The sequence below is a fragment of the Cavia porcellus genome, unplaced genomic scaffold (assembly GCF_034190915.1).
Source record: "Cavia porcellus strain 051 isolate PalLab524CR breed Dunkin Hartley unplaced genomic scaffold, mCavPor4.1 scaffold_27, whole genome shotgun sequence".
Lineage (NCBI taxonomy): Eukaryota > Metazoa > Chordata > Mammalia > Rodentia > Caviidae > Cavia > Cavia porcellus.
In genome coordinates this window covers 14,304,019-14,880,734 of record NW_026947510.1, presented here as the reverse complement: position 1 = coordinate 14,880,734, position 576,716 = coordinate 14,304,019, and the positions used below count along the sequence as shown (strand labels likewise).

At 40.3% G+C, this 576,716-nt stretch overlaps 1 protein-coding gene and 2 long non-coding RNA genes across 15 annotated transcripts; all 3 read left to right on the top strand.

The window, feature by feature from the left end:
- Nucleotides 1-63,582: 63,582 nt before the first annotated feature.
- Nucleotides 63,583-80,493, top strand: LOC111755225 (uncharacterized). Its single transcript, XR_002789794.2, has 4 exons — nucleotides 63,583-63,721; nucleotides 65,408-65,544; nucleotides 66,239-66,317; nucleotides 78,426-80,493. It is a non-coding gene; the product is annotated as an uncharacterized LOC111755225 (long non-coding RNA).
- Nucleotides 80,494-92,836: 12,343 nt separating this feature from the next.
- Nucleotides 92,837-474,526, top strand: Nebl (nebulette). Of its 13 annotated transcripts, XM_063237898.1 has the most exons (29): nucleotides 306,281-306,417; nucleotides 321,868-321,999; nucleotides 353,705-353,813; nucleotides 355,828-355,917; nucleotides 356,005-356,076; nucleotides 363,806-363,910; nucleotides 366,333-366,443; nucleotides 372,127-372,237; nucleotides 381,453-381,554; nucleotides 382,501-382,602; nucleotides 390,999-391,112; nucleotides 392,947-393,051; nucleotides 398,765-398,869; nucleotides 400,566-400,673; nucleotides 406,614-406,724; nucleotides 410,015-410,125; nucleotides 417,190-417,300; nucleotides 417,445-417,555; nucleotides 419,452-419,556; nucleotides 421,313-421,405; nucleotides 427,412-427,504; nucleotides 430,258-430,350; nucleotides 431,542-431,634; nucleotides 439,271-439,375; nucleotides 440,318-440,489; nucleotides 443,890-443,982; nucleotides 445,102-445,251; nucleotides 468,065-468,171; nucleotides 469,408-474,526. In XM_063237898.1, the coding sequence occupies exons 4-29, from the start codon at nucleotides 355,837-355,839 to the stop codon at nucleotides 469,582-469,584; spliced, it is 2,841 nt and encodes a 946-aa protein (XP_063093968.1). In that variant the 5' UTR covers nucleotides 306,281-306,417; nucleotides 321,868-321,999; nucleotides 353,705-353,813; nucleotides 355,828-355,836; the 3' UTR covers nucleotides 469,585-474,526. The 13 variants fall into 13 exon arrangements, with proteins under 13 accessions (XP_063093979.1, XP_063093978.1, XP_063093968.1 ...); XM_063237899.1 differs by lacking the exon at nucleotides 321,868-321,999; XM_063237897.1 differs by lacking the exons at nucleotides 306,281-306,417; nucleotides 321,868-321,999 and adding an exon at nucleotides 330,695-330,812.
- Nucleotides 474,527-518,248: 43,722 nt separating this feature from the next.
- Nucleotides 518,249-539,832, top strand: LOC134473495 (uncharacterized). The gene is made up of 2 exons (XR_010043742.1): nucleotides 518,249-521,251; nucleotides 530,069-539,832. It is a non-coding gene; the product is annotated as an uncharacterized LOC134473495 (long non-coding RNA).
- Nucleotides 539,833-576,716: the final 36,884 nt, after the last annotated feature.

Below are 576,716 nucleotides of genomic sequence, written 5' to 3'. Positions count from 1 at the left end.
TCCCCATAATTCTTAATGGGTGCTGAGAGAGTGGAAGTCTCTGTGCTCTATAGTTTCTTACAGCTCAAAGGGCTATAGGCCCTGCCTACTGGGGGCTATGTGTGCCCCAACTTCCTTGGGGTGCTGTGGCTCGCTGACTGGGCTGAAGGAAGAAAAATCTGTCAGAAGACAGTGAGAAAAGTCTCAGGCTCCCAAATGCTGGGATTGTTTTCTTCTTAGAACAGCAAAATCCCAACCAGGAGGGCTCACCTTCGTGACATAATTACTTCCTGAACCCCATTTCAAAGCAAGCCACCAGAGGTTTGATTTCAACATATGAACTCTGGAAGAACATGTTCGATCCCTAACACGTATTATGAATACTATCTTGTTAATATGTATAGATCCATTACTACCAAAGTATTAATATGGAGTACAAGACTCCAATAAATTAAAAAATACAGAAATGGAAATGCAAGTTAACCTCATTAACCAGCACACACCAGGTACATAACTGAAATGCCACGCTGGACTCCATAGAAATGAGTTTGTAGCTCAGGGGTAGAGTGTGTGCCTTACATGTGTGAGGTCCTGGGTTCAATCCTCAGTATTTTGAGAAAAAAATACATAAATAATGTTCATTAAAGTAACAGTAATAGCTGGGCATGGTGGTGTATACCTATAATCTCAGCACTGTGGGGTACAGGCAAAGAAATTAGTAGCACAAGTTTTGTTCTCTTAATCATCTCTCTAGTTAATTCCAAATCCCACCGGGGCTGAACGTGTGTATCCACTGGAGAACAAGAACTGTCAGGAGGTGCTCACATGGCAGGCTTTGGGAAGAGGCAGCTCGCATTGTGCTGAAACTGTCCTGCACTCCCCCATTGTTGTGATAGCAGTGATTTCCTAACTGTGAAAGGCGGTCCAACTGTCCTGCATCTTGAGGTCCCAGACACTTGTTGCCAATCTGCTGTCTCTAGGGTACATATAACTGTGCATCCTTTGTTCAAGTTCTTGTTTGTTTCTGAGCCAAGACCTCATTATGTAGCCCAGGTTGGCTTTGAACTCACAGCGATTCTCCTGCTGCAGCCTCTTGAGTGCTGCACCTACAGGTGTGTGCCCCACGCCAGGATTTCACTGAATGGATTTTTTATGCTGAACTTTTGTTTTTAGATCTGAAGATCCTAACAGTCTTGTGCTTTTCCCAATAGATTTTTTTCTAGGAGAACCACCTTTTTTAATTTTAATTTTAATATATTAAAATTATTTGTGGTTTAATTCTGCAACTCTCCTATGAAAGACTCACAGTACACATTAGGTCAGCTAATGGCACTGCTGAGTGCAAATGGGAACCAGGTACATGGAACTGTGCCATCTGCTACGCGTGTTTCTTTCTCTTCAAGGTATGGCATGGTGGTCAAAAGCCTGGACTTCTCAGTCAGACCCTGGTTTGAAATTCCTGACATTTATTAGCCATGTGGATATAAGCTGACCTTTTTTTTTTTTTTTTGGTCTTTTTCCTTTTTATTGGTACCGGGGATCGAACGAACTCACAACTGCCTGTTTGTAAGGCAGGTTTTATGCCACTGAGCTAAATCCCCAGCCCCTATGAGCTGACTTTTAAGTCTTTCTGAACTTGAGTTCTTCATCTGTGAAATGGAATAGCAGTACTCTTATAGGGCTGCTGAAGATGAAATTACATATTTAGATGGATTCAGGTATACAGATGAATTATTATTATTATTGTTGAGACAGGGTCCCACTGTGTAGCTCAGGCTGGTCTTGAACTCACAGAGGTCCTCTTGCCTCAGCCTCCTGAGTGATAGGATTGCAGGTGTACACTGCCATGCTTGGCAACAGATGTGTTATAAATAAGCTGTGTGCTTCCCATATTCGTAGGTTGAAGCCCTGGCCCCACTCAGACAATGTGTGGCTAGTGGTGGAGATAGACTCTTGAGAGAGTAATTAAGTTAAAGTGATGTGAAGGTGGGTGCTAACCCAAACAGACAGGTGTCTTTATGGTGGGTTTGTTTTGTTTTGTTTGAGACAGAGCCTCACTATGTATTCCAGACTGGCTTTGAGCTCATTGTGTAGTTTAGGTTGGCCTCGAAATTGCAGTGATCCTCCTACCTCAGCCTCCCGAGTTCTGGGAATGCAGGTGTGTGACACCACACCTGGCTTTGGAATGTTTCCAGTATATCTCAGTTGAAGACACAGATATGAGACTGCAGGGGAGGGAGCATCTTTCCTGTCAAGCCTCAACCTTCTTCCCAGAGTGGCGCTGGGGCTCCAAGTCCTGCTGTGACCTTGGGACACTGTCAGTTGCTCAGTGGGCAAAATGTGGCCTGCTCAACCCGGACAGAGACCTGGTCAGCCGGGCACAGCCACTGCCAGCTCCATTGACCGGGAAATGCAAATGTCTTCTGCTACCTCGAGGGCTCTGCTACGTCCCTTGTTTCTGAAGCTTGAGCCATTGGCCAAGCAGGAGCTGGTGGCTGCTCCAGTCAATGGCCAGGGCTCCACTTGTCCTGCACCGGCACCATCGCAGGGTGACTCAGGTCACCTGGGCAGAAGAAGCCCACCTGGCATCAAAGATCTTATTTCCTCTTGGGCCACATGACAGACAGCAGGGTTGAACAGTCCTGGAAGGTCCCTGGAACCAGGTCTGGACCCCCACTTTCGGGACTCCCCCAAAACACTAAGATGATAGTGGCGTGCTTTCTCAGTTGCCTCCAAGCTGCTGTCCTGCAGTGGTGGCCCGGGAATGACCAGGCGGCTTCAGTTTCTTTGCAAACTTCCGTCACCGCCAGCTGGCTTCATTTAAGGAGAAAGAAGCGGAGGAAAAAAATGATAATGACTATCTCACACGAGATGTAGGGAGTTTTACAAAGCAATTTTCCACTTGAAAATGATTTTAGAATACATTAACAAAAGAAAAAATGGCAAAGGGAGGAGAATTATTGTAAGAAAATGTAAAATACCATAATTGCCTTAAGAGAAAAATCTACAGTATAATTCAAAGAGTTCAACATCAAGGTGTTTTTCTTAACTTAAAAAAAACTTACATTTACCACCATTGAAAATAGTTTGTGGGAATCTAATAAAGGAAATGTAAATCTTTCCTATATGTCTTTTGTCTGTTTTGAGATGGGGGTTTCCTTATGTACCCCAGGCTGATCTTGAAATCATGGTGATCCTCCCGTCTCAGCCTCCCGGGTTCCGGAATTACAGGCATGTGCCACCATACTTTGCTTCCTGCATTTCTCAATTTGGCTTCTAATGTTCACATCAAAGAATTAATTACTATCCTAAAGCAGAAAACAACCATAGCAAAACAACCAAAGGTACATCCAATATTCCCAGTGCCTATTAACGTATATTTCAATTTTAGCATGTTTCAATAAACAGACTATGCTAACAGGATGATGGTAATTTTCATTGTGTAAAGTAAATGCTTCTTTTTGCTCATGGTGATTAAACCCAGGGTATTTAACAATAGAGTATGTTAGTGGGCGGAGCCGGGGAGGACGGCTCACTCTTCAGGCCACGCCCCTAGGGCACCCCTCCCCTAGATCCTTCCACCTCCCCCCCAGCACGCTGAGCCAAGAAAGAGCTCCCTGCAGGAACGGCCCACTTGGAAGTCAGCGTCCAGAACCCTGTCACTCTTCAAAAGTGCCACCTCTGCGCTCTGGTGAGGGTCCCTCTCTACATAAACTGACAGGAACCGTAGCGTCATTTTTCAAAAAAGTAAAGCTGTACAATATCAGTGTCACACCTAACCAAATTATCGAATGCCTCGATATTTCCTACGTTAACTCCGTATTTGGATTTTCCTAGTCATTCCTAAAATGTATTTTTATGGTGGATTGTTTCAAATTAGTGTTTGAACAAGATCTCCAAGACTATGTTGCCTTTACTTTTTATATCTTAGATGTTTGTTTGTATGTATTTATTTTGATATCAGTGGTCATCCTTGTCTTAGTTGCTTTCTTGTGGCTGGCACACAATATCTGACCCCCACAGCTAAAGAGGAAAGGTTGATTTTAGCCCCCAGTTCGTCAAGGTCTCAGTACACAGCTGTGGGCTCCAAGGCAGTGGCAGGGCAGAGGGACCTGCAGCAGAGAGGGATCAAGGGAGGAGGAGGGCTCACCCCGCCAGGCCACGCCCCCAGCGCCCCCTCTCCCACCAGGCTGTGTCTCCCAGTCTCACAGGTAGCTCAAATGCACCGTGCAGGAACTCACTCTTGAGTATCCTGCTCTCGTGGTCCAGCCCTCTCCCCAGAGCCTCACCTTAGAGCACTGGTGGGGCATCTAGATAGAGACCCTAGCTCTTCTCATTCTTTCCTCTTGTGGGTTTGTGAGTAAAACCTATCTGTCTGTCCTATCAAGCAAACAAACCTGGGTTTCCTGATCTTGTATTGTCAATTTATGTTTCTGTGTCAGGTTTTTTTTTTTTTTTTTTCTTTTTCTTTTCTTCTTTGTACTGGGCTTTTCATTGAGTTCCTCCCCCAGCCCCTACTCTTTTTTATTGGTATCCACGATCAAACTCGTGACCTTGAACTTGCCAGGCAGGTTCTTATGCAGCTGGGCTAAATCCTTGGCCCCTCCAGCCCTTTTAAACTTTTAATTTTGAGATAGGTCTTGCTAAGTGGTTAAATTTCCAAGGCTGGGCTTGAGCTTGTGATCCTCCTGCCTCAGCCTCCCAGAGTGCTGTGATTACAGATGTGCATCCCCACATCCAGGTGGTAGTTTTCTTTCTTTCTTTCTTTCTTTCTTTCTTTCTTTCTTTTTTTTTTTTTTTTTTTTTTTTTGCAGTACCGGGGATTTAACTCATGACCTCACACTTGCCAGGCGGGGGCTTATGCCACTGAGCTAAATCCCCGGCCCAGTTTTATTTTTTTTCAATGCTGGGGCTTGAACCCGGGGCTTTAAACGGACTAGGCAAGTGTTCAACGGCTGAGCCACATCCCCAGCGTACGATCTGGCCTCTCAGCATGCATCTGAGCATAGAGAACAGGTCGGGAGCTTTGCTCCTGATCCCAACTGTGTTTCTCAGGCAGGTCGCTGATATGCTCCTCGAGTTCATCCCCTCTACTTACCTTGCATACTTCCATTCTTCTATCTGGAAAAATAGGCCTAAGAGTGGTTTGCTCTAGCTCAGATGTGTCATGTGGATGAACCAGGAACATTCAGAGAACCTCAGGCTGGTGGGATTTAGGGGACTTAGAAATACAGGTGCTTGAGTGGCAGTGGGAGAAGGCATAATCCTTTGGGTACAGAGATCCCATTCTGCATGTGGACCAAGGTGTCTGCTCTTAATCAGTAAAGAAAGGTGAAAAAACACACTCCACTCCCATTCGAAGTGCCACATCATACTTGGCTGATTCTGTTTGTCTCTTTCATCGCGACTTCCAATAAATGTGAAGATTGGTCAGGGTTCTAGCTATTTCTTTACCACTGATGATTGGTGACAGCAAAATAGTATGAAAAGAACATTTTGGTGCAGAAATGTGCTGCATAGGATGCCAGTAAGAGTCTCAACAGGTGACAGGAACCCTGGCAACCTTCCTGCCTCGGCCTTCTGCGTGCTAACATTACAATTGTGTATCACCATGTCTGGCAAAGCCCTTTTTATTTTTAAATTTTAAAACATAGTCTTCCTAAGTTACCCAAGGTGGGCTTGAACTTGCAACCTCCTGCCTCAGCCTCCTGGGTAGCTGGGATTACAGAAGTATGTCATTGCCCCCAGCAGAAAAGCACTGCTGACTGAAAGTATGCCCTGTGTCCTGGCAGGACTGGATGCCAACCTTTGATACCTCCCCTATGGTGGCAGTGACCTGCACAGTGCCATTGTTTAAAAACTTGAGCCACACAGCTGATGTTGCAGAGGGTCCTGTGGGGTAGAGCCTGGCCCTGGGCAGGGAGCTTCTCTCTTGGGCTACTGGGCTCTGTGGTGCCTCTGTCTCTCTTTCTCTAAAGATGCTCAACCTGGGACCTCAGGGCATGGCCTCACTGGAACAAAGACCTTTCTAGGGCATGGACGCCTGTCTGGTACAACTTTCAAGATACGAGCAGGCTGGATGGGTGGCTCTGAACCCAGTGGGGATCCCTCATTTGAGGAGTGTGCAGGGACACAGGCAAGGGGGCCATGGGACGGTGGGGGAGACTGAAGTGACACAGCCACCAGCTGAGGGACCTCAGACACCAAAGCTAGGAGGCAAGGAAGGCTCCTCTGCTGCAGGTTTTGGAGGAAGCATGGCCCTGCCAAGCCCTTGCTTTCAGAGTTCTACACTTAGGAACCATGGGAGGACACCACTGAGGGTGGGTGGAAACCACTGAGTAAAGTCACGGTAGCCACAGGAAATGCAGCGGCCACAGGACCTGTGTCTCCTTGGCCTCCATAAGACCCCAACCTTGCCAAGCCCTTGATCACTAACAGGTAGTTTGGGTGTGAAAAACTGTACCTAACCAGGTGTGGTAGTGCATGCCTGTCATCTCAGCACTTGAGAGGCTGAGGCAGGAGGATCTCTATGGGCTTAAGGTCAGGCTGGGCTATAGAGTAGAGACCCTGCCTCAAAAAGCAAAAATCTATTTTACTGCAGCATTTGCCGATGACACCATCCATAGTCTGAGGCACTGGCTATTGTGCCAGACGTGATGACGTCTCTGAGCTGACGGTGATGGTGCCCATGGGTTTCTACAAACTAGGGGAGGAGTGCTTTATACTGCTTGCCAAGATGCTGCTGTGATTTCAAGTGGCTATTGGTTGTGTTTTTATTTATTTGCTTATTTATTTATTTATTGAGACAAGGTCTGTCCATGTAGTCCAGGCTGGCCTTGAACTCATGGTAATCCTCTTGCCTCAGACTCCTGAGTGCTGGGATTACAGATGCACACCACCATGCCTGGCTTACTTTTATTTTTTATTTTTTTTATCAGTACTGGGGATCGAACTCACAACCACCTGCTTGCAAGGCAGGCACTTATGCCGCTGAGCTAAATCCCCAGCCCCTTACTTTTATTTTTTAAAGAGTACTGTTTCTCTGCGTTCCCCAGACTGGCCCCTGAGTTTTTGGTTTTTTTTGCTTTTGGTCTTTTTGAGACAGGATCTCACTATGTGGTTCAGGCCAGCTTTGGGCTCACTTTGTAGCCCAGGCTGATCTTGAACTTGCAACGATCCTCCTGCCTCAATCTCCCAAGTGCTGAGATTACAGGAGTGTGCCACCATGCCCCGCAGAATTCTTGGGTTAAATGGTCTGCCTTCCTTGGCCTCCTGAGTAGCTGGGACTCAGGTACATGCCACTGTGCCCAGCTCTGTGCTTTTAAGTAATAAATTCCTATGAGTTTGAATATTGTTTGGTGATGGTGATACCTTCAGGCTGACCTTTAACTTATTGTGTACCCTATGCTGGCTTCAAACTTGCATGGCTTCTCCTGCCTCAGCTTCCTGAGTACTGGGATTCCAGGTGTGCACCACCACACCACGCTTGGCCTCTGCTCTGTGAAGAATCCAGGTAGCCCCAGAGTCAACGGCCCAGGTGGTGGAGGTTCCTTTCTAGCTGAAGTCACCCACATGAGGACTGAGGCACATTTCCTGTCATGCTGTCTGGGCTGGAGATGGCCCTGCGTCTCCGGAGGTCATGGGAAGTGGCCACTGTGGCTCCTTCTCAGTGCAGGAGGTGGAGCTTCTTTCTCTGCCCCTGGAGGGCGCTGCCTGCCAGCCCCTCTGGCACGATGCCCTTTGAACACTCTCGGGTTGAGCGGCACCTGGCCCTGTTTTCTCAGATCTGTTTCTGTATCGGTCCACGTGTGCAGGTTGGAAGGATCCCATTCTGCGCGGGGAGCTGGGGTGTGTACACGGTGCCTCTCAGGCCTCTTTCTCCCCCATCCCCTTCCCTTTTGCAGATGATCTATTGCTTTACTTTCTATTTTCTTTTATTTTACTTTTATTTATACTGTAGGTTTCTCCATAGAGAAATCATGTGATAGTTAAGCTTTGTGTGACTGATGTTTTCCACTTAACATTATGGTCTCAAGTTGATCAATTTTCCTACCAATGACTCAAGCCTGTCCTTCTACATGACAGCATGGTGCTCCATTACATATACATTTGTATGATGCTTAAAGATTTCTGAACAGCTCTGTGTCCCAGTTTGTCTTGCTAGACTTATTTTGGGCTGAGTGAGCAAGCTAACTCTTGCTTGCTTATGTGACAAATTCCCTTTTCAGGAAGGAAAGAAGGCCAGGTGGGATGGAGCGCACCTCTGATCTCAGCACCCAGGAGGCGGAGGCAGGAGAATCACCATGAGTTCCAGGCCAGCCTGAGCTCCATAGTAACTTTAAAGGCCAGCATGAACTACACATAGACCCTGTCTCAAAAAAAACAAAACAAAACAAAACAAAACACAAATAGGGAAGCTCCAGGTTGTGGTGCTCTTGAATTTTAGGGAGGAGCCATTTGTGTGGCCAAAGTCAGGGTGACAGTGATCATGAGGATGGAGGCCGACAGAAGCTGTTCTGCCTCTTCCATCTCTACCCTGACGAAAGTGTGCTAGTGAAATAATTTCCTTTCTTCTGCTCATACTGGCTTTGCCCTTTCCCTGCGGGTCCCTGTACTGAAGTCCAGGTGCAGGTGTCCCCCTTGGTGCGGGACAGAGGACCTGGAACCATTTCCTCCCTGCCCAAGCAAGACCGGCGCTGAGATTTTCAGAGAAGTGGGGTGCAGCGGCAAGTGCGCACAGGCCAGCCGTGTGACCCTGCAGCGCCTGCCTGAGGGTCCCAGGTTCCTGAAAAGCTGTTCAAGCAAGGAGTTTGTGCCAAACCCCGAAGGTGTAAACACATTTGCACATCCTTGCGGCAATCATAAATATAATTCCACATCCCTCCTGTTGGCTTGGATGCAGAAAGCTTCCCTTCTTCCCACCTTCCTTTCTCTCTTCCTCTCTTCCTTTTCTTTCTTTATTGGAGACAGTCTCACTCTTTAGTTCTGTACTACTACTATATATCAAAAAGAAAATGAAGCCGGGTGATGGTGCATGCCTGTAATTGGAGTTTGAGACCAGCCTATGTTACAGAGTGAGCTCAAGACCATCCTGAATTGCAAAGCGAGACCCTGTCTCGAAACAAAAACAAAAACAAATAAAACCCAACACCAAAACCACCCCTCAAAAAACGCAAATGGGGAAGCTCCAGGCTAGGATGCTCTTGCATTTTAGGGACAAGCCACTTTTATGACTAAAAAAGGGGTGACAATGACAACCTTGAACTTATGATGTAGCCCAGGCTGGCCTCAAACTTGTGGCAATTCTCCTGCCTCAGCTGCTCAAGTGCTGAGATGACAGGCAGGCACCACTGCACCTGGCCACAGAAAGTATTTTAAAGGGACAGCAATGTCCTCCCAGAGCCTGCAGCTGTCCTCCTCCAGCCCCTCCGGATTTGCCAGTGAGTGAGAAAGGGCGGAGCACCAGCAGCCCCATGCTCTTAGGCTGTAAGCAGGCCGGGCTCCTCATACAGGTTTACATTGATGCTGGTGAGCTTTCACTAAATGCCCACACGGTTTTCCTTAGGATTCATTACAAAACATACAACATTGATTTCCTTTTCATGTAAATAAACAAGATAAAGGCTCTTTAAGAATTGGTTCAAGGAATGTGTTTCTTAAACATAAAGTTTTTGTTTGTTTTGTTTTTGGAGATAGGATCTCATTATGTAGCCCAAATTAGCCTCAAACTCATGGCAATTCTCCTGCCTCAGCCTCACAAATCTGGGATTATAGATCATGTCTGGCTATAAGTTGCAATATTTACTGTAAGATAAAACTGTAATCACAGTTGCTTAAAGAATGAACAGGTTAAAGAAATTCCCTCACTTTGCTTTCTCAGTAGATTCTCAAGGCCCTAATATTTATTCTAACCTCTGCTGTAAGCTTTGCCCTTGATGTAGTTTGTTGCATTCATGCTAGGTAGTATTAGAGGGAAATGAGGTCACCGTGCAGTTTCACTGACACACCAGTTTACAGTTCACTTTCATGGCCAACTAAATGGACTTTCAGGATTTTGTTAAATAAAGGTATATGTGCCAGATATGGTAGCACATGCCTGTGATCCCACCACTCAGGAGGGTAGGGCAGGAGGATCGCTACAAGTTGGAAGCCATGCTGAGTGACAGTGAGTTCAAGGTCAGCCTGAACTACAAAGTGAGGCCCTGTCTCAAAAACCAAACCAAACCAAATCAAAAACCAACTCCCCTCCGAAACTAACCGAACAAAAAACATACAACAATTTGTTAAATCAGACTTGATCTTGGAAAGCATGTAACTTTTATAAAAATAAACTTTTCTCCAACACAGCTGTAGTTCTCTTGATGAATGTCTCCGTAGCAATATACTGTTTGTAGGAAAAAATAAAACCATGTTCAGCTCCATAGAGCCAAACACCAATACTTTGAAAATACAGTGTTTTCCTCCTATTACGTCAGATTCCAGAGCATTACCTCGTCCTCGAGGGACCAAGCTGTCAGTTTTTGAGAGAAGAAAGGAGTCCAGGTGTCAGTGGTTGTTATCCCATGTGCAGCTGTGAGGAGCGCACAGGCTTTCCAGCACCTCCTCACCAGCACTGTCCGTGGGAGCCCGCTGTCCTGTGGAGCTGCTGCTGCGGCAGGTGACAAGTACCACCAGTGCTCTGGGCTTCGCCCTCCCTGGGGTCCTTCTTCTCTTTGCTCAGTATTTCTTCTTTTATCTTCTGGTGGGACCTGCTGGTAACACACTGTGTGGAGGACTTAGTAAGAAAAGGAAAACAGTTCTGCTTTAGTCTAGAAAACAGCAAACCCCGAACTAGTGCTGGGCATTGAGGCACACACCTGTAAGCCCAGCACTTGGGAGGCTGAGGCTGGAGGATTGTTGTGAGTTTGAGGCCAATCTTGGCACACAGTGAGTGCCCAGCCTGGACTACATAGCAAGATGCTATCTTAAAGAGAGAGAGAGAGAGAGAGAGTGAGAGAGAGAGAGAGATTGATTTTTGGCTTTGGAGCCATACAGTTTTGGTCACAATCTGCTGTTTTGTGAAATGCACTGGAGCATTTTTAATAGCCTCTGGCCAGAAGCGCTGAAGGGTGCTAGTTTTCTGACCTCGGGATTCGACTTGGAATATTAAGATTACACTCATAAATGTAGGCTTTCAGTGAGCTGTAGAACCAAAAGGGTTGTTACACTGCAAAAAACATCCACGGCCGGCTGTGAATTTCCTAGGGGTCAGAACAAGAGGGTCTGAGAACTATACTCCCGCTGAGAGTGACATACACTGGCTGCTCCAAGAGGTCCTGGCATCATGGCTCTGAGTCTCAGTCCCTTCTAGGCCCAGGAAAAAGGAACATTATGAGATCTTTTTAAAATCTTATTTTAGATATCAGGGATCAAACTCACAACCTTGCACTTGCCAGGCATGCGCTTATGCCATGAGCTAAATCTCCAGCCTAGTCTGTGGGTTTTTTGAGACAAGGTCTTGTTATGTACTCCAGGCTGGCCTTGAACTCTCTGCAATCTGCCTGCTTCAGCCTCCCAAGTACTGGGACAACAGCATGCCCCACCATACCTGGTGACTTCATGATAGTGTTGGGAGAATTTCCTTAAGCTGCCCATACCTACAAATGGAGAATATTAGTCATTGTCCAAGACCAGGTCAGGCCACAGTGTTACTAGTTAAACCATCAGGATTCCTGAAATGACAGTTTTTTTCTGTCCAAATGCCAAATGCTGTTCACATTGCAGATGTGTGTGACCTGCTGGATGGCTTCAGAGACACAATGGGGAAACTCAGTGAGCCAGAGAATGGAAATAAGGTCCATTCATTCGCCTGGTTCTGGACAGGTGTGGGAGAGCCAGGGTTCGAGCTGGGACACAGGACAATGTGTAAAAACCAGAAGGCACAAGGGCAACACCGAACATGGCCTGAGGGATGGGCTGGGGAGAAGTTCAAGACCGAGACCCTTAGAGCACAGGGACTGGTGTGGCTTGGTGACTCAGTGGCCCTGAATGGGACGATTCACAAGCCACAAACACAAGCCTTCTTGAGAATCATTGATGCCTTAGTTGGTTCTGACCAGATCCAAAGTCTCATCATAGATCCTTCTTAGACAGGGGATTGCTCATTTTGAATGAGTACACCCAAGCCTTGGAGGTTGTGCCAGTTACTTACTAACAACACAGTTCTGAGATAGTGACTTTATTCCTCATAAAGCAGAGATTTAAAATTAGGCCTTGCAAACTGAAACTTTAAATAACATTAATAGTGACCTTGTTAGGATGAGGATGGCACTGTTTTCCTTTTTTTTTGATACCTGGGATCGAACTCAAGAGTTTGTGCTCATCAGGCAAGCACTCAAGCCATTGAGCTAAATCCCTGGCCTGACACTTTTTTGTTTTTTTTATCGGTACTGCTTGCAAGGCAGGTTCTTATGCCGCTGAGCTAAATCCCCAGCCCCTCAACACTTTGTTTTTAATACTTTGGTTTTTTTGAGACAGATCTTACTTTGTAGCCCAGGGTGGTCTTGAAGTCACTGTGTAACCCTTAAACTCCCAGCTCTCCACCTGCCTCAGCTTCCCACATGCTGGGATTCCAGAGGTGCCTCATCTCAAGGATGGAGTTTCCTCATGAAAGATGTTTCTTCTGTTCACAAGACCAAGATTTTAAAGATGCTACAGTTTAGAGTTTGCTTTGTTAATTTTATGCAGAACACTAGAATTCTGAACCCAATGCTTTGGTAGACCCTTTGGCTGTGATGGGAATTCTCTGTCTTTGAAGGGACTGTGTTATGGAGAGCCAGGAAACCTGCAGAAGCCCCTCAGGAGAAACTTCCTGGCGCAGAACAAGTTTGGCAAGTCTCTAAGGTCTGGAGAGAAATACAATCAAATTTGCATTTATATAGCATTCATATGTTCTTGCTTTCTATGTGCTATCCATATTAAATAAAAACACAATTAAGAGTTAGTTCTAAAATACCAGGTCAAACATAGCAAACAAAATCAGGAATGGCAATTAGTGCTAGAAAACCAGAACAAACAGATGGCTATTGAGTTTAGGCTTAAGAAGAGAAATAGGATGTGCCCATCGCATATCAATGGGGAAGTAATTCTGGAGCCTGGGCCTCCGAGTTAGGAGGTGGGGCCTCAGGAGCCCAGGTGGGACCAGGCTCAGCCTGTGCAGAGCAATTATTAGAGAAAGTGAAAATTCGGTGCAGCTAAAATTACTGGATATGCACCATGTGTCATGCAGGGGGCTGCAGAGATAATTACAATTATATTCTGTCTTTAAACCATTTGTATTCAGTTTAAAGGAAAAAGCACATGGTAAATCACGTAGGGGACCCTCATTATTTGTGGCATTATCTCAGACTGTATTCCAGGCAGGAAAATAAGGCCGTGCTGTTCTAACCTAAAAATTAGAAAAAGCCAGGCGTGGTGATGCACACATGTAATCTCAGCCCTAGAAAGGCTGAAACAGGTGGATCTTTGGAAGTTCGAAGCCAGCCTTGGGTTAATGAGTTCAAGGTCAGCCTGAACTATATGGTGAGACTCTGTCAAACAGGATTTCTTGTCACTTGTCTTTTCAAAAAACCCACAGTGCTCCTTAAAAGTAGTCATGCTTATTTATGTTTGGGGGGGCAGGTGTCTTCCTACTTGTCCCCATGCAACCCCACCCCCGCAGTGTGTGTCTTCCCCGACTGAAAAGCCTGGAACATTCCTGCAATGCCCAGAATCTATCTCCCTCAAGCAGGTTAGAGCGTGACCAACCAGTTGAGCAAGTGGGCATGACCTGTCAATCATGGAGATCCAGGACACTTGCGCACAACTGTGTCCAAATCCGGCACCTGGGACCCACGAGAGAATATCTTCAATTCTTCCGGTATGAGAGCAAGCAAGGTTTTGATTGGATAGCCTAGCTCTGACGTCTGAATGGGGCATATAAAAGATGATGGCGCGGGGACACTATGCTCTCTTTTGGGGGCCTGGGTTGTAATGTGTGGGGCGCGGGTCTTTTCCTACCTTCATCAATGTAAAAACTTTCTATTCCACCACCTGCCTTACTCCTTGTCCAATTCTGTAGGAGGAGAACCTGTAAGGAATCTCTCAGTAACCAGAATCCCGGTAAAGACAACTTTAACTCTGTGATCTGGTCGCTTTGGGGTGTGTGTGCTTGTGTGCCTGATGATTTTATAGGAGAAAGGAGAATTGCACATAGGGAAGAGACAGTCATGTGACCCCTCTCCGTGTTCCAGGGCCCACACTGCTTTCTGTTTTCTGAAGGCATTACTCATACTATAACCAACCCTGTCACCCTACTCTGCACGATTGGGCAGGTTCTACTTTGAAAGTGTCTCTTTATAGGTTCCCTAGGGGGCTCTGTGGTTTTTCTAGAGAGGCAAAGGAGTTTTAGAGGTTGAGCAGTAAAATGAAATAAATCTCTGAGTTTCGGTTCACTTATGTTTGTAGTACATTTGATTCTTGCCCAGCCACGTTTTCATACTTTCTTATTCCTTTTTTTCCCTGAGGCAGGGTCTTGCTATGTAGCTCAGGCTGGTCTTGAACTCAACATGTAGCCCAGATGAACCTCCTGCCTCAACCTACAGAATGCTGGGATCTTAGGTGAGCTCCACCACACTAGACTAATTTCCGATGTGAACTTTAAGGCTCAGGACACACGTGAGCATTCTAGTCCTTGCACTGATCTTTTTGCATGGAACAGGCAAAAAGTGACCTAATTGTCAGGGCCTTGGAGGTAGCATCCTCTTAAAATGCAGTGGTCATAGCACCCCTGGAGGAGCCTGTATATGAAGCAGGCCAAGATGGAAAGGCTCCCAGGCAGACCCTGATGCCTGCCTATTCTTTTCTTTCGGTTTTTGAGATAAGGTCTTGCTATGCAGTTCAGGTTGGCCTTAAACTATAGGCAACCCTCCTGCCTCAGGCTGCCTAGTGCTGAGATGACAGGTATGCACCACTACACGCTGATACCTCATTTTGAAAAAGAGAAAGTCCTAGAGTTCTTAAAGAAGCAGCCTGCTGTGAGAGCTGTTGAGCTGGGGGAACCCAGGCAGTCTGATGTTAAAGACCATTTCTTTGAAGCATTGCTGATGCTTGATTCATCTCAGGCTGCTTTGGAATTGAGGAGTTGGACTCACGACTTGTCTGCTGAGTGTTTCTGGAAGAAATAAAACTTCTAAATTTCAGTTTCCTCCTTGGTCACATGAGGATAATGATGGGACTTATATTATTGTGCTGACCAGTGGAATAGAATATGTAGTTTGTTCCCAGTATGACTCAGTGCTGAACTACCTTCTGTTATTTTCACCAGCTGTCACATACTGCCTCTTTCTTTCCCTGTTAGGCATGTGCCACCACACCGGGCCTGAGATGAAACCTCTAAGAGGTGGGGCCTAGTGGAAAGGTACTGAGATGTTGGGGTCACACCCTCCCAGCACCTTCCTCTTCCTCTCTTTCAGCTTGGTCCATCCCAGGTTTCCCACTATGATGTACTCCCTTGCCATGGGCCCAAAGGCCATGGGGAACTGACCACAGATGAAAGCCATTAAGCAAACTTTTCCTCTTTTTTTTTTTGGTACTCGGGATTGAACTCAGAACCTCGTACTTGCCAGGTAGGCACTTAAACTAAATCCTTGGCTTACCTTTCCTCTTTTTGAGTCAGTTGTCTTGGGCAATTTGTTGTAGTAACAGGAAAATGATGAATATGAATGCCCTCATACTCTCCCCTTGTTCTCCATGTGGGTCTAACCTTTTCAAATGCACCCCCAGACCCTTGTGCTGGCACAGACAGGCTATACAGGCCTTCAAATTAAGTATGGTCTTTCTAATCTGAGATACTAAGGTTTAAATTCAGAATCTAAAGTGGGGCATGGTGGCCCATACCTATAATCCCAGCAATTTGGAAGGTTGAGATAGGGGGATCATCATGAGTTGGAGACCAGCATGGGCTAGATAGTGAGTTCAAGACCAGCCTGAACTACATAGCAAGATCTTGTCTCAAAAAACAAAACAAAACCTGGCATGGTGGTACACTCCTGTAATCCTAGCATTTGGGAGGCTGAGGCAGGAGGATTGCTGCAAATTTGAGACCAGCCTGGGCTACAAAGTGAGCCCAAGGCCAACCTGAAATGCATAGTGAGACCTTAAGGCAAAAACAAAACAAAATCAGAATCTAAACCAGGCATGGTAGCACACACCTGTAATCTCAGCACTGGGAAGGCTGAGGCAGGAGGATCACTGGGAGTTCGAGGCCAGCCTAGGTTATATAGTGAGTTCAAGATCAGCCTGAACTGCCTAGGAAGACTCTGTATCAAAACAAAACAAAACAAAACAAAACATTAATGGTGGGGCTGTACGCCGTGTAGTTTTTATTTAGCTGGTTCGGAGTGCAGCCTGAGTGATGAGCTCTTTATAGTTTCCCATCAGAACTTTCCGTGGTGCACGCTGTAACCACTTGTCCCAGGTGGCTGTTGGGTCTTCAGAATGTAGCAAGTTATGTGGAAGAACTGGATTTCAATTTTAATTCATTTCAAAAAAATTTTAATTCATTTCAATTTCAATTTTAATTCATTTAAATTTAGATGTAAAGGGCTGGGGATATAGCTCAGTGGCAGGAGTGTCTGCCTGGCACCTGCAAGGTCCTGAGTTTGATTCCTGGTACAAAAAAAAATCAGATGTAGAATAGTGACAGGAGGCTGATGGCATCTATACTTGATAGCACAGGCCTACAGTAATTAGTGAGAGATTTCTTTTGAGCCAGCTTACTGTTTGCCTGATTTACATTATTTCATTTAGCCCTCCAAGCCTGGGGATAGTTGTTTTCTGAGACTGGGTTTCACTATGCAGTTCAGGCTGGCCTTGAACTCACTAGGTAGTCCAGGTTGGTTTTGAACTCATGAGATGATCCTCCTGCTCAGCCTCCTCAGTGCTGGGATCACAGGGATGTTTTAGGCAGTTTTCTGTTGCTATAACAAAATACCTGTCCCAGATGGTGGCAGAACACACGGTGAATCAACACGTGAAGACACAAAGAGCTGAACTAGCAGCAAAACGAAGAAAAGGTGAGGCCTGTGATTCTTGGCGCAGTCAGAAGTGTTTTGAGGGGATTTGCAAGGCATCTCCTTGTGTAAAGGAGGGCAGGACATGTGGAGCCGCAAGTGCCAAGGGCTCTGCAGCCTGCTCATTTTCCGGGAGAGGAAGGGATGGAGATTTGCAGGCAGCACAGTGCGTTTTGCGGCCAGGACTTGCAAGTGACCTCTGGGGACCCCTGGGGACGATGGGGGCTGGTGGGGGAAGGTGCTTCTGCCGGTGGTGTGGATGCGACTCACAACAGCGCAGCTCCGACACGCAGGAAGAAGACCCCAGGATTGTCTGGCCCGGCGGGTGGAGAGGCGAGAGGAGCGGAGAGGAAGGGCCTCAGGAGTGCGCAGCGGCGAGGCGCGAGGGGCGGAGCTGGGGCGGGGGCCCGCCTTTCGCCTCGCAGCCGGGAGCTCGCGGGGCCGCGGCGGGGCTGCCTCGCCCCAGCCCCGGGCTGCGGCTGCCTCCCCGGCGCTCGCTGCCTCTCTCTGCGGCCTCCCGCGGGGGAGCCGGCGCACAGCGCGTCCCGGCTGAGGGCCCCTGGCGGTTTCCCGGGGCTGCGGCCGGAGCTCCGGCCTCCCCTCCGGCCTCTAGCGCTGGCGGCGTCCGCCCCGCAGCCCCGGGCGGGCGGCAGAGTGCGGGTGAGGAGGCCCCGGGACACCGTCCCTGCCGCGTGAGCGGGCGTCGCAGGGTGGCAGGCAGCGAGCTTATAGGTGGGCAGCCGGCACGGAAGAAGGGGCCAGAGCCCGCCGCCCCTCCCGCCCTCCCCCTCCCCTGCCCTCCCCCTCCCCCTCCCTTCCCCTCCTCCCCCCTCTTCCTCTCCTCCCTGTCACCCCCCCCCCACCCTTCCTGGAAGAAGCTCTGAAGCAGAGTTTGCCGAGTCAGTTGACAGCTCTTCCCTAACCTTTGGGTTGGAGTAGTTTCCTTTGGACCCGCTAAATAGCAAAATTTCTTTAGGTCCTAATCCCATAAAGCCACCTGTCTGACTCAGCTTCCTGCACTCTGCTTTCCGAGGTCCAAACAAAAGAGGTGCAGAGGCTCTTCCATGTGGAGGCAGCCGCCAGCTGCTGACAGGAACTATTTTTCGTATTTCCAATGAGTCTTTCCCCAACTTCTTCCTTTTTTGTCTACAATATAATCTTTGACGTTTTGAGATGATGAGCTCGGTTTGAAGAGTTAACTGTTTCGGGATGGTGAGAAGTTAAGGGGGAGGGTAGTGCAGAATCAGTGAATTCTGGGAGTGGGGGCCATGGGCGCCATCTTGGAGTTGCCCTCCATGGCCACCATGGGCAGAGGAAGGGTGAGGGATTGATGATGTCCACTGCTGGAGGAAGCAAATTCTGGCAAAGCGCAAAGTCATAAGTGTGCAAAGGAAGGGTGGGTACCCAGGGAGTCTGTAGAGGGGAAGTCATCTCTCAGCCCCTTTGCTTGACTTTGGAGGAGGCAGCCCTCCAACTGGGGGTAGGTCTCTAGTCTGCTACTTCTGGGACCATGAAGATGTTTTAATTTAAATTTTCTTAATTTTATTGCCGTATTGGGAATTGAACCAAGGACCTTTGCATGCTAGGCAAGAGCTCTATCACTGAGCTATAGTCTAGTCCTATTTATTTTTTGTGATGGGGCTAGCTAAATTATCCAGGCTGGCCTTGAGCCTGCAACTCTTCTGAGTCAGCCTCCCCAGTGCTGGGATTATAGGTGTGTACCCCTATACATGACTGGTATTTTGCTATTCATTTATTATTTTTAACACAAAAGCATTTATGTTCAATGTATACACACTTTATGAAGCAATTACATCAATTGACAATCTGTCACCTCTTATAGTTACTAATGTATGTATGGTAGGAACATCAACTCTCAACAGTTTCAAATATGTAAATATTATTATTATTACTGGTTCTTTTTGAGATAAGGTCTTGCTATGTAGTCCAAGATGACTTTGAACTCATAGTAGTCCTCCTGCCTCTGCCTCTAAAGTGCTGGGATTATAAATGTACACTGGCCACAAACATAATTATTCATTACAATTATCATGTTATGCATTTTGCAATATCTTCCCATTTTCCCTTAATTCCCAGTACCAGGAAACCACCTTTCTAGTCTCTGCTTCTATGAGTTCAGCTTTTTTTTTTTTTTTTTTTTGAGACAGGGTCTCATTATGCAGTTCAGGCTGGCTTTGAACTCATTTTGTAGCGCAGGCTGGTCTTGAACTCAAAGCAATCCTCTTGCGTCAGCCTCCCAAGTGCTGGGATTACAGGTGTGTGCCACTACACCCAGCCCAGTTTCTTTAGATTCCATGTATAAATGAGATCATGTAGAGTTCATCTTCCCATGTCTGCATTATTTCAATTAACATGATGTCTTTCAGGCTCATCCATGTTTTCTTTAAAAATTTTATTTTAGAGAGAATGAAACAAGCAAAATAAAACAGAATAAAGCCAGTCAAAACAAAAAGGTATAAGCAACACAGAATTTCAAAAACAAGATACTAGAAAATCAATGATGGTTACCATAGTGCCTCTTGTGGTCTTCAAAATAGCTGCCCATACCCTCAGACTTAGCAAAATCAAACAAAACTGAACAGACTAGAACTAACAAAAACAAAACAATGAATGTAGTACAGGGCTTCAAAGCAAGATAATAGTAAATCCAAAATGGCTACCATAGTATCCTGTTATCCTTGAAATAGCTATGCATCCTATCACATATAATAAAATCTAATAAGATAAACAAAATAAAACTCAACCAAACAAAACAATGATATAAGACCTTGAAACAAGACAATATGGAGTTAATAATGGCTACCACTTTCAGAAAGAGATTCCCCCATTACGTATTGTTATCCTCTTTTTTTCTGCGTTACATTGTGTATTGTTATCCTTTCTTTTTTTTAAATTTTTTTTTTTTTTCCTTTTTATCGGTACCGGGGATCGAACTCACGACTGCCTGCTTGCAAGGCAGGCACTTATGCCGCTGAGCTAAATCCCCAGCCCTCTCCCCCCTTTAAAAAAATTTTTTTTTTGTCTAAGGGTGGAGGTGGGGGGAACATTGACTCTTGTCTCTTTGCCTGTACACCAGAAGGAACTGGTATCTAGCTCTCTCCCAGTCAGCCCATGCATGGCACCAACTCACAAGAGGTCTTAGCTTCTTGTTGACTTTTTGTTCTCCCCTGCAGTCTGCGAATGGTGCCGACTCACAGGAGAGGGCTGACATTTGGCTCTCTCATAGCCTGTGCATGGTGCCAATCATCCATATTTTTGTAAATAGCAAGATCTTATTTTTTAAGGTTAAGAACTATTTCGTCATCTATCTCTATCACTTTTTTTTTTTTTTTTTGGAGACAGGGTCTGCTGTGAGTTCAGACTGGCCTTACACTCTCTATGTAGCCCAGGCTGACCTTAAACTTGCAGCAATCCTCCTGCATCAGCCTCCCTAGTACTGGGATACAGGTATAAAGTAGTTTACTCATTTGTTGTATACATGATTTGGTCCACAGCAAGTCCTGTTTAGAACCCATGAAGACAGCAGGAAGGGCAAAGTATAAGAAAGCATTGGAAGTCTTAACCTCAAGAAGTTTATGACCTTTTGAAGTTTGATAAGATCTGTACACACTAAATAATTAGAAAGTATGGAAACCCTCAGACTCAGCCGATAAGATTTTATAGCAGCCTATAAATGTTTTACTAATTTGGGGAATTGCAGCTTAATTGGAGATGCTGAACAGGGCTATTTTAGTAGTTTACAATAATCCCCAAGCAATTGAGCACCATTAAGAAATTAACAGTCCTCGCAGGAGGATGACAGGGACTTGGAGGGGAGCTGCAGTATCACGTATGTCCACCAGATGATGCCACCATTCAGTGGAATTCCAGAGTTGTGCTCTGGGGACGCAAGCAGGACTGTGGCCACGTTTGTGATAGTGGCTAGAAAGATACCTGAACCTGCTTCAGGCGTCCAGACTTTTCTTACAGTTTTACACAGAGCTCATGCATATTGGAACCCGAAAGTGGAGAACTGCTTCCATTTCTCTTAAGGAAAGTTTGTCTGTTGACTCTTTTTCCTAGCTGAGTCTCACTGCCTTTCACTACTGTTCCACGTACATCGGGTACCCTCCTGGAGTCCCGGCTGGAAGGACCACCTTGGAGGTAAACTCTTTACTTTATTAGGCATTTTGTCTCGCTAGGTATACAAATATCTTCCCTACATCAAATCTTGATAAACAACAGATTTCGCCCAGTGGAAAAGCCAGTACGGACAGCTTGATATAATTATATTCAGCATTAACGAGCTGTGCGTTCCAGCCTAATGTGTTGATATTTAGTAATCTTTGATAATGAAGGAGAAGCTAGCCTTTGAAGTCAAAATGTGCTGGTGTGGCTGGCTGTTTCCAACCACGAGCATTCATTATTTTGTTTGACAAATTGGCCTGCTTTGGAATACTAGACACCCTCTCTTCGCAGAGGAGGAAAGATGAAAGCAATGACACAGCGTTCCCTGAGAGCGATGCCCCAGCAGAGCTGCAGGCTCCTTAACAGGAGAGCTCATCTCTGGGGTCCCAGCCTCATTACCTGGAGGTGGCCAGGAAGACACAGTCACTGGCCTGTCACTAGGGGAGAAGGGCCGGGTGACTTCAGCCCAGCTTGCTCTCAGAGCCGGCGTGCCATGGGGGAGGGCCTTAGTGCAGAGCCAGATGGGAAGGAGAGGTGACAACATCTTGCATTTCTTTGCTGTCCCCATAGGAACTGGGGAATCCTTACAGTGTTTCTCTTGATTCTTGTGAGAGCCTCCGCTTTGGCCCTGGTCAAAGCCCAGTGTAGATGCTATGGTTATTTTATTATTTTGAGGTAGGGGTCTCACCAGGTCGCTCAGGCTGGCCTCGAACTCCTGGGCTGAAGTGATTCTCTAGGCCAATAGTGGCAAACCTGTGACATGCATGCCACAGCAGGCAGGCAGAGCTTTCTCAGTTGGCATGGGAACCAAGTAGCCTCAGCATTGCCCAGCAGCCCAGCATCCCATAACAGCACACAGAGGGGCAGTATCGGCACTTTGTGAAAAGTAAGTGGCTTCTGGGTTGCAGTTTAGGTGCTCGGTCTTTAAAAGGTTCGCCATCACTGCTCTAGACTAATAGCAAACATGGTAACTAAGGTCCACTGAGTAACTTTTAACATTGAAACTCCACACACACTGCTGTGGATGTATAAATTTAACTCTTAGCAGCACCTTATGGAGATATGACCTGCATCCAAATCCTGGCTATGCCCACCCCATCTATTTCCCCCGCCCGCCTCTAACCCTCCTCTGTTCTGGCCCCACTCGTTGGCTCCACCTGATCCTGTAGTTTTTCACACCTTCTGAGTGGCCACAGGTGTGGGAGGAGCACAGGTTCAACACCAGAGCTGAGTCATGATTGGCCTAAGGCTAAGTCAATTCTGGCACTCGCAGCCTCCTTGCTAGTAATTGGTTAGGAATGAACACATGATCAGGACCCTCGCAGGTGGGTGTTGATGTTGTGCTAGCACAGGGTTGCAGGTTTAATAGGCATTATTCAATTGTGGCCACGTATTAATTTAGGTGAGTGCTCAGGCTTGGGTGCTCAGCCTTTGGGCTGAGTATAGAGGAGCTCTGTCCCATAATCCCTCCATGATGATGAAAATATTCTTTCTGCTTCAGTAGCTGCATGTAGCGGTTGAGTAATTAAAATGTGGCTGGCACAATTGAGGAACTAAGCTTTATATTTCATTTAATTTAGAATTAAATTGCAGTAGTTACATGTGGCTAATGGTTGCCATATTGGCCATGCAGTTCTAGAGATAAATCTACAGTCCCACCCTCCATTGAGAATACATATGGAAAGGTCTCCCCAAGGTCAAGCAGGAGCTGGACTTGGAGGCTCAGGTCTGTAATCCTAGCACCAGGGAGGCTGAGACAGGTGGATCGCCACCAGTTTGAGGATGCATAGTGAGTTCAAAGCCAGTCTCAACTACATAGGGAGACCCTGTCTCAAAAAATAAAACAAAAACCAAGGTCAATCAGGGTAGGTATGTTGGGGGCCATGTTTGAGCAAGGAGGGCCCCCAGTGTGCACAAAGGTGAGATATTGCCAACAGCAGCCCTGATGTGCGCCATATCAGGACTGTGGCTGGGAGGAAAGGGCCTCTGGGGAAAGTTTTCTTCTATTGAATTCAGAGCCACCAGAAGGAGGTGTCCCTTTGTGTCCTTCTCTGTGGGATTTGCACTGTCTCCGAGGGCTGGGCAGGAAGAGGGAGACAGGTCAGAAGATTTTGTGGGAGCCCTGGCGGGTGGGGCTTGGAGACTTTGCGTCTTTGAGATTAAAACATCTGCCTACTCCTGAGACCTTGGAGTTGCCATTCTTATTTGTAGCTGAAGCAATCTAGAGGCTACAGGGAGCTATTGATCTCATCTCACAGATCAGATAACAGAAGCTCAGAGGGTTAACATGTTCCGATCATCAAGCTCTACACAAAAGAAGAGGCAGGGAGTCAAAGGGCTGGGGCAGTTCTGAAACCTGGAAACCAAGGAACCAACCAACTAGTCAGTCATCCACCCCACCCACCCACCCAAAAGTGGGTTTTCCTTTTGCAGTTTATGCAACACCCTTTGACCAGATACATCCTTGGGCATTGCTTCCCACACCCAGCTCAATCAGTTCTCCAGATCCTCCAGCGGACTCAGCTGGACATCATCAGACTCAGCTCTGACGCTGTCTACTTGGAAATGCAATCAGATCTCAGGTCTCAGGCTTGGTCCCATAAGACTATGCCTCCCTCAGGTGCCAACCTGTACTTCTGCCAGTGGGGTTCCCACAGTGTCCTTCCTGGATGTGGTTATTTTGCTAGAATGGCTCACAGAACTCAGAAACTTCTGCTCACCTGTTATTGTAAAAGATATCCCCAAGGCTACAGAGGTATTGGGGTAGGGGTTGTGTGTGTGGACAAGTAACACTCCAGGACTTACGTGTATTTTGCTGTCTGGAAACTCAGAACCAAGTTCTCTTGGGGCTTTATGGAGGCTTCAGCACATGTTGTGACTGGTTAGATCATTGGCCATTGGTGACTAGCTTAACCAGCATCTGTCTTTCCTCTCTAGGATGGGAGTGGAGAGGGGCCCAAAGTCTCAAGCTTCTACATGCTACACTGTGGCCTCTCTGGTTCACTGCCCCACCCAGAGGCAAGAGAGTGGTGTGAAAGAGACCCCTCACTCCAGTTATGCTAAGTAGCTTTGTGACGGGAAGTGGGGATGGAGACCTAACTCCTATGTCACAGCATTACAACCTGTGTGCCTTGAGCTGGAGGAACTGCTCACCTTGGGTTAGATGGTTACAATACAAATCTCATTGGGTCTAGAAAGGCCTGGATTTTTAGGAGATGAGAGGGAGTGATGAAGAGGAGTTGAGTATCAGGAAGGCATTTTAATCTGCATTGGTTGAAAACAGCCTGGGATTCTCTTCTTTGTAGAAGATGAGAGCTCTTAACCATTGAGCGTTCTCTGAAAATTCTGGGCTGTTGGAGAAATGATACAGGCATCCCCAAGGGCCATATGAAGGACAAAATTGTAGCCATAGCCAAAATCAGGCTTTAAGCATCCTGCCCAGCTCAGACCCTGCAGCTCCCCAAGGGCAGGGTCTCACATTCCCAGAGACATGGGGATCAGGGGCTGGAGCAGGAATCAGGCCAGGTTTCTGGAGCTGCTTGGACAAGGTCAACTTAGCCTGGACCCATGGGGGCAGAAGAGATACTGGGATCATGGGGCAGGGTGACCATTCAGGGACAGTCTGTGAGAATGGGGAAAACATGGACTCTCCAGCTTCTGGAACGTCAAGGAATGAAATTTTATTAATAAATCACCTAGTCAAAAGGATGTTATTGCAACTGGAATGGACTAAGACAGGCAGTAGTGATTTCCAAAGCAGTAGGGAGCATGATGCCTGGATCACTTTGCATTATCGGTCACTGCTTTTTCCTGACCTGTAAACGAATGCTGCCTGGCTTAACTTTCTTATTTATTACTATTACTTTGAGACACGAACTCTGGAACTACATTTGTGCATCTAGCAGACACCCAAAGTAGACAGCACACTCGAACCTCCTTGAAATCTACACTGAGGGGCTGTGGCCTCACTGGCAGAATGCCTGCCCTAGTTTTGGAGGAGGACCCTGTTGGCGGGGGATGTTAGCAGATCACTTCAGTCCCCTGCCTGGTAATTATCTACAACTGTGCCATTTAGAATGTCTACCCGGGGCATTTAAACAGTGCCTCGTAATCACTGGCCAGCCATTTACTGTAGAATCACAGGGCCAGAGGGGAAGGCAGTTTTCTGTCTCCATCCCTAGCCACTAAGCTGGTTCTGTTTCCATCCCTAGCTTTGGGCTAAGACCCCAGATTCTATATGGTGCTCATATCCACACCCAACCTCAACTAGAAAAGGAGGTTTTCTTTTTAAAACCCTGACCTTGAATCAGACTACTTACCAGGACAAAGCTCCAGTCCTGTGCTTGAATGCTCACAGCTGTGAAGTAACCAAAGCCCTCATTTCATTTCCTATCACTGCAGATGAATGTCGCCTCCTTGGGTTTCTCACAGGGTTTCCAGCCTGGCGCCGAGGGCCTTTGCAGGACTCGACGCTCTTCCGAAGCCCCATGGGCAACAGGCTGGGGGCCAATGGTGCCTGGGGCCAGCCAAGCTTCCAGCAGCCGGGGTCCCCAGGCTGTGGGGGCAGATAGCATTTTCCCCTCTAAGTCTCATGACTGAGGGGCAAACTTCTCGTGCGAACTCCAGGATGGAAAGCCATTTGCTAGTTCGCTTTAACTTCAGAGCGACATCTCCCTGGCAGGATCCTTCGTTCTTGGGGTTCATCTGAGCTGTTTCCATAGCAACAGCCACTTGTTGCATGTTAAGTCTCCCATTAAGGCCTTCGAAATTTGCCAGCTAAGCCAGTGATCTCCAGGCGTGTGTGCCAGGTTAATGAGACAAAGTCTGTTTTATTTCGACCGTCTCTTTTTTGGTCTGCCTGCAGTTGGGGGCTGCCTTACAAAAGAGAGGGCCTTTTGGTTTCAAAGCCCCGAGACCTTTGCTCATTACCCCATGAGACATTTTGAACAGGGCCAGGTTGCTCTGCATTGCTGCACTGGCCCCAAGAGGCTGCTTGCCCAATGGATTGAGCATAGCAACAGCTGGCAGTGTGTGTGGCTGAGTGGACCAGGTGGCTGCTCTGGATATTTGGGTATGGATTGGAGTCGATGCCCCTCTTTGTTTTATTTTATTTTTTTTTTGGAGACAGGGTCTTGCTGTGTATTCCATGTTGGTCTTAAACTCACTATGTAGCCTAGACTCATGGTGATTATCCTGCCTCAGCTTTGTGAGTGCTGGGATTACAGCCACAAACCATCAGACCTGGCTATTTATTTATCTGTTTATTTGTCTTTCTGAGACAGGGTTTCATTATGCAGTTCAGGCTGGCCTTGGGCCCACTTTGTAGCCCAAGTCGGTCTTAAATTTACAACGATCCTCCTGCCTTAGCCTCCCAAGTGCTGGGATTATAGGAGTGCTTCACCACACCTGGCTATAGGCCTAGCGATTTTAAAGGCAGGGTGATCAGGATGGTAAAAACAATCCCCTACAAGGCTCAGCATCCTTTTTGAAAGGTTAGAATCAAAACTTTTTTTAGAAGCTGTAGTGATTGATTGTTTAACTTGAGAAGTTTAGAAGCTTAACTGAGGAGGCTCACAATTCTACTCCCTAGGGTGTGGGGGACCTGGATGGTATAAAAGAGAAATGAAGGGGAGAGGCTTTAGCACAGTGGTACAAGTGCCTGCTGGCAAGCTCGAGGTTGTGAGTTTGATCCTTGGTACCCAAAAGAAATAAAAAACTAAATAAATATAATTTTACAAAAGGGAAATGAAGAAGGACAGACTGGCTTCCATTCTTTGGAGGAGCTCTAGGCTTGCTTTTAGTTTGGATGTCGTCTCCTGGCTTCTGGTGCTGACTAGAAGCGGCTTCCACCTTGGGCTCTTCAGCATCCTATGCAGACCATCGGCCTCCTGACACGGACTTGCACGGAACACTGCAGGGAGTTCCAACCTTGGACCGAGCCCTTCAGCCTCCCGTGTGCAGACACCCTCTGCACGCTTCCCTCATCTGACTCTGGCTGACCATTGTACGCCAACCTCATACTTTGTGATACATTTGTGTATCTTGTGTTATGTCTGTTTCTCTAGTAAAACCTGACTGATACAGGGTCTCTTCTGGAGACGAAATGCTGGTGACATTAATCAGAGAATCCTGGAGCACTGTCTCCTGCCGCAGTTTCCTGACTAGCCGGGGCTATCGATGTGCTCTGATGTTTCGTACGTGCACAGGCTGGAGTTTCTGTGGTGAGAAAGGGGTTAAAATGCTCAGCACCCAGCCCCCTTTAACATATGTACTCCCACACTGACTGGACAGTCATGGAGACTAAAATCAGCACAAGATAAGAGTACATGAAAAACCATCCTTTCCTCCCTGCGCGTATGGTCTATCTTTCCCCGAGATTAAAATAAGCAGATGTCCTTAGCTAAGCCCAAAGGGCCTTTTGTAGAGCCTGGATGAGACTTTACCAGTTTGCAACTTTTGTGTGCAATTTTATTTATTTATTTTTTGGTCTTTTTTTTTTTTTTTTTGGTATCAGGGATCGAACTCATGACCCCACACTTGCAAGGCAGGTGCTTATGCTGCTGAGCTAAATCCCCAGCCTCTGTGTGCAATTTTAAAATGGTACAGATATTTGAGGGATTGATAGAAACCAGGCGCCCCAGAAAAAGCATTCTGAGACCTTTGCCGTGCATTTCACCCCTGTGAAGACCCCGACCTCTCCTCCGAACTGCGGGTTCCTCTTGGAAACTGGCCTGTGTCCACCTGCTGTCTCAGTGCTGTCACCCTGTTCCCCCAGGGGCTTTGGGGTCACAGGTGTAAGCCCAGACATGCAGGGCGTATTAACAATCCTAGTGAATGATTTTCTCCACAGCAGAATTAAAGAAAAATCTGATAAAGGGATCGGCAAGCAGATCAAAGCACTCACCACCATCAACTGTTCCTTCTTACTGTCTTAAGTGGAAATGCTCCTTGTTGGCACCAGTACTTACTTATTTATTTAGAGATGGATGTACTATGAGGTTCAGGTTGGCCTTGAACTTGCTGGAATCTTCCTGCCTCAGCCTTCCGAATGTTGAGATTACAGGTGTGGGCCACCACACTTGGCTTTGTACAAGCCCTTCTGTACATATCCATGAGAATTTCATGTGTATGTGTGTGCCCGTAGATGAGAGAGAGTGAGATACTAGAGATTAAACCCAGAGCCCTGTACATGTGGGGCAAGCTCTCTATCACTGAGCTGCATCCCCAGCCCTTTTTATTTTGACAGTATTTTGCTAAGTTGCTCAGTCTGGCTTGAGTTTTCGAGTCTCCTGCCTCTGCCTCCTGAGTAGCTATGGAACCAAGTGTGTGCCACTGGGCCTGGCTTCCTTTAAGCATGGGGGAGCTTGGGTCTCCCTATGTTTTGCAAATTGGGGTGTCACATTTTGTGGTTTAGTGCTACTGAACTTTTGGGAGGCTTTCCAAGGCAAGGTGCCCTGGTCTGAGGGATTTGCTGCTGTGTGTGTATGTCGGGGTGGTCATAGGGCACCCTGCAGAGTGCATTTCTGGCTTTTAGGAGATGCCGGGGAGAAAGGGGTATGGAAGAGAAGGCCTGAGCTTCAGGAGAATGCCAGGAGGCCCTGCTGGTCTGGCTGCAGTGCAGTTTTTAACCGAGTCCTTGAAAGGGGAAAACAGAAGAACATAATGATCCAGAGCCTGAGGCTTGTTGGCTGCCAATATGCAAAATAATCCACCCAAGGAACACACAAAAATCAAGGGCAATTTGTCAAGCAGCATCACACACAGATCTATTGGCAGAGGGAAAAAAAAAAAGAGAAAAATTATCTAGATTCAAGGTAAATGCTGTAATTGCAAATGAGAAAATGAAACCCACAAGGCTGGGACAGAGGAGCCAGGGCCAGCGTCTGTGGGTGGTAGGCGGTGGGCAGGGCTGGGGCGCTGTGCTCTAAGGGCAGATGCTGTGGGTTCTTCCCTGGGTTCTGTGATGTGCTGTTTGGGTCTGGAGCTGCCTGTGGACCTTGGCAGCTTCAGATGCTTCTGTTCTCTAAGAACCCTACCCAACTAGCTTGAGCAAGATAGATGCCTGGGAAACCCAGGGGCAGGGCAGGCCGGGGCTGGCTGGGCCCAGGAGCTGTGGGACAGAAGCAAGGACTGTGTTTTTGCCCTCAGGGTGATTTTCTTCCTTGGCCAAGAACAGAGAGCAGAGTGAGACACAAAACCAGTCTTGCGCCTCTCTCTTCTCCATCCTACTCCTCAGATGCCCAGGCCAAGGACAGGCCAGGTACCAACTGGCTTATGCTGTGATGACTGCCCACCTCTGAGCCATCCCTTTGGTGAATGGCTGAATGCTGATGAGTGGTTTTGGCCAATTAGTGCCTCTTCTGGAGCCACAGTTAGGGTCAATCTTATTCCAGACCCAGAGCTTCCGCACCAGGGAGACCAGAGCTCTCCAGAGGAACATCAGGGTACACTCATGGGATGGGAGGTTGGAGTGGATGGTGGCTCAGCCACGGAGGCATCCTTCCCAGGTCCAGCTCCTTGGGGAGTGGGGAAGGGTGGCAGGAGGGATGGGGCAGCATCTTGAGCCCTAGAAAGTCAGGTTGGGAGTGAAGTAGGAGCCTTCTGGATCAGCTCCATACCTGAACCCTCTCTTCTGTTTGAGGAACCAGGGCAGCTTGGTGATTAAGACTATGTGTTCCAGGGCTAGGGATTTAGCTAGCAGCATAAGTGCCTGCCTTGCAAGCAGGCAGTTGTGAGTTCGATCCCTGGTACTGATAAAAAGGAAAAAGACAAAAAAAAAAAAAAAAAAAAAAAAGACTGTGTTCCACCACTGGCTTCACCACTCACCAGCTGTAAGACGTGGGTGAGTTACACAGTTGATGTGTACATGTTCTGGTGGTGCTGGGGATTGAACCCAGACCTTCACCTTGAGCTACATCCCCAACCCTTTTTAAAAAATTAATTAATTATTTAATTTCTACTGGGAACCGAACTCAGGACCTCATGCTTGCCAAGCAGGCTCTGGGCCACTGAGCTATATCCCTGGCCCCTTATATTTTATTTTGAGACAAAGTCTTGCTAAATTCTCCAACCAGGACTTGAATTTTTGATCTTCCTGCCTTAGCCTCCCAGAGTGCTAGGATTATAGGCAAGCACCTTTGCTCATGGCTGTATTGCTCGATTCCTTGGTCTTCAATTTCCTCTTCTGTAAATGAGTGGAATAATAGTACCCATTTCAGAAGTTTGTTGTGAGAATTGAATAGCTTAAAACATGTAGAAGACTTAAGATGGTGGCTGGCCTAATGAATATGAACCATTGTTATTCTGCTAAGTAACAACTCATTTCCTAGTCATCTCCAGCATCAGCCAGTGGTGGCTGTGGGACTGGGCTGTCTTTGGCTTCTGGGTCTGACACGGTGCCTGACATGGCATTTACGCGGTCAGTGGGCCAAGTGCACAAGAGCTGATGGCCGGATTCCCGGGGTTGGCCCTGCAGCAGCATAACGGGTGTGAGGCTGATACCTCAGTTTCTCTGGTCCTGGGGCCCATCATGGCAGTAAAATAGAAATCCTGATGTTAAAGCAGCCATTCTGTCCAGTATAGCTACAGCCATTTTGTTTTCTGCCACTGAACTGTGCTAAATCACAGGCTTCGTTATCAAACTGAAATTTCTATAAGTGTTCTAAAAACAACTTTGCTGCCTGCAGCTATGCAAGTTAGCCAATGTATCATGGGCTTCAGTTATGCTCATTTTAGCTTCTGTTACTTCCCTCTCCATGCTCTATAAGAGACAGACATTTGGTAATCAGAGCCCAGACTTCGGAAACTCCTCAGACCTGCAGGTGGTAAATAAAGTTTCCTCTTCTCTTGAGCTCCTGGCTGCTGGTGATTCAGTCTTCCCGTGACAGGGGCAGATTGGCACCTGGCCTCTCACCTTGCACTAGTCATTCCTGAGCCTCCCTCTGACCAGGCCCAGCCTGTTCCTCCCTGTCCTCTGCCACATCACGTCATGTCGCATGCAGCTTGGACCACTTTAACTCTTCGTCCAGCTTGTCTTCTAGCTTTCTCTTGTGGTCCAAATCCCACTGTCTTGCAAGATCCCAGTCAGACCCAGTGACCTTCATGAGCCTTCTTGGCCCAGTATGGCTCCGTCCCTTTCTGAATGTCTCTGGCATATCACCTCCTGCCTCCCTCCCGGGCTGTCTCTCGTTTCAGCCTCAGGGGCGTTCTGTCCAAGCTTCTGCTCAAGCCAGTCTTCTCCCTCATGACCATGTCTTCTGTTATTTCCTTTATTCCTGATAACACAGTCTGGAGGGTCAGAGGTAGAAACCAAGAAATCATAATTATACATATACAGTTGAAAAGTAATAATTGTCTTCCCACCAAATACTTCATAACTGGTCTCTTATATTAATTTCTTTAGGTTTTCCCAGTTATTATGGTTGATGCACTGTGCTAAATCGAGTTTAGAAGTTTAATTAAGAGGCCCAGCTAGGGAGTCAGGGTAGTTACTTTGTAAATAGGCGGGACCTGCGCAGGAGGAGGGCAGGAGATTTTGTGAGTGCTACACCTACTCTGGAGATGAGGTGGCCTGTGTACCATATAACAATATAAGGGAGGAAAAGAGGTTTGCTCTTCTGTCCTTTTTGCACTGGCTGCTTTTGCTGGCTGCTGCCTTGCAGTGTTGCCCTGGTGCCGTTCCACCCTGCCTTGGAGCCAGCCGATGGACTGAAACCTCCACAGTGAGCAATTTTGGGTGTTGGGTATTTTGTCTCAGCAACCAGAGAAAAGTAACTAAGATGCCAGTACACCAAGCCCCCGCCCCCCTATGGTTTGGAAAGGATTAGGCCTTAGGGTCCAGATCATCTTGCTAAGTCTTGTGCTAAATCTGCCTGTATTTGTGACTTCTGCTCCATCCTCTGGTCACCCCAGCAGTCTCTGGTTTCTGTTTTGATTTTATTAGTATTGTTTTGAGACAGAGTATTGTGTGTATTTCAGGCTACCTTGAACTCATTATGTAGCTGAGGCTGGCCTTGAGCGCCCATTGATCCTCCTGCCTCAGCCTCCTGAATGCTGGGGTTACAGACCACCATGCCCATTTGGGATCTATTTTTAAAAGGCACTGATCCCACTTATAAAGGCTTTACCCTCATGATGTAATTACCTTCCAAAGCCACACCTCCAACTTAATCACACTGATATCAGGGTTTAATTCTGAAAGCGTGTGTGTGTGTGTGTGTGTGTGTGTGTGTGTGTGTGTGCGCGCGCACACCAACATTCAGTCAGTAGCAGTCTCTTGGAGAAGATATATCTGCAAAAACCTTGTTTCCAAATAAGATCATGTTCACAGCAGCCCTCAGCGGGAAGGGACTGAGCTCAGTGAGCTGTGTCCTTGATGAGACGGGATACCATTTACTGGCAAAGCTGACATCAACTTCACTGACCTACTAGAGAGTTCCACATTAAGATTCTACCACACATTGGAAAGAATGGCTGTTATCAAGAAATCGAACAATAAAAAATGCTGGAGAGGCTGTGGGGAAAAAGGAACACTTCTCCACTGTTGAGAGTGTAGACTGGTGCAACCACTGTGGAAATCAGTATGGAGAGTCCTCAAAAAACTAGGACTAGAGGTCCCATTTAGCCCAGCTATTCCCCTTCTGGGTATCTTCCCAAAAGAATTAAAAACATCATACCACAGTGATATATTTATACCCATGTTTATAGCAGCAGAATTTGTAATAGCAAGATCTTGGAAACAACCTAAATACCCACTGACTGAGGAATGGATAAAAAAAGATGTGGTAATTTTATACAATAGAGTACTACTCAGCCATAAAGAAGGATAAACAGAGACTTTTCTAGGTAAATTAATGCAACTTGAGACCATACTCATTAGTGAAATGAGATGCACATGTGTAAAAACTGTGTTATTTCACTAGTGTGAGAAGCTAAAAAATCCCCATATGTATATGTATATAAAAATAGTTAAGAGAGTTATACTACAGATTTCTCTGAGTTCACTGAAGACAAAGATTGTACTGGTATTGTTCAGATGTCTGAACACAGATGTGTTGTGCTCTGGGTGAATGATTTGAGGATGACAATGTGCAGTGTATGTACCATTGTTGCCCCCTGATTGATGTGTTTAGAAACCTTGTAGTTTTTTTTTCCTTTTTGTATTTTCTTTTTATCCTTGAAATAAAATGGATTTGGAAAAAAACAAACCAAAACCTGCCGACCTGGCTGCAGCTGCTGGACCTAGAGGAGCATCCCATGAGGGATACAGAGCTGTTGCAGAGAGTGACATTGCCTGGTTTTATGATGGAGGGACAGTGGGATTCTTAGGCAGGCTGAGGTTAGAGACTGCGTCCTTTTGGAGGCCTCTGCATCTCAGCAAACACCAGATAGCAGAACTGACAGTCTGTAGTTCTAACACTCTTTCTGCAGCTGCACAGCTCTCCCAAGCCCCTCTTTACCTGTCTCACCCTCAGTGAAAGAAAGGAAGACATTTCCTTCCAAATTCCCGTCAGCCCACTTACTGGGACTCCAACTCTCCCAAGAACAGTCTCAGCTTCGAGCATCCTGGATCCTTCCCTGAAGTGGCTTTGTAGTGCTTCCTCTTCTTCTTCTTTGGTTTTGTTTTTTGTTTTGAGACAGGATCTCTGTGTAGTTCAAGCTGGCCTTGAACTCACTGTGGAGCGCAGGCAAGTCTTGAACTTAATGGAGATCCTCTTGCCTCAGCCTCCTGAGACTGTGTATGCCACCAGGCCCAGCTGTTCCACTTCTTGCAAAACTTGAAATAAAGTTTTTGCTTTGCATTGGTCTTCTCTGATTTCTCTTTTCTCTCTACATCAGAGGGTGTGATCTAGAAAAGTGTATTTTTGTCCCTGGCTCCTCCCTTCTCTTGCTGCTCCCTGGCTGCCCTGCATCATAGGCTGCTGTGTTAATCAGAGGATTCATCCTTTGATAATTTTAGTAGCTGACTGTACTGTTGAAAGTGACCATGTGTATAACGGATCATGAGAACTTGTTTATCCTGTGTGATTGGAACTTGTATCTTTGGATCACCGTCTCCCCAACCTTCCATCCAGTCCCTTGCTAAACACCGTTCTACTCTAAGCTTCTGTGAATATGACTTGTTCAGATTCCACATAAAAGTGAGACCATGCAGTATTCTTTGCCTGGGTCACTTCACTTAGTATAACATCCCCTGTCTTCACTCATGTTGCTGCAGGGCACAAGATTTCTTTACTGTTTAAATGGCTTTAAAATTCCCACATACACCTTGTCTTTGTCCATTTGTCTATTGATGGACATTTAATCAATTCCATATCCTGCCTATCACGAATAATCCTACACTGAATGTGGGAGAGTTTCTTTAGTATGTTGTTTCTGAGTTTCTTTAGTATGTTGATTCCATTTCCTGTGAGGCTGCTGGACCATGGAGTTCTATTTTGACTTTTGAGGAAGCTCTCCGATGTTTTTCCTAGCAGTGCACCCATTTACATTTCCACTAATAGCGCCTGGCCCTTCCTTTCTCTGCCCGCCCCACCCTGTACTTGCTGCGCTAACAGGTATGAGGTGGCTGCTCCTTGGGGCTCACACCTGCATCCCGCTGATGATAGTGACTTTGAGAATCTCTTCACACACCTGTTGCCTTTTGTGTAGCTCCATTTTTGAGAAATGTCTATTCAGATAAGCAGGAGAAATTCTGACACACGTTAGGACACAGATAGACCCTGAAGACATTCGGATGGAAATAAGCCAGATTCAGAAGGGCAGGAATTGTATGACTGCATTTGTAGAAGGCACATAGGACGCAGGACGCTCAAGTTCAGTACTTGTGGGAAGGGAAAAGACGAGGAGTTGTTATTAAGTGAGTACAGAGCTCTGGCATGGAATGATGCAGGCCAGCTCACTTTGCTGAGGACAATGAGGTGGAAAAGTAGATCCCTGAATCAATGTTAGGGCTATCCTGCTTCAAAGTTCCTATTGGCTGAGTTTTCTTACTCTTTTACAAAACAAAAGGGGTGTGGTGGTGCATACGTGTCATTCCAGCACAGAGGAGGCTGAGGCAGGATTGCTATGAATTTGAGGGCAGCTTGGGCTACATAGTGAGACTGTGTCTAAAACAAAAAAGTCACAAAACAATGAAAATAAATCACCTCTTACTCCTTGACAAATTTATTGCAAATATAAAACACCCTCTGTTGTTGAAATCTGAAATTTCTTGGGTGAAAATATAGGTCCTCAGGGCATAAGTGAGACCAGGTATTGCTTGTTCAGTATCTCAGACTCAGAAAGATGAGTGAATCCTTGAAGGAGATGGCACTGAACTTGCTTCAAATTCAGCAGCTGTGATTTGGCAAACCACAGCCATTAGGAGCAAGGATATCTGAAAAACTGGCTTCAAAGGATGAGCTCAGCCACTTGGTGAGTAAGAGTACTCACAGTTACAAAACGTGTCCAGCTGCAGAAACAAGACCCTGGTTTATAAAGCCCACTCGGAATATTTTAATGAGGAAACAAAGACCTCTGTTGAATGTGGCAGGGTGGGGTTGGGGGTGGCAATTGCATGTCTTGATGAGAACATTTTTTCTCTCAAGTGCTTCACTGCTGTGAGTTCGAGGCCAATCTGGGCTACACAGGGAATCGAAGGCCAGCCTCCACTGCATTGTGAGTTTTGTTTTGTTTGTTTTAAATTACGGTGCTGGTTGTTTTTGACTGAGGTTCCTATATTCTGTTTTGCTGGATAGTATCAGGTTCGAAAGTTTAGGCATCAGCTGAGAAGATAATGAGATTCATTATAACGCCCATTCTCGTTGACTTTTATCTACTTTTGAAGACCTACAATGTCTCCAATGTTTTGGTTTTGTCGGTTTTATTCTTTACGGTTTTGTTCAATTGTATTACAACTAATGATATAGGCAATTCTATTAGAAATAGCGGGAGGCATTAGGGTAACCATTGTTGATCACCTTGTATTATGTTTTTATATTATCTATTATGTCCACCCTTTTGACTTGACCGATTCTGTTCTGTTATGTCACATTTGGTTTTACTCTCTTCCAAAAAAGCAACAAGAACCGTGGGAGCAATGAAACCCAAAATGTGTAATAGTCACTGTACAAAAGAGAGGAAAAGAAAGTGCTCTAAACTATATAACTGCATGTATATTTAAAAGTATAAGATAGAAAATGATATCACAGAGTTTTATTGGATCATTGAACAGAACTGTTTGCAGTATCATTGGTGGAATGTCCACTCTACAAGCTTTAATTTTGTGACTTGAACAATTATTTCTAAGATGGCAATATGTAATCCATTAACTAGTGATTTCCTACTGCGCATTTTTTTATTCTGTAAATCTGTATAACTTGTACCCCTTCACTGTTTTTTTTCTTTCTTTTCTTTTCTCCTTAAATAAAAATTAAAAAAAAAAAAAAAAAAAAACAAAAAACAAAATTACGGTGCTGGGATTGAACCAGGACCTGCTGCATGCTAAGCACGCACCTCCCCCTGTGGTAGGCATCTTGTAGGGACAGCAACAGTGATTTTAATTTCACTTACCCCAAGTGTTGAGATCACCGGTGTGTATACTGGCCAAGGATAGCAACGTCTGGAATAACCTATCTGCTTTTTGTTCTGTATCTCCCGTTCCGTTCCATCCATGGAACCCTCTGCTCCACTCTTTGGCACATTCCTTCTGTCTTGTAGAATACAGCATCACCTGACTCTAGAAACAGAGAGAAAGCCAATTAAGCTGTTTAAGCCAAATTTGTTGTAATCTCTGCTTGAACAGCACTGAAACTATTTGCCCAGCGAGAAGGCAGGATGGCAGCCATGGTGCCAGTGCTGTGGTGATTGCGTTGCAAAACACCCCGGCCTGGCCAGCTTGGCCCCTGGCTCTGCCTGAGGTTTTGCTGACCTCGGTGGAATGGAGCTGTGCAGCTTCTGGGGTGAGGAGTTGGTTCTGCTGTGAACCCTCTTGCAACTAGGATGCGTGCAGAGGGAAGGGCCCGCCAGGCTGAGGAAATGGGGTTCACTCCGAGAGCCTGTTCTTCGAAGCCCATCAAAACAGTCAATAGAAGAAGCAGGAAACAGAGAGAAAACCCAGAAAACAGGCTCCCCAAGAAGTGCTCAGTGTGCCAAGCTTTGTCATGGTTTAATACTGTTCTGTTTTTCTTTCCTCTGTTTCTAGAAATGAACATCCCTCTTCCTCTTTTCCCAGGAACTAGAACTCCTCTCTGCGTTTTTCTAACTTCACAGTTCTGCTTACTTATCATAAGCCACCAAAAACTAAGTGACCATATATTGTTTTCAAGTTTGAGTCTGTTGATGCCATTTGCTATAAGTTTAAAGGCATTAAAAAACAAGCCCAGTTAAGAACTTGTAATGATAGTAAATGTTTTTTTGGTGTTTACATCATGTACAATGATTTTTTAAAATCAAAGCAAATGGTTTTCTTCAGCCTGTATTTATAAGCAATGAATATATATATATATATATATATATATATATGTATGTATTTTTTTTTTTTGAAACAGGGTCTCATTATGTAGTTCAGGCTGGCCTTGAACTCACTGTAAACATGTGGTGATCCTCCTGAGTGCTGGGATGACAGGGGTGTGCCACCATGCCCAGCAGGAATACAGATATTAACTGTCACTTGGAGTGGGTTTTTAATGAGAAAGTCTGTTCCAGGTTTGGATGAGGTTGGCTAAGGTCAGGTTTCTACCAGCAGCCCCAAGTGAGGTGGTGGAGGTCTCTAGTGCTGGCAGTTGGGGTGGTACAAGGAGGGATTAAAGAGGGGTCCCTGGGTATTTAGGGAAGCAGGACCCCAGAGATTCTGGAGTGACGGCCTCATGGACAAGTCCCTTCAGAGAGTCTCCCAAGACCTGGAAAAGACTCAGGCAGGACCTGGGGGTGTGGGGTGAGACAGGATTTCTGGGGTATCTGTTTCCTTGGTACGGTACCAGCAGCAAGCAACTAGATCCCACAGGAAACCATCCAATGTCTTCAAATTACTATTTCTTGACATTTTTATTGTACTGAATAGAAAGATATTCAGCATCTTCGCAGTAGGCCAAATGAATAGCACCATGCCTTTAAAAAAAAATGTAATGGGCATTATGTTCGCCATCTCTCAGGGGCAAATTGGAACAGAATTGGGGCTATTATTCAGGGACTTTTTAGGCAGTAGAGATAACCAAGCAGGTGATTCAAGATAGGAGACTTGGCTTGTCGGAATTATTAAAGCTGTGTAACATTATCCAGGAAACAAAAGATATATTTATCTGAAAACTGTTGCCAGGGTGGTTCACGTCTATCATGGAAATAAGAGTTTCTGGTGTGTTAGCTCTGACAAAGTGGTACTCAGTCTACTCAGGCTTGGGAAGGGCGTTTAGAGTCCGACATGCTGTAGCTGTTTCTTGTGTGGTCAAGGTAATGAGAGCCCACTTTTTCTCAGTAACTTGAACCTTCCCAACTCACATAGAGACACCTGTATCTCAGCAAGTCAACTACCTGCCACGGAGCTAGGCTTTTGAGGGGCTGAATATCCTAAAAGCCAAGTCCAGTTTTTCTACTTTCTCAGTCTCTTTATTTTATTTCTAATTTTTGCATGCTGCAGGCTTGCCTAGACCAGGCAAGCACTCTGTCACTGGGCTGCATCTCCAATCCAGCTTGCTATATTTATTTATTTAGCTTATTTTTGAGACAGGGTCTCACTTACGTAGTTTGGACTGGTCTGGAACTCACTGCAGGCCAGGCTGGCCTTGAACCTGCAGCAATCTTCCTGCCTCAGCTTCCTGAATGCTGGGATTACAGGTGTATGCCACCATGACCAGCTGGCATGTGTCATTTTAAAGGAAAAACTGTATTCTCTGGAAGTGACAAAGATTGGCTGTGTCTCTGAGCTTTTGGGAAAAAGTGCACCTATTTCAGACAGTGCCTAAACGTTACCACATAACAAGTAAAAGCAGGTACCGTCACCCTTTTCCCTGAAATGAATGACTGCAAAAACATGGGACAACTTCTGAGACTTTTTCCCACGTGGTGCTGAGCTTCCCACGATGCACACCCAGGCACACAATGCTGTGCCTGAAAGGTGCGACTCTATTTTGACTTCACACCTTGAGGAAATTGACCCCAACACAAGGAAGACAGAGTACAACAAGTGAACACATTCAATTGCCAGCTGTCGATGGTCCAGGGCTCCGAGAATGTGCCTGTCCTCAGGGCTCTAACTGAAAGTGCTCAAAAACCAATACAGCTGGAATATAATCAGGGAGGCAGGGTCTGAGCGAGGTGCTGTGCGATCATCAGGGGAGGGCAGATGTCAGGTAGCTCAAGAAAGAGACCGGGAAGATGTGGCATTGGTAGGGGTTTGAGCATGGGCTCCTTCAGAGGAAGACATCAGGATGCAGGCAGGGACAGGAGGCCAGAACAGGCGCCGGTGTGTGGCGTCTGGTGTGTGGGTTTAGGTGCTCCGGAGCTGGGGTTTAACCCCAGTCTGCTGCGTTCTACTCTGTGCCTCGGGAAAGGCACGCATTTACCTCTTGTTATCTGTATATAAAGGGGCAGGGGCCAAGGTGGTGCTGACCTTTTCTTTGAGTTTTATTTTTATTAATGTCTGCTTATGGTCCATGGGGATCAAATTCCTCGTGCGGAGTTGGTTTGTGGACAGGACACTGTCAGTTCTCTTTGCCACTCCCTCCCATCTCTTGGTCCCTGTCCCTTTTGCAAAAAAGATCTGTCTCCCTCTTCCTATCATCTATCTCCTCTTTTGCTCTTTATACTCCAGGTTTCCAAAGCTATGCGGTGTTTAAGCTTGTGTGTCTGATTTATTTCACTTGACATTATGGTCTCAAGATGCATCTTACTGGGTAATTATGAAGATTAAATTATTTAAAATGTATGAAACTCTTGGAACTGTTCCCTCTTCCAGCAAATGCTTTCAGAGTGTTAGCTATCATTACTGTCATTATTATCGTGACTGCTGTTGTTGAGAGTTTGGGAAAAGGCACAGTGCTTATGAGACCAGAGAGAGCTTAGGTTCATTGTATGACCTAAACTAGAGAATATTTCAGTTTATATTTAATTTGAAAGATAATGAGGAAGTCTTAATTTTTCTTTCTTTCTTTCTCTTTCCTTCTCTCTCTCTCTGACAAGTCTTATTATATAGCTCAGGCTTCCTGCCTCAACTCCCTGAGTGCTGCTATTACAGGCATGTACCACCCGTCTGGCTAAAAACTTTTTCAGAACTTGAGTAACAGTAATAGCAGGAAGGGACAATATTGTAAAATTCGGTTGTTAAGTCTTTATTTGGTCTGGTCTTTTTATTTGCTGTTGCTCTATTTCCAGGGACAGCCTAAAACTGCTAGCTTGCAGGTGATTGACACAGTGAGCTGTTGTGAGCTGATGGGATGGGAAACATCTGTGGGCGGCACTGTCGGATGATAAACTTGGACAGGTGAAGAGAAAATCACTGACGAAGAGCAGCTTCTTGTTTTTCATATAAATAAAAACCCTGGGCGCCTGGGCTGTCAGAACCCCTGGCTATGGACCTTTCTGTCATAGGTCTCTGAGACCTTTTTTGAAAAGCCATTTCTTTTCTGCCTTGTGCTCTGGGACTTTTGACTGTGACCTGTATTTCAGGGGGCTTGCATGAGCACGTCATCTCACAGGAACAAGATGGAGGAAGGAGACTTTTTCTGGCCTGACATGGCCTGACCCTTCATTAGAGGTGACAATAAGGCAGATGTTTTCTTTTAACCACTCTCCGTAAGGGTTTTACAGACCCGAGGTGTGTTTATTGGCCATCCTTAGTTCTGAGGGCCGTTTCGCCTGCTTTGAATTACTCAGGCAGCTGCGTTTTTACTTTGGGGAACCAGCTGCTGATTCCATAAAAACCCCCATTTCCAGTTCCTGTGACCTGGGTGGTGTGGTTGTGGTCATGTGCTGGGCCTGGCTCTTTGATCACCGCGGGTGCCTACTTTTTGTCTGCTCAAGAGGCCTCCAGGGCTGGCCATATCAAGCCCAGCCTTGCTCAGGAGGAAGCCATCCTTCCCTGTCACTTCCTCTACACAACCCATGCTCTCAGCGCTCTGAAATTTCAGGGTTGGGCATGGCTCAAGTACAGTGTACTGGGTGTGGCTCTGCGGGTCAGCCAGCTGCCCTGGACCCTCAAATGCTGACTCTTTAGAAAGCTGGATTTGAAATCCAAGCTGACTAAGGTCATCTGGGAGATGGATGACCTGGTGGACAGAAGAGAGAAGGTTGAGAGTGTGTCAGTGTCAGCCGGGTGTGGTGCTGCACACCTGTCACCCCGTTGTTTGGGGGGCTGAGGCCAGAGGACTGCTGTGAGTTCGAGGCCAGCCCGGGTTACAGATCGAGAGCCTGTCTCAAAAAAATTCAGAAAATTAAAAGCAGTGAAGGTGAGAAGAACAAACACACTTAACATGCTGAGAACTGTGTGAGGGTTGGGGGAAACTTCAGAATATGGCTGGTTATACCCAGGGCAGAAGGCATTTTGCCCATAGAGGGGAACGCAGTGGTCTGGAAGCTCAGAGGGACTCGTCCAGTTGCAGATGAATGTCTGCATGGGACAAATCTCCACCAACACCTAGAAGGCGCCTTAACATTTTTTTAGACCTAATTCTAGGCTGCCAGGTTGGGGTGCTGGCTTTTTGCTGTCATCTGTTGTTCCCTGTTAATAATGTCAAGATGACTAAGCTTGGAGTTCCGTGGTTGTCCTGTGAGAAGCAGGGCCGGCTTCTGGGGCTTTTTCTTTCCTTCCGTGGCTGCTATGTTTGTTACCTTTCTCCATCCGTGTCTTTGCTGGCCTGAGATCTGAAAGTGTTAGCCACTAATTTGAGCCATTATTACAACTCCAGACCCTCCAAGTGAGTAAATATTAAGGTCCTTGAATTATTGGGTTCCCTGGCTCCTAGCTGAAGAAAGACTTTTATAGATTCCATAATGGGCTTGATGACCGGGCCTGGTACCCTCTGGGATGAGTGAGTCCAGGGGAGCAGTTTACCCAGCTCAGTGACCACCCTGTGCCAACCTGCTGCGGTCTTCACTTCCCCAGTCTGACACAGCACTAGGAAGGATGGAGTGTCTGGCTCTTCTCATCCTGCTCTGCCATTGTTCCCGTGGCAGTGCGCCCCGGCCGCTGGGACAAACAGCTCCGTGTGTGGGCATTTGCCTCCCTGTCGGAGCCTTCTCAGGCCGAGAGCCACGTGCTCCTCCCGGCACAGCTAACACTAGCGCTGGCACCAGCTCCAGTGGGACTTCTGCATGGGAGTCTCCCAGGAGTGGTCCACGTCACAGGAGAATGGAACACAGGTTGAAGAGTGAGGAGTGGAGCGACAGGACCCTCCTCACCCTATCAAGCATGGAGCAGCAGCGCAGGACCATGTTGCTTGTTCTTGTCTTTCCTGTCCCCTACCCTACACCTTTCACGCAACCTGGGTGACCAACGAGCCCTACTCTTCTTCCCGAATTGTGTTATGGCTTGGGGACAACAATCCCCAAGGGTCACTTTGGGTGACTCCGAGAGGCATATGATTAGCCTTGTCACAGTACTCCCAAGGGTGCAAAGGTCGTGGCATGGTGGGGTGATGGCCAGCAGATCGCAGTGGTGGCAAATAGGACCGTTTTAGTGGGCAGTTTCAGAAGACTGTGCGCTGGTCTTTGGAGGCCTTGATGATGCCAACACATTCCCCTGTGTGGTCCAGGTCAGAGAGCACAGGCAGGCACAGGCATCAAGGGGGTCAGTTCATACCCTGAACGAGGGAATCGTGTGGAGCTGAGCCTTCTCCACAGCTGTTCAACCTCCTCTCAGCCCAGCCAGGCTCCTGCTGTAGTGGGTGGTCCACACAGAAGCCCAGGGCCTGCCAGGCTTGGATGGCCTCTGCAACGCTGTTAGTGGGAATAAGGGCTTCGTGTGCGATGCCCAGAGGAAGCATAGGCCATGTTTATTGGTGGCTCAGGATACATATGGTCAGCCTGGTGCAGTGATACACAGCTATAATCCCAGCATTTGGGAGGCTGAGGCAAGAAGATCACTGCAAGTTTGACTATGTTGGGCTGCCAAGTGAGTTCAAGGCCAGCCAAAAATGAATAGAGAAACCCTGTCTCAAAAAGACCAAAAAAAAAAAAAAAAAAAAGAGAGAAATACAAATTTATGATAAAGGAGCTGGATAACTGAGGCTTGTCAAGAATGTAAATGTCTCACCCAGCTCTGATAGGTTTCACACTAAGTGGGTCATATTAGGGTATTAAAGTTTTTTTTAAATATGCAGTTTAGAAGAACAGAGCCAGATGTGATTAGAATTTCCCTGGACAGTATGGGTTGGGCCAGATGGAATGACTTTTATAATCAAACCAGATTACCAAATGAGATGTCATGGCTTTACTTTGGTCAATTCAAGGGGAATGAAAAAAATAATTATAGAATCACAGGAAGTTTCAGACAGTAAAAGAGCTTTATTACTCTTCTTCCATTGATGGCATCTTATGTAACTGTAGCACAATATCAAAAACAGAAAACAGAAATGACGGATAGCTTTTTGCTCTGATTCTTTTTATTATAATAAAATGTACATAAAATTTACTATTTTTTTGAGACAGGGTAGGGTCTAACTGTATAGTCCAGTTGGCCTTGAACTCACTATGTAGCATAGGCTGGCCTTGAATTTGTGGGTATCCTCCTGCCTCAGCCTGTCAAGAACTGAGATTATAGCTACACACAAGCACGTCACCACTATGGGTAACAATTTTAAATGTACAGTTCAGTGATGTGATTATATGTGTGTTCTTTTTCTTTCTTTTTTTTTTGAGACAGGATCTTGCTATGAACTTCAGGTCAGCCTTGAATTCACTGTCTGTCCCAGACTAGTTCTTGGCCTGCCAGGAACTCACTCGATCTTCCTGCCTCATCCTCTCAAGTAATAGAAATGCAGGTGTGTGACACTACTTCTGGCTTGGATCTCAAATTTATCTCCACTCCTGGCCCTGGCCTTGAACCCCATGCTGGGAAGATCTCCTTGTCATCTCTCAGGTGTCAGATAAACCTCTCAATCTGTGTAGAACAGAATTCCTGACTTTCCACTTAAACTTGTTTGGTCCAGTGGCATCTCTTCCAGCAAATGGCACCCATATGGAAAAATTGCTCTGGCTGAAAACCTGGGCACTGCCCTCAGTTCCTGTTTTCCCTTCATCTTCTACTGGCATCTTCTTCTTCAGGGAGGTCTGTTGGCTCTGTTTTGTACCAGAGCCCAGGACTCCCTGTGATGCCCCACTGCAACCCAGCAGGAAGCCTTTGTCCAGCCCCGGGATCTCCTCTGCCCCTGTGTGCTCTTGGTTAGATGTCTCGACAATTGTTTCAAGCCCTGTCCTCTCTGCTCCAGCCCCCTAGAGTGCCGTAGCAGGCGCTGAGACTTGTTGTGCAGCTACCCCAGGCAGTGCTTAGCTGACCTCGCTACCCTGAATCAGGCAGATGCATCACACGCCCAGCCTCAGTCCTCCCTTAGGTCAGATGTGTGCTTGAAGCTGCATAGATGCAGCCCCTTTAGTCTCTCCTTCACCATGGCCTCCACCCAGAGACCTTGGCAGGAGCCTGAGGCTGAGCACATCAGCCACTGGCCTTCTGTGCAGAAGTATGCTGGACACCACGGTGCTCACCTATCACCCCAGTGCTCAGGAGGCTGAGGCAGGAGGATTGCAGTGAGTTTGAGACCAGCCTGGGCTTCGAAGTGAGTTCACGGCCAGCCTGAAGCACATAGAGAGACCCTGTCTCAAAACAAAATAACAAAACAGAACAAAACAAAACACAACACAACCCCATGTCGAACATTCACAAGCACAACACCGAAGGAAACTAACATTTTTCTTTCTCTTTGGGAGTACAGCTGCTGTCTTGTAGGCTGGGTGCTGTAGCCCCCTGCCAAGTTCATTTTGATGTTAGGATATCATCTTCTTTTTTCAGGAGCTCCGGAAGTTGAGAATCAGGGAATTTATGCCCTTGCTTCAGGCCGGAGGTAAAGGCAGTGCTGGCTTTTGACTCCTGGCTTGACGCATTCCTGCTCCTGTTCCGCTCCCCTCCCTGCCTCCGTGGAAGATGCCAGAGAACACATCTCAGAGCTGGGCTTGACTTATTTTATGAACTATCAAAATTCTCATTTAAAAATGAAATGGAGTAGCTGCATCTCAAAACACCACAGCAGGGTCTCCAGCCCGAGAGATGGAATTATCTGGTGAACCATGAACCAGGGGAACAAGAGTTGTTTGGAAAATATTGCCTGCAACCTGCATTATCTGTGCTGTGCTCGCAGGCTGGGTGCCAGGCGGTGTCACTGTGTTGGGAGCCGCAGCCCCGAGCCCGGTCGCCTCACTTGGCGGACGTGAGGCCTGTAGTAAAGAGTAAAGCCTGAGGTAGATTACCCCTCCCATCGAGCACGTTAGTTTCCTGCTTACCTCGTAAGCAACCCGCTCAACAATATAGTCTGCCTGGCAACTGATGATGTTAGCCAATCAGCTTGTCTTGCTCACTTTAACATGATTGGACACTGTATCCGTATATATACTGGTGCCACCCCTGGGGGGGAAGAAGAAGCCCGGAAGTAGAAGCCCAGAAGGAGCCGCGGGGAGCGGACCAAAGGAGGCTTCGGCTGGGAGCGATCCCAGGGCAGGCTGTACGGAGAAGAAAAATAAAAGAAAAGGTTGTCCACTGCCAGACTTTGTCGTGTGTCCTTCCTGCCGGCCGGGAGCGACATCGACATTTGGTGGCCCGTATGGGGACTGATCACCCCCGAGACGTGACAGCGGACAACGCTCCAGTACAGAGCTGCGAGACAGGTGAGTTGGGGATAAGCCTGGGCTCTGGGTGGCGCGCACCTACAGGGCTTTTAGACTCCCCTCAGGCTCACGCGTAAGTGGCGGATTCCTTGGGCCTCACGCGGTGAGTAACATATTAAAAAATGGGAAACATGCTAGGTAGTAACATTAAGAGCGAGGGTGGTTGTGGAGAAAGCTCTCAAGAGCTTACAAAAGTACGCAGGGTATTTGAGCAGGCCCAGTCAGGGAGCTCCCGAGAGGGGCCCGTCAAGGGAAACAAAGATGCTAAGGAGAAGGACGGGGCTCTAGCCTCGGAGTCGTCTGACTCCGAGGACGAGGGAAAGTTGAATGGCAAGGAGGCCAAAGAGACCAGCTGTCAGGAGCCTAAGTCGCTCGATAAGGAGTCGCAGGGTTCTTTCCCAGCGTTGCGCCGTAAATTGCGCTCCGCTCAACTTGGTCTGCGGAGGAGTAGGGAGCTCCTGAGCGCTCCCCGGCGCGAGAGGGAGGCGAAGCCTTCCGCCCCACCTTGGGGGCTGTTCCCAGAAGCGATCCCTCGCCACGAGGCGGCCGCCCGGGAGCTCCCTTCCCCTTCGCCAGAACAGGAAGTGATGCACGGGCCCCCATTTTCCGCCCAATCACGGCTGCCGTCTTATGCTCCGCCGCCGGCGGGTCGGTATTTTTACAGGCGGCTTTGGCAGGGGGGACGTTTGTCTCATGAGGTACATCCACCACCTGGGATAGATAGTGGCCCCTACAGAATATTTCCTGTACAAGTAGCTATGGGCCAGGGACGTAATGCATGGGAGCCTTTTGAGATAAAGCAGATTAGAGAACTTAAAAATGCAGTTACAACCTTTGGGCCGACTGCGCCTTACACCATTGCCATGCTGGAGAACCTGTCTTCTGGGCCCCTCACCCCCGCGGACTGGATTCAGCTGGCAAAGGCGTGTCTGCCCTCGGGTAGTTACCTGGATTGGCGAGCCTGGTACGCAGAGTTCTCTGCAGAGCAGGCTGAGAGAAACGCCAATCGGGGAAACCGGGGGTGGAACAAGAAAATGCTTATGGGAGAAGGTCGGCACGCTGATGATCAGACTCAGTTCCCCGGCGCTGTCTATGAACAAATTAATGCCATAGGGCTCTGCGCCTGGAAGCAGGTAAGTGGTGCCGGAACAGCCTCCTTGTGTCTTTCAAAAATAATTCAGGGTACCACAGAGCCATTTGTTGACTTTGTGGCCCGAATGCAAGATGCTGCCGATAAGATATTTTCTGATCCGGGAGTGGCTCGACCGCTGGTAAGACAGCTGATTTTCGAGCAATGTACAAAGGAGTGCAAGGCAGCGATAGCCCCTCATAAGAACAAGGACCTCAACACCTGGATTAGGATATGCAGAGAGATAGGGGGGCCGCTCTCCAACTCGGGAGTGGCTGCTCTCCTGGCCGCGGCTGTACAGCAGAGGGGACCTCGCGGGTTAGAAGGGGAATGTAAGGCTAAAGGGTGTTTTGCCTGCGGGGAGCCAGGACACATTAAACGTCATTGCCCAAACAATATAGATGCTAGGCCTCGCCCTAGGAATGAAAAACCATATGTTTGTGGGCGATGCAAGAGGGGATCACACAAAGCTGAGGAGTGTAGGTCGGTCTTTGATGCTCAGGGCAACCGTATTTGTGGACGAGATGTTAGAGGGCCAAAAAACGGCCAGAGGGGGCCCCCTTCACAGGCGGGCTCCCGCCCCAGAGACAGGACAGCTCAGGATGGCAGCCTTCAACAAGGGCCACCCCTGGGTCAGCAGGTGTGGACCTCAGTGTCGCCTCCAGACTTATATTAGTGCCTGATATGGGTGTTCAAGTGGTTGAAACCACCTTTAAGGGACTGTTACCCGAAAATTCCGTGGGTCTGGTGATCGGGAGATCCTCCACGGCCCTTCGGGGTCTCACAGTAGTCCCGGGGGTCATAGACTCAGACTACACAGGACATATTAAAATTATGGTTCAATCTCTTGTGGGTACTATGGTAATCAATAAAGGAGACAAGATAGCGCAGCTCTTGCTGCTCCCCAGTCTCCACAAGAGATTTCCCTCAAAGCAGAAAATTAGAGAAAGTCAAGGTTTCGGTTCCTCAGGGGAAGTCTTCGAGGGACTCCATATAATACTTGATAAAAGGCCCATGCTCTCACTTAAGGTCAACGGCAAGAGTATAACAGGGCTCCTAGACACAGGAGCTGACCGTTCCATTATCTCTAGAAAGGATTGGCCCTCCAACTGGCCCACCAACACTGCAGATAACACGCTGCAGGGCCTGGGGATGGTGTCAGCTCCTCAGGTTAGTGCTTCAACCCTGCTCTGGTGCGATGAGGAGGGTCATCAGGGCCATTTCCAACCATTTGTGTTGCAGTTGCCAGTGTCTCTATGGGGAAGGGACATCCTCACTCAGATGGATGTCACGCTTACGTCAAACTGCTCCCCCCAGGCTAAGGATATACTCAGGAACCAGGGATATACCCCCGGCAAAGGCTTGGGCAATGCCCTACAGGGTCGGACATCCCCAATACCAGTAGAGAACAAAAAAGGTAGGCAAGGGCTGGGTTTTTCTTAGGGGCCGCTGAAGAAGCTCTCCTACCCACTTCGATCAAAATCACCTGGAGGTCAAATGATCCGGTTTGGGTACCTCAGTGGCCCCTGCCTAAGGAGAAGCTATTAGCCTTGTCAGAAATAGTCAGTACACAACTTAGATTAGGACACATTAAGCCGTCAACCTCCCCATGGAACACCCCCATTTTTATAATTAAGAAAAAGTCTGGCAAGTGGAGGCTGCTCCATGATCTAAGGGCGGTCAACGCGCAGATGCAGTCCCTGGGGGCGGTCCAGAGGGGGCTGCCAGCTCTCTCAGCCATCCCTCAGTCCTGGCCAGTTTATGTTATAGATCTTAGAGACTGTTTCTTCTCAATCCCCCTGCATCCAGAGGACACTCATAGGTTCGCCTTTACTTTACCCACCATTAACCAAGAAAGCCCTGATCTCAGATACGAGTGGATAACGCTGCCCCAAGGTATGGCCAACAGTCCCACTATGTGTCAGATTTACCTTGATTCCCTACTGGCCCCCCTACGGAAATCCTTTCCCAAGATAAGATGTGTGCATTACATGGACGACCTTTTGCTCAGCGGCAGGGACCCAGACATGCTAAATAATATGCTCGGCCAGTTGGTCGAGGCCCTGAGACAAACTAATCTGCATGTTGCCCCCGACAAGATTCAGGGAGGAGAAATGGTGACCTACTTAGGCACAAAAATCTCCCCTATGCTAGTCTCTCCACAGAAGGTCACCATTAGGACGGATGGCGTTAGGACCCTAAATGACATGCAAAAACTATTGGGAGACATTAATTGGATTAGGCCATATTTACATATACCAAATTCAGATCTCAAACCCCTGTTCGACCTTCTGAAGGGAGACCCAGATATAGCCTCCCACAGGAGGCTCACTCCTGAGGCAAGAGCTGCCTTACAGAGAGTGGAAAAAGCCTTAGGTGGGGCTACCTTACACAGAATTGAACCAGGGCGACCCTTTGATGTCTGTTTGCTACAGACTAGTCTACAGCCCACAGCGGTGATTTGGCAGAAAGGACCATTACTGTGGATACACCCTAACGTCTCACCTGCAAAAGTCATAGAGCATTACCCGGAGGCAGTCGCTTCATTGGCCCTTGAAGCGCATGATAGAGCTGTCCAACATTTTGGCTCAGGACCACAAGCCATCCGAGTACCCTATACCGCCAGCCAGATCAAGACCCTGGCTGCCTGCATAGATACATGGGCCATTTTGAGATGTGTTTTCCATGGGGATATAAACAATCAATACCCTAAAGACCCTATCTTGTCATTTGTCACTCAGCACCCTATAATTTTTCCAAAGGTTACTGCCTCTGAGCCATTAGTCCCAGCAACTACAATATATACAGATGGCTCCAAGACGGGGATAGGCGCCTATGTGATCCTAGGCAAGCCCCCGGTTACCATACAATTTGAACCTGATCAGCCTCAGGTGGTGGAACTGCAGATCGTTAAAATGATTCTTGAACGGTTCTCAGAAGCCATTAATATTGTCTCCGATTCTAGGTATGTGGTCAATGCTATGCAAGTGCTTGAGACTGCCGGTTTAATTAGATCCACTTCCACAGTGGCTGGGCTGTTCCTGTCTATCCAGACATTGCTTCAGAACAGACACCATAAGGTCTTCACCACCCACATAAGAGCACATACATCCCTGCCAGGGCCTATGGCACAGGGGAATGCGGCTGCTGACACTGCCACTTGCCCGTTATGGATTTTTACCTTACTAACACCAATCGAGCGAGCCCGTGCCTTCCATGATAAGTTTCATGTCAATGCCAGGACACTAGCAAACCATTTCCATGTTTCCAGAGCAGATGCACGAGATATCGTGCGACTATGTGACTCCTGTGCCACATACAAACCTGCCATACCGATGGGAGTAAACCCTCGAGGTTTGATCCCTGGTGATGTTTGGCAGATGGACATCACACATATACAGGAGTTTGGGACTCTTAAATATGTTCATGTTTCCACAGACACCTGTTCTCACGTCATATTTGCAACAGCAGAAACAGGTGAAAAAGTGTCTAATGTGATCAATCATTGCCTGGCGGCTTGGGCCGCATGGGGCAAACCAAAAATATTAAAAACTGATAATGGACCAGCCTATATAGGCAAAGCCTTCAATGAGTTCTACAAAATGATGGAGGTTCAATTAAAACATGGTATCCCATACAATCCCCAAAGTCAAGAAATCATTGAGAGGGCTCATAGAAGCCTCAAAAAAATTTTACAAAAACAAAAAGGGGGAGTAGGCCAAGGCCTGGCCCCAAAGGCACGATTATCCATGGCACTATTCACACACAATTTTTTAAATTTAAATAATGATAATTGCTCCCCAGCCGTGGAGCACTGCAACCCTTCCCCCAACCATAAAGGGTGGGTGAAGTGGAAAGATGTCCTGACAGGACAATGGATGGGCCCGGATCCAGTGGTCAGCTGGAACCGAGGCGCGGTTTGTGTTTTCCCACAGGAATCGGGACGAGAACCACTGTGGGTACCGGAGAGACTGACACGGGCGACAAAGCCCTTGACTGAAGATCAGACCTGTCCTACCGGAGATCCATCACAGACCAACCAACAAGATGAATAGAAATAGCGGTAGCCCGAAATGGACAAGAAGATCCTCAGGCATATGCATGGCTCGCTCGCCTAGCCTACGACCGAGTCTAGGGGCGGTGAGCTTCCCACACTCCTCCTCTAAAAAATTATGACATAGCTGGGTAGGAGAGTCAATGACGGGTAAGAGCGTACTCCCCCGGTGCGACTCAACCTAAGCCAGGCCCTACCCCATCCTGCACGTAAGCCGCTGGACTGTTAGATGCTGCCCAGGTCTAAATTTCTCTCCGAGGGGATTTCTTTACGGAGAGGAAATGAGTGCAAGCTTGTGTGCATCCAGGTTCCGTCCAGTTTGTGCCTGGCCCTAGAAAAAGGACGAGGGCCTCAGGGCCTTGGCAGACCATGGGACGGCCGACCAGGGTCTAAGCCAAGGACCTACGGTGGGCCTACGCATAGGGCATAAGCCTCTGCACCCAGTCCAGAAAGGGCTACGATGCGCACATTCATAAAAAATAAAAAAGGGGGAGATGTTGGGAGCCGCAGCCCCGAGCCCGGTCGCCTCACTTGGCGGACGTGAGGCCTGTAGTAAAGAGTAAAGCCTGAGGTAGATTACCCCTCCCATCGAGCACGTTAGTTTCCTGCTTACCTCGTAAGCAACCCGCTCAACAATATAGTCTGCCTGGCAACTGATGATGTTAGCCAATCAGCTTGCCTTGCTCACTTTAACATGATTGGACACTGTATCCGTATATATACTGGTGCCACCCCTGGGGGGGAAGAAGAAGCCCGGAAGTAGAAGCCCAGAAGGAGCCGCGGGGAGCGGACCAAAGGAGGCTTCGGCTGGGAGCGATCCCAGGGCAGGCTGTACGGAGAAGAAAAATAAAAGAAAAGGTTGTCCACTGCCAGACTTTGTCGTGTGTCCTTCCTGCCGGCCGGGAGCGACATCGACATCACTGGGTTGGTGTCACCGGGAAGCTCCTGCTCCAAGTGGCTTCTGGCAACGATGGGCCACCGTGTGAGAATCCCTGGAGCCAATTAAGCTTCCTGCACACCAAGCACATGGTTCCCACGAAGCTCTGTGGGTGACAGGATGACCTGAGGTGTGTCAGAGCCCTGGGACAGAAAGCCACTCCTAGCCATTTGGGTCCCTTCCTACCCACTTGAAGGATCCAGATAGAAACATTGAAAATATTTACTCTCTTGTCAGAGGGGAGCCCAAGGGTGGGTTTCAATATACAGTGAAATCAGGTGGGTTTATATCATAGGGCACAGTTGTCACAAGTGATATGATTTTCTTAAAAGTTTTGATTGAACTGGATGTGGTGGTGCACGCCTGTAATCCCAGCACTCAGGTTGCCGAGGCAGGAAGATCACACTGAGTTCAAGGCTATCCTGCACTACATAGTGAGACCAAAATAAAAACTGAAACCAAAACCACAACCACAAAATTTCTAATTCTAGGAAGTCACTAATTCATTCTGTTTCTTTTACCATTATTCAACTAGGCGAAACATTTTAAATAATTTATTATTAAAAGTTTAAAAATCATTGTATGGAACTTGCAGCAGCTGGACAGATACATTATAAGGAGGCAAGAAGCAGTCCCAAGCCTTGGTGGCCTGAAGCTGGAGGGCTTTTTCTTCTCCACACCGTGTGTCCACAGCCCACGAGGGTCGTTGGGGTACTGTGTGGTGTCAGTCCGTCCTCACTCCAGGTCGCAGACTCTAACAGAAAGCAAGGAGGGCTCTAGAGGCTCCCTCATGTCACTGTCACCCCTAACTCATGGGCCACTGCTCTCCCCTGGCACTGCAGGGAGCTGCGGTATTCCATGACCAAAACGAACGTTTACAATAAGCCTGCAGTTAGGGTGAAGGTTCACTTTGTGAAATTACATCCCCTGAGTGTAACACCATCCACCCACCCTGGTGAGGAAAGGAAGCTACATGTGTGGAAAACAATCTAGGATATGATTCAGGTTAAATGTGGGACACCTGGACCTGGCATAGTAGCACACAGCTGTAATCCTAGCTACAGAAGGCTGAGGCAGTAGGATCACAAATTCTAGATCAGTCTAGGGCAGTCTAGCAAAACCCCATCTCAGATAGAAACAAGAAAGGCTGTGGATAGAGTTTAGTAGCATAGCATCCCTGAGTTCAACCCCCTTCTGCAATGTTTTTTATTTATTTATTTTTTTGAGGTAAAGTTTCACTGTGCAATTCAGGCTGATCGTGGACTCACTTTGTAGCCTAGACTGGCCTCAAACTTGCATCGATCCTACTGCCTCAGTCTCCTGAGTGCTGGGATTACAGGGGTATACTACCACACCTGGCTCATACAATATTTTTAGAAAAAGAATTCAACATTACTTATTTATAGACCTAACAGGAGATGTATATGCGCTATATTTAATGTTAAAACTCCTACAAGTTTGCTAGTTCTTGTAATAAACAAAAGCCTTATAAATATATAGAATTGTGGCAGGGAGGATGTCTTGCAAAGGACTCCTTTTCCTAGGTGAGGGAGGATACCATGAGATCAAGAAACTGTTCTACAGTGTAGGTTGGTGCATGTCTGTAATTCCAGAATTTGCGAGCCTGAGGCAAGAGGATCAATGCAAGTTTGGGGCCAGCTTGGGCCACATAATGAGTTCAAGGGCAGCCTGAACTACAAAGAGAAAGAACTACTTTAACTACAAAGTTAAAGAAAAAAAAAAAAAAAAAAAAGGCTGTCCTACAAGTGGGTTTTAAAGTTCACAGGCCATAAAATTTCCCATTTAATAAAACTAAAGTTGTCTATTAATAAATGCAAAAAGTTATCACTGATTTGAGATTTCAGTTATTTATTTTTGCTATATATATATTTTTAACATGGAAAACTACTAAAAATTAAACTGTAGAATCTTGCTTGTGAGATCTTCAGAAGAGGAATGTAATATTTTAGGAAATCACAGTGATTTGTCAGGGTTACAAATTTTAGGTTTAGTACTAAAATATTTGGTATTAGTAGTAAAAAAAAAATTTTTTTATCTCGATCCAAATAAATTACCCTGGAATTTGTAGTCATCTTTCTGCCTCAGCCTCCTAAGTGCTAGATTACAGGTGTGTAGTGTCACACCTGAATAAGTAAATATTTTAAAACCCATTTTACAGGTGAGCAAATAGCTTGCCAGCAGCTACATAGTACCTTATTTGGAGTCATACAGCCAGTGACTAGCAGAACCTGGGTTGAAATATAAAGTTCTGTGATTTCAAAACTTACATTTTTGTCCAGTAGCTGGAACTTTAAAGTTTTTAAATTATTGGAAGACGGAGTGTATTTACTCTCACTGGCTTTGCCGGCCATGCTTGGGAAAACTGTTCATCACCCTCAAATAAACAGTGCTGCATCTCATTCTGGGCAGAACCAACTGGAGTTACCTTGCAGGAAGCAGCTTCCACAGAAACCTGCCCCTGGGATTGGAGTGTGTGCTCACACTTGGTTTGTTTTCTCTACGCCTGACTGGCTGGGGCTGGCCTGTCACATCTCTCTCCAGGACCTCCTAGTAGATTTTGTCAGCTTCACTCAATTCCGTGACCAGCTCCTCACTCTGGAGCTTTTCCGGATGTGGGCTTCTCTGGGTCTGGTGCAGAGTCCTCCGAAGACTCAGTGAAGACTCAGGGTTTACCCTGGGCAGTGCCTGGGGTTCAGGCTCCGCATAGTTGACTGTGGGTGGCCATCCACGGCAGCAACAGGCTGTGGTCCTAGTATTGTGAAAGGGGACCAAGGAGCCAGGCAGATGGTGTCCTGACCTGTCCCAGCACGATGCGGTAAGGGGTGAGGCGGGGAGGACAGCTGCACATGAACCTTAGGAAGGCATCTTAGTGTGGGGCACTGACCCAGCACATCATGTCATTTTCCTGCTGTTTGTGGCTTTGATCAAATTTTTTCTCGACTGATCAAATTTTAAAGGTGTGTTATTTGTTGTGAATTCTTATTCTGAATATACTTCTGTACTACCTTTTGAATTTATGATTCTGTGGTTTTGTTTTGATGCAGGATCTCATTATGTAGCCCAGATCTGACCTTGAACTTGCACGGATTCTCCTGCCTCAGTTTCCCAAGAGCTGGGATTATGGACATGCACATCATACCTGGCTGGTGACTGGTGCATTTTAGTAGGTATTTCACGAAGCATTCTTTGAAGTTCCTAAGGTGGTATTAAGACTTTAGCAAGTGTTTATGCACTCATTCTGAGGAAAAAGAGAGAGGAAAGAGGAAGGAAAGAAAGAAGGAAGGCAGAAGGGAGAATGGTCTCCCCAATATAATAACTGTTCCCCTCATACACATGCACACAGGTGTGCACACATACACACATGCAGTTGTTGGGTGTAATGGGAGAAATATTGTTCAGGTGTTCCTTTATTTACTGCTAACGCATGCTCTTACAGGAAAGTCAGAAATTTATAATGGCAAAAGTGAACAAATGGGATTCACTTTTACTTGAAACTTCCAGGACTAATGATTGTTATTATTTTTTAGATAGTCTTTTAGCATTTGATTCTTTAAAGAGAACATCTGTGTTCTTTAAAGAAAAAAAGGGCCAAGAATACAGCTTGGTAGAACAAGTGTCTGTTTGGTAAGCACAAGGTGCTTAGTTAGAGTCTTGGTACCAATAAAATAAAACAAAACAAAATAAAATAAAATAAAATAAAGAAAAAAACCAAAGAAACAAAAAACAAGGCCAGGTGTGGTGGTGCACACCTGTAATCCCCCTGCTTGGGAGGCTGGAGGACTGTTGTGAGTTCCTGGCAGCCTAGACTCCATGGTGAGTTCAAGGCCAGCCTGAACTACACAGCAAGACCCTTTCTCAAAAAACCAAAACCAAAACAAAGCAAAAAAGTGTGGGAAATATAAAATTCTTAATTTCGAAATATAAAAAATGAAAAGGGGCTCTCTTTCTTGACGTGTGCTTTGTGTGTCTAAGAGATACATGCAGAGGGATAAATCACCAGTGTGTTGAGAGAGAGAGCTGCAGAATGCTAGGGCAAAAATCGAGATCTAATACGTTGCAGTCGTTGGAGGCAGGACCCTGCTGGTTTTATAGCCATGCCGTGGGGAATCTGTTTCGCAGGTGACGGTGTCAGCTTCCTGGCCAGGCCAGTGTTTTTCTATGAGTCTAGGAGAGGCGGTTTCTGGAGTTTGAGGAGGGCTTCCCACCTCTTTGTCTGTCTCCTAAATAGCCAGGGTGACTGGTTGGGACTTTCAGCCCAGGGTGAGACACAAGCAGGAAGAGACTGTGTTGCTGTTTCCTTGTTCATTTGGAGACAGACATGTTTGGAGTAAAAGCAGAATAATGCATTTAAACTATACGCCCTGTTTCTATCACGCTGATGACTGCAGTAGCTCTTTCTGATGGTGTCACTGTTTACTCTCTGTTCTGGCCGCCGCAGGCCTCCTTCTGCCTTGGTTTGGTGCCTGGGGACATTGTCATTGCTGAGTCCTAGAGCTGGAGCCAGCGCCTGGGCTAAATGCCTCATTAACACTCCTGGCTACTTGTTAGCAAAGCCAGCACCTGCTTCCAGTCCCCTTACATATTCCGTCTTGTGCTTCTCCCTCACTTTCTCCCTGCTCTCTGCACCCCCATAACTGGGGACTCTCCCTGGGCCTTTACAATGAGCTACTTCACCGGCCCTTTTCATCTTTCTAGGATCTCCCTGAGTTGCCCCGACTGGCCTCAAATTTGTGGTCCTCGTGCTTCAGTCTCTCGGTCACTGGGATTACAGGTGTGTGCCCCCACACCTGGCTTATCACCTGGTCAGCCTTGTAACTGTACACAGATATTCAGTGACGTGTTGAACGCGTATTTTTCTTTTTAGACAGGGTCTTGCTGTGTAGTTCAGGCTGGCCTCAAGCTTACTCTGTAGCCCAGGCTGGCCTCAAGCTCATGGTAGTATCCTGCCTCAGCCTTCCTAGTGCTGGAATTACAGCCACCATACCCAGGTTAAATGTGCACTCTAGAGACACTAGCTTTTAGGTAGCTTTCCCAGCCTCCCTGTCCCCCTCCTGCTGTCTTCCTCAATCAGTTCTCTCTCCCTCCACCCTCTGTTTTGGTGATTAATCCAGGGAGGACCCTTGGCTCTACCAACTGGTCTACACCCCAGCCCCTCCTTCACCTCTTTCTAACTGTCCCTGAAGCCCACTTCGAGACCCTGCATTCTAGCTGAAAGGAGCCCTCTCTGTTCATTTGCAGCAAGACCAAGTGTAGGTTCAAGGAATTAAATCATGAAGTGAAACTCGACTGTCAAGCTTATGTTTTTTTCTTTGCAGCTTTTGAGTATTAGTGTGTAAATGGGAGCTCCATAATAAACTACATTTTACATCCACTTCCCAGGGCCAGGCAGCCACAGCACTTGAGTTCGGATGAGACTTAACGGCTGAAGGGTGCAGGAATCCGAGTGTGACATGGGCCATGCCCAGCGCTCCGGCATTCATTCACTTCCTCCCTTTTGTCACAGTGGTCCGGTTACATCTGTAGCTGTTACCGTGTGCAGTTTTGCTCCGTAAAGAATCACTAAGAACTTAATGAGCTGTATTTCTCCCAATGCCACGGGCTGTGTCAACACAATGCCAAACATTGTGACAATTTTGGACTGAACTGATTTAACTGACTGAATGTTTTGAAGTATTGGCACAGCAGCTAAAGGAGTGAGAACTGCAGTCAAGCCAGCTCCTCGGTATGATGAGAAATGGCAAGTGTTTCCCACAGAGGACTCCAGGAGAGATGGGAGAAGCCCGCAGGGCTAGGAGTAGCCGGGGCGGGGGCACAGATGCAACCTGCCTCAGTGCTAGCTCGGGAGGGGCGTCGGTGTGGAAGCCGGAGGTGTCCTGTAGTAGCTCAGAAAGCGGAGCACAGCCAAGCTGCAAGACCATCCACTTTGTCCTCTTGGAGCAAAACTTCCACTGTTTCTACTGAGGAAACAGAGTACAAAGTGGGAAGCTTCTCTAGTTCTTACGACATGAAGGGTGGGGGTTTGTTCCTTCCAACCCTCAGCCGTCCTGTTCCTTAGTGTATCCTCGGATCCCTGAGGAGGGGGTGCTGTCAAGCACTTGGTGCCCCACACGTGCTATGTGTGGAAGACTTCATAAGGGACGTTGGGACAAGGGTTGCACTCACTGGGCCATATTTGTTCATCTATTCTTGAACACATTTTTAAAGGATTAAAGCATTTTATATTACATTACAGGCAAATTAAATCTATAAGTTGTTAGATATATGTGTGATATAGGACATATATAAATAACATTTTCATATTCTCTCTCTGATATGTATATGGTGCCTATAATATCATATATAGTATAGTGTTATCTCAGATGTATAACAACATATATGTATTACAAGTATATACTATATATGTACACATATAGTATATTAATTGTTTATGGATATATGGTATATGTATATCCTATCCATATATATGGTAAATATTCTACATACAGGCTATTATGGTTTGAGTCTGGATGTTCCCCCAAAGCCTCATGCAGTCAAGGATTTGGGCTTCCAGACTTTGTGAATGACTCATGATCAGTGCTGGGATTATGGGTGTGAGTGCTACACCCACATGGGTGTGGCCTACATACAATATAAGGGACAGAAAGAGTCTTCTTTCTATGCACCTCTCCTTTTGTTTTAGTTGCTGTGCTGTTTTCTATCACCATGAACTGTTGCCCTCTGCCATGTGTCACCCTGCCTTGGAGCCAGCTGATTATGGACGGAAACCTCCACAAACTATGAACTAAATAAATCTTTTCTTCCTTCATTTTGGGCATCAAATATTCTGTCTCAGCAATGAGAAAAAAGCAACCAAGACATAGGTTGATAAAAACACGGCACATGTTTAAATTAAAAAAAATTATCATAGTAAAAGGCATGTTGCTAATGGATAAATAACCCCCTCAAAATACTACCCTATATTTCTGACATCACTCTTGCTACTTTCGAAGCACTTCTGGAACTTGCCTTTAGAGATTTTATGAGAAATGACAAAAAAATATAATGACTGCTGAGTGCCATGCAACAGAAAAGCAGGTTGTGGTTTGTGTTCCTGTGGCCCTGCTCCAAGCCTCATGCAATCAAAGATGAGACCAAATCTAGCGTTTGTGATTGGTTTGTTGTTTAGCGCTCGGATTGGTGGTGTGAGTGTTTCACCCGCCCAGGGGTGGAGCCAGGATATGATGTAATGGCAGAAGAAGGTGTACCTCTCTTTCTTGCTGATTTCTGCCTTGCTTTTTGCAGGTGTCATGGGTGATGGGTGCCATGCCACCCTGCCCCTTGGAGCCAAATGAGTATGGGCTGAAACCTCCAAAAACTGTAAGAACCTTTCCTTCTCTTAACTTTGAGCATCAGGTATCTTGTCTCAGGGACCAATAAAAAGGAACTAGACAGCAGGTGGGTGAAAACATTACAATATGTGTTTATCTTATGTCCTGGATCTGTCATCATACAACTTCTGGTTCTTTCCCAAAGTCAAAATGACCATGAAAGACAAATATTTCAAACCAGTCGAGAACATCAAAACAATTATGGCAGTACAACTAGATCCTCGTGAAAGAGGACTTCCAGAACTGCTTCAGAAAGTGGCAAGAAGGATCAGTGTGTTTAGAGCAGGAGGCAGGATTGTGAGGGAGATTCATGGCAATGTGTCTTTATGTCTTTTAATATAATAGTTAAAAATTTTTAACACTGTAGATTTTGATAGAAAGGGAGAGAGAGAAAACAAACTTGTACTTATAGCATGGACCACTTCAGAGAAGAGCAAACACAAATGACAATAGCCTGGCAGGTCATTTCTGGAAGGTTTCTGCCCTGGGTTCCAGAGAGAAATCCTGCCTTTTCCCTGCCATGTGGTAATGAATGAAACTCTGGCTGCAGATCAGCTTCCATCAATGCAATGATAATTATTAGTTCCAGGATCCCTCTCTAAGAAAAGGCTGTCCTTCCACAGTGGCCGGCTTAGTTTACATAACAAAATTTTACCTCCACCAAAGGCCTGAGCAAGGTTTTGGAAGTCTGTTTCACTGGGCGTGGCATCTCTGCTCCAGAGGAGACCCAGCAGGGAAGTGACAGTTTGAAAGGGGCTGGGCCAGGGACTCCTGAAGAAGGAGGTTTATCTGCACATGAACCAATTTAGCCATTCATCTTGGGACTTCCCTTTCCTATGTGGGGCTGATTGGGATGATCAGATGGCTTTGTGCAGATATAGACTTGAGGCTTAATCTAAGTCATTTCTTCCCCTGAATCTGTGAAATACAGCTCATGCCAAAGAAACCTTAATTCAAGATGTGGATCATGTGTGTGTATACCACAATATTTTGCAGTGTTCCAAAGAGCTCAGAGGGCATATATGAAACAGTAAGTAGAACCCAGATAAAATTAACTTCTGCTGGCTAGGACAGCTGTAAATGTCAAGCTAAGGATTTTAAAGCCTTACAGTAGCTCATTCATAGCCTGTACATTTAGAAGCATTATTGAGTTTGAAGATAATGACAGTCACATGTTGAGAATAGAAGATGACATCTCAGTGTATGTTCTTCCTCTCTGTGAGTCTCAGGAGTCCAATTACTGAAACTTAAAAACGCAGTACTTTAGTGCATGACTACAGAACCAGTGGGAATAATTAATACCAAAAATTTTAATCTATTTACAGGCCTTCTCAAACTTCGAGGATAATGGGGTGGGGGCATGCCTGACAATGACATTTAATTGTGTGATTTCACTTTGAATTTTTCTTTTTAAAAAATACAAGCTTTCCTACTTAAAGATGTCTGCTGTGTTACATCAACTCATGTTAATTTTATTCCTGTGTCTTGGTCTAATGAGATAAATGCTGTCAAATCCATTAGTTGGGTATGTATTGGGCTGAAGAATCCAAGGATCTGGTTTTATTAGTTAGGATGTTTTTTTCTATGAGGAAGAGATTCTAGCTCAAATGATCTTAAGTGGCAATGACACTTGTTGGTTCATGTCACTAGAGGTATGGTGGGCTTTGTGGGCAGCTGACACTAGTGAATCTGGTATTGTTTAAGGAGCCCCATTAGCATCTTGCACCTGGAACACATGTATGTCATGCTTCAAGTACTACAGAGAAGGAAGGGAGAAGGTATTTTTTTTTCTTCCTAGCTCTGAATTGCCTACTCCCAGATTCCTTGTTGCATGAAAACAAACAAATGAATCCCTTTTTCATTAAGTCAGAACTTCAGCTTCAGCTTCTGCTACATGCTGCCAGGTGGGTTGTGGCAGATACAGAGTGAGTTAGAGACTGGCTGGTGGTTCATCCAACTGCTGCGTCTGCGTCCTGGCCATGCAGTGACTTTGCATTGCCCAGCCTCCTGGGGTCAGGTGTGGCCTCTGGCTGAGTTTTGGCCTGGGGAATGTGGGTTGAAGGCACATACCTGACTTCTGGGCCTGGTGCCTGCCTGTACCAGCTCCTCCCACTGCACTGAGGACACAGGTATGGTAGTGATTCTGGATGAAAGCAGCCAGGCCCTGATGGCTGTGGGGAGCCTCCTCTCAGCTCATGCTGACCCTCATTGTTCTGTGACTGAACAAGAGACAAACCTCCCTCATGTGGACAAGTGCCATGTGTTACCATGTGGGCGGGGCCAATAACCATTACAGAGCAACTACACCCATACTGGACCCTTAGTCAATGGCATGGAATTTGCTGATCACCTTAACAAGCCATGATGAGTTCCTGAAGCAGGTCCAGCTTTCCACAAGACTTATGGATCAATTGGGATCCCTTTGGGAAAAAGATGATATACTCAATTGAGTAACCTGAAGAGAGATGAATAAAGTGACTATTTACAAAGACAGGAGACTCACAAAGATTCCACACAGAATTGCAGTATCCTGATGCTAGGCTGAGGGTGGCTGGGTCCCAGAACCTAGATTGATGTACCTTTGTGGGTAAGATCTCTGTGGAGAGGCTGCTTCCTGTCCTACCCCTGTAGGTGAAAGATGCAGGCAGCCTGCAGGACAGAGCCAGGGAACAGCTATCCTGGTCTGTGTTCTTCTGTCTTTCTATGACAAGCCAGCTGGAGGTTTTTCCCAGCAGGCTTGAACCCAAGCCAGGACCTTGAACATTCTTGGGTGCTGATAAAGGTATCTAGATTGTTGCCAAAACACTCCCAGAAACTAGTCCTGCCCCTGAGCCAAATTTCTTAAATCCTCATTAGAAACTCCACACCTGGACACGTAGGTGGAACATCCTCCTCTTGCTGTCAATTGCGAGGACACTATGGCACTATGTAAGCTCCCTTGATAAATGCTATGGCCTGATCACCCCAGTATTTCTGGTTTCTTTCTTTGGAATCCCAGCTGGCCCCATCCAGGAAAGTTTGCCACCACTTTGGTGGATGCAGCCTTGGTCAAGCCTTTGGTTCAGCTGAAAGGAAGTACCTACGTTCTCCTGCAGGAGGTCCCCATTGACCAGGCCCTTCTGGAAGCTCAAGGTTACAGGAGTCCATGAAGGGCAGGCTGCCAGGGATGAGAAAAGTGGAGAAGGCAGGAGAGTGCAGGCTACATGTGCAGGGACTCCATACCCAATCCAAATCTGAGCTCATGAGAGTGGTGCAAGGGGGTAAAGGGTGGCGGGGAGCAGTCCAGTTTCTACCTCACTGGGCACTAAATGCATGACTTTTGGCCAAATGACAAGTAATGGAAAGAATCACTTTGGAATTATTAGTAATCCTTGGTAAATTCCAAGTTCTACAATGTGTCAAGTAACTTATTTCTCAATGCTTTAGAGTTGCCAGGGCAACAGAACATAATTTAGTAGTATTCAACTTACATGTTTGCTTTAATTTTTCTGGTACAGCTACTTTTTTATTTGTCTTCTTAGGATTTGAAAGTGTTCTTGTAACAGCAGTTATATCAGTAATATCCACTGCTTTTATTCATGTTTGTATATAATCCAATGACTATTTTTTTTGGCCAGAACTTTTTGATCTCATTTTATTCCAGAGCATCTTGATTCAACTGATGCTGAAGACAGTCTTAGGTTTGTAGTTTAGCACTGATAAATTCCCATATTGAGTCATACTCGATAGCTAATTGTTCCTGCATAATCTTTATATTATTTTTATATCTGCTGGTATTTTTTTCTGCTGATATTAACCATAGCAATTCTAGCATAAATTATATGTCAGTTGTCTTGAGGGTCTTGTGGTAGTTAAGCTTAACAGTGTCAATTTGATTAGCTTGGGGCTTCTGGGTCTGTCTGGATGGGTCGAAGAGATGTGACCTTGGGTGCTGGATCTGATCTCTCACCCCTTCCTCTCTGGTGCTGTTCTTCTGCTCTACTTTCAGACCACCATAAACTAAGCAACTTTGCTTGGCCAATAACCCCTTCCACCATGATGGTCTTACCTTTGGGCCAGCAGACAATGGACTGAGTCATCTGAAACCCCCGGCCAAACTAAACCTCTCCTGTAAGTTGTATCAAGTATCACATCTAGCAATGGGAAAGCTAGTAAATACAGTCTTCATATATCTTCTCCTATGGAAGATTTCCTTAATTAATTTGTAAAATTTTTAGTGGTAGTCACTTTCTTACACTGTAGAACATCTTTGCAAATGAAGAGGAGTAGGTAGTATTTTGATATAAAAACTTGGTAAGTAGTTAATGCTTCTGACTAAACCATTATATTTAAATATACATAAGATAAAAACAAAAATGATCTTTGTTTTTCTCCCCAGATGTAACTTCCATTAATATATTGGTATATATTCTGTCTGGATTTTGTCAAGATGTGTATATATTTTTTTCTTAGAAAAATGGGATCAAATTGAATATACTGCTCTGCAACTTACTTTTTTATTTACATCATGAACATTTTTTCATACTAAAAATGTACTTATATGCCATTTTTAATAATTGCAAAGTATCCTCGTATACATGTATTACAATTAATTTAAATATTCCTTTAGTTTTGGACCTTCGATTTGTTTCTAATTCTTTTTGCTATTATTTATAGTGCTCTGAAAAATGACTATGTATTCATCTTTTAGCTCTTATCCAATTTGTTTTTAAACAGACAGATTAACTAGCAACAGAAGTGCTGGGTTACATGATAAAATGTTAAGGCTTTTTGATACATATTTGAGGCAGATACTATAAACTCACTTTGCAAAGGGTATCCCTTCTGGGTCATCTGTGAATTTGCCTTGTTTCAGATAAAACAGGTATCTTTGCTGTTGCAGTTCTGGATGGTAAGATACAGATGAAACTGACAAAGATTTAACTTGGAGTGCACAGTGGCTATTTCTAGTTGCAAGCAATGGAAACAAAGAGAGATTAATGAGAAAGCAGCTTGCTGAATCCAGGAGAGCTGGCAACTGGCATGAGGCTGAGCATCCAGGAGGAGGAATCAGAATAATGCCTCAGAGCTGGTCTGATGAAAAACCCACTCTTGCTGCCCCAGAACTCTAAGAGCAGCAGTTTCATGATGGTCTTACCCATAGCCCTAGGGCACCCACAGCCTCTCCTCAGTTAGGGTTCCTGAAAGCTGCCATGATTCTTCACCCAATGGCTGCCTCTGATGGTGTGCCAACCACCCCAAGTGAGTGGCTGTGAGTGGCAGTGCTCCCAGGACTAAGAGGAGCAGAGGATGTATTAGTTCAGGTGGTAATAATAAAATACCACCCCCTGGGCAAGGGAACTTAATTTTTTCAGACTCCTGGAGGGTGGAAGTTCAAGGTCAAGGTTTTGGTGGATTTGCTTTCCAGGGAGGGACTCTTTCCTGGCTTTTAGATGGCTACTTTCTTCCTCAGATGACCTCTTTTTGTTTGTGGACACTGAATGGGTCAGGATCCACTTTTAATGACTTGATTTACCTGAATCACTTCTTTTCTCCACATACAGCCACATGGGAGCCAGGGCTTTGACTCAGGAATTGGGGAGGAACATGTGGATTTAGTCTATAATGTGGGCTAGAAGTCTAGATTTCTCAACTCCCACTGAGGGAACTCTGGGGCTTGTTCTAACCCATCTCCCAGGGACTCCAGTGGGAACAAAGCTCAGGTGCCCACAGGAGTGAACTTTTAGTTAGGATACACTAACTTCCCAACCAGTACTTCCTGAACATGTGTTCCAAATAAACGATGTGTCTTTAAAGCCTTAGCTCCCAGACTGCTTTTGGGCGAGTCTGACTTGGCAGAGAGTTTTGGGCCAGAAGACTTACTCCTGAAACAAGGTTGCTGCAGGTGTGAGAGAAGAAGCATGCTCACTGTTCTTCATGTGCTTGGGGTCAAGGTGAGTAGGAGTGTGTGACATTACCTACCTGTGTGCTGGCCACAAGGAAGCCTGGAAAATCAAGCATCTGGCACAGCCAGCCAGCTTCTTGGATCCATCTGGGGTATTTTAGGCAGCTTTCCTGTACTGTAACAAATCTGTGTGATCATCAACTAAAAAGGAGGAAAGGTTTATTCGGGTTCACATTTGAGGAGGTATAAGTGCATGATTGGTGGATTCCATTGCTTTTGGGCCTGTGGTGGAAAAACCATAGGCTCACAGTACAGGGTTGTGTATAAAAGACAGAGGACAAGGAAGGAGCTGAGCTTACCTGCCATGGGGGAGCGCCCAATGACCCAGCTGCCTCCTGCTAAGCCCTGCCTATTGTAGGGTCCACTTCCTCCCAACAGTGCCAGCGGCTGGTGACCAAACCTTTTAACACACCTGCCTTTGGGGGAGCTTATGCAAACCATAGCAGGTGAGAGCAGTGTTACATGTAAGAAATAGCTCCGATATTGGGCAGTGAGAAAGAATAATAAACACTCTTTTTAAAAGACCTCTGTGTATTTTAGCTGGTTTATTCTGTTTTCCTATAGGAGGACAGGTTGTATTCAGATGTGTTGCAAAAACCATCGTTAGCATGTACAATAACAATATTATTTGCTCCTTTCATTTGTCTTTATTATTCAGCCCCATTCTTCTGTTTTAATTACAGAGGGAATAATAAGGCATTGACACAAGTTCCACAACAGAAAATTATCCACTAGCCACTCGTAGGCTGCAAGAGAAATGAGGTGAGAGATTCTTCTGTCCAGATAAACGCCGGCGGGTTTTCTGTCCACAAGTTGGAGAATTTTTCTGTAAAAGCAATTTCTCAAATTAAAAAAAAAAACATAGTTTACACAGAGTTGTGGATCCTCTAGGGAGAGCTGTTTGCTGAGTTTCCCTAATGTTCTGATGTGGGTGTGTGTGGCCACCTGAGCCTAACGATGGTGCAGCAGACTCTTAGGGGAGGGAAGGAGAGCGGGAGAAGTGGGGAGAAATGGTTTCTGGCTATGAGGGGAAAGCACGTGGTGTACTTCTGTCTCAACCTGAGCTCTGCTCACAATAACGCAGGTAACCTATTGATCAATGTGAAATAATTGAAAAAATCAGTAATGAGTTGGTCATGAACCTCCGAATGCATAGAGACTTGGTTTCCAAGCACCTTCTTCCCAGTATTACAGCATTAGTTGTTTTTTAAAAAGTGAATATGCAAAATATGCTTCCAAAAATGCCTCACTTATAAATTTGAAACTATTTTTTTCTAGTCTTTATGGCATTTCTGTCATCTTAGCCAGCTTGATAAACCAGACTGGTATATATTTCCCAATGATATGACTGCTTATTAAAGTAATTACAGGATTATTACTAATAGCAATTAACTTTGTGAAGTTAAAAGCAATTTTTCTAAACTATCAATAATAAAAAAGATTGGATCAGCCTCGTAGGGTAAGGCTGAATTATCTTGGCATTCTCAGCAGCAAAATATTACAAATGGATATCATCAAAGAGCATATCACCAAAAGTTGTTGCCAAAAAGTGTTACAGGGTTGTGTTAGTATTAGACCCTTAGAAAAAAAACTTTTTGAAAAATTTTTTGTGATATTTGTGGTGTTTGTTACTTTTCAAAATTTGTAATATTTTTTATTAAATAGATAGGCACACACATAATTTTTATTATTTTGGGATACAGCCTCACTGTGCAGTCCAGGCCAGCCTTGAACTCATGATGTAGCCTGGCTCTGAACTTTGATTCTCCTACCTTAGCCTCTTGAGTCCTGGGATTACAGATGTGTGCCATCTTGCCTAGCTTATTTTTATAACTTTTGTGTCCCTCTTCTTAAAAAACTGCTTTAAAATTATATAAGCTTCAGGGCCCACACAACCTGATTTTCCCCTGGTTTTACCCATGAATGTAAATTTGCAATCATTCTTCACAATAAATTCTGTTTTACACTGACTTTTTCAGTTTGATTTTTGGAATGCAGCCCCTTAAGTGTAAAAATCACACCAGTCACTAGGTGAGAAACCATTGTTTAAAAACAATAGATTTAACAGAGACAGAGCCCAACACAATCAAGGAAGTCATGCCCATTTCCATGGAGAGGTAGACATTGATCGAGTACTTTACCGTGATCGGGCATACAACAGAGTGAACAGCATGTCTGTCTTAGCACTTCGACTTTATCCAACAAATGAAATTCTGTAGGACAGAATTGGCCAGCTGCTCAGAACCCCACTTCATATCGCCTTCATAGCTGCAACGTTGCTCGCTGACATCCAGAGTGACACTCAGCTGGCGACAGTCATCCAGGTGGACTGGCTGGTCATGGCTGGCCTCTGTTCTGATTCCCAGATTCCCACGCCCTACCAGGTATTCAATCCTTTGAATAACTGCCCTTTTGCCGATATTCCTGGAGTTGTGGGTGTCATAAAATCCGTCTGGGGTTTGGCACTTTTCAGGACCAGTTTTGACCTATCCAGCCCAGAAACAGCCAGTTGTCTAAGGCCAGGTTTTCCCAGAAACAGACTCTGGGACCAAGTCTTTGTTCTGATGGCCCTGCAGGGACAGCACTACAGAACAGCCAGTGAGGAAGGGTTGGGGTGAGGTGGGGAAGCAGCTAACACTTCGGCTGAGTCTACCAGGAGGTGAGAAGCAAGAGTGGCCCTGACCAGACAAAGGACAACTGTGGTCCCCTGCATTCCCCAGTGACTCAGGGGGCATTTTCCTAGCAGTGTGCGGAGTTGCTGGTCTTCATCTCTCCCCAGTTCTCCATTCGGCTGCTCTGTGTTGTAGCTTGGAATCTGCAATGGCAGGAGGCTTAGTACCTTGGCAAGCTACAAACCAGTCTGCTTCCTCCACCCTCTAGCCAGCTGTCAAAATTTCCTGGCATGTGACTGTGACAGCAGAGTTCAGAGGAGCAGCTATCTTTAAACTAATGATGACTTCTGGAGAGAGACTCAATGGGAAATCTTAGCAATGTCCCCCCAGGAGCAGGAGGGAAGCATGGCTCATTTGGAAGGATTATCCAGGTGGCCACAGAAGTGTCACTCACTGTGTTATTGTGGCTTGGGGCCTGCCCTTGTGCCCCACGTGACTATCTACTTTCTTTGCTTCAGTCGATGGGCTGGATTGTACATTTAAGCAGGCTTCATTGGCCTTAGCAAAATACAACACTGAGATTAAAGCAACACAGAGATTCTGTCTTATCCCAGAAAGAATAGTTATCACTAAGAAATCAAATAGCAAATGCTGGTGAAGCTAAAGGGAAAAAAGAATCCCACATGTTAGTGGACCTATAAACTGGTACGACCAGTATGGAAATCAGTATGGAGATTCCTCAGAAAACTAAAAGTAGAAATTCTGTTTGACCCAGCTATTTCCCTTCTGGGTATCTTCCAGACAGTTAAATATATCACAATGATAGTTGCATACCTGTGATTATAATAGCACAATTCATAATAAGTGAATCTTGGAAACAGCCTATATATTCATCACCAGATGAATGGACAAGAAAATGTGGTATTTGCATACAAAGGCGTGCTGCTGTATTCTAAAGATAAACTTAAGTCTTTTGTAGGAAAATGATTGAAGCTTGAGACCATAATCTTCAGTGAAATACATCAGACATACAAGCTTGAATATTATGTGATGAGGTATAGATAAAGAGCAGAATAAAAGAAGATAATAGGAAATAGGGAGCTAGATCTTTCTCAAATGGGAAGGGCTCAAAAGATAAAAGGAGTGGGCAGGGGAAGGAAAGGGGATGAAGAAAGAACTGAGATGTGTTATATACATGCACTCACTCCGTACAAGAATGTTAAAACATTATGTGCTACAGACATGTACTAATAAAAACAAAAACTGGGAAAAAAATAGAGTTCATATAATGTCACATTCAGTGATCTTAATATACAGTTGATAAGGCATGGGGATTTCCCCCAGTGGCTTGTGATAGGATTTCTTTGTTTTAATTTATTGTCCAAGAGCTCAAAGAAGCTTGCAGATTTCAAAGATAGCTATCTGTTCAGACCAATCTCTGTTGGGCGACTGGGGACCAAAACAGAAAATTAGTTTAGAAGCAGATAGTGAAGTTTCTTAGAGAGAAATGGTTACTTTCTGGATTATCTAATACTTTGATAGTGTTTGGGGGAATGATAGGGAAAGATTTGTAATGGAGCAAACTCTGGATAGAGTAAGAGCTAAATTACTGCTATTATTTGGTCTGGAGTGTTCCTTAATGATCCATGAGCTAAAGGCTTGCTTGGTAACTTGTGATTCCATGGGGAATTGGTGGAACCTTTAAAGGGTAGGGCTTGTGGGGAACACTGCCCACGGCTAGACTGCTTGTCTCTCTTACACACACACACACACACACACACACACACACACACACACACACACTATCCAGCTGCCAGCCCCAGTCACCAACATCTGCTGCTTTCTCAATGCAGAGTAAGTGTGGGAATTAGCTTTCCTTACAGTAACAAAATACCTGAGACATCCCACTTAAAAAAGGTGTCAGGTGGTGGTGCACATCTATCAATCCAGCTACTGGGAAGGCTGATGTAGGAGAATCACAAATTCAAGGCCAGCCTGGACAACTTAGTGAGATCCTGTCTCCAGAAGATGGTTTCTGTTGGCTCACAGTTTTGAAGGTCTCAGTCCATGGTTTATCAGCCCCATTTCTTTGGAGTCTGTGCTATACCCTGGCCAACAGTGAGAAAGGTGCTTACCTCATGGTAGCCAGAAAGCAAGGAAAGAGAGAAGGGGCTGGAGTTCTATTGCCTCCTTCAACAGTGTACCCCAAAGAACAAGATGACCAAGCAGCTGAAGGACTTGGTCCCATCTGGCAGCAGATAACTGAAATACGAGCAGAAGCGGCAGGTGAAGATGAGGACCACCGTGACATGTGCTGCACGACAGAACAGCTCATAACCCTTGTCCTCTGTGGTTACCCTAACCCCCTCTCTACTGTTGTGATGTAAAAATGTGACTCAATACTGGCTTGCTGCCTGCAAAACTTAAGAATAATCTTGCCTTTACAGTCCACTCCTACAGAAGACACGTGTGGACATATTGTGGAACAGCATGTCTCAACCCTGGCTGCCCATCAGCATTACTTGGGAAGCTTTTAAATATACAAATAGCAGTTACAGATTCAGAATTTCTGGCAGCAGGGCCTTGGGCATCTGTATGTGTAAGCAGCCTCACGGGGTTGCTGATATACAGCCAGGGATAGAGTGCCATGCTGTAGAAAATCATCTGATGAAATTCACCAGGAGAGAAATAACCATTTTTTCACAAGTTAAGAGCAAAATTAAATATGTCTTGAATTTTTTTAGATGAATCAGTGCCAATGTATCCCCATCACGCTTGTAGTTTATAAGTATGCGCTCCATCATGACTGCTAACTGGGAATGTGAGAAAATCGAACCACATCTAGAAAATTTCACCTCATGGGAAATGCTGCGGTGCATTTCCAAACTGCAAAGCCTCAGTATGTATTGGAGGAACGACAGGGTGATGATAAAGTCTTGAACAAGATCCCGAGCTATTTGAAGGAATGCTCAGTTATCCTGGCACAAATAAGGTCAAAGTGATACCGATGTGTGTGTATGTGTGTGTGTGTGTGTGAGACAGAGAGAGAGACAGAGAGAGAGAGAGAGAGAGAGCGTGAGAGAGAAAGAGAGAGAAAGACAGAGAGTATGTGTGTGTGTGCGCATGTGTGTTTCCTTTAAATAAGTTGTTCAGAGTTCTGGGGGCAGGGAGATGGCTCTGATGGATCATGTGTTTAACATGCCTGAGGCCTGGGTTGAATTCCGAGGGTATATACACTCACACATAGGCACACATGCATATGCACACACATACAGGCACTTGCACACACATGCACACATACATGTACACACACAGGGAGTCTTGGTACAACAGAGCTGAACAGTGTCTTTGAGGCCAAAAGAATAGAGAGATCAAAAATGCAGACTTGTACCCAGCCTCAACAGTGTCAAAATAAAGACAATGATGCAGACAAACCCCAGACTCTTGCAGAGATGTATGTAGGTATAACTTTAACTGATTATGTTTATTTTGGTCATATGTAAATAATAGATCTTATGAAATACTAAAGCATTATTTTTGCATATCTTACATTTGATATAAAATATCACTAAGATTTCTATTTGATTATAGTATATTTTGGTAGTTTGGCTTGTACTAAGAAATAATGGAATAATCCATATATATTTGAAACTAGACGGAAGTTCGATTTAAAAACACCGAAGATGAGTTTGTTTTTCAGCTCTCGAGTTACAGCTGTGCAATTAAGTGGTTGACATCCAGTGTTTAGCGAGTATTGAAAGCCCTATCTTGGTTTGAGCCTGCCTGGCAGGTTTAGGGATTGGGTAGATTCTGAGGGACTAAAAGTCCTTTCTGGTGACAGATAGTCAATTTAATTGCTGGAATATGTTGCACATCTGGATATGTTGTGACTTTTATGCTGACAACTTGGGGATTTATGTTTTTAGAAAACACCCTAAGCGGTGTTAATTTTATGGCTGTCACTCAAGTCAGACCAGGTGTAGCTCCTCATTCATCATCATCTGCTTCTCTTCCGCGTGGGTCAGCCGTGTTGAGTGATGTCTCTTCAAGAATGCACAGATCTTCCTTTCATAGGTATAACCACAGCCACCTGATATTTCTAGGGTGACTGTTCGATTTCATAATAATCTTGAGAAGGGAAAGGTGAGAGGGGCCAGACTAAAAAAATTTCTAATTTTATCAGTTAGCAATTTATAAAACTTCAACATGAACTTAGAAATGGGAGCTGGCTTAGGTATCCCTCCACCCCAGTCTCATGAGTCTGCAGGGCTCATCTATCCTGCCTTGTCTTGAGTCTGTCCACTGTGTGTCCTTTATATGGGCCACCCTTTCACTCTTTTTCTTTTTGGATGCTGTCACCACCTTCCTGCTTGATTTCCCTGAGACTTGTAATTTGATCATGGAGCTTTATATCAATCAGGCTTCTTTTGGTAGCTAGTGATTGAAGATTTGAACCAAAGTAGCCAAAGAAGAAGGAGAAGAGAAAGAATGAGGAGAAAGAAGAGAAGGAGAAGAGGAGGACAGAAAGGAAGGCAAGAAGGAAGGAGGGAAGGAAAGAAGGTAGAGTCCTGGCTCAGAGGACAGAACTGTGTGGAGCAGACCTCAGAAACTGCTTCACGTGGCCTCACAGAAGGGACACAGCACTGTCACCTCTCTCTATTCTTGGTTCTGCTTCCAGGACAGTTGTTGGTCCAGGCATGGCTGGCCCTTGACATCCCTGAAAGATGAGCTGCAGGACTCCCACAGGTACCCACATCTGCCAAAGCTAAAGTCACATATAATGGCCTAATATTTGCATGTAACTGGCACGCATGCTCTATATACTTTAATCTAGATGACATAGAACACCTAACATAATGGAAATGCTATGTAATGGGTTGGTATAATGTATTGCTTAGTGAATAAAGATGGGGAAAAGTCTGCACATATTCAGTACAGACCGAGAGTTTTGGGGACTATTTTGCTCTCTGGTCAGTAGAATCTGTGGAGACTGAGGGTCAGCTTCAAGGGCTTTGTGAGACTTAGAAAAGTGTCCTTTTCTTACGTCATCAGTGTTTAAATTACTACACTTTCTTAATAATGATGATTACAAAAGCATTCTGTGAAGTTATTCAGATCAGTTGTTGTACATGAAATCATAACAATTAGTAATTAGTTCCAAATTAGTAATTTGAAACATCAGGGTCTCTATGACTTAATAATTTATTATAAAATTTACATATCTTGTTTTCGGGACCAATGCTTATTTCAATATCTTCTGTTAGAAAAGGTATTTAGATTTGATGAAGAATTTCTTTGTAGAATTTAAATATTCTAAATATTGTTTAGTTTTGAGAAGTTACATTCTCCAGTGGGGAGAACTATGATAGTTTAAAGTGGCTAAGCCGGAGAAGAGCTGTTTAGTACCGCGTGATTGGAAAAAAAGCAACTCATTTAAAAAGTCTTTTTAGTTTTTAATATTTTTTTGTGGTACTAGAGAAGGAACCCCAGGGCCGCATGCATGCTAGACAAGCAATCTACCACCGACCTACATCCCTCATCTGAAAGCAGCTACATTTTAACCACAGTTAATTCTTGTACTAAAGAAATTTCTGCAACAACAAATAAACACTGCTAGAAGTTTGTCCATCGTGGGGTTTCTTACTGCACTGTATAAAACAACTTAAAGGCATGCTTCCAGGAGAATGTAGGCTTATGCTCGAGTAAGCCTCTGTTAACACTGACTTCCTTCTTATCGATGATTGCTCAGTTAGGTGAGCAGTTAGGTGAGTTTTTCTCCCCTTCGTCTTTCGGTGTTCTGTCATTGCTCTTGAATTTCTACAGGGAGGGCCTTTGTGGAGCTGAGGATCCAACCCGGGGCCTCGTGCATGGCTTACAAGCACCCACACTGAGTTACACCACCACCTAGAGCAAAGCAGGGCTTTGGCTCAGCAGTGCGGTTGGAAGCAGCTCTGTAGGCCTTGGCCTGAAACCCTGCTTGCACAACAAGCTCAACACTTATTAAAATGGCCTTATCCAAACTTGACTAGTCAGGGTGGGGGACTTGAGGTGTCCCCAAAATGCCTTGCCATGTGAATGTAAAGGAGAGAGGGGGACAAATGGATGGGTGCCGCAATCCCTTCACACCTCCCCAAACCTGAGTTACAACCTTCCACTTGGTGCCACTTAAAGTTTTCACAGCCTGCTAAGGGCCCTTTCCTGGAGACCAAGTTTCCAAAACATGGGTTTTTAGGGGACACATTTAAGATCCAAAGGACAGCACCCCTAACTCAGCACTCAGTGTACCTCTGCTGGTGGATAGCCCCGCTTTGGCATTGGCTTTGGAAGTTGTGACTTTACAATTTCTATTTTTGTCAGTGCGTGTTTGTAGTGCATAGTAACTTCACCCCTTGTGTGGAGCTGGCCCATGCATGTGAGGCATCTTAATTCCTTTTGCACCTTCTCCTCCTCCCTTGTCACCAGTCACAACTTCCTGTCCAGCTCCAGCTGCCAGCCATGCTTGTGGAGATCTCTGAGTTCCTCTGCAACGCTCAGACCCCGTTCTGGCTTGGCCCTGTCACCCAGGTCTCCCTCCCTGTCACCTCCGGACTTTTATCATCACTGTGACTGCCTGGCCTCCTCCTGGGTGTCCCTCTGTCCCCTTCGGATGGACCAGCAAACCTCTCATCCTTAAACACATTCCTCCAGTCAGTGGTGGAGATGTCTTCCCTCTGCAGGAGGAAGGTGTCTTTTGATGATGACCCCTTTAGGGGCCCCTTAGGCCACAGTTACGTGAACAGTTGTGCCTCGCTTTAGTCCTGATTTCATTTTCTAGAGTTTCAGGTACCTGTGTTTCTAAAAAAATACTAAATGGAAATGTTCATATTTTGAGAGACAAGGAGCAATTGTATTGCATAACTTTTTATCACAGTATACTATTATGTGTTCTACTCTAATATATTATTATTCTCTTACTATACCTAATTTATAAATTAAACTCCATACATGTACATATGGATAGGAAAAAACACAGCATTTGGATTATCAGTGGATGTGGGCTTCCATTGGCAGTTCTGGAATGGCTCCCTAAGGGCAATATATCTTATTTTCTGTGTCACTGATTTTAAACAGCAAGTGCCTTGAAGTCAGGCGCTTTGTTCTGTTACTTGGTATTCCTGGTGCTTATCATGATGATTGGCAATGAAAAAATATGTCTGTCACATTGGGAGAATGAATGAACGAACCCCCAGACCTCCACTGCCTGGAAGCGTCCACCTGTTCATATGTAGGTCTCTCTGAGAGCCAGGGACCGATGAGTGACTCATGAGACACTCTGTCCTGCACAAGTCATCAAAGAAACAAAGAGTGTGGGCCCCTCTGCGAAGCGCAATCAGTAATCCTTGTCTCTGTAATGCCCCCGCTAAGCCTGAAAGAGAGAAATTCTAAGGACTTGGCTTTGCAGATCTTTCCCTGTCACTCTGTTAAGCCTCCTGCAGCCCCAGATCCCCGCCACTTCCAGTTTTACAAGTTGGGGAGCCTTTCTGTCGTGAAGTGCTTTGTGAGAAAGCATGTCAGGCCCACAAAGGGAAGGGCTGGGAAAGTGATCTTCAAGTCAATGGGATTTGCCTCCCAATAAGAATGACTCACTGTACAGAATGCTGTCAGCCAAAAACAACAATATTCTTTAAATGTACCTATTGTCAAAGGCTCTGGGCGGATAGTCAATAATTACATAATGGAGTTACAGAAGCCCGCAGCTGATGTGGGCTTCTCACTTTTCTTGTTGAATAGGCCTCTCCTACAAAAGCCAAAATGCTAATGAAAGTTCTGGTCAGGGAGCTCAGGTGTGGTCCTGGCTCTGACAAAGATACGAGCTTCTGTTGATGGGACAAGTCCCGGTATCCTGGTACCAGCAGGAAGATTCAGCTCATTTCTTTATCGAGTAGGGGGAGACAATTCAAACTCCAAAGTCAGCTATGTTGGGCTAAAGTCCAGGTTCTTGCCTTATTAGTTGTGTGGACAGATTCCTTCTGTGTGCCTCATTTTCTTCATCTATAAAATGGGTTGAATCATGATGTGATTAGGGTTATTGTAAAGAATACATTAGTCCTCATCTCTGAAGTGCTTCGGTCAGTGTCTGGCACATAAAAAGCAACTGTCCCAGACTTAAGAAGGCTGGGAGTAGGGGTGGGGTGGGTTGTGCAATTGTGAAATCAAATGACAATACCTGCGGGTGCTATTGAACTGAATGCTAAAGATACTTAAACTCCCTTGATTCTAAGCAGTTTTTAGATTCCCTATCAATAGAAAATACTGATAGACATTACTGATTATAAAGGGTGAAAGTTTAATAAGGATAAAAGTTAACAGAAAGCACTGCCAAGTGCCTCTCTCTGGAAATGCACCTACTGTCAGGTATCAGGAAGAGGAAAAGGTTGAGTTCAGAGAAGGCAATCTGGGAGCATTCAGATATCACTTCTCTCAAACACTGAAATGTGTCTGGTTAGTAGGAAGGATACATCTATCACATAGCTTTATTTTCTTGTTAATTAGGTTAGCATTTTTTTTTATCCTATAGGCATTGTCATAGTGATTTTATATTTTATGAGCACATTTCCATGTTAACAACACTTTGGATTCTTAGATCTGTTGTTCTTTAGTGTTCCTTTAAATGTCTGGTCTAAGAAAGTTACGATATCCAAGTTGCATTAAAAGATTAAGTACACTGTATAACTCACTTCTAATAATTAACAGATGGCTCATCTACTTTAAATTGGCTTTGGATGATATTGCATTCCAAATTCTTATTAACTAATCAGAGAGGGTACCAGCTGTAGAATGTGGGTTACCTTTTCAGTTGATTAATCATCAGATATTAAGTGCCTACAGTGGGCCATGCTTTGTACTTGGCCAGCAAGAATAATTGTACGTGATATTCCAGCATTCAGAAAATTTGTAATTTATCAGGGGACATAGCTGCCTTTTTGCCTTGAGTCAAAAAGACTGTTAATTTAAAGCACTTCTATTCTGGACTGACATCTGGATTTCTGAGAAATGTCAGAAGAGTAACTTGATTTAAACTGCTTGTCATCAGCCAGAGATGAGATGGGGTGATGCAGCAAAGAAGTCTGTTTAGAAATGTTTTTAAATTATTGGATTAGTTTCCTGGGGTTACCTTTAAACAAATGACCCCAAACATGGTAGCTTTCAACAACAGTTTGGTCTTTCAAGGTTCTGGAGGGCAGAAGTCCAAAGTCATCCGGCCCCCTCTGGAGGCCCCAGGGAAAGACCATGTTTTGCTTTTCCAGCTCCTGGGCGCTGTCAGCAGTCCTTGGCTTGTGGCGTGGCCTCCTCTGCTGTGTCTACCTTTCCACATATCTCAGATCTCCCTCTGCCTGTCTTTGGTAAAGACACCTGTTATTTAATTCAGAACCCACCCAGGTAATTTGGGAGGATCTCTTAATCTCGGGATCTTTAATTTAATTACACCTTTAGAAGTCTCCCCTACCCAAATAAGGTGACATTTATAGGTGTTGGGGTATAAGTACCATTCAGTCCACTGATGTTCTTTTCTGTATGTTTTCAATGTTTTAATGAAAAATATCCTCAGAAAAGTCTTACATGCCCTATTTTAAAAAGGGGGAGCTGGGGTTGTAGCTCATTATAAGAGGGCTTGCCTAACACGCATGAGGTTTTGGGATCCTCAGTGCTGGGAAATATACAATATGTATATTTAGATATAACATTCACATACCCACACACCAAAGAATGTCTCTTAAAACAGTAAGAATCTTTCCTGTCTTATTTCTTCACTCCGTCTATATGAGTAGAGTGGTACATTGGTTCATGAACTTGATTCTTCTATGATTCTGGTCTCAAATCAAATTGAACAAGAACTGAATCAAATTCCATGGTTAGGTTCAATGTTGATCTTATAGGGAAATTGGATTTGGTTCTCATTCAATTTGATTTGTGACCAAAATCATGGAAAGAATCAAGTTCACGAACTGAAGCACCACTGTAATTGAGATTTTGTAGTGTATTTACCAATTTCATCCTTTAAATTCATTCTGCATTTGCCCATTTTGCATCTGTTACATTTATACATATTGCTATGGTAGCATATGTTAAACTTTGAGGAGAAATAGATGAGACTTCTAACTGGTATAAGAAATACAACTCTCCAAACTGTGACTAGCCTCAGCTAGAAATGGCAACTGTTTTTATATTACACTTGTGAAAATGATGCTGAGGCACTGAGATTTTCTTCGTGTTCCAGATCATACGTGTGCATCAGATCTCGGGGAGAGAGGAGAGAAGCCATCGAAAGTGTTACATGGCGACTTCTGGTGTCTGATTGAGTGTGTGAAGATCTTGGTTGAGTCGTCACTTCCTTCCACATAAGAAGAAAAATGTAGTTAAACTCAGTTCAAGGACTCTTAGTAGATCCACAGGAGAATGAAGGTCACCGGTGACTCACTGCCTCCAGAATTGGGGAGACAGTCTGGTGGATATGGATATTAAATACACATGTGGGAGCAGAAGCCCAGGAACAGAAAGCCCCAGGGGTACCCACACTGTGTTAAATGGAGGCTCAGTGTGTACAAGTCCCAGAGAGTCAAACTCCGGTGGACCAAGACTTATCAAGGCCCCACCCAGCTTTCACAATGGAGATCAGAGCCAAGTCCCCTCATCCTTCTGTAGCGGGAGGGGAAATGAGCCTTCATGAAGTAGCTGGAGCATTCTGTTCTTAGGAAGATCTTTTCTCAGGAGCAGCTCTTTTGCCAGAGTCTAACCGATGAACCTGTGCAGAGCCTGAATCTCCAATGCCACCCTCCTTGCTTTCCCCGGGGAAGATGGGGAGGAGACCTCAGGAGCGTACTGAACGGCACAGCTGAGGGACACAGGCTCAGTAACAGACTGAGAGCTTATCATCGGGCTGTAGGCTGTATCTCCTCCCTCTCTCCCCCTCGAACACATTGAAGGTTTCTGTATACTAACTCAGAAATATTACTGAAAGAAGCACACTGCTCAGACCGGATCATACTCAAACTTAAGAAAATCAAGGACAAAGGGAATTTTGAAAGAAACCAGGGAAAAAGAAACTTTTACTTAAGGGGAGCAAAGATAATGAAAATGGACTTCTCTTTAGAAATCATGAAAGCCAAAACAAATCTAGTAAAATATTTATACTTGTGAAAGGAAAAAAAATTCTCACTCTGTAAAATTCTGTACTGAGTGAAATCATCCTTCAAAAGTGAAGTACAAAAATAATGTCTTTTTATAGATGGAATTTGTTGCCTGTGGATATGCTGTGGAAGAAATGTTAAAAGAAATTATTCAGAAACAAGAAAAATAGCATGTGTCAGAAACCTGGAGCAACATAAATAAAGGGAGAGTGTTAGGGGATATGTGAGGGTAAAATAAAATATTTTTCTCATTCTAAACTGATGTATGACATGATTGTTTAAAGTAATAATGGCAATGTTGAAATTTGGTGACAAGTGACAGTGGTGTTAGGACAGATGGGCGGGGGGAATTAGGACTGTTCTGAATTCCCTGCACTGCTGTGAGGTGGTACAATGTCATCTGAAAGAAGACTGAGTCAGTTGTAGAGTGCAAACTCAAGGATGACCACTAAAACAGCTTATAAATGAAAATGAAAATGTAGGGGCTGAGGATTTAGCTCAGTGGCATAAGTGCCTGCCTGGCAAGCACTAGGTCATGAGTTGGATCTCTGGTACCAAAAGAAAAAAAATTAAAATACAAATGTAATTGAACTAACGAGAGAAATAAAAATCAGAATAATATCAAATGCTCAAAAGAAGACAAAAATAGTGGAAGATGAAAAGAAGCCAAGAACAAAAGCAGCAGATGGAAAACAGTTACAAAAACTGTAGATATTAGTATCATCATGGAAAAGTTTTACTTATCAAAACCGGTTTTTACTGTAGTAAACAAGGTTGCAGTTACGCTGACTACTGTGTGGATCTATTTTTATCACTTACTAATTCTGGACTTTTCCTAGGTTTCTTTCTCTCTGCCTTACTTTTTTCATCTTTTGAAAGGGATGAGCAGCCTGTTCAGTAGCAGCGTCTGGAATCCCAGCACTTGGGAGGTTGAGGAGGGAGAATTGCTATAAACTTATCCTGGGCACACAGTGAGTTCAAAGCCTGCCTGCGCTACCACACGGAGACCCTGTCTCAAAAAATCCACCCCTTGCAAAAAGAGAAAAACTCAAAGAGGGGAATAGGGAAGAATAATAACCAACCATAATACTGTAGATTTAAATGAGATAATACACAGTAAAATCTTCACTGCAGCACCTAGCACAGAATAAGCACTCAATAAGTCGGGGCTGGAGATTTAGCTCAGCGGCATAAGCACCTGCCTTGCAAGCAGGCGGTCGTGAGTTCGATCCCCGGTACCGATAAAAATAAAAAAGACAAAAAAAAAAAAAAAAAAAAAGACAAAAAAAAAAAAAGCACTCAATAAGTGCTAACCTACCCTACCACTATTTTCTGAGAGAGAAGAAAATTGTATATTAAATACTTATTCTCTAATAGGCACAGTGTTGATGTTGTGCTGATGCAGTTTGAAATGTGTTTAGCTTATTAAATAAAAATACCATACCATATATGCATAGAGTAAAATTAGAGAATACAACAAGTGTGTGTGTGTGTGTGTGTGTGTGTGTACAAGCATGAGAGTGAGATAAAGACAGACAGCGAGAGAGCGAGAGTGCACATTGCTGAGGTATGTGTGTGTCCCATGAGTGTGGAAATCCTGCTCTGCACGATGATGTACTGGGAGTTTGGTGACGAGGGACTTGGCTATGGGAGCAGGACTAGTGCCTTTTAAAGGGGGCTGCAGAGTGTGATCCTTCTCCAGGCAGGGAACCTGCCTTCCCGGTGCATCCCAGGCTTCAGAATGGTGAAAACCAAACCCCCTTGTTTATAAGCTGCTGGTTAGTAGCACTTTGTAATAGCAGCCTGAGAGGGTTAAGAAGACACCGTTCAGTAATAACCATTGGCAACATTCTGATAAACAACTTTTTCTGACTTCTGGACGTGTGTCCGCATGTGTGTGTAGGTAGTTAAAGATTTTACACGTGTAATATTTAAAATCTTTTAAGTGTGTACTTTGTTTTAAAATTGGAAAGAAATGCTTTGCATTGCTGTCCTATCGGATGAAGGGAATTCAGGGAGATATAAGGGAATTAAACACGATGGCAGTCCTCCCACCAGAAATTGAGGCCACTTCATGCATCTCTGACGCTGGCTGCTGGTATCTCTGGGAGCTCAGGCAGCAGAGGGAGCAACAGAACCCCCACTTTCAGCCCACACTGAAGAGTGGTGGGAGGGGAGGACAGAAAGGTCAGATCCAGGACTTTGGCAACGGCGAGACCTATTGCAAAAGCCGCTAGAATTCTGTGAAGGCCTTGTGTTTGTCACAGGCCCAGAGGAAAATGAAGCCGGAAGAGAAGCTGATGCTCTCTCTGCTGAGCTTGCTGTGTGCCTCCTCTCACACAGAGGTGGGCTGTGAGGAGGCACACCTTCTCCATTCCCCCACCACCGGGAGTCCCGGGAAGGGGTGCACCTGATTCTCTTTCCCATGAGCCTTTGCCCTTTCTGCTCCCCAATAGGGTGGTGGCAGGTAAAGCTCGGGTGTTCCCAGCCACATTCCTAACATGTGAAGAGGATGCATCAGAAGCTCACACCCTACAGTCAGGCCCAACTGTTCACTGCTTCTCCTTAGTTCCACTTTGATGGCTCCTGGAGTAAGACATGGACCATTCGAGTGGCAGGTGGAGCCGCTGTTTTAATGGCCACTCAGCACTTTCCAAAACAAAGCCCTCTTCACTTTACAGATGAGTGTACTTGTTAAAAGTGTTTATTGTAGAAAGTTTGGAAAACATCAACAGAGAAAAAAAACATACAAGTAGTGACCCTGCCTCCTATAAGGTTTGTGTTTACCAGGCCTGTGTTTCCTCTGCACATTTACTTATATAAAATTAACAAAACACGAGATCACAGCGAACAAATGTCTTTAGAACCCACCCTTTTCACCTACTAGAATAGCAGAAGCATCTTTTCATATTGTCAAATGCTACTTAACGTCACGTTTTCCCTTTCCACTGCATTTTTAAAGCAGTGCTCCCTACAGATGGTCTCTTCTTTGTTTGAGGCCCATTTTTATTGGCTGCAGGTGCAGTAGCAGCAGCTGCAACAGGAACTCAAGTTTCCCATTTTGCGTAATGGAGGCTCTTTTCTCCATCCATCTCCATGAAGCCAGCGAGTTTGTTTTGTGTAATTCCCATTACTTACACTGCAGAGCACTTACCCCGCAGATGCCTACCGTGAACTGGCGCCTTTTGTACGGTGCACGTCTGGAAATGCTGGCGAGGAGTGGGCTCCCATGTCCCCTGCGTGGCGGGTCATTGTCACTGAGGGGAATCTACTACTATGTAGGCATCTTCTACATCTGAGTGCAATCTCAGCCCCTTTACTGAGAGATAGGCCGGTGTTTTTAGTGAGGTTGCTTCTGGGGTAGCTTTGCCACAAGATGTTTTTTGCTGCATGATTCGAAGCAGAAGAACATCTTTTGACAGGTTTGAACCCAGAGTCCACTGAAGAATGAAAAGCATGACCAGAGAAATATGAGAAAAATGTTGATCATGTGATCTGGCTTTCATCTGGCTTGGATTTCTTGTTGTCACTCTTAGGAAAACTCACCCAGCAGTTAATTATTTCCTCCTTGCAGGAGGCTGTAAGTGGGCCTTACTTGCAGGAGCTCAAAACTGAGTTAGGGATGGCAGGGTGAGTACAGGCTTAGCGTCCTCAAGCAGCTGGGTTCAATCCTAGGCACCCTCTTACCCCCAAGAAGCAGAATCAGGTAACTGCAACAGACTAAGCAACTGAGTCAGTTTGTTAGTACAAAACAAAACCCTTAGCTGGTGTGGTGGCACATGCCTGTATTCCCAGCACTCAAGAGGCTGAAATAGGAGGAGTTCCATGAGTTGGAGGTCAGCCTGGACTACATGGTGAGCTCAAAGTCAGCCTGAGCTACACAGGGAGACCCTGTCTTATGCTACAACCACCAAAAAGGATAAAAAAAAAAAGTAACTTTTGTCACTAATCTAAATGACATATGTCCTTGCCATAGCTCTGTTAGTTTTTCAGGACACTTGCTTTTGGGGGCCTCGCTGACTGTGGCTATGTTGGGACTCAGTCCAGGTTGCAGGGGGCGGGGGTGTCTCTCCGAGTCTGCCCAGGCCCTTTGCCTTTTCCTCCTCAGCTGGACTGTTGTTTTCTGCTCTGTGTCCCTTAGACCCAATTCTGGGTGTATTTGAGTTTATAACTTTCATTTCCCTTTTTACTGTAGTTCTTCCTTCCTCATCTCTGGCCTCCTTTGACCTCTTTGGCCTTTCTCTCTGGGACTCAGCTGGTCACCTGGCCACTGCGATGGAGGCACCTCCTGGGCAGTCGATGTTGAAAGACTCTGCTGCCACCCGGCTCTGCAGCTCTGCGGTGCTGGGAGGCTGTGGGCTGCAGGGAGTGCACGTCCATCTCTTCAACCTGGACCTCCTGCGCCACATGTGCTGTCTGAGGCCCACTAAGCGTCAGCTGCCCAGAGGGCCCTGAGACTAGGACATACCTGCACGGGCAAGTCTCGATTGAGAGATGCTACAAGGGTAAAACAGACACTAGGCATGGAGTTCCTAGGAGGGCAAAAAATGTGAACTATCTCATTAATTTCAAAACCATCGATCACCTGCTAAAACAGTATTTTGATCAGTGGGCTTGAATCACATATACCCCTGAAATATCTTCACTTGTTCCTTATTTGTGCCAAGAAATATAAAATCATCCCTCGGCTTATACGCGTGGCCTGTGCTGTCTGTATGATATCAAGAGTGTGGGTCTTTGAACAGTCACTCAGCACAGGCAGTCTTCCAGCCACCAAGGGACCAGAAACTTCCTTTAGAGGCCGTTATGATTTCCTGTTCTTACTTATTTTTGCATCTTAGAAATGGGAATAGTATGACTTAGAAGTAAGGATATATACTTATATATTTTTCTATTCATTTACCCTAAAATTAAATTCTTTTTTTTGGTACTGGGCATTGAACTCACAACTTCATGTTTGCCAGGCAAGTGCTTATGCCACTGAGCTAAATCCTTGACCTAAATCTCCAGCTAAATCCCCAAAATTAATTTAAAAGAATAAGATGATCAGAAGCCACATCTTACCCATGATTAGATTTCAGTCTCTAATAAATTCAGATTTATTTATTTGGGTTTTTGAGGCAGGATTTCTCAATGTAGTTCAGGCTGGTCTTCAACTCACTTTGTAGACCAGGCTGGCCTTGTACTCAAGGAGGTTCTCCTGCTTCTGCATCCTGGTGCTGAAATTACAGACTTGTGCCACCACACTTGGCTGTGATACCTAGATTTTAAAAGTGAGCTTAGCCCTTCCTCTAATTTTGTTTTTTATTTTATTTTAAAGATAATAAAACCCAACAAAACAAAACAGAATAAAGCCAATCAAGACAAAGCAGGGAAATTGGACAGAACTTCAAAACTAGATACTGGGAAAACAACAATATCTACCACAGTATATCTTATCTTCTATAGCTGTCCATTCCATCAGGTATAGCAAAATCAAACCAAAACAAAACAGTATAAAACCAATTCAAACAGAACATTGAACAAGGCAAAGTAATTAATCAGAACAAAGCAAAACAGTGGAAACAATATTGGATTTCAAAGGCAAGATAGAAGGAAATGCCCCATATTTGCTATATTGCATACGGTCATCCTCCCAATAGATGGTCTGCAGCTGGCCCCAGGCCTGTAAAATCAACCAAACAACACAAGCATTTGTACCTTAGTTGCTATCAACTCAGCTGTCCTCCAAACCAGGCGGTTCCTTACTGGTATGTGTGTAGGTGGAGGGGGTAGGTTTGATTTTCAGCCTCACGGGAAGTGATACCTGACCTTTCTCTTTCTGGAACCCACATGACTTACGCAGCTTACCAGAAAGCCTGGCTGGTTGGCTTCTTGGTTGAGTCCTCCCAGTCTTAGCATGGCTGACTCTCAGGAGGTAGTGACTTTTTCTTTGATTTTGTTCTTGAGTATTCCTTAATATTCTGCATGGGGAAGACCATCAGATGCTTACTGTGACTGTGGACTGAGCTCTAGGGGTCCTGTGCTCAGAGTGGTCTGCTCCCTCCTCTCTCCCTTCTCCCTTCCACCAGAGTAGCTCAGATCACCTTCAGAGATGGATCCACAGCCCAGAGATCTGCAAAGAGGCGGGGCCCACCCTCAGTGGTTTTCTCTCCTCCTCTTCCCTTCCCTTCCCCTCTCCTGTCCTCTTTTCTCCTTTCCTCTCCTATCTTCCCCTTTCCTCTCCTTCTCTCCCTCCCTCTCTCTCTCTCTGCATCTGACCTGGAAACTGGGAAAGAGTAAGGTTAAAATGGTGGTGGAGCTGGGGATTTAGCTCAGCGGCATAAGCGCCTGCCCTTGCAAGCAGGCAGTCGTGAGTTCGATCCCCAGTACCGATAAAAAGGAAAAAAAAAAAAGGTTAAAATGGTGGACAGTGAAGACAAAAGCTGTGGGGAGAGAGGCAGTCAGAGCCGCGCACAGTTCCCATTACAGGGAGAACTAAGGGGCAGGGGTCCTGGGTGGGAGACAGATGACGGGTGAGCTTGGCCAGCAGGTGGTGGCGGAGAGAGGTGGTGACACCTCCTGCAAGTGTCAAGTTGCCGGAGTAAAGATATCTGAACTCCTTTTCAGATCCGATTTTCTTTTCCTTGGGGCCCAGCTTCACAAAGATTCTGGCTGGTTTGGGGTTTTTTTGAGACTGGGTTGTGCAGCTCTACTTGGGATCCTACATATGGGAACATAATCACGAGTCTCTTTTGCCAAGTTCTCCTGCAGTACTTACTTCTTTTTGCAGTAGTTCTCTTTCTGGTAACCAATTATCCTTTTGGACAACTGTGAGTGCTGGAGTTCTTCCCTCTTCCCTCTTGAGTTCCTGGCAGAGTCCAGCCCTTGTCTACTACTTCCTCCATTTCTGTTGACTTCATATAGAATCTTAATCAACCAATTGCAACCCAATTGTTTGAAACTACCTAAAAAAAGCACTTCCTTGACCATAGGTAAGTCACATAATTTCATATTACTCTTTACGGTGATTAAATTTTTATTTGCTGTTGTGTACACTAAGAGGAGGATGATCCTTTAATTTGTCACTGAACATAATTGCAATTCTTGCCAAGCAGGTTGGAAATCTCCTTCCCTTTGTAGTGTGAAACTGATGCTAATTAGTCAGTCAGAGCTTTGGTATAAAAAGTACCAGAACTTACTATGAGGAATTAAAAAACAACTTGTCTGTCACCATTTTTGTTTAAACATTTTCCTTGATCTAGTTCTTAGCTGGCTGTAAGCCCTGCTGAGGGAGGGTACTGGTCAGGGTGGCTGTCATGACAGTATACCCTCCAGAGGCGGTTTAAGCCACAGAGCTTTATCTTCTTGTGAGGGTGTCAGCGTGGTTCTGGTGAGGAAGTCTCTCTTTTTTTCTTTTCTTTCTTTTTTTTTTTTTTTTTGCCTTTTTGAGACAGGGTTTCTCTATGCAGTTCGGGCTGGCCTTGAGCTCACTTTGTAGCCGAGGCTGGTCTCCGACTTGCAATGATCCTGTGAGGAAGTCTCTTACTGGCTTGTAAAGAGCAAGCCTCTCCCTGTGTTGGGAAAAGAGGAGACAGCATGGGGGCAAGGCCAGCCCTTTATCAGTTGCTCATATGAACAGGCACAGATCCCACCCTGAGAGCTGTACCCTCGTGCCTCATCTAACCCTGACTTTCTCTCCAGGCCTCACCGCCAAGAATCAGCATGTTGACAATTTGGGCCCCAACCAGTAATTGTGTGCAGGGGACACAGGCTAGCTCGAAGCAGGCAGTCAGGGTGGGGTAAATTACAACTGCAATCACACACTTGTTTTCTCCTGTGAAGGTGCTAAGTATTTAATGCAAGGGTCATCTTGGGAGCTTGGTATTTATAAAACTGGCAGATGACTGAGAAAGCAATCTTGAAATATGTGAAAAGGACAGTCATAACTCTCACCAGATTTATCACCTTTGTCTAAAAACATATCAAGGAGTCCCATTTTATTTAATTTTTTTACTATGGTAATTCAGTGATTAAACAAATACTCAGTTTTTATTGGGGCATTAGGCACTGTGTTCAATGATTTACATGAATTAACTGTTATTAAAATATTTAGTGTGCAAGGTACCAGGGCTGGAAAGCTACCACAGTAAGGCAGAGACCTAGGGACAGATTAAAGAATTTGGGGTGGGAAACTGGTAGGATCTGATTACTGGACAGGGTAGGTTAAGGAGAAAGGGAAGAGTCTGGATGATTTTTTTTTTAGTATGAAAAGATGAAGATATTACTGAGTTCCTTTATAGTGGAGAACAGGAAAATTCAAGGAAATTTGGAGGAAAATATGCTGACTTTGTGAGTGACCTATGATGTTTGTGTCCTCCTATACAAAATTCAACAAAGAAGTGAGATAATTATCTGAAGACAGCAAGTGAAATGAATGTTCTTATTAGGAGGGCGAAAGATGGGTGTTAAACTTTCACTCACTTTGTTTTAGGGTCTCTTCTGGGGAGACAATGTAGTGAAGAATCACAGCCACTGAATTTCCAGCGGTTTCCTTCAGAACTCCTGAACTCTCTGTGGTCATAAAGAGAAAACAGAATTCACATAGAGAGGACCATTAGTTTCATGTTGCTGCTGTAACAACACAGACTTACTGTATAAAAACAGCCCAGACTTATCTTTCAGATGAAAAGACCAGAAGTCTAAGAAGAAGGATGTCAGCAGGAGTGCATTCCTTCAGAATTCTCTAGGAGAGATCTGCTTCCTTGCATTCCCAGCCTCCAGAGGCTGCCTACATTCCTTGTCTTTTGTCCCCTTCCCCTGTCTTGAAGGCCAGGAGTGCAACATCTTTGAATCTCTCTGTGATCTCTGCTTTTGTTGTCACAGCTCCTGCTCTGACTTGACTCTCTTGTCTTCCTTTTACGAGGCCTTTTGTGATGATACTGATCCTGCTTGAGTAAACTGGCTATTCTCTGCATCTCAGTATCCTTACCATACATCTGCAAACTCCTTTTGTGTTATTCAGTTTTCTGTTACTATAATAAAACATCTGAGCCACCAACTTAAAAGCAGGGAGAGTTTAGTTTGGTTTGTGGTTTTGGAGGCTTCAGTTCATGGTTGTTTGGCTTCACTGCTTTTGGGCCTGCAGTAAGGCAGCACGTCATGGTGGGCACGTATGATGGTGGAAGCCTATTTACCTGTGGTGAGGGATCCAAGGAGCAGCTGGGGTCTCAATATCTCTTTACAGGGCATAACCCAAATTACCCAACTCCCTCCAACTAGGCACCTCTTAATGGTGTCATAAGCTGAGGTCCAACACTCTTAGCATGCAGCTTTATGGGAATATCCCAGATCCAAACCTTAACGCCGACATATTAATAGATGATCATAAGGGAGATGTGTTTGGAGGGGCCATTACCTACTACAGAAGGTCAGTCTTGTCCTTTTTCCTGGGGAGCCCAGGGTCGACGTGGTGGATTTGGGTGGGTACTGGGGATCAAACGCACGACCTTGCACTTGCCAGGCTGGCACATGTGCTGCTAAGCTAAATCCTCAGCCTCTTTTCTTCCTTTCTTTTCTCTCTCTGCAAGTTCTTAAAGGTTTGGGTCAGATTTGCAGTTATGAGTTGACCATTTCATCTAGGTAGCTTTTCCCGGCTCTGCAACTTGAATGAGAGGTCCCTCATCTGTTCTTCCTGCTTTTTATAGCACAGCTTTATTTTACAGCATTGGTCACATTGTAGTACAATTCTTTACTTGCTTAAGTGTTGCACTGATTTTATTATAAGCGGAGATCACGTCTTATTCTTCAAAGCATCTTTTTTGGGCCTGACATCTTGCCCCTAATAGTGACACACTAAACGGATGCATGCCTCTGTAACAGCTTCTAAATCTTGACTGTTCTTTGCTGTTTTTGTTTTACATCTGTCATTGCCGTGTGCGGATATTACTGGTCAATACAGTAATTTCCCTAAAGTGCTGCAGGTGTTTGGAGAAATATTTCTCCAAGACTAAGCCTCACATGCAACTATCAAAAGAACATGTGCACTAAAGTGTACCCTTTCCTTTAGTTTACCTGCTGAAGTTGCCTGATGGTTAAACCTGCCTCCGTAGTAAATCTGAGGCCGCTGACACAACATGCACAACTTTATCTGATGCCTGGCAAATGGAAGTCACCCCATAAAGCCTTATAAAATGAGAATGAAACAATGAATTAATAATAAGGGCCCTATACTTTACTGGTTATTATACATCTAACAGCATGTCATTTAGTGAGATATATATAAATCTGCCTCTTATTGAAGTAGTAGAAAATATTTCAGTTTTCTTCTTTGGTATAATAGTCAACTTTTACTGCAATAACAACCCCCAAATCTCTCAGTGGTTTACAATAATTATTTTTTAAAATTTAAAAATTTTTTGTCTTTTGAGACTGGGTCTCAATATGCAATTCAGGTTGGCCTTGAACTCACTTGGTAGCCCAGGCTGGTCTTGAACTTGCAACGATCTTCCTACCTCAGCCTCTGGAGTGCTGGGATTACAGGTATGCTCCACCACTCCCATTTATAATAATTACTTATTACTTCCATGTGAGGGCTGTGGGTTTGGTCTGGCTCTCCTGGGCATGGCCGGCCTTACTGAACTTAGTTGGTCTAGTCTACTGTCTAGAAGGCCTTCTCATTCTTGGACAAAAGTGAAAGCAGCAGCCCGTACCTGAGAGATGCTTTACTCAAGGTCAAGGTGCAAGCTCCAAGGGACGGGAGGACAGGGTGAAGCAGGCAGGTGCACACAAAGCTTCTGCTCAGATAGGGCGTGGCTCACATCCTCTCATGTTCCATTGGCCCCAGGATGTCACGTGGCTGTCCTCAGCAGCATCTCAGAGCTGCTGAGGCAAAGAGAAAAACCAGAATGTATAGTGCAATCCACCAAAAACTCTGTCTGAAGTAATGCTTGTCAAAGTCACTGTTTGGCTTTTGGCAATATTAATTATTCTCTAAAACTTCAAATTCGGAGCTCAACTTAGTCTGAGTAAGAAAGACGATTATAAGGTCTTTCATAGGCTCTACATAAATAGGACACTGGGAGAAAAATAAACAATTAGGGAGTCTCAGTGAAAGAAAAGATCTAACTTTATAAATATATACACATTTTTATGAGGGTGACGATGTCAGCTTTTACAAAATATTCCTGTGGTCTAGACCAGCAGAAGGGGATCTAAATTAAAGCAGACATATTAGCGTACAGTTACCAGAAGGGACAATTTCTTGACCAGTCAAGTGAAAAAGACACAGAAGGGCAAAAGGTCTTTCCAGTGGAACAATTAAATCATTGATTTGCTTGAAGGGAGAAGTCTGGGCCGGATGACAGGTTTCTGCCAATGCTCTGTTTATAGAATTTTGAATTTGGAAATAAAAAAGTCCTGTTAAAGACAGATGGTGTTACAATTCTTCTCACATCAGTAAAATGGCATTAAGAAACCCATGGAGCTGGGTGGGTACAGAAAATAAAAAGTCTAAGAGAAATAAATATGAGAGGAAAATATACTTCTGAGCATTCATTGCTTACTCTTTGAGACCAGCACATCTCAGTGAATTTCATTTTTAATGTATTCACTTACTTAATTCAGACTTTCTTTCAACCAGTGTTTAATTAGTACCTACTATGTGTCACTCATTGTGATAGGCAGCTGGTCTGGTAAGAAATTATGCAATTTATAGTTAAAATATCCAACATTATCAGCTACAAATGTCAGCCATCACTAGCATTCTACTTCTGAATTTTACACTTGCCTTTTAGGAAAGAGAATAAAATACTTAAACTATATTTGATGATCTATAGCTATGAAAGTCCAACACTAAAAACATTACTGCCTTTCAGGAGACCATCTAAATACCTTTTCTGGAGGCATTTTTAATGAGCTCTGAGGTGGTTCTGAAAGACAAGTGATCCTCTCTTACTGCAAATTCTCTTATTTGCTTTTGAGGTGGATTTGTGAACAAGCAATGAGTGTCTGAGGGGCTATTGCAGTTGCTGTACAGTTTTAAAGAAGTTCTCGTCTGCAAAGTCTTAACAGCATATTATTAATGTGCTGATCGGCAGGGCCTGCCTAAAGAGGCTTACAAATCAATAGTTTTCTCAGGAAAAGAGGCATGGTTTTTTTTTTTTTTTTTTTTTTTTTTTTTTGGCAATGACAAATATTTGTTACAGTACTTGCTGTGTGGTATTACTGAGTCTTAATCCGTGTGCTAGCAATGGAATGTTTGTGCTTCTTTGTAAAAACCAATTTATGATAATCCTGGCCCACTCTTACTAGCGCTTACCAGGAGCCAAACACTTGGGAACTGCTGACTCACTTAATCCTGCCTGGCATGGGGAAGGCAGGAGCTGAATGTTTTTTGTCTTGAGAATTGAACTCAGAACCTCACACTTGCTGGCAGGCGCTGCACCACTGGACTCTATGCCCAGCTGTATTTTGTAATTCCAGCTTATCCCCATTCTGAAGATCAGAAAACTGAGCCGAGAGGCTAAAAGTTTGCACGTGGTTCACGAGACTGGTAAATGTCAGGGTTGAGTGTTGAATCTAGTTAGTATAGCTCCATTTTGCTAGCTTTCAAAAATCCAATACTAGGATTTTTATTTAAATTGGTTAATGTTTGGGACATAATATTTACATTCGCTCTGGAGAACTGGCACGTATATAATTTTGAGTATCTCCCATCCTCTCCTCCCCACCTCCTTCCACCAATCCCATTCCTCACCTCCAGAAAGTCTGCTTCGCTGTTTCCTGCCATCTCCCCTTTATTTGACTATATTTTGGACTTCTAATGTAAGAGAGCCATGCGATATTTAATTTTCTGTGGTCTCAAAATCCGTCCATTTTCCTGCAAGTGACATGTATTCATTCTGAGATTTCATCATCATCATCATCATCATCAGCCTGCTGTTTCCTTTAGTTTCATCCTACCTTTCAGCCTGATTTTCTAGTTCTTCTGGTTGGACCGAGTTTGTTATTGCTTGTCTCTACGCAGGTGAAGAACTTTTCGCAGATCCTTGTGGTGCTGAATTGCCGAACACTACAGCGCATACATGCTTAAAATAAAACAAACGAGGGCTGTTAGTAATCAAGAGAGGCCTGATTCGGGCCTGAAGGACCAGGTGTTCTTCAAAGACAAGTGGTATTCAAGCTGCAGGGGTTGGGGGCTGGCGATGGAGAGGACTCCAGGCAGACGGCCTGCTCTCCGGGGCGAGTCCAGGACCAGCGCGGAGCCACCCCACGCGCCGCAGGGCCTCGGGTCCCGGGCTCCCCGCGGGTCTCCGGGCGAGCTCGTGGCGGGTCAGCCTGCTCCTGGCGACCTCCAGGGATGTGTGTGCCGGGAGCCTGAGGAGGAGCGTGGGCGCACGCTGGCGCAGAGTTCCCGCGCCCTCCCGGTATACCAGGGAGTCAGATCGGTAGCTCGGGGAGGCAGGGCCGCGGGGCGCGGGGCCCTCCCCAGTTGCCGCACCCCACCTCGCCCCCGCCCCCGCCGCCCACCTGGCTGCGCCGCGCGCTCCATCCGGGCGGGCACGTAGTCGGACCCCGCGCCGCCCTCGCGGTCCCGCCCCGCCCCGCCCCGGCTCCTCCCCGGTGCCCGGCGTGCTCGTTCACCGCCACTCGGGTCGGCGCGCCGGTGGGTTTGGCCTGCGTGGCGGCGGCGGGGAGCGAGTGTCGTGAGTCACCGCTACCTGGAGCGCCGGCGACGCAGACCGAGTCAGCCGGCTGGACCCAGCCGAGTGCGGAGCGCCCCGCCAGCCAGGCCCGCGGCTCCCCGCGGCTCCCCGCGGCTCCCCTCGCCCGGCCCCGCTCCAGCAGCGCGCGGAGCCTCGCGCCGGACCCGGGCGGAGCGCGGGCCCCGGGGGATGTCACAGCGGCTCCTCGGAGCTCCCAGCCGCGTCGCCGCTGCAGCCACCGCCCGCGGGAGCTGCGACCATGAACCCCCAGTGCGCCCGCTGCGGGAAAGTCGTGTACCCCACGGAGAAAGTCAACTGCCTGGATAAGGTGAGCGGCGCGGGCTGCACCTGCTGCAGGAAGTTTGGGCACCGGAGACGCGAAGGGCAGAGCGGGTTAGTGTGATCGCGAGGTGTCTCCGCCCGGGGGCAGAGGTGTCGCGGACCTGGCGTGGCCACAGTGGCGTTGGAGCAGGGAAGGCTGCGGTCGGGGTGTCGCACCATCAGCACCTCTGCTTTTTTGGGGAGCGGTGACCCAGGGCACCGAGGGACCAGGCTGGGCACGCAGGCGTGCAGCTGGTGAAGCCGCGCCGCTCCCTCATCTGCGCTGTCCCTGACCTTACCCCGCCCCGGGTCCCCGCACTTCACCCCCTTCCCCCCTAGTGCCTCCTGGGACTGCAGCTCGGGAGAAATGCAAATAGTAATTAATATGTCATCAGAAGGCCGCTGCCGCATTGCTAAGAATAATCCCCACCCGAGAGACAGGCTCCACGCAGTGAGCCAGACCCACGGGTGTCTAATCCACCCGGGTGGGGAATTCCAGAGGAAGTGGATTTAGCTGGGGTGCCACCAGCTGTGACCTGTGCTCTTGCTGGGTGTGGATGGAATCGGACATCCCGCTAGAGAGACCTAGGCGTTCTGGGCCAGTGACTGGCAATTAGAACCACCAGAGGCGTCTCCAGGAAGTTGAGGCGACACCAGTGCCTCCCTCCAGCCAGACGTCCTCCCGTACAAAGACTGCGTTCCCACAGTTTAGTGGAAACCGGACAGGGGTGGCAGGCAAGGGGATTTACCTGGTCTATCTGCTGCCGCCGCTGGTTGCCTGACTTCCAGTGCACACACATTTCTGGAGCTCTGCCAAACTCTGCGTTTAAGCACTTTGAACTGGGATCCTTTTCCTTTTGAAGACCCTGTACGGCCCCGTTTCTCTATTAAACCACCTCAGAGTTCCTTCCTGACTGCTCGTGGAAGGGCAATATGGACTGAACCTTAGCAGTTCTTTCTTCCTGAGTCTGTAGTTGTAGTGGGACTAATTGAAATTAAACTCAAATTGAATGGCACCCCGCCTTATTTACTGCCCTGAAAGTGGATAAACATGCACCACAGCCCGAAATCATCTGCTTGTAATATTTTCAAATACTGGGCCTGTGTACACTGAAAAGTCATCTTTTTGTACTCCTCTTGTGCATAACTTGCATCATATTGGATGTTTCACTATTTTCTTTTTCAGTACTGGCATAAAGGATGTTTCCATTGTGAGGTTTGTAAGATGGCTCTCAACATGAACAACTACAAAGGCTATGAAAAGAAGCCCTATTGTAATGCGTAAGTATCACCAGCCTGGCTCACCAGCTGTGGCACAGCGTGGAGCATCCAGGGGTGGCTCTGCCTGTTCTGAAAGACTGACTCCCTGTGCCACCCGGGTGTGCTGGTGGCCAATTACCTGTTTATGCTGTGGACTCTGGGGCCGTGGACTTTGCTGAAGGTCACTGCACTAATGTCTGGCTAATGTGTAGAGTAATTTGCTCGCATCTTCCACCTCATTCATCTTTGAAGTTCACAGCCTGGCAGATTTAGGGACATTTATTAAGAGCTGCAGAACTAACCCACTGAGAATGTGTGGGCTCTGACATGCATGTCAGGTAGATTTCCATTTTCATCGTATGTCAATTTCCATTTTAATCATAGGATGTTACCAGCTTGCAGTGTTATATCTGAACCTAGTTGCTAGGGAAAAGAGTCTGGTGTGCTTGTCTCAGCTGAGACCACACTAGGCATTCTGGGGCTTAAACAAGGGACCAGAGAATTGAGACATCATGTTCCCAGCCTGTTAGTAGTAGGTCTGCTGTAGTAGACTGGGTATTTCCAGTGTCTGGTAGTAGATGGGGATTGAAGAAGTTAGGCTTTGTGGGATAGGCTGTTCTGTGGCATACTTTTAGCCTAAAACAGCAGTTAGCCAACATTTACATAGTGCTTGCTGTGGGTCAGAGCCTGTTCTGAGCACTTTATTCAGACTGACTCAAACAGGTCAAACCTTTACAAGAACCTGTGAATTAAGGGGCATCTCCATTTGACAGGTAAACTGAGGCATTGAGAAACTGCAGGCAGCAGGCTCAGACTACCTTGTCTGCCAGGGCTTCCACATGGCTACCTTGTAGCCTGAGGACTCGGTTTCCCTCCACATCTACGAGTACTCCTTGGCCGTGTACTGCTGTTAGCTGTGTACTCTGGGCCCTGATTCCCAAGCCTTCCTTTTCTTCCCAGTTCCCCTGTGGGGCTGGGTTGGCTGGTGACCCCCGCCTTTGGCTGGAATGTCGTCAGTGCTTTTGCCTAGAGTCTCTGAGGCAGCTTCATCCTGGTCTCCTGGAGATGGCAGGCCTAGATCTGTGCGTCATCGTAGACTGAAAAGTACTGGTAATCAAATGTAATGTGCTTCTACCTTTCTGGTGAAGAGCTTTTTAAAAGCTGCTTGATGAAGAGTTAAATTTTGTTTATTCTATTTGTATTTCCTTCAGGTTTGGCTGAGTGCTTATAGGTAAACTAGAAACTTTTGAAGAAATCAGAGAATGGGTATTTGGAAGACTTTAGGACTTGCTAGGATAAGTGAGGTCTAGAGCTATCACCCAAACTTCTTGTTTACAATCTAGACCATGCCTCTTCCTGGGAAGAGGTGGACCAAAGGTGAAGTTTCAGTGTTGTGGTCTCCTGCTTTGTGTAGGGAGGAGTCTAAGTGATTGGTTAAAGATCAAAGGCAGGCCGCAGTAAGTGAAGGGAAAGGGCCCAAAAAGCCTTAAACGGAATAATTGTTCTTTGGTTAAAGGAAAGCCAGCCAGCCACTCTTCCTGTGGTGGTTTCAGCCTGCAGCCCCCTTAGGTCAGGCCTTGGGAGCCACATCAGGATTTGTTACAGTTTCAACCAGAGATAACAGTGCCTGTGGGTGCTGTGGTAGGCCTGGACAGGCTGGGAGGGAAAGAGGACAGAGAATGCAGGGAATGACTGTTGCATCAAACATGGCTAGATGGCTAGAGAATGGGCCAGGAGAGGAAAAAAAAAAAGACAAAAAATGAAAAAGAGGCAGCAGAAACAGAGTCATGGCATTGGGCCGCTTAAAGCCAGCACTTGCTCATTAGTTTAAGTTCAGTTTGATTAATAAAAGAATCTCAGACTCTGCAGCAAATTGTGGGCAAGTCGAGAAAGGCCGATTTGCACTCTGACTTAGCCGTGAAGCGGTACCCAGAAGTAGAGAGACCTGGGTCCCCAAACCAAACCAGAACAACGACACAAAAGCCCTATTTATTAGTAGGAAATACCCTGCCTGCTGTATGGTTTCGTAGGGCTGAATTTATTGTTAATACTTCAGGTAACTCTCAGTCAAATGTGTACAGATTACCTCTTTCACACTTCTAATTTGATTCCAGCATTTTAAGGTCGTTTTAGATCTGATTTTTAAGGTAGTATGTCAGTTTTTAGCTTAAACATCCGATCGGAGAGTTACTTTATCGAATAGATAAAAAAGGAAAGCTGGGAATCCGTTTTTAGGGGTGGATGAGTAGAGCGAGCTGAGGCTTTTAGTTCGTTTAGTTTGGCTGTAAGTTCTTGCTGCACACTGATGTGCTGACTCCAGAGAGGAGGCGGGGGAGTTGCCAGTTCCGTGTGCTGTGAGGGCTCCCGGTTCAAAGGTGTCTGTTTTTCTCATTCCATAATGTTCTAAGAGCACATGTCGCCGTGTAAACTAGTGCGCATGGATTGCCCTCCGGGGACCCTGTGGCATCTGACCCCGTTCAGGTCCTGTGTGTCGTCAGTTCCCTGTGGTTGGCTGCAAGGGCCGCCATCGTTTCTGTGGGTCGGCAGTGGGAACACTGCTTCTCTAATGTGGACGGCTCCCAGAAAATGAACTGTTTGTGCTCTGCGTAAAGCAATATTTTATCTGTCCCTAGTCTGCTTCAACAGCCAGTGTACACAAAATGACTGTTCTTCACCACTCCTGTTACTTTTTATTGTGAAAATTTCTGTACATGCAGAATAAGTGAAGGAGTAACACATTCATCCCTCAGTATTTTAGGTAGGTTGTTGCCAGGAGCCCTCCCCATAGCAAAATCTTCAGATGCTCAAATTCTTTTTGTGTAGTATTTACACAGGACCTACATAATCCCTCTATAGACCATGGATTACTCATAGATGACTTGTTTTTATTTTGGTCTTTTTGGTTGATAGGCAATTCAGGCTGGCCTTGAGCTCACTTTGTAGCCCAGGCTTGTCTCAAACTCTATGAGCCTCCTGCCTCAACATCAACCTCTTGGGTGCTGGGATTTTTTTTTTTTTTTTTGTACAGGGGATTGAACTCACAACCTCATACTTGCCAGGCAGTTGCTTGTGCCACTGAGCTAAATCCTCAGTCCTCCAGATGATGTATAATAAAGCATACAGTGTAAATGCTATGTAGATAGTAGAGCTGTATGGCTTAGGGACAAATGGCAAAGAAAAAGTCTGTGTATGGTTAGTGCAGGTAGAATTTGTAAAAAACATTTGCGATCTATGATGAGTTGAATCTCGAATGTGGACTCCACAGATGAGAAGGACTGATGATAGGAACAGCTATATGCCCTGTACTGAAATTCATGTATTAACATTTTGTCATATGTGCTTCAGATTTTAATCTACTGGGAGTCTTATGTACAATTTTTTGAATTTTGTTATTTGTGCTAGTGTTGTGCTGTTTTCGGTTTCATAGATCATGACATTGCAACCCTACATTAGTCGTTACAAATAAGAACATTGTCTTGATGAGTCAGCCATTACTGTGCCTAAGAAAATTAGCAAAAACACTTTTCTTGTATGTTTCCTTGCTCACATTTCCATTGTCCTAAGAGTAACTTTTACAGCTGTGTTTTTAAAAACTGGAATCTAGTCAGGGTTCATACTTTATACTTTTTATGTGAAAATGATAACTTTTCATGGTTCTTAGATATGCAGTGTCACTCGTTGAGTTTCTATGGTTGTCGCTGTTGGTTCCTGAAAACTCTGAGAGGCTCTAGTTTTTCAGGAAGAAGGTTCAAGTAACATTTCTTGTGAAAATATATATAATTAAGGACCTTCAAAAGAAATATTAGGAATATGTTGAAAAATGTGAAATCTCATGCACAGACATTTAGAATTATTTAAAAAGAATGTAGAGGGTTTTTATTTTAATTGACAGTTGAGGGCATTTTTTAAAATAGAATAAAGCAGTGAACACTTTGGTTTCAATGTGTTGCTTGTTTATATTCTCCTGTGTTTAGAGGAAAAGCAAGTATTCTGTTTGATTTTCTGTGAAAGAGAACATGGATAAAGTATAATTTATAGGATAGCTAATTTTTGATCTTTTGATAGAATGATCAAAGTATAGTACATATTAGATGTAAGATTGGGCCTAATGCACATTTAGTTCCTCACACAGCAGAGCATACTATTAAAATATTTAAAAACAAACTGGTCGACTTGAGTACGTGCCCTGTTTGCATAAGCTTTATGTTTCATAAGCAGGCAGTGGTTCCTTGAGCACATTCTGCATTGCTTTCATCTCAGAACTTGCAAACCAAAGAGGGCTAAGCAATGTTCTTACTGCTAAGAGGTGCTGAGAAAATAACACTAGATGATTAGACAAAAAACAGAGCTTGTGTTTGTATGTGAATTTGCATGCCAAGTCAAACTGTAAAGCTTTTGCTATGTGATAGGCCAAAGAATATAAACCCCAAGCTATTTGTTAAATTGTTTAATTTATTATGTATAGAAGTCAAAATTTGTGTTTACTTTCTGTGTGTGAAAAAAATCAATTCTCAAAAATTTTCCAGGCAGTGACCATTTATAGCCATGCCAGTGGCTGGCTGGTTACAGGCTGTCACTGAACATCTGATTGTCTTGGATCAGAGTAGGAACTGGGTCATGACCTTGCCCATAATTTCCCCAAATCATCCCTTATGCAGAAATGTTTTGGGCTGAACATTTGTCTATACACATTTCATACCTCTTGACTGTCTGTCAAATGCATCTTTAATGATAGGCCTAAAAGAGCACAGACGTCTTAAGGATGTTTAGTTATCCTTCTGAATAAGATTCCCATCACCCAAGAGCCTCACTTCACATGATTTTGGAAGACTTCTGAAAAATGAAACAGCAGGCACTGCAAGTTGCTGTTACCTTCCCTCTGGCTGTGTTAGCACTTTCTCCTGAATATTCATGGCCCATCCACTGCCTGGAGGATGCTGGGCTTTGGTCATTAGGAGCCCCCAGCACGGTCAGTGCCCATGGTACACTTCAGCTGGCGATATGGAGGGTGATTATCTAGGCCACCGTTCTGCTGGCTCTCACTTACCATTTCTCTGCTGGTCACTGCTTGTTAGTCCTCTTACTGGGGTTATTGGAGGACAAGGAAGGAAACAGCAAAATGCAAACCTGTGAGTCTCTGCACCATCTAGCTCTCAGAGGTGTTTGGAACTCCCACATTTAATTCTGTAATACTCCCAGGACTCAAGTTATCTCCAGGAAACTTATGAAATTCCTCCTGTTTGGTTAGCTCTGGTTACCTAAGAACCCACTCTAGGTGCAGTGTGTTATCATCAGGGACTTAGCACTCATTGGAGCTGGACTGAATCCTGGCTTCATATTGTTTTACTGAGCAAGTCTCTGGATTGCTAAGCTTCAGTTTCTTCACCTGTAAAATGGGACTGTTAATGTTGGACCCAAACATCTGTGTGCACATTAATGAGGCTACAAAGGAAAGGGTCCAGCCCAGAGCCTGATGTATGGGAGACCTTTCTTTGGCAGTGGTGCTCTTCTTTCTGCAGTGGTACTATTTTTGAGAAGTGTATTGCTAAATTGCCTAGGCGTGGCTCAAATTTGCAATCCTCCCTCTTCAGCCTCCCAGAATATTAGAATTATAGGCATGCACCACCACAACTCGCTTAATACTGAAAGGTTTGTGCTGAGGTTTTTCACTGTATGAATTGTCATCCAGTAGAGGGTTGTGACCAGAATTTAAAGAAAGAAAAATAGCAAGAGGGGAGAAAATATCCAAGTGCATTTGAGTAGTCAAATGGCATTTTTTTGGAAGACATTTTTCCATCCAGTAATATGGGTAAATATGTGGCCTGGATCATAATACGACAATATTTTTTTCTGTTGAAAAGTTGAAGAAACACTAGTTTTTTTCTTTTCTTCTATTTTTTAAAGTAGTACTGGGGACTCCAACCAGTGCCATATGTATGCTAGACAACAGCTTTATCACTGTGTAGCTGGGATTATGGGTGTACACCTTGGTGTCTGGCTTGGTTCCTTAGTTGTAGTGACCTGCAGACCAGAAATCATTGAGAATCACCTAAAGCACAGAGCTGTGAGCTACATTGGTAGTCTCCAGAACCCTTGCTTTCCCGTGCTTCTGTCTAGACTGGCCCTTCTCCAGCTGGTGTCCTAGTGTGAGAGAGCCATTGTGCCTCCCTATCTGTGTTCCCATGGAGGGATGGGTTGCTCACCCACTTGTCCCCAGACCCTGGTGCTTAGGAAGTGCTCAATTAACATTAACTGCCTCAGTGATTTCGGCTATGCCAATGTCTCAGTGAGGTTTCTGTGCATAATCCCAGTTCAGGACGAGGCCAGGGAGTTTCTGACACTTACATGAGCTGGATGAGCTGCATGCGACTGGGCTTTGAGGAGCCTGCCTGGGAGTCTGGTAACCAGGTTTTACCATACATGAGACCCAAGAATAAAGTATACCTAGTGATGGGACAGAATCAAGGATTCTAACACAAAACAAACATGTCACAATTTACTGTCAGCACTTATAGGCTCCATTCCAAAATATAATGTCTTTCTGAAAGCATCCCTTGTTGATGTTGATTTTCTTCTGAGGTTCATTATATTTTATAAAATGAAAAAAATTTCATCCTAATAAATGGGGTAAATGTTTGTAAGTTTTAATATATCATATGATACCTAGTAGGTACCTGAGTGTCAGTCCAATCCCTTATTTATAATAATAAATTGAAAGCAGTCTTATATTTCTCCCTAAAGATAGGAGAAACTGTCAGCTTGTTAAAAGTGATAGTTTCTATGGGAGAATATTGTGGCATGTAGATTCTTGTTAGTATCCATTAGAAGCTGTTCTTTTTTTTTTTTTTTTTTTTTTTTTTTTGAGATAGTGTCCCGATATGTAATTCAGGTTGGTCTTGAACTCACGGTGATCCTCCTGCCTCAGCCTTCTGAGTGCTGGAATTACAGGCATGCACCAGCACATCCAGCTGGCCTGACTTTTAAATTGCATGTCTCACAGAAAAAAATGAGACCTTTGCTCCTTGATATAGCACTGTATAGGAAAGGATGACTTTTTCTGTCATGACTGGGTGACTGAGAAAGAGAGACTACACTTTGATCCAAATGAGAATGTTCTGGTATACATGCAAGTGCTCTGGTTCTCAGTTACCATGTCGTGTCATTGACAGCAGTATTTTAATATCTTGGAATCATGGTAGAGGGTCATATTTACAAGTCAGGCAATGAGCTCTGGCTCATTTGAACATGTTTCCAAAAAGGCGCCTGAGATGTGCAGTTTCTGCTTGTTTATGATGACGCCTTTATTGTGCTTTAACTGTTTTTTTTTTGGTACCAGGGATTGAACTCATGACCTTGTGCTTGGCAGGCGCTTGTGCTGCTGAGCTATATCCCCGGCCCATGATGCATTTATTGTGGAATGATGTCAGATTAGGAAAGATTTTGACGTGAACCCAAGCAGATATCCCTTGAATCATGGTGAAAGGCAAGGTTAACACAGGATATAGATGTGTGCGCTTAAAGGTGTATTGACTATGTGTCAGGGACCAGAGTAAGAGTACATTTTGGTAGCTCTTCTTTAAACATTTTCAGATGAGCGTATGAGCGAGCGGTTCTGGGAATGTCGGCAGCGGCAGAGATGCAGGCGCAGCCCACCTGACGCTCTGGGCTGTAGAGGCAGTAGGCGTTGAGTTTCTTTTCCCTTGCTTGCTGTTTCGGCTCCACAGTGTAGCACACATAGGTAGCCTGGGGCTTTTAACATTTGGAGAATCTTTATGAGTGGGGTAACTACCGCATTTCGGAGACAAACGAAAGGGGTTGCTATCTGTTCTGCTGTGCTCAGGGTTGCTGTTGGAAATCAGCAAAGTCCTGCTAATGAATCAGGTGGTTCTGCGGGCCTCTCTCAGGGTACCTAGATGGGATCCACACAGCCATGAAAGAAGCTATTTCTTAAAGGACCAGGTCTGAATGGGTGTCACTGACTATAGCACAGGAACCCAGCATTCATTTTATTTAGAGTGAGCTTTGCATTTTCCTAGTGGGGTCCAGGAGAGAGTGGCTTTGCATTTAGCTTCCATTTGCCCTGCTGCCCCCTCTGTTGATTCATCCCCACTGACTGCTGGGAGGAGCTAGCAGATAACGCTTTCCATGTGCATTCCTGACTCTCATCAATCAATAACCGTACTGGTGGTCTGCTCTACTTCTCCTTCAGCTCGGCGGTCTAAACAGCCATTTAGATAAAATCCTTGATTAGCTCCCCTGATGCTCATTACGGATTGAAGGCAAGTACAAAGCCAAGCTAGAGAGCTTGGAGGAGTAAGATGGCTGGGCACGGCCCAGGGCTGCAGATCTGGGATGGAGAGGGGGAGCTAATTGGTTGCCTGCCGGTATTGAATATGGCTTTAAATAGCATTTCATTATCTGTTAATGGATCAAGATCATGAATTCCATGAGTTAGCACAGAGTAGTGACGATTAGGTACACATGTCACCCTGTGGGCATGCCCCTGCACACACGTGCTGGTGTCCGTTCCATTGTGTGATCTGCATCCTTCTCCCTGGCCTCTCTTCCTGCATCCACCTGGCTCCTCTACCTGCTGCCTCTCTGCCACCTTCCTTACCTCCGCTGCATCATCTCTAGCCCTGTGTACCCATTCTGCTGCTCTTTCTCCAACCCCGCTGTCTTCGTGTGGCCAGGCACCTTACCATTGTTCTCTAGTCCTTTTCTTTGTTGCAGACTGCTAACATTGTCTTTCAGAACATGATTTGGTTGCTGTGTGGCACCTGCCCATTGCCTGCAGAAAAACAAAACAAGTTGGGTTTCTGAAAAACATACAGGACCTTCCACAGTCTTCTCTATCCGCTTCTGTGTACCCTCCTCCTGTGCTGCCACAGTGGGCCGCTAGCTCCGAAGCCTTCACCAAACTTGTTAAATAGCAGTGTCCTCACCTGTAGAGTGGGTATAAAAATAGACTTGACCTCATAGGATTAAGTGTTCATTGGAATAATTAAATAAGTTCAGGAGCGTTTTGTGCACAGAAGAACATTTAATAAAAGTTAGAAATGATTTTCATCATTTGTTAAATATAGTGATTTGACCATTTGCTGTCCGTTTAATACGCTTCCTGCCTAAGTGCTACTTTGAGCTGTAAGTCTGGCTACCTTTGTGAAAATGTTCTGAACCTCTGTCCACTGTTTGACTATTTGTGCATTCATCGTAGTTTTACCTCAAAAAAAAATTACATCCCTCATCAAAAAGCCATTTTGTACTATAGTTGTGTCTGCTCATCCACTCGGGGTGATTTTCTGCTTATTGGACCATGTTGGTTCTCAGCCTGGGGTTGGATGGGATAGAGGGGTATGTAGGTAAGTCAGCTTCAAGAGGTTTGCTCCCGAAAGAGACTGTTCCTGGCAGGCGTTTAAGGCGGCGAGCGTGGGGTGTTGCAGTGCTAATGTGTGATGGTGATATTAACCACCTGCGGTGAGCACTGCCTCCCAAGTTATGGACGCAGCCTGAAATAAAGCTGCGCTCACCTCAGATTGCCAGCCACAAGTCCGGAAATTCTCAGCTCACCCACACTTCTGACCAACTGGTTGCAAATTGACAGTTTCCCCAGGGCTCTCAGATATGAAGTTAGCGTGGATGAGTCACAGGACCCAGGAAACTGCTGTACTTAAGGTTATAATTTTGTCATAAATGATATAAATTGAGCAGCTGAATGAAGAGACACCCAGGGCAAAGTCTTGTAGATTCCTGGGTACCTGGCACATCGATGTATTCATCAAGCAGAAGTATCCGCCAAGCTTTGGTCCAGGGTGCTCATGGGGGATTCACTATTTGGGCATGACTGACCCTTTCATTGGCCAGTCTCTGCACCCCTTCCCTCCCTAGCAGGGTCGGTTAATATTGCCCCACTCCAACCTGATTACATGGTCAGTCTTTCAGAAGCAGCCAGTACCTACCTTTTTCATCTTTTCTTTTGTATTTGTTGGTACATGGTTGTAGCGTATGATGTTTACGTTTTTTGTGGGAAGTGGGTCTCAACCCTTGTTCCTTTTTTTCCTTCCCATCTCTTTCCATCTTTTGATCCCCTTTCTCTTTGAAAGCAGATACTCAGATGTGTCCAGGGGGCTTACGAATAACAGACAAACTCTAGCTACCTGGGAAAATCCAAGTATTTAAGAGTGCCCTTCCCAGGAACTACGGACCAAGGTCAATCAAGTGTTTTTTTAATACAGCAGTTGTGATCTGCCCTGTCTCAATTTCTTTGTTCATATCATGAATGTTCCTGTTTCATTCTGATAAGAATAGTGTGAAGTCCACCATCTTCACTTAATCAGTAGAAGTTGGATTGGATACATCCAACTGGATACACAGGAAGACCCTCAGAATAATTCTCTGTAGTTGGATTTTATAAATAAGACTTTCTTATAAGAAAATTCCATTCCTGAGGGAATAGCTGGTCCTAACTGTTATTGTGTGTCACCTGCTACATACAATGTTTAGAAAACACCCTTTGGTAGAGGGGACTCGTCCACTAGCTTGGTCTGGACACGGTGAGCCCTCTTGGCCACATGAGCAGCCAGCCTTATTCTTCCGTCCCGGCCAAGGCAGGTGAGTCAGAGAGAGGGACTAGACCCCCCTTTCCACAGGACCCATGTGACAATCCCAACTGGAGCTGGCCACGCTTGGACCACTTCTCAGTACCTCTTCTGCTTAGGGGAAGTATTGAAATTGATAGCTACCTGGACTGAGGAGGAGAATAATGCCCTTAATTATTAAATTGATAAAATCACTGTGTTGTAACTTTGCTTCTAGAGTCACTGGAGCAAATCCTGTGATTTTTGACAGAAGGCCATATATATGTTCACTTGTATATCCTATATATTGAGCTTCTGGCAATAGGTCTAATCACTTTCTTTCCTGAAATGTAATCAGGGGTTAGTGACTCAACCTGTGATGAATGAAAGTCTGTATTTCTTTTATGGAAGAATTTTATTTTCTCATTTTTTGTTTTTTGTAATTATATGCCTTTTCTCTCCCATTTCCAGAACTTGCTGAGCGACTCATGAAAACTTGTGCTCCCCCCACCTCTTCCCACTGCTTCTCTCTCTCTCTATGTAACTTCTTTTCTGTTGCCAGTGACGTAGTTCGGTGATTTTTCTTAATGTTACGTGGAATTCTATTTAAAACTTCCGAGATACTTCAGGCACATAATAATTAAGGGTTATTCCTGCTGGGAATAGAAACACCATATTAGCACAGCTCCTCCTCTCAGGCTGCTAAGGAAGGAAAATCCTGTGTAAAGGGTTTACTTCTGTAGTCTTTTTGCTTCAAGGCTGCGAGGGAGCTGAGCAGTGTCTTCAGACACAAACAGTCTGTTCCCAGGGGTGGCTGCCCAACCAAGCACCTGGTGTAAGGGCAGCTTGACAGAAGTTGAAAGAAAAGCATATTATGTTTTTGTTTTTTTTCCCTCCTCTATATGGTGAGTTTGTAGCAGACACTGAGAAAGCTTGGGTTGGTTGAATTTAAAAGTATCTTTACTCTGAGAGGGGTACAGCGGTCTTTTGTCCGATAGCTGGGCTTCTTTCTCTCATGTGTCCTGGTGGGTCAGGAGAAGGTTGCCTCCCAGGATTTAAAAATTAATTCTATAGCAGGAGAAAACAGGTGGTCACATAAAGAAGGCGCCTGAAGGGGAGGATCATGGGGGATAGGCAAGGGAGGACGGGCAGAAGGGGGACAGGCTGTGGGACAGGTGTGGGCTGGACTTAGATGGGGGCAGTGGGAAGGTTTGTGTTCCGAAAAGAAATGTGTCTAGTGAGGGAATCCATGTGTGGCAAGGGGAGACTTGAGGTAAAAGGTGACAGCGAACATTTGAATGAGGCGGAGACGAAGGAGACACAGGATTTGCTCCGCTGCATCGGTGACTGTGTGCTGCTTGTCTGGAAACTTTGCAGCCTGCTGGCACTTAGGCCTTGTTTGCCAAAAGTATGAGAGAAGAAAAGCATGTGATTCCTTGCTTTGCTTTTGTTCATAGTTACACTGTTTTTATGTTGCTTTGGACTGGATTTGGAAAAGAAGAATCAGGAGGTGAGGTAGTAGGAATTATGAGGATTTTGGAACAAGTGATCTCTGTTATTTGAAATCCCTGAGAGTCAAGGCAAGAATTTCAGGTCACACCACACCCAGGCTTTAGGAACATTTATCAGCAGTGTAGGAGAGGAGGGCAGGGCTGTATTTGTTCAAGAAGACCTAGGTTCTGAGAGCTCTCTGTGGACAGGAGCCACATAGCATTTCACTCCTCCCAGTACATTCCTTGGCTTGCAGCTGTCCTTTGATAAAATTGGTCTTTAATAAGTAAACAAAAGACAGTGTGTTAGCTTTCCACAACTGTAATGAAACGCCTGCAATAAATCAACTTTTGTAGAGAAAAGATTTATTTTGGCTCACAGTTTTGGAGGGATCAATCCATGCTTGGGTAGCTCCATTGCATTTGGGTCTATGGCAGGTCAGTGCATCACGGCAGGAGCCAAAGCCATTTCAGGGCCAGGATGAGAGTAAAAAGGAACAGCTTGTGGTCCCCCAGTACCCAGGGAGGGCACATCCTCAGTGGTCCGAGACCTGCGCTGACCTCTACCTGTTGTAGATTTTATTCTGTCCTAATTGTGCCGAGCTGGGCAACAAGCCAAGTTACAGCTAAAGGAATAGAATGAAAGGTGGTTAAAATGAGGAAACTTTGAAAAATAAAATTCTGGTGTAGAAGGTGGTAATTATTGCAGAGAAAGGCGAGGGAGACTGCTGCTTAAAGACAAAAGTTCTGAGCTCAGATGAGTCCAACATGCAATTTAAATGATGGATGGCTGAGAGTTCATGAAAGAGCACAAACAGAGATGGATCAGGGAAGCCAGCGGGCACAGAGGGCAATGGCTTGTGGAAAAGCTTGAAGACAGAGGAGTTTTCACAGCATTTATAGGCCGAGGGAGGAAGAAGAGAGCTAGACCATGGCTTGGGAGAGACACTGTGATAATGAACAATTAAATGATAGTGAAGAAAAAGAGTAGTTATTTGACTCCTACTTGGCTTTCATTCTTTTTTACTAAGGAGAATAGAGTTACAACTGGCAATGCTTTACCAGCATCATTAAGAACTTAAGAGTAGAAGTTAGGAGAACCAGTAGGAAGAACACATTAAGGTGTTCTTTACGGTCAAGAATTTTGACGCTCTGGATCCAGCGAAGTAACATTTTGGGGATCCAAGAGTGCCCTGCAGATGTGGGGAACCGCGGCCCCGGAGTCATGGCCCTTAGCAACAAGAGAGGACGTGGTGGGAAGATAAGAGGGATGGCCGCTGGGCCCAGCGAGCTTACTGGCCCTTGCTTGCCTCGGTTTCCCCCTTACAGTGACGATGCTGTGTTAGTTTTCTCATCCGCAGTGGATGCGGTTGTCAGCGGACAGTGATGGAGTATAACCTGCTCTTCTGGTGACCCTTTCAAATCTGTAGGATAATCTGTGCCAGCAGTGGACGTGGAGCGGACTCTGTGGAAGAATTAGGCATAATTGTTACTGCCTGCTCCTTTTGAGAAACTGTCTGCAAAACAGAGCTTCAAGGATGGGAAAATTTCCATTTCTCTTTTAGTGAGGGGAAAAGACAGATTGTAGAAATTACAGCCTAATAAATGTGACATTAATTCCTGGCAAAGTTCTCATCTGAGTGAGGGCAGAGATGGTTTGGGAAGACTTCAGACTAAAAAGACCTCCTGGGCTCTGTAATAGTTTGCTGGGCTTTTCAGTAGCAAAGGACCTAAAACTGAGTGGCTTAAATGATGGAAATTTAGTGTCTTACAATTTTGGAGGCCAGAAGTGTGAGTCAGTGTGTCTGAAGAGCTGGCTTCTTTCGGACCTGTGAGGCAGGCTGTCCTAGGCTGTAGGTGGCCGGCTTCCCTGTGTATTTATGTCCTCTTTCCTGTGTGTACATCTGGCTCCTAATGATCTTGGGTTTGAAGGGCACCAGTCCTACTGGGGTAGGGCCCACCTTATAACCTCAGTTTAATTCAGTTAACTCTGTGTTTTCCTATCAGATCACCTTCTGAGGTACTTGGGGTTAGAACTACAGTGTGTCTTTATCCAGCATGTCCTTACCCAGCAATTCAGCCTATCACAGATTCACTAAGAAAAAGTCAAGCAAAGCAAAATTAGCTAGATATTTGATGGTACTGAAAAAAGGAATATATACATCATGAATTTGGAATTTTGAAGTCTATTCAATGTTGTTATTTTAATTTTATTTCATTTTTAGCTTTTTGAGACAAAGTTTCACTACCTAGTTCAGGCTGGCCTTGAACTCTGTGTTGTCCAGCCTGGCCTTGAACTTCCTGCCTCAGCGTCCTATGTGCTGGGATTACAGGGATGCACCACTATTCCTGGCTAGTGCTGTTACTTTTTGTGAATCAACTGTACCTCAACAAACCTGGAGAATGAGATGTAAAGGTAGAGAAATAGAGACTTGGTCTGAATTGTAAATTGGCTGCGGTGTCTGTTCATCCGACATACAAATTCTTGAGACTATTTTCTAGGCATAGGAACCTCCCCTTCCATCAAAGACCTTTACTGTGTAACTCCCGTGCATGCTTGTGAAGCAATTAGGAAATCGTCCTCTGATAGATTGTTCCTGCTTAGACGAGAATGGTATTAAAATATTTATAGGGAAATGAATTTCAGTTTCAAGTAGAAATGGCAAGAAGAATACAGTTTAACATTTCATAGAAAATGACATGGTTCTTACCACTTTATTTTAAAAAGGGGGAGAAAAGAAATCTTTTGACAGAGGCCTTGGCTCTAGTTCAATGTAAATATTCTAGAGTGATGATTTTTAATCCTAATATCCCTATAATTTAGGTTTACAGTTTAATTTCAAAATTTAATTTGAAATTTTCTCAGCTAGCTTCATCTGTCTTGCTTTTTTTTGAGACAAGCTCTCACTATGTAGCCCAGGCTGGCCTCACACTCATGGTAATCCTCCTGCCTCAGCCTCCCAAGGGCAGAGATTACAGACATAAGCCACTTGCCTGTAAGCTCACATTCCCAGCAAGTTTTACTTTCTTAAAATTTACTAAGTAGTGAAGCCTTTTATCTGCGTTTCCAGGGTGCATTAGATAAGCTTACTTTTGCAGTGTTGGCATTTTCCGTAGATCTGTGTAAGTCGTGGGCTCCTGAAAGGACTGTGTACGTGAACAGGCATAGGTGCTTCCTGTGATAAGCGTGAGGCTGGGCCTGCTTTGTTTTCTGTTGACCTGGTCCCTAGCCAGCCTATTCTCCCAGGTGAACTTAGTGAGATAGAAATCTTAGCCAGCAGTGGAGTTCATGTGTGTTTTGAAAAACAGCGTTCCTCCTCCACGCTTACCCCTGCCCCAGACTTGGAAAACAAATCCCAAACACACTCCTCCCCTTTCCTTCCCAGAATCAGATCTTAGTGTTCAGTGCCTCCCCCAGTACTGCTAGCATTTCTATCTTGGATTACTTTTTTGGATAACTCTTTGTACGTTTGGACAAAAGTACACTTGTACTTTTCTGCACCATGCTTGCAAACCGCGTCGGCGTGGAGCCAGCTGGAAAGCTCTCCACATCTGTGAAGAAAGGGCAATGCTACTTTGCCCAAATTACATGAGTACAATACTCCTCTCCCTGAATAATTGAGAGCTCTTGATGCTTCCTGTCTTAAAGTTTCGGACTGGTCCTTTCTACTTTTACCATTCGAGTAGCCAGAAATTCAGTACTTGTGGATATTTTTAACTTTTCTAAAAACCTTTGTGCTAAACTTTGGAGTCTGAGCTCGCCTGCAACCTTAGGGTGACTTCCCATGTGGCAGCAGAGAGGTGGCAGAGGCGGCTGACTGGGGCCAGCTCCACCCGGGCCTCTGTCCTAACCACCGGGCAGGCTCAACTCTTGATTGTAAGGAAGAAAAGAGCAAACCAGTGTTTATGATGCACAGGCACAGCCCTCCTGATGTGCGAGGCTTGGTGAATGCTGGGCACTACTTTTCCGAGCAGACTCTTCGTGCAGGCAGTTTTGTTTCTGGAACCAGGGACTGCTTTCGCCGTGCCACTGCTCTGATCTTTTCAGGTGTCGCAGTTGGTGATGTCCTTTGAACTATAGCCGGCAGTGGTTACCTGAGATTACCTGTCATGTCTGAAGCTAGAGCGTGACATTCTTATAGGCACAGTCTTTCAAGGTTACGGGAGGACTTATATACATTTTCTGAACTGGAATACATTCTCAAATTATTTTAGATTTTTGTGTAAGATGTAGATTTTTGAATAAGAGTTTGAGAAGAAATTTTTTTTACTGTTTAAATTATAATTTTAAAAAAAGTGGTATCCTAGAGAACCCATTAAATAAACCCTTGGTATTAGGTTTATGTCAGGTTGTTGTCACTTGGGAAGAAGGCACATACTCTGGAGCATTTTGAATAGCATACAGAGTTATGCTGCTGTTTCTGAGAGTTCTACCTTTTTTCCTGGCCTGTTTTATATCACGAGTTCTTCAGTGTATAGGGCAGTGGAAGCCCAGGAGTGCAGAGACCAGGATTAGTGCTCCAGTGTCTAGGTGGTGGCTCACTGTCTTGAGGTTACTTTAGGCTTTGCTGTAAAGAGCGGCTATTCCCTAGCTGGCATTAACACTTTCAGTGACTCTCTATTGAATTAGAGAATTGTTTTCTTCATGATTAAGCTAGATTTTAGCAAAGAGAAATACGGAAGAAGGTGAAAGAGATTGTAGAGAAGCATCCGCATCTATGAATGTTTTGTATTTTGCCCATTCTGTGTTGTTTATGTGGCCTTAAATTTTGTACCATTTAACAAATACAGTGCAGTCATATATATACACAGACACAGACACACACACACACACACACACATACATATATATTTTTGAGACAGTTTTTACTGTATAGTTTAGGCTGGTGCTGAACTCACTTTGTAGCTGAGGCTGGCCTTGAACTTTCAATGATCCTCCTGCCTTAGCCTCCCAAGTGCTGGGATTACAGGTATGCACCACCATGCCTAGCTGCTCCTACATTTTTTAAGATTATATTTAATTTCTATATATACTTTCGTTTGACAAGGTCAGCTTTAAACTTTGTAACTTTGCTGTATGGTAGTTACTATGAGTTTGAGCTTTGAGGTGAGAATTTTTTATATGTAAGCACTGGGATAATATAATACTATAGTTTAGATCTTTTTTTTTGAGACAAGGTCCTGCTATGTAATCCAGGCTGGCCTTGAACACACGGCAGTCCTCCTGCATCAGCCTCCTGAGTGTTGGGATTACAGGTGTGCACCACCACATCCAGTTGCAATTTGGATCTTAAATGCCATCCCAGAGCCTATAGCAACTGCTGCCTACTGTTGCTAAGAGATGCGCATGAGGGATGCATTAAAAGTGCCCACCCATACACACCAGCCATTCCCATCATCTCGCCACATGTGGGCAAACCAGAAGGCCCATGGTCTGGGGTGCCCAGGTCAGGACAAGCAGTTAGGAGCCCAGAGGACATCCACAAAGGATGGAAGTGGTTCTTTGTATATGCAGCGATGTTATTGCTACACACAGGGACCTTGGGGTAGTTAGTTTTTCCAAGGTCACTTTTCAGTTTAGAAGAACAAATAGGAAAAGAGTTGTGGTTGCTGGATTTCTCTACCAGAACATGATATGTTGGGTTTTTGTCTCTTTCCAAATAGGAAGTTAAGTTCTGTGCTGTGGTTCTTGAGTTTAGAGTGGAATTTGTGTCTGGAACCAAACACAGTATGAAATTACCTGAGGTTGGATTGGGTGGGCTAGTTAAAAGCTGGGGTGAGATAACATCTCTTTTCTGTTTTTTCTTGGCTTCTCTTGCTCTGGATTTATGTTGGGTGTTGATTAATGGTAAGTATCTCTGACCTGTCAGCCTGTGATGTGAGGAATAGCCCAGGGACAGTGTGTGACAATGGGAAATGCAGTGTGTGGACACTTATTGGGTACAAATGGAATTCTTGGAATGAATGGATTGGAAACCTATTAGAATTCCTGTCGCTGAGGCCCAAACTGGGAAGTTACTTCTTGATTGTGGAGGATGGTAGAGGAATGGGTAGATCACTGAGCTGGAAACTCCCTGGGGATTGTCCTGTGTTGGAATCCCATATTTCTTGAACACTGGGGTGGAAATAAAATTCGACTTGACTCTGTCTCTTTGCACAGTGAGCCTAGTAAGACTCGCCTCCTCTGTCCCATTTCTTGATAATGGTGATTCAGTTACCCTTACATTTACTCAGTCAGTAGTAGAATCCATCCATTGACTGACTATTAATTGAGCATTTACTGTGAACCAGGCACTGCCATTCACACTGGGAAAACTGCTGTCCAGAAAGCAGCTAAAGATCCCTACCCTGTGGAACTTCTATGTTAGCGGGTGAAACAAAACAATATATAATATGTTAGAAAGTGATGAACTCAGGGGCCAGGGATATAGCTCAGTGGCACAAGAGTTTGCTTGACAAGTGCAGGGTCATAAGTTTGATCCCCGGTATAAAAAAAAAAAAGTGATGAAAGATGAGAATCAAGTGGAGAAGGGAAATAGCATCCGTGAGCGTGGCGTGGGTTTGGAAGGAGGCAGGCAGGAACCCGGCTGCTGTGGGAATACTGTACAAGCTGCCCCCCAAAGGGCTCTTAGTGTGTGGATAGTACAGGGAGCGTTGCACGTTGGTTGTAAAGGGGAATAGGTTTTGTCCAAAAGATGAATCCAGAGTCCCGATGAGGCTGGACTGTGGGGGGCTTTGTCTCCTGGGAGTTGCAGGACAAGAGTGTCTGAGGACAGGTTGCACCAGGTGGTTTCCATCACCACCTGAGATGGTCGCCACCCACACTGGTGTGTAGCTGCTTGTGCAGAAACCTTTCATTTCCCAAGTGCTGGCCTGGGCTGTTTGGAGGGAAATGTGGGGGAGCGGGCAGGCTGACTTAGTTACCCGCTTCTCGGCCGTGCCCTCCGCCCTCCCTCCCTGCCCTCCTGGGTGACAGGTGCCAGGATCTCCCACCATGCAGGGTATTTCTGAGCAGCGCCACTCATTTTCCTTGGCCTGGCCGAGAAGCTGTTGGTTCTCTCACTGCTTCTCAGTGCAGACCCCAGCTTGTTGGGCCTGGGTTGTGACTGTGGAATCTTGCTCTGCAGCCCTGGAGAAGAGGTCGGTTGTGGTCATACCTCCTGTGCATTTTCTCTCTGACCCAGGCACCTGGGAAAACATTCCAAGAAAGATTTTATTTTGGGAGCTGCTGATTACCACCATAAGCTAGTTTACCAGCCTGTTGGCTTTGCATGTGACTTTTGTTCAGAAGTCATACCAAGGATGTTTCTCACCAAGGTCAGCTAGGAGTAGGTATTGTCTATCTTTTAAACTTTTTTTTGTTTGTTTTGTTTGAGACAGGGCTTTGCTGTGTAGTTTATGTTGGTCTTGAACTCACTGTGTAGCCCAGGCTGGCCTTGAACTTGCGGCCATCCTCCTGCCTCAGCCTTCTGAGCGCTGGGATGACAGGCGTGCACCACCACACCCCGCTTCCGTCTTTTAAATTTTGGAAATGTGGAAATTGATTTGCGCAGTTGATCATCCTGAAGTTTTCACATCTCAGTTTTTTATTTGCCAACCATCCCCAACAGTTTCTTTCTTGGCAGTGCTCGTGTTTGGCGCTCCATGGTCTGTTCTTCAGCACTGGGACTCAGGGTTCTGCCCCCCACCCTGGGCTCGTGCAGGTCCCAGAAGCAGCCTTCAGCGTGGGGGTTCCCTGGTTTCAGTTTTAATTGGTTGTGAAATATGAGCAGGAAGGCAAACTTATTTTACATCCAACTGACTTTTTTGGGGGAGAAGTGGCGAATTAAATTTTATGGGAACAGCTGTTCCTTGCAGAATTTGTCGGAAAGTTGATAGAAGTGAAAACTTGCAATACTCACATCTACATTCTTAGTTTAAAAAAGAAGCGAGCTGCAAATAAACTAGGATATTGAAATACGGAAAAAAAATATTTTTGTAAATATATGTTTGAAAACCTAGGCTCTGTCATTTTATATTTCAGCCTGAGTTTTTCCAAAACAATCCTTGCTCTGATTTGGCAGGGGAAGGCTTTATTTAGTTAAGAAGTTGATACGGATTTGCTGAGAGAGAAACATAACAGAGAGAGACCCGCTGAGGGAGACGACTTGAAAAGGAGCCGGGACCTTTGCCCAAGTTCATCCTCTTCCTCAGACTCTGCCACAGAAGACTTCACCCACGCGGTGCCTGTCTCCCTTTGTCTCTCTGTTGTCTACAGGGGTGCCTTCCCCGACCTTCCTGTAGTTCTGTCTGTCTGCCCGTCTGTCTCTTTGTCTCTGCCTTGTGCATGCTAAGTGCTGTGCTCTAAACTATACTGCCAACCCTGTCTATTTTCAAAACTTTTACTGCGCATAGTGGCACATGCATGTAATCCCAGTACTTGGGGGGCTAAGACAGAGGACTGCTTTGAGTTCGAGGCCAGTTTGAAATATATAGTGAGAACCTGTCTCAAAAAAACAAACAAACAAATAGATAAACTTTTATAACCTTATATAGTTCTTAGCACTTATGCTTATTTGGGTAATCTTTTTTATTTTTTTCTGTTTTCTTTCTTTTTCTTTTGTGTTTTTGAGACAGGGTCTCACTGTGCAGTTCAGGCTGGCCTTGCACTCACTTTGTATCCCAGGCTGACCTCAAACTTGCAATAGTCCTCCTGCGTGCTGGCATTGTGGGCATGCACCATCACCCCCGACTTCTTTCTTTTTTGAGACAGGATCTCACTATGTAGTTCAAGCTAGCTTTAAAGTCATTATGTAGCCCAGATTGCCCTTGAACTCCTGACAGTCCTCCTGCCTCAGCTTCCCAAGTGCTGAGATTATGGCTGTGCGCCACCATTACTGAAACTGGGTAATTAGCTTATGAACTCAGTTATGTGAGAATGCTTCACTATTGTTTTCATTATTTTTGTATCATTGTTGCCTAAAAACCATACCTGACATGCCAATGTTTGGTAAATATTTGTTTCATGAAGAAATTCCTGCATGGGCTTATGTTGGTGGCCGTAGCAAGGCCCGCCTGGACACTGATGTATGAAGCTTCAAGTTCAAATGCACAAGGGGCCGGCCAGCTGCAGTAGATACACAGTCACCTATGCACAGCCCAAGCTCTGGGCCCCGGGGAGAGCATGTGGACAGGGATCTGTGGAGCAGATGATCTCTCACCTCCTGGGAGGCTGCTGGCTTGGGCTGGGGTAAACTTGAAGCCGGGGGGAACCACAGGGTCAAAGACCAGGGAGGGACCAGAGATGTCTTCTGAAGACAGTGGGGAGACGGCTGGATTTGAAAGTGTTCGGGAAGAAACTGTGAGCAGCTGTGGATGTCCCCAGACAGAAGCTAAGATGCCCGTGCATGTCAGAGAGAATCGGGAAGAGGCTGGAGGAGAAGCAGGGCTGGAGGAAGACCAGAAAGACTCGTGGGGAGGGCCTTGCTCTGCTGAGGGGGATCCGTTCTCTGAGACAGTAAGCGAAGGATCCCGAGCTGTGAGGTGGGAATGGAGAGCGTGGCCCAGTGACAAGACTGTGGGGTTGCGGTTTTGCTTAGGGAAGATGAGTGTAGTGTGTCATCCTAAAATGCATTTCCCTTGCCAATTTGATCACAGATCTTATTAACAGGTGCTGAAGAAATATTCTTGGAAAGATCGAGGCAAAGCTTTGCCTGCTTTTGCGTTCTGACTTGACAACTCACCAGAAGCCTCAGGCATTTCTGAAATCTTGAGTAGAAAGAAGAATTCAAAAATCCTGCCAGGAAGGATGCCAGCGAGCTGGGGAGGTCCAGGGGCCCCTGCTTTTATTCCGTGTAGCATCCTGTGTCAATGACAACTCTTAACATCTGTGTCACACAACTTTGATAGCTTACCGGTCAGTTACCTGTGCCTGAGATGGTCCTAGACCTAACAGATCAGTCATAAACTAGAAGACACCGTCAGACACAGTGGGGTCTGTGGGGTGTGTTAGCATCCATCCTATCTTTGTAAGTACTTTTGTAGCTAAAAAATGTCTTTACTTTATGAGGCTCATGTTATTTTTTTCCATCAGCGAATTTTACTCTCAGGTCTTTTCAGAGCATCTCGTAATAAGTCAACAAATCTATTTCAAATGCGTTTGTTACTAGGCAACAGTTACTAAGAGCTTCTGTAATTAAGATGAATGTTCCAAGGTAATCGTGTCCCAACACAGCACCGTTTCCCCCCTTGTCTGATAATATGGGAGCAGGATGGAGGAAGGGGAAGAGGGCTGCTCTGCCTGGGGTGTGACATCTGTCGTCTCCGCACACGTCGGCCGTCCTCCAGCTTAGTCCAGACAGCGTTTGTGTTTTCTGAATCAGCCCGTCCTTTTTCCTGGTGTGTTTGGAGTGCAGATTCCTGGCATGCACAGGTAGCACATGTGTCAGAGCCAGGTTGACTACACAGCTGTTTCACGCTAGGGCCACCAGGGGCCACCCGGAGGATGCCATGCAGGGAGTCGACTCCCTTCGCAGTTACATCTGACCCAGATTAAGCAGTGATGCAGGCCTGTTCTGGACTTTGCTTAACAATGCAGTTTCTTTTTCTTTTGGCGATTTGTAAAGGAAGACTTAGATGAATTTTTTCCTATTCATTGTGCCTGGCTCATAGCAGGCATTTAACAAACGCTCCTCTTACCCTGCCGGCTCCATTTTATTCTAGGAGGAAGGAGGGGGCTAGGGTTTCCATGGTGACCTGTTGTTGAATGACCTCCTTTCAGACCTGTTGTCAGATGCCCAGCAGGCCTGAGCCCCAGTCTTGAGGGCCAAGTGTCACCTAGTGGAGAGCTTGACTGGGGAAAGGTGATTCTGTCCAGGTCAGCCAGAAGCTGCTGACAGACCCTCCAGCTTCCTAAAAACCTGGGGTCCCCTTCATGGTTGTTGTAGTCAGGGGTTGTGAGGAGAACAATTAAAATCTGAACATGGAATTTATAATATTATTTTATGATGGTCATCCAGAGTTAACACAAGAAAATGGGGGAAATCTGTCCATAACACCAAAGACACAGAATATTCAACCAAGGGTCTGAATCCCACAGCAATGTCCTGCATGAGTCCGGATGAAGACCCAGAGCTCATGACAATGCCTCCCACGAGGGCAACTGGAGGTCTAGAGCCCCAAAGAAGGACTCACGCCAGTCTTTCTTACAGATCTGCGCTGGGAAGGCCCAAAGGTCAGCAGTGGAAGCTAGAAAGTCGTGCCAGCAGGGTGAAGGAGCTTTGCTGATAGGTTGAGGTTCTATGCTGGAGTTGAGAAGTCATGCTCAAAACAAAGATCAGGGCTGTCCGGATAAGTACCACAGGCATCCTCAGCGACACAGAGGTCTCAGGCTCCTCCAATGATAAGCATAGTCAAGTGTGTGCCAGAAAGCCAGCGTGAGGAGTTCATCCTAGAGATTAAGCGACACATGTCTTCCTCTCTGGAGCCAGGAAGCAATGCTCAATGTGAGCACCAGAGCTTCTCCAGGAGAACCAGCAGCTCAAACAGCAACTCGTAAGAGAGCCCACAATGCCTCAACACCTCAACACAACAACACAATAGTTTCTCCTTCTCCACGTCTCTATTTATGCTGGCAACTTTCCTGAGACAGAACATCTACGCTCAGCACCGTGCTGTAATCCAGCTGGCGGTAAGTTGACCACTGGTTTTTAATCTATAACAGTGGTCCACCTCACTGCAGGCAGCATGGGTATCAGCTCCATACTCTGGGTTTGTGATCTTGGCGGGGTCCCGGGCACTTTGAGCGTTAGTCCTCACCCTGTGAACAGTAATGCCAGTGTGGGTCACCTCAGGGTCCTCTTCAGAATCTGATGAGGTGGAAGAATGGGTGAGTTGCTTCAGAAGGTGGATTTATGTGTTTTCTTTTATTCAACACATATATGCGACTCAGAGGCTGCAGCGTGCCAGGCACTCCCCCAGTTTGGTAATAGTCCCTGGAAGCACACATCAGTGCGTCTGTTTAGTTCTTCAGAATGGTAGTTTCTGATTCTAGGGTGTAGGCATTGTGTAATTGATCCTGCTGCCCCCCAACTCATGGGCATTTAATTAAACAGAGCTGTGTTGAACATCTTTACATGCTTGGCTATTGGCTATGTAAGAGTGTTTCTCTAGGTCAAGAGATACTTATCTAATCTTTAATTTAATACTGATATTTGGTTTGAATACTACCAGCCCCTTCCCTAACAGATGAAAGTAGCCCACCTTCCCTAACAATGTTCTGAGAATATATTTCATTCCATACTTTTTCTGATCTTTCAGAGTTTATCAATGTCTCTGATAAATAGTATTGGTGATTGTATTTCTAATTCCTTGCCTTATTAGTGAGGGTCTTGTCATGGTTTGGGCCATTTGGACTTTGTCTCTGATTAGCCTTTTTCTCTACCCCCTTTTCCCTGGTCAGTAAGTCTTCTGTTAGTTCGAAGAGGCTTCTTATACACTGAAAACATGCTTAGATTCTTTTTCCTTGAGATGACACCCATTGACTGCCGCACTGCAGAGGAAATGAGAGACGCATGAGCGACACAGCTGCTTATGCACTGCTCGGCCGTTAACCAGCGGGCCTGGTGGAACCTGGCCTGGTTTGTTTGAGCAGAGGAGCAGCCGGGAGGCCCTCTCTGGAGGTCTGGTGGCAGCACCAGGCGGGACACTGGGTCATACTGGGGGAGTGGCCCTATCCCAGGCCCTCCCAGTGTCAGCGGCTGTCTGAGCCTGACTTGGAGGAGTTACCCTCGCCTGGGAAACTGAGGGCCGTAAGTGGGTCTTTGTTCTTTAGAGGGTGGAGAACGTGACAGTCCCTGCAGTGAGCCACCTTTCTTGCTGGCAAGGGTGCAAGGGATGTTCAGCGGCCTCTGCACTGCGGACTGGAGAACGTTCTGTCCCTGATGTCGTGGGGATCCTCTCCTTGGCCAAGCTTCCTGTCAGGCTTCTGTGGAGGAATCGAGATTGATTTCTGGTTGCATGATGACCGTTTGTATTTTCTGGGTAAATCAACAAGCTAGATGAAAACTTGTTTTTTTTTTCTTTTGGTCTTATTTTAAGTTTTTTGTCTTGTCCTGATCTGGCTTGTGATATATGTTCAGTGGAACCAAGTCTGAGCATAGAGATTCATTTATAAAACAATATGGGATCTAAGATCTGGGGAAGTGGGGGTGATGTGCTGAGGTTACCCAGGTTAAGGACTCGAATCTGGGGCTTCTAACCCCACTAGGACGTCTGGTTGTGCCATTTATTTATTTATTTAGTGAAAAAAAGGTAAGATAAAATTTCATAATAAAATAATAGGAGAATAATAGTAGTTAATACAGTGCATGTTGTTACCTTTAAGGTAGTTGCTCAAGGTATAATGATATGGGCATAAAAATTTCTTCAATCTGGCCTGGATAAGTAACTCAGCAGCACAGCACCTGTCTGGCAAATGTGAGGTCATGAGCTTAATTCCCAGTACAAAAAAAAGTTCTCCAATCGGCATTAACACCACCTTTCATTTTTAATGAGCTAAGAGACACTAATAGTATAACTGACTTGCATTTTTCCCCTTTTCCCTACTATCCTTTCCTCCTTCCCCCATTCTAGTTTCTCTTCCCTTTTGAGCAATTTCTTCCCATTTTGCAATATTTGTTGTACACTTTAGTTTTAGACCTTATTTATTCTTTCAGTTTCTCACCAAGGGAGACAATACGATGTTTACACTTGTGAGTCTGATTTATTTCACTTATGAGTATGGTCTCAAGTGGCATCCATTCTCCTGTAAAAGTCTCAAGTTTGTGCTTCTTTATGGCTGAGTAGTGCTCCATTATAAAAAATCACATATTTTTTATCCATTCCTCAACTGATGGACATTTGGGTTGTTTCTAAGATATAACTATTACAAATTGTACTGCTATAAACATGGGTGCACATATATCACTGTGGTATGATGTTTTTAATTTTTCTGGGAAAATACCCAGAAGGGGAATAGCTGGGTGGGGTGGAATCTCTAATCCTAGTGTTTTGAGGAATCCCCATGCTGATTTCCACAGTGGTTGCACCAGTCTGCATTCCCACCAACAGTGGAAAAAGGTTCTTTTTCCTCATAGTCCCTCTCACATTTGTTATTGGTTGATTTCTTCCTTTTTTCCCCAAATCCATTTTATTTCAAAGAGAAAAAAGAAAAAAGAAAAAGAAAACCATAAAGCAACATTTCAGAACACGTAAATCAGGGGACAACAATGGTACATACGCTGCACATTGCCATCCCCAAATAATACACCCGGAGCACAAGACATCTACATTCAGTTGTCTGAACAATACCAGCACAAATCTTTCTCTTCAGTGAACTCAGAAATCAGTAGTATAATTATCTTATACTATCTTTTTATATAAATATGTATACACATATACATGCGTTTCAGTTTCTGACACACTGATAAGGCAATATGATGTGTACACATGTGTGTCTTATTTATTTCAATAATGAGTGTGGTCTCAAGTTGCATCCATTTACCTTACAGTCTCCAATGAGTAGTATTCCATTCCACTGTATAAAAATATTGGTTGATTTCTTGATGGTAGCCATTCTTTCTGGAGTGAGATGGAATCTGTGCTGTTTTAATTTGAATTTCTTGAATGACCTGTGGTTTTGAACACTTTTTCGTATATTTATTTGCCATTAGTATGTCTTCATCTGAGAAATGTCTATTCATCTTAGATGCCCATTTTTGGATTGGATTTTTGGGTTGAATTTGGGGGGGTCTGATTTTTTTCAATTCTTTGTATGTTCTAGATAGAAGTTCTTTGTCTAAGGGCAATTGGCTAAAATTTTTTTCCCACTCTGTGGGTTTCCTTTTCACTTTGTTGATGATTTCCTTTGCTGTGCAAAAGTTTTTTTTTTTTTTAATAAGATGAGGTCCCATTTGTTGATTTCTTGAAGTATTTTCTATGCAGTCTGGGTTTTATTCCTCAGTTCTCTACGTACACCTATGTCTTCAAGGTTTCTACCTACTTTTTTTTCCGGTAGATTTAGTGTTTCTGTTTTAACATTTAGATTCTTGGTCTATTTTGACTTTAGTTTAGTGCATGGTAATAGACATGGGTCTAGTTTTAGTCTTTGGCTTGTAGAAAGCCAGTTTTTCCAGCACCATTTATTAAGGAAGTTATTTTACTTTCAGGGAACATGTTTGGCCCCTTTGTCAAAGCTAAGGTGACTGAGTATGTTTGTAGTTGTGTCTTCATGTTCTAATCTGTTCCACTGGTCCTTATGTCTGTGGGATTTTTTTTTTTTTGCCAGTACCATGCTGATTTTATCACAGTAACTTTGTAGTATAATTTCAAGTCAGTAATTGTGATGCCTCCTTTGCCTCTGTTGCCCAGGATTACCTTTGCTATTCTAGACCTCTTCTGTTTCCAAATAAATTTTAGGAATGTTTTCTCTAGTCTGGGAGGTATGCTAATGTATTTTCTGCATCAGTTGCCATGATCATGATAGGGATTGCATTAAATCTGTATAACAATTTTGGGAGTATGGCAATTTCTACTATGTTGGTTCTTCCTGTCTATGAGCAAGGGATGTCTTTCCATTTTCTAATATCATATTTGATCTCTTTTTTTTTTTTGGAGTACTGTAATTTTCTATATAGGTCCTTTACTTCCTTTGTTAGGTGAATTTCTAAGTGTTTCATTTCTTTGGATGCTATTGTGCAGGGTGTGATTTCCCTAATTTGTCTCTCCGTGAGTTTGTTGTTTGTGTACAGGAATGCTATTGATTTTTGAATGTTCACTTTGTATCCAGCTACACTCCCGAATTTGGTTATTAAATCTAGAAGTCTTTGGTAGAGTTTTTGGGGTCTTCTATGTAGAGTATCAAGTCATGTGTGAATAATGATGATTTGACTTCTTCCTTTCCTGTCCTTATTCCTTTTATTTCTCTCTTATCTAATTGCTCCAGCTAGTATTTCCAGAACTATATTGAATAAGAGCAGTGATAGTGCACATCCTTGTCTTTTTCCTGATTTTATAGTGAGAGCTTTTGGTTTTTGTCTATTAAGTTGTCTGTTGGTTCCTGTTATATGAAATATTGTTTTCCATCCTTTGACTTTCAGTCTGTGAATTTCTTTTTAAGTTAAATGTGTTTCTTGTATATAGCATATTATTGGATTTTGTTTCTTGATCTGTTCTGCCAATTGGTTTCTTTTAATTGGTGAGTTGAGGCCACTTACATTGATGGTTATGACTGTGATGTACTGGCTTGTCTTTGCATGTTATTTTCCTGCTGTTGGTCCCCTACTTTCCTCCACTGTTTAATTGCTTGCCCTACTTGGTAGGTTTTTCTTTTGTTGTTCTTGGAATTGTGGTCATTTTTATCTGTGTCTAGAATATCTTTCAGTACCCTTTGTAGTGTTGGTTTGGTGGTTATGAATTTCTTCAGTTTTTCTTTTTGATGTGAAAGTATTTTGTTTCTCCATTAATTTTGAAAGAGAGTTTTGCAGGTACATCAGTCTGAGTTGGAAGTTGTTTCTTTCAGGACTTTACTTCACTCCAAGATCTTCTTGAGAGTTTGTGTTGAGAAGTCTGCTGTGATTCTGATGGGCTTTCCTTTATAGATAATCTGGGTTTTTTTCTTGAACAGCTTTTAATATTCTCTTCTTGGTTGTGCCTTTTAGTGTTTTCCGATGTTTGTCTATTCCCACCTCCTCCATACTCCTTCCCCAAGATTTCGTATCATCCAGATGAGATTGGCTGTATTTATTTCATTGAACCATTGTGTCAAGTAGCTTTTTGGTTTTTGAGACAGCATCTCACTGTATAGTTCAGGCTAGCTTTGAACTTGCTGTGTGGCCCGGGATGACCTCAAATTTGTGACTGTCTTCTTGCCTTAGCCTACCAAGCGCTGGGATTACAGGTGTGCCACCACACCCAGCCTCTTGTTTCCCTTTTGTTGTTGTTGTTGCTGCTAGGTTCGAACTCATGACCTCTCACTTACCCGGCAGGTGCTGTGCTGCACAGATGACTGTGTATCGGGATCACCATGATCAGGGATGCTTGGTGACGATGGGTTGTATTACCAAGGAGTATGCTAAGGGAGTGACTCTGTCTACAAGTTTTCCCACTGAAAAGGTGTTATTTCCTGTTATGAAGAGTGATTCAGAGCCTCTTCATCCTGGCCTGGCTGGAGTTATGTGTGGGTAGCTGGGGTGTGGTCTGCCTCACACTTTGGAGCCCTTGGTATTGGGCCAAGAGAAGATTTTGTAGAAGAGGATTCTGTGGACGCTTTGGGACAGTGTGTGTGTGGGGAATAATCCTGGACGTGGTACCCTAGTGGACAAGCCTTCGGGTGGGAATGGGCTGTACACGGTCACATAGTCGTGTCAACGTCCTCATCTAAAAGGGAGTGATTGACTTGGGCTTGAGGTGGAGGAGAGCTTGACCCTCTCTAAATGGTGTTTTCTCTGATTTCCAGACATTTACGAAGAGGGTGAAGTTTTCCTTTTGTGTATTTTATTCAGAGTCTCTTGATTTTACACTCTCAGTACTTAATCATGTTTTTGGTAGTTTTCTGTCAGTGGGTGATTTTTGATGTCAAAGAATGACTTTTAAGGAAAAAATGCTACTTGAAGTATTAGTTCTTCCGTTCTTTAACTTTTATTTTGATACAGAACTAGACACTTAAAAAAGTTGAAGAAATGGGAATATACACTTCTCATCCAGTTTTTCTGAGTGATAGTTTGTCATTTTCTCTCTGTGCTCATTTTTCATACACTGTTGAAACAAGTGCATAAGATGTCTCTTTTGTCCTAAATAGTGTTCTGTGTATTTCCAAAACAAACAAACAAACAAACAAACAAACAAACAGGAATTCTTAAGTGAATACTGTACAACTTCAAAATTGGGAATTAACATTGATACAATAGTATTATCTAATTCCATTTAGATCTCATTCAGATTTCATGAAATGAAACTGTCATTTTTAGTGAAAAAAAATCCCAGATCAATAATTGTCATTTCCCTTGTTCATTTTTAATTGCAGGATATTCTTTCATTTCATTACAGTGACATTTTTGGAGTGCAGAAAGATATTTTTTATAGAATGACTTATTTTACTTTTATTTGATGTGTACTCCTGGCCAGGCTGAGGCTATATAGTTTTGGTAGAGCTAAAATCAGTATTAGTTTTAAATACAGTGGTACCTCAGTTCATGAACTTAATTTGGCAATTTGATTGTAACTAGAATTGTGGAACAAATTATGTGGCAAGAATTGTGGAAAGAATTCAGGTAATGAGCCGGAGATTTAGCTCAGCGGCAGAAGTGCCTGCTTGGCAAGTGCAAGGTTGTGAGTTCAATCCCCAGTACTAAAAAAAAAGAATTCAGGTAATGAGCTGGGGTACCACTGTAATGTTAATTTTTCATTAATAATGATATATGAAAGTTGGAAAGTAATCTTTATTTTATGTCTTTATTTTACCTTCAATATCTTGTTATTCTACATGTAAATCTACAAAGTAATATATCAAATGACAAGAGATTTGTTTTAATGGTCAATAAATTCCAATTGAGCAAACTAAATTCCCATTAATTAATTTGATTTGTAACCGAAGCACATTTACTGAAACATTTAAAGTCATATTTGTACATAGATTCAGTCTGCTTGTAACTCACTTCATATGCTTGATAAAGCAAACCTGAAGACCTTAGCAACTTCCCCAAAGACTGAGCAGTTCTAGTAAACTAAAACTAAAACTTATAAATACAGCAGATTCGTTATTCTCCTAGACATTCTAATATTGTTTGTAAAACTTGTATATTTTATCTTTTACACAGCCCTGGCAGGTTCTCACAGGGGTCAGATTCTCAAGCTTTCCCACACAGTGTAAAACCTGATTTACAAAGGTTATTCTGAACTTTACACAAAACTATTAATACTTTGGCTTTTATTTGCTTCAGCGTCTCTGTATTTAATTGCCTTTCCTTTCCAGGGTTGTTAACACATATGCTCCCGATGGAAAGCAAATCACAGGAGGAAGGTTGAGGTTATTATGCTAATTATTGAGGTAACCGGGCCAGTAATAGGCACCATGGTAGAGTTGTTTATCTAATAGAAATTTGGGGTGAAAGAGGCATATTTCTAGACTTTTTTCAAAATATAGAGAAACCCACTTTCTAATTACTATGACAACTTGAGACTAAGTGCTATGTAGTTGCCATGACAACAGCAGTCCACACCTTTCCGATGTGATGGATTTTCATCTGTGGTCTCCCGGGTGATATTCTCATGTCTTTCTTCCATCTGATTTGAGTAGACATCTCTCGCCATCCTCAGCCTGCTGGGGAGTTTCTCTGGCACTCCACTATATTCTGCATCTCCTTAGTACTTGGCAACATTATATATAAACATTGTATTCTGATTGGACTTGACATTTCTTCCAAAACCTTTGGCCACAACTCTAAAGCCACATGGCTGATCAAAATGTCTTTCTCTAATTTCTTCACCTTAGTTTGAATTACAGCCTTTAGGGCTTGACTTAGATTCACAGAAACAGTTCTACTCAAGCTGCGTAACTGAATTGTGAAAACTCCCAGGCCAGCCCCTGCTCTGATCACCCTGAGCTCTGTGTACAGCTCCTAACTGGAGACGACGGAGTGTCTGTGTTCTTTTTAGAACTGTGTTGTTTGGTTGCTCTCAAACAGATCTGAAGGCTAAATCATAACTCTACCGAGAGAGACGAGAGACTTATAGGCAGAATGAGTCATGTGTAAGCCCATCGTTAAGTCACATTGTGTCTACTATTTATCAGGGTGTGCTATTCATGTCTGGTGATTTAATTTCATTTTGCTTGCCTGGAGTGGTTCGGATAATTACAGCCATTGTTTCCTTGGTGGATATGCTGTCCTGCTAAACTGTCTTTTTTTAGCGCTCTCTCTGTAGTGTAGTTAGTTGAAAGGACATGTTTTGTGGTTGGTGGACTTAAGTTCGACTTACATTCTGTGGGTTACCAGCCATGTGATACCAGGCAGGTAACTGAGCTTCTCAGAGCCTCCTCGGGCTTGCACGTACCTCACAGAGCCCTCCTAAGGCCTGGATGAGATGCTGCTTGCTGGGCACGCAATGCAGCCCTGGGAACACACCGTGCTCACAGAATGGTGGGTATTTTCTTTTCACCAGCCACCCTGCTTGGGTTTCTGTTATCATCTGTCACCTCTGACATCTTGTTGAATCCCAATTCCCTTTCGTCTTTTCTGTAAGGGGAATATCACTTACGCTTACTGAGCATTTCTTCTGCTTTGTAATCACAGTGATGGTCCATTTATTTTAAAGACTTCTCTTTTTCTCTGGGAGAGCCCCTCAGTTTTACCTTCTGGGCCACACATGGTGAGCTTGGTAGAATCCTAGTCCATTACTTCTGTCCATTTCAGAGGGCCATTGCTTGTGTGTCCATTTTGCGTTGATCTTGGCGATCCCCAGCAGCAAATGCACACATTCTGCTGGTGTTTATTGCAAATTAGGACCAATCTGGCACCCAGTAATGCAAGACTGTCTCAAGTTTCAGCTTTCTGAAAAGTCAGTTTTATGCTTCTCCTTCCTTTGTCATGTGTGGTTATTGTCATCATATCCTTTAGGAGAGGGACTGGCAAGGAGGAGCTGACATTAAACAGTAAAAATGATTCTCAGCCAGCACAGTGGTGGATGCCTGTAATCCCTAGTGGCCCAGGGGCTGCGGCAGGAAGATCATAAGTTCAGGTGTAGCCTGGGCAACTTAGACTCTGTCTCAAAATAAAAAATAAAAAGGGATGGGAATGTAGCTCAGTGCAAAGACCCTGGACCCACTCTCCAGTGCCTCCACTAGTGAACCAAACAAACAAAAAACTCCAACTGTGAATCATAATTTCCAACATCCCTTGTAGTTAGGGTTTGCAAGGGAAACAATTTAATACAGGACACGTGATTTATAGGATTATTTTATAATGGTCACCTGAAGAGCCACATGCAAAATCAGTGTGGAAGATCTGTCCACACACTAGTAACTCAAAGAATCCAGCTGAGGGCCTGGATCTCACAATGTCATGCATGAGTCCAGCTGAAGACCTAGAACCATGGCAATGCCCTCCATGAATCCAGCTGGAGATCTAAAGCCCATGACAACGTCTCCTGCAAGTCTGTATCAAGGATCTGCATTGAGAAGGCCCAAAGGCCAGTGGCAGAAGCTAAAAAATTTATGCCAGTAGGATGAAAGATCTGTGGCAGCAAGCTGAGGGATCTGCACTGCAGCCAGGAAATGATGCTCAAGGTAAGGGCTGGAGCGCCCCCAAAGTGAACCACAGCCATCCTCAGTGACAGAGAGGTCCCGAGCTTCTCTTGTGAGAATAGCTGAGTTCATGTCAGGAAAGCCAGCATGACAGGTTCCTCCAGGAGAACCGACAACACCTGCTTCTTACTCTCCAGATCTCCTTTTGTTCTGTTGGCAGCTCTCCTCAGGTGAGCCTTCCGTACCTCTGATTTGGTTCAGCTGGGTGTTACAAGTTGCCCACCAGTTGTCAGTCCCCCACACCCACTGCTCACCTCCTTTCCACTTCTGTTTCCATGTTTGCTTAGGTGATGTTTACCTGTAGGAACTGGCCAAGAAGGTAGCAGCGTTAGTGACCATGATGTTGAGTGGCTTTCAAAGGCCGAAAATCCAAGGGGGAATATTAGTAACATTAGCCATGGGGTTCTTAGACACTGAGAAAGAGTGGACTGGATTCGCTCTACAAATGTCTACTTGTTCGGAGCAAAGCCCGGATGGCCAAGACCCCACTGTGCGAAATTGTAAACAAACACCAGGGCTATCTGAGTGATGAGGAACAGAGGGAAAGAACACACACAGATAATTTTTGTAATTGAAAACTGGAAAGTTGTTTGGATGAATAACTGTTACATACCTACTCTAATAATGCTAATAATACTTTTTTTTGCTTATGATTTATTTGATCTTTTACCTCATCAACTGCTACTTTTTCACATATCAAGTGGCTAATATGATAAATTATATTAATTTCTTTTAAAATAATGAATCAAGATTGCATTAGCAGAATAAGACCCATTAGATCATGATCCATCTTATACACTAATAGACTTCTTTCTAGCTATTGTATCCCTAAAGATTTTTCCACTGATGCACATGAATGATTTTAGTCTTAAAAATAACTACATATTAACTACGTATGAGATGTTGGATACTTTGAAAAAGTTTTCTGTGCATTCTAACAACTTGTTGAGAAAAATGACATACCTGCATTTTAACCATTATAATGACATCCATTTTTATAAGCAGGAGGTCAAATATATTCCCAGAGTCACATGGGCAGTAAGAATGGTCTAAGACTTAGACCAGTGATGGGGAACCTCTTAGAGCTTTCATTGATAACAAACAGCTGGTTGTGGCAGGCGTGCCATAGGTTTGCTACCACTGATCTTAGACCCTTATTCACCTAAGACCAAAAGCATGTGTACTCTCCTCCCTGCAGGTGTATACTATGAGGGATTGTGTACTGGCACCTTAGTGGGATTTTTTTTTCTTGCAAATTAAGAAAATTTTGAGCCAGTTGAGGAAGCTAGCAGAATGTACTGATTTAAGAACCTACAAACCCCAAGCCTGGAAAAATAGTTTTCCCTGGTTATCCCTTGAGTCCACCAATCGAGGACACACTGGAGAAATAACCCTTTCTTTCTTTCTTCTCCAGAAGCCTGTCCTAGGTCCCGTCAACCATTTGCCTTAGGTGCGAATGAATTTATCCAGATTGTTTTCCTAGCAGCTATGTGAGTGAGAGATTTGATGGTGATTTGGGACACTGAGACCCTTCAGAATGGACTGGGTCTTGGTGCATGTTGTCCAGCCACAGGGCAACAAATGGCAGTGGCTCTCGAGGCTGAGACGGGACAGGGGTAGGAAGGAGGAGGGGCCGCTGGGAAGACAAGCTCACCTCTCTTCTGCTCTGCTGGATCCGGGGATGGCTGATACCAGAGTCTTCCCCGAGCCCTGGCTTGTGCTGAGGGGAAAGACTGGAATAAGAAGTAGCCAAGACATCAGTCCTTGGGAATCACTATTCACCAGACACAATTTTTGCTTTGCTAGAAAAAAAAAAAATGAAGATTTTTTAAAGTCTACTAGCAGAGGCTGTGATGTAGCAGGTATGGGGGAGCCCCAGGAACTTGGATTCCCTCAGCCTTTCTAGGCAGTTCTAACCTAAGATGGCCTGAGTATCAAATTTAAAACCCTTTGGGTGGAACTCTACCTGTGGGCTCCATTAGGCAGGTCTCCCTCCCAACCTGGACTATATGACCCATGGCTTCTATGAGAGTTCTCCTGTCTTGGCCCAGTTTGGAAGATGCTGGAGTGGGCCAGCAGCAGAGAGCCAGTGGCTGAAGGTGCCCACCGAGGACGCGGAACTTTCAGAGCTGGAACTGCGACAGTGCTTATGGTGGAGGCTGCCCGCAACCCCTTAGCTGTGGAGGGGCTGCACCATGAGGTCCCGGGCCGCTTTGGCCCACGGGATGTCAGCTGTGGCTCTTAGGGTGGTTCCTTTTTTCTTCAGGGGAAACACTCTTTGAGGTTTGGCTTCTGTGGCTCGTTTCCTGAAGCTGCAGGAGGCTGAATGTAGGAGGTAGCCTCACCCAGCCCAAGAGGCACGTCTCCTGACCACATCATGGTGTAGCAAGACTCCTCTTCGGCATCTGAGGAGCACCAGGGAGAGGCTGCAGGAGGGTCCTCTCCGCACCTCATGGCTTTCCTGTGAGACCCTTGTCGTGGAGGAGGAGTGTTTTCTTAGGGGAAGCAGATCTTAGGGCAGAGCTCAGGCTGTTTTGCTCTCACCTTGGGCTCTAGGGTGAAATCTGGCCATTGCACACACAGCTCTGTTTGCACTGCAGTGACTCACACCAGAAGCAAATGAGTGAGCATCTGGACCTGAACACACGGTGGCCCTTAGTTGAGGGTAACCCAGGTGAATGACCTGGCAGAATCCTCCCATTTTTAGCATAAAACACTCAAGTGTGGGTGATATGTGTGTACACAGAAAACAAGTGGGCTCTGAAAAGATTTATTTATTTATTACTTATTTTTTTGAGCCAGCATGGAATGCAGGCCCTTGTACGTGCTAGGCAAGTGCTCTACACTAAGCTACACCCCAGCCCTGATTGGAGCTTTAAAGAGGATTTTGAAGATTGTTTTAAGCCGTAACAGCATTGCAGTATACGTGTGTTGTGCCAGATGAAAGAAGAACAACAAATCCCTGGCGTTTGTCAGAATTCAGTAGTCATCCTGTATTTGCTCCCATAAGGTTTCCCTATCTAATTATATTTGGAATATGCTAATATTAAAAGTAATTTGCAATTTCTAAACATGCGCTAATTGATGAGATGGTTGTGACGGGAGGAAGGAAAATGTTCCTGAAGCTGTCTAGCTGGTAGGAAATCAGTTTTGAGCATAAAATTGTTCCAATCTGTATCAGTATAAAGGACAGTTCCTGGAAGGAAGACTGGAAGTTGTAGATGACATGGGTTTTCTAAAACTTAGGAAATGTACAGGAAGTTGTAAGAAAAAATAAAAAACAAAAAACAAGACAGAATTAATCCTGCCCCTGATGCTAGCATTAAATGGTATTTCTAACATTGCTTTGCTAAAAGGGTGTTTCTAACATTGTTTGCTAAATGGCCTGGAAGCAAAAACACTATGCAGAGTCTAGAGAACAGAGCCTTACTTCAGTCTTTTTTTTTTTTTGTGGCATGGAAAATTTGGCTCTTGGAGTTGTCTAAGGAAATGTACAGAACTGTGGAAGACAAAACAGAAAGTGAGCCTCTATCTAGTCCCATGACACTCTGCCAACATGGTGAATGTCTCTGAAATCCACCAGTCTTCCTGCCAAAATCATGTGACATACAAGCAGGAAAGGATTCTCTGTGGGCCCAGGGAAAGTGGCATGGTGGCAGGAAGCAGAGTGCGTGTGGTGGGCGTCTAAGCCAATTTCCTGGAAAAAGGCTAACACTCCTGAAAAGAGTATGCTGCGCTGTGTTGAACCTAACGCAGATCTGCGGGATTGCTAGCTATCAAGACACTCAGCATTTTGAAATCAAAGAAGGCAAGCAGAGAAAGGACCATGTGATTCTGTACTGAGATTCATCTTGTTGTATTACAAAGACAATAACATTTTGAGATTGTATTAAAAAAAGAAGAAAGAAAAAACCCACCCCAGAATGTGACTTGCATACAGAACAGAGGTGACTGTGACCATCAAGCTCTGGAGTCCTAAGGCTCTGGATTCAAGAAAACTTGCTGGGGGGATCAGAGATGTTGTCCTAGTAACCATATCACCCATCCCGAGCTCCATACTGCTGTTATTTTGAGATGTAAGTTTCTTGGAAACTGTATCCTTAGGATTAATGTGATTCTACCTTTACTAATAATAATAGCAAACATGCACTGGGTGTTTACATTGTGGCCCGCACAGTTCAAAGTGCTGGAGTACCTCGCTTACATTAACTCACGGAAACCTTAGAGATCTGTGAAGATGGTCTAGTTTGTTTCTCATTTTAAGATGAGAATCCAATTTACAGAGAGAACAGTCTGATTCTAAGTCACATAGCTTGAAAATGGAGGAAATAATATGTAATATGTCCTAAGAATGATGCTGTTTACCACCACGTGTGTATTGCTCTCCATGGATTGGGGACCATAGCAAATTTGTAACAGTTACTTCTTATTGACCTGGCGCAGTGTCCACTGAGGCTCACCTCTTAGGACACAGTATTTTCTGCTTCCAGGATTTAACCAGTAATTTCATTTTGTCAAATACTTGCTTTTCTTATCAAGGGCTTTGACTGGGATAAATGTTTGGAGGGTTGCAGCTTTCCAAAAACACCAAAAGTGTCACTAACAGAAAGCTGGCTAACGAATGAAGTTAAAATCTTTCCTCACACCAAATAAAAATGAGCTCAAAACAGATAAGATATGTAAATGTAAGAGCTAAAATCATAGAACTCTTAGAAGCAGAGGCATAAGTTGTGGTTTGGCTTAGACAGTGGTTATGCACGACACAAAGGCACAAGAAAAACAAAACAAAAAAATGGAATTCATTCAAACTTAAAAGCACTCATCCTTCAAAGAATGTTCTCAAGAAAATGAAAATATTTCCTATGGAATGCAAAAACAATTCACAAATTGTATATTTGATGAAAGACTTGCTTCCCAAATAGATAAAGGACTGCTTAAGAATAAGAGAATACACAGTTGGTCACCAACACATGGAAAGAGCATCCTTATCCAGTGGAAATGCAAATTGAAACTCCCATCAGGTACAGCCTCACACTTAGGGTACAAGAGGAAGATGGATAATAACAAACCTTGGTGAGAATGTGGAGAAACCAGAACCCTTGAAAATTTCTGGGGGGAATTTAAAATATTGTAGCTGTTTTTCAAAGTGGTGTGGTAGTTCCTCAAAAATGAGTGCAGCATAGAATCATCATGGGATCCAGGAGTCCTGCTCTTTGGCATATACTAAGAAAACTGAAAACACATCTGTGCAAAAATGTGCGCAGGAGTGCTCACAGCAGCACTGCACGTGGGAGCGTCAGTAAAAGTGGAAACAACTCACTAAAGAGGCTCTTTCTGTGTGATGGAACATTATTTGTTCCTAAAAAGGCATGAAGTACTGATACGTGCTGTAGCATGATGAACCTTGAGAACATTAGGCTGAAGAAAAGAAACACATGTAGCACATGATTTCTTTGATATGCAGTGTCTAGCACAGAAAGATACATAAAGACTGACGGTGGATACTGGTTGCCAGGGGCCTTTGGAGAAAGGGGAGAAGTAAATGCCAGTAAATGAGCACTGGGTTTCCTTTTGGGTGGTGAAAATGTGCCTTCGATAGGGGTCATGGCTATGCAGCCTTTAAAATGAACTAAAGTTCACTGAACTATGTAATTTAAAATGTGAAGTGCATAGGGATTCTGTTTTTCAAAGAGAGCATACACACATGTATGTTCACATGTCAAATAATTGAAAAGGAAGGTTGCACCTTCCATTCTTGAAAAGGCAGGAAACAGCTGCGTTTGATCATTCCAAACATGGGACATCCAGAGGTCTCACCATCTTCATTTTGGAGACAGCTACCTTGCTCCTTGCCCACTGAGCACTCTTTTCTCAAACTTCCTGGCTGGAAGAAGTGATGAGCTTGGTGAGGACAAAGGTGGTGTTTCTGTTTGAATCTTTTTTTGTTTGGTTTTGTTTTTTGAGACAAGGTTTCACTCTGTAGTTCAAGTTGGTCTTGAATTTCCTGTGTGACAGCCGGGGCTGTCCCTGAACCTTTAGCAATTCTCCTGTTTCAGCCTCCGGAGTGCCAGGATTACAGGTGTACACCACCACACCTGGCTTCTGTTTAAGGTCAGAGTTCTGTGTCATCATGAGGCCCCACATGTATTGCAAAGTAGCACTGTGGGCTGTTGTCTCTCCACACTCTCTTTACTGGTCTTGTGTTGTCCTGTGCTCTTCTCTGGCTGTGTTATGTTTTGGTTTTATCTTGTCACTTCTATGTTTTTATTTTCACAGAGAAAATGCTCATAGTGAGGCAGAGTGCAAGGCCACCGAGACCCAGTGGTGGAGGATATATGCTGTCTGGTTTTGATATTAAGAGGATACTGGTCAGATAGTAAGAGGTGGGAAATATGCCTTGAGCTTTTATACTGTGAAAGAGATTATAGAAAATTGCCATCGTCTCCTTTATAAATGTCTGCTAGAATTTAGCAGTGAACACATTTAGCCTTGTGATTTCTGTTTGGAAGGGTTACTAATGATTGATTCACTTTCTTTAATAGATTCAGGCCTATTCAAATTGTGGAGGGCTGGAAAAACTATTTTTTTTTAGGTGTAGGCTGGATCTATGAATAAAGTGAACAGATTAACAGGAGGAAAGCACACATTTATTTAGAAGTTTTACATGTCACAGAAACCTTCCTAAGGAAACAAAGATCTGAAGAGTTAATTATTCTACCTTAAGTACTGGATTGAATGCGTAGTGGTGAAGATCAGCTAAAAGGTTTAAAAGACAAGGTGTATTTCAACAGTCTATGGAATCCTCTGAGCTGTGACTTCTTATCCTTGAAGAGAAAGATGTCACATCTTTCAAGTATGTATAAGGAGAGTCTTTTACATGGGAATTTTATTTCCTACTTTTAAGAAATAGTAAAAAGGTTGAAGTGATCTTTTTGTACTTGTTGTTTTCAAGTGCTTTTCACGTTGGTCTTTTTCAAGGAATTGGTCTGTTGGATCTGGAGTGTCAAATTAGTGGGCATGGGATTGTTTACAGCCGTCTCTTGTTAGCCTTTTAATGTCTGTTGCGTCTGTAGTGATGGCCCCTATTCACTTCTGATATTCGTAATTTGTATCTTTTTTGGCTTTTAGCCTATTTACTTATTTATAAATAGGCTTTATTTATTTATGTATTTATTTATTTTAGGCTTATTTATTGCATTGATCTTTTCAAAGAACTAGTTTTGGTTTCATTGGTTTCTTGTCTTCAATTTCACTTATTTTGTCTCTTAATTATTTCTTTTCTTCTTATCTGGGATTTACTTGGTCCTTCTTTACTACTTTTCTAAAGGAGAAAGTTAAGTGATTTTAGGTCTTTCTTGTTTTCTAATCTATGCATGCAGTACGGTAAATTCACCTTTAAACATTGCTTTTATTGTGTCCCACACTTTTAATAAATTGTGTTTTCTTTGGGTTCAAAATATAATTTCTCTTGAGATTTCCTCTTTGACCTTTGTGAATAAGTGTGTCATTTAATTGCTATTTTTGGACTTTCCACTTATGTTTGTGTTACTGATTTCTAATTTAAATCAATTGTAGTCTGAGAACAGACATTGTATGATTTCCATTCTTTTAAATTTGTTAAAGTGTGTTTAATATGGTCTGTCTTGGTAAATGAGAAGAGTGTATTCTATGCTTGAAGAAAGTAGTCTGTAGATGTCCTTGGTAGCCAGCTGACTGAGTGTATTGATTTTCTGCCTTTTGAGGGCCCATTTCAGACAAAGTGGTTCCAGGCATCCAGCTACAATAGTGGCTTCCTCTGTTGGCCTTGTGGTTCTGTCAGTTTTTGTTTAACGAACTTTGATTTGTATTATTAAATCATACACCTTCAGGACTGAAGGGGTTCTGGAAGGATTTGCCCCATGCTGACTTTCCTAGCCCTGACAGCTTTCTTTGCTTTTAAGTTTGCCCCGGTCTGAAGCTACTACAGCTATTCCTGCTTTCTTTGGTTAGGGTTAACATGTCATACTACTTTGAACTTGGATGTGTCTTTATATTTAAATGGATCCTTGTGGATAGTGCCTATAATTTTCTTTATTGTTGCTGTTTGTTTTTTTGCTTCAGTTTTTAGTAACTTTTTCTTTTCTTTTTTTTTGGGGTGTTATTGGGAATCGAACTCATGACTGCACACTTGCAAGGCAGGCACTTATGCTGCTGAGCTAAATTCCCAGCCTTTTGCTTCAGTTTTTGTCTTCCCCTATTCCCTACCTTTTGTGGTTATGGTTGGACTTTTTATGTTTTTACTTCCTGTGTTTTCTTAGTATATTGGTTATACTTTTTTCTAAAAAAATATTTTTTTAGTGTTTGCCCTCGAGTGTTCGACATTTTCAGCTAGTCCAAATCCAAATTTCAAAATGTATACACCTTTATGACTGGTGCGATTATGTTAAAATCACAAAAGAGTCCTAATTCCCTTTTCTTTCCATTGTACCAGGATTCCCATTCATTTATGTATTTGTAAGCCTAGATACACACACACACACACACACACACACACACACACACACACTCTTTTCCTTTCTTTCTTTTCTCCTTTCCCCCATCCCTGATGTTCTTTTCTTTTGAGTAGTTTCTTTCCCTTTCCCTTTCACAATAACTGTTGTACATTTTGGATCTTACTTCTTTTTCAGTGTTTTACAGTAGGGAGACAATACGATATTTACACACGTGAGTCTGATTTATTTCACCATTTGCATCCATTTACCTGTGAAAGCCCCATTTATTCTTCATAGCTGAGTAATACTCCATTGTGTAAAAGTACCACATCTTTTTTATCCATTGTGAGGTTGATGGGCATTTGGGTTGTTTCTAAAATTTCAGTATAACTTGTACTGCTATAAATCTCTATAAATGTCATCATCAACTTTTCACTTACAGTGTTTTTGCTACTACTGATGATCTTCCCCAGGAGTTGGAAAATGGAAACTTCCTAATTCCAGTGCTGTTTCCACATTTACTAGTTGGGATCTATTTATATAGATTTGATTATCTAGAAATACAGTTTGAAAAGGGAAGGCAGGTGTTTTAAAGATCAATTTTCAGAATAACTTGGGGCCCAGCAGCCTTCACTGGTGGTCAGTCTGTGAGCTCCTCTCTGTATTATTTCAAGAGGACGATTGAGGTGAACCTTTTGTCAACTCATTATAACCCATGGATTCTGTAGATTCAGTGTATTTGAATAATTTACAGCTACTCTTTTTGATATTCAGATTGCCTTATCTTTGCAGCAGAGAGTCCTTTAATTGACTTGTGTGTTTGGCACTGCTGTGTTAGTCTGAATCATTGACTCTGGGCAGAGTTTCTCCTCCTTTAAGTAACTGCATTATTTGGTCTTTAAGATTCCTTTTAGTTTTAGCTTCCCTTTGTAAGGAAAAAAATACCATGTTCTAATGTATTCTGCAATTAAATCTCTTATACTGAAAAGCTACTGTTTTGGTTTTTTCCTTTTTAAAATTCATGCAGTGGGTGAATTAATGTGTTTTAAAATAGAAAATATTTTTGTTCCTTTTCCTCTGATCTTTTAGCTCCTAGTTGCATCATCCTGACTCAGGATAGTTCCACACTCTAAGCTCAGCATCTAAGTGGAAAACAAAGCAAATGATACAAATATTGATGTACTTGAAGCTGTAATGAGGTTTACCAGGGAGTTCCCTGACAGCAAAGCTAGTTAGATTATTGTTTGTCCAAATGTGAGGTTTTTCCTCCTTTTGATGTGGGCAGCAGGTGTGGAGACTGTAAAGCTGTCTTTCGTCCTATAGGCTGAGGATGGTGACTTACAAAGGGCCTGAGGCCTCCCAGGGAGCTGAGTGGGATGACCAGAAGGCTGCAAAGCTGGCCAAGGCTGGCCAGGTGGCTACAAAGGCAGCCTCAGTCCCTGCAAGCCGGAAACTGGAGCCTGTCCCTCCTGGCAGCACCTGGGACAGGTCCAGGAGGCTGGGCCAAGTCTCCAAGGCTGTCCCTGGGACCAGAAGGTGTAACCAGAGGGAGACGCAGATTTCAGTTCCAGGGTATAAAGTTCAGCACATCGAAGAAGGAGCTGAAAATGACTTCTTGGAATGTTTGAAGGACACTGTCTCTTCCCAGTCATACGTGATAAACTTGCACAGGAGTCTGTTTCAGTCCGTGTCCTGTGGAGCATGTGCAGCTTCAAAGACAGCTCTGATGGGTTTGCTCGGGGAGAAGAGCGCACAATCTTATTTCTGGTTTTGGCACAATTCCACCGATCTCTTTTTTTTTTTTTTTTTTTTTTTTTTGTACCAGGGATCCAACTCATAGCCTTGTGCCTGCCAGGCAGGTGCCTACATCGCTGAGCTAAATCCCTACCTCCACCAGGAGCCCAAACCTTTCAGTTCCTCTCCGTTCATTTGCATTTTGCAGTTCCACCTTCATTGTGCTGCAGAGGCAATTTTTACCCTGAAGACGGTTTCCTCAACCTGTATGTGAAGCTTTATTTTATAGGAAAAAGGCAAAGGCAAGAGAGCTATTGATTTCAAGGGAAGCCTTGAGTAACCCAGTTGGGTAATTACTCCCTCCCAAACTTCCCCTCTCTTCCCACTATAATAAAGGTCTTTGGATTTTGAAACAGCTTCATTTGCTGAAGACAAGAAGTATTCTTTCAGTAGGAGGTCAAGTGGCACTCCTGGGTTCATGGCCAAGGGTCAGGGTCTCTTGGAGGTAAACGAGTAGGTATGGCTTTGTGTGGGTGTGCGTGTGCTCATTGGTGCACTTCTAGAGACCCTAAGATGCTGAGGTTGCTCTCCAGTTGTTCCTTATGCCTTGTGCTGTGTTGACTGTGCACTGCATATGTGTGACTGTGTTGTGGGAGTGATGCATGCGTGTGTCATATGTATGATGTATGTGTTGTTTCCTCTGTATGGGTTGTATTTTCTGAGTTGGGGTTCCTTTCTGGGTGTGTTTTTGCCCTGCTTTGCCCTGTTACCTCTCCATCTCCACACATCACAGGCCCTGTTAGTGGCATGTTTCATATTTTTGTTTTGAAATTGGGTCTTGCCAGTCTTGTCTTGAACTTTAGATCTTCCTATCTGAACATACTGGGTAACTGGATTGCAGGTTCATTTGTGCACCATCCCTGGCTCTGCACTGTGCTGTTTTCATTTTTAATATTTTTAATCTATTTATTTCTGATCACTGTTAATACTCTTTTTCTGAACTATTCCCTATGCCATTTGACACTCTGCCTCCTGGTGTGGTTGCTGGTTAGAGTGCAGTCCTAATGAGCCTGATATAACCTGTCTCACGGGTCCTTTGATTGCTTGGGAGAGACTGCAGCTGTGTGAACTCACCATCCCAAGGAGGGAAAGAATCTGGTTGTAGTTATACAAGCTGGTATTAGCCCTGATGGACAAGATATTACTGGCTTCACTGTCTTAGATACTGGGCTTCCTTTCATCCCAGCATTGTTAACTTATAACTCGTCACTTTTCCCTAATCTTTTGTTAATAATGTTTCTTTAAACTATAAAAGATAGTAATACAGTGTTAGTTGCAGTGACATCAAGTTGCTAAAAGATTTACCTCCCCCAGCTTCTTCGTTTATTGAAATAGGACCTTCCTTAAAGGACTTGGCAGGTGAATTTAATGCTAGTGTAATAAGTAATGTTATGACCTGAAGCATTTATCAAAAGCTAAATTATATTAGTTATTATATGAAATTTTATAAAAACCAAGAGGCATTTTGGTCATTTGCAAATACTGTCTAGCCTTTATGTGCACAAAATTGCATAGAATGGTGCTACTGAACACAGCATCTGCAGATGGGTGTTCCCTCAAATAGCTGGTATATTCTAATAGCCTTACATGATATATTCATAGAATAATGTAAGAAAACTTAAACCTAAATGTTAAATTGGTGGATATTTACATATAAATTGGTTGGACACACACACGCACACATACACGAGGCACAATGTATGTATGTGTGTTGGAGATTATACAATCAACAGAATTTGAAGGAGGCCAGAGGAGGAGGCCAAGGGATAGATAGATGAGTTGGAGAGGCCAGAGTAAAAGAGAAGAAGGAGCTGGATGATTTAGATGAGGAGAGGTAATGATGGGTAATGACACTGATACATTAAAAAAGATACTAAGGAGTGAAGATTTATGGGAAGGCTGGGGTGATTTGAGTTCTGCGTCTTGTGACACAGAAGATTTAATGAAGGTTTACTAATCACTTCAGTGTCTAAATAAAGTTGATGAGAAATTTTGAGAATATGAAGTTTTATCTATAGATGGGAAGTAAGTAAAAGTTATTTTCAAATCGTATTACTATGGGTTTGTTTTAAGTAATTGAGACTATTTGTCAGTGTCTTAGTTACTTTCCTTATGGCTGGGCCAAAATACCTGACATCCACAAATTAAAGTATTTAGCTTACAGTTTGTGGAGGTTTCAGTCCACAGTTGGCTGGCTCCAAGGCAGGGTGGTGTGGCAGAAGGACATAACAGAGGAGAAAAAAATCCACGGTAGAGCAGGCAGGAAGAAGCAAGCAGCAAGACTGCTTTCTTTTATATCCCTTTTATTATATTCTAGCTATAAGCCTATTGGTTGGTGTCACCTGCACCCAGAATGTGGCTTCCCATTATCCACTCCCAGAACTATATGAATCAATTAATAGACTAATCCAGTTACTACACATCCTAGATCCAGCCACCTCTGAAAAGCCCTACTTATGAGCACATGAGGCTTTCGGGGGACACCTAGATGCAAGCTGTAACAGTTAATATTGAAAGAAAATAATAAAGCTCCAAGCACTTGTATTTCCAAATACAACAGAGTATCATAAAATGAAACAAGGTACAACATTATCTCTGAGTTTGCGCAAGGAGATAGAAATACATTTAAGATTTAGAGAGTGGGGACTTTGGATGTCTCCCAGGAGGCACAGCCTATTATAGTCAATGCATTGCACATGGTGAATTTTTAATAGATTTCAGTGAACGAATGCATGAACTTAATATAAAGACATTCTTTAGTGTTGACCCCAAAAGATGCTATAAATGACACACAATAGTGGCCTTCATTTCCAGGGACTGTGTTAAGTATTGGTAAGCTTTTGCTGATAGAAGGTATTTCATAGATCTTTGTGGATGGTTATTAGAACCAGCCCAAGTGATTTCATTGAATAGCTTCCGTGACCTCAGTAACTTAGGAAAAGATATGTGAGACTTGACTCTTGATGCTACAGAATTTAATACAAATATGAGGATATTTACTGGGGAAAATTAAAAAATATATAAAAGGCAGAAATACTTCAGGGGAGTCTGAGTGGATGTCTTTGTTACTGTTTTTTCCTCTCATCTCTTTTTAATGTAAGAAATTGTTTCAACATGATTTCAACTGCTATCTCTACTGATGGTATCTGTTTGGAATTTTGTACTCCCAGATACTGAGGATTTTCCCATCATCTCCAAGTTCAGATCTCCAAACCCAAACTTTCTCTCAACCAAATCAATTGCTGTTCCATTTCAGTCTATGACCACAGCAGTGTTCTAACCTCCAGTGGTGCAGCCATTGCCCACTTCTGTGCATGCATGTTTCTTTATGTTTAACAGTTGCCATGGCTATTGTACTCTGGATTGGGAGTAGATCAAAGGTGTTGGAGACACTGTTAACTAACGGAAACCAAATGTGCAAAGCCAGCGTGGTACAGAGAAGGAAATGAAAGGATGTTCTTGAGACTTTTTATGGAAGATACAGATGCTTAATTTAATGTTACTGAGAGCCATCAGGGCATGACACAGTGGGTGAAATCCCCACATTCTTTGACCTAAAAATCTGTTTGTACATGTGTTATATGTTGAGTTGCTTAATATTGTTGTGTTACTAGGGACTGAGACCAGGGCTTTCACACTGAGCTATCTCTTTATCCTTTTTTTTTTTTTCTATCTAGACACAAACTCTTGCTAAATTGTGCAGGACTCAAACTCGTGATCCTCCTGCCTCAGCTTCACAGAGTGCTCAGATTAAAGTCATGTACTATTATGCCCAGATGGTATATTAACATTTGATAAATAAAATTTTGCTTTCAATAGTTTGGAAAAGCCTAGTATTTGAACTAGGCCTATGACATACAACATATATAAATTTATGTATGTATATGTACACTAGATAGATAACTACTACTAATCTCTCTTAGTTCATCAAAAAGAACAGTTTGTGCTGTCGTTGTTTACTTGATCACTTTTGCATCTAGATTTTGTAACCTGAACAACTAGTTCTGAAATAACAATGTACAATATATTAACTAGTGTAAATTCCCTACTTTTTTTCTTTTTCAAAATTCCATATCATTTCTAACCTTTTTTTCTGTTTTGCTTTTTTTTTTTTTGTCTTTTTCTTTTTCTTTATCGGTACCAGGGATCAAACTCACGACCACACACTTAAGGCAGGCGCTTATGCTGCTGAGCTAAATCCCCAGCCTCTGTTTTGCTTTAAAAAAAAAAAAAATCTTCCATAAGTGGAATTGAAACAGAGATGGCAGTACTATTTTGGATACCGAAGACATGAGCCAGGTATTGGCTATGGCATGAAAGTAGCTTCCTAATGGCATTAGCAGAATGTGCATGTGCTCTTCTGTTGACGTAAACTATAATATTCTTTTGATTTTGCACCAATGTTTGGTAGGATGGAGCTCAATGGAAGGGGCTGATCTCTGGAAGGGGAAGTTTGACATCAGGTGCTAAGGTGATGGATCCTGAATTAACTGAAGAATATAAAGGTATAACAGGCTCAGGGCATCTTTCTATGACAGAGGTAGAAAGAGATAAAAGAAGTATATTTACCTCCCCCCCATACTAGGGATTGAACCCAGGGCCTTTGCACTGAGGTGTAGTCCCAGTTCTATTCTCTTTTCTCCTCCCCTCCCCTTCCCTCCCCTCCCCTCCCTTCCCCTCCCTTCCCCTCCCTTCCCCTCCCTTCCCTTCCTTTCCCTTCCCTTCCCTTCCCTTCCCTTCCCTTCCCTTCCCTTCCCTTCCCTTCCCTTCCCTTCCCTTCCCTTCCCTTCCCTTCCCTTCCCCTTCCTTCCTTCCTTCCTTCCTTCCTTCCTTCCTTCCTTCCTTCCTTCCTTCCTTCCTTTTTTCCCTGCCTCCTCCTCCTCCTCTTCATCTTTTTACATTTTGAGAGTTTTGCTAAGTCCCTCAGTTACCAGTGTGGACTCAAATTTGTGATCTTTCTGCCTCAGCCTCGCATAGTGTTTTATGTCACTGCGCTCAGCTCTTTTTCCTTCTTTGAACTGAAACTGTGTGTGGATAAGAGATGAAAGGGTGTACTTTTAGGATGTTTCAGCTATACTGCTACAGTTTTAGAGTTGCACATATTTTGGAAATGACCTCTTGTCATTTCCAATCCAATATTTTAGGTCTGACATTGTCTGAGGTCTTCCTTCTACATCAGGGAGGAAGTTAGAGATTATTGCATGGAAAGGTAATTCCTTTAGATCCTCTGCCAATAGCCCATCGTCACCTTGACCCGGAGAACAGATTGACCTGGCAAACAGCTACAGCTTCCAAGGGAAGAATTCCTCCTAACCAGAGCAGCTGCGAAGAACCTGTCTCCGCGCACAGCGAAGGCAGAGCTTTATGTCTAGCACTGACCTCAGGCTTGGGCACACCTTCCTCTGGAGAGCTTCCCTCTCTCAGGGAGCCCAGGTACTTGTAGTTGGGGACTGGGGTGTATTTTGCTTTCACAAAATACTTTTGAAGACTGTCAACTAATTGATATAAGAGGACAGTTGACGAGACCATGAGTATTTTCCAGCAACTAGAGTAATTAATAAATGATCCAGGCAAGAAAGATGAGTGGTTGCTAAAATCAGTGCGTGAAAGGCTGTTGGGACAGGTGCTTTCAGAGCTTTAGCACTTGGACTGTTGAGTCACAAAGGGAAAAGAGACCTTGGAAAAATTATCAGATTTAAACAGCACCAGTACAGGAACAGAGTGATGCCTGTTTTACCCAGAGATTTATTCTCTGCTCATCTCTGAAGCTTCATTCCTTAACCTGAATTGAATCAGGAGGGAAAAAATCAGTCAAACAAACAAACAAAAAGAAAAGTGAAGTCTTGTAGAGTATTCTTAAGAAATGCCAATTATTATGAACCAAAAAGCCTGGGGAAGCTGTTTTTGTTTAAAGGAGGCTATTGAGATGTGATAATCTAACTAAAGTGTGTGATCCTAGATTGTAGCCCAGTTTGGGGAAGCACCTATCAAAGGCATGGATTAAGTCATTCAGGGAAGGTGTAAAATGGACTGTGCATTAGATAATTGCATTGTATCAATGCTAAGTTTTCTGAGAGTGATAATTATGCATATGTGAGAGAATGTCTTTGTTCAGAGGAAATTCATATTCAAGTGTTTGACTCAGTAGTCTTGATTTTTGCCACAAATGCATGATATGCATCTATATCATTTAGCAGTTATTTATAGTTATATAATATATATACAATATTTAAAATGCAATAGCATATTATATGACATTTATTTGCCTTCTACAGGCACACAAACATATGTACATGTATGTTTATGTTTAAAGCAAATACGGCAAAATATTGGCCACTGGTGAGTCCAGATACAGAGCATCTTTCTGCACTATTTTTGAGGAATTTCTGAAGGCTCGAACATTTTCAAACTTAAAAAGCAGGGAGAAACTTTAAAATTAAGGATGAGATGGTTACAGATTTGAGCTGTTAAACTGCAGTTTGTGAGAAAATAACATTGTATTACCATCTGCAAAAGCAAAATTAGATGATGCAGACTATTAACAATTAGTATTCACAGCCATGAACTATGAAATGAGTCCAGAAATCAGTGTTTTTAGAGAAGAGAAAAATTGTCAATGGGTATCTTAGTTTTTTACTTCTTTTGTATTTGGGTGAAATGGAGGGGGAGAAGTTGAGGGAGGGGACCACTGCATACATATGTAGTTTAGAAAAATAAAACTGTCTTCGTTTAAATGAGACAAATGAAGCTTTCCTGTAGCATGTCTAGATCAGTATCTCAATACATGGAACAAATATCAGCTTTTTCCACTAAAGAGACAAAACTTCACTGGCTTTTTATGCTCTCTTAACCAGTTGCACTTATGGAAAATCTTTCCCCAGAGGTTGGGAAAAGAGGAAACAAGTGCTTTAACATAAGTCAACAGAACATTAAGTAGGGGAAAGCTCAGGTTGCTTGCTGTGCTGTTATCTTGGAGGTTTTTAAGTGTGTGTGCTTTCAGAATTTTATTGTCCCACTAACTGTAAAGTGGAGGCAGTAGGTGTGCAGTACCTGGGACAAGAAGGATATGAGCGTTTGCACCTTTTTGAGGGAGGCTGGTGCTTTTATTTTGATGGGAAGAAAACCAGATAGAATTCGGGGCAGCAAGCAGGATCCATTGTGAAGAAGTGATATTCCTGCCAATTACTGTATTTAACATTTTTCAGCTGGGATGGGCAGTTCAAGTGTGTCTTGGGGTGGACACAAGTGTCCTTGGGCACAGCTGTGAGGTTGTCCCTTTAACCGGATGCCCTCGAGGTTCCTGTGCTTTGGCATACAAGGACATACACATGATGTGTATATTAACGTTCACCAGGTAATTACTCTGTACCAGGAGCAATGGTAGATCCTGTCTGTCCATTTTCTTAGGCAAACCTCACAACATCCCTGACGTACGTGTGTATTTTCTTAAATATTCTTCTTATTAAATATTCTTATCTTATAAATAAAGTGAATTTAAATATAAATGCCCATAAAAGTTTACATAGATGGGAGCCAAGTTGCTCCTTGAACCCAGATTGCCTGACTTCAGTACCCATTTTAATTCAGTTTTAAATTTATTTTTAACTTGTACATAAAACCATAAAAACTTCACATATATATATGGGGTTCCATGTGATAATCTGGTATATCTGAACATTATGCAATGTTTAAATCAGGGAAGACAGATCTGTGTCCTAAAATATTATTTTTTGTGGTAAAAGTACTCAATATTCTTTTAGCTTTCTGATATATAGTAATCATTCTATCGTACAGTAGATGCCAAAACTTCATTAAAAAATGTCTCTTAGCACACATGTGTAGTATGTATAATTACATTCATGGGGGGTTTGGTGCATGTGCATAGCACGTCTTAATTCCTTTCCTCTCTCCATTCCTTCATTTCTGGGTCCCCGTCTCACTTGCTATGGCTGGTGTCTAGATGGCCCCCCAAAGCCTCACATGCTCATAAGCAGGGGGTTTGAAGCTGGCTGGTTAGGGTTTGTGAGCGTGCGTCAAGGGTGGATAATGGAAGCCCGACTCGGCTGTGGGTGGTGCCAGTCCAGGTTCACAGCCTGGTGGGGGCACAAAGGCACAGCAGGCAGACGGGCTGCTGCTCCTGCTGCTCCTGCTGCTCGCTGCCTGCCGTTTGCTGTCTCCGGCCTGCCCTGCGCCGTTTCTCCACGGTGACGCTCTGCCATACCGCATGCTGTGGAGCTAGCAACCATGGCTGAGACCTCTACAGACTGTGAGCTGACATAAACCTTCCCTCTTCTAGCTTGGTGTGTTGGGTATTTTGTCTCAGAAAAACTGGGTTTTTCATGTCAAAGAAACCATGCAATATTTAAGCTTGTGTGTCTGATTTGGTTCACTTAATTTTGGCCCACATATACATCCATTTTTCTACAGATAACACAAGTTTACCCTTCTTTAGGAAGGCCAGAACTTCTCGCTTCTATCTAACTGTAATTTAGTACCCATTAGTCAATTCTTCTCTGTCTCTCCCTTTTCCTTACTATCTCAAGCCTCTGGTAATCATTTACTTGCAAGGTCTATGATATCAGCTGTTATATTCCAAATATGAGTAACAGTTGTCTTTTTGCACCTAATTTCACAGTGGCAGAATTCCGTCATTTTTCATACCTGAATAATATTTCATTGTTGTGTATAAACATTTTCTTTCTCCATTCATCTGATGGTTGATACTTGATTTGATTCCATATACTGGCTGTTGTAAATAGTGCTGCAGTACATATAGACATGCAGAAGTCTCTCTGACATACTGATTTAATTTCCTTTGGATATATACCCATAGTGGAATTGCTGGATCATATGATAATTTTATTTTATTTTTTTAGAGCAGAATATATTTATTGAGAGAAAGCAAGCTTCTGTCTGAGAGAAAGACAGAAGGGATCCCAAGTGGGTTGCACTTATTTTGGGTTTTGAGGAATCTCCACACTCCCACAGTGGCTGTATTAATTTATAGTCTCACTAGCACATACTCATCAGCACTCGTTATCTTTTGTCTTTTCTTTCTTTCTTTCTTTTTGGTACCAGGGCTCGAACTCACGACCTTGCACTTGCCAGGCAGATGCTTTTGCTGCGGAGCTAAATCCCTGCCTCTTTTGTCTTTTTGATAATAGCTATTTAATAAAAGATAAAAGATTTATATGATCTGAAAAGCAACCAGAGTATGATAGCCTTTTGAACTGGAATGGGGTGCTAGCTCATTGGAATTTTGATTTTGACTTCTTTGATTGCTAGAATTTTTTCAAGTACTTGTTGGTCATTGTTTATCTTCTTTTGAAAATTCCTGTTGAGGTATATTGCCCAGTTTTTAATTGGATGGTGATGATGAAGATGATTTTGTTGTTCTTGTTGCTGAGCTCTGGAGCTGTTTGATTCTCTTCCCAGACATGGTGTTTACAGGTACTTCTCCCATTCTGTTAGCTGTCTATCTGATGATTCATTTTTGCTGTACAGAAGTACCATGTACCTTGGTAAAAATCTTTGTAGTTTATTTTTGATTTTGTTTCCTGTGCTCTGAAAGACTTATCTAAAATTATCCCTTGCTTATTCCAATGTCCTTAAGCATTTCCCCCACATTTTCTTCTAGTAGTTTTATAGTCTCAATTCTTAAATATTTGAGTTGATTTTTGAATATGGAGAGAAACAGAAGTCTAGTTTCATTTTTATGCTTGCATATATCCAAGTTTTCCAGCCTATTTATTGAAGAGATTGTCTTTTTCTTAATTCATGTTCTTAGTACTCTTGTTGAACATCATTCTATCCCATTAGTCTGTGCATCTGTTTTTGTACCACTAATAGCTATATAGTATACTGTGAAACTCAAATAGTGTAATACCTCTTGCTTAGTTCTTTTTTTTTTTTTTTTTTTTTTGGTACTGGGGATCAAACTCAGGACCTTGTGCTTGCCAAATAGGCGCTTGACCTACTGAGCTAAACCTCCATCCCTGTTTAGTTCTTTTTGCTCCAAACTATTTTGGCTCTTTAGGTTTCTTTTTCCTTTCTTATAGTTCCGTATGAATCTTAGGACTATTTTTTGTAGCTTTGTGAAGAAAGTCATTAGTATTTTAATAGGAATTACATTAAATCTGTAGCTTGCTTTGCCTAGTTAATCTTTTTTTGCTTATTTATTTGTTTTTGAGGCAGGGTCCCACTATGTAGCTCAGGCTGGCCTTGAACTCACTTATGTAGCTCAAGTTGACCTCAGACTCATGATGATCCTCCTGCCTCAGCCTTCTGATTGTTGGGAATACAGGTGTACATCACCATGCCTGGCTGGTGGACATTTTTATAAAATCGATTCACTTAGCCTGTGAATACTGGTTGTCTTTCCATTTTTTGTGTGTATTATCTTTTATTTTGTTCATCAAAATTTTATATTTTGCATTATAAAGATTTTTGCCTTTTAATTAAATTTATTCCCAAATATTTTTTTTCTGGCTATTGTAAATGGAATTACTTTTTAAAATTTGCTTTTCATATAATTTGTGTAGAAATGCTACTGTTTTCTGTATAGTTATTTTGTATTCTGCAACTTTGGTGAACTCATTCATTAGTTCTAACAGTGTTTTGATGGAGTTCTTGGGACTTTCTATAGATAAGATCATGTTGTCTGCAGATGATGATAGTTTGACATCCTTTTTCCCCAGTTTTTGATGCCCTTTATTCCTCTCTCTTGTTGCTTTGACTAGAGTTTCCAGCAAGTTTTTTTTTTTTAACAAAATGGAAAAGTTTCTTTAAAAATATACTATAAGCCCTCTAGAATAAATAGGCAGATTGTGTATCCTACTTCTATTTAAAAAATTAAACATGTTAGCTGGCCACTATAATCCAAGTACTCTGGAAGGCTGAGGCAGGAAATCTAAGTGCATCTCGGGCACCTTAGTGACTTAGTAAGATCTTGTCTCAAAATAAGAAAGATTTAAAAAGGAGCTCAGTGTGAAGGTACTGAGTTTAGTCTCTAGCACTGAAAACTAAACAAAAAGTTAAATATATATTTTAAGCTATTCCCACGAAGAAAGCTCTTGGCCCAGCTGCCTTCACTGGTGAGTTCTCTCAAATACTGGAGGAAGAAATAACAATTCTCCGTAAACTCTTCCAGAAAATAGTAGGGGCCATGAGACCAGAGATGTCCTATTCAAAACCAGCTCGAAGACGTGATGGCCAATACAGTGCCCGTAGGCTATTTGGGGTGTAGGGGCCCAGCACAGCCTCTGGGGCTTCTGAGCAGCCCTAGTCACCACTAGATGGACTTGTAGTCTTGACTCATGTGGACAGTCTGTGTGGCAGCTGGGTGTCTTATGATCAGGTCCTCTTGGCTGGCTCAATGACCTTATTATTGAGAACTTTGCCAAAAGTCAGTTTTCTGAGTGCCCTGACCATGTCTGCATCAACACCCAGTTTGCCAAGTGTACCAACATGACAGAGATTGCTGTGTTCCTTGAATCCCCGGGTCTTCCCCACAGAAGAGTTGTAGTGTGACCCATCAGTGATAGCTCCTACTGGGCAGCTGGTATAATCCACTGTCTTTATCTCCAAGACAGAGCTAACTTTTAAAGTTATGATTCCCCTTGCAGATGCAGCTTTGTCCATGAAAAGTAGGTAGCAGAGAAAGGACAGACTTTCTTAGGCATAAAAGGAGCACACTGGTCTTTGTGGAAGAGAAAGCCCCTGATCAGCCCAACAGCCATGAAGGTGGGACTCAGGTATTGACCATGGGTCACATGTGATGACCAAGGGATGGATGTATGTGATGTGTGGCATGAGGGCCTGTGTCAGAGTTTCTCCAGTCAGTGGCCAGATGACTACTGGAGCTTCTCACCCCTACAGACATCACCAAGAATAGGGGAGAATGGCAGGATCCAATTGCCAAGTTGTTAACAGTTAGCTACTGAAGAATATTTGTGACTTTTGAAGTCTCTTCTTTCTGCCCTTCCCTATTTATTGGATGTCTTAGGAAAAATGCCTAGTAGAAGAAAACTTACCATTATTTAAAAGAAGAATGTCATCCTCTGAATTATTCTAATGGAAAGTTCCACGTTATCCCTAACTTGAGAGATATATGTTCTGTGAAAATGTCTAAGATAGAACCAAAATTTAGGCTATCTTAACATTTACTACATATGAGGTTCAAGTAAGACTCTTCTTGTTGATAGGAGATTAATTTCATTTTGGTCTCTCAGCGATACTTATTTCAAAGGAAAAGCACTGATCTGTAAAACGAATGAACACTATATCAAATCTAGAGGAATGTAAAAAAGAACACCACAGAAGAACCAAAAACTCATTGCACAGCCTGCCTAATTAAAGAGGTCAACTGACTGGAGCAGATCAAGATGTAACTTAATTAAGACTTAATCAGTATGAGAAGGAGTCATTCACTTCTGCAATGTTTCTTTCATTCACCATGCAAAGGGTTTCCGGGTTACTAGCATAGCTTTTGCAAATAATTGATAAAAGATAATGTTAATCCATTTCCTTCCATCTGATACCTATATACTTTAAGAAGGCCAAAGACTTGAGTTACTTCATTAAAATAAATGGCTGTCATGGAGCTCTTAAAAAAAAAAAAGAAGATAAAGAAATTACCAAAAAAGAGAGAAAATTACAGACTAATAGCTTTCAGGAAGACAAATGTAAACACTTTTTAAAAATTTTTAGTCAGTGAAATTCAACAATTATAAAAAGTATAATACATTGTGGCCAAGTGAGGTTTATCCCAGTAAAGCCGGTTAGGCATTAGAAGAAAGTCAACCAAGGTAATTCATTTCAGCAGACTATAAGAAAACCCAATCTTTATCGTTCTCTCTCTCTCTCTTTTTTTTGTTACTGGAGATTGAACTCATGACCTTGTGCCTTCCAGGTAGGCGCTTAAGCCACTGAGCTAAATCCCTGGCCCTCTTTATTTTAATTGGTGTAGAAAAGAACATTTTTCTGCTATATCCAATCTTAATCATTAAACATTCTCTAACAACTGGGCATATAAGCGAACATCTTTATTTTGAAAGAAGGCACCAATGAAAAATGTCTAATACAAGATTTTATTTAATTGTAGAACACAAGAATGTTTTTCTTAAGGCGAGGAACCGGATGAGAATGCTGGCTCTCGCTGTGTGTCTTCCACATGGTACTGGAGATTCTTGTCAGTGCAGTAGGGAACAAGAAAATAAAAAGCACATAGATTGGAAAAGAAAGATAAAAGGTCTTTATTAACAGACATGATTGTCTATGTACATAATCCAGGAACAAAAAAGAATTTAAAAGAAGCCACTGAACTCATCTGTGAACTTAGCAAGTCTGCAAGATATAAAGCTAGAATATTTGTATATGTCATCTAAAAGAGTTGTATCTAGAATATACAAAGAACTTCTCAACTGAACAGTAAAAAAGAAAAAGAAAACTTGATAAGTATTGGGTAGAAGAGCCGAAGAAGTATCCTTATTTTCAATATTATTAGTCACTAGGCTGATACAAAACAAAAGCATGATGAGCACCTACTGCTCTTCTTTTAGAATGGCCGACAGTAAGAAGATTTGACTGTACCTGAGTGGAGAGCGATGTGGGGGAACTGGAACTCTTTGCTGCTGGTGGGGTCTGTGATGGTTTTGATGGTTAAACTTCATTGTCAGTTTGATTGGCTTCAGAGCTGTGGAGCACACTTACACTGTGTCTGGCTGGGTCAGAGGATCCTGACTTGGAGTCCGTACCTAGGTCCTGGCCCTTCCTCTCTGCCTCTTTTGCTGCCTCTCTGCTTCCTGGTTGCCGTGAGGTGAGTGGCTTTCCTCTGCCAAAGCCTTCCACTATGATGTTTCTGCCCTGAAAGCAGCCAGCGTTGGTCTGAAACCTCTGCGACCATCAGGCAAGATAAACATTTTGTCCTTACATTGTGTGTGTTAGGTATTTCATCTCAGCAACAGACTGGTGGCAGATGCAATGGTACAAGCAGTATTTAGAACAATTTTTTAGTTTCTTTAAAGTTAGATACCGTAGCCCCTGTGATTCTACTCTAATTATTCAAGAGAAATATGTATACAAACATATGTGTGTAGACTTGTAGATGAATGCTTATACTTCTAATAACCCAAACTGAAAACAAGCTAAATGTCCATCAACAGGGGATTGGATAAATTTTGGGATGTCTGTGTAGTACAGTGCTACTCAGGAATGAAAAGGAGCTGAAGAACACACTTTAGAACATTCACAAATTTCAAAATAATACACTGAAAGGAATCACACAGTAATGTATACATACTCTGTGATTCAATTCCAAGAACATTCTAGAAAATTCATATTTATCTGTACCAGTAGTGTAGCATATTGGTGGTTTCTTGACTCTGAGTTGAGGGGAAAGAATGGTGATCGGATGACAAACATGTGTAAGAAGCTGTTGAAGGTGGAAATGTCCATTATTTTATTTGTTGTGAGCATATACAAAGCTAATTAAATTGTACACTTGAGGTATCTGCATTATATTATATGCCAGCTATACCTCATTGAAGCTGTAAAAATACAGGAAATTTCGACACTAGGGTTAGATGGTTTCTCGTTTATGATAATGGAGAGATGTTGAAGTAGCACATTAATAGTTGTGGTCAAGGTCTAGACATTCAGAAAAGATGAAACCTTAGAGATGACCTTCATCATCACAGAGAAGTGAAATGATTTATCCAAGACAGATGATTGTCATTGGACTGTAACAAATGGTATATCTCATAACACCCTCAAGAGAGTATTTCAGAAGACTGCCATGTCTTGTCCATCTGTGTGGTCTTCCCTCTGTCAGGCAAAGGGCTTTGTGCACAGGGGTGCTCAGTAAATAGATGCTGGCCAGTTGAAAGCATGATGTTTCCTAACCTGAATTATAGATGAGAGCTGCTTCTCTTTCTTGGTATAATGGAAAGAAGCACTCTGTAAATGGTATATCTTATTACGGTTTCCACTTATTGAATCTATTTGGAGTTTCCTTTGGGTGCAACGTTGCTGAGCATGCTGGACACTCTTTGGGTGCAGGAGGCCATCAGAGGTGGAACGTAAATTATTTTTTAGGGTTTGAGGTTGACTGTAAGTGGCAGATGCCAAACAACAGTGACTTAAACAGGGAGGCCAAATCTGGGCTGATGAAGGGGCTCTGCTCTGGAAGGGACCTCGGTTCTTTCTTCTCTTATTTTCCCATTTCTAAGGCTTACCTTTGCCCTGAGGTCTCAGTGGCTCCTCCTATGTCCAGTTTCTCTCCAACAAGGCTGACAAATGAAGTCTACCACCAGAGCTTCCCACATCACTTCTGCAGGGTTTTGGTCAGTGCTGTTACTTGGCCACATTAGCTTCCCATGAGTGGAAATTGAGGACTTTCTTGGAAGAATGGAGGATAGAGATTTGGGGTTGACCAGTAGGCTTAGCTGCAGGGAGGGATCTGGATATCCCTCCTCTTTCAGATGTGCATTTGACTAGGGTTGGTGGAAATTGGCGCTATTATAATGTTACCCATTTCTTACCTCAGGTAGTGACGCAGAGAGGAGAGCCTGAGTCCTGTGGCCAAAGAGTAGATCCTGTCTTTACTTCCCTGCTGGTGCCCCTACTTCTGTTTCTGGCCTCAAAATGAAGCAAATGACCCTGTCTTCTCTAAAGTTGTTACCTCCAGAAAGCTACGAAATGTTCATAGGGAAGTCAACATGGGAGAATGGAATCCCTGATTAAAAAATAAGATGTACCACAAGGGACATCTATGGAAGGTCACTGGAAACTTGTGAAGCAGCCGGTTAATTGAAGCAGCCCTGGTCCACCAATTTTTCCAGCAAGACCAATTGTGGAACCTAACTTAGGAGTTTGCTGTCTGTGTCTTTGCCCATTAGTTTGTATTTCTTTTTGAGGAAATCAGAGATGATCTATAGGAAAAGAAGAAACTGTAAGAACTTTCCTCCCCAAGCCCTGTGTTCATAGGATCTGTGTTGCTCTGGCTGCACAGAGGTTGGCTCCCCAGAGTTCACAGGAGCCAGCTGTCTGTTCCTCAGAGCCCTGTGACACACTCTTTATCTTTTACACGGGGTGCAAAAGGGTTGCTTAGCAACATTGATTCTTCCAGCTCTCAACCACTGCAGCAGCCGCTGAGCTGACAATAGAGGGGAGTTGAAGAGTGAGATCCTCATTTTTCAGCTTCTTCACTGTACTGAGGGGAAATAAAGAAAGAACAGGCAAGTTGGATGAAAGGAACGCACTCAGCAGCACAGAGCAGAAAAGCAATCGTGGATGGTGACGAGGGGCTGAGGACCATGCATCCCACGCATGATTAACAGAAGTTCCCTGGGAGAATTAAAAGACCGTAATCACAGCAGTGCAGGTTAATTAGGGAAAGTAAAGAGTCCATCAGATGATAGATGGCCACACAGTCTGGAAATTCAAGTTTTTACCAGCTGGGTGCCTAAGCACATTTCTCCTTTCTGTGTTTTGGGGCTTTTGTTGGTTTCTTTTTATTTTATTTTCCTAGTCAAGAATATTGGGCGTATTGTGAAGGGAAATAGAATCGAAGGGAGGTTTTTAATTTGTTTGCCAGTTCTCTGTCAAGTAACTAGAAATGGGTTAAAGAACTGGTGATTGAGTTGAGTTTTAAAATAGCCTTAGGAAACCCTGTTCCCCGAAGCAGTCAAGGTCTCATGTCCGGCTGGCCTGTCTGCTGGCCATCGTGGACTTGCAGCCAGGAGAACTTCAGGGTCAGCATTGCCTCGGTCCCTGTGTTCACCTTCTTCCCACCTCTTTCCCTCACCCCTGGGGAGAAGACAGAGGCGCACGTGTTGACCACTCCTGTGAGAGATTTCAAATGGAGGAGATTAGCATCTTTGCTAGCTGCTCTTTGTAGAGCAGTCTTCAGAAGTGAATCAGATGAGCTTTTCAGAGCAAAAGGAAGTCAGAGGATGAAATAAATAAAAGCAGAGAGGAAATTGAAAGGGGTGGGGGTGGGGGAGACATATGTTTTCAGATGATATTTTAAAATAGATGGAGAGTTGATGAGAGGGAGATACTGCACACCGACTCCAGATGGTAGGAATAGCAATGGCAGGCTGGTGTGAAGGGACAGAATGCAGGCTGGCACCAGACTGGGGACAGGCGATGGAGGAGGAGAAGAAAAAGGAGGGAGCATCCTGTAGGTGGTGTGGTGGGGAGCCAAGAGTGCTGGAGGTTGCACAGAAAGCAATAAGAATCACTGACTCCGTCCCTGCGCCTTTTAGCTTGATAATTTACTCAGTCGCCCTGCATCGTGTAATCGACCTTTTATATGACATGTTTACAAAGAGGCAGATTTGTTTCACTTTAACTTCTTTGCAAAGGCAGTGGCTGCAGGCAAAATGACGATTCAAGGCGTGAGTTGTGCAGAAGGCCAGGGAGGAAGCAGCCTGAGGGGAATCTATCAGATACTGTTTTTCCACATACATTCAAATTATGATGGTATGTGCATTCTGAAAACGTTTATGCTTTCGTAACTGTCTTGGAAGACTCTAAGTGACCTGAATTCATCTTCATGAATCGATTGGGAAAGGGGGAATTCCTAAGAGAGAGGGGAAATTGAGAAATGAGAAATTATTGTCATGTCCAGAAAGACTTCTCATTGCTGAGGAGGGCAGGAAAATTTACCCACAGTCCCTTTGTATGAAAAGGTGCAGCTTGATTTGCATAACGATTAGCCACCAGTGAGGTCCCTGACCCTGGATTTGGCACCATATTTTTCATTCAGAGAGCATTTATTGACCACCTGCTATGTGCTTGGAACAGTTGTAGGGCTACAAAGAGCAGAAAGTCATAATCCTACAGTCCAGTCTTTGTTGTCCATGTGAGTGAATGAAAATGGCCCCTTTTATATCTTCCCTCTATGTGTATGAGAGAGAGAGAGAGAGAGAGAGAGAGTGTGTGTGTGTGTGTGTGTATTTCTATTTTTGTTTTTTTTCTAGACAAGTTCTCACTATACAGTCCAGGCTGGCCTCCAACTTACTGTAGTCCTCCTGCCTCAGCCTCCTGAATGCCTGGATTACAAGTGTGTGCCACCATGCCTGGCTGTGTGTATACATGTGAGTCTGTGAGTGTGCATGCATGTGTGCGTTACTGTCTTATTACTGAGAGGGACTTGCAGCTTGTGCCTTGTGGCTATGGTCAATCCACATCTACACACTTTTTTACTGTTTTTTTTTTTTGCTTCCTTACAGATGACTGATCATCACTGATTTCTGTCTTTTGCAACAACTGTTTACATTTAGATCATTGTAGTTACCAGGGTAACAGAAAGCATTAAGACTCAAGAAAGAGTGATAGTAAATGTTCATTGTATGTGGATGATGATTAAAGAAGAGAATGTGTCTGTGGGAGGTGATCCCCTCTGTCCAGAGGAAAGTCTAGTGTCATCTTTCACTGGGCTGTGCCTGCCCACCCAGGGAAATGCCAAGAGCTCAGGTGTGGAGACTTAAGCACTTTAGCTGCTCTTGGGCAGCTTACCTTCTAATTTCATCAGATTGACCCAGCCTTATCTTTTCTGTTTATAGTTCTCTGACATTTTTTCATTTGTTCTTGTTGCTTGCCATGGAAACCTTTTGCTGGTAATGATGTAACCAGTGTAGCCCAGGCGGGGCCCAGAGCAATGGTACAAAGAATGAATCATTTAGCTATGTGGAAACTGAGGTCAGCTATTGCTGTAGTCAGTGAAAGGGATGTACCATATCATGATCCTGTTGTATCTGCTAAAATGCAACAAGTAATTATTACAAATTTTGTCTGGAAATAATAAAGAATCAGGAGTGAATGGGCAAAGATTTCCAAAGGAGTGGTCGCTGAGGAGTTCAAATCACACTGAGGATGTAAATAAAATGTGATCTGGTGTAAACTACTGCAACCACTATGGAAATCAGAATGGAAATTCCTCAGAAAACAAAAACAAGGAATTCCATTTGACTCAGCTATTCCTGTTCTTGGTGTCTTCCTGAAAGAGATGAAGACTTCAGATTATAGAGATACAAGCATAACTGTGTTTTATAGTGGCATGATTCATAGCAGCTAAATCTTGGAAGTGGCCTGTATGTCCACCAAGAGATGAATGGATAAAGATAATGTGATATTTACACACCATGGGTACTGTTCTTCCATAAAGAAAGATAAACTTGAGTCATTTTTAGGAAGATGGATGCACCTTGAGGCCATAATATTAACTGAAATAAACCAGACACACAAGTTTAATACCACATGGTTCTTCCTATATGAGAAATCAAAGATATAAATAAGAGGAAAAGGAAAGATAATAGGAAGTAAGGAGATCTTTTTCAAATGGGAAGAAGATCAAGAGATGGATGAAGTGGGGAGAGAGGGAAGGGCAAGGGGATAAGAAGAGAATTACAGTGTGTTAGGTACATGTGCCAACTCCACACAAGGAGTGTAAACGTGTGCTACAAATGTGTACTCGTGATTTAAAAATTAAAGGCTCATTTGCATATTTTTGATACTGAGTCTCATTAAGATTGAGAAGGGCAGAGGACTCTGTAGAGCTCATGTGGAATAGGCGGGGGAGAGCGGGAAGGTGAAGAGCTGATGGAGGGAAGGATGGACTCCTGTGATGGAAGCAGCTGAGCCTCTGTTCAAAAGTCTTTGCCTACACCAGTATCTTCAAGAGTCCTGCCTATTCTGTCTTCCAGCAGACGTAGTGTTTCTGTTTTAACGTTTAAATCTTTGGTCCATGTTGATCATTTTAGTTTAGTGCATGGTACAAGATATAGATCTAGTTTTACTCTTTGGCATATGGAAAGCCAGTTTCCTCAGAGGTTCTCTTTCTTCCAGTGGAGGTGTTTGACTTCTTTGTCAAAGATAAAGTAATTGAGTGTGTCTGGAGTTATTTGTGCATCTTCTAATCTGTTCCATTGATCCTCATGTCTGGTTTAATTTTTTTGCTAGTACCATACTGTTTTTATCACAGTAGTTTGGTAGTATAATTTCAAGTCAGGGACTATGATGCATCCTACCTTGCTTTGTTGCCCAGAATTTATTTTTTTATTCTAGTTTTTTGGTTTTAAATGAATTTTAGGGCTGTTTTCTCTAATTCTGTGAGATATGGTATTGGAATTTTGATTGGGGTTACAGTACATTTTGCATAACAATTTTAGAAGTATGGCCATTTTACTAGATTGATTCTTCCTACCCAAGAACAAGGGATACTTTTCCACTTTTTGATATTTTCCCTGGTCAGTCAGTGAAAACAAAGATTTAATTAAAAACCTATCAACAAAGAAAGGCCCAGCCTTTGACAGATTATCTGCTGATTTTACAAGAAACTTAGAGGATCCCTAATCCTGTTACTTCTCAAACTCTTTAATGAAGTTGAAAGGGAATAAATACTCACAAATTCATTCCTGGAAGCAAGCATTACCCTGATGTTAAAACCAAAGATTGAGATTTGAGCAAAGATGGTGGATAGATAACAGCAGGCTACAGAGGCTCCCTGAGATAGTCAACTTAGAATTCAACATAATACAGCATGAGGAATCCTGAACAGGGAGATGAATTCTCTCATCCCAAGAAGAAACTAAGGTGAGAAGAATCCATCAAACATACAGTCCCAGTGCTACTACTGGAACAGCTAAAGGTTCAGTGCTCCCGCTGCAGCATCCGAACTCTCACGGTGGCAACTTACTGAGCTGTTTGAAATCCCAGCACTTTGACTCACTGGAGACGCAATCACATTGATGTTGGGGTTGGTGAGCCGAACACAGAACTGAATTAGTGGGAACCTGCATCAGTCTGTAGTGAGTGATGGGAATAAAACCATTCCATAGAGGAAGTGGCTCCAACAGATAACATTCTGGGATTGGGCAGGACTGGGAAGAACAAGGGGCAGCAGTGACTTTAGTCAGTTATTCCCTTCCTGAACAGGATTGATGGAATGAGCTTGGTCTGGGTCACTCAACCTGGCTGAGACCCAGTAGGTTATCCGAAATCAGTTCCCGATAGCGGCAGCACACACTAATGCAATGAAGGCCTCAGCAGGTTGACTGACCCGGAGGGGAGGGGCCAGCATACGCTGCCCCTGTTTGCAACTCATTAGCACACTGCAGTGGGAAGGATCACCTAGCCAGCATACTTCAGAAGAATTGTAACCAACAAAGGAAGAAACTGGGGCCTCCTGGAAGAAACAAAAAAGATGGGAAGACGAAACAACAACAAAAAGTCCCCAGATCCCAACCCTGAGAACATTGACCCAGGACAGGTAAATACAAAGGATAATGAGAACAGCAAACATGCAATATCAGACACAGCACCAGTGGACATAAAGAGGTATCAAAAGGGAAATATCTAGCCAAGTAAAGCAAAGTATAAGATTAATAAAAGAGATGCTAAGCACCCCTCAAGAAGACACAGACAGAAGAATGGAGGAACTCAAAGGAGAGAACCATTTGATGAAGAATAAAAAGAAAATATAGGATACATGAAGCAGATTCAAAGAGATTACCAGGAAATTAAAAACTCTATGGAAAGATGGCATATCTGCTTGAAAGAAAATAAGGATAGATTATCCAAACTGGAGGACAGTTTTGCAATGTGGGGATTATGAAAGGAAAAATTTTTAAAAAATAACAAGGAAACAAGCAGTAACAATACAAAAGCTGGAAGACGACAAGAGGATCTATAACTTGAGAATAAAGAATGTGAACAAAGAAGCAGGGGCACAAACAAAGGAACTACAAAGGCTATTCACAGAAATAATTAAGGAAAACTTCCCAAACATAGGAGAAGGAAATGATATGCAGATGTATGAGGCATACAGAACTCCAGCCACCTACAACCAAAACAGAGCCACACCCAGGCATATAATAATCAAGATTCCAGAAATTCAATATAAGAACAGAATATTAAAAGTTGTTAGTGACAAGCAACAGATAACCTATAAAGGAAGGCCCATCAGAATAACAGCAGACTTCTCAACACAAACCATCAAGTCAAGAAGAGCCTAGAGCAAAATATTCCAAGCCCTGGAAGAAAATAACCTCCAGCTCAGATTGATATACCCTGCAAAACTGTCTCTAGAAATTAATGGAGAAACAAGATGCTTCAAGACAAAGAGGAACTTGGGAAATTCATAAGCACCAATCCAACTCTATAGAGTTGCCTCTGCAGGGCATTCTAGAGAGAGAGAAAAGTACTAGGATTCCAGGAACAGTGGCAGAGAGGCCTCAATGAATGGAGCAGAAAACAGAATGAAGAAGACAAGCAGACAACTGATGGCAAAAAAAGAGCATAACAGAAATGAGACAGAGAAGGTTGGCTATAATCTCTAATATAGATGGCCTTGGTACACTAAATTAAAAAAAACACACACACACACATAGAATAGATCAGGAGGCAGGGTCCACCGAGATGCTATTTATAGGAAATATAATTAACATGAAAAAGAGTACATGGACTGAAAATCAAATATGAAAAAACAATGCTGTATGTGACAGAGAACCAGAGAGTATTAGGGGCAACTAGACCAGTATTTGTGGATAGTTTGGAGAGACAGGCTTTAATAGGTAAAGGAATACAATTAGAGATCAAGTCCAGGTGAGAGAAAGTTTGGAAACACTTAGGTAAATAGCAGGTTTCCCCTCCCCAATTTAAAACCAAGGGTCTCGGTGAGACCCAAAAATGCACAGTGTACCCTGGGGAAGTGAAAGGGGAGGGAGAGTCTTAAAAAAGATGGCAGAAGATATTGTTAATAGTGTATCAGGATTTAAAACCCACATTACTCGCACCCCTCTGCTTAGATAGATTTTATTCTGTCCCAGTTTGTCTGCTTGCATTAGATTTGAGGGCACAGACAGCTATCCTCAAAACATCAGGATATAGCACAGTAATAATCTTTAACTTCCTACTAACTTAATCTGGAGCCCTGCATGACTTATATTGTTTTATCATGACTGATCTTAGTTAAATCTGTTTAGTTTGATTGCTGTTTGGTATCACCAGATTTTATTCAAAACTGATATGATGGATAGTATCAAGTCTGAGAGTATAGGCAACTACACTGAAGATGAGAATACGATACACATTCTGGTTTGATAACTGCTTGTCTTTGAAGTTTTATACTATATATAAAGTTGTGTTTTTATTAATACTGTTATGTACTGATATATTCAATTATACTGTGTCTGATGATAAAGCCAGTTCTATTGAAGATAACAAGAGACAACACAGGAACTATGGTAGAACTCCTTGTACAATGATCTTATAGGTCTTTTTCGTTTCATGTATTTATAGGAATATGTTTTGTTTTGTCTTGCTTTGTTTTGTTTCTCCCTCTAATATAGAAAGGCTAGAAATACATGTTAAAACTCATGCATGTGTAGAACCTATAAACAGTATATGAGAACTGATCTTATGACACATGATGAAATGAACAAATACTATGAAGAAAAAGAGACAGTACCCAGTGCTGATCTTGGAGTGTCATGATGTGACACCCAGCAATAGTATTATTTTTTTATTCAGAGTGATATTAGCTTGCTTGGGTTTTTTTGAATCTCAACATAGTTAAAGATATGGATAACTGCAAGTATGTTTAAGTGTATAGGATTGATAACCATATTTCTAAGTTTTTGCTGGATAGTTGAACAGAACTGCTCAACACAACTGCAATCTCACTGTTTGAATCCCCACTTTATATGCTCCACTTTAGTATCTTGAGTAACTGTTTATAAGAGAACAATCTCTAATCATCAACTAGTGATTTCTTACTGTTTATTTTTTTCTTTGAAAGTATGTATTATTTCTACCCATTTTCTGTTTTGTTTAGTTTTTCTTTAAATAAAATTTTTTTAAAAAGACACTACAGCACCCAGTGCTGATCCTGGAGTGTTATGATGTGAAATCCAGCAATACTGTTATTCTTTGTTCAGAATGATTTTAGCCTGCTTTAGTTTGTTTAATCTCAACATAAATGAAGATATGGATAACTGCATGTATGTTTTAAGTGTATAGGATTGACAACCATATTACTAAGTTTCTGTTGGATAGTTGAACAGAACTTTTACAGTCTTGCTGTTTGAATTCCCACTTTATATGTTTTACTTTTGTATCTTGAAACTATTTGTGAGAGGACAGTATGTAAACATGAACTAGTGATTTCTTACTGTTTATTTTTTCTTTGAACATATGTATTATTTCTACCCATCTTCTGTTTTGTTTAGTCTTTCTTTAAATAAAATTTTAAAAAAGTTAAAAAATATAAAACCAAAGATTGATCAAACCAGAAAAGAGAACTAGAAGTCACTCTTCCTAATGAACATAGATGTAAATTCCTCAGTAGATACTGGCAAACAGACTGCAGCAAATCATAAAAAAGATTATATACCATGACCAAGTGGGATTCATCCCAAGGATGCAAGAATGGTTCAACATACACAAATCAACAAATTTAATACATCATTTCAACAGAACTAATGACAAAAATCACATGATCCTCTCAATAGGTGTAGAAAAGGTATTTGACAAAGTCCAACAATGATTCATGACAGAATCCCTACAGCAAATTGGAATACTTGGTCTTTATTTCTATCTGACAAAAACCATCTATGAAAAACTAACAGCCAACATCATACTAAATGGAGAAAACCTGAAAACTTTCACTCTAAATTCAGAAATAAGACAAGGATGTTCACTGTCACTACTCTTATTCAGTATAATTATGGAAACATTAGCCATAGTAATGTTCCCATTGCTTGCAAAGAGAAAGAAATAAAAGGAATATTGATGGAAAAGAAGTTAAATTATCATCATTTGCAGATGATATGAGACTGTACATAGAAGAGTTCACTTCCATATAAAAACTCCACCAAAAGACTTTAGATTTATAATCAAATTCAGTAGTGTAGCTGTATACAAAATCAACACTCAGAAATCAAGTTTTCCTGTACACAAATAATAAACTCACTGAGACAATAACTAGGAAAATATTTTTTATAACACCTTTTCCAATAGCATCATAAAATACCTCTATTTTGAAAACTACAGTACTCTGAAAAAGGAGGCCAAAGATATATATTTTTTCCACCCTTTTTCTGATATGGATATTCATTGCTGTAAATTTCCATTATAGCACTGTTTTCTTCCCCATAAATTCTAATATGTTGTATTGGTATTATTAATCGTATAAACTGTTTGATTTTCTTCTTTAACTTCATCTGTGTCAAGAGGGCATTATTTTTTTTTTTAAGCCAGTCAAATTTAGCAGTGGGGAGGTGGTATACCAACTTTAGTGACACTAATGTTAATAAGTTCTGATAACCCACTGCCATCGGACCAGCCAAGAGGGCATTGTTTAATGTGTGTGTTTATGCTTTTTCTTTTTTGTACCGGGGATTGAACTCATGACCCTGTGCTTACTGGACGAGTGCTTGAGCTACTGAGCTAAATCCCCGGCCCTATCTGTGTGTGAAGTTCTTGTGGCTTTTTCTGAGTTTCTATTTCATTGCACTATAATCTGATAATGTGCATGAGATGATTCCTTTTGCTTTGCATTTACTTAAGCATGTTTTATGAGCTAATATGTAGTTTGTTTTTGAGACCATCTCATCTCATGCTGAGAATATGTATTCCTGTGTTGTTGGGTGGGATACTCTGTAGACATCTGTTAAATCCATTTGTTCAAAAGTTTGATTTAGTTCTGATATTTCATTATTTTTTGCCTAGCTGGATCTGTGTATTTGTCACAGTGGAATATTGGGGCACCTGTTACAAGTATATTAGTGCTTATATGATTTTTCATGTATGTTAATATTTGTTTTGTATGGCTGGGTGCACTGGTGTTTTTTGCATATATACTTACGATTGTCATTTTTTCCTCTTGGATTGTTACCTTTATGAGGATGTAGTAACCTTTTTTGTCTCTCCTATTCAGTGTTGGTGTGAAATTCACTTTACAAATAAAAGAGCTGCCTCTGCTTTTTTTTGGTTTCTTGCTGTATGGAGTATTGTTTTCTATCCTTTGACTTTCAGTCTGTGAATTTCTTTTTGAAGTAAAAATGTTTCTCGAATGCAGCATATTGTTGGATCTTGCTTCTTGATCTATTCTGCCAGTCTGTTTCTTTTGACTAGTGAATTGAGACCATTAACACTGATGACTGTATCTGAAATGTTCTGACTTATCCTTGTTATGTTTTCCTGTTGTTGGTTCTTCTTTTCCTTCTGTTTAATTGCTTGCCCTGCCAGTGGATTCATTCTGTTGGTGCTCATGAAGCTGCAGTCCTTGTTATCGCTTTCTAAAATGTCTTTCAGAACATTTTTGAGCGCTGGTTTGGTGGTCATGCATTTTCTCAGGTGTTGTTTGTCATGAAAGTATCTTACTTCTCCATCAATTTTGAAAGATTGTTTTGTGAAGTACATCAATCTGTTTTGGAAGTTTTTTCTTTTCGGGCTTGAAATATTCACTCCAAGCTGTCCTTGACTTGAGAATTTGTGCTGAGAAGTCAGCTGTGATTCTAATTGGCTTTCCTTTAAGTGTGATTTGTTTCTTTTCTCTAATAGCTTTTGATTTTTTTTTTTTTTTTTGATACTGGGAATTGAACTAAGGACCTTGCACTTGCCAGGCAGGCTCTAATAACTTTTAATATTCTGTTCTTGTGGTGAATTCCTGGAATATTAATTACTATATGCCTTGGTGTAAATTTTTTATCATGGCTAATTGGAGTTCTTTTATTATTTTTTTATTTTAAAGATAATAGAAACAAGCAAAATAAATCAGAATAAAGCCAACCATAACAAACCTGTGTAAGTGACACAGGACTTAAAAACAATATGAAATCAACAGTGGTTATAATACTTCTTGTTGTCTTCAAAGTAGTTGAAGATACTTTCAGACATAGTAGAAATCAAACAAAATACAACAGAGTAGAATGAATAAAAACAAAATAATGACTATAATAAAGGACTTCAAAACATGACAATAGTAAATCCAAAATGGCTACCATAATAGATCTTGCTATCTTTGAAATAGCTGCCGCATGCCATTGGATATAACAAAATCAAACAAAACAAAACAGAGTACAACCCAGCCCAACGAAACAATGAAAATGATACAGGACTTCAAAACAAGATGATAGGGAATTAACAATGGCCACCTTCAGAAGAAGATCTCCCCTAGATGCCACACTGCATACCATGATCCTCTAAACAGGTGATCAAACCACCAGCCCTAGACCTGCAAAGTCAGTGAAACACCAAACACCACAAGCATCAAATTACATTTCACCTCAATAGCTATTGTTGCAGCTTGTGTTTCTCTGGATCGGCAGGTTGCTTATGGGGAGGGAAGCAGTATTGGCTTCTCTTCTTTGCCAGCCCACACACTGGAAGGGCTGGGGCCTGGCTGTCCCTTGGTGGCAGCAGCCTGCACACGGTGCTGGTTCGCAGAGGGGGCTTGTTTCTTGTTGATTTCTTGTTCTCTTCCCCTGCAGTCTGTGAATGGCACTGATTCGTGGGAAAAGGAAGGGTCTGGCTTCCCCCAGGTGGCGGTGGCCTACATATGGCACTGGTTCACAGCGGGCGCTTGCTTCTTCTTGTTGTTTTTCTTTTCTTCCCCTGCAGTCTATGAATGACTTAATTGGAGTTCTATATGCTTCATTTATCTGTTTGTCAAATTGTTTTTCCCTGCTTGGAAATTAGTTTTCCACCATTTCTTCTGTAAGTAGTTTTTTAAAAATGTTGTTTGTGCTGTCTCCTACTTTGTAATTTATTCTGATCAATCTTATGTTATTATTCTTTGCATCATCTATCAGCTGTTAGATTGATTTTTCTTGGTCCCTTGCTATGTTTAAGAAATATTTATTTTCATGCTTGCTAGCCACAATCTTGTTTTCTATATCTGGTATTCTGTCGTCACATTGGCTTATTCTGCTGTGTATACCCTCAATGAAACTTTTAATCTCCTAGATATTTATTTATTTATTTTTGTATGAGGGATGCTTACCAGGCAGGTGCTCATGCTGATGAGCTATATTTCTGGCTATATTAATTGTGTGTGAGTGTGTGTGTGTGGGGGAATTGACCTAACAACCTTGTGCTTGTCAGGCAGGTAGTTATGCCACTGAGCTAAATCCCCAACCCCTACAGATATATTTGAATCTGTTTCATGGATTTGATTTTTTTCCTATGTTGGATGTTCATGGTTTCCATCATTTGCTAAGCTCCTTTATATATTTTTTAATCTTTATATGCTCTAGAGTCACTAAGCATCCCTTTCACTATGATAACCATCTCTGTAGCTATCTGAGAGATTATTTCTGATTTGATTTTTTCCTCTAGAGTCTCATTTATCTGCTTTGTTTTTTCTGCTGTTACTGATATAGGGGAATAAAAATCCTAACCTACTAGATATCACATGCAAGTTAATGTTCTCTAAAATTGAAGAATGAATTTTAGGAACAATGGAGGTTAAGAGCAGAATATATTTATTGAGAGAAAGAAAGTTTCTGTCTGAGAGAGAGACAGAAGGGGTCCTGAGTGGGTTGCCAGGGACTCTGTCTTTTCCAGGGATTTTTATAGAGTAAAATCATGGGGTGAGATGAGTTTAAGGTGGTGAAAACTGGGAACTCACAAGGCAGATGGGCATAAGGTGGGACAGAACTAAGGTTAACCAATAAGATTAATAGTTTAGGTAAAATTAATTAAATTGGGGACAAACAGGGAAGCAAATCACATAGCAAGCCTAGTAAGTGGCATGCTTAAAGGACAGTGACTCTTCCCTTAAGGGGTTGGAATGGTGACTCCTGACTTTGTCAGGGTGCTAAGGAATTCTTTAGAACATCAGTCCTTAGGATATGGATGCATTTGTTTGATCTTTTGTCTTGAGGCCTGGCCCATAGCAGTTGTCTGTCTCCCCTACAGATGCAAGGTATCTGATCTTCTGCACTGGCTCCTTTGAGGACCTAGCTCTGTCTGATTGCCTATAATGGTTCTATCTAACTCAGCTGCCTGTAACATTGCCACTTCAGAAAGTTCAGATGGGAGGCTTTCAAATCATTCCATCTCATTGCCAACTGGGTTTGTTTTTGGTCAGCTGGAAGTCTGGGGTTGCATCTTGTTTAAGTGTCTTCTCATTTTCTAGTATTTTTTTACAAGTTTAAATCCTGGATTGATGCTTGTAAACTGCTTCTAGTGAGTAGCTTTATTGGTAGTATTTAGAACTCTTAGGAAATGACTGTTTCTTAGAAATATCTTCCAGGTATTACTGGCTTTTGGGTTTGTTTCTGTTGCAAGATCTAGCCTTTTCAGTTTATTGGGGATGAGAAGTTGCTGCCTATTTGGCCCAGCCTCTGGTTTTTTGGCACTGGCCAATAGTGTTGTTTGTAAACCTTATGGAATCTCAGTCTTGGTATACTAGGAAGGACAACTGATTGCATCAGTTATGTCACCTTGGCTAAAATAGTGTAATCAGCAATAACAATAGCATCAAACACAGTCTAGAAAATGACAAACCATGGTACCTATTAATTTGCCACCTTAAACTGTATTAACTAGATTTGAGGTTATATAACAAAATCTAAAACAAATCAGAAATTTGTATACAGTAACTAAGCCGGCAATATGGTGATCTTACCCTCAAGTGAGAAAATTTAAAAGAGGTTGGGAGGAAAATAGAGAAATAGAAGACATTAGAAGCAAGGCTGGATGACAAAGGATGATTATACAAACTTTGGAGTCATTGGTAAAGAAGATAGGAAAGAAAGAGAGAAGGAAAAAAATAAAAACAACAGAACAAAAACAACAAAGGAAATGGAAACTATGTTCACACATAAAATCACCAACAAATCATCAGAAAAAGGCAAAACAAGAACATAAAAAGACAAAAGGAAACAAGGATAAAAATACTTATTTAAACGTGCATCCTGGCTGTCGCTGGTAGACAGTATGGGCAGACAGCATCCACATCTGAGTTGATTAATCCCAGCAAACCAGCCATAGCTTTATAGTGGGGTAGTGGATAAACCAGCAATTCTGCACCTTCAGTTCCTCTGAAGTTCATGGTTATTTCTGGCTGGGAGATTGGAAATGGATTTGCTCAGCTTGTGATACTCTGTGTCTCTCCCCAGCTGGAACTTGGCTCCCTGCCGATTTCAACCCTGCTCCTACTGACCTGACCCTGATGCTGGGAGCCAGTAGGTGGAGCTGGCCTCCAGCTGTTCTGAGTTCTGAGCTCAGTTGGCCCACTTCAAGATGGCTGTTGGCCAGTTGCCCCCTCCTGGGAGATGTTTGAGCCCAAATAATTTACCAGCTAATGCAGTCTGCTGCATGCATGGCTCTGTCCACTCGTGTTTCTCCAGGGAGGCCTCTAGGGTAGCCAGTAGTCAACGTGCATATGTCGGTTTGAGGCTGCTCCTCCCAATATGGAGTTTCGGCTCAGGGAGAAAACACTGCCTGCTATTTCCTTCTTCATTGCAGTCTCTTTCTTCACTTTCCTCATGGGCTTCTGTTCTCGCCTCAGGTCCTTCCAGTGTCCTAGGGACCACTTTCCTTCTTCTCTTCCTCATGTTGTTATATTCCATGGTCTGGAGACCATGTTTCAGAGATTTTTTTCTTTGCTGCTCACCACTCCACCATCTTTCTGGAAGTCTCTCCCATGTCTCTGTTAAAAATGCATTTTCAAACCCAAGTAGCTCTAAAACTTGGTGTGACTATGCTGTTATTTATGCACTCTTTAAAAAAAACAAGCTTCTAAACAACTTTTCTATGCTTAAGATATTGCCCTTAGGTAAATTTTTATTGAGGATTGACTGTTACATGCAAGTTATGTTATGACCAGCTCTGTAGAAAGGAGCTGGCTGATGGGGGGGGCGGTGAGGCAGGAGGGAGAGAGCTAAGGAGGTGAGGATGGAGGGAAGGAGAGAGCTGCACTGCTATTGAAGTCCAGCCCATTTCTTTTGTGGTTCATCTGCTCTGTCTTCCCAGTCACAATATGTTCTAGTTTGTATCTAGATGTTTCTCAAAACCTCATTTGCTCATAGGTGGGGCTTTTTGAAACTGGCTGGATCCAGGGTGTGATACTGAGATTAAGGATGTGTGGTACTAAATTAGCCCATTGATTGGAATTAGCATAGTTCTGATGTGGCCAAAGAATTTACTGGCGACAGATATCCCAGAGATACCCAAAAGGCTTGTAGCCTGGATGGGGTCAAAGGGAAAGGCAGGCTTGCTGTGCTGCCTTCTTCCTGCCACACCATGAGCTGTTTGTCCTCTGTGGTACCTCTCTGCCATGCCACCCTGCTTTGGAGCCAGCCAACTATGGACTGAAACCTCCACAAACTGTGAGCTAAAATAAACCTTTCCTCTAACTCGTGGGTGTTCAGTGCTGTGTCTCTGCATCAAGAAAAGTAACTAAAACAATGTTAACACATGATTGCTTTTTTCTTGAATTCTATATTTTTAATTACCTTAATTCCTGGATTTGTTTACTTATGGTTGATACATCATCATGCATACTGCTGTGGTACAATATGATGTTCCAGGACACATGCCCATTGTATAATGTCAGGATCATTTTATCTGCCACCTTAAACCTATATGCTTTTTTGGTACTGGCAGTGAAGTTTAGAGATAGAATCCTTGTCTGTCGTAAATAAGACTTTGGTTTTGACTCCCAACACCACAAAGCAACAACAATAACAATAAGAACAGTAAAAGATTATTTCTTTAAGATGATAAAGATCTTTCTTCTGGCTGTTCTATTTGTCAGGGGAACACTGGCAGTTAAACCTAAAGCCTTTGCCGCATCCCCAGTCTTTTATTATTATTATTATTATTATTATTATTATTATTAATTTTAAAGCAGGCTCACAGTCTCTGAGTTGCCAGTGCTGGGCTCAAGCTTTATGGGTGTACACCATAACAACTTGCTGTTGTTTTGAAATAATATATTATTGTTAACTCTGGTTGTGCTACTAGACCAAAGAACATTAGAACTTACTCATCCTGTGTTCTGACAATTATTGACCAATTTTCCTCTCTCCTCTTCACCCCTTAGTGTCTGGTAACCGTAATTTTGTTTTCTACATCTGTGAGAACAGTCTTTTTATATTCCCCATGTGAATGAGGTCGTGAGATTTATTTTTTTGTGCCTGGTTTATTTCACTTCACAAAATGTCTCCCAGGCTCATGCACATTGCTGAAAACAACAAGATTTTATTTTATGGCTGAATAGTATTCCACTGTTTGTAGATACCACATTTTCTTTATCTGTTCATTCGTCAGTGGGCATGTAGGTTGATCCACGATTCAGCTACATTTAAGAGATATTTTTCAAAAAAGATACGAATGCTCAATAGATATATTAAAAAATGATCAGTATTACTAATCAGCAAGCAACTGCAAATCAAAGCCACAGTGAGAGAGCACCTGACTCCAATTAGAATGACTGCTATCACAAATGAAAAGAAAATGGGTGTTGATGAGAATGTGGAGAAAAGAGACCCCTTACTCCACTGGTAGGAATGGAAAGTGGCACAGTCATGGAGAACAGTGTGGGCTTCCTCGAAAAACTGAGAACAGAACTACATACATTCCAGCAATTCTACTCTGGGTCGTTAAGGAAATGAAATGAATTCATTGAGTTAGAGAGGCCTCTGCACCCACATGTGTATGGTAGCACTACAAACAGGATTATTTTCAGTTGTACTTCTTTTTGGAAAAAATGCTGTGAGGTTATCCTGTTTAGAGCAAAAAGCACAGCTTTGACGTTATGAGTTATGATCCATTTGGGATGCTAGAGTCAGATAATCTGGTCTAACTTCTCCATTTTCCTGATGGGAAAGCTACAATCTACTGAAGTGAAATGACTTCTGCAGTCTGGCTGGTGCATTAGTGGTGTCCTTTCCTCTTGTATGTTATAGTGGGAAGCTCATAGAGCAGGAGGCATAAACGTGGTCTTCACGTAGTACTGTCAGAAATCTCGAGCTAATAGGCTGCTTCTGGTTGTGGCAGAACGAAGGTAATCAGGGACCAGGAGACAAACAGCACAAGGCTGTCCTTTGTCTTTGAGCTCAGAATTCTCCAAATTCAGCCCCAAGGTGAATTAATATGCAAAATATGTGAATTTTAAAAAAATTGCTCTTCTTATTTGGACCTCACTTACTTTAAAATCATGCTCTAAATCATCTGATTGGTTTCAAAACTCCTAAGCTTAACATTTTTTTTTTTTTTTTTTTTTTTTTTTTTTTTTTTTTTTGGCTTTTTCGTTTTTATCGGTACCAGGGATCGAACTCACGACTGCCTGCTTCCAAGGCAGGTGCTTATGCCGCTGAGCTAAACCTCCAGCCCCTTAAGCTTAACATTTTGAATGGCAGTTTAGTGATTTCATTTTAAAAGGTAGAATTACACTAATATGATAGTTTAGTATCCTCAACTCAGTGTTTTCCAAAACTTTATTATTTAGAGTTAAGAAACCTGTAAAAGAATTTGTGGTCAGTTTTGGGCATCTTTGCTCATCCATTCTCTGCGTGCCTACCTTGCTCTGTGCCTGCTGCTCTCAGGCAGGAAGTTCCCCAGCTCCATCGGTATGTGGCCTAGCTGTCTCTGCCTTGTCCCCCTCCAGGGACAGGATGCTGGCGAGGCCCATCTTTCAGGGCTGTTTGGGGTGTGAGTAGAGCTGTGGGTAGGCCCCACCTTGAGGTTCTGAGATGGCTCGGATGAGATGAGGCTCTGGGATGGTGTTTTATTTTACCTTTTAAATTAATTTTTATGAGCACATACTTGCGGTACATACTGTTTACAATCCTTGGAGTTGGTACATTTTCTTCATCCTCTTCCCATTTGAGAAGGATCTGTCCCCTTATTTCCTATTACCTATTTTTATGTTGCTCTTTATAATTTGGTTTTCTCATGATTGACAAGCCATGTGATATTGTAAGCCTGTGTGTATAATTTATTTCACTTAAAGTATGGTCTCAAGGTGCATACAATTTCCTATAAGCAACTCAAATTGATCCTCCTAAATGGCAGAGCAGTACTCCATTGTGTGTAAATAGCACATTCATTTTACCCATTCATCTGTTGGTGGACATACAGGATGTTTCTAAGGTTTAACTATTGTAAATTATGCTGCTGTAAACATGGGTGTGCCTGGATCATTGTCATATGATGTCTGCAACTATTTCCAGCAGACACCTAGGAAGGGAATAACTGGATTGAATGGAATTTCTAGTTTCAATTTTTTAAAAAAATTTATTTAAAGAAAGACTAAACAAAACAGAAAATAGGTAGAAATAATACATATGTTCAGAGAAAAAAAACAGTAAGAAATTACTAGCTGATGTTTACATATTGTCGTTTTACAAATAGTTGTTCAAGATACTAAAGTGGAGCATATAAAGTGGGGATTCAAACAGTGAGACTGCAACCAGCTCTGTTCAACTATCCAACAAAAACTTAGAAATATGGTTATCAAACCTATACACTTAAACATACATGCAGTTATCCATATCTTTAATTATGTTGAGATTGAACAAACCCAAGCAGGATAATATCACTCTGAACAAAGAATAATACTATTGCTGGGTTTCACATTATGACACTGGGATCAGCACTGGGTACTTTTGTGTCTCTTTTTCTACAAAGTATCTATTCATTTCACTATGTGTCATAAAATTGGTTCTCATAAACTGCTTATAGATTCTACACATGCATGAGTCTTAACATGTATTTCTATCCTTTCTGTATTAGAGGGAGAAACAAAACAAAGTAAGACAAAACAAAACATATTCCTATAAACACATGAAACAAAAAAAATATAAGACCATTGTACAAGGAGTTCTACCATAGTTCCTGTGTTATCTCTTGTTATCTCCAATAGAATTGGCTATACATCAGACACAGTATAATTGAATGTATCAGTACATAACAATATTACTAAAAACACAACTTTATATATAGTATAGAACTTCAAAAACTGGCAGTTATCAAACCAGAATGTGTATCATGGAGTCTTGTCCTCTACAGTGTAGTTGCCTATACGATCAGACTTGTTACTATCCATCATATCTGTTTTGAATAAAATCTTCTCTGCCTCATTTCTGTTATGCCCTTTTTTTGCCATCAGTTGTCTGCTTATCTTCTTCATTCGGTTTTCTGCTCATTCATTCAGGCCTCTCTGCCAATGTTCCTGTAATCCTAGTACTTTTCTCTCTCTCTAGAATGCCCTGCAGTATTCTCTGCAGTGTTGGATTCATGGTTGTGAATTTCCTAAGTTCCTCTTGTCTTGGAAGCATCTTCTTTCCCCATTAATTTCTAGAGATAGTTTAGCAGGGTATATCAATCTGGGATGGAGGTTATTTTCTTTCAGGACTTGAAATATTTCACTCCAGGCTCTTCTTGACTTGATGGTTTGTGTTGAGAAGTCTGCCATGATTCTGATGGGCCTTCCTTTGTAGGTGATCTGTTTCTTGTCACTAACAGCTTTTAATGTTCTGTTCTTATATTGAATTTCTGTGATCTTGATTATTATATGCCTGGGTGTAGCTCTGTTTTGGTTGTAGGTGGCTGGAGTTCTGTATACCTCATATATCAGAATATCATTTCCTTTTCCTGTGCTTGGGAAGTTTTCCTTAATTATTTCTGTGGATAAACTTTGTAGTTCCTTTGTTTTTACCCCTGCTTCTTTGTTCAAATTCTTTATTCTCAAGTTATAGATCCTCTTGTCGTCTTCCAGCTTTTGTATTGTTACTGCTTGTTTCCTTGTTATTTTTAAAAAAATTTTCCTTTCATAATCCCACATTGCAAAACTGTCCTCTAGTTTGGATAATCTATCCTTATTTTCTTTCAAGCAGATTTGCCATCTTTCCATAGTTTTTAATTTCCTGGTAATCTCTTTGAATCTGCTTCATGTATTCTATTTTTTTTTATATTCTTCATCAAATGGTTCTCTCCTTTGTTTGAGTTCCTCCCTTCTTCCGTCTGTGTCTTCTTGAGGGGTATTTAGTATCTCTTTTATTAATCTTCTTATATCTTGCTTTACTTGGCTAAATATTTCCCTTTTGAACTTGTCTGTTAGGTCCCAAAGATATCTCTTTATGTTCACTAGTGCCGTGTCTGATATTGCACATTTGCTGTTCTCATTCTGCTTTGTATTAACTGTCCTGGGTCAATGTTCTCAGGGTTGGGACCTGGGGACTTTTTGTTGTTGCTTCCTCTTCTCCTCTTTTTTGTTTCTTCCAGGAGGCCCCAGTTTTTTTTTTCTTTTTTGGTTATAATTCTTCTGAAGTGTGCTGGCTAGGTGACCCTTCCCACTGCAGTGTGCTAGTGAGTTGCAGACAGGGACAGTATATGCTGACTCCTCCCCTATAGATCAGTCAAACTGCTGTGGCCTTCACTGTATTACTGTGCACCGCCTCCCATCCAAGTCAGTCAAACTTCTGAGACTTCACTGTGTTAGTGTGTGCCGCCATCATAGGGACTTGATTTCGGATAACCTATTGGTCTCAGCCAGGTCATGTGACCCAGGCCTAGCTCACTAAACCAATCCTGTTTGGGAAGGGAACAACTGACTGACATCACTACTGCCCCTTGTACTTGCCAGTCCTACCTGGTCCCAGAATGTTGTCCCCTGGGGCCCCCCTTTCTCTGGAATGGCTCCACTCCCATTGCTCACCACAGGTCAATGCAGGCACCCCGCCAACTCAGTTCTCCATTTGGCTTGCCAACACCCGATCTCAGTGTGACTGCTCCTCCAGTGGGTCGAAGCGTCGGGAACTCAGATGGTCCGCAAGTCACCTGCTGTGTCAGGAGCACTGAACCTTTAGCTGTTCCAATAATAGCACTGGGACTGTATGTTTTGGTTGGTTCTTCTCACCTTAATTTCTTCTTGGGATGAGAAAATTTATCTCCCCCTGTTTGGGGCTCCCGACGCTGTATTATGTTGAATTCTAAGTTGACTATCTCAGGGAGCCTCTGTAGCCAGTTGTTATCTATCTGCTATCTTTGATCCACACCCCATTTCCCGTGTTTTGACAGATCTCCTTGCTGATTTCCACAGTGGCTGTACCAGTTTACATTCACAATCCCTCCCACTTAGGCGAGTCTTGAATGGGAGGCAGGTATCATACACCACAGTGCTTTGCAGTGTCTGATTTTGGGTGGATTAATATTCCTCATGGAACTTCTAGAGTTTGAATTAAATGAACCATAGGGAGCCTCATCTCCAGAAAAGTCCGCCATCTTCTAAAAGTGTCAAATTGAAGATCAAGCCTTTAATACCTGGGCCTCTACGGAAATATTTCAGATCTAAACTATAGCAGGTTTTGTCAGTCAGCCCTAGACTTTTCTCTGGTACTACTTGGGAACTGCTAATGGAGTTTCCTCCTGCAGGATTCCCATTCTTCTGGTTATCATTCCAGTTCAATGGAATTCACTCTCGATGTGAGGTGTAGAAGCCAGTTGGTGACCTTCTTTTGCCATTTGATGTCAGCATGGGTCTGTAGTCCACATATGATCAGCAGAGTGATACTGGTGAAGTAACAACAGCTGACTGCAGGTGTTTAAGTCTTTGACATGAAGTAATGATGTTTCATGTGTCGAACCACAGATAGATTTTTCTGTAGAAAACCTAGAATGGAAAACAGTCTTTCACAAAACTGATAGTCTTTCCTGCTTCCAAGAAAATACTTATCTGTGTATAAAAGGAGGTCAGGGGACTTTGGTGTGATTGACAGAGTATGAGTAATATAGGCAATGGTATTTTAAGAAACTGGTCCAGGACGCATGTGTAAACGATTTTCACAAGAACTATATGGATTTCTTTAGAAAGCAGTAAATTTTTCCGGAAAAAATATTTTTGTTTTCTTCCAGTGGGTGAACTTAGATATATTTGATCAAGATAGAGATTTGTCTATGCAGTAGTAAGGAGACCCTGCACATCCTTGTTTTTCTCCATTCTACCAAGTGCTTTAATGCCTTGAAGAAGGCTCTTTAGATACTTTGGCCTTGTCCAGTTTATATTCTTTCTCTAGTTTCAGCCTGTTGGCAAGAGTGATGATGATTTGGAAATGTTCTTTCGTTTGTCTTGGTTTAGCAGCTGGATAAATACTGGTGGATTTTTTCCAGGGCTTTTAGAGGGGATGATGAACTTGGCTTTCAGCCTCTGATTCTTCATATGCTTTGTAAAAGTAGGAGGATGCAAAACCAGCTGAGAGAGATCATGGGTCCCCTTATTTTGCCCATTGTTTTTGTTTCTAGCTCTAAAGGTCTGCTTGACTCATGGTCCTCTGGTTCAACTACTGCTGGGTCAGTAGACCCTGGCACCACCATCTGTGTCTTTATCATATAATTTCCTTTGGAACTACCAAATTAGACCCAGCCATGTGAAAAGAGACCCAGTCTTGAAGAATCTTCATTTGGCTGTATTAAAACAGGTTTAAAAAAATAAAAAAGGCTGGGAATTTAGCTCAGCGACACAAATGTCTGCTTGGTAAGTGCAAAGTCATGAGTTCAATCCCTAGTACCAAAAAAACCCCCAAATAAATTAAATTATTAAAAAATATGGCTTAATTCTGAATTAATAGAAATGCTCTTCACACATTCTTTTTGCAGTCTTCTTTCTTTATTTTTTTTTTATTGGTAATGGGGATTGAACTCATGACCGCACACTTGCAAGGCAGGCGCTTATGCTGCTGAGCCAAATCCCCAGCCCCCGGCATTCTTCTTTCTTTTAATAGGTTCCCAAGGAGCCAGCAGCCCAAATCAAAATGCAACATGTTGGAAAAAAAAAAACCATCTATATTTTTCTTATTTGTTTGTCATAAACTTTTCCCACATCAGAGAGACTATTCTGTGAGCCCTCTTTGGACCCTGTGCATATGGGCTAGTTATTGCAAGTTCAATAAGACTTTGTTGTAATATAATTTTATCAGTTGCTTGGCATGGGTCCCTGATGGACAGCCCAGGAAAACTGGTAACAGAAGCTGGCAAAAAGGCAGGGGCTTTTAATGTCTTATTCAATTCACTCTTCATAAGAGATATCAGGTGCGAAGGGCCTGGACCAGTTCCCAGTTTTGATGAGAGAAAATAGAGTCAAAATAGAGAAAGAGTTAAGAAGTGCTTTGAAGAACGGGGACCATTTGGACCGGGAAGGTGTGCGAGTGCAGAGGACCTGGCAGAGGACGCTGAAGCGGTGGACTGTTCTTAGCCTTCATTTTCAGCTGTGGAGATAAAGAGAAGTCGCTGAGAATCACAATTTAAGTATTATGGCTAGTTTCAGAAACACAGCTGAGAGAGACGACTGTGGAGACAAGGGACAAGTCAGACTAACCACAAATCCATGAAGCAAAGTCAGAACAAGTACAAAAATCCTTTTCTGTCATTTACAGAGGGACAAAGAACCAACTGGACTCCCTGTAAACTGAATCACAGGAGAGCCATTGAACTGCCTTCTGTATGTTCAAAGACCAGCAAATAACAGGACAGTAATAGTTGTGTTGATCTTAACTTTTATAAGTGGGTGCTTTCTCTTAACCTTCCTATTGGTACCTGAATGGGCAAATGAAGGTTACATCTATAGAACATTTGCCATGTTTCCCACAGTCAAAAGAAAAAAAGTCCATATGAATAGCAACAGCACATGGGGATCAGTTGTGTTTAACATATCTGTGGTACCCTGATTAAAAATTGAGAACATAACTCATCAAATTTTCAGATTTCATGGAGTTTCTGATACTGTAAAATATGAAAGAATTCAAATTGGCCTTAACAAATTAGAAAATGACTTGTATAGGATTAAATTAGTTATGGATGAAAATGTCATTAGCAAATACGAGATGAGGAAAACCTGCTTTTCTGCAGTCACAATTTAAGCATGTGATACATATCTCAGTTGGAGCAATAGAGACCAGTGACTGGATTTGGGAGAAACTTCAGAGAAAAAGATATCAGGTAGCTAATGTTATGAAGAAGTAAAGGGCTTTTGTATCAGGGCTGTATTTTGTAGGCCACCTCTTAGTCTCCTGTGTTATTTCAGTGTAATAGGGAACAAAACATCTAGCTGGGATTACTGAGATTTTACTCTTTATTTTTGCTTATTGAAATGTTTAAGCCATATTAAAAGCTCTTATGATTTTTGAAGAAAATAGGTGTCTAAGTTCAAAAGTTCTGACAGGAGAATATTCTAAGTGAGACATTACAAGGGGCCAGCCCCCAGCCCCCTGCTCAGGAACAGAACTGCACTGTAGATTAGCTAACTGTGAGGTGCAGGCCTGTTTCCCTGCTTCTAGTCAGGGCCATTTCCAGGAAGTCAATGAAGGAAAGATGGCAGCTGGAATCAGACTGTGTCGAAGGGTGGGAACTCCCTGGGAAAGTCCGGGAATGGTGTTGACTCTGGGAGGTAGAGGAGAGGAAAGGTTGGGGTTCCAGTTGGGGTGATTGGTGGTGGTGTGGACACTGATAAGGAATAGTAATTGTTTTTTCTTTGAGGGGAAGGAGTATGGAACTTGATTTTGATCATGCTGTGCCTGAGGTGTCTGGGGTGTCTGAGGAGCATCTGGGTGGGTGTGCTAGCTGGTTGGGTATGTACAGTTGTTCCCTTATCTTTGTTTTCACTTTTTTTTCCCTATCGGTACTGGGGATCGAACTCAACGAGCGCCTGCTTGCAAGGCAGGTGCTTATCCTGCTGAGCTGAATCCCCAGCCCCCTGTTTTCACATTCAGTGGTTTCAGTTTCTCATGATCAACTGAGATCCAAACATATTAAATGGAAAATTCCAGAAATTTAATAATCCGTGAGTTTTAAACTGTGGTCATTCTACATGGGTGACAAAATCTTGCATTATCCCTCTTTCCTGTGGGTTACAAATCATTCGTTTGTCTAATGTATCCATACTGTATATGCTGTGTAGCCATTAATCACCTAATAGCCAATCAGTGATCAAGGTGACTGTAGTGATATCACAGTGTTTACGTTTAAACAACATTTATTTTACTTAGTAATTGTTCTGAGACACAAGAGTGGTGCTGCTGGAATCTTTTTTACCAGTACATTGTAATTGTGATTGTTAGATATTGTTAATCTCTTAGACTGCCCAATGTGAGCTAAACTTTATCATAGATGTGTATATATAGGAAAATAATGTATATGTAGAATTTGTACTATCCAGTGTTTCAGGGACCCATTTGGTGTCCTGGAATGTGTCCCTCTCAGATAAGGCAGACTATGTCTAAAGTTTAGTAGGAATTTTTCTGTTTGTTTGTTGGTTTTAATTTTTTAAAATTTTATTTTAAAGAGAATAAAACCAAGGATAATAAAACAGAATGAAACCAATCAAAACACACCAGTGCAAGCTATATAGGACTTCAAAACATTATGAAATCAACAATAGTTACCATAATGCCTTTTGTTGTCTTCAAAATAGCTACAGGTACCTTTGGACATAGTGAAAATCAACAGAGCAGAACAGAATAGAAACAATAAAAAAAAAACCCACAATAAAAGCATTAAAAGACTTCAAAACAAGACAATAGTAAATCCAAAATTGCTACCATATTATATCTTGCTATCTTTGCAATAGCTGTTCATACCATCAGATTTAGCATAATTGAACAAAACAAAGCACAATAAAACCCAACCCAACAAAACAACGAAAATGATGTAGGACTTCAAAATAAGACCATAGGTGGCAAGTGTGAGGTCATGAGTTCAGTCCCCTGTACCAAAAAACAAAAACAAACAAAAAAACACAAGACCATAGGGAATCAACAATAGTCACAACCCTCAGAGGGCGATCCCCCCTAGATGCCACACTGTGTACTGCTATCCTCTGAGCCTATGATCAGACCACTGGCCCTAGACCTGCAATGTTAGTGAAACACCAAAGCACCACAGGCATCCAATTGCATTTCACCTCCATAGCTGTCATCACAGCCTGTGTTTCTATGGATCAGCTGGTTGCTTATGGGGTAGGGGTGGGGGTAGGGAGTTGGTACTTCTTGTTTGCCAGCCCACATGCTGGAAAGAGCTGAGGTCTGGCTGTCCCCAGACTGGTGGTGGCCCACACATGGTGCTGGTTCCCAGATGGGCTTGTTTCCTGGTGTGGCCTTGTTCTCTCTCCCTGCAGTCTGCAAATGACTGTTTGTTTGTTTTTTGAGACAGGGTCTCACTGTGTAGTTCAGGTGGCCTCCAACTTGCTATGGTCTTCCTGCCTCAGCCTCCTGAGTGCAGAGATTGCAGGTATGTGCCATCATGTCTGGTGGGAATGTTTTTTAGACTAAATAGCAAGTTAGGATTGAACAACCATAGTTGCAATCAATACACTGTAATAAAATTGCCAGTATCACTGTTTTTGTGCTTTGGGGTTATTACTAAATAATAGGCAAACTGTTAAACTTCTTAACAGCAGGCATTTGGCCCAGGGTGACTCCATCTAATGTAGGTTAGTGAGTTAGATAAATAGCAAAATAATAATGGGAAGGGTGGCAAATTCGTTTATCATAGAAATATATTCTTTTAATTTAGAGGGAAAAAATAGAAGGGACTGCTTTGTGATCAGGAAGATAGACCTGTATCTGTTTGGAGTGAGAATCTCTGTGACAGCGTGGAGATTCTTAGGGTGATAAATACTGTTTTATGCAGTTCACTGTGGGGCCCAGCCCTCTTGAGCAATTGAAGTACAGTTCTGTACTAGTCTGATGAGTAGGAGTTCCATTTTCCTGGGCTCACAGTGAATTTGTGGCATTACGTAGAAATCATCTCCAGCCCTGTTCAATTTGAACTGTGAGTGGGACATTTAAGACAAGACATCCAGAGCTTGGGGCAGAAATCAAGCTTAAACAAAGGTACGAGGCCACAGAAGGTTAATTTTATTATTAGGACCATAGTTAGAATTCACCTCTTCCCACCCTGCCTTATGTTGAATGGGACTCCCCCCCACTTCGCCCCCCCCCCTGCCCCCCAGGACAAGGTCTTGCTCTGAAGTTCGGCTGGTCTTGAACTTACTGTACATCCCAGCCTGGCCTTGGACTCACAGTGGTGCTCCTGCCTCAGCTCCCGAGTGCTGGGATGGTGTGTGCCACTATGCTCTGTGTCTAATGGAAACTTTTTTATCCTGAGAAACAAACACTTGGTGTGTGTTTGGCAAGGGGTGGAAAATGATGAAAGTGACAGGAGTAAAATGCTGCTGTTGGGAGGCAGCTGTCTCCAGCTCCCCATTTACCACTCTCTACTCCAGCCATGATGGCAGCTTCCAGAGCTGCCAGCCCCCACCCGCACCCCCAGCTCCTTTGCAGGTCCCCAGCACCCCTCCTGTTGAGCAGATCCACTGGCCCAGCGCACAGCTTCTCTCTTGCTGTGCTCACTGGTGTGATCCCGTCTCTGCTTACTTGAATCTCTAAGCCGGTTGTGCCTTATCTGTGCTGGCATTGGGCTTTCACCTGGAGCTCTGGGTCACTCCCAGCCCTCCCTGAAGTAGCCCTGCTGCGACTCACACGCTGGGTGTCTAGGACTGAGCTCGGGTTCTCACAGACCTGTGCCCACCCAGCTCTGCCACAGCAGAATGCCAAGTGGTATCCACGTTGCTCCTCTCTCATCGTCCAGGTGACCCCGCCTGATTGTCTTCACCTCCGTAGCACCTGTCATGTCTCCTCCCGCCATGCTCTTCTGTCCCCACACTGGTTCAGGCACCGTCTTCTCTGGGAGGAGAGTGCTCTATGACCTCTGTTTTGTGCCACTCCGGGTCATGTCTAGTGTTTCACACGTGTTGTTATTGCTGCCCGTCTCCCTTTGGCTCATTCCCATCCACCCATACCGCAGAGTAACTTTAAGAAGCCTTCCCTTAACCCTGAGGACTGGATTATTTGATTCCTTGCAGAAGGGCTGGCAACAATTTCTATCCCATTCACTGACCTGTGTCTTTTGGTAGTGACTGTCTGGAACACCTGGGTGGAAAACGTCTTTGGTACAGTCCATCCTTGATGGGAAGGTGTGCTGACATTGCTTTTTCAATGACTCTGGTCTGCATATGTTCTGATAGGAACTACAGTAGACTCTGTTCATCTACCAGATATTCCTGTGTCCTCCTCTGTGGAGGGTTGTACCTTCCTGCTTGGCTGCTCGCATTGTGGCCATGAGTCTGGCTTTGGTGAATGAAATGAGGCCCAAGCGACATGTGTCACCCTGGGCAGATGCATGAAGAGCCAGATGGGATGTTCTGTGCCCTTTCCAGAGCCTGGCAGTATTGAGATAGATAGTCAGGCGCCAGGGTGAGGGTGTGACCCCACAGGTGGTTCACGATGGGACCACCGGGAAGCAGCTCTGGCAGGATTTAAAATGACTCAGTTGGCTTTCTGTGTTTACTTATGAGTCTGTCCAGGCCTAGGTGACTTGCTCAGAGAGCAGCGGCTGCTATGCCGTAAGTGCAGCTCTCTGTGCCGGTGGCCGCAGTAGGGGCCTGTATTGGTCTGTAACACTGTGACACCTCAGAGGCAAGATAAAGCCACAGCTGAGGACTCCTGGGTCTCACCGCAGTTCCTGACTGCAGCTGCAGTTATTTGGCTCCTGCTGTAACTGTCAAAAGATGTGAGAGTTAGGACTGTTCTCTTAATTGGCAAAATTTACTGCTTGGAAAAGTCTTTGATCTAAACTTCCCAAAGCCCTTCCCAGTTTCCCACCTTCACTTTAGCTGTCCCTTTCTTTTGTCTGAAACTGAGTAAATACTGGATGTCCAGCGGAGTCTTTGCATCAGTTCCTAGAGAGAGAGTTTTGACCTTCCTGGAGTCCCCAAAACATGTTACTTGTCTCTTTTATTTGAGCCCTTGCTGTAACTCAGTTTCATAGTTTGAGGGCTAGTCCACGTCCCTGATAGTTCATAGTGGGCATGTAGCTAAGAGTGAAATAAAGCCTATTGGCAGGAGATATTTGGGCACATTTGTTCCACAGCATAATTGAGCCCAGCTGACCAATACATAACATGTACCTAAAGGAATTCAGCAGTGTTTTCTGCCTTCCAGATAGTTGAATTCAATAAAAAAACTCATTAACCTATTTTGGAATGCACAGCATTCCCTAATTCAGTTTAAACTTTTACTTTCTTTTCCTGATGCATTTCCATGTGGGTCTTTTTATTGTTAGGATAGATTGCAGTTAAATCATATCTAATATTTTTTTTAAACATGTCAGTAGTGTAAAGGTAAGGACTGCAAATTAGAGGATAGTGAACCAATGAAATGATTTCCCAGACTTCAGTCAATTGAATTACTTGTTATGCATTCCAAATACCAAAGAACTAAGCCATTTTGACTTTGGAGGCACCAATCCACAGATGATTTAGTTTTAGTTCTACAGGTTGAACATGATTACTTAACAAATTCTTTTCCCTTGAGCTAATTCAAAGCTGCCAATAAGGAGAGGGAAATTGTGTGTTCTCTCAGAGACAATTTTGCTAAGGACTGGGAAATGAAAAATCTGAAAAAAGAGGAGAGCTAGAGCTCAAGAAGTAGGCTCAGAAGTTCATGAGGCCTTGGCACAGGGAGACCTTTTGGGATCCCACCACACAGCAGGGATAGCAGTAAGACCAGAATCAATAGACCGGTTGGTCATGGAGTGAAACTTTCAAAACTGTAAGCTAAAATAAATGCTTTATCTTTTTTTTTTTTTTTTTGGTCTTTTTCCTTTTTATCGGTACCGAGGATCGAACTCACGACCGCCTGCTTCCAAAGCAGGCGCTTATGCCGCTGAGCTAAATCCCCAGCCCCCAAATGCTTTATCTTTAAAAGTTGCTTATTTCAAATATTTGTTACAGTGAAGAAAGCTAACATACATAGCCATTCATCAGTTTCATAAGTCAACATTTATTGTTGACTGCCATAGATGTTGCTAATTAGTGGGACCACACAGAGATACCAACTCTATCCTCCATGCATTCACAGGTAGAGAGGTAAGTGTGACCTACTGGCCTGTGTTTCATTGGAGGTAAATACATGGTGGGATGGGAGCTCAGAAGAGAGAGAAGCAGAGTCTTAGAGAGGTTGGCGGGGTCAGAGAAATTTCTTGGACTGGCAGTTTAGCAGGTAACCACAGTGGCTAGGATTGGCACTGGGGCCATGAAGATCTTCTAGGCAGAGAACAGATAAGGGCCAAGATATGAAAGCATGCGGCGTATTTGTGCTGAGAGAGGAGGTGAGGGTTCTGGAGGGCTGGTGAGGCTGGACTGGTGAGGCTGGACTGGCCACGTACCCCCAGGGGCAGACTAAGAGGTGTGATTCGTGTCTTTTACAAACTAGTATCTGTCCTTGCTTTTAGGTTTTGTCAGAACTCCAATTTGTTTTTCTTTTCTTTTTATTATTCTTGAGACAAGGTCTCACTATATAGTTCAGGCTGGCCTTGAATTCACTCCTGTTAAAGCTAGCCTTGAACTTAAGGTGATTCTCCAGCCTCAGCCTCCAGAGTGCTGGGATGACATGTGTGTGTCACCGTGCCCAGCTCAGAAGTCAATTTCTATTTCCACACCTTCAGAAGCAAAACTTTTTCATTCACTCCTTGACCTTAATGTCTTAAAGAAAATTTTTTTTGTCTTTGAGAGGAAAACTGGAAGGAGCATTTGTAACTACAGGAAATAACATTATTCTGTTTGAGTTACGTGATCTTAGTACCATTGAGAGAAAACTAGAAATCTGTCCTGTCATTGATTTTCCTTATACAGATTGTGCAGTTTTGCATAAGTGATACATACTGTGGAACATTTCTCAACATTAATAGAGAAGAGTTCTATATCATATTGGCCCTTGTGGTAAAGAACATTGAATTGAGCTCTTAAATTCCTGTGGAAATTGTGATGATACAAAATAAATAACCCAGCCCGTCTCTTTTGCTTATTTTTATACAATTCACCAGTGGAATACTAAATCCTACCAGTTGAAAATATACTTAAGGATTAAAAAAAAACATTACCAAAGAAATATGGTGAAGACAAGAGGAAAAACAGATATAGCCCATTTTGAGAAAATCCAAAATGAAAAATAAATGCAGATTTTTGTAAAAATAAAATCCCTTGCTAGATCTAATTATTTTTCTGTTCCTTTTTCATGATGTCTGAATGACTTGTCTATTCTGCAGAGCAAGATGCAAATGAAGAACAAATATTTTTGCCTCTTGTCATTCTGCTGCCTAGTTTCTGAGAGATTCCACATTCATGCATATTTTCACTGATGCACATTTGTATTAGAATAAAACTTGACTTTAGTCAATGTAAACTTCTTAACGTGCATGGAGACAACGGCTTCGTGTATTAAACGAACATTTGTATGTTTGTTGTTTTAAAATATATTAACTAAAAATACATTATTAGACAAGAGGAGCACCCATAAAACGATGGGAAGAAAGTGGATGTGACTTGATAAAAATCTCTGGAAGACATTCTGGAAAGAAAATCTTTTCTTACATGAAAGTCAAGCGATTTTAGAAGGCAATTCGTTCTCAGTCTTTGGCAGTTAGTTTTCCAAGAGCTGCTGGGTGGGGGCTAGGAAGGAGCTGTTTGGGCACAGCAAAGGTGACAAGTGCAGTGATGCTGCCATAGGACGGAGGGGATGAGATTGCCCTGGCTCGCTGGCCTTCCTTCTGCAGAGTGTTCATGTGCAGCAGGCCCGGTCATGCATGACATCCCCACCACGCTTCCTAATGAGCTGCCCGAGAACCATGACCAGACCAGGTGGCAGAGTCTTGTCCAGCCTTGGCAGCCAGCAGGCTGGCTCTGCCAGTGTGAGGGCCCCTGGGCTCTGGCATGCACAGTGCTGGGGATTTCTCAGGAGGGAGAGGTGAGTTTCTTTCATTCATTCTTTCTCAGTCATCTCTCCTGAATCCTGCATATTTCTAGTGGAACATTTCTGCTAGCTTCAATTTCATTTTTCAATCAGAGCCTTTGCTCACACATTCTCTTTTTACACTTACTACTGGATAACCGTTTACTCTTGTTTATTGAGTATGTATTCAGCTATTTGGGGCAAGAGAGCAACAAGAATCTGTTCTCTTGGTGTAACTTCTCACACATGAAGCTGTTACAGTGTAACTGAGAAAACAAGAGGTATGAAAGTAAAGTGATTTGTGAACAAGGCAACAATGTATGCAGTACATTCAGTGCCCAGCACCTTAAATCCAAGCACTGCACAGCAGTGATCATGCGTGATTCAAGTTAGGAAACAGAAAATTGAGAAAGTCTCTAGGTCACTGCCACCTCTCTGGATTTCAGGATTTGATCTCCAAGCTCCACCAGTCTGGAACCTTGGTTCTCTATTTTGTCCAGCAGGTGCTTGGGGCCTAGAAGACCAGCTGGTGGGCCCAAGCACATGGCAATGGGTGCCCATCTAGGTTATGAGTTCGCCTTTGAGGCTCTTCCCAAGTGGCAGCTATATTTCCTGACTTTGCAGGGCAACTGAGAACAATCCAGGCCCTAGGGGGTTTGGGAAGACAGGGCCCACGTGCTTACAAGGGTTCCAGAGTTTGATGAGTGGTAGGCAGGGCTGCGGAGAAGCAGCTTTGGTCTTCCTTGTTGTTTCTTTTTTCTTTCATGTGGGCTTTCTTCTCTGGGGACGTGGCTGCTGGTGGTTTCTGCCTATTGATCTTATTGCAAAGACAGGAAGACAGGGCTTCTTTCTTTTAGCATTGTGTGCGTGTTTCAGGAAAATCCCAGAACGGCTGTTTTGGTATTATGTATACCCAGTAACCAGGTCCCTGCTGGTAGGTGTGGGGGCAATATCTGTGTCCAGAGGCAGGGTCAGGCTGTGTCCCCAATAATTCCACTCACAGCCCACCCCAGTCCCTGTGGGCAGGCAGCGCATTTAGGAAACCAGTTTAAATTGACTGTTGCTTGCTTGTCCTGGGGTTATGCTCTGCTCTCATCAGCCTCCTAGCAGACTTGAGGTTTTATGCCCTAAAGAATGTCTACTGCTTTTCTTCCCAAAAGATGGTCTTGATAAATGTGAATGTTTCTCCCCTGCACTGCGCCCTTGCTCTGTGAAGCAGTCAAGAAAAGGGCACATTTCTTCTTGTGTCCCATCATTTTTTCTTTTTAAATAAATATATTTTCAGATCCTTTGTGGTAGGTATAGTGTTCCCTTCACCTCTTTGTAGTAATTTAAACTGGTCAGGGGAGTTGGGCAAGGAAGTAGCCCATTGCCAAACCAAACCTTTTATTTTATCCTTCCTATGTCATTTTTGATTTATTTTTTTTTTTTTACCAAAACAAAGCAAAAAGGTTTTGCCATGTGTTCCAATGATCTCCATTTTTAAAAGAATCCAGCCTGCATTCCATTTGTCATATTTCTTTAGCTTCTACTAGTAGAACAATTCCTTGGTAGTTTGGTTAACTTTCATGGCTCTATCGAAAGCCAGTTAATGTTCCTCAGTTTGGGTTCATGTGATGTTTCTTCATGATTATACTCAAGTTAGGTGTCACTGGGGTGAATTTCACAGAGGCGGACTGTGTTCCTTCCATTGTATCCCATTGGGTGATGCACACTTTGACTGGTGCCAAAATTAGTGACATTAGTTTCATTGTTTAATTCAAGTTATATCTGCCAGGTCTTCCCATGGTCAAATTCCTTTTTTTTTTTTTTTTTTTTCAAGTCAGTTCAAATTCTTTTAAACAAATTTTATTGGAAGTACTTTGCAGCTATGTATGTATCTCAGTCTTCGTTAGATTTTTAGTTTGTTTATTTTTTCGTATGGACTTAGGATTTTCTGTTCTATTCTTGCAGTTGTAGTCCATCACTGTGATTGTTTATTTTGATCCTTAAATTGTCTGGCCAGGAGGAGCCTTTATCAGCATGCTGCTGTGTCTTTTTGACACAATTGCTTTATTCTTTGGGCTGGTCCTGATGTTCTGGCATGATAAGACATCTAGGCTCATCTAGTGTTTTCTCTGCCCCAGCCCCGGAATCAGCCATGTCTCCCAAGTGTTGCCGGTTTGTTCGAGTGAGGAATGAATATTCATAATCTAAGCATTAGGGCATTAAGTATGCTTGTTGCTATTGGAGTATCCTTGTCCTCCAATCTCCTCAGTGGTCAGAGCTAGCAAATATATGTGTTTGTGTCAGGAATGAAATGTGAATATCGGTGTCTGTATATTAAAAACATGAGTTCACACCAGCACCTGCCGTCCTAGTTTTCTCCTTTTCCTGTGTTACTCCATTTTCTAATGGTGAGAACCTGGCTCCTGTTTTCTTCTACCTTACTTGACCCCACCCCATGTCCCTGGTGTCAGGAACTTCAGGCCCTTGCAGCTGCCAGCCTGCTCCTTCCCCTGGGAGGCTCTGCCATCTGTGCCAGCTGCTGCAGCCTCCCCACCTTGACTGCTGGACGTGTTGATTTGAGGCCAGCTTGGAAGAGAAAGTGGAAAGATTGCTTCTCCTTTGGTATGCACCCAGGACCAAGTTCTGCTGGGATTGGAATGTGACTAGGAAGTCATACTGAATCAAATCCGAGAACGAGCACAAATCATAATGGAACTATCAGGTGATCCAATGGTTAGAGTGAGCAGTGCCATTGGTGACTGCTGTTGCTCAGACAGGTTTGGCGTTGCTTGCTTTTGGAGATCCAAAAGCAATCCAGAAACTTGGGCTAGTTTCTTTCCAGTTGTGGTCTCCATTAAAAGCAACCAGAGCTGCTTAAGTTTTTCTGGGAGTTTTTTTTTGCAATTATTTTTGCATATGCTCACTTTGCCCTTTAGATTCTGGGACCCCCAAGGATAGAGGCTAAACTTCACATTATAGGACATTTAGTGCAACATTGGCTGAATAATTCAGTGAATGAATCTTTTCTTTGATTCAGTTTTCTTCAGCTTATATGGCAGATTTAGTCCCAAATTACTCAGCTGTTGCCAAAATGAAATCCACCCTCAAAACATGAATATTTACCATAATCGAGAAATACATGTCTCAGACACTGGATGCAGTATTAAGAGAGGATTTTCACAGTGTTTTTGGCAGTCTTAAGATCACAGAATATGTACATAGCATCCCAAAGTGTCTATTTAGAAGGTGAAGACATTCTTTAGGGAGGTGTGTGTGTGTGGTGGCGTTTTTATTAATTTATGGTAAGCCCATATTTTATATGCATCATAAACGAGGTGCTTATAATAAGATCCTAGCCACTAGAAATATCTCCCTGTGTTTTGTATTTCGCCAATGATGATTTATACTTAAAGTTAGCTAAGATGCCATAAGATTCTATTCTCACCATTAAAACTGACACTGCATATTGTTCAAAGGAAGAAAGTAGTAACTATCAGCATATGATATCCAGCTTCTGCTCCCCTTGGAAGAGTCTGTGTTGGTCGTTGCTTACAGCTCTGTCACATCCCCTATCGTAAGCAGAGAGCAGTTATAGCCCATGGATCCAGCCACGTGGAGGTACGTTGAATCAAGCAATGATCCTGTACTGCTGCTGTATGTTGTTTCCTCCAAATGTTTATGTAACAGAGCTCTTTTAAAAATTAATGATGTTGACTGCCTCAAAGACAGAAAAGCATTTTGAACAAATGAAGGAATATGCAGCCCAGTCTGTATGCTTGCATATATAAGTCAGCTGGGGAATGGGTTGATGAACACAAGAGCCACACACTTTACTTAGAAGTATGTTATGGGTGCAGGATATGGGGTCTCTGGGCGCACGCACCCCGTGCCTGGTTAAAGTGGAGACAGGGGAAAGAAACTCTCAACCTACTGGATGTTCAATATGAACAAACCAAACAAAATCAAAAGGTGAATTTTAGGAACCACGGAGGTTAAGAGCATAATGTATTTATTGAGAGGGTGAAAGCTTCTGTCTGAGAGACAGAAGGGGTCCCAAGTGGGTTGCCAAAGACCCTGTTTTTTCTAAGGACTTTTATAGAGCAAAAGCACAAAGTGAGGCGGGTCTAAGGTGGGAAAAACAAGGGAACTCGCAAGGTGGGACAGAACCATGGCCAGCCAGTAAGAGTAACTTCTCAGGTAAAACTGATTAAATCGGGGACAAATGGGGACGTGAGCCACATAGTAATGGATCATGCAAAAGAGCAGCGACTCTTCCTGTAGGGAGTTGGGTTAGTGACTCCTGGCTTCCTCAGGGTGATAGAGACCTGTTTAGAATATCAGTGCCTGATGCTGTTCCTTAGGAAGTATGTGGTGCATTTGCCTTATCTTTTGTCTTGAGGTCTGGCCCCAGGGGAGGTGTCTGTCTCTCCCACAGTTGCAAGTATCTGATCTTTTGCATTGGTCCCTTTGAGAGCCCACTTCTCTCTCACTGCCTATAATATTTCTATCTAACTCAGTTCCTGTAAGAGTGATATGGTGATGGCAATTTAAATTGAAATTCTGGATGCTGTTTTTGACCAGGCAGTTCCCTGAGTCTTAGTTTTCTTAGCTTTAAAAACAAATCCTCCCATAGATCTGTTAAGCACTTTAGATGAAAGCACTACCAAACAAATCACAGAAATGAAAGCCTACTAAAGCACTGTTTTGCCTGCAGTTTGTATTGTATTTTAAAACATCCTGAGATGGGGGTACTACTTTTTCATCTTATTTCCTTTCCCGCTGCCAAGGAGACAGCCAAGAAATCTCCCCATGTTCGTACACCTGATGGGGGACCTCAGGATAGCTATAGGGACAGTCTTACAGCAGCGAGCTTGAAGGCACCTTGAAAAAAAGGGTTGGGTATCTGGATTTGGAGACAAAACAAGAGAACTTCTAAGGGAGGGGTATTTACCATGTAATCTACCTTTTAGCCTAGAAGTGACAGGAATATAGATGTTCTGAAGTTTCTATAAAGGCTGTCAGGGTTTAATGAAGTTCCTCCTGGGACGAGAGCCCCCTGTGCTTATTAAACTGGGATCAATTGATAATACCCATGCCCTGCCTCGGGGAGGAAACCGGAATCAACAGTGCCACCAAGTGGCAGAAGGCTGTAAGACACTTGAAACACGAAGACTACAACTTCTTTCAGGGCTTTGTCTGGGGTCTCTCTCTCTTGTCTCTTTTTCTTCTAAAAAATAAGAGCAAGTATATTTTCCTTGAATGACAATAAAGAGAATGAACTGGAGCACAGGCCTCCTTCTGGCATGTTGTGGAGTTTAGATAAATGATTCTTCTTTTTTTTTTTTTTATTGAGCAATCAAAACCTTGGTAGTCTTTGCCAAATGAGCACGCCAGAAGAGAGACAGCTCTGCATATTGTTTCCAGGTTATGCATAAAAACTGAAGGGTAAGCGCTGTGGGGGTTGGCATATGAGACGTTTTTAGGGTGTACTAACTGGGGTGACGGTCCAGGATGATAAATACTATAGACTCCGGTAAGTAGTATGAATATGAAGGGGAGAAAGACATTCACATCATTACAATCTGTGATTTTTCTTCATTCTTTATTTGTACTATTTTTTCCGTATAAAATGTTCATTGTAGTAGTTTGATTTATTATTTTAAGAACAATAGTTTAGTTTCTATTAAAAACTTTGTAATTAATATAAAATATTAAAATGTTGGGGGTACACTAAAAATCTACTTCACCCTAGACCATTCTTCTGCCACTAAGAAAAGAGCAGACTTTTGTACTTTTTCTGCTGTTGATCTAATTTTGGATGAAAATGTGAGATTACTTACAGCTGGGATTATGGAATTGTTCTTTACTTTTTTATCTTATGGAATGCATTTTCGTCTTTCTATGTCCAGTGCCCTTTTTTCCATGAAACCCAGCAGTCAGGATAGGACTGATGTTGAAAACCTGCTGAGCTGCTGTCCCAGGGCCCTTGTGCCAGCCCTGACTTTGTGAGGGCCATTAGCCTGATGTCTTGGCAGTTGGTAGTAAGCTTTGCTAAAAATCAAGCCACTTGGGGCCAGGGATTTAGCTCAGTGGCTCAGGTGCTTGCCTGGTAAGCATGAGGTCATGAGTTCGATCCCTGGTACCAAAAAAATAAAATAGAAACCGAGCCACTTTCCTGGTCATCAGTGATGATGGGAAACCCATAGCTTGGATTGTCGAAAGGTCTATCTACACTTCTGTGCCTAACCACTTTCCGTGTTAACTCCAGAGGGAAAAGATTTCCTTCTACACATAGGTGTGTAGTGGGGGGCCAGGGGGAGGGGATTTCTAAATGAAATGGATGTGAGGACGGAGACCAAATGACAGTGTGCTGTGTGGAATAAGACAGCAATGATGGGACAAATGTGGTAGGATCCCGTGTATATGAAGTCTTATTTTTAATAACAATAATAATAATATATACAATAATAATAATAATAACCTTAAAGCTTACTACTGCATAGTAGCTCCAGAAATTGGTGAGCAAAAAAAGTCTGTATTCCTTTTTATTTTTAAAAGAAAGATGGGTTAAATGTGATTTTTTTTCCCCAGCATTGTTCAGGAGCAAGATAGATACTAACAACTTGTCTTAATTTTGAGTTTAGTATTATCATGTGAATCATTTTGGACTATGTATATATTTTTGTCTTGATAAAATGTAACTAATGTAAAAGTATCATTTTAAGTATTTTTAAATATTTGGCCTGTGGATATTAAATACACTCACATTGTTGTAAAATCTCTACCAATCCAACTTTAGAATAATTCATCTTTCCCAGTGGAAACTCATTAAACACCGAAACACTGGTTTCCCTAACCCTCAAATGTATCCAATAAAATGTATGGAAAACGAAACACCAGTTCACCACCATTCCCCATTCTGCAGCACCCACAGTGTCGTGTCACTCTCTGTCCTCTGAGTTTGACTGCTCTGGGAGCCCGAGATACACAGACTCACACAGCATTTGTCCTTCTGTGATGGCTTATTTTACTAGAAATGATATTTTCTCATGTTGTAGCGTGTGTCAGATTTCCCTCCTTCCGAAGGGTGATACTGAGGAGTCTACTGTGTTCTGTTTATCCGTCCTTCTGCCAGCGCTCACTGCTGCTCTGACGTTTTAGCTGTTGTGTGAAACGCTGTTACGCGTGTTCCTGCTTTCAGCATTTTGGGGGATTAACCCAGTGATGAGATTCTGGGTCACATGGTCATACACAAGAGTATCACTTTCCTCACATCTTTGCCAACACTTGATGTTGTTGTTGTTTTCAGTGTAACAGCCTTGAAGCCATAGCTTATGGTTTTGATTTTCACGTCCATGATGATTAGTGATGTCTAGTGACTTTCCATGTGTTTAGGGCTGTTTGAAGTTCTTCTTGGAGAAATGTCTATACAAGTCCTTTGCCCATTTTTGAAATGGTTTGTTATTTTGCTGTTGGATTGTAGGAGTTCTTTGCTTTCCACGTCTCAATCCCTCCTCAGAGGCATAACTTGAAAGAGGGGAGCTGAGTTTTCAGGGGACTGATGATTTTGGTGGGTGGTGCTGTAGGTTGACTCTTTGCAGTCTGAGTCTTCTGGTCAGAGCTGCGGCTGTGGCTGCTGACACAAGGGCTTGAGAAAATGAAGGTGCTCTCTGGACACCAGTCTGAGATGGAGACCGGGACGGAAGCCTGTACTCTGGGGCAGCTGCACGGTGTTTCTGGAAGGTCTGGGTCAGAAGGATGATGCAACTCTGGCACCTTTCCCTCCCCTGGCCATGTGGGCAGTGTCCTTAGCTGTAGCCTCACCCACCACCACATAGCCGCCTGAGATCTGAGTCCCCACGTGGTGACAGGCTCTTAGTTTCTGTTCAGTCAGGTATGGAAGAAGCAGATTCAGTGCTCCATTTGTAGCTCCCCCCACTACCAGTGATGTGTCCCAGTCAGTTTTAAAGAAATGAGATGAATGAGTGTCAAGGGACTTTTGCCCTAGTATGTGTGTGCACTTGGCCCTCCCTGGCTGTGGGTTCTGAGGATCCGTCTTCAACCAACCAGATATTCAGGAGGAAAAATAGCCTCTGTCCAGGCTTTTACAAATTGTTACCAGTCCCTAAACAACACAGTGTAGCAGTTATTTATGCGGCTTTTGTATTGTATTAGGAATTACACGTAATCCAGAGATGATTAAAGTATACAGGGGGATGTTCGTAGGTTATTAGCAAATGATAAACAATTTTATATAAGGCATTTGAGCATCTGAGGATTTTGGTACCCAGTTGGATCCTGGAAATTATCACTCAGGAGCTGAGGGATGACTGTATTTGGTGCTGTGTTTCCTTCATAGCTTTGTAGTAAAAAGTGTCATAGTATTTCAATAACTGGTTTGCCATTTTCATTTCAGAATAGAGAAATGTGTCTTCTGTTCTATTTTCTTCCTTGTTCTCATTATTATTTTTTAATGTCCTAAAAGAAGTTAAATGAATAACAGAGAAACAGATTACTGAAGACATAGCAGTCATCTCTTGGTTAATGAAATCCTCAAGGAGAAAGTCCATGGTAGCTCCTGGGAGTCCCATGGAAGCCAACAGGGTTTTCTAGAGTTAGGAATGCATGGGGTGAGCAAACCAAGAAGCACAAGCCGACCCGATTAAAATGATAAATATTTATGCTAATGGTTGTCAACTGTGCTGGCTCTCAGGTCTAGGATGAAGAGGAATCTTGAAAGCGTGAAGAATTTGAACAGAATTTAAAGAGGGAAGTAACATGGCTTGACGTGAGAACTTAATTAGAGCGGTAGTAGGTATTTTATAGCCTCAGTATCTCTTTCCCTTTGTGCTGTATACGTAAGGTGGATGCCGAGGAGTCCATGGGTATGAAGATTTTTCTTTGGAGTTGGGGAGGCAGTGGAGGAAAGAAGACAGAAGATTCCTAGATGCAGTCGAAGAAGGCTTTTTCCAGGACTGAGGAAGCATGGCAGGTCTCTGGAACGCTGCAGTGAGCAGGTGGAGTGGCCGCTTCTCTCTACTCAATGAGTCTCTGACTGGAGTAGCGAGGGCCCGTGGGGGGAGTTGTCCTGGAGCCGCCTTGGCAACCTGTCCTGCATCCCTGGTCCCCTGCACGGCAGGCAGCTGACATCTCTGTGGCCTTTTCTTGCCTCAGGGCAGCACGCCATTTTGCTGACCTAGCACCTGTTCCAAAGGATTTTGTCGGTGGCTTCCCTCTAGTGAAAACCTCTAATGTAGTGGGTTGTAGACCCCCCAAAGATACCTGTACCCAGAACCTCAGAATATGATCATGTTTGGAAAAAAGAAGAGTCTTTGCAGACTGAGGTAAAGAGCTAAGGGTGAATGCATGCTGGATCAGGCTGGGCCCTAACTCTAGTTTCAGTGCCCACAGAGACAGCAGGAAAAGACAGAGAGGCACAAAGGGGCAGGGCACACGGGACAGGGCAGAGGTCACGGTCAGGCATCACCAGTCAAGGAATGCCAGGATCACCAGTACCCACTGCACGCTGGGAGGGAAAGGCAGGGAGCTGAGTGTCTCTGGAGCTTCTTGGAAGCTCAGTCTCTTTGATGTCTTGATTTTGGACTTCTGAGTCCCGAAGGTGAGGGAATACTTACCTGTTGTCTTGGTACCTGAGTTTGTGGTGGTTTGTTAGGTGGTTTAGTAGGCCAGTCCTGGTAAGCCACTGTAGCCAGTGTGTAGGACGTGTTAGGTAAGCAGTTGTTCAATAAATAGATGGACACCAAGCCTTGGGACCAGATGACCCCTGAAGATCCCTAGCTGCTCAGTCAGTGGGGTAGTCAGATTCTTGGGTAGCTGAGGGAGGAATTCCTTTTTTAAGACTCTTAGGCATTTTAATATGCAGCCTGTGTTCAGGATCATAGATTCCATTCAGTGGCCCGACTTCACAGATAAAGAAGTCAGGATTCAGCAAAGTTGCTCTGGGGTTCATAGAAAACATTTTAAAATCTATTTTTTTTTTTTTTTTTTTTTTTTTTTTTTTAGAACTGGGAAGGAGAAGACCAAATTATTCAAGGAGACAGAAAGAATGTCTTTGTAAACTAAAACTTCAGGGGGAGAAGGAAAGGGGAAAGAATTTTGTTTTATTTTACTTTTGAATTTTATAGGTGATTTGAAATATTTCTAGTATTTTTCAATGACCTTTCCCTGACTCCATTTTTAAACAAATATTTCTTGAGAAATGTTTTCCTCCTTAGACACATATGTCAGATTGAAATTTTAATGATTTTTATGACCACCTAAATGGGGATTCTCAGTTTTCTTAACCTTAAGAAATTTGAATAAATGTACATTTCTCTATGGTAAAGGAGATGAATATTGCATTTGAAGTCTTGTTATGGGGAACTGTTTTAGTAAATTACATAGAAGACTTACTGTTCAAGGTACTTTTTTTTTTTTTTTTAAAGAGTGCTTGTTAGATCAGGACTTCGTTTTTAGAGACGTGGTATTAAATCTAATCACTCCACTTAGGTTATCCACCCTTTGGAGACTCATAAAGATAAGGGCAACAGGATAATTGGGATATTATGTACTCTTTAAAACAGCTTGATTTAGGCCAAGTAGGAATTGCTGGGGTTCTAAATTAATCCCCTGGGGAACAAATGAAAAAATATATATGTGATATATTATTGAGGTATATGTTTCGGTGCTTTGATATCTTGCAGAGACTTACATAATCTGTCATTAATGTTAACCAGGGCAACCCGACGGTGATTAAAGCCGATCTGGATAATCAGAAGCTAGCTGGAGGAGCCCACCGAGGGATGAACTTAAATGATCTAATCAGCTTTTCTTTTCACAGAAGACAGAAAACTGGGGTCCTGACGACTTGAGGGCATTCACAATCCCAGGACACTTTTCTTAAGAGTCTGGGTATTTAGCCCCCAGTGTCCTGGCCAAATTCCAGCTCCAGGAAGGGCGTTTTGCCTCTGGAAAAGTGCCCCTGCAGCTTCCAGTGGCTGTGGCATTATTCTCCCTTCCTGTCCCGAAGCGCGGGGCTTTGTGTGCGGGCTGCGCGTCGCGGATCAGCTGTTTATTTCTATTCTGAGTGTCCTGCAGTGTGGCTCTGCAGCGCTGTCCCCAAGCTGCCGTCAGCACGCATGGGACTATTTACATGGCTTGCACGACCGGGGGGCAAATTGCAGTATTATTCTTTTGGAATATGCAATTTGGAAAATGCAAATTATTCTTTTGGAAAAACGTGTTTTCATCTTTTGTGGAGGGCTATGTTTTGATTAATATAATTAGATAAAATTAGGTAACGATCGCTGTGAATATGTGATGTCCGTTTTTGCCTCCTCCTCTGCTCGCTTTATTTTGTTCTACACAAGATGAGGAACAATTATACCTTTGCTAATGAGATTCCTGTCTATATCACGAGCCATCCCAGTTGTATTAAATTTTTGGAGAATGAATCATTTAAAAAATTTTGCTAGGAACACCTAAATAAAGATTTGAGAAAATGCTGGAGGATGCAGATCATGGAACTGTGCCTTCTGAGGAGATTCAGCATCCCTGTTAGGGAGCCTCAGGCTCATTGATAAAACTGATGATTTCCTGGGCAAAGCAAGTGGTTCCTTTGGCCTGGGCAGTGGTTTTGTAACAGTTGGACAGCTTGACAGACTATTTCTGGGATCCTGGTCTTTGGAACAGCCTGTTCACTCAGAGAGGGGAAATTTCCAGTTGCTCAGCTGGCTGAGGTGTATGTGACGCGGGGCCTGAGGGTGCCACTCCGCCAGGGGAGAGTCTGCTTTTCCCACTGAGGCTGACCAGAACTGCTGGAAGTGTCCTGTTTCTTGTTTCCTTGGGGGGTAAGAGACGCACAGGGGAACTTTCTCAGGGGGAGCTTCTGGGGGGCTGGAGGTCACCTGAGCAGAAAAGAGCAAGGTGCCTCCAGTAGAAGCTAAAAAACAGGATGAAGAAAAGGAGAAAATCTAAAGGCCATTCCTAGGGGGATGCTCTGACTATTTCATGTTTTAAATACTGAAGCTTGTAATGACCTAGGTGGTCAGCCTACATGGGCAGTCAAGCCCCTTTCTTTCTTTTTCTTTTTTTGGTACCAAGGATCTAACTCACAGCTCACGCTTGCCTGGCGGGCGCCTACACTGAGCTACATCCCCAGCGTCAAGCTCCCTTCCTATTATTTTACTCCTTTGACATTAGTCCAGGGCTGTTTGCCTGCAAGCGCTGGAAACCCAGCACCGTGTAAAGCAGAAGGAGGGTGCACCGGCTGGTATAACCACAGCGAGGACACCAGGTGTCTGTGCAGGGCCTGGCAGCGGCATGCAGCCCCCATCTCCTCCCCAGCGCTTTCCTGAGTAGCCTCTTTCTTCCTAGTGGCAAGATGGGATTCAGCAGGTCCAGGCCTCCATTTGGGCCAACGCGGCAGACACAACTTTCCACACAATCTGAGCGAAGAGGGCTTGGGTCCTTCACCTTCTAGCCAGAGGGACTGGGGTGCATTTCAAGGGGAGGTCAGGTTGGTGTTACCAGGAGGAGGAGTGTGGATGCTGGCATACACTTTCTTCATGTCAGGAGTGTGTCTGGTGTGAGTCAAAGAGCTGTCTCCTAGTCTTCCTCCCACTTGGTAGGGAAATCCGGGTGCAGTGGTCTTGCAAGCAGTGGCAAGGCAGCTAATTGAGTTCCTCCTGGGATGCTGTGTCTGTTGTTTCTTGTCTTAGCACCCATCACTGTAATGGAAATTCAGGTCCCTGTGAAGTCCAGGGAGCGTTACGTGGGCTCACAGTTCTGGGGGTTCAGGCTCCTCAAGATTGGGCAGTGTTGAGAATTTGGGCCTTTGGTGGAGGAGGCTCATCATGGTGGGCCTACATCTCAATGGAGGGGAGAGAGAGAGAGAGAGAGAGAGAGAGAGAGAGAGAGAGAGAGAGAGAGAGAGAGAGAGACAGAGACAAGAGGAGAGGAGGGGAGTAAAGATGACTGAGACCCATAATCCCCCTTTGAAGGTACCCTCTCTCCGAAAGACACAAGGACCCCCACCACTGAGGTCCCCACACCTTCCAGTTCCATCACCCCGAGTACAGCCTTTACAGATGGCCCCTCTGCAGGATGCTCAGATTGCTCTCACCCCGTAGCACTTCCTAGGCGGCACGTGACATTTTAATAGGAAACTTTTTCTCATGTTGAGTCGAAGGATCCCACTCCTGTTTCCCTTGATTCTGTTCTGATGGCCCCCTTTTTGTCCTTTGTACTTACACAGAGTAAATTCATCTTTCTAAGTCAGAGCATCCCAGTGGTTTCCTGGCTGTGCACACCTGCTTCTCTAGGTTGTGTCCTTCTCATTTCTCGTCTCTCTCTGTCTCTGTCTCTGTCTCCAATATTAGGATGCTGGTTGGGCATACAATTTTTAAAATTTATGAATTTTTAGTGCTGGGATGGAACTCAAGGCTTTGCCTATGTGCAAATGCTTCACCCCTAACCCCTGTCATTACATTTTAAAAGTTTCTTGTTTCTTAGTGAATTATGATTTAGAGCTCAGTGTAAATAGTTTATCAGAAATTCTGTTTTGTTTTGTTTTTTTGTCTTTTTCGTTTTTATCGGTACCAGGGATCGAACTCACAACTGCGTGCTTACAAGGCAGGCGCTTATGCCGCTGAGCTAAATCCCCAGCCCCTTATCAGAAATTCTGAATGTTAAAAGTAGCACTCTCAGGGCTGGGGGTTTAGCTCAGTGGTGTAAGTGCCTGCCTAGTAAGAGCAAAGTCGTGAGTTCGATCCCAGTACCAAAAAAGAAAGAAAGAAAGAAAGAAAGAAATATCACTCTCAGAAATTTATGTATTCCAGTTTAAAAGTAAAGAAAAATTGTTTTAGGAAAGAAACATAGGGCTTTACACGTTTGTGTGTGTCTGTGTTCTAAATGTTCTGTAAGTTCTGAAGTATCCTTTATGAATAGCACATGAATCTAAATAGTCAGTTAAACAGAAAAATCTTAATAGAACAGAATCAGAGCAGTAGAACAATGATTGTGTAGATCAGAACTAAGATTTGAATACATACTTGACTTAGTACAGCAAAAGAACTCACGCAGGAATGGATCATTATTCTTTCTTGTGTTCCTGTGTTTTTAGCAACAGTGAGTCAAACAAGAAAGGTTATAGGTTTTTTTTTTTTTTAATGAAAATCAGAGGCCCACTCTAAAACTGCCTTATTAATGAGTCTGTGTTTGGTTTGAGTGCCTGCATTTCTAGATGAGATTTCTTTCCTTTAGATTCATATCGTAGGCAGGGTTGTCTTATTGAAGATCATTCCATTTTAAATCAAAACTCTTCTACTCTCTAAATTTTGTTGTACTTTTATTTTCATATCTAATCATTAGCACGAGTAAAATTTTATTGATAGTGAGTTGCTATCATCTCTATAAGAAAGAGAACGTACTCATTTGTGGGTGGTTAGTAGGGTATTTGTGAAAAATTCACTAGTGGCATTTTCAACAACTGAAACATTGGTGTCCTATATTTGTTCTGCAACCCTGTGGGGAAAAGGACATCTGGTATCTTTAAGGAGTATCTACCTCTGGGAGACGGGAAGGAGGAAGTGAGGGGACTGTCAATGAGTTCTGTAGCCTCTGACAAAGGACAGCAGTGACCTAGATTGCCAGAGCACTGTGTTCCCCTTCTCTGCCTTCCCCCTGCTTCCTGCTGACGTGGGGAGATTGATGGATGCTGAGTTGGCAGAACCTCCGTCCTGGAGCAGAGGGACGGGAAGGGGGTGTGGAAGGACTCGGAGTGAAAGCTAGCACGGTGCCAGGTAGAGGAGAGGTGTGTGTGGCTGCTGCCGGTTAGACCAGAAGGGCTGCCTGTCAGATGCGATTTCTGTCGAAACCCATCACCCTGCCCCTGTTAATGTTCTTAGCCAGAGCAATTGCTTTTCCACGGAAACGTGCCAGGTGGAGGGAGAGTGACAGGGTGGGGGGAGTCATAGTACTGCTGTCATCTGCCCACAGCCCCTGGGGCTTTTTGGCTGAAGGATTAAAGGTTAATCCAGGGTGACACAGAGAAGGGGCAGCTTCATACCTAGTAGGTGCTCAGCAAATGCCAGTGTTACTGTGTGGAGGCACTGGGGTGAGTGGGGAATTTGGGTGAAGAATTGTGAGTTAAGGGGCTCAGGGTGTAGTGCAACCCAGCATGTGCTTGGTGCACAAGACCCGGTAAAGAAAGCCAAGCCAACCTGAAGCAAAGCAAAGCAAACCAAATCGGCAAAGATACTAGCATTTTAGAACACTTTCTGCTTGCGTTTTAGAAGCCAGCAACTCCTCACCTTTCTTGCTTCTGAAACAAGTACTTCCTAAGTACTTGCTGAGTGTTTAATTTACTTTAGGCATTCCATGTGCCCTGTGTTTGTTTATGACGAGACTGAGGCTGTGGTCCTAAGTTTTTGCCCTTCTCGTGTGCTTGCTTGCTTTTTTCCTTTCATATCTTTCTCTTTTCCTTCCTGCATTCCTTTCCCTCCCTCTCCTCTTTCTTTCTTCCATTTGTTCTCTCATATGGGGAGTGATTCCCAAGGCTATTGCACTGAACTATACCCCCAGCCCTTTTTAAACATTATTTTTAATGATTAATATTTAATTGTTTAGATTATTTTAAATTTTGAAACAGCCTTTTAGAACACTTTCTTTTGTAAACTTTGACGATAACAAACTAGGACTTTTATTCATTTGTATGTTAAAAGGAAATTATGATCAAGTTCGTCACATAAATATCAACAAACCCTAAAGTTTTTTGTGTCTAAGGCCTATGTTGTGGGTCGAATTTTTCTCTTTATTTAAAGAGGTTCTTGTTCCAGATTTGTGAAGGATTCCCCTCTCACCCCCAGGGCTGCCAAGAAAGCCTTTTAGTCCGTAGAATGAGGATAGTACTTTATCAGGCAACTCAGATGTTTAGGAAAGAACACCTGTGCTAAACACCTATTCCAGCACAGGTGCCCAGCTACCGGGATTACCAAATCCTCCTCTCTCAGTTTTCTTGTCTCATTCTCATTCTGTTTTCCTGCTTGTGCAAACCACTTAATTTCCGCTCTCAGGTTACTTTTATTATGCATCTACCTTTATATTGCTATGGTACCCATCTCCATGGCACCCAGTTCAGTAGAATCTGTGTTAACAATCCTATTGTTCAAACGCAGTGGGCTGCTTTGTTAAAACACAATTGACGTTACATTTCCAATGATGACCACTTAACCTGGAATTGCTTCATTCTGATATGACAAAAACATGACTTGTAGTATTACTAAAAATAATAGAACTACGTCTCCAAAGATTATTAGTTGTAAAACCTCAGTAAGCAGAGTACATTAAATTAGGAAAACTTAAAAAGTTTCAGTCCCTTTTAAGTGGTTACTATAAGTAGATGTCTAAAGGGAATTGTATACACTGTTAATTTTTCCCCTAAGGTTGAGTTAGAGCCCTACCTACACAATGTGAAATAATGAATTTTCTTTTTTTGTACTTTTGTGTGTATTATGATCACAATTGTTTTGCTAAGAAAGAAACACTCTCACCAGATAAAAATCAGAGCTTATCTTGGCTTTACAGTAAAATCCGAAAATACTAGGAAAGTTTGCAAGGAGTGACCAAATCCGTGGAAATCAAAAAGGAAACATCTGTGTATTTTTAGAAAATTCACTTGAATGCAAATTGTTTTTTGACTGCTACTCTGTATTTGAATAGATGTTACTTTTCTATTTTAAGTCCCCCACCCTTGCTGTGGTTTTCAAATAACCCAGCAAAATAAAGAAGAAACCCCAAATGAAAACCAGTTCTAACTCCAGAGATATTTTTGAAAGCATTTCAGTTCTGCAGTGAGAAGAATCAAGAGGAACAGAACCCATATGGATATGAACCGAAAGTTTTGGAGACAGTTTTGTTCTGTTTCAGGGATTTCTTTAAAGGTAGATCTCAGTTCTAGGTTACTCATTCTTACTTATTAAATTTAGTTAAATGTTTTGTTGTGGGAAAATTCCTAAGCCACGCCAAGCCAACCCAAACCAAAAGGAAAACTTTGCACCCAGGAGATAAGAAGGCAGCATTTAATGTTTACACCAGCAAACTGTTGTATCTTCACACCAGGGGACTGTTGCAGGATAATTCCTTAAAGACAACAGTGCTGAAGAGATACGTTTACATTGAATTTAGAAGTGAGGAGTACACAAGCAAGTGACAAAACATTACATAATTGGTTACATACATTGGGTCATATGTTGGCAGGCAGGCCAGTCTTAAACAAAGGAGTTGTTCATCATAATATAGAAACACTCTGGGTTAACACGGGGAAGGGGCCTTACAGAGTGAGCATAGTGAAGGGCATTATCATAATACACTCACATTCTGGGCAGGGGCCCTTGAATTCACCCTGGTTATGCCTACCCTGTGCTCATCAGAGGTTCACAGCTAGGCTGTGGCTTTGAATTCAGCACAAACGGCAGAACAGAAACTTAGAGACTTTTAGTTAATCATGAAATATCTCTAAGTTTGCTATCTTATAAATGTGTTCCTACATTATAATTGTGCCCCAACAACATTATTCTAACACTGGATCTAAAATATTAGATCCCCAATGACGAGCGCTGATTTAGTATTCACTGAGAACTTAGTTCTTGTATCAGACAAAAGAGGCGGCTCCATGTTCTGGGCATGTGTGGCTGCGGAGCTATGACCCAGGTGTGACAGTATACACAGGACAGCCCAAGAGGGTAGGTAGGGGCCAGGGTGACACAGGAATGAGTCTCCATGACTGAGATGGAATTGTGGTGTGTGACGGAGAGTCCCACTCAAATGCCAGGGGTTTGCTGTGTGTTTCCCACTCGTAGGGCTGTGGAGATGCTCAGTAATATCGCAGGCAGCCCAGGCTGACGTCACCTGGGCCTCATCTACCTTTCCCCCTCTCTCCTTTACAACCTTTGTTTTATCTTTTATGTATTCAACTTCCACCCGCTCTTCTTCACAGCAAAGTTCTCTTCTAGATTCATCTTGTTGCCTATCACTCAGCCCCGTTTCCTTTCCTGTTCTCTAAATCCCAATACTTAGGCTTTTAAGAATCGATGTCACAGCAGCGATGCCTTGCAGAGACCCCACATCAAGCCCTAAGGCTGGTAGGTAGCAGTAACAGGGTTGTAGGGAACTCAAAGCACTGAGCCGACTGGAATCCTTCAACTAGGAAAGTCAACAGAACCCAGTTCTAACACGTTCCCAGGCAGGCCTGCAGAGCTTTGCTTTGAAATCTCATCTTTTCTGTGTCACTGCCTTCTTCCCAGCTTCTGCTGCTTTCTCCCCAGGAGTTCTGATGGGGAGTTTTTCGTAGCTCAGTAGCTGAGAATTTAGCTGTATTGTCTTGGCCCAGTGCACCTGCTGAAATCCCAAAGGGAAAAGCTTGGCACATAAAATAGTCTGTGTGATAAAATTAAACCCCGAGCACTCTGCAGCTGCTGTGTCTTCAGAGAACACCACTGGAATCTTCAGCACTGCCTGCTTGAATATTCTAGTTTACATCACTGTGCTTTTCATCGGACTTGCATTTTGCATACTGGGAAGGAGGAAATAAATTTCAGGATGCTGGTTTCACTCCGTAGAGGCAAACGCATGAATCATATGGCTGTGAGCTCACAGGTGCAGCTCACGTTAAGGTAAATGCAGTGGTGCTCCAGTTCCTGTCTCCAGACGACGCTGAGCTGTAAGTATGTGGTGAACCAAGTCCGACCACTGCAGGAGAAAAACTCATGCTAGAGGTCTCATGATTCAGGCGAAGGCTCAAGAGGCCTTAGCTGTCTCTGGGGGCAAGGCAACCTTGACAGGAGGAACTTTTTAGCATACTTTTTTCTTTTTTCTCTTTAATTCTTCCCAGGCGCTCTGAATTCTCTTGTTAGGCCATGACTGAGATGGAATTGTGCTTGCCTCAACTTTGGCGAAGTGTAAAGAGATGAACTTCAGACAGTGTTGTTTATACAAAGCAAATTCTACTCCGCTTTAGGAATTTGCAGGTGCTTTATTTATTCATTCAAAAAGGTATCAGATGACTTCAAAGCACAAGGCACAATGAAGATTATAATAGTAAGTGGAGCATGGGGGGGGCAGAGAAGGATTAAAGGTAGATCACCAGCCTGTCACATGGCGATGGATGTCTGCTCAGAAACAGTAAGGCGGAGTGGGAGAGCCTCAGGTCGAGCGTTGGCTCTGGTTCATTCAGCTCGGCTAGCTGCAATCCCTCTCATGAGGGGATATTTGAGCCGAGACCTGGTAGAAGTCAGGGATGAGTTGTGCAGCGTCGGAGGGAAGAGCAGGTATAGAAGCGGACTGTCAGCGCGTGGTGGTGTCTTCCAGAAAGTAAGGAGAACTATGAGTGGGCATCTGGGCCAAAGAGCAGGACCGTGGGAGGAAGAGCCAGAGCCAGAGGAGAGACCCTACAGGGCCTTTGTGGAGATTTAAAGAATTTTAGCTTTTCTTCTGAATGGGGAAATGAATAATGATATATGTGACTTACGTTGAAAATATTTCTGCCTGGTTGCCATGTTGGGCAGAGGATATTGGTGGTGAGGTGAAGCAGGGAGCCGTCAGCAGATGAGCTAATCCTGTGGAGAACAATCTAGGTAGGAGGATGGGTTTTCATCTGCTATGAGGAGGGAGAGAGATTGGAAGAGGTTTGGCCACCAGTACACTTCGGAGGTGGAGCTAGCAGGGCCTGTCCTTGGATGAATAAAATGCCACAAATACCACTCTGGTGTTTGTTTGTCTGAATGGTTTGTCAGGAAGTAGAGATTCTCTGAATCTCTACTAGAGACACCTCAAAGACGAGAGATGCACGGAGGTGCAGATGCAGGTCTGTGCTAGCAGCGTGAGCCTTAAGGTGGTGTTTTAAACAGTAGTTGAGATCAGTGAGGTGTGTGGTGTGTATAGAACGCTAGAGGGGTGCAGGGATGGAGCGCTAAGCCCTTCTGAAGTCAGGGAGATGAGAAGCTACCCAAGACGCTAAGGGCGATTAGCTGGTGTCTTAGAGTCCTGGGCTGCTGTAGTTAATGAAGAACCAAAAGTGAAACGCATTCTCACAGTCCTGGAGACGGATGTCTGAGGTCACAGCATCACAGGGCCACAGTGTCTCTTAGGCTCTAGGACAGAACCCACTCATATCTCTCTGGCTCCTGGTGTTCACTGGCAGTACGTGGTCTTCTGGGCTTGCAAGTGCTCCACTCTAATCATTCACTGTCTTTCTGTATTTATGTTGTCCTCCTAACTGCCTTAACTATCCTGTTTTGTAAGAACACTAGCCATATTAGGTCCAACCAGTGACCTCACCTAAACTTGGTCAAATCTGTAGAGTCTGTTGCCAAGAAAGGTTATGTCTTAGGCAGTGGGCATCAAGATTCCACATTTCCTGTCTCAGGACATGTATCAGCCCGTAAGAGCCAAGCAGGTGGACGGAAAACCAAGCAGCGTGTGCTACAGAAGACAGAGCAAGGCTGTACTTCAGGCAGAAAGCATGGGTAAACTGAGTCAGGTGACACAGTGAGTCAGATTGAGTCACACTGACAGAAAATAAAGAAGGGCCCTGGCGTGGGCCAGGAGGAGAACCGGCGGCTCCCGTGAGCCTGCCGGCATGGGCTGAGAACTAAACAGCCGCCTCCTGTGGCAACTGGGGACACAGTTCTGAGCAGCTCTTGGGAGGATGACCATATGTGATATAGCAAATGTGGGGGATTTCCTTCCGTCTTCTGTTTGAAGGCAAAGGTTGTTTTCACTGTTTTGTTCTGTTTGCTCTATTCAATACTCTCAAGTGATTTTATAATATTCTGTTTTTGGTTTGATTTCATTATACCTGATTGACTGGACAACTATTATGAAGATAACAAGATATACCATAGTACCCATTGCTACTGTCCCAGTATCCTACTGTGAAGTTCTGTGCCAATTTCACTAAATTGTCTTGACTGGCTTTGTTCCGTCTTGTTCTGTTGTACTTTTACTACTTTCAAAATAAAATTAAAGGGGCCTGGGGATTTAGCTCAGTGGCATAAGCGCCTGCCTTGCAAGCAGGCAGTCGTGAGTTTAATCCCCGGTACTGATAAAAAGGAAAAAGACAAAAAAAAAAAAATTTCAAAATTAAAAAAAAAAAAAAAAAAATATATATATATATATATATATATATATATATATATATATAAACAAAATAAGGACTAAGGGTTCATGATGGTTGGTTTGACCCATTGGAGATTGTTTTCACCTTTGCGATGGATGTCAGTTAAATGGTAAGGATGAGATTGGGTTGAACTTCAATGGAATGGCGGAGTTAGAGAAAGTAAATGTAGGCAGTTTTGGGAGGAGTTTTATAGGTAGGGTGAGGAAGACAGTTAGTGGAAGAAAAAAAAAGGAATAAAAAAACAGTAGCAGAAATAAAAGTATCTATTATATATGAACCCGTAGCAGACAAAAGGGGGCAGTTTATAGCATGATGTCAAAGAGGGGACACTTTCTAGAGTGACATTTTTGAACAGGGCGTGAGGTCTAATAGCCGAGCTGATGATGGCTGTGTCTCTAGGTGACTCTGGTGCATGTTCAGGTTTGACAACTGTTGTTCCAGACGATCACAGACTGCCTGAAAATCTTTGTCTTACAATATCTTCACTGTAACCACAATGGAAAATGAAATACCTCTTTTGTTTGGAGTTACCATCCTTGCCTAATGGGCATAGAGCATGAATGCTCACTGCACATTGCTGGAAGATGTGCTGTAGGGCATCTGAACTCTCTGTCTTTCATACTAGGAGGCCAACTCAGCTGGTCTGTTCCTTTAGACCAGTTTCTCCCATTTAGAAGTGCTCTTTACCGTGCCTGGGAGATCTGGCTGCCCTCCAGCTGCTATTTAAGTGATCCTGCATCAGACCTTAGCAGAGGGAGGTAGCATCACGAGGATTTGAAGTATTTGTATTTGGCAGTGATACAGGGGAACGAAACTCTTAACCAAATAACTAGATGCCAGATACGAGTTCATGTTCTCTAAATTTGAAGAATGAATTTTAGGACAACCAAGATTAAGAGCAGAACATTTTTATTAAGAGAAAGAAAGCTTCTGTTTGGGAGAGAGACGGGAGGGATCATTAGTGGGTTGCCAAAGGCTTTGTCTCTTCTAGGGACTTTTATAGAGCAAAACCACGAGGTAAGATGGGTCCAAGGTGGGAAAAATGGAAACTCACAAGGTGGGCATGAGGTGGGACAGAACTGTGGTCAACTAATAAGATTAATTGTTCAGGTAAAGTTGACCAAATTGGGGACAAATGGGAAATGGCATGCTTACAGAGCAGAGACTCTTTCTGTAAGGGGTTGGGATGGTGACTCCTGGCTTCCTCAAGGTGACTCATACCTTTTTTTTTTTTTGATACTGGGAATTGAACCCAGGACCTTGTACTTGCTAGGCAGGTGCTGTGCTACTGAGCTCTATCCCTAGCCCAATCCATATCTATTTAGAATATCGATCTCTGATGTTTATACTTAGGGTGTGGTTGCATTTGCTTTGCCTTGTGTCTTGCAATGTGGCCCACAGCAGGAGGTGTCTGTTTGTTCTAAGGTTACAAGGTATCATCCGCTCTTCTACAGTGGCTCCTTTGAGGGCCCAGCTCTGTCTGATTGTCTATAATATTTCTAACTCAGCTGCTTGTAACAGTGGGACACAAACATTGCATAGCAAGTGGATGTCTTAGTACCCAAATGTTGGTATATCAAATTTGTATATATCAGGTTCACTTCCAGTATGACCTAGTGAGCACTGAAATGGACCCCAGATGATTTGGTTCATTGTAAATTGTACTCCTGGGTTGGTAATCATCCCTTTTGTGTGATTATTCTTTTAATGTCCTTTTGTTTTAACCTGTGCATTTCACAATGAAATGACCATCCTTCCTCCAGTCAATGAAAGTGGTCTTTTATTTTCTTAAATTAGAGAATTAAAAACGATTAAGACAGTGGAAAGGGCTTTAATTAAAGCAGCAACTTGAATTTTAGTAAAATAACGGCGTGAACAAATGTTGGCTTTTGTTGTGAAGCTTTGTGCTGCTCATTTAAATCAGTTTGGAGATGCACATTGCCTGCTACTTGATAGAAAACATGAGATTAGTAAGGTGACCTACACACACTCTGAGAATTACATTATTAAGAGAACATCCTCCTCTCCCCTCCCACTGTGAAGCAACCTGGAAGGATTTGAGTTGCCTCCTGATAGGAGAGCACCATTTCCCTAGTTTCTCTAAGCATTCTTTAGGAGATTTGGAATGCGACCTGCCCTTTAACACTCCAGGATTTTGTTGATATTTTTCTGTTGGTTTGAAATGTTAGCATTTCTGTGTGATAGAGGAAGTGTCTATCTGTGCCCCGCACAGTGAGCTAGGGGTTAAGGACATGGACTGGCGGGAGGGATCTCTGGCACATGCCACTTGTGAGGCACACAGGATGATGAGAGAGAAGAGGGGACCTAACCTGGACTGTGGCTCTCCGGTGGCAGGCCTGGTAAATGGGACGTGAACACAGAGCTTTTCTGGTGCATGATCTTTTCAACAGCTTGTAATAACTCTGATCAGGACCTTTCAAAGTTTTGAACTTACTTGTAGAATGCTCTGTTTTTCCATCACACTCAGTAGCTAGCAGGTCAGGGAGAAAATCAGTGCTCAGACTTTGGCATTGCCAAAGCTGGGGTGAGAATTCTCAGCCACGGCGTCTGACTCCTGGTGGACTGTTTTGCATCCATAGCTGGGGAAACCTTTGGAAACAAACCCAATGATGCTTTAGGACAAACTAAATTGCATCAGTCCTTTAGATGATGTTTGAACTATCTTTATATTCTTTGAAATCTTAAACCATTAGATGCTACTCAGATAGTGTAATAGCTTTGGGAAATTTTAAGAAAGTTTAGCTTGCGGTTGATACAGAGACAGTTACGAGTTTCACACTGCATTTGATAAGCATGCTGTAAAATCGTGTTGGTTATTCTTGAAGTTGTTATTTTAAGTTCACTCTAAAACTTTACTAGCATTGTCTCTGAAGTAGAAGGGTTTGGATTGGAGTTTTTCAAATATGAAAAAAACCCTTTTCCTCATTTCTTTGTCGCGTACTAGAAAGCCTCCCTGATATCCATGATTGAAACTGTTTTGTGTGTTTGGATCTTTTTGTTTGTTTACTTTTGTTCTCAGTGAAACTTTGTCTAATAGAACAGTTGAATGCCACTGGTGAGCTCGCTTAGCTTTGAGCACCTCTCAGAAGAGCAAAAGAGCGACAGCGGGCCGGGGCAGGCATGGTGCTTGGGACAGAACTAAGGAGACGAGCTTGAGCTGGGGCACGTGGAGAGAACCAGCGGCTGTGTTACCGGGAGCCAGGGCTCTCCACCTCCAGAACGAATGCTATGCATTTTGATAGTAGCTGCTGTTAGCAGTGTTTCTGAGAAGGCACAAACTGCCTACAGTCGGGTGTAAATCTTTCTTGACATTTACCCTGTGTTCATGTAACTGATGTACTTTCCAGTAAAAATAGACGGAAGAGTTAGGACTTCCCCTTTCACTTGTGGAGTAAGCCAACGTTCAAGACTCACAATCTCCGAAGCAAATTTGGGGAAGCAAAAGCAGCCCAACTTTCAACATTCTTTCTAGGTCACGTTAAGCCACGAAAGCACAAGCGGGTCAGGCATTTTGGGCAGTCATCCGCGGGAACTCAGCTTGGGGATTTCAGAGGGGATTCACGGAGTGCCACCGGGAACCTCACACGTGGGAATGGGCTCCAGGGAACCTCTGTCTCTGGAGACACAGAGTTAAGACAAGAAGTCACGTTGTGCCGCTGATGTTTCTTCCCCACATCCAGCAGCCCTCTGCCGATTTCCTTTGGAGTCTTGCCTTTTATTCAAACGCATTGCCTGACCTTTCAGCAGGAGCCCAACACCAGCCCTTTCTAGGAAACTGTCCTGCCTGCCAGGTACCACCTGCTGCCTCCAACCGCCCAGCCTTCGCTGCCTCTTTTTATGAGATTGTGTCTGAGGTCTCCCCGGCAGGGCTCTCAGATCATCTCAGTTTCTCTGTCCTCTCGTTTTGCCTTATGTTGCTACTGTCTTATCAATGACTCCATGGCTTCAAGCAAGCAATAAAGTAACTGATTTTTTCTGTATACAGCAGTACCTCAGGTCACGAACTCAACTTGTTCCATGATTCTGGTCACACACCGAATTGGTCATGAACTGAATCAAATATTTCCATAAGGTTCAGTGTTGCCTGATGTGGAATCCATCAATGGAAGCAAAACTTTGTCAAATGCTTCTGTTTGCAAACTGAATTGTTTCTGAACAGAGGAGTTTGTGAACTGAATGAGATATTGCTGTATTAAAAAAATTATAAAATAGATCATATCAAATAACTGTAAATCCAATGCACAGTTTAAAGAATTGTAAAACTAACACATTTGCACTTGCTGAATTTAAGGAAGAGCTTGACGGTACTGTCTGGATTACTCTCTGACCTGATTTTTGTATTTACAATACCCTAACTCAGGCTGGGGCATTAGCTCAGTGGTGGAAATGCCTGCTTGTCAAATGTGAGGTCATGAGTTTGATGCCTGGTACCAAAAAACAAAACAAAAATTACAATATCCTAACCTTTTCATAGTTGGTCTGCATGTGGGTGATTTTGTGAGTTGCTTTCTCTGTGACTGTGCTCCTGACATTTGGTTGTGCTGATTAATATTACTGTGCTTCATGCTTTTCATTTTTCACTGTTGTATAGTATTCCTTCATAGAATATATCTGGTTTTTTGTTTTTGCATGACAATGTAGATGTAAATGTGCAAGCATGCTGAATCTAGATGATATATCTAGTAGTGTAATCCATGGGCCTCTGCATTTTCTTTTTTTTCTATACTTTTTTTTTTTTAACAGTATCAGGGTTTGAACTCATGACTGCACACTTGCAAGGCAGGTTGAGCTAAGTCCGCTGAACTAAATCCCCAGCCCCCAAGGGCCTCTGTATTTGCAACATTGTTAGGCATGCTGTCATTTTCTTTTACAAAGTGATTGTGCTTAGCTCCCACCAATAGCATATCCTTGTTCCTGTTGTCCCAAAACGTGTCTTGACTGCTTTTAAGGTGCCCAAAAGGCACCAAATTTGATCAACACTGGTGGTTCCATGCTTCCAATCGAACTGTGCTTCCCTGGTAGTGCAGGTGATTTTGAGCATGTTTGTGGGTCTTTAGTCAATAAAGTAAATTTAACAAATCACCCAGAGACAGCTAAGCCTCAGTGCAAACAAAGCATTTGTGTCTGTAGCCTGGAGGCCACAACCAGCCTTCATGGTCCGGGTGATACTGTGTGGTTGGCTGCAGTGCCTCTGCTTCACGTCATTTTGGGTGATGTCTTTCATCTGCCCTTGGGAGCCTCCTGACATTGCACGTGGCAGTTGTGGCTACTTCCAAATTTAGAAAAATTTTTTTTATTAGTCCTTGTTTACCATCCATCCTGTTTATACTCCCCGTGTGGAGTTGGGGGACGGACATAGCACATCTTGACTCCTGTTTTCATCCCTTTCCTCCGCTCCTTCCTTTGTTGCTCCTTTTCCCATTTGAGGAGATCTGTTTCCCTACTGTCTGTTACCTTTTTTTTTTTTATTTATTTATACTTTGGGTTTCCCACATAAGAGAAACCATGTGGTATTTCAGGTTGTGCGTCTGATTTATTTCACTTAACATTATGGTCTCAAGGTGCTTCCATTGTCCCACAGATGACTCAGGTGTATCTTTCTTGATGGCAGAGTAGTGCCCCGTTGTATATAAACACCACATTTTCTTTATGCATTCATCTGCTGATGGACCTGCAGGCTGCTTCCAAGATTTAGCTGTTGTGAGTTGTGTACTGTAAACACGAATGGGCTGTAAGATGACGTCTTTAACTCTTTGGGGAACATGCCTAGAAGGGGACTAGCTAGTCAGATGGAATCCCTGGTTTTACTTCCCAGGAGTCTCTGTACCGGCTTACGGCCTGATGCTGAGACGGTCGCTCATCTGTGCTGCCAGTGAGTCACGGAGCCGGGTGGCGTGAGGCCTTGTGTGCACTGCAGTTCATGTGACACAGGCTACTCCTACATGTGTGATCCAGCGCTGGGAGGTGCCGAGTCTTATTAATGCCTCTTAGAGATGAGGAACTCAGCCCAGGTACAGGTGGTAATGAACCTGTCCAGTGGCGGCACTAGCGAGTACAGCGCCAGGAAGCAGTCAGGTCTGAACAGCTACCTCGAGGTGGCCAACGAGCAGTAGGCAGATCTCCCTGGTGTCCGCCATGGTTTTGTGCCCTGTCTTTGGGTGTCAGTGCAGCACTGGAACCCAAAGTTTAAAGACCTGGAAACTTTCCTCCAGTCCTCCCAGCCCTGATTTCTTCTAGTGCACAAATTAAGAGATTTAGAAAAATTATTGCTACTCAACATTGGCCTCTATATGTCTCTTGAGGTCTCAGAGAATTCTTACTAGTCTGAGAATTGTCAGTATTTTTCCTGAAATTATGCATCTCAAAAGAGTTTTGTACTCTTACGTTGTGGTTATAACTCATTAAGATGTTTCTTATAAAAATCAAGAAAGCATAAGGTTGTAAAATAGCAGAAGCTTAAAAAGCACTTCTCAGTGGCACCAAATCCTGAGATACAATGACTTGTGTTGATTTTGAAATGAACTGGGCACATTTTGCTGCATCAAGATAGAAGTTCACCTTTGCAAAAGAAACAGAATTTCATTATTTGCCAAGATGTAAGATCTCTTTAAAAACAACTTTGTTTTATCAAGCAATGTGTGAAGACATCTAAATCTGCCTTTGTGTTTTTGTAGAACTTATACTGTGCCTGGGTAATTAACTCTCAAGTTTAATGATTGCAATATTTGGGCACGTTGGGAAACTGTACTCTAAGCCTTGGAGCAAAGGCCAAATTACGCATTGCTTTTCATCCCAAGTTTCAGTAACAGTGAAATTTATGCAGATGCCATTAATAGGAATGTCAGACAGAATCTGCATTTTCAGTTTTCAGAATTCTTAGAACACTTTGGAAAGGCACACAGTTGTGCTATCATTCATTTCTCCATCTGCATCCAAGAGAATTTAAAGGTAAGATGTGAATTGAAAAGGACTTTTAAAAAATACTTCTTTGAATCTCTCACATTTCAAAGGAAACAGAAAAAGCTTGTTTTTTCCAGAAAAAAATCCAATCATGAAAGGACAGAAAGCAATACTGTGACCACTGCCCACTATTACAGGGGCAGTTCACCTGTTTAAGGGCACCACAGAACAGAAGGGGTGACCCAGGTTTGGGACGAATGGAGGTGAGTTGGAGCAGGCAGGGCAAGGCCAGCTTGTCACCTGCACCCCACAAAACATCTGTGACTTGACTGTTTTAACTAGTGCGTTTTTCATATTAGTAGCAACAACAGTAAATACACTGAGACACACACACACACACACACACACACACACACACACACACACGCACCCGAAGAAGAACAAGTATCAGTGGATGTGTAACTCAGTGTGGAGCATTTGCCACAATCTTGGAGATAAATGTTTTATTTGCATACTTGCATAATAATTATAACCAGATTTACAAAGAAGCCAAGGACTGGTTGTGGTTATACACACCTGTCACTGAAGCACTTGGGAGGCAGAGGCAGGAGGATTGCTACGAATTTAAGGTCAGCGTGGGATACATAGAGGGACCTTGCTAAAAAAAAAAAGATAAGGGACTTTTTCTTTTTAATTTGAAAAATAAAAATAGCTTTATTGCCTTTTTCTCCAATTACTAGTGCTTTCTTCTTCTTTCTTTTCTTTTATTTTTTTGAGATGGTTTTGCTATGCAGTTCAGGCTGACCTCAAACTCAAAGCAATCCTACTGCCTCAGCCTCCTGAGTGTTGGGATGATAGGCATGTGTACCCTGCTACTAATGCTCTTCATAAAAATGCTTTAAATAACATATAAGAATAAAGAAAACATTTCAGGTAATCCCTGAAACTCCCATCACTCAGAAGGCCACTGGTAATCTTGTTGCTTATTTCCTTGAGACTTGTGAGAATAGAAAACACTTAGCAGACTGGCCACAGTTTTTTTTTTTTTTTTTAAAGTATAAAGTAAAGCACAAAAAAACCCCAAATTTAATTTAATATCCCGTGACAGTCCTCCGCTCTCAGAAATCTCCAGACTGCAAATGTATTGCCTGTGGCAGCGATGGTCTGGGAAGAATGTCTTTCGGGAATTCTCTGGTTGCCTGGTACCCTCAGGGGCCAGGAAAGGCAGGGTTAGCATTTCATGAGCCACCATGTTGGTACACGTCTGCTCCCACAGAGCTCTAGGAGAGGGTGGCCTTTGCCTGCTCTGTCCTGTCCCACTCAGAGGCCTGGAAGGAAACAGCTGTGTCTGAGAGTTGTGACTTCTCGGGTTGTCTGTGTGCTTTCCAGGCCATGCCATTTAATCTTGGTTCTAAAGTCTCTGTGGCTTTAGATAGACAAAGGGTTTCTATGTCCTGATGACCATCTGGTGACTGACTTCTCTATGTTTTTTTGGTTTGTATTAATGAGGACAATAAGCTATATCTATCTTTAAAATAGCACTTTTTAGAATTTTATTTTGAGACAGGGTCTTACTAATTTTCCTAGGCTGTCCTTGAACTTGCCACCCTCCTGCCTGAGATTCCTGAGTAGCTGGTGTTACACGTGGCTGGCTAATGCCTGGATTTTTATAGATTGAGAAGGGGCAAATCTTTTAGCTATTTACTTTGAACTACATAAGCTTTATTATTTATTTGTGGGTTTTTTTTTTTGAGACAGGGTCTCACTATGTAGTTCAAGCTGGCTTCACGTTTGCAGTAACTCTCCTGCCTCAGCGTCCTGAGTGCTGGATGACAAATGTGCACCTACCCTGCCTAGTTTTGAACTACATAAACTTTGGTGGCCCCTAAGAAAGGCTCAGTTGGCTTCTGGATGGCCTTTGGGAGCCAGGCTCGCTTGGGTTTTATTATTGGCTGCCATGATTCTTACTGCAGAAACACTGGAGCGTGGTTGGAGGATAGAAGCAGACAGCTTAGATTCTGTGGGATGCAGAACTGACCTGCTTCACCGCATGCTGTGAGCCTTTTCAGTTCTTTGCTGCCTCCTCAGGGTTGGCTCACGGAGCAGTGCACAGGGACACCCACCCTTGGCCACATACCTTCTGACTCAGTCCTTTTGGGGAATGATAGCACATTACAACTTGACACTTCCTTCTCCAGGAAAAAGAAAAACCAAAATTTACTTTTATGACAGCGTTACTGAGCCATTTGTGCCCTCACCCAATATGTGAAGTTGTAACTTGAATTAGACGCCTTATGATGAAAAAGAAAATGTAGTATTTGTACACAGTGGACCACTACTCCTCTATGAAGAAGGATAAATTTGAGTTGTGTTCCCATAGTGAGCTGCTCCTTGAAACTGCAGTGTTAAGTGACATAAATCAGACACATAAGCTTTAATATTACAGTGTTTCTCTTCTATGAGAAACCCAAAATATAAATAAAGAGCAAAATAAAAGATAGATCGGTATGGCTTATAACTAGATGTCACCCCAAAATCTCATATGCTCACAGGTGGGGCTTTTTGGAGGTGGCTGGATTTAGGGTGTGTGAATGTGGATTATGGGTGCCTGATAACTAAATTAGCCCACTGATTGGTTTAGCATATTTCTGGGCGTGGATAATGAGAAGGCCCACCCTACGTGTGGGTAAGGCCAACCAATAGGCTTGTAGTCCGAATGGACTAAAAGGAAAAGGGAGGCTCAGTGCCCTCTTTTCTGCTTCCTGCCTGCCTGCCACAGACTGTCTCTCCTCTGTGACGCCCTCCTGCCGTGTCACCTGCCGCAGAGTCAGCTGACTACGGACTGAAACCTCTACCAGCTATACACTAAAATAAACCTCTCCTCCTTTACCTTGTGGGTTTTGGGTATTTTGTTCCAGCAATGACAAAAGTAACCATGACAAAGATAACAGGAAATAGCAAGGTAGAGCTTTTTTAAAAGGAAAAGGAATCAAAAGATGGAGGGAGATGAGAGGGAGACAAGGGAAAGGAGATAAAAAAGGGAATGAAAATGTATTGTGTGTACCAACTCTCCATGAGGAATGTGCTTATCATGTATTGCAAACTTGTACTAATAAAAATTAAAACTGAAACATCAAGCATCCCAAATTCAAAGACCCTCTCCAAAAGTGGGCACATTTTGAAGATGACGCACAGTTCTCAGATGAAGATAAATACATGAAGAAATGGTCACCATCACTGGTCATTCGAGAAATACAGATTAAAACAGCATTAAGATTTCATGTCACTCAGGAAAGAATAGCTGCCATCAAGAAATCAACTGATAACAAATGTTGGCGAGGCTGCGGGGAAAAAGGAACACTGCTCCACTGTTGGTGGGAGTGTAGACTGGTACAACCACTATGGAAATCAGTATGGAGATTCCTCAAAACACTAGGATTGGAAGTTCCATTCAATCTAGCTATTCCCTTCCTGGGTATTTTCCCAGAAAAACTGAAAAGTTCACGTCACAGAGATATATGTGTACCCATGTTCATAACAGCACCATTTGTGATAGCTAAATCTTGGAAACAACCAAAATGCCCATCAACTGCAGAGTAGATGAAAAAATGTGGTATTTTTATATAATAGAATACTGCTCAGCTATAAAAAGGATGATCTTGAGGCCTTTATAGGTAAATGGAGGCAACTTGAGAATATCCTCATTAATGAAAGTAATATTAGTAAATATTAGTAATATTAGTAAATATCACATTGTCTCTCTAGTGTAAAAATAATAAAAACTGATGGAGTAATGGGATCCAAAAGGTATAATAGATATTGGAAAAGTGAAAGGGAAGGAAAGTGCTCTAAAGGATAAAATGGTATGTATAGTGTGTAGGATAGATGACCATATTATTAAAGTTTCTGTTGGATCATTGAACAGAAGGATTTGCACTATCAGTGTTTGAGTGTCTAGTCACTTTTTATGCTTTGATTTTGTAACTTTAACGACTATTTTAAAGAAGACAATATATAATATATCAAGTAGCCATTTTATGATGTTAATTTTTAAAATTCTGTATTATTCTACCTTTTTTCTCTTTTGTTTTTTCATTTTCTTTTCTTTCTTTAAATAAATAAATTTTTAAAAAATGGAGGAAAAAAGAACCAAATGTGACCTCTGACACATACCCCTGTGAAGCTCTGCAGAGCTTTTGCCTAAGTAGAAGGATGGGTCACAGAGGAGGGTGAGCTTCAGGGGCTGGTGGTTGATGCTTTCCTCTTGCGGAATCCTGGCTTGGTTTTGAGGATGTATAATTTCTTCTAAAAAAGCATACCCAGATGATCTATATTGACGAGTGTCGCTATAGCAGATGGAGGCCAAGTCAGGAGCAAAGTCAGAAGGACAAGTCCTCAGGAGGAACACAGACGAGGAAGGTGCCCCAAGGGGCAGGAAGTTACAGTCAGGTGATTGTGGGTGACGGCAGTCTGTCCACTTCAAAAAATTGGAGGGTTTAGAACGTATTTATCATAAAGAAATGGTAAATATTTGAGAAGATAGATATGTTCAGCTTGATTTAAATGATACACACTGTAGATGTGTTGAAACATCACAGGTATCCCATGAATGTATATGCTTTTCATATATATGTATACTTTTATATATATATGAAAGTATGTACATATATATGAAAAGTACATATATATGTTAAACATTTAAAAAGAATATAAAAAGCAAACAATACAATGAGTCATCCAGGTTAGGAAACTGAAATGCTGTGTGACCAGAGCTAACAGGAGCTGTGCAGTGGCTGGAATAAAGAGCTGAGGGACGGAAGGGGATCAACAGTCCCCGTTTTCCAGTTTCTGCGTGGGTTTGAGGTAAGGAAGTGGAGTGAGATTTAAGCTGCCTTCCTCATGTTATCAAGATGCAGTGACCTCAGATGAAGTCCTTGGAAGGCGCTGTGTGATTCCTTGAGAATTCTAAGGAATTCTGAAGCATTAGTCTTAACGTAGGAAGCAATGTTGTGTATTGGGAAGGACGCAGGTCCTACAGCCAGTGCCTTTATGTTTTTGGGCGATTGTGTGATGCCTGAGTTTGTTTCTTTTTCTTTTTCACCTGTAAAAGGGAGAGTACCAGAGACATCATACGAGTTGGTTGTGAGGATTGATGTTCGTGTCTCTAAAATGCAGGTGTGATGATGATGCAGTGAAAGGTGACTGAATTGAGAAAAAGGAAAAAAAAAGTAATTCCCAGGGGGAATCAGAAAAAAGCAAATTCAGAAAGTAAGCATTTATATCAGTATTTAGTGCTGTCCTGGGAAAGGAGAGACTCCATCTGGCAAGCTCAAATAGCAATCATAAAGCACAGTGTGTTCTGTTTGGAGATAGGCACAGTTTTATCAGGTTGAATTATCGAGAACTTAGAGCTGGAAGGACCCCAGATGTTAATTAGGCTCCGCCCGCTTCTCTGGATCTGTCAAGGTCACCAAATTCCTGTGTTTGTATTTGCAAGTCAGTGTCTTTTAATTGTTGCTTTACCTCCTTGGGGATGCTGGAGCTCTCACTCAGGGAGAAAGAGATGTTCTAGAGATAGGAGCTGCCTGGCCAGTTGGAGTTTTATAGCAGATAAAAAGTCATGCTTAAGATCAAAGGAAAAAAGTAATGGGAGTGTAGTATTTTTGTCAGGCACATTCTCTGCCTCTCTGTGGCCTCCCTACCCTCTTTCAAGTGAAGAGATACGGAAACCTAGCTTCACCTGCGAAGTAGCTTGATCTACATACTGCACTGAATGGGGCAGAGGACCTGCACGATGGGCAGTGGCTCACTTTGGGTGGTTGGGAGGACTTGAGCTGGCAGCTGCTGGTGTCTTGAAGGCTGAGCTGTGCAGATGGCCCAGGTGAGGTTCAGGGACAGGGCCTACACAGGGGATGTGGTCTCACTCTATGCCATGGATGCTAGTCCTCAGATAGCACCAATCCTGTGAGCTTGGTTGGGATAAACAAATGCACTAGATTCTTACCCCAGCACTCCATAAACTGGTAAAATCTCTTACTTGAAAAGGAAGTCCTCAGCTAGTTCCTTGGTGGGGTGTGAGGAGCTCCCCCATAGTGACACGCTGTGAAGGGCAGCTCCGTGTTGCATTTGGTTTGTCAGCCTGGCTAGACCATGGCGCCCTGTGTTTGCTCAAATACCAGTTCAGATGTTGCTGTGAAGACTCATTTTAAAAAGTCAAGATGAACATTTAAATCAGTAGACTCCAAGTACAGCGTGAAACCCTCTGCCGCATGAGTAGTCCCACCCTGCCTGCTTGGCCTCCTGAAGAAAAGGGAATTCTGTCTGGAGGCTGCAGCATCCCAGCTTGTGGGTCATCTGCCAGTCCTCAGTGTCACTTGAGCTAGTTTCTTAGAACGAATCACTGTCTCTCCCCATCCCTTTAGCTCTTTTTCTCTGTGACACCTGGATACAGCAACCATTTGCAATTTTGCCACTCTTATGTTTTAAAAACTCACTTATCATTTGTCTTCACTGTGGAAATGCATTGTGGGTAAGAGCAGGGCAGCCTCGAGGGAAGAAGTGCACCCTGGGAGACTCAAAGAGTGGCAGCTGTCAAGTGCCGTGGGGGTCATCTGGATTTACAGTTTCCCTGGGCTGGTGTGGGTCTGTGACTGTCCATGAGGAATTTGGTATTCAAAACTCAATAAACAAATTACTTACATCTGTAATGCAGGCTGTCACTGTGACTGACAGACCTGCCAAGCCCTTCAGAGTGGCAGGAGAAGAGGAAACTAGACTGAAATTGCCCAGGCGTGTGACCAGGGACTGGGGAAGCTGGGCTGGACGGTCCTCATGGTGAAACTGCCACCGTGCAGAAGTCTGGAAGTTGGGCTTGTCAGTAGTGTAATTATCCTGTGATGCTTTGTGCCCCACAAGAAGGAAACCTGCAGGGTCTACTGCAGGGATACTCTGGGATAAAAGTAGTCCACTTGGCAAGTGGCTGATACTTGAAATTTATGTATCTCATCATGATCTGTTTCAGTGAACACTTGACATTGTCACATGGTCTTGGGACTGGTCAAGGTCACAGAGCAGACCGAGGACAAGACTTCCATTTACACAATAGTTGTGTGGGTGATTTAGGGCCCTAGATTTTTATCTTCAGAACATTTTGTGGTCCCTGCTATGTATTTAGCTAGTAATTGTTTTTAAAAAACCTTTTTTTAAACTTTCATTTGCGAAGATACTAGATACAGTGTGGCCCATTGTTGAATGAGTTTAGGAGATCTATGAACTGTGTTATCTGTAGATACTTTCTTGAAAAGAATCTCACAGAACTCTACCAGTGTTAGTGTCTTCCGTCTCTGAATCAAGGGCCTGGGTCCTGTCTTTGGGCTCAGAGCCCCTCATGAGCGTGTGATGTGCTCCAGTGTGGACTGTTTGAGTCATCACCTGCTTGTGCATCATCCTTTTAGTTTTGGTCTTGAGTAAGTCAAAAAGGCTTTTGAAAATAAAGTGCTGAGCAAAAGTGACAAATCTACAACCCCCTCTCATAAGTTTAAAATTGTGGCTTTTTCATTGTCAGAATATCATTAGAGATCAACTGCCAATGTATCTGAAAAGCTTCTGTCATGTAACACTTTTATTCTGGAGATTAGCCTTCCTTGAAGATATGGTGCTCTCAGACACTATGGACTAAAACTGTATTTATACTTATTTTCTCCCTTTTTAATTTTTTTAAAAATTTTTGTGGCAAGGTCTTATGATGTAGTTTGGGCTGGCCTTGAGATTGTGGTGATCCTCCTATTAAGTACAGGCATAATAGGTGTGCATCACTGTGCCTGACTTTTTTCCCATCTTAAAATGGAATTTTCTAGCACTTGGGAGGCTGAGGCAGGAGGATCACTGCAAGTTTGAGGTTAGCCTGGGCTATAACGTGAGGTCAAGGCCAGCCTGAACTGCATAGTGAGACCTGTCTCAAAAACAAACGAACAAACAAATGGAACTTTCCTTTTTAGTTATTCAAAGAAAGCAACAAATGATGGAAATATTGAGATGAAGTTTATAACCTGGCACTGAAATGTCTAAAACTTTTAAAAACAGAAGCTAGTGAGAAGTTTTCTGCCTGCTTTTATTTCCTTTAAACATTGTTTTAGATTGAAAAGTTAATGGTTGTGCTGTATAAATGATGCTTTGATATATGTATACATTTATGGAAAGGCTAAATCAAGCTGTGTAATACACGCATTACCTCAGATATCATCTTTTTGTGATGAGAACAGTTAAAATCTATTTTCTTCACAATGTTCAAATATAAAATATATTGTTATTAATTGTAGCTATCATGATGTATGTCATGGTTTATGTCAGTGGCCCGCAAGCCTCATGAATTATGGACTCAACCAAATCTAGCATTTGTAATTGGTTCCTTATGTAGTGCTCAGATTGGTGGTATGACTGTTACACCTGCCTGGGGGTGGAACCAGCATACGATGTAATGTAATGGTGGGAAGAAGCTGTCCCTGTCTTGCCGGTTTATGCCTGGCTGTTTGCAGCGGCCATAAACGGCTGCCTCGCCGTGCTACGCTGCCCTGGAGCCTGCTGAATATGGAATGAAACCTTTAAGAATTGTAAGAAATAAACCTTTCCTTCCTTCATTTTGGGTTTTGGGTATTTTGTCCCAGCAATGAGAAAAAAATAACTAAGACAATGTATAATAGATCTGCAGAGCTTTCTAACCTTAACTGGAATTTTGGATTTTGTGACCAATCTTTCCCATCTCCTCCAATGCCCAGCACTCTGGTCATCATGTCACCTCCATTTCTTCTAGCTGGCCTTTCTCCGAGTCCACTCAGGGTACCATGTAGATTTGCTTTTCTGTGTCTGGCATATTTAACTTTACATAATGACCTCTAGGTTTACTCCTGTAGCAAATGGCAGGATTTTCCTTCTTTTTCAAGGCTGGGCCATATTCCATTTTGTGTACACATTGTATTTTCTTAATCTCTTCAAGCACTGATGTACACATAGCTTGATTCCGTGTCTTGGCTTTTGTAAACAGTTCTGCAGGGCACCCAGGAATACAGAGCTGTCTTCAGTATACTCATTTTGTTTCCTTTGCCTGTGTACTCGGTGGTGGATTTGCCATATCACATGCTAGTTCTGTTTTGAAATTTTTGAGATGGCTGTAAACTGTTTTCCCTGATGCCTGTACTAATTTGCATTCCCCTTGGAAACCCTTTTCTCCACACTTTTCCAGCACTGCTCCTTTGTCTTCTTGATAATAGCTGCTCCACTCGGTGGAGAGTGACACCTTACTGTGACTGTCACTTGCATTTACCTGATGGTGGGTGATGCTGAGCATTTTTTTAATATACCTGATGGCCATCGGAAAAGTGACTTCTGAGGAGTGGCTACTTGGGTTCTTTGCCCATTTTTATTTATTTATTTGTTTTTTATATGTTTGCATACATAATGTTTACATTCCTTGTGTGGCTTTGGTGTGTGTATAGAACACATGTCAGTTTCTTTTCTCATTCTCTTCCTGTCCCTTTTCTTCCTCTCCCTCCATCTTTTGATCCCCATCCCATTTGAGAAAGATCTGTCTCTCTATTCCTGTTAACTGGATTTTATTTTGCTCTTTGCCCATTTTTAAATCAGTCTTTTGTTTTTCCTTTTCTCCTTCTCCTCCTCCTCCTTCCTCTTCCAAATGCGACACGTCAGAACAGAGTCAGTCAAATCAAAAGGATGGACATAATAGATAGTGTAAAAACAAAATACAAGGTGATCAACAATGGTTACCATACTGCCTCTTGCTATTTTAAGAAGACTTGCAGTTATAATAAAATTGAACAAAACAGTAAAGAATAAAACCAAAGCATTGGAGACATTACAGGACTTTAAAAGAATATAATAGTCAACCAGAATGGGCGTCATAATGAATCCTGTCTTCACTGTTTTGCCTATAATTTCGAACTTGGTACTATCAAGCAAAGCAGAATAGGAGAAAATCAGTCAAAACAAGATGGTGAGGTACAGGATTTCAAATCAAGTTAATAGGAAATCAAACTAGGTTACTATAATGTATCCTGCTATTTTTTATTTTTCCCTTAATTAAAAAGATAAAAAGAAAAAAGTCAATAATTTAAAAAAAAGGGATTGAGATAAAAGAGGGCATAACAGAATAGCGCAGGTCAAAACATAACCATTTAAGAAAATAGTGATTCACCACAAGATATCCTGACATAAAAATAGTTTCCATAGTGCCTCTTTCCTTGAAATCTTTGAGTATAACTTCTTATACTATAGCACCAAACTTACCAAGACACTATAAAACCATTCAAGAGAATGACATTATTGCAGGGTATTTAGAACCAATTGACAGAAAATGAACAATGGTTTCTATATAAACTCCTTGTCTATAAAAGTTTTTCCTTATATTATCATATATAATAAAATCCAATAAGATACAACCTTTTAAGACCGATGGAGACAGAAGAATACATATTTGATAGGACGGCAAAACAAGGTGATACTAAATCAGCACTAGCTATTATGATGTCTTGTTTTCTCCAAAATAGCTGTTCCTACCATCCGATCTTCTCTGCCTCATTTCTGTTGAGCTCTTTTTCTGTTGTTGTCAGTTTGTCTTCTTCATTTCGCTTTCTGCTCCATTCATTGTGGCCTCTCTGCCACTACTTCTGGAATCTTGGTATTTTCGTTTTTTTTAATATCCTGCAGTATTCTCTGTAGAGTTGGATTGGTGGTTGCAAATTCCTGTAGTTCCTCTTTATCCTGGAAGCACCTTGTTTTTCCATCAATTTCTAGGGACAGTTGTGCAGGATATATCAATCTTGGTTGGAGGTTATTATCTTTCAAAGCTTGAATTATTTTCCCCCACACTCTTCGTGATTTGATGGTTTGTGCCGAGAAGTCCACTGTAATTCTGATGGGTGTTCCCTTGTAAATGATGTGTTTCTTGTTTGTGATGGCTTTTAATATTCTGGTCTTATGCTGGCTCTCTGGAATTTTGATTATTATATGCCTGGGTGTAGTTCTGTTTGGGTTGTAGGTTGCTGGGGTCCTATATGCCTCATACATCAGAGTATCTTTACCATTTGCTAAATTAGGGAAATTCTCTTGGATTATTTCTGTGAATAGCTTTTGTAGTCCATTTGTTTGTGTCCCTACTTCTTCTTTTATGTTCTTAATTCTTAAGTTATAGATCCTCTTATCATCTTCTAGCCTTTGTATTGTTGCTGTTTGTTTTTTTGTTATTTTTAAGAATTTTTTCATTTCATGCTCCCATATTACAAATCTGCCCTCCAGTTCAGATAATCCTTAGTTTCTTTCAAGCTGTTATGCCAGCTTTCGATAGAGTTTTTAGTTTCCTGGTAATCTCTTTGAACCTGCTTCACGTATTCTATGTTTTCTCTATTTTCTCTGTCAAAACAATTCTCCCTTTTTTTTCTGTTCTTCCATTCCACCATCTGTTTTTTCTTGGGTGGTGCTTAGCATTTCTCTAACTATTCTACTTATATCTTGCTTTATTTCATTAAATACTTCACTTTTCAACTCGTCTATGAGGCTCTGGAGATATCGCTTTATGTCCATTGGTGCCGTGTCTGATATTGCATGTTTCTCAGGATTGGGGGCCGAGGACCCTTTCTTGTTGCTCCCTCTTCCCATATTTTTTGTTCCTTCCATATAAGCATATATAGGAGGCCCAGTTTCTTTCTTTGTCGGTTACAGTTTGTTTGTATTGTGCTGGCTAGGTGTTTTTGCCCACTGCAATGTACTAGGGAGACACAGACCTGGGCAGCCTATGCTGGGCCCGCCCCTCCAGGTCGCCTACTGAAGGCTTCACTGCTAGGGTGCACCTCCAGGTGCTGGGACCTGGTTTGGGCTAGCTTACTGGGTCTTAGCCAGTGGCGTCATGCAGGCCAGGCACTCCCCACCAATCCCGCTTGAGAAGGGACTAAAGTCACTGAAGCATCCTGTCCCGGCCAGCCTTCCCGGTAGTATGTCCTTTGCTGAAGCCTCCTATGGAAGGGTCCCCGATCCGCTCACTCACCACAGGTCGATGCAGGGCTCCCGGCCAGTCCTGCTCTCAACTCCATTCATCACTTTCCACTCTCAGAGCTTTCGCGTCTCTCTCCTTGTCGCACTGATTGGGATATAGCAGTGGCTGCAGGAAATTCAAATCACAGCCTCCAGTGGCACGGGGTCCAGCTTCCACAATGAGACCTTATCTGTTTCTGTTATATCACCGGGATTGCGTTTCCAGTTGGTTTCTCTTAGTTTAGTTTCGTTCCTGGGTCAGCAAAGTATATCTCCCCTTGCTTAGGATTTCTTGCCTGGCACCATTCCTGGATTTTAAGTGCGATTTCTCAGAGAGCCTCCGAAGCTGCTATCTATCCGCCATGTTCTCCCGGAAGTTAGTCCCAACAGCTCAGTGACCCCTCTCCAGTGCCGCCATAAGCAGCATGGCCCAGTATGTAGGAATAAATCTCGCTTCTCTTGCGAGAGTTATAGACTCCGATTCCCTCTTCCTCTTCCTCCTCTCTTCTTCTTCTTTTTTTCTTTTTTTTTTTGAGACAGGGTCTTGTTGTATAGCCCAGGCTAGCCTAAAATTTATCATGTACCCCTGGCTGACCTTGAACTCATGGTGATTCGCCTGCCTTAGTTCTAGGATTGCAGGCCATCACACTTGGCTGTTTTCTTTCTTTTGGGTTGTTGGAGTTAGTTTTTGACTTTCTTTTTCCCTCCCTCCTCCATTCTTTTGTAATGCTGAGATTAAACCCAGGACTTTGTGCATGCTAGACAAGTACTCAACCCCTGAGCTGTATCTTCAGCCTGCCTTATACTTTGATCAAAGAGGACTTATTTAAGAATGTGGACGTGGGCAGTGTTTTTTGGTGTTCTGTGAGTTTGCAAGTGTTGAAGTCAATTGCATTGATGCTGCACTCTTAGTTTCCAGCAGAGGGTACTGTCAGACTCAGATCATGATACCCCAAAAAGGAACATGTCTTTAAGTGTGTAAATTGAGTTTTCCCATGAGTTATAATTTGTTCAGTACCTCAATGTCAGGCCTAATCTCCAAGTGTATATTTTTCAAAAAATTAAAAAAGTTTTTATTTTAAAGAGAATAAAACCCAGCAAAGTAAAATAAAGCCAATCATACAAACCAGTGCAAATGACACAGGACTTCAAAACAATAGGAAATCAACAGTGGTTACTGCAGTGCCTTCTGTTGTCTCTAGATGCCTTGAGACATAGTAAAAATCAAAACAACAGAATAAAACCAATAAAAACAAAACAGTTAATACAATAAAGAACTTCAAAACAGAAGAGTATTAAATCTGAATTGGCAACCATAGTATATCTTGTTATCTTTGAAATAGCTGCCCATGCCACTGGATATAACAAATCAAACAAATAAAACAGAATAAAATACAGCCCAACAAAACAATGAAAGTGATACAAGACTTCAAAATAAGATAATAGGGAATTATCAATGGCTACCACCTTCATAAGGAGATTCCCCATAGATGCTACACTGCATATTGTTATCCTCTCAGTAGATGACCAGACCACTGGCTTTAGACCTGCAAAGTCAGTGAAACACTAAATACTACATGCATTAAATTGTATTATACCTCAGTATCTATCATTGCATCCTGTGTTTCTCCAGGTCAGCCAGTTGCTTACGGGGATGATGGGTGGGCGGGTGGGAGTTGGCTCTTCCTGTTTCCCAGCCTGGATATCAGAAAGGGCGGGTCTGGCTGTCCCCCAGTGGCCTGTGCATGGTGCTGATTCTTAGGGAAGGTTTGCTTCTTGGTGACATCTTGTTCTGTTTCTTGTAATCTACAAACGGCACTGACTCACGGGAAAAGACTGGGGTCTGATTGTCCCTTGGCAGCCCATGCATGGTGCTGATTTCTCCAAGCGTACATTTTTGGATTCTATTGATTCACTGCAGTATCTCCTACAATTCAGAAGCCATAAAAAGGTTATGACTGATGTTAAACTGTGGCACTGAGTCAAAATAATAATGTTAAGGAACTTTAAAGATAGTTTTAATTTTAGCACTGTATGGAAGGCTATAACAATCCGGACATATTTGAAGAAAAAAGGTTAAATTTCCTTTCAACAAAATACTCCATAATTAGCATTCTTCTGGGAGTGCCTGTTTCTAACCAGTTCCATCTTTTTCTTCTTATCCAGTTCCAGCAGGCTGTTAGTTGCCTTTCAGTCCTCTGCTGATATATTTTTATGACTCCATGTTTGCAGCACATAATGGTTACATTTCTCCTGTGGAATTGGTCCATGGACATCACACATCTTAATTCTTTTTTTTTTAATCTCCTTTTCTTCCTCTCCTTCCATCTCTTGACTCCCTTCCATTTGAACAAAATCTATCTCCCTATTGCCTATTATCTATCTTTTATTTATATATTGAGTTCCTCAAGCAACTGAAAGTACATGATACTTAAACTTGTCTGACTTATTCACTTAACATTGTGGTCTCAAGGAGCTTCCATTTGCTTACCAGTAACTCAAGTGTACATTTGTGGCAGAGTAGAACTCCAATGTGTGTAAATACCACATTTTCTTATCCATTCATCTGTTGATGGACATACATTTTTAAAACGTTCCCTGCATCTCCCAGGTAAGCACATGTATAATGGTAATACAATGGGTTATTGTGTGTGTGTGTGTGTGTGTGTGGTTTTTTTTTTTTTTTTGGTGTTGGGAATCAAACTCAGGACCTTGTGCTTTCCAAGCAGCTGCTTATGCTGCTGAGCTATATCCCTGGCCCATTATAGTGGCTATTACAATTGGCAGAAGTGCTACTCTGAGACCAGCTGAAGAGTGAGGGACGGATTCTCAGACAGTGGTACTGAACAGAGTCATAAACCATGGATCATATTGACCTCTTAGCAGGCAAGACAAGCACATTCAAAAAGTAGCAAAACCAAATGCGTTGAGCTCAGGGATCCCACTACTGAGAAAGAACCCGAGACTAGCATGTGAATTTATTTTCTATCCTTTAGGCTATTTTTTCCCTATTTAAATACTTAGGTTAAAGTACAGCATGAGCCAGCATTTCTCAGGATATGATCTACAGAATGCCTTTTGTCTAACATGTTCCTGGAAAGGGGATCAAATCTGAGAAGCATGTAGGAAAAATCCTATGTAACTCCATTGATCTGTCACTGCCAAAATGTGTTTAATGATAGAGCACTTTTTAAAAAAAAATCTTGTATAATCTGTATTCCATGGACATTTGTCTGAAATCACTTTCTCCAGTGTCAGCTTTCTGTTTAAGAATTCTATCTTTTTTAAAGAGAAATCTGGGCAAGGACCTGTTAGTAGTGTTGAGCACATTATGAACTAAGAGTAGTTAATTAGAGCATGTATAATTCACTATGTAATTCTTTCTTCTCACTCCGAAGTTATTTTTTATGGATTGTTGATAATTGAAAACAAATACATACTCCTATATTTGATTAGTCTGTAGCGTCTGTAAGGAATAAATATGACCATTTTATCATTAGATACCTAATAATTATTTGTTGGAAGAGAGACCCCTGTGTTCATACCTGACAGACACTTAAATGATGACAGTTATCACTTTCTGGATGAGGTGATAAATTATGTCCATCTGCAGTTCCTTTTGGAATAAAAAGAAAACCTAGTTTATAAATAAAAAGATTATTTATGTATGTGTGTCTGTATGCACAAATCTGAGACCCATGCACACTGTTTTTAAAAGGGAAAATGAACTTTCGAGGAATGATATCTTAGAGTTGTATCTTTTAACTGGCAAGGTTAAATATTTAAGGAAAGAAACTAACCTTGTTCCTTGTGCATAGAAGGCACCTTTGAAGACAATGGGTGCTTGGAAGATTGCTGGCTTTCAAAATTCTGACAAGGCCGCTTCTGATCAGTCCATGGTGGGTGCTGTCTTTTTGTAGGATGGCAACTGCTTGGTGCCGCTCCATTTTAGTGAAAGAAGAAAAGTGTGGAAGATGGCCTGGCATCTGTTGGATGTGAAGGAGGGACAGTGCCCAGGGAGGGTGGGTTACCCTGTTCACAGGAACTGAAACAGCCGCCTGCCTCTCTCAGAGTTAAGTCTTTAAGAGAAGGTGTCCGTGTAGGTTAGAGGATGAAGCTTGTGGAAGCACTGAGTTTCACTTTGTTTACATTGCAGCCTCTGTGCATTGCCCTCCTTTCGCTATTTCTTAGAGGTGTTTTTGAAGCAGAAGACTTAATTAAATGGTTCCATGGTGTTAACTACTTTTACTTTTACATGGTTTAATTTTTGAAGTAAAAGCAGTGGCCCTTTGTGAAATCCCATTGTTCGTGTTAATGGAAAGGAATGTGCAGTTCTTATCAGGTGGAAGAGAGTTGCAGGCTTAGGAGCTGGGGTCCACGGGAAGCACTGTCGTGTGGGGTCAGTCATCTGGGGGAAGGAACAGAAAGCCTGCTGGGCAATGTTCCCCAACAATTTGGGTGGTGAAAATACTCCCACCTGCTCAACTGCAAGAGCACAGAATTTATAGTTCATGGGACATAGCAGTTTCTAGGTACAATCCATGTAAATATTCCCAAAAGCATACACAATAATCAGATAAATAAAATAATGATGAAGTTTGAGTGTTTACTAATGTGTCTTGTTTATTTAAGCAGAAGTTCCTATAATTTAATTGTGTGTAGGTAGTGACTTGTTACAAAGTCTCCCAAACTGGCTCTCCTGAGCTGAGTGAGCTCACCACTGGGCACATAGGTGGGCGGACTGTGTGAGATTTCTGGACCCCACTTTGATTTGGGGTGTACTTCTGACTTAAAGTAACAGAAAATTACTCCAGCTGTGATTTCAAACAGCAGTTATCAACAGGTCTTTTTTTTTTTTTTTTTTTTTTTTGTCTTCAGGATTCCTTTAAACTCAAAAATGATTGAAGACCTCAGAAATGTTTTGTTTACTTATGTGATATAAATTAATATTTTATCAACTAGAAGGTTTACAATACTGATTTTATATTTATGCATGATTTTAGTTAAATTTGCTTTGTGTATAGGTTGAGCCTATGAAACTAAATCCTATAACAGTCATGTTGGAAGTATAGATTATCCAGCCAACCCTGGCTGCAGAATAGTATTGTGGCTTGGGTTACTGAAAGGAAATGTCATGGTGGCAACCTCCCAGTCATACATCCGGGGGATCACAAATGTTATTTTCCTATGACAGCTTATCTTTCATTCAGTCCCTCACTGTGACTTACACACCTGGCATCAATTAGGATTGGGGCAGCACTTGTCTATATGGGCAAAGCCCTAAGTTGCATCCCCAGCACTGTTAGAAAACACAGCACATCTCTCTCTCTCACACACACACACAGACACACACACACATGCATACACCCTCATGTTAAATTTTCGTAACACCAGTTTTTAAATTGTAAGTCAGTGTGGTGTTCACCTCCCTAGGATGTGGCTAATTTATTGGGGGTGCATCCAGTGGGGTGCGCCATCTTCACTAGTCCCTGGTTCTCAGCTGTTGGCCCATCAGGCTCACTACTGAGCTGACCCTTGTTGCTGTGTCCCTGACCTTTGGGTTTTGGAGGTTCTGGCCCTGCCTGGGTGCCCACACTGGGGCCCCACAAGCCACCTGGGCTGTTGATGTTCTTTCTGCTCAGACTTGAGGACTCTGCCTTTTAGGGGTACATGCGCCCCTTTTTATTATCTTTATTATCTTTTATTTTCTTTGAGTTTCTTACCCCATGGTGCATTCCCCTCAAAGGACACCCAGCACCTTCTCCTCCATGGCTTAGGCCCTTGGGAAGGTGACAGAGACCAGCCAGGCCTCTGTTGTCCTGCTGTTGCCCCGCCTGGGAGTGGAATCTGAGTGTGAAGTTAGGGAGATGAAGACAAGGGGCAGGGGCAGTGAGGAAGAAGTCACTGGGTGTTTCTGGAACATTCTCTATGCCATTGTACCCTGTCCCTTGGGAGTGACCTGCACATTGAGATCCTTGCGTCCCTCATGAGAATTTTTTCTCCTTGCTTGCTTCTATTAGATCTTTGTTTTTCAAACTTCAGATTGGGCTAAGATATTGATTGAAAGGTCAAGATCAGTATTTTTAGAAAGCAATATTCTAGATCAAGAGAAAATGTCGTAGGGCATTACACAGAATAGGGTACTATTTTGAGGCTTTTATTTTATCTCCCTTCCTGTGCTGACCTGGGAGTTAAAGATGGGGTTCTGGCCGGGGACCATAATCACAGTTTTAATAACATCATTTTCCATCCTTTTCAGTTACCACTGAATTTGGACTGTTCTCTCTTGAGTTTTTGTGATGTGGAAGATAATCCTATACTAATTTTTTAGAATATGAGGTGCATGGGTTGTAATTTTGAGTCTCTGCTTGACTAAAAATCATGTTTTTGGAAAGTAGAAAACTATTTTCCCTCAATATTTCAAAGGAATATTTTGCTGATAAGATGATTGATGATATCATAACTTACAAGCAGACTTCTCTCTCTCTGGAAACTGCGATTTTCTCTATTTTTAGGTGCTGGACTCTTCTTAGGCTCTGCCTGATAAATTATTTCATTTCTTCTGTTCAGTTGTTTGTTCCTTTGGTGTAGTTGAAAGTGGACCTTTATTTACTCTTTTTTAAAAAAACAAATATCCTATTTAATTGGTTTGTCCACAGATTTCTGAACAGTTCTTGTATATTGTTTATATTACTGAAGCCATCTTCTTTCCAGTTCACCTTGAAGATCATTAATTTGATTGTTCCTGTCATTACTCTCTACACTGGTTATTTTATTTCAATAACCATATATTGAAAAATTCATTTAAGATTTTACAGAGTAAAATCCTCTCATTTTAGAATATGGTTCTAAGAGTATTGACAAGTTACTACCATGATCAAAAATAGAACATTTCGTCTCTCCAAGATAGTCTCTCCTCTGGCCTCTTTGTAATTGAGCCCTCTCTCCCTTTGGTCTCTGTCCTTTCTGCTACTGAATTTTCCGTTGTGATTGCACTTGTAGGGTGGGGAGGGGGAGTCTCTGCTGTCTGTTTTTAGGACAAGAGAGGAGGACTGAACAGGGTAGGTTGCAGGCATGTGTGTCCACCTCAGGTGGAAAGGTTATCACCTGAGAGGGAATCTCTAACCCTTGGGTTCTACACGTGACTGTTCTGGGGTGTTGACATGCCAGCTTCCTTATGGTGCATTTATGGGGGACCAATGTGGGTAGAGAATTCCTCAAGTTCTTGGGATACAGAACTGAAACAAAAATAAAAGATAGGCGGGCTGAGTTCTTTGGTTTGAGTGCTTTGGATTCTCCCACTCTTGAGTAGTGTTCCCTGCCTCTCATGGTTTATATCCACATGTCCCCCCGGAGCCTACGCAATCATAGGTGGGGTGTTTGGAATGTGGCTAGAGTTTGGTGGCCTTGTATAAGGAAGCAGGGTCTGGTTGGAAGACATGGGCCCCGGGGTCATGGCTGCTGTGTCCACTGTCAGGTTAATGTCTTCGGTGTTTCCTCTCTGTCCCTAGTGCTTTTGTTTTAAGCAGCAGTCGCTCTCCTTCTCTTTGCACGTGTGCATATATTGTACATAAACATGTATAAATGCATATATACTTTTAAAATATTTCACTTAGGCTCTGAATGGGCTGTGCTTGCTTTGAAAGTAATAGTGTGTTTCTTTTAAAATATGGTGCCTACTTCAGACCATCCACAAATCCCCCCCCCCCCCCGCTTTTTTCCTATGCCATTAACCTGTGCTGGAAGTGGGTTAAAGCTGAACATCTTTCTTGTGATCCAAGGCACCAAACACAGCAGAAGTATAATGATCCACTGAGCTTTGGTTTAATCATACAATCGATGACCAGGAAGAAGTGCATTCAAGGAAGAACTGATAGATTCTGTGACTATGGGATCTTCAGGGACCTAAGAAAGCACTGATTTGTTTAGTGAATTGGGAAGACAAGAATAGTCAGGGACCCAGTGGTTGGTAATGTTCAGTTAATTTTCTTGAACACTTGTGGGTATGAAAGATGCCCTCCGGGGTATAATGGTTTTTGTTTTCCCCTTAGTCTGCTTACCCTGAAAAATCATATGCAAATGCACTTAACGTGCACAGTTTCGACCTTGATAGATTGAAATGTATTGAACAGTTCTTTCCTATCTCCAAAGATAGTTCTCCTCCAGAGTAGAGTCAGTGATTAAATAGTTCTTAATTTGTTGAGATTGCTGTTCTAGTTGAAAAGCTAAGAAACAAGTTGTTTGTAAATTATTTGATGAACCGAGTCAGTGGATTAAAAGGCAGTTCAGTGTATACTGTGGTCATAAGTTTATGAGACTATACATTTTTTATGATAAATATATAGCTGGCCATAATATTACCTTTTTAACCTTATGTAGGTCTTCTCTTAAAATTAGAAGCATTCGATGCTTATTGTCCCTTTTTTAGATTTTAATTATTTTCATCGATATTGGATGTTTATTGTGGCACACTTACTATTACTCACAAAGGAATACATTATCTATGTGTCATGAGCTTTTTGTAATCTTCTGTTATCTCACAAGCTTTGTCCTAATATTTTTCAAACTGCCATGGTAGATCTTGGGTCCTGAAAATGTTTTTCTTGGCTGTAAGATGTGTCACACACTCGCTTACTTTGTGCCCCGTGATCAATAGCAGCAGCAGTGCAGTGAATTGAGTCTCCTTCCCCAGCTCCTGTTTCTCTCAAACAACATACAGTGGGGTGTGTGTGTGTGTGTGTGTGTGTGTGTGTGTGTATGCATGCGCACAGGCGCATGCCTGTGTGCAAGTATTAATTTCTCGCCTTGTACACCATCATTCAAAATCTAGGTGACATGTTCCAATAGCTGATAAGCATTTCATAGCGTGGCAGGTCAGGCAGGCTGTGTAATCCCTCTGATAATGCCCTCTTTTATAAATACACGAGAGGAGTTACAATGGAGTCCTGCTGAGGAAGTAAATCAATAGGTGGCAGGTTGTTTGACCCTTGGAGCCCGAAAGAGAACTTGTTAAATTGTTAGACAGGTTATTGACTGCCCTTTAGAGAGCCCAGGGTTTGGATCCTGTAACTCCTTTCAGCTGGGGCTTGTGTTTCATGTATGCGGCCTACATTATCATAATCCATTTTTCGCTTTTATGTTATCTATCTGCGGCTCTCGTAAGCCTCCTTTCTGAAGGGCATCCCCCACTTACTGGCTCTCATTCATCGTCTTTTTTTTTTTAATCATAAAATTGATGTTTGGCAACCAGCGGCATTCTCCGTGTGTTGTTTATGGAGGGGCTGCGGGGAAGAAGATTAGTGGGAGAATTAGGAACGCAGTGATGAGTGTGGAAGGCAATTCAGGGACAGGCATCGTGTCAGCCCTCCAGCGAGCCCCGCCGGAGCAGCGCGTTAAACCTGCAGGTCCCGGAAAGAGGTCATGATCAGAATTACAATGTCTCAGCCGATGCTGCGCTGGCTAATGTCTGCTCGGGGATTTGGATTTTAGCGCTTCTACTACATGCAACACGCTGTATTGACCCAACATGTAAAACTATCGTTTTAAAACACCTCTACCTGTTAAACGGTGATTCGCCTCTCAGTTCTCAAACTGGAACAGCTGTGACATGTGTGGAAATGCATAGTTGTTAACATATTCATCATATGAGCCTATACACATTTTTTATAGTTTTATTTATTTTTGTTAGTACCTGTTTGCAGCACATGATGTTCCCATCGCGTGTGTGGGACTGGTCCGTGTACATAGCCCATCTTCCCTTTTTCCATCCTCTTCTTTTCCCTCTCTCCCGTCTCCCTCCTTCCCTTGATCCCTTTCTCATTTGAGAAACATCTGTCTCTCTGCTTCCTATTTTTCCTGTCTTTTATTTTGCTCTTTATTTATAATTTGGGTTTCTCATATAAGAGAAATCAAGCTTAGAAATTTCCGTAAGCCTAGCTGTTCCCCTTCTAGGTATCTCCCTGGAGTTAAAGACATCATATTACAGTGGTCCATACGTTCCCATATGTTAGTCGGCACAGTTCATAATAGCTAAATCTTCAAAGCAGCCTATATGTTCGTGGTAGATGAATGAATAAGAAAACGTGATTATACACAATGGAATACTACTCTGCCATAAAAGGATAAATTTGAGCCATTTGTAGCAAAATGGGTGTAATTTGTTACAAAATAATGTTAAGTGAAATTAACCAGACACACAAGCTTAAAGCATTTAATGTAAGCATTTTTCCAGTTTCACACACCTGAAGAGATAACCCAAGTAGGATTGCTGTTCAAAGTTATTAATGACATTTCCCAGGAACTTTTTATGTAAGGGAAAAAACTTCCAGGTTTTCTCAGAGAATATGCCTTTTTTCCTTATGTTTCTTATACTAACAAAACCTTTCAGGTACAGAGAATGTGAGTAGCAAAACATCCTTTTAAGGAATGAAATACAAAGCAGATAGCAATACAAATGTGTACATGCTTTGCATGAAGCATGAATAAAAGAACAAATGAAGAAAGCTGGGCACTTGGTTTTTGGGGGTCAGGTCTTCTGCCAACTTTTGGTGCCAGGTGGAAAAGAAAGAAGAAGGTGGGGTGCTCAGAGGCAGTAAGGTCAAAATGGCTTTTCATTCCCACAGCAGGAGCTCAGTGCTGGCTCCTGTTAAGATTTCCTGGGCATTGGAGGCATCGCCCTTAAACAAATTTGTTAAGATTTGCATTTTTGGGGAGTGCACAGTGTTGCGTAGTTGCGAATTCACAGTTCATGTTTCCTTGGGAAGCTGCTCCGGGTCCCCTCCCTGGGCCTCCCTTCCTTCCCTTTGTGAGTGGCTGTGGACCCAGCCCAGCATCCAGGGCTCTGCGCAGCCCGCTCATCTGTGTGGAGAGGACTGTCCTGCTTTTCGCTTGTCCACATTCATCCCACGTAGGCACACTGGTGTCATGCTTTTTGCTCCTGGGGGAGCCTGCCAGGCAGGCCGACTGTCACCAGGGCCCGCCAGTGGGTCCCTCTGATGGCTGCTGGCCAGGTTGCTGTCATCAGTCAGATGCCTTTAGTGAGGGATGGAAGCCGTGACACTCTGGGTTACGTGGTTCGGAGACCGCTTCTGCATGGAGCCTGACTGCTGTCATTGTCACAGGTTCTGTGGTTCACACACTGGGTGTATTTACTCATTTTGTGTCTGCTTGATTTAGGTAGTAATGACGGGCACAGGTGTCAGAATCTCCTCCTGTTGGTGGATTCACCACTTTGCCTGCCGTCAATTTGGCTTCTGTCCTGCCATATATATACACAAATTCTTAAAAAAAATTGAGACCAATACTGTATTAGGTCTGTTTACAGTTAGAATAAATCTTTCATTGATGAATTGAACCTGTATCACTGTGTATCACCTTTATTCTTAATAATACCTGTAAGTATTTTATTGCAGGCACATGCCTGGAATCCCAGTTACTTGGGAGGCTGAGGCAGGGGCAGTCGGGACACATAGACAATCTGGACAACTTAGTGAGACCCTGTCTCAAAATAAGATAATAAAAAAGGGTAGGCATGTGGCTCAGCGCTCCTCTCAGCCCTCAGTACTTGAAAACCAGTATTTTGTCTCATATTAGTGCAGCTGTTTTATAGTAGAATTAAAAAACAAGATGAGTCTTTTATCTGCCGGGTACTTCCCATTTATGTATTGATGATTATTGACTTGTTTTCCCAAACTGCTCAATTTCTGTGGGTCCTAATTGTTCTATCCTGCATTTTCTTTCTCTTCTCTCATTTTTATTATTTTGAGTTACATTTTTCTTCTTTTATACAGTTTATTTTTTCCCTTTCATAAGATTGAATTTATGTAGGCTATTTTCCTTCTTTATGGTTATCCTTAAAATTTTATTACATGTACTTAAGTAAAACCTGAAATTTAATAATGTTCTAACCTTTCTGAAGGACCTTAGAATGATTTTCATACTGCTTCTTCATCTTGTTCAGTATTTTAGTTTTGTCTTTAAAAGAGAAAGATATTCTCGTAGTGTTATCCTGTGCATTGTGCACGCATGTGTATGTATATGTGCGCACACTCGTCCATATTCACACGTTATTTGCTTACTATTCCCTTTTGGCATTTTAGCTTGTCCTTCTGGAATTATTTTCTGTCTTCCTGAAATGCATCTTTTGTAAGTAGCTTTACAAGAGATCTGCTAATAGTGATCTTTCTCAGGCTCTGTTTATTTAAAAATGTTTTATCTTTTTAGCCAGGTATGGCAGCATATGCTTGACATTCCAGCTACTTGGGAAGCTGAGGCAGGGGGATTTCAAGTTCAAGACCAATTTGGGCAAAAAAATCAATTTCCTGTCTCAAATTTTAAAAAAGATGATATTGCCCAGGGATAGTTCCCAACTCAGTGCCACAAAAAATGTAAAAAGTTTTTATTCTTTAATTCTTAAAGATAATTTTGAATAAAACAATTATCAGTACTGTAAAATGGGCTTGTTCAGATTTGGGAAATGTATTGAAAGTTGCATTTAAGTCTTCTGTGATTACTTTACATTCAAGATAATTGTGATCCTGGCCCTTGGATAAAGTCATCTCTTAGCTAAACCAGAGTGTGAAAGATGGGCCCCAACAGTTGTTGGTCCTTCCTTGACTCAGACAGGCAGAGCTGTGAAGCCAGGGGCTAATGTGAGGTCAGAACTTTTGATTTTGCAATATTCTTAAAAATCATAAAAATGAATCTTTGTAGAAAGTAATATTCAGAAAAGGTTGAGACACTTTCTGTTTCAGGAGTAGATACGGGGTTAGGCACAGGGGCCTGGTTGGGGGCGGGGTGGCTGGAGTAACCCCAGCTTTGATGGTTCTTTGCATGGCCTTGCAAGCCTCAGCATGAACCAGGCCCATTCTCTGCTCTGGTTTATCATGTGGGAGGACACCAGACAGTCAGCAGAAGGAAAAGTACACAGGGCACGTTGGGGAGAAGGGCAGCCCAACCTTCCAGGACCCCACAAAGGGGAGGCATGTGCGTAGCTCCTCCAGGAATGAGTTGTGACAGCACACATCAGATATTGCCAGCTAGGGAAGCTGATTTGAGATTCAGTGGCCATATAAATTGCTTATGTGCAGTGAGCCACCCATTTGGGGTAATGGTGGTGCAAACTCCCTAAACCCAGCTTCTCAGATGCCAGCCAAAGACGAGCACTGCGAGCAGGCCTTCCCGACGATGGCAGTGTGCTAATGCTTTCCCGCACAATGCCCGTTGGGAGCTGCCAGTAGATTCTTTAGAAAGCCAAATTCTGCTCTCGGACGGTTGAGTTTGAATGTAGTTGTGACAGTGATCAGGTAAACAGGAAGCCAGAGAGCATAAGTGTTCGTGAGGCTGAGGGTGGAGACAGGAGGAGGAAGTGACCTGCAGGATGAACTGTTTGACTTTGCTGGGAGGTAAGAGGGAAAACAATTTAGAGATTTGTGAGAAAGTGATGGCCATCTTAAAATTAGTGGCCTCCTGAAATTCAAGAGTTATGTAAATGTTTTTTTAACATCAGCACAGTTGACATCTTGGACGGGATGAGTCTTTGTTGAAGTGGTGCTGTCCAGGATCCCATTTAAACCACAGGACTTGCAGGAGGTAGTTCTTCCTCAGATTTCTAAGTCTAAATGCATTACTCACATCTCACATTCTCAAGCTCTTTTCACGTGATTCTAGCAGCAACCTTCTGAGACCGCCAGGAATACTTTATGAAGTGATGAGATACAGAAGGTAGGCCACTTTGCAGTGGAACAAAGAACTAATAGCAGTTATAGCACTATTATTAATGGAAGACATTTGGTTAAGTGCTTGTTCTGAGACTGATACCATCTGATGTGATTTACATGTGTTAATTTTGCCACAAGCCTAAGTACTATCATTGTGTTTATTTTATAGCTGAGGAAATTGAGGTAGAGAGGTTAAGGAATTTATTCTTAGACACACAGCTGGTAGGTGGAAGAGGCTGGCTTCAACGAGGCAGCTTGGCTGCATGCTCTCTTAAGCCCTGAGCTCTAGATTAGAGGCGAGTGTTTCTGGATTCTCATTCTTCCCACCAGTTCTTTCTCATTATCATCTCCTTGGAGGCTGTTGTTCACTTTCCACATCCTGAGCAGCTCCGGTCTAGTGGTTTGCATATAACTTTTCCTCCACTTAATCTACAGGAGTTTGTGGCTAGCTTTTGGAGAATATTGAGACTCCATTTTGGAACAGAGACGGAGAGAGAGAAAAAGGGGGAGGAAGAGGGAGAGGGGGAGGAGGCAAAGAATATGCAAGTGAGAGGGTGAAAGAACAGAAAAGAAAATAATTAGGCCTAGTATAGTGATGCGTGCTTGTACTTCCAGCACTTAGGAGACTGAGGCAGGAGGGTCACCGCAAGTTCACGGCCATAGTGAGATCACATCTCAAAAAATGTTTCTGAAGGAATTTTTCTGGGTCCTAACTTTACTGTTTCAGATGTATCCTTCTGATGCCTTGATTCTTCTTTTTATTTTTAATGTGACATTTCATGGAAATCAGAATTTTCTGTAACTGTTGACCCAGTCTTGATAAATATACTCATTCAATTCCTGTGTGCTTCAACTACAAGACTTCTGTTGATGATCCTTCAACATTCATGAGAGGTGCAGCTCGGGGGTAGAACATTTACCTGGCGTGTGTGAGGCCCTGGGTTCGGTCTCAGCACTGCAAAAACAAACCATTTCTCACCATTCCCCAGGTCTCTCAATCAGTTCTACTGTATGTCAAAAATTGACAGTTAGGTTTTGTTTTCCATGAAATTTATGAATATGTAAATTCTCCCACTCCTTTTTTTTTATTTGTTTCTTGGTTCTTTTTGAAAATCTATGTCTCCTGCTTCCATAGCTTCTGTCCCATCTTCTGACTCCTAATGGGACAGAGGAAAATAGTGTCATTCTTTTGCTAAACTTGGTGAACAACTCTTATTTCTTTAAGATTTCTGTCCAGGCATCTATCTACCCATCTATCCACCCATCCACCCATCCACCCATCCATCCCTCTGTCTCGGCATTTAACCCAGGGCCTTCACCGTGAGCTCCACCTGCTTTTTTATTTTGAGACAGCATTTTACAGAGTCTCTTCAGTTATAGGCTGGCTCAAACTTGTCATTCTCCTGCCTCAGCCTCTCAGTCTCCTGGGAATTAAGGTGTGTACTATAAGCCTGGCTTCAAGGCATATGTTTGAGGGAGACCCTTCCTTACCATTTCAACATTGGGTATGGAAGGAACTAGAATTAGTCATATGGTCTCATCTATTAGTCTTTTTTTATTTAGAGAAAAAAAGCAAAACAGAAAAAAGAGTAGCAATAATATAGAATTTCAAAAAAAAAGATAGTAAGAAATGGCTAGTCAAAAAATAACAGTAAGAAATCACTAGTTGATATATTACATATTTTCTTAAAAGTAGTTGTTCAAGTTATAAAATCAAAGCATAAAAATGGACAATCGGTGACAGTACAAACTATTCTGTTTGATGAATTAACAAAAACTTAGTAGTATGACTATCTTGCACACTTAAACATACATACAGTTATATCCTTTTTGAAATACTTTGCCTCTCTATTCTTGGGGTCTCACAGGGGACCTCTTCTGTGTCTGATTTTTGTTTCTTCTTTTGCAGTAGGGGTGAGAAGGTAGGCGGGAGGGAATTGAGTTGCCGACTCCGAGGGGAATGTTGGATTAATTCAGATGGACCTTACTATTTGAATATGATGTTAAGAAATCCATTGTTTGACAAGATTTTCTATGTGTAGAGTTTGGCAGAATTAATTAGGTTTCTCCAAATATTGTAATAATTATTTTTTTAAATATGGTACATTCTGTGCTGCCATCTCTTACTTCTTCTGAGTTGTCTTTTTCCAATCATGAGGCTATTTCATGTTTTTGACAGTTAGGACATTTTTTAAAAATCTTATTCGCTTAAATTTTGCTAGCTCTGAATACAATTTGTATCTCTTAAGCCATAGGTTTTGATTTATTTTAGCACTTGTGATCCATATGAGTTTCTGAGATGAATTGCCTTTTTTCTCTCAGTATGTGTTATTTTAGTTATAATACTAAACTGAGTTTTCTCTCTCACATTAAAATTTTGGATAATTTTACCCAGCTATGTGGCTTTAGATAAAGTTATGTTACATATAAATCAATCCACTATTATAAAATGATTATTTTTTAGGATTGAAAAGGCTACTGAAAAAAGTGCAAGATATTGGCATCTTGTAGTAGTTGTAGACATAATCTTGTGACTGCACAGCCTGTGAGTAAGTTTGCTGCTTTGGTTATCAGGTGAACAAATCTCTTCGTAAAAACTGTAGAAGCTTCTCAATTTTTCTTTAAGTCTCTTTCCGAATAGGACTTGGTATGGGAGGCCAAGTTCAAGTCTGTGAAAGTGATATTTTATTAATATGTATGTATTTTATAAATTCAAATCCATATACTTTCTCCTCATAATGTGCAATGGTGAGCTAACTAGATTATTTTTCATGAATCTATTCTTTGTAAGTACAGGTGTAGATGGCAAGTTGAAGTTCCGTTAGTATCCAGGTAGAAGTCATTTTTTGCCCTATAGAAAAGAAATTCATGTAGAAAGCAATTGCAAGCTATACCCTCATCCTAACAGTTCACTTTTCAACCTCAGAATGCTCTTTAATTAAAATCCACTGATGAGGTTCAAGCCTTCATGATCCAATCACCTTTCCAAAGACCCACCTTAAAGATATGAGATGCTGAAGAAACATTTTCGATCTAAGCTGTATTAGTCTCTTAGGCTTTGGTTGATTGCTTTCCTCCTCCACTCTCTCTTACTCCATTTCTTTTGTCTGCAAATATTTATTCATTGTATTTCTTTTAATTGACACAGAATAATTACACATATTTATGGGACACAGCATGAATTTTCAATGCATGTACACAATATGAAATGATCAATTCAAGGCAATGACATATCCATAACCTGGGATATGTATCAGTTCTTTGTGTTGGAGGTATTTAAAATCCTATTAGTTGTCTTGAAATTTTTCAATTAATTGTTGTCATCTGTAGTTACCCTATTGTGCTATAGGACATTAGATGGTATTCTTTCTATAACTGCACCCTTGCAGCCTGTTGTCTGTTTTCTTTCTGTGTGCTGCTGTAAATATGTATTCAGGTCATACTACAAACTAGGCATTTGTAGAGGCTGGAGAAGTGGGCTAGAATGTGTCTCAGAAAGGAACAAGCTATCTTGGTTTTGCTGCCATAGAACTTTAATTGTACTGTGAAACAGGCATGTGCCAATCAGAAAAATACAAACGAGTATAATAAGCACAGGGCAAGAAAGGCCAGCCAGAAGTCATTCCTGATCCAAACTGTAGAGGCCAGGAAAACTTCCTGGAGAGGGTGACATCTGAGGCAAGACGTGAAAGGTAAACACAGTTGCTCAAGAGAGAGGATGGAAAGAGGGATGAGTGTTCCAGGCAAGGAGAACAACATTGCTGGGAGAGATGGTGAGGAGAGAGGTGTGAACTGCAGGGCTGAATTGGTCTCCTGGGGCCAGATATATTTGGCAGATATAGTTAATTGAATATGTGATACTTCAGGGTTATTCCCACGCAACTGACTTTGTCACCTGGGCACTAATAAATGCAAACGAATACAGGGGGAGGAATTTGTTTTAGGGCTGTTGTGATGAGCAGCTGAGTTTTACACTGAGTGAGTTTGTGATAGGTATGAGATATATGAGAAGAAATGCCACTGCATCTAAAACTCAGATTTGGAAGAAGTGAGCATCTAGAATCAAGTAGGGACTGTTTGGTGACATGGAAACTGAGGAGAAAGAAGACATTTCAGGATGGAGGATAAGTCAGGCAAGAGGAGGAATACAAGAAGTTTGTTTAGATATGTCCATGTGAAGTTGGTATGACCGGTGGGGGAGACTGCTGGACCAAGCTGGAAAACAGACCTGGGGAAAGTTGAAGAGGAGATTACCAAGGACCCTTAAAGGACAGCAGGGGGGTGCTGGGCTGAAATGGTGGGTGGGGCGTGGAGGAGTCGGTGTTGAAGTTGGGAGAGAGTGGGGGAAAACGGTGATAAAGGGTCATTGAATGGGATGGGATCTGGGATAATGGCAGACACGTGACCTTGGCCAAGGTGATTGGGCCCTCTTCCATTATGACAGAAGCAAAGGATAAAACCATGGGTGCTAAAGTGTTGTTTTATAGCACAATGTTTTAATTGCATTCTTTTAAACAATTTCTCCACAGACACTACCCAAAGCAGTCTTTCACCACGGTGGCGGATACACCGGAAAATCTTCGCTTGAAGCAGCAGAGTGAATTGCAGAGTCAGGTAATTTCGAGAAAGCCCATTTTGACACGTTGATGTTAATAAAACTTATTCACAAGGCGACTCTTTTGGGACCTTCGTTGTTGTATTATTCATGCCAGTCACCAGCCAGCATGGAGATTGACAGCAGGCCTGTTTGGGAATTCTGGGTGGTTGTATCGAACATCTGTATCGTTCCTGGTCTTGCATCCTCTCGATATTCTCAGTTCTCTTATTCACATGGGTCTAAGGCAAGTAAACGAGTTCTGGTCAGAGTCAATGTTTCCCAACAATATTGATTTATTTGGTCCTAAATATTTAAAAACATTTTATAAATAGCTTTTCCACACCACATATGTAGGGGAAACACAAGGTGTTAACTTGACCCAGTTGCACTGCATGTGGCGCTAACACCCTGTCTGTGGCTCTCACACCAGCTACTCGCTTTGTTTTCATCCTGTCACTTTATTCATATTTTTCTCATATGTCACGTTGACAGCATGAACAAAGATGAGAACACCACAGTTGGCGCCCAGTCAGCCGCTGTGGGTGCCAACTTGCTTTCAATATGGCGAAGCACATCGGCTATGACTAGGGTTTTGGATGGCAGGGTTTTCCACAGGGGCACCTAATCTCTTTCAGAAACACAGGGCACTGTCTTCCAAAGACGTTCCCTTGCCTGATGTGGTTTTGGAAGAGATGAACAACTACAGTGTGGTTCTTCAGCCAATGGTGTGGTAAAGCCACTGCAGGAAGGAGGGAAGGTTGGATTGTAGGCACCCTTGGGCTGTTCACTAGTTGTGGCTTTGGGCCAGCTGCCCTGGTTCTTTGTGCTTCTGTAAAGTGATATACTCTCTGCCTTGAATGGCTGCAAGTTATCAAATGAAGAAGTAGGGTATGAAAGCATTTCAAAAAGTTAAAAGATACATTCCATGACTGGGAAGGCTGCTCCTTCTGCTGCTTCTGGTTCCTAAGAATTCCCAGTATGAAAAAAGAAAAAGTAGAATTTGTGAAGGAAAGCAAAGTCTAAATTACAGTCTTCCAAGGTGTCAATGTGGAGTCCTTCTTCCTGAGAGCTGACTGTTCTCAGTCCCTCAGGTGGAAGTGATTCCTTCATAGTTTCATCACGGGGAGCATTGGGATTTCTTCCTTCCGTTGCCATGGGACTTCAGTCATTTCTCAGTCCACTTAATTTCAGGAAATAGAACTCAAGGTAGAATTTACTATTTATGAATACCACGAAGATCTGATTGCAAGCTAATGTTTGGTTTGTAAAAAATGCTAGTTTTTGTGTGCTAAGCCACTGGTTCCAAAAATTGGGTGCTGACAAAAGAGAGCTATCACTCTGTAGGGACACCAGAACTCAGCTGCTGTCTTTGCAGATCCAATATGCTTTTCTTCTTGTCAGGTTAGCTATAAGCAAATAATTCTGGAGAAATACTTCAAGCAGTCAAATGCTTTTCTCTATACTATTATGTGTATTGGTCCTATGTAAAAGATTTTGTAATTAGTGATCCTTCCATCACCCAGCTCACAGGCACATGAAGAAAAAGGACTAACACGCCCCTAGCATGACCATGTTTCACTGACAGGACTCCCAACAGGGAGGGATCTGTGTGGATTGGGCTGGATGGTGTTTCATGCTAGAAGTGGGATGGGAGCAGAGCCTTGAAAGTGGGGAAGGAATCTCATATCAACTCTGACTCCTTCCCTCTCTGTACTCTGGTCAGTTTGGGCTCAGTGACAGGTGTGAGGTATCATCTACCCAGCAAGCACAAGTAAGGATATATTGGTTTCCTGCTATATGCGTAGGTTTGAAAATTCAAAGAAGAAAGGAGGTCATGGGGCTGGGGATTTAGCTCAGCGGCATAAGTGCCTGCCTTGCAAGCAGGCAGTTGTGAGTTCGATCCCTGGTACCGATAAAAAGGAAAAAGACAAAAAAAAAAAAAAAAAAAAAAAGAAAGGAGGTCATTGCTTTATGAAGAGCTGATTTCATTCTCCCCCATGTAGTACACTTCAGAAAGGTTGCAAATCCAGATAGTTCTAGACAGGTGGGACAAGGTGTGTATAAACATAACAGATATAGGATCACCAAGCAGTGCTCAGGTCTAAGATTTTATCAGATGTGATTTGGTGTAGCAAGAAGACATAGGGAAATTTAGTTGAGCTTAAGAAACATGAATTGTTTACCAACCATTTACAAGGGGTTGTTCTGGCCATTGGAGGTATAAAGACATCATCATAAACAACCTTGCTGTATTCCAGGCATAATTTTATATGTATCATTTCATTAAATCTCAACCCTAAAAGTATTTATTATTATTTATATTTAGATGGAGCATTCAATTTTTAAATGATTTGAATAACTTGTAAGTTTAGCTGGTAAAGAGATGAATTGGGAATTGACCCTGAGTCATGAGCTCCAGTGTCTGAGTGAGTATTCTAGTTTTTTGTTGTTGTTGTTGTTCAGAAAAAGCTTAGAAAAGAAGATCTATAAGTACATTATAAGGAATGGCACAGTATATGTAAAGTTAACATTTGCATAAAGGGGGAGGAGGAAGAAGTCACTAGTGTTATTTTTTTTTTCTAGGTGAGAAGTTACATTTCTTTAAGAGTATTTCTATTTTTGCAAAGACATGGAAAGATATTCTTCCTAGTTGTAATTCTCCATAATGGCATTTGGTCTAATTTTAGCTCATTAAATGATTTGATTCTGCAAGGACCATTCTCTTAGAGTTTGATATCTGCAATTCTGAACAGTTCACCAGTTTTGGTGGAAAATTAACTATTAATATTTTATACATTTGTTTTGGTAATTTGTGATGGTACATGAATCAGATAGATTGATTGTGCTGAGTCTTCCAGTTCTGAAATCTTTTAGCATTGCTTGCTTAAGACTGAATTTTTTCTTTTAGTTCATTAGCTTACCAAATGAGCAAAAAGTGAAGGAAAATTTTCAGTTTAATCTAGAAAATTATTTATAGTTATGTATTATCTCTTTCTCTATTTTTCTCTATCCTTCCTTTCTGTGCAAGTTATAAATGCTGCCAGCGCTTTTGTTGTTGTTGTTTTTTTGTTTATGGGCCTTTTTAAAAAAGGACCTATATTAGGTGACAGATTGTTCTAATAAAGTGCTATCAACTACTGGAGAATAAATAAACACAGCAGAAGCCAACTTTTCAGAGCTGCTACGAAGCAATGGTTTGCAAGCAGTTATTCAGCTTGCAGTCAACTAGTGACCGTCCATTTGGGCAGTCACTGACCGTGGTGAATGTGAGGTGCCTGGAATTTGATCTTGAAGTGGGAAAGAGGGAGGGAAGATCCTTTTATCACCACCAGCTCCCTTTTTATCAGACATCACAGGGTGAACTGCTTCAAAGAAGTAACATCAGTGGTGCTTGTGAAGCTCAACTGGCTTGTGTAACCCATTCACCAAGGAGCAAAAGTGAAACTTAACTTCCAATGGAATTAATAACATTCTAGTTCACCTGTGAGGCATTAGACTTTTATTGTTTGCTTTGGAAACCAGCCTCTTATCATTTCTTTTGTGTAGGAAATTGAGCCCTGAATTCCAGGGTCCTGACTTTTAGAATCCAAACTCTTTATAGATTGGGGAATCCTTACCCTTTAAAAACTCAAGCCAGATGAAAAGCTCCTTAAGGAAGAGTCCCTTAGCTTATTATTGTAATACGTTGTTGTAGAAAACATTTCTTTTTCCAGATTGGCTCACTGTGTTTGGAAGAGAAAGGTCAGATGTTTTGACTACTTGGGTCATGAGTCTGCAGACTTCTTGAAGCTTTGGAAATGATTCTTTAAATATAATTTCAGCAGATTCCGCCCTTCTAGAATAAAGTGCAGCTGTATGACTGAGACGAGTAAGGGGCTAAGCCATGCCCTTTCCAGGTTTCCCCTTCTTCTCTTCGTCCTCCCACTCCCAGGGCCTCCAGAAAGTCCAGGCCTCTAGGCACAGTTTTACAAACTCCAACTCAGAAGGAAGATGGAATGTTAGCTTTTTACCCACTTAATTGTTTATATGATTGGCTTCTCTGTTTGCAATCATGCTGAAAATAACAGGGGTTGGGGGTTCACTCTCTTTAAATGGAGTGTGGGTAATTTATGAGTGCTGATAAGATGAAAGATTGAAGATGATTATGGGCAGGATACAAATCATCCCCGAATCTCGAGTCTTCAGTGTGCAGTCTGTGTTGATTCTTTTTTAATCTTCCAAGTTTCTTAAGAGGCATAAAGAACATGGTTCACATAGAATACGATAAATGATAGTAGGAAGACTAAGACAGTAACAATTTTTTTTTGTAGGGAACATAATAGTTAAATATCTTTGTAGGAAGAATAGAGATATATTTAATATAATCCTCTGGAAACACAAAACATGATGCTTGCCTTTTCTGTGCCTTGTCATTCTGTCTTGCGTGCAGTTTTTCTCTCAGATACCAGTCATCAGATTACCTAGTAAAAAGCTGAATACCTAAAACAAGACCCCTCTGGGGGGTCCATTTTATTTTAAAAAGCATCCACTAGGGTCTGGGGATGTAGCTCAGTGGTAGAAAACATGGCTTGCATGCCCAAGGTCTGCAAAAATATGACAAGACCTATACAATAGGCTGAGTGCATTTTGATTATGTTTTATTAAAGCAATTCTAGGGCCTGGGACCCCTGGCTCCTTTCTGGAGAAGGACTCCTTGTGGCCTATTAGGCTTCTCTGCTGCACCTGCCTAACTGTGCTCCCCACTGTGGCCTCCAACTCCTTGCTGTGACTAACTCTGTTCTTTGCTTTCCATTGGATCCTTTTATGGTCTCTTATCTTTGGACCACTTCAGACTTCTAAACAGGAAGACAGTCTCCAGATAGATTTTGTTGGTAGATCTTGTGTTACTTCTGCTGCTCTTAGACAAGAAGCCTTTCATACTTGCTTTTTAATTTTCTCTTTCCTTTGAACTTCATTTTGGCAGCTTTGCACGTTACATTTTTTCATTGTTCACCACTTGATCCTATGTTCCCATCCCGTGGGGACGCTTCCGGTTTCCCACCATGAGTGTGGGATTGTGTGTTTAGAAGTAAAAGTTCATAAGGAGAAGCTGCCGTGTGTTGCACATCAAGGTTTTGAGACAGCAAAAATGATGAGAAGTTGTGTTTCACATCAAGAAAAGGGCGACTGTGAATAAGAACTTCAAAGGGGAAATATTAATTCACTTGATGTGGCTCATTTATTTCAGGGAACAGAGTGTGCCGAGCAGATGTTAACTCTAACCTTGAGAGGTCTTTAAGCCCCCAATTTCCCATAAGTCAATCTTTCTATTTTACTTATGGATAAAATGACATAAGAGACACAAAAGTCAATAATGAGAGATAGCAAAATAACCAAGATGTTTTGACTTGGTGTCTCATGATGGTTTAGGCGCCTTTAATCATTGGTGTTGGTGTTCTACGCTTTACCCTCCTGAAATGATCTGTATCCTTTCCATTTGTTTCCTGAGTCCCGAAAAGTTGCTCCCTCAGTGTCCTCCCAGCCCACTCTACCTCCCTTTCCATTGTTCCTGCAGCCCAGGTGGAGGCTGGGGATGCCTTTACCTTATAGGAGCAGAGTGTGGTGGTATTTGATTCTATCAAGTGGGCCAGAATCAGATCATTGGCCCTTGGTTTAGGGAATTGAATATACACTTGGCCCTCCATACCTGTGGGCTCTGCACCTGCAAATCCAACCTACTGAGGATGGAAAATACTTGAGAAAAATCGCATCTGTACTCAACTTGCACTGGCTTTCTTCCCTTTGTCATTATTCCCTAACCAACAGCTATTCGTGAATTCCTGAATCTAAATTGAATTAGGTATTAGAAGTAACCTTGAGGCAATTTAAAGTATATGAGAGGAGATGCATAGTTTCTGTGCAAAAAACTATCTCAGTTTATATGTAGGACTTGTGGTGCATTTGCAGGCTTTGTTCTCTGTAGGAACAGGGGAGGTGGTTCTGGAACTTTGGGGGGCAGTTGTATAGCTTATCAATTCCATGAATCTGGGGTCATGGACCTAACATCCGCAAAGAGAAGAATGTTTTCAAAACATTAAGTCAGTGTATTGTTTGTCTTTGTCATCAGATGCCCACAGGGTGCCTAGTGACTGAGAGGACAAATGCCAAAGGAATTGGAAGAGGAAATGAGGGAATATGTGTACAAGTCCAACACTTCCTCTTCCCTCTCAAGTCCCTAGAGCCAGCCCTCCTCACACATATGTGGGCGCCATCTTGGAGAGGAGATAGGGAACAGGACAAATAATATAAATTATCAAATGGACTCACTATAACAGATGGAACTAAATTTAGCTCCTCCCACCTATTAGTGGGGACTTTTGTGGAAGAAAGGTAGAGTGAATGAAAGATAATCTGTATTTCCTTCTGTATCTGAAGAATCGTAAGTCTGTTGCTAACCTGTCATAGGCACTTGGACCTACGTGGTTCCATCAGTGGACCCAGCTTCTCTTTGTGCTCAGTCATGGAGGGTAACTTTGGGCTTTATTCTTCTTTTTCCAGGTAAAAAAGGATGGATTATACTAGATGACTGCTATAAATCCTTCCAGATTTAATGATCTCTTATTTCAGTGTAGAAAACATTCCGCATGGTGTCTCAAGTTAGCATTAAAAGAAATTGAAGAAAAGGGACCACTGTTCTTTTCTGCCAAAAGAGTAGTAGTCAGACCTACCACTGGGTCATTCCCCCAGCAGCTCACTCACGGGCTGGTCTCAGGTACTGCCTGAAATTCATGATTCAGAGATCATTTAGATCTCCGCTTCTCTCAGTTGTTGAATTCCATGACCCATGTTCAAGGCCACTGATGCATGGTCTATGACTTTTGTAAGGCTTCAGTAGATGTTTTTGAATTTTCTGTGTGATGGTAACCAGAATAACTGTACTTATTAATACATTTTTAGGAAATGTGTTATCTATTTTGTTTACCTTCTTTATGCTATTTAGACTTTTTCCTTAAATGATTTTGATTATGTGGTAGCTTCTGAACGTTAAAAGTTAGTCTCTACAGGCCTGAGTATGTATAAGTCAGTATTAGAGTGGTCCTGGCTCGGACCCCAGCAACATCAAAACAAGGTGATTTCTTCTCTTTTACACTACTACTCTTTATTCTTTAGCACCCACTTTTCCTTTCTAGAAGCAGTTTCTTTTGTTGAGTGGATTAATTGGACCCAAGTGGTTGTTCAGGAAAAAACCTGCGTAGCTCGGTCTAGCACCTCACACAGACAAGCCAATCAAGAGAAATTCCTTTCATTAAATTAGTAGTCATGAGAGGGGACCAGACATTTCTTAATACTCTTAACTAATTAAAAGATTAATTAACAAAGAGATCAGTTAATCAGAGGCTGAAGGATGACTCCTCTTTTCTCTGCTGGCTGAAGTTACAGAGACTGAAGATTGGAAGAATCATACTAGGAAGGTCGAGGAAAAAGCTCAAAGCAGAGATGTTGACACCTGATCTCTCCCACTTCTGCATGGTGGGCAGGTGAAACCTGGCTTCATCTGCCAGTAGCTTGGTCGCTCAGGGGATGGGGAGGAGTGTCTTATACTGGGAAGCCAGAAAATGCTTTCTGGGGGAGCTCCCAGGAAGAAGTCTTAATTTCCTACTAATATACTTTTGGAATAGAAAGTGCTGCTCCAAAATTGCTGCCTTGTGATAGCATCAGATGACAAAATCAGATTTTTAGGACAATACTGAATTCAGAAAGGCCTTGGGAGTAACTGTAAAGATAGGCAGCCACACACAGCAAGCCTAGCACATTGCATATTTCGACTCCCGTAGAGTATGTATGTGTGTGCAATTATGATTATTTTTTAAACCGAATTGTCTGGTTTAATTATTTCACTTTTTCTTAGAACTTTGTTTATAGCCTCCAGAAAGATGTTCCAACAACAACTTGATAGGGACCCCATAAAGCATGGAAACTGGCTCAGGAAATAATGTGGGGACAGACGAGCATGCTGGCTTCATTCTTTGAAACAGCCTCCACTTGGGAGAGTTGCTGTCTTGGATTTTGAAATAAGATCTCTGCTTGGGCTTTCCGAAGTATTGGCTGTACTTTGTCAAATGAGTTTTTCTTCAAAATGTTTGGAGAGAGCAGTTAAAGTTTCCCTCCCTCTCCCTTGTCCTGAAAGGTCAGGACAATGGCAAATCAAAAACGAAGATGACCCAGACTTGATCCTAACTAGCAGAGTGGTGCTGGCTGCTTTGAACTGGTGATGCTCTGAGTGTGCATGTACGTGGAGCTGTTTTTATTGAAAGGGAATTCGTGCTCTGTGACTGTCTTTTGAGGGAAATCTGAGAAGTCTTCTGGTAAAGTGAACTTCCTCGCACACCAAGGTGTCAAACGCCAAGTATCTAAATGTATTTTAGACACTACATAATGACTTGTATCAAATTCTAAGCTCAAAAAAGTGAATCAAAGGTGAACTTCTATTTTACTTTTGTTTAAATAAATAATCTTAGTAATGCAACATAGTTTTTAAAAGATATTTTTTCTTTTCTCTTTGTAATACTAGGATTGAGCCCAGGACCTTTGCACCGAGCTGCATACATCCACAGCCCATTTAATTAATTAATTAATTAATTAATTTTAACTTTGAGACAGGGTCTCAGTAACTTGCTAAATTGCCCAGGCTGGGCTTGAACTTGCAATCCTCTTGCCTCAGCCTGCCAGAGTGCTGGAATTACAGGCTTATTGCCACCATGCCTGGTTCTAATGCAGATTAAAAAATATTTATTTCTAGAATGGTTATAATGCTTATGTATATACTATGAAAATAAAAACAAATATAAACCTTAACCATGTTTCTGCTGTTAGGCAGAGAATGTATTTTTTACAGGATTTCTTTTGAATTGGCTAATTTGAGTCTCCAGCTATGTCATCCTGAATGTGCCCTTGTGCCATCTGATCTCACACGTTTGACAGAGGTCAGTTAGTATTGAATGGAAGAACTGGGTAATTTCCAAGGACCTGAAAGTTCACTGTAGAACATTTTATTCTCTATAGGAATTTTTCTTAAGGTCTTAAGTGTATGTGTATATGTGTGTTTATAAAATAAAATATACATCATATGTTATGTATCATGTATGTATGTATACAGTCATGTATATACCTGCTATCAGGAACATATACATTTACTCTATACACATGCATATAAATCTGATGTCTTGGATAGTTAGCTGTTCAGAATGCAGGTTCCTAAAAGACAGAGAAAACCTGGGCACCTTTTCTCTTTTGTTTTCCCTGGCTAAGTATTATTTAATTTACTGCTAGATTCTGCAAAGGTCACACCATTTCCGTGTAGGTTTCTGGTCAAGTGAATTCACTTTACATTTCTTGTACCTTTTTTTGTAAGAAATATGGATTGTGAAAAAGTATAACAGAAATAGGATTATTTCTGGAAGTGTGGCTATGAGATCTTTTTCAAAACATCACCTGTTCCAGAGGACAGATCACCAGTTGTATCACAGAACAGATAACAACATAATTATAATAGCTTTCCCAGTTTTAATGTATCTTACTTTGATAATTAATTTAATGTTTTTTAAAGGTCTGGTTTCATCTTTGCCTTTTGCTTTTGATTTTAAAGTAAAAGGCAGTGATGTAATTAATTTAACGGCTATTATTCAGTAACCATACCAAGCAGCATACAAGGTTACAGTATTCCATTGGGTGGTAAGGGTGATAATGGTGGTGAGGTATGAAATGAAGGAAGAATGGAAAGGAACTTCATAAAAGTCAGGCATCTTACCACAATAAAGCATCACGTACTTTCTAGAGAACTGGACAGATGCTTGTTTGATTCTTTCTTGGCGCTAATTACAAACAGAGAAAAATCATGACCCTCTGGATTTCAAACCATTATTAGCAAAGACATTGCACCAAGCACCCACCTGCATTTCCTGTAATTGATTTGGTGTAAAGCTGCTTCAAGTATTGATTGGCTTAATCTATGATACTGAATGCTTCCTTGCCAGGCACTCTGCTTCCAGCTGAGGGTGTGTGGAGAGAGGCCAGCCCCCAGACAGGGAGGGAGCGGGGCCTGAGGGTGAGCCTGAGCCCGACCCTTGCCCCTCAACTCAGATGTGTTTTTTGGGGCTCTTCAAGAGACAGCCTCCCAGACGCTGCGAATACTTCCTTTTCCTCTGAACTTCATCTGGCTTTCCCTGCTCATCCTCTTCTTTGAAAGGAAGCTGACAGCAACTCTCCTTCCCTTTACCTAGGAGGAATGCAAAGTTCTGAGACACTGTACACTGGAGAAGAAAGAATCCTGTACCTGATTTTGGAAAGAGCCCTCTCTTGTCTCTCCCAGTACCTGTACCTTTTCGTAATCTATTTTTAGAGCCTGCTCTTTCTTAAAATAATGTAGATTAAAAAATGATTTTGATGGCTTCATGGAAAAAGGAAGGCTACTCTAATAAAAGCCACTTTTTGGTTTTTGTTATCTTCAGCAGAATCAGATTATGTCATCAGCAATATCCTTCTCCTCTTTCATCTTTCAGGCTGTGGATGGATAGCTCCTCGCCCTTCTTGGGTCAGGGGCCCCTTTGGAAATTTGATGAAAGCCATAGAGTGTCTTGGAGAGGGATTCAAAGGCTAACTTAGAATATGTTATTCCAACTTTAAAAATATAACTTGCAGGATTTCAGGGGACGGGAAGAGAACACCAAGCTTGACAGGGAGTGGCCAAGCAGAGGAACTAGCTGAGTGCAGAGGTCTCATAGGGGCTGCAGGCATTGTGTGTTCCCTGCCTTCTAAGCATAATTTACTTTATCCCAGTTAATATATTAACTGGTTTAAAAATGTAAAATATACTGCCTTTTAAAGAAAAGCAGTCTAACAATACCTGTTAAAATTTTAACATACACATATATTCTTCAGTCTAGCACTTATAGCCCTGGGAATCTCTCCCAAGGAAACAAAATCATATAGAAGCCATTAACAATTTTTATTTTAAAGAGAATAAGACCAAGCAAAATAAAACAGAATAAAGCCAATCAAAATAAACCAGTATAAGTGACCCAAAACTTCAAAACAACAGGAAATCAACAGTGGTTACCATAATACTTCTTGTTGTCCTCAAAATAGCTGTGGATATCTTCAGACATAGTAAAAATCAAAACAGAACAGAATAGAACCAATAAAAACAAAACAGTGAATGCAATAAAGGACTTCAAAAGAAGACAATAGTAGATCTAAAATGGCTATCATAATATATCTTGTTATCTTTGAAATAGCTGCTCATGCCATTGGATATAACAAAATCAAATGAAACAAAACAAAGCAGAGTAAAACCCAACACAGCAAAACAGTGAAAATGACAGGACTTCAAAAGATGATAGGGAATTAACAATGGTTACCACCTTGGGAAGGAGATCTCCCTTAGATGCTATTGTTATCCCCTAAATGGATGATCAGACTACCTACCGGCTTTAGACCTGCAAAGCCAGTGAACAGTACCAGCATTAAATTGTATTTTTGCCTCAATACCCATCGTCGCAGCCTGTGTTTCTCCGGATCAGCCAGTCACTTATGGCAGTTGGAGAGGGGATTGGCTCTTCTTGTTTCCAGGCCCCTGCGCTGAAAGAAGCAAGTGTCTGGCTCCTCCCTCCCTGCCACAGTGGCCGGTGCCTGGTGCTGATTCGCAGGGAGAGCTTGCTTCTTGGTAACTTCTTGTTCTGTTCCCGCACAGTCCATGAATAGCTATAGCAGGCATTTTGTGCCTGCATCTCCATGACAGCTTATATATTTATGATCCCATTGTTTTACTTCTTCCAAGGTAACACTGGAGCTTTAGAGTTCAGGCTGGTGGGACTGACTTGGCCAATTTAGCCAGCCTGGGACCTCTCTATTGACTCCTGAGATGAGTTGCTTATGGTTTATCCCTCTGAAGTTCAGACTTTTAGCAAATCTTTATTGGCTATTTTGTATGTCACAAATGAGATTTTGTGCTGGGGAGTACTCACATGTGAAATGTGTGTGCCCATTTGTACGTACCAGGAATCACTTACATTTGAGCCATCTTTTAATGGCTGCATTTGAGCTTTCTCTCCTCAGTCTATTCTGTTTGCTGGGTTGTTTGGCTGTGAGTGGGTAAAACATGAGGTAGTGTGCTCATGTCAGGGAGAAAGAAGAATTCGTTTGAAGTGAGGTCTTGATTTTCCTCGTTTTGCCTCTGTTAAATGTGCTGTCCTTAATTCTCTAATTTTCTCACAAAGATACTCAAAGAATTTGAGGGAATAATACTAGCGGAATTTTAGAAGGAAAAGATGTATAAGATGTTTTCTGTAGATCAGTGTTTCTCAAATTTGTGGTTCCCTACGTGGCCCTATCACAATGGCCCAGTGAACATGGTGTTGAAAAAAATCCATTTGTGGGCCTGGCCTCAAGCATACTGAGCTTGTAGTACTGACATCTTTGTTGCTAGTGAATGCTCAGGTCATTCTTGTGCATGGCAATAGTTGAGAACTACGTCTGTAACATTTTATCCCACGGCATTATATCTCAGAATTTTGCTAAGGCTTTTTCTGAGTCTTTGAACTCTTTTTCCACATAGTTGTAGAAAGCTTAGCTATTTTGCCGTGTAGAAATTGGGCTACATCTCTCATACTGCTGGTGTGAAGAACTGAGCTAGCTCTGTGAGATGGAATTCTTGGAGGTACGTGCTACTGTGGGCAGGTTCTTCATATTTATACTTTATTCATGTTCCAAGCTAACTGACCAGAAATAAGACGATATACTTGAGCTGAATTTTAAGGTATTAGAATCAGGTGATGCTCTTTAACATTTTTTTCTAACACTGAAATGGCTTTGAATTTTCATTGTTTAATGTATTAATGATGCATGCATTTTAGAGGTGATTTTATGAAGAGACAATTTTTTCAGATAAAATTGTTGCCACCATTCTAAATGTACAGAAATCAACGTATTAACTCAAAAGACTCAAAAAGACTCAAAAGGTGTAAAAAGTAAAATAAAAAAATCTGTGGCTCAAATTCAAGTCTTTAGCATATAAATATTTATGCAGATACATGTAAGAGAAAATTTCAGGTTCATTGCATTTTGTTGTTTGTAACTAACAAGAGTAAAACAAGAATTTGTACCCATGATATGATTTCTTTTTTGAGAGTCTTGATTAGACTACTTCTGGTTTGTTTATGAATTTTTACAATAGAGATAGGAACTGGAAGTGTTTTAGATAGTTAGAGTTCCTTTCACATTTATTCTTCAAGAAATTTAGTTAATTTTTGAGATTTATCAAAAACTTCAAAGTAATTGAAGCCAGGTTAGTTGATATGGAAAGCAGAATTATGTGCTGGTTTTTCTACATTCTTTATGTAGTTGTACCTGTAGACAACAAACCTTCATCTTTTGCTGATCTGAAAGGTCCTGTCCAAGAACCTTTTATCTCCTCAGCAGGAGAGATATAACCTAAGCTGATGCAAGAAACCCCTGATGTCATCCTCCAATCAATAACCATTGATCGAGGCGAGCTGGTTACAGAGCTATGTATGTATTAGACACAAGAGGGATACAGAAGGAAAAGCCATGGTTTCTGTCTTTGATGAATAATCTGGCTCAGGCAGTAGTTCAGATGTGCATGTTATGACGTGGTTCCATAGCAAAAGGCCCTTTCAGCAAATACTAAGGGAACTGGCTTCCAGGGGGGTGATTAAAGGAGTGATTATGGGACTAGTAAGGTGTTGAAAGGTGCAGACAATTGTCCTATTCAGTTGTCAGTGGGCAACAAAATAGGAGCCAGCCCAGTGGGGAGATAAGAGCTGAAACCAGACAACTGTAGCTACACAAGGCCCTGGTGGAATGGTGTTGGGGAATCAGTCAGGAGAGTCTGTGCTTCTGAGGATGGGAAAAGCACGAGGTGCTGATGTGTCAGGCAGGTTTTCATAACTATAACAAAATACCCGAGATTCCTCTTATGAGAGAAAGGTTGTTTTGGCTCAGTGTTGGAGGTGGCAGCATGTCACAGTGGGAGTGTGTGGTGGAGCAAAGTCATTCCTCTCAGCACCAGGAAGCAAAAAAGAAGAGAGGCGGTCCCGTCCCACAGTCCCCTTGGAGGGCCCACCTGCAGTGACCTAGTATCATGTTCCTGGGCCAGCTCTTACAGGTCTCATTACCTCCTAAAAGTGCCACTGTGGGGACCAAGCCTTTAACTCATGGGCCTTCCGAGGACCAAATTACAGGAGGGAAACTGCCATGGCCGACTCTGTGTCTAAGGTTTTCAAGTAGATATCTAGCATGACAAAGTTAGGAGCTAGGTCAGGGTGGAGGCTATGAAAAGAGAAAGTCAAACTTAGAATCATTTCTGGAGAAAATTGGTTGTAAGGGGTAAGTTGGGGGAAAAACCCCATGTGATAAACACTTCTATGAAGCTGTTGAATTAATCACTGTGAATTTAATCTGAGGCATTTTCATTCAGAGGTGGCACCCTGAAGAGTGGTTGGAAAGACATCTGATTGATTTTTAAATCTTTAATTTTCTGTGGATTTCTGATTAAAAAAATCACGTCTGTAACAAAATACAGACAGCATCTGGGAGATCTGTGAAATGGGAAATAGCCTACAGTGTAGAATAACGTGGTACTGTTTCATACAGTAGGTAGTGAGTAAGTGCTAGGTGACTGAATTCCGCTGTTTATCTTACAAAAGTAATCTGCAGTTCTATCTTTTTTTTTCTGGCATGAAACACAGAGCCCTGCTGCATTTATTCATGAATAATTTTTTATGGCTCACATTACTAAGACTATTATAAATTAACATTTAAAAGAACAATGTTCCATCAATATGAAAAGAAAAAAACCCTCCCTCTTTCCCACACCAGGAATATTTTCCTGTTGTTTAAGAAGTTCCTACTCCTTTTTACAGGTTGATGTTAACATTGAGCTGGTACTTTTTATCTCTGGAAAAGAAAAACAGAAATATACTTAGAAAAGCTCAGCTAACCAAACAGATCAACTTGATTAGTACATAAAGAGACAAGGAGCTTATTTTGTATATATATATGTATATATATTTGTGCATGTCTTTAGAGCAATCCATAAATGAGAAATAAGTGATACTGGAAAAACAGCCTGTTTGGATTATGTTTGGTACGGTGGGTGTAGAGAATGGGTACATTAAATTAGTGCCTAACAGAGCTAAGAAATCAGTTCCTATTTTTCTGTTGGAAAACAAAATAGATGGCTATTAAAAAAAAGACTTGGTTTTGACTTGCCAGTGAACATTATGCTTCTGCAATCTGTTCACATATGGAGTGCTAAATTAGTCACCTCCTAATTACTGAAAATTGGGTTTTACCAATAATGCCATTATTTTCCTGGTTTTGATTTCCCTGCAGGATTTGTGCTAATGCCATATCTTGCCCTGCAGAACATTTATTTGGGTAGCCAGGAATTATTTCCACTGTAAGTCAGAAGCTTGTTTTACTGAGGTGGGTCTTCCGGCTGCGTGCCAGGTCGCGGGTCAGGAATTCCCAGCAGCGTGCTCTGTGGAATGTGTCTGCCACACGGATGCCTACTCTGCTTTCCCTTGTGTATCAGTCTTCCTCTGATACCCAGTCCCCATCCTCACGCTGGCGCTGATGAGCCATTGCCATCTCAGGTTGTCTGCTATGGGGAGTTAGTAGGCCTTGCCCTGGCTTCAGCCTGGCTTCTTTTGCGTAAACTCTATCTCTGCCTGCACCCTTTGCCTTCCTTAGGTTAGATTCCAGTGGGTCAGCTTTCTCCCGCGCCTTAGACTCCCCAACAGAAGAGCATCCAGGAATGTCACTTTCTTATTTTGGGGACCTTGTTTCTGTTTACAATAAGTGTCTGATCCTTGTGTCTCCAGTGTTTGAAGTTTTGATTCTTACAGACGTTCTGTTCTCTCCTTTACAGTACTGGTCTCCTGCTTACACTTACCTAAGAAGGGCTTCTCTTCCCATAGGGACCTCTGTTCCTTGTGGAAGGTCTGAGTTCGGCAGGCCTGTGCAAGCAAAAAAGTCCTGGGAAGATCAGTAAAACCAGAGTCCCCCCATGGTGCATATTGTGGCACTGAACACTTTTGAACCTTGCGTCAGGGAAACAAGTACTTTATAGTAAACATCTACATTGATTGAACTCATTTACCAGGCAGTCTTCATTGTATTCCTCAGTCTTTACAGGTTCAGCCATCAGCCCGCTGAATCCATATTGAAACTGCGTTGCTGTGAATTAAAGTGTAGGTGATTATGGGAGAGGAAAAACATTACAGGAGAAAGGTCATTGCTTATGCGTGAATTAAGCGCAGAACTTCTCAGCTTGTGAAGCAGTAAGCTTGTGAGCGTTTGTAAGGGAATGCAGAGCCATCCTGCTGCATTGCCTTCCAGGACGGATCTGGCTGACTACTTCACCTTTTTCATGCCTTGGTATGGAGACCCAGAACATCTAATAGGTCTGTGTGCATTTCCTGAAGCGCCTGAAGGGCATTTCCTGATCTAATCTTAAGGCTCTAGACTCCCCTGGGCAGTCAGTAAAAGATGTTGAGAGATAAACTGGAGTCTACATGAAGAGTTCCTCCTTACTACCTTTTTTTCTTGCCCAGCCCTCCTGAGAACTTCTCTATAGTTATGATAGGGTAAATGCTAGGCCTAGGATTGGAAAAAAAGTGACATTTCAGTTGGAAATAGTTAAAAACTAAGAGGTCTGGGCAAGAGAATGGTTACTGGCTTGGGTTGATTTAATTGACTCCTTCCTTCCCCAACCCTTGCCTGGCCTGCATTTCCATTACATCTTCTTTGGTTTCCGTGGCTGACCCTGCCTAGTATTTGCTTTCCAGGATCCATTGTGAGTGTGGCATGCTCCTGAGTTGTCCTAAAATTTCTGCTCTGCCACAGTCCTCCTGATTGTGTACTGGGGGGCAGGAGTCACTCAAAAGGGAGGAATTCAGAGACTGCATTGGGGCCAGTTGTGAATTCCTCTCACGATTTTTATGGGGTATCAGAGTTGACATACTGCTGAGTGTTGACAGCAAAGCCAGTGGGGTTTTTAATGTAATATGCAGATAGGATCCCATTGTTGCCATGTGTTTTCTTGTAATTCCTATTTTCTTCATAGCCATCTGCTAGGTTATGGCTTTTTATTATGATGTCAAGCATGAGTCATGGATATAGTATTTTTATTGTTCTACCATTTCTTCTGATTTCTTTATCTCCTTTCATCGGCAGTGCCTATGTCTCCTATTTGTGAGCGTTCCTGCAAGAAAGGAGACCTAGGCTTGGTGCTCCTTGTAGATTCTTGATGAATGCATGAGAGAGTGGATGGAAGACAGTATTAGGTGTTGTTTAGTGGAGCTTAAAGATGCGCTAGTCCTTTGCTAAGGGCTTTTTGTCTAGGAGCTCATTTAATCGTCACAGTTACTTGTTTCGTAAGCATGATTGTTCTCCATTTGTGCACTAGGGAGCTGTAGCTTAGACAGATTTATTTTCTTTTTTTATTTTATTTTTTTGTCTTTTTCCTTTTTATTGGTACTGGGGATCGATCTCACGACTGCCTGCTTGCAAGGCAGGCGCTTATGCTGCTGAGCTAAATCCCCAGCCCCCTCTTAGACAGATTTTTAAAAGTTATACTTTTCATTTATTTTTTGAGAAGAATGTATCTAGAGAAACCATTTCTTTTTATTTTTAGTACATGTTTGCAGCACATAATGACTACGTTCATCATAAGGAGCTGGGATATGTATATAACACATCTTCATTCTGTTCTCATCTGCTCCCCCCATGGTGCATATTGTGGTACTGAACACTTTTAACCTCCCTCCCTCCCCTCCTCCCTCCCTTCCTCCCTCTGTCCTTCCTTCCCTCCCTCAATCTCTTGGCTCCCTTCCCATTTGCAAAAGATCTATCTCTCTGTTTCCCGTTATTTTTTGTTTTGCACTATAATTTATCTATGTTTTAGCTTTCTCATATAAGAAATCATACAATATTTAAACTTATGTGTTTGATTTATTTCACTTGACATGGTCTCGGTGTATCCATTTTCCTACAGATAACTCAAGTTTGTCCTTCTTTCTAGCAGAGTAGTACTTCATTCTATAGAAACACCACATTTTCTTTATCCATTCATCTGTTGATGCACGTAGAGGCTGCTTCCAAGATTTGGTTGTGCATCTATAAACATGGCCATGCGTGTAATGTATGTGTGTATGTAACATGGGTATGTCTTTAACTTTTCAGGAAGATACCTAGGAGAGAAATAGTTGATGTGAATGGAATTTCTAGTTTTAGTTTTAGTTGAGGAGTCTTAATATTGATTTCCATAATGGTTATACTTGTTTACAGTCTCACTGACAGTGTGTAAGGACTCCTTTTTCTCATAGCCCTGGCAGGCTTTGTTGTAACTACTTGATATCTTGCAAGGACTGGGCCTTAGGTGTTTCTCAGCTCAAAGCCAGAGTTGTTCCTTACTAAGCCAAGTTCTGTCACAGTGTAGACATTATTGTGGAATTTCTTCAGTTCTATATCTTATCAGTGACATGACATTTTAAGTTTAAAATACCCAATTTCATTGAATAATTAAAAACATGATAATTCTCAGCAAATGTCCTATCATTTTAGTTTTTGAGTAATTTTGATTTTTACCATTCCTGAAGCTTTTTAATATTTTTAGTTATTTATGCGATAGCTTTCTGTTTGCATGTTAATGATTTTTGCCAGTTTAGTTATTGTAAACAGCTGTTATTTTCTTTGCTGTGTCCATCTTAATTTGTGTTGAATAAACATTCTCATGTTTCTCTAACTTTAAAATTGAATTCTGTATAGAGACTCATAAATCTTGAACGTAATTTCAAACTTTTTATTTTTGTACTTGCTACTATTGCTCAAAGTATTGCCACTAATGAAATAAATGAGACAAAGGTAGATTACTCACATTTCAAAAATACATTTACAAGTAAGCCTGATCATAGAAAGTACCTAGTTGTAGTAGAAATTTGATTTTCTGTGTAGCAATATTTTGTCTGGTGAAGAACTGGCGGAACACTGTGGTGGGGAGTTGGTGATTTATCCTGACTTCTTCGGTGTTAAGTTTTTATTGCCAAATGTATTTTCCGTCTCTTCATACCATCATCTTTCTCTTCTGACACGCCCCAGCACCTGGAGCACTTCTTTACTGCTGTTACAGTCCTGCTTCTGGCTGCTCCCGAGCTTCAAACAAGCATCCCTTGTCACTTATGACTTCACTCAGCTTCTTGATGGCAAGCAAAGTTACCTAGGAGAAAAGCAAGCCTATACTCACCTGATAGTACAGCAATGGGCGCACTAGAGGCGTTGGTTTGGGCTTGGTGTTTTCCTGGGTGTATATGTGTGTATGTGTGTGAGCTTTATTCTGCACTCTACTCAGACCAAAGGGTATTTAAGGTGCCTCTCATGGAAGACACTTAAAGAAGATTTGTGATCTTTATATAATCAGAAGAAAACCAAGGTCCTTTAGGGGAGAATGTGTCTTGGTAGAGAAACAGGACTTCAGCATGTGGCAAGAGAGAAGGATGCGCCCAGGATGTTTCAGATGAACTTGGGGATGGGGCGATGTGTTGGTTGAGTATTTATGGGCCAGTGGCCTTGCAGAAAATGTAGATGAGGTGTGGGAATACTGCTTGTAGAGAACAGGGGTGTGGGGAGTTGAACTTCAGCATCAGATGTGAGAGCCACGAGTTCTTGAGCAGTAATGATTTGCTGAAAATGTTATGGGAAGATGAATCTGACAATCAGAGATTTGAAGTGAGGAGCCAAGGTAGGAGGTTTCTGATACCTGACAGGTGATACATGATAATGAAAGGATGGAAAGGAAGCAGAGGGAACTCTGAAGGAGGCATGTTTTAAGAAGTCTTGGGTGTGAATGGGAAAGTTGACAGTGGCTCTGAAGTTTTGGTGGGGGATCTTATAGTTGGCAAACCAGTGGGGAGTGAATTGGGGCACCTGGGTACCCTGTCTGGATGCCATGTTCACGGTGGATGTACTATTTTTGTGCTGGAACAGTGGTAGGGAGTTGAATAATGGAGACTGTGGCTTCTTCTCTGTGAACTCAGTCCTTCCTTGGCAGGGCCACATGAGAGTCCAGTGTGACTGGTACTTTTGTGATTCTAGACCTGAGCAGCTGGGGACTGTTGTCAGGACTGAGGTCAGCAGGAGGGTGGGGCCTGCTGGGCCACTCTCTATAATCCCACATTTGTAAAGGTTTCAATGAGAAAAGGAGAGAACAGTGGGCAAGTTCAGGATCAGACACTGATTTGATGAGCTGGGGGATGATTTACAAAGGGATGATTTCCATACAGATGGAAAAACAGTGATAGAAAGGAGAAAGGCAGGACCTAGTTCATTAAAGCTTTCTAGAGTCATGTTCAATGTTAGTATAATAAATTGAATTTTGAAAAGAAAATTTGTATGATTTGTGGCTAAGTAATCCAAGTTTTATAGATTATACATAATGAGTTGTTATCCAGTTTGAACATTTATTTTTCAAAATGGCAAAGTCAATGACTGATTACACACATAGTTTAAAATTTTTTCTGAGATTTACAGAGAGAAAAAGAGCAGAAAAGCTCATAGCATAAAATCAGCAATTTTTACTTAGCCGTAACGTACTGGGGGCTAGGACTGTTCCTTAGTCTTGATATAGAGGGATATCAAAATACCACTGCAAAACTTTCTGAATGTTTTTAGGCAATCAACATGACACTTCTAAGAAAGTGACTTTTGCAGCTTAATACCTTGGCTGGTAAAGCTGGCCTTTATGCCGTCTGCCCCTGGGGAGCTGATGGAATGTGGAGAAAAGAGTGAGGATTTGGAGCCAGGTAAAATTGGGTTTCAGTTAGTCTTCCCCACTTAATACTCTGTGGCCTTGGACAAGTTACTTAAATCCTCATTTTAATTTTAAAATGCTTATTTTCTTTCTCTCTCTCAAAAGGTTATTGTGAGGTTAGTAGATAATATATTGAGCTTACAGGTCTTGGACAGGTCTTGACACTTAGCAGGAACCAGAAAATGCTAACTATAAGATGAATCTCAGGATACTAATGTATATTTCCACATGATCCTCTGAAGAGTGATCCTGAACCACGTTAAGAATGACAGCCATTACCTTATTTTGGGGGAATAGAAGGGAATCGTGAGCTAGGAAGCATTCTGAAAACAAATACTCAAGATACTTAGCTTGCCTTTCTTCCTAGCGAAAAACACTTTCTAAAAAACTAAGCATGGGAAGACTTCTCAGAGGGAGTAAAAAGAGGTTGAATCCAGATCTGGGTTAAAATATTGACTGTTTCTTTCCAGGTATGTGGTTTTGGGGAACATTTTTTTTGGATACTGGGGATTGAACTCATGATCTCACGCTTGCTTCACAGGCGCCTGTACCGCTGAGCTAAATTCCTGGCACATTTTCATTTTTGAATCTATACTTGCAAAATTGTGAAGCTTATATGAGATTGTGTGTGTTTGAGGACCTGATGTCCAAGGTAGCCAGGAATGGGCTCAAGAGGACAGTGGTTGAAAAGAAAGCTGGAGAAACAGCCAGGAGCCAGATAATGGGACATAATAGGGTGCATTTAAGTGTTTCCGATGGGATCATTTCCAAAGTTAAAACGTTTAAAGAGGGGGAAAAGTTATTTGTTGATATTTAAAGCTTGGTGAAATGTAATTCATTTAGATAGTAAAGTTATAAAGGAACTTACTCTGATTTGTTATGGGAAATATTTAAGCAATAATGACATTTTGAGAATGTAAAGAAGGACTCTGGAGCCGCAGGAGAGAGAGATCATCAGAGGTCAAGGTGAACCCATATGCTATTCCCAGCACCTCATTGTCCCTTTCAATCAGGGATTGTCTATCTCGGAACTTCAGAAAGTGGTTGTTAGTGGAATTTTAAAGAAGTAGTGAAAGAGATAAGTACAAGTAAAATTACTTTTTAAACCCAGAGACACCTTTGACAAATCACAAGGTATTTGTAGATGTGCTTAAGATACATTAGCTTCTCCTTGTATAGTCAGTACCTTCAACCTATAGCAAGATTTATTTTCATTTAAAAATTTTTATTTTTATTAGTACATGTTTGTAGTATGTAATGGTATTCATGGTGGGGAGTCACACACAATTTAAATGTGACTATTACACATTTTAATTCTTTTTACATCCTCTTCCTCCTCCTATTCTTGGTCTTCTTCCCTGTAGTGAAAGATCTTCCTATTTTCTATTTTTTATCTATTGTTTTACTCTTTATTTATATTTTATATTTTTCATATAAGACAGACTATGCAATATTTAAACTTGGATGACTGATTTATTTCACTTAATTACGGCTTCAAGGTGAATCTTTTTTCCTACAAATGAGTGAAGTTCATTCTTCTCTATGGCAGACTCCATTGTGTATAAATCCCAGATGTTCTTTGTCCATTCATGTATTAACTTATAGGCTGCTTCCAAGATTTAGCTGTTATGAATTGTGCTGCTATAAACATGGGTATACATGTATCAACGTTACAAGATGTTTTTAATTCTTTTGGGAAGATATCTAGCAGGGGAATAGGTGGATCAAATGGAGCCTCTAGTTTTAGTTTTTTGAGGACTCTTCATACTGATTTCCACAGTGGTTGTACTAATTTACATTCCTCCAATCATATAGAAGTGTTCCTTTTTCCTACATTTATTTCCTTTTTCCAACATTTGTTGTTATTTGACTTCTTGATGATAACCATTCTTTCTGGATCAAGAGCAAGATTTAAAATTCCAATATTGTGGTGAACAAACCAAGCAAAAATATAATGCTAAAAGATTGGCCAATGGCCAATCTCAGTTGGGTGAGTAGATGCAGACTTTTGGGCATGTTTCATGTGAAATAGACCAAATTGGGAAGGAAATAGTGTTAATTACCTGGTGTTGTGGCTCGTGTCTAGATGTCCCCTCAAAGCCTCATGTGGTCATAGGTGAGTTCTTTTCAGAGGTGGCTGGATCTAGCAGTGTGTGTGATGCTGGGATTAAGGGCATGTGATTACTAAATTAGTCCCCTTGATTTCTTTGGCATGATTCTGAATGTGAGCGCTACACACCCTAAGGGTAGAGAACAGATAGGTCTAGATAGAACACAAAAGGGACAGAAAGAAGCTGCTGGTTGCTTATTGTGTTTAGTCACAGCTGCTGGTCTTCTCCACTGTGACCCCCTCTGCCATGCTATGGTACCTTGGAGCCAGCCAGCTCTGGATTAAAACTTTACAAACTGTGAGCCAAATAAGCCTTTTTCTCCTTTAACTTTGGGTGTTGCATATTTTGTCTCAGTAATAAGAAAAGACAACTAAGACAACTAGGTGTTGCCTACTGGTCCTAACTGGACTGTGATGGCCCATCCCATAGCCATGGTGCAGCAGCTGATTTTGTAGCTTTCAGTGTAAGAAGAAACTAGAAGGTTCTAGCCTTCCTAGCTTCATGGTGAATTCGGGTGACCTGAGAACCCCCATTTACTATCCCCTGAGTTCTGAGCTAGAATAAGCTGTGCTTTGGACCTTGCTGGTAAAGATTAGTTGTATGAAAGAATCTGACCTTGGAGGAGGGGAGTGCTCCCTTTCTGTAATTAAAAATGGAAGTGAGGATTAAAAAAAAATACTCTAACAGAAAAAGCCTTGATACTACCAAGGATAAGCTGGTTGAGACAGCCGAGAGAATTGCGGCTCACAGCATCCAACTCCTTAGCTTGCTTTCTCCACTCGGAAATAATTATTTTCAGCTTGAGCAGTATTTATAGACGTAGCTCTGAAACAGCTGCATCAGCTTAGCATGTGTGAAAATCACTCAAGAATAAACCATGAAAGTAGGTTTTGGAAATGTAAAAAAATCCCAAACAGAAACAAATCTCCAGGGATGTTTTGATGTGTATGGGGTTATTAGCAATGGTTTACCAAAATACAGTGCAGGAAAGTTGGGACTTGGTTCGGTTTCTCCGCCTCTTCCTATTTGTCTTGTTGATGGATTGGTCTCCTTGGTTACCGTAGTGCTGCTCAGTGGTATTCCTCTGGGTGAGGCCTTACCTTGATTCTCCTCATAATTGCACTGAACTAAAGAATCTTTACTTTTAGGACTCATCCAGCTCAGTGACTTTTCTCCTTTTGTGTGGGAATTTAAATTTGTACCAAATGACAGTTATCATCCTGCACCTTTTGTTTGACTGGCAAAGTGACCCAGGGCTTCCTTCACCCCTGATGCAATTGCTCATCTGTTGCTTTCCTAGGAAGGCAGCACAGGCCTGCTGTCCCCTCTCTGGCAGCTGCAAAGATCATCTTTTTATGATGTCTGTCCTGGACGCAGGCTCTGTGAGCTGTCATCCCTGTTCTCAGCTGCCGTTCAATTTCTCCGGAGAGGAATAAGATTTCTTTCCAAGAGTAGTTTCCTTTTGCATTTTTGCTACCCTGGCTGATCTTTGCCTCAGAAGTGAGGGGTTCCTTACCCTCCACTGTGTCTCTAACTCAAGGTGGAAACCTGTGTCTGCTACCAGGAGATGAGTCTATAAATGCAGGGCCCTTGCTGATTTCTTTTCTCAAAAACTCTGGTATAACAGTGTGACCACTGGCTTCTTGGATTATGGCCAGTGAAACAAATGATCTCTTAGCCTGCATTTTGAAGGCAAAAGACATTAAATTAATTACATCATCATCATATCCATCAATTACTGCAGTGATTTTCAGTGCTCCGGTTAATGCGTGTTGTAGCTGCAGTTACTCTTCGTTGGATTTCCATGGATTAAATTCACGGAAAGAGATGCCTTAGCTGTACCTTGCCTTTAGCTTCTCTTCCATGGAGTCAATTTCAAGTTTAAATACATTTGGCTTGATAAATTGACTGCGTGTGAAGGGACTGAAGAGCACATTTAAGTATGACATTAAATAAATGACTCTGTGACAAGGTGTATTCCATTTAGGTCAGCATACTTCAAAATGTGAGAGAACCTGATTTAGCTGGCTGGGCTGAAAGACAGTTTTACATTACTGGGTAGGAGGAAATCACTTGGTGTTCTGAGGTTTGGTAATTGGAGATAGGTAACGTTTATTGTGTTTGCTGTGACATAATTCTATTGTGAGGCAGTTGCAGCTGTTTATGTGGCTGTTGTTTAATTTGACATTGTGGGGGTCTAGTCTTTATGTGTAATAAAGATTGCAGTGCCATTGGGTAAGATGAGGCTGAATGGGCCAAACGGGCTGAAGCCTGTTAGGCCATGATAAACCAAAGTGACTTTCCTTGAAGGGTTAATTAGTGTGGCAGTGCCCTCTGCTGGGGAATGGGCACCTCCTGTGATTGAAGTGCATTACCTCCATTCTTCACTTCCCCCTCTGCCATGTGGCTGTAGGATCTTCTGTTGGGGAGGTATGGTGCCTGGTGATACAGAGTGTGGTCATGTGACTCATGTATGACACATATGATGCCAACTGAGATCTTGGATGTTCCTCTATGCTTTGCCTAGGCCTCTGGTGCTGTGCCACCCAGTGTGATTTGCTCTAGGCCACCCCTGGCCTAGGAGGATACAGAATACACAGAGCGAAAATGACCTCGCCCTAAAATGGGAGCTAAGTAGACTGGGAGGGAGACTTGTAAATTCAGAGCAAGAAACATAAATGGGGATTGTTGTAAGCTACTGACTTGGGGAGTAGTTTGCTCTGCAGTGTAATGGAGCTAATAGCTAATACACGTACATACCAAACCAATTCCCTGTTTCTATTAGAATTTCATTTGGGTTAACAAATCCTTTAATATTCAGATACGTGTTTCCACCCTACGGAGAAATCAGTGCTATTTATAGTTTCATGGTATCCTTGCTACAGTGCAGCCATGTGCTTTGCTGGCAAGTATTTCCTGACCAGAGGTTGTCTAACTATCCTCTTCAGTATGAAGTGATCAGACACTTTTACTTAATCTTTTTTGACTTTGCATATTTATAAACTTTATACAGATTTTTTTGAGTTATTTTAAAAAGAAATTTTAAATGACTTTAAAAAATCCCCTAAGTTTGTAGTTGCAAACAATCAATTTTTTAAGTTAGCTTAGGGAGAAAGTGAATTTGGGGTTAGGGTTAGGGTTAGTGAGGAGTTCTGGGAAGTAGTGCAAAGTGGAGGCGGGCAGGTTGGGTCTGGATGCTAAGTAGTAGGGACAGAGTTCTCAAATTCACTGTGACTGCATCAGCAAAGACCCTGTGACATCTGCTGATAGAAGTTCACAGCTCCTGTTGAGTTCACAGACCTTGATCTGTCCTGTGCTTTGCCACTGGCAGCTCTGCACTCTGGAGTTTGGGAACCTTTGTAATAATCTTTATAAAAAATATTCTGCATGGTGGCTACTTCTTCACCATCTCTCCCGGGAGTCATGGATGCATCTGAGCGATGGTGCCTGGGTCACATGTGTATGTTCTAGCTGCAAGGGAGGCTGAGAAAGTGAGTCTATAATTTCTGCATTGGGGAAGCAGGACTTAAGTGGGAAAGTGAATGCAATTTAGGAAAGGTGTTCAAAAAATGGTACGTTGTCATAAGGCCTAAAAAGTCCATATAAATCTATAATAACTGTCTTAAAGCTAGTATTTCACTAATTTGAATTGGTGTAATATTTTTTAAACAGTAAAAATTAATAATTATCCAATTATTAAAAATTAGTATCAAGGGGCTTGGGGATAGAGCTCAGCAGCATAGCCCCTGCCTGGCAAGCACAAGGTGATGAGTTTGATTCCTAGTGCCAAAAAAAAAAAAAAAAGCATCAATATAAAGAATATTTTAAATCCAATACAACCTCTGGTTCTATAGACACATATTTGCCTATTTGGCTATATCCTCCAAAAGATGCCTAAAAAATACATATCAAGGAGGTCTTTTTTTTTTTACATCAAGATTTCATTGATTTAGATTCCATTTATTAAAAATTTATGGTAAGAAATTTAACTAGCTTGATTAATCAGTTTCATAATATAGCAATGTTTGTGACATTAAGTTGAAAAAATTTTTCAACTTTATAGCTATTGTTAGATCTCCCAACTATACAATATTTTCTTTTTCATCAAGCTAGAAGCCACTGTTTGATTGCCTTTAGAGCTTGACAGTCATATGTATACTTCTCAAAATCTCCTATATAGGTTCTTCATTAAGTCAGAGACTCAATTCCCCATTAAAGTAATAGAAATGAAGCTGAGAACATTTCATTTGCTGCAGACAAAACTGTTATGTGAATCAGTGTGGAGATATCCCCAGTGCTCTATGGGTTTTATATATCAAATTATAGCCCCAGTAGAGAAAAGCTGCCAAATGTGAGAGTTTGTGTGAAGGATACTAATTGGTTGTATGGTGCAAAGCTTGATTGATGGACAGCATGCTTGAGACATGGCAAGCAGAACACCCAGGTTTGTGGACAGGGTGGCAGTGGTGGGGAGAAAAGGAGAGGAAGGAAGATCATACTGGAAAGGATGGAACCATAGATTGGGAACAAAAGTGGAGGGGATGAATGATCCAACACCCAGGGATTACATACTTGTGTTGTAAAAAGTGGTGAATGGCCAGAAATTAGTGAGAAAGTCACTCTGAGAGCGAGACAAGAAAAACTGTCAATTTTTGTAGGCAGACTAGCCTGGATTTGGTGAATAACTTGCATAAATTATCTGTGGACATAGTGTTACTTGTGTTCTGAGATTCTTTGGCCTGATCAGTTCAGGCTGCTCTAACCACGATACTGGGTGGTTTCATCAGCAAACATTTATTCCACAGTAGTGTGCACACTGGGATGTACAATAGCCAGGTGCTGGTGGGTGTGGTGTGCAGTGAGCGACTTCTTTTAGTTTGCAGAAGCCACCTTCTTTCTGTCAGTGGCATGTGACAGAGAGAGCTGCATTCTGATGTCTTCTGTTGAAATACTAATCCCTCCCAGAGAGTCCCGCCCTCATGGCCTGTTATCTCCAAAGGCCCCTCCTTCAAATACCAACACAACTTTAATGCATGAATTTTTGGGAGGACACAATTTCAGCTCACAGCATTAATTATTACTGCATTCTGCATCAGGAAATTTGAACATTTGTGTGCCATGGACCCCTTTGGTAGCTTGATGAAGTTTGTTCAAGAGGGTGACATGGAAATAAATGACATGAAGTATAGTCCTCTAAATATTTAAACATTAAATTGTACTAGAATAGTATATGGCTTCTTTCTAAAGTAACATAACTTCAAAGTAATGGCAGCTATAGTTGATATTTTAAGATATTAACAGCTCTAATGTGATATGAAAATATCTGAGTTTTTTAATATTAAAGTCAACAGGTTCTGTAAGTTCTTCAATAATGATTGGTAGAAATGCTAAATTTCAATTAGAAATAAAAGTAAGGATACCTTTTTTCTCTATCCAAATTCACTGGTTCTCCAAATCCTCTCCACAGCCCACCCCAACTCCCTGAAAATTTTGGGGTAAGGAGCCCAGTCCAGGAGTTGACAGAGCCTCCCTGAGTCATCTAGGTCCCCAGATAGAATTATCGCACAGCTGATGTCTGCATAAGTTTGGTTTTATTGCCAGGCTTTCTGTTTTGTTGTATTGATCAGTTTATCTGTCCCTGTGTCTGTGCTTCACCATGACTCTGTGACATTCTTGCTATCTAGAGGGCAGTTGTTTCTTCTCCAGCTTCTCAACTTCAGGCTTTATGGTGTCTTTTGTTCTTTGTTCTTTCCTATAATTTGCCAAATTCCCAAAAACAATCTGTTGGGATTTTGTTTGGAGTTACATTGAGTCCATATAGCAATTTGAGAAAGAATGGGTGTATTTTTGAGTCCATAAATACAGTGTATCTTCTTATTTATTCTGGTTTTTACCTACAGTTAATTAAGACTCAAACTTTATTTTTTGGAGTACTAGAGGTTAAATCTCGGGTCTTGCATATGCGAGACATGTACCTTACCCCTGAGCTGCATTCCCTGCTCTTTTGAAAAAAGTTTTTAAAGAAGAGTATTGCTATTTTGCCCCGGCTGATCTTTGATTTGTGATCTTTCCATGTCAGCCTCCTGCGTAGCTGGGGTTGCAGGCATGTGCCATCATGCTCCACAGTGGAACATTTTTTTCCATGATCATCTTTGGAAATTGATAGGTTTTCCTCTTAGGAAGGAGCTGCCTTTGGTGCCGGACAGGGCCCACTTGTGTTAATTTTGCAAACCCGCAAGTCAAACCTCCCACTCTTGGCGAGTGTGCAGAGGCTCCTCCTATGGGCTGTCAGTGCATCATTCTGCCTGCCCCTTTAGCTCCAGATAAAAAAGCGGTGATTGGTCCTAAGGATTCTGAAGGTTGCTCGCCTCTCCGCAGCATCCCTTCATGCCCTCAATAAGGCCTCTTTACCTTTCTCCTGCTTTTTCTCCCCTCTCACAGGACAAAAAACCCAAATAGAAATAGTTTCCTGTAAAAATTTTAAAAACTCCCAAAAGTAAAGGTGATTAAATAGTTTTGTAAACTAGGTCAGTATTTTTGAGATATTTTTGGCTGTTTCAAGACAAGTCCTTATTAGTCCACACACCTCCCAAGATCACAAATCTTCTGTTCATTTGAGTTAAAGGAACCACTTTAGAAAATTGGCCATTTATTTAAATAAGTGATAAACTAAATTCTGGCAGCTAAAATTCTGAAAGCAGTCATGTCCTTGGCATTTACTGTAATTTCATACTGAGAATATTTAGTATCAAATATCTGAGCAGCCTAAATTGAAGTATACTTCATTACTATTCAATACTATTCATTCAGCAAATATGTATTGAGGCCCTAATGTGCGCCAGGCACTTCCCAGGGTTCTGGGACAAAGCCAAGTGAAGGAAGTGATTTAAGGAGGGTGAGGCTGTCTCTGCTAAAATGCTTCTGAGAAGTTGATGACTGAGAATTATCCTCTGCATTCAGTAGCATGGAGTTCACTAGTGGTTTTGCCAGAGGGGTTTCTGCAGTGTGTTGGGACAGAGTGTAATCATGATAGAGGAACTGGAGGTCAAAGCTGTGAATTTAGGCAACTATTTGAGGAGTTTTTATTATAAAGAGCAGCAAAAACCTGGGAGTCTGGGTGATTTAGCACCTTGGTCTGCTAATGGCAAGGACGCATTAGGGCAGAAGGATTTAATGTCAGAGGAGAGAAGGCTTAATTTTTGACTGGGCCTGGCTTGGGGTATGGGGTCTGCTAGTGGAAGAATTGTCTCAGCTAGAATCCAGGACAGCTCATCCTCTGAACTGGAGAGAGGGCTGAGGGATGGTGTATGTGTACGTGTGTGTGTGTGTGTGTGTGTGTGTGTGTGTGTGTGTGTGTGTGTACATGCCTGGGTGTTTTAATGATGCTTTCTTTTGGGTAGTCTAATTTCAACATTGAAAAAAAAAATAAATTGCTGGCTGAAAATGAGCAAGGGAGCAAATGTAGACTATCAAGAAGGTAACACAGTGAGTAAATAGTTTTTCCGAGGAGTGAGAAAGTGATAGGCTGGTGCCAGGTTGTGGGGCTGCAGACTGATCAGAGGCTCAGTGGAAATGACCATATATCAAATGTAGCTCACATGCAGGGCTGTGTGTTTCTCTATCATGCTACATGGCTGTGATGCAGATTAAGCAGACAGTGGGGTTTGACCAGGGTTGGGGTTTGGTGAAGAGAATACAAAAGGGAAAGAGGGAAAAGTATCTTATAATGATGGAGCATGGACTCTGTATTATACTGTAATCCTCCCAAACTGCCAATAGGTGCCTGAAACCTTGCTATACACCTGTCTGTGATAAAGTTCAATTATAAATTAGGCAGGCCTAGTAAAAAATTAACAATAGTAGCCAATAATAAAATAGAGCAATAATAACAATATAATATAATAAAATTTCCAACATCACTATTCTTGCAGTTTGGGGCATTATTAAATAAAATAAGGGTTATGTGAATACTCTTGGAACTCTGGGAGGGGGTGGTGGAAGACAAAGAAAAACAATTTTGTTTGTTTTTTTGAGTCAGGGTTTCACTATGTAGCACAGGCTGGCCTCGGACTCAAGGTAATTGTCTTGCTTCAGCCTCTCGAGTGCTGAGATTATAGGCAGGAGCCACCATGCCTGGCTCTAAGCACCTCTTAATCCAATAAAGTTGAGGGTCAACACTGACCATTACAGATATGCAAGTTAAAACAACACTCAGATTTCACTTTATTCCAGAAGGAATGGCCATTGTCAAGAAATCAAATAATAACATGCTGGAAAAATTTGGGAGTAAAAAGAACCCTTCCTCATTGTTGGAGGGAATGTAAACTCATTACACCCACTATGGAAATCAATTTCCACTCTGGAAATCAATATGTAGATTTCTCAAAAAATTAAGACCAGAAATTCCATTTGACTCAGCTATTCCCCATATAGGTATCTTCCTGAAAGTGTTAGACATCGTATTACAGTGATACACACACAACTCTATTTATGGTAGCATAATTGATAATAAATAAATCTTGGAAATGGCAGATATTGTGTGTCCATCCACAGGTGAATGAATGTAGAAATTGTATTTACACACAGTGGAGGACTGCTTTGCCATGGAGATAAACTTAAGTCACTTGTAGGAAAATTTATGCAACTTGAGACCATAATGTCAAGTGAAATAAATCAGACATACAAGCTTACATGTTACATGGCTTCTTTTACATGAAAAACTCAAAGTAAAAGTAATGAGCAAGATAAAAGATGGCTAATAGGAAGTAGGGAGAAGGGGAGGGAATTAAGGTGTGTTAAGGAATTAGGGTGTGTTATGTACATGCACCAATTCCACACAAGGCATGTAAACATATACTGTAAATATGTACTAATAAGAAAAGTTGGGGCTCAAGATTAGCTGTTCCGGGGGCACTAGTGCATGCAGAAGGAGTGGAGACATGAAGTGAGATGGACAATAAGCAGTAAGTAGTATCAGTGGATTCCAAATCCTGGTGCATTCAGAGAATCATGAAAATTAAAGGATAAGAAAGGATTGGTTGAGGAGTAAGTGGTGTTGGCCATTGATGGGAGGCTCAGAAGAGACGTGGGAGGTGGCACAGGTGTTTGCAACATGCTCTGGGCTTGGCTGCGGGCAGCAAGAGGCCGAGCTGAGTGGAGGACAGAGCATTTGAGGAGTGTTAGTTCAAGACAAGCATCCAGGAGGTGAGTTGCATTGGGTGAGTGATGTTAAGGTCACCGAGACTGCTGAGACAGTGATGGCAGAGGGCAGAAGAGTGAGCCAGTGTTAGATCCGAGGCTGTGCCTGTGTGATCACTGCAGAAAGGGTGTAGCGGGTGTGTGATCTAATACCGTGTGCTCCATAAGAGCAGGAGGGGAGAAGTCTCGAGAGCACTGGGCAGTCATAGGGATACCCACTCCATCTGCCATCATTTGGGGGGCTTCTAGAAGGACTATGTCTTTAGGAAATAACCACAGTTTGGTTAGAATGAATCTTATCTATGAATGCTTAGTAAAAACCTTGGGTGGTAGTGTGATGAAATAATGAGATAATGAGCTCATGATGGTGAACCCGTGGCCAACACATACGCAACTCCGACACGGTATAATGCTTTAGGAAGACCAGTTGATTTTTATCCATTTAATCAGCACTTAGTCTAATCAGAAATGTGGCATCCAGAATGAATATTTAAACTTGAATAAATATGATACCTTGGGCTTGCTAAAATAGAACTCCAAACATAGTAAGTCAATAGTAAATTTTGGGGATGAGGGGATGGGAGGAGGTTTGCTGATAATTTGTCCTAATTGAATGGGACACAAAGAAGTTCTTACAATTATAAAGCAGATGCTTATATTTATTACCCTTTTTTTTAGTTTTTAGGAAAAATTGCTGTCACATTTTCAGTTGCATTTGTTTCACTTTAGATTTTCAAGTAAGTTTTGGTTAGTATATACTATTATAGAAATTAACACTCCAGAGAAAACCAGTTTCTTTTTTATCTGTACCAGGGATTGAACTCATGACTGCCTGCTTGCAAGGCAGGCGCTTATGCTGCTGAGATAAATCCCCAGCCCCTGAGAAAACCAGTTTCTGAGCCATGTATTTAAATATACAAAATGAACAAACTTTGACTTTTCATTATGATTTAACTGATGCTAGTTTATTTTGAGAATCTATAAAGTATGTGTGTGTGCGCACATCTGTGTTCTTATGTGTTAAGATAACTAGGGAAGCCCAGAATTAGTTCTTTTTTAAAAATTAAAACATGTTTTTGCAGTGCTTGGAATTGAGCTTAGAGCCTGGCGCATACCAAGCAAGTACTGTACCACTGAGCTACACGTCTGGTCCATTTTGAAAAGGATTTTAGATATCATCATTGGGTTCAATCTTCTTAGCAGGCATTTTGAGCTACTAGAAGGTTAGCAGACCTTGAAATATACCTGGTTGGCCTGTTGGAATGCTAACATCAAGTTGCTTCATTAGTATATAACCCAGGGCACTTTGGCAGTTTTGAGAGGAGGAAGAGAGTGATTGTTGAAATACTTTTGGTTAATTATTTTGCTTAGGTCAGGGAGGTATGTGACATTTAACATTAGTGTTAGCCCTATACAAAATTTGTGTGTGTTTTGAGTAGCCTACCTTTGAGCTATCGGTTAGCTTTGTATGAATTAGATACAGGGTAGGATATTAGATAGTTACAAGGTGCTTACACAGATGTCTAATGACACAGTGAATTGCAATGCCTCGCTGCCTCTTACGGGCTTCCCTTACTTAGTAATTGCAGCCCATTTCCCCTTTACGAGGTCAGTTTCTCCATCCTTACAATGGCTCCAGATCCAGGCTATGTAAATACTCTTAACTTGAAGGGATGTGCGTTCAAGTTTTTTTATTTATCACACAACGATAAACACAAAGGCAGGAAGGGGAATAAAGGTCTGATATTGCTGGGCCCCATCTGGTAAGCACTGAATACATCTGTTTTTTGTTTTCCTTTTCATCCCTCATGTATGGATGCATGCTTTTTTCCTTTAAATATAACCTTACTGTTTAGCATACCTTTTATCTCGTGCAGCTTCCTCACTTGCATTTGTGTATTTAGCATAGATGAGTACTTGGAGATTGTGGAAGGTTTGGGAGCTTTTTTTTTTGTTTTTTTTTTTTTGCTTTTCAACTAGGGAAGAATTTTTTTCATTGTTGATGGACATTTCTGATTAGCCAAAAGGAGTAGCAGGATTCAAGGAGCAATGTTACTGTTTTATCTGATATGGAATTAGCAACTTAGATTGAGATTTCATGGCAGTAAATTTGATGCATGTTATTTGGGGAAATCTTATTAGTTGTCATGGACTCTGAATTGGTAAAATACACTTTTTGAACAAAATATTCCATGTGGGTGTGGGGGCTTCCTCCCTTGACCACCTTGTGCATAGAGATGAAGTGGCTGGGTCCCTGGACATTGAAGGTGTTAAACAGAAACAACGAGAGAGGGTTAATTTGGTGTATAATAAACCAAGGCTAACTTTGGTATGGTGAAGAAGGGTTGCAGGGCATAGAAATTAGGAATACATGGAGATTTCCCAGGGCTTCTTCCGTACCCTCTTACAGTTCCTTATGGCTTGGGTGTGGCACACACAGGTTTATTTGCTGGAAACTTTGTCCCCAGCATGGTGGCATTGAAGTGGGTGCCTTTAAGAAGTGGATCTTCGTGGTTGGTGATTAGGTCATTGGGCACCATCCTTGGACGGGATTAATGCTGGATTAAGACTAGATTGGGTGCCACAACAATGGGTCATGATAAGGGAGCCTGGCACCTCCTTTGACTTACTCTTCTGCAGGTGCTGTTTATCTCTTTCTCTTGCGTGTGCTCTAGCAGTGATACCATCTACTGTGTTGTGATGTAGCCAGAGGCAGTCACCAAAGGCAAACAGATTTTGGTACAGTCATGCTCTTTGATCACCAAACTATGCATGGCCTCCAAAAACCTCTTTATAAGTTACTCAGCCTCACGTGCTTGTGAGAGCAACAGAAACCTGGAACAAGAAGATGGCCTCAGCTCATAAAGTGCTTCTAATTCTCCTCTTTTCTAGCTTACGGAAGGCAGGACTCAAAGTTTTATAGGGTAAGAACTTCTCCTTGTCAAAAAGGGATGAAACAAAAATACTCCTTTGTCACATTGGAACTCACTAGCAATTTTGCTTTTTTCTAGAAATAATAGTTTTTGATCAATAATTTATCTTGTTATACACGAAAAGTATAAAATTTCATTTCACTAAGTTATTTAGTTCATCCTTTGGACCATGTCAAATAAACTGGTAGCTACATTCTTCAGATAGCTTGGAAACAAACAATTTTGCCAGTAAGTTGAAATAATGTTGTAATAGTTTGATTTGAAATGAGAAAGGAAATCAATGTAGTGTATACAAGCTTGCTATTAAATTTTATTATGTTCTTTGTGCCTGCTTTTAATATAATCTTAATTTTTAGAAGTTTGAAGAACCTTTTCTGCTTTAAAACTAAACTTTCTGTTGGACTTTTGGATGTTTGCCAGGAAAACTTCATTACCAGAAAATGATCCTTCCTTCTCTTTATAGGTTTTGATTAAAAATTAATTATTGAGTGAGCAGTTTAATAATTTTTACCATTTGATAAACTGCTTAGATTTATAAAATAGATAAATTTGGGTCCATTATTTTTTCTTTAAGAAGGTAATTGCTTTAGAAGAATTTTAAATACCAACTCCTCAAGGCATTTAAAATAGGACTTAATTAACTAAGCTATAACTTACAGTTGACCCTAAAAAACAACTATTTCTTAGTATCTGAAATGTTTAGGCAGTTTTTCCTTGTTTGTATTATAGGTAGCATTTTCTAGAATCTGTCATACCCATGGTAAGTGAAAGGTCTCATTAGTTCGTGGTGTGGTGGTTCAGCTGGCCTAACCCACATATTAATGAGTTCAAGCTTTTGGTTCTGTTCCTAGGCAGGCCAATAAATTTTTTAGAATAAATTTATTTATTTATTTAAATTACTTTAAATGTTTTGTGCCCCATATAATTGGACTGTTTAGTACTGGTTGCCTGTGAATACCTATGAACAGATATTTTGGGCACAACTTTTTATTCTTTCAATTTGACTTAACTTTATTAAGTTGATTGCTTTAAAGAACTGAAATAATTAAGAAGAGACTTTTCCAGGTTTGCTGTTATGGTGAGGGAGAGGTTAGTCAGAAAGCTCCCTGTATTGAAGATTTTAAAAAATAACTTAAAGATAAATCAAAAATAAGTTCAATTCATGTTTAGTGCAGAGCTTTGTATTGGGTAGGGATATACTGCCTCTGTATTTATTTGGCAATTATTATAAGCTGTTTCAGGGTAATAGTTCTCACAGCTTTCATGTATAATTTTCTAGATAATTTTAGAAAACAAATCATAAGGTTTTAGCTTTCTGTGAGATCTGTGGAAATTATCTAACTTAATTTTCTTGCCTTCATGGTGAAGAAACAGATTTCTCTGGGAGGCTGGCAAGGTCTCAATGAATCCCTTCCTGCCCCGTATTTGGGATCCAGGGTCTTTCACCAGCTCACTCCCTAAAATTGTTCCTAGGAGGTAGGGTCCCTGGTTCTAGCCTCAGCCTTCTAAGAAATTATTCTTTATTGAAATCAGAATATGGAGCTGGGCATGGTGGCACAGACCTGGAATACCAGCATTCTGGGAGGCTCAGGCAGGAAGATCACAAGTTTTAGACCAGGTTGGACAATTTAGTAACTTAAGGCGATCCTGTTTCAAAATTAAAAATAAAAAGAAAACATTAAACTACTGGTAAAACAGCCAGTGAATGTTCTGACATCCTCCCATGACTCATTTTAAGTTTCTTTTCTTTTTCTTTTTGTGTTTTGAGACAGTTATGCTATGTAGTTCAGGCTAGCCCTGAATTCACTTATGTAGCCTAGGCTGGCTTCAGACTCCTGGCAATTCTCCTGGCTCAGCCTCCCAAGTGCTGGGATTACAGGTGTGCGCCCCCAGTTTAAATTTCTTTGTTAATTTGTGCAAATTGACGTAAAATATGACATTCTTAAGATGTCAGAGTTGATATCGGGATTTATCTGTTTCCTTTTCAGTGGACATTTCTAAATAAAGCTATGGTTGAAAAAATCAAACTGGTTAGAAAAAAATATTGACAAAAACTTTTTAGAAGGAAATAGTAAAAACTTATACATACTTAGATTATTTGTATTCAGAGGGTATAAACAGAACACATATCAGACCCTGTTCTTGGCACTTCTCCTCCATGGAAAACTAGGATCGATGGGTATATGCAGTTGAATCACAATTATCTTGTTTTCATTCTGCTTGTGGAAGTGTCCTCATTTCGGCAAATCATTTTAAATGGTGTTTTGATATTATTTTACTACATATAATAAGTGTGGATATCACCAGTAGCTCAAATAATGACACTCCAGCAAATTCTGAAAACTAATGTCTTGCTCACACTTAATTTTCTACAAAGACAAACCAGGACACCTTTATTGATACCTTTTATCAGTTTGTGTGAGCACTGATACTGGTAATTTGTGTGTGTGTACATTTTATTTATGTGCAGCAGGTTGGGGAGGTGACTTCTATCTGAGGATCTGTTAAAAAAAAAATCTTTACACTGCATTTGATGGTGTTTTCTGGGTTTCTGAGAGTGCTTAAACACTCCCAAACCATATGCAAATACCTTTTGAGTATCTGCCCCTTAGGATTATCTAAGCTCTTGTTCTGCTAGTGTGGTAATTGAGCTCTGATCACAAACAGCTGCGTTATGCCTTAGTCCAGCAGATAGGAGATATGGTACCAAAAGGAGTGTAAGTGGAAAGCTTCAAAGCCCATTTAGGTATTTTATGTGCCAGCAAAATGTAGTGGTTGTATCAGTCCTTTGTTGCAGGTGCCTAAATCCTCAACGCCAGCTAGCATTAGCATAGTTGGCTTAGGTGCCTGAGGAATTCTGGGATGAACCTGGTTCTAGAGTGAAGATGCTGAGAGGTGCTCAGTGTGTCTAACGCTCCATCTGTCATGGTTTATGTCAGTGGCCCCCAAACCTCATGCAGTTATGGACGCGACCAAATCTAGCGCTTGGATTGGTGGTGTGCATGTTTCCCCGCCCAGGGTTGGAGCCAGCATACTGTGTAAGGCTGGAAGAGAGTGTCTCCCTCTCTCTTGCCGGTTAGTGCTTTGCTGTTTAAGGCAGCCGTGAATGGCTGCCCCACCAAGCCATGCTGCCTTGCAGCCAACTGAGTATGGATTGAAACTTCCGAGAACTGTAAGAAATAAATCTTTCTTTCCCTAACTTTGGGTGCCAGGTATTTTGGCTCAACAACGAGTAAAAACTAAGACTCTCTCTCGATTCTGTGTCTTCTGGGTCATTCCCGTGTGCAGGTTGGCTCACCTCATGTGGTTGTGAGGTGCCTGCTACTTCTTCATCCTACATCCTTGTAGGTGCCCAAACTGGTGAAGTAGCCCCAAGCAACACAGTGGCGCTGGTCTCTGGCCTGACTGGGTAATAGCTCCAGGCCTGGAGGAATCCTGCAGCGATGACGCACCCTGCTTTGAATGGGCGGTTAGGGTTACACCGTGGCAAGAAACGGGAGCTGAGAGTTCAAAGCAAAAACAGGGCCGGTGGGTGCTGACTGCTCAAGAAATGACAGATGTTGATCCCAATGATTAAGATAGTTTTTATTTTCCACCTTACAAGGTAATCACAATTGTGCATTTCTTTGGTGAAATGCAATAGAATTGTGTGTAATACCAGGAAGGGAGTGAGACAAAATAGTTTCCTGTGATCATGTGGCCAACATTAAAGCACCCATTAAAAAATGAAACAAAAAACTTTATTGGTGTTTGAAGCCACTTTAGGCAGACCGTCCTTGTAGCAGACCATAGATTAGTAAGCTGATTTTTAAACTTGATGTCTTCTCTGGCCTGATTTTTTAGGACACACAAAGTTTAAGCTGGGATCTACATAGTAAGTGCTTTTTAGCAAACAATAAGTATCATTTTTTCTTGATTCATCTTAAAGTAAACTTATATTTATCACTTCTCCATTTTAAAAGGCAAGGATGTTGCACTTTTCCAAGACTGATAAGAATTAGGCTCAAAACATTTCACTGGAGTATTTGAGTCTCATCAAGCAAACATTACTCCAACCTACGTTACTGAAACTCCACTTTAACTCAGAGGTGGTTTAATTTAATATGAAAAGTAGTATCCATATTGTTCACCAGAGTTGGTCAGTTTTTACTTGGATAAGCAGTTTCTTAGATAACTGGGTTCCCCACACTTTTCATATCATCAAGCATCTCCTTCTTGTTTATTATTACCTTCCTGTGTTGATTTTACCAAAGCATACTGTGAGTAGGGTGGATACCCAGACCATAACCTCACACTAGTCAGCTGTGTATTCTTTAGGATGTTACTGATCTGTCTTGATCTAGAAAACTAAAAGGATTTGGTGTTTTTCTTAGTGAATTTAAGCTTGGATGAGCCTTTCCTGTGACTAGGATTATAAGGTCTCAAACCAGGAGAGTGTCAGAGAAGCTGGGATATTGATAGATGAACTGAAATCTAATTTGAGTCTGTTCTTTAATGGAAGGATAATCTAGCTCATTACATATGTTTATATTTATTTTCATTGTTTCTTCTGTAATATTTCCAGAAGTGTTAGGAGCCCAAAACATGCAAGTTAAAGAAAAATAGACTTTACAGAGGATTTGTGTTTCATACTATATTGTGTAAAAAAATTAATCCTAAAATGTGGAATGAAGTAGAAATACGTTCTAAAGTCTGTTTATCTTTAGCTTAGATGTTTTGGGATCCCCACACTTTGGGATGCAGTTGAGGCTGTATTTTCCTTGTGTTGCACCATTGGATTAGGAAATGAACCTCGGTAACATGACTTCATATATTAGTGCATCCTATAGCTAGCAGAAGACTTTCAAAGGTGCTGTTCTGATGCTTTTTGTTACATTTGCCTTTTAAGTTTAAATGTTAGTTGGAGTAGACAAACACCGCCAATTTCACATTTCTTTTTCACCCCCCTGGCATGGAGCCTTTGGGCTGATTTGATCTCAGGCAGAAGCACTGGGGCACCGGTTGGATTTGGTGGGGGGAGCCTTTTATCTTTCCTGGACCTCCCCCTTTCCTGTGGCCTCCCAGGCCAGCATGCCCACAGTGGCTGCCCCTCTCCTGCCGGCCCTGCTCTTTGTGTGAGCTGTTATCCATTTCTGTGGATATGGTTTGTTACCTCTATTTGTACTATAACTAGAAATTTGATAAGGTTATGTGCCTGTCAAATGATTTAGATGTCGGGTGCAGATGAAGCAAAGCAATTTTGACAAGTCAAACACTGGTGCCTAGGAGGAGGACGGGATGACCTGCTGGGAGAAGAAAGTAAAAATCTCTTATGGTCTCACTTTCTGTCTCTTTTAACTTTAGGTCAGTACTTTAACCTCTTTAATTTGTCCCTTCTTAAGTGAATGTGACATGGTGACTTCTGGCGTCTATCTAAAGGGCAATGCAATGGAGGCCTTTCTTTGGAGGGGAGATGCTGGCATTTAGGGAGATTTGGCTTTGGATATTCTGATAAAACCACCTGGGCCTGGAAACTTTATCATTGATTGAAGCTGAGATTAAGGTCTTAGGAGACAAGGTCTATTAATGCCACTGTCTGTTCCCATGTGTGCATTGTAGGGAACCTCACATTTTTAGTAAGCTCTGCTTCTTTATTTTAGGTGCAGGTAAGGAGTTGATGCTTTGTGGCACTGCGTTTTGCAACCCGGGCATTGATGCAATGAGTGTTGCTCATTGGCTTGTCATGTTGTTCGTCAGACGAGGATCCAGTGGGGTCTCTGATTAATTAGGTTTAAGTTTCTCAGTGCCCTTCCATCATCCCTTTAATTGGTCAAATAGTACCTCTGAACTCTGTCAATATCTAAATCTCCACATGGAATATATGGATTTGCTTTGGCAACTGTCTCAGCTGAAAATCCTCCATCTGCTAGTGATGGGTTGGACAATAGTGACCTCACTCAATGTTGTCTTGGCCAGAGACGCTGCTGGAGTTGGAGGGATATTTCTAGCCTTGGGTCACTTGGTTTTGTGAGGTTATGGGATGCATGCAGGTTTTCAAGTGTAACTTGTCCTGACATGGGTTCACTAGTGTCAGAAAGCATGATTCAAAGCACTTAACAAATTCACATTTGGGGTAGTTTTGTTTGAGTTTAAAGAGCCAAAACACACACGCTCCTTATAATGGTACTCCTTATAATAGTACTTATAATAGTACTCGCTACTGCTATGGTACTGTATTGATGGTGCTGACAAAGAGAAAACTCAGACCAGATGGATTCCAAACAGTGGGACCACCTGCCTTGTTGGCAGTGTCAACTATTCTTGTTTCTCAAATAGCTGTGTTCTCATGGGTTGTGGAAATGTCTGAGTGGGATGTGCATAGGCTCAGGCAGAACAGCACCTCAAATTAGAACCATTAGAAGTGGAAACTCTTCCATGTCAGCCTCAAACTGGTCCCTTTCTCCCACTTCCAGTATTTTTAGGGTTTTATTCCTTTAGTCTTTCTCTTTGTAACCATAAAGTCCAGTTCTGCTTTATTTCTACATTACAAAGAAAATATTGCCTCTTGCATGCTTTTCTGAAGCAAAAAGAAAGACCCCATGTCCTTTTGGGAGATGGACCTAGAAATTGACTCACTAGATGCTTGTGTTAGAGGGAGGCAGCTTTGAGTTATCCTTTTAAGAAAAGGATATAATCACACTCGTCACACCATGATTTGTATCAAATCATGGAACTTACCAGGAAAACAATCAGGATAATATATTGATTGATGTATAGGCTTATGAGATAGTTTTCCTAATTATAGCATTAACCATTTGGGATTTTTCTTGAATAGTTATCTAATTTTTCTGTTGAAAATCAGAGTTAACTTAAAAATAATGAATTGACCTACAAGCTTTTCCAATTGGCACTTTATGACTAATTGTTTTAAAGTTTCACTTTGAAGTCATCACCTTAGTTACTCAGTTGGTGCCCGCCTACAGAGCATCTAATTGCTAGTGTTTGTAACCATTAAAGAGTCAGTGCTGGCTCATGAATGTGACATGAAAGAATAATTAAAATTTCTTTAAGACTGTGTTTATAGTATTGCTTAAAATCTTTTAAAGTCTTTAAAAAGAAATAATGTTTAAGGTCTTTTTAATTTATTGTAAATTTTCATTAAAACTGTATTTTAATATATATAGCAGTCTTTGGTGTAAAATAGGGTATTAGAAATGGCATTTCAGAGCATGGTAAGGTGGGAGGATAAAGGCATTAGGGACAGTGGTTCTGCGTTTGAATCCTGACTCTACTACTTACAACCAGCAAATGCCACTCAGCTGCCAAACCTCAGTTTCCTGTGTGAGTTGGGACACTTGGCTACAAATGATAGAAAGCCCCTTCCTTATGAACTTGGACATTTATTTTGAAGATACTGAGATATAAAATGTGAAGGTAAATGGGAATGATCAAGAAGAAACAAGATATATCACATACAGATACAAATTCCCTATCATGAATGTAGTCATTATGTATATCTAAATTGTACCAATCAACTTAAATTTAGACTCATATTTGTTCTGGGAAAAACATGTGGGGATAGGAATGCACCTTCTAGGGGCTCAGGAATGGTGAGGGTCAAATGTCACTAGACCAACATTCTCTTTTTGGCAGATGAACTTTATGTATGTACCCTTGTGCCTTCTGGTGGTGGCAAATGTGGACATTGATAATTCCAAACTTTTGTATCTTAGAGCTGTAGCAGTCAGAGGAGACATTCATGCTGCACATTGAGTCCCAAGTCCCCTAAGCATTTTTACCTCAAACTACTTTAGGCTAGATGACTACCAATGGCCCAGTCCATGGTAGGTAAGAAAATGGGTCATTCTTAGAAGAAAGTAGAGCTTCTTGAGAATGTCTAGATGGATCAATGAAGCCTAGAAGGAGAGTGTATTTGTCAGCTTTCTGTTATGGTGCCAAAATACCTGACATAAACAAATGAAAAGGACTCACTGTCTCGGAAGGGTCAGTCCATGGTCACTCATCTCCTTTGCTTGTGGTTCTATGGTGAGACAGAACATCATGGTGGGGATTGAATGGTGAGGCAGAGCTGCTCACTTCATGGAGGCTGGAAAATAAAGATGAATGAGTGAGGAACAGGCACATGAGACACTCACTGAGGACGTGCCCTAGTATCTTACTCCCCTAGGCACATCTTCTGAAGTTTCCGTCATCTCCCAATATTCCATTCAATTATGACTCTATTAATAGATTCATCCATTGATGAATATAGAGCCTTCATGATCCAGTCACTTTCTCGAATTCCACCTATGAACACTGCTGCTTTGGGAACCAAAGCTTTCATAGATAAGCCTTTGGGGATATGTTCCAGATGGAAACCATAGCAGAGATTTTAGGTGAACCAAATTATAGGTTCCACAGTATTTCTTATATGTGGAAAATGGTAAAATGCTGCTTTCACAGAGTGATTTTGAAGATTAAGCAAAATGGTTTGTCAAGTATGTAGTACAATGTCTACTGCCTTTAATCTTGAGTAGATCATAGCTACTGCTGCATAGCAGGGAGGCACTATGCCAGAGTCTCTTTAAACAGAGTCTCTAATCCATGTGAGCTCTCATTGTTAGCTAATAAGCCATAATTCTTTACCTGATTTTCTAACATGTCTAATATATTTATCTTAATAGTGTCTTCTCCACAGAAGACCTGAATTAGTACTATATTTCTAGCTATAACATAAGGTTTTTAAATAACCTGTAAAAATTTCTAGGAGATTTATACTTTAAATGAAACTCTGTATTAAGTTTATAACATTCTAAATTTTTTTTTATTATCATTACTTGCTGAGATCCTTGGATTCTGTGTATAGTGAAACTGTAAATCACGGATTCATCTTAGTAACATTTGTGCACACATGAAGTATACTATATTTATCTTTATTCATGCTATTTCTTATACGTTCTTGCTGTTTATTTAATTTTAAAAAGTACAGGAAGTATACTTTCTTTTTTGTTTTGTGTTTTGGTTTTTTGAGACAGGGTGTTGGTATGTTTCAGACTGGCCTTGAACTCATGGTGACCCTCTTGCCTCAGGCCCTTGAGTGCTAGGATGACAGGTGTGCACTGCATCTGTCTAGTTTTCTTATTAAAAACAACAACAGTTGGTGTTTGCCTGATGGAAGATGTCACTGCAGATGTAGGAGGGATGTTAGGAACCATTGTATTGACTTTATGAATTAGGGAGCAAGTATGTGTAGGAAAATTGAGGAATTTGTCATCTCCTTTCTTTTTGTCCCACTTAACCTCTGTGCTAGGATTAACTCGGGGCTTCCGCATGCTGGGTAAGTGCCTTCCTACTGAGCTACGTTCCCAACCTTCTGTGTCTCACTTCATCATCTATGACACTTTGAGATTAAGGACAAATTATTTTCATTTTCTTGTCTATTTTGTGTTCACTGTTTATGTATACTTACTTGATTCTTGATTCATTCCTATTTCTTTTCTTCATTGGAGTTGGGAAGTTTTTTTCTCCTCTATTATTAGTTTTATAAGTGGAAACTGCTCAATTTCTTTTATTTTATAATTCCAAATATGTTTATAGGATTGTTCCCTGTGGCAATTTTTATTCCGTCTCTTATTTAACCCTACCTGTTATCTTCTAGTTGAACATAATTTCCATGATATTCAAGCCTGTATTTGAACTAAACCATTTATATTTAAAAGCTATAATCATGTAATGAGAGTGCTATTTCTAAAGGATTAATAATTAAGCAAACATATGTTCAGAAGCCCAGATTCATAGGTTGTCTGAGTTATTAAATTCTATTTGTAAAATTATTGATGAAAACAGAAATTAAGCTATTTTCTTTATTAATGTAGACATACTTTTTGCTTTGATCAGTGTTTTCAATACTACAGTTTTGGCAGTGGTATCCCACAACTTGATCTTCATTAATTGAAAATTTCTATAATTGGTACCATCAAAAGCAATATCTGAACAGCATTTCTGATGAAGTAGTTAGTTCATCTTTTTTTTTTTTTTTGGCTGTTTTTGTTTTTTTTGTGATTCATCATTCTTATTACAGTACTTTTATGGCACCACAGGATCCACTACAAATAATGAGTTAGCTAAAATTTTAAGCTATTCAGATCTCCTGACGTCCTCTACTAAGAAATATTCAATTGATTCTATTTTCACCTCTGTGTCATTATAGGACATAGTTTACAGTTTACATTCATTTGGACACTTTTCATTTTGGTAGATTTTTTTCTTTGGAAAGTAAATGGAAAGATAGTGTCTGGGAAGTTGCCAGAGCCGGTGATACAGAAGGACATCTGCCCCTTCTTAGCTCTGTGACTTCTGCGAACTTCCTTTCTCTATATAGTGGGTGTGAATTCATAGCTCCCACAATTTACCTAAAGAGAGTGTTTACAAAGCACACTTTAATTTTTTATTTCTTGTTTTATTTACATTCTGCTTTAATCCATAAAGGACCGAGGGCGCTCCCATCTGCAGATGGCACAGTGCCTGTCCTGTGGTCACTTGAGTGAGCAGGCCATGCCTGCAGGAAGCCAGCATTGAGCACTTCTTACCCATCACCCACTGGGCTTCCAGTCCTGCCTGCATTCGCATCAACTCAAGTGTTCAGCACAGTGCTTGAAGACACTCAGTGGATATCAGGCATCATTAAATTCTCATAAAAGCATTATCATTATTGTACTGCAATTTTGTTTACTTTGTACACCAGAGAAACTGAGGCTCAACGAGATTGGGGAAGTTGCCTAAGGTCGCACAGCTTGTAAGAGGTGAAGCCAGGGCTCAGGGTGAATTTCTCGAATTCCCAAGCCTGTGTCGTTAACTATTAAGCTACACTTGAGTGTCCTTGGTGTGATTTTTAATTACCTTAGCTGATTGAGAAATTAATTAAAGTGTGCTTTATTATGTAGTAGAGAATTTATTTAGAGCTAAAGGTAGATTTTTTTTTTTTAAAAGTAAAACAAGCCCAAATCTGATAAAAGTTGGGTTGTGAGTATATATGGAAACTTGACGAATCTGTAAATATCTTTAAGTACCTCTGCAAATTCAATGAAAGGCTAATTTAATAGTAAAAATCTATGGAGGTTATTTTTAATGTTTTTAATTATGTTGAAAAGGTAATTATAATTTTAATTTTATTTAATTAACCATAAATTTACAAATTATGAGATTAATTTATAAAAAAAGCAAATCTATTGAGTTCATTTTTTAAACTTAATGTGTTAAAATTAACTTCACCTTTAGAAAAGCCCTTAATCAGATTTTCTTCATGGACTCCATTTCTCATCTAGCCTTGAAATTAACCACTTTCCTGCATTTTAGATTTAAAAATACAAAAGCAGATAGTAACCACTGCTGAAATAGTTAATCCTTTACTGTATGTTGATCACCAAGGGAAACTGAGGGTGGCAAAGAGAAGCCTACGGCCTGCTTTTTCTGGTGGCTTAGAATTGTCTGACCTGTACAAGGTGGTGTGTGACTGAGCACTAAATTCCATAGATCAAACTAAGAATTTTGTGTGCAGTTTTAAAATACTGTGACCCTCACCGTCTCCCTGGAAAAATGGATGAATCCATCATGCCATAGAAGATAATGAGGTCGATCATCGATTTAACAGTATCAGGAAAATATGAAAGAGCAGAGTAACACAGATCAGTAATAAATGTGCTTGCAGCCTTTAGGTTTTCATTTGACACTGCCGTGTTTAAGGCAGCCTACCGCTCTCCCTCTGCCCTGGGTGTCTCCTAACTGCTCTGGCCCTTGGGATAGACTGTGTGGATCCCCTTGCACTTCTGTTCCTCTTCCTTTTTTCTTCTTCTAATGTTGTGTTTTCAAATTTTATTTATATTAGTACATTTTTGGAGTAAGTAATGTTTACATTCATCATGGAGAATGGTGCATGTATAGAACACATCTTAATTCCGTTTCATCCCTTCCTCTCCCTTTCTCTCTCCTCTCTCCCACCATCTCTCACTCTCCTTTCCATTTGGTGAATGATCTGTCTCCTTATTTCCTGTCATCTTTTATTTTGCTTGTTAGTCCATATTTGGAATTCCTTTTACAGCACCCTTCCATGCTCTGAATTATTTTTCCTTTTAGGTTTAAGTTTTCATTAATATAATCAAACTGCTTCATTGCAAAGGAAAAAATCTTGGAGTGATGTCACTTTCTGCAAGTGGATATTCAGTGGCTAGATTCCTTGCCCTTGGCTGATTAAAAATATCAATGGAATTCTTGGCTATCATATTCTTCGTCTATTCTCTTGGTCATGAGTTTTGTTTAATCTCTGGGTAGAAGACAAGTATGTGCAATTGTGCATTGTACAGATAATGTGTACTACAAATACATGTACACATGTCCGTAATCACATACACATGCATTCATGCATCCACACATAAAATATTAGTGTGCACATACTGATGCATACATAGGTTAATATTGTATAGTATTTAGTATTTGAAATAAATAACATTTTAAAATTACTTTTGAAGACAAATATGGCAAATCTATTTGCTGATTTTGTGAATTTCTGACATTTGAATTTAAGAGTCCATTTTAATACTGCCTTCATTTAGTCTGGAAAGGAGATACTGGAAAAACAAACTGCGTTATTGCCCAGATTTGTACACCCTTTCTGAACTTAGGTTGGTGTGTCTTAACTCTGTCCTCTCTTTTCCTTTGCCCTTCCTGTCCCCTCTAACAGGAAGCCAGGGTCCTGAAGGTGGGGTGGGGGCAGGAAATTGCCTGGGTTTCTGGGGTCCCAGGACCATTTCTGAGAGAGGACGACTGGAGAAGTTCCCGCAGTGCCTGCTCACTGTGCTCCTGGCTTTGGTCCTGACCCTTCCAGTGGGTTTGTAATGGGTGGCCAGAGAGAGGTTGTTCAAACCCAAGTCAGTACATGTTGTAGCTCCGGGGGCACCTCTGCAGTGGCTTCATGTCCCAAAAGCCACTGTTTCATACCATTTTTCTCTTAGTACTTTTCATTAACATGCCATTTTCTTGACTAGCTTAAACTTGTATCTTCTCCACCCCTTATACTGTAATGTAAGATCTGTGAGAGCAGGAATTGTGGACTGTTCTCTTTCTTGTCTTGTTCCCACACTTGACATATACTGTACTAGATGCTCAATAATATTCCCAGTGAACAAAAGATTGAATAAATGAACATTCAACGGGGAGATTCTTGAGATAGTTTTCCTATATGACTGCCACTGTTATCTGTGAAATCACTAAGAAACACTTTTCAAGAGGAACAGAGTAGATGAGAGACCAGAGATGATAATTGTAGTCAGGGTTTGTAAGGGAAAGGCATTAATACAGGACATATAATGAATAGGATTATTTTATAATATATACCCAAAGAGTCAAATGCAAAAAGAGTGCAGGAAATCTGTCCATGCACTAGACACCCAGAGAATCCAGCTGAGGGCCTGGATCCCACAACAATGTCCTGCATGAGTCCAGCTGAAGATCTAGAGCCCATGACAGTGTCCTCCATGAGTACAGCTGAAAGTCTAGAGCCCATGGCAATGTGTCTTGCAGGTCTGTATGAGGGGTCTGCACTGGGAAGGCCCAAAGGTCAGTGGTGGAAGCTAGAAAGGCTGCCAGTGGGATGAAAGATCTGTGCTAGCAGGCTAAGGGATCTGCACTGGAGCCAGGAAGCAATGCTTAATGGACCAGAGTTCCCCCAAAGAGAACCACAGCCATCCTCAGTGACAGTGAGGTCCTGAACCCTTCCTATGATGAGACCAACTGCATTCATTATCAGGAAAACCAGCACAACAAGCTTCTCCAGGAGAATCAACAGCATACATATTCCCCTCCAGGTCTCCAGTTACGCTGTTGGCAACAATCCTCAGGTGGGCCTTCCACACCCAGCACCACACTGATTCAGTTCAGCTGGGTATCACAAGTTGACCACCAATTGTTAATCCACAATAATGTTATGTCTAATGTTGAATACAAGTGAAGAAAAGGCATTTTTGCTGGGGAAGAAGCATGCGTTTCTTTTTTTTTTAATTTAAGGAGGAAAAAACCCCAAAACAAAACAGTAAAAGGGTACAAGTAATATGGAATTTCAAAAAAATAAACAGTAAGAAATCACTAGTTAACAGATTACATATTGTCATCTTAGAAATAGTTGTTCAAGTTACAAAATTAAAGCATACAAAGTGGACATTCAAACAGACTGCAAATAGTTGTGTTCAATGATCCAAACAAAAACTTGGTAATATGGTTTTCTAACTTACACACTTAAATATACTTGCAGTTATATCCTTTAGAGCACTTTCTTTTCCTTTCTTTTTTACAATAACAATTACACATTTTGGTTTTATTACTCCCATGGTTCTTATTACTTTTTTTTTTTTTGAAGAGAATAAAACCAAATGTGACAAAACAAAATGGAGTCAGTCAAAGCAAAAGGATGGACATAGTACATGATGTAAAAACAGAATACAAGGTGATCAACAATGGTTACCATAATGCCTCTTGCTATCTTAAAAAGAGTTGTCTATATCATCAGGTATAATAAAATTGAACAAAACAGTACAGAACAAAACCAATAAAACCGAAACATTGGAGAACTTACAGGACTTCAAAAGAAGATAATAGTCAAACCAGAATGGGCATCATAGTGAATCTTATGAAGCAGGCGTTTTTAAGAGAAGAAAGGTTGAATAAGGGAATTTATCAGAGTGTGATTGCTGGCAGTTTCTCCCCCAGTATGATCTAGGACTATGTGTTGTAGAGGTGTCTTCTGGCCCTTACTCTACACCCCAACTCCCTTTCTCTACCAGGTGCTCCACCAAATGGAGCCATTTTCTGGTTCCTGAGTGTGACATTCCTCTCTGACCTCTAGATTTGGCCCTCAGACCCTCCCTCTCTGATTGCATTCCTCTTTCTCTGTCCCTTTTCTGAGCCAGGCTATGGGACTGTGAATGGGACTGTGAAAGAGCTAAGGGCCTCACGGTAGGCAGTGAAGAAACCCTTGATGTTTGAGTTGATGTGGAGAGTGTAGGAAGCCTGGCTGCGTACCCTGCCATGAAAAGGAATGAATGTGTTTCCAAAACTGCAAGCTGTCTACAGAGCAGATCGCACACTTTTCTAAAACTAGTCACTTATCTGGGCAATTCAAAATCAGGTGATGCTTATGTATCTTATAAATGTGGAAAGGATTGTTAAATGGAAATAACTCCAAATCTATGATTCTAAAATCTAACGTGTTTTCTTTTATGGTTATTTCTATGTAAATTGTTATTAAAAAATAACAGAAAGAATATGTAATTGTGCTTTCTGTGGCACAGGTGTTAGGGCATTAGGATTTGGCTGAACTGATTTTTCTTCTTACACCTCTTTGCTTGTTGTTAGCCCAACCTTGTCATCTTTCTTACTTTTATTATTTTACTGCTGTGCACCCTGGTGCTTACTCCCAGCAAAGCTAAATGGCTTCCCGCTTAGTTAGGCATAAAGCACTGGGACTCACCAATGTGGGTGTCTTCATACCTGCTGGGAGATGGAGAGTTAGAAAGGGAAATGCACTCAGCTTTCTCTCTGGGATCAAAATATTGCAATTTATTGGATCTTTTATTTATGAGAATAAGATAAGCGGTTTTAGTATTTTTTGTAAATTTCAACCGAGGTTTGGGGAGAAAATTACATAAACTAAAGTGACAAGAGTTATCTAGATCTTTGTGTTTGTTGTCATCAGAGATTTTTGCTTTCTTTTTTTCAAGCTCATCTAGTAAGAGAAAATCTTGCAGTAGCTCTGGGATAATGATGCTGATTCTGGGAGAATTCAGTGTTTAAATCCGTAACTGTCCCAACAGACACATTCATTGCTGGGCCAGGGATTTAGCTCAGAAGCATAAGCACTTGCCTGGCAAGTGCGAGGTCATGAGTTTGATCCCTGGTTCCAAAAACAAAACAAAACGAACATTCATTGTTGCTCAACTAGGTGAGCTTTTCACATACATGCAGGATCTACCTATGGAATCCTATTTGTGTAAGCTTCTGTAGTTTCAATGTTAATTTGAGGCTTATAATTCTGAATGCAAAATGGGAGTTGCATGGGCTGTCAAAATGTCTTCACATTATTTCCTGATTTTAAGTTTGCAATAAGAATAAAGGAATGTGTCCATTGCAGTCCTTCCAGGAAGACTATTCAGCTGGCCTCACAGTGACTGTTATGCTCAATGGGCAGTGGGACCTAGTGAAATTATCAGTGGCTCTTCCAGCCCTAGGAAACAGTGAAATTTAGTTTCACTGGTTGTGGTTAGAAAGGAAAGATATTTAAACAGCGAACAACACGTTAGGTACCTTAGCACACAGAATACCAAAGGGACGTGGAGGAAGATTTTGATGCCTTCATGAAGTGCAGTTTGCTTTGTAAATATTTCCACCAGCAGTTACGCACTTGACATCTGGCAGGAAGGCATTATGCAGTCAAGTCGGTATGTTTGTGGCTGTGACATGGCATGAAAACTTCACGGCATGGTGGTTTTTGCTTGTGTGTCCCTCTTCCATAGAGCAGTTCAGGCTCAAAAAGGTGCTTTTTTGCTGGCAGGACATACCCAGGAATAAATGATTTAACTTTACTTTTCCACTGTCTTCTTTAGTATTCATGATAATGGTAATAATTTTTATTCAGCGTTACTTGTTGCAATTAGCCATGTACATGCATTGAGTAATTTGATCCTGTCCCTACAACCAATTAAATTGCTGTTGTTAGCACCATTTGACAGCAAAGACCACTGAAGCAAAGAATAGGTAGGTAACTGGTCTGAGCTCCTATGGTGGGTAGGGTAGCTGGGCTGGCCAGGCCCTGTCCTCCCTGAGGCTGCTTTCTGCTGGGAGCTGTTGGTAGGAACTGTGACTCCTGGCTGTCCTGAGTGGGATTTGTGATTCTGCTGTTTTTTCTTTTCCATTTTCTTTTCCTCCTCCTTGTTAGGTCAAGTACAAAAGAGATTTTGAAGAAAGCAAAGGGAGAGGCTTCAGCATCGTTACTGATACCCCTGAACTGCAGAGGCTGAAGAGGACGCAGGAACAAATCAGTAATGTAGGTGCCGTTCCCTTGGTGATATGGTCATCTACTGTGCGTCCTGGGTGGGAACATGAGTTTGGGTGACTTGCTGTGACATGCAGGGTGCTTGGAGTCCTGTATGCTCGTTTCATCAGTTACCTGGAGCCTAAAGTTACTCTAAATTACAGTGTCTTCTTGTTTTGAATGGTTCTCCCCTTTGAGTCTTTGCAAAATAAGAGTTTCAAAATTAAGGTAAAATGCTAACTTTTCTTTTACAGTAAATAAGCATAGAAATATAAATATATAAAGTTTAAGCATCTTTTAAAAATCTCATTGTTCCTAGTTATGTGTATATGCAGTTTATTTTTGAAATAAACATGAGTATCTGTAGTTACTTTGGAATTGAAATCCATGTCCTGTGCAGTAATGTATTTTCCTTTAAAAAGAAAATTGGAGCTAGCAGAGTTAAAAATACACTAGATTTTAGTGTAGTATATATCAAAGGTGAGTAAGCAGGTTATTCTTAATTTTTGTAACACATATGTGATATGTCACTTCCAAAATACTGTATGAAGTGTGTCAACATGTATTTTTCCACAAAATTAGCTCACTGAGATATCCAAGAGGAAATATGAATAAAAACCAGCAGCAGTGTGATATAAAATTGTGAGCAAACATGCAACACTCATTATTCATGAGAAACATATTTCGTGTGTCACACCATCACTAACATTTGTATATGTAGAATTGTGTGATGTAGCCTTGATTTCTAGGAAATGTTTAGTGAGTGGATGGATTTATACTGATAATTGGCCATTACGAGGTGCATGTGTATATGGGTGTATATTCAGACACATAACATTTTCAGATAAAACTGTTATACAATTTAGGAAAAAATTTTCCTTGTCAGAAGTTCGAAACAGGCATATTTGATGTTTAAAAAACTTACGTGTGAAATAGGAGACAAAATACACTTTTCTTTTTCCTTCTCACCCTGTTGCCTAGGCTTTATCTATTATTCTTTAAGTGTATATTTTATATTAGGAAGAACTTTTTCCTTTCAAGAGAAGAGTTGAATTTTATAGATTTGTGGCATTTGTCTCCTTTTTGTGCCACATTCTAACAACTCATTTATCATGAACAGTGATGATAACTTCCCCTATTTTCTTCCTCTTTATCCTTTCCTTCAATCAGAAGCCTGTCTTTGGTTTTAAAAATGCAAATTAGAGATGTATTTCACTAGCAGTTACATTCAGTAATGTTTCCTTCTTTGAATCATTTTTGAGCATATTAAAAAATAAAAATAATGCTGCCAAAACAAAGGTATATCACAATTCTTCAATGGTTGCAGAAATTTATTTCAAAAAGAACTAAACTTATTTACCCAAGACTTCCACATGACAACTACTTTAAGGACTACAGCTGATTCAAAGGTAAGCCCTTTAATTTATATACAAATTAAGTCAACATTCATATTTAATTAGAAAGGAACTGATCATTTCACCAACCTTTATCATTAGCAGGAATGTACATTTTATTTGATACCAGAGGTCGTTTGCCGATCCATTCTTAATTATGAAAAACCATCTTATAACACAGGTATGTATTAACCTATCTTTATTGTATACAGAGCAGTATATACCAAATACCAAATAGATTAAACCTGTAATTTAGGTAGTGCTGAATTTTAAAAACATATAATTAAAAAATTTAGTGTATGTTTACAGTACACAATGTTTACATTCCTTGTGTGGGATTGTTGCATGTGCGTAACATATTTTAATTCTTTTTTTAAGTCTCCTCTCCTTTTTCTCCCTCCCCCCTCTCTTCATCTCTTGATCCTCTTCCCATTTGAAAAAGATCTACTTCCTATTATCTAACTTTTATTTTGGTCTTTATTTATATTTTGGGTTTCTCAAATAAGAGACCATGTGATATTTAAGCTCGTGTGACTGACTTATTTCATTTAACAGTATATTCTCTAGGTACATCCATCTTCATACAAATGATTCACGTTTATCCTTTATGGCAGAGTAGTACACCATTGTGTATAAATACTACAATTTCTTTATCCTGTCATCTGGTCATAGATAGATAGGCCACTTCCAAGACTTAGCTATTATGAATTGGGCTGCTATGTATACGGGTGTGCATTGGTCACTGTGATATAGTGTATTTTCACTGTTGTAGGCAGCTACTTAGAAAAAGAAAAGACAGGTCAAATGGAATTTCTAGTTTCAGTGTTTTGAAGAATCTTCATACTGATCTCCATAGTGGTTGTACTAGTTTACATTCCTACAAGTTAAGTAGAAGAGTCCCTATTTCCTTCCAGCCTCACCAGAATCTGCTGTTATTTGATGTTTTGATAATGACTATTTTTTTCTGGGGAAAGGTGGAATCTCAGTGTTGTTTTGATTTGTATTTCTCTAATGGTTGGTGATGCTGAATATTTTTTCTTGTGTTTATTGGCCACTTATATTTCTGAGATAACGTGTGTTACTTGACACTTGACCATTTTTTGATTGCATCTTTTGGTGGGGAGCTGACTTTTAAAATTCTTTATGTATTCTAGATATAAACCTTCTGTCTGAATAATAGCTGGCAAAATTTTTTTCTCTTTCTGTAGGTTTTTTCCTTTTGATGTGTTTCCTTTGCTGTGCAGAACCTTTTTAATTTGGTATGTTCCCATCTGTTGATTCTTGGTACTGTTTCCTGTATAACTGGGGTTCTGTGCAGAAAGTCTTTCTTAGGCTTATAACTTAAAAATTTTACTTTCTTTATCTTCCTGGAGGTTGTATTTCTGTTTTAATACTTAATTCCTCGATCCATTTTGATTTTCATTTAGTACATGGCAAGAGATAGGGGTCTAGATTCCGTCTTTGCATGTGGAGAGCCAGTTTTCCCAGCACCATTTATTAAAGAGACCATGTTCCCTCCAGTGTATCATTCGGCCCCTTTGTCAAAGATGAAATAGTTGAATGTGTCTGAGGTTGTTTCTGCCTCTTCTCTTTGGTTCCGTTGGTACATCTACATTTGCCCTAGTACCAGCAGCTTTTATCATTGCGGTTTTGTAAATAACTTCAGATCTGGGGTTGTAATGCCTCCTGCCTTGCTCTTTTTACCCTGGGTAGCTTTTGCTATTCTGGGTCTCCTCTGGTTCTATGTGAATTTCAGGTTGTTTTCTTTAGTTATGTGAAGAACACTATTGCTATTTTGATTGAGATTGCATTAAATCCATAATAAGCATATTGAGTGACATTGCATTAAATCTGTAAAAAGCATGTAATTGAGATAACAACTTTAAAAAATCTTTCTACAGCATCTGCATGTTAGCAACCACAGGAGCTTTATAAGCAGTTCTTTTAGCCATGATGGGGTATATTAATGTCTGGGTAGCAGTAAAAAAAAAAAATGTAGATTTTTCAATATAACTGTTAGAGACCTAGTCCTGAATAAGGGAAGCTGTTAAATATCCTGGGGTCTGGTGAATTTATTATTCACTTACAAGACTACAACTTCATGGCCTTTTTCCATTACCTAACTGGGTTTTCCATATTACTCAAGGATGTCTTTCTATAAGAAATTTAGATTGACCTAAAAAGGGAACCCTTGGTTAGTCCAGTTTCCATCCTACTTTTGTTTAAACCCACTGAACAGTTCTGACTGAGCCCCAGACAAGTATTTTTGGCAATGGCCTGGATTGTATGTTTTGAGTGGAGGAAAGTGAGAAAAGTGTCTAGCCTGGGAAGACCCCAGAATTTTCCTGCTGGAGAGGATGGGATGGAGCTGATTCATCTGGAAAATCATGAGGGAGATGAGATTTGTGAGCCTTGCATTAGAACTCTCAGTTCAGTGCAGGTTCATAGAGTTGGTTATTTTACTCTTTGCTCCGTGATTTTGTTTTTAGTTCATTTTATCCTTGAACAGTTTGTGCCTCTTTTTAAGAGTCATTCACCTTCTTGGACTAAAGAAGGTATAAAGACATAATGCAGTGAATTTAATGACAATTCCTAGGTGTTTTGGGTAATACGTTCTGGATGAATGGGCATTTTTGATTGCTTGTGTCTGTGTCAGTGTTATGAAAAAATTTTTCAGCCACTCACATTTCATTTGTCTAGGATTTGAAATCATTTGGAAATGCCCACTCAGTCTGCATATGTTACTGAGGTGAGGGATAAGGCGCAACTATAAATTTCAAATTGTGTGTAATAAAAGAGGTGCGAGTGGATTAGCCCTGCCTCCTTTCTTTTGGTCCCCGTAATGACAGCATATTGAATGCAGGAGATTTATTAAATACTGCAATTTAAAATTCTTCTGCCATGTTACCTTGTATAGCTGCAGGAAGAAGAATGAAAAAGGCAGGATTTTAGGATTTATGTAATGGTTGACAACAAACAGAACTAGCTTCTAAAATGAAGAAAAAGTTCTATTTTTTTCCCAGTGACATCCCAGAAGATGTCTTCACTTCATTCTGTATATTAATGTCCAGGTGGAGTTTGGTTGTTTATGAAATTGAGTAATGGGTTTGCAGGCAGGTTTTGTGGGAAGCTGGCCCAGCCAGCCAAGCTTTCTAACAGAGGATAATGTTTAAAAGTTCAAGGCTGCTTAGAGTCTCTCTCTGTAGCAGAGAGCACCCTTTGTGGACAGTGTAGCCTGAGAGACTGTTTTAAGACTTTCACAACGAAGGCCTTAATTGCCATGTCTCATTCTTGTTCCCAAACTCCAGGCATAAATTCAGAAGTGGCAGCAGTTTTCGTACACATCTTTGTATTTTTTAAACAATACTTTAAAAATGTTATTAAAGAATGATATGCAGATATGAGTTGGGGAACACTATGCCCTGGGGTGTTTAAAAAACCCTTTTGTTTTTCATCATGTGGGTTGCTGTGAAGGCTCTTCTAGGTTTAGGTTCTTGCTACCTATGCTTGGGTTTGTCAGTAGGACATTCAAGGTCCCAGCCGCAGGATGACAAAGTGGCATCCCACCCGGATCCAAGTGAGTCGGTCTAACTGGCAGGAGATTATTGATGCGTTTCCTTTCGCCTGTTTACACACTCATATGAGCTGCACTTTCAATTAGCTCAGACAGTCTGGGGATAAATTGTGAAATAAAATGGGAAAGTCAGATCCCAAGAGACTTTTACAGGCTTTGTGCTGTAGATAAAAACTAGGTATTTATTTGCTAATTTATTTCAGTGGGAAGAGAAATGTCACATGAAGAGGAAAGGAAAAAAAAAAAAAAGACCAGTGAGAAAATCATGTATTTTACAGACTGACCGAAATAGTCAGTGTAGCTTTGTTTTGTCAGGACTTCTGCCTGTCCCTGACACACAGAAGTGTTTTGTATGCCTGTATCTTCTGGTTGTAGATCACTAGCCTACAGCTGATTGTATTTTCACCTGATTTCTATTCTTTCCCTTGCCATGTTGGTAGCTACAACTTTGGTTATGTATCCTTTTTTCCAAATACCTGTTTTTTTTTTTTTTTTTTGCTCCCATTCATAAGAAATGCTTGCTTTCTTTACAAGAAAAGCTAAGATTTGAGTCTTTTTTTGAAATTATAGGAAAAAAAAACTTCCTGTAATTGTTATTGAAATATAATTAATTCTAAGTGGTTTTTGGATACAGCCATGTAATTTTTCCTTGATTTCTTAGAATGTAAAATAAATTATATACCCGTTAATAGGCCTGCATGGATACTGCTGATTTACTTCTCTGAGGTTTTGTGAATTAGCTTTAAAAATATTAGATTATTGGAGCTCAGTATTGCCTGATAATTAAATACTATGTCTATAGACTATGAAAAGATTTGATTCCAAGTTAGGTTGAATGTGAGGGTGAGTATGTGAGGCTAAGGATGATTATCTAGGGATTTGGTCTCTGTTTGTAATTTAAATAAATCATTTTGACAGAGACTGACTGTAACCATGTTCAGGCTGCTGACAGTGTGAAATTGAGTTGTACGGTGGACCAGAAGACAAGCAGTCAAAAGAAATCCCCACAGGCAAAATTTGTTATGTAATTGGGTCAACTCATGCATGAGAAATGCATGCTAATTGTAAACTGGTGGCAAAATTATCGTGTAGGAGGCAATTAGGTCTTATGTGAATCCCAACCACTGACATAGGAGTTTTCATCTTCAACAAACATAAAAGAAAGTTTTTTTTTTTAAGGGAGAGAAAGGTAGAAATTAGAAAGTCATTCAGTATGGAGATAGATTACTGGTTAATTTTCTACCTTACATAAAAAAACTTTTATAACTAATAAAAATTTACATGAAAGTTTCTGAGTTTGAATACTAAGTAGTTTGAAAGGAGAAAGGATGATATTTTTGTTACAACTGGTAACTCCACCAATTAAGACAGATGATTAATTATGATGCCAGTGGTAAAGAGGTAAATCCTTAAAGGGTCATATTCTTAGATGAATCTCCAAGTTGTTTAATGGACTGTACCTTCCCTCGCTCATCTCAACCCTAAACTCCCATGCAGCAGTGGGTTGGCAGCATTATCTTTAAAGGCAAAGATTAGATACGTCAGGGAAAGCACTAGAGCAATAGCACATATTTTTCTTTTAACACCTAACACGTGTATAAATACTTCTTTCCTTTTGGAACACTTTGACATACTCCATTTAATTAGCTTCTCTGAACAACTCCTCCTGGGGGTAAAGATTTCTATAAGGAATACTTAACACTTTCATGAGAAGAATGTATGGAAAATTAGCTCTTGGTACTTTCTTTCCAACTCGTGGTTTCCCCTCCACCTGGATTTGCTTTATTTTTCCATGTAGGGCAGGATTTCAAAGGCTGGTCTCTTCTTTTTATCCTCAACTTTTTTTAGCCATAGTCACTTAAAGAAACAAATCCATCCCAGACTAGTAATTACTGTGCATGGCAGGAACAAGAGCTATGGTTTAGAATGGCATTGTCTGGAGGGGAGCTTTGGAAAGTGCCTCCATAATTCAACTTCTTTTTGGAGACAGATTAGGACAGAAAACGTTTTCTGAAGATCCTTCTTTGTGAGATCCTTTCTGCCAGATCTTATCTTTTCAGCTCTGCTATGTTGGGGCCTTTTTCCTGCCCCAGTTCCTCCTGTAGCCCCCTAATTGGCCTGATCTCCTTCCAGGCTCTTTCTGGCCCTTCCATTGTATGGAAAGCGCCATCACCAGATGAGTCTTTCTAAAATATCCCTTTCATCAAGACCCTAATTATGACCCACTAAAACTTTCTTTGGAACTCTGCTTTGAGCAGGATAAAGTCTAATCTTTTAACCCTCTTAATTCTGACTCTAAGGACTCTCTATCATTGCTCCTAAATTATTTTCTGCCTCATCTTTCACTGCTTGACAGCTCTGTCCATTTCTTTTAGGCCTGACCACCTGCTCTGTTCTGGACTTTTGCAGGAGTCATTCCTCTTGTGCAGGATGATTTCACACTGTCTGTAAGTGACATCTTGATCTTAGATACACGTGCGAACACCAGCTCCAGCAGTCCACCTTATCTCTGAAGTATTATCCTGCTTTGTGCTATAATTTTCCCACTCATTTTACACCTTTTATTGTCTATGTTGGCTTTCATTAGTATTTCATGTGTGTAAATGTCTGGGTCCTCTTAACTTCATGGAAGCAAATGCCATCCATGCCATTTTCATTTTATGTTTTTATCTCCAAGAATGCACAACAGCACAGCACAGCACAGCACTTTCTTTCTTATCCTTTATTTAGGATATGTCCCCATCCCTTCTTTGGGACTTAGGTATAGTTTCTTGATTATTCTCAATGGCTACTGTATTGCCTCTCCTTCCTCTCAGGCTGTTGTCTACATGATTTCTTTCAAATTCTTCCTAAAATGCAATTTGATTATGCCACACTCGCTCCTTAAATCTGCCTGTGGCTCCTTCCTGTTTTTGTGCTAAAATATAAAACCTCTGCAAAGACTGAGGGGTGTTTCTGGCTTCATGATTGTGGATACCGTGGGCGGCCCTCCTGTTGCTTCCCCATGCACTTTATGTTTCTGCCTGAAAGGCCCTTTGCACCTTCTCTATCCGTATTGGCTCAGAGGTTCTCTTCCCTTCATTGACCTTGATTTATCCCGCTCTCCTGGCAGTCTGCTTCCATCTCTGTAGGAGGAATTTTCTTTCCCCAAGACTCAACTCTGTGAAGATACAGCCTAGCATGGCACCACATGTGAAAACAAAAGAGTTACCTGTTTTTCTCCCTCCTTTTCAGAAAGGTTGCCTTTCCACCCATGTGCCAGTCTAGGAAAACAGAACCTTTCTTAGGACACATGCTACAGCGGAGCAGGGACTACTGTGTCTTTCCAGCGGAGAGTGGCTGGTGCTTGGAGCCTACCAGGTGCCTGGTAAGTGCATATTGAATCAAGATGGAAGCAGTAATTTTTAGAACTTTAACTAATTTTGTATTAGTTAGGTCTCCACCCTCCCTCAAAGAGAGTCTTCTTATAAAATTGCTTTAGGTCATCTTTCTCATCTGAGCTGCTTGATAACTCTATTACTTACATGTGCAGTGACCTGTGTCATTCTGTTGTAAGATTATAGTGGTGCTTGCTCCGCCGAGCAGGACCCACTACACCCTCATGCATCACCTAAGAATTTCATTATGTTGGGAACACAGCACCTGCTTTAAAGTGAGAGTTATTTTGGATGTCTCACTTAAGTATCTAAAAAATAAGTAGGACTTTTATTCACTTGGGCTGGAGTTGTCATCACAAAGTGGCATGGGCCAAATGGCTTTAAACTACACTCACTTTCCCACCCTTCTGGATGCTGGGCACCCAGGATTAAGATCCAGCACAGTTGGTTTCTGGTGAAGGCTGTATAGAGCAGAGGAAGAGCAGGGGAGAGAGGGAGGGACGAAGAAGGGGGCACAGGGAAGAAAAGGAGATCAACTCTTTCCTCTTCTTAACAAATAGAATCCAGGCCCCACCCTTGTGATCTTATTTAACCTTAGCTGCATCCAGAAAGGCCTCTATCTCCAAATATCCCGTGAGGGGTTTAAAAGTAGGAGTTTTGTGGGAGATGAGGGAAGAAAGTACAGTTCAGTCCAGAGCAGGCCAAAAAAATATTTCTATGTATATTACACGGCAATTTTGAGGCAGTTAAGTGACATACATCAAGTGACATTCATATTTTATGAAGGTGCTTTGAAAAATGCAAAGCATGATGTAATTAAAAACTACCATCCTGAATTAGTTTGAGTGGAATTAGATGATGCCACTTTCTGCTTACTGCCATTCCTAGAACACTTTTGCATTCAGATTTTAATTTTTTTTCCCTGTTTTCCAACCTGCACAATCTTAACTAAAGAAAGAAAAATCATATGTGGGTGCTATTTTCAATCATTTCCAAGCTCTTCTTATTTGCGGTTTTGAACAGCAGTCAAAGATAACTTCCACAAAGACAAAAGATGTAGTAATAATATTTTTAAAATTTCCAGGCCTTGGTTGAATTATACAGCTCAGAAAATAGACTTCACACATCCTGGCTATTGCAGATCCAGGCGGATGTGAAGAAAAAGAGGGGAAGGGGTTGAGATGCCATAGGAAAGGCTAAGAAAGGTTAGCTTTTGGAAAATGTCTTAATTTCCAGTGTATTGTACAGATTTAAGACTTAAAAATCATCTGAATTTTCTTCCAGATTTTAGTATACATCTTGGGACATACCCACAATGAGAATGCTTGGAATGTTAAAGAAAAACTTGAAATCTTACAGAAAATTTTTTTTGTGGAGTTATAGTAATTATGATGCAAATTATGATTTCAATGGACTTGGGGAGGTAAGTTTAACATTTGTTTTGTTTGAGTTAATTAAAGTAAATGTTAAATGTTATTTTTTTGGAAGGCCTTGAATTGAGGGAGACACTGTATGTAGATTTCAAAGCTCATTGGTAATCCCATGCGTTTCATGATTTAGAGATTAGAAACATAAGCGTCTTTTAAAGAATATGCAGCTATATTGTCTAATTTGTATTTCTTTTTCCTAGAAAGATAATGTCATGAAAATTGTATTTCTTAAATGGTTTTGTTCATGCTTTCTGTGGTGGCTTTCTTTTCTTTTGTGGCTGCCTGCACTGTCTTATGGCTATTTTTTTTTTTTTCCATACATGGTCTTGCGATGCTGCTTGTAAAAGGATACTTCTCAGTTATTCTGTGAAGGGCCTTTTGCTTTTGGGGGACTGTCAGACTCCAGTGAGTTGCAAGGACAAGAAGCAGGAATTTATGATCACTTTGTCTGGCTTGCTCATATACATTTTACTGATTTTTTTCCCTTTGTGGCTATTTCAACTAACAAAGTTAACTTTCAACTTGTTCGAGTCAAGTTTTGTGTTATTAGATTGTGAGAATTACAGAAGTGTTAGAATTTCCCTATGTTTAGCAAGTTAGGAAAAAGGGTACAGGTTTAGGAAAAAGAATACAAGGAAAACAAAACCGCAGATCACCCTGTTCTTCACTGATTGATTGGTTCTGGGGATCGAATTCAGGGGCTCAGGCATGCTAGTGAAACATGTTATCAGTAAGCTATTGCTCAGCTCTTACTCCTCTAAACACTTGTTGTTTTGGATATAAAGTGATTTCCTCCAAAGTGCTTTAAATATTTAGTTTTGTTGTATAATCGTTGTGAGGCCTTGAGGGAAAGCTGCCATTCTAGTTTTTTCTTTCCTTCCTGCCTTCTTTTCTTCCTCCCCTCCCCGCTCCCTCCCTCTCATTTCACTGTTATCCATGTTGGCCTTGAACTTCCGGGCTTCAGCAGCCCTCCTGCCTCTGTCGCTTGAGTAGCTGGAATTACAGGCACTCACTGTCATGCCCAGTTCCAAGTCTATGTTTGAGTCTCCCAGAAAACAGTGCTCTGCTGAGAAGGAGTAAGAAGTAGAAGCTGCCTTCACGATGGTCTGGTGCACATGTGTTTGTTCAGTAAATGGGGTTACAGCTATCGCATTACACCAGGCCTCATGAGCCTCTGAACAACAGAGAAAGTGTTTTTCTGGGCATCTTTCATATTCTTCCCAGGACAGTGGAGCGCTTGGGAAAGGCTCTAGAGTAGGAGTGGTGGAGGGCAGAGGTGGTGCGAGAGAAGAATGCTGGAGGGGAAGAATATGGTAAGGGAAGGGCATGCCTGCATCTGAGGTTAGGGTAGAGCGAGCAACACCATTCCTAAAATGTAGCTTGGAGCAAGACTGTGAAGGAACAGTTGTAGTTTGAGCATCAACAAATTCATATTCTGTAGAATATATACCTTTTGAAAACGTAATTATTGGCTTACACATTTTTTGGATGTTTCTGTGCGCTGAGCACTTTGCTAGGTGATATGAGAGATGAAGAATAAATAAAAGTGACCCCTGACCTCTTGAGGCTACAGTTAGCTTCTGCCAGGCAAGCAGATAACTACAAGGGCAACTATTCGCATACAGGAGATCATGTATCCAATTATCTAAGAGTGAGGAATACCAGGTTTCAGGAACTGCTGGGTTAATATCAGAGGGAAAACTAACCCAAGTTTGTGAGCAAAGAAATGGAACCCGTGGCATTATTCTTTTAAAATATTTTAAAAAGAATTTTACTGAATTATTTTTTTTTTATGTTTTCCTGTTTCCCGTCTGTTTTCCCTACTTCACATTTGCCTGACAGAATGGATTCCCCAAAAATATCTTTCCAAATCAGATCACTGCCATTGATTAACAGAAGCCTAAATGAAGATACAGATGTGTTCAATGAAACAAAATACAACAGTAGTATTACTATAGAAGGTCAAAAGTGCTTCTAGTATAGCCAGCTTTTTGGTTCTAGGATGGTTAAAAAGATTGATTTCTTAAATAATTGCATACTTGAAAATTTTATAGATGCCTCTCTATTTTGGTTGGTAGTGCTTACGAAGATGAAAACAAGTGAAAAGTAAAATTAGGGACATTATGTATCTCCTTTGCTGTCTCCAGTCTTCATAGTGATACTTTTAAATTTTAAGTTTGATGGATCCAACTAGTGAGAAAATATTTTGCCTTTGGGAAAACACACACATATCTGAAATAGTGATTCATGGCTGGTGAAGTGTTTGTTCACTGTGTGTTTGAGCGCAGGGCTAAGGAAGGAAACGGAGACACTGGTTAGGGCTGGTGGCTTTCCACCTTCCTGTCTTGTTGGCCTGGTGTCTGCTGCCAGTGAGCCACTGCAATATCCCTTTGGTGATGTGGGGGTCTTTTCCTGCCAAATATTGTTCTCTTAAAAGATTAAATAGCTAAATCAGTGTGGCCTGAATCTTGTTCCTGCTGAGAGTATGAAGACTCCTGCAGGTTGTAATACAGATTAGCTGGTGAGCGCTCTGTTAGAGAAATAAAGTGAGTTTCTCTAAATGAATTTAACAACTGCTGTGAACCTTTTTGTGTCCTCCAGCGTCAGCATGCGTGCTGGCAGTTAACCATTTATTTCCCTCATTTTCTCGAAAAGTTGCTCCAGTCCACCCCTGAGCATTTATTGTAAACACTTCCATAACTTTATTTCACATTCATGTTTTGCCAGATAAGCCATTTGATATATTACTGAGTATTGTGAAGGGTAGGGTAAATCATTATTTACTTGATTTCTTTAAGGAGGAAAACCATATTTCTTTGTATTATGAAATTAAAGGGCTGTGGTGTCACTGATAGAGTTCAGTAAGCCAAACTACTGGGTTGTTTACAGTAAACAGATTAGTGTACTACATTTTGACCACAGGCTTTACCTTATTGGTCCAAAAAGGTATGGAAAATTAGCTAGTGATAGGACCCATGGCTGAATTATTTTGTATCTCTCACAATTTCTGCTTCTAGAGTTAGAACACAACTGATGAAGGTTCTAAATTCTACAGGGACTATCTACTTCCTCCTAAGTGAAACAAACTAAAAAATCAGGAACAATACTATAAAGTATGAAGCACTCAGATAATCTAAAAATAATTAGAAGTGTGTTAACTTGTTGGATTCTGATCTTCTGTAGAAGTTTGTTGAACTCTTTGCTTATATATCAAATGTGCTCACGTTGCCAGGAAGCAAGTCTTCCATCTGCTTCCCACCTTATCCCTGTTTGTCTTCAGACACTGTGTGTGTGTGTGTGTGTGTGTGTGTGTGTGTGTGTGATTTCTTAGTAAACATGTTTGTGACTGATTTGTAAATGGCAAAGCACCACATAGTCGTAATAAACAACTACTCAATTCAGCAGTGCTGTTCTAAACTTTTGCAGATAGCTTCATAGATTATGCATTTAGATTATAAATTTGGCTTAATACTTACCTACATCACTGTTTTTTACTCATTACCACAAATATTCCAAAAATTGGGGAGGAGATCTTGGCCTAAAAGAAGCCTCAAGAAGATGGCGCTGTGTTAGTTTGGCAGCTTTCCACTGCTCCCATGACAGAGCCTTAAATACCATCTGAGTTCCCAAGCCTAGGGCCCCTGATTTCAGTTCCCAGATATTGACTGTACCCCTTCAAACTGAAAACTATTAGTCTATAGACATTGTGTCCAGTGAATGATAAAAAATGGGCACCAGGTCCAGCTTCTGAGACAAAACAACTGTAAAGCCTTTGAAGGCTCTGGGGTTTCTTACAGGTTTGTACCTCAATCCCTTAACTAGCTGCCAGCAACACAAGGCCCATGAGCTTCTTCAACACATAGGTTTTCGTTGTGAGCTGATGGAAAGATTGTATGAAAATCTAATTCCCATGTGTATAAAGGGCCTACAGATTTGGGAGAAACCATGGCTGGCTTCTTGCATCATGAAAGCACACAGTCCATATGGGTGTCCTCTAGCTCCCTTAACCTTTGCCTTTAGTTGCCCAGAGTTCAGCAAGAGTTTTTAGGCGCTGTGGCACTGCACGTCTCAGTTTGTTCTTAGAATAAGTAGGAATGAAAATTCAGGAAGGTCTCACTGTGTGTTTGCACCAATCTCTGGAAATAGTTGTTACTATCTTAATGTCATGGATCAGGACCCTGGAATTCAGGGAGAGTAAATAAGTTGCCCAGTTGCATATATCCAGGAAAGAAATGGACTGGCATTTAAGTACAGGGTGTTGGGATTTTTTTTCCTCTTCTGACTTCACAGTGCAGTATTTCTTCTCTAAATTAGGATTTTGGAATATTGCCTATGTGTTTTATTAAAGTGTCTTTTTCTTATAGAGCAAATATGAAAAACGGTAGTTTCTTTTGATAGTGCAGAAGTTGATTTATTCTTAAATGGTACTTGTGAAGTGATGTAGTAAGCATGAGGACCGAATTTAGATATTTCACTTTGTTTTTGTGGTACTGGGATTAAATCAAGGGCTTTCTGCATACTAAAGCAAGTGCCATACCACTGAGCTCTACTCCAAGCCCAGTTTTACGTTTCTTAATGCTAGAAACAGAGCTCTATCACTCATAAGTAGAGTTTCCTAGTCAAATGTACCTGTTTGTGTTGGGATGGGAGAGGGCTTTGTGTTTCCCCAGACAGTTTATATGCACTTGCATGTTAAGGTTCAGTGCTATGTCTCTTCCAGGATACATTTACTTTCCTGTCCCACCTTCTCAGGAAGTGCTTGCTTGGAGCTTGGCCCTGTGTTGTGAGAGGGTCCATGGCCTAAGCACAACTGTCCCTGTCATGGAGCACAGGAAGTATGTTAAGAGAGAGATGAGGTTTGGGGGACTTGGGAAATGGAGAATGAAACACTTGAACTTACCTGAATTTGATGATGATAATCACAGATGGCTTAGAGTAGGCATCATGAGATGAGTTTCTTTTTTTTTTTCCCCTTTCATGATCTCTTTTTTTTCTTCATTTTTTTTATTTAAAGAGAAAAAAAAGAAAGGAAATAAAAAATACATAGCATAAAAGGGTACAAATAATATAGGATTTCAAGAATAAAATACAGTAATATATCACTAGTTAATAGGTTACACATTGTCATCTTAGAAACAGTTGTCCAAATTACAAAATTAAAGCATACAAAGTGTACATTCATACAATGAGATTGCAGACAGTGTGTTCAATGATCCAACAAAAGCTCAGTAATATGGATTTCCATCCTACACACCCAAACATACATGCAATTATATCCCTTAGACCACCTTCCTTTCCTCTCTTTTTAATAACAATTACACTTTTTGTGTTTTTTTACTCCCACAGTTCTTACTACTTTTTTTGAAAAAAATAAAACCTAACGTGACTAAACAAAACAGAATCGGTTAGAACAGAAGGATGGGCATAGTACATGATGCAAAAATAGAATATCAGGTGATCAAAAATGGGTACCATTGTGCCTCTTGCTATTTTTAAAAAGAGTTGCCTATATCATCAGGTATAATAAAATTGATCAAAACAGTACAGAACAAGACCAATAAAACCTACACTGGAGACCTTACAGGATTTTGAAAGAAGATAATAGTCAAACCATAATGGGCATCATAGTAAATCTTATTGCCTTCAAAGTGGTTGCCTATACCCTCAAACTTGATACTATCAAACAAAATAGAACATAGTAAAATCTGATAGAACAAGATGGGGAGAGCAATACTGGGGTTCATATCAGGTTAATAGGAAAACAAAAAAGTTACTATAATATATCCCACTATTTTTTAAATTTAGTTTTCCCTTAATTGAAAAAAATGTAAGAAAAAAATAGATTAATTTAAAAAAGAGTGGAAATTGAGATAAAAAAAAGACATTGTATTAGAACAACACACGTCAGAACTGAACAACTGAAGCATCATTGTGTTTCACTCCCAGATAATCTAACATAATAGTTGTCACTATAGTGCCTCCTTCCTTGTATTATTTGAGTATAACTTCATATACTATAGCATCAAGCATATCAAGACAGTCTGAAGCTATTCAAGAGAATGAAGAAGTTACAGGGTATTTAGAACTAGTTAACAGAAAACAAACAACGGTTTCTATATTATTTCTTTGCCTATAAAAAATTTTGTTTATACTGTCGCATATAGTAAAATATATTAAGATACCACATGTTAAAACTAGTGGAAACAGATGTACAACAGCTTTATGGGACTTCAAAACAAGATGATATTAAATCAGCACTAGCTTTTATGATGTGTTGTTTTCTTCAGAATAGCTATTCGTACTATCACCGAGACTAAAATCGAACAACCCAGGTTAAAACCATTGCAATTAATGAGTGATAACATTATATGGATTCAAACCAATATGATTGAGAATCATGATTACCACATACTTTTATGTATTCTTATCATTTCTTACACTAGGGAAACTATTCGGTATTTATACATGTGAGTTTGATTTAGTTCACTTATGAGTATGGTCTCAAGCTGCGTCCATTTATTTATAAATATCTCAATGTGATCATTATTTATAGCTGAGTAGTACTCCATAGTATAAAAATACCACAACTTTTTTATCCATTCCTCAGTTGATGGACATTTAGGTTGTTTCCAAGATCTGGCTATTACAAATTGTGCTGCTATAAACATGGGTGCACATCTATCACTGTGGTATGATGCTTTCAGTTCTTCTGGGAATATGCCTAGAAGTGGAATAGCTGGGTCAAATGGTGTTTCCAGTCCCAGCTTTCTGAGAAATCTCCAGACTGACCTCCACAATGGCTGCGCCAGTCTACCCTCCCACCAACAGTGCAGGAGAGTTCCTTTTTCCCCACAGCCTCTCCAGCATTTGTTGTTGTTGGTTTTCTTGATCTTGGCCATTCTTTCAGGAGTGAGATGAAATCTCAGTGTGGTTTTAATTTTCATTTCTCTAATGACCAGTGATGGCGAACATTTTTTCATGTATTTATTTGCCATTTGTATTTCTTCATCTGAAAATTGTTTATTCATCTCAGATGTCCATTTTTGGATTGGGTCTTTGAATTTTGGGGGTCTGATTATTTTTAATTTTTTGTATGTTTTAGACAGAAGTCCTTTGTCTGAGGGGCAGTTCACTAAGATTTTGTGACAGTTTGTGGGTTTTCTTTTCACTATGCTGGAGATTTCTTTTGATGTGCAGAAACTTTTTAATAAGAGGCGATCCCAGTTATTGACTCTGGGAAGTATTTCCCATGCAGTTTGAGTCCTGTTCATGAATTCTTTACCTACTCCTATGTCAAGGTTTTTACCCAATTTGTCTTCCAATAGATTTAGTGTTTCTGTTTTAATATTTAGATCTTTGATCCATTTAGATTTTATTTTAGTACATGGTGATAGGCATGGATCTAGTTTTAGTTTTCAGCATATGGAGAGCCAGTTTTTCCAACACCATTTATTAAAGAGACTGTCGTTCTTCCAGTGAACATGTTTGGCCCCTTTATCAAAGATAAGGTGGTTGAGTGTGTCTGTAATTGTGGTTTATCTTCTAATCTATTCTGCTGATCTTCGGCTCTGTTCTGGTTCCAGTATCATGTTGATTTCACTACAGTTGCCTTGTAGTATAACTTTAAGTCAGGGATTGTGATACCTCCTGCCTTGCCTTTGCTGCTTAGAACTGTCCTTGCTATTCTAGGTCTCTTCTCACTCCAGATGAATTTTAGGAGTGATTTCTCGAGTTCTATGAGGTATGTTGATGGTATTTTTTTATCGGGATTGCATTGAATCTGTATAAAAGCTTTGGTAGGATGGCCATTTTCACAATATTTATTCTTCCTATCCATGAGCAAGGGGTGTCTTTCCATTCTCTGAGATCATCTTCAATTTCATTTTTCAGTGTGTTATAAGTTTCCCTGTATAGGTCTTTTACTTCTTTCGTGAGAGTAATTCCTAAATATTTCATTTTTTTGGTTGCTAGTGTGAAGGGTGTAGCTTCTCTTATTTCTCTCTCTCTGACTTTGTTGTTAGTGTATAGGAATGCTATTGATTTTTGAGTATTGATTCTGTATCCAGCTACATTGCTGAATTTATTTATTATATCTAGGCGTCTTTCAATGGAGTTTTGGGGATCTTCTATATAGAGTATCATGTCATCTGCAAATAATGATAATTTAACTTCTTCTTTTCCTATCTTTACCTGCCTTTTATTTCTCTCTTGTCTAACTGCTCCAGCCAGTATTTCCAGTACTATATTAAATAGGAGTGGTGATAAGGGACATCCTTGTCTTGTGCCTGATTTTAAAGTAAAGGACTTCAATTTTTGGCCATTTAGTATGATATTGGCTGTTGGTTTGTCATAAATGGCCTTAATGATATTGAGGTAAAGACCATCTATTCCAATTTTCTGTAAGGTTCTTATCATGAATGAATGTTGTACCTTATCAAAGGCTTTTTCTGCATCTATAGAAATGATCATGTGATTCTTACTTTTGGTTTTATTGATATGGTGGATTACATTTACTGATTTACGTATGTTGAACCATCCCTACATGCCTGGGATGAATCCCACTTGGTCGGGGTGTATGATCTTCTTGATGATTTGCTGCATTCTATTTGCCAATATTTTATTGAGGATTTTTGCATCTGTGATCATTACGGAGATTGGTCTGTAGTTCTCTTTTTCAGTTGGGTCCTTCTCTGGTTTTGGTACTAGAGTAATGTTTGCTTCTAGGAACGATTTAGGGAGGATTGCTTCCCTTTCAATTTCATTGAAGAGTTTGAGGCGTGTTGACATTAGGTCTTTTTTATATTTCTTGTAGAATTCTGCAGTCAATCTGTCTGGGCCTGGGCTCTTCTTTATAGGTAAAGATTTAATTACGTTTTCAATTTCATTAATAGAAATTGGGTTATTCAGTAGTTTTACATCTTCATGACCTAGCTTTGGTACATAGTCTGTCTATTTCCTCTGTGTTATCAAACATTTGAGAGTATAGGTTTTTGAAACAGGTGTTGATGATCTTCTGTATTTCTATAGGGTCTGTAGTAATTTTACCTCTTTCATTCCTTATTGCATGAATTTGAGCTTTTTCTTCCGTTTTTTTTAGTAAGGTTGACTGGGGCTGGTCCATTTTATTTATTCTTTCAAAGAACCAGCTCTTTGATTCGTTGATTTTTTGGATTTTTTTGGGGGGGTCTGTATTGCATTGGTTTCTGCTCTGATTTTTATAATTTCTTCTCTTCTTTTCGCTTTGGGCTTGACTTGCTTTTGTTTTTCTAGATGTTTGAGGTGTAACATCAGGTTATTTATTTGTATTCGTTCTGTTTTCCTAATGTGGGAACTCAGTGCAATAAATTTTCCTCTGAGGACACTTTCATTGCATCCCACAGATTCCAGTAAGTTGTATTTGTGTTTTCTTTGTTTGTAGGTATTGTTTAATTATTTCTTTAATTTCCTCTGTGACCCACTGATTACTCAAGAGTGTGTTATTCAGTTTCCATGTGTTTGTGGGATTTTTGCAGTATCTTTTATCATTAATTTCTAATTTTATAGCCTATGATCCGATAGCATGCAAGGGATAATTTCGACCTTTTTGCCTTCATTTAAATATGTTCTGTGAATTAATATATGGTCTATTTTAGAGAATGTCCCATGTACTGCTGAGAAGAATGTGTAGTCTGTTGTTGGGTGCAATACTCTGTATATGTCTATTAAGTGCATTTGTTCACAAGTGCGATTCAGTTCTTTTATTTCTTTGCTGACTTTCTGTCTGATTGATCTGTCCATTGGTGTCAATGGTGTGTTAAGGTCTCCTGTTAGAATTATGTTACTGCTGATTTGGTTTTTCATTTCTGTTACTAGTTGTTTTATGTAACTGGGTGCTCTGGAGTTTGGTACATATATATTTAAAATAGTTATCTCTTCCTCTTGAAGTTTTCCCCTAACCAGTATGTAGTGACCTTCTTTATCCCTTCTCATCATTATTGGCTTGAGTTCACATTGTCTGCAAACAGAATAGCCACCCCCGCTTTTTTGGGGGGTTCCTGTTGCATGAAGTATTGTTTTGCATCCTTTGACTTTTAGTCTGTGAGTATTCTTTTGGGTTAGATGGGTTTCTTGTACACAACATATGGTTGGATTTTGTTTCTTGATCCATTCTGTCAGTCTGTTTCTTTTAATTGGTGCATTGAGACCATTTACATTAATGGTTATAACTGTTATATATTGGTTTATTGTTGACATGTTATCTCTCTGCTGTTGCATCTTTATCTTTCTGTTCTGTTTAATTGTCTGCTTTGTTTAGTGGATTTTTCCTAAATGTATTTAGGCTGTCTTTCAGTATTCTTTGCAGCGTTGGCTTGGTGATCATGAAGTTTTTCAGCTGATCTTTGTCATGGAAGTATCTTATTTCTCCATCGATTTTGAAGGACAGTTTTGCAGGGTACATCAGCCTAGGTTGGAAATCATTTTCCTTTAGGATCTGAAATACTTCACTCCATGCTCTTCTTGACTTTATTGTTTGTGCTGAGAAGTCTGCTGTGATTCTGATAGGTTTTTCTTTATAGGTGATATGTCTTTTCTCTCTGACAGCTTTTAATATTCTATTCTTTTGTTCGATTTCTTGGATGGTTATTATTATATGTCTGAGTGTAGATTTATTTTGGTTATGGCTATTTGGAGTTCTATATGCTTCATTGATCTTGATATCAGTTTCCAATCTCATGTTTGGGAAATTTTCAGCTATTAGTTCTCTAAATATCCTCTTGATATCCTTTATGTTGTCCCCTTGTTTTTCATTTATCCCTATCAACCTTATGTTGTTCCTCTTTGCATCATCTTGCAGGTGTTGAATTGTTATTTCCTGATTTCTTGTTATTTTTTTAAAAAGATCTTTCCTTTCTTATTCACTGGCTACAATCTTGTCTTTGAGGTCTGAGATTCTATCTTCACATTCATTGAGGCGGTTTTTATAACTTTCAATGGAGTTTTTGATTTCCTGTGTATCTCTTTGCATCTGCTTTATGTATTCTGCTTGTTTCTTATATTGTTCATCCAGGGATTCTATCTTTTTGTTTGGGTCCTCCAATTGTTTAACTGTGTCTTCTTTAGATATGTTCAGCATCTCCTTCATTTCTTTTATCATTTCTTCTTTTACGAGAAATTATTTCTAATTTGAATTCCTTTAAGGCTTCCCAGAGTTGCTTCTTTATTTCAGTTATTATTATTTCTGGTATTTCAGGTATGTGGCATGTGTTTTCTTCTATGTACGTGATTCCCAGGCTTTCTTGGGATGGGCTGGATGTTTGATGTTGCATTTTGGTCTTTTGTCATTTTCGTATATTTTCAAGCTTCAAGTGTTGTTCCAAGTGAGGGAGAGAGTTCCCTCAGACTGAGACCCGTTCTGCTCAGTGGTCCCACTTGCTGGGTCTGGCAGGGAACTGAGGCCTGCCCCCAGGGAGGAAGAGAGTTCCCCCAGACTGGGGCGGGATTCCGTGCCTACCCGACTGGCTGGTCCAGGCAGGAAACCGCGTGCTGGTCCCCAGGAAAAGAAGAGAGTTCATGAGATGAGCTTCTAAGAACAAGCACGGATACGTTGGAGGCAATTGGAATTGATGAGTGAAGGAGACAAGGAACTTTCCACAGAGGGTAACTGCAAGCCTAGGATTAAGGATGAAATGGTACAGTGTGTTTGATGAGTTGCAAATTTTGTGCTGAAGATTTTGAAGAATAACTAGGAGATTGTTTTTGAAGGGAATGATCCTAGATTTTAGGATCATTTGTTTAAATGTTGGGAAGAGATGATCTCATCCTGTTGTTACTTTGACCTGTATGTGATTGGATTTTACTGTCATCTTGGAATCTTGAGCCCTGTATGTCTGGCTATTGAGTCTGGGACGATGATAGCTCCAGTATTTGAGTGTCTGTGTTTGGAGAATAAAAGGAAAAAGATCATGATTTCTTGCATCTCTGTATGTTTAAGACATGCCAATTTGAAAAGTAACAGTCAGTTTTATTGCTTTGCTTTAAATTTGAATGACAAATACGGAACAAAGGTGTCTGATATGTAAATAGGGCAGTGGGGTGTTTATGCTTTGACTTCAACACAAGCCTAGGGTAGTGAGTCTGAGACAGTCTCAGGCTGGCAGATCTGAGAGTGCAAAGCCACATAAATATGTATGTCTTTAGTATTGCAGGCAAATTCTGCATTAGTTTCATACAAATATGGGGAAGAAATCTCAGTTAACTAACATGCTTGCAATAGGGACTATTCCAGTAAACCGATTAGTGGTTATAATACAGGCTAAGACTAAATTTTTGTTCTTATCAGCAGTGTCTCTAAGAAACATTGTACAATATTGTAACAATTTGAATAAAAAATCCAACTACCTCTTTGCTCACTGGACAGGCTGGAGATGATTGGGGAATGAATGACCTGGCACTTGACCCCTGGTCCCTGGTGTCCTCTGGACACTGTCTGCAAATATCTTTTCTGGCAGTTCCTGAGGATGCCTGTTTAAGACTATTTACGTTTGACAACTAAACAATGCAGAGGGTCAAAGTAGTAGCGGGTGTATAGTTTTGAACAACTTAGTTTTTTGTGTGTTAGGAATTGAGGGCTTGGTCCTACTTAAAAAGCAAAAGAGTTGGTTTTGGATGATAGCACGAATTGTGGGTGACACACACACAGATTTCCTACAATACAGGGATTGTATGATAAAGTCATAAGGCTCTTCCGACTTTTGAAATGATCCTTTTTGCAGAGCGTTATATCTAAAGCACTATGCCTCTTTTCTCCCACATCTCAAATGCGAATGAAAATATTTGATGCATACGTTAAGAGGATCAATGAATACATGATAGAAAGCTCTTTGCATGATTCAGAAGAAAATCACTTAAATAAAAATATGAAATTGAGCTTACTCTATGGAGACATGAAGGGATGATTTGCTTTCTTTCTTGTTTTTTTTAATAATATTATTGAAACATAATTGAGAAACTCGAGAAAAATGTTGGAGAGAAACAAGGCAATGTGTGTCCCCGATGTAGGAGAGAATAAACCTGCAAGTGTCCTTGATAATTCTTGGAAAGATCTCTTTTGGATCCTTCTAGATCACATACTGAAAGCAAAGTGGTTGTAATTATTCTTGAGGCTCCCCAAAATGTAATGTTTTGAAATGAGATTAATACCAGGCCCCCCCCCCCAAAAAGGAGGGACTTTTTATGAAAAGTCCAGTGTTTTTCTTCTTCTTCTTTTTTTTTTTTTGTCTTTTTCCTTTTTATCGGTACCGGGGATCAAACTCACGACTGCCTGCTTGCAAGGCAGGCACATATGCTGCCGAGCAAATCCCCAACCCCTCAGTTTTCTTCTTATGTGTGGTTTTGTCCTTGTAAAGAACATTTGAGATGAGCTACTGTTTATGGCAGCAAGCAAAGAGTTGAGCTCCCTGTATTCATTAGGTGGGTGAGTGTTCCAGTCTGGTGAACATTGTTGGATTAGGTCATTTTGAAGGACCAAATAGGCCATAATTAGACCAGGCAGAAATGAAACCATAGTGAGCAGTAATCCTAAAGAAAATTAAAACACAGAAAACACTGCATTATTTATTGGAATTTAATGGGAACTTGCCAAGAGAAAGGCAGCTGGCTTTCTGCTTTTTTGGAATGTTTGTAGTCTGGGAAGAAGCTGTCCATCAGATTGGAGCTCACACTATTCTTTCTGTGGGCCAGATCTAACCACACAGCGAAGTGGGGAAAAGACACAGTTAACTGTGTGATTCAGGACAGAAACGACCTGAGTTTGAGGCCTGCCTCCCCATTTGCATCTTTGGCTGTCCTTTTTTTCCTAGCTGCTTTGTTCAGTGGACTTTGGGCCATCATGGAATGATTTTTGAAGTCAACAAATACAAGAATTATGAGAATTAAATATTAACTCTTAGGCTGTAAGTAAAAGACTAAAGTACTCAATAATGGATATTTGTGTTATTATGGGAGAAATTAAGAATTGAGGAAAGATTTTGGCGTGAAAAATGCTTCACAGTCACCTCATTTTATGTTTCTGATTTCTAGTATTTCTGATCTTCAGATTTATTACCATCTGCAAAAGTTTATTTTATTTTATTTGGATTTCATAGAAGTAACATTATTTTGACTACTGTCACTCAGAATTTTGTATTTAATATGTTCATTGAATAATGTTACCATTTTTCTGAGATGTTTAATTTCATTGTAGAATTTTGACTGATGACAATAGAAGTTAGGTGTTACAGTGACATACTGACATACTGATTCTCCTGTATTCAATGTGAAAAAAATTGTTATTAATGCAGCTTGACACAACACATACATCCACAGATGAGTTGTTTCTCAATTTGGGTTCAAGACTCTTAAGATTTTTTTGGTAATTACCTAATGATATTCTGCTTCCTTATGAGAATTGTGAAGGACATCAGGATTACTTAAGATGAGATGAAAGGAAACCTATATTTATGCTGGAGCAAAGATTCAGGGAATCCTGAATTTTAGCTCAGAAAGGTAACAAATAACATTTTCCTTCTGTTTCTTTTTCATCAAAAGGTGCAGATTTCAGATTAGTCTTTGACCATACAGAGTGATTCTAAAGGAGGAGATTTGTCAGAGTCCATGCCATTTTGAGGCAACAAGGATATTTTAAGGCAGCCACCAGGGTGGGCTCACTCACTGGGTGTCCTCAGTTCTGTTATCTGTGTATTTCCATATGGTGCTCAGAGACTTTAGTAAAGAGAGGCCGATACAAGTGTCTGTAGTGTTAATGGATATTAGTATCACTCTCGGGTTCACAGATGCCATTTGCCATGTTTAGCACAGCTGGGCGGATGCAAAGTTTGTTACATTCCATCCAGAAACACATTTATTTTGTGGTATTTATTTTGTATACCCATCTCGTGTATGACATGAAATCCAAATTTAAGAGGAGACAGTGGACGGTTCCTTGGGGAGACTTTGATAACACCACGCTGTGTTGAAGACTAACTGAATTTTCTCTTTTCCACGTCCACTGTGGTACTTTGAACATCAGAAATGTGGCTAGTCATGTTTGAAACCCGGCAGCAGATCCAGTGCTTGGTGTGTAGTAGCATTCAATAAGTGCATTAACAAATTAATAAATCACATGCGGCACTTTGCTTATTGTGGCTTGTGAATTATAAATTTGCAGCTTATAAATCTATTTCTGGATTAATTTCCACTCAAGAGTCCTGTGAGACTCTGACCTCTTGCCACAGTCCTATTTTCCTCCCATCTTGCTTCTGACCAGCACTGGTGCAGTGCTGCCAGGCTTTGTCTGTTGATGAGATATTCCGAGCATTGGGTGTGCTGCTGGTTGCAGTTTGTGTCAGCTGGGGGTGCGGGGGGCTGTTAAATTAAACAGCCCATTGACTTGAGCACAACAAAGGTTTGTTTCTTTCACCTCACAGCCCAATTCAGATTCAGGAGAGAGAGTCTGAGGGATTTGTTCCATGTAGCCATCGGTGGTCTGAGCGTCTTTAGCTGAGTGCCTCTGCTTTCTACCTTGGCCTTAGCCTTCTGCATGGGATGAGCTCCATCAGGTATGTATCAAGCAAAGGTGACTGTGGAACATGGAGGGGAGTTGGAAGGCTAGATATGGAAGTTGTGTGGGGTATTTGCATCTGGGTGCTGTGTGCCAGAATTCAGTTATATAAACTCCCTTATTGCAGGGAGTGTGACAAAATGAGTATTAGTGTCCCAAGAAGGGAAAAGAAGGTGCACACTGGTGCATAATAACCGGTCCCTGCTGCAGCCTTTTATCCAATTACATCTCCCTGGAGGCTGAACAGAAATAGCGAAAGTGTTCTGTGATCCTTGCAGCCTCTGAGATGCTCCCCGTGGTCTCCTAAGAGCTGGTTTTGAGTTTCAGAGAGATGTAGGCCCTCCCTACAAGAGAAGTAATACTTTAGGTTGAGAACTCTTTCATCCCACTTGTTTGGGTGGTAGACCTGTCTGTTAAGTCTGACTCAGTCACAGATAAGATAAATGTCCCATCTCAGTGGTGTCACAGGTAGATATAAAGAGTTAAAGTCTGAAATTCAGACTTGTTATCTTTTTTTCCCAAAGCCAATGAAAAGATATTTTAGAAGTTAACCTGCACTTTTTAAATGAACAGAAGTTAAGATATGGAAATTTCAAGCATGCCCAGCTGGTCATATACTATCCCAGGAAGCAGCAGTGATCACAAGGATGTGGCTTCCTAAACCTTCCTTTGCCCCCAGAATAGTAACACTAGCATTCCCATTTGAAAACTTTTTTTTGGGGGGGGGGGGTGGGCAGGCACCAAGTGCCAATTGCCAGTTACATTGTATCCAAGTTTTTTATTAAACTGTGGGGTTTTGTTGTATTTTCTTTTGCAGCTTCTAAAAGTTTCTATTTACTTGCCGTTTCTGAGAATGAATCAGATATATAGTGGTGTGCAGATAAAGTTTTGAGGATGATGTCCTGTGACAATTAACTTTTGAATCATATTTTCCATGAAAAACTAGTTTTATAGGCAATTTGGTAACTTAAAAATTTGGCACTTCCGATTAAGTCATAGGAAACCATTTATACATTTACTCTTAAAAAAAAAGGTTAGTTTACAGAGTAGGAAGGTCTCATATAAATAGTGAACCGTGAGTCAACAAAAGTCTTCAGTTTATGGAAATTCCCAGTTTATGCCTACAGAATAGCAAACACATTGTGACACATTGAGGGAATCAGTGGATTATGCTGTTTTTTTTTTTTTTTTGAGTCCTGCAAACTCTTGCATGTATTTAATGAAGTGTTAATGCAGTTAGTATCTAATGTTCCTAATTTATGCAATTGGATATTTCATAAATAGGTTTTCAGCGTGCAAGCATTTGTAGACATTAATATTTATGCAAGTATTCAAATCAGTGTGAGGGCATCTGTCTGCATATGGGATGAAAATATGCATATGCATGAACATTTGTACCAAGGGATAAGTTAGTGATTACTGAGGTTACAGTTTTTGACTTTTGTCCTTTTGACAAAATTTCCTTGACTAGAAAAGGCAAACAGAAAAATGGCGCAACCATTAATATTGACAAGTGAAACGATTTTAACTGTACTAGATGTGATACTCTAGTTTAGTGAAGTTTCATTAGTGAGAAGGTTTTTTAAAAAGCAGTAGTTTTCACAGAGCATTTATTTTACCAAATTGCCAATACAAACAATGCACTGTGAAATAGTTTTTGTAAGAAGTATTTTTTTTTTAAAACAGTCATTTAATTATGAGTTTGACCCCTGGAAATAAATTGGCACAGGCAGTAGGGGGCTTCCTTTACTATCTTTAAAATGCTTACAAGAATGTAAAAAGATGATAGAATGTAAAAGGGGATGGCTGAGGAAGAAACGTCCAGATTTCAAGTCCTTCTTGGTAACTTTGCATCTTCACCTAGTTCATGTTAGGTGGTCCTAGGTGCTTGCCTACCATGGGCCTGGGAATCATCCAGGCTGGAAAGCCCGGTGTCTGGGATGCATCTCCCCAGGAGAGCTAAGGAGTTTTCTCCTTCCAGGCTCCAGACAGTCCTCGTTGCTTGGTAATCTACTTGCCCCTATTCTGTGTCTTTGCTAGTCTAGGGGGAAATGTCTCTTTGATCTTGTCTAATTCTAGTTTGACTGTTTATTAGGCTCAAGTGGCAAAGCGTTTCTGTCAATTTATAGTTATTTATTTATATACGGGTATATTTCCAGTCACTTATGTTAACAGTTCATGGTAGGCCAGGATAAACAGACTCAATTCCGAAATATCAGTTTTGCAATTTAAAGATGTGTTAAGGATCTCTTTTTCTTTTTTTCTCCTTTCTTTCTTTTTTCTCTTTTTGTACCCCAGTTTTGAGGAATTTAAAATCTACCAGATGTTTGAAAAGGATTGAGAATTACGTTGTGTCTTTCATATTCTTAAACAACGTCTTCTCATTGAACTTTTGTTTAGATTCTTTTGAGCTAAAATGCCAGGGAGTTAATTTTTGTCTTATGAGGAAGCCGAGGTTGAAAAAGTTATGAGTAACTTAAGTGTGAATTTGAAAGGAATAGTTTGCTCTGTGTTGGCATCTTTTCTCCAAGTTCAAATGTTACTTATTTTCATGGCTGACTTGGGTATAGGCTCAGATTTTTATTTCTATGTTTTTCATTAGCAAGTGAGGCTGTGACTATTTAGGCAAAGGTACAAATTAGTATGTTTCATATCTCTGATGGACATATGGGATTGCCTACTTTGAATGCATTCAGTTAACAGCATTCTAGGCAAGACCTTTGGTTAGAGTTTAGATCTTGGATCACATATGCTCCTGTTGGGTAAAGCTCAGAAGTAGATTTTATTTCTCATTGATATTTACTTGATTTACTTCTAAGCAGAAGATACTCATTTAGACTCAACAAAGAAGGGGTAGTAAGTATGAAAGTTCTGCTATAAGAAAGATTTTCATGTATTGATGGTATGGAAGAATGCTAGTATGAGCAAAAGGGAGTGTGGTATAGGAGATAGGAGACACTTGGCAGGGGCACGATGAAGAGTTGGGATTTTACTGTGACTCCAGTGAAAGCCACTGAAAGTTTTGGGGAGAGGTATGACATGTCTTGATTTAAATTTTAAAAGAGATTACCTTGGCTGATGCATGGTCTTAAAAAAAGGATTTCTTGGAGCAAGAATGTACAAAATGAATGATTATGGGGGACAGGTGAGATAGGTTGGCTTGGACTAACCTGATAGCATCCAAATGAAGAAAAAATGGCAGTGAATGTTTTGAAGATAGAGCACCCCCCCCCCCCAAAAAAAAACATACTGGAGGATGAGATGCTTTGAGGGAATGGGAGGAGGAAGGATGTCTCCTGGATTTTGGTTCTAGCAAGTGTATGAATGGTGTGACATTTAATTTAGGTGGGGAAAAGCTAGAGAAAGGAGAGGTGGAGCCAAGTAGAAGTGGGCATCAAGCTGTTCTTTTTACTACTGTGGAATGCATTGCAGAGGGGAGGGAAGGTGGTGTGAACTGTATCAAATCCTCAGAACCTAGATGGGATTGAACCCCCTGGAATGGGACGGGGTCACTGAATGAGAAAGTGTGGACAGATATGAAGAGACAGCCGAGGGCCACTGTAATGGTTGACACTGTGTCAGTTTGAGGACTGAGAAGTTTAGAAACTTAACTAAGTGACTCAAATGGGACCAGCCCACATTTTGTAAACATCTTGAGTCTGTGTAAGAGGAGATAATGGAGATGGTGGGGTAGATAGCCTGCTTACAATATAAAGGAGGAAAAGAGGCTGGGTCCTCTACTTTTTTGCTCTTGCTGCCTTGAGCATTACCCTCTGCCACGCCACCTTGCTTCGGAGCTAGCTGATTATGGACTGAAACCTTCACAAACTGTGAACTAAATAAACCTTTCCTTCTTTAATTTTGGGTGTTGGGCTGTTTTGTCCCAGCAATGAAAGAAAAATAGCTAATGCAGAATTTGTTACTGAGAGTGGGGTAATTGTTGTGACTATACCTGACCATGAAGTTCAAAAAGAGCCTTTGGGAATGGATTGTGGGAAGACTGAAAAAGTTTGGAGATGTCTCCTGAAAGAGTAGTCCTGTAGCACCTTAGGCTGTTCTATATGGGAAATTCTGGTCAGAGCTCAGCAGTCTTATAGAAATACTGATGATAAAGATCAGGTTCTGGAGGTTTCTGCTGGGAAGGACTGCACTGGTTATTGGAGTCCAGATGATGTATGTTATGGCTTGGCAGAAAGTTTGTCTGCATTTTGCTCTTGTGCAGAGACTGCCTGTGACTAAGATTAAGGGTGGTAGAGTAATTAATCTGACAGAAGGAATTTCAAGGTAGCCAAATTTTGAGGCTGTGGCATGGATATTGTTGGGGGCCTTCAGCTAGATCTATATTAAGAATCAAGAGGAAAGAGCCCAGCAGGTTGACTTAAAATGTTGTAAGTTTAGCCGGGAAGGAAGCTCCTATAAAGCTGCAGACCACAAAGACAGAGCTGAGGAGATTGCGATTGCTGAGAAAGAACAAAAGAATATAAAAGATGGCCTGAGGCCATCACAAGAAGCAGCAAGTAGCCATCCTTTGCAGCCTCAAAACTGAAAAAGGAAAAACTTTTCTTTGAGGAGAAAGCCACAGAGTATCATGTTCCAGAATGATGGTGACTGCACCACATTCCAAAATGACAGCAGCATAGCAAATTTGCTCCTCAAATTTGGATTCAGAGTGCCCAGCTATCCAGGAACTCAACCTACACCCAATAGAAAGGGAAGCCTTGCTACGGCTTCACCTGACAGCAGACCTTGGCATCATCCATGCGGTGCTGGTTTTAGGTGAGTGCAGAGTGAAAGAGTTACGGGATTCCATCCCAATTTCAGAACATCTGGAAGGCCAGGCAGTGTGCATCTAAGAGGGCAGTGTGTGAAGCTGTGAGTGTAAAGTCAAAGATGCAGAGGGAACCCCAGAAGTTTGGAAAAGCCAGGAATGTGGATCTTACAAGAATACCGGGCTGGCTTTACCTCAACGGTTGGTTCTTTCAGTCAATTGTGCTTGGTCACTTGGGCTGGTGGCTTCCATCAGTCCTGTGGTTCAAGACCCGCGGGCGCTCTCCAGTCCTTTAAAAAAAAAAAAAAAAAAGAATACCTTCAAGGAGGAGCAAAGCCAGCCCAAGAAAGAAGCCATGGAGCTATAACCACCAGAAGTGCCAGAGGGGTGGAGATACTCAAGTCCTTTGGAGCTCACAGTTTGCTTCAGATTGCCTCAAATGGTGCACATAGAAGTACAGGACTTACTGTTTGCCTTGATGGATTTTGTACTTGCTTTGTTCCCAATCCTTTATACTCCTGTTTGTAACTTTTGGGATGAAAATGTTTATTTTGTGCCATTGAATGTTGTAAGTGTTTAACTTTGTTTTCATTTGTACAGGGGCTTGTAGATAAGGGTTTGCCTTAAATCTCTGGAGGGGCTTGGGAATTGGACTTTTCAGCAATACTGAAACTGTTAGGTCTTTGGCAACTCTTAGAGAGGTACTAAAAGGATGCACATAATGTGCATGATATGAGTCTTTGGGTGCCAGGGTCCAATATACATTTCTAATGTAATACAATGTTGATAGTCTTAATACTGCTTCTTAGAGATTGTTAAGCCTGTGTTACCATGTTGAAGTTGTGAAATGATAAGAATTAGCATGTCTTTATCTGGAAAAAGGTAAAAAGTAGTGTGTCTGGCTGCCAAGTTGGAAAGGAATGGATTGTAATGGTTGATACATGATGTCAGCTTGAGGACTGAGAAGTTCAGAAGTTTAGCCAAGTGACTCAGCAGGAGACCAGGGTCCTTACTTTGTAAACATCCTGAGTCTGTGCAAGAGGAGGGCACAGAGATGGTGTGCATGGATAGACTGCAGTGTAAAGGAGGAAAAGAGGCTGGCTCCTCACCACTCTTTTCCTCTTGCTGTTTTTGTTATCTTCTGCTGATTTCAACTGTTACCCTTCTGCAATGCAACCCTGCTTTGGAGCTAGCTGATTATGGACTGAAACTTCCCCAAACTGTAAGCTAAATAAATCTTTCCTCCCTTAATTTTGGGTTTTGGCTCTTTTGTCCCAGTAATGAGAGAAAAGTAACACAAATGCAGTGGAGAGGAGAGGGAAGGAGGCACGAACTGTCTTGAGTCCTCAGTACTGAGGTGGGATTGAATACTTTGGAATGAGATGAGGTCACCTAATGGGAAATCGTAGACAGAAGTGAGAAGAGGGCCTAGGGCCAGTCCTGGAGTTCTCCCATCCAGGAAGGCCTGGTGGAAGAATGATAGTTGGGTCTTGTGAGATGACCAAGAATTAATTAAATTTGGAAGCAGAAGCCAAGAGAAGGGGTGGTTAATTGGAAATAGTGAATAGGCTCAAAGAATAGTAAAGAAGTGGGCTGAAGGTAGAAGCAATTTAAAGTGAAAAGGTTTTTGTTGTTTTATTGTATTTGCTTGTTTTTTAAATTTTGAGTTTTTAAAAATTATCTTGTTGTTATTACGTGTTTGAAGTATATAATGTTTACTTTCCTTATTTAGAATTGGTCCATGTATGTAACGCATCTTAATTTCTTTTCGGTTCCCATTCCCTCCCTCCCTTCCCCCTGTCTCCATGTGTTGGTCCCTTTCTTATTTGAGAAATATCTATCTACCTACTTCCTATTAGCTATCTTTTATTTTGATCTTTACTTATACTTTGGGTTTCTCATATAAGAGAAGCCAAGTTTGTGCATCTGATTTATTTCACTTAACCATGTAGTCTCAAAATGCATTCAGTTTCCTATAAATGATTCAAGCTTATCCTTCTTTATGGCAGAGTAATACTCCATGGTGTGTAAATACCAGGGTCCTACTAAAACTTATTTGATTTAATGTGGACAGAATCTACAGGAAAGAAGAATAAGAGCAGGAAGAAAGTTCTAGAGAAAGGTAGAAGGGATGGAGTTCACAGTGCAAGTACAGGCTGGCCTTCGATAGAGTCTAGGAATATTTCTTCCATTGGTTCAGAAGGGAGCTTACTGTGGGCTGCTTCTACTTTGCATTTTCTGTTTGAAGACTCTGGCTGCTCTGCTGGCCTTCTCAATGCTTATGAGCCAGTTCTCTGCAGCTTCAGTCTCAGCTGAGTTACACATCGCAGGTAAATCAAATTCTCCAGTGAGTGCCTGCCATGTCCAGAGTGATTCTCAAGCTCCTCTTTTATCTTAGCACTGAGCTGTTCAGAATGGTAGTCGCCGGCCAGGAGCATCTAATAAGTACTCAAAATGTGGTGATCATAACTGAGGAACTGAAATGTAATCCATGAGCACACTGGTGCTCAATTCAGTTGCTGGAAAAAATTTTCTGTGTTCATAAATTATCTTGTAATAAGTTTATATTGATTAGATGTTGAAATGATACTAATTTAGATAAAGTACAGTATTACATTGATTTTATGGGGTTAATGTTTTCTTTTTTTAAGAGTAGCTTCTACCCAGCTTACATTTACTATGTGGTTCACATTGTGTTTCTGTTAAGTGGCACTGTCTTAGAGAACATATGCTCCTGTTACTTATTTACGTTTATTAGTACCTGTTGGCAATACATGATGTTTACATTCCGTGTGTGGAGTTAGTACGTGTATGCAGCACAGCTTCATTCTTTGTTTGTTTTCATCCCCATTCCTTTCCCTCCCTTTATCTCTTGGTCCCCTTCCCATTTGAGAAAGATCCAACCCCTTACCTCCTTTATCTGTCTTTTATTTGGCTCTTTATTTATACTTCGGGTTTCTCGTATAAGAAAAACCATGCTCCTGTTTTCTGTGCGTACTTGGCAGTGCTTACTTAGCGTGGCCCACATCTCACACGCTCACCGCTAGGTGCAGAGGCAGTTTGGGAAAAGCGGCCCCAGAGAGTTTATACTGTTTGCTTAGGAGCTGGGAACTGGGCCACCTGCAGACTGTGCCCTAAGCCATGCTCAGCAGCCAGCTCATTCTGTGCATTCTTGCACTGGAGTTATTTTATGTTTATGCTGCTAGCACGAGATATTTACATGGTCACTTAAAGGACGTATTCGGGGTTTTAACTCAAGTACTTGAAATGATAACTTTCAGGGCATGGTTTTAATGTACTGTTACTGACTTTGCTTTGATGAATTGTGGACACACAGTTTACAGCTGGGGCTCTCTTTGCCCTTGAGCTTGAGCACTGACTGACAGCTCTTTCCTGCTTCCTGTTTCTTCCTGGTGGTCACCACGGTTTGCTGTATGTCATGAATCTCCTGACACCAAGTGCTGCTTGGAACTTTTCCCATATTTGACTGATTCTCTTCATTTGTTTTATGATTTTTAAGATTTCAGTAAGGACCCTTAATCCTTAATGAAAGATTCTTAAATAGAAAAGACCTATTTATTTTTAAAGGAATAATGTAAAATTATACAAATATTTATTTCTTTATTTTTCTTGGGATGGAGTCTTGCTGTGTAGGTCAGGCTGGCCTTGAACTCATGTCAGCCCTCCTGCCTCAGCCTCCCCAGTAATGGAGTTATAAGTGTATGCCACCACAGCCAGTTGAGATGAATTTTTCAGGGTTAAAGTTGTAATGTACCCTGGCATTCTTTGGGTGTCTGAAAAGCAGAGTGTCTGAGAGCTGAGCACATTGTCTGTTCCCCCTCCTCTGCCACCCCTTTCTTCCTTCTCTTTTTCCTCCTGCCTCTTTTTCTTATTCTCCTCCTCCTTCCTCTTCTTCCTCTCCTTCACTGTCTTCCCTTTCCTCTTATCTTGTGTAACGTCATCACCAGACATCCGGGCCCTTATGCAGAAGCCTCACACATCCTCAGCTCCTGATCTTCTGTGTCTCAGCCTGTGCTCCTCAGGTATTTTGAAACTTCTCTCCAAACCTTCCTGTCTCCACCTCTGCCACCACCTCAGTCAGACCTTCAGCATTTCCAGCTTCTTTTCTTGCTGTCTTTAGTTGTGATTCCACTTCTTTTGCTGCTTGTCTGATCTTGTTGAGAAAGGCCTTTGTGGCTCTCATCTGCATGCTTTTAGGTCCTAACTGAGAGCTCACACTTGGCCCACAGGAGAGTCACAGGTTGTGTATCTGTTCTGTTCAGAAACTGAAAGTGTTCCGGTTTACTCCCATCTGCTGCCTTTTCTCCTGACTGTGCTAGTAAAGCTTACTCAGCGTCGCTCCTCAGCCGCGTGACGCACGGTTGGCACCCTTGCAGCTCTGGGGCCCTTGCTGACTGCAGGGTCTTACATGATCCCAGGAATCCCGCTAAAATGCCTCCCTGGCTACTCTGACTAACGAGGGACAGATTTCTTTCTTGGACCTTTTCTCCGATAGTAATATGCCCCCAAGGAATAGAATGGGATAGAAATCCCTGGGTTGAGTGTCTGATGCTCTGTTGCCTGGGGTTCAACTGTAGATAATTTTCATGTAAGTCTATAGGCAGGCATGTGGCACGGTGTTTATGACTCAGAACTTACAATAGGAATCTGAAAGAAAATTTTTTAAAAAAGGAAAAAGAAAGTGAACTGTAAAAGAAACAGAATTTTATATAATCAAATCACAAATTTGTTTAAGCCCACTTAGGAGAATTAGCCAGGTTTCATAAAGGATAGCAAAAGAATCTCACTAACATGAATCATGCCTGGAGCTCCCTGTTACTGGATTACTCCTTTCCTTTGGATGTGTCTCCAGATAGGATATAATTTCAGCGATGGGCTTGCATTGGTCCTGCCTCTGGTGAAAGGGGAACAGTTATTTCTGTCTGCAGTGCAGCACAAGATGCCAGTAGCTACTCAGGCAATCTTTATGCATCTGATGAAGAGATACTGGTATTTTTATATGGCAGATAGGATTTCATAGGCGACAAAATGGAGAGTTTAGTCAAACAAAACGTTCTTTTCTGCTTTTTCTCCAATGACGAGTGGCAAGTCTCAGAATGGTGGCTCTCTGTGTTACTGAGGCTGTTTAGGAGTGGCCCACACCTCGAGACAGCTGCCCACTCTTCCCGGTCCCCCAGCTGAATAAGAGTATTGTGACAAGTCTAAGAGCTTTGGAAAGATAATTAGACTCTTTGCCAGAGGAAAAGAAGAAACTGCCAAAAATATCATCACTTAGAAGAAGCTCTCTGTGCCTGGATTTTCTCGTGTGAGTCAGTAGCCAAAATGAGCGAACTTCTAGTCTGCCTGTAAAAACAATTTGTTGTTGTTGTTGTTCTCCCCTGAATTCCAACATGGGCTCCGTGTAATTACTGAACAAAGGAGATGTTCATCAACATGGTTAGTCTGAATGTGAGGGCTGAGGAGTTGTTGGTGATTCACACAGTGATTAGTGTGAGTTAGACTGCGTTCTTCAGGATGGGGTGAGTTAGGGCAGCCACTCTGGAGGAGGGTGACTGGTAGTAGGTGCTGTGAGCTGCCCTTCTTTTCGGAGGGTGGATATTTTGGGGATGATGCAGGCAGAGCAGAATGAGTCCAGGGGAAGGGCTTGGGGCAGCTCCACACTGGGACTAGGGGTGGGAGGTTAGATTCTAAGAGAGGAAAGATAGCTTTCTGCTATTTCAGTGTGGCTAGGAGCCACCTGAATGTTACAGAAGTGGTCATCCATACAATGGGCTATTTATTCCATAGCCTCTGAGAAAGGAAAGGAGATTTGTGGGTAAAAAGAAAACACACACAACTCTGCACTGTGTGCTCCCATTTCTGCGTATAATTTGAAAGGTGTAGGTATGTGTTTGAGTCTTTGTGGAGAATATGCTGGAAGAAACATAATAAGCTGTGTGTTAGCTGTCTTGGAGAAAGAGCCTGTGGACCTGTGTCTGAGGCAGGATTTGAGGGAGTTAGTTGAACTTGTCTGCATACTGCCTTTAAATTAAAAAGAGAACTAGTTAGAATGTTTTTGAGGATTACTCTCCCTTCCCAGGAAAGATGGTAGGGGAAGGGGCAGGGGAAGAGAAGAAGGGAGCGGGAGAAGCAGTGAGGATTCAGATAATCTTTTTGTCCTTCTTTCGTCTAACTTACAAAGCTCAGGGCTCTTGCACTCTCAGACCTTCAGGGTTGTTACCTTGGCTGGATTATGGTTAAGCCAGCACTTCTGGGCTGACCTGGATCTGAACCATCATTTATAATCTCTTTATATGGGAGAAACTATACCGTATTCCAGAGCAAACTCATGCAGACTGCCTTACTCACCCTCTCAATTTCATCTATCTCCTTCCTTTTCAAAACTTATTTTTTAAAAAGGGCTGTAAACTTTGAGCCAGGAGATCCTCTCTGTCCTCATTCTGACTCAATTCATCAGAAACCAAATGACTAAAAGACCATTATGCACATGACTGTGCTCCCCCAAGTTACCCTCTGTCTCACACTTTCTTTTTCTTAGGGAGTGCATTGTCTTTTCTTAGGGAGTGCATTGTCTTTTCTTAGGGAGTGCATTGTCTTTTCTTAGGGAGTGCATTGTCTTTTCTTAGGGAGTGCATTGTCTTTTCTTAGGGAGTGCATTGTCTTTTCTTAGGGAGTGCATTGTCTTTTCTTAGGGAGTGCATTGTCTTTTCTTAGGGAGTGCATTGTCTTTTCTTAGGGAGTGCATTGTCTTTTCTTAGGGAGTGCATTGTCTTTTCTTAGGGAGTGCATTGTCTTTTCTTAGGGAGTGCATTGTCTTTTCTTTGTTGGGATGCCTAGTGGCAAGGAATAGATGTTCAGTAGGTATTTGTTGCATCTGTAAGGTAAGGTATGGACACTGAAACAGGTCACTCACTATACACTGTCGCAGGTAAAATGTCCATGACCCCAGAAGACATTACAAGAGGGATTTGAGTGTAGCACAGGGCTTCTCAATCTTGCCCTAATTGATGGCTTGGGCCTGATAATTCTTTGTTGTGAGCCATGGTCTTGTACATTATGGATGTTTAGCATCATCCTTGACCTATGGATGTTTAGCATCATCCTTGTCTACTAAGCACCAATAAGAAACCCTAGTTGTGACAGTCAAAAGTGTCTTTAGCTATTGCTGCATCTCCCCTTGGAACAAACTTGCCCTCACTGACAATCACTGGCCTAGAATTTGCTATGCATTGTCCAAGAATGAATCTGCACCAAGGAAGAACTCTTCAAACCCTGGAGACGGGGGCGTGGTGCCTAATAAAGCTACCAAATGTTCCTATGGTGCCTTCTGCAGAATTATCAGCAGTGCCGCATACTGTTAATCTCATACTGAATAAACTAGATTTTTTTCTGTCAAGGTTCGTTTCAGTCCTGAGTGCTCTGAATTGGATGACTTTGCTTTTTGGTGAGAGAGGGGTGGATGTAAAGTGACACTGTAGGAATTTATTGGTGTATCACTGTACACATCCTGGGTTAAACAGAATGTGACGCCACTTTCTTATGATGTTCATGTTTCTGAAGCACTTAGGGCACGTGGAGCCCCCAACAAATGGGTTAGGTAGGCAAGGTCATTTTTAATGTGTCCCAAGGGCACAGAGGGGTCAGAAAGATACAGAGGTGGTTAATTCCTGGCCCCTGCAGAGTGGAACCACTGTGCCAGGATGCCTGCCTGCTGGATGCTTGCTGCTTTCTCTTGACCGTGTGGCTTCTTAGAGGGTTTTGCTGTGTCACACACAGTGTCTAGACATCCGATTTGGAGTTGTAAAATTTTACAGCAATAACAATTTTGGAAGCCTACTATGAGACCATGACCTATTCTATTTTTTCTTCTAGAAAATGTATATTTTCATAGTAAATTGTAGTAAGATTATATTGCTGTCCTTACACAGACACATATTTTCATGTATATTTGCTATGTATTTGAATATATGTTATGTGTGTACATATGGAGGTAAAAATGTGCATTGCATTTATGTGGATATGTAAGTAGTGCTGTGTGTGCATGTGTATGTGCATTTGTATATGCTTGCATGTGTGCATCTGTTTTCACATCTTGGTCAGATTGCAGCAGGAAATGGAGAAAGCCTACTGCGTTAGAAGCGAGAAGCAGTTTCTAGTGCTGTGGTGGTTAGGGAAGGGCGAGGTGAACACAGCTCCAGGCAGTTATGAGCACATGGCTGCATCCGAAGCCATGGACACTTGGCTCTCAGAAGGGGGGCTGGTTACAAAGAGTCACGTTGGGAGGACGAAGCCATATCAGAGCAGGACACCCACAGCAGGAGGGCAGGCAGAAGCAATACTTCTGTCTCCTCTTCCTCCTCTTCCTGCCTCCTGGTCTCTGCCCCTGAGTCCTGTGTAGAAGAGAGACTGCTGGAGTAAGCATACTGCTCAAGGGTCTTTTCCTGGGGTGACAGCGGGCAAAGGGGAAATGAATGGAGCCAGGCCAGAGGTCCAGGGAGAGTGAGCAGGCATGCACATGCGTGCATGCGTGTGTATGTTTGTGCATTGATTGCCCCTACTTTCTTATTTCACCTTAGACTTGAATTTGACATGGGCCGTCATGACTGTATTTGCTTAAGTGCTTAAGATATTTAAAATAAAGCATCAACCTTTGTTTCCTGAATTAGGAAAAAGTGTAAGTGGGCTTTTTTGGCGATTATCTCAGAATGTTCATATCCAAAGATTGGAGGTAGTCATTAATAAATATTTCAATTATTCATTGCTAGTAGGATACTGTTACTTTTAGGAATACTCAGTGGACAGTGCTAGTAAATGCATATTGTTTTGAAGGAGAAAAATAACTCTGTTATTACTGAGTGTGCTGACTATAGTAAGCCAAGATAGAATTGTTTTCTGTGTTTTTTCCTCTTAATTTGATATTTGTTGGAAATGTTTTGAATTTTAGAGGCAGCCTTTTTATTTCGAGATATTTGTATTTTTAAACTATGAAATGTTTATATGATTTTCCAAAAATCAAAACTGTGAAATGAAGTGTATTGAGATAATCACTTTTGTTTTCATTTCTTCTTTCCTGCTTTGACCTTTTCTTGGTAAATATTTTTTCTTTTATTAGCTCTGGTTCATTTTTCTGTTATTTCTTTTGAAATAAGTCATTGTGTTTATATGGCGTATATTCTTTCCTTTATTAACTGGATGGTAAGAGACAGGATACACACGTCTGTAGTTTGCTTTTCCCTTTCCTGCTGAGTCCTGGAGATGTGCAGTAGATATGTGGAGATCTGCCTTGTACCTCTTGACAGTTCCAATATGCAGCTGTGCTACGGTTTCTTTAACTTGTCCCTTGTTGATGGGCATTCGGGTTATTTCCAGTCTTTTGCTCTTATAGTATCGTGATGAGTAATACTGTATGTTTATCATCTCATATTTTTAGTAGTATAGTACTGGTGGGGATTGATTTTAATGAGAGGAGCTGTTGGGTTAAAAAGTAAATGAATGTGTAATTTAGCTAGATATTGCCAAATTCCTCTCCACTGGGGCTGAACTGTTTGTCCTCCTAACAATAATATACTGCAGGGTCTTCCATAGTCTCGCCAACAGAGTATGTTGTTAAACTGTTGCTAACGCAAAAGGTACAAAATGGTTTCTCATGTTTTAACTTGTGTTTCTTTTATTATTAGCAAGATCAAACATCCTTGTTAATGCGAAGCACTATATGCAACTTTTTTCTGTGAACTGTTTGTGTTTTGTCCATACTGTTTTCCCTTCGGGCTCATTTTGGGCCAGGAATAGTTTCCTACTCCCAGGTTATAAAGTAATTCCCTGACGTTTTCTTCGGTGGTTTCGTATTTTACATTTGGATCCCATTTGGAATTTATCTTGGTGTGAGATGTGAGGAGTTGATCCAATTATGTATTTTCCCATGCTGCTCCAGCATTATTTGTTAAGGAATGTGCCTTTTCAACAATGTCTTGCATGTCCTTTGTTATGCATTTGTGGGTTGATTTTTGATCATTTATCTGATTCTATAAATGCTCTAGTAATAGACCACAATGCTTTATAATAATTGTTTAAAAGAAATAAAAGAAATGGTGATATAAACCCTGTGATAATAGAAACATATAGCTTAAAGTGGAAGAATATTTAGAGTTACCTTATGAGCAGACTACTTTCATACCATTTTGCATAGAAGGGAAGTGGAAATTTTTAGAGATATGCTGTGAATGGGCTACTGTTATTGCAAGATAGCCCAGGTAATTAGCAGTGGAATAAGCAGATAAGTTCTCAACCAGTGCATTGCATGATTTTCTAAAAAATGTAATGATGTTCTCAAAAATATAGATGGCTGGTCTCTAGACCCAGCTTGGCTGTCTTGTCATATTTTCTTAGTTTTGTATATTTAAGTTAATATACCATTTAGTTTATTTTTTATCATAATAATGTGCTTTTTTAGAACACCTGGAGACTGAAATGGGCAATATAATAACAAAGAAAAATTATAGAACCGTACTACTGACCTCTAGAGATGTGATTTTTAGTTTAATACCCAAAAATTTTTAAATTCATGATCTTCTCTTTAATTAAGATCCTGTGAAGTGGAAACAATTTTGAGAGAAAGACAATAATGTGAAGAATTTCTTTAGCACATATTTAAATGCTCTGATTAAAGTGGTCTGATTAAAGTGCTCTAAGTCTATCCCCTTATTTATCACAAAACCTGAGGATGCAATTTTTGTTATTGGAATATTATTGATCACTAATCTTGGCTTTGGTGAATTGAATAACTTGGCCAACTTTACAGAGTTATTAAACAGTGGAGCTTGGATTCTAGTTCCTGTGTTTATTGTAGTGTTTATATTAACCATTATGTTCACTATGCCCTACAATAAAACATTTTGGGTCCTGTTAATTTATTAACATTTTAACAGAATTGCTCATCCTTATTCCTTCAAAGATCACATTACACTTTATACACAGTGTCACATTTCTTTTTAACATAATTAGATTACTTATACCAGGTTTTGAGAAGAGGAAGTTAAATATTTTTTCTTTACACTTTTTTTTTGGTACCAGGGATTGAACTCATGACCTCCAACTTGCTAGGCAGGCTCCTTAGACATTATTAATACAATCTTTACTTCTTTTTATGGAAATATTTTGGAAATGAGATAGATTGATATGGATTCCATAGCCAGACAGAAACACACATTAATTTTATAGATGTGTTGCTAAGTGTTTTACTGGATGTTAGGAGAGTTTACTTTTCTGTATTCGCCTGAACATCATCCTTGCCAGTTTGTTTATATAAAAACTTGCAAAATTATCTTCATTTTCCCTGGCTTTTCCCAGATCTCCATTATCCCAAGTTCTTTGTTCCAAATGACATACATAATGCCTAGTGACGTGTGGCAGATATGTGAATACTTTGGAGCTTTATATGCAATTGGAAATAAATAAAATACTTATTCCACGAGCCTCTTCAACTTGCATCCTAACTCAGAAAGGAAATTTAGGATACATTTACCTTGTCCTGTGGCATCAGTAGATATATCCTTAAGAAGGATAAAAACTTTATTGCTGTTACAGATTTGTTCCTTAAGAGAAGTAGTGCAGAGGCCAGTTTAAAGACAGATGTGAATTAAAAATGGCAGGCCAGTGAGAAGTTACAATACCAGTGAGTATTACAGAGGATAATGTTTTGGAAACATTTTAAGTGTCATTTTTTGTGTCTGTGTTCTGGGACAGAACATAATGGTAGACTTTGGGATTTGCAATAATTGTAGACTTTTAATACTGTCCAAAGGTTAATACTGTTCGCATACTGATTTTATGTTAGGTACACATGGGACATTAGGCTGAACCAAGTGTAGTTCCTGTCATCACGAGGTTTATAGTTCAGTGTACCAAAGCAACTTACTGTTTAACCGTACTGTTTCTTTCAGTAAATAAAAGTTTGAATTCAGCCTCCAGTTTTTATTATATATACTTTAAATGTACCATAAGTTAATAAAGTTTTCTTTCTTAAGCTTTAGGACCAAAAATATGTGAGTAGATGTCTTAGTGATTTTTCTTGCTTGTTGCCAAGTATAAGATACATACTATACACTGTTCTGCAATTCTCAGTGACCCACCAGTAGAATGGGTACAGTCTAAAATTGCCTGGTTCCCGGAGGACTTCGGTGGGGACACATTTATACATAAACACTGCATCATCAATACAGTTCCTCTCATCAAGTGCAGGGTCTGCTTTTGGTGTCATCAGCTGTAGCAGCAGAGTCAGTTTTGTGACTAAAAGGTCTGCACATAAACAGCTGGACCTAAGCATAGTGTAGACTGGACAGGTAAATTTTCTAACCCATCTGTTAAAGTTTTATTGATGATTCCATTCTGTTTTCAGACATGGCCATTTTAAAGGTACGTGAATTGATGTAAACTGCAGAAAAGGCTAACAGCCTCAAAAAGAACAGCCCAGTACTTGAACACAAATGTTCCCAGTTCATGAACATAAACGTGCGTTGTTATATATAAACAAATGCTTTATGGTCATGTTCATTCAGAAAATAATCTACCACAAGCAAGATGTACTTAACCCAAAAATGTAAGGGGTGGTTCAATATTAAAAGTCTATTTGTGTAATAAAATTAGTATGCTCTTGATGATAATCAGAATCTCAAATAAGAAATGCCATCTGGTGCCCAAAAAGCTCAACAACGGTTTGATAAAGCTCAACAACGGTTACTAAAACAGTATTTCAAACACTTAGTTTTTGTGGTTATTTCTACTATTACTGAGTAAACTTTGAACATTCATATTTTTGCGATCAGACAAGATTATATGAAAGATTTTTAAAAGCATCTTCATGTGGATAACAGACTTCTTTGTATTTCAAGTTCCTAATCCATATAATGATGCCTTATAAATATTTTTAATGAAATATTTCATTAAGACCATTTAGTTTTGAGAATTACTAAGAAAACAGAATAAAGAGCATATTTCTTTGACTCATTGGAGATCTTCTTTCCTATATGGAGCATGAAGGATCTGCAATGTCTTTGGGGAATGAATTGTTTTTCTGTAGGAGATGCTTTTGAAAATGGTTCTGTGTGCTTGCTTGAGTTCTCCGCTGGTTCTCTGAACTCTGATGTCTCTTCCCAAGCTGCATCTGTTCTCCAACACTGACCTTTTAGTCTCTCTCACTGATGTCTGCTGCTGCAGCTGAGTGGTTCTGTCCAAGCCTCAACATGCTGATGCCTAACCCACGTTCTTTCCGTCCAGGAGCTCTCAGTGTCTTAGGAGCTCCTTTTCCTCCGCCCTGCGTATCCACTTCTTGTGTAGTCCTCGGTTTTAATATCTCTCCTGTGTTTACCTTTAGCTGACTTTATGACCCTGGCATGGACCATTTAGAAACTGTCTGATTTTCTCTTTCTTCCTTGCTCAGCTACTCAACCTCCACTGCAACTACATTAATCTTCATTGGGCTTGTGTGTTACTCCTGTGCTTAAAACATTTTGATTCAAGGCTTCTGATAGAATTACATGCAAAATTGTTTGTTTGACATTGGAAGCTGCCTCCAGCCTGCCTTTTATGTATTCTCTAGTCCAATGTATTCTTCATAGTCCTCTTGGGGGCCATGGTATGGCCATTCTGTTGTCTTTGTGGTGAATCTTTCAACCTTCACTTTTTTGGAAGAACTGACTCATCATAATGTGTGCATCAAAGACCATGTTCATCAAGCTGTAGAGTCTTCCGGATATTTAGGATTTCTTCTGTCCTCTGACCCTTGCAGTACTCACTTCTTTGATAACTTCTTTATCCTCTCTGCTTCATCTTGCTCATGGGTGTGAAGAGCTTTGAGTAGAAAAGCCTGCATTTCGTTCAGCTTTTTATTTCTGAAGTTGCTTAACATTGTGATTTATACATTACAGTCTTGATATTGACAATTTGAGTCAAATTGTATATATTGAACGTAATACACACATGAATAATATTTGTATTTCAAACATCAGTGCCATTGCTTTGTTCTTGTACATCACAGTCTTTAGGAATTTCCTTTGGGAGATGGAAAAAAGGTGGAAAACATTACGAGAACTAATATCAAACATAGTTACATGAGTTATCTAGGCTATTTTTAAAAATGACTTTTCGTTTTCTACATGTTCATATTTGCAGAAGAACTAACATACTGTGAATGATACAAGTTATTGTAGCCTTAAGAGACAGAATGCTAATTAAATTGGAGAATAAAGGAAATTAGTGCTTGTTAACATAACTATTTCCCCATTTTCGATGACACAAAAACTTTATTCTTTATTTTTTATACTGCATCAAAGTGCCAGGGATTCTTGCAACATTGAATGCTACAATAAATACTTACGTGTCAGGGCTGGGGATTTAGCTCAGTGGCATAAGCACCTACCTTGCAAGCAGGCAGTCGTGAGTTCAATCCCTGGTACCGATAAAAAGTTTAAAAATAAATAAATAAATACTTATGGGTGTTTCAGAGCTTGAGATAGAGCCATTCCCTGAAAAGCAAGCTTGAATTCCCTATGAGATCATTGCAGAGATAAAAGCATTTCAAAGGCATACTCTTGGCTCTATGAGAATTTAATTTCCCACTGATTATATTTACATTGATTTGGAACACATAGGCATGGTTTTACTAAGCATTACTACATGACTGATGATTCTTATGCCCTGGGAATATATCTCTCTTTTATGCACATGGGTAATTGACTTATATTTTCTTACACATGTGTACTTGAGCTCAGTGTACTGATTTTAAAATTAGACCATGAGCATGTGTTTGTAGTTGTTTAAAAGTTGTGGCTTTAGAACAATTCAAAGTATTTTGATAAATTTGGGAATGGATTTTGTACTATATTCATAGTACAAACATGAGTTTTAAAAGTACACTTCAGCCATCTAATTTCACAAATTGAACATATTTTCAAGTGATATGTAATTATATAGAAAGTTTTGGTTTGAATAATCCTGTTGATTCTGAAGATATTTACTTTCTAGAATCTATGAGTATTCTGTGAGATAAAATATTTAAAGGACTTATCATGATAATTTTTGTTTAACATAGGCCATTTCCTTTTGGCCAAAAAAACAAACACAAAAAACTAAACAAACTAGACATCAACTAGTGTTTTGACAAAGGAATTTGTTATTAGGTGATTTTTTTTATCTTTGAAATACTTGTACCATGGCTGAGGACAAGTTGAGTATCCCTTAATAGAAATGCTTAGAACTAGAAGGATTTCCAATTTTGGAATGCTTTAGACTTGAGTATTTGCATTTGCCTGAGATATTTTGGGGACTGAAATCCAAGTTTGAATATGAAATTTGTTTATATTTGTTGTACACTTTATGCACATACCCTGGAGGTCATTGTACATAATATTTTTTGTGAGAGATCAGGTAAGATCAGATGTTAATTTTTTTTTAACATGGTGTCAGCATTAGAAAGCATCAAATTTTGAATTTTTGGGTTAGGGATGTTCAGACAAGTAGACAAGTAAATAAATTTAGTAACCATGCAATCCTCAAACTAGAAAATCTAGTTTAATTTTTCACAGTAAGAGTTTTGAACCCAGGCCCTCAAACCCAGCTGGGCAACGTCACGGCCATTGTTCGCACCACGTGTGACCCTGCCCATGCCTGCCCTTTACCAAATTATGTTCCATGACTGTAGTTCATTCAGCAAGGATCTAGTGGGCTTAGTCACCCTGGTTTGTCTTGTCTTAGTGGTTTGCTAGGTCAGAAAATAGAATAAAACTGCACTCCCTGTGGTGGAATATAAACTCTTGATATCTCACACGCAAGTTGTATGTTTTGAATAGAACATTACTTGAGCAAAGACCTATTATTACATAATTCGTGACTCAGTAGATACAATTTCTTGATGCTATGGCAAGTATAATCACTGCTTCTCTGTCTCTGAAAAAAAAATAAAGACTCTAATGTACTTTCAAAGATATACATTGCATTTTGTCACTTCAGAGTGGTTACTCAGAGTACAAAATATGGGTACAAAAAATTCTCTACCTGATATTAGTGCAAACCTTCCTTTTCAGTGAAGTAAGAGACACTAATAATATGGCTAACTTGCATTTTTCTACCTTCCCCTTCCTTCCTTCCTCTCCCCCATCCTAGTTCCTTTTTCGTTTTAAATATTTTCTTCCCATTTCACAATATGTGTTGTACATTTTAGACATTATTTATTCTTTTAATTTCTAACACCAGGGATACAATATGATGTTTACACATGTGAGACTGATTTACTTCACTTATGAGTAGGGTCTCAAGTTGCATCCATTTATAAAAGTCTCAAATTTATCCTTCTTTATGGTTAATAGTACTTCTTTGTACAAAAATATCACATCTTTTTTAATTCATTCCTTGGTTGATGAGCATTTGGGTTGTTTCCAAGATTCAGATATTACAAATTGTGCTGCTGGGGCTGGAGGTTTAGCTCAGCGGCATAAGCACCTGCCTTGGAAGCAGGCAGTCGTGAGTTCGATCCCTGGTACCGATAAAAAAACAAAACAAAACAAAACAAAACAAAACAAATTGTGCTGCTATCAGTATGGGTGCACATATATTGCTGTGATGCGATGTTTTTAAATTCTGTGTAGACACCAAGAAGGAAAATAGCTGGATGGAATAGGACCTCTAACCCTAGCTTTCTGAGAAATCTCCACAATGATTTCTGCTCTGGTTGTACCAGTCTACACTCCACCAGCAGTGGAGAAGAGTCCCTTTTTCCCCACAGCCCCTCCAGCATTTGTTATTGGTTGATTTCTTGATAGTAGCCATTCTTTCTGAAGTGAAATGCATCTCTTGAATGATCAGTGATGTTGAACATTTTTCATATATTTATTGCCATTTATAGGTCTTCACCTGAGAAGTGTGTTTTAATTTCAGGTACCCATTTTGGATAGGCTCTTTGAAGTTGGGGATGTCCAAGTTTCCAGTTCTTTGTATGTTCTAGATAGAAGTCCTTTGTGAATTGTCTTTTCACTCTGCTGGTGATTTCTTTCGATGTACAAAAGCTGTTATAAAATAAGATCCCAGTTGTTCTTTGAAGTATTTCCCATGCAGTTTGGGTTTTGTTTATGAACTCTCTGCCTACACCTATGCCTTTAAGATTTCTACTCTCTCTTCCAGTAGATTTAGTGTTTCTGTTTTCATATTTAGATCTTTGATTCACTTTTACTTTAGTACATGGCAACAGACATGGGTCTAGTTTTAGTCTTTGGCATGTAGAAAGCCAGTTTTTCCACTACTATTATTAAAACAGCTATCTTCCTTTCAGTGAATATATTTGGTCCCTTTGTCAAAGATAAGGTGGCTAAGTGTGTTTGTATTTGTTATGTCTTCTAATCTGTTCCACTGATCCTTAGGTCTGTTTTTTTTTTTCCGGTGCCATACTGATTTTTTCACAGTAGCTTTGTAATATGATTTCAAGTCAGTAATTGTGATGCCTCTTTCCTTGCTTTTGTTACCCAGGATTGCCTTTGCTATTGTAGGTCTCTTCTGTTTCCAAATGAATTTTAGGAATGTTTTCTCTAGATCTGTGGGGTATGCTAATTGTATTTTGATGAGAATTCCATTAAATCTGTATAACAGTTTTGAGATTATGGTCATTTTCACTGTTAGTTCTTCCTATTCATAAGCAAGAGATGTCTTTCCATTTTCTGATATCCTCTTTGATCTCCTTTTACAGAGTACTGTAATTTTCACTATATAGTTCTCAAAGATATATTTTTGAAGATGTTTTCAGAAATATTTAGTCTTCAGATTATAAACATTTTATCTTGTGTACATTTAAACAAAGATAGTTTGTTTAAACAGGATATTCATTATTGCTGTTTTGGAAAAGTGAATAAAAGTTTAAAAATACTAAGCTTAAAGTATAAATAGATAAGGAGCTAGTTGAATTGTAATATTGTGTACAATTTTAAAAATTGTCTTCTGCAACTGTATCCCAAAGGAGTAAGTCTTATAATAGTGATAGATTATCCTTTTACAGAATTCTTTATTTTGAATTGGCTACATTTAATTGGCAATCAGATAATCTTCCTTAAAAAATCATATATGGGTTGTTAAGAAAATATAAAGCTATTACAGGTTGTTTTTAAACCCACACTTATGAATACTTTGCTTAAAATAGGATAATATAATTTAGTTACTTACCTATATTAAATTAATATTTGAGCTTTCTTTAACTCCTGATACTATTTGTACAAGAAGTAATATAAATACCATAAAGAATGTCAAAGGGAATAACATGCATAGTGGTTTTAAATGTTAAAATAAAGAATCAAATATAGTCTTGATCCAAAGTATAGGTAGTGATTTCTGTAGAGAATAATATTTCACAGAATTATGATAGCATTAGTCTTGTATCAAGGCTTAATGAGAATCACAAATAACAGTATCCCCTGTATACCTATATACTATGTATCCAATTTGTAAAAGTAATTGCTTCTCAGCAGATTACTTTTGCTTCAGTGAAATTATGAGATAAAAACCTCTTAGTAAGAGTGTGCTTTAAAAAGTTCATATTTTGGGAGAGTTGTCATAGAAAATTTTAGAGCAGCCTCTGTATGCATTTAAATTGATTATAAGAAATGGGTAGAATGCAGATATTTAAATTTTTTTATTATTTTAAATGACATTTTAATTTTTAGCTCAAAGCACAAAGCAGTTTTTAAAAAATATGTATGTTATTGCTCAAATATTTTGGGATGGAGTTCTTCCAATATTACAGTTAATTTTCTGGCAATGATATTTATCAGTTTTGTGTTAACCATAGAGTGGATAGTATAAGCATCATAGTCTAATATTATAGTCAATGTACATTTACCACATTTTGTATATTTGATACCATTTTAAGAAAATTCCCCAGCTCTTCTGGAGTATCAAGACAGCTAAGAGAGGGCAGATTATCTGGATACAAGGAAATGTGCTTCTTAAATTAGTTTCCATTTCACTTGAATCATTTGAGTCATATCTTGCCTGCATCTAAATTATCTCTAAAGCACCACAGTCACAAATGTCTCATTTCAGTGCATGACAATCAGCAGAAAAATGGGGCCTGGATAAGACTGAAATCTTACTGTTTAGAGTGATTTCAGCACATGGTCTCCATACACACAAGGCCTTCCCTCTGAATAACCAGTAGTTGTGACAATTCTTTTGAAATTGGAAATTTTGAAAGAGATGATAGAAAATAATAATATTACTACCTGGAAGAAATAAAGATAAGTTAATGTTCCCCAAGGTAGTGGTGTTTACACACGTTAAAGCAGTGAAGACCTGGGTTCGAGTCTCTTACTATAAGAACCTGGACAAGTAAGTATTAAGTCAAATTTTCTGTGTATAAATTATCTCTGTACAATGGTCATCCTCTTGTTCCCTTTCTTTTTTCTTTTATGTTTTTTTTTTATTTTTTGCTGCTAGGAGACCTCCCTTGTTCCCTTTCTAACTACACAGCTTCAGTATTTTTTGATTCAAAGTCCTTTACTGCATTTGAATATTATTTAAAAGTCCAGAAGTTTCGAAGTGTCCTTTTTCCTGGCTCCATCTTGAGAGGCTGAGTACCCTGTGGAACAGTAGGAAGAAATACTGTTTTCCTTCATGGCCCAAAATCTTTTCTGTTGAGTGTTTGACATTAAAAAAAAAACTTCTTAAAGATAGAAAAGAAGTCTCTAATGAAACACATACATCTCTCTTTCTGTTTTAAATACTGGGTCTCAAATCTGAGCCTTCACACTGAGCTGTGTCCTCAGGCCTTTTTAAATTTTTTATTTCAAGACAGAGTTTTCTAAGTCACTAAGTTGCCCAGACTGAGATCACACTCGTGCTCCTTCTGCCTCAGCCTCCCAGAGTGCTGGATTTCATCCACCCACCGCCATTCCTGGCTTACTTTAATTCACTAGTAATAGTGTATCGGTCTCTTTATTAAAATCTCATATAGTGTTTTGTGTCACAATATGTTTTTAAAAAGTTTTAAATTTGGTTTGGTGATTTAAAGTATCAATGAGGACATTTCATTATTTGAACTTTTTGCTGTTTAGGCAGAGAATGCAAGGCTAGATATATATCTTGAAAACTGCTAGAACTTCTGACATGTCATTCTCATTAATGCAATGGAAAGTTTTGGTGAACGTAATTAAAACATAAAGTTAACTCATTATTTACAATAAAAATTTAAACCTTTTGGTAAAATAAGAGACAGAAGAGTCTGATTTAGGTAGGTCTGAAAGCTAAAATAGTTTTGGATATTTTATTGCTTGCTTGTTAGGATTCTGAAAAAGTAGTATCTATATTCAAATTAGAAAATAATTGGAGATTTCTAGGCTTACACCATTACCACAGCACTACTCTGCCTGGTTTTGATGCCATTAGCTATATCTGACCATTCAGTGCTTAAAATGTGTGTAATTCCAAGTAAGGTGTGTTGTAAGTATACAGTGTAAAATACACTGGATTTCAAATACTTGGTAAGAGAAAATATATAAGATATTTCAGTACAGAACATGTAACAAAATAGATGCTCATAGATAATTGATGAATGAATATAAGATTTTTTTAAATTATTATTTTGAAGATAGTAAAATACAACAGAACAAGACAGAACAAAGTCAATTGAGATAGATAGTGTATTGAAACTGGTACAGAACTACCGGGATAACAGTAGTAGGTACCATAGTATATCTCGTTATCTTCACAATAGTTGTTCTTTCAATCACGTACAGCAAAATAAAATGAAGGACAGAACATTATAGAACTTATCAAAACAGAGTGTTGAATAGAGCAGTACCATTAATCAGAATAAAGCAAAACAGTAGTAAAAATATTTGCCTTCAGAAAGATGGTAGAAGGAAATCCCCCTTATTTGCTATATTGCATATGGTCAGCCTCCCACGAGATGCTCAGAGCTCTGGTTCCCATTTGCTAAAGGGAGGCAGGGGAAATGGGATGTTTGACTCTCAGCCCAGGCACAGTAGGCTCCCTGTTGCTTAACAGGGAGGCAGACTGGTTGCTTGGTTTCTCAGCGCCCTAACTTCCAACATGGCGCGGATCTCAGGAGACGCTGGTGGTTCTCCCCCAGGGTGACCGCAGCCTGACACACCACAGCTGCTTACCAGGGAGGCGTGCTGGTTGCTTGGTTTCCCTTGAATATAAGATTGTAATAGGAGAGTTGGGGAGGAATTTTTGTTAGTTTTATTCCTTGATTGTCTGATGAGATTGAAATAGTGCCAAGCCCATAAATGACACATAAGGAATGTCATTAAATGAATGAATGAACATACACTCTTCATATACAGTGACACATGAGTAATGAAGATAAAGTTCTGAGAAATGACCACAGATATATATTAAACGAACTTTCACTATTCAAAGGGTACCAATTATTTTAGAATATTACTGCCTCAATAGTTGCGCTAATATTTATAGTTTTACTTTTATATTATCTTATATTTTGAGTTGCACATAAAAACCTCCCTGGAAATAACCAGAATAGTACTTGGGAATTAGTAGTGTCTCAGACATTGTGAATGTGCTAGCATTGACTGGCTTGTTTTCTTTGGTGTAAAGTGTGACAAAACGTGATTTCAAGATAGAATTCCTTAGTAAATGTAGGTATTAGTAACTTGATGCTTAAGGTTTGAGTACAAATATTGATATCATTTGTGTAGTAAATAATAGAAAAAGAGGCACATTTTAATAATAAAATTATAATTGTAGAAATGCAAAATCTATGAGGTTTATTTTATAAACACATGTAAAAGAAGTTCCACTTCTGGATGTATGTAATACAAGTGGATTTCATCTGAGCATTTTTCTTGATAGAAAAATAAACCTGAAAATCCTTTCTTCACAAAGAATTTTCATAAAATCCAGATACACAATGAGGATATCTCTTGGATAATGATAACAGGAAGGGGTAAAAATTAAGTTCAAGACAAATGAAAGGGAATAGAGTAGCCGTAAAGCCGCCGATTCCACAGTTAATGACCAGGAGCTGTTTTTTATAAAGGGTTCATGATTCAAACCGGCTTACGCACTTTGTGTTAGGATAAGTGATTTTCACACGTTTCCTGAACCGAGCTCTCTCTGGAGGTCTCTGGCTGCTGAATGGCCCTCAGCACCTCTTCTTCCTGCATCTCTTCTTTTGTGAGTTCCAGTGACATTCAACTTGTGTCCCTTCGGCTTTTGTTTCTGGGTCTTTGCAGCCTCATTCCCTGTCTCATCTCTTCGGTGAACTCTAGTGAGGCAGAGCTGCCCGTGCCTTCATTTCAGTCTTCATGCTGTAACCTCACATAACTTTCCTGAAACATCATTGTGTTTTTTTTTTCAAAAAATGCCAAATCATCTCCTTTTGCGTGTGCTTATGTAAGTTACCATTTTAATGGCTGTTCACAATATGCTTGACATAAGTCTTTCTTTTGTTTCCTTGAATACAAGGGCTTCCCCCCTGATTTCCACAGTTTCGTGTATCATCCCTCTGCTCCCGAAACATGACAAAAACAGCTTTTCTCTGGAAGTTGCTAGGAAATTTTTTACTTTATTGTGTTTTTATAAAAATTCATAAATCATGTAAACAGGCTGCGTTGTGAATTAATTGGTAGATCATCTATCTCTGAATGGGTTAAAGAGTTGCCAAGAGCGATCAAGCCCGCTGTCTTTCTGGCTCTGCCTGGAGTGCTGACAGCCAAGTGAAGAGCTTCTTCAATAAATCCACTCTCATATTCAAGTTTTTCCAGATGTGAGAAGTAATTAAGTCTTTGCATTTATTGAAGGCTTTTATGCTTTTCAAGAGGGGGAGCTGGCAGCTGTGGTGAATTAATGCTGCCTGAGTGTGCACGCTTGTGTGTATGTGTGCGCGCACGTGTGAGTGCACGTATGTACAAGCACATGAAGTCAAGTGAAGTCAGACTTGGAAACAAAATAAAAAGCTGATTTCGATAGGGGCCCCAGTGTTTTACAGCTATGTTTCACATTTGAGAGAAAAGAGCTTTCTCCAGAATTCCATTTCCTTTTTGTTTTTGCTGAATGTTAAAGAAATGAGAATAACCAGATCATTTTATGACTGTTGAAGGATATATGTAAAAATATGACTTCTCCTGAAACATAAAGCACGCTTCAAAAATTTTAACTTATAGATGAGTGTACCTGCGTGTACTTGCAAGATGGCATAGGTGGTTCAAAGGTGCATTTAGGGAGCCACACATCAGTGAGTAACAGGGAATGCTGAAATGAATTTATAAATAGATGTAAAGAGCATTGATCTGCAGGGCAGTAATCAGTTGCATTCCCCAGGACACAGCTAATTTGCATTTCTGTGGATAAGGATCATTTTATCCTTGTTACCAATTTTGGCTTTTTTTTTTTTTTTTCTGGTCTTTTTGAGACAAGCTCTTGCTATGCAGTTCAGGCTGGCCTTGAGCTTACTTTGTAGCCAGTCTGATCTCCTCATATGATCCTCCTGCCTCAGCCTCCTGAGTGCTGGGATTATAGGCGTGTGTCACATGCCAGGCTCCTCTTGTTACCAATTTTTAACAAGTTACAGAATTGTAAAGTAGCAAAGGCAATGAAAGGACAGGATGATTCCAAAGGAAGCACGAGATAAGACACCTGATAATTTTTTTTCCTGTATGCCTGTTTTAGTTGTTCACAGTACTTCCAAGGTCTTACCCAACATTCTAGGTAAGGCATACTTTCTGTGAATCTCACTTGATGCTTTTGCTCTGGTCATAAATCACAAAGAATCCACTCCAACTTTGGGCTTCTGTGTGTGGTAGGCATTGCAGGAGCATTTATAGTGTTAGTTTCAATATTAAGGGAAGTGAATTCCTGTCTCAGGTAAGCTGAAGTGAAATGAAAGCCTTCAGTTCACTGGGTGCTGAGGTTAAATTCCCCTTTCAATGAGGAGAGTACATTATTTTGGCCTTCTAATTTTGGCCTTCCTACCTCACTCAGCCTGGAAATTGTGTCCCAAATTATTTGCAGTTGCTTGTTCTTATCTTCCTCCAATAATAGGCGATATCTATGGGTCCTACTTGTGAGTAGATTCTGTGTTTTTAAAAATAGAACTTACAGATCCTGTTTTAATAGCATAAGTGGTAATGGTGACATTAACTCAGATGACTAGATTCTTTTGATTTCTAATGAACAACTTACTAATGAAATAGCCATTAAAATGAAAATGTAGCCAGATGTGGTGGCGTATTCCTGTAACCCTAGCACACTGGAGGCACAGTTTAAGGCCAGCCTACACAGAGACTCTGTCTCAAAAAACAAAACAAAACAAAAACTGGGGCTAATATTAAGCAGAACTCTTTTCTTTTATAAAGAAGACGTTGTCACAAAATACTCACGTTTTGCTTCCCCTTCTTTCATCTTTTAATAAGTTATTTCCCAGGCAGGTGCCAAACAGTTCATAAATATGAGGCAAAGGTTAAACAATCATGGATCTGACCGAGAAACAACTTTCTGGGGGAAGATCACTAAAAACAAAACAAAACAAAACAAAAAAAACAACTAAGCAACTAAAAATGAATGAGAAAAAACTGTCAGGATAGGAAAACAAATCAGGCAAACAAATTTCTCTCTTTCCTAGTTACCTATTTATTTTATGTATATTTATTTCTGAGTCACCTATATATTTTATATATATTTATAATATATTATAATTTATATTTACAATTATATTTTATTATATTTATATTTATTAATTATATAAATGTAAGTTATTTATGAATTATGACTTATAAATTATATTTTTAATTTATATTCTAATGAGAAATAGTGAATCAAATTTGAAAATAAAATCTTTACATTCTCCTTGTTGGAGCAGAAGGAACTTGTTCTCACTGAGTCTGTTGAAACTGACTGACAGTAGACAAATGAACAGGAGAAAATGCGTAGAGTTTACTGTGTGTTCAGGGGCGCTGCACGCGAGAGAGTGACCAGCAACCCCATGAGGGTTAAAGGCCTATAGACCCTCTTCCTAGGGGCGAGCAGAGTAGGACTTCTAGGAAATTTTAGAAGTGACGAATTACAGTAAGTAGTCTGAGACTCAGTTTGTATAGGCTCTGGGTGTGGTATTTAGCTCTCAGTCTCTTCTGTGATGTGAGTTAGGTTGATGAAGTAACAGAGAGGGTAAAAGGAAATTGGTTATCAACTGGCAGATCCAGTCTTCAGGTTAAAAAAAACAAAACATTTCATAGCAGAGCCTGTTTGTGTCTAGGGATTCCCTCCCATCTTCCGTCCACAGCAGCCAACATCCCCAGTGCCATATTTCAGGTGGACGTCCCCATTCTCAACTCAGAAGTGAATCTTGATCTGTTTTAGTAGTTTATGGAATTTCATTTGCAAGTCTTTTGGCACCCTGTTGGGAAAAGCACATGTCCCATCATGATGAAGGAAGAAAGAAGAAAGAGGTGAGATAACTGTGGAACATCTGTTAAAAACCAGGAGATCCCTGTTGCCTGTGACCTTAAGGATACTGAGGACAGCCAGGCAGGATGTGGCTTGCGATGGTGGTACAGATGGTTTGCCTTGCTAGGGGCTGTTGCTATGGAAATACACTTGCTTACATGTACACATCAAACTATAAAAAGATCGGCAGCCTTCTGTATCACAAATACACAAGTTAGCTCTTGTCTTTAGGGAGGCCCTTCTTGCCTTTTCAAAGATATATTTGTGACACAGAGTCACCCATTGCGATGAGAGGACCCTTTCGCCTCAAGGGCTTTTCTTGTGACTATGACCTTGACTGGGTAGATGGAAATTGTTCCAGTATTTTCCTTTTATGAACTTCTGGAAATTCAGCTTTTTGCAGAATTAGAGACAGAGAGAGATTAAATGACTCCTGTTAGAGGATAGAGTAGAGCTGGTCCTGGATGTCAAGGCTTTCGCCACCGCCATGTGATCTCCACCTTGGTCTCATTCCATTGTACAGCAAGAGCAGAGGACCAAACTTAGAAAAGCAGACAATCTAAATAAAGTGTCTTATGTAAGTCATAGGGATTAGCAACTATACAGATATTCCCACTGGGGGTGCCCAGAGGTGGAGAATATGTATGAGAGTACAGCATTAAACTTTTTTTTTTTTTTTAGAAAGATAGGAAATTTTGAAACATGATAACTATCCACAAAAAATGCTTTCTCCTTACCCGACAAGTTAGATTGTAGCACTATTGACAGAACAGCTTTGCTGTGATAAATTGCAGGGCTTAACATTTTTTTAAGAGAACTCTTGATGTGAATTTTATATTATAGGTGAAGGGAAAAGATGCATTCAATCAAAAGTAATGGTGTATGTGGCTTGCCAGACAATCCATTAAAGAGTTCACCCAGCAAGTCTTGAATGCTGGGTTTTTTATTTCCTTCCTAATCTTAGCACAGAGCATGTTTTATTCACCATTATATCTCTAACACCAAATATAAGCCAGTATAACAACACTTACCTGCTGAACAAAGAGGCTCAAGTATTTTATTGAATAACTTTGCAAAATGAGGTTGATAATTTCTCTTGGCCTTCATTTTATCTTTTTTGAGAGAGAGCTTTAGTTATATTGATTTGTTAAGGATGTTTTTGGATTTAAAGTTCTGATTATAAAATCTCAAATGGAAATTTGGTGTGCCTATATTCTTAGTACTTGGGAGACTGAAGTAGGAGGATCACAAGATCAAATCCCATCCAGGCAGCTTAGTGAGACTCTGTCTCAAAATGAAAAGGCTGGGGATGTAGCTTAGTGTGATGCTCTTGGTCAATCCCCAGTACCACTAAAAGGGAATTATCAAATGGAAACTTGGGTTTCACATTACATGCGAGCTTTGGTTTTCTTTTAAAATATTTTTGTGCATTAAATCACAACAGGTTATTTTCTTGCAGCGCAGTGGAGAGTGAAAATGAGACAGCTGCTGCTCAGGCTGATGCAGGTGATGCACCTTGGGGACCAGACATCACTGTGAGCAAAGCAAGCATCGTCACCTGATATGAGGCAAGAGCTGTGTCTTGGGCAGTTTGGGCCTGATTTCCTTTCTCTACTTCTGGGGTTTGCAGGAAAGTTTATAGAAATGTATCCTCCATAGACATTGTTTCCTTCCTAAAGGTAATGGGACAGATCTTCCGTGGAATGTTTGCAGAGTATATTGGAAAAGCCTTCTGGCAGAGAACTTGAGAGAAACAATCAGAATTGCACATTCTTCTTTTCCCTTACTGTAGTGTGCAAAATTTGCCACCCTGAGCAGCAGGCATGACATGGCATGGTCTTACCTTTTCCAAATTTAGCCTGCCTGGAACCATTTCTTTTGGACATTTTGTTGGTAAATAGGATATGCGATGCCATTCATTTAACCTGACAAAAACTGTTTCATGACAAGATGAACAAGTCTTTTAGAACACAGTGATTTGTCAGAGTCGAGCAGTACCTCCCTAAGGAATAGTTCACAGGAGGATGTTTGTTTCTGGAGTTGTGGTTATCATGAAAAAAACAACGGTAGCCAGGGAGAGGAGCTACAGTGGGTAGGATTCACGTTTGGAAAATAGGTTTTTTGGTTGAGGATGTTTTTGTATCTTAGAGTGTGTCAATATTGTGTGTGGGTTGGTAAGTGGCAGGGTTGGAGATTACTGTACAGGTTTCCCAAACAGGTTTGTTTAAGAACTTTCTTTTTCTTGCCAAACATTTTGGGAAATTTTGTCTCTTGGAACATAACTTGGGGGAACAATATATTTATGATGGCTATGTGGAATTTTTTCTTGTCAGAATTTTAAATTTTGATAAGGCCAAGGCATTTTTTTTCTTTAATAAGTTGAAAACCAGATATAGATCTCAAGAGAAAACAGTATAATAGCTTGGCTGCTTTCAGTGATTTATTATTTTGCATAAAGGTATGTTTAATATAATTAATTTTATTATTCACTGTAGGGTATTTTTTATGTTTAACACTGATGTACAGTGGTTTTGTAAAAATAAATTTACCCTAGGATTTAAATAACCAAATTAATAAATTATGAGTCATATAGTCTTAGAATCACCTAAATTGACAATAAAGAAGTTTGTTGTGAGAAATATATTTTGTATTATATAACTAGTGACATATACCACATAAATATTATGAAAATTTGTTTTTCCAACTTTTCCACGTGGGTGGTATGCATTGAAGAATATACAAATAATTAGTAAATTTGTAAAATTTGACACAATGAAGAGAATCCAAAGAGGCTGATTATTATGTTTTCAACCAGTAATGTTTCTAGAATTCTTAAATGATATATCAACACATTAACAGCAATTTCTCATGTTTAATGATGTTTATAATTAATACAATATAATAGTCCCTAATAAAAGATTAACAGTCATAATTAACTCAGAATGGGTTCTTTGAAGTGGCTCAAAGGGCTTTTCATAATAAATTACTAGCCTCTGATCAGTTAATATTAAACTGGGTGTTTTTTTAGGATGTGAGAAGTACATGTATATCTCATAAAATATTTAATTTATGTTAATGAAATGAGTTTAAATGATCTGGTGTGCTACACAGAGTCAGAGCTATGTATGACATTCCAGTGAAGGCTTTTTTTAGACAGAGTTAAGGAATCTTTGAAATAACAGACTTCGGGCTCCGATAACTTGAGTGGGATAGCTTGAGTAGTTTTCCTAGAATCTTTCAAGTCTCTTTAAAACCATTTTACGGATGAACTGAATTAGTGAAAGACAAGTAAATATTGTCTTTTGAATTTCTTTACCAATTTAAATAATGTTGACTTTAAAGAGTTTATGAAATTGAATTTTGCCCGAGAGAAAGTGTCATTGTCACTTGTGAGTGTGACCCTGGCCAGTCCTGGGGACTGTAGACCATTCACTCACAGCTGCTGAGATAAGGAGAGGGAAGTGTGAACCAGGCAGACACAGAGCCCAGCAGGTCCCTCCTGCCCGAAGCCAGAGATGCCAGGCGTGCATCCCTAAAAGGACGCCACTCTAGTGAAATTTCAAAATATAAATATTTTGACAGGGTTAAAAAATGAGAGTCCCTGTATTTGAGGATGGAAAGGATGAACCTGAAGAGGAAAAAACAGAAGAAGAAGAAAATGAAGAAGACAAGGTAAACAGGAAGGCACCTCCAAGCATGGTCTTTGTTCCTGTGATGGCCGAGGTCAAAACTGGTCCTTTTTCTTCTTTTCCCAAATAGGGGTTCTTTAAGCCTGTTATTGAAGACCTACGGATGGAACTGGCCAGAAAATGCACTGAATTCATCAGTGACGTAAGTGGCTTAGGTGACTTTATCTTCTTTAGCGTTTCATGTGTGGAATAGTGATGTTGGAGAGTCTCAGAGCTGGGGAGAAGAGCTTGAAATCATCTGTTAAAACATAATTATTTTCCAGATCATGGGACTAAGTCCAGAAAATTTAAATGATTTCCCCAAGGTCACTTATATAGAGAATTTCTGCTGGAAATCTCATTCTTAATCCAGAATCCTGCCTCTTGTGAATTTTGTTATTATTATGATATGAATTCATAAGGCATTGAATTGCAGAGAATATTGTGCCTGAGAATCCCAAAGACTTTAAAATTAGTGTAATATTGTGATTTGTTTTGGTAAGAGCTATTTAAATGGACACCGAGGGCCTTTGGAAGACTGATGAGTGCCTGTACCACTCATGTATTCAGAATTTAGGGTTCATGGATCACTAAACTGCATGTTAAGGACCATGATCTAGGCGATGTTAGTGGAAAGGTTCATTTTTGTCATGGCTTTTGCTTCCAGTAAGTAGGGTTAGTTTATATTTAACATGCACATGCACACATATCTAGTAAATGTATAAACTATAACTCTAGAAGCACAAGGAAAAGTTTTACTCACCAAAGATGAGAACTGAGCTCACTGTCGTTAACAGTTGAAAGAGAATTGGTGGAATAATGGAATCTGAGTGCTGAAAAGTGAACATGTGCCCACAGCTTCATTTAGGAAGCTGAGCACAGTACTGGGTTGTTTCGGTTGTTGCTCCCAAGCAAGGTGATAGAGATATTCGAAAAGTGCTTGTTTTTTGAGGGAAATTCATCCGGGCAGGGTGGTGGTATGCTGGCAGGTGTCCTGATGTCGACCTGATAACCTGATGGAAACCTTAAGAAGATTGTTATTAACTGGCTAGGTTCAGTTTCTTCTAGTATAATATTTATAGTAGTAAGATTGAATAATGCTGAGTTATGCAAAATACTGAGCACTGCCTAGCCCATTGTGAGCACTCAATAAATGTTACTTGGTTCACAGCTCTGTCTGGGGCTTGCTTCTGTGTGATTCTAATCATGGTTTGTAAATGACTCTTGTATGCCTTCTGCTTTGTCAGCAAGAACCAGAGAGCGGTGTGGGAATTATATCTCTTCCCATATGCTAGACATGTGATGTAATTAAATTTAAATGAAATATTTCTTTGTTACTACTTCATAATAGTAATAAGCTATTAGGTATGTGAAAGTTCTTTGTGAACTCAATCATGATAAAATGACAGCAATGACATTAACAGCAGGTAAATTTCACTAAGGCACCATATGTCACGCATTATAGCTTGTGAGACTGATTCTCTTATTTTTCTCATTTGAAAAGCAAAGGAACAGAGAGGTTAAGTAACTTGCCCAAATCACACAGCAGAGCAATGGGAGTAGGACTTGAATGCAAAGTCTTTCCCCTTTATGCTGCTGCGTTATCTCTGTTATACAGTTCCATGCAAGATTTACCTCAGCTTTATAATTACTTATTACACTAACGTTAGTAAAAGGAGGGGGAAAAAGCTCCAGTTTCCTAACTTTTCCAGTTTTGATCTGCTTTGTTGATGTGTAATTATGGGGCTAAATGGGATTATATCTATTAGGACTACATTAGTAAGTTTAGTTCATAGATGATTTGTTGGAGTTGTTCTGGGTAAGATCATTTATTAATCACTTTGAAAACAACCTGTAGTCAGGAGTGATGGCTTTTATCATTTTGCAAAAGTAAAAGTCATGGTGATTCCCTCCCCTTTAGAGGAAATCTAACACATGGGAGAAATTTTGGCCTGCTGTAATTTATGTCGCATGGCAGAATGCCTGTATCACTTAAATATTTAACACGACTACTGTGGCTTAATCTATAGCTATGTGCACTTTCACATTTTGTCTCCAAATAGAATTCTATACTTACTAAGACATTTGTCGAATTTTTACATTCATCAAGGAAGAGTAAAAAATTTCACGTGTGGTTTCTTAAAAATGAAAAGAGAAGTTTGTACAATCGTGTAAAACAAATTTAGTTGATGCTTAGTAGAATTTGGTGTGTTGGGCATGAAATTAAATTTCCAGCTTTTTAGGAGTTTGGTTAAATACTATTCTTAAGTAACAATTTCTTCCTTCTTGGTGTCAGTGTTTTTAGGTGGGGAGCAGATGAAGTTAAATTTGAAATTTTCCCAAATTAATACAGTTTCTAAATTTGCATTTCTTAGCTGTCATATATATTATTGTGTAGCTAGCTGGTTGTCTAAAACACATTCATAATGGAGCAGAACAGACATAAACGTTTATTGTCTTGTGAGGCTGATTCTCCTGTTTTTCCCATTTGGGAAGCGAAGGGATAGAGAGGCTAAGAAACTTTCCTGAATTGCACAGCAGAGCAGCGGGAATAGTCCTGGAACACAAAGTCCTCTCTCTTTAAGCTGCTGTGTTATCTCTTGTGATTCCAGTCAAGCCTATGTCCTGTTTCTAATTGTGCCTATCTCTTGGTTCACCACACTTAATTCAGGTTTTCCCTGGTCTCAGATGTAAACATGAATCTTCAAATGTCCCCTGGACACATTTAGACCGAGTCACTCAGTGGTGAGCTCTCCAGGATTTGAACATGGTGGGCCTGGCCTCCAGCCTTGGCCTCTGTGTGGCCTTTCTGCCCTGTTGTGTTTTTGCCTTGGGTGCCTCTGCTGGTTCTGTGTGCCCAGTTCTCATGTGTGAAAGCCAAGGCTGAGTAGCTTCTTGAAAGCTGTGGCACGTGGTAAGTGTGGAGGTGAAGTTCAAGCATACCCAGGTGCAGCTCAGTCCAGAGCCTGACACACTGTGTTCTGCCTCAGTTGTTGGATGAGAAAGGTGGTCTGGTGGATTTCTGTTATGTGAAAGGCTGCTCTGCCTTTCTGCATGCCCTTCATCAATCCAATTATTCTTCTCTGGACTCCTCCAGCCTTGGAAGTCTTCCTCAGGGTGTAAGGACCACCTTCGAGGGCCTGGGATTATACGTGCACTAGGTTGTGATACTGTGGAGAGTTTTTTGCATGTAAGGGCTGAAGAAAGCTGTTGGGCCAGTCTCTGTTGGAAGTCAGAGTCATTTCAGCCCTACCGTCTGACTTGTAGCTGATGGCTTGGATCCGTTGGCTTTCAGTAGTGGTTTGATTTATTTGGATTTCACGAGGCACAGATCTAATCTGTGGTTTTCTGCTCTATTCTGGCCTTTGACAACTTCCAAGGTTCATCTCGCTCAGCTTGTCATTTCACTGTCCACGTGAGCTGGGGGCATCTGTAGGCCTGGGGACCTTGCTGTGTCACCCCGTGACAGGCAGTGTGTAGGAATGTTAAGTGAGATTGGCCTGGAGATCAGTCCTGGAAGACCCGTACTGTTCAGGTTCTCCACAGTGACAAATGGCAGCTTTTCAGCTCAAGTGGCTTCACATTGGGGTTAGCATGAGAGAATTTTCTTTCCTTTCCTGACCTTGCCCCCTCCTTGCCTCCTGCTCCCTTCCACTTCCCTGCTTTCCTGTCCTCACCTAGCCAGTTCCTGCTTTGCATTTGCTCCACTGCCTGATGGCATTTCCCTCTGCATGACTCACCTGAAGGACACTGAGTCCTCTCAGGCAGCGTCGGCTGTTTTTTCTGTTAGCTACCTGACCCTTTTTACTTCTCCAACTGAACTCTCTGATATTTAGCCATTTGTCAAACACGTAGTTAATTCCTTGGATGAATTCAACCTATCTACCTAATGAGCTAGGAATTTTCTGACAGGTGGTTGTAAAGAAATGTAGAGTAAAAGGAGACTTTTTGTTGGACTCTTTTTGGCTTTAAATGGAGCATAAAGAGCCTTCAGGAGAGGAGGTTTGTTTGTATCCACTTTGGCCTCTGACTGACTCAATGTTTCATTCAGAGTTTTTAAGGATGTTCACTTGCATGGTGATGAGGACATAATCCAATGAAATGAACATTGTCGTGGATAAAGCCCCACAGCGTGCAAGCAGCAGGTTCTCTAGCTACTGCTCCAAACCATGTTTGAAAACCTGAGAGGGCACCCCTGCCCCATAAACTCACAGTGATGGAGCTGTAGTTCTTTCTTCTGGGGTTTTCTGAACTTAACTGGGATGGTTCCACTTGTGAAAAGACTTTCTAATGTTTTCAGCTAAGAAGGCTTGTAAGAGGAAATAGCCTTGAACATTTCCACATCTGTCATCTGGTTGCAGCCGTTAGCTAATCTCCTACCACTGAAAGAAACTTGGCCAGAACAGGAAGCAGCACTGAACTCATTTCATGTAACTGTAGTCAAGACATGATGGGATTAGCGGGTGAGGCCGAAGGAGAGAGTAAATGTTTGGGGTATTGACCATACAGTCATCAACATTGCCCCCTTTCCTTCTTACTTTGAAAATACATCGGTTGTGTGTTGTTGATGAGTGTAGACGACTGCAAGTAGCAGGAGAAATCCATTGTTTGGGGTATTTTTCTCCCCCTGTAAAAGCCTGGAGGAACAGGGTGGAGTCTCAGGATATGGGATGTCATCATTCATCCCCGCTCCTGTTCTCTGCTCTCATTGTTGCGGGGCTGGCTTATCGCCTTGTGGTGATAGCATTGCTGCTGCCCAGGTGGCCGGGGATGGAAAAAGTTAGAAGCATGAAATGTCAAAGTCTATCCAAAGTCCCCTTTTTATCCAGAAATGCGTGCAACACTCTGGGAAGATTTCCACTGGTGCCTGTCAGTCAGCGCTGAGTACCTCCCTCCCAAGCCAATCACAGGCCAAGGACAATGAGATGACCATGCTGAATTTGGTCAGTGTGTCCTTTGGCCTGGGATAGGGGATGGCCACCTTCAGGAATCCTGTCGGGTTTCATTAGTAGGAATGAAGGAATTTATGTGGCAGATGCTGTCAGCCTTAAATTAAGTTGAAGACATTGATACAGTGGTAATGAGAAATAGTCATTACCAAATAGTATTTGGTGATTTTTATTTGACCCAAGCTTTAAGTAGTTGACCAACATAATTTCTTTCACTGACCAATTCCTATTATCCTGGCATAGAAATCCTACTAATACATAACACCCTTAAGATCATTTACTCCTTAGCATCCATGTTGTAAAATTCATTAGGAGCCTTATACACCAACTCAGTAGAAAGTCCTCTCAATCAGTGTGTGTGTGACTTCTAATGAATTTTGTAAATTAAATGACAATAAACAAATGACCTTAGGTTAAGTACAACTGAATTGTAAAGATAAAAGTGTATATACTTTTTTTTTAATGAGGAGGAGAAAAAAAGTCATGAAATCCGCAATTAATACAGAGCTATTTGCCTCCATGGCAAAGGAAGCAAATACTTCACCCTTATCCGGTCCTCCTGCCTGGCACATTCCGCTCTGTCAGCTTTTATCAGGGACCCTGGCCACCAGCACACACCCCTCGCTGAAGAATGTGGATGTGATGGGGAAAAGATGGTGGCAGCAGATAAAAATAATGAGTCAAACTTAAGCCTAATGATAGGCTATTTTTTCTCACACTTAATTACATAATAGAGAAACTTTTTCTCTCCTTATGATCAAAATAGCCTGCTATTTATCATACTGCCATTAAGGATTTAATTACTAGTGACTGAGGAGGGCGATTTGCAGGAACCTAAAATTAAGGCTAATCTCTGAGAAGAAAAAAAGTAATTTAGTGCTCAGATAAGATAAATATGTTCTCATGTTGATTTCATGAATAAAGCAAGAGTTTAATGTGGGAGGCATTAATAGCTAAGAGTCACAGCAGCGAAATAGGGAATTTTGAAATAACCTCACTTAACATGTTTGTGTCTGGTTATACCTCAGGTCAAGTCATGCTCCCCCAGTCAGGTAAAATCTCCACTGCGTGCTGGTGTGTAGCATTCATATTAATGGTGTTGAGAGCCAGGTGGTATACACAATTAACTGTCACTTCTTGGTCGTAATTAGGGAGACTGTATAATTTATCATCAGAGCCGGGGTATTTCTCCCAGCCTAAGTATTTATAGTCTTGGGTAAATGAACATGACTTCATCACAGGATGAGATAAATTTTAGCAAGTTATCTCCATCCAGACTTGTCTAAGTTTTGCCTCCCCAGCTCTCAGATTGTGCTGCATTTAGTGTGACAATGGAATGGCAGGTCAGGGCCTTCTCCAAATTTCCTGGCTTCTTTCGGTGACTGCATTCATGCCAGGTCTTCCCCCTCTGGAGAAGGAATGTCGCATTTTACTTCTGAATTTGAGGGAAAGAATGAGCATGTTCAGTTAAACCCCTCTGGGCTGATCTACCTGGTGACAGCCAGGAGATGTGCTGACATGATGACCACCTGGCAGGCTTTCTGGGCTGATTTGCTCTTGGGGGAGCAGTGGAGAATGGAGAGGTAAGAGGTGCTCATATCTTGGGCAGGTTTGATTTGGGGACAGTTAATTAGTAACAAAGCCCGTGATGGACACATTGTGAGCCCCTCCCTCCAGTCTAGTGCATATAGCTGAGAATGCCAATAGTGACCTCTATTTGTTCAATTTTGGCCTTTACTTCTTAAAGTGTCACATCTGTTCTGATGACTGCTTGGTTTCTACCTTGAGATTGGCAGCTCTTTCTGTTTGATCATGGACTTAACTGTTAAAGTCATTGGTTTAAAAATAATGATGAACTAGGACCTTTGTGGGTGAGATGAAACTTGTTGGATGATTTCTTGGGGCAAGTAGGTCTCATTGTCTGTAAGTCAATATTCCCAACAATAATGAGACTTCTGCTTATTAAAATAGTCTTTCTTTAGTATGCTTCATTTGCAATTCTGCACTGCATATGAATGTTTAAAACTTATTTATTAGTACATGTTTGTGATACATAATGACTGTTTTCACTGTGGATATCTGGCATATGTATGCGACACATCTTAATTCCTTTTTAATGTCCCCTTCCCCTGTGGCCCTCCTCCACCCTCCATGTCTTGGTCTCCTTCCCGTTTGTAGTAGATCTATCTCCCTGTTTCCGTTTATTTTGCTCTTTATTTATACTTTGGATTTCTCACATAAAAGAAACCATATGGTATTTAAGCTTGTGTGTCTGATTTATTTCACTTAGCATTATGTTTTCAAGGTGCTTCCATTTTCCCACGGATGATTCTGCAGCAGAGTAGTGCTCCATTGTGTGTCAGTACCACGTTTTCTTTATCTGTTTGTCTGCTGATGGACATGTAAGCAGATACTTCTAAGACTGAGGCATTATGAATTGTGCTGCTGTGAACATGGGTATGCAGGGATCACTGTACCGTAATGCCTTTAAGTCTTTTGAGAAGATACGCAGAAGCGGGATAGCTGGGTAGAATTGACTTAGTTTGTTTTGAGAATTATTCCACGTTTGAATATTTTTTCCTTTTTAAAAAAAATGTTTAAATGAAAAAAAGAATAAAAATGATACAGAATTTCAAAACAAAGTGATAAATTAACAATGTTTAATATATTGCATATTGTTATCTTCAAAGTAGTTGTTCAGATTACAAGATACAGGCATGAAAAAATGATCAAACAATGAAAGCACAAACCATTCTTTTTGATGAACTAGTAGAGATTAGTACTATAATTCTCCATCTTGTGTGTGTATATATAAATATTTATATAAAATCTTTTTGAATATTCTGTTAAGAAAATGGACTTTGCCAACTGAATTCTCTGTTCAAAAAGTCCTTTACAAGTATTTTTCTTCTTTACCTTCTTATGTAAATTATTCTTTTTTAGATCCATTATAAAGAAGAATATAAAAAGTCTAAGGACAAGTGTACATTTGTGACTGACACTCCTATGCTGAATCATGTAAAAAATATTGGTGCATTTATTTCTGAGGTAAGATTCTTTACAAAGTGGCTTGTTACAGTCTCTGCCTGGCATATGCAAGGTCATGAGTTCAATTTCCAGTACTGAAAAAAAAAGTCTTGTTTTTCTTTTTTATATTATATATACATATATATATATATATATATATATGTATTTGTTTTTCTGTTTTATATTTTATAGATAAAAGCTCTAGGTAATAAAGTTGGAAAATATTTTTGAAAGCACCACTGAATGTTGGTAATATCTAACTTAATTCTATGTATTATGTTAACTTATGTAAATCGACTTTATTATATTTGAGTAGATTTAGTAACCACTCTGTACTTTGACTCCAGTCCTTTCTTATTTATACAGAATTACTTTTGAAAAGAGATAATTTTATTCAACAAATAGGAAGCATTGGCAAAATAGTTAACTATAAATGTTTCAACTTACTGCTTTCCTAATAGATATATTAGAGATAAACGATTGAATTTAATGTTGAAAATAAATTATATGAGCTGATTCCATAAAGTGAAGTATCTTTGACTAATAGTTTCAAATTAATGTAAACTGTTTTTAGTGGGATAAAACTCAGCTCAACAGAGATACCCATTATGAAAGCACAAAGTGAGAAATACACTGTATTCATTTTCCAGCTGAAAAATCATGTAGTCTCTTTCTGAGGTCATTTCTAACTGCAGCTTATGCTGCACTATAAAACATAATATTAAAAATAATTTCTGTGCCAAGGCATTATGGTAGCCAGTGAATAAACTTGAAAAAGCCAGCTAATAAAATAGCATTGTAAATGACTGACCTCTAGTGTTTCTTAAGTTATGTTGGAAAAAGATCAGTGTGAAGTTCTCAGTATTATTTCTGCTAACATGAAACCATTTTGAGAAAACCAGTACTTTTTTTTTTTTTATTATGACCAACATCTTAACTTGTGAGGGCAAAAGGCTCACACAGGATATGTGCTCAGTACATGAACTCCCATATCAGCCTCTGAATGGGGACTGATATGGGACTCTTCCAAGAATATGGTTCTGTTTATTTGTATTAGCTGTATTACTTCTGTGTAGGGAAATTCTGGTGTTCTTGTTCTCTGTGATTGATTAATTTTCCTGAGGAGTTAACTGCAGAGCACAAATTTGCAAGTGTGTGATCTATTACCTTCCCTTGAACCTAATTTCCCCAAGAGGAAATGGTGAATGAGTGTTTGTCTTTTGGAGAAATGATGGAGCTTGCCCAGAGCCCGTGCAGGCTGGGGGGTGGGGAGGCTCACATAACACACAAACACCTTCCACCCTTGACTGTGACTGCAGGGGGATGAGAAGGTTGGAATAAACACATTTGTTTCTTTCCTTTTTTTTTTTTTTTTTAAAGAAAATTATTATTTTAATCACACAAATCTACAGCATATAGTATGGTAATTCAATACATATATACAATGTATGATGATTAAATCATTGTAGTTAATGTTTTCATCTCCTTAAACATCAAAAAATCTTGGTTAGTGTGTACTAATTGTACATATTCATGGGGTAGAGTGTGATGCTTCAATACATGCATTGGGAGGTACTGATCAAGTTAAAGTAATTAATGTTTCCATGGTCCTATAACTGCTTTGTGTTTGGAGCTAAGCTTTTGTCTTCTAGTTTCTCATAAAATATAGAATAGGTGCTGCGAACTTCAGTCACCCGATGGTTGCACTGAATACTGGCACTTACTACTACTATGTAACTGTGTTCTGCTACTTAGTTTTTTTTTAAAGTTTTAAAACATTTATTTTTATTAGTATGTGTGTATATAAAACAAAATGCTTACATTACTTGTGTGGGGTTGGTCCATGTACATAACTCACTCCAATTCCTTTTTCTTTCCTTCCCCTTCTCCTCCTTCCATGTCTTGATCCTCTTCCCACTTGAGAAAGATCTGTTTCCCTCCTTCCTATTATCTGTCTTTCATTTCGTGAGACAACAACCCTAAAATTTCACATGGAACCTGAAGAGACCCAGAGTAGTGACAGCAGCCCTGTTCACCTACCTGTCATCCAGCCAACCTCCCAGTGTCCCCCTGCTGTCAACCTCCCCAGCCACTGTCCTCAGGTCCTAGACGGGGACCACTTGGAATTTCTGGAACCACTCAAATGACCCAGTGATTTCTTCACTGATGAACATACAAAACCATCAATGCATACAAGTAGATTTACTTTTAGAAACATGCATGAGTTTAACTAGAAAAGTAGTCATTACATTCTTGTATATCTCACGTAAAGGTTTTTCCACAATAAATGAGATTTGTTGCTGTCTCTTTAGAGAGTGTTCATCGGTCTAGTATCTAAAAGTAAAATGTTTCTGCGGATTTTAAAATCAATTCTGCTTCTAGAAAAAATTTCCTTTATTTTCTTCTTATATTAAGTTAAAAAAGAATTTTTCCTCCCTCTTAGGCAAAATACAAAGGCAAGACAAAGGCTGAGCTTTCCAACTCTCTTTACAAGCGGATGCCAGCCACCATTGACAGTGTCTTCGCAAGAGAAGTTTCCCAGCTTCAGAGCGAGGTATGGCTTGCACAGACTGTTGCTGATGATCAAGCATATAACATCATATAAGTTATTTAGTATTGGATAAGAGTTATTTCTTTTGAGTGTTAAACATTGAATGAAAATTTGGAGCAATTGCTCATATACTACCAGTAGTCAATGGTAAAAACATGCAAGGGACATGCAAGTTCAAGTCAGTGTTGTATTTGTCCACATCCCATCCCTTCCTATTTATAGAGCCATTTTTAATGTCATTTCGCTTGCATAGATGTTTAATAGCTGTTATTAAATTAAATAGCTGTTGTGATTTAACATATGATCCCTAAGCAGAGGATATGTCATGTTATGTGACTTTTAAAGAGCCACATAAATAATGGTTGACTTTGGGGCCCACTGTCTGCAATGCATCTGGTAGACACGTAGATCCTGAAATTCCTGCTTTGCAGCACACTTTTCACACAGGACCTCTTCGGCTACCAGCAAGAGCCACCATTAGTGTATGTGGAGATTTTAATGATTGTGGGTTGCAGACAAACTTAAGAATGGTCATTGTATCAACTCATTTTGAATCCACAGAAGTATAGGGGTGATTAATTCCTTTTTAGTATACTGACATGTAAGTGTTCTTCAAGTATTTAATCTTTTGCATTTCTTAAAACAGAATTTCGAAGTGTTTGTTGCTTCCTAACTGTTTTCTTCATAGCATAATCTGAGTTTTAATTTTTGGCACATTATTTATCTGTCACTTGACTATCTAAGCTACCTGAATGAGAGTAGGGACCTCAACTGTCTTGTTCTCTCTGCTCTACTTCTGTACCTAAAACAGTGCCTGGTCCTTGGGGAGTATTCAGTAAATATTACAAAATAGGTTTTTTTGGATTTTGAAGATTAGTACCTGTATGCAGTATATAATATTCGCACTTCTTGTGTGGAGTTGATGCATGTACATGACACATCTTAATTCCTTTTTTTCATCCCCTTTCTTTCTGGTCCTTCCCTCTCTATCTCTTGACCTCCCTCCTTCCCCTTTGAGAAAGTTCTATCTCTTTACTTCCTATTATGTATCTTTTGTCTTGCTCTCTATTTGTACTTTGGGTTACTCATGTAAAAGAAGCCATGTGTGTCTGATGGTATTTAGATACAATGGAGTACTAGCCTACCATATGAAAGTAAATTTGAGTCATTTGTAGGGAAATGAATGCACCTTGAGACCATAATGATTTTATCAAGGATATGCTTCTCTTTGCATGGTTTATGTTCTTTATGCCATGTTATAGGTTAGTTAGAATAGCAAGCACATAGAAGTAGTGACTCTATGTCACTACTGTATACTTCACATGCATTTATTCCATTTAATCCTCACAATAACCAATTTTACAGTTGTGCAATCTGAAGCAAGAATTTTAAGCAACTTTTCCAAGGTCACAAAGCCAAGAAATGGCAGAACCAGTCCCCAAACATGGGTAGTCTGACTCCAAAGTGTGAGTTCTTAATCACACACCATTTCACATTTTCCTTCCATTTCTACCCATCTTCTTCTTAGTAAGCAATTTTACTTTGTCTCCAGAATCTTTTTTTAAGCAGAGGATACCTCAATGATTATAAAATAGCCTGTAAATCAAATAGTCCAAAAAAATACTGAGCATACTTATTTTTTGCAGAACATCTTTAAGTACTTCGTTATTACAAATTTAAACATCCACTTCATATTGTTTGGCAGTGAGCTAATCTCAGCTATGCGACATGAGGCTAAAAATATATGATGTCAAGATTCTGCATGGCTGGCTTTGCCCCATATGCCCTTTATTTGTTCTGCCAACATCTGGTCATCAAAGTACTTGCTGGTAATACTGAATACTTTATAAAGTACATAGTTGTAATGCAACATTTGATATGGGGCAAGTAATCATTATGCCATAAATACAGAAAAAGGAAAAGAACCTGTGTTTTTAAGTTATTTGAGAAGCTAACATTTTCAAATAGTCACATCCTTCTTTCCTTGGACACATACAGTTTTTCTCACCTTTGAATAGCATGCATGTTTTTGTAGTACATCCATACATGCAGTGTGAAATTTAACATGAAAAATAATCCATGGTGGATATTTTGGGATTTTCCTACTGTTTTTGATCAGAACAGGTTCTCACATTGTTAATATGAGTCATCCCGTGATAGAATAGATGCCACTGGAGAGGGAATGTGTCTGTACTCATTAGCAGTGGTTTCCATTGAGGTGAATTTCTGAACTTGTCAAAAGAAAAAGCCTAGATTCTGAATAAAGTGTCTGTCTCAAAGATTTGCATAATTGCAATGATATTTCTCCAGATTTATCTGGATTAATTTTAGTATTGTTGAGAGTCTGTTTCTCTGAGTGCACCTTGCAGTCAGAGGCAGGGGAGCAGAAGAGCTATTTCTAAGTGTGGTAATTAAACAACCGAACTTTTACTGTGTCCACATAGTATCAGATTTATGGCAATATATTTCAGAGTATCAGAGGAATTTTGAAACTTAACGGCATTCTGGGTTTTAATGAGAAGCCTGAGGCTTTTGAGAAATTATTATCTTAAAGTCAACTTCCATATATCTTTAAGTGGTTACATTCAAGCTAATGTGAAAAGGTAAATCTATTTAGATTTTTACTTGTAGATGACTGATAAGGAAAAATGTCCTTGAAAAAAGAGGGCAAGAGAATCACAGAGTTTTAATAGTTACTCCCTATTAAAAATTTTTATGAACAGAGATCCCAAAGAAACCTGAAAATGGAATGGACTGTGTGCCAGGAAGTGGTGGGATCTCCTTCAGTGGAACTGTTTCAGGCGAAGACACACTAATCCTTTATCACTGAAGTAGTGCAGACTGTTCAGGCATCTGGACGGAGCAGCTTATTTATGTGCTGTAGGAGCCACAGGTCCTAATTCTGGAATTCAGAGATATCTATTTTGCAGGATTAAAAGCACATGTACCTATATAGAATTACAAATACACTAGAAGGTAAGCATACACACATATTACATGTACCTGTGTGAATATGAGGTATGAAAACCTAGAAAATAAAATGTGCACGGTAAATGTATGTTACTCATATGAACATACATATACATGAATATTACAAGTACTCTTAATTCTTTAGGTGTTCAAAACCGGGACAGTCTGAATTCTCAAAGTTAGAAGAAGACAGTTTGAATCTGGAGACATACCATATAATAATGACAAATCCTAAGAAATCAAAATTATTAGAAGATTTGTTAGCTTGCCATAATTTTCCATTAACTATTTTAAGGAAGAAAATTAATATAATAAATTTAAGTTAAGCTGCCTCCAATTTGATGTAATCTTAATTCTAAGTGGTACTTAGCAGCAGCTATAAATGAAATGACTATTTTAAAGCTGTGAGTAGAAAATTACATAGCCTTTTCAAGAAAGTGCTTTCGAAAATTGAACTTTGTGAGTCATTGTTTCTATGATTACTCATAAAGTGATCAACTGCACTGTTTATGTTTATAAAACCACAAGTGTGATAGTTGGTTGAAATACAAAATACAGCAGGCAACCATCAAAAAGGAGATCAAGATATACTTAGCACTCTTAATTTAAAAGCAGGAACAAATCTCATAAAAGTTTTTCCTTGGGTTTATAGGCTTGGCCACCCATTAAGCTCCTGCTTCCTCCCCCCAGAGTTATAATAGAAAGTGTAATGGAAATGAGGTAATGGACTTCTTAAGTTCTTAAGGGTTTTCCAGGTAACATTACTCATTGATGAAAATGTAAAGACATTCATCAGAGTTAGGTATCTTACTGAGTAAGTTGATGGATAGACTACCTGGAATAATGTGAGGTGCTACATTTGAATCCTGGTAGCCAACCAGATGTACAAAATTGGCCAGGGAATCTGGCTAGGGAGGACTGAATGTGACTTAATTGCATTAACTGACTGAAATCTCATTGTATCCATCAAAGGGAAAGTGTTACGACCTGTGGATATATTCCTAGCAAGTGGGAGAGGCCGACCTGGATTAAATGAAATGATTCTGAATAGGTTTAAATCGGACTATTGTGGGCACCTTACAAAAGGGATGGATAGGTTGGGTTTTGGGTTAAAAAGAAGACATGGTGTCATCAGTTTAGCCCCTTCATCCACGTAGACAGTCTGGAGGAACTGGATTCCCTGACAACTTGGAAATTCTGTACTGTGACCTTGGCTCTTTCCCTATGGGCAGATGTAAGTGCAGCTATTGTGAGATAGATGGAGGTTTGATTTAATGAACTTTCAAATTTTAGAGACGTGATATTCCAAGTTGAGTTCTCTTGCAGTATAAGTTTTAAACTGAAGGAGCTGGAGAGGGGATTTAAGTATGCATGGTTCTAAGATGACTAGTTTTGGATGGTAAGATTTGATGACTTTATTATAAAAATTAGTTTCATAATCATCACTTTAATCCTTAAATTGGTATATTACCTAAACTAATGGGTGGTTAATTCTGTTTATAAAAGCCAATATGGAGTGTTAAGTTTATGAGAATGAATTGAATAAACTCATTTGTTCATCCACTCACTAAGTATTTATTGCACTTCTATTCTGTGTCATTCACTATGACAGGCACAGGATATTAAAAGATGTGTAAGATAGAGCTCTCAGGGAGCTCATTTTGGTGAAGAATTCTTCCTTAAGGCTAGCATTTTTTTTTTCCCCAATGAAAGTTAGACCTGTTTTTTTTTTCTTGAAGACTGTTTTAGTTTTTCTTTTTAAATTGCTTTTACTATGCTAAATAATTCCAATTCTATTTCATACACTGTTAGTGTATTTAAAGCTTAATTTTGTTTTTCCATCCTTTATCTACTACAGTTTTATTCTCATTTAGTTATTTATTCAATAACTTAGCAGATATTCATTCATACCAATTTTTTGTGAGATATAAATTCTGGACTCTGAGGATTGAGGGAACCAGAGAGTTATGTTTTAGTAAGGGTAGGCAGACAATAAGGCATTCTACAAATGTTAAAGAAAGGAATTAGAAAATATGGAGGAAAAAATCAAGAATAAAAACTTGACTGTTGTCTTTTGGATGTTTAATTTCCAGCTGTGTTGTCGTTTGGTTATATCTACTTTGGTGTCTTTCTGGTGCCTTGCCCCGGCCTAATATGGAACAAATATGTCCCAATGGTAATGGATGGGATTGATGTGATGTCCAGATTCTCAACAGAGGGAAGAGCTTGACATACCTAAAAAGTTTGCTAATTTATTATATTTTCTCCCACAGGTTTGGCCATTTAATGAGGTTCACAGCATACGGTAGCTTTGCCTACATAAAATCAGAGCTTTTCACTTAAAAAATAAATAGTCCTCTTTGGCCTGGTCAATTGTTTTCTCAAGATTTAAATCTTGAACATTTGTAACCATGAAAACTTTGAGATGTGGGAGATTTCCCAAAACTGTATGTAAAGATTTAAGCTAGATGAATAGAATGGAGGTTTCATCTTCTCATCAAGGACATTTTGAATTAAACAATAAAATTGAAATTATGAATCTAAACTGAAGCACTAAAATGAGACCCTTGTGTATATTACCTTGGTGTGGAGATACAGACAGCTTAACTTTTGGAGGCAGTTCAGTCTATGAAATCCTAACAAAACACTCAAGATTAACAGGTAACAATTTTCTATGCCACCAAAAGGAGCGAATAATTTTTGTATGTGTTTTAAGGTCGCCTATAAACAGAAACACGATGCTACCAAAGGACTCTCGGATTATGCCCGCATGAAGGAGCCACCTGTGGTCAAACACGCCATGGAAGTCACTAAACACCAAAGTAATGTAAGAAAGCTTATTCTTCACAATTTTCTGGAAAATTATAGTTAATACATCTTCAGACTTTTGATTACTGAAATTTAAATGTGACTCAGTTCCAAACCAACTTTAGATTTTATCAGTGCAAAGAGCATCTGAATTATTCTGATAATAGTCATTGGAAACCTTCAATTATCAGCTATTGAAAATTTTGTTTTACAGAAGATATATTTGGATTCTTTGACCTGTCAAGTTATTAGTGTTTGCAGAGCTTCTTCAGCTTGATGCTAAGGCTCAGGGTCCCTAGCCTGGAAAATCAGAAAAAGCAGAAATCAGTGATTCAAAAGGCAGTTCAAATACAAGCTAGACTCAACAGATGTGAAATATAAATGCATCAGATGCCTAATAGCTGAGTTAGAAGCAAAAAACCAAGAAGGAGGGGAGAAACTGTAGAACAAAAGTTCCTTTTTGGTTACAAGTTCCCTGCCCCAGCGAGGCTTCCAGGGCACCTGCTCAATTACCACCACTGTCCTGTTGGTCTAGAATAATTTCTTCCTTGAGTTATAGTGGAAGCTTGTCTACCTCCTCTGAAAGAATCCTCTAAGAGCTTTCCAAAAGAAATGTGGGAACTCTTGGTGAAGTTCTTAATGGGCTACAACCAGTTCAAAATGCCTGTCCCAGCTGGGTCAACAAACTCCCGTTTTAGAAGAGTCTGTGTTGTATCTTTTTCATCCGCACAGAATCTTTTCCCTTCCTTAGTCCTCCTACTGAAGGTGCTATGCCGACTCGGAGCCTTCAAGGCCCATTTACTGTAGCATCTTTCTGCAGGTTGACAACAGTTATTTGGTATTAAGTTGCAGTAGGTTGATGTTTAAGTAAAAAAGAGAGTGAGGCTTGACATTCTAACCCAAATGTATACATCTGCCCATATTAAAACACTTCTCTGGGATGATTTAAGACTGACAGGAGTTGAAGAAGCTATGCATCTGCAATTATCAGACAGGGTCATTATGGTAAGGGGAGGCTTTGTAAGAACTGTTTGCTTACAGAATTACTATAATAATCATAATAACCACCACTTACCCAGCTCAGTCATGTACCAGGCATTGTGCCAAGACTTTGATCATTCGTAGTGCTCAGAAAAACCCTGCACAAATTCCCATTTTGTAGATGAAGAAAGTAAGGCTAAGGAATCAAACTCCTGGGTTCACACTTTCTGTTGTGTATCACTAACTCCTTCCTAAAGGTCGCTGGCAATTAATCAAGATTTTAAATACATTTTTAAAAGGGAAGAAAGAGCATTCAAAGTTGTCATCAGAGTTCAAATGTACGACAGGAAAGAGAAATGGAGACACCCTGAGTTCCCATTCTTTTGATGCAGAAGAGAATTTGAATTCATAGAAAAGGCCTGAGGGTGAGGAGGGGGGCTGGGGCTGGGGATGGTATCACACAGATCCCTGGGTGGCCCTTTCTAACTCTATCAGTCAATGAAATTCAAATACGGAAGTTCTTTATAGAACTGGGCTTATTATTTTAACTCTGCCTTGTCTTTTAAAAGGTCTTTGATTGAGGGATTGAGGGAATAGAGTATAAAGCCCTTTTCTCCTCCATTCAACACTGTGTACTTACGGGGGAAGACGTGTTTACTTACACCCCTCTGCCACCCGCTCAACCTTTACATGCAGAGTTTGTACGTATAATAGTATTTAGAAAGTGTTTAAAACTATTTACTCAGATTTAAAGTGAGAATGATATTTGTATTCTACCTGTGAAGTAGCTGATATTCCTCCAGAGCCAAACCACTTAGAATAATACAGTCATTGTCCCTACAGTATGAAATTTAAGTACAGATTTTGAAAGCTGCAAGGAAAGCTACTATGGACTTTCTTGGTTCAGTTGGTCAATCTACAAGAGTTCTTACAAAAAGCAGACAAAAGCCCATCTATCATAAAACTTTAGTCCAGTGAAATTCAGGGCGGAGACTTTATTAGTGGAATTATTGTTTTGTAATATGGAATATCTCTTTTCATTTAGCTATAAATGGCTTCAAGTTAAAATGTGCCATGATATGTGAATTTGATTAACCTAGAAACAATAAAAGTCAACATCGTTGCTTTTTATCTCTTCTTCCTTTCCTCCCTCTCCTTTTTTTCCTCCTTCCCTCCCTCCTTCTTTTGACTCCTTCCTTCCTTCTTTCCTTCTCTTTTTATGTAGATTGAATCCAAGGCCTTCACAATGAGCCACATTCCAGACCTTTTTTCTTTTTTCCTTTCTTATTTTGGAACAGGGTTTCACTAAGTCAAAACTCCAGCTGGAGTGGAACTCACAACCTCCTGCCTCAGCCTCCCAGAGTTACTTCTTATCTTTTTTATGTGTCCAACACATCAAGTCAGCTTTCAAAGATCTTTGAAACCAAGAAATTAGGACAGCTGTTGTTCAGAGCTTTTATTATTTTTTCCATCTTCTTGGTCAGATCTGTAAAATGGTCATGAGGGAGCCAGTGGTTTTTCATTCATATTCTTTCTCTCCTTTGTACCTTTAAGAATGTAAATACGCAGAACAGGATGGGAAAGAGGATTGATTGTAACTGTACCGCTGAATTCTCACCTCTGAACAACTGAGAGTTGACATGTGAAGAATGGCCTGGAGGGAGTAGTCTCTTGTGACACCCTAAAACTCAGTGATCACAGAAAAGAATATGTTTCTCAGAATGTCTTTCAGTGCAGTGTGTATTTTAAGCATGGCTAAGTGCTTACTTTGTGAAATTATGCAAGTTAATATTTCAGAATGTCAGTTTTCTCACCTATGAAACAGGGACAATAGTATTTACCTCTCCTAGGTTTCCTCACATAGTAAATGAATAATACATGCAAAGGGCTCCATCGAAGAGCTGCTTCATAGAATGCTGGGCTTGCTTGGTTGTCCTCCAGTTTTTATAAGGTGATCTGAGAGTTAAGGGTGATATCATAGTTAATTTAAAACATTTAAAAGAAATTTATAGGCGGGCCAAATCAATGTGAAATTAGTATTATGAAACATATAGGTCAGAAGGGCAGTTGGGGGCTATTTTGTTGATACTATCATCACAAAATGATTAAACACAGCCAAACTAAGCCCTTCTATATCTTAAGGGACGCACCTTTGCCAAAATTTTCTAATGTAATTAGAGAAATTGGAAGTATTGTCCTGTGCCTTTCCCCGAAGATGGGCTTATAATGAAAACTTCAGTTACATTATTAGTTCTAATCAGTCTTATCAGAGACATGGAGTCCAATAGTTTTGAAGTAAGTCCAACAAATCTTAAACTTTCATCTTGAGTTTTATAAGTCATGTGTCCATACAGACTTGTGATGAAATTGGAATGATAAGACTTTTCCTGAACTCCAGATTGGTAATCAATTCAATGTGTATTAAAAAGAAATACTCAGCATGGGAAACAATAGACTTAATGTTCTTTTCAAGAATGATATATATACTGTCTTAAAAATTAATAAAAACTTATCAGTAGACAAATTTCTGTTCCATTAGAAAGTGAAAAAGCTTAAAAGACAAATCAGTGCAATAATACTGGAAAAACGATCTGGCTCTGTGCTGCTTCCCAGTGTGAGGTACAACAATAGTGCTTTAGGATTTAGTATTAAAAACATATTAATGATTTGTTCATTGTGCAGCCCTCTTCACAAGATAGTGGTGGTAATAAATTTAAATTATAAGCAAGAAAACTTTTGTGAACTATAAAATGAAGTATTATCAATAATGATAACTTGTCCTAGTCATACTACCATATTTTCCTTTATCTCTTAGAAGATTGAAAGTTTTTCTGCATGCTGAATATAGAAAATAATGTTCAAATTAAGATAATTAAATTATTGCTCTATGGTAGAACATTTGTTTACCACGAGGTTCTGGGTTGCATCCTCATCACTTCCAAATAAAGGAGATGTGATTCCCAATCCTTATCACCATTTAGTGACCCCTTTTTTTTGAGAATGGTTGAACTTGGGCTTCAAGCTGTTATACTGTTTGCTTCTGTTCCCCAAATATAATATGTGATATATCCTATCTAGTTTTTTCTTCTCACTAAGAATCATTTCAAAATTCACCAGAGTAACAAAGGGATCAGTTGTGGGCTGGCATCTTGGTTTCCTCTAGGCTCCACCTGTCATGCTGTGCATGGTTGACAGGCGGTCTTGGTAGCTTTCTTGGAGGCTGCCACTCCTCACCCTCCAGTCTTCTTGCCTCCAAGTGATCGTCTTTTACTTCCCATCTGGTGGAGGCCTTGCTTCTCTCTATTTTATTAACTCCTCTACCACAGAGTCTCAAATCACCATGATGTACATATAAAAAGCTTACTAGCCGATCAGCATGAGTCCTCTGACAGAGCACTTAGAAAGTAAAGGCATTTGTGTCTACTTTTAAAATCTCATAGGAGTTCCTTTTAACGGCCAAGTTTAATTCATAATGATCTAAGGAAGGGCATGCCAGAGAGTGCAGCTGTAGCCTTGGAAACGAGTATTATGGAACCTGGTGGTTGTACACAGACCACCCAGGACAATGGGGTAGGGTGAGGAGTTCTTGAATTCATGCACTTTAAGGATGTGGTGCCTGGCACATTGAACAGGCTGTGTGAATGAAGAAAATGTGCAAAATCACAGCTCTTATGAAATGGAGGTAGAAAGAATATAAGAAGAGAACAAGACCAGTTTAAGAGAACAATAAAAAATAGAAGCCAAAGGCAGAGGTGAATATGATGAGATAAAGAAGGAATTTAAAGATAGACTTTGATGGACTATAATTCTTTATTAGAAGTAGTAACAAATTCGACACCACAGGAAAACATGAAATATGGAGCTTTGTAGAGTTAGGGTCAGGAATCCATCCCAAGTGAGCTCAAGTTAAAAAGGAAAGTTGATTGTTTGTATACAGTTCCCCTTTAGTGTCTATGGGAGCTTGGTACCAGGACCTCTGTGGATACCAAAAATCTGTAGATGCCTAAGACTTTTATTTAAAAAGGTACAGCGTTTGCATGTAATCTCTGCATATTCTCCCATATATTTAAAAATCATCTCTAGATTGTTTATATCTAAGTGCTGTGTAAATAGCTGGTATGCTGTATTATTTAGGGCATAATGACAAAGTATTTATACATGTTCAGTACACATATTTTCACTACATTTGGTTGAATTCTAGATGCAGAACCCATGGATAGGAAGGGCCAACTGTACTTAGAAAATTCCAGTTCCCTTCAGGCATCCCTGGATCTGGAGACCTCATGTAGCAACAAGCAGTCCTCTTCTGTCTTGTATCTTGGCTCTGATTGCTTCTGTACGATGTCACTTTTAGGCAGACTTTGTCTAAAAGGACTCAAGCTGTTGCTTCCAAACTTAAATTTTCTTCTAGTAACTGATCTTAGAAGAAAGAGGAGCAGTACTAGGAAAAAATTAATGCACGTGTTTCACAAAGGAATGAGTTAGGGAAAAATGGGAAAGGGCAAAGAAATCCAGTGGGGAAAAAAGGGCAAAAACCAGACATCAAATATTTCAATAACAACTGTAGGTAATTTTAGATATTCCAGAAAGAATCACTATTTGCAGGTAAGATTGTATGCCTTCACCTACTGTTAAAAAGATAAAGCTTATCATCATTACACTGGGTACAAGATAAATGTATAATAACTACTTTTTTCCATGGTCCTGGGGATTGAACTCAAGGTCCTCACATGAATTATAGCCATAGCCCTTTTTAATTTTGAGACAAGATCTTGCTAAGTTGCTCAATTGCCCAAACTGGGCTTGGTCTTGAGATACTCCTGTCTCAGCCTTCCGGAGTGTTAGGATTACAGGTGTGCACTACCTGACCTGGCTGATAACTACCGTTTTTATTGAAAGATGCAGATTTAGAGAAAAGGAATGTGTTGTCTTCTCCCAAGAAGAGACTTAAAACAATCCCAATATACCATTTTCTCCCTTAATCATTTTATAGAAGTAATGCGATACCTATGTACTTTACATTTGTTTCTGCTGTGGAATTTGCTAAACTCCTTCTGATGTTCACAACCAAGACTAAATGGTTAAAATGAGAAAAAATTTGAAATAGAAGAGTAATATAGGAATTTGGTCATAGCTGCTATAGTCATTGAAAAAGAATGTCATTCAGAGTGAATTATATTTAATGTGGCACATGGTAGTTCTAAATGGAGACTATTTAAAACTATTATTACTGTAGTTTCTTTTCCTGCTCCCTTCCTCTTTCTGATTTCCTCCTTTTCCTCCCTTCTTCTTTCCCTCTCCTCCTCCATTCTCACCTGTGCCTGAGGACAGAGCAGGGAATAAAGCATCACAGAAGATGATGCATTACCAACTCCTGGCCGTCAAGTTGGCGCCCATTCTGTGTTGAAGCTCTTCTTTTCTCCCTCCTTAGTTGCATCAGCATTCTGTAGATCCCATATTGTCATAAGAAGACTGAAGAATATAGAGACCAGTTCACTGTTCCAGTATGGTTAGGACTGGGTCTTGGATTGGTTGGGAAAACTCTCTCTGTCTCTGTCTCTCTTTCTCTCCCTCCCTTCCTTCTCTCCTCCTCCTTTTCCCTCCCCCTCCCCCTGTGCTCTGTTCTGCAACATAACATTCTGATTCTTCCTGTGCTCCCAATGCCATGGACAAACACAGGTTGCAGACTTTTGAGGAAGGTCGGTTGAGTTCCCTTAAACCTAACAAGGGTATAGGAAGTTAGTGCACGGAGGCAAGCACTCTACTGAGGATGCCATGTTGCTGTCCCTGTATGTGGAGACACCCTTGTGGAGTGTGAAGTCAGGACTCGCCCTCTGGCCTGTTCTTCCTCATCCCGCACAGTGGCATTGCAGAAGAGCTCACTGGCGATTGGCTCCTGTGCTTTTCTCCTGTGCAGCTCTGTGGCGTCCTCTTGTTTGAATACGCAGCTCGTGTCAATCTTAATATTTGTTTTGAGTTGCATATGCTGGCCTCTAATTTGCAATTTACATGGATGATGGGGCCCTATTCAAAGTCCTGCTCCTGCAGCCTTTGTGCCGTTCACCTCCCTTCACGCAGTCATTAGGCTGAACAGCATATAATTAGATAACCCGTGTAAAGCGGAGATTTCTGAAAGGTTGCAGTTCTTTTCAAAAAGTAAAGATTTCCCTTTTTTCTCTCATTCTTTTCTAAATAAAAAGAAACATCCTCCCCACCCAGTGGTTTTCAAATGAATGCAGTGAGTTAGACACAGTCTTGGAGAAGGACAATAATTTCAGTTTGTTTTCACCTGAGAGATGGTTTTTGTTTACATGGTTTGTGTTTAACTCGGTGTCCACTGAGATCAAGTTGCCATCACTTTAAATCCCTAAAGACTTAAAATTCACCAACAAAATACTTCACTTTCCAGATTATTTTTATGTTTCTTTTCTACCTGTGTGCACAAACTCATCTAAACTACTTGTTAAGGCAAAGCCTGTGAAAATATAAATACTGATGAAAATAGATGTTTCGTGCTGAAATTGTACTAATTGCATTTAAACTGTGTTCAACTATCAGGCAGTTTCATGATTATAAGCGTGGCTTAAAGATTGTTGGTGAGAAGGCAGATGCAAGTTTATAAAAGAGTAAACCAAGTGTGTATTAATGTTTCGTTGACACAAAATAATACACAGGAAACCTGTTGGAGTTTAATGTTTTACCATTTCTTAACAGCTGATAACTATTTTGAAAGAAGTAAGAAAGTGCCAACTTTTTAAAAAAGCTCTTCCAGGCTAAAAGGAAAATAAATAAATATTACCTAGAACACTGGTTTGTAGTGATCAAATAGAGGATTAAAATCAGCTTCTTAGCTTGATGTGGGGCACATGTCTATAATGCTAGCTGCACAGGGTCTGAGGCAAGAAGATCATGAGTTCAAGGCCAGCTTGGGCAACACAATAAGCTGGTGTCTCAAAGAAATCACTTTGAAAAAGAAGCAGGAAAGTAACTTAATGGTAAATTGCCTCTGAATACAATCTCCAGTATTGGAGAAAAATCAGATTCCTGGCCTCATATACTGAAATTCTGTTCCAGAGTAGTATGGATGGAGCTTAGGAATCTAAATTTTTAATAAGCAGTGCAAAGGGTGCTATTACAGAAAGTTTATAGGTGACATTGGAAAGATTGTTTGTGCAAAATGTAATTGCATACTTTGTACAGATGTCCAGTGGTTCATATTTCTATGTTCTACCTATGTCTGAAAAAATGAAGATAGGTTTTTAAAATGGTCATTCCTGTCCATTTATCTTGCATTATAACTTTAACAGAATATATTATTATAGGGAAGTCAGCCAGCCTCTGATGATATTGCTGGATAGAATTATATTTAGCAATCACTGGTTTAGCTCAGGACAGATTTCAAGAACTAGAGAAGTGAACAGATGGGTCAGCTGTCGTCCATCAGACATTCTATCAATTTAATTCTGGTTTTTCCTCCCACTTGTCACTCAAGCTAATGTAAACAAACAACGTTAGCTAAAAGACTTTCCATTTGGCAAAATGTGTATATTTTTCTCTTTAAAGCACTACTCTCTATCCTTTGGCTTGGTTGTATCTAACATGCATTCAGAGAAGGGACATTCCTTAATGTAACTGCTTTTATTTTAGAAGGCCAAGTCATGGAAGTCATATGCATTTGAGAGTAAAACTACTGATATCCATGATTTGGTCTTCTAGGCATAAACTTTTTGTGAAGTGTCCAGTTGGGAAAGGGATGAAAGGGTGTAGCTGAGAAAGTTGCAGAGCTTCCACTGCTTCCCCTCCCTAAAAGAAGTGACCTGCAGTATTTGTGAGCTGGGCTTAATCTGCATCCACTGGGGTTGCAAATGTGGGCAGGGGAAACCGAAGTGCTTGATTAGGATTTCCTACACATGAATAGAAGCATATCCAATTAGAAACAAACACATGCTAATAGAGAGGTGTATACAACATCCTTTATTCTTCATTTTTGTATTTCTTCCTTTTGTGCTTCATTCTTGCATTTCTTAGGTAGTATAAATTCATTTCAAAGACATTAATGTTAGTGAGCTATAGATATAGTAAAAAGTTAATATATCAAAACAAATGTTGTATGTCAAAATGTAATAAAGCAACTTAAGGTCAGTAGGGCTCTCTAAGCTTATATGACAAAGAGAAATAATGTTACAGATATGAAGGTTAGCAGCTACATGAAATTATTCATTTTTCTTCAATCTAAACTGTCTCTTTGATCAGATTTCTTATAGGAAAGATGCGCAGGACACCCACATGTACACTGCAGAGCTCGACAGGCCGGATATCAAGAAGGCAACGCAGATCTCCAAGATCATAAGCAATGTAATTTGTCTTTCTTAATCTGGTACAGAAATGATGTCCTTCATTTTTGTAAGAGACAAGACACACAGCTTTGGTGGTCGGGTTGTTAGTAAAATTCGTCCATCTGAATGCATGACATCTTTGATTTTCCCTAAAGTATCCATTTGATTATGTGAATTCTGTGGGTACATGCAGAAATGACCCAAGCTTCATGTGACTATGGCTAGTGGCATACTTTTAGAAAAATTAATTACTACTTAGATATAAAATCATATTCAGATGTCTTGGCCTGGAGGCCAAATTGGTGAGTCTTCTGGGCCATGTAATTTCTCACTTCATTCAATCCAAAGAACTTTGCTTGGGCTTGTTCCCATCTTGTTGCTATTAATTGCGCAGATTCTACTCCACCAACACTCACCTTTGTACGTTTCCTGCATGCCATGGCTGTTTTTAATCTCTCCTAACTTTCTTTCTTATTAGTGCCATTTTACTTAAACATACCCAAAATCCTGGTAAAATGATTTTACTTAAACTAAATATTGGAATAATACAGAATATATATGTACTTTAAAAATTAATAATGACTAAACTCAACTGCATGTTAATCAAAATGATCAGATCAGTTCTTGAGAACAAATAGAACTGTAAGTGGTATCTATATGAAGCATACACGGTTCAATTATTGGGAAATTTCCCCTAGTATCTGTTTTTTTCAGTATCTGTAAGTAAATATGGAGATGAAAATGACTCGATACTTAAGGCTCAACTTTAGCTATTATTTTACTATGAAAAGTCAAGTTTATTTAAATAGCTACAATATCAAACAAGTTTCTGTTTTAGCAGTCATTATTTGATTTGTTATAAGGAATATTTCTAATGGGATAAGAGTGTTTTATTTTGACTAATATTACTGTAATTCTTCATTGGAAAGTAGGATTATTTAATACTTTCTTTTTATTCATTGTAGGCAGAATACAAGAAAGGGCAAGGAATAATGAATAAAGAGCCTGCTGTAATTGGAAGACCAGATTTTGAACATGCCGTGGAAGCTTCTAAACTTTCTAGTCAAGTAAGACTCTAGAGTGATAATTCCACAAGGACTGTATTCAGAGATTCTGTTTCTAGGAACACAGAAAAATATTTCATTTTAGATAATATCTTTACTTGCAAGAATAAACAGAGATAATGTTTCTGAAGCCATTGCAGATAGGATTGCAATAATTACAAATTTCAGTAAAGGAAAAATCAGTCTAATTTTCAGCATAGAACAAAGTTTTCCTTTCTCTAGGCTCATTCCTGGACGTGTTTCAGTGAGTTTGGTCATGATGTCACATTTCAGGGAATTTCCAGAAGTCAATAACAGTCATACCAAATAATTATATCCCTATTTATATGTATGCAAAGTAGATACATATAATTTTAAATTTAGTAATAAAAGTAGTTTGTCAGTTTTCACTTATTTTGATAAGAAAATAAAACAGATGATAAAAATGAGGGCTTTGGAAATTTATTAAAAAGCATAAAATAAGATCTGAAAAGAGTGTAAGGACCCAAAATGTGTATAGGTTAAGGGTCTCAATAGATAAAAAAAATCAGTTTTCTATAGTTATCATATGAATGTTGTGCAGTTTCACTTACTATTCAGTAGGTTTTTTTAAAAGTTAGATTAAGTGATCTTATAGTTTGTATGGAAAGGAATCACTGAAGAAAAGCCTTTAAAAGTAAGCAAATGAAGATCAGTGATGGAGAACTTAAATTATGAGTTGCCAAAAGATAATCAAAAACCATTGAAATGAAATCCATGTGGGATTGGTGTAGTGAGAGGTAAAATAACCAGTGGGATAGAATCCATTCCAATATTTTAAAAATTTAATATAGGGGAAAAGTATTGACTCAATGGAAGAAAGTTATATTAGTTCATAAATGGTGCTGACATAACTGGTTATCCATCATGATAAAATAAAAATTGGGGTCCAGGTCTTGAACCATATGCAAAAGTGAATTCCAGGTGAATTAAAAATATGAATGCAAACAACCAAATAATTTTAAAATGTTGGAAACTCTCTATATATACCACTGAAAGGAAACATAGTTGGGCTTACATAAGACTGGAGAATGAGAAAACTTAAAAGAATACTTAGACACACACAGTGATCATACAAAAGTTAAAACCTGTTTCAGTGGAAAAGGTAACATTGTAGAGTCAACAAGTAATGTGATCAAATGGTACCTTTTACACATTTATAGTGTTTTCAGTTTTGAGATGATTCATTTGTCATATTGCAAAGGTCTTAAGTGAATTACATTGCAAAATATGAATGCTAAAAGATACAAAATCTGACTTGAAGAATAACAAGTCTTGAGTAAAGGAAGGGATATACTGTGCTCTTGGCTTGAGAGTCTTGATGTTTAATATTGTAAGAATGCTAATTCTTCTTAAATTTAAAAACTCCATGTAATTCTAATTAGAATCTAAACAGGCTTCTCAAAAATTAGAATAAAATGACATATTTGAATAAATTAAATTATAAGGTAATGTACAGAGAAAGGAAGGTTTGGGATTTATTTTTTTGGTATTGGGGATCAAACTTGAGACATTTTTTTAAAATACAAAAAAAAATAGTGGTCTTCAAATATTTGGAAAAGTATTTGTAAACATATGGTAAAACTACACACACAGACACACATATAGCTCATAAATTCTTCAAAGTATAAACAGAAAAGACAGCCCAGAAAAAAGTGGAAAATGAGATGAAATAGACATTTCACAAAAGAACAAGCATAAATGGCCACTAATATGTCAAAAAAGATGCTCACATTAATCAGCAGGAAAGGAAATGCCAGTGAAATGAGAGAGAAATGTCACTTGTACCCATCAGCATTCTGTCTCTTGTTAGCGTGGGAGAAAAGGGCACAGTATTAGGAAAGGTTTTGTGTAGGAGTAGCTCTGAGCTAGACTGTTTTAAAGAGAGAGAGCAAACTCTGCTCAAGGTAAAACCCCCATTAAAGGAGAATCTGGCAGTAGTGGTTCTAGGCAGAGGATATGGATTGTGAACGTAAATGGATTGGAGTGGAGTTTTTGTAAGAAATGGGTCAGTGCTGTATTGATTTTGACTGTGGTCATCACTTTAAAGACTAGGAACCAGCAGTATTCACTGTATTTTTGACCACATCTCATAAAGACCCTCATGAAAGAACACTTCCAGAACTGATTCAGAAAGTGGGAAGAGGGGCCCCTGAATTTAGCTCAGTGGTGTAAGCACCTGCCTGGCAAGTGTGAGGTAATCAGTTAAATCCCTGGAAAAAGCGACAAGCACAATGAGATAAATGTGCTCAAAGTGAGGGGGTGAATTTTCAAGAAGATTGACAGCAATGTATCTTTTACATGTTTAATCTTTAAGCATTCTCTGTAATCTGTGATTATACCTCATAGATATGTTAACTTTATTTTTTGCCATGGTATGATAGTAATAAAATTTACCATGTTAACCATTTAAAGTTTAGCAGTATTAAGCACATTTATAATGCTGTAGTCCCCTCACCATCATCTATCTGAAAGGCTCTTTTCATCCTATAAAAGTGAAACTCTGTCTCTATTACAGAATAATTCCCCAGATCCACTCTTTCTAGAATAATAAGCACTATGAAATAAATGGAAAAGGAGACATTGATTTCCAAGTGTTAATTATGGTGGACATTTAGAAGTTAAATTCCAAGAACAACTTATCATACTTTCACTGTAGTCTCTCAGCCTCTACTTGTAGGTAAAAAATAAGTAGTTACCTCACTGAAAATGATGAGTAAGGCAAAGTTGTGCAAGTGTTTCTGCTGCAGAGAGGTTAGTGTAGGAGCTCTGCAGAAAGTCTGGCCTTGCAAGAGACAGGAGTCACCAAGGCCTGCTGGCCTTGCTGTGAACAATCACAAGTGAAGTGATTGGCTCAAAAAGTCCCTCTGCCTGTGGGTATGAAAATGAAGCAGAGAGAAGGGATATACAGGAGAGGCAGAAATGAGAGATTCCTGAATGTCACTGTCTCTTACTAAGAGCGTTAGAGTTTAAAAGGCACTTTGGCCTATAAAACAAAATTGTGACTCAGGAGGATACTGATGGACGAGGTTGGGGCACATGGGATGAGCCAGGCTGCACGGTGATTCCAGGCTCTTTGCGTTCTAGGTAGTGATTGTAGAAGAGATGGGAAGCCTCAGCAGTCTATCCTAGCTCCCTGACTTCTCACCACGCCACGCTTTTCTGAAAGCGAAGGCTTCCCATCTGTTACAGAGCAGACTGTGGCCAAGCAGGCTGCTTTGCTTTAGAGGTTAAGGAAATGGGCTCTGGAGTGCGGTCACTTGGGTTAGGTGCTGTTGCTTGCTCACAGAGTGACCTGGACAAATTGATTAATTTCTGTCTTCAGCCTCCTCATCTGTAAATGGGGTTGACATCAATAGTATTTGCTTCTCGGTATTGCTGCTGTGAGTACTCAAAAGTGGAACCTGGCCCATAGATTGTGTGGCTTCATAGAAATCATTGCATTCTGAGGCCTCAGAGTGTTTTTTATTTTCCAGGTGAATTTACACACCGCAGGCTGAGCCTGTGGTCTTACCTTCATTCTTTACCCATCCTGTTTGAAAGCCCTTGGAAGAAAAATTGGACATTTGAGCTTTTACTTTCACTTTTCAAAGTTTCTCTGCAAACATCCTACTACTTGATCTCTGTTTGAGTTTTTAGGTAGATTTTCTTTTAATTTCCAATTGTAGCAACTGAGTGATCAGACACTTAGGCAGATTATAATTTTTGAGTTGCACTCTATTTGTAATCTTTATTTTTTCGCGAGACACTTATTCATCTTATGGTATAGAAACTCACCAGAAAAAGGGAATCTGGGTAGATGGATAAACAGAAGTACTGGAATGACCTCAGTATGTTTTATTTCCATTCTCAGGGCTCTTACCTTGAAATAAAAGCAAAAGGTACAGTTTCTTATTTTCACTGACATCTCTGAAGACCATGTGTTCTTTGGTTACCCAAATGAATGACAAAGGCACATGAATACATAGAAGGGGAAATGAATGAGGAATTCACTTATCCAGGAAGTAGGGCAGGGGCTGGGGAGCCAGGAAGCAGGAAGAAACGTGCAAAGTAGCACCAAAGGAATCCTGAGGGGCCAGCCCCTGACAAGGCGGTGGGCATGGTACCAGGTGATAAGATGCACTTGATGAAAGAACACTCAACCAGTGGGCAAGTTGGCTTGCATTTTACCTGTAAATTGAGCTCGGTGGGATTTTGCTTATAAAAGCTCATGGAAACACATACCAAAACCTTCTTCTGTTAGCTCTTACAATAGCTTAGCTCTCCTTGTTGTAAACTTTCTCTTTTTAAACTTGGAAGGCACATAAAATTACGGTCAAGGCGTTAAAAATAATCAGTAAAAAATAAGCCTAAAGTTTCAAGTGCTAAGAAAACAAGATTGGCTTGTGTGTACCCTGAAGTAATAACTGTTAAAGCCATCAATTTAAAACAACACTCAGAATGATTAATTTTTTAACATATTTATATATCATATGAATTCTTTACTTGAAATTTACATGAATGAATGAGTGAGTTCTTTGTTTAGTTTTATAACAGCAAAAAAGCTTATTTACAATATGGTAGTACCTCGGTTCATGAAAATTTTGTTTTTGTTTGTGAATTCTGCATTGGGTGACAAACATGATCATGGCCATCTTTTTCTCAGGAATGTGAATGTGGCTGTCTTTTCCAGAATCACAGGATGAATTAAGTTCACGAACTGAGGCATCACTGTATTTTATAATAATTAATATTGGTGATAGCAAACATTGCATTTGTTCTATCGATAAGAATGGGTTGTAAACTTAAAAATTACACCGTGGATTGCTGTAAAAATTTAGCAATACATATTGCCCTTAAATTGTAAAACGTGTTCATTGGTTTGGGGAATCTCCTATTCTCTCTTCCCAGCCCATACTCTGCCAACCTCCATATATATATATATATATATATATATATATATATATATATATATATATCACTTACCACTTGCAGGCTGCTGAGAGGGCTTCTCTATCTTTGATCTGCATTTTAAAATGGCACAGATTAGGCTGTCAAATATACAGAGCCCGATTAAGCAAATTCTTTCTGGGTTATTGACATTTGATGCATAGCCAGTTAAGGTGTTATTTTTGTAAAGAAAATGAGAGCAGAGATAGTATTTTCTTTAAAGTTCAGGCTTAAAAAATGATTGATTTGTATCATGGACTTCAGTAGAAATCTGTGGTATCTTTTTACTCATTTGTAGTTTAATTTCATTCAAAAATGGTGAGGATTTATACAGATAGATACATAAAGATTTTTTTTTTTTTTTAGTTTTCATTTTCAGGGGGTAATTAAGGTGCACTTAGTAAATTTCAATTTCCTGACCTTTGCTTCTGTGGCTATAGTTGAACAGGTCTTGTTCAGGGTCTATATTTTTTCATTTTTGCTGGCTCTTGGGGAATCGCCTTATAAGTGAGATCATGGAGAAGCTAGGTACCTCTCACAGTGTGAGCTGTAATGCGTTTTGAAATCATGCTTATGCCAAGGTAACCCTGGCTCTGTCCAGATGCAGTTATGAAGACCAGTTTAAATGAAATCATTGAAGCTTAGCAATCACAGCCTCTGAAAGTCTCGCTAAGATTAAAATTCTTTAGAAAACTTCTAGGAGTTTGATCCTATATATCCATCACATGTGTGTGTGTATATGTATATGTATAGATAGATATCAGACCACTAGGTACAGCATTCATGATGTAAATAAAGCCAGTGATATGTAGTAAAAGTAACGCCATTAGTTTCTAAAATAATTAATCTAGGTATAAGTAGTATTTTGCTTTAAAACCAGCACTTATCTTTTTTCATTGGATAAGGCCTTTTTTTCTTTTTGTCTTTTTCATTTTTATCAGTACCGGGGCTCGAACTCACGACCGTCTGCTTACAAGGCAGGTGCTTATGCCGCTGAGCTAAATCCCCAGCCCGCACTTATCTTTTTTCAATGAATCATAAAAGTGAAAGGGCTATGCCTCAGGGATCCAGTTACAGTCAAAGCAAAGCGTTGTTGGAATCTCTGGGTGATGAGTGTGGGTAAGGAGATAGGACTCAGCTGTGTAGCTATTGGTTAAAAATAGGACAGAGGTTCAGTGTGTTTGTGCCAATAGTGAGTGAACCAGTGAGAAAGGGAGAAATGTGACATGCTTAAACCCTTTGATCATTTATTAGTTCATGAATGCACAAACTTTATGGAAAGAGAAAAGCGAGAAACAGTTAATGTGTTTGTGTCTGGTCAATATATATTAAAAATAATGCAGTTATTTTACTTTGCAGTTAATTAATAAGAAAAGACTGTATCTTTTGAATCAAATCACTCAGACTGTTAGAGATTAGAATGAAATAAAATTTACCATGCTTTGTTTATTATTGCACTCAACATATCAGATGAGTGACAGATTGATTATTGTTTTTCAGACATACATTTTCTTGGAAGAGCAAATGCCGGGTTTAATAACTGATAAGCTACCATTTTCATTTCCAAATAATGCTACCCTAGAGATAGCCTGTGCTCCTAGTGTATTCATCCTGTGAACTCCTGGTTGCACAAAAACAGTGCAACAGCTCCTTGAACGCTGCTCACAGAATCTGTTCGTACCTTTTAGCTGATACGTACCAAGAAACTCATGATACATGAGGCTGGAGAAATGACAAACGCAGAGGAAACTCAGTGCAGGTCAGCATTTCATAGCTGGAGCAGATGGTGAGGTGTAAGCAGCTCCCAGCTGAGAGTAGTCAGTGGTTACTGGCTGGCAGGAGAGTTTGACTCAGAAAGGTGCTGCTGAATCTGGTGGTCAGGAAGCATTGTGTCAGTGGAAGCCAGTGGAAGAGTCACTACCTTTGCTGAACAAACGCCCCCTAGACATCAAACTCTAGGTGAGACAAAACCAGCCCTTAAATGTGGTGAGTAGCAGCATCACAGAGTGGTGGACTATGCATTGCAGAGAGGACTGGGCTGAAGAACCTTTGCTTCTGTGACAGCCACGAGAAGAGAAGGGGAGGGAGCCTGGCTTAGCAATCTGTGCTCTTATTCCTGATTTCAGGTTATAAAATCATTTTTTAGAGAGGCTTCTGTTATTGTCAAGTACAACTGCACAGAAAATATTTTCTGCAAGCTGCCTTGAAATATTTTTCAAATGCCCTGTTCCCACCCCGATTTTAACTGAGTCTCTCTCATCGGGATTAGACATGGGTCACCCAAAGAGGCCATCACAAGAGGCTTGATTGAAAAAGATGACATGAGCCACTCCCAAATTGCTGTTTACTAAAGATTTCTGCAAGGCAAGGTCTTAGTTATATTAATGCACATGCATTACAAGAATGACGCAAGAAAGCAAAAATATTATAAGAATTTTATTGTAAAAATAGTATAAAAGAATAAAACAGCTTACTTTTCATTTTTGAAATCTATATATTTTTTAACCACAAATCAAAGTGGTAGGAGATGTAAGTTAAGTTCATTTTTTATTGGTAAAAACCTTGTGTCTATATTCTAATTAATTATAGCACATATTCACATGTTTCTTTACCAGTGGAGACAGGTTCAGTTCTATAAGGTAAGTGAGTAGTCCTTTTTGTTCTTATATGTCTATTTAAAAAATAAAAATAATTTAGAGCAAATATGAGTGATGGTTTTCCTGCTGAATAAATTATGGAGTTAAAATGGAGAAATTTAAAAATGAAGTAGATCTTTTGTAAATGGGGAGGTAAGTGGAGGGCTCCCCAAAAAGAATCGAGATGTGCTATGTACATGTACAAATCCATCGTGATGAATGTGATGATTATGTGCTGCAAAGATGTACTAATAAAATAAATACATTTAAAAAGCCCCCTCCCCCCAAAAGAAAAAAACAAATACATAGTAGACCTAGGATATTTCAGAAACGTATTTCCTAAAAGTGAATTTTCCAACAAATGAGCTATAGGAAATGATGAGAAAAACCACAGTACACACTTAACGCTTTATTTGGAGTAATTTCCTTAGGTAAATTCATATTCAAATTCTAGGACCAAGAATCCATTGTGCAAACACGATAGACTGTAAGAGATTTGTGCTCCGGAGTTCTGTTTGATCTAGATTGCAGAAGTGCAGAAATAGAAGCTGGCTTTTAAAATTTTTGATATTTTGATAGTGCTCATGAGTAGCATTTGAGTGCATGACTAACTGCATTTATGGTCAATCTTCAGGTGGCTCATTTAAAACAAAATTGTGCCTAATTAAGCTTTATGAAGGGTCATGGAAACTGGGAACTTAAATTGTGTTGCCATTCAATTTTAAGGTAGCTTTCCATTTGATCTCTTTAAAAATCAAATGTGTTCCTTTTCATTTTAAATGTGTTATTTAATATAACCTATTTTTTGGGTGATAGGTTAAATATAAAGAAAAATTTGAAAATGAAATGAAGGATAAGAAACATCATTACAATCCCCTTGAAAGTGCTTCTTTTAGGCAACACCAGCTTGCGGCCACACTGGCAAGTAATGTAAGTTGTAATTCACAGAAAATTACTTTCAGTATCTTTTGATTCTTGTTTCCTCAGAACTGTGTTGTAATTACCGATACTTAATCAAGATCATGTAATTTCCAACTAATTTGTAGTTGAAAACACTAAAGCATATTCTCCTGAAGCTTTTTTAGAAAAAATATATTATTATAATTTACTATTAATGACTACTGATTACTAATTAGGTAATAAGTACGAATAGTAATGCAAATAAAATTATTATGCCTGAATAACAGTAGAAATAGATTATAGAGTTTTGCAGAAAAGCAGTGTTATCACAAATTAGTAGTTAAGACAATAATTAACTCACAATTAGGCCCATGACATTGGGTTCATTATAAAGTACTACCTGGTACATGGTAGTTTATCATAAAGAAATTTTTAGAAATTATACCATTAATGACATATAATTTCTTTTGTATCTCCTGTGTAAAGACTGTTAAATACTTCATTGTAAGATTTATTTTTTATTTCATGTTTTAGAAAATAATCAGGATTCATTTGATAAGAAATAATGTCCTAAATTCTTACTAGAAGTAAGCAGAATATAAAACAGAAACATTGAAAAAATTGATTGCTTTGCTGTAGTTGAAATTGTTCAGAGAACCTTCTCAAGTATGAAAATTAAATATTATCCAACTGTTGCCCTGTTAGATCATTTAGACCTTTCAGTTCCCATCATCTCATTGGGAATTAGTTTATTTTGCTTTCATTAATGCTTGAAAGGTATCGTTTGTGCTCAGTAACCAACTTTTACTTATTTCCAGCAATTGAAATGAGTTTTTGTGTCTTAGGACTCATGAGAATATCAGAATGATTTTTATTTGATTTTTTTGGTTTATGAATATACAAATGTAAAGGAACTAGAAATGAAATTTACATAAAGGAACCTTGAGTCTAGTGCTGAAAACTCAAGGTTTAGGGTCAGATTGCCTCAATTTAAATCCTGTTCCATTGCTCTGTATTATACCTTCATCTCTCTGTGTCTCAGTTTCTATTTGGTAACATAGAGGTGCTTAAAGTACCTACCTACTGGGTTGTTGTTGTGGGGATTAAATACTTCACATTTGTGGAAATGTCTCTGGCATATAGTAAGTGTTTAACGTGCAGTAATAGCAATATTATTAATATTTTATAACTTTATTATTAGTGTGATATTTCCAGAGCAGTTGGCAAAAACAAAACTCCCATCAAAGCAGCTCTGTATGGCAACAGGAGGAAAGAAACCAAAGGGCTAAATCACCAGAAAGCAAAATTGAAATAATACAGTCATGTCTGAAGAATAAAATGGTTCTTCTCCCTCTTTTGTCTTTTCTTTTTTATCTTTTGTGGTACTGGGGAATTGAACTTAGAGATTTTGCACTAAGCTACATCGCCAGCTCTTTTTTTAAAAAAATGAAAATTTTGAGGCAGGATCTCATTAAGTCACTAAATTTTTCAGGCTGGGCTCAAAGTTATGATCCTCCTGCCTCAGCCTCCCAGAATGCTAGGTTTACAGGCATGCACCATCACACTTGGCATCTCTTTATTTCTTGAAAGCAAGTTCCTGTATAATTACCTGATTCTGTTGATATCCTCTTTTCTGAATATGAAAACAATAAAAGGAATTAAAATATTTCAAGTCCTTAGAAAGGAAACTTTTAGTCATTCAGTAGTGAATCAGCACCATCTAGTGGTTGCTTATCAATCCATTTGTCAATTGACCCCTAAATGGTAATACTATTTTTATATCGTGTTAAAAGTAATAATGGCAGTAATGTGAAAGCATATTTTCTTCTCTTAGATGGTATTTTGTCCCATGTTATTTTCATAGGTGAGTTACAAGAAAGACATTGAAAATATGCACGACCCGGTTTCAGATCTCCCAAATTGGTTGTTTTTAGACCATGCCCTGAAAGCCAGCAAAATGCTCAGTGGAGTAAGTGGGTTGTTGATAGCAACTGTCTTGTGTCGTGTAGCCCTGAGACGCCGGGCTGCCTGCTGTGTTCATGAGCTCATCTGCTTCCTTGGTTGTCCTTGGCTGCACCCTCCGTGACTAACTCATTGAAAAGTAGTGAATGCTTGGGTAAACCCCACCAAAGCGCCCCTTTCCCCTCTGTACTCCAAACTTAGCTCCCAAACAGAGCGATGAGAAGCGGCTTCAGTTCTGCGTTGCAAGCCCTGTGTCTGAGGCTGGCTTTGATATGTTGGAACTTCTGCTCGTTATCTTGGTGTCTTATTTCTTCCACTTCACCACTCCTGTCATCCTTCACCACCCCTTCTCCTCCTTCTACTTCTTCTTTAAACTGGAAACATTTTTTTAAAAAGCTATGAATTTCAAAACAAAATAATAGGAGATTAGCAGTGGTTAACATATTGCACGTTGTTATCTTCAAGGTAATTGTTCAGATGACAAGATATAAGCATGAAAAACTGATGAAACAACGAAAGCACAAACCATACTTTTTGATGAACTAACAGAGATTAGTAACATAATTATCTATCTGTGACTTTTCCCTTCTTTCTTTTGCCCTTTTGTCATCCTTCTTAAAGTGTGTAATGCATATAAGTCATTCAAACTCCCAGAATTTTAATTCAGCCCCCACACAAATTGCTGATATTGTGTGAAAAACAATGTCATTCTTTCCAGTGTGGAGCACAAAATGAGAGATGGAGGTGCTTTGAGAGGCTCAGAATTCGCACTTGGTTCCTAACACTGAAGTCGCACTGTCCTGCCCTGCCCGTGCCATGCCTACTTTTCTGTCCACATCCCATGACCCCTTGAGTGTCCCTGTTCCAGTTCCGTGGCTTTCCCCATGACTGAGGCACACGTATGATTCCATCTGTTCCCTTTCTCTGAAACCTCTGCTTTCTTCACAGTCACTTTTGGTCATTGCAGTGACATCTGCTGTTGCTGGTTCCTCATCCAGATTCAGGTTAAATTACCTAGGAACGTGGAGATTGAAGTGTACGTGAGCCAATAAAGATGCCATGCCGATATCTGGTACAATGTATGCCCACGTAACAAAAATACCTGAAACAAATAACTTAAAAGAAGGAGAGAGTTGTTTTGGCTGAGGATTTTGCACCAGGTCACCTAGTGCCGTTTCTGGGGATGGAAGAGAGAGCATCATGGTGGAAGGGGTTGGTGGCAGAAGTTGCCCACCTCTGTGACAGTAGGAAGGAGAGAGTGAAACAGAGAGAGAGAGAGACAGACAGACAGACAGAGACACAGAGATAGAGAAGAGGAAGGAGGAGGAGGAAGAGAAGGAAAAGGAGAAGAGAGAGAGACGGAGGGGGAGGAGGAAAGGGCCAGAGGAAGACGTGGTCTGCAAGGCCCTATCCCTAGGACACACCCCTTCCAGCAGGTTCTGGGTCCCGTGTTTCCATTCCCTTCCCCAGCCCATCATATCATTAATGCCCATAGTGCATTAATTTATCAGGAAGGTCAGAGTCCAGTCACCTCCCAGAGTCTCATCCTTAAGCTTTGCTGCTTTGGGAACCAAGCTTGCCACACACGAACCTTTGGGATACATTTCATGTCCATAGTCTAGTACCCCTAACAGGCTGTTTCTTTTCAAGAATGTTGACTTCTATTTTGTAATAATAATGAAAAAATTACAGTTTAGCATAAACTGTTTTCAGCATCTCTTCAATGAATAAAAAGCATCAAAATCATATGTGCAACTTTTTTGGGGGGTACTGGGATTGAACCCAGAGCTTTTTTACTGATCTATTCTCAGCCCATCTTTTCTTTTTAATTAAGAGAGAAAAAAAAACACAGAAAAGAAAAACAAAAAGCAAAAGAGACAAACAAACAGCAACAACAAACCCCAAACAATGACATTATAGGTTTTTCAAAACAGGATGATAGGAATTTAACAATGGTTGTAATATTGATATTGTTATCGTCAAAAAGGTTACTTAGATTACCAAATATAGACATGTAAAATTGATCTAATCATATAAATATTAACTGTTCTTTTCCAAGAACTGTTATAACTAGTAGTATAATCATGTTGGCTATCTTATATATATAAATACAAATCCATGTCTTTTTCTTTTCCCCTTCCGCCTTTCCTCCTTTCCTCCTTTCCTCTATCCCACTTGCTTTTCCCCTTTGAGCAGCTTCTTAACTTTACGCAATATCTATTGTAGATTTTTGGTCATATTTGCTCTTTCAGTTTCTCACACTAGGAAGACAATATGGTATTTACACATGTGAGTTTGATTTATTTCACTTATGAGTATGATCTCAAGTTACATCCATTTACCTATAAAAATCTCAATGTGATCATTTTATAGCTGAGTAGTACTCCATTATATAAAAATACCACATCTTTTATATCCGTTCTTCAGTTGATGGGCATGTAGGTTGTTTCCAAGATCTGGCTATTACAAATTGTGCTGCTATGAACATGGGTGCACATATATTACTGTGGTATGATGTGTTCATTTTTTCTGGGAAAATGCACAGAAATGGGATAGCTGGGTCAAATGGAACCTCTAATCCTAGCTTTTTGAGGAATCTCTATACTGACATGTAGGTGGTTGCACCAGCCTACACTCCCACCAACAGTGGAGAAGGATTCCTTTTCCCCATAGCTGCTCCAGCATTTGTTATTGGTTGATTTCTTGATCTTGGCAGTTCTTTCTGAGTGAGATGGAATCTCAGTGTCCTTTTAATTTGCATTTCTTAAATGGCCAATGATGCTGAGCATTTTTTCATATTTATTTGACATTTGTATTTCTTCACCTGAGAAGGTTACATTTATCTCAGTTGCCCATTTTTGGACTGGCTTTTTGAAGTTTGGGGGCCTGATTTTTAAAAAAATTCTTTATATGTTCTAGATAGAAGTCCTTTGTCTGAGGGACAGTTGGCTAAGATATTTTCCCAATTTTGGGGTTTTCTTTTTGATCTGTTGGAGATTTCTTTTGACATGCAAAAACTTTTTAATAAGATGAGAATCCCAGGTGTTGATTCTGGGAAGTATTTCCTGTGCAGTTTGATTTTTGTTCTTGAACTCTGCCTACTCCTATGTCTTCAAGATTTCTACCTACTTTGTCTTCCACAAGATTTAGTGTCTGTGTTTTAATATATAGATCTTTGATCCATTTTGACTTGAGTTTAGTACCTGACGATAGGCATGGGTGTAGTTTTAGTCTTCGGTGTGTGGACAGCCAGTTTTTCCAGCACCACTTATTAAAGAGGCTGCCTTTCTTCCAGTGAATACGTTTGGCCCCTCTGCTGAAGATGGGGTGGCTCTCCGCCCGTCTTTCTTCCGTTTGAGACAGTTTTCTCTAAGTTGCTGAGTTTTCCAGGCTGGGCTTCAACTTGCGATCCTCCCACTTCAGCCTCTGAGAGGGCCGAGGTTACGGGCACGTGCCACTGTGAGTGGCTTGTTTCACCTCTTTTACATCATTTGTGCCGATAAAAATCTTTATTCAGGGAGTGTTTTTGCTTAGATCATAGATATTTGTTCTTCCCACTGAAAAATTGTGGCTGGATGATTATTTTACATGTCAGAAAGTTTGAGTGAAAAAAATGCATTACTCCATAGCACCTGCTTGTTAAAATTGTACCATAATACATTGGCTCAAATTTATCCTGCATTAGAAGCTAGTCATCTTTTAAATTTTAATGTAAAGAGATTGAAATTTTCTTGATTTATAAGGACAACTTAATTTTAGTAGAAGATTGAATGAGAGATTTGTCAGTAAATACTTCGGCTAAGATTATTTGTCAGTTTGTTATAAATAGCTGGGTTTTTAAACTTCTAGATAGAGGTCTTTGGTGTACATTGGAATATTTTTTATTTTACCATGTGTAGGTAAAATTAGTGCCTTATACATTTGGACAGCGGTACTCATTACATTTTAAGGAAATATTTTCCCCTGAAAAATGGAGTTCTCAAAAGTTTTCAGTTTTCTTAAAACTGTACATAAATTTAAACAATATATATTGTGTTACTCTGTGTGGCTTCCACTAGGAGGCAACAGAGACTATTATATATACAGAAGTACAGAATCATGTACTGGAAATTTCTTTCACAGATTTTAGCTCAAGTAGGTTTTGTTTTTGTTTTCTAAAACAGGATTTTCTGAATTTCTTCATAGCTGAAATAGCTTATTGCGTTGGGAACAATATTTAGCCACCCTTTCTTAGTTCTCTCCGTTAGTCCAAATATAATACCCTAGCTATGTTTAATTCCAATTTTAAACAATAGCGTGTTTTAACTTACTACTTTCAAGTCATGATTATAATATAAATATATTATAAAATAACCTATCCAATTATAAAGTATATTAGGTACATCATTGTTTTTCAAGGTTTTTTTAAAAAAATTTCTTTATTTATTGTTTTGAGACAGGGTCACACTACATAGTACAGGTTGACCTTGAACTCACTCAGTAGCCAGGCGGGCTCAAGCTCATGGCACTCCTCCTGCCTCAGCCTCCTGCCTGCTGGGGTTACAGGCATGTGGCACTGCACCTGGCTTTCTTTTTCTTTCTTAAGTTAGTAGAAAAGCCAATATTTAAAAGTTGTTGTCTTTGGTCAAGAGGTGCTCTGTGAACGGTATTCCTTTGGTGCTTTTCTCCCTCATTTTATTTTGGCTAGGGTTTGGGGACCGGAGTCTTGGCTTCCTAGTTGCCTTGGTGGCCCATTGCTTTGTCCCCCAAGGAGCAGCAGCTGTCGAGCTGCAGGTGACCTGGGTGTCCTGTCTGTCCGTCCCTGGTGCCAGGCTGTCTTCCCTTTCTCTCGCCCATCTTCAGAGCCTCTCTTAAGAGGCTCTGAAGTATCATTTCTCTCCCTCCACAAACCGAACCCACTGCCAATGAGCAATCCACATTAGCTTCTTCCGTCTCTGTAGCCTTGTGTGCCTGACAGCTGCTATTTGTTTCTAAGCATTTTCCAAACAGGGCAAAATAACCAAGTGTCCACCCTCCAGGGACAGCAGTCCCAAGCAGTTTGGCCTTAGTGCTGCCTGTTGCGTCTCAAGTACTGCCGCTGACAGACTGGATGCCCTGTCCATCCGGCCGCTTCTTAAGTAACCTTTTTACTTGAGTCTAAATGGTAGCCTAATTTAGACCCCCCAAAACCCCCAAATTCTTCATTTTAAAAATCAAAACAACTGCGCCCAGATTCCTCGGTTTCTTTTCCAGATACTTCTTACCCTTTGGAATTAGGACCTTCAGCGGACTCATTTTTCACTGTCTTGTTTTCCTTGTGACTTTCAGTCCTCGAGGCTGAGCCACCATAGATAGCTTTTTTCCTTCCTTATCTCCAGGCTTCCTTCTTTTTGTTTTCTTTCTTTCCTTCTTTCTGCCCTTTGGCCTCTCATTGCCAAGCCACCTTCTGTCACCAGCTCCTGCATTGCCGCTGCTCGGTGCTGTAAATGTGCCTAATGCTGTGTTCACAGCTAACTGTCCCCGGAGTGCTCCCTGTGCTGGCCGCCCTGCCAGCTGCCCAGTCTTGTGCTGCCTGTTTATCTCAGTGTGAGGAATCCCCTGTGTGCCCGCTGATCACCGATGGAGACTTGGTACTGGCACTGTCCCCTGTGGTGGCTTGCGTTTTTGTTTGCTTTCATAAGCATTAATGGCTCTAATCAGTCTCTTCTACCCTAAAGTTGTTTCCATGTTCTGTGTTTTAGCGAGAATATAAAAAGCTGTTTGAGGAAAACAAAGGCACGTACCATTTTGATGCCGATGCCTCGGAACACCTGCACCATAGAGGCGTTTCCACACTTCAGAGCCAGGTAAGTGCCCGTCACCATTGTGACACCCGCTACTGCTCGCCACCACTGTGCCCCTCAACTGATGAGGTACAGTCGTGAAAAGAACACCGCCAGGCAACATAAATGTTGCCTCGGGAAATCTCAGGCACCGTTTCCTATTTATAGGATCAGAAAAGCCTGACCTGTGTGTCCATACAAAGGCATTCCATAAAGTAGCAGTTACTCCACATAATCAAGAACTTCTAATGCAGGAGTTAAACTGTGGTCGAAGCTCAGTATTTACATGACTTGTTATTCTGAGCCCCCAAATTTTCCAGGTGCAATGTTTATTATTATAATTTCTCAGCTCACAAATGTGATTGAAAAAGGAAAACAATCTTGCTAGTATACTCTAAATTAATGTGTTTTGCAACTATGAAATCTTACGTACCTTAGAAAAGGCTTTTAAAGAATTCTTCTTATGACACTTTAAAGCTGATAGCCATGTTTTAATTCTGAGTTTAGCTTGCTGAAGGTGCCATATCTAGCATCTAAGCATTTAAGACAAAAATTTGCATGATTCTCTAAAATGTATTCTGTGAAACATTATATGCCTACCTTCATTTATTTTAAAAATATGCAAACTAGCTCCTCTTTAATGTTTAAAATATACATTTTAATCTTTTTGGTTATTTTCATTTCATTTTTTCTTTCACCAAACTTTAAAATAGTATGCTGTTAGCTTCAACACTTTTGATGGTCATTCTGTCATACTTTTCTGCAATAAAAATGTCTACTAATGGATATTTAAAAGTTATTTATATTTCCTGTCATCATAAAGTTCTAAATATTGAAAATTTTCCCTGTTTAAATTATCAATATCCTTATTATTATAAAACTTGAAGAATAGTTTCACAAAGTTGTTATACCTAAGAATTTTAATGAAAATGTATTTCTGTATAAAGTAAATTCTGATCACAATTACTTAATTTAATTTTAAACGGTATATTGACAAAAAAGTCAACCACTATTTTGTATTGTATGGCTAACATTTCTTATTTTTATATAGAAAATTTCACTCATTTTATAAACTAAGATAAGATGAGGACTGGTGATAATTGTAATACTAATTCACAATATGATATTATTAAGTAATGAATAGGAGAAAGAAAAGAAATCACATAAAAGTTTGTTTTATTCAGTGCCTTGTAGAAAAACGTAGCAGTTCTTTTGAAAAAAAGATAGAAGATCAAACCTGTAGTTTCTTAATAGGATTCCTCAGTCTCCCTTTCCAACCCTCCCTCCATGTATATCTTGTCAAATACCTGCTGTGTGCTTACATATCATATAAATGTATATGCACTATATTATTTGATGAGACTTTAGTCTCTTATGCAATTATGTTATTTAGTAGTTCTAAGTTACTTTTATTCCTCAAAATTTTTTATATATTACCCATTTACCTCCTTTACATGGCATTATTCTTAGGGAATTTAGTGATGATCCTAAATAGCTTGAATAACTTGGTTTTAGAAAGCAGTACGACTAATTTTGGACACTTATTTTACTTTGATCTGTATAGGGCTTTTGATTTTTTTAAATATAGTTTTCTTTCTTTTCATTTTCTCTTTTGGTGTGGACATTGAACCCAGGCTGTCACACATGCTAAGCACACCCTCTACCACTGAGCTACCCCCATCCTCATTTTTATATTCTTTTCTTACTTTTTTCTACCAAGGTTAAATATAAAGAAGAATATGAGAAGAATAAGGGAAAGTCAATGCTTGAATTTGTTGAGACTCCGTCATATCAAGCTTCCAAGGAAGCTCAAAAGATGCAGAGTGAGGTAGGTCTCTGGTCTTGTTATTAGTTGTTTAGTGTTTATGGGATGTTTTGCCATTTGAAAAGGACTGGAAGGTGGCTGAGAATGTGTAATGGGCCTAGCAGCAGGAGCACAGCTCTGCACAGATTTTGGAACCTACATTCTAGGCCTGGTGCCCACTGGCCGGAGTCTTGTCCAGGGCTTTGATGTTGGCTTTAGTTTTTCTCATTTGGTAAATACAATTACCAAGCCAGATAAGCTCTTAAAGCTCTTATCATGATTCTGTGACTATAGAACTGACATTTTCAGATTTTACTGCTGTAAAACTATGGTGAATAACTAAATGTTAAAAAACATTGAAAGGCTGGTTGCTTTTCCTTTTTCCCTTCGCAATAAAGTAGAACCAATATTTATTAAGTTCTTATTCTATGCTGGGTAATATACTCAGAGCTTTATGTCTTCTCATTTAATCCTCAAAGTAATGACACTCAGAAGGTATTATTTCTGGGTTTGTAATATATCCACTGGAATTAATCCTGTCAAATACAATTATATATCTAGTAAATTCCAGTGCTTTAGGATGGAGTCAGACTCATCTACAATTCCTTTTTTGCTACGAACTTATTTCTTTTTCTTTTTTAGTGAATACTTGAATTATTTTCCTACTTACTTTGTTCCTAACCTAAGATACAGCTGAGTCACATCAAGTTATTACTCGCACTGGGTTTTCTTTGTCCCAGTGAGATTTCTTCTCTTCTGTTGTGGAAACCGGACATACAGGTAGAAGGTTTTGTCAGTAGCCAATATCCAAATTCTATGGAAACAACTGAGTCATTACTTCCAAAGGGCAGAAATATGTTAAATATGTGTATCAACTAGTTGTGTTCAGTGGTCAGGCCTTTTTTCCAGTAATAACATCAAAACCTGAGGAAATGATGATATCTGGACAAAACCTTGCGTGGGAATTTTGTCAGCATTTGCTAGTTGTGGAGATGTTATAGTTCATCTTCAGATACTCCTGAGGTGTGTCAGGAGGGAGACAGCACCTCCACATGGTCCCAGGCAGCTTCCATCTCGGTTTCCCTCTTCCCTTTGTTGGTGTGTAGTCCTCATTTGTGCTGAGGACCCTTTTATCGTTCTTGCCCCATGGCCCCTGATTTCCATACTCTTAAGAAGTTAACTCTGCCGCCACCCACAAATCCTGGACCTTACAGTTCATGGTTATCACATTATGATGCCGTATTTGTGAATTGGAAATGATAGTAATTTATGGTGTTGGATTTTAGCTCTACATCTCTTACCATAGTTGCTGTCTTTTCTTCACCCAGTTGATTCTTTCGGTCCTGTCGAGTGAGACCTGTTTTCCCTTTCATTATAGCCCCAAGTATTAGATTCTTTTAGTTCCTCCTTTATCCCTTTGCTTGGTGGGGCTGGAGGAGAGCGAATTCTTGCAGTAGAAAATATCTTTGGACCACATTTATCCTCTGAAGACCTGAGAAAGAAAGTATCCAGAACTCTTTAAAAAGTTTGCCGTAGAAAGGCTTTAAATATAGGACCAGTGAAGGGCCAGGAGAGTCAGCTGTCACTGCAGGGTTTCATTCCCTAGACAGGTGCATCTCCGCATGCTTGTGCAGCCTTCCTGTGAAGCTGAGTATTCAGACTCGGGCAAAGCCTTTCACACTGCCTCACACTTTCTTCTAACGCCGGGCGTAGGTTTCATCATCGTGTTTCTTTCCTAGAAGAAATTCCTGTATCTGACCTTGAAAAGTTTCTCATCTTCCCTCACACAGATGTAGCTCTTCTAGTCAGAAGTTTGAGGATATTTTCCTTTTTCTTCAGGCTCTCGCTGGCTGGTTCCAGTCGCTGTAACTTTTCTTAATGACTTACTTCAGTAATGTTGTTCAGCATTAAGTGCTTTTTGAAGTGAAATAGCAAATATACATAAATAAATGCACAAACACATATATTTATATTTCACTTTATAGAGTCCCCTTAGCCTGGAAATGCCCTGAATTCAGCCTTATAACCATACTATCTTGATTAGATCCAAATTTTAAAAAAGAGAAAGTTTTTCACTTTTGTTTTTGGGATATCTATAGTTCTTTAATTTTGAAGCCTCCTAGAGCAACTCCATAATTAAATTTACAAGATGCTCATTGTAGATGTACAGAGATGCTCAGAGAGGAGGTGACATACTTATTTTATTCTCTCTCATGGTTTGGAGAATTTCTTTATTCATACAATTGCTTTCTCTGTAATAAATACATAATAAACATAGATAACTTCTCCCTTTGTGAGAATAACATTCTCATTTAGAATTTGTTTTTTATGATATAATCTGAATAAAATATTTGACTAAGTAATCTGGTCCTTGCTTAGTAAATACTTTGCATAAGTGGATATTTTTATAATTTATAGAAACTGTGTTTTCAGTCATAAAACATGATTTTCTTTTTTTAAATCCATTTTTTCAAGGGTAAAATTTTAAAAAAAAACAAGAAAAGAAAAAAACTACAACAAAATTTCAAAACATGTCAATCAAGGGGCAACAATGATGCATACATTGTACATTGCCATCCCCAAATCATTCACCCAGAGCACAAGACAGCTGCATTCAGTTATCTGAGCAAGACCAGCACAAATCTTTCTCTTCAGTGAACTCAGAGAAATCAGTAGCATAACTGCCTTAACTATTTTTTGGTACACATATACATACACATATATATATATGTTTTTTCTTTCAGTTTCTCACACTAATGAAACAATACGATGTTTACACATGTGTGTCGTATCTCACTAATGAGTATGTTCTCCAGATGTATCCATTTAACTACAAAGGTATCCATTTTATCCTTCATTATAGCTGAATAGTACCCCATTGTATAAAAATACCACATCTTTTTTATTCATTCTTCAGTCGATGGGCATTTAGGTTGTTTCCAAGATCTGGCTATTACAAACTATGCTGTTATAAACATGGGTGAACATAAATCACTGTGGTATAATGTTTTTAATTTTTCTGGGAAGATACCCACAGAGAAATAGCTGGGTTGAATGGGACTTCTAGTCTTAGTTTTTTGAGGAATCTCCACACTGATTTCCACAGTGGTTGTACCAGTCTGCACTCCCACCAGCAGTGGACAAGGATTCCTTTTTCCCCACAGCCCCTCCAACATTTGTTATTGATTGATTTCTTGACAGTAGCCATTCTTTCTGGGGTGAGGTGGAATCTCAATGTTGTTTTAATTTATGTCTCGAATGACCACTGATGTTGAACATTTTTTCATGTATTTATTTGTTGTTTGTATTTTTTTATCTGGTAAGTATGTATTCATCTCAGATGCCCATTTTTGGATTGGGTCTTTAAATCTGGGATTTTTTGCATTCTTTATATGTTCTTGATAGTAATCCTTTGTCTGAGGAACAGCTAGCAAAAATTTTCTCCCATGTTGTGGGCTGTCTCTTCACTCTGTTGGTGGTTTCTCTTGCTATGCAAAAGCTTTTCAGTATGGTGAGATTCCAGTTATTGATTTTTTGTGATAGTTCCTTTGCAATCAAGATTTTGTTCATAAAGTCTTTGCCTATACCAGTGTCTTCAAGAGGTTTACCTACTCTGTCTTCCAGAAGACTTCATGTTTCTGCTTTAATATTAAGATCTTTGACCCCTTCTGATTTTAGTTTAGTACATGGTGAAAGATAAGGGTCCAGTTTTAATCTTGGGCATGTGTAGAGCCGGTTTTTCTAGCACCATTTATTAAAGAGGCTACCTTTCCTTCACCTAATGAATGTGTCTGGCCCCTTTGTTAAAGATAAGATTGCTCAGGGTGTCTGGAGTTGTTTCTGCCTATCTTCTAATCTGTTCCATTGATTTTTAGGTCAGGTTTTTTTTTTTTTTCCAGTACCACACTGTTTTTATCACAGTAGGTTTATAGTATAAATTTAAGTCAGGAATTATGATGGCCCATGCCTTGTCTTTGTTGGTCAGGAGTGTCATTGCTATTCTAGGTCTCTTCTGGTTCCAGATGAATTTTAGATTTTTTTCTCTATTTCTGTGAGATATGCTATTGGAATTTCAATTGGGATTGCATTGAATCTGTATAACAGTTTTGGACGTATGGGCATTTTCACTCTATTGGTTCTTCCTACTCAAGAGCATGGAATATCTCTTTTTTAATATCCTCTCCCATCTCCTTTTTCAGAGTACTATAGTTTTCAATGTAGAGGTCTTCTACCTCCTTTGTTAGATTGATTCCTAGGTATTTCATGTTTTTGGATACTATTGTAAAAGCTGTTATAAAACATGATTTTCAAAGTCATAGCTCCAGTGCTAGAATTTTGAGAATCTTAGTCAAAGGGTGTCAGGGCAGATAAAGGGCAGGCATTTTCACAGTCTTTTAATTTTTAATTTCTGGTGGTGAACTCTTACCTAAAGAAGGATTTATCCAAGCCAAATGTGGTGGCACGTGCCTCTAATTCCAGAACTCTAGCAGGCTGAAGCAGGAACATCACAAGGTTGAGTGTTGCCTGAACAACTTAGTGAAGCTGTCTGAGAATAAAGAATGAAAAGGGCTGGGGATGTAGCTCGGGGAGAAGGTGCCAAGGCCCTGGGTTCAAACCCCAGTACCAAGAGGTGGGCGTGGGGAGAGAATGATTTACCAGGTTCAAAATGAAATCTTCCTTAAAGCGTAACCTGATTCATGTTGAATTGCTTAAATGGTAGAGAAATGCTCAATGCCACAATTATTAAAAATTACTCCTCCTGAGCCGAGGATTTAGCTGAGTGGCGTAAGTGCCTGCCTTGTAAGCACTAGGTCATGAGTTTGATCCCTGGTACCCCCCCAAAAAAAAATTCCTCCTCCTTCCCCATTTGCATTTTTGAAATGCTATTTACTGAATTCACAAAAGATGGAGGATGAGAAGGATGAAGGTGCTGTGACTGTGAGTGCTACTTTGGTTTAAGTGGATCTCAGCACCACAGAGTTTCTTCCAGGGCACGGGAGAAACTTCCTTTGGAGTGAACCAATCAGATTATCCCATCAAGTAGCCATGCTTTCTGGTCCTGCCCTAGAGTGGGGTGATGTGAACCAGATAGGAGGGTGCTGAGCCCCTGCATGCAGAATGGTTTATCAGAGGGATGGGACGATCCTTGATGTTTCTGCTTCTATTTGGTAGAATCTTGAAATTTAGGATAAAGTTGGAATTATTTTCCTGTGTATAAGAGTCTGAGATGGTAGAATTATATAACAAAACATTGATTTGTTCTAAGAATTCTTGCTGTCATGTCTTTGTTTTAATTTCTAAATTTTTATTAGTACCTGTCTGCAGTACATAATATTTCTGTTCCTTGTGTGAAGTTGGAACATGCCCAAAACACATCTGATTCCTTTTTTCATTCCCTTCCCCCATCTCTTTATCTCCTTCTCTTTTGAGAAAGATCTACTTCTCTACTTCCTATTATCTATCTTTTGTTTTTCTCTTTACTTATAACTTGGGTTTCTCATATAAGTGAAACCTACAGTCTTACTCTTTGTGTCTGATTTGTTTCACTTAACATTATGCTCTCAAGGTGCATCCATTTTCCTACAGGAGATTCGAGCTTAACCTTCTTTATGGTAGAGTAGCACTCCATTGCATATAAATACTACATTTTTCATTGTCCATTCTTCTGATGATGGACATACACACTGCTTCCAAGATCCAGCTATTATTAGCTGCTGTGAACTTGAGTATGCATGAAATACTGAAATGTGATGTCTTTAACTCTTTGGGGAAGATATGCTTTCTTTTTTTTTTTTTTTTTTTTGTCTTTTTCCTTTTTATCGGTACTGGGGATCGAACTCACGACTGCCTGCTTGCAAGGCAGGCGCTTATGCCGCTGAGCTAAACCTCCAGCCCCCGGAAGATATGCTTTCAGTAGTTGCTAGAATTTCCTGCTTTTTAAAATGATATGATCTCATTTTACAGAGAGTTTACAAAGAGGATTTTGAGAAGGAGATTAAAGGAAGGTCCTCACTGGATTTAGACAAGACTCCTGAATTTTTACATGTAAAGTACATCACCAACCTTCTGAGGGAGGTAGGCGCTTGCTATTTTCTGTTAAATATCAAAAAAAGAAATCTAATGAAATAACTTAGGAAATATTTACTGAAAAATTGTCTACTAATTGAGTGTTTGAGATTTTTAACATTACCCTTTCAAGTGTGTGTGGACACATCTATTTAAAATTAAGGAAAAATTTACCTAGCTTTCTGGAAAAACTTGAAAAATGTTATGATTTTGTCTTCTGATTATAGCTCAGAAGCTCTAAAAGCACTGAGTTTTATAATGTCATGATAATTAGTTTTTTTAAAATTTTATTTAAAAGGAAAAAGAGAAAAAAACAAAACAAAGCGGTGTAAGTGTACAAGTAATACAGAACTACATTAAAAAAAAAACAGTAAGAAATCACCAGTTAATAGATGACACATTATCATCTTAGAGATAGTTGCTCAAGTCACAGTTTCAAAGCATACAAAGTGGACATTCAAACAGTGAGACTGCAAACAGTTGTGTTCAATGATCCAACCAAAAACATTAATATGGTCAGCTATTTAACACCCCTAAACACACTTGCAGTTGTATCCTTTAGAGCACTTTTTTTCCCTCTCTTTTTTACAATAAAATTTACACATTTTGGGTTTTATTACTCCTTAGTTCTTATTACTTTTTTTTTTGGAAGAGAATAAAGTCAAATATGGCAAAACAAAGCTGTCAGTCAAAACCAAGGATAGACATAGTACATGATGTAAAAACAGAGTACAAGATTATCAACAATGGTTACCATAAGACAATTAGTTTTTTTAAAAAATATATTTTGTATATAGATGGGCATGCTTGATTCTTTCAAATTTAGATATATATTAGAACTAGCTTCTTTGGTAGCTAGAGAAAGTCTGGAGCAGTGGTATTCCAGCAGAATACCTTGTGCTGGGAAAATTATGCAGCTAGCATATGGAACTGAAGAACTTGTATTCATTTTTCATTTCATCTTTCTTCCCAAACATAGAGATACATTTTGGCTTAGAACTAATGTACTGAATTTGCTGATCATTAAGGTCTTCTAACTTGTTAAAAATATCAATGCGTGTGATCCATCCCTGTTAAATGTGTGTTTCTTTTCAGTGGCTGAAAACTACCTCATGCTCTTTCAACTCTGCTTGGACAGAAAGCATTCCTTGATTGTAACTGGGATCATAATAATGGCATAAATATAACAAAATAATTATATGTCAAGTAGAGCATGTATTTAAAAGATAGTGAAATTCCGCCTCAGGTGAATTTTTGAACTGAAGAAATGATTTCTGAAAGAAGTGTCTTCAAGCAGTGAAAGAAATTAAAGCCTAATTTCTATGGAGAAGCATGTCAGCGGGAACTTATTTAATAAACAGACGCCCGCTGGCTGGTACCACGTCACTGAGTACCGTGCATTGAACCAGTGGTGCTTCCTGGAAACAGGCGTGTAATTTCTGTGTGATTACTCTTGGTACTCTATTTTTTTATTTCTAGTTTCAATAAATTTTTGAAGTTGAAGTTGAATCAAATGACAATTTCTTACTGTTACTGCCTTCTGTTTAGAAAGTATATATTGCTCTCATGAATTTTTGAAGGGGTGTCTTTATAATTGGGACACAAATGGCAATGTAAGAACTATTTTGAGATCCATAAATGACTAATGCGTGCCATTGTCTTTTTCTTCCATTCCTCTTGTATAAGGGGGAGAAATACAACTAATTATTGAAAACAGGTAATGTAAGAATAATAATGCTAGGAATTTTTCCATTTAACAAAATCAGCAGGATTAAGTTGATAATAACGTAGACTTACTGATTCAGAATAGTACACAGAATAGGATTATTGTATTGGTGTGTTAGTGGCTGCTATAATAAAATACTATAGACTAGGTAGCTTAAGAACAGATATTTTTCATAGCTGTAGAGATTTGCAGTCTCCAGGTTGAGGTGCTGGTAGACTGGTTCCTGGTGAGGTCTCTCTTCCTGGCTTGACAGCTGTCTTCTTGCTGCATTCTTAGAAGGAGAACTTCGTTCTCTTCCAACAAACCCATTAATTCCATCATGGGGGCTGCACTCAAAGCCTCATCTAAACCTGATCGTCTCCCAAAGGCACCTCTCACCCCAGAATACCATTACATTGAGAGTTAGGACTTCAACATATGACTTATGAGCGGACATGAACATTTAGTTCATAAGAGCTATGATTTAGTATCTTGAATTATGGAAATGTCTAACTTCCAATGATTTAATTAAGTTATAACTTCTCTTTTTAAGTGTAAACATTGCGCTGTAAGTAGACATTACTTTCCTTACTTTATGGCTTTTACCTTCACCTTGCCACTTGGGGTGTTCACGAATCATTTTATGCTTAATCTCATTTGATTCCTTCTGCTGGTCTTTGAGATTGGTAGAACAGAGATTTTTTATTTTCATTTTTCACATGGAAATCAAGGCTGAGTCATATGACCAAGTGAAGGAAAGAGCTTAGCTGCCAGATCATTTTCCTCAGTGCTGTTTCTAAGATCATGGGCAGACCATGACCATGCTCATAAGCTCTTAGTTGAGAAGAGAATGGGCTAATTTAATTACAGAAGGCAAAAGGGAAATAGCATGAAATGTACCCTAGAATTAACTGGAACCCAGCTTCTTATCATTAAATGGAATTTCATCTTTCATCTGGCAAACGATCATAAATGAAACAGTTTAATGGGAAGAAGAGACTAATTATTTTATAATGCACTTAAGGGAGATAACAAGCAACTCATGACCAGAGAACAGCAAGTTCTATAGAAGCATTCGTCAGACATTTGGAGCTACTTGAAATATAATACTATAAAAGGAGAAATTCAAAATATGTAGTATCAATCTGTGGGAAATGATTTGGTTTTATAAATCTTTGAATAAAATGGAAACTTAAAGAAGTATCTTTGGCCACAATAATGCTTTTGATTGTGTAATTTTCCATTCCTTTCCAGCTATATTCTTTTGGTAATTCCTTTTTAATGGACATTTAAAAAACTTTATAAATATACAGTAGCATGCAGATCTTAAGATTTTCCTTACCACATAGAGGAAAGATAGCTTTTTCAGAAATGCATGGTGTCTCCAAAGCTTTGGAAGAAAGCATAAGAGAAAAGACTGAAAATACTGGTTGCCACTCTCACAGGAGAAAATGAAATTTCTGTGGGAAATAAGCATGAATATTCAGTAGTTTAATGTCTTCCTTCGTAGTCATAACTTCTCCTATCTGTGATCTCTAGAAAAAAAAACCTTAATTTCTGGTGAGCTTTGAATGGTCGTATCTTTATCTTATAGAAAGAATATAAAAAAGATTTGGAAAATGAAATAAAAGGGAGAGGAATGGAAGTTAGTTCAGAAGTTCTTGATATTCAAAGAGCAAAACGAGCATCTGAAATAGCCAGTGAGGTGAGTACGTTTATGTCACAACTTACGTGTACACATTTTCCATTGATTTTCTTACCAAAAAATATTCTGCAGTTTCTAAACATCCCACAATTGGTAGGTGTTGATGATAGTAATCAACTATATTCTTATGTTCTAGTACTAAATAGTCTTCTGTTACACTAGTATGAGAAAAATAACCTTTTGTTCCCTTTTTTTCTTGAGAAAATGTATGTAGTATACCAAAGTAGTTTTATGAGATTTGACTTGCTCTTTCAAGTCTGTAAAAAGCAAAAGATTAGGAAGATATGTTCTCGTGATCTGTCAGAGGTGGCAGTGGAAAGGTTCATGCCATCCCGCCCCGAGCCCTTTCTGTGTCCCCGTCCTCATCCAGCTGCTCAGGTAAATCTTTTCATCAAAGGCAAGTGGCCACCTCTCACTTTCTGTGACATTTATAAGAAGAAATGAAGTGTTCCCCTCGTATTTGGCTATTGTTCTGGTCTCATACAGTGGCAACATGCCTTGAGAAGACTCTAGCTGAATTTAGTGGTCAAAACCTTGAAGCTTCTTCTCCATCTGTTACACTGTAGTGATGATGATGAGGAGGAGGAGGAGGAGGATGGTAATGATGACAGCCATCCTACTTAGGTATAGAAACCAATTTGAACTAGGTTATGTGACAAAAGAATATGTTAGTCGACAGGATAGAAAAGTCCAAGATCCAGTTTCCTTCTGGTGTCAAAGGGAATCCCTCTTCTTTATCTGGCAGTTCTGTTATCTTCCCTGTGAACCTCATTCTTGGGTGGCTGTTGCCATGAAATGACTCCTGGGGACAGAAGAATAATTCATTATCTATGGCCAGTTATTCCAGTTGGAAGTGAATGTCTGGTTTATGGAGTTCCAGTGAGGGTCCTAGGATAACATCTGCTCAGATCAGCTGTGTTCTGTGTTCACCACTGACCCACCCAGTCGTTATGCTGGGGGTCAGAAGAATGCAGTGTGCTGATTTGGCTTTTCATGGTGACACACTGGTTTAGTTAATTTCCTATGTTACCTAACAGTGTCCCAGGTACAAAATAGTCTACATTTACATGTAATTAAAAACATATTAATCTTGGCTATATTTATACTCTTTAAATAAATGATTTTTAAAGCATTTTAGTGGAATTAGAAAAACATGGGAAAAGCCTGGTGGCGTGGTACATGCCTGTATTCCCAGCCCTTTGGGAGACTGAAGCAAGAAGGATTGCAAGTTTGAGTGCAATCTAGTCCCAGTTTTGTCTTGTAATAACTTGTCAGTAATATTTGGAAAAATTGTACTAATGGCAGAGCAGTTGAGTGGCAATATGACAATAGGAGCCACAAAAAATTGGTCCTTAATAGAAAGACCTGAAAGGGTGCGGGGGCATAGTGATGAGAGACCAACGAAAGCTCTCGCTGTTGATATGTGTGCTCGGCTCTGTGCTGTGTGTGAACTCACAGATTTTCATAATGGACTCTGCATGAATCTATTACCATCCCTGCTTTAGAGATGAGCAACCCAGAAATGATAAGAAACATTCCCAGGGTCACACAGCTATTGAGTGTTCTGGCTCCAAAGTCGGCTCTCTTTCTACATCAGCAATCCACTTCCACCCATGTTCTTGTCCACCCATCCCCAGAACAATCTTCTGTGAAGATTCTCACCTGGTAATTACCTTTTTGACACTGAGAATCTTCAGAGCTTATACATCCTGCTTCAGTAAGAATAGCACTATTTACTTCTATGCAACGCAGAGTATTTAGTTCTAGGTGATCAGTCAGAGCACAAACTAGACTGTGTGCTGTCCTTTTTTAAATGTTTGGCTATTTTTTACTATCAGAGACTGTAGGTACTTGTTTGTCTGTGGAATGTGTGAGTGTTGTAAAATGGTATCTTTAGCAAGGATACAGGAAGGACCTGGAGTCAGTAATTAAAGGGAAGGGAATGCAAGTTGGCACCGATGCCCTGGAAATGCAGCGTGCCTAAAAAGCTACTGAGATAGCCAGTGAGGTGAGTATGTAGAGTTAAGATTTTGAGATCTTAAATTTCTGCTTTGAAACTTAACAAATCATATTAGCAACTTAATTAGTGTATGGAATTCTCAAAGTTCTCTGGCTGGTTTGACAGTTAGTAATGGAAACCATTTCAAAAGCTGTTGTGTTTATTTGAAAATTTATAGTTTTTGCATTGCTCATATTCTTTAAATACATCAAAGAAGGCTTGAGGAAAGGCATTTTAATAGAATACACACACGTGCATGCATACACGCAACATACTCCTACATACTTTATTCCCCAATACAACAAGCCTTGTGTTAATGTAGGTCATGATAAATGTTTTCATACTGTGTTTTCTTTAGAATGGATCATGGTGTGCTTGGCATAGCTGTGTTTCCCACTTACTGAGAACTCGAAAACCACATGTTGAGACACATGAGAACAGTTGCCATTTCTGTGTGACTGCAAGTTCTTAAAATACCCTCTGTTGACTTCATCTCCTGGAGTCACTAGGGTCAGCAGTTAGGGCGGAGACATTAGTCATCCCCAATGACTGTGTTTATTCATCCAGCATCATTTTTGCTTTATGCAATATGTGTAAATCCTATTAATTTAGAAGTTTTGTCTTGATGCTGAGATATGGTAGATATCACCTAACAAAATTACAGAAGTTGGAATGTATGTGTGTTGTTCTAAAGAAATATCCTACTACTGGCTCTAAACCTCCTTCACTTCCCCAGAGATTCTGAGAGGAGAAGAGAATCATAGAAGGGAGACTGTTTTGGATGAGGTGTTTTTGTGAGCAGTGTTTGTGGAGAGAAATTTGAAGTGCAGGTTAAGGGATGAGAGTTAGGCACCTCAAAGATCGTTAGGTGGGGTTTCCATGGGACTATTTAGAGCTCTTCTGTGAGTTTTAGGATTAGGAAGACCTGCCTCATTATTGGCTGCTTCCCAGGGAGTCTATGGGCCAGAGATAGCTGACTCACTGCCTGGGGAATTGCTATGTGGGAGCTGCCTGATTCCCAGGGCTGGGCACTGGCTGGACAATGAGGTCCTTGTGATTGGTTTAGACAGAGGAACTAGAAATGGCAGGAATTCCTAACCAATAAGGGTTCTGTTTTGAAGTGGCAGCCAGGCATGAACAGCAGGAAGAGCTGAATAGACTTGAAAACTCCCTGCTGCCCCTCTTTGATTCTGTTCTCTTCCTAGGAAAGAACCATTTTTGTAAGTTTTGGAGCCTTTCGTATCTGTTTTGATATACATAAATGTACACATGTAGCCTTTAAAAAAACTTACATATGATCATATATTGTTTTGTGGTTTTTTTTCTCCTCACTTAATATTATGAGGCTGCTCTATGTCACTATATAGGGGCTAACCTCATTCTTACAGAAACAGTAATGAAAAAATAAAGCTGTGTTCTACAATTCAGTTTGATGAGTCACCATTTACCTTGCGTGTCCAGGTGGAAGATGTACCATGAGATCTTCACTGTTTATCACCCATTCCCAGTTTGTTTTCTCGACCCCATCAGTTAAATCACTTTGATTCTTGTCAGTACCAAGTGTTATTCTGTAGCCCCATAATGGTGTTCTGAATCCATCTCTTCTTCAATCTAGTCTAAACTGCCACCTCCATCACCAGGATCATTGCAGTGGTTCCCTACCCAGAATACTCTTTGCATTCTTACCCTTTTAATATGCATATTTGAACCCAGCAACCATAATCACAGAATTGTCTGAAAGTTTTTATTGTGAGAAGGAGGGACTGTCCAATACCACTTCACGTTACTGAATTGGCGCATGGGGTAGCAGAATGGCGGGGGGCTTCAGGGCTGGAAGAGAAGCTTTCAAAGTGATCCTCATGGAATGAGAGTGGAAGCCAGTTGAAAGTATCCTTTCCCTAGAAAAAGGAACATGAAAACAGTAGATATTTTACCCTTTTACCTAGAAATAGACTGTTAAAATACATGCCTTTCATGGAAGCCGGCATTCAGAGCTTTCATTACTATGTTAATTAATTTGTTTGTTCCATAATATGGTGATTTAGATTTCTCTTTGTTGTTTAGGACAGATATAAGGAAAATAGTGCAAATTTTGTTCCTGAAAACCGAGGGGCAAATAGGTTTAGGGGAGGCAGTTGTATTAGGGTTACGTATAACTCAAGCCAATATTGGTGATGCTACTATCTATAGAATCTGAATATCTGATTGGCAAATAATCATAGTCATATCCAGTTTTGCTAAATTAAAATGCTTTAAATTTCTTTCAACCAAAGTTTGGGACTTCGTGTGTTTTATTTTTTAATATCCAAAGCTTATTTTTCAAGTAAGGTTAATATAGTAAGTACAGTAACACCTCACCGCATGAATGCTTCCTTTTGCAAATAATTCAATTCACAAACAAACATGTTGGGCAAAATTTTGCTTTTGTCCGAAAACTCCGCATCATGTGATAAACATGACCACAGTCATCATCTACACACAAACACAAACTCAGCCATCTCCCCACCTTGTAAAACAAATTAAGTTTGTAAAACAAATTAAGTTCATAAGCTTAATTTGAGGTGTGACTGTATATGGTTATGCTGCTGATTCCCCCACTAGTCAAACCTTCCTGCATCTTTGGGCTTGGCCAGGCGACATTAGCAATTTGACATGGACAAAGGCTATCAGTACTCTTGTGCATTAGGATTTGTTCTCTTCAAACACAGAAGGGCATGTCTTATTATGTAGCAATAACAAATACCTGATATAATTGGTGTCTGATGTAGTCTGTATGCTTTAGAACGCTTTTAGATACGACAATTCATATCACAAAATTGAGTGACATATTTCTACCATGGAATCTTGGTGGTAGTTTTTAACCAGTGCCTCAGGTTCTACGTACATTAGTCTTCAAATTAAGTGTGTTGTTTTAGGGCTGTATATAGATCTACTGAAAACAGAGTGCTTTTATCAGACACTATAATAATGGAATATTATTTTTGGTAGTTAAACATTATTGCTTGACCTTTTAATTAGCAGAGTGCAACTGAGAGTGTGTAATCTACTAAAAACAAGCCAAGTAGGGCTGGGGGTTTAGCTCAGCGGTACAAGTGCCTGCTTGGCAAGTGTGAGGTCATGAGTTCGATCCCTGGTACTAAACAACAACAACAAAAACCTAAACAAACAAAAACAAGCCAAGTTATGAACAGATAAGGGAAAATTTCTCTACGATTGTGAATTTTGTTTTCAACTTATTTGAAGTTTTTAAATGGCTTTAAAAGGATTATTCAGAACAGCACAAATAAGCGAACCAGCATTTACCTTATACCAGAGAATCTACCAATCCTAAGTGTGTAAATATACAACATTATTGTCAGAAGAAATGTAATGTAGTTCATATTCTGTAATTTTTAAAGGAATGACTTACAGAAAATGCACAAATATAAATTGCTTGCTGACTTTTATTATTAATTTTTTTTTTGTCTTTTTCGTTTTTATTGGTACCAGGGATCGAACTCACGACTGCCTGCTTGCAAGGCAGGTGCTTATGCCGCTGAGCTAAATCCCCAGCCCCCTGTTATCAATTTTAAAATGTGCCCAGATCCCTTAGGGTATGTGTGCCTGCCTGTAATTTTGACTATTTGGCAACAGGTGGTCCAAATCAAGCTGTCTTTTTTTTTTTTTTTTTTTTTTGTCTTTTTCCTTTTTATCGGTACCGGGGATCGAACTCACGACTTCCTGCTTGCAAGGCAGGCACTTATGCCGCTGAGCTAAATCCCCAGCCCCCAAGCTGTCTTTTAAAAAAGCAGATAACTTATTGTTTTTATGACTGAACAGTAGAAAAATTCTTAGCCCTGGCTTCATTAAAGGCCCAAATACAGTCATGCACGACATAATGACTTTTGGTCAATGAAAAACCGCACATTTGATGGTGAGCCCTTAAGATTGTAATAAAGCTGCAAAATTCCCACTACCTAGCAACACCACAGCCATCCTAATGTTGCAGTGCAACATATTTGCAGTTGTGCTGGTGTAAACAACCCATTGCCTTGCCAGTTACATAAAAGTATAACACATACCATTATGTTCAGTCTATAATTCTTGAAAACGAACGGAAGTGTCTTTAAACTGGTCTGTGTGTTTACCATACTTCTTATCAATTGTGTATTCTTTCTATTTATTAAAAAAGCAATTTACTATAGAATAACATGTTATTCTGGCAGCAGCCTCATATATCCTATGGTTACCAAGTCTTCTGATTGCATTGTGTTCTCCTGTGCTTGATTTGACCTTGCATTGTTTGGCTTAGCCTGGTCCTGCGAGCAACAGACTAGATCCATATATGCCACATTATCTGGGTGGGTAGTGAGCAATCCTGTGGAAATTTTTGTGAATACACTCTAAGGTGTTCACCCAGGAACAAAATTTCAGAGTAACATATTTTTCAGAATGTATCCCCTGCATTAAGAGATGCTCTGACTTTCATTTGTAAGGGAAGTTTTATTCTGTTTGTAAAGAAAGTTTCAGCAGCCGCTTGGCTGTATCCTTCTTTGTTCATGTCCAGAAGGAAAGAGGATGTCTGTGATCTTCTGTAGAAAAATAAATGTGCCTATCCCTGAACCAGTCACTCAGAGCCAGGGATGGATTATAATCATCTTAAGTCTTACAGGGCCCAGAGAATTGGGCCAAACTCATTCAAGCAGACTGGTTTGGAGTGGGGAGCAGTGAGTTGCAACCACTGTGAAAAGCAACAAATTTCAATGACTTTTTGTTAACATTTTTCAACTGAGTTGTATGTTAACCAGTAATTTATGGAGTTTATTATATTGTTATATAACACCCCCCTGTTCTATTCTCTCTCTTAATTCAGATTTGTAGACAAAATCTTCCTCCTTACTTATGACTAATTCTCTCCATGTCATATTTCTACAAAAAGTTAAAACTCTCATTCTAATAAAATAAAAGAAATAAAGTATCCAAGTTAATTCAGATAAACTGGTCCTCACCTTCAAATGACAGCATAGCTTTTCAGCGAGATTCTAAGTGATTACAGGGCACTAACAGAGTGTTTCATTTTTTGCAGAAAGACTACAAAAGAGACCTGGAGATTGAAGTTAAAGGGAAAGGAATGCAGGTCAGTCCAGACACTCTCGAAGTCCAGAGAGCTAAGCGAGCATCCGAGATGGCCAGCCAGGTGAGAGCCTCACACATACCGGGAGTCCTGTCCAGAGAGTATAAATGGGCCTTCCACAGGAAGGCCTTTGCTGCTGAAAAACGTAGATGTCTACATTGCTCTTAAAGGTGAAGCAGTCACCATGATCATTTTCTACTCTTTTAGAAACAGTATAAGAAAGACTTAGAAAATGAAATTAAGGGAAAAGGAATGCAAGTGAACATGGATATCCCAGATATGCTTCGAGCCAAGAGGGCATCTGAAATCTACAGCCAGGTGGGTAGAAGTTGTAGGTGTTTAGAATAATGTACTCTTTAAAAGTTTTTTATTAACGTGTCTGCAGTACATGATAATGACACTCCTTGTGAAGAGTTGGGACATGGACATAAAACATCTTAATCCTCAGCACATTCCCGTCTTCCCCTCCAGTCTTCCTCTGTCTCTTGGTTTCCTTTTCATTTGTGAAAAATCTATCTTCCTACTTTTCTATTGGTGATATTTTTCCTCTTTAAATTATTTATACTTTGGTTTCTAATATCCAATCCCTGTGTTTTGTGTGCTGCTGTGATTTATTTTATTTTTGAAGACATTGCATCCAAAGTCAGTACATTCTATTATTAAGAAACCGTTGTTCAAATGATTAAATTTATTAATTAAAAGGACACCTGCTATAGATTCAATTCAATTCAGCAGACATTATACTGTGCCAGAGGCCCCCTTTTTGAGTCCCTTTGTTTTGAGTACAAAGACATTTGACCTTCTTTTTAAATTTTTGACTTCATTACATTCTTGGCTTGAATGTTCTCTGATCATAGTCCAGAAAAAAAATTCCAAAGATTTGACTCTTGACCACTTCATAATGAATATTGTTGTTAGAATAATCAGCTCTGAATAAAATAGTAGTGGCTAAACCTGCACAAAATGTGAGGTGAAATTGAATGTTAACTAAAAGTGAAGGAAGAGCTTTTTTATAGTAAAATTTATATCTCACAAGTACATGCCTGTCACATAGTGTCTTGAAAAAGCTGAGAGAAATAATGATCTCAAAAGAAAATTTTTTGCAGAAAAAAGAGGTTACTTCTATATTGATTTGGGCAAAAACTTTCATTAGTGAATACTATTTTTGCCGTAAAAATGACGTAGAAAAGAATGAATCTTAATGGAAAAAATAGTAAAGGAGAATGAAAACAAAAAGAAATTAGTTATAGAAAATAGAGCAAGAGATTAAATTTGATTAATAGAATTTATGCCGAGAATAATTTTTGACAAAATCTCATCACATTTGTTAGAATTCTGGTTAAAACCTAAGTAAAAGTCTAAACATCTCAGATTCAATGGGAGTGTCAAGATGGCAGGGTGGAAATGTCACATGTGGAGTGTTCGAGTGTGACTCTTAGGGTACATCTGACTTTTTGGGGTTTTAATGCCGGAGGAGACAGTGGAATACTGGAGAGGATGTCCTGATGCTGTGCTGCATTTTCACACGGAGAGCAGGTGTTTTCCTTCCAAGCACAGAATTCTGTCATGTTAACTTCACTAGCCAGGGTGCCTAGTTCAAATCGTAGCTCTGACATTTAGTAGCTGGGGTCTCAGTTTCCCCTTCTATAAGACGGGTATGATTAGGGGATTGATTAAATAAGTTAATGTGTGCAAAGTATTTAGGACAATACTTACATTCTAAATATGCATTAGTACTATGTATAAGCTATTGTTCAGGTTTTGTCATTATTATAGTAGATAGAAAATTGAAATATTTGTATCTCATTTGCAAAAATGCTGACACTGTTACCTTAACTAAACACATCTTTACATAAATTAGTAACAAAAAGCATAAATAGTAGGTATAGGGTCAGGTTACTTCAGCAGTGCTGCTGGGCCATTTGAAAAAGGTCCTGAACCCCACCCGTCAGAGTAGATCCTACAGTTAGGAGACACATAGAGATCACCCGGAGTGTCTGGGTGGACCGAGGTGCCAGTAAGTTTGAGCAGAGCAGAGGCTGCCTGGCTGGACTGTCTTCTTGCTGCTGTTGGCTTTCCTGTTGCATGAACAAGTCTGACTTGGGAGGCACGACTTAGAGCTGTGTGGTGCGCTAGGGTTGGCAGGGCCAGTGCCATTCTGTCCCTCTGCCTCCTCTTACCTCCCCAATTCATATCAACTGTTTATATTTTTAGAAAAAGTATAAAGGTGAAGCAGAGAAAATGCTTTCTAACTATTCCACCGTGGCAGATACTCCTGAAATTCAGAGAATTAAGACGACTCAACGAAACATTAGTACGGTGAGTAGGCGGTACAGAGTATCCCTTTTAGGTCACGCTGGGCACCGTGCATTTTGGAGGTTTTAGGTTTTGCAGTATTTTCATACATACAGAGTGAGCTATTTGTGTTTCATATACACATTATACCCATAAATGGAAAGTAAGTTCGAGCAGTAGTTTAGGTACAGCTGTGTATTCACTGACGTCCATCACATGAGCTCAGGTATGGAATTTTCCAAGTGTGGTAACTGAATGCCACATACAAAATTTTGAATTTGTTTTTGAAAAAATATTTTCAGAGTTTGGGTTTTGAATAGGGATGCCTGAAAAATGATTTTTTCCCCTTCCTATTACTTCCTTAAAATTTTATGTTTTGTAAGGAATGGGTTTCCTCCCTCCTTATCTGACATTTTGCTGATTGTTTGAATATTCTGCCAGGTATATTATGTTTATTTCTTCAAAACGATAAAAGTTCCAAATATTCTCTTGAATTAGTTTGTCATCATTGTTTGGAGTTACAAATTCAAACTGTACATTAGATACAAGTGATAATTAGCTGAATATTAAAGCTTAACTCATGGAAGAAGTCCTAACCTCCTACACAGATTTTACTTTGAAAATGGAGGAATTCATATGAAATCATTTTCTTCCTGCTCTTTGAGTATCCGTGTAGATAACATGTCTACAGATTTATAAGTTCATAGCTAAGTCCTAAAGTTTCGTATTTTTATTTTGAGGAATAATGGGTGCATAACCTTGAATTCTGTTTTAAAATTATAAAAATGGATCATGAGTCAATATCATAATATAGAATTGGCCTGGTCATTTACAGTGAAACAAATGTCTAACTAAAAATATAAATTCTATGAAGCAAGGGCTTCAGGAGTGTTTTCTCCTTCCTGATGAATTAGCAAGCCCAGGCTCTCAGGTGTGTTGGTCAGGCAGCTCTTCGACCTCGACCAGGGGGCCAGGCTGTGCTGAGAAATGGAAAATTCTCTCTGAAAGGGTTAAAAAAAGAGGTTGTTTGGCTCTTGATGCCTGTGATCTGTGATGTCCCTGATTTTAGCCTGCTGAGGAAGACATTTCTCTTCCACCTGCACTGGGGCCCACGGGATCACCCAGTGTCCTGAGGTGGAGTCATTCTGTCCTCACCTGCTTTTTCCCAAATCCCTTTTCTTTTGCTGGAGCCTGCTTCCGACTTTTATTTCACTTTGTGTTTGAAAGGCACAGACGGTGTTGATAGGCCTGGAGAGAGAAGGGCTAGGGGAACCGAATGAGGAAAATAAACTTTGAATTAATGTTGATATTGATAATAGAGCCAATGTTTTCGTGGGCAAGAAGGCATCTTTGCATTTAGAATAGCAGTTGCTGAAAATTTCATGTTATTTTCAAATTAAATGTTAATTTCTTAGTGAGCTTTTGTAATATGTGCTTTGATTTTTCTCTACTCACATGTGACATATATGTATATTTAAAGAATGAAACTCTAGTTTGGCAATTTATATTCTAAAAGCGAATGACCTACAGCCTACTAAGGTGTTGGTCAAGATTTAGAGCCACCATTAGAGGGTTACTTGTATGTTTTGGGGATATGAAACCAAAGTTAGACATTTATGATCATAATGAACTATTTCATTGATTCACATAATGTTGGTAATCATAAATAGAAGCAGTATTCACATTACTATACAACCTGAGAGATGGCCTTTTATAACTGCCGGATCTAGGACTTGAATTCTAATAAGCTTATAGTTCTTTTTCTTCTCTTATAATAAAGGTATTCTATAAAAAGGAAGTAGGAGCTGGCACAGCAGTAAAAGAGACTCCAGAGATTGAACGAGTGAAGAAAAATCAGCAAAATATTAGTTCAGTAAGTTCTCCTTCACATTAATTACTCTTTTCCAGAGCAAACGGGAGCTCAGGAAATGTTCTTCTTTACTCAACAGGCTCCCCTTTTCTTTCATTCTTCAATTTACTGTAATAGGACTTCATCAGAAATCAAAGATCTGACTTTCAGAACGAAAACTATAGCCTTCTGCCTTATGAACTTGAAGCAACATTTCATTTTGCTGTATCAGAGAAAAGAAGACGCAGGCCATTTGAATGAAATCTAGGGTTAGGTTTCATCTTTTTGAATAGAATTTTAACTGTATTAAATTTTGCAGGAAAAGGATACATTTAGTGCCTTTCTGCAACATGGAGACAACTTTACCCTGATAGAATGATCAAAGGCCCCAGAACATTTATTTGGTGGCTTAAAGGAAAGTTATAGACTTAAAAAATATATAGTAGCAATTCACTTTTACCCTGTATCGGTTACATTGCTGAGGTTTCTCTTAGATGTATTCCTTCTTATATTTCTGTTTTCTGTCCCCATTTATCATTTACTTCTTTCATCGATGAAAAATGCATGTTTTTACTAGAAATTGTAAGATAACCTACTCTTTAGTTACTTTTGAACTGAGGGAAGGGTAGAAGAGGGGGTTAAGGTTAGAAAGAACAGTCCTTCAATTCAAGGCTTCACACTGTTCTCCATACCAATAGCTGCTCTTCCATATGTGTTTAGAATCCTTTCTTGTTGAGGAAGTGAAAATGATTCTTCCTTAAATCTCCGCCCTGACCTATCTCATCCCGTCGCCCATGGAGACAGTACTTTCCAGAGCTTTCCTTCAGGGGATGCAAGTAGAACTGCTCAAGCTGCTCCTCTGAGGCCAACCCTGATGGCCTCTTGCGAAAATGAGTGTATGCCTGCATTTATGGAGACGTGCAGGTGGGGCCAGGTGATGCTACAGTAAAATGGTTTAAAATGAAATTACAAGAATTTGTTTGTTTCCTTCAGTTCCAAGTGATAATATTTGAAACATATCTGTCAGTACATAAATGTTCTGCAGTGTAAAATTATGAGTTCTGTTTGTTTCTTTCACTTCTGAGTGATAATATTTGAAACATACCTGTCAGTATATAAATGTTCCATCTCTTAGATATAAATGCTCTACAGTGTGCATTTCTGCAGCCTACACTGAAATAACTGGACCATCTTGATTAGTTCAGGATTTTTGAAAAACACAAATGTTCATCTTTAATCATCTTGTGCCTCCTACCCGAGGAAAATCACACAAAGCAGCCCAGCATACCATTTTTTCTCCCAGCATCCTACAGCCTCTTCTAGCAAACAGTAAATGCCCAGTTCTGTATCTTTGAGGGTCAACCATAAATGCCTGTTTAGTATTCAAATGGAAAGTTGCCCTTTTGAAGATTAGGCAGATCTGTCAAACCAAGAAGTGATTTGCTAACATTTAAACATCTCGGCATTTTCCACGTCTGGGAACAGGCCGTTCTGCTATTAGCTCTCTCTGCTGAGAGCTGGTTTGGAGTTTTATTTAGAGGAACCCTGTCTCAGTTTCAATTTAACTATTCTGGATGCGGACTAGTACAGCCCTGGCATTGTTACTTATATTAAACTCTCAGTTCTTGAGGTGTAGTTGATATCTGAGATGTTGAGGCTTTATGACAAGCAGTGTAGATGTCAGCGTTACTCATTGTAAGCATTTTCAAGTGATTTCTAAAACATGCAGATTTAAGTCTTTGCTAAATTTTAGCATGTGCCCATTAAGTCTAGTATGTGTGCTTTTTTCTCTGAGGGGATCTTCTGTGAGTTGTAGATGTGTGAGCAAACCACCTGAAATGATGACCTCATTAATTATGTGGAAAAGCCAAAGAGCTGCTTCTTGTCTGATCCTGTGTGTGACAGTGTGGTGGCATGGTCACTTGTCCAGTTGATCTTCCTCTAAACAGACTTACAGGGAGGTCAGGGTGGAGTGGGCGCCGGGACACAGGAATGCTCTGCTCTACCTAGCAGGGTTGTGTGGGTTGAAGACACTTGTGACTGTAGTGTGCACCTTCCATGCAGTGGTCGGGATGTGCGGACTGTACTTTCAGTCCATTTTTCCCAAATCCACCTTTCTCTTATTTGTGGTCACTCCAATTTCTTTTCTTATTATAGATGATTGGTGTATGCTGAGACAAACAACAGTCCCATGAATGTATGATTATTTCAATTTGTGACTTTTGTCCCTAATTAATATATTAATAGAAACTGCTTTTCAGATAGGAAACAAACCATTACTTTAAGAGGATATCCAAGGTTTTTTATGCATTTGCCTAATGATGAAATCTATGTTCATAATAGGCAACATTTGCTTACTTTAATTAAATTTCTCTTCTAGTTATGAGCAGGTGAATAGATACAAATTTATTTGCACTTCAGGATAAAGAAATCCTGAAAGCATCAGAAAAAATAAATTTTGTTCCCATTGAAGGAAAATCAGTGTTAGCATTTTAAAATTTTCATTATGCAATAGTTACTAATGAAGGAATTCATAACATTAAAAGCTGTAAGTAGGCTATAGTTAACGTATTTTTATAAACTATTGAAGTGAAATACAAAGAAGAGATTAAACATGCAACAGCTTTTTATGATCCTCCAAAGCTATAGAGAATTAGACAAAACCGAGGAATATCAGTAATATGATAATTTTTCCTTAGGCGTTTTTTTCTATTTTAGTGAATACCAATATGATAGGAGGGCAGTTGCCCAGGTAAAATCCCATTACAGTGGAGACCACTGTAAGGGTCGTCCTTGTATGTGGAGATGTCTCACCCGTCTTTATTTATGTTCTTCTCCATTACACCCAGCCAGTGCTTCATGGGTATTTGTTGTTGAATGTCTACTCTCTCCTTGTTCTTAGAAGAATTAAAAACTGTAGTGTTTGTGCCTGTGAGCATTCTCAAGATCTCCAGGAGAAACAGACATGGAATGAGTAACTGTCATGCATTGTTTAAGTGCCATTACAGTAGTTAGCAGTGTTCTCTGTGCTTTTTGAAGTATTTTTCAAGTTTGTATCTTGCTACAAGCACTTGTTTAGTTACAAGTACTATTACCTGTTGTGAAGTGCTGTGGTTTAATGGCAGAGAATGGCTGTGCTGGGGAAGAGGAAGAGAACTGGAGGAGTAACATGGGCATTAGGTCTTGAGGGATTCATAATCGCTTGGGTTGAATTTTATGAGGAAGGACTTTCCTGGCAGAGCGAACTGAATATGTGCAGGATCCACAGCCTGCTCAGAAGGAAAAGATTTATGTGATGAGTACCTGGGGAGAGGTGGCAGGAGATGATAGTGTGGGAAGCTGAGACACAGATCAAAAAGGTGTAGTGTGGAGTCCCTCAGGCTCACCACTAGGATGTTTGAGAAGACGTGGCCCTGTCAGTGCTCAGTCCTTGACTTAGTGATTTCATTGTTTTAATGTATGTCTTCTTTTATAAGAAAGGTTACTAGGCTTCAATGGGGTGGAAATTTGTACTTCATTGAAATAACTCTGTGAAAATAATAGTTCATTTAATGAAAAGGTTAAATAACAGCCCATCTGTTGTAGCACATGGAATTCAGTGTGCCAATGGCAGAAATATGGGAACTTTTGAAAACAGTGGAGTGGTGGAAAGTAGTATATATCCTCAACTGTTGGTTGCTGTGGTCCCCGGGCCTTCCTTGTTTAATCTTTCTAAGCCACCAACCTCTGGAAACTCCAAATCCTCATCTATAAAACAGGGCTTAGAGTGTGAAAGAGACATTTCCTGTAGGGGTCTGTGAGTGGAGTATTGCATGATATGAAGATTCTGTCTTTCAAATTGATGGCCCCAGGTTTATATCTGCTAAAAACTGGTTACAAGATTTTCGCTATCAGTGATGCCATTCAAGATTTCTCCTTCTGAGTTCTCACTAGAGAATTGTCTTAGCTGCTTTTCTCATTACTGAGACAAAAGTGCTCAACACCTGAAGTTGAGGGAGGAAAGGTTTATTTAGCTCAAGTTTGTAGACCTTTCAGCTCATAACTGGGTGGCTCCAAGGCAGGGTGGCACATGGCAGAAGGGCAACCATTCATAATGGCAGAAGACAGCAAAATAACAAGAGACCTTAAACCATCTTTCTGCCCCACTTACCTTATACAGACTTCTGGGATTAGAGCAGGGCCAAACCAATCAGTGGACTGATTTAGTAATCATACTCTTAATCCTACCATTACACCCTCTAAATTCAGCCACCTCTGAAAAAGCCATATGACTGCATGTGGCTTTGGGGGGACATCTAGACACAAGCCACAACACAAATCTTTCCTTGTGTCTTGCTTCCACTAGTGATTAAATTGAAATTTCTCCTCACTTTAACTCAGTCATCTCAGTCACAAGGGTAAAGAATGGCACAAGGCAGAGACTAGCTAAGACTACTGGATTTGTGTAAAGGCAACATGGTGTGGAATTCATTGTGCCTGAGTGCAGGCAGACAGAGAGCGAAAAGTTCATCTGTAGGGAGCAAAGAGAAGCAGGCTTTTTTTTTTTTAATAGGGCTTGAAAGAAGGCAAAGGGACATTCGGTGGGAGGATCTCAGTAAAGCTTAATGGTCAAACTTCCCTGGATGTTTTATGCCTCAATGGGCAATGCCCTTGGGGTGTCCAGTGTCAGTGTTTGGGTGTCTTCAGATATCTTGGTGTTTTGGAAGATTCCATGCTCCATCTTCTCTCTGGTATGACATCCCGTGCTTGCCCAGAGCACTGATGCTGAGCTGAGAATAATACCTCTGCTGGCAGACAGGTTAGATACTGAGAGAGTCATGTTTGAATCAAGCCTTACAACAAGAATCTCTCTAAACTGGGTATCATGGCTTATGCCTATAATTCTAGAACTCTGGGAGGCTGATGCAGGCGAATTGCAAGTTTGAGCCCAGTCTGCGCAATTCAGTGACCTATTGAGACCTTGTCTCAAAATAAATTAAACATTAAAAAAAAGGGCTGAGGATGTAGCTCAGTGTGAAGATACTGAGTTTAATCTCGAGTACACCTAAACTAAATAAATAAACCTGCAAACAATTTACCTGGTCTCTCAAATTTGACATACCATTGCACAAAGAAAGTCTCTCATTCAAGGTGGAGCTTACCTAGAAAGAAGCCCATCCCTTCCTGTTCATTTTCCAGGCCTCTCTTCATTTGCATATTTACTACTAAGAACATGCATTTCAAGTCCATGTTATTTGCAAGTCCTTAACATCAAGTTTGAATTCTAAAAATTCTAAAAAAAAAAAAAAGCATGATTGTGTTCGCCCTGCGAAGTTCCTTGCAGTGGGACTTTGACTGTAGCTCTACTTTTGCTCATCTAAGTTGATTTGACAGACTTGGCCACATGCCATACTCTTTCTCCAGGTCCAGTGCTCCTAAGTGGAATCACTTTCTCACTCCACTCTCTCACTCTCTGGGAAAGCCAACTACAAACCGCGGAGTGTGATTCTCTTTGGCTAAAAAGGACACTCGGTGCATAGGCTGGGAATGTCCGTAATTCTGGGTCAGAGGGCAGGCACTCCAGGGCTGGAACTTAGAGAAACACTGAGCTTCATGGTATCTTTAACGGTGATAAAGTGCTACTGAGTTGGAGGCAGAGCTAACTCTTCTTCCCAATTATAAGAGAGAAAAATTATTTTATCTATAAAATGATAATTTAACAAACACTGCTTCAATTCTAAGAAGGGAATTCACAGAGGGGATAGTTCTTTATGACTGTTAAGCTCAAACTCAGCGAGGCCACCAACAAATGACGCAGTTTGAAAAATAACCATGGAGGGTATCATTTAAACACTTGACAAGGACAAGCTGAGCCATTGGTGTCCCTGGGAAGATGAAATCTATTTGCCATCCATATTCCATTGTTAAATCCTAGTGTATATTCCGCTGATGACCGCTCTGTGGCCATGTGACATTTCTTTCCATCTATTCCCATGTGTCAGTAATGTTCATTTCTTATAACTCCAGCCTTCCTCCCATCTTGTCCCCCAGCTCCAGTATAAAGAACAAAACTATAAGGCCACACCGGTAAGCATGACCCCAGAGATAGAGAGAGTGAGGAGAAACCAGGAGCAGCTGAGTGCGGCAAGTACATTTTTTAAAATTTTACCTAAAATTGTACATTTTTAGTTTTTAAAAATGCTTTTCGATAAGCTGTAAAACCTCCAGAAATCTGAATCCTCCTTTTGGTATTCACTTATTGAAGAGCAAGACCTGTGACTAATCACTCTGGCCCAGGAGTCTGTGACAGTGGTTGCTATGGCTTAGCCATGTATTCAGAAGTTCTTCCATGAGCACCTACATGGTCAGGTATTGTCTAGATGGTCATTGGGACAAAAAGTGGACAAAGACCCATTCTGGCCTCATGAACCTCATAGTTTATTGGTAAACTTCTAGAAGTATGTTCAGATTAGAATCTAGAGAGAGGAATCTCTTACCCATTGAGGCAGAAAAAAAAGTATTTGTTGGAATAGGACAAGAGAAGATCTGGCTTGATTGGCATTTGAAGATACGTAGCATCTGAAAAAGAACCTTATAAATAAAATGGAAAACATTAATGAATCAATGATGTATTGCTAAAAAAGCCATGCTAGTTAATAATTACGTGCACTTCTACGAGGCGCTGGGCTTAGTGCTCGTTTTGTATGAACCCCCAAGTTCAATTCTGCTCATCTCTCCTGGGTCAGTGTGGGTAACACAGTCACAGCAAATGCCAGGAATCCACAACTGGTAAGGGTAGAGCTGGGATTTGACTCAGGCCTCCTGGAATCATGAAATTATTTTATGCTGTTCCCAGACAGTTATTTTTCTCATTTTGTGACTCTTTTATGGAGCTTTTTCTTTTCTTTTCTTTTTTATTTTAAAGAGAATAAAACCAAGCAAGACAAAACAGAATAAAGGCAACCGAAACAAACCAGAATAAAGCCAACCAAAACAAACCGACACAGAGCTTCAAAACAATACGAAATCAACACTGATTCCCATAATGCCCCTTGCTATCTTCAAAATAGCTGCAGATACCTTCAGACATAGTAAAAATCAAACAAAACAGAACAGAACAAAACCAGTAAAAACAAAACAATAAATACAATAAAAGACTTCAGAACAAGACAATAGTAAATCCAAAATGGCTACCGTAGTGTATCTTGTTACCTTTGAAATAGCTATCCATGCCATTGGATATAGCAAAATAAAACAAAATAAAAATCAACCCAATAAAACAATGAAAATGATTCAGGACTTCAAGATAAGATGATAGGGAATTGACAATGGCTACCAACCTCAGAAGGAGATCCCCCCTAGATGCGCATTGTTACCATCTGACCAGATGAGCAGATTACTGGCTTTAGACCTGCAAAGCCAGTGAAACATTAAACACTACAAGCGTTAAACTGTATTCTGCCTCAGCAGCTATCATCACAGCCTGTGTTTCTCCAGATCAGCTGGTCACTCATTGGGTGAGGGGGCAGGATGGTTGGGTCTTCTTGTTTCCCAGCTCCAGCACTGGAAGGGGCTGGTGTGTAGCTCTTTCCCTGAGGCTCGCATATGGTGTTGATTCATTATACAGCTTTAAAAAATAAATAAATAAAATCTTTTCTTCCAAAACAGTTAATTTTGAAAGTCTTTAAAACTTAAGAATAAATCCTGCTTCTGGGCATTTTCCCAGAAGAATTCAAAGTATCATACTACAGTGATATATGTGCACAATTTGTAATAGCCAAATCTTGGAAACAACCCAAGTGCCTATCAGTTGAAGAATGGATAAAAAAGATGTGGTATGTTTGTATAATGGTGTACTACTCAGGTGTAAAGAAAGTTGCATGAGCCTTTTTTAAGTAAATGGATACAATTTGAGATCATACTCATAAGTGAAATAAATTAAACACATATGTGTGAATACCATATTGGCTCCCTAGTGTAAGAATCTGACAGAGCAAATATGATCCAAAATCTACAATAAATATTGTGCAAGGGTAAGAAACTGCTCAAAGAGGAAAAGTAACTGGGATAGGGGAAAGGCAAAAGGAGGAAGGGAAAAGGAAAAAGACATAAATTTTTATCTATATACATAAGACAGCTAAGATGACTACACTACTAATTGTATTAGTTGTTGGAAATGAACAGTTAATACTCATATGATTAGATCAATTTTACATGTCTGTATCTGGTATTCTAAGCAACTCTTTTGAAGGTAACAATATGCAATATTACAATCATTGTTAAATTCCTATCAACTTGTTTTGAAAACCTATATTGTTATTGTTTTGGGTTTGTTTGTTTCTTTTGCTTTTTGTTTTTCTTTTCTATGTGTTTTTTTCTCTTAAATTAAAAAAAAGAAAAAAAAGAAAGAAACTTAGGAGCCGTTCCTTCCAGATGGAGGAGAGGATCCGCTCCACATTGCTTACCCGTTAATGTCCCTGGAAGGTGAAAGAAGTCACAGACCTTTGGAAAGTGCAGCCCTAGGGTCAGAGGGCGGAAACAAGACCTCCTGGACTGCCATGTGGATTTTATTATAGTTTCATCCTCATGATTGGTTCTGCTATTTGTTTTCAGCATACTTCGATAGATTTCTGTTGTAGGTTATTTGTGTAATTTGCAAGTTGAACGTTAAACAGCTGAATACTCTTTTTTAAACAGCACAATCAACAGTTAACATTTGTTAAATCAGAATAATCAAAATCTAGGTGTTGATACCAATAGGAAGATTGATGTAGAGCTATTGTGATAAAATGTATACAAGAGAATGAGGCTCACATTTTGTGTTTTTTTTTTTTTTTTTTTTTTTTTAAACTCACGTCTGCTCTGCTGTCTGCTAAAATTCTTTTTGTCCTCCATAGGTCAAATACAAAGAAGAGATTAAACAGGCAACGCCCATTTCTGACCCCCCAGAGCTGAAGAGAGTGAAAGCAAACCAGAAGAATATCAGCAATGTGTGCTCATCTTAGTAACTTTTTCTGTTGCTAGCAAATGTAGAGTCAGTATGTAGAGGCAGGGATTGTTTTACAACATTTCCTCAAGTGCGAGTCCATATTTCTGACCTCACTTGATTAATAAGCATCTGGGGTGTTGGGAATTGCCAGGTTCCCAGCTCGCACCTTAGGGATTGTTTTCCCTACAGCCTTTTGTCTATCTTAGAGCTGATAACTGCTTGGTGCCCCCTGGGAAGCCTCTGTCTTTGGGATCCTCCAACCAAGCTTTCCTACTCTGCTTTCTAGAGTAGGAAAGTGCAGGTGTTCTTGTTCCCCAGTGCCTCCCAACCCTGCCTCCCACCCACAGTGATGATTACTATATTTCTGGGCAATGTTTATGTGGTTAAATAGCTTATATGAAGAAGCAGAGCCAATTTATGGGTACTGGATGGAGGTTGTCAGTTTGTTCCTAGACACTGACCTGTGCTTGCTATAATTCTTTTGTTTACATAATCCCGGGTGCAATTTGTTGTGACTCCTTTTTGGCAATCATTAACATACAGATTGGGTTGTTTATTTGAAAATTTATTCATTTCAAAGGAATCACTTGTGCTTCAAATATTTCATTTGGCCAGTTTATGAAGTACATGCAGATTATCATTTGTTACTTTTTCCAACAATTTGTTTTGGAGGAGTAGATGTCATCTTTTCCCAGTGGCTCTAAAGTCATGCTGAGACTCTGTTGCTCTCAAAAATGAACACACTTACAAAGAAAGAGGAATGAGTGGTGAGAAGCATGCTGGTGGCTTTGCGGGGACTGTGGTCACCATTTAAAATAGTTCTGTCACAGCTAATTACTAAGAAACTACAGCTGTGCGGTTTCCCTCTATGAACAAGAGGGCCTGTGAGTAATATCTGTGAAGGCGTTTCTCCTCATATTCCTCTGCAGTGAAGGCTTTCTACAGGTTTATCGACAGTACACCCGGACATTTGAGAACATCTGCAGAGATTCAGAAAAAGACATTGTTCTGGGATGAAATGAAGTAGATGCTGTAAGATACAAACATTTTAAATATGATTGGACCTCCCAAAGTGTCCTCTTTTTAAAACAGTTTCCCTTCCTTGGATAACTTTTTAAAAATAAATACTGTGAGGTTCTTATTTGGTTGAATTGATTCATAGTTCTCTACCTTTCGTTTTCTGCGATGATAGGTTTATTATAAAGGTCAGCTGGGACGAGCTACAGCTTTAAGTATAACTCCTGAAATGGAAAGAGTGAAGAAGAATCAGGAAAACATTAGCTCGGCAAGTGGTTTTATTTATTTTGGACAATCACAAAGGACGTGCCCTTTATAATACACTTGTAGTCCTGTTTTTCCTTTATGAGAATAAACCTGTGATATTTTCAGTAAATACATGTGTTATTTCAGATGATTTCCCAAAGTTACCACTGTATAAATTTATATTATTCTGCATCCCTTCAGAGGGTCCAGATGTGACTGATACATTTAAAGTTTATTTAAGCAATGACTTGTGTTACTTTAGCCAGTATTTTTGAAAATGATGAAGTCTCTTTGGTACATAAGTTAAATAATTGTCATTTTATTCCTGAGTTTCATTGAACATGACTTGTAAAACTTCCTTTGCAAAACAAAATAGGAAATGAGTCATTAATCCAATGTCAGGATTTAGAGGAGAAAAACAAAATATGATATAGAATTGAGTTCCTCATAAAAGTTAGTCATGGTACACGTCAGGGTATTCTTTTTTTTATTTAAAAGGAAAAAGAGACAAAAAACAGAACAAAACAAAACAGTGTAAGGGTACAAGTAATACAGAACTACAAAAAAAAAAAAAGTAAGATATCACCAGTTAATAGATTACACACTATCATCTTAGAGACAGTGGTTCAGGTCACAGGATCAAAGCATACAAAGTGAACATTCAAACAGTGAGACTGCAAACAGTTGTGTTCAGTAATCCATTCAAAAACATTAATATGGTCATCTACTTAAGACACCTAAACACACTTGCTGTTGTATTCTTTAGGGCACTTTTTTTTCCTCTTTATTACAACAAAATTTACACATTTTGGGTTTTATTGCTCCCATAGATCTTATTACTTTTTTTTTTTTTGGAAGAGAATAAAATCAAACATGATGAAACAAAGCTGTCAGTCAAAACCAGGGACAAACATAGCACATGATGTAAAAATAGAGTACAAGGCTATCAACAATGCTTCCTTAAGAAGAATTGTCTATCTCATTAGGTATTATACAGTTGAACAAAACAGTAGAGAACAAGACCAGCAAAACCTAAATATTGCAAACATTACAGAACTTCAAAAGAGGATAATAGTCAAACCAGAATGGGCATCATAGTGAATCTTACTGCCTTCAAAGTAGTTGCCTATACTCTGATACTTGATACTATCATACAGAATGGAACAGAGTCTAATCAGTCAAAACAAGATAGTGGGAGTATTACAGGACTTCAAATCAAGTTAATAGGAAATCAAAAAAGTTACTATATTATATCCTGCTAATTTTTTTATTTTTCCCCTTAGTTTAAAAAAGTAATAAAAAATAATTAAATAATTTTTTTAAAGAATAAGGGAGAGATTGAGATAAAAGAGGGAATAACAACATAGCAATACAGGTTAAAGCATGACAGTTTCAGCAACCTAGTGCTTCACCACCAAATAACCCGACTTAATAGTAGTTACCATAGTGTCTTTTTCCTTGAAATATTTGAATATAACTTCGTATACTATAGCATCAAACATATCAAGACAGTGTAAAACCATTCAAGTGGATGAAAACATTGTAGAGTATTTAGAACCAGCTAACAGAAAAACGAACAATGGTTTCTATATTACCTCTTTGCCTATAACAATTTTTGTTTATACTATCACATATAATAAAATCCAGCAAGATACAATATGATAAAATCAATGGAGACAGAAGAGCCATAGTTTGGTGGGGCTTTAAAACTAGATGGTATTAAATCAGCACTAGCTATTATGATGTCTTATTTTCTTCAAGTTAGCTGTTCATTGCATCACAGGCAATAGTATCAAACAGCCCAGAATAAAGCCATTCCAATTAATGAGTGAAAACTTTATAAGGCTTTAAGGCCACATAATGGGGAATCATGGTTACCACATACTTTTATATATTTGAATCATTTCCTACACTAGGGAAACTATTCAGTATTCACAGATGCGAGTTTGATTTATTTCACTTATGAGTATGGTTTCAAGCTGTGCCCATTAATTGATAAATATCTCAATTTGATCCTCCTTTATAGCTGAGTAGTACTCCATTGTATAGAAATACCATAATTTTTTATCCATTCCTCAGTTGATGGACACTTGGGTTGTTTCCAAGATCTGACAATTAAAAATTGTGCTGTTGTAAACATAGGTGCGCATATATCACTATGATATGATGCTTTCAGTTCTTCTGGGAATATGCCTAGAAGTGAAATAGCTGGAATAAATGGGACTTCCAATCCCAGCTTTTTGAGCAATCTCCAGACTGACCTCCACAAAGGTTGTACCAGTCTACACTCCCACCAACAGTGTAGGAGAGTTCCTTTTTCCCCACAGCCTCTCCAGCATTTGTTGTTGTTAGTTTTCTTGATCCTGGCCTTTCTTTCAGGAGTGAGATGGAATCTCAGTGTGGTTTTAATTTGCATTTCCCTAATGACCAATGATGATGAACATTTTTTTCATGTATTTATTTGCCATTTGTATTTCTTCATCTGAGAAGTGTGTATTCATCTCAGATGCCCATTTTTGGATTGGGTCTTTGAATTTTGGGGATCTGAGTTTTTTTCATTCTTTATATGTTTTAGACAAAAGTCCCTTGTCTGAGGGGGAGTTCACCAAGATCTTTTTCCAGTTTGTGGGTTTTCTTTTCACTATGCTGGAGATTTTTTTTTGACTTGCAGAAACTTTTTAATAAGAGGTAGTCCCAATTATTGATTCTGGGAAGTATTTCCCGTGCAGTTTGAGTGTCCTGTTCATGAATTCTCTACCTACCCCTATGTCTTCAAGGTTTCTACCTAATTTGTCTTCCAATAGATTTAGTGTTTCTGTTTTAATATTAAGATCTTTGATTCATTTAGATTTTAATTTAGTACATGGTGATAGACATGGGTCTAGTTTTAGTTTTCGGCAAATGGAGAGCCAGTTTTTCCAACACCATTTATTAAAGAGACTGTTGTTCTTCCAGTGAACCTGCTTGGCTCCTTTATCAAAGATAAGGTGGTTGAGTGTGTTTGTAGTTGTGGTTGTATCTTCTAATCTATTCTATTGATCTTCGGCTCTGTTTTGATTCCAGTACCATGTTGATTTTACTATGGTTGCTTTGTAGTATAACTTCAAGTCAGGGATTGTGATGCCTCCTGCTTTGCCTTTGCTATTCTAGGGCTCTTTTGGTTCCAGATTAATTTTAGGAGTGATTTCTCTAGATCTATAAGGTATGTTGATGGTATTTTTATTGGGATTGCATTGAATCTGTATAACAGTTTAGGGAGAATGGCCATTTTCACAATGTTTGTTCTTTCTATCCATGAGCATGGGATGTCTTTCCATTTTCTGAGATCATCTTCAGTTTCTTCTTTCAGTGTATTATAAGTTTCCCTGTATAGGTCTTTCACTTCTTTTGAAAGAGTAATTCCTAAATATTTCATTTTTCTTGCTTGCTAGTGTGAAGAGTGTGGCTTCTCTTATTTTTTCTCCCAGTGATTTTGTTGTTAGTGTATAGGAATGCTATTGGTTTCTGAGTATTGATTTTGTATCCAGCTACATTACTGAATTTATTTATTATATCTAAGAGTCTTTCAATGGAGTTTAGGGGGTCTTCTATGTGAAGTATCATGTCATTTGCAAACAATGACAATTTAAACTTCTTCTTTTCCTACCTTTACCCCTTTTATTTCTCTCTCTTGTCTAATTGCTCTGGCTAGTACTTCCAGTACTATATTAAATAGGAGTGGTGATAAAGGACATCCTTGTCTTGTGCCTGATTTTTAAAGTAAAGGCTTTCAACTTTTGGCCATTTAGTATGATACTAGCTGTTGGTTTGTCATAGATGGCCTTTATTATATTGAGGTAAAGACCATCTATTCCAATTTTCTGTAAACTTCTTATCATGAATGAATGTTGGACCTTATCGAAGGCTTTTTCTGCATCTATAGAAATAATCATGTGATTCTTACTTTTGGCCTTATTGGTATGGTGGATTACATTTATTGATTTACGTATGTTGAACCATACCTGGGATGAATCCCACTTGGTCATGGTGTATAATCTTCTTGATGATTTGCTGCATCCTATTTGCCAATATTTTATTGAGGATTTTTGCATCTGTGTTCATTAGGGCGATTGATCCTAGTTCTCTTTTTCACTTGGGTCTTTCTCAGGTTTTGGTACTAGAGTAATATTGCTTTCAGGAATGACTTGGGAAGGATTGCTTCCCTTTCAATTTCATCAAATAGTTTGAGGAGTGTTGGCATTAGGTCTTCTTTGTATTTCCTTTAGAATTCTGCAGTGAATCTGTCTGGGCCTGGGCTCTTCTTTGTAGGTAAGGACTTAATTACATTTTCAATTTCACTAATAGAAATTGGGTTATTCAGCAGTTTTACATCCTCTTGATCTAGCGTTGATACTTCATATGTTTCTAAGAATCTGTCCATTTCTTCTGTGTTATCAAACCTTTGAGAGTATAGGTTTTCAAAATAGGTGTTGATGGTCTTCTGTATTTCTGTAGAGTTTGTAGTGATTTCACCTGTTTCATTTCTTATTGCATGAATTTGAGCTTTTTCCCCCTTTTTTAATAAGGTTTTCTAGGGGCTTATCGATTTTATTTATTCTTTCAAAAAACCAACTCTTTGATTCGTTGATTCTTTGGATTGTTTACTTAGTCTCTATTGCGTTGATTTCTGCTCTGATTTTTATAATTTCCTCTCTTCTTTTGGCTTTGGGCTTGACTTGCTCTTCTTTTTCTAGCTGTTTGAGGTGTAGCATCAGGTTATTTATTTGTATTCGTTCTGTTTTCCTGATGTGGGAACTCAGTGCAATATATTTTCCTCTGAGGACGGCTTTCATTGCATCCCACAGATTCCGGTAAGTTGTATCTGTGTTTTCATTTTCTTGTAGGTATTGCTTAATTTCTTCTTTAATTTCCTCTGTGACCCACTGATTACTCAAGAGCGTGTTATTCAGTTTCCATGTGCTTGTGGGAATTTTGCAGTATCTTTTATCATTAATTTCTGATTTCATAGTACTATGGTCTGATAGATAGCATGCAAGGGATAATTTCAACTCTTTCATATTTATTGAAATATGTTCTGTGAGTTAATATATGATCTATTTTAGAGAATGTCCCATGTACTGCTGAGAAGAATGTGTATTCTGTTGTTGTTGTTGGGTGCAATACTCTGTATATGTCTTTTAAGTCCATTTGTTCACAGGCGTGATTCAGTTCTTTTATTTCTTTGCTGACTTTCTGTCTGGTTGATCTGTCCATTGGTGTCAATGGTGTGTTAAGATCTCCTGTTAGAATTATGTTACTGCTAATTTGGTTTTTCATTTCTGTTAGTAGTTGTTTTATGTAACTGGGTGCTCTGGAGTTTGGTACATATATATTTAAGATAGTTATCTCTTCCTTTTGAAGTTTTCCCCTAACCAGTATGTAGTGACCTTCTTTTTCCCTTCTGATCATTATTGGCTTGAAATTCAGATTATCTGCAAACAGAATAGCTATCCCAGCTTTTTTTTTGGTTCCTGTTGCATGAAGTATTGTTTTGCATCCTTTGACTTTTAGTCTGTGAGTATCCTTTTGGGCTAGATGGGTTTCTTGTAGACAACATATGGTTGGATTTTTGTTTCTTGATCCATTCTGCCAGTCTGTTTCTTTTAATTGGTACATTGAGACCATTTACATTAATGGTTGTAACTGTTATATATTGGTTTATTGTTGACATGTTATCTTTCTGCTGTTGCATCTTTATCTTTCTGTTCTGTTTAATTGTCTGCTTTGTTTAGTGGCTTTTTCCTAAATGTACCTAGGCTGTCTTTCAGTATTCTTTGCAGGGTTGGCTTGGTGATCATGAAGTTTTTCAGCTGATCTTTGTCATGGAAGTATCTTATTTCTCCATCAATTTTGAAGGACAGTTTTGCAGGGTACATCAGCCTAGGTTGGAACTCATTTTCCTTTAGGATCTGAAATACTTCACTCCATGCTCTTCTTGACTTTATTGTGTGTGCTGAGAAGTCTGCTGTGATTCTGATAGGTTTTCCTTTATAGGTGATCTGTCTTTTCTCTCTGACAGCCTTTAAAATTCTATTCTTTTGTTCGATTTCTTAGATGGTCATTATTATATGTCTGAGTGTGGATTTATTTTGGTTATGGCTATTTGGAGTTCTATATGCTTCATTGATCTTGATATCAGTTTCCAATCTCGTGTTTGGGAAATTTTCAGCTATTACTTCTCTAAATATCCTCTTGACATCCTTTATGTTGTCCCCTTCTTTTTCATTTATCCCTATCAAACTTATGTTGTTCTTCTTTGTGTCATCTTGCAGGCATTGAATTGTTATTTCCTGATTTCTTGTTATTTTTAAAAGATCTTTCCTTTCCTGTTCACTTGCTGCAATCTTGTCTTCGAGGTCTGAGATTCTATCTTCACAATCATTGAGGCGGTTTTTACAACTTTTAATGGAGTTTTTGGTTTCCTGTATATCTCTTTGCATCTGTTTTATGTATTCTGTTTGTTTCTTATATTGTTCATCCAGGGACTCTGTCCTTTTGTTTAGTTCCTCCAATTTTTTCACTATGTCTTCTTTAGCTATGTTCAGCATCTCCTTCATTTCTTCTTTTACCTGAGAGATTATTTCTAGTTTGAATTCCTTTAAGGCTTCCCAGAGTTGCTTCTTTATTTCAGTTACTATTATTTCAGGTATTTCAGTTATGTGGCATGTGTTTTCTTCTATACACATGGCTCCTAGGCTTTCTTGGGATGGGCTGGATGTTTGAGATTGCATTTTGGTCTTTCGTTTTGTCATTTTCCTGTATTTTCGAACTTCAAGTGTTGTTCCAAATGTGGGAGAGGGTTCCGCCTGCCTGGGATGGGGTTCCCTGTGGCAGCCCCACTCAGTGGTCCTGGCAGGGAACTGCATGTCAGGGTATTCTTTAGTTAGCAGAATTTCAGCAAAGTTGGGACTTGCATTCTTAATTGTGCAAATGTAATTTAGAACTGCAACAAATGGTCTTCCGATCTTATATGTGATGAGCTTCATGAGAGACAGTGTTCTAGTGATCGGGTGTTGAGAACAGTCTCTGCTTCTGGCATGCTTCCGGACCAGTGTTCAGAGCTTAAGTTCCAGCTCTCGTTTAGCATTTCTGTCTGCAAGGTACTTGGTGTAGTCAGCGTAAAGGACCTCTGTGCTGTGGTTGCTTAAAAGGAAAACTAGATTTATTTCTCATTGTTTCTCATTCTCTAAAGAGGGAAAAATAATTAAAAATAGAGGGGAAGTTGGAATGCACCTTTCAATGTTGTTATAGCAGAAAATGGGAAAATTAGGAATATCAAAGTTGGATTCTACTTAGTTTTGGACATTTCCTGTGTAATTTAAATATGAGAACCAGTTTTACTGACTGCAGGGCTAGTGACTGTTGGATGCACACATTTGTTCTCAGTTGATAAAGAAGATTAAGATACATTCACCATACCTTTAAGGGAGATCTTTGAGAGTACAATTTTAGGTTGGTGTTCTAGAACAAAATGTAATTCCCTGAAAAGTTACCCAGAAAATAACTGGAAAAACTTATCTGGCAAATATTGAATAAGTTTCACTCATTTGGAAAACTTTAAAAAATTATGTTATTTTTAAATTAACCTGTTATAATTATGTCTATTTTTTATTTTGCAGGTAAAATATACCCAGGATCATAAACAGATGAAAGGTAGACCAAGTGTGATTCTAGATACACCTAGTCTGAGACATGTTAAAGAAGCACAAAATCTTATTTCAATGGTAGGGTACAACTACATCATTCTTTTCATGACATAAACGTACTAAGGAACCACAAGACCCAGTGTATTGATGGCTTTAGTTCACTATTAATCTGGACAACTAACAAAGCATGGAAACTTGGATGAACCTTTTGTTTTGTTGTGATTTGTTTTGGGGGGTATGCTTTCTAATCACTCTGAAATGTAATGAAATTATTTAGTTTAATAAAATAATTTTTCTCTGTGACTTTTTTGGTGTGTTTTTATTTCTAATATGATTACTATAAATGTATTTTGTGAAGATATTTGACCAGAATTCTTTCCAATTAACTTTAAGACAGACTTTGGTATATTTGCATGTTGTAAAAATATGAAAAATACATTTTAAAAATACTTTCATGAGACCTAAGTTACCTATCATAAACTTCACTGTTTAAAGTATATGATTCAATGTAAATGAATAGTATAAGTTACAGATTGTTACAACTGTTACCCTGATCTTGTTTTAAAATGTGAGAAAATTGTATATTTTACAGTACCTATAGGTTTTTGTAATAACATACTAAAATTTTGTATGTCCTTACCTATGCCTCTCAATCTAATTTTAAGTAAATTGCTTTGAATAATTATAGATAAGTGCTTATTACTTTATTGTATATTGAAGGTTAATAGATAGGAAGTTAATTTGTAGTTAAATTAGCATATTCTAGTATGTAACCAAGATTTTAAACAGTTTTTCTTTTATGAGTTTCTTTTTATATATAATTTAAAAAGAAATATCATAATGATTACAAGCATGGTGAAAATGTTAGCACTTGCTCTAACAAATTGTTTTGGGATAACTGGAAAAGATACTTACATGCAGAAAGTCATATAGATGCACCTGTCATTTTATCAAATTGTGTAACACAAGTACCAACTAGAAAATTTCAGTTTGAGTTAATGCATTGTTTTTCTTTTTCAGGTAAAATATCATGAAGATTTTGAGAAGACGAAGGGGAGGGGCTTTACTCCTGTTGTGGATGACCCTGTGACAGAGCGTGTGAGGAAGAACACCCAGGTCGTCAGCGATGCCGCCTACAAGGGGGTCCAGCCCCACGTGGTGGAAATGGACAGGAGACCTGGAATCATTGTTGGTAAGCAAGTGGTCCAACTGTGGTGGTCCTTTTGGGTAGCAGACATGGCCAGCAGGATTGTGCTTGCTCTTACTCTAGATCAACTTACTCCTGATCAGATATTTGGTGTGGTGCTCAATTCCAGTGGACGACAGATAAAGTGTTGTTTTGGTACCATGTTGAATGACATTCATGGCATTTACCAGGTATCGTGCAGATATTCTATTCTCAGAAGTCCTCTGTGCTTAATATCTTTCTAGTCTTAAGCATATTTGGACTTGTTAAAGGAGTAGCTTAGAGCTAGGTGATCACAATGGTGGAACAATTATTTTGTTTTTCTTTAGTTTCATTATTTAGCTAAAGTGTTATGCCATAGACATCATGTGCATTGGTGAAGAAATGCGTCACAGTTAGTTCCTTTTACCACAAGTAGACCTGCCAGAGAGATTCTGACAGTACTTCATACAATGAACCACTTTTTAAAAATACTGTTTCTCAGCTGGAAAATTGATAACATATAGAGCCCCTTTCCCTTCTTGTTACTCTCTGTTCCTTATAGTCCTGGGAAAATGCTGCTGACTGTGGTCAAGATAGAGCCAAGAAGGAAAATTAGTGGTTTCTCAGTAATACCAGTAACCCTCGACTGTTGCCTCCTTCAGAGCAATTAGTCCTATAGCTACTCCAGCTACGTAGCTTGAAGAATATTTTTTGGTAACCCTGGTATACACTCTCACTAAATTCAGTGTTAGATTTCCTTCATCTTGTGTGGTTTGGAATAGTACCAGTGAAAGGCCATTTAGAGGTGAATTAGATGGGGAAGCATATATTTGACAGAGTAATGTCAGTCACAACAAGAATGCTAATGTCAGAGTACTAAGTGACTTGAATGATTACGAGTGACTCTGAATGTATTTTAATTTTATTTTAAAAGGAATAAAACTGAACAAAATAAAACAGAATAAAGCCAATCAAAACAAAACAGTGAAAGTCATACAGGACTTCAAAACAGGATAATAGGAAATCAGCAATGGCTACCATAATGCCTCTTATTATCCTCAAAATAGCTGTTCATACCATTAGATATAATAAAATCAAACAACACAGAAAAGAATAAAACCAATCAAAACAGAACATTGAATAAAATAAAACAATAAAGTGAAAGAAGACAGAATGATGTTGAATTTCAAAAATAAGACAGAAGGAAATCTTTCCTAGTTGCTATATTGCACATTGTTATTCTCTTAATAGATGCTCAGACCACCAGCTTTAGAAATGCAAAACCAACCAAACAATGCAAGTATTAATTTGTTTTTGTACCTCAGTTGCTATCAACTCAGCCTGTGTTCCTCCAAATCAGCTGGTTGCTTATCTGGGTGTGGGGAGTGGGGGTGAGTTCTTATTTCCCCAGCCTGCACACAGATTGACTCATGGAAAGGGTGAATTGGCTTCTTGTTTCTCCTCCAGGGCCCCACATGGCTTCTACCAGCTCCCAGGAAGGGCAAATATGCTTCATATTTCTCCTCCTGGGCTCCACATTCTGAATGTATTTACAAAGAAAGAATCCAAATATATTTGTTGGCAATTGATAGTTTTGCTTATCTTCCCAAGTTGATTACTTAAAAAGATCACATTCAGTTGTATGGATGAATCATGTTGTTTTCCTTAAAAAGCTACACAGAAGTAGAGCATTTCATTGCTGGGAGCTAAGGTGTCACAGGACAGTATGAAGGTCCAATTCATTTCATTAAGGATCATGACAACTTACCCAAGGACAAGGATCAGAGGTTAGTCATGGTGCTGAGACCATTGCCGAAACCCACAGAACTTTCTAGACAGTGTGTCTCAGATTCAGTACTTATCATCTTTGAGATTACTATTTTTCAAAGAATAATCAGTTTTCTTTGGAGACTTGTCGGAGAAGGTACAAAATGAAGCACATTCAATGAACCTTAAATTCTCTAATGAACCCGCTTTGGTATCAGATGTGGAAGTGTAAATTTACAGATTTTCTAAGCAACACAGGCAAGACAAATTGTGCTGCTTTGGTTTTTGTTCGAGATGTTGCTACTTACTAGTCAGGTAACCTTGGGTAAGTTTGGCCAAAATATTGACTCTCACTATACCTCAGTTTCTTCATCCATGAAGTAGGGAAAATAATAATATCTACTTTAATATGTGTTAAGCATAAATGAGTTAGATTATAATGCATATAATAAATGCTGCATCATATTAGTTAAAAACAGACACGCAAATCTCCAGTTTCAGTTTACTAATTAATTATTTTCTATTTTGTCTTATTTCTGCTATTTGTCCATTATAAAGTTCTTATTTTCCAGTTGTACAGCACTATGCTGCTCATTATAGATCCTGATACCCACTAGTAGGGGTGACTGATGAATTGAGAAATTATCAAATTGGATTTCTGTCTCTAGCTACAATAGGAGGATACACTGGTTTACATTGTTTGTATAGGTTGACTTTCTGTTGCTGTGACAAATATCTGAGAAAATCCCTAAAAGGAAGGAATAGGTTGTAAGGTTCCAGAAGTTTCAGTCCATGGTTGATTGACTCAGTTACTTTGGACCTGTGCAGCACAGGCTATCATGTGATATAGGAAGACTGTCATGGCAAAAACAGAAAGCAAAATAAGGACTGGGGTACCCCCCAAAAATGATCTGACTTCCTTTCACTGTGCTTCCTAAAGATTGCACTATCTCACTCACAGTAGCACCACAGGCTGGCCACCGAACCTTTACCATGAGCCTCCAGGAGACTCTTCAGATCCTGATGGCAGCAGCAGTCTCTGATTACTGACTACAGCAGTGAACTGATCTGTGGCCCATTCAGAGTGGGCATCTGCTCCTACCCTTCATTCCATCCCTCACCCTTCCTTGCTGGATGCCTCACTGTCAGGAATTTTTTGATAAATGTCTTCGGTGGCTTCATTTGCTGATGCTCTCGGAAAGAAAATCGGGCTCTCCGTGTGCCCACATTTCCAATATTTGTTCCTGTTAATAGGGAGATAAGGTTCTTATTTGCTTTGCTTTAAATAACTGTTTCTTGGTTATTTTCTGTGACAAATGTGCTTCTAATCAGGAACTTTTATCAAGCACTTTGCACACTTCAGGGGATGGAGAGCAGGAGGTTGGGTGTCCCAGGGGTGCCACAGGGCTGTAGAAGTTGACTCATTAGGCACATGTCGCATATGACGAGCTCTGGGTACTTCAGCAGAGCTTGGCATGGCAGCTCAAGGAACCAGGCAATTCAAATTTGATATTAAGTTTTCATAACAGGTGTTCTCTTCTGAATTTCATAGCGTGGTAGGTTTGCTTGTTGTATTTTTGCCTTTTGCTTGACTCTCTTTGGTACTGATTTTTTAAGAGCTCTGTCTCATTTGTTGATTTTTTCCTTTTGGTGAAAGACCTCAAAGTTTGGCGCACGGATCCTGGTTCCATCTTCGACATTGATCCCCTGGAAGACAATATTCAGTCTAGGAGTCTGCATATGCTCTCCGGTATTGCTTAGATTTTGAGTTCCTCTCCTTTTGTTCTAAAGGTGGAACTACTATGATATATTGGAGTTCACTGTGGCAATCATGCAATGTAAATTTTAAAATTGAGGAATAGAAAAATCAGAAAGGTACTAGGCCACTTTAAAATACCATTAATTGTTTATGAAAGCAAAGCTTACAAAAGAGTTTTATATTAAGTCCTAGATTAGTTTGTCACATATGCATTTAATAAGATATGTAGAGCTTACTTGCCTTTGCTTTTTATTAGTGAATATGATTTTATAGGCTTTCTTGGTTTACAAATGCATTTATTTGAATTGCACTAAGCTTCTGGAACATAAAGGAGATTTGTTTACTGAAACACAGTGTAATAATATTTTCAAGATAGACTCAAAGAATTATATAGTGAGCAGTAAAAAAGTTTTCTGTACAGCATCATTAATGTCTTAAAATGAAATAAAATTAAAATATTTAAAATTATTTTTGAGTTTTTATAAAATGAACAGTTTCTAAAGGAAGCATGTATGACTTCTAACTGAATGTGTATGAATAGTTTGGGTAAAGTGATGACATGATTCACCATTTCAGACTTTCAGACTATCTTTTGAAAATAAGGTCTGAAAAAGTTTTGATACTTACATAGTTCTTTTAAATGATATAAATAATGTAGATATATAATACTACTGAATTCTTGTTCTACCTTCTGATTTTTCTCTTTTTAATTATTAATAAAACTGAATGCCCAAAGCAGAGATTCTAATACTTTAATTTGATCCACATAGCCAAATTGTGTAATTTTCTAAAAATAAGAAAAGACAACAAATACTGTATATGTGTTGACACTTGGAAGAAATTATTTAATAACCAGATGCCTCAATTGTTAGGAGGACTGAGTTTGCTAATGTTTCTATGATTTTTGCCAATTTCTTACCCTCTAGTCTCTCCATTAAAATTTAGATTTTAAAAGTGTTAAGTAACCTTTTAAATCACTCCCAAATGCATGCTGAAGTTTGGAAGGAGGCAGCGAGAACCTTATAATAGATAAGATCTGGTGTTATTCTTTAATAAGGAATTATTTTTCCAGCCACTTAATCATGTCTGAACGTTTTCCCTCTCGTCTAGAAAAGGCGAGTCTCTACAGGAGACACCGCTCTCGATCTCATTCCAGCAGTACCTTTGGTACAGGTCTGGGAGATGACAAGTCAGAAGTCTCCGAGCTTTACCGTAGCATTTCATGCTGCAGTGAGCTAACAAGAGCGTCCGATGAAGGAGGTATCAGACTGTAGCCACTCACAAAGAATATAAATTCATTTTTAAGTGTGCCTGCCACAGGAGTGTCTTTAACCTATTTTCCACCTTTGCACAAACATTCAGCCTGGGTGTGTTTAAAATTTTAATAGTAAGTTTAAAAAAATAAGAATTTCTTAAACTACTAATTTGCATTTTTGCATGTTTTTTTCCCCTGTCTTCACTGTGGTCACTTCAAGTGCATCTGTACTAACGGAAGGGCTTGTGAACTTGTTATGAGCACTGTTTTGCAGTCGTATGCGGTGGAGCCACACAGTGACAGTGGAAACTTGAATTCTGTGTAGTTTGTGTATGATTTCCTCTAAGGACCAGAAATTCTTACCTTATGGTAACATTTGAGTGGCCAAGAGGTTGTTATGACTTGGTGAGTGTTTAAACATTGATATAAATTTACAAACAGAGTTAGGTCTTGCCACAAAGAAAGTGAATGTGATACTTGTGATATGAGATTTTTTTAAAAGGGGAAATACTGTTGATTGGTGATATTCTTTTATTTATCCACTCTTTTCTGCACCGTCACCTCTCTTCTGCATTCAAGCTTATGGATTAGATCTAGCACAGTCAGTGAATTTCTGCAGGATGCTAGCTGAACTGGTATTAAAGTTGTGAGTCCATTGTGGTGCGACAGGGGGCGACAGGGGGCGACAGGACAGAAGGGCATAGGAACAACAGGAGTACGGAATTTCGTCCACTCAAAGGTCACATTGCTGAAATTCCTAAAGCCTGACACCTCAAGGTTAAGAAACTTAACACTTGGAGACGAAAATGTTCCTTGAAGACGAGGAAACTATGAAAACTCTTGTAATTCTATAATCATTTTTCTGATTCATTGCAATTGCTTGCGAATAAGCATAACATCAGTTATCTTCTGTACATTTTGAACTATGAGAATTTCTGCATGTTTTGAGTTTTGACTGGCCTTGGATGATACAAGGTTTTTAAGGGTTTCTTTTCTCTAATTCTAATCCTAAAGAAAGAGTTATAAACTAGTTTGGCTTTATTGTAGGTAAAATATAGACAGAAAGACCTTTCCTTCTGAGTCTGGTTATCTAATGAAGGGTTTAGTAATTTAGGGCTTTTAAATTTGGGATTACTGATTCATTTCTTCCTTTACAGTCCCTCTGGATGTACAGAATAATCTTAATGCTTCATGAGGTAAATAGGTGCAAAGCACTAAGCTTGTTAACCTTATTTAGTATTACACAGTTGAGTGTAGTACAGTTGTTGTTTCTCCCACGTGCCAAATGCCATCTAGAGCAGGGGTGGTGAACCGCAGTGGGCACACAGAACCCTCACTGTTGGCACACGAGCCAGCCTTCCCCAGCATCACCCCAGCAGCTGAGCATCACATAACTGTGCCCAGAGGGGGCAGCATTGGAGCTTTGCTATAAATAATTGGGCTTTGGGTTGCCGTTTGGGCGCTAGGTCTCTAAAATACCCACCATCACAGCTGTGGGGTCTTCACGTCAGTCTTTTCCTCCACGTCTGTGCACGCCAGCACAGTGTTCCCTCATTTATTCACCGAAGGTTAGTCGAGGGCTCTTTGTGTAGCAGCCAAAAGTTTAGATCTGCTCTGCATATGGCAAGGAGCAGAGGGGAAATGATCTGTCGTGTGGGGCTTGACATCTGGCGGGGCACTCTGACATGAAGCAGATGTGTATGCAAGTACTATTTGATTACGAGCAGTGTCATATGAGGGGAAGAGATGGGGCTACAAGATGTACAACAGGGATGTTTGAGCTGATGTGAATGCTAAAAGACCGAGTGCTCTGCAGGGCTCTAGAAGGAAGATGTAGCTGATAGAACAGGGCGTTGCGATGACGTGTCGTTGGGACATGTGAATGGAAGTGTCAGGTGAGTGATCAGAGTGCTGAAGTGAGGCTGTAATGCAGGTGGGTTTGGAAGTCCCCATCCAAGCCCGTGACCTTGGGGAAGAATTCGGTGTCACCTACTGCAGATGCCTTTCATCCCTGTACACAGCGACCAGGTGCCCAGTCTCACTCAGTGCTCTTCACCAAGACTTTAAAATCCACTGCTGGGTTATTTGTTTGTTTTGAGACAGAGTTTTGCCATGTGGTTCAGACTGACCTTGGACTCATTACGTAGCCCAAACTGGCCTCAAACTCATGGCAATCCTGCCTCAGCCTCCCAAGTGCTGGGATTACAGGTGTGTCCCACCACACTTAGCAGCTTTTATATCTTCTTCCTATTCTAAAACCACCACTCTTTTTTTAAAATAAATTCTATTTCTAGCAAAAGAACCCTATACTAAAGCAAATCTAGTGAAAAATGTCTCTATTAAAGTATAGATAAATATTGTGTTAGGAATTGAGCAACATAAACAAGAGGAACATTTTAAGAAGCAGAATAACTTCAGATTTCATGGAAGACAGCAGGGGGCAGATTTTGAGCAGACCGGATGGCTAATGACTCAAAGAATGTCTTACAAAGCAAAGTTGACTTCTGGGAGGCATTTCTAAATTTCTGTCATTTGTAGTCACTTGTTACAAGGCCAAGACACTCTGTCCTTAGTGACATTTCCTGACTTTGAAAGTAGTTACTGAAGTATGGAGTTAAGAATGTGCGGCGCCTTTCTAACCTAAAAACAAACAGTGCCACACCCATCCAGCAATCCATGCTCCTTTGAGATGACTTTAAGGTACCTGAACGTCTCACTGATTTCATTCATTTTAAGTGAAGGAAAGCACTGTGTTCCAGTGACCACTGTATTCAAGTGACTGGTGACGCCTTAAGCTGAGTGTGTTCCAAAGCACCTCCCCTCTCCACCTTTCCTTCCTGAGGTTGCTGCTTCCCTGGGCTTCCTAGGTTACTAAGCAGCACCTGCAGCCTTCTAGGCAGTGAGGCCAAATCCCTTGGAGATGTTCTCAATCCTTGTCCTTTGCTCATGCTGCCCTCCAACATTCACAAACCCCATCAGCTCTATCTACATAGCAAAAATACCTAGAAACCCAATACCTTGTCACCATCTCTGTTGTTGCTACCGTGTATTAGTTTCTACCATCTCCTGTTGGCAACTCTCAGGCACCTCCTAACTGGTTTTTTGCTCTTGTTGCCCTATGCCCAGCCGCCCCCTGCTCTGATTTTTGGGAGCTGTGGAGGAGACCATGGTTTCCTGCACCCTGACCTTAGTTCTGAATGACCTAATTGCTTCCCATCGAGGAACCCAACTAATACAAGAGTTGATCAACAAGAGGAGAACATAAAAGGTTCATTAATTTTACACATTCATGGAGATCTATATAAGAGAGTAAAGTCTGAAGAAATGACCAAAGCGTGATGCCTTTAAACCTTTTACACAGAGAACAGTAAATTTATAAACACCTGATAGGATAAATGAGATGGCCTAAAGTCATAAGGTTTCAGGGATGTTACCCTAGCTGTTTGTTCCACACCATTCTTTTTTCTGTTTCTGTTCTGGTGACCCTTTAGGAGAGAGGGTGTCTCTAAATGCCAGAAATAAAATTGCACCCTCCCACTAGGGTCTGTCCCTTCACAGCCCCCATGATAGTGTGGATGCATTTATTTATGTGACACCATCTCTGCCCAACTAGGTCTTCAGCCTGGTCTGCTCATGAACTTTGGTACCTTTTTTTTTTTTTTTTTTTTTTCCTGTTGTGTCTCCAGCTCTTAGAATAAGCACTCAGCAAATGTTTGGTTATAGACCAAAATGGCCCAATTAATACTTTTAAAACAAGAACCACCCACGTGTGTGTGTGTGTGTGTGTGTGTGTGTGTGTGTGTGTGTATGTTTTTGTGAAATAACATTCTTTTTTATTTTAGAAATAATACTCTGTTGCAGAAGACATCAAAAGAATTTCTGATACTTTTGATATGTTTTGATAATGTTAAAGTATCGCTGAAAAGCCAGCCTAAAGTAGAAACATTTCCAGTGACTCCCCCACCCCCAGCTTCTGGTGGGGATGGGAAGATATAATCTCCATGACTTCTGGGGTGCTTTGAAATCTAGGGTCCTCTTTGAAATGTCTGCTCCACAGGGCTCTGTTAAGGAGGTGCTGATTGACTGGGTAGAAGAAGGCTCACTGTGATGACAGCTACTTGATGGAAATTTTTTGTGTCTTCTGCCATAACAGTCAATCACAAGCATTCGTTTGAACTCAGAAATTGAAAAATATGTGATATCAGCCCTTGGTAAGATGAAGACAATGTCCTTGAGTATTTAGAAAGGCCACATTTTCTTCGAGTTTTTCAATTCCTTTCAATTTAGATGAGGATTTTGTATGACAAAATGTGTTCTGTCCCTTAAAACTGTCACGTGCCACTCGGTTGTCTCCTTGCTGTGGAGGTCACGTGTGTGGCAGTGTCACACTGTGGTGGTCAAGACACTGAGCAGAGGGACACTAAACTCGAGTTTCAAAACTTTCACTACTTGCTCTGGGTCCTCAGGAGGTCATTTCATCTGATTTGCTTCAGTTTGACGTCCGCGACTAGGAAGGTATAGAACAAGACGCTTCCTGAGACATTTTGTTCTTCTTAAGCTAAGTGCCTCAAACTTAAATCAACAGCTTCCCTTTCTCTTCTAAGTCATGAGGATGTGTTTATGACAGAAACATGATCTGTTTGACTTTATGAATTAGGTGTCTGGATAGCTATGAAAGACATTGTTTGGGGCCCTCATATGAGGTAGACAAAATTCTGATTGTTAGGACAAAAAAAATTTAAACAATTGACTCACTTCCTTGAGGCAAAAATACAATGTTTTTCTTATTCACATTTGGTTTTCCTGAGCACTAACATGTAAATCTTCTTTTTATGTTTTTGTCATTGTTTTAGTTGTATGTTTTTCTTGCTATTTTCTAATCGTGCTTTCACGGCTGGATATTTTCCTTCTCTTCTGTGATTATTTTGGTCTTTCTTTACTTTCTGTACTTTTCAGTCAACTCTTCGATGTATTAAGTCATCAAAGGGTTTTCATTTTACATTGCTACTGTGTTGCTCTGATTCGATAACAGACTTTTATTTAAATTTCATCCAATTTTAGTCTCCGCCTTCTGAACAGTTGAATATTTGAAATTGTCTTTATTGCCTTTTGGTGTTAGTCTGCTTCTTTTTCATTTGACATGCAGATGCTCAGGTGAGGATGCTCTTGATGGTTTCTCCTTATTTCGCTGTGAGGTTTCCTTTGATCTCGGTGTTGGTCCGTAGTGCACGTATCTGCAATGTGTGTCTGCCTCCTGGTACTGCTTTGTGTTTCTTTGGTTTCCTTTAGCTTGCAGTTTTCAGTTGTCATTTTACGTGTTTATAATCTTAGCTAGTGTTTACCCTTGTCCCTTTGAACTTGTGTTCAGTTTGGCTTCAGGTATTGTACGTGTTTCTCTTTTCCTCTGGCTCATAAAAGGCTATAGGAGATGGGGAATGAAAACCAGATGCACTTGTCAAAAATAGACATTTTCAGCTTTCTAACCCTTTGAACTTTCCCATTTTGCTCTGAAAGAATCTTATTGGGGTGACACAGACCTGCCTCAACTGACTGAAAGCAAGTTTCTGAATTCTGTGGAGTTAAACCAGCCTAGCCAGACTATGCTTACAGCACTGTGTCATTGTGATAAGCATACAAAAGAGGTCAGGAGGTAAGAATGCTTTAATATCTTCTGGACCTCTCAGTGTATCATCCACAGGGTATCAAGAGAGAAGAAGTGGCTCTTTCTTCTTCTGGTTCCCCAGGTAGGGAACCAGACACCCTAGTACTTGACTGGTACCTATAACTCTGTTCGTTCTCCATACATTTATCTAGTCGTTCCCATATGCCTGGAATGCTGGGAACACACAAATAAAATATATAGTTACTGCCTCCAAAGAACTTCTTATTTCTGGGGGGTGAGCCAGGTATATAAAACACCGTGCTTACAAAGGCATTACAATGGAGTATTGCCTAGGCTTAGAACTAGCCAAGCATAGAAATGGGTCAGTAGTGTCTTAGGCAGAAGTGGTATGGGAAGGAGCAAAGCACGTTGAGAACTTGATGTAATTTCTGAGGCCTCTATGCCCAGGGTCTTTGTGTGTCTAGATGGGCTGAAGAAGAGTCCAGAACCAGAGTGTGGCCAGTGCTGAACCCAACCTCTGCTGGAACAAGGTTTGATAGATTTACAGGCTACTGAGATGACCTGTCACCTAGACGTGGAGGCAGGTTGCATCTCTTTGTTGGAGGTTTAATTCTCTGGGAGTTTTGGTAAGAATGTGGTCTGCATTAGATGGTTTAGATTCTGCCAAGAGAATTGACTCTTTGGGAAGAGACCAAGTCGTTTTCTCTGTGTACTCTAGAGGGCCCAAGGGTTTAGCATTGTGGATTTTTATTTCAAGCATCACAGTCTCCTTTATTTTTGACGTTTGTCGTTTATGTAGAGTAGCACTAACATCAACACCAACCCTACTCTAAAAACTCCCAGATAGATGTCCGACTAGGTGATGTTAGCCATCTTGGCTTTTATGTCTGAAGCTGAAGTCTTTTTCCCTGTGCCCCTCACCCCTCCACTCCCAGCCCGCCTGTTCTTGTCTTTGTGTTCTTCATCTGAACCCAGGACAGGCTCATGTACCCTAAAGGGCAGGAACCTTGGAGTGCACCTTACCACTCATTCTTTCATGCTTTCCATCCTATCAATAAAACCGATGGCGCTCTCTTCAAAACATATGTATTCCCAGTCCGGCTGCTTCTTGCCACTTCACCCCGAGCAAATCACGGTTTCTTATTGATCCAGAGAAACACTGGTTCCTGATCTTTGACATTTCATTCTTGTCCGCACTGGTCTTGCCCCGCTTAGCTGCCAGCAGGATTCTTTAAAAGCTACACCTGATTTCCGTTCCGTCTACATTCCAAATATGCAGCGGCTTCTGAGTACACTAAAATGCCAACTGCATAGTCTACAAGGCATTGCGTGATCTGTCCCTTGGCTTTGGGTTTGACTTCATCTCCCGTCTTTCTTGTCACTCCAGCATTCCACACCTCCTGGCCATGGTTGCGCACCAGGCACACTCCCCCTGTGGCCTTTTGCAAACACTGGCGCCTGTGCCTGGACCTGGGGCCTGTTGTGTTGTTTTTGTGCTCTCTGCAGTTCCTTCAGGTCTCCGACTGAACACCAACTAATCAGAAAGACTTTTCTTGACTACACATCTCGTATATGCTTACAACTCCCTAATCCCTTACCTCCTTTGTTTTTCTCAATAACATTTTACTGCTTGATATTTCATTATTATTAATGAATGTGTGTATTGTGTGTCTCTTTTAGATTACAAACTCTATCAGAATGTAATCTTTTTATGTTCTTTCTGTTATTCGGATCTCTAGTCTATAATGAGCACGTAGGTTATGGACACTCAATAAATATTGTTGAGTATATAAATATGTTCAAATTAAGATTCAACTTCAGATATAAAGAAGCCGTATTATATGTATTAAATCAGTAAAGCTTGACAGTAGTCTTTAATTTTTTAGTGTCTAATATAATTTGAGTTGCAGGTAAAATACCACTTCAATTTTTAAAGCTGTAATCAAAGATTGGTAACTGTAGTGTAACATTTTAACTTATGTTTATTACAAAGCCTCATTGAGCCAGTGAACCAGGAAGTCAGTCAACTATGTACATCCACACTTCTGTTCTCATATAAATGCTTCTCACTGAAACACTTTATTTTACTTATGACATCTGTCCTCTGAGTTCTGTCAAAAAGTAGAAGTTCCATCAGAATTCTGAAGTCCTCCTTTCTTTACTGTGGCTTTTTTTGCAGTGTACTCTGGTTTGTCATGAGATCATGAACTCTGTGGAAACAGAGGATGAATTTGTCATTCGGCTTTCTGTTTAGTACCTGGCACAGCCTTGGGAGAGCCCAGCAAATGAGTGATGAAGGAAGGGTGAAGGGGGGGAGGAATGGCTCCTCACCTCCCTAGGCACAGCAAAGATCGCTGGACGTCCTAAGTTCTTCAGGACAACAGAGGTCATTAAAAGATACATTTGCCTTACAGAAATATTACATAGTGGCACAGTGTAATAATGCACTGTTGTTTTATTTTGAAGGTGATGAATATGTATTTAGCCATCAATGTCTCCAAGTGTCTCCTAATATAAATGGTATCCATAAAGTCACAGTCCTTTGCCTGGTGTTTGCATTCATTTTTCTGCCGATTTTGTCTTTCTGTGGAGAATTTATGTTTTCTATTTACCAAGAGCATTCTGCCCCTGGTGAAAGGTTATGGGATCTTACTCATGAGCATAGATTTAAAATTAGACAACCAGAAAAGCCTAGTAGAAAACACACAGCTGCAAAAGGAAATCCTAAAGCACCCTCGTGGGGACTGTACCGAGATCACCATTCTAAAAAGCAGTGTGGAGGCTGCTGAAGAAGGTACCAAGCGTACTCTCAGGCAACCCTGCAGTCCCTCTGCTGGTGTGCACCCAAGGGAGATGAAATCACAACCTCTGGAAGTGGTCTGTACTCCACGGTCCATGCAGTGTTATTCGTCGTCACCGAGATAAGGAAATCCAGATGTCCATCAGTGGGTGAATATAGAAAGTATGTTCATATATGTATGAAGTGTCTGTGCTATATATGAATTATCCTCCATACCCTATCCACATTTCATTTATTTTTTCAATGATGGGCATATCTTAGGAATTATTTACATATATTTATCAGCCATAAAAAAGGTGATCCCACCATCTGCTGCAAACCTATGCATAAGTGGGCCCAGTGGACAGTGAGGTAAGCCAGATGCAGAATGGAAATGTTGTATGAACTCACTTTTATGTTGGATATATTTTATAAATAGCAAAAATCCACAGAGATAGAGAATAAAAAACAGCGTCACCATGGTGAATGTGGGGAACTGAAGGTCAAAGTAGCAGGAACAAATCTGGAGTTGTACAAAATGAAGACTGTGGATAATAAAGTCAGACTCTATTAGGGACTTTTGTTAAATAAGTACATTCCTTCTGTTTTTGGAACTCATGCAAACTATAGGATGATAAATGTTACTCTGCTTTTTTGTAGTAACTATTTTACTCTCTATATCCTCTAAAATGTTTTCAACCTAAACATACACAGTAAAAGTTATTTTTAAAAAAGGAAAACCACTTCTGATTTAGAACTATTTATCTTCATTTAAAATAAACTTGCCGGTATTTTTTATATTAGGCATTACTTCAGTTTTATGATTACCAACCAGTTGACGACTGCCATATCCTTGTTCTACTCTGACTTTTCTAAAGAAAAAGTTTTCCACCAGAGAATGTCAGTTGTGTTATTTCCTCACAACATTTGAGTTATTTCCAAACTAAATTTGAGAAATTTGCTACTGTTAAAAAGATGTTTTAGCTTCTTTATTCGTGCTTAAGAAAATTCAGAGTTGAATATTGATATGCTAATTTCTGTGATAAAATGAGACAATAGGAAAATGAACTACTACTTCTTTATGTTGTGAAGTCTAGTTGACAGACTGTAGATTATTTTTAATCATACATAGCCTGAAGAAAAGCACACGTTATAAATTGTTAGTAAACTTTAGTTCTAGTTTCCCCAAAGGAAAAGTTTCAGGCTTCTGATTGAAGTCTTTATAGAAGCTCATATTTTCACTCTCAGTAGGAACGGAATGAAAGAGATGCCTGAAGTTTCCTTTTCTGAGTGTGAAGTTGGGGATAGGATCAAGTCCTAATGAATAGCATTTGTTTCAGAACGCACATGTGTCTTTCATTGATTTGCCAAGATTCAATCAAAGGGTTCCGTATGCCTGTGAAGAAGAAACATCTGACACTCAAAGTAGCAAACAGTAAAACATTAAAAACATATTTCCTGTGAGGCTGAGTTGATTGGGAGAAAGAGAGGTTTGTTTGTCAGGAAGGATACAAATGTGGCTATGGCGTGTATCAGATGACAAAGCTCATTGGAAGAGTTTTGTAAACTGCTAAGTTCATGCGTGTGAAGGGGAGAATAGATATTCTTGATTTCCCTATGGTTGAACACTAGCAATTAAAGTGAAAATAGTTTTGGGTTTTATAGATTACAGTTAATGTCCAAGATGGCTAATTAACTGGATATACACGAGTATCCTATGTGAAGCAGGAGAGTTGTGAGGGTCTCTGTCCTGCAGTCACACATTTTCCTACTTTCCTGTCTCTTCCCGTCTCTGCCCAGTGTCCCGCGTTCTCTTGGCAAAGCCCGAGAACAGTCGACTTGGGATTGACCCGTGACTGTCTAGAAACTCTTGAAGATTCCCATGCACTAAAAATGATATAGCCAAGGGATATTGTTTTGAGTTTCTGCATTTTTCTCAAATGTCTTCTGGGCTCTGTGTCATGTTTCCTGTCTTGTGAGATTTCCTTCCCCTTAGCACCTACCCTTCCCGCAGAGTATCCCTTACCTGCCTGCACTACATTCTTCAGAAACTCGTGTCTCAGAGCTTGATCATTCTCAGTACACTGAACCATGGCTACTTGTGGTTTACTAGTTAGCACGGCTGGCTCTCACCTGGTTCCTCCTGCCTGGCTGTCCTTAGGATTGTGTGTATTTGGTCACAGGGAACTCTTGCTGTGACTGTCGCTATCTGACAATGACTCTTCAGACCTTTCTGTTTTTCTAGCCCTTCCCATTCACCTTGAATGTAGAAAACTTGGGCTTTGTGAGAACCAGCCCATCAGTTATATCCATTTCACGGCATCTCTATCTTCAGACAGATTGAGTCATCCATCATCACACCAGTACTGAAATGTGTCTCTGTATGACATTTACTGTGGCTTGTCACCAGGGGCCTCTGTTATGGCGTATGTCTAGATGTCCCTCCAAAACCTTGTGTGGTCATAGATGAAGCTTTTTCTGAGGTGGCTGAATCTAGAGGGTATGATACTGGTATTGATTCATGGTGCAATGCTAGGATCAAGGGCTGTAGGATTAAGGATGTGTGCGCTACCCCAACCCCAGTAGCCTGGATAAGACACAAGAAAGAGCTGTGGTGAGCCCGGGTTGCTTTGCTACCTTCTGCTCGCCATGGAGTATTTTTGCTCTGTGAAGCCCATCTGCCAGGCCTCCCTGTCTTGGAGCCAGCCAATTATGGACTAAAACCTCTACAAACTGTGAGCCAAATAAACCTTTCTGCCTTTAACTTTGGGTGTTGGGTATTTTGTTTTAGCAACGAGAAAAATCACTAAGACATTGTCTAATGTAAACTCTCCTTGGGGAGCTTCTTGTGGATTAGTGATACTCCATAATAGTTGCAATTTGAATTGAGTAGTTCAAGAAAAAAGATAAATAGCCCAATATTAAGTCTTTAAAACATGTATTATAGACACACATATCCAGGAAGTATTTATAGAACATCCTCTGCAATGGCACAATAAAATTTCTTTCAATGTACTTGAACAATTTTTATGTTTAAGTTTAAACTGTACAACATTAGCAGTAATATTTATGTAGAGGAAAATTGAGATTTGCTATGAGTTGACTCTTCATTTGTGGCATAATTTGTATCTACATGTTGGTCTTAGTGACACAGGTCACTTAAACAGGAAACAGCACTTCTGTTCACCTACCATTCTAGTTTTTTCTTTTCTCAGCATTGGGGATACATGCTAGTCAGATGCTCTCTGAGCTATATCCTTGGCTCAGAAAATTTCATTTTTATTTTTGGACCTAGAATCTCACTATAATTTAGATTGGCCTTGAACTCATTACTTGGTATCCAACTCCTCAGCCTCCACCTCCTGATTATAGGTGCCGTCACACCTGGCTCTAAAATTTTGAGATAAGGTCTCATTAAGTTTCTCAGGCTTGCCCTGTACTTGTGATCCTCCCTGCCTCAGCTTCCTGAATAGCTGGAATTACATGTGTGCTTTATTACACAGCTCATTTTACCATTCTGTATTATTTTTATTTTATAAAAGAACTGCCCCAAATTATGTAGCTCTTCTTAGGACACTATGTATTGACATACTGTTCATTTTTTATTTTCTATTTTGGGTTGGGAGTGGTGACTGTATTGGTGTACACCACATAGGTTTTGTGCCATAGAAATATTATTTAAAGACTGTGATTTGGGGCAGAACTTAATTTATTTTTCTCAGCAGTGACATTGCCTCTATTTGTGTTTTAAATTGTAGTTGCAAGTTGTGTATGAGAAACAAGTCTGGGGAAAATCAACAGTGTCAATTGAAATTCAAAATGAAAGTAGGAATAAATGAACTAGATTATTCCAAAGTGAAACATTTCTTAAATCTGAAGCTATCTAGTTCTACATAAACCATGTTATGTCTCTTCCCAGTTTCTGTCTGAGAATATCCACAAACTTATTTTTTCTAAATAAGGGGATATTTCTGAGACAGTTAATTTTGAAACACAATGTACTGCTTCTCTGGGCTGAGAGTAATCATATTTAACTGGCAAGTAATTTAAAGTGTAAGTAATTTTGTGTTTTCTCAATATGTGGGAATTGCAGAGTCCCCAAAATAATATTTGAGAAATACTTATGTAGACAACTAACCCAAATACATAAATGAAACCCTGCAATGTAATGTGTGCAGGTATAGTTAGGAAAAGCCAAGGCATATATGTTTCCTTTAGCAGTTGACAGATGATAAAGAACCTTTAAATATTGACTTTACACTTCATGTAAGCAGTGCTATGAATCTGGTAATTTAAATTTATGGAAGGAAATGGTTAAATTCATGGTTAATTTAATCATGGTTAAATTGTCTGCTGGGTTTAATTGTATTTTCAACTGAAACCTTAGTATGTCTGTGACAGTCAAGTTTAGCACTATTTTGATGCTGATGTTGTAGAGGGAACATGTGTTTCGGGCAGAAGGACTGTGCTGTACCCCTGGAAGTCATTGCTGCTTAGTGGGAAAGTACTTGAAGTCATGTTAGGAGCTGTGGTATTGGTGAACATCGACTTGAAATTCTTCATACAGGATAAGATGAGTGACGATTGCTTTGCATAATATAAAATGACATTGACAACGGGAAGAATAAACAAAGGTCTCCCCTCTTTCAGATTCCAAAGGGACACAAAAGAAGTCTGAAAAGCTCTTGTTTCCGATGTAATGTCACTTTGTGATTGTGTTTGCTTTTCCAAAAATGAATGAATTTTGGCAGCAGAATTTCTTCCAGGAATGTTCTGGCACATCTCATCAACCGTACACACATGGGCTTCATTCTGGCTTGGTTCCCCAAAGCTCACACAAATCTGTGACTCACAGGGTCACCTCCATGGGCAGAGCAAGCCTGACCTGCTTACCCTGAGTGCCTTTGCTGTTCCCTACCCCTGCTCCCTGTGCCCCGGCAGGAGCTGCCTCATCCTCCGCTTTCACATGGGGCCCTCCTCGCTCCCCGTGGCTTCTCCGCCCTCTGGACCACAGTGTTCTTGCACTTCCTAAAGTCACAGTTGTTATTTGGAAAGTGGTCTTACACTGTTTTTATCATTGTTTCACGATCATTTCGCTTTTATGTAAGATCAAGAATTTGGGTTCTGGACTCAGATCACTGGCACTAAATGCTGGCTCCCATCTAGTGCTGGTATTTGTGAGGTGGCTCAGCCTTGCTGATTTGTGTCTTCTCTTCCTGTGAGGTGGAGACTGCAGTGGCGATTACACTAGCCAATGTGTGTGATGCACTGAGTCCAGGGCCCAGGACAGAGTGAGCAGGGGAACTGAGTGTGCTTCACCTGAGACCTCTGGGGTGTGGGAAAACTAGGATCCCTAAACTAAGCATTAACCTGAATCATTCAACTTGTATTGTGTGTATGTTTCATACACTCGGGGAAGAAGAGTCTTACATTACATCTTTCCCCGATGCACTTTCATAGGGGTGTGCTCCAGGCTGCTGCTTTAGGTATACATTGCATTTTCTCAAAAGAGGCTTGAAGTTGGTGCAACAGGGTGAGTATACTTAATTCCAAAGATTTGTACACTTAAAATGGAAAACAACAATTAAAAGATTTACAATCTTAACATTAATAATCTTATTGCTTACTATAGTAATAGTAATATTACTACTAGTAGTATCAAAATTCAGCAAAGAGTAGAAAATTAGCATGAAGATAATCCAGGAATTTAGATGGAGAAAGGGATAGCAGCATCGCATGGGTGGAGAGAGAATTCCGGAGTTTTCAAAGCCATGTTTTGGTTGCGTGGCCCTCTCGCTGTCTGTGTTGGTGACCAGGTCCTGCTGGGGGAGCTCCTTGGAAGCGGAGTCCGACCTCCCACCCACAGCGGCGCCTGTGGCACTAGCTTTACTAGAAGTGGGGTGAGTTAACCTCCAAACCCTTCCACAGTGACTTCCGCTTCACCCTGATTTCTTCCACAATTCCTGGTTGCTTCTTAAATCTCTGGTTCAGGTATTTGCCTCCACAGCTACTGGAAACAAGGCATCAGGCAAGAGGGGAAATTTTGGGATAGCATGTCTAAGATAGGGCCGTGCATGTCTCTGAAAGTTGTCAGGAGAGTGGTGTTGAAGTGGACAGTGTCTATCTCTGAGGCTGCTGCTCACTGGAGTCCCCTGGAGAGCTGAACCATCACAGTCCGGTAGCCAGTTTCTGTAGTGCCACCTCAGGTTCTGATTGAACTGTTCTGAGGACCTGGACTTGGTATGTTTTGAAAGATACCAGGTGAATTTACTATACAGCCAGGCTTGAAGCTGTTACAGGTAACCAAGCGTTCTCCATCCTCCACGTCAGTTTGTTCCACTGTTTATTGCCCCAGCAAGAGCTACAAATTCTGTCTAGGAGATAACAATGATAGCTTTTGTTTCTGATTTCTAAACTTTGAACAATTATTTTGTATCATGGTGGTTTGACATATCTTTAAAATCTGGTTTTAACTCAAGTGAAGACATTCCATTCTGACATGAATCTCAATGACGTTTTCCAAGGTATTTGAGCAAAAAGATCCATGTGATAGGACCTTTTTGTCAGTTAGCTCAGTTACCTTGTTTGTGGAATAGAGGGGATCTAGCTCAGATCAATTTCATTACTTAATATTCACTTTTTTGTAAACAAGGGCTTGCTGTGTATTTCCACTGGCCTTGAACTCAGGGCATTCTCCTGCCTCAGCCTCCAGAGTGATGAGACTGCAGTGTGCACCACCACACCTGGAAAATACGCATTTTCTTACTCCTCCCACCCCCGCCTAGTGCTGCTGACTGAACGCAGGGCCTGACAGAGGCTAGTTGAGTGCTGTCCCACTGGGCTACACCCCTATCCTGTGTTCTTAACTTCCAAAGGAGCATAATTTACATATTTTCAGCAATTTCACATTTCCTCTTTGATTATCTAAATCATGATTCTGAAAGCCAAAAGCTAAAACAAAACCTTGGTAAGTTCTTTGATGTGCATTAACTGATAAAACTGAAAGCAAGTATTAGAAAACAATGCAAATAATTTCACTGTATCTTGTATGCTTTATTGGAAAAATTTTTATTGGAAGGGTGACTTTTCTCCTTTTTTTATGGATTTTTTTTACAAAAGTAAGCTTATGAGAAAAAAACGCCCAATTATTTTCTCAATTGGTTTGATACCCGTTACCAGGTCTCTCTCTCTCTCTCTTTTTACAGTTAGACCCGGGCCACTCACTGGACTTTGTTGTCACTGTGAGCCCTTCAGCACCGCTCTCTTACCTTTTCTCCTATTTTTAAAGTAATATATATTTTATTAGTGCGTTCGCAGGACGCGGTGGTCGCATTTATTGTGTGGAGCTGGCGCAGGCTCCTAACAGCTCAGTTCTTTCTTTGTCCCCTTCTCATCTCTTGCTGCTCCCTCCAAAGCCGCCTAATCCTCTTCCTGTCACTTAGCATTGTTTCTTTTATTCTTTTTAATCGTTTTTTCTTCCTTCCATTGCCCCTTCAATACTTATTCCCCTTTCCATTCAAAAAGGTCTCCCTACTTTTCCTGCTGTGTCTCCTTTATTTATATTTTGGGTTTCTCCTATAAGAGAAGCCATGTTGTTTAAACTTGGCATGTCTGGATTATTTCACTTAACATTGTGATCTCCAGATTCATCCATTTGCCTCCAAATGACTCGGTCATTTATTTTTTTTCTTTTTACTGACTAATAGAATTATCTTTTTTTTTTTTTTTTTTGATATGGTAACGTGGTGCATAGCAAAATGCAGAATGTTCTTGTTCCCTTTACTTTCAGGTTAAAAATGTTTCTAACTTGCTTGCAGCTTCTCTTATGGTATTGATCTTGAGGGAGATAAATAGTATATATACTTATAGTATGAAACTGAAAGTCGATGCCTGCTCTGACAGAGCCCGTATACTGCAGGGATGCCTGGGCTCAAGAGGGTACTTGGCTGAACTGGATGATAAATTGATCAGTATAAGATGAGGACCAATGACAGCAAAACAAAAATGGCTTTACAGTGCTATCTTTAGCAAAGATAACAGTTCTGCTGCTCTCCTGCTTAATCTTCATGCCTATGATTTTTGTTTTGTTTTGTTTTTTTGACAGAACTTCACTAAGTAGGTCAAGCTGGCCTTGAACTCACTGTATACCCAGCCTGGCCTTGAACTCATGACCATCCTCCTGCTTAGCCACTGGACTGCTGGGATTAGAACTGCGTGCCACCAAACCTGGCTATCCCATGCTTTTTCTATTCTGAAGTGGAATGATGCATACTTTAGATGCTGTGATAATTAAAGAACAAAATGCAAAGCATCAGGCACACTACAGACCTTAAATAGGGCTCACTGCCTTTTTCTCACACATAGTGGGTATGTCCCCCAAGTTAGATTTCTTTTTGCATAACTTTCCCTTTTTCTGTGGATACATTTATTTGATAATCTTTGTACATTTGCTTGTTATTTTCATCTCTTTTTTCTCATTTAAGATTTCTTAAGCCAGTTAAAAATGTCTTTCTTGGCCAGAGATTCACCTCAGCAGCATAAGTGCCTGCCTTGCAAGTATACAGTCCTGAGTTCGATCCCGAGTCCAAAAAAAAAAAAAAAGTCTTCCCTTTCACTGTCAGTTTCATGATCCTCACTGATTTCTTTATCTCAGTTTTATCTCCCTCCAGTCTAGGAATCCACATTGAATAGGAAATGTTGGCGTTGGCTTTTGGGGAAGAACTTCACTGGGCAGGAGGAGATACATTTGCTTTTAAAGCTCTTGTAGCAAATTCCAAGAAGAGCCTTTAGATCTTTGGTCAGTGAATCCACCAACGTGAAATGAAAGTTGAATCACCCTTCTGTCCTTGGTTGTTGCTTTAGGATAACGAAAGCTTTTGTTGTGTGGCTTTAATGTTGTGGAAGAAAAAAACCCTCTTAGTTCAAGACTCTTGGGTTGGAAAAGCATTGTACCTTTGTCACCATTCATCTGTGCCAGTGCTAATGAAATCTGACTGCTGTTTGATGAAAGGACATCGTGTGTTTTCCTCTAGATGCCCTTACTGCAAAGTTAGCCTGACATGTTGCTGTTGCAAAACTGAATTTCATATTTCATGGGAGAAATCTCAGACACGGAATAGCCACCTTTCAACAGAATCTTTAGTAACATGCATTTACAAAGCCATCACTTTAAATTTCCTTCGGTTTGTTTTATCTGTCTCCCCACCCCTATCCCTGGCACCAAAAAAGTTGCATTACTGTAGTGTAACAGAGGACAAACAATGTTCATCCTTCTTTTGAAATTGGCATTATTTTTACTAAATTGATACTTCTGGGCTTTTGGTTATATTTTTCATAGCCTTGTTAGAGCTTCCTAAAAACTTTTGTTATGCCAGATATGAGATAGATAATAAGGTTTTATAACCCTTAAAGCACTTTTGGTTAAGTAAGTCATCCAGAGAAGGAAATGGAGTAATTAATAAAGGCATGAAGAGAAGGCGCCATGGGTTATGTTTACTCCGCAGCATCTCATTCTAAACACTCACCTCTATTTTCTCCACGCACACCTACCTAGTATTAACATACGAATTTCCTTTCTTGCTGTACTGACAGCCATAGACCTGCAGGGTACATTTGGCCACTGAATGCACATAGGTATTTTGAAAGCCAAAATTAGAGAACCTTGGTGAGCAACATTTTTCAAAAATTGTCAGTACTTAACAGGCACAAACATGGAATTGTGATGTATAAACTGTGAATAGTAATTAATTATAGAATCTGAGATATCTTACTTTTAAATTCTTCGTGAAAGCTTTTCTGTCAAATATTTTAAAATGGTTGTACTTTGTGCATAAAGTTTAAAGTTCCTAGTTAAATGGTTCAACAGTGGATTAGAATTTACTTTTTCTTTTAAGTAAATGACTACAGGTATTGTTATTTAAAATTTACAAATAGATTCAAATAATAGTAATTGATGGGAAATGACTAACTTACATGGATTAGAACAAGTTTTGGACTACCAGTGTGGGATATGTAATCCATGTCATTGATTTATGCATTCATTGGAAATGCCCTTAGTATCCAGAGCTATTTCCTTGATTGAGACAGTCGTATTTTCTTTCTTCTTCTATGCCCGGTGTGCCTTGAATGTAGTGCACAGTCATAATTATTGTTAACAGCTAGGCAGACCCACTGTGTGGCAGGCAATCTGCAAGCTGTATGTGTCACGTTAACTGATAAATATTTGCTGAGAGATGAAGGAGAAAAGGTAGCAATCAGTGCTTTTACACTCTAACACACAGAAAAAGACTCCTTTCCTCAGCTGCTAAAGGAAGGAGCCTAGATATTTACAGGAATTTCATTATTTTTCTTTGTGAGTAGGTTTGGACAATAGCCTTGACATCTCTTGATGTTCAGTGCTTAAATGAGGTTGATAGGGGCTGGGGACATAGCTCAGCGGCATAAGTGCCTGCCTTGCAAGCAGGCAGTTGTGAGTTCGATCCCTGGTACTGATAAAAAGGAAAAAGACAAAAAACAAAAAAAAAAATGAGGCTGATAATCTTAAAAGTGCTCTTCTCTGATTAGTCAGTGTTTAATGATGTGTTTAATAATACTCCATAATACTCCAAGTAAAAATCTTTGGCAGTTTGTCTTTGCCATTTGCCATGCATCTTGACATTAAATATAGTTTGTAGCAATATTGTAATATTGAGTCACTCAAGAGCTAATAAAAGAATATCCAGCCAACCTAATATCAGTATCATTGGGATGACATATTTAGGTTTTGAAATATCTTGATGATTAAATGTCTTTAAAAGTATTGATGATCTCATGTATGGTTACAATAAAATTGCCATTTATAAAATATTATTTGTAACACCCAAGATTATATCTGCTTATTCTTTTTATTATAAAAAGAGTCCTGAATGAATCATCCCATTATAAATACTTTCTGTAATCAACTTGATTAATTAAAAATGGCAAACTATTATGGATTTGCTAGTCTTTATGTCATACAACTTTTACCAATATGTTGTATAATTATTCAAAATACAAAGAAGAGCATGCAACTAAAATATCTTCATTTTTAGCTCATGCTTCTGATTACAAATACTTAAATACAAAGAGAAAAATACTCAGGCATCTATGTCTTTGGTTTTTGTGGTTTTTCTCTAGCTTCTTCGTTGGTTTCTCTAGAGGTAATAATAAAAGCTGTGTCTTCTGACTGTATAATTAGTAGTAAGGGCAGCACACATCAAGTGAATACTATTTTGATACTTTATTTTTTTATTTTAAAGAAAATAAAAGCAAACAAAGCAAAATGGAATAAAGCTAATCAGAGCAGAACAATGAAAGTGATGCACAACTGCAAAACAAAATAGGAAATCAACAATGGGTACCATAATATCTCGTTTTCTTCAAACTAACTGTCCATACCATCAGACGTAATAAAACCAAAACCAATCAAAATGAAAGAATGAAAGCATTACAGGTCTTCAAAACAAGATAATAGGAAATCAGCAATGGCTACCATAATACATTCCATTATCTTCAAAATAGCTGCCCATACCATCAGACATAGTAAAATCAAACAGAACAAGACAGAGTAAAACCAAACCTAACAAAAAGATGAAAACAATACAGGAATTCAAAACAAGATAATAGGAAATTAACAATGGTTACCACCTTCCCTTTTTAGATGTTCCCTTCTCTATCACTTTCATAATATCTATTGTACATTTTGGATCCCACTAACTCCTTCGGGTTTTTATACCAGAAGATAACACAATGTTCACTCATACGAGTCTGAAACATTTCATCCATGAGCATGGTCTCAAGTTGCATCCATTTACTTACAAAAGCCTCAAGATTATCCCTCGCTATAGCTGGAAACATTGTATGAGAATACAGTGTCTTTCTTATCCAGTCTGCAGTTGATGGGCACACTGCCCCTGCTTTTTTTTCTGTTTTGCTGTCACATGGAGCATTGTTTTCACTCCTTTGACTTTCTGTCTATGAATTTCCTTTTGAGGTCAATGTGTTCCTTATAGAACATCATATTGCTGAATCTTGTTTCTTGATCCTCTCTCCCTGTGTTTCTTTTTGTTGGTGAGTTGATGCTATCTACATTAATGGTTACAACTGGCACGCATCGGCTCGTCTCTGCCGTGCTGTGCTCCTGCTGTTACTCCTCCTCTTTCCTTCTTTCAGTTGCCTTCCCTGTTTGGCCTCTCTGCAGCTATTCCTGGAACTGTGGTAATTTTTATCTCTCTAGAAAATTTCCCAGTGCTCTTTATAGGGTTGGTTTGGTGTTCATGAATTCTTTCAGTTTTTCCTTTATCATGGAAATATCTTATTTTTCCATTAATTTTGAAAGATAGTTTTGCAGGTACATTAATCTGGGTTGCAAGTTGTTTTCTTTCAGGATTTGAAACACTTCATTCCATCCTCTTCTTGACTTGATGGTTTGTATTGAAAAGTCTGTCATGATTCTGATGGGTTTTTCTTTATAGATGATCTATTTATTTTCTTCAGTAGCCTTTAGTGTTCTGTTCTTGTGCTGAATTTCTGAGGTCTTGATTATTATATGTCTGAGTATAGATTTATTTTGGTTGTGGCTAGTTGGAGTTCTGTATGCCTCAGTTATCTATATGTCAGGTCCTTTTCCTGTGCTCGGGGAGTTCTCTGCTATTATTTCTGCAGATAGTCTCTTTATGTCATTTGTGTTGACTCCTGCTTTTTCACTGACACTTACCATTCTTAAATTATTTTTCTTATCATCACCTTGCAGCTGTTGAATCATTATTTCCTTGTTCCTTGTTATTTTTAATATACTGTTTCTTTCATGGTCACTAATGGCAATCTTGTCTTCAAGGTCTGAAAGTGTATCTTCAGTCTCTTCTAAGCAGTTTTGCCAGATTTTTAATTTCCTGGATATCTCTTTGAATCTGTTTCCATTCACTATAATTCCTTCCTATATTGTTCATGAAAGGTTTCTATCATTTTCCTATGCTCTTCTTTTTTGTCTATGTCTTCTTTAGATATGCTCAGCAATTCTTTCATTATGTTTGTGACTTTTTCTGAGATATTATTTCTGATTTGATTACTTTTACAGCCTCATAAAATTGTTTCTTTATTTTAATTTCTATCCTTTCAGAGATTTCAGGTGTGTGACTCCCATTTTCTTCCATGTCCCTGTCTCCTAGACTTGTTCTGTATGGGTTGGAGGTCTGAGACTGACTTTTGCTTCTTTGTCTTCGTATTTTCCTGAGTTCCTCCCAAGCCGGTTCCCAGGTACTTCCCATGTTGGATGCCCCTCCATAGTGTAGGGAAATGGGCCAGTCACCTGGGTTTCTCTGAACTCAGGCTCCCAGGGAGGCAGTGGGGCATGGGACAAGTCTCCCCAGACCTACATGGGTACACTGAGGCTTTCCTGATGGCCTTGAGTGTGTGGCAGTGGGCTGCTTCTTTTCTTAGCCTGTGTGGCTACATGGGGACCCTTGATGGCAGCAGGTGCACGGATACATGTCTGTGTGGTTCTCCTGGCCTGCATTGGCTGCCCATGGAAAGCAAGCACTCTGATGGCATGTGGGCACATTCAGTGTGTCTGGGTGTTTCTCCTTGTCCATGCTTGGTAACCTGAGGGAGGTAGCAGGGATGCAGTGACCAGTGGCAGTTCCTTCCTGCTCAAGCTGGCTGCCCACAGGGAGGCAAGCCCTCCAATGGCGGTGGCATGCCAGGGTGGGTCTTGGAACTTTTTTTTAACATAGAAGGATGAGGTTTATGAGTCAGTAAGTGGTCTGGTTTCTCAGGCTTTTGTAAAAATACATGCATCTGACTTAGCCTTGACTTATAGTAAAACTACAAAGAATTCATATGTTCTACAGAAAAGATTCTTTAAAGATTATAGACTTTTCATTACTTGCTAAACAAAACTATGCTGTTTACCAACTTTGATGAGGTGTTCATCGGCTGTTTATTTTTAAATATCAGAAGAACCCATTACATAAGAAATACCCATGGAAACATTGTCATTGTCATTGTCTTTGGTTTGGCAGCCCCAATTAAATTCCTTTAACAGATTTCTTTTTCTTTTGGAAAAAGTCTGAAAGAATTATATATCCAAATAAAAGCATAATTTTTGGTAAGATATGATAGGAAATGTTTGTTTCATCCTTATGTTCCTTTAAAATAGCATCTGTAATAGAATAACAAAAATATAATTAACTGCATGCTAACCTGATTTTCAGTAGGTGTTCTTAATTCCTGAGATTTGGACTAATCTCCAGATGGCTTATCATTGCCACTACTCAAATTTCACTTGACACTGAAAATTGGTTTTTTGCCTCAGAAGCTGCTAACCAAGCATGAAGGTACTATTCAGGCTGGGGAGGGTGTTGGAGGGTGATTCTAAGGAGTGTGTGTGTTCCTTGTGCAGCACCTGTGCTCCCCGGGGCTTACCAGCAGGGCCACCCCCAAGGCTACGGGTACATGCACCAGACAAGCATGTCTTCCATGAGGTCTATGCAGCATTCCCCAAACCTGGTAAGTGTCACACCCAAGCCTTCCTTCCTCTCTGCTCTTCCAGTTTTGCCTCCAAAATACAGATGTATGTTGTAATAGGTGAATCGACTAGTGACCATTTTTCTGTATAGCTAAATGATGCATGATGATTGATGTGACAATCCACCCATGTGGCCATCGATACCACTCTTTCAAAGGAAGTCAAAAGCTTACAATGGGAAAGCATTGTAAAAAGAATCCTCTTTTTTTCCAATAAGAATTACATGAAACAAGAAAACATACAAAGGATCTATTAGTATCATGTCCTAATAGTCACTTCATGATTGGTGTTAGCCAGCTTTGATCTTTATTGGGACCTAAAAAGCTGCAGATGTTTGATGGTCCTAGGATGGATGGATTAACATTGATGTTCATGGAAATGCCTATGAAGCTTAAGTAATGTAGCCAAATAGCAAATAGAGAGGGTTTTAAATGTTCCCATCATAAAGAAATTGTATGTCTGAGATGGTAAATTTGCCAGTTACCCTGACTGATCATTCTAACAAGGATGTAGTTATGTGTACTGCAATACTGAGACCACTTATTTACTACATTTCTGTTACTGTGATACAAAAACTATAAAGTAAGGATATTACAGATTTTTATTTCACGTATGTATGGAGGTATGTTTCTAGAGGTCGAATCCAGGGCTTTTGCACTGAGCTGTGTCCCTATCCCCTTTTTATTTTGAAACAGAGTTTTGTTAAGTTGTCCAGGCTTGGTTCAAACTTGCAATCTTCCTGCCTCAGCCTCTCAGATATTTTATATATTTTTGAGGGGAAAAGCTCATTGCTTCTGCCCAGGGACCAGGGGCAGAGAGCCAATGGGACTTGGGCCTGTCTGCTACTATGGAAAGTTTTGTTCTCTGACAGATGTAGAACAGGGAGGAGTATACGTAGTCTGAGATTAGCTGAGGCTGGAGGAATTGGCTTTACTCTTTCAAAGGCTAAATGACAGGCTAGCTGTTGTATTTGTTACTTTTCATTATTGTCTTGTATTTTCCTCATTTCTGCTCTGACCCTTAAATAGTTTTTCCTCTTGGATTAATGAACTTGAGAGCAACACAGTTAGTTAGATACTAGGCATTAGTCTACGGGTTTTTAAAGATAGCCAGGCTTGAAAGCCTTCCTGATGACAGGTGCGGGTTGGTTTGTTGGGAGTGGAGCTTGGGTGGTGCCTGTTTCCATATTCATTACTGAATCCCGTCTCCTTTCTCAGAGGACCTACCGAGCCATGTATGATTACAGTGCCCAGGATGAAGATGAGGTCTCTTTCCGAGATGGCGACTACATTGTCAACGTGCAGCCCATCGACGACGGCTGGATGTACGGCACGGTGCAGCGCACCGGGAGGACGGGCATGCTCCCGGCAAATTACATCGAGTTTGTCAATTAGCTCTTTCTCCCTTCCCTTTAAGCTTTATTCTAATGTATTCTAAACCTAATCTTTTTAAAACCTAGAAGATACTTTTAAGACAACTTGGCAGTTATTTTCCAGTAATGCACCCTTACTTTGACAGTTAGACACAAGGTACCAGGAAGTGGGAATGACTTGGGGCCGAAAACGGCAGCGTTCTCAGTAATTCCTGTAGACAAAATCCTGACGTCTGGAGGCCTGGTGCTGCTAATTGTGTTTGTGGTTTCCTTTGATTGACTCCTGAACCCTTCCAGGAAATGTATTTTTGTAGCCTTTAATAGAGATGTTGATTGTCCCTTCTGTGTAATGAGTGTATGAGACTTCTTACCTGTCCCTTTGGAATAACCAGAAGCCAATTCTCTCTACGCAGTCACACAGCCAATAACTTACAAACTGTTTAGCTTTTGAGTCATTAAGCAATTTCCAATTCAAATGGAAATTGCCTGATATAATACATGTAATCAGTGGCAGGATGACAGTCTGGTGAGTTACATTGACTGATGGGTGGCCTTAGGGACTGATCAGGACATTTCCTTGTTCCCTGGGCCACTGGGGTCTGTTTAGGTCTTGTTTGTACCAAGGCATCTCCTACTTTCCATTTACATTCTCTGGACCAGAGTTTATGCTTGGTCCCACAGAATTTCAGGACCAAATAGTGTCACAGCTACTCTGCAAAGGGCAAAGTTTAATGTCATCTGTATTATTTCCTTAGGAGCCTTTATCCTGTTGCATGTCCTGTAAGTTTGGCTTCTGTTACTAAAGCAAACCATGTGACTGATATCTACAAGCCCTGTCTGTCCTCTAGTTCCCAGCTTATCAGAAAAACATCTTTAAAAGTTGCTTGAGATCTTCTTGCTGTATTGCACTCTAGAACTGAAGGCCTGACACCTTAGGAAATACATGTAAATAAGTGACTTAGGTACTCACAGAACAATTTTCATTAGCGTAATACCACTTGTGAAATAAAAGGGATGAAAATTTAACAGGACCTGATGAGCATATGGAATTTGGAGTGTACTAGAGAAAAATCCCAGCACATGAGTTTGCTTTGCACAGAGATGATTCGGTTTCTTATTTTGGAAAATGATACTCATATTTGGGAATGGAAATGTAGCCACTAAGACTGGTTCATCCTAAAACTTCCTTTCTACTTTTTGGTTTTTGTTTTCTAAATTATCTTCAAAGGATGAGATAGGTATGTCATCAGAGATTTTTCAGGGTAGTTTACAAAAAAGGAATCGCTGTGTTTTAAGTGACTTTGTGGGCTTTTGCTCAATTTCCAGCCACATGGTGAATTTTCTTAGTGCCTGAAGTGAAGGTCACCAGTAGATTGATATCCACTGGCAATTCTGTGTTTTTCTGATTGTTCCCTTTTTGTGACTTGCAACAGGGTATCATTCATGTAGAGTCTGACTGTGTCATTGTGATGAAACTGGAAACCGTAAAAGTACAAAATAGTAATAAAATATCTTGGGTGAATCTACTTTGTGTGTTAGAAGAGATTAACAAAACATCCTGTTACATCTTTTATTGAAATTTTACTAGTCTAAAGACCATAGCTAGTTCATGTATGCCTTTTAAGAGTTAGCACCATACTTTTGAAAATCTGCACTTTCGTTTTATTAAGCTTAAAAAACAAAATAAGCTTCAGTATACTAAAGCTGTATTAAGTGGCACTGATGTAACATTTAAGAGAAAAATTCAGGCAAATTACTAGAGATGTTTTGGAAAGGATTTTACAGAGTACCAGATAACCAGCTGACCTGATTTTCTGTCATGATTAAATTGATTAAACTGTGTATCTGTCTTTGATGTCTTGTATACAGATCTAATGTTTCAAAATCTGTGCATTAAAACGAAGGACAATAAGCCTGCTCAATTTTATTATACTAAATATGCCTTTATATTTCACCCAATCACACCTTTTGTATGTGGATATCAAACAAGAGTGACTGTTGATTAAATTTTCAGACTAAATGTAGGACGGGTACAAATTTTGATACACAGCACATGTACAGACAAAAGAAAACAGACTTGAAATAATGCTCACAATCAGGAAAGGTACCGTACAGTGGCAGCTTGTTGTTTTATGCTTTTCTCATTCACTAATTTTAAAATCAGATTCACTGAATGTAAAAGTCAGTACATATTTGGGGAATATGTATTGTGTTCTCAAATTTTAAGGTACACATAATGTTGCACAGTAAAATATTTAAGCCTTTAGGAATTAAGATCTGATCACAGTTCAACTAGAGAGTATTTATTTTCACTAAAGACTGAGGCAGAACAAGATGTTTCCTGCTGTTGAGGTTTATAACTCGATAGCGTTGAAATTGTCGCTAACCCTTGTCAGGATATTCTACTGTATTCTCTGTAGAATACAGGAAACGTATGTGTGTGGTATCAAAGTGCTACTTTTATTGCAGTATTTTAAGAACCACATTATCCAACAGCTTTTCCCCTCTCCACATGCCTCCCACCCACCTTCAATTTGATAAACAACACTGACAGTTTGGAAAGAGTTTAAAAGCAAGTCCTTTAAAAATCAAGTTAAAAGGTCTGGATATGCCAAGTACAGAGAGTGGCACATGTTCCTTAAATTGGATATGCTCTCACACTGGACTAAAGCACAGGGAGCAATTGGATACATTTTCAGAAGTTTTTGAAAACCAAGCTGTATGTGGATCTTATTTCACTTGAGAAAAGCATAGCAACAGAATAAGTTTTGTTGTTAAGTTTTATAGTAAATGTTTTTACTAATTCTCATTCTTTTGAAGGCTTCCTACTTCAAACCTGTGACAGAATGAATTCTTTATGTCTCCTTGTTACCGTTTGCACATTCGCAGCGTAGCCCAGCTTAAAATATTTATCTGGTTGTCAGCTCTCCTCGGAGGTTTGGCATCTTCCCACGCCTCCTGACCTCCAGAGACCACACAGGAATTTGTAAGCACAATTTCCATAAGCATCTTGTATAAATACAGATGAAATTAGACCAGCCCCTTTTTGCTTAAAGATGATGATGGTGTGGGTTTGCCAGTTTTATCACAGTCTTTCTTTCCTGATCCTCTCTGTGCTGAGCTGGGAATTAGGAAGAAGATACTTCTTTTTAAAAGGCAGTAGAAATTTAAGAGATGCATCTTGTTTTCAGGGTCATTCAACTTCAGTAGAATGTTTTTAATGAAAAGATAAAGAAAATGGGAGTGATCTTTAATAACATCCCAATATATAGTAGATATAGTTTATACCAAAATTATACTACAAATATGTTATACAATAATAGGTGCCTTTTTGATTATCCTTGTTTATCCATTATGATACTGGGAAAAAAACAAGCAAGCAAGTTTCTGCCTGTTCTACAGTAATATTTTATTATACATGATTGATATTTTTGTGGTGGGGAAGAGGGATGTTCCTGAAAAATATTACAGGTGACAGGTGATTGTATTTTACCATTAAAGGTTTAGAACTTTAGAAAATGCTGACTTCTTTAATCTATTTCTGAAAAGTTCTTTGTTGATTTATATATAGTTGAGATGTATAAACACTGAACCTTGGATTGCGTTTTAAAATACATATTGTATGATAGAATAATTATGTGATGAGGCTGAATTCACTGTGTGTAAGATGAACTTCACTTCACAGGTTAATCTCACCTTAGCTTTTGCTTGTGGTATTGCCGGTGGCCAGACGGTACACTTGGTAACCTGTCATAAGGATCATAAAGCTTTAGTTAAGTAAGAAGTTATGTAAACCAATGTGAGTTTGCTAAAATGTAAGTCTCTTTCTCAAGTATTCCATGCCTGTTAGGGCCCTTTCTAGGCAACTAACTAGCAGCTGTTGATGATTTAAAAAAGTCAAAACAAACTTAAGACATTGCCATCCATAATGCTTAAGACTAGTGGGACCCACAGGCAGGCTCCTCCCTGGTTGTCCATATTCCTTCGGTGTATTCATGGGAACTTCGTATGTTTTTTGCATTTGCTATCTGGTGTCCGGTTTGCATAGTGCACACTTTGTAATCCAGTTGCTGTTCAGAATTTATTTTAAAGGACAAAGGGAAAAGTGCATCACAGTTCCATCCTTTTGTGTCCATATAGTGAATTGCTGAGCATTTTGGAAGCAGCACTAAGTCTGGCAGGCATGATATGTGTGGAACTATTGGTCTTTGACCTGTGGTAAAAATGCAACTTTGAACTGTTGTGTAGTTTGACTTCTGTTTTCTTCAAAATATGTACAATTATGGTTGATTATTAACTTGTAAGACTGTACTAATTTCAAGAGTATTAACAGTTTTGAAGGAAACATTTAATGTTTTTCCAACAAAGGGGCTTATAGAATGATACAATGTTACTAATATAATTTGGCTTTTGTTATGCAAATTGTTAACACCAGCTATTAAAATCTATTTTAGTAGAAATGCTTTAACTCATGTTTCTTTCCTCTACACTGTGAATCTTTAAGCCTTGGCGGACTAGAGAAAGATCATGCTGCCCAAAGGACTAACCTATGCAAACGAGTTCACATTTTTGTGGATGTCACAGTAAATGTGTAACAAGACATTATTCCTCCTGTGTGATGTACAGTGGCATTGGATAACACCCGAAGCCTAGCATCCTGTGTGTATAGTGTGGCTCACCCATAAATCCTTTGAGACTACCATACTCAATAGTACTAGTATTTGTTTGAAAGCAAATTGCTTATTGAAGCTATTTGAATGATGTCAGAATGGGACTGATAGATGGATGTGTGGGCTGTAGCTTTCACATGGGCCGTGAAGATGTTCTCCTACGATATAGCTGTGCTCTCACATGCATTCCCTTCAGGGTCTTATATTCTGTATTTGTAAAATGTTATAACGCATTCATTTCCTATCTATCTCTACACATTTGATTTGCTTAAATAAATGCAGGATACAACAAAATGGTTCTACTTTTTGGCTCTCACCGTGGTTTCTTGAAATAGTATGGATCATTAGACACAGGTAACGCAGAGTGATACCTGGGTGTTAGGTTTATTGTGATCACACACACTGAACATAGTGAGGCATACTGGCTGCAGAGCGTTTACATGGACAAGTCATTGAGTATGTTTCCCTCCCCAGAATTCACTCAGTTTTAGGTGACATCAGTCGGATGCTTTCCCATTCTTGGATTCTTTCTGACTTCATATCAAAGGACTGTAGTAATGCATCACGTAGTGCATTTCTTTCAAAATTAAATTCCTTATGTACGCTGACTAGTATCATTTTAAGTTTTTTGTGTTTGTAAGATGACAGGAATAGCTTGGAGCAGAAAATTAAAATTTGTACAAATTGAGAACATGAAGTGGAATGGTACTTTAGTTTTTCAGTTAAGAAACACTCATTTATCATAGAATATTTTCCCCTAATTAAAAAAGTGAATCCTTTTTAAAAAGGCCTTCCTATAAATTTCAGTGGATTGGATTTTAGCCATATTGTATTATTTTCTAAAGTCATTCTGTGGTGCATAATCCTTCCTAATTGTAATCTGATAAACTGTAGATAATGCCCACTCATAAATGCTTCTACCAAATCATAAATTGAGTTTCTTGATTTTCCAAATGTATGAATGAATCTTTTTGTGGTATTATTAAACAATATAGTTGTTTGTTTATTTGAAGAATTTACCATCTTCTGCCAAAAAAAGTTGCACAATTATAAATTTATTATTTGGAATCTGGGCCACCAAGAAGATGATTAATTTGGGAAGATTTTTTCTGACGTAGAATAATTTAGGTTTGGAATATACTATAATTATATTATCCTGATTGCAAATTTTGTAGTTAGTTTTTTAGGTGATTGTATCATGAATAGCCATCAGAAGCCTACCAAAACTACTTCTATGAAAATACTCAGACATAATAAATTGAAAAGTAAATAAAAGGAAAGTTTTGTTCCTTTATGTAATATGCTTCTTCCCCACAGAGGGATTGAATAAGAGTTTTGTGATGGCAGAAAACTGGATGAGGGTGAACTTCAACTTTTTTCTGTCATTTGAAGCAAAATTCTCAGGTCTGTGTCTATTTTATTTGTATTTGTGAGCAGTAGAGTTTTGATGAAAAAGTAGAATGAGAAAATGTATTTAAAGAGTGAAAAGTCAATATTAGAACAAAGGACCTACTTACCTAGTTGTTGATTTTGTGTTTATACCATGGCATTTTGGTCCTTGTTGGTTTTGTCTTTTTTTTTTTTTTTTTGTAGCAAACATGACAGAGACCAATAGCCAGAAATGGAGAAAGAAGAAAAATCTGAGTACCTGTTATTTCACTTGAAAAAATAGAGAACATTTTTGCATTCCAAGTTTAATTACCAGATTTCTCTTCACTGAACTAGCGTCTGATTCTTGACAGAATAATCATGCTTCATATTTTTTTTTTTTATGTCCAAGGCCATCAGGCCCTAGTTAATGTTTGCTATATGTGGATAACAATGTTCTGTTCTGTCCCACAAGACATCATTTCTCTGGTTACTGCTGACTAGACAGAGGTGACCCAAGAGGGCTGCACAAGAACTCTGCTCAGCAGGAACTGGGTGACTCAACCTACCAAGTTTTCCTGCAGGGGTCTAGATTGAATATATAGGTCATGTTTATTAACTGCTTATATTATTAAAAACTAAGGCACATAGAGGAAGGAGAGAAAGGAGTTGAGGAAATATAAGCTGTGAGTAAGCAGAAAGGGAGAATAAGGAGAATCTACAAACTAGGAAAAAGATGTTTAGAGTAAGACAGGAAAAAGCACAGTGGCGGATTGGTAGTGGCAGGAACCACATCCCAACCTGTGGAAGGAACAGATGTCTGTTAATTAATGATGGCGTCTTTTTAGTGACACCATCTCCTGCTGCTGGGAGGAGCCCACCCATGGGGAGGTCACCTCCTCGCAGTCTCCCTACGCTGGTAGGGCCTCCAGGGAGGCTCCTTCTACTTCTTGCCATCTTTGCATGTAAACTTTTATTCTTTGAGACGTGTTTCAGGGTCTCTGTGTGCCTTCAATCACAGCTTGACTAACGTAGTGTCCATTTATGTCCCTTGTCACAAAGTGAAGATTCTGTGTTCTTGTATCTTATAGATGAAGAAACAGGACAATCCACCTTGACCAGGAACACATTTCATGAGTGTTTTGCACCATTTCCTCCCAAAGAAGAACCAGATAGCAGATGTGACTAAAATACCAGTTGCATTATCTCAGCTATCACACCACATGGGTGGATGTTAAATTTTTTTGTTGTCTTAGGCATTTTGATTTGTTTCACTGTATGTTATATATTCTGTCAAAAATCACTTTAGGGGATAACTGGAATGTATTTCCCTGGACCCTGTGAAAATCAGCAATAATTAATATCAAATGAATGTAACTTTCACCAGCAGGTCCAAGCAAAGAGAGGATTTAGGGGTTTCTAGAAGTTTGGTGAAGAAGGAAATGACCAGGACCACCTTAGTGAGTGTTGTAGGTCTTGGTGCTAAAGCAAGAAAGCCCAGTTATTTCAAGAGTTTTATTAAGAAATTATTCTCCCAGGCTCATCCAGTGGTAGCTGGTTATTAAGGTGAAAGAATCAGTCACTATAATTTATTCATTCAACATATATTTACTCACTGTTTATTCAAGGCATGGAACAAAAGACCTTTCCTCACCAAGCATTCAGACTGGCAGGGAAGACTACTATTAAATAGCTGATTATCTACTTTTGTGATTAATTGCTTAATTCCAGTTGCGGTGCTGCCGTGAGTTCTCAGGACTGGAAGGGCACACTCAGGAGGGGAGGACAAAGAGTTAGCTGCTGGACACAGCTCTGGGAGCTGCAAGAGAAGGGGTCAAGTTCAAGTTCATCTTAGCATCGGACACATGGGAAATTTCAGTCACTGGCAGTCAACAGAAATACTCGGGCTCTTCTCTCCAATTGCAATTTAAATAGCAATGGCAGGTTTTTGTGTTTTTAATAAAAGTAAATTCTCCATGGACAAGTCAGGGTACATGTGCTCGAATTTATGTCTACACACACCCTTTTATTATTCTAATCATGATTTACTGCACTTTGAAAAGACTCAGCAGGCTGCAGAGTTAATTATATACACAGAGTTTCACTGGTGTGGAATACTTCCTTTCCTTTTTTCTGATAATTGGCGATTGCATAGGCTTTCCTGTATCTTTGCTTCCTCCCTGAACATTTCCTGAAGTGAGTGCTCACTGGGGCTTATTGTAGTCCCATCTGCAGCACAGCCACTGATTAAAATGCTGCTCTGTGCTGTTTTAGATTTCACAGATTCAGGGTTCGTTATTCCCATCTGAGACGTGACATGAGTTAGTTATGCTACATTAAGTGGCCAAAGCAGGGAAAAATGATTCCCAGTGCATGAAAGTCATTGGTATTTATTTAGATTACAGCCTTCCTTTCAGGTAGGTCGTAGCTTTGTTTACACAATTCTTGCAAGAATTTTGAACATCTACTTGCTTTACAAGTTCAAAAATATATTTGTACTCTTTACCTCAGGCTATTTAAGTTAATGATGGAAATTATTTTGGACATATTTGCGTATTTTATTTCCCTAATGGATACCTACTAAGATACTTGTGGGAATGCTCAATGATACTAACGTTCCCTGGCTACAGGAACATCTTTTTTTTTTTTTTTTTTTTAAAGCTAAACCAAAAGTTCATAACAAAATAATAGGAGAATAACAATAATACATTGCATAGTTTTGTTTATTTGTTCATTTTTGGTACCAGAGGTCAAACTCACAACCTCATATGCTTGCCAGGCAGGCGCTTATGCCTCTGAACTAAATCCCCAGGCCCTACATATTGTTATCTTTAATTATTCAGAGTACAAGCTATGGGCATTAAAACCTCTCTAATCAATATGAACACAAACCTTCCTTTTCAATGAGCTGAGAGACGCTAATAGTATAACTGACATACATTTTTTCCGCTTTTCTCATCTATCCTTTCCTCCAGCCTCGGTCCTGTTTCCTTTTGAATGATTTCTTCCTATTTCACAATATCTATTGTACATTTTAGACTTTATTTACTCTTTCAGTTTCTCATACCAGGAGACAAATATGATGTTTACATAAGTGAGTCTGATTTATTCCACTTATGAGTATGGTCTCAAGTTGCATCCATTTACCTATGAAAGTTTCAAGTTTATCCTTATTTGAGCCTCCTTATTTATACAATGGAGTAGTACTCCATTGTATAAAAATACTGCATCTTTTTTAATCTACTCCTTGGTTGATGGGCACTTGGGTTGTTTCCAAGATTTAGCTATTCTAAATTGTGCTGCTATAAACATGGGTGCACATCCATTGCTGTGGTATGATTTTTTAACTTTTCTGGGAAGATTTTTTTTTTACTTCCAAAATGTGCTATGTAAAATTAGGCTATTAAATCTTTTTTATTTTTAAGTAACTGTGATCTGTTTCTAGAGCTGATCTGTTTCTTTTTATCTTGAAGCATGCAGTTTCTTTTTATGTGAACCCTCTTCCCACAGGTTTGTGTTTCTCTTAATGGGATTGTGTGTATACGACAAGCTTGTCTTGTGTATTCTGTCTATGCAGCAGTAAAATGATCCACTTGGCTTCCTCTTGTCTGCCACCATCTCCATCTTCTATGAACCACCGGTCAGTCAGGTAATAATGGTCCCCATGGTGACTTAGTTTCTGAAGAAGCAAAAAAAAAAAAAAAAAAACATGTCAATGATACAAGAACCAGTAATGCCACTGTGCCAACCTCTTAGTGTAATTTAAAAGTTCCATGTTTGAAAGCCTCAAGAACATCTCCAGAACTTTGAGGCTTCTAGTCTTAATATCTTGTTACTGATCATGACAGACCCTAGTGTGGTAGCTGCCTAAATATAACCCCTAGACATTTGACAGATACAATGAAATTATATTCATTCACAGAACGAAGGCCTAGATTACGATTGATAGGAGTGGATGGAGGGTGTCAGCAGTAAGAAATTCTAGTGCCAAAAGTGACCCAGCCAGACACAGGCATGACGTGGGGCAACAGCAGTGTTGGCAGGGAGGGGGAGGAAGCAAGCTTTTGAGGCCCAGGCAGACCTGAAGCTCTCAATGTCTCACTTGGGTGAAAAATTCAGAGTTTTACTTTCAAATGCAAATAACTCAAGGTCATTTCACCATCAAGAAGCAGAATCTCCATGTATTATTTTCATTAACCTTTGCATGTTTTTGCAGCTCAGGAAATCCACAAGACAGTGCAGCACAGTGTTTTGAGCTTAGCTTTTGGGAGGTGGGGAGAAGCCAGGAAAGGTTGGAGGTTTACTTCCTGGAAGTGAGCAAGTTGTGATACAATCCCTGACTTCAGGATTATGTATTGAAGCCTGAGAAAGTTAGGGAGATGTGAGGAGAGCTAGCTGACATGCTGCTCTCTTGACTGTGCATAGCTGTGTGTTGCCTGAGTTTGGGCTGGCAGCTGTTAAGTCAGAGCTTCTGTGTTTGCTACCCTTGGCGCCATAGATTTCCAGGCAGACAGGTGTGTTCTGTTCTCAGAAATGACACTTAGTTTGAAGGGTGGCTCAGAACTCTGCCTCTGTCACTGGGTCTCTTCTTCCATTGCACAATACTTCTTCTCTTGCTGCACTGAGATACACCTAAAATGGGGAGGAGGAGAGCAGGTGCCTGTCTGAAGTTGGCCATCTTGCTGCTTTCCTGTCCCCTCAAGGGCTCTGCAGGGGTACAGATGTGATCACTGACAGGAGAGGACCCTGCACGTGGCCTGACTCTGATCACCCAGATCAAAGTGAGGATGCTCTGCAGCAGGAAGAAGTATTGATCCTGTCTAGATCATTGACTAGGAAAGTTGGTGCCTCATTTCCTTGAAGGTTCTGCATCTGGGAGCTAAGATGAAAGGTCAGGGTCTTCGAGTACTGATAGGAATCAGAACGTGATTTCCCTGTCTATGCCCGGCCCTTTCATCTCCCAGGAAGAGTTTACTAGGGGACTAAGCTGCCCCCTGGCCCAAACTTAAACTCCTTGCCAAGGCTGAGCTGGCCTTGAACTCACCATATAGCCAACGTTGGCCTTGAGCTTGCAGCGATCCTCCTGCCTTTCAAGTTCTGGGGTTACCGGTGTGTGCCACCACTCCTGACTCCATAAGCATTCTTTATTGCCTAATATATGGCCCACAGGTGACGCTAAGCTTAGTTTTGGACCAGTAAAATAGGTGCATGGTGTGTTATGACCTATTGCCCCCTTGCTAGTTGTGTGTGCTCTTGTTTTTCCTTCCTTTTATTCCCTTTCTGTGTCATTCTGTGTTTATAAAGAAAAAAAATCAGTACCCACCAAATACATGTATCAAATTATGACACTGTACTCAATTTGTGCAATTAAAAATTCAAAAAATAACATCTTCACTGTAGAATATTCAGAATACAGAGCAGAATAAAATTACATTCACTATGAGAAATTACAGGTATTGATGTTTCTCTCCAGAGTATTTGTTATACCTGTGCATGTATTCTCAATAATATTTTATAGAAAATTATAATTTTTACCCATTTAACATTATGTAGTAAAATTTTCTTTGATTATTAAATTATTTTTTGAAAATATACCATTATATGGTGAAATTACATAATCCTTTCCATGGACATTTAGATTTTTTTCCTCTTAAAATGTTGCAGTGAATATTATTATTTTTTGAATTCCTGCAAATGAGTTATTGGAGACAAAAGGAACCTATACTTTTAAGACCTATAATAAAAATTGTTATCTTGCCAGTCAGCAAGATTTGTTCATTTAGACCAGTCCCCTGTTCCTGTCTGATACCTTTTCATTGTGGCAGCTGGTCTTTCCCCCTCACTTCCTGGTGATCCACTTGAGTGCCTGAGATCATCAGCATTTGGGTTTGGTTGCCTTTTAAAGATTTTTGTGTATATGGCTAACTGAGACCCAAGTAAGTTTCTGCAAACATATTCCCTACTTGAAGTCTGTGAGTGCCTATTTGATCAAGATTTTCTAGACTGAAGGGAATTGTTTCAGTTGTCACTAGGGCTCCCTTTGTGAAGGAAACTGCTTTCTATAAGCTGCATGTTGATGGCCTTGTTTTTAACATATAAAATCACTTGTGTTAAACCCTGAGAGACAGTAGTAAACAGAAGAGAAAGGGAAAGTGAGTTTTGTTACTGAGGAGGGGAGGATATTGTGAGGACTGCTCCCAAGTGTTTAAGTTTGCTGAGTGAAAGTATAAATAGAAAGAAAATTCAGAGAGGGAAGGGGGCATAAGAAAACATGCATCACGGAATTGGGTAGCTTAAATAATAGCAACTTCCTTTTTCATAGCTGTAAAGGCTGCAAGTTTGAGATCTGCACATCTGCAAGGTTGTTTGTGACTTCCCTCCCTGGCTCGTGGCAGTCGTCGTCTCTCAGTGTCCTCCATGGTCTCCCCTCTGTACCCGCATCTAGAAAGACCCCAGTCGCACTGCACGAAGGGCCACCCTTCTCATTTCATTTTGTCTTGGTTGCCTCTCTAAAGACCCCATCTCCAAATAAAGCCACACTGTAATACTGGAGCTTAGGGCTTCAGCACTTCAGGTTTAGAGGTCACAGTACAGCCCATTGTGGGAAAGAAAAAATTAGTCCTTGTGGGCAGTAGACATAATCAGTCCAGCTTGGGAGAGATTAAAGGAGCATTAAGAACAGAAAGGCTGTCTGAGTGTCCAAGGAAGACGTCCGAAAGGTGAAGGAACTGAAACTGAAGGACGCGGTGTTGGCCCAAGGTCACACGGCAAGGTAACCGCACAGGAGGGACCAGACGCCAGGACCTGTGATTTTGACTCCTGGCTTTCTTGTTGCACTGCCCTGCTGGGACCCTCGGCCCCCAATCCACTGGGCCACTGTGTCTCTCTTCCTTTGACTCTAACTCTTGGCAGTGATCTTGAGCCAATAGGTCCCCTGCTACAGGTCCTGAATCACTGATGCTCGGGTACACCCTGCAGAAGGCTGGTTCCTCCGGGACGTGGCCGCCTTCCTATGTTGGATGGGAGCCAAAGTAGCAAGATCCATTTCACTTTATGCCTGCTGTGGAGTGAGCCATGACTGCAGTGTCAGACGTGGATTCATGTATTAATACAACACAGACACATATCCTCCTCTTTACTCTGCTCCTCCCACGTGTCCCCACCTGCATGGCCTCCCAGGCACTTCCACTCCAGCGATTCCTGGTTTTGGTTGCAGAATGTCATACTTCAGCTTACATCTGTTTATTACATCGTATTCTCTGGCTTTCATTTTTTATTAGCACATGTTTGCAGTGTGATTGCACTTACATTTGAAGTAGGAACGTGTACATAACACATTTTAATTCATTTTTTCATCTTCCCTTTCCCTCATTCTATCTCTTGGCCCCTTTCCCTTTTTCATGACAGAAACTAAAAATAGAGATCTCATTACATCTTATTCTGATCACTTTGCAGTAAGATTTTCCCAGAGGTTCTACCTCAGGAGACAGGAACTGAGACTGCACAATAGGTTTGTCTCTTTTGTCACTATTAGATCCTCCTGCTTGGTTATTGGGTGTAGCCACCAAACCAGTATTGACCAGGGCAAAAGTGAAACTCCTCATTCCCACCAAACATCATGTCTTCTTGTCAATGTTTTATATTTGCTTGGTATAGTTTATAATTTGATCGTCCCCAAGGTCTCAGATACTAAGATCTTGATCCTCAGAATAGTGTTGCTGGTAGATGGTGGAACCTTTGGGAAGTGGGGCATAGTACAAGGTCTGTAGCTATTGGGAGTGCACCCTCGAAGAGGACTGTGGGACTCTGGCCACTTCCTCTTTCATTTTTGCTTGGCCATGAGGCCAGATGTTTTCTCTACAACCTGCTCCCTGTCATTGCTGTATGGCACCCCCACCAGAAGCCTAAAAGCAAGGTGTTTGTCCAGTCATGGACTGTAAACTTTAAAGCTGTGAGCCAAAATGAACTTTTTATGTTTATAAGCTAAATATCTCTAGTATTTTGTTACAGAGACAGAAACCTTAGACACCAGTCTATCTTAAAGTGGAGAACTATATACATCTGGATCTTTGTACATTGTGCTTCCTTTATTTAAAATGCTTTGCCAGAAAAGCTTCAGGTTTCAGAATTTTTCAGATTTTAGAATACTTGCATATACTTAAGGAAATATCCTGGAGATTGGACCTAAATATATGCATTCCATATATGAAATTCATATATATCCGTATATATATTCCTGAAAAAATTTTGTATTTTCAGTACTTTGTGTTTTGACTGCAAACTGTCACGTGATCACGTATGGCATTTATTTTCCACTTAAGGTATCTTATTGGAACTCTCCTTTAAAATTTTATTTAAGGAGAAAAAAAAATAGAAAAAGGGTACAAGTTATACAGAATTTCAGAAAAAATAAACAGTAGGAAATCACTAGTTAATAGATTACATATTGTCATCTTAGAAATAGTTATTCAAGTTACAAAATTAAAGCATATAAAGTGGACATTCAAACAGTGTGACTGCAAACAGTTCTGTTCAGTGATCCAATAAAACTCAGTGATATATTTATCTATCTTATACACTTAAATAGACATGCAGTTATGTCCTTTAAAGCACTTTCTTTTCCTCTCTTTTGTACAATGACAATTACACATTTTGGATTTTATTACTCCCACAGTTCTTATTACTTTTTTTTGAAGAGAGTAAAACCAAATGTGACAGAACAGAGTCAGTCAAATCAAAAGGATGGACATAATACATAATGTAAAAACTAAATACAAGGTGATCAACAATGGTTAACATAATGCCTCTTGCTATCTTAAAAAGAATTACTTATATCATAAGTTTATAATAAAATTGAACAAAACAGTAAAGAACAAAACCAATAAAACCAAAACATTGGAGACATTAGAGGACTTCAAAAGAATATAATAGTCAACCAGAATGGGCATCATAGTGAATCTTATTGTCTTCACAGTTGTTGCCTATATTTTCGAACTTGGTACTATCAAGCAAAACAGAATAGAGAAAAATCAGTCAAAACAAGATGATGAGAGCAATACAGGGTTTCAAATCAAGTTAATAGGAAATCAAAGTGGTCACTATAATATATCCTGCTATTTTTTCCCCTTAATTAAAAGGATAAAAATGAAAAAGTAAATAATAAAAAAAGGAGATTGAGATAAAAGAGGGCATAACAACAAAACAGTGCAGGTCAAAACATAACCATTTAAACAAAATAGTGTTTTACCACAAGATATCCTGACATAAAAGTAGTTACCATAGTGTCTCTTTCCTTGAAATCTTTGAGTATAACTTCGTATACTGTAGCATCAAACATATCAAGACAATGTTCAAGAGAATGACAGTATTACAGGGTATTTAGAATCAACTAACAGAAAATGAACAATGGTTTCTATATAATCTCCTTGTCTATAAAAGTTTTTGTTTATATTATCACATATAATAAAATCCAGTAAAATACAACATGTTAAGATTGATGGAGACAGAAGAACAAAAGCTTGATGGGACTTCAAAACAAGATGATATTAAATCAGCTATTATGATGTCTTGTTTTCTCCAAAATAGCTGTTCTTACCATCCAATCTTCTCTGCCTCATTTCTGTTGAGCTCTTTTTCTGTCATTAGTTGTCAGTTTGTCTTCTTTTTTTCACTTTCTGCTCCATTTATTGTGGCCTCTTTGCCACTGTTTCTGGAATCTTGGTATTTTTCTTTTTTAGAATATCCTGCAGTATTCTCTGTATAGTTGAATTAGTGGTTGCAAATTCCCCTAGTTCCTCTTTATCCTGGAAGCACCTTGTTTTCCCATCAATTTCTAGGGACAGTTGTGCAGGATACATTAATCTTGGCTGGAGGTTATTATCTTTCAAAGCTTGAATTATTTCCCCCCACACTCTTCGTGATTTGATGGTTTGTGCCGAGAAGTCTACTGTAATTCTGATGGGTGTTCCTTTGTAAGTGATCTGTTTCTTGTCTGTGATGGCTTTTAATATTCTGTTCTTATATTGGATATCTGGAATTTTGATTATTATATGCCTGGGTGTAGCTCTGTTTGGGTTGTAGGTGGCTGGGGTCCTGTATACCTCATACATCTGAGGATCTTTACCTTCTGCTAAATTAGGGAAATTCTCCTGAATTATTTCTGCGAATAGCTTTTGTAGTTCATTTATTTGTGTCCCTACTTCTTCTTTTATGTTCTTAATTCTTAAGTTATAGCTCCTCTTATCATCTTCTAGCCTTTGTATTATTGCTGTTTGTTTCTTTGTTATTTTTAAGAAGTTTTTCATTTAATGCTCACACCTGACAAATCTGTCCTCCAGTTCAGCTAATCTATCCTTAGTTTCTTCCAAGCTGTTATGCCAGCTTTCAATAAAGCTTTTAGTTTCCTGGTAATCTCTTTGAACCTGCTTCACGTATTCTGTTTTCTCTATTTTCTCCATCAAGCAATTCTCCCCTTTTTTTCTGCTCTTATTCCATCATCTGTTTTTTCTTGGGTGATGCTTAGCATTTCTCTAACTATTCTACTTATATCTTGCTTTGTTTCATTAAATACTTCACTTTTGAACTCGTCTATGAGGCTCCGGAGATATCACCTTATGTCTATTGGTGCCGTGTCTGATATTGCATGTTTTCTTTCCTCATTCTCCTTTGCATTTACCTTTCCTGGATCAGTGTTCTCAGGATTGGGGACTGAGGACCCTTTTCTTGTTGCTGCCTCTTCCCATACATTTGTTCCTTCCATTCAAGCATATACAGGAGGCCCAGTTTTTTTTCTCTTTGTCTGTTACAGTTTGTTTTAATCCGCCGGCTAGGTCTTCCCACCCACTGCAGTGTACTAGGGAGACACAGACCTGGGTAGCCTCTGCTGGGCCCGCCCCTCCAGGTCAACCTACCGAAGGCTTCACTGTTAGGGTGCACTGGCTAGCCTACTGGATCTTAGTCCGTGGTGTCATCCAGGCCAAGCACTCCCCACCAATCCTGCTTGAGAGGAGAATATGCGACTAAAGTCACTGCAGCATCCTGTTCTAGCTAGTCTGCTCGGTCTCAGAATGTCCTCTGTTGGAGCCTCCTAGTCTATGGAAGGGTCCCCATTCCTCTCACCACAGGTCAATGCAGGGCTCCCCACCAGTCCTGCTCTCAAATCCGTTCACCGATTCCCGCTCTCAGAGCTTTTGTGTGTCTCTCTCCCTGCTGTGTCAATTCACCTGCAGCAGAAGCGCAAGAAATTCAAATAGTAGCTTCCAGAGGTGCGGGTTCCAGCTTCTGCGCTGAGATTTTATCTGTTCCTGTTATAGCACCGGGATTGCATTTCCAGTTGGTTTCTCTCAGCTTAGTTTGTTCTTCGGTCGGCAGGGTATATCTCCTCTTGCTTAGGACTCCTCACACCACATCATTCCTGGATTCTAAGCTGGCAATCTCAGAGAGCCTCCGTGGCTGCTGTTATCTGTCCACCATGTTCTCCCAGAACCTTATTGGCACTGTTAAAACAATTCAGATTTTGGAGTATTTCATATTTTCAATATTCAGATTTTGAAGATGCTCAACCTGTAGTATTTAAGAAGGAAACAACAATGTAATAAAGAAATGTCACTACTAGTGATAAATTCATCTCTGTTGTATAAGCTTTACAAGAGTTTTTAATGGGATAATCTTTACTGTGCTGAATGGCTGGTTGACTCTGTATTTGTGGATAATGGTTTTTTATGATGCAGGGATGCTAAAGAATAACTATTAGATTGCAGAGTTGCAGTGTGAAGAATGAGACCTCAATCACTAGCTTCTTGGAGGGTGCTATCTAATTCTGGCTGCTAGTAACTGGGTTTTTCTCTCTGTTAAATGGAGGAAGAATTCCTCTTTATGCACACCCTTGTGTATGCTGTTTGTGAAGAATTTAGCATAGTGCTTAGTTCATGGTAGGTACCATATACGTGGTGACACAGACCGCATAAGGCCTTCTGTGAGGGGTGCCCTTGTCAGTTGTTATAAAAGAGAACTTCCATTTCATCTCCCGAGAGTGGATGGCCAGTAGTGAATGATTAGTACAAATCCACATACTCATTAAGAATAGATTAAACACAAATTGAGCATTAATTAAGTATAATGAGATGATACAAAAGCATGTTAAGGCTGCTGGGTATTTGGAGAAGGAGAGGACCTGGGCAGAAGGATTTTATCACCCTTTTGATAGATGTCTCTACTAACATGTTCTGCTTAAATTGGTAGGGAAACCTTGCATATTTTTACTCCTTGTACTTTGTAAATTATCATTTAGGTTGTTAATTTCAGAAGTGGAAGAGTAGTGGTAAATGGTGACCTCTAAAAATCCTAGATAATTGAATCACCAATAGTTATACATGACTAGATCTAAAATATATGCAAGAGACACAAGAGGGCAGCTGTGCACTGTTTCTGAACACAGTTTGCTACAAAATTTTAGATGACCATTGAGTATGTGAACAAACAATGACAGGAAACTGTCTCATAAATTTCTTACTATGTGGATGTAATAAAATTATTCAATCAGAGTGCAGCTAATTCTACTTTATGCTAGTCAAATTTTTACTGACAATGGTCAGCAAGCAGTAATATAATGACTGTGCTACTGCTTATGTCTATATTTACATAGAACTTTCTGGGGAGAAAGTTCTGAGTCAGGAGAATCACCTGGCTGATCTGAGAGTGAGATGCAGGATGAATAGAGGTGGCTATACTTTTCTGGATACTCCTGCTCCCCTGGAAAGCACTTGTGTTAGAATAAAGTAGGGATCCTGTGCAGAGCTCAACAATCATGTAGGATTAGACAGGACGTTTCATGCTTCTGTGTTTTCGCACATTTCCTAGACATTTGTTTGGTTCTGGCATCCTTATTTGTCATTTTTAAAGACCTACAACAGGCAAGCATATGTCCTAGGACCAAAGTGTTTGTTCCAGTTCAAAGCCTAAGGACAAGTTATAGGCACAGAAGTCCAAGTTGGGGATTCAGAATGACAGGTTATACAAAATACCATCGTGCAGGGGGATCCAGTGAGAGAAAACGGGCAGGTGGCAAAGCTCTGAGCTGATCTAGATTGGAAAGCCAGCCGTGCCACCATGAGTCTGGATGGCACTTCTGACCACACACCAGGCATCACATTGCCTTCTGTTCTAATTTAAAGTGACCATCCTGGTAAGGACAAGTACATGCACAATATCTGTTTCCCTCAAGAGTCCAGAATTTTCACACAGTATAACAGTCTATATAGTAGAGGAATTATAGCCCAAGAGGAATGGGCATTAATTCATGTCATGAAGTCATGTCTTCAGGCACAGATGAGTTTTGTCCCAGGGTACTGCAGGAATTTAGATATATAATCTGGGAGTTACCACTGGTGATATTTAAAAAGTCATGTATAACAAGACAGAAATCCAGAAACTGATGACAAGTAAATGTCATGAATTTTCAAAGGAGATGGGCTCCAGAAACTACAGACAAATAAATTTGGTCAAAGTTGGGTCAAATTATAGAATGAAGTTTAAGCAGATGTCTTATGAACACTTTGAAAGGAATGTGTTGACTGTTAGAAGATGTGGAGTCACTAAGGACAAATCATGCCAAAGTAACCTCATCTTTGGTGAAAGAATTTTACTGCGTTTGTAGATCAGGGGGGTGACACGGATCAAGTGTTTCTTGGTTTTAGGAAAACTATTTGGCAAAATCTGACTTGTCAAGAAATCACTGTGGAAAATTGAGAAAAATACACAAAAGGACTCCTGCATGCCTGGGACTTGTTTGAAAACTATGCTCAGAATGTAAGAAAAAAATTCAATTTACAATGAATACTCATATTTTGTAAATTTTTCCAGAGTAGCCACAGGAAAGAAGAAAACTGAAATTCAGAGTGACTACCACCACATGAATGCTAGGATCTTGGAGCAATGCCTATTAATCTGAAGACTGATGGAAATGACACAAGCAAAGTGATTGCTTAATTGGAGCTAGAAAACACCTTTCTTTCCTCTGTATTCTTTAATCCCTGGTTTAGAAGATTAGAAGCATGCAATCCATACAAACTAGGGAAGAAGATATTAAACTCCTTTGTGTAGAACAAAGCACAACCAGAACTATGAATAATTCTAGTAAGTAAATTACAAGATTTTGCTGAGTGACATAAAAGAATATGAATATATGGAAAACCCTGTCCTGAATTCCCATTCAGATTAAATGTTACAAATATCTCACTTCTTCCATAAATAATTGAAAGTTTAAGGGATCCTACAAAATCATAAGAATTTCTTTTATTAATTTGACAAAAAAAGATTCTGACTACATCTGGAAAATAAAAAGGAAGGTTAAAAAATTTCTCCATATGTATTTCAGAAGTTAATATATGACAAAGTAAACATAATTAAACCAGAGAAAAATGGATAGATTAATTAACAAAAAGTTGGCTTTGAAGAATACCTTTTCCTTAAAATAATCAAGTTAGAGCCCTTTTAAAATATAAAATAAATATCAAAATAAAATCAAATATCAGAGTAAAGTGTAAAAATTTAAATGATCAAAAGGAATATAGATGAATATTTAAAGTTGGGATGTTGAAGAATTAAGTATTTGGTCCTTAATAAACCTACAAATCAGAAAAAGAGCTTTAATTTGAACATAAACATAATTCTTAAAATTGCTTTTTCAACTTTTAGGGTAATTGTAGGCTCACATTCATTTGTAAAAACTGATACTAAGAGATACTATGTACCATCCAGTTTCCCCAGGCTTGTAAAACTGTAATAAAATACCTCAGTCAGGAAGTTGGCATTGCACAGTCAAGACATAGAACATTCCACATGTCCCATCTCCTCGCCTTTTATCTCCACTCTATTTCTCTCGTGCCTCCCTCCTCCTTCCTTAACAATTGGCAACCACTCATCTTTTCTGTATTTTTCTATCTAGTTTGACAAATTCAAGAATGATATACAGATGGACTAATGTAGTCAATAACCTTTGGGATTGGATTTTTTCCATTCAGGATCTATCACTGTTCTTGACGATGATGGCACAAAAGGTGAGAGACTACTCAGAGTTCATGTTCAATTTAACCTCCAAGAAAGCCTAGAGGGACTGCTTTTACCAGAGTCACCTCAGTGCGAGAATCTCAGGAAAAAACAGCTCTGGTCTGAAGCTTCTATGGCTTTTTCTTGATAGACCAAGGACCCAAGGATAAAGGACAAAAGAAGGACATTTGTGTAGGAATTCGTGTAGGGTCAGGGAGAGGACAGGGTGATTTGCTGTAGGACTGACCTTAGGGCTAACCTAAGTAACTGGAGTATGGGGCGGATGAAGGCCAGAGCACAAAGAGCATAAGGCAGTGTGTTTCGATCCTCATGGAGTGTGGCCCTGTAGGTTATCCTGAAGTCTTTACCGTGTATTCCAGTAGGTTTCAGATGTGGCTCCAAAGTTTGCTTTGCTTCAGCATATCCACCTCATGCGTGCCTGTAGCCAGAGCCCCCACAAGAATGAATCATTCTCTAAAGAGTCATTCACACTATTGCTTGTGTCCAGAGTTCCTTCCTTTTTACTACTACACAGTATTCCCTGATTTGACAATACCACAGTTTAAGAATTCGCAGTTCAAGATTCACTGAAATGCATCTGAGTTGTTTCTAGGGTTTAGCTAATATAAATAAAATTGCTAAAATATTTATAAGTTTTTTGTGAAAATGGAAGTCTTCAGACCTCTTGGATAAGTGACTAATAGTATATTTTCTAGGCCATAGTGGCATGTCTAATTTTTAGGACACTATCAAACTATTTTCCAGATTGCTGTAGTATTTTGTGTTTCCACCAGCAATGTATGAGTGACCTAGTTTCTCTGAATACTCATCCGCATATGATGGTAATATTTTAAAAAGAAATTAACAGCCATATATGGTGGTACATGCCTATAATCTCAGTAAGTAGGAGCATCCCCATGAATTCAAGGCACACCTGCATTACACAGTGAGTACAAGTCCACACTTGCAAGACACTATGTCTTCATTACTTTTCTCTTGTTGCTAGGATAAAATACCCAACATACAAGGTTAAAGGAGGAGATGTTCATTTAGCTCAGAATTTGGAGATGTTTCAGTCCATAATGTGCTGGTTCTAAGGGAAGGAGGCATGGTAGAGGGGCAACTGTTCATGGTGGCAGAAGATACCAAAAGCAACCAGAGAGGAGGGGAGAGCAGGCCTCTTTATGCCCCTTGTGTTGTATGCAGGCTACCTGCCCTGGGTGGAGCTGTGTAGGACTCACACCATTAATCCCAGCAGTAGACCATGAATCAATCATGAACACTAGATTCAGCTGCTTCTGAAAAGCCCCCCCCCATGACCACATGAGGCTCTAGGGGACATGCAGACACCAATCGTAACACTTTGTCTCAAAAAAAAATGAAACAAAACAACACAACAAAACAAAGATCAACAAGCAAACAAACAAAACACCAATCAACCAATGAAACAAAACCCAACAAAACCTCCCCAAAGCAACCAAAAAAGAAATTAGCCATTCTAATAGCTGGGCTCTTATATCTCATTATAGTTATTATAATTTAAATTGCATTTTTATAGACTAATTGATGTTGAACACATTCATGTGCTTATTTGTCATTTTTATCTTATTTTGTAAATGCAAGTGCATAACTTTAGTTCATTTTCTATTTTTTTGTTGTTTTGTAAAAATACAAACTAAGTACTCATCACTTGTTAGATATGTGATTTGAAAATCTCTTAGTCTACAGTTTGTCTTTTCAAATTCATATGTAGTGTATCAATTATTATTATTAGTCTTGTTAATTATTATTATTTTTTTTTGCTGGTGATTGAATCCAGAACCCTTTGCATGCTGGCCAAGTACTTTATTACTGAGTTATATGTCTTCAGTCTTTAATATTTTATTTTGTGAACATATTCTTGGTATTGAGGCTAATAAATCTGCCTAGACATAGATCTTATGTTTTTTTAATCTGTTGTGCTGCATGTCTTCTACTTTTACATTGTTTTATATTTAAATTGATTCATTTTGAATTGATGTTTATATAAGGTGTGAGGTTTTAATTGAGGTGCCTTATTTTACTTATAGATATCACTTTGCTTCATTTTTGGAAAAGGCTATCCTTCATTTATTGTATTGATTTTACACTTTTTTTTTCAAAAATCAGTTGGGTGTATTTTTGTGGATTTACTTCTGGTTCAGTATGTAGTCTATTCCATGTATCCATCTCTCTTTCCACTAATACCAGATAGCCTTGACTGCTGTAGCAGTATTAGTCTTCAAATAAGTAGATTGGTTCCTCCTACTTTACTCTTATTTAAAACAAAAATATATTAGCTATTTTAGTTAATCTGGCTTTCTATATTTGTTTTAGAATAATCTTGTTTATACTTCTAAAACATCTTGCTGATACCTTGATAGGAATTGCATAAAACATATATGTTGGTTTGGGGGAGAACTGACATCATTACCATGTGGAATCATTCAGTCTATAAACATGATATGCTTCTAGTTTATGTAAATGTAATTGAGTTCTGTATGTTTGTTTTGTTTTCTAAGAACTTTATGAACCCTTTTTTAGGGTAAGATTCAAGTTCAAATCTAGATATTTGAACATGATAGGGAAGCATTCTATCACTGACACCCAGCCGCAAGGTATCTCTCTCTTTCTTTGTTGGTTCCTCTGTTTCGTTTATTCCTTTGTTCCTTCATTCGTTTGTTTGTTCCTTCCTTCCTTTCTTTCTTCCTTCCTCCCTCCCTTTCTTCCTTCTTTCCTGTCTCCCTCTCCTTTATCTTCCCCCCACCACTCCCTCTTTCTTCAGAATTGAATATTTAACCTAGGGCCTTAGGCACGTTAGGCAAGAGTTCTACACTGAGCCACATCCCCAGCCCTTGTACACTTTAATGAATTCTATGAGTTTATGTTAATCAAGATATTCGGTGTACACAATGACTTGGAAATAGAGGAAGTTTAAAATTTTCTTTCTACTCTGGTGACATTTTGTTTTATTTTCTTGCTTTTTTGCATTGGCTGATACTCCCATCAGTAAATTGAGTGAAAGAAGACCCGTTTGTTTTGCTGTGTATGTTATAATAAATGTGTTTGGTTTTTCCACATTAAAGATAATGTTAGCTTTTGAAGTTTTGCAGATTTTAAAAAATTAAATTGTACATATTTTCTTTTCCTTATATTTTTGTGATTGTTTTTAAATTAAGAATGTATGTTGAGTTTTATCAAATGTTTCTTTTGCAACTATTTATGATTATAAGATTTTTCTTTTATAGCCTGTTAATATCACAGATTACCTTAATTCTTACATATTGAGTCAGATTTGGGTAAATACCCTTCGATCACAGTGTATAATCTTAAATATTGCTGGCTTCTATTTGTAATATATTATAAAATGTACTATTTTTAAAAGTTTTTGCCTTTATAGTCTTTGAGAGTGATCTGTAGTTTTTCTTTCTTGTACATCTCTAGATTTCTGTAGCAGAATAATACTTGATTGATAAAATGAAATACAAAGAGCTCCATCTTTTGTTTTACTGAAAGAGATAGTACAGAGTTGCTGTTAATTTTTTGTTAAAAATTTGATGGAAGAAATTTATTGATTTGAACACAGACTGTTGTTTTAATCGAGTGGCCTAAGGAATATGGGTCACCATATTCTATCATTGTACCTGGCGCACATGCCAATTTATAGAGAACTTAGGAGTTGGACACGTTGGGAGTGTCAATTTCACGTTTATCTCAGCAAACTTGAGTGCTCTGTCTTAGTATTGAATTATTTCTCTCACAACCACACTAGGCTTGCTGTTCTCAACTCAGGGATTTTTACCTTTCTTTTTCCTCATTTATATTTCATGTCTTGATATGATTTGCTTTTAATATTCATTTTGTTCAAATATTACTGCCTCCGAGATGTCTCCCCTGACTATCCTGATTAAATATATTCATCCAACCCCATCACTCTCTCAGTTCACTTCACTTACTTTTCTCCCTAACACTGAATAGTCTTCCTTTTTTCCTCTTCTTTCTTGCCTTCCACGTGTCTCTTCCTATTATCCAGCCATCTCTATCCCTTCTTTCCTTTTTCTCTTCCTCCTCACTTCCCTTCCATAAGAATATCACATCTGTGAAGGCAGGTGAAGTGTGCCTTGTTCAGTGTTTGATGTCTATTACTTAAATCATGGTGGAATGCTCAATAAATATTTTGAAGTAATAGTATTCTGTACATATATTGTTTTTCATGTTACTTACAATTAATTAACAGTGAAATTTGGAAGAGTTTCACGTTGAACATTTCCCCCCTTAAAAACATTTGTTTATTGGATGCTGGTAAAAGAAACATCCTTTCTTCAGGGAGCTTACAAACCATCACAGGAAATGTGAATGGATTCTGTGAATCCATGTGCTTACAAACTGTGTTCAGAGTCTAGAAAGACAAGCACAGGGTGTTTTGAAATCATATACTAGAAGGACTTGGGAGCTAGCAGGAACTGTCAAGGAAAGCTTCCCGAGCTAACATCTAAGATATGAAGGAAACAGAAACTCGGCAAGATCTGGGAATGGCCCAGAGACAGGCAAAAGACTGGAGTTGCCTTAGAGTCCAGAGTAATGCAGAAAGGGAGGCAAAGAGCTGTGAGATAAGGAGCTGGACCCAGCTGGACCCTGGAGGCCGCTGGACCCAGGCATGTTGACGGTGTTCGGCTTTATCTGAAGAGGATGAGATGTTATTAAATTATTTTAAACAGTTGAGTAACATTATGAGATGTGAGCATTTTGAAGCCCACTTCTCCCACTGTGTGGAGAATAAACAGGAAAGGGATGAGACAGGTAGGGAGACCTTGTTAGAAGGCAATGGTGATAATTAGGCAATGTGACTTGTGCAAGGTGATGGCAGAGGTAAGTGGGACATGAGGGCAAGGGGACATGCTTTAGGCATTGTTATGGATTAAGAACTGGTGGTCAACTTAACGCCAGCTGGATTATATCAGCATGGCACTGAGCGTAGATGCTCCACCTGAGGAAAGTTGCCAGCATAAACAGAGACGTGGAGAAGGAGAAGCTATGCGTTCCTGCATTATTGCGTTGAGGCGTTAAGGCATTGTAGGTTCTCCTATGAGTTGCTGTTTGAGCCGCTGGTTCTCCTACAGAAGCTCTAGTCCTCATATCAAGCATTGCTTCCTGGCTCCAGAGGGAAAGATGTGTGCTGGTTGGTCTCCATAATGAACTCGTCACGTTGATTTCCTGGCATGTACCCAACTGTGCTTGTTGTCGGAGGAGCTTGGGGCCTCCGTGTCGCTGTGGATGGCTGTGGTGCCTTGCAGGACAGCCTTGGTCTTTGTGTAAGTGTGACTTCTCGGCTCCAGTGTAAACCCTCATCCCACCAGCACAGCTCCTTCACCCCGCTGGCATGGCTTTCTGGCCTCCACCGCTGACCTTTGGGCCTTCCCGGGATGGATCCATAAAAGAGACTGGCATGAGTCCTTCTTGTGGGCTCTGGACCTCCAGTTGGACTCATGGCAGGCTTTGTCATGAGCGCTGGGTCTTCATCTGGACTCATGTGGGACATTGTTGTGGGATTTAGGCTCTTCACTAAATATTCTATATTTTTGGTATTGCGGATAGATTTCCTGCATTTTTTGTGTTAACTCCTGGTGACTATTATAAAGGCAATCTTATAAAATCCATGTCCTGATTCTAATTGTTCTCTGCACAACCCCTAACTACAACAGGCATATTAAAAATCAGATATAAAAGGCTAGAAAACCAAACAGAATGTTTATGGAAGAATACTTTGTATTTACTATGGTAACACATGGAAGAAATTAAATAGATTTGATATAAAAATTTCTAATTTGTGCAGCAGCTAGAGCACATTTGAATGACCTCATGCATGTCATTTAAACAATTTGAGCCTTTGTTTCCTTATGATTTTGGTGAGTTCAATAATATCTGCTTTGTGTAGTTGAAAGATGTCATAGACATTACTGGTTATCTCTAAGCATCTGTTTTCCCTGTCTTCCAGAGTAAAATGAATTTTAGCGGGCAGAGAGCTGTACAAGCAAGCAGTACATTTGCTAGGCTCTTGGTAGTTAGGTATTTGTCATGGCACAGTTCTGATCAATGGCTCTTCTGAGAACCTCCCTTAAGAGAGAGCTAGGCCTTCTCTTTGCTCCTCTTTCCATTTGTTTTCTTGTTTTCTTTAGTGTCACCACCTGAAAGGAAAATGCTTCCTCAGCTTATGCCTGTAAAGCCATCCTGCCAGAGACAGCAGAATTCAGAACCCCGAGGAGCTCGACTGTGAAGAAATTCAAGCAGCAGCCCAAGAGTGACCTAATCTCTGTTTTGTTATTGTTTATGCAAAAGAGAGAAACAATAGAGAATGATTAGCACCATCTTAATAATTACATTAAGAGAAGAAGATGTTGTATATGTGAACTGCCCCAAACATCCCATTAAAAAATGAAAATCTTTTCTAACTCTGCACTATGGGAATGGAAAATGAAATTGGATCCTTAAACTTCTGGTTTTCATAGAAGAGACTCTGGCAAGCTGGAAAACATCCAGGAGAAAATGCTCAAGATGATGAGCAAGCTTGGAAGCCAGTTACACAAAGAACAATTAGTTACAGGAATCGTGTTACATTTACTATTTTAAAAATAAGTATGTGTTTCACTCAGGCTATGGAATGTCAGTCAGGTGGGAACCTGTAATTCCATGTATTCCAATGGGAATGGAATCAAATTATCAACAGCCCTGCTAAGGCCTAGGGCTGGTGCTTTGACCAAAGAACCTTGATGAGTTGGGAAGAATCATGGCAAGTGGGCATGGGTCTTGCACACCCACAGACTTGGCTGGGAGTGCAGCACCAAGAGGACCATTAGCAGAGAAGCTCTATGTACTTGGTGCAATTGGGGTTACTCTCCAGCTCGCACCTGGGTCTTCCAGGGAGTGGAGGTGGGTCAGTGAAGGTGTGTATCTTTGGGACTCCTAAGGAGTGTCCTGGAGGATGGTAATCAGATATCTATTGCTTCTGTGAGGTTCTAGATAATACACTTCTGAAAAAGCAAGAGATAGCTTAAGTATTTGGCTAAACTAAAAGAAGAGAGCCATTTTGAAGGCTTTGAAATAGAGATCAAAAGTGAAGCAAACATCATTTCCAAATCCTATTTTGTTGCCTGCACTTGAAAGTACCTGGTCTATTCAAATTTCCTTCAGATTTCAATTGGGTTGTTTCAGAAGGAGTCAGATATGAACAAAATGGAAGTTTAACACTCAGAAAAGTCCATCCAGAGGACACATATAAGCAACACAATTAGATGCCTACAGGTGTTCACATAACAGTTTAGCAAAAAACCTCTTGGATCAAATGGTCTATGTCAGTGGTAGCAGTGACACTTTGGCAAATCCACCCAAACATACAATTTTGAATGAATGCTTTTAGATTTAGTCAAGTGGCAGATGCTCTGGGGACATCTATGGTGCCATTCTTCAGAGGGACGTTCATAGTTTGTATGATATAGGTGCAGTGATCCCCAGGAAACTTCTAGCCCACGTCAGTATCATGAGACACTCATACCTCCTGATCCAGCTGGAGAAAGCTGTATCTAAGATATCAGTGACAATCAACTGGCTCCAAGGCAGGGTGATACATGGCAGACAGGCACCCCAAAAGAGATACAGTTAATGATAGGCAGAAGGTAACAAAGCAGGCAAGAAGCCCATCAAGTGGCTTTAGCAGCTTCTTTCCACCTCTTTTTATACTCTACCAAGGCTACCAGGATTAGGAATCACATCCATATCCCAGCATCACACTCTGTGTTCAGCCACCTCTGAAAATGCCCCCACCTATGCTGCATGAAGGCTAAAGGCAAAAGACAGTTTTCATTGTTATAACAATATTTCCCTGTTGCGTCTAACAATATTAAAGCCAGTGCTTAATTTCAGTGGGTTCCTCTCTTTTTATTTCTTTATGGGAACAAAAACAAGGAATGTTAGATGCTGAAGGACTCCAACAAATGACTGTATCATAATTGTAAAGTAAGCTTTGGAAGGAAGTGCAGTGTGGTTAAACCACTTTAGGTAGGTATTACTGAGCCCTTTTTCCAGTCCAAGCTCTAAGCCTCTCTTGCGCTGCTGTCTCGGCCAAGTCCAGAGGCTCTTCTGGACCTCCATGTCTTTCACTTTAAAATGCATGTGTTGAACTAGTTGATCTTTCATCCTTTTAGCTCTAAAAGCATATGGATTCCTGATTGTAATTCAGCCAAAAAAGGTTCCAAATGGACTGGGAGTCTTTTATCTCTTGGTAACTGGCAAAGACGCTTAGGCAGTAGTTATTCAATATCCATTTACTGTTTCTTCCTATGAAACCCAGTTTTTACTCATGTGGACTGAAAGATATATTCTTGGCTTTTCTGGAAGCTGGGAAGCCTTCCTTCTGCTTCTTATGTGAAATGTGGAAATATAGTCACTCTGAACTATATATATATATATCTCAACTATGGAAGCCATAAGGAGAGGTTGATGGACAGACAGAAGGAAACTGAGCTTTGATGGTGGAGCAGAACTCCCCCCAGCACTAAATTGCTTGCCTCTAGATTTCTTTTATGCAACAAAGAAATAAAAGAAGCATGTTATTCTTTGTCTTTGTTGCCAGTAGTTGAATAAAATTTCTAAATGACACAACTAACTAGGATTTCTCTGCAGAATGGTGTGGTGCACGTTGCCCATCTTTAGGATCAGAGGCCTTATTCACTTTTAGAGATCTGTGCCTTGAGAGGCGAAAGAAAATAAAATTCTCCTTCATTTTTGGGCACCAGTGTCCCTATAAAAATGGGAGATTCTCAGTTTCAGTGGATCTCAGTGATCAGTTAATTATTTCATCTAACCCAACTGAAATTTAAAAAATTTTTTTTTCCTCAAACATCTGTAACAGTTAACAACTGTGGATTGGAATAAAACCTGTTGGCCAAAAATTCTTTCAAGCTGACAAAACGTGCTAGCCCTGCCAAACATGAAACAACACTTAGTCATTTTCTACGAGTGCTATAAAGCAGTGCGGTCAGTACTTGATGCATTTCACACCACGATGAAGTAAGTAGTGACAGGAAAATAGATATTCAGCTAAATCAAACAAATGACATTCCTTTGTAAGCATCCCAAGATGCTTTTTACAAAGCTCCAAGATGTAAAAGAAGTGATACTTGCCATACTGAGTTCTAGAAGTATTTCTCCTGCATTGCTCTAGATGGCAATGGGGATGTTGTGGGAAGCTGTCTGGATGTGGAATTAGGAGTTCTAGATTTGAACTTCAGTTTTTTGAACTAGTTCCACAACTCTGGAGAAGCCTTTAGCCTCCTTGAGCTTCATGTTTCTTACTTGTAGACTTGGGATGTGAAGGTTAAATCAAGGCTATTGTGAAGGTTAAATCATCCAATATAGGTGAAGATATGCTATTTAATAAATATTTTATGGAATCTGAGTTTTAAGGCCCCAGCCTATTTATCTGGGATGTGGGATTCCATCTCAGGCCATCTGAAACATTCCAGATATGTTAAATTACAGTCAGACTTCACCAAACATTCAATATGCAAATGCGTTGAACACCCATGCTACTGATGAGAGAAGGAATCACCTTAGGATGCCAAGGGGACAAGAGCTGGCAGGGCTCTGGGGGTGATGCTGACAGCTCCGTTTGGGTGTGTGTGGCTAACACCGTGAAGGACAGGATTGAAATTAAATATTAAATTGGACAAGCGTAGTAATGAGCCAGAGAGTGTCATTCACTTCAGGAAGGAAAACTAGAGCCTGAGTCAGCCCATGTGGAAGGGCAGGCTCTGCGTGAAAAAGTAAAGAAATGGTTCCTGATGGCAGCAGCTCAGGGGTTGCATAGTGCAGAGGCCAGATGCAGCTGCAGGAAGCTCTCTTAGCAGATATCCTGCTTCTTAGCGTACAAAACAGCCCGATCTCCCTCAGCCACGTGCATTTTTATGTGGTTGAGATGGTTGAAGAGGTTGGGCTCAAAAGAAAAGCTTTGTAGGAATCAGAAGCCTGTTACAGCATATACTGTGCTCATTTAATCCTGAAAACAACTATTGCATGCGGCCAAGGAAGTAGTCTTGTCACCCTTTTAAGGGTGGGTAAGTGGAGGTGGAGAGAAGTTGAGTGGTGAGCTGTTTGGAGCTGAGATGGGGACCTAAGGGGAACTGGAGTCTGTGATGGAATTAAGAAGCACTGAGCATACAGCACTCAGCATGGTGCTGCATTTGAACTCTTGATCAGTTAATGACTACCATTCATATTAGTGAGAAGGGAAGTTGGGCCCCCGATGTCCTCCAGCCCAGAGATGAGGATATTCACATGACCCAGTCCTGCCCTGTATGTGGAGGAAGCTAGCCAGATGCTTTCAATCTTTTTTGAGGACAAAACAAGAGGAAATGGGTTTCAGCCACATGTGGAATCTGTACATTCATTCTAAAGTGAGTTTTCTACTTATTAAAAAATGTAGCCTTAGGTTGCAAGCTCTGCAAAACCAGTCAGAAAAGTAATTACATTAATGGCAGAAGTAACATGTTCTAAGAAAAACCAGCACCATATGTATGGTGGAAGCAGCACGTCTTCATCACACTCAGCTCAGGTGGGGAAATCTCATCTTTCCTTCGTTTGCCCCCAGCTCGCCTACCCCAGCTTGTAATGAGTACTGCAGGGACTTTCTGTCTTCCATATCAATCTCCTGTCTCTGAGGGGAAGGAAGTGATTCCTAGGGAGCCATTAGCAGGGATGCAGATTTTCTGCCTAAGGTGATGTTTGCAGTCAGGTCTCTCAACACTTCGGTGCCATAATTAACACTTGTAGTCCAGAGCAAGCATCAAAAGGCCAAGACCAAGGTCTTGGAATCACAGCTCAGCGGCCAAACTTCTGCTTCAGAATCCGTAACAGGGATTCTGAAACCCTCTGTGAAGTCATTCTTTTTCTCCTACCTTTGCTAGTTGGCTGAGACTTTCCACTCTTGTTCTCCTAGACCCAGAGTGCCATGAAGATTAGTGCTTTATAAGCCTTTTATCTCCCAGGGACCTGGTTCAGATTCAGGCATGCAAGTATGCATGGGGCCTACGGCTGCCTTTTTGCAAGGTGATGCTGGTTCATGGTCTTGGCTGTGGTTTTAGTTGTAAGGATTTGCTCGGAAAGAGAATCTGTGTACCGTTCCCTGCTCTGTCCTTATGACTAGTTCAGAGGGTATCATACCACAGGAAGCACACAGAACCAAATTTAGATCAGTAAAAGCCTTTCTTCTGAGGTTTGCTTTGTACTAAAGGAAGCAAGGGAATCTCCACCTTGAGAAACTTTCAAAATTCCCTGTCTCGTAATCAAAGCAAGTATTGGCCATTGCTTTCTTAGAGACAATTGCAAGAAAGGGAATTAAAATGAGAAGTGCCTTTGAGCCTTCACATTGTGGAGCCCAGGAAAGAATGATGGATGGGACTGAATTCCTAGTAGATAAATTACTCCATGGTCTTCTTTAGGTTTTTGATTTTCTTTTATGAGCCAGATGCCAAAGACTCTAAGCCACAGTGCTACTCTTGAATAGTTTTTGCACTTTTAAAGCAAAGTCCTAGTAGGGGTGTCTTCCATGTACACACAGACTCCATCATCATAATGATTTTTCTGTTCTACATGCAATGAGCCAAGGGAGAGTCTTCAAAGGTCTTTTTCCAAAAATGTATTTCCCCCTTAAAATATTCATTTAAGTAATTCAGTTACCTACCCCAGGCTCATGATAAATTATTTAGATAATTGCTTTAATTCTCTGCTTCATTTTGCTAATGCAGATCTGGACTTAGCTTGTAGATTTATTGCCAGCTTCATGTTTTTCAGGGACTACGAATTACTTAAGGGTTCATTGTTTCACAGAGGTTTATGCTGAGGCGTTAGAAATAGCTGCATGGCCTCATATCCTACAATTAGAATTTTTTTGGAGGGTCTGATTACGAGATGCAGTAGAGATAACACTAGGAGCACTAGTAGTGAGAAGAGAAAAACCCCTGAACTCACATGGAATAGTTATCACCCAGAGCTATAGGTATTAGTGCTACTAAATGTTGCATTTCAATTAGGCTGTCACATTTAATTCTTCAAAAAAGCAATGAAATCTGTATCTATCAATATCTATATCATCTATATCTAATAGTTTTACAGTAAGTTGTTAAACAGATACATAATGAATGCTTCCTTCAGAGTGACTTGATGTTTAATAAATGCCCACTAAATGCAGGCATACATCTTTGCCAGCGATATGCCATCCCGGGACTGACTGTCTTCATGCTATTTAGCTTGTGTAATTTGATGTGACTGGAGCTGGAGGCAGTGCGCTTGGCAGCTGTGGAGAGGAAAGCATACAGAACCAACACGAGAGTGACGCCCGAGGGTGGCCGCATGGCAATAAAAGGAGCCCACATTTCAAAACTCCTGGTGGCACTTTAGGTCCCTGAGTGAGATAAATAAGAAGTATAACTGAACTTCAAGGCATCCAAATGCAAAACATAGGCAAATGGCTCAAGGGAATCTGTACATTCCAGAAAGCTACGTTTTGGAACTTAGCTTATGGCCGGACCATGTCTATCTAGCCTGATGCTGCTCGTTCCAAAATCATGGGAAATAAATGGTAAGAAAAGAGCCTACCTTTTGTTCTATACCTTCTCAAAGGTAGTTTCTCCTTGTAAGGCAAAAAGGAAAATTTCTCCTCAGAGAGCAGAGAGGGTATCTAAAGCCTTAGACTTAAAACTGTTAAAAATAGTTACATAAAAGGGAAAATCACAAAAGCTTTAAGATACTTTGTTTTTCTTAAAATCAACACTGTGTAGAAATTGTACTTGATGAAACTATCTGTGCAATGCTCTCTTTGGGAAGTTTTCAAGCCCATTGCACTATTACTAAGCTTAGCAGAGCCCGGCATTTTTCTCTTACCTCCAATGACTTCCACCCTTTGGGTGTTGCAACACTAGCTGGTGAAACTAAACTTTTCCAGGCTCCTAGACTCTCTTGGGCTAAGAGGCAAAGCAGAGATTTGGCTTCTAAAATAGTTCTTAACACTGTAGGCATTTTCTAGGTACCTGAGCCTGTGGTGGAGTCTTTTAGAAGATTCTAACTGGATCCCATTTTTAAAATTATTTAATTTCAATTAACACTCAATAGTGTTGAGAATAGCGTTATTCTTCTCTAAAGTTATTGATGAGCTGCTGATGTTCACATGGAGAAAAAATTAAAAATATTTGTTTCTTTGTAATTGTTTCTGCTAATATTACCACCACCAGCAGCTGTACCTTGGAAATCTGAACTACACCGGACTCTGTTTATAACTTTGCCTCTCAGACACTTCATCTACAGTCTGGTGTTTGCTTTCATTCATTCAGTTGCTTTATCCAAAATGTTGGATGCCATTCATCACTTCTCTCTTCCTTTTTCTCCTAATGATTCACATAAAGAAGCTAGTCATTATTTTCTTTTATTAGGCCCTACCTAGTGACAGTATTTCCCTCTGCTGGAACCTGTTTCCTTTTGTATTATTAAACAAAAACATGAGATGAGTTCACTATAATAAATTTTATTGGAGCAAGAATAAATTTCTAAAACTGGACTGAACACCACAAAAAACTGGATCAAAGTGTCCCATCCACCACATATCAGGCTACATTTATAGCAAATGAAAACCCAATTGGCTGCAGGAAGCACTTGCCTTATATAGTCACATTGTTAGCTTTCTGTCTCTGATTGGCTGGAATGTTCACTGCTATGATTGGTTGAGACTGAGTTGCTTGGTTCCAAAACTGTACTCTTACGTTAGAATCCATTTACATATCAAACGAGAGTATAATTCAGTTTGTATGGAGGTTGCTTTGGACCAAACTTTATCATCAAATTATGGAGATGCATTTAGGACAAACTTAATTTGGTTTAATAGAATGAAGTCTATCCTTCTTACATTTCCAATCTCATTTATTCCCCGTCTTCCCTCAGCACTACCTTTCTGGCAGACTAAGCTGTTCTCATAGTCTTCAGTGTGCTATGCTCTATCTGGTTTTTTTGTTTGTTTGTTTGTTTTTTCAGGTCTCCAACCGTGTCATTCCTTTTGCCTAGAATTTCCTTTATTTTCTTGGATGAGTTGTTTATTTAAGTCTTGGTTTAGGTTGCCTCAAAGACTGCCTTAATAGCTCTAGCAAGGTACAGAGCTCAGTTTTAACGTAGCTCTGTCTGAAGCTAACCCTGTTTCATTTAGTTACCCTTCTGCTCACCAAAGAAGTATGAAGTTGCTCTTTATCCTCTGTGCGGTTTGTTTAGTGAGGGTCCATTAAATTTTACTTCTCTCAGTTTTTTTTATTGTTTTGTACATCAAGGTCCATATTAAGTAAAATTTAATAAAGTTCAATCTTTTCTGCTTGCTCTTGGTATATGTGTATCACTATAATATAATGACTTTTACTCTTTCAGGAAGATACCAAAAGGAGAATAGCTGGGCCAAATGGAATTTCTGCTTTTAGTTTTTTGAGCCATCTCCATAGTGATTTCCCTGGTGGTAGTTTATATTCTCACTAACAATGTAGAAGGGTTCTGTCCTGGCCCTGCAGCCAGCATTCATTGTTTTTTGATTTCTTGATGGCCATTCTTTCTGAGGTAAGGTGTAATCTCAGTGTTACTTTAATTTATGTTTTTGTAATCACCATGTGCATGGCCCCACGTATGATCCCAGCACCACAAAAAATAATTAAAATGTTGTACTTAAAATTTTTATAAAATGAAATTGAAATGTATTTGAAATTTTAAAATTATAATAATTTCTATAAAACCAGAAAGCAGCTGTTTATACCCATTTCACTTTATCTTTGTGCACATTTTATGAGATCTTTTCCAATGTACATGTTAAAATACTGGCAATGTTCAGATAAAGGTTCATTGCTAAGTGATGAAGACACACAGATGTTCCTGAGCTAGGAAAATTTGTAGTCTGGCATATTCTAATAGAAATAAAAATCATCACTATGCAACTCACAGTCCCATGTCTTCACAGAAGAATATAGAAATAATGTAGAGACACAGAAAGAGCCAAAGGAGGTTTCAACTCCAGGATCACAGAGTTCACCAGAGAATTGAGATGGACGTTGTTAAGCTCCTCATAAAGAGAATAAATGCTAAGAAGAGAATATATTCTTCAAGTTCCTAGTAGGGAAACCAAATGACTCTTTTAAATGAGATATTTAGAAAGGCTCATGCAGGGACAACTTACAAAGTATGGCAGGTACGGGGGCTTACAGAGTACAGCACGGTGTCCAGCTGCAGTTTCAGCAGTGCACTGCCACCGCTGGACCGGAAGACGTAGAGGAAGACTGCTTTAGGGACACAGCCGCAGAGAGGGCCTCCACCCAGGGATGGCACCTGAGACCCACGGCTGGGGCTCTACTGTCAGGGAGGAGGGGAAGTTTGCAGTCTGCCTGGCTTCCTGTTTCTCTCCAGTGGCCTTCTGGTGTTTGTTTCTTTGGTTATCACCCATCCCAAAGCCAAAGGTCAGAGGAACCAGTTAACATAGTTTGAACACTGTGCTTTCCTAAGATATAAAGGAGAGTAGAGAATGAATCTGGACAGAGAATGGAAAGCATTAAGACAGGAAGGTGGGAACTTCATGTACAAAACATCCCACAGAGTGAGGAAGAACCTAAGTGGCAAAGCTTGGGTCTGGACCCCAGCTTACAACCATGTGGAACCATTTGTTGAATTAAAACAAAACAAAACAGAGAATGGGAATATGGCACTTGTGAGTGTAGCTTGAAACTGATAGTCCTCTCTGCATAGCTCATGGGAAAGGCTTCATCTTTTTTGAGGAAACAGTGTAGAGGAAATAATGAGCCACTCATGTTTGGAGAAAGAACAATAATGTATTTAAACCCCTTTATAGAACAGAAAAGAGAAGAAATCATCAGAAAGCTATGTTCCCACCATCTACATTCATGTGTATAGGAAGGCTTCCAACCAAATTACCAGAGCTGAAAAGAATTTGTGCAATCATTGTATTTTTAAAGCTAAAAATACACTTTCCCTAGAAACTAAAAATAATAATTGACTAAAAATGTAAAGCAAAAAAACAGACTACAGGGATTGCACCACTTTCAACCAACCTTTAAATGGTGTCAGGTTTAATGGTTTTACTGCTTTGGAGAATTAACTGGACTCAGTCAGCACCAGTCTGTCTCTTCCTCAGTCTCCTTAAACCTACTCTGTTAGGTACTGCTTCCCAGCATGGTATGGAAAGAATCCATAACTTTCCCTAAACTTCAACATTAATAAATCCTAGTGAATAGCTCACTGCTAAGTATTGTAATTTTCCACTTGTCATCCTCTGTCTGACTTGCTGTGTGCCCCCTTCCAAACCATGTCATAGGAATTATCTCTCCTCCTTTTATGACATCATCCCAGTAGAAGCTACTTCTGACTCCCATAGGTTCTCCTCCCATAGGTAGGAGAAGCCAAAAATGGAACGGGAACTAACAGTGTTTGTAGGGTGAGGCTCTGCTAGCCAGGTGTTGGTGCTCTCTGTGTCAAAAATGCTCCGATGGCAGCAGCTTCTCTGTTATGTTGTTTGAGGTGGCCACAGGGCACCGAGTAACCTTTTAGCCACCTGTCAGCAAGCCTGGCCAATGGAGAGGCAGGGCTTCCCCTTGGAATGTGCTAGTCTTAGATATAAGACAGAAGATGGAAGAATCCCACTGAGTATATATACTGTCATGAAAATTAACTGAGTGCTACAGGGAAAACAATCAAAGAGCTGGCAGTGACGGATATGACAGCTGCATTGTGTTCAGCGTAGAAGGCCCAAGCTCCATCCCTGGGGTTCCTGGCTGCATTACCCTGAGGAAGTCAGTTAACCGAGCAATATCTTGCTGCTTGGTTACTATTAGGTAGTTGGTTGAAGACCCTCTCAAAGTATTTTCCAATATTTGGTATCTTATATTTTCTGAAACTGGCGCCACAAATATTTTATCAAACTAAATACTGGGACATGTTCCACAATAGAAGGGTGCCCAACAGTATTTCTGTTACATGTCAGAATTCATGGCTGGACAGACCTAGAACACAAACTCCTTAAGCCAGGCAGTGGGACTTGTTGCTGTCTTTGAAAAGCCCTTTGCTTACTCCATCCTCTTCTGCCTTCATAAATATTTTTAGCATCAAGATATTTTTCCCATCTTTTGCCATATTTAATGTGGGTTGCTAAGTGGTACTTTTCAAAAACTATTTTCAAAAATACCAAAATCAAATTCACAGTTTAAACACCTCAGATGGACTCAGACTCTCAGAAAATACAAAACTCTCCAACACTCTCCACACCAAAATGATTTTGGAAAAAGTATCTCGCCATGTAACTTCAGCCAATATGATATATAAAACAAAAATGAATGCACCCAACTGCTGTTAAGGGAAGCCTTGTGGGCAATAAAACCAGTTCAGAATACCAAATTAGAAGTAGCTCAGCTGTGTGACCTTGAGTAATTTCTTTCCTCTTTCGAGTCTTCCGGTGCCAACCTTCTTTAATTTTCAAAATAATTTATCCAATGTATCCAGCTGTTCCAGAAATTCCTCCTTTGTGATGCACTGGCACTGTTTGTCAAAATCAATTGACCATAAAATACTGAGCTCTTTTTAGAGTTCCGCTTTATTCTGTCATCCATCTTTAGCCATTAAAATAATGTCTTAGAGGACTTCCAGGAAGGGGCAGGCTGGTGAGCAGCAGAGAAAGAGCCTCTCCAAGAGTTGGCATCCAGACACTGGAATATAGCCAACACTAGGAGAAAAAGAAGGAGGGAGGTGGGTTCCTGGGACCCATAAAGGATCTGAAGCAAGAATTGAAGCCCTCAAGGAGAATAAAGAGAGAGACTTCAAGGAAGAGCAAGCAGGTGGTGGGTGGAACTTTCTTCTCAAACCCAGACTCATACATGGAAAGGGCAGCTCACACTTGAAGATGCGTGGTGACTACTGGCAACCCCAGAGGCCTCCATGGAGACACACACCAGTGGAACAGAGCAGTGGATGCAGCAGACTGCAGTGGCTGATGAGTTATTCGGGTTCAGACGTTCCCCAGGAGAGGGCAACTTGCTGTCATTTTGGAGAGAACTAAACTTAGAACTCAGAACAGCTGCTAGCGCTGTCTAGTGGCTCTCAATGACAGGGTCAAGGAGCTAAATTCAAGCAGGCAGGGAGCTAAATTCAAGCTGCCAGGAATGCTGCAGGATGACCAAATCTAGTTCCAGCCTCGCAACCAGAAACCAGCCTGATCTTCAGTGGAACTGAGGGTGCAGGTTTGCTGGGATCACCCATCACCCCACCGGAAACCGATGGCTGGCTTCTTAGGATTCATCAACTTGGATCTGGAATCTGTCTCCCTGTGTGTACCAGTAACAGCAAAACATGCCTTAAAGTGGACATTTGTTTTTCTTATTTTTGTTTTGTTTTCTCTTGATTATTTATTCTTGTTTTTTATATGAGAGAGAACATGGTTTCTATTACTTTTGTGGTTGTTGTTCTGTTCTTGTTTTTAACCTCTTCCTTGTGTCTTTCCCTCCTGTCTTCTTCCCCAGTTTCCCAAAGTTTGCATATTTTTTCCTTTGTCATTCAACCTTGCTTCCAACGTCTTCCTCTCTAAACTTGCACAGGCCCATGCTTCCCTACAACGCCTCTCACCACCTCGCATCTGTACTGGAGACAAATTATTTGAGGGCAAAATCTCTGCTCAATTTATCTTTATGTGCCCCAGAATCTAGGACATAGTGGAAATATAATAAATAGTAGGTGAAAGCAAATTTTTCATCTCTTTACCATATTTGTTCTACATTTGAACATGATTCTCCACCCCTGTGTTCTATCAAGTTGCCATTTTTCATTTCAATACAAGTGCTTCATTCTCAGTGTGGTACAACCTCATTGTGACAGCAAAAATATGACCATTTTTATTGGGTTATATAAACCCCTGCCTCTCCAAGATTCTAAATCTCCTTTAGGCCAGACTGTAGTGCCTACACCAAAGACATTCCATTAATTGCAAGGTGTGGCAACTCCACATTTGCTAACCTACACTTTCCATCGTTTTAAACATATTCCAATGTTTGCTTGTGATACCTAAACATAACCAGGTCCATATTTATTAAAAGAAGTACCTACCCTTTGAGTTCTTTTACTGTGATATACCAGACAATCAAATTGGCTGGAATTAATGGCATTTCAAAGTGCTGTGTAGTTCTGGAACTCAGGAAGGCAGCGAGATGAGTGGAAATGCAAACCATACTGCAGGAAATCACTGTTTAATGCACACATCCGTCTGCCAAGTGTGAAATGGCTATAATGGGTTACGAGGAGTGGAAACCGATTTTCATATCTCAGTGTTCCATCCTTTGAGATCTGCATCGGGACTATTGTGTCTTCATTTAAATGTGCTCACTTTCGAGAACACGGCTGAGGAGAATTTAAAGTAATTTTATTTTGAAATGGAATCTTAGCCCAGAAACTTGATTTGGTATTGAGTCATTATCCAGAGACTAGCTTTTGGATGATCTGATCTTTTCACAAAGCTGTTACGTTTTAAAGGACTGGCTCAGGTTCTTTCTGCCATAGATGACCATGGTCTGGAAAAAGCTGGCATTATCCAAACATCTATAACTGATAGCCAGGAATGTCATGGACTAGGGTGGCCTAATTTATATAAATATGTGAAATGTTAATCAAAGAACATATGATTTATCTGCTTTAGTACTAGTCAGCTATTGTGTCTCAAAGCAAATAATTTAAATCTTTGTTAAATTGGTAACCACTCTAGGTACATTTCCTAGAGATAGAAACGTAATTAAGATATACTCTACTAGCCTATACTAGCTAGATATATTTTTCATTAAATGTTGCTTGAAATATCTATTCCTTGGATTCTCATTAGGGAAATACTAACTTATCCAGTTGCTATAGTCAAACAATATACCAGAGTTATCAGTTATTCACAAAGAATAAAGAGTGTTAATATTTGTAAAGAAAATGAATATTCTTACATCAAACATGGATGATGAGGGACTCAGGTATCCACAATTTCAAGAGTATTTCATTTTTCTATTGTAAAGAGGAAATTCTGTGATTACCAATCTTTCCAGAAATGTTTAGAAATTGAAGTGATTAGGAGTTCACAGCAGTGCAACTCATAATAATTTACTCTTGGAAACAGCCTCTATATCTATCAACAGATGAATGGATAAGTAATTGTGGTATTTACATATAATAGAGTACTACTCTGCCATAAAGAATAATAAAATTGAGTCATTTGTAGGAAAATGGATGTTAAGTGAAATAAACAAACAAGTTTAAATATTGCATTGTTTCTCCAAAATGTAAATAAAGAGCAAAATAAAAGATGAATAATAGGAGATACGGAGCTAGATCTTTGCAAATTGAAAGAAAACCAAATGATGGCGGAGAGGGGTAAGAAAGGAGGGAAAGCGTGTAAAGTAAGATGTGCTATGTATTTGCTAGAATGTCACACAAAGAACGTGATCATTATTTACTACAAACATGTACTGAGCAAATAAAAATTGGAAAAAAATTATACTAAGAGAAAAACTAACCAATGTAACCCAGAGCAAAGAGGAAGCACAGGAACACAAGAGCCATGGTACCCAGTAATTGTAGCAATAGAAGGAAAAGTAATTTTTGGCTTGTTCATTACCTCTGCAGTGTGGCTTTCTATTTACCAAACAGGTCAAATGTAATTTGGTAAATATTAGTATCTTCTTTGAGCTGAAAAAAGGCTAAAACAGCATATTTGTGTAATTCAGGCATTCTCTTTCTTCAGTCAGGAATAAAATTCTTATAACTCAGGTTATCACAATAAAAATTCAGATTCAATTTGGTACTTGTTATATTTGTTAGAAGTATGACTCATAAAGAAAAACACAATTATTTAATTAAAGTGAGGCAGTTAAGTATCTCAAATCATAGATTCAGAAGAAGCTTGAGGAGCAGGGGGCCTTTTGTTGGGTCACAGAGCTAGTGTGTGACAATGACATTCCTTGAATTCAGTCTTAACTCTCTCATTGTCTAATCCTTTTTCCAGAACATTATTGCTTTTTGACTAGGAAAAAAATGAGATTTATTTATTTATAAATTTTATTTAAGGAGAAAAAGAAGAAAAAAACAGAAAAAGTACAAGTTATACAGAATTTCAGAAAGAATAAACTGTAGGAAATCACTAGTTAATAGATTACATATTGTTATCTTAGAAATAGTTGTTCAAGTTACAAAATTAAAGCATATAAAATGGACTTTCAAACAGTGAGACTGCAAACAGTTTTGCAGTCCAACAAAACTCGGTAATATGGTTATCTATCTTATACACTTAAATATATATGCAGTTGTATCCTTTAGAGCACTTTCTTTTCCTCTCTTTTGTACAATGACAATTACACATTTTGGGTTTTATTACTCCCACAGTTCTTATTACTTTTTTTTTTGAAGAGAGTAAAACCCAATGTGACATAACAAAAATGTGATTTAAAATTCATTTATGCTTTGTGGCATAGATAGTTTCAAGAACTACAATCCCTTTCTTTTGATAGGTTGGAAAGGCTGTATAAATGTATATGGAAACATTGCAACTTCTGGTATGGTTTTTCTTTTCTTTTCTTTTCTTTTTTTTTTTTTTTTTGTGGCACTGAGGATCAAACTCGGGCCTTATGCACGTTAGGCAAGCATTCTGTCACCCAGCTGCACACCTAAGTCACAGAGTGGATTTGTGTGATACACAAGTAACTAGTTTGCTCCGTCAGTTCAGGGGAACTGTTAGGAGACCTCGAGACACCATGAACCCAAAGGCTTATTTAACTGGTGGAGCCAATTTATTCTAGAAAAAACTGCACTATATGACTTAGTGATCATTACCACTTAAGGGACGTGGTGTGCAAAGTGACTGCACTATACTGATCACTGCAGTGAACTCCCTTTCCATTTCCTGTTCCTATTTGCAAATGAACTGTGTGGAGCTATCTGTGGAGAGTGAACACAGATAAAGAAGTGGAGTCATCTGGCTGCCATGTTCCTAGAAAGTGCTCATTAAGTTTATATTTAACTGAGCTGGGGACTTGAGACTACACTTTCCCACTGTCATTTTATTTCTCAGCAGGGAAATGAACGTGACATCTATATACTTTTGACTGAGTTGTTCCTGTCCTAGCGAAGGTGTTATTCTCTTGAAATGGGAATAAAACATAAAAGAGAAAACATGTTAGAGCAAATAAAGTTAAACACTACACAATGGTGTAGCTCACAAAAATTAAGGATTAAGCCAGTTTTTTCCATTCCCAACTTTATGGTAATCAGTAAAATACAGGGACTGATAAAAATGTTTTTAGGGGTTATAAAACATCAGCTCCATCAATTAATTAATTTTAGGAACTGTGAAAAGAAAACATGGTGTTGATCTTTTAATTAAAACACCTGGTTTGATTTCTATGTGGGTTGACTGCCATGGTGTTAATCATTGAACTTCAGACCCACTCTACCTCTGGACATCATGGGCACAAGTTCTTCTGAAAAACACATTCTCTTTTGGAGTTTTCCTCCCAATATATGAACCATATTTATAATTTTGAGAATAATGAAAGATTCTTGAAGATGGAAATCAGTGAAGAAAATGATTGCCTGGCCTCCTATTCCAGACAATTACCTGAAAAATTAGAGACATAAAGCAACTATTTCAATGTATTTAAGTATTTTGTAACTGGAATTCAAAAAGAGCTCGTGGGAACAGCCTGTTTCTGTTTTTCAATAGCTGCAAAGTTAGGTGAGAGTAGTTAAGGGCTGAGGATTTGGACTCATCTAAACACTCATTTTCTTTGAAGTCTGGTCGTTGTTACTGCTGTCAGGTTGGGATAGTCACTCGGGCCAGAGACCAGAGATGGACGTGAGTTCTCCATGTGGCTGTCTGAACTTCCTCACAGCCAAATCTAGGTTCCTACAGGGACAGATAATGCGCCAAGAAACCAGGCAGAAAGTTCAACAGCGTTTATATATAAGTGAGGTGTGATCAAGTAAAGTGGTGAATATTTAAATTTAACAAATAATTTATTGTAAAATAATGGATTCATTGCCATTATTCCCTCTTAAAACACTCCTCTTACTTTGAACACATTTTTTGGGGGGGATATTTTGAGGGAGATTAATGGCAATGTATCTTTTGCTTTAATACTTTAAAAAATGTAAACATTAATCATGTATCTCCATCACCCCTCGTGCCCTCTTACTATAATGCCAGGGATGGGTACATCAGAAACATGGGAAGGAAGATGCAGTGGAAGCACAGAGGAGGAACATTTACTCTAGAACAGGATTCACGGAGATGGACTGGCCAGGAGGCTGTGTTGAAGACAGAAAAGGCCTTTAGTGGATGCCATTATTTAACTCTCTGAGTCATTAGCTAGTCATGTCTGCTTAACATTCTAGCCATCCATTCTCATTTAGTTGGTCTAGTGTACAAATTTGACATCTAGCTCTTTCAAAACTCTCAAGTGAGTCTAACTTACAACTTAGATCCCGAGTCAGGGTGATGGTTCGTTTTGTGTGTCAGTTTGTTTGTGTCGTGGTATACCTAGACGTTCACTCATATACCCTTCTGGAGGTATCTGTGAGGGTGTTCTGGGATAAGACACATGTATGCATCAGTTGAGGAGCTAAGGCAGGCTCGTGGCTGACAGGTGGGGCACATCCAACCCCATAAAATCCTAAACGGGACAGAAAGGCTGAATGCCTTGTTATTAAGAAGTTCTCCTCCCTCATTGCTTGAGGTGGGACGTTGATCTTCTCTAACCTTTGGATTTGAGTTAAACCACCAGCTCCTCTTTGTTCTCAAGGCTGCTGACTTTCAGAGTGGGTCCTACACCATTGGCAACAGTGCTCACTACAAAGCTTAGAACTCTTCAGCTTCCAGAATTGTATGAGCCAATCCATAGAAATCTTACTTTTCAGTCTTTCTTCTCCTGCCCTCCTACCTAAGGGGAACTTTGACTAATACGCAATGATTTTGAATCCAGCTCCTTGCCAGCTCCAATAGTGAAGAAGTACTACTCTGCCATCCAAGATAATGAAGTGCTAATACCCCAGTTCCTGCAGTTCTCCTGATTGGTCCCAAATATAGAAAATGTTATGGAAAGATGTGGGATGGTGAGGGTGGGGGTGACAGACAGGAGACAGAGGCAGTTCCATTGCCACTGCTGTGAGGACAGATGCCAAGGGAAGTCCTGGTATGAAGGGTTAGGGACTTGAACTCTCTTGGACAAGAAAGCACAGCTTACATCAGTCTGTATGTGCCATATGCACATTGGCTTTAGGATCCAGATAACAGGCTTGGAAAATGTTGAAAGATTGAGAGAGTTAATGTTTTAAAAGGACAGTTTTTCTCAGAGGCCTTGTGATGTACATAGTGATGGACAGACACATGCCCAATGATGATAAAAGATTCTCAAGTTAAAATGAAAGTATCTAAGTGAAGAGTGAACAGGAAATAAGGCAGAGTATAAATAATATGATATCAAGTCTGTCTCTGGCAGTGCAAAGGCTTGCAATCTGTGGAGAGATATAGCAGCAAAATCCATATAATCAGCACATGGCTCTTACCCAGTTGCTATTGGGAGAAAAGCATTCTGTGGTGTGGAAATTAGCTCTGCTCATTCTTTACTTGGGCTGGAAAGTCTATTGACCTGTGTGTAGCATGTATTTTTATATTCAAACAGGGAATCATGATGCAGTGTTTATTAGAGACAATGTGCATAAACCATTTGTCATCTTCTGATGGGAGAGTTTGCCATATTTAAACTGAATGTACAAATGATTCTTCTGGTTTTTCTTTTTTTCCACATGATTGAGCATTTCCAATTCTTGCTTACCTTGCGTCACACCCTAAACACACACACATACGTGGGCACACACACATGCACACACAGAGAAGACCTCTTTCTATGTTAATTTCTATGTTAATTCACTGCTTGTTTGTGCACATAGGGGAGATAGATGAGGAGGAAGACGTCACTAAAAACCAAGTAGTTCATATTTTGGAAGCCAAGTCTGCTAAAAACCAAAATGCTGTCTCAGTGAGCTAATGACAGTTGATACTAACTGAACTCAGTCTTCTAGTTCAAGGTCAGCCATTCAAGTAGCATGAAGAAATCCTCTGAAATTTATATGGGCCCAAAGAATTCAGCTTCCTGTTCTTAGAGAATTGCATGAAAACTTCTTTCTGCAACTATCAATGAAAACATTTCACATAATTACAAAAAATATTTCTATAATATTCATCAGTCTAAGCTATTGCTTATGACTAGACGACTTTTACTATGCAAAGAAGCCTTTATCTTTTATATTTTTGCCTCTTAAATGTTTTTCATTTAGCAAGTATACTTGTATATTAAGTCAGAAACCCAGGGTAAATGAGTTTATTTTGTAAAGCAGTATTGAAATACTGTTAAGTTTATTTGAATCATGCCTGTAGTGCTCTTTCCCACTTGGAACTCTTAATTTGGGATTCTTTTGGTTGCTAAAATATTCCACTGCAATTAAAACATTTAAGTGTACAATATACAACAACTCTGTTAGTCTCCTTTTGTGGTCCATGAGGGTTCATGAGGAGCTCCTTTGTGGTCTAGAAATTTTATTAACTTGGACAGTTTCAATATAGTGCCTTCTTGCTCCTGAGCAGGATATTTATCTAAGGAAACCAAAGTCCAAAAACACCAGTGATATATGGACTCCAGACAGTGATTGTTCAAGCGAAATTCCTTGGTGTATATTACCAAAGGAAACATATTCATATTTTCTTCTCATATTTTCCATATCATGTTTGGATTATGCATTCTAAGACTGAGTTATGTATGCTAAAAATGAAAACACATTCAACTTACCGAAGAGATGTACCACAACCCACACCTCCTTCTTTCATTTTTGCTTGCATTGCTGTCATAAAATCATAGGCTAGAAAGCTTGAACAGTGAGCATTTATGTCTCCTGGTTTTGAAGGCTGGAGATCTGCCATCAAGGCTCCAGCAGACCCAGCGTGTGGTGAGGCCCTTGTCTTGTAACCTCATATGGCAGTGAGCAGAGAGTTCTAAACTCTTTGCTGTCTCTTTTCATAAGGGCACTGATCCCATCCTGTGGATGGTGGAGTCTACTCTACGCTTGTCACATGCCACAGATCCTGCCTGACACTGATACATTGGTTTTAACTTAGGAATTCTTCAGGGACACATTTAGTCCATAACCATTTTGTCCTCTGTCTTCTCACTTCATCCACACTCATTTACTGTTCAGATTAAGAACATCAGATTAAGCATGCACATTATATTTCCTTTCTCCCAAGACCCCACTGGAATGATAGTAGGGGACAGGAAGAGAATAAATGGAATGAGAGTGTTAGATTGCACCTGATTGCCAAAGCTGTCTTAGAGAAGGAAAGCTGATGACATGAGTGCTGGATATGGATGGGACAGTCAAAGTCCTGCAGTTTACAGTGGGTGCAAACCGCAACTTCCACCCCAACCCCAAGATAACAAACTCAGAGAGAGTGGCTGTGTGTACTTAGCAATTGGCTGAGAATTTCTAGGCCAGATATGAACTGAAAGTTACCAGAGGCATCCAAGTCTTTCACTACCAAGGACTCCTGATTCGTGGTCGTCTTGCTCTTAAGCAAATCCCAGTAACCAGAAAACCCTATGTTCAGACCCAGAGCTGCCAATTAGCCATTAGTAGAAAGAATAATGAATAATAAAATGACCACTACCACAATCACAAGCAGCTTTATCACATATCAATCATTTGCCATGCTTCCTTAAAAAAAGACACACGCGCTGGGAATACAGTCCCTTCCAATCTTATTCTCTCGTTTCCAGGAGGCCAGAGCTCCTGTGAGTTTAGTGTCAATCACTACCATGCATCTTTGATTACTATTCATATTCTGATTCTATGGACACACAATACAGTGTTACTTGTCATGTTTTCACATTTTTTTACAAGCAATGTTTTGCAGACACACTTCTATTTTTCTCAAAATTTTATCTTATTGGCACAAATAAATCTATTTAGCTCATTTTGGATATATCAAAATTTTATTTTATCCGACTCTTTTCAATTTTTAAATATTGCTACCATTGCTGCAGTGAATATTCTTGTGCAGATCTTCATGTGAATATGAAAGTATTTGTTTCAAGTCACCTTTAGGAGGGCATTTGGCTGATGCTAATGTAGGCACATGTGTAACTCTACCAAGGATGGCCCAGCTACCCAGATTACTTTTTTATGCTTGGCAATTAGACATGGGAGACGTATTCTCTGCTGTTGCTTTGCTTTGCACTTTCCTTATTACTAGTGAGATTATCTTTCTCCCCCATTCACATCTAGTCTATAAATTGCAGGACATCTATAAAATGTCCTGTAAATTTGTCCAATCACTTTAGTCTGTCTCACTTATGTTTTAGGAGTTTGAATAATTAATTGATACTGATTAAAAGACAATAGTTATGATACATGTGAAAGAACACTGTGCAGGAATTACAAGCATGTATTTTGTCATTAATGCTTTATTGGACACGTGCTTAATATGTCAAATTTTATTGAGTGCTTTTTTATCCTTTTATTTTATGGAAAGAAGTAAAACTAAATTTTATAACAAGATGACAGGAGATGACAATAGTTAATACATTACATATTATTATCTTTAAAGTAGTTATGGAGTACAAGGTATGACATAAAAAATTCTCCAATAAATGTTAGTGCAAATCCTCCTTTTCTATGAACTTAGAGATACTAATAATTTAGCTAACTTGCATTTTCTCCCTTTTCCTTTCCTTCCTTTCCTCTACCCCATCCTAGTTCTTTTTTTCCTTTTTAACAACTTCTTCCCATTTTGCAATGTTTATTATATATTTTAGGCCTTATTTATACCAGGGAGACAATACAATGTTTACACATATGAGTCTGATTTATTTCACTGAGTATAGTCTCAAGTTCAATCCATTTACCTTCAAATGACTCAAATTTATCTTTCTTTGAGCCTGAGTAGTTCTTCATTATATAAAAATATCACCTTTTTAAAATCCATTCATTGGTTGATGGGTATTTGGGTTGTTTCCAAGATTTAGCTATTACAAATTGTGCTGCTATAAACATGGGTACACATATATCACTGTAGTATAATGTTTTTAATTTTTCTATGAAGATACCCATAAGGATAATAGCTGGGTTGAAAGGGACCTCTAATCCTAACTTTGTGAGGAATCTCCATACTGATTTCCACAGTGGTTACACCAGTCTACACTCCCACCAACAGTGGAGAATTATTTTTTTTCCACAACCCTGCCAATATTTGTTATCGCTCAATTTCTTCTTAATGGCAAGTCTTTCTGGAGTAAGATAGAATCTCAGTGTTATTTTAATTTGCATCTCTCCAGTGACCAATGATGTTGAACATTTTTTTCATATATTTATTTGCCACTTATATTTCTTCATCTGAGAAGTTGATATTCATCTCAGATACCCATTTTTGGACTGGGTCTTTGAATTGGGGTGTCTGGTTTTTTCTATTCTTCATACGTTCTAGATAGTTCCTTTTCTAAGGTACAGTTGGCTAAACTATTTTCTAAGTCTGTGGGCTATCTTTTAACTCTGTTGATTTCTTTTTATGTGAAAATTTTTTTAATAAGATGAGATCCCAATTTTTGATTCTTTGAAGTATTTCCTGTGCAGTTTGGGTTTTGTTCATGAACTCTCTCCCTATGCCTATGTCTTCAATATTTATACCTACTTTCTCTTCCCATAAATTTAGTGTTTCTGTTTTAATGTTTATATTTAGATCCATTTTGGCTATAGTTTATTGCACGATGATAAACATGAGTCTAGCGTAAGTATTTGGCATACAGAGAATCAGTTTTTCCAGCACCATTTATTGAAGAGGCTATCTTTCTTCCAGTAAGCATGTTTGGCCCCTGCCAAGGACAAGGTAGCTGAGTATGTTTGTAGTTGTGTCTGCATCTTCTATTCTGTTCCCTTGATCCTCAGGTCTGATTTTTTTTGTGCCTGAACTGTGCTCATTTTATCACAATAGCTTTGTAGTATAATTTCAGGTCGGGATTGTGGTGCCTCTTGCTTTACCTTTGTTGTTCTGAATCGCTTTTGCTATTCTAGGTCTCTTCTGGTTTAAATGAGTTTTAGCAATGTTTTCTTCACTTCTGTGAAGTTGTATGCTAATGGTGTTCTGCTTGGGATAGCATTAAATCTGTGTAGCAATTTTGGGAGTATGGCATTTTCACTATATTTATTCTTCCTATCTACAAGCAAGGGGTATCTTTCCTTTTGTTGTATACCCTCTTCAATTTCCTTTTTCAGTGTATTGTAATTTTCAATGTATAGACCTTTTACTTCCATTTTTTAATTTGATATTTAAAACATTTAAATTTTATTTTAAAGAGGATAAAACAGAATAAAACCAATCAAAACAAACCAGTGTAAGAGATACAGGATTTCAGTAAATCCAAAATTGATACCATAATATATCTTGCTATCTTTGAAATAACTACTCCTACCATTAGATTTGATATAATCAAATAAAACAATGGAAATGGTATAAGACTTCCAAAACAACCATAGGAAATGGCTACAATCTTCAGAAGGAGATCTCCCTAGATGCCACACTGCATACTGCTATCCTCTGAACCTTTGACAGACTACTGGCCCTAGACCTGCAATGTTAGTGAAATACCAAAGCATCACAGGCATCCAATTGCATTTCACCTTGATAGCTACCATCACAGCCTGTGTTTTTCCAAATAAGCCAATTGTTTATGGAGGTGAGGGGGCCTGGTACTTCTAGTTTGCCAACCCACACTGGAAGAAGCAGGAGTCTGGCTGTTCCAGTCCAATGGCAGCCCGCACATGGTACTGATTCCCAGACTGGGCTTGCTTCCTGGTGTGGCCTTGTTTCCTCTACCAGAACTATATTGAATAGGAGTGGTGGTGGTGGACATCCTTGTCTTGTTCCTGATTTTAGAGTGAAAGCATTTAGCGTGATGTTGATTATTTGTTTGTCATAGATGATTTTTTTTATCAGATTAAGGTAAAGACAACTTATTCCAATTTTTTGTAGTATTTTTATCATGAATGAGTTTTGGACTTGTCAAAAGCTTTTTGTGCCTCTATTGAGATGATCATGTGCTTTTTGTCTTTGGCTCTGTTAATATGGTGTATTACATTGATTTGCATATGTTGAACAATTTCTGCACTGCTGGCATAAATTCTACTTGGTCATGGTGTATTATCTTCTTGGTAATTTGTTACAGTCTGTTTTGAATCTATGTTCATTAGAGAGATTAGTCTATAGTTTTCTTTTTTGGTTGAATCTTCTCTGGTTTTGGTATCAAGGTAATAGTTGCCTCCAGGAATGAGTTAGAAAGTATTGCTTCCCTTTCAATTAAACTAAAGAGCTTGAGGGGTATTGGCATTAAATCTTCTCTAAATCTCTTGTAGAACTCAACATGAATCCATCAGGACCTAGGCCTTTCTTTGTGGGTAAGTTTTAAATTTCAGTTTCAAGTTCATTAACTGATATTTGGTCATTCAGAATTTTTATAACTTTTTGATTCAACTTTGGTAATTCATTTATGTCTAGGGATCTGGTCATTTCTTCAGTATTTTCCATTCTGAGAGTAAAGATTTTTGAAGTAGATATTGATGATCTTCTGAGTTTCCACAAGATCTATCGTGACTTCACCCTTTTCATTCCTCAATGCATAATTTGAGTCTTTTTTTTTTGATATGGTCAGCTAAGGGTTTATCAATTTTACTTATTCTTTCAAAGAACCAATTTTTTGATTCATTAATTCTCTGTATTATTTTGTGAGTCTCAGTTTCATTAATTTTCTTCTCTAGTCTTTATAATTTATTATAATTTCCATGAACTTTGGGCTTGACTTGTATTTCTGAGATAAATCTAAATTTGTTTTTCTACCTTTTAGAAATTGCCAGAGTAATTTGCTAGTGCATTTTTGCTTTTATGTTTATACATGAGTTTGATTTCAGTGTTTTTCTTTTCCTTTCTTTGCATGGCCTTTGTTTAAAACATGAAGCATGTATTAGCATCAAAAAATAAATATAGTAAATGGGAGGAAGGAATAAAAGTAACTACAATCGTTTTCTCTCCCAAGAAAAATAGGTGTCTCTACCCTTGTAAATGTGTGTAAACAAGTTGATAACTGGATATCTTGATAAACAGATTATTGATATTTGGTGGGAGGAAAGATTATTTTCAAAATGCTTTTAGCAAGAAGTTCTGATTTAAGATCCTTAATGATAAACCTAGAATGTATGGTTTTGTGAGGTGTACAGCATGTTTATAAACTATAAAATTATCCAGTATATAAATGGAGATGTTTCATGACCTAAGAATTCCCCGCCATGTGAGGTAATAACCCATATATTTCAGTTAGAGGCTTCATGCTTCAGTTATTGCTCTACCAGGGAAGTGGCTTTGGAGAGGAAGACTGAGGAGTAATGTAGCAAATCTAAAAAGTTTCCCTGGTGTGTGTGTATGTGTGTGTGTATGTGTGTGTGTGTGTGTGTGTGTGTGTGTCCTGGAACTGGTTATTGAACTCAAGGCCATTGTACTGCACTATATCCTCAGGACATTAATTTTTTTGTATATATATATTGAGGTATAATTTAATCATTCATTAATTCTGCTATTGCTACTTAAAGCAAAAGTTAAAACCACTGATCTGCAGATTGGTCCTCTCTAGCCTTATTTCCCTGGATTCATGGGACCACAATCCCAGTTAATATCAAGTGCAGCCCAGTGGAGGACCCAGATAAGCCATCCCTTGACCGCTGACCCTCAGAAACTGTGAGATAAGAAGTATGCATTACAGTATTTCAGAGTTTGTAGTGCTGTTTTGGCACAGCAATAGACGGCTAAACTAATGCAGACTTCTTCATGGATCCTCCTATCAGGCTTTCTGGCGTGAAATTTCCTGGTGTAATCTGATTACTGTCACATTGCATACTCAGTGAGTGTGCCCCTCATAGGGACCTTGGTAGCCCTCTGGGAACAGTGATCTTTTCAAGACAAATCAAACACAAGGAATATAGTGAAGTACATATTCTTTTCCATGGGTAAGTTCATGTCCATGGAGAGGAATGTTTCTTTCATTATTGACTCTGTCAGGGCAATGCCAGTAAGTTTCTTATCTTTAGGTGTTCTGTGGTAAGTTTTAGCCTCTAATCTTGGTTGTCACCTAAACTTGAGAGATACTTATCAGGGTTTTCCAAATTATCCATGGAACTCTGCTGGGTCTCTTAATAGACAGGAGCCATACATTTATGCACTTTAGCAAGCATGCAATCAAATGTTTCCTCCTAAAAGTATCCCATATTCTATGAGTGGTTTTCTGGAAGCTTGTTTGACTTGAGGTGAGGAGAGGGGCTTATGATGACCTCTCTGCTTTTTAAAAAAATCACCTGTTAGTATGGTTTGTACTGATTGTTACTTTTTAAATGTATGAATGTCTTGTTGCTTGTACAATATTCTCAGTTCTGAGATTTCAGCCCAAATTTTGCTGATGAGACAAAAGCTTTTCATTTAACACGTTGTTCGTGTCATTATCTTTTTGTTGTCTGGAAATGCATTTGTCTTAGTCACTTTCTCATCATGGAGACACTATAGCTGACACCCACCCTAAAGCATAGGAGGTATTTTGGCTCAGAGACTTCAGCCTGTTAGTCATCTGGCTCCAAGCAAGGGCATCATGGCAGGGGCATGGCAGAGGAAGGGGAAGGAAGACAGACCCTTCTGGGTCACTGTCCCTGTGGCCCATTTCCTCCAACCAAGATCCACTTCCCAAATCACATTTAGCTATGAATGTATCATAGACTAATCTACCAGTAAACGTTACATCACAATGGTTCAGTCACCTCTCAAAAGCCCCCACCCATGAGCACATGGGCTTTTAGAGGACATCTAGGTAGAAACCATAACGGCATATTTTTCTAGCCTTGTAGTTGAGGAGGTGGGATGTCAAATGTGGGGTGAGGGAGTGTTATTTTTTTAAGAAAAGAAAATGAAAAGGAAGTAAGAAAGTAACCTGTTGCTTCTAAGAATGGACTCTCCTTGTCACTTTTCCTCAAAGGCTATTAACATTTCTCTAAAGGTCCAGAGAAAAGAGAAATAATATCTCTAAACTGATGAGCAGAGACTATTGAGAGCTCATTGATTAGCAAATTCTGAAAGATTCCTGGAGTCCAAAGGTCATAAAAGATGAGAAAAATCCTTGAGAGTTAAGAGTAAGACCAAGCAAGAGAGGAAGTAAATGATGAAGAGTTCATGGAGGCCTGGATGGGCCTCAGGTGCACAACCTACTTCCTTGCACTAAAGGTTCATTATAGCTTTCTTATTGTATTTGCTCTTCTCATCAACCTGTTACTTTGTGTTTCATTTTTTTTGAGTGGATAATATGCACTATCTGCTTTCTTTAAAGTTGAATTTCCAAAACCCAGGTGAACATGAGGGGTCATTTGGAAATCACAAGAATTATTTGTAGGCAACAACATGAAATTTGGCCCAGTGACAGGACTGCTTGCATAGGGGATGTTTGTTCACATGAACCATCCTTGATTTCAGAGAATTCCACCATCACCATTTTTGTAACTTAAAAGGGTTCATCCTTGGTCTAGGGTTGCATGTAGAGTCACAGCTGGGACTGTTTGTGTCTAAGAGAACTCAGCAACAGAAACATCCACATTTTCCACACATCTGTATCCTGGGTTTGGCTCAGATATGATCTAACTGGCAATGGAAGTCATTCTAGGAACAGACACTGCAGGGGACCTTCCTGATGATTCTGCACATATGACAGAGAGTGTCATATACACCGCAACACACAAGTGAATACTTTCTTTGCCCAGGTTTGGTCCCTCTCCCTCTTCAGTGGTGCTGCCCTTCAGTTCTTGTAGCATGGGACACACAGAATAGAGTCATCTAAGAAAGTTCTACATTCTGGTTTTTTTTTTTCTTTGTCTTAGAGTTTGTTTTTTGAGACAGGGTCTTGCTATATAATTCAAGCTGAGCTTTAACTCATTTTGTAACCCAGGCTGGCCTTGAGCACAAGACAATTTCCCCGTTTCAGTCTCCTGAGTTCTGGGATTACAGGGGTGCACCACCACACTCAGTTTGCCTTTCAGTTTTGAATCTGGTCACGAGGGGCTTCTTAATAAAGAGGTTAGTAAAAGCTCTTTACAACTTTTAGCTTTATTTTATTTTTAAACATAGAATGTAGAAGTCAAGTTAAGGATTATAGAAAGTTCTGGGTGTATTTTTCATATCACCTATACTTTTACACTTTGTTGAAACTGCATGAACCAAAAGATGACGAAGAAGTGATGTTTTTCCTCCTGGGCAGAAACTGTCTTGCCAAGGTTGCTTTTGGGCTGCTTGTCATGTTTGTGCTTCTCTTTGAGTTTTTCATTGTCTGCACTTGATTAATGTAGTTGACTGCTAATCAATATTAGCAGCCCGGCTAGTAGCGATATTACTGAATTTTAAATGATCTTTAAAGATACATTCCAAGAAGCAATCACTTTTAGGGCTGTATTTGTTATCACAATGTTGACAACCTTGATATCAGGACTTTAATATCCGGTGGAATAATGGAATTTCTACCCAACACAGATTTTCTCTGCCTTTGTTCTATAATAATTGAATATTGCTTTAGGCTGGTGAATGGTGTTATTTTCTCAGTCTCTTTTTATCTAAAGATTTTTAAAGGGGTTTCTTTCTTCTTGCCATAGAATAGATGTGAGAGTAAAATGGCACAGGGGAGGCACTTATCTAAGAGGGAGAACTTGTTTGCTCTTAGCCTCGCAGTCACTGTCTGCAGCTCAGAGCTGATGGTCTACAGGTTGTGTATGTGCTGTTGGCCCCTCATTGCTGGGTGACAGGAAGGTGACAAGAATCTAATGAAAGTGCTTTGTGGAGGTGAATGCTGGGGATGATAAGATTGTTCACATAAAGTCAGAAAATCACAAGATCTCAAATACTTTTGAGTGACTCCCAATTGCTTGTAGGGGAGGCGGGGAGATGCTCATTCTGTTTATTTTGTTTCAGTTCTCTACAGGAATGGCTCATTGATGGTTTAGTGTTTATCAATTTTTCCATATCTGTTTATTAATTAACATAAAAATGAGAATGTGTAGTGTCTATTGTTATTGGCAGGCAAGATGACCCATTTTTATATTCAGGAATTTTGCCAATCATACAACATCCAATATTATTTGTTGTAGGTTGTTAATTGTATTAGCTAATGAGCATTTGGAGTATCAGCTGTGTGCAGTTCCTCTTTCTAGACCCAGGTTAATTTAGGGGTTATATCTGCTGCTACTGAATTATGTCCCATCCAACACATATACCACTTGTGTACTTGGGTCTGGTTTCCTGAATTGCCTGGTACATTCCCTGAGTCAGAGACTGGGTTGACTTTTCTCTTGATTTGCCATGCCATGACCCCTGGTAACTACTGTGTGAATTGATGGGAATGAGAATCAAACGTGAACCTCTAATCTGGAGAAACTGTTAATTAGCAAGGATTGTGTTTCATTGTTTTGTCTTGAATTATTTTCTCTTCTAAGTGGGTTGACTTAGAACCCATGGAAGGAGTAAGGGAGACAGAAGTGGTGGCACACATCTGTAATCCCAGTCCTCTTCGAGGCTGAGGCAAGAGCGTGGCCAGTTCAATTGCCCAAACCTGGGCAATTTAGTGAGAACTTGTCTCAAAATACAAAAAATAAAGAAAGGTTGGGGATGTTATTTAGTGGAAAGACCCTGAGTTCAATACTTACTACTAGGGGAAAAAAAGAAAAGGAAAAAAAATAGGGAAATCCCTATCAATTCATCAGTAGAAAAACTCAAGGAAGTTACTCTAACCTAAAATGTGCTCTAAACCAGCGTCGCCACCTTTTTGGCACCCAGGAGTAGTTTTGTGGAAGACAGCTGTTTTCCATGAGGACGGGGACTGGGGAATGTTTTCAAGGATTGGATTCTCCTAAGCCACTGCAGCCTAGATTCATTGCACGTGCAGTTCAAAGTAGGGTTCGAGCTCCTATGAGAATCTAATGCCCATTTAAGCGATAGGAGGTGGACTTCAGGTGGTAACGCTAGTGAAGAGGAGTAACTGTAAATATAGATGAAGCTTCCCCTGCTGGCCTGCACTGGCCCCCGGCTCTGTGCCTACAGCTGGGGACCCCTGTTCTAAAACACGGAGATCTTTCAGTAAATGAATGAGAAGCAATTGTAAGGGTACAGTTATAGAATAAGAAACATAGACATGTTATAGCAAATTAAAATCAAATAGCACCTTCTGCTTATGCTCCTGCTGCCTATCATGTGAACACCCTACTGAATTCAGGGTCCAACTGCTTTTACCCTGACAATGTGCTGGGTCAATTCGACTATTCTCAGCTTATGTTTCCCTTAATTAAGAAGATACATTGGCTCTAACTGGTTTTTGAGGACTCTGTTTGGGGTGAAGTAACCCATCAAAGATACTTTTTAACTCTACCTGTCCCACTTGAACCCCTTCCCCTCATCCCCAGAATGTTCCTATGCTTTGACAAACAATTCTTTTAAGCAAATGATTTTAGAGTTAGTTTTCCTGACAATATATGACTTAGTTCAATCCATGTAGCCAATCATGTAATGCTTTGCACTTCCTGCTTGTAACCTATATTTATTTATTTATTTTTTAAAATTTTATTTAAAAGGAAAAAGAGAAAAACACAAAACAAAACAAAGTGGTGTAAACTATTTCTAAGATGATAATATGTAATCTATTCACTGTAACCTATATTTAAACTAGACTCAAAGCTGGCTTTTTGCTAGTGATTTGGACTTGGTCTTACGAGCCTGCAGGCGTGATAAAAAGCTGTCTTCTAACACCTTGCTACGAAGAGTCTTCCATTCAATTTGAGACTGTATTTCCCGTACTACAACGAAATCTTTGTGTAAGGTTTGTTGATAAAGATAATAATAGCTAGCACCGTCTGAGTACTTTGTATGCAGAGTATTTTCTCATCTTCACTGCAGGCTTAGGAGTAGGTGGAGGGTCTAAAACAGTGATTTGCTTAAGCTCACAGAGGCTGAAGCCAGGGCTGAAGCTAGAAAGCACCTGGCAGCTGATGCTGTGCTCTGCCTGCTGTACCCACTGTGTGGGACATCTGGGCGTCAGAGCTGTCCTCAGGAAGCTGGTCAGGTAGAGCTTCCAGGTGTGCCTGGTGTTTTCACAGAGACACAGCTGGACTCTGCTCTCTTCCTGCTGGCACAGAACGGGGTAGAACATAACAATTTTGAGTAAGTACATCAGCTGTACATTAGCAATTAGTATATTTGAAGTATAAAATCAGGAAAACTTGATTAAAACTATGAAAAGTAAACCAAAACTCCAAGCCCATAAATTGTTCCATAAACATGTTTTGATAGATGGCAGGAGAATAAGGATATGCTATTTAGAATGAGTTTTTCTGGAACTGAGTTTTGAAAATGGAGTCAGCTCGATATAGTAGAAAGAAAAGTTAGAATTCATGAGGAATTTGGATGAACTCTATGAGACAGCATAATTAAGCCCAGCAGACTTCTTCCTTCTAAACAGAGAAGTAAAGTCAAGAGGGACAGCTTATATTGCTTCATCCTGAACCTTGGAAAATCCTGTCGAGTCCTCAGTGATTAGGAGATTGTGGGCCTGAAAAGGTTCATTAGTTAAGTAGTAGCCGGGGGTAAAAACCCTCCATGACCTGAAGAGCCAACTGTGGAATTTAAAGAGATTAGATAGATTTCTTTTTTTTTCTGAAAACATAACCATAAATTTAGGGACTATGAAAAAGAAGTCACAAGAAATGAGAGGTACCACAGTAATGAAATCTATAGAGAGATAGGCATCAAAAGAAAAAGTAACCTTGTCTACTAGCAGACAGTTTAATAAGAAAAAAAATTGTGGAACACAGGGAGAGAAACTTCTGCTAAACTAACACAGCTCTTTTCCTACTGGCAGACAGTGCCACTGGGATCCTAGGTAGGAGGATGTTGTGTAAAATCACTGATGTAATGACAGGTCACGACAGGAAACAGCAGTTGTCAGGAAGACTGGGAAAGCTCTTCAACCTGTTTTCAGGGACAAGTGGTAGATACCATAACCCCAGGGGGAGTAGCATATAGGTAAGCGCTAGAGATCCTGGAGTCTAGTCATCTGGAGCAAGGCCCTTCACCAACTCTTGTCTCTTCCTTCCATCTAATGGGAATGCAGGCTTCTATATTAGTGAGAAATAAAAGGAAACTTGGGATGCTGTAGTTCTCATAAATGTATATATGGCTCAATATACCACCTGACTTCTTTTAAGCAATAATGGAAATAAAATTGCTCTTGGGAAACTGAACCAAGCAAACAATTTGGGCATCTTTACTGTGGATGTGTGATCCATGTTTAGGGAGCAATTTAGTGGATGCTTGAACTCCCATAGTTAAGCTTGTCTGTTTTGCTGGTTTATTGTGATGGGATTGGCATAAATTACTTTCTGCCCTTGAAGTTTTGAATTGTTTGAATGTGAAGTGAATTTTGACCTTTCAAATCTTGCAGTCATATGAATGCCTTCCATGACTTGTCATGTGGGGTAAACTGCCAGTTTGCTTCAGGAGCTCACTTCTTGTTTCCATCTGTTTCACTGAAGGCCAGTGTAGTGTCTGCTTCTCTGTGATACATGAATAATTGATTTCTCTTGGAAATTAGGGACCATAAACTTAAGTAGAACAGAAGAGAATAGAAGATAAGAGCAAGGGATCTGCTCTAAGTGTCTATTCTCTCTAAGCAAGCCATCCCTCATGAAAATCATTTGGTGAAGTCCACTGTAGTCTACCTGCATGTAGTCTTTATTGAGATGATCTTCATGAAACCCAGTGGAATTTTGCACTATTTACACGAGGTGTTCTCTACCTGAAATAGTTAAAATTTTATAGGCAAATACTAGGTCTAGGCCTATATCTGAAACCTATAAATCCAGCATGTTGAATTTTGATTATAGGAATCAAATCCATGTAAATACCCATTTTATTTTACTTTGTAGCATATTCCGAATAACATCCTGTCCTAAATTTATATGCAAGCCTGACTGAGAAACACAAGCACCCTAATACTGAACACTTTTTAGTTTCTTATTTTTAAAATCTGCTGTAGTCTTCCATGGAGAGTAAGGCTATTTTTATAACTACTGATTTCAAAGTATTCTCTCTGCAACTGGCATTATTTTATTTGTTCTTTCCTACTTTGTAATATGTGTTTCTTTTCTCTTTTTCAGAGCAATAAAGAAAAGAAAAATAAAATGGAACACATCTTGGATTGCTCTTCATCTAAAGCTGTTGCTTTTTATCATTTTGAAATTGCTCAGTCCAAACCCTTGAAGTACTATTTTAAAATAAGGGGAATTATATGAAAGTACAGAAAAAGGTCCAACTTATAAAAATTGCTCTTTTTAAAACACATATATAATAGCTTAAAAATTTAGAGCTCAGCAGCAGAAAGCTGTAGCTTAGGGATTTGCGGGTCCTTATAGTACAAAAATTGCCTAGGTTTAATGACATCCAAAGATGGGGAAAAAAATCATCCTGGGCTCCTTCCCAGTAGCAGGAATCATGGTTCTCACAGCACATGCTGGGTGCATCTAGCTACTTTTAAAATAGAAATCTACTTCTCTGAATGCTGGATACTGTGTTACTGGGAAGGAATTGTTCTTCATTGCCCCCAGATTTGTCCTGTGCATCTTGCATAGTCTGCCTTTAATGTTGTTACCCCTATTAGTATGAGTTATCTTTTTTATTCCCACTAGGTCTTTAAGTATGTTGAACTTTGTTCTCAGTACATATTTTGAGTTCTTTAAGTCCTTAAGGTGGTAGTTTTTCTACTGTTTTTGACTTTGTAGAACAAATTGTTTTATGTCATAACCCATCACACACCCATCACACCTGTCACACCTCTCTCTCTCTCTCTCTCTCTCTCTCTCTCTCATACACACACACACACACACACACACACACACACACACAGATTAAATATTTCAGGAAACAGTATTCAAGCTTAATGCAAGAATATTTTTATCTGTTCTATTAAAATTCTGAAGAAGAAGATTTTGGGTACTCACATCTTACTAGTGCTGGTTTGAAGGGGGAACTGCTCTTAGTTTTCTTGTTTTATTTCCAGGATGGGGACACAACCATAGCTGGAATCCAGGAATGGAGGCATAGACTTTCTGACCTTGAAAGTGAAATTCACAACCTATATTTCAGTGTGCATCTGACCTTGCAGAAAAGACTGATGTACTTATATTTTAGTCACATCTTGTAATCCTTGGTGCATATCTAGCTGGCCAGAGTGTTATGGGTTTCAGCCCAGAAATAGAAGGAGAACTCATATCAGCAGCTCATACTTACTCTTGCTCTTGTGCTCTGGGGAGGTAGTTTTAGTGCTAGAAAGTCAAAGTTTAATAACTGATACCTCTCTCTGTCTATGAGCACCAGTCTCAGGCCTGTGTTGCAGTGATATGAGGACTGAGCTTGGGTTAAGAACCAAGCCAGGGATGAGAAGAAACACCTAGAAATTCCAAGTTTAGTGGCCAAGTTCAGTAGGTGGTATCTGCCATCCTGGTACACAGTTCAGGAAGTGGTAGCTACTCCAGTAGTTTCATTATACTAACGGTAGAGACAACTGCTTGATGAGCTACTCAGCACTTAACTGCCATCTCCAATCAGGGCACATTTAATGAAGCCACCCAAATTAATGAGTGTAAGCTGTCAATGCGGCGTCAGCTGAAAGGAAAGTGAAAGGAGTGAAGAAGGAGATTTCTGTGCTTTTTAAAAGAGAGGTGAGCTGTTTTTGTTATAAATCGTTTTGGGAGTGACAAGTATTATGTGAAAGAAAATGAATATTGCTTCTTCTCACACAGAGTAATTATCTGTAGACCTCAGAGTTAAAAATAAAACCTAAGTCATTTAGGAAGATGGCTGCGCAGCCTGTGAATTATTGAGTATTTCAGCTCATTGCAATGAACTGTTAGCATAAATAATAAAACATTTAAAGTTATTAGCTTTGAACCTATTGTTAAGTATCTGTATATTTCTGACTTTTTATATATTAAATTAAGAAAGACTGTGGAGAGAACACAACATGGATAAGGCAGGAGCATCTTAAATATTTCCTGGTTCATTCCTTTTGGCAGCTGAGTAAACACAGGTCATTTCTGGAAAGAGGTGAAATAAAAAAAATCAGCTTCATCAAAGACACACTGTTATGAACTGCTCCAAGTGAAAACTCTGTCTCTCTCAGTGTCCAAAGACAGTCCTACTTGCCAATTAGCCCTGAAACTATCCTGTCTTCCTTGTTTGGCCTTCAGGTTTTTATTTTATCCTTTAAGTTCAATTATCTTGCTCTCTTTTAAATAGCTCATCTAGCAGTGTGAGAAGGTGATATTAGTTTGCCTGCCACACAAGTTGCCTGCAGTCTCATGCAGGTTAGCCTTTGCCTAAATTCTTCCAACACAGTTGTAAGAAAGTTTAAGAGTTGCATGTATATGGTTTTAGTTGTAATGATCGACTTTCCAATTAATAGTTCTATTTAAAATAGAGTGTGGAGTTGGCTAGACCATTGCTTCTTCTACAGTGGACTCATCTCCACTTGTATTAAAAGTAGGAGGGTTTGAGAGAGAAAAAAGATGACGGATAGATAACAGCAGCTACAGAGGCTCTCTGAGATAGCCAACTTAGATTCCAAAAATAATACAGCATGGGGAGTCCCAAACAGAGGGAGATACACCCTGCCAACCCAGGAATGAACTAAACTAAGAGAAACCAATTAAAAATACAGTTCTGGTGCTACGATTGGAAAAGCTAAAGCCTCGGTGCTGCTGCTGGAACTCGCGGCTTGAACACCCTCCTGCTGCTGCATCTGAATTGGCACAGCCGGGATAGCCCGCTAGTTTCAAGTCACTGGAGATGCAAATGCTCTGAGAGTGGGAATCGGTGAACCAAACTGAGAGCAGAGCTGGTGGGGAACCCTGCATCGATTGGCAGTGATTGAGGAGAATAAAAACCCTTCCATAGACAAAAGAGGCTCCAACAGACGACCTTCTGGGACTGGGCAGACTAGCCAGAACAAGGTGCTGCAGTGACTTCAGGCAGATATTCCCTTCTCAAGTGGGATTGATGTGGAGCACTTGACCTGGGTGACACCATGGGCTGAGGCCCTATAGGCTAGCCCTAACCAAGTCCCTATGCCGGATAGTGTACCCTAACGCAGTGAAGCCTTCAGTAGGTTGACCTGGGGGGTGGGCCCAACAGAGGCTGCCCCGGTCTGTTCCTCCTAATACATTGCAGTGGGCAGGACCACCTAGTCAGCGTGCTTCAGACAAACTGAAACTGACAAAGAAAGAAACTGGGCCTCCTATATATGCCTGTATGGGAAGAACAAAAAATATGAGAAGAGGAGGCAACAAGAAAGGGTCCTTGGTCCCCAGTCCTGAGAATACTGATCCAGGAAAGATAAATGCAAAGGAGAATGACAGAAAACATGCAATATCAGGCATGGCACTAATAGACATAAAGTGATATCTTGAGGACCTCATAGATGAGTTCAAAAGTGAAGTATTTAACCAAGTAAAGCAAGATATAATTAGAATAATTAAAGAAATGCTAAGTACCTCTCAAGAAAAAACAGATGGTAGAATGGAAGAACAGAAAAGAAAGGAGAGAATTGTTTGATGGAAAAAATAAAGAAAACATAGAATACATGAAGCAATTTCAAAGAGATTACCAGGAAACTAAAAACTCTATTGAAAGCTGGCATAACAGCTTAAAAGAAACTAAGGATAGATTATCCGAACTGGAGGACAAGTTTGTAATGTGGGAACGTGAAAGGAAAAACTTCTTAAAAATAACAAGGAAACAAGCAGTAACAATACAAAGGCCAGAAGATGACAAGAGGATCTATAACTAAGGAATAGAGAATGTGAATGAAGAAGCAGGGGTACAAACAAAGGAACTACAAAGGCTATTCACAGAAATAAGGAAAACTTCCCAAACAGAGGGAAAGGAAAAGATGCCCAGATGTATGAGGCATACAGAGCTCCAGCCACCTACAATCAAAATAGAACTACACCCAGGCATATAATAATTAAGATTCCAGAAACCCAATATAAGAACAGAATATTAAAAGCTGTCAGAGACAAGAAACAGATCATTTACAAGGGAAAACCCATCAGAAATACAACAGACTTCTCAGCATAAACCATCAAGAAGAGCCTGGAGTGAAATATTCCAAGTCCTGAAAGAAAATAACCTGTATCCCAGGTTGATATACCCTGATAAACTGTCTCTAAAAATTAATGGAGAAACAAGATGCTTCCAAGACAAAGAGGAACTGGGGGAATTCACAATCACCAATCCAACTCTACAGAGAATACTACAGGACATTCTAAAGAGAGAGAAAAGCACAAAGATTTCAGGAACAATGGCAGAGGGGCCCCAATGAATGGAACAAAAAGCGAAATGAAGAAGACAAACAGACAACTAATGATGAAAAAAGAGCACAACAGAAATGAAGCAGAGAAGGTTGGATATAATCTCTAATATAGATGGCCTAGATACCCTAACTTAAGGGAAAAAAGAGAGATTGGCAGGCAGAGTGGATCAAGAAGTAGAATCCACCGAGAGGCACTTTATAGGAAATATAATTAGCCTGAAGAAGGTTATATGGACCAAAATCAAATATGAGAAAACAGAACTTGATGTGATAGGGAACCAGAGAGTAATAGGGGTAACTGGACCAGTATTTATGGATAGGTTGAACAGATAGACTTTAATAAATGAAGAAATATAACTAGAAATCCAGTCCAGGAGTGAGAAAGTTCGGAAACACTTAGATAAATAGCAGGTTGATCTCCCTAATATAAAACTATGAGTGTTGGGGAGACCCAAAAATACACTTCATCCTGGGAGTGAAAGAGGAGGAATAGTCTTTACAAAAACTGCAGAAGATATCACTAATAGTATATCAGGAATTAAAACCCTTATTATTCGCACCCTCTGCTTGGATGGAATTTGTTCTCTCCTAGTTTGTATACAAGCACTGGATCTGAGGGCACAGACAGCTGTCCCGAAGATATCAGGACATAGCACAGTGGTCATCTTTAATTTCCTATTAACTCAATCAGGATCCTTGTATGACTTATACTGTTGTATCATGACTGATCTTAGTTAAATCTGACTTGTTTGATTGCTGCTTATTATTGACAGATTTTATTCAAAACTGTTAGGTTGCTGGTATCAAGTTGAGGAGTATAGACAGCTATACTGAAAATGACAATGATTCACTATGATACCCAATCTGATTTGATTACTACCTGTTTTTGTAGCTCTGCACTATCTACAAAGTTGTATTTCTATTAATACTGCTATGTACTGATATATTCAATTATACTTTATCTGATGATATAGCCAATTCTGTTGATGATAACAAGAAACAGCACAGTGACTATGGTAGAACTCCTTATACAGCAGTTTTATATGTCTTTTTAGTTTTATGTGTCTATAAGAATATATTTAGTTCTGTCCTGCTTTGTTCTGTTTTTCCCTCTAATATAGAAAGGATAGAAATACATGTTAAGACTCATGCTTGCATAAAACCTATAAACGGTTTATGAGAACTGATCTTATGACACATGATGAAATGAACAAATACTCTGAAGGAAAGAAAGGGGCACTGCAGTACCCAGTGCTGATTCTGGAGTGTTATGATGTGAAATCCAGCAATATTATTAATTTTTGTTCAGGATTTTAATCTAATTAGTTTAGTTAGGTCTTAACATAAATGAAGATATGGATAAATACATACATGTCTAACTATAGGATTGATAGCCATATTACTTAGTTTTTGTTGGATAGTTGAACAGAACTGTTTGCAGTCTCCCTGATTGAATTCCCATTTATATGTTCCACTTTTGTATCTTGAACAACTATTTGTGGGTGGACAATATATATATACATCAACTAGTGATTTATCACTGTTTATTTCTTTTCTTTGAAAGTATATACTATTTCTGCCCATTTTCTATTTTGTTTTGTCTTTCTTTAAATAAAAAAAGTAGGAGGCTTCTCACTTTAATAACCTTAATAGGTGGCTAAATCTCAAAGTGTATCATCGGTAACCTATCTCTTTTTACGAGATTGGTTTACTGAAGAGAACAAATACCTGCCTTTCAAGACCAGTTTGCATGGATCAGTGAGAAAGGAAGGTTTTCTTGCACACAAAAACAATGGACAACAAATTGCTTCCTATTTCAGACAATGGTAAATTTCAGACACACTTATCTACTGCCACTTGGTGAATTAACTCTTCATGCTATAACTTTTTGTGACTTTCAAGATGCAGGATTTCATCAGACTGTAAGTCACCCAGAAAAGGGAAGTTATTTGAGGTGTGTGTGTGTGTGTGTGTGTGTGTGTGTGTGTAATTTATATGGGAACTGGAAGTTGAGCACTCCTACTCTGGAAAACGCAGAGAGGTCTGAATGCTTTTACTGTGGTCAGTACCATCATTCATTCTTACACATGTAACCCCTTTTAATTTTTCAATAAGACAAAAATATTTTGTAATCAACTATTCAGAGCAATGACAGAGAAAAAGAAATATTTTATGGAGAATCAAATACTGCATTTTAATTTTCCCCAGGAGAGCTGATGAAGAATGTGTGACTTATATCTATGATCTACCAACCAGAAGATAGGGTTGTCAGTGACCACAAGAAAACCAAAACAACATTCTAATGAATGGACATGATTTCCTAAATAGCTGACACGAACAATTCTGGCATAACAGGTGTGCCACATTGCCTTGATGCCTCGGCTGTGTGACAGCCTGTCAGTCTGGCTGCATGTAGACTGCAGATGGCTGTGTCATGGGAGTGTGCAGCACACAGGGTGCTGAAGGTAATGCTCACCAAGGTGCAGCTATATTGTGAAGCTCTGCATGCATGTGTCCCTCCAAAATTCATATGAAGACTAATAATCAAGGCGATTGATATTAGCAGGACTTTGGAAAGTGATCAGGCCATAAGGATTGGAGCACTCATGGATGGGATTAGTGTTTTGATAAATGGGTCCCAGAGAGCTTCTACTAGGTGAGGACACCCATGAACAAGGACATTGCCCCTCACTGAACACCCAGCTGCTAATCTCTACAACTGTGAAAAAAATTTCTTTCTTTCTTTTTTTTTTTTTTTTTTGTCTTTTTTTCATTTTTTATCGGTACCAGGGATCGAACTCACGACTGCCTGCTTACAAGGCAGGCGCTTATGCCGCTGAGCTAAATCCCCCCCCCCCAAATTTCTGTTGTTTACAAGTTTCTTTGGCTGCAGAATTTTGTTACAGCACCCCAAACGCACCAAGACAAATGTCATTATATTTAAATATGTAATACAGAATGATACAAACAGTAGAAATCAAAAACATTGACGGGAAAATGGCGCTCATTTTATGAGATTCTAATAGTTTTAAAATGAGCAAGCCATGAGTATTCTGAAAACAAAAACAAAATCACAGGGCCTGTGTTACCATGCATTGTAACTGTGGGGATGAGAAGAGGGTGCCCTCGTCATACCAGGCTACACTTTGGCATGTGAAATCTCTCTAGCAGGTGTCCTTACAGTGGAGAGGACATGGGCCACCATTAAAACGTGGTGTCAAGAGAACTTTCATTCACAAATGAAGTATTTTTTAAAATTTAATTTGTGATTAATGTGTATTAATGGCACACACTGATAGAGCTCAGAGTGATGCTTCAATATTGGCATACAGTACACACTGATCAAATTCAGATGCCCCTCCCCTTACCCACAACCCCAAATAACCAGGATTCTACAGTCAAGGCAACTTGTTTTAAATTCCCACTTACGACAGAGAACATGCGTTAATTCCCCTTCTGGGTCTGGCTTATTTCACACAATGCAGGGGTTTTTTCCTCCTGCTTCTTCTCCATCTTCTTTCTCTTTCTTCTTTTAGTGGGCATTGAAAACAGGGTGTACTGAGCTACACCCCTAGCCTGTTTTTCGTTTCTATTTTGAGACAGGGTCTCCTGAAAGTAGGATTGCTGGATCATACATAGTTCTATTTTAGCGGTGGAAGAGTTTCCACACTCTTCTCCATAATGATGTACTAATTTACATTCTCGCAAAGAGTCTGCGACTGTTCCTTCTTTTCTCCATCCTCAATAGCACCTGTCATTCAGTTTTCGACCATAGTTGTTCTCGCTCACGTAAGATGATTGTAATCCAACTACCAAAGGGCAAATGCTCTGACTATACCCCAGTCAAAAGAAGGGATACAAACAGCTAAAAATACATGAGAGAACACTCAGTATTGTTATCCACTGGGAAAATGCAAATCACAGTGATACTGGATTCTTTTGGTCAAAATCACACATCCAGGAGTATGATCAGGGCGCTCTTCGGTTTTCACTGAGATTTGTTTTCTCATTTGATCTTTGCAGGAATGCTGTGGTGGCAATGTTTTCTGACTCAATTTTCCAAGTCCAGCTTTCTAACTCTAAATCCAGACTTATTCGTTTGACCTTTTGAGTTCATTGTCTTAGTTCTCGGTTTCCTCCCCCTCAGAACCCTTTCTCCCACCTAAAGTTTTAAAGTGGTAGTTTTAGAATCTTGAAGATTTGTGCCCCCCTCCCTCTATTTTTGTTTTTCAATGGTGGAGATTGAACCACACATGCTATGCAAGATATCTACTACCCCCAATCCTTTTGAACTGTTGGGGACAGTTTTCTTGCTAAGTTGTTTAGGTTGGCTTTGCAATTGCTATCGTCCTGCCTCTACCTCCCGAGTAACCGGAATTACAGATGTGTGCCATCTTATCTGGCAAAGATTCCCATTTATCTTGAGCATATAAGAAGAAGGCAATATTGTGATGGCTCTGAAGACTGGTCCTTGGGTTTCGTGTAAAATGAGGTGGGGTTTGATTTAGAGAACTATTATGAGGACTAAAGAGTTGATCTTTGAGAAGTATTTAGGATAGCGAGTGCATGGCAAGTAGAGATCAGTGATGCCAACTCTTATTGTCAGACATTGTGATGCACAATTCAACAGATCCCAAGTGCTGCAACACAATATTTGAATAGTGCTTATGCTGCTGAGCTATACTCCTGGCCCTTGGGTTTATCTTTCATTCAGCATACTGATTGTGACATATACTGAAACCATTGTTTCCATCAGTAGTTTTTCTCACTTTACTGCTGAACAGATCCCAAGTGCTGCCAGGAACACCATGGTCCACATCCTGCCAGGAGCACCTCAACAGTGACCTAGCTTCTTCCTTGCTAAAGTTTGTGATTAATGGTGGAGACAGATATAGAAGAGATATAATGAGGTATATGCAGGGTTAGAGTTTTGTATAGAAGATGTACTTGATTTTCAAAAGCTTTATTGAAGTATTATTCAATATATTGCCTATATTTGAAGTATACAGTGTGGTAAGCTTTGGCATACATCTAAGCCATGAAACCATTACCCCAATCAAGATAATGAATGTCACCGTGATCCTCCCAACTTCCCCTTTAAAATCCTTCCCTCTTCTTTCAGGCGATCATCAGTGAACTTTCTATTGCTATGGGCTAGTTTTCATTCTTTAGAATTTTACCAGGTGTAATCATTTTGAGCTTCACTCTTGTGTTGCATGGACCACGGTTGATTCCTCTCTGTGGCTGAGTGATATTCTGTCACTGTACCTGGCTGTGTTGCAACTTATTTATTCATTCACTTACTGAAGGAAACTTGACTTGTTTTCAGTTTTTTGGCTCTGAACAATAAAGTTGCTAGCAGTGGTTCTAAACACAGAGCTCTAACAGTGCCTAAATTACCTTGGTGAGGGGACACACCCATGAAACCATTGCCACAGTGAAGACACCAAGTATGTCTGTCTCTCTCAGCAGCTGCTCCCCTGTACATTAATCTATGTTTTCATAAATTTCGTGCAAATGAATTATGTAATAAATATGCTTCTGGGCTTATCACTTTATCTATTTATTTATTTTGGTACTAGGGATCAAATTCAGGACCTTGTGCTTGCCAGGCAGGTGCTTATGCTGCTGAGCTATACTCCTGGCCCTTGGGTTTATCTTTCATTCAGCATACTGATTGTGACATATACTGAAACCATTGTTTCCATCAGTAGTTTTTCTCACTTTACTGCTGAATAGTAGTCCATAGAATGAGTATACCACAGTCTGTTCATGCATTTAATGGATACTGGAGCCTGTTTCTAGCTGTCAGGAATAGGTGTTGATATTCTTCAACTGTTCTGTGGATGTAAGCATTTCATGATCATGAATTCTATACAGATTAACCCTACTCAAAGGTGAGTTGGCTGTTTCTGAATGTAGTTTGTTTTGAACAAATGTTCTCATCCTAATGAGCACTGTGAACCTGTAATTAACTATAATTTTCTCTTTTCTTTTGTCTTTAAGATGCTTAATGATCAATTTGAGGGCCTACATGACAATAGTCATGCAACTTGTTATTGCATGTAAATATGATATGTTCTTGACATCATCATTGACAAATCACAAGTACAAATATTATAGTGTGCCCTCATCCACCTTGTTCAACAGATCTAATGTCTAGTGACTACCTAAAGACAAAATAACCAGAAAAAGTAAGTTTTGGATTGATTCAGGACAGTGAGGCAACTATCATATGGCAGCTAATGACACCCACCAAAGAGAATTTTCAGAACCGTTTTAGAACGAGACAAGAAAGAAGGGATGGGAGTGTTCAAACAAAGAGAGAACATTTAGAGAGTTTAATGACAATGCATCTTTTTTATTGTCATAAAAGATTTAAACTTTCCTATTTTTGAAACATAACTTATATTTTATGGTCTCTTATTATTTGTACCCTATGCCTAATTTTTAATTATCTATTTTACTATATTGCATATTTTTATAAGATATTTTAAATTCATTTTTAATGGAGAAAGAGTGTAAGTCAAAGAAATATGAAATCTGAGACAATTTGAAAGGCACTGGGGAACTTGCTTTTCCTCCAAAATATGATTTCTTTTCTACTTGTCAGGAACACCTGAAATTCTTCTTCTATTAGAGATCTTTGGAGTAATCGGTATTTCAGTATTAGAGAGAGAGAGAGAGAGAGAGAGAGAGAGAGAGAGAAGCAATTTCATCTCAGGCATGGAAATGAATTTATTTATGTACATCTTTCCAAGTGGATGGTAAGTGGACAGTTACAGGCTGAGGTGGAGAGAAGTAGAATTGGTCTGGGAAGAATGAAAATCACTACACACCAACATGGAAAGACACTAGAAAGTTACAAAAGGAAGGAACAGAAGGAGGTAACATTTCCTGATTTTACTCAATTAAGAGGCAGTATTAATTTTACTTATGTTTTGCCTTTTGTGGGGAGAATCATAATAAGATGAGAATTACATTAACCATGACAACTAACTCTTCTTTGCTGAACTACCTGGAGAGTTTTGATTACTAATGTATAGAAATGGGATACAAATTAATGTAAGGAGTCCCAGTTTAAAATCACCTAGTCATACAATGAAAACCATTTATGTTATTCCATTCTCCTTAGTATTGAGCAGATGTGTTGTTAGTTGCAATGTGGACAGGCGAAATAAGGACTGCAGTGGAGAAAAAAAAAACCCTTTTTATGTACTACAAAAGGTACAAAACTGTAGGTACCAGACATGATTAGCAATCATGAGCACACATCCCCAAATCAATCAACTCAGAGAAGAGTCAATGCAGTGCCTGAAAGCAATTCTGAAAAAGAAGAGAGAAAAAGGAGAGACAAAGAGACTCCCTCTTGCTACCAACCAATAGAGTATTGTAAGATTGATTCAGAACCCCCGGTCCCCAAAAAAGATAAACAAGCAGCCGAATTGTAGATTTAGAATACTTGGCAGTTTGCACACACCTTGCTACTGAAAATGTCATCAGTGGAAGCAAAGCTGCTGATGATATCGAGTTCTTGCAGGTATTTTACTCTTACAGATGCAAGTCTGATTCTGACTTCGTTCCGTGCCTTGCCAAATTTATGTACAATGAGTCTGTAGGCTTGTATTTGATTAATAACTCACATTCGTAGCTACTAGAAGCCAGTCAGGCAGCTCCCCATTGTGAGCAACAGGAGGCGCAGGTGGAGAAGGGTGGTTATAAATCCACCGAGGCGGTGGCTTATTGACATGTTTTCTTCATGTAGCCTCAGTAGCTTTTATCCTTCAATACTGAATCTCCATCTCAAGTGGGAGGTAGCATTACCTTTTAGAAACAAACTATAAAGGCTGTCTGTATACATAAAATTCAACTACAAAACCTACAGATGTTTATTGCGGTGCTTTATAGGGAAGGGGCCTTGCGGGATAGTTTAATTGCATGACCCTCACAGTGGGAGAGCCTGGAAGGCTTACCATAAAGTGCCTCCTGAATATTTATTAGTGTAGTAAGTAGGGATGGCTGGATGGGTCTCTACATCAATACAGCCATGTCCTGGGAGAGGGAAGAGAGTGCTGGAAACTTGTAAAGCCCTCATTGCCACATGCGTCAGGGATCACATCACTCATGAATGATATGGCCAGGCTGAATTATAGCTGTTTCCCCTCCAATCGTGATTATATTTTACTAGCCACTCAGCTCTCGTTTCATAGCTGCCACTTACTCTCATTGCCTGCAGAGAATCCCAGTTTTCTCTCCCTGGGTTTGTGGGTGGGGTTATGTTATCACAGACCAGTTGAGTTTGAAAAGCGTGCCTCAGCCCTCTGCATGTCTGGGGTGCATTTTGGCAGGAAAGTGAGTTATATGCGGGTTTCCACCTGAGTATCTTCACTCTCACCTCTGGACTCCCTTTGGGGCCCAGAAGTCTGTTCCTGCTCTTTCCTTCATGGCTTTCTGTCCCATCTGCTCTGAGTCTCTGCGTGTCTTCTACAGTTTCCTCTGAAAATCTTATGTCACCACTTTCCTATCACCTGTGAGTGTTAATGAATGTAGTTCATCAACGGCTCTCCCAGATGAAGGTCTTACCTGTTAGCACTAACGTTCATGTTTTCATGCAAAGAAGCCTAAATATTTTATACATTCTACCAAGCTAAGGGGCACTCTTTATGTTTTAGAGCTTTATCCCAATCCCAGTAGATCGACATTTATAACCTGCAAACTTCCCATCTGGTTTTGTTTTTAAATTATTAGAGTCTCACTTTAAAATCTCTACATTTTAAACTATCTCTACATTTGCACTGTATGGTAGCGGGACACTGAAGATTCAGCAAAATTCTCCTGTGAGCAATCCTGAGCTTTAATTTGAGGACAGACTTAGCCTTATTTTCGCAGATCAAAGCTAAGATTAGAAAACTCTTTAATTTCAGTTCCTAGGTTCCTTTCTGACTGGGTTCTTTTAAAATCCATTTTAAGTTCATGTTGAAAGTCTTCAAATGGCAGCATTTTTACATTTTTAAAAAGAAAGTCTGAAAGGAAGGAGGACTGTCTTGTGTTTTATGATATAATTCAGTTAGGTATGTAGAGTAATTGTTGCAATAACTCATCAAGGCCTCACCAAATGCTCTTTGAATTGAATTGAGTTGAAATATACATCTGCATAATTATAATTTCACTTTGATACCTACTCTATTTTTAGGATTATTGAAATTTTGTGTTTTTCTGGCTTCATTCCTGCCCAAAAAAGTGACAGTCAAGACTCTTATTTTTAAAATAGATCATCACTTACTCTCTGGGTTCATTTCTGGTGTTCACCTGTTTCTGAAACTTTGACTTATATAGCACATTCCACACTTCAGGAGAGCCCAGGGAATCTAATTTTGTACATCACATAACTTGGCTTTCAGATTCTCAGGGAGTAGTCTGAGTCTATCAAAAGACACAGCTGTGGCTCTTTTCTCCATTTGAAGAGCTACTGTTGGCAAATGCTGCCCGTGCAGTCTCAGGCATCTCGTCATGTCTAACCGGCTGGGGTGCAAGGCAGGCAGCCCCAAGGGCAACTAAGCGTTTCTAATCACTTTGCGTTGAACATCGCCTTGCTGTGGCTTTAACTCCAGGGGCAGAACTGGTGGCAGTGTAGTCGTCCTGTGTCTCTCTGCCTTGTTTCATGAACTCAGTGGTGTCTCAATAGCCATATCCACCTTTAGGAGTTTCAGGGAAGTTTAAAAATAGTGCTTGTTAATTTACACACATGCTGTCTATCTTGTGGTTTCCTCATGAGCCAACAAGCACGGAATAAGACAGGACACACTGAATCGTGGGTAGCGATAGAATTTTTACCTCTTCTCTTCCAGAAGCACACAGCTACTTGCTACATCACTGGCAACCAAAGCTAACATTTCATTTTCACAACATATGAAAATTTGAAGGCACTCTTAGCAGGTCTCTCTCTCTCTCTCTCTCTGTGTGTGTGTGTGTGTGTGTGTGTGTGTGTGGCCTGGAAATTCATACTGGCAACTGAAACCCTGTGTCCTGATTGATGCCAAACTATGCACAATTATCTACTCTTACCAGACTTTGGGTGCAGATTATAGTGAGGAAAAATTCCTATGCAGAACTTAAAAACTGAATTCATTTGTAAATTCTGGAAAGGCTGATGAGCAGGTAGCTTCTAGCTTAGCTTTCTATTTCTGTTAGTTGGGGAAAAGTCTGTATCAGTAGAGGGATACCTGGGTGGAGGAGGGAGCTGTGGCTAGTGGATACATGGGCAGAGAGCCTTTTAGGAGCCTTCTAACAATTTCTAGATATGTGAACTCCTAGAATGTGGTTTTGAATGCCCATGTTCAAATATAAACACTAGAATTAATCTCAAAGCTCAGTATAACATTTAAAGCATTATGCTTTTGAGTCAATGATAGCATCATTTTTCTCTTTTAGCATGTTGGAATTTGATAATTCATTGGATAGCTCTGCTCATCAGCTTTTCATCTGAAGAAGGGTCACTAGGTTTAGTAAACAAAGATATAGGTCACCAGTTAAATTTTAATTTCAGATATTCAATGCATAGGTTTTTAGTACATATCTGTTACTCTAATACTTAGATAAATACAGCATAGGGAATAATTTATGCTAAAACATTTTGTGTGTATAAGTACAATTCAAATATAACTATATTGCCTGGAAACTTTAGTATTAATATAACTAAGTAATTGGTTCAAAACCACTGTCCTTTGTCTTTTCTTTGTCTACTTCTAGACTTCTGAATGAAGAAAGTACTTCATAGATCATCACACTGAAAATCTCACCTTCAAAATTATTAGCATCTTCAAATAGATGAGAAGCCCCTAAAAAAACAAAAAAAGAAAGAAAAGAAACACAAAAAAGAAATCTGACTTCTTACCTACAGCAGTTTGCATCTATAATTCCATCCCTCCTCAGCCTAACTGAAGTCATTAGCACATGATATTTTGCAGCTGGTTGAGCCAGCTGCTGTTTCTGGTATTCAGGTGGGGATAGAAGGACATTTACAATTTTTATTTCAGGGTTCCCTTTGAAATCCAGGTAAATAAATATGTAGCAGCAGGTGATGCAAAAAAAAGCCAATAAAAAGAGATAAAACAGGCAGAATCTCATTATTTGGGAAAATGCAAAATTCAAAGTATAGTGTGTGGTCTCCAATCCTCAAATGGAGTGGCTGCCATTTGCTTTTCCCCAGCTGGGATATTTTGTACCTTTGGCTTGCAGATGTGTGAGGTTTTATTATCTCACAGTGTCATTGAAAATGGGCCATCAGAGCTACTCCGAGGTATAAATTTGTCTACCAAAATAGTCAAATTACTAAATTATCCTCCTGATCGTCATGTTCAGCTCCATTTTCTGAGTCATAAATTAGAGGAACAAAGCCGTTACTTTTGAAGTTTCCACTGTGAAGTGGCCAGACTTGAGGCACTCAGGATTCTACCTCTGCCAAACTGCAGTCTCTAGTTCTTTCAGATATACCTTGTAGGCCTGTGCTGTTTGTAGCAGAGGCTCAGAATAGTTCTGTGTTTTGCACTCAAAGCCGATATATCTTCTGGCAGGGCCTCTAAGGATCAATGGCAGAAACAAACCATCATTGTCATGATACCCTCAGACCTGAGTTTGACTTCTAACACCTGTTTAGTGATGTATTCTTTTCTGAAGACTCACTCATTTGAAGAAAAGTAATCAAAATGCCTTTCAATTTCAATCTGAACTCAGAAACAAACAAGTTTTTTTCTCTTTTAAAATTCAGCCTAATCTTTCTGCAAAGCTGATGAGACTCAAGAGCTATTCTGTGGGGCTTCCATGTGTGCCTCGGGGTAGGGTGAATACAGGGTCCAAATTCCCAAAGGATTTTTGGGCAGGCACTCTGATCTCCATTCATATTGGAGAAGAAATGAAGAATTCCAATGCTGTGGCTGTTTCTCCTTGGGTTCCCCAGCCTAGGGATGGTGGAAGGGAATAAGAAGTGAACTGGATTCTCCAAATGTCTTGTGCCTACTTAAGAACCTGTAGTCCTTTACTACTAGCTACGAAATAATGTACTAATTCCTAAGCCCAACTTTCAGACTGAAAAGAGTCAGGAAGTCCATAATGACATTTTCACTAGACATTTTTTCCTTGGAAGCAATTTTCTGGCATGTGAATGGTTGAGTGGGGTTTACTAGAACCCTCATCATTCTGCCAACCAGATATTTCCAAGTGCTCTCCAGGGACTGGTAGTATTCCTCATCAGAACCATCCCTTACCTTCTCTATCTAAGCTTGTTTTATTCCACTGGTCAACAATGTGCCTCCAAACAGAATTTTCTAGATCTTCTCTGCAGTGATGTGTCTTGTTCTTAACTTATATCTGTCTGTCATTCTATGCATCTGGGCAAAAGATTCTTTTCTGATCTTGAAATATCCAAACCTTACCATGTTTTAACTACAATTTAAATGATAGATGAAATCACTTTTAATTTCCTTATTCTCTAAATTCATTCACTGCATAGAGTCTATAACACAAACACTAGAAAACTTGGTTGGTAAACAACTAATAGAACATTTAGTATACAATGCCATGAAAAACAAAGCCCCAGCTGCAGGGTAACACTGAAGAGAGTGCATATAAATAGTTTTCTATATGGATGATGCCTGGGGTGAATTGTGAAGGCAAAGATTTGATTATCTGAAAAGAAATATGTTCCAGATGAAGGGAAAATTATGAGTAAAAGCATAGTGGTAGTGGCTCCTTTTGGCAGAAGCAAATGGAGTATGTAGGAAAGTGTCAAGCAGTGATGTCAGCCAGGCATCTAGAAGCCAAAATATAAAGGGCTTTGTGTGATGAGCTGTGGAGTTTGGACTCATTCTGCAAGCTGTAGGGGTGGTTGAAGTATTTTATTTCACTTTTCATGTATTTTCTATCATATTATATAATTGTCCTTTGGTATGCTTTGGTTCCAAGACCCACACCCTGCCTTGGAAACTGAAATCCACAGCTGCTCATATTCCACATACAAAATGTATACAGTTGTAGTCATGGTTTACAAGGGAAAAGACTTAATATAGGTCACATAATTTGAATAATTTATAAGATTACTTTATAATATTTATTCCCCCAAAATGCAAAAGAGTATAGGAGATCTGTACATGCACTAGAGACCCAAGGAATTCAGATAAGGGCCTGGATCCCACAGCAATGTCCTGCATGAGTCCATCTGAAGACTTAGAGCCCATGGCAATGTCCTCCACAAGTCCAGCTGGAGGCCTTAGAGCCCACAACAATATCTCATGCAAGACTGTATCCAAGATCTGCACTGGAAAGGCCACAGGTCAGTGGTGGAAGCTAGAAAGTCTGTGCCAGCAGGATGAAGGTTCTGTGCCAACAGCCTGAGGGATCCACATTGGAGCCAGGAAGCAATGCTCAAAGGACCAGAGCTCCCTCAAAGAGAATCGCAGCCAAGTTCATAACAGGAAAACCAGCCTGATAAAATTCCCCAGGAAAATCAACAACACAACATCTTCCCCTGAAGTTATCCTTTTAAGTTGCTGGCAGCAGTCCTCAGAGGGTGATCTACACCCATTACCATGCTGACTCAGTTAAGTTAGATGTTACAGGTTGATCATTAGTTAAGCTACCACATATACTATTTCTATAGAACCTATATAATACTTCTGAATATTTTAAGTCATCTCTAGATTAGTTGTAACACTCAAAACAATGAATACTACACAAATAGTTGCTATATTCTATTGTTCACAGAATAATGACAAAAGTTTCTAAGTGTTCAGGACAGATGCCATTTTTTCCCAAATATTTTCTATTTGCAGTTGGTTGAATCCAGAATATTGAATCTACAGATTAAAAAGAGCCAAAATCTGTCAAATGGCAGCTTTTTCTAGGATTGTTTTGGATTGATGAATGAAAGATGAAGTGAATATTTTGAATTATCATCTATATTTATTTCATTTAATGGGTTGACATGGAGATTTTGGATTAATCTTTAAACCTATTCATCAATTGATATTTTTATGTGCATTTGGGAGCAGCAGGCTTCTAGTTTCTTTGGACACCAATGGATTGTTGGGAGTGGTATCATGTATTCTTTGTTCTGCTATCAATTTTCATATTCACAAAACAATGTATAAAATAGCTGGTAGTCCAGGCAAAGACAAATCAAAAATGAAAATATCAATTAAAAATTAGAATCCAACATTCACACAGTGACCTTCTTTGGAAAAATTCTGAATCCCGGAAATTCTGTCCCGAATCTCCCATCAAGTGGCTTTAAAGGAAGACAGGATCTCAGAAATGAGGCTCAGTCACGTTAAAAGTTTCTATCTTTGTCTTCAAACTGTCAAAATTCACACTCCAGCTTATCTTGGTTGACAGAAATTTGGAAAAGTATTTCTCAATCCTCTTGGGCCCTAAGGTTGGAAAGCAGACAGATGGATCTATTCCAAATGAGCCAAAATGTTGAGTGATGAATTATCATTGTAGAACATGAAGCAGGGCTTGTTTTTGTCACTTGTCCTCTTAATACTCCCTCAAGGTCTGAATACTTATTCTCCTCTTATTTTTTAAAACTTTTATTAGCATATATTTGCAGTACATTATAATTACATTCATTGTGTAGAGTTGGTACATGTACATAACATATCTTAATTCTTTTTATGCCTCTTCCATCTCTTCGTCCCCTATTTACAAAAGACCTATCTCTTTGTTTCCTATTATCTATCTTTTAATTTGCTTTTAAATTTATTTATACTTTGGGTTTTTCATATAAGAGAAACCTCATGTGATGTTTAAGATTGTGTGTCTGACTAATTTTACTTAACTTTATGGTCTCAGGGTGCATCCATTTTCTTATAAATGACTCAAGTCTCTCCTTCTCTATAGCAGAGTAATACTGAAATACACGAAGCAGAGTGGAGTGGGGAGGATCTGTGAGAGGAGACTTTGGTGCCTCTATCAGACGGCGATTTTTTGGGGCCAGAGCAGACACTCTCCTATTATTTTTCTTCCAGAAGCCAGAAAGCGCTAAGATGTACAAAACTGTACTCCCTGCACCACACCAGTTAAGGAGCCCTGGCCAGGGACTGAGAGCAGTGCTAGGTCCCTTTATTTTTTGAGAAAAAGGAAATGATAGGAGATAGGGCTTAGATTCATGAGGAAGATGAGTTAAGTGGTTAAACTGGCTTCATATTTGCTCTGGGGTTTATAGAAATTCTTGGTAGAAGACTTTATAGCTCTCATGGTCAAGATTAAGTAAGCTAATTGCATGTTCATATAAAGCTCACATAAGGAAGTGACACTTTTACAAATGTGTCAGACTTTGTCAGCTGCAAGCTTGTTTTTTCCAACTTCTTCATCCGCTAGTTTAAATGAACATGGGTGGTGTTGGGCAATGAAATTGATACTTTGCTTGCTTCGTACAAGTTGACCTGCCCAGGTTGCAGATCTGCCCTCAGACCTGTGATGCTCTCAGGTTTGCTACCACTTCCGCAATATTTTTCCACTCTGTGATGGGGGTGGAGTTAACAAGAGCAAGAAAAAAGTAGGAAGACACTAAAAGGTGACATGTATGGGTTATGTATTGCCATTTGGACTACTGAAAATTAATGTTCCACGAACTCTTTTTCATGGTATGAGCTTATATAAGTCCTGCCCCAGTTGGATCTCACCAGAACAAGTCATTGCACCACACTGACTCTTCCAAGATCCTGAGACACAGATGATCTTCTGTTAACAGTATAGCAACTATGTGCCAGCAATATTTTAAGGCAGGTTTCTGAGTCTCAGCACTATGGGCATGTTAGGATGGATTATTCTTTGTGGTGAAAAGTTGCCCTGTGAATTTTGGGATTTTTAACTGCATCCTAGCCTCTACCACCAGATGGAAGGTGATAGCCTCCTCTGTTTCCTGCTTATGTCAATCAAAAATGTCTCCAGACATTGCCACTGTGGGTAAAAACCCAGTGCTTTAATGTACATTTCATGTAATACATGGGTACTAAATAAAATGATAGCTTCAAAGAAATTAAAAAATCTATCGCCCTGGTTTACATGTCTGTAGTTAGCCAGAATCTAAGATCTTCCTTTATAAGGTCAATGTTTAGTGACTAAAACAGTGAGTATCTGGCAAGCACTGTTTGGGGGATGCTAGCAGCCCCTAGTGGGGTATCAGTAGTTATATGAATAAGCTATTGTTTTGAAATTATAATGTAGATTAGGCTCCAATTCGCTAGTCACAGATGGACATTTGCCAAGAACTGAACAGTGACTCTCAACAAGTACTAGGCAAAGTCCGCTGGGCACAGGGAAGACTGGACGTCACAAGCCTTTTTTTTCTGTTCCTGTCTCTGATATTTTATCCAAATGGTCACAATGAATTCTGAAAAAGTTCACAGATATTTTGGAACAGTTTAAGTTCTCTAGAAGATAAAGAAAGCACGATGCTTACTTGATTTGCTGATATTTTGGCTACTTTCAAAGAAACTTGAAGTTCTTATAGTAAAACTACAACTTACTCCTTTCTTTTTTATTTTCTACCTTCCCTAGGAAAACTCAAGGGAGGCTTTGACTTTGATGATCACTTCTATATTGTGACATGTCAAAAATTAAGATGTATTTCACACAGAATCAATTATATCTAAATTCACAAACAAAAATTTTACACCGGTAAAGTGTATAACTCAGAGGGTTTTAGTTATATAATCTCATCACTGTCTAATTTGAGGACAATTTTCCTCCCCCAAAAGAAGCCTAGTGCCAATTAGCAGTCACTTCTCATACCCTTCCCCTTAAGTTTCTGGCACCACTTCCTGCCTCTGTATTTGCCTTAACTGGATCTTTCTGTCAATGCAACCATCCTATAAGTGGCCTTTGGTGTCTCACTTCTTTCTCCCAGAGTCGTGCTTTCAACGTTCATCCCGAGCTTAAGACCAGTGACTCCATTCTGTCCTTCCAATGCATCACAGTACTTGAGGATCTCTGATCTCATGGTACCTGAAACCATTCCAATTCTCAGTCCGTGGTGCCCACTTACCCAAGCCACCAACCAGGAGACCACCGCAGGCATCTCCTTTTTCCTCACTGACAGCATCTAACTGGTCAGCAAATTGTGTTCCACTATGGGGCCACAGCCTCATATGGACCCTAATATTCCCTAGGTCTTTCATGCTTACTTATGTAAGTCATAGCAATTGCCACACAATGCTTTGTTGTCTATACGCCTCTCTCTCTAGAATGCTAACCCCTTGGGGTGGGATCTGAGCCTTCACGTCCGGGCTGCCATAACAAAAAGACGCCAGACTAGACGACCGACACACAGGCCCTCATGTTGTCTCTGTTCTAGAGGCCACAGGTCCAAGATCAAGATGTCAGCAGGGCTTCTGTCCTTGGCTTGCAGCTGGCTGCCTGCTCTGTGTCTTCACATGGTGGGCCCTCTGTTATCTGTGTCCTATTTGCCTCTTGTCATGAAGACACCAGTCATATTGGATTAAGGTCCACCTTAATGACCTCATTTAACTTAATTGTCTCTCTAAAATTCCTAGACATTTTTTTTTGAGAAAGGAAGGGCCAGGGCTTCACAGTATGAATTTGCAGGGGACACAATTCAGCACACCACTGCCTTCTGTTTCCATTGTACTGGTAGCAAGGCTTTGGGAATATTGAGATCTTAACAAATGTGAGAAAGATGGAAGAGCATAGGATTAAAGACTTGGGAAAGGAAGGTAATAAATAAGGCAGGAGAAGAGAATGAAAGTATTAGAAAATAATACCTGAAAGCCAAGGTAATGACATTGTTTAATTTTGCATTGAACTTAGTGCTAGGCTCAATTCTGACTTCCTATGCTAAGACAACAAAAGAAAACACTAAAATTATGTTATACTTTATAATGTTATTTTAGGTATAGAGTTAGTGGAGATATATTTTATCATTTTAAATTTCTTTTTCTTAAGAATATTCATTTAGGATGGTGCTTAAATTTATAAAACTCTGTGCTCAAAGACTTATAAAGTTAATTATAAAACTTAATTTCATTCATTTACTTGGCCAGGTTCGGGGAGTGAGAGTACATGGCATTTCGGTGTAAAAATCACTTCTAAAAGTAACTTTCTGATGTCTAATTTAAGCAGAGTTGTCACCACATTTTCCATTGCCACCTTCAGGATGATTAAGTCCTCCCACTGAGGATTGAACACTGACATTTGAAAGGAATTGATAGAAAACTAGAACCGAATAGGAAACAATTCATTAGCTGGTTCTTTTTATTCCTTTTGAAGAAAGAGTGTATCTATAAGATTGCATCTAATTTAGGAATTTAGGAGAAATCTTTGATTTTGGATGATGTTGATAGTGAGAGGAACTCAGAAACTCCAAAGTAATTTTCTGTGATCTTGGTCAAGGCACCTGCATCATTAAGTTCTCAGCTTCTTCTCTGACAGATGAGAAGCCTGGCCCAGGGTTTCCTAAGACAAGGCTTTATAGGACTTCATTCTGAAGTTCTATAAAGTTTCAGAAACTAGACTTCTGATACCCTCCCTAAAATTCTAATCTAGTAAATGATATCACTATTAATGTTTATTAAATAATTAGCACGTGCCTCATCTGTTCTGAGTCAGCAATTTTTATGCATTGCTAAATGAATCCTTATCAAAAAAGATAAGTGCTATTATATTTATGTATTTCTATGATAGATGAGACATTGGGCATTTAGAAAGAGCTAAAAATTAGAGGTGTTTCCAATCAAACACTGGTGTTGTGGTTCTGGGTTCCTTTGTTATACATCACACCTAGTGGGAAGTATTTGCCTAGTATTGAGTTTAGATGGGATTTATTAAGAGCAGAGGTAAGCAAAACCTGGTGTATATGCTTACATATTTCAGGCAATCTAAAGTGATATTTGAACCATTGAAGTGCAGTTGTCAAAGAACCCAGGAGCACATGAGCCACAGTGAGGGTGACTCATTTGCTGCAGCGGTAGGGACTCACACAGATGGATTGCCTAGCATCTGGGGAGGGGGAATTGGGAGTTGCCTACCGTAGTGTTTGGACTTGTGCTGAATGACCTATGGAGGGGTTGTTATGGGAAGAATTTTATACACCTCCAAAGATATGCTGAAATCTTCATCTCCCAGAGCCTCTGAATATATCTTTATTTGGAGATAAAGTTTTTACAGATGTAATAAAATTAAAATTATGTCATGAGGGTGGACTCTAATCCAATGACTAGTGTCCTTATACAAAGCAGAAATTGGGACATAGAGACAGATACATACAATATGAAGACAAAATCTAGACCTTTTTGTTACTTCTATGCACACCTGTTGGCTTCTTGTTTATATTCTCAGGCTAGAACCAAAACCTGAACTGTGAGTAGGCAGGTTTTGAAGGCCTGCCTAGAATCCTATGGATCTGTTGTAACTTTTTTAATGGTAACTTTCTATGGCCTGAATGTTTAAGCCTAGCCCCACACCCTCATTCATAAGTTAAAACTTAATCCCAAATTCAGTAACATGAAAAGATTAGTGTTATTGTAGTCAGGGGTTTTGCCGAGAACAATTAGAATCAGGACATGGAGTTTATATTTTTATGATGGTCACCCAGAATTAACACAAGAAAATGCAATAAATCTATCCACAACACTAAAGACATAGAATGTTTAGCCAAGGGCCTGAATCCCACAGCAATGTCCCATATGAGTCAGGATGAAGACCCAGAGCTCATGACAATGCTTTCCACGAGTCCAGCTGGAGGTCTAGAGCCCACAAGAAGGACCAGCGCCAGTCTCTTTTATGGATCCGTGCTGGGAAGGCCCAAAGGTCAGCGGTGGAAGCTAAGAAGTCTAGGCCAGCAGGGTGAAGGAGCTGTACTGCTAGGTTGAGGGTTCTGTGCTGGAGCAGAGAACTCACACTCACAACAAAGACCAGGGTGTTCTAAAAAGCACCACAGCCATCCTCAGCAATACAGAGGCCCTGCGTACTCCGACGATAAGCACAGTCGAGTACATGCCAGGCAGGCAGGGTGATGAGTTCATTCTGGAGACCAAGTAGCACATGTCTTCCTCTCCAGAGCCAGGAAGCAGTGCTTGATGTGAGGACCAGGGATTCTCCAGAACAAACAGCTCAAACAGCAACACATGGAAGAACCCACACTACCTCAATGCCTCAATGCATAGCTTCTCCTTCTCCATGTCTCTATTTATGCTGGCAACTTTCCTCAGGTGAAACATGTATGCTCAGCACCATGGTGATTTAGTTCTGCTGGCATTAAGTTGACCACCACTTTTTAATCCATAACAAGTGTCCTTATAAACAAGTGGAGCTCTTTATAGCCTTTTCCATTATACAAGAATACAACAAGAAGTTGCCTTCTTTGAAGCAGAAAGTGTGACCTCAGCAGCAGATTTGTGGGTACCTTGTTCTGGGACTTCCTAGCTTCCAGAAATGTAAACAATAAGTTTGTATTGTTTATAAATCATCCAGTCTAATGTGTTTTGTTATAGCAACAGAGATGAGCAAAGACAGCACCATATCTTTGCATTTATACCAGTCCTTGGAAGCCCATTCATAAATTTAGATGCAGCTGCTGTATGGGATGCACAAGTCCTATGGGAAGACATAAAGCCATGAGCAGGTACAGATGGGAATCAACATTGTAGAAAGCTGAAATTGTATCTTCTTTATTCTGCTATTTTTTTTCTTATGACCCCAGGATCTTAATGCTCTTGAATCTGCAGTAATCAGCCACAGGTAAGTTCAAATTCATAATGAATCATATTTCTCTTCAACTCACGTGTGACCTAACCATTATCCCCTGTTTCTTGTTTTCTCATTTCAGATGGAGCTCAGTTAATTAACTTTTACTTTTAGGGTATAATTTATATGCAGTAAAATGTCACCACTTAACAAATGCATACAAGTTGTTTGATCAACACAATGAAATAGAAAACAGTTCTAAATTCAAGTTTCTGTGTAGTCAATTCTTTTCCCAGCTTCTGGCAATTGCCAATTTTTTTTCCCTGTCCTTACAATTATGCTTTTTCCAGAATGTCACATAAATTGAATTCATATAGTTCTTAGCTTTAAATCTGATTTCTTTCATTTAAAATAATGCACTTAAGATTTATTCATGTTTTCACAGGGCTTGGCAGTCATAGCAAGGCTGTCGCTGAATAGCACTAGCGTTCTCTTGTGGGCATGTACTACAATGTGTCACCATTCACCAGGTGAAAGACATTTGGGATAGTCCTGCTTGCTGCCCATTATGAATAAAAGCACTGTAAATATTCATGTGAATATAAATTTTCATTTTATTTATTTTTAATTTGAAACATACTTAGATCAGTTTAAAGCAGTCAGGCATCTCTACTTACTGAAGAATCTGTAAAGTTTAGTTAGGGCAATGGGAAACAAATACCTTCCTGATAAGCACCTTGGGGAGGCAGGAGAACCACATTAACTTAGGTTTGGTTTCTCCAATACCTGCTGAGCTTGCAAGCATTTATTTTGGAAACACATATAGCTTTGTAAGTGGACTCTCAACTGAGAGCAGAAGGAAATGTTTAGGGAAAGAAGGCAAACAGAAAGGTTTGGTAAAATACAACTTCGTCAGTTAATTTTGTCATTGTCTGATGAGGCTATAAGGTCCAGTTAAGCAACACCAATCGTTGTTCATCGTCTCCATTTACCTAACTCAAAATAGTTAGGTGCTGATTGGTCCTGATGAGTACTGAGTATGGGCCTTGAGATGATGGTGTGAAATGGTTCTAACTGGTTTTTACAGGGTGAGCTTCTTAATGGTGCCACAAAAGACAGAGTGCTAATGTTTATGTCAAAGAGAACCATTGGGAGTTCCATTGATCTTGAAAACTGACTTGAGTGCACAGTGGAAGAAAACTCAGCATGATTCCTGGGAAGTAATATATGAAAAAAAACTCTGTGAGACTTTCCTTTATTCTCTTCATTTTCTTGGCTTTCCTTAGCTTTTACACACACAGTGTGTAAAATAAAGCTTTAAAATAAAGCTTTAAAAATTATGTATTTTATTAGTACATGTTTTCAGTATATGATTGTATTTATTGTGAGATATTGGTTCATGTACCAAATTTTTCTTAATTCTTTTTTGCCCCTTCTCCTCCCTGATCCCTCCAACTCTTGATCCTGTTCACATTTAAAAAAACCTCTACTTTCTTTTTTTCTTCAATTCTCTGTACTTTTTTAAAAAATGCTTTACCCCCTTTTCTTTCCTGAAGAAGTGATTTTGGTACTGGGGATCTAACTCACGACTTTGCACTTGCCAGGCAAGACTAATGTTGCTGAGCTAAATCCCCAGCCCTGAAGAAGTGATTTTTGTATAGACATTTGTGAGTCACTGAAAGGAGAAAAGAACATCAGTATTATTCTGGACTTGTAAAGATGGAGATTTAATTTTTGTTATTACATACAGCTACATATAATGTGTAGGTTTGAGATAGTGTCTTGAGTTGCAAATTTTTTCTTATGTGAAGATCTTCATTATGGTTACAAATTTGCTAGGCACCAGTGCTGTAATTTTGCTTCCTTCTTGGTGAGTGTTTCTGTTCTTAACAAAATGTGCTCGCTATTAACCAAACCGTGTCTTTAGGTTGCTTGTCCAGTGGCCTGCAATTTTCTTTCTTTGCTTTGTTTCCAGGTTTTATCTTTATGTTTGTCTCTCATGAAGCTGACTGGAAGCTGACTGTGTTGTCCAGGATCTCTTTGAACATCTGTCTAGTCATGTGATCATCCAGTTCCTCCTCCCACTCACAAAATCCCATGGAGACAGAACTCGCCTAGTTTGCACATATGGTTGATGTTCACAGCTTGAAAGTGTCCAAGCTAGTTAAATTTGATTTTCATTTTAATGAAAGCTCATAGTCTTGCCCAGAGATGAAAGCAAGGTGTTAGAAATCCCCAGATTTCCAGGTTGTTAGATCACTTACACACTCGTTCAACCATGGCTGCTCCACTTTTCGTAGAGGAGTGTGCATTAATGAGTACAATTCAAAAATAGCCACCATAAAATTTTAGAGGATCTGAAATGTGCTTTTGGTGTCTGGTTTCAAAAATTCCTTTGAACTCTTAAAATTCCATTTTACTGGATTATATGGTTACCAAATAGTGTCTAAAAACAATCAGAAAAATCGTTCAGGGAAACATGAAAAAATGTTTAATATGCAATGATCCCAGTTAAAGACAGAATTCCTGAGCTAAGAAACTGACCTATTTAGTTTTTTCTCTCCGGCCACTGAAATTGTGACTGATCCTCTACACTTCTCCTGGCTTGTTATGGCAATATTTGGAGAAGGATTTATAAATATAAAGGATTTAAAAAAATAATGAAACATGGTGTTTGTATTTCTAGGACTTATATAGCTTCTTGGTTTATAGTAAGTTTCTAACATATATTTGAAATAGTAGAACTAAATTTATAAAATGAAGATGATAGTTTAGCACATAGGTAAAGTACAATTATGTGGAAGGCAGATATAATACATAATAATGTTCCAATGTGAACTTCTAAATTTTAATTTTCCTCAACAGAAATCAATGATGTCTTTAGCCAACTGAGTCTGGGTGTCTGTCCTCTTATTTCATCTTTTATGATTTATTTTCCGCTGATTCTCTTGCAGAGTCTTGCTGTAGACATATCTTATGCCATCTCTATTGAAATCAACTGATATTCATTTGTAGAGACTTTAAGAGTAATGATTTTTAAGCTTTTAAAAATTCAGAAAATTTTGCACTCATACCACAAAGCCTTGAGGTTTATCACGAGTCTTTATTAATTGCTGTGTAAGTAGTTTATTCCTCATCCAGCATTCTGCAAAAAATTCCCACTGCTACCTTTCAACACCCAGAAATGGTTTTGTCCTGGATGCTAAGACAGCAGGGCTCTTTATTCACCTGGGCCTCATGCTCAAAATCAACACTGTTAGCAGTGATGAGGCAGGGGTTTAATTTTTCTTCTTTGGTTGGGAAGAGTTAGTCTAAACTTCGAGAATAAGCTGGAAACATTCTCTGTGGTTCAGGCAGCCATTCTATGACAGCCACAAGACACACTGCCTCATTATTTCTGGATGTGGACATGTGCTGTTCTTTCTCATTTGATAACCTATTACAAGTTAGTAAAATCACATCTCCACAAGTGGCTGCTGTTTTATTGTGTGGAAAAGAATCTCATGTGGGCCTATGATGGCACAGGGGGAGATGGTACTTGTAGTTAACTCTTTTTTTATCTGTCTATTTTTTAACAGTGTCAGCTGCAGAGTCCAAAATGTGACACAAATCTTCTAGAACTGGTAAAGAGAAGAGGATATAGAAAAAGCTTTCTCCTTTTCTTTTTCTTGGATAAGTATAAGGAGCACTCTATATATTGGTTAATTAGTTAACATATTCTTCACACTGTTTGCATGGACTGATGTTCTGATATAGAGGTTTTTTCTCTTAAAGTAATCTTCAGCGTTCCACCCATTTTCTGTAGACCGGTGCTCAAGTGCGTCCATGCTTTCTGTGCAATATTTTCCCTTTTCCACTCACACCACACATACAGCTGGGAACACCCTCTCCTCCCTCCTGCTTAATCCCATCACCCTCACTGAGTTCTACACCCTTTTGCAGCTGTAACAACCCCGAGACAGCAGTGTTGTGTTTTGGGGGAAACTATGCCTCAGCCCAGTGAGCTGGAAGTGAGAATCGTACACCCACTTTAAAGTCAGAAGATATGAAGTCAGCAGTTCGACATTTAGCCTTCTGTGTTGGGCTTCTGTGAAAGACAGTAACAAAATTTACTGGGGAATAAATGAAAAATTCAGAGTCATTGGCACAGAGGGAAGAACATTCTCATTAGGAAGGAGGGCTATTCCATGCCATGTCATGCTTTTGGACCAGTTGTGAATTCAGGAGGCTTGCAAGGAAATCACAAGTTTATTATTTTGGTCAGAGCCAGGAGCCTGATAGAATTTAAGAGTTTTAGCATCTTTTCATAGTTCTTTTAATAACTTACTTGGTCTTGAGCAACTTCTAAGATTCAGTTTTTCCAGAAACATAAGAGAAGTTCTTCTCATTAGACAGGCAAATTGCTTTGCTAGAGAAATTGGAAGCATGCCTTATGGCTTTCAGGCATTTTAAAAATAGTTATTTGAGACTTTGCTGGTCAAAGTCTCATCCACGGAGCGGGGAGCCTGTCTTTTCTCTCAGTGCTGTTCTGTCCTCGTTTCCACACTTACTCTCTTTAGCACAGTCTATTTTGCAGATGTGAACCAAGTTTTAACGAATTTTGAGGCACTTTGTATATTCATATCTTTCCTTCTCTTGATAGAGTAAAATTGCCTTAGCAATAGGCACCCACTCCTGAAATTGATTTTAACATAATAATGGTACAAATAATTAAAATGTCCCAAGTAGCCAGAGATCTCACAACCACTCCCATTTTGATTTGAAATTATTGTGATCGACAGTGTGCTCAGATATAAGTCGCCTCAATACCTGCTACAGTGAAGAAGAAAGCTCTGTCCCTTTTTCTCAGACCGGTCTTTCCTGGGAATAAAATCAGAATGATAAGAATCTCAAAGAAGTATGTTTCTCTGGCTTCTCCTCCACCTGCCCTGCCCAAAGTCACTCTAAATGCTCCAGATGAGTTAGTTCCTAGATGATGTTTCATATGGTGCTCTGAACACAGTTCTTCCTGCTTGCCCTGTGGCATAATGATTTACTTCTCATTGTAAGGTTTGGTTGTCATTGCTGGTGTTACGTTGACCGAGGATGCTACAAAAGGAGCTCCCGAATGCTTTCTGTGGCACTTGTCATGTCCATTGTTAAGAGAGTTAGCAGGGTGTGGTGCATGCCTGCAGTCCCAGCATTCAAGGTGGGAAGACCGCAAATTGTGGCAATTGAAGTTCTACCCTTCATTATTTTAGACTGTGAAGACTCAACTTCACTATGAGTTAGCAAGACTGTCTCAAAAAAATCAGGTAAAAAGAGATTTTGGGTATGGGGATGCAGCTCAGTTCAAAGGTCCAGGGTTCTATCCCCAGGACTGAGCAAAGACTTTTGTGTTGTATCAGGTGAGGGCTTTTACATGCATCAATGCCAATGAGTACTGACCTCTCAATTCCCTTCACTTCAAATCTTATCTTTGTATTTTGCCCCCAAGTCCATGAATTGGTCTAAAAAGTTATTTGCATAACCTAACCTCCACTATTTTTGAATGGTTCTTCCTTTCCAATGCTAGGTCATTCTTCTGCAACGAAACATATGTACCTAACTCTCTCCAACATGAATGTCATCCTCTTTTCCCACTAATAACAGGAACAACCTTGTTTGTTGTACGCCATGTCCTTTCCCACCATTTATTTCATCATTCTTGGATGCAATGGTGAAAATAATTTAGCATAATACGCAGTTTTACTATAGAATTTGGCCCCAGAGTGCAACAGCCTCACCCCTCTCTCTGGGGTCCATCTATGTGATGATGGCTTTGCCCTGGTAATGTTCTGTTGGAACAAAGTATCAGAATCTTCTTCTGTAGGCTGTAGGGTAGTGGTGGTGGACATATGGAAATCATATTATTTTCTTTTAAGACAAAAAATGTTAATGTATGAGTTTTTTCAAAAACTGTATTCAGGTTTAATTGTAGTGTTGGTACTTTGTGATAAATAAGTGGGTTTTGGGTTGCAGCTTAGGGACTCATCTCTAAAAGGTTTACCACCACTACTTTAGGGAAATACCTGTTCCAGATTTTTTCCCTTGATCTGGCAGAATAACTCACCTTCATGTGGCATTCTCCTTGTGTGCACATCTATTTCTTCCTGTGGCATGTTCTACTAGGATACCAGTCAAACTACATTCACTGAATGCACTCTACTTCAATATGACTCCACCTTAAATAAACTTATGGCTTAAAGGTTCATAAGTGAAAGATAATGGTTTCTTGTTTTATGACAGATGTATGTTATGTTAATATTTCCTCATTATTATAAAATTGAAAGCATCATTTGAAAATTTTATTTCAAATATTCCTGAGTTTATGACAGCACTATTTTAGAATCACAGTGCTTATTTGTCTGAGATTGACTACTGTTAAACTCTCCTTTAACTTCAGGCAAGAAAGTGGCACTGTAAGTATGAATTACAAACAGATTTTTAAATAGTCTGTGGAATACATATGGGAATGAGGTGGGGAGAGTGATAAGGAGACATTCTTGCTTTCTTCTTTTGGTTCCTCCTGAACTCTAGTCATTAAGTTTTCCGACTGAATTATGTCTGAAATTCATCTATTTCTAACTATGGCCCCCAAGTTGAAGCCACCAATTGGTTCCCACCAGAGAAATGCCCCCTGTATCTCCTTTACTCCTATTTTCCATCCTTTAAACCTGGCGTGCACCAAGGAACCAAGGTAATTTTAAAAAGCATAAATCAGTGTCCTACTTAACCTTTGACACTAATTCTCCTTAGCCTATGAAGGACTTCTTGAGCTGTGCCTTGTATACCTTTTCAGACTTGTCTGTTTCTCTACCTTTTACCTGTTTACCCAACGTGACCCAGGTGAACCTCTGTCCTTTCATGGTCTTCACATGTGCTAGACAGAGAGGTCTGTCTTACTGTTCCTTCTGCCTGGAACACTAAGCTCCAATGGCCCACTCTCTGCTATCACCAATGTATACATATGTGCACACTCATACATAAACACAGATGCACATACAGCCACAGATCTGGCTCTGTTGTGTCATTCAGGTTTTGGCTCAGTGTCTCCCAGGCAGAGAAGCCTCCTCAGCCCATCAGGTCTGAATGTTTCTTTCCTGGCATTCTCATCCACTTAATCTTGTTCATTTCACATTGACTCTATGGTTTTGATGTTGGGTGTTTCTTATTTATTTTTTTCTTTACCACAGGTATCTTGTGAGTTTTTTTTAATAGGTTGCACTCTGCCTACCACATGCCTGGAAAAAATTAGGCTCTGAATGTTTATTGAATGGATAAATTAATGATAAATGTAGGAAGAGGGAGAAGGGAAATTTTAAAACTAGAAAAAGCTTTTGCATTTAAGGAGGAGGGATGAATAGACACTGCTATAGATGAATGATTCTTAGGTAAAAGTATCTACTGGGATCATTATATGTTATTTTTCTGGAAATTTCATATTAAGCATTGTGTATGTGTTGAGTTGAATCCTACAGATGGAATTATGTCACCACACAAATGCATACGTTTAAGTTAGGATAGAACTGGGATGGTAAGTATTCTAGGTGACTCTCTGGTATTTTTCGTGTATCTACTATAGCATCTACCTGACTCTGTCAGACTACTAAATGATTCTTATTTTTCTCTGCATCCAACTGTGCATGTTGAACTTATTCACATGTTTGAGTGCCTGCTGTGGCCCAGTGCCTCCCAGCGTTTGCATTAATTTCATATCAATGCTAATTTCTTCCTTCTACTCACTCTTCCAAATCTAGCTCAGCGCTACTTTCTTCATGAAGTCACTCTCACTTCATAGTGGTTCTCACATCTTTAAAACTCTGTTACATTGATAGCTTTATACTACTTCTATGGTTTTAAAAGATTTTACATCTGACAGTTTGCCCCCCACAAACAGAAAAACACTTTTGGGTTATGAGTGTACCGATGGAATCCAACTTACAATACTTTAAAAATCTTTATAATGGTCTCTTAGTTATTTTCTCATTGCTGGGACAAAATGTCCAACATCCATAACTTAAGGGAGAGAAAGTTTATTTTGGCTCACAGTTTGTAGAGGTTTCAGTCCACAGTCAGCTGATTCCAACGTATGGCATCATGACAGAGGAGCATGAGAGGCAGGAAGGAGCAGGATGTTAAGAGAGGAAGCAATTTATATAATATTCTTTCAGGCCTCGCCAACACTGGCCCACCTCTTCCCACCAGGCTTCGTCCTACCATCACACCAGCCACAAGCCTATCAGTGGACAGATTCAGTATCACACGCCTATGATCCAGTCACCTTGCAAAAGCCCCAACTATAAGCAAATGAGGCTTTCAGGAGACATCTAGATATAAGACATAACAGATGGTGAGACAGCATATCCATACATTCATTCTGTCTTTTACTTTAATATAATACTGCATTCATTATGTTACATTAAGCACTCAACACTTTATTATAAAATTAGCTTTGTTCTAGATGATTTTGTCCAGCTCTAGGGCATTGTAAGTGTTTTCAGCATGTTAGTGGAATATAATGTTTGATAAGTTAACTGTATTTTTTACTTTAAATATTTAAAATTCTGATGGATTTATTGGGGTTTAGCCCCATAATGCTGTCTTTTGTACATACTATCATCCTGCCTACTACAGTGTGGGCATGGGGCAGGTGCTCACTTATTATCCATAGAGTTATTCATTGATATCATTGCTGCTGTGAGTGCCTGGTAACCATAGTCAATAAGGCCCATGCATACATATAGCATACTCCAAACCCTTCTTAAAGGATTTGGGAGTTAAATACAGCAGATATGGTTACTTGCTATGGTTATCAAAGAGCAAAAGCCAAGCTGTTACCCGTAAATATATAAGCCAAAGGGGTTGGTCGGTAATGTAGGAGTGACAAAAGAAAGTCCACCCTTCAAATCCATGCTGAGGGACAGTCAAACACTGTCCAGGAAGGAGGAAACATTGGTACATAAAACAGCATAGTGAGTCCATTGGCAGAACTATTCCTGTAGATGCCAAGAGGGCTGCCACACTTTGCACTGGGAGATTCACTGTAAGATCCCCTCACTCTTGTGTGCTGCTTGTACGCTGTCTGTGAAACTTTCTAGTCACTTGGCTTCCCATACGCTTGCTTCTCATTACACAATAATAAACAGGCTTTTGGTCTCTGTGAACTTGATTAAGCAAGTCTGCCTCTGAGGGGTGACAGATCTACTTCCAATGCACTCAGTAAAATGAAGTTTCTTAACCTGTCAGCCTGAGAGCAGATCGGAGGTAGTGAATTCATCAAGGTACATATGATCTTGTGGGGACTGTATGAGCAGTCAACTATAATATTAGAAATTATAGAAAATCTCTCTGTATAGTAATTTAACTTGCATTTTGTTGTATTTCATTTGGAAAGAAAGGAATGAACACTTTCTTTCACTCTCTGCCTCTCTCTGTCAACAGTTAAGAAGGCTTATTACTAACCTTGCTTTTTTGAGGAGAAAAAGGTGAATGGGGCTGGATTCTTTTTTCTCTAGTTCTTCATTATTTTAGGTCAGGTTTTGCTGAGCTAAAAATTTTCTCAAAGAGGGAATTGGGTGAAAAGACACAAACTCTCAACCTAAGAGGTATTTAGAATTCTGTGTAAAATTCTCAAAAGTCTCTTACATTTATATAAAATTTTATCATCTCTTCTTAAAATTAAGAAATAATTTAAAAATCACTTAGACTAATTTTCCTATGAGAAAGCTAATAGCACACATATCAGGAAAGTAAAGTGGCTTTGACAGATGAATTCCAGGCAACATTAGCAAAAAAGATTTTGCTGTTTGCCGATTCTTGAATGATTTTTTTGTATTTCTCTTGCTGACATGCATACGAATCTGGTTCAGTGCAGAGACTCAGCATGTTCAAACAGCAGGGGCTCCCACAAAACTACATTTGAGAACAATTATGCTGTTTTGCAAGGAAACTAAAATATGATTGATAGTAATGCACTTTGTAATTTTGGAAGAAACTTCTTGGAAAAGCATATATTTTACCATCCTGAATGTCGTTTAAATGGCTTTTTCCATTCTGAGAATTTTTAAAGCATCACTGATATTTCTATGCCTTATCAAATTAAAAAAAGAGTTCACATCCCTAGCTTCAAACAAAATTGGAATTATTAAGTGCCTCTTTGAAAAGAGTGGTGAAGTTTTGTGAAGGAAAAGGATATCTGAGATGCCCAAACGGATCAATGACTGCAGCATTCTCACTTTCAATATGGGGACCACTCAGACCCCGGGCTGTGCGAGGGAAACATGGCTGAGAAACTTTTGTCAAGCCCTGTTTTGCATTTTAAAAAGGCATATGAGGCATGGCATGAAGAACAGTACAAAGGATACCTACAACTAGAAGAGTAAAATTTCTGTCACTGGGAGGCTGGCACGATGAGCTTTCATTCACAGTTGTCTTAGTTACTTTTCTTTTGTTTCTAAGATAAAATACCTGATACCCAAAGCTAAAGGGGGAAAGGTTTGTTTAGCTTACAGTTTGTAGACGTTTCAGTTCACAGTTGACTGGGCCCAAGGCAGGGTGGCTTTGCAAAGGACAGCAGTTCATGGTGGGAAGAAAGTAGCAAAGCAATATGATGCAGATAAGCTTCTTTCCGTCCCTTATATTGAATTCAGTCTACCAGGATTAGGGGGGTGCCAGTCCAATCCTTGGATTTATGTAGTAATCACCCACTTAATCCTAACAGCCTTAATCCTAGCATCACACCATGAATCAATCACACACTGTAGGTTTAGTCACCTCTGAAAAAGTCCCACATATAACTGCATGAGACAGACACAAATCCTAACAACAGTGTTGCCCAAACTTTTTATGTCTTTTATGTGCATTATTTAATGGAAGCATGAAAAATAACTACTCTTCAAAGCAAAAAACATACATTAATGTGATAAAACTAAAATTTTGTGAGGCACTCATGGCAAAGCAAAGGGAGCATTTGCAAAACAAAACTGAGAGGGAGAGATTTTGGTGGTGAAAGTTTCTATGGGAGAGGGCGGCATGTGATAAGGTAGATGCTGCTTTCCAGAGATCAGAGATTTGAATTTGGTGCTACAGACTGGATCTGAAATGTCCTCCAAAGGCCTTTGTGCTAAATCTTGGGCTTCAGTTTGGTGCTAATGGAAAGTGATGAAACCTTTAAAAGGTGAGTCCTAATGAGAGGCGTTTAGGTTTTTGGGGATGTGTGCTAGAAGAGTCTTGTGAAACCCTCTCTTGTCCTGTTTCTCTTTCACTTCTTGGATGTGAGGTAAGTGACTTTCCTGTGCAAGTTTCCTTTATGATGTGTTGCTTAACCACTGGTCCCTAAAGAACAGGGTCAATCAGTCACAGACTAGAAACTCCAAAACTGTGAGTTTAAAGAAATGTTTTTGTTTATAAATTGATCATCTTAGGTATATGATAGAGTAATAGGAACCATTGAATAACACATCTGGCCTTCAAGTTGTAGAAGTAGGGAGACCTATTCTAAAAGAAAAATGAGAACGTAACGTAAGGGTGGTTTTTGTGTGTGTGTGTGTGTGTGTGTGTGTGTGTGCACACTTTGGGGGAGTGAAAGGAATTCACACAGTTTTCTAAGGCATCTGCTTACAGCTGAGCAGACAGGTAGGAGGATTCAGTGGCTAAACAGAAGTATAAGGTCACAGTCAAGGTGACAAGTTTCGTGTATAGCTCCCTAAAAATTTAGGTGAAACACTTACCAGATTGATTTAGACAAAATATCAAATCAATGGTCAAGAAACAATGGCTAGACAGATGATCTGGGGGTTATCCCAGCTTCCAAGGCTGCTGGATTTATTAACAATGAGATGTTTTAGTGATACCGGCTATTAGATCCAGTCCTACTGATCTCTGGCCCAAGGCTGATTTAGAAGTCGTATGACTGGATAGGTTAAACCAGCAATGGGGTTGGGGAAGGAAGAAGAATAAATATTGGCTCCAACAGATTCCTTCTACTCTGATCTAGAAACCAAATATCAAACCCAAGCCTGACACCTGAGAAAGTACATGTCTTAACACAAGTGAAGACGAGTTGATTTATTTCTTTGAACTCAATGAGTGCTTTGTAGATTTTGTCTTCTCAAGGGCAGAGCCTCCTTTGGATTCCGAAAGATTCAAAGTTCGTAAGCAGAGAGGGAGCTGAGTCCTGGTATGTGACACTTTTATGGGAACAGAGCTCCAGACAGAGAAATTTTTTTGTGAAACACTTCCAAACAGTAACACCCAGCTTGAAAACTTACTCCTATTTCTTAGTTTGGCTCTGAATAAAATTGTGGGTGGACAAACCGGATACTCTCTGCAATGACTCTAGCTTTTGAAATCCAAACAAAATATGTAGACTTGTCCTCATTCCACAAGTCTTAAAACTTCAGTGTCCTTGAAATAACTCTGAGGTTCCTCCCGTTCCTTTACTCCCACCCTGCCTAAATTGCCAAGGTGAGCATTAGGAAAGGAAAGATATTGCTATATGGTTTCTGGTGGCTCTAACCTTTATTAGATTGGACTATTTCAGTTCTTGAATGATTTTACGATGTTTTTCATGCTCTTTTTTTTTTCAGGATACACATACCCTCCATTTCACCTAAAGTGGAATAATTTATGTTCCATTTTTTCAAGATGCAACAAATACGGAATTATGGATCTTCTTGGAGTTAAGATGGTGTGGCAAAGGCTGCAAGCATATCATAGCTTCTCTGGGACCTAAAATCGAGACACCTGGAAAACACGAACTTAGTAAACAGTAAAAAGTAGCTCCTGGAATGAGGAAAGACCCACTGGGAAAAGCAGAAATCATAGAGAAACTGGAAAAGAATCAGAGAAAAGAATAAAGCACTTTAGAATGCTAGTCCTGGTTCCCAAGGAGAAGGATTTGAGTCCATAAACTCAAGTTAAGCTCAGAGAGTGTCAGCAACCCCAGAGAGATACAATGGACTTGTAGGACTAACCCCATGAAAAGGGGTGCTATTGAAAACAGAAAGTGGTCTTTGTAAAATGGGAGTGGTCATTGTAAACTGGAAGTGACTCCTTCTACATGGCTAACTAGAGTTGGAGAAAAAGTTCATTGCAGAGCCCACCATACCTGGAAGTGATATAATTAGAAGCTATTTTGAAATAGGATTAAATGTGTAAGAATGAGTTATTTTGGAAATCAAAAGTCATAGAGCAACTGTACATCGAGGTTCCTGGGGTCACCCTACCACAGTGACTGGATGGGAGATAAGCACAAGAGAACATTGTAGAGAGGGGCTGGGCGAATCATAGACCACCCAAGAAGTTTAAATAGCAGCAAACCGAAGCTGGAAACACAGAGTGATACTGCCATCTGTTGTGAGGATCCAGGCGAGTTGCATGTAGCTTTTTAAGGTGTCTGGGTCTGAATGAGCTGGCAGTAAGTCCAGTGATCTGCTTGATATGTCTTGTTGCCTACTGCCAGCAGAGAGGGCAGTAGGCTGTTTGCTTTTCCCATCTGCCAACATGACCAGTGTTGTGTCTCCACTTGGATGGTTGCCGCATCCTGGGGTATGGAGAGAGGGGTCTTTGGAATGAGGGAGACGCCTCACAAACATACGGGCTGGGCCATAGATCTAGTTAGTGATGCCAGTGATTTAGGGTACACAGAAGGGCAAAAGTATTGAGAGCAGAGGACATAATTAAGAGTTGCTGGAGTGCACACAGCCCTGTGGCAGACACAATACTGTTCACTGATCCTGCCAGTGGGAAAGGAGGGGACGAACAGCATTCACACAGAAAAAGTAGACGTGGAAACAAATTAGGCCCTAGATGTGACTCACTACCCCTTCTCACTTCTGATGAATTTCACTACTGCAGTCGCTAGAAAGAAACCACTTACTCAAACTCACTCATTTATTTTTGTTTTTTTCCCCCTTTTGCTCTTTGTTTTATTGTTTTCTTAATTTTTTCTGTTTGTTGTTTTTCTTGTTACCTTTGCTTAATTGTATTAACTTTCTTTTATTCTTTAGTTGGATTCTTCATCTCCCTTTTATTTCCTCTAACTTATTCTTTTCTTTCTTTTTTTTATACCAGGGGTTAAACTCACAACTTCACACTTGTCAGGCAGGCACTTGTGCCACTGAACTATTTCCTTGGCCCTCTTTTCCTCCTTTTTCAAATTTTATTCCTTTCATTTTCCCTTTCCATACCCCTCAACTTTCATAAGTAGTAATATGAAGCTTCATGCAGTTTTAGATACGTAGTTAACTTTATGCTATTATTGCTGAATTTTTTGTTAATAGTGGCATAATTATTATGCTTAGTATTAGTGTCAATATCTGGTTTCTCTTTGGTTGTATTAATGTCATTTTCTCTCCTATTGTCATTGATAGCACAGTTATTATTTTTAATTATCTTTTGTGTCATCTGATTTCTCTTTGTGTCATTAACACTACTGAAGTTCACTTTCTTTTCTCTGATGCTGAGATAAATTCCCCAGAAGAAGGTTGAACACTAACAAATCTCTTGAATATTTTGCTGAGTAGGTTGGAGAGGGAAATAAACACCAAAACATAACAAACTGCAAGAACATATCACAGGAAGGCATATTCTAATAAACATTTTTTAAAAGTAGTACCAGAATTTTTCTATCAAAATGATCTTCAATCTGCAGCACCAAAAAAATAGAAACCTGAAAAAGTGAGACAACAAGATGTGTCTAAACCCCTTATCTTTCCCAAAGCTGATTGTACAGCATAGAAGTGGAAGTCACAGGCAAATAACTCAAAAATGGAATGATCAAAATATTTAAAGAGATGAAAGAAGGTAAGCAAAATAACCATATATTTAGTAAGCTTAAAGAGGATTTTATGAGACAGATAAAGGACTTTACTAATAAAATTTTGATGAACTTGCAGAAGAAACATGAACTAATTGAATTAAGCAAGCCATTATAAGATATGAATGATCATTTTGTTAAGAATTAGAATTATAAAAAGAAAGCAAGTATAAATGGCAGATATGAAGCATTCAATAGAAAACATAAATAGGAGATTTAAACAACATGAAGACAGAGTGTCAGAAATTGCAGACAAGTTGGATGCAGTAGATCATAAACTCTACAACACCCTAAAAGCAATAAAATATCTTGCAAATGGGATCTAACACCTGCTAAGTGACTAAAAAACTCAAAATTATAGAAATAAAGACAAAATTATGAGTCTCAAAAGGTATAAAAAATTTAGTCATTGAAACTATAATAGAAAACTTTCCAACATAGGGAAATAATTCAGCCTGCAAGTACAAGAGGCACATAGATTCCAAATAGCCACAATCAGAAAAAAATGCTTCTCAGTGACACATCTTAATAAAATAAGAAAACAATTGTCAACCCAAAATCTGATATCATGCAAAGTTAGCCTTCAAAATTGATTGAGAAGGAAAGACTTCTGTGACAAAGAAATCCAAACAAAAACCATGACCCCTAAAGCAGCCTTGCAGAAGTAAATCTTAGACAGAGACAGCTAGGCCACCAAAGGCAAAGAGTCCTTTGAAGGATATATCCAACTGAGAGAATAGTTAAACAAAAGGAGAGAATCAACATTAGAAAAATAATGCAATGACATGATCCAGTAAACACCATAGTAATAACTCAAGGTCAATGGCCTTTACTGTCCAATCAAATTATAGAGATTGGAAAATTGGATCAGAAAACAAAATGCAAAACATGTAGCCTACAGCAGACATATCTCATCCAAAAAGGAGTTCATAGACAAAAGGTGAAGGATGGAAAAAGTCCTCTGTGCAACTGGGGCACAAAAACAAGCACGAGTAGCTATTTTTCTTTTAGATATAGCTACTTCAAGTCAAAACTGCTTAGAAGAGGAAAGATTGACACTACCTGCTGATAAAGGAAAAAATTCAAAGACAATTCTATATGACAACTGTAAATATTGATGTACCCAACATCATAAACCAGAAATTACACAAAAGAATAGACACTAATATAATCAAAACGGGGAGCTTAGCACAATAGCACAATAGATGTGCTAACAGAATAAAACAATCAGAAAAGAAATATCAGAGTTAAATAACACCACTAAGCAAATGGACTTGGTAGATATCTATAGTTTTCATCCAATAACAAGAGATGAAAGAAGGTAAGCAAATTAATAATATATTTAGTAAGCTTAAAGAGGATTTTATGAGACAGATAAGACTTTACTAATAAAATATTTGAATACAAGTTTTTTTAACAGCACATAGAACTTTTTCCAAAATACATTATATCTTAGTCCATAAAGCACATTTACATAAATACAAAAGAACTGAGATAGTTCACTTATATGCTGTAGGATCATAGTGGAGTGCAGCTAGATGGAAGCAACGATACAATCCACAGAAACTATGCTAACACATGAAAATTAAATAACACATTATTGAACAATCAGTGAATCATAGAACAAATCAAGACAGAAATTAAGAAATTTCCTACACTCAAATACAGTGGAAGCACAAAATACCAAACTAATAGGACATGATAAAAACAGTCATGAGAGGAAAGTTTGTACCTGTGAATTCAGAACTTAAAATAACTGAGTGACTCCAAATAAATAACTTAAGGTGCATCTCAAAGTCCTAGAATAACAAAGACTTCAAATCCAAAAGTAGTGTAGAAGAAAAGAAATGATAAAGATCAGTGTATAAATTAATGAAATTGAGATTAAATAAATAATACTAAGGATCAATGAATAAAGTAGTGGTTGTTTGAAGTGATGAACAAGAGAGATAAACTCTGGAGGTCTTGGGACTGTCTGGGCCACCTCCAGTGACCCTGTCTCCATCAGGGAACTGGGTGGCTGGAGGTGAGTGTCTGTGCACCATCCGAGTCCTGGGAGTTTAAGATCATTGCTCCCAGTGGTCAAGGAACCTCCCAGCTTCCTGCCATACTCAACTGGCTCTGGCTCCATAGGTTTTCAGCCTGCCTGGGCCACCCCCAGTAACCCTCTCTTAATCCGGGGAACTGGGAGCCCCAGGTGAGTGTCTGGGCACCATCATGAGCCCCCGTATTTTAAATCATCCCTCCCCATAGTCAAGGTTGCCCAGGTTCCTGCTATATTTGACTGGCTCCACAGGTTTCTGGGCTGCCTGGGCCACATGCAGTGAATTTCCCTCAATCTGGAGAACTGGGTGGCCAGAGTCCCAGAAGCCAAGGGCATGGAATACTATTTCCAACAGGCCCAGGGGAAGCCTTGGAATAACACTTGAAACAGGAAATATAGGAAAATGACAAAACAAAAGACCAAAATGCAATCTCAAACCTCCAGCCCATCCCAAGAAAGCTTAGGAGCTATGTACATAGAAGAAAATACATGCCAGACACCTGAAATATCTGAAATAAAGAAGCAACTCCAGGAAGCTTTAAAGAAATTCAAACTAGAAATAATCTCCCAGGTAAAAGAAGAAATGGTAAAAGTAATGAAAGAGATGCTGAACACATCTAAAGAAGACACAGTTAAAAAATTAGAGGAACAAAACAAACGATAGAATCCCTGGATGAACAATACAAGAAACAAACAGAATACATGAAGGAGATTAAAAGAGATATACGGGAAATCAAAAAACTCCATTAAAAGTTGTCAAAACTGCCTCAATCAAAGTGAAGATAGAATTTCAGACCTTGAAGACAAGATTGAAGCTAGTAAACAGGAAAGGAAAGATCTTTTAAACATAACAAGGAATCAGGAAATAACGATTCAACAGCTGCAAGATGATGCAAAGAAAAACAAGTTAAGATTGAAAAAGATAAAGGAAAAAGAAGAGGACAACACAAATGATATCAAGAAGGTATTTAGAGAAGTAATACTTGAATATTTCCCAAGCATGAGAATGGAAACTGACATTAGGATCAGTGACGCATATAGAACTCCAAATAGCTATAACCAAAATAAAACTACACCCAGACATATAATAATCACCATTCCAGAAATCCAACATAAGAATAGAATATTAAAAGCTATTAGAGAGAAAAGACAGATCACCTATAAAGAAAAACCTATCAGAATCACAGCAGACTTCTCAGCACAAACAATGAAGTCAAGAAGAGTATGCAGTGAAGTATTTTAGATCCTAAAGGAAATTGATTTCCAAACTAGACTGATGCACCCTGCAAAACTGTCCATCAAAATGGATGGAGAAATAAGACACTTCCATGACAAAAACAGCTGAAGAACTTCATGATCACCAAGCCAACCCTGCAAAGAATACTGAAAGATAGTTTAGATACACTTAGGAAAGTGTAGATACACTTTAGATACACCATTAAGCAAAGTAGACAATTAAACACAATGGAAAGATAAAGATGCAACAGCCCAAAGATAACATGTGAACAACAAACCAATATATAACAGTTATAACCATTAAAGTAAATGGTCTCAATTCACCAATTAAAAGAAATGGACAGAACAGATCAAGAAACAACATCCAACCATATGCTGTGTACCAGAAACCCATCTAACCCAAAAGGAAACTCACAGACTGAAAGACAAAGGATAGAAAACAAAACTTCATGCAACAGGAACCCCAAAAAAGTGGGAGTAGCTATTCTGTTTACAGACAATGTGAACTTCAACCCAGAATGATCAGAAGAGACAAAGAAGGTCATTACACACTGGTTAGGGTAAAACTTCAAGAGGAAGAGATAACAATCTTAAATATATACGCACCAAATTCCAAAGCCCCCAGTTATACAAAGCAATAGAAATGAAAAATCAAATTAGAAATAACGCAATTATAACAGGAGACCTTGACACACCATTGACACCAAGGAACATATCAACCAGACAGAAAATCAGCAAAGAAATAACAGAACTGAATCACACCTGTGAACAAATGGACTTGATAGACATATACAGAGTGTTCCATCCAACAACATCAGAATATATATTCCTCTCAGCAGTACATGGAACATTTTCTAGAATAGATCAATAGTTGCCCACAGAACATATTTAAATAAATGCAAAAGAGTTGAAATTATCCCATGCATGTTATCAGATCATAGTGCCATGAAACTAGAAATTAATGATTAAAGATACTGCAAAAATCCCACAAACACATGGAAATTGAATAGCACACTCTTGAGCAATCAGTGAGTCACAGGGGAAATTAAAGAAGATATTGAACAATATCTACAAGCAAATGAAAAAAAAATACAACTTAATGGAATCTGTGGGATGCAATGAAAGCTGTCTTCAGAGGAAAATTTATTGCACTGAATTCCCACATCAGGAAAACAGAACAATCACAAATAAATAACCTGATGCTACACCTCAAACATCTAGAAAAAGAAGAACAAGTCAAGCCCAAAGCCAAAAGCCAAAAGAAGGGAGGAAATTATAAAAATCAGAGCAGAAATTAATGCAATAGAGACTAAGAAAACAATCCAAAGGATCAATGAATCAAAGAGTTGGTTCTTTGAAAGAATAAATAAGATTGACAAGCCCCTAGACAACCTTATTGAAAAAAAGGGAATAAAAAGCTAAAATTTATGCAATAAGGAATGAAAAAGGTAAAATCACTACAGACTCTGTAGAAATTCAGAAGATCATCAACACCTATTTCGAAAACCTCTACTCTCATAGATTGGGTAACACAGAAGAGATGGACAGATTCTTAGAAACATGTGAAGTACCAAAGCTAGGTCAAGAGGATGGAAAACTGCTGAATAGCCCAATTTCTATCAATGAAATTAAAAATGTAATTAAGTTCTTACCTATAAAGAAGAGCCTACACCCAGATCGAATCACTACAGAATTCTACAAGAAATACAAAGAAGACTTAATGCTGACACTCCTCAAACTCTTCAGTGAAATAGAAAGAGAAGCCATTCTCCTGAGTCATTCCTGGAAGCAAATATTATTCTATAACCAAACCCTGAGAAAGAGCCAACTAAAAAAGAGAACTACAGGCCAGTCTCCCTAATGAACACCGATGCAAAAATCCTCAATAAAATATTGGCAAACAGGATGCAGCAAATCATCAAGAACATTATATACCACAACCAAGTGGGGTTCATCCCAGGCATTCAGGGATGATTCAATATGCGTAAATAAATAAATATAATTCACCATATTTATAAAGACAAAAAATAAGAATCACATGATCATTTCTATAGATGCAAAAAAATCTTTTGATAAGGAATATTCATTCATGATAAGAACCTTACAGAAAATTAGAGTAGATGGTCTTTACCAATATGGTAAAGGCCATCTATTATAAACCAACAGCAAGCATTATATCAAATGGCCCAAAACTGAGGACCTTTACCTTAAAATCAAGTGCAAGACAAGTATGCCCCTTATCTGCTCCTATTCAATATAGTACTGGAAATACCAGCCAGAGCAAATTAGACAAGAGAGAGAAATAAGAGGGGTAAAGATAGGAAAAGAGGAAGTTAAATTGTCATTATTTGCAGATGACATAATACTCTACATAGAATACCTCAAAAACTCCATTGAAAGACTCCTAGATAAAATCAATAAATTCAGCAATGTAGCTGGATACAAAATCAATACTCAAAAATCAATAACATTCCTATACACTAACAATAAAATCACTGGGAGAGAAATAAGAGAAACCATACCCTTCACACTAGCATCTAAAAAAATGAAATACTTAGGAATTATTCTCACAAAAGAAGTGAAAGATCTATATAGGGAAAATTATAATACCCTGAAAAAAGAAATTGAAGAGGATCTCAGAAAATGGAAAGACATCCCTTGCTCATGAATAGGAAGAATAAATATTGTGAAAATTGTCATTCTCCCAAAACTGTTATACAGATTCAAAACAATTTCAATAAAAATACCATCAACATACCTCATAGATCTAGAGAAATCACTCACAAAATTCATCTGGAACCAGAAAAGACCTAGAATAGCAAAGGCAATTCTAAGCAGCAAAGACAAGGCAGGAGGCATCACAATCCCTGACTTGAAGTTAGACTATAAAGCTACTGTAGTAAATCAACATGGTACTGGAATAAAAACAGTTCTGAAGATCAATGGAATAGATTAGAAGATACAACCACAATTACAAACACACTCAAACACCTTTTCTTTCATAAAGGGGCCAAACAGGTTCACTGGAAGAACAACAGTCTCTTTAATAAATAGTTCTGGAAAAACTGGCTCTCCATATGCCGAGAATTAAAACTAGACCCATGTCTATCATCATATACTAAACTAAAATCTAAATGGATCAAATATCTGAATATTAAAACAGAAACACTAAAACTGTTGGAAGACAAACTAGGTAAACATCTTGAAGACATAGGGGTAGGTAGAGAATTCATGAATAGGAATCAAACCATGTGGGAACTACTTCCCAAAATCAATAACTGGAATCATGTCTTATTAAAAAGTTTCCGCATGTCAATCTCCAGTGTAGTGAAAAGAAAACCCACAAACTGGAAAAAAGTCTTAGTGAACTGTCCCTCAGACAAAGGACTTCTGTCTAAAACATAAAGAATTAAAAAAAATCAGACCCCAAAATTCAAAGATCCAATCCAAAATTGGGCATCTGAGATGAATACACAGTTCTCAGGTGAAGAAATACAAATGGCAATAAATACCTGAAAAAATGTTCATCATCATCATCATTACTCATTAGAGAAATGCAAATTAAAACCACACTGAGATTCCATCTCACTCCTGAAAGAATGGCCAAGATCAAGAGAA

Bases quoted from the DNA above. Each gene is read 5' to 3' on its own strand.
- Nebl (XM_063237899.1), top strand. From the start codon at position 355,837: ATGAGAGTCCCTGTATTTGAGGATGGAAAGGATGAACCTGAAGAGGAA. The intron at 372,238-381,452 runs GTAAGAAAGCTT...CTCTTTGATCAG, and splicing joins TCACTAAACACCAAAGTAAT to ATTTCTTATAGGAAAGATGC. The intron at 381,555-382,500 runs GTAATTTGTCTT...TATTCATTGTAG, and splicing joins TCTCCAAGATCATAAGCAAT to GCAGAATACAAGAAAGGGCA.